At 48.5% G+C, this 576,716-nt stretch overlaps 3 protein-coding genes across 6 annotated transcripts; 2 read left to right on the top strand and 1 right to left on the bottom strand.

Annotated features, from left to right (window-relative positions):
- The first annotated feature begins 38,978 nt into the window (after nt 1–38,978).
- Nucleotides 38,979–93,196, top strand: LOC143769409 (uncharacterized). 3 transcript variants are annotated; one of them, XR_013214390.1, is made up of 7 exons: nt 38,979–39,130; nt 89,976–90,047; nt 90,225–90,308; nt 90,390–90,500; nt 90,577–90,663; nt 90,860–90,971; nt 92,499–93,196. XR_013214390.1 is itself a non-coding variant. In XM_077257896.1 (7 exons), the coding sequence occupies exons 1-6, from the start codon at nt 89,894–89,896 to the stop codon at nt 92,554–92,556; spliced, it is 606 nt and encodes a 201-aa protein (XP_077114011.1). In that variant the 5' UTR covers nt 89,475–89,893; the 3' UTR covers nt 92,557–92,588; nt 92,669–93,196. The 3 variants fall into 3 exon arrangements, 2 of the variants coding, with proteins under 2 accessions (XP_077114011.1, XP_077114010.1); XM_077257896.1 differs by lacking the exon at nt 38,979–39,130 and having other exon boundaries at nt 89,475–90,047; nt 92,499–92,588; nt 92,669–93,196; XM_077257895.1 differs by lacking the exon at nt 38,979–39,130 and having other exon boundaries at nt 89,475–90,047.
- Nucleotides 93,197–113,932: 20,736 nt separating this feature from the next.
- SLC18A2 (solute carrier family 18 member A2) lies at nt 113,933–409,828 on the top strand. 2 transcript variants are annotated; one of them, XM_077257891.1, is made up of 16 exons: nt 232,403–232,527; nt 237,934–238,119; nt 314,435–314,774; nt 350,501–350,559; nt 350,637–350,720; nt 351,357–351,449; nt 353,198–353,287; nt 353,395–353,438; nt 353,523–353,583; nt 384,496–384,591; nt 385,590–385,668; nt 403,346–403,397; nt 403,484–403,547; nt 405,400–405,519; nt 406,529–406,662; nt 409,179–409,828. In XM_077257891.1, the coding sequence occupies exons 2-16, from the start codon at nt 237,999–238,001 to the stop codon at nt 409,281–409,283; spliced, it is 1,542 nt and encodes a 513-aa protein (XP_077114006.1). In that variant the 5' UTR covers nt 232,403–232,527; nt 237,934–237,998; the 3' UTR covers nt 409,284–409,828. The 2 variants fall into 2 exon arrangements, with proteins under 2 accessions (XP_077114007.1, XP_077114006.1); XM_077257892.1 differs by lacking the exons at nt 232,403–232,527; nt 237,934–238,119 and adding an exon at nt 113,933–114,066.
- A 6,001-nt stretch (nt 409,829–415,829) lies between these two features.
- Nucleotides 415,830–499,172, bottom strand: PDZD8 (PDZ domain containing 8). Its single transcript, XM_077257889.1, has 5 exons — nt 498,368–499,172; nt 496,972–497,094; nt 494,164–494,266; nt 422,847–423,003; nt 415,830–422,334 (listed from the first exon to the last, which is right to left on the bottom strand). Exons 1-5 carry the CDS (start codon nt 499,111–499,113, stop codon nt 420,203–420,205), a joined length of 3,261 nt encoding a protein of 1,086 aa, XP_077114004.1. The 5' UTR covers nt 499,114–499,172; the 3' UTR covers nt 415,830–420,202.
- Nucleotides 499,173–576,716: the final 77,544 nt, after the last annotated feature.

The raw sequence follows: 576,716 nt of genomic DNA, 5'->3' as shown, positions 1-576,716 counted from the left end.
CCCCTCTTCGTCAGGGCTATGTCTCTAGTGGGAACACCCATCCTTAAATAGCCTCATAATCACTCACTGATTAATCTCACACAGGAACCACTAATTGGTTATCAGCGATTGCAAGTTATCTGATAACCAACCTATTCGAACAACTTAATGCTTTTAACCACTTTGATGGCATTCAAAATTGTGACGGGGTGTATGGCAGAGCAGGAAGGGACAACAGGCCAAGGGATGATTCAACAGATTTATTATCAAGAACGCTGGGACAACACATGCAGGTAGATCTACAGAGTCCACTATTAGTCCAACAGAACAGATTCAGGGGCACCTCCTAATAATCCTTGTGCCAGCTAACAAAGCAATAGTCCACACGAGTCCAAGGGATCCCAAAACAATCCCACGAATGTCACAGATGGACGTGGGGTCTTGCCTCAGCTAAGAATCCCCACTCCTTCTCCTTTAAGGATCAACTCACATCTGATCTCAAAAATAAGAATGGATTGTCTGAGCTCCTGGGATCCGCCCATGAAGGGGGGTAGGGGTCACACCTTCTATTCAATGGTTGGGTCCACCAGAAGATTCTAGACTGGTCGGCTCTGCTTAAGGTACCTTCACACGAAGCGACGCTGCAGCGATAGCGACAACGATGCCGATCGCTGCAGCGTCGCTGTTTGATCACTGGGGAGCTGTCACACAGACCGCTCTCCAGCGACCAACGATGCCGAGGTCCCCGGGTAACCAGGGTAAACATCGGGTTGCTAAGCGCAGGGCCGCGCTTAGTAACCCGATGTTTACCCTGGTTACCAGCGTAAAAGTAAAAAAAAACAAACAGTACATACTCACCTGCGCGTCCCCCAGCGTCCGCTTCCTGACACTGACTGAGCTCCGGCCCTAACAGCACAGCGGTGACGTCACCGCTGTGCTTTCACTTTCACTTTAGGGCCGGCGCTCAGTAAGTGTCAGGAAGCAGACGCTGGGGGACGCGCAGGTGAGCATGTACTGTTTGTTTTTTTTACTTTTACGCTGGTAACCAGGGTAAACATCGGGTTACTAAGCGCGGCCCTGCGCTTGGTTACCCGATGTTTACCCTGGTTACCAGTGTAAAACATCGCTGGTATCGTTGCTTTTGCTTTCAAACACAACGATACACAGCGATCGGACGACCAAATAAAGTTCTGGACTTTATTCAGCGACCAGCGACATCACAGCAGGATCCTGATCGCTGCTGCGTGTCAAACGAAACGATATCGCTAGCGAGGACGCTGCAACGTCACGGATCGCTAGCGATGTCGTTTCGTGTGAAGGTACCTTTAGTCTATCTAGTATGTATATTTGACTAGCCACCTGCTGTGAGGAAGAATGGCTATTCTTCACTAGTGGTGTTGACAAAGCTTAATTACATTATAGCTTAGGGCTGCAAGTATTGGGGGAAGGAGACATTGTTACAGGTGACTCCCAGCACAAGAAAATACATAAATTACAGCTAATAGAAACCAGAGAACAGTTACATACATCAAATGGCATATTATTCAAATACAGGACAGGGCAAAAGTACATATCATAACAATCCCTTCCCCTCCCAATTTGTGTACGTACTAGGGACCTCCACAGGTCGCTGGTTAAGTACACACAGGCAGAGCGTAACTTACATGTGGCTTCATGCAGCCACGAATTGGCATTGTAGCTCTCCCACATCATTGCCCAGGAGAACATCTGCAGGCAGACCACCCAACACCCCAACATCACATCGCCTGACCCCAAAACCAAAGTTCAGATCCACAGTGGCTGTGGGAATAGTCCTCCATTGTCCACCAGCCAGTTTAATGACAATCCCAGGTCCTCTATGAATTGCCTCAGGCCGAACCACTTGGGGATCAGCCAGTGTGAGGAAAGCCTCTGAGTCACAAAATCCAATAAGTCTCTGTCCATCCAGCACGACCTCCTGCAAGTGCTTACCTCGATGAGCAGAAGTCGTCATAGCTGCGGGTCGCACACCATAAACTCCTAGTGGTGCAACATGGGTGGGTGAGGCACTAGGCCAGTCCTCACGTAGTGGTGACACGTCTTCCTCCATGGCACTTGGCTGTACATAATTAATAATACGACTGGGTACAGGATCAATCCTCATTTAAACAGCTGGGCAGGAGGCTTGCAGATGCCCCGGCTGCCCATATCGATAGCATCTGTGCTGGGTCTCACTTCATCCAAGGCGTCCTTGGGCAAGGGGTAAGGGAACCTGGAGGCTGGCTCCCACCTGAAGGTGCTGTAGGGGTTTGAGGACGACTCCTCCATGGGCTGGCTGGGCATGAGGCCTGCAGATGCCCCCGATGCCCACAACCATAACACCTGCGCTCTGCTACTTCCTCTCGTCGTATTCCAGAAAACGCAGTAGAAGCAACTGGAGGCACATTTACATGGGTATCAGCATGAGGTGGTGGCTTAGAGGAATGGGGAACAATGGGGACAGAAGAACTGGGGGCCACCGGTGTTGTGGAGCTGGTAGGCCTCTCTCGATCCTCTAACAGAACCCTCCACTGAGGCTTGATGGTGAGAGCCTCATCAGCGAGAGATGCAGCTTCTTCCACTGTCGCTGGTCTCCTCTCACGCACCCATTCCCTGATCTCAATGGGGCACTGGGCAAAGAATTGTTCTTTTAGGATAACCTGGAGAAAGGTGTTCCAGGTTAAGGCCTCCTCTGCCTCCAGCCAGCGATGACATATTTGTTTGAGTCTATGAGCATATATCTTAAAAGACACTTCCCTGTTGTGAATTAGACTTTTTTGGCTCCCTCTTGTGGTCACTAGTGATATGACTCTGGGATTGTCTTTCTTCAGTTTGGCACTCACCTGGGTCGTTAGTCCAGGGGTGTTGCTATATAAACTTCTTGGATTCTCAGTCCAGTGCCTGGCATCGTTGTAATCAGTTCCTTTCTGTTTGCTCCTGTCTGCTGGTCCTGGATCTTGCAAAATTAAGCTAAGTCTTGCTTCCTTGTTTTTTGGTTATTTGCATTGCTATTATTTTTTGTCCAGCTTGTACTAAATGTGATTCCTGATTCTGCTGGAAGCTCTAGGGGGCTGGTGTTCTCCCCCCGGGCCGTTAGACGGTTCGGGGGTTCTTGAATATCCAGCGTGGAAATTTTGATAGGGTTTTTGCTGACCGTATAAGTCATCTTACTATATTCTGCTATTAGTCAGTGGGCCTCTCTTTGCTAAATATCTAGTTCATTCTTACGTTTGTCTTTTCTCCTTACCTCACCGTTATTATTTGTTGGGGGCTTGTATCCAACTTTTGGGGTCTTTTCTCTGGAGGCAAGAAAGGTCTATCTTTTCCCTTCTAGGGTTAGTTAGTTCTCCGGCTGGCGCGAGACGTCTAGAACCAACGTAGGCACGTTCCCCGGCTGCTGCTATTTGTGGTGCTAGGATTAGATATATGGTCAGCCCAGTTACCACTGCCCTATGAGCTGGTTTTTTGTGTTTGCAGACTTGGTATGTATTTTTGAGACCCTCTGCCATTGGGGTCATAACACTTCCCCATCACAGGCTAAAGTACGGAACTGAGTCCTGTAAGTGTCTGGCGTCACAGCATAATGTTCTAGAATAGTCTGTTTAATCTCCGCATACTCATGGTTCCCCCGAGGGTCCATAGCTCTATAGGCTTCGGCAGCTCCACCCTCTAAGAGCCCCACAAGATGTCGGACTCGCTCCCTTTCCGGGACTTCCATTAATTGACACTGATGCTCAAAGTCCTGGAAGAAGCCCTCAATGTCGCCTGCAGCCTCATTAAAGGGCTTAAAGTCTTTGCGGGACACTCTGGGGAGTTCCCTCATGGTGGGTGCTGGGGTTACAGTCTGTCTGGAGCTTCTAGCTGCTTCCAAAGCGATCTGCCTCTCCAGCAATGCCATCTCCTGAGCTCTGTGAATGGCCTCCCTCTCCTCGGCTCTGAGAATGGCCTCCCTCTCCTGAACTCTGTGAATGGCCTCCCTCTTATCGTCTATGGTGGCCTCTTCTCCCAGCAATGCCATCTCCTCCTCGTACCACACAGCCCACTGACTTTTTTGGGTATTTACCTCCGGCTGCAGTCTTTCCTCCATTTGCTGTGAGGATCCTTCCTCAGCGTCATCTTGCAGGCGAACTCCTTCCAAAGCCTCAATTAGGCCGGTTTCACACTTGCGTTTGGAGCAGCTGCGGAGGGCTGCGGACTTCCTTCGTGAAGCCCCGCACTCCGCCGCTAGCTCCACCTACTTCTGCATGCGGCCGGCATGCGACCTGTGTACCTATATTTAACATTAGGTACGCAGGTCGTGCGGCTGTATGCGGAGGCTGCCGCATGCGTCGTTTTGACGCTGCGGATAAAAAAAAAATGCTACAGGCTGCGTCCTACGCTGGTCGCCGCAGCGTCAAAACGACGCCTTCGCATACAGCCGCACGACCTGCGTACCTAATGTTAAATATAGGTACACAGGCCGCATGCCGGCCGCATGCAGAAGTAGGCGGAGCTAGCGGTGGAGGGCGGGGCTTCACGGAGGAAGTCCGCAGCCCTCCGCAGCTGCTCCAAACGCAAGTGTGAAACCGGCCTTAGCTGCTCCTTGGAGAGTCCTTTAAAATGGACTTCTACTTCACGGGCCTTTGATTGTAGGCTCCCCAAAGTCCAGTTCTTGTACTCTGCGGTGCTGGTTCCCGATGTTGGGCCATCGTCCTCCATTCCTTCTGCTCTGATCCCACCGCTGCCAACCAGTTTGTGACGGGATGTACGGCAGAGCAGGAAGGGACAACAGGCCAAGGGATGATTCAACAGATTTATTATCAAGAACACTGGAACAACACATGCAGGTAGATCTACAGAGTCCACAATTAGTCCAACGGAACAGATTCGGGGGCACCTCCTGATAATCCTTGTGCCAGCTAACAAAGCAATAGTCCACACGAGTCCAAGGGATCCCAAAACAATCCCACGTACGACGAGATATGTCCTCAGCTCAAGTCTCGCCCCGTTCACTTCCGCAGTCACAGATGGACGTGGGGTCTTGCCTCAGCTAAGAATCCCCACTCCTTCTCCTTTAAGGATCAACTCACATCTGATCTCAAAAATAAGAATGGATTGTCTGAGCTCCTGGGATCCGCCCATGAAGGGGGGTAGGGGTCACACCTTCTATTCAATGGTTGGGTCCACCAGAAGATTCTAGACTGGTCGTCTCCACTTAGTCTATCTAGTATGTACATTTGACTAGCCACCTGCTGTGAGGAAGAATGGCTATTCTTCACTAGTTGACAAAGCTTAATTACATTATAGCTTAGGGCTGCAAGTATTGGGGGAAGGACACATATTGTTACAGGTGAACTCCCAGCACAAGAAAATACATAAATTACAGCTAATAGAAACCAGAGAACAGTTACATACATCAAATGGCATATTATTCAAATACAGGACAGGGCAAAAGTACATATCATGACAAAAATTTCACCTCTAACATTATGTGTAGACTAAAAGAAAAAGAAAAGGAAATAATATCCAAAAAAATGAGGAAATTTGCCAGGGATAATATCCCTATATATAACACCCCTAAAACAACAATACTTAATGGTCACGAAACATCTGTTTCTAGCCCAATGAACAAGTTCGTCACTCTGGATGAGTATAATCTAACTCCTACACATAATTCTATGGATATCTCCATGGTTTTTTCAACATATTCTAACTCCACGCAATATACACCAGTATCAGTCCGAACCAATGGCAGGATACAATCCACAACACCATTAAGAGAGGAGGAGGTTCTGAATGATTCCCAGAATAATACGCATACTCCTATGGGGCAGGATCCATTCGTTACTGAAATTGTAGATATCCCTGTTTCCAATAGATATACTCAACTATCCTCACTTGCAGAGGAACCAACCAATAATAAAAGCTGGGAAGTCTCAACCCCCTCAGGTAACAATCGATTACCACATGAGATACAACCCAGCAGACAAAAACGAATACAATCATTTCTTACCAAACAATCAAATCCAATCAACAAAAAAGCACAAGGTAACAATTACAGGAACACCTTAAACAAACCAGTTACTACTATTAGTACTCACATTAACACTAAAAATAAAAAAGGATTAATAAGACCTAGATTGAATCCAACTACTAATAAGGATTTTTTTCGGGCACTAGGCGCAAGACCAAAAGAGGTAAGAGAGGAGGGTCACTCTCCCAAAAGAAAATAAGGAAACAAACACAAACAACCACAAGCACACGAAAAATCTTCAACCTTAGCTCATACATACTATCCCAAAATGAACAATTACTCCTTCAGAAAAGCTTAAAATTTGCGCCGACGGCTAAAGCTAAACCCTTTAACTATATATGTGTCAAAATTTTTTTGCGAAATCTATTCTATTTCCTGAAAAAAGGCGATGATAACCTTAGGACTATTAATTCCACTCTAGATCAGTCATCCCCAGGATATATTCATACCAATCTATCTTGCCCGTCCACATTCAACCCTTTAAATGAATATTCAAAATCATTCCGAGCCTTTGAAACAATGGTAACAAATTCAAAAAAATAAATAAAAATAAAAAAATTCACAAAAGGAATTAAAAATACACCTCACACAATTTAAATCTTGGTGAGAGGAATGCAATCATTCAATTACAGGAAAACAACAATATTATAATCCGCCCAGCAGACAAGGGGGGCGGTATTGTCATACTTGACTACATGAAATATCACAATGAATCCCTAAAACTCTTGGGAGATACTGTCACATACAAAAAAATAACGTTCGATCCTACATCAAGCTTTATGAAGCAGCTCAATATATTGGCTTTAAGAGGAAAGACTCTAGGTATCCTAAATAAAAAAGAATATCAATTCATAAACAATAAAACTCCTTCTACATCCATTTTCTACCATATTCCGAAAATCCATAAGAGTATCGAAAATCCACCAGGCAGGCCCATCATATCAGGGATAAATTGCCTAACGGCCAACCTATCCAGATATGTGGACACTCATTTACAGAAATGCATGCCATTACTACCTGCGTATTTGAAACACACCACCCATACTTTACAAATTTTAGAATCAATAGAATGGAATAATGGCCTCATTCTAGGAACCTTGGACATTAAGTCTCTCTATACCGTTATTGACCCGCAGAAAGGGTGTCAATCGGCAGAATTTTTCCTTAAGAACCTGGGAACCTACAATAACATACAGATCCAATTCATAGTTGATAGTATCGATTTCATTCTAAAACACAACTATTTTATGTACGAGAAGCAATACTACCTGCAAACACACAGGACCGCAATGGGTACTCGTTTTGCGCCCAGTTTTGCAAACTTATATGTAGGAAGGTGGGAGTTTGACCATATCTATAAAGATAATCATCTCCAGAAAGGCTTGAAAATATGGCATCGTTTCATAGATGATATCCTTTTTATTTGGGACGGTCCATTAGTAGACCTACAAACGTTCATTTCCAGTCTTAACTCCAATAATTATGGCTTGGAGTTTACGCCTAATCATAGCTACACCAGCTTAAACTTTTTAGATCTAACAATTTTCATGGAACAGAACAAATTAATAACAAAAGGCTTCCATAAACAAGTGGACTCAAATAGCTATATTCATATCAATAGCTGTCATCTACCAGTTTGGCTATCTAATATTCCGAAAAGTCAATTCTTGAGGATTAGGAGAAATTGTACAGATATTGAGGACTATCGCAAGTAAAGCGATTGTTTGTTGGCACAATTTAAAGAGAAAGGTTATAATTCATCCGCCCTAAACAGAACAAGACAAGAGGTGGAAACTATACCGAGAGAGCTCTTGATTCATAAAACCAAAAGTATCTGTAATCCCCCCACTATTCAGGAACAAATACGGCAAGTACCAATAGTAACCCAATTCCATTCAGGTTATACATTTTTCAAAAAAATTATCCAGAAACACTGGCCCATTTTACAAAGAGATAAGTGTATTGGAGATTTGTTACCTCCACATCCAAAGTTTGTCTACACAAAAGCCCAAAATGTAGGTCTCTTACTGGCACCAACTACCAAACCAGTAATTCCTAACAATAAGGTAAACAAGAAACAAACCTACCTATCCGACCCCAAAGTACAAACATCAGGCTTCATGCCATGTGGGAAATGTTCATGCTGTATACGAACTTCAGCCGAAAAGGAGATCCGTACCAGCTTCAAAGATGCTAGCGAATCAAATGAGTACTACATTAATGATTACATCACCTGTCAAACTACAGGGGTCATTTATACATTAACCCCTTCACCCCCAAGGGTGGTTTGCACGTTAATGACCGGGCCAATTTTTACAATTCTGACCACTGTCCCTTTATGAGGTTATAACTCTGGAACGCTTCAACGGATCTTGGCGATTCTGACATTGTTTTCTCGTGACATATTGTACTTCATGATAGTGGTAAAATTTCTTTGATATTACCTGCGTTTATTTGCAAAAAAAATGGAAATTTGGCGAAAATTTTGAAAATTTTGCAATTTTCCAACTTTGAATTTTTATGCCCTTAAATCACAGAGATATGTCACACAAAATACTTAATAAGTAACATTTCCCACATGTCTACTTTACATCAGCACAATTTTGGAACCAAAAGGGAGTTATAAGGGTTAAAAGTTGACCAGCAATTTCTCATTTTTACAACACCATTTTTTATAAGGGACCACATCTCATTTGAAGTCATTTTGAGGGGTCTATATGATAGAAAATACACAAGTGTGACACCATTCTAAAAACTGCACCCCTCAAGGTGCTCAAAACCATATTCAAGAAGTTTATTAACCCTTCTGGTGCTTCACAGGAATTTTTGGAATGTTTAAATAAAAATGAACATTTAACTTTTTTTCACAAAAAATTTATTTCAGCTCCAATTTGTTTTATTTTACCAAGGGTAACAGGAGAAAATGGACCCCAAAAGTTGTTGTACAATTTGTCCTGAGTACGCCGATACCCCATATGTGGGGGTAAACCACTGTTTGTGCGCATGACCGAGCTCGGAAGCGAAGGAGCGCCATTTGACTTTTCAATGCAAAATTGACTGGAATTGAGATGGGACGCCATGTTGCGTTTGGGGAGCCCCTGATGTGCCTAAACATTGAAACCCCCCACAAGTGACACCATTTTGGAAAGTAGACCCCCTAAGGAACTTATCTAGAGGTGTGGTGAGCACTTTGACCCACCAAGTGCTTCACAGAAGTTTATAATGCAGAACCGTAAAAATAAAAAATCACATTTTTTCACAAAAATTATTTTTCGCCCCCAATTTTTTATTTTCCCAAGGGTAAGAGAAGAAATTGGACCCCAAAAGTTGTTGTACAATTCGTCCTGAGTACGCTGATACCCCATATGTGGGGATAAACCACTGTTTGGGCGCATGGGAGACCTCGGAAGGGAAGGAGCGCCGTTTGACTTTTCAATGCAAAATTGACAGGAATTGAGATGGGACGTCATGTTGCGTTTGGAGAGCCACTGATGTGCCTAAACATTGAAACCCCCCACAAGTGACACCATTTTGGAAAGTAGACCCCCTAAGGAACTTATCTAGAGGTGTGGTGAGCACTTTGACCCACCAAGTGCTTCACAGAAGTTTATAATGCAGAACCGTAAAAAAAAAAATCATATTTTTTCACAAAAATTATATTTTCACCCCCAATTTTTTATTTTCCCAAGGGTAAGAGAAGAAATTGGACCCCAAAAGTTGTTGTACAATTTGTCCTGAGTACGCTGATACCCCATATGTGGGGGTAAACCACTGTTTGGGCGCATGGGAGAGCTCGGAAGGGAAGTAGCACCGTTTGACTTTTCAATGCAAAATTGACAGGAATTGAGATGGGACACCATGTTGCGTTTGGAGAGCCACTGATGTGCCTAAACATTGAAACCCCCCACAAGTGACACCATTTTGTAAAGTAGACCCCCTAAGGAACTTATCTAGATGTGTTTTGAGCGCTTTGACCCACCAAGGGCTTCACAGAAGTTAATAATGCAGAGCCGTAAAAATAAAACAAAAATTTTTTCCCACAAAAATTATTTTTTTAGCCCCCAGTTTTGTATTTTCCCAAGGGTAGCAGGAGAAATTGGACCCCAAAATTTGTTGTCCAAGTTGTCCTGAGTGCGATGATACACCATATGTGGGGAGAACCACTGTTTGGGCGCATGGGAGGGCTCGAAAAGGAAGGAGCGCCATTTGGAATGCAGGCTTAGATGGAATGGTCTGCAGGCGTCACATTGCGTTTGCAGAGCCCCTAATGTACCTAAACAGTAGAAACCCCCCACAAGTGACACCATGTTGGAAAGTAGACCCCCTAAGGAACTTATCTAGATGTGTGGTGAGCGCTTTGACCCACCAAGGGCTTCACAGAAGTTTATAATGCAGAGCCGTAAAAATAAAACTAAATTTTTTTCCCACAAAAATTATTTTTCAGCCCCCAGTTTTGTATTTTCCCGAGGGTAACAGGAGAAATTGGACCCCAAAAGTTGTTGTCCAATTTGTCCTGAGTGCGCTGATACCCCATATGTGGGGGGAACCACCGTTTGGATGCATGGGAGGGCTCGGAAGGGAAGGAGCGCCATTTGGAATGCAGACTTAGATGGAATGGTCTGCAGGCGTCACATTGCGTTTGCAGAGCCCCTAATGTACCTAAACAGTGGAAGCCCCACACAAGTGACCCCATTTTGGAAACTAGACCCCCCCACGGAACTTATCTAGATGTGTTGTAAGAACTTTGAACCCCCAAGTGTTTCACTACAGTTTATAACGCAGAGCCGTGAAAATAAAAAATATTTTTTTTTTCCCACAAAAATTATTTTTTAGCCCCCAGTTTTGTATTTTCCCAGGGGTAACAGGAGAAATTGGACCCCAAAGGTTGTTGTCCTATTTGTCCCGAGTACGCTGCTACCCCATATGTTGGGGTAAACCCCTGTTTGGGCACACGGGAAAGCTCGGAAGGGAAGGAGCACTGTTTTACTTTTTCAACGCAGAATTGGCTGGAATTGAGATCGGACGCCATGTCGCGTTTGGAGAGCCCCTGATGTGCCTAAACAGTGGAAACCCCCCAATTATAACTGAAACCCTAATCCAAACACACCCCTAACCCTAATCCCAACAGTAACCCTAACCACTCCTCTAACCCTGACACACCCCTAACCCTAATCCCAACCCTATTCCCAACCGTAAATGTAATCTAAACCCTAACCCTAACTTTAGCCCCAACCCTAACTGTAGCCTTAACCCTAGCCCCAACCCTTGCCCTAACCCTAGCCCTAATGGGAAAATGGAAATAAATACATTTTTTTTATTTTTCCCTAACTAAGGGGGTGATGAAGGGGGGTTTGATTTACTTTTATAGCGAGTTTTTTAGCGGATTTTTATGATTGGCAGCCGTCACACACTGAAAGACGCTTTTCATTGCAAAAAATATTTTTTGCGTTACCACATTTTGAGAGCTATAAATTTTCCATATTTTGGTCCACAGAGTCATGTGAGGTCTTGTTTTTTGCGGGACGAGTTGCCGTTTTTATTGGTAACATTTTCGGACATGTGACAGTTTTTGATCGCTTTTTATTCCGATTTTTGTGAGGCAGAATGACCAAAAACCAGCTATTCATGAATTTCTTTTGGGGGAGGCGTTTATACCGTTCCGCGTTTGGTAAAATTGATAAAGCAGTTTTATTCGTCGGGTCAGTACGATTACAGCGATATCTCATTTATATTATTTTTTTATGTTTTGGCGCTTTTATATGATAAAAACTATTTTATGGAAAAAATAATTATTTTTGCATTGCTTTATTCTCAGGACTATAACTTTTTTATTTTTTTGCTGATGATGCTGTATAGTGGCTCGTTATTTGTGGGACAAGATGACGCTTTCAGCGGTACCATGGTTATTTACAGTGGGGAAAAAAAGTATTTAGTCAGTCAGCAATAGTGCAAGTTCCACCACTTAAAAAGATGAGAGGCGTCTGTAATTTACATCATAGGTAGACCTCAACTATGGGAGACAAACTGAGAAAAAAAATCCAGAAAATCACATTGTCTGTTTTTTTAACATTTTATTTGCATATTATGGTGGAAAATAAGTATTTGGTCAGAAACAAACAATCAAGATTTCTGGCTCTCACAGACCTGTAACTTCTTCTTTAAGAGTCTCCTCTTTCCTCCACTCATTACCTGTAGTAATGGCTCCTGTTTAAACTTTTTATCAGTATAAAAAGACACCTGTGCACACCCTCAAACAGTCTGACTCCAAACTCCACTATGGTGAAGACCAAAGAGCTGGCAAAGGACACCAGAAACAAAATTGTAGCCCTGCACCAGGCTGGGAAGACTGAATCTGCAATAGCCAACCAGCTTGGAGTGAAGAAATCAACAGTGGGAGCAATAATTAGAAAATGGAAGACATACAAGACCACTGATAATCTCCCTCGATCTGGGGCTCCACGCAAAATCCCACCCCGTGGGGTCAGAATGATCACAAGAACGGTGGGCAAAAATCCCAGAACCACGCGGGGGGACCTAGTGAATGAACTGCAGAGAGCTGGGACCAATGTAACAAGGCCTACCATAAGTAACACACTACGCCACCATGGACTCAGATCCTGCAGTGCCAGACGTGTCCCACTGCTTAAGCCAGTACATGTCCGGGCCCGTCTGAAGTTTGCTAGAGAGCATTTGGATGATCCAGAGGAGTTTTGGGAGAATGTCCTATGGTCTGATGAAACCAAACTGGAACTGTTTGGTAGAAACACAACTTGTCGTGTTTGGAGGAAAAAGAATACTGAGTTGCATCCATCAAACATCATACCTACTGTAAAGCATGGTGGTGGAAACATCATGCTTTGGGGCTGTTTCTCTGCAAAGGGGCCAGGACGACTGATCTGGGTACATGAAAGAATGAATGGGGCCATGTATCGTGAGATTTTGAGTGCAAACCTCCTTCCATCAGCAAGGGCATTGAAGATGAAACGTGGCTGGGTCTTTCAACATGACAATGATCCAAAGCACACCGCCAGGGCAACGAAGGAGTGGCTTCGTAAGAAGCATTTCAAGGTCCTGGAGTGGCCTAGCCAGTCTCCAGATCTCAACCCTATAGAAAACCTTTGGAGGGAGTTGAAAGTCCGTATTGCCAAGCGAAAAGCCAAAAACATGACTGCTCTAGAGGAGATCTGCATGGAGGAATGGGCCAACATACCAACAACAGTGTGTGGCAACCTTGTGAAGACTTACAGAAAACGTTTGACCTCTGTCATTGCCAACAAAGGATATTTTACAAAGTATTGAGATGAAATTTTGTTTGTGACCAAATACTTATTTTCCACCATAATATGCAAATTAAATGTTAAAAAAACAGACAATGTGATTTTCTGGATTTTTTTGTCTCAGTTTGTCTCCCATAGTTGAGGTCTACCTATGATGTAAATTACAGACGCCTCTCATCTTTTTAAGTGGTGGAACTTGCACTATTGCTGACTGACTAAATACTTTTTTTCCCCACTGTATATCTGTCTTTTTGATCGCGTGTTATTCCACTTTTTGTTCGGCGGTATGATAATAAAGCGTTGTTTTTTGCCTCGTTTTTTTTTTTTTTCTTACGGTGTTTACTGAAGGGGTTAACTAGTGGGCCAGTTTTATAGGTCGGGTCGTTACGGACGCGGCGATACTAAATACGTGTACTTTTATTGTTTTTTTTATTTTATTTAGATAAAGAAATGTATTTATGGGAATAATATTTTATTTTTTTTTTCATTATTTTGGAATATATATATATTTTTTTTTTTACACATTTGGAAACTTTTTTTTTAACTTTTTTACTTTGCCCCAGGGGGGGACAATACAGATCGGTGATCTGCCAGTTTGCATAGCACTCTGACAGATCACCGATCTGAGAGAAGTGCAGGCTGCTTCACAGTGCCTGCTCTGAGCAGGCTTCTGTGAAGCCACCTCCCTCCCTGCAGGACCCGGATCCGCGGCCATCTTGGATCCGGGTCTGGAGCAGGCAGGGAGGGAGGTAAGACCCTCGCAGCAACGCGATCACATCGCGTTGCTGCGGGGGGCTCATGGAAGCCCGCAGGGAGCCCCCTCCCTGCGCGATGCTTCCCTGCACCGCCGGCACATCGCGATCATGTTTGATCACGGTGTGCCGGGGGTTAATGTGCCGGGAGCGGTCCGTGACCGCTCCTGGCACATAGTGCCGGATGTCAGCTGCGATAGGCAGCTGACACCCGGCCGCGCTCCCGCCGTGAGCGCCGCCGATCGCGCTGGACGTACTATCCCGTCCGTGGTCATGGGGGCCCACCCCACCTCGACGGGATAGTACGTCCGATGTCAGGAAGGGGTTAAAATGTCCATGCGACAAGATTTACGTCGGTCGCACTAGGAGACAATTAATGGACAGGATCAAGGAGCACCTTGACAATATAAGCAAGGGATTTATGGGTCACCCACTGTCCCGTCATGTTTTGGACAAACATAACTGTTCCTGCCGTGGAGTCTCTTTTTGGGGTATCCAGGTGGTTCAGTATAATACCCGAGGAGGAGATTTTTTAAAGGCAATGTCCAGGGTGGAGTCCAGCCTAGCCCCGAGTGGCCTTAATCAAGAGGTAGAATTGTATGCATTTTAGTCGCCCCTCCCTTCTTTAATCGCATTGCCTAAATTAACCTACGAGGCAAAGCGTGGATATTGGGACACTAGTGGAGAGCAGTGACTATGTACACATAAATCCCCGTATTTAAAATGGTCATTGGGTGGTAAGAGAAATAACACGCGCGAATGAGCGTAAATGGAACATATATGTTTTTAACCCAAGTTTCCCAGAAATTAATGTGATGTCTTAATTGAATATAAAAATATAGAAATTGGAGAAATGCAAATAATTTTGAATGTACTTTTCCCCATGAGGGCTCTTCATTTATCTAACTTTGTTTTTGAAATATCTTTCTTTATTTCATTTATCTATTATATTCTTTAAAGAATATTTTTATCCCCTGCTTCCCCCCCGTTTTCTAAGTTTAAGATATGGCAGCACAGGGAGTTTTTTATGTAATAGGCATTTTTATCTACATTCAAGGCATTACAGGTTTTAATTCATTTAGTAAAAGTTGGTTTTATTATTAATAAATGTTCTATTTTTATTTAAATACATTTAATAACCGGTCCACGTAAGGTTTTTAATCCAATCAGCCCTTCACAAATGCAGAGGAGCGTAAATTAGTTAATCAAGTGAGTTCATACCACAAAACCTACAACTCTCATAAGACATCGAAGATCAGCACACTGCGAGTTACAATTGAATCACTACCATCAGTCAGCTCATTTAGAGTGTATACCACCCTGAGCCAGCGGCGCTACATAGTGGTCTGCATTTCAATTTACTCCATAGGGCAAGCAGCTACAAACAGTCAAAACCGGGCAGCCGAAGCCCTACGTGCAATCGCTGATTACCAATTAGTGGTCCTGTGTGAGATTAATCAGTGAGTGATTATGAGGCTATTTAAGGATGGGTGTTCCCACTAGAGACATAGCCCTGACGAAGAGGGGAGTTACCCCTCGAAACGTGTTGGCAGCTTGTCTCTCTCGCGCACCCGTCCCTGCTATTTGTGATGTCACACTAGCTCCGCCCCCATCTCGGCGCCACGTCCTCAGCGTTGCTTCCGGCCGGGGCACTCGAGGCGCTGGTACCTTCCCGCTGCTCACTGGGACACTATCGCCCAGGAACCTCGGCCTCTGGCACCAATCGGACCACAATCCGCTGAGCTCATTGAGCGATTCAATCAGCACCGCATTCATTCAATTACTCTGCTGTCTTCACTGCAGGTGTCTACCTAAGCGGGATGTGGTGAGTGCCAGTGCACTTCTATTGATATCTTCTGGGATGATTGTGGTCAACAATAACTGTATGATCTAATTTATTGCATTCATTTATTGCTTTATTTGTTTATCAGCAGTTGGTTTATCACACTGTGGAAACAAAACACTAAATCCCACATAGGATCGCTTCTGGTGCAGCCTACACAGTTTCATAAAAGGAGTAAGTGTATTTCACCAATACTCCTGGCAGCTCATTTTCACGGCCCAAATAACATACGGATTTATTTTTTATATATATCCTACTTTTCAGTAAGTCTCTGCAACCAGGTGCGACCCTTTACTCATAAGGATCCCATAGTCACACACTACAAAGACAGCTACAATATAAGTAAGTATTGCACTCATTGTTTGACATTCTAGCCTCAGTTTAGCGCGGTGGTTTCATAGTATTATTTAACCGGTTAATCTTTTAACAGAGTCTTGCACAGAACCTGTTCTTACCACCTGCGGCTTCTGTGGCCCGCGTCTCATCCTTTCAGGTGATTAAGCGACAGTGTATAAATATTTACATTTTTTCCAATATATATTTCCTTTTTTATAATTGGACATTTCTATAGAATTACATTAAATCATTTTTGTAATTTAACCCACTGGGGAAAGTGGTGGCTAGGGGAAAAATCCAAAAGGATCCACAGCCGATTCTCTCACTGGATGGTTATTATTATTATTATTATTATTATTATTATTCATTGTTATAGCGCTATTTATTCCATGGCGCTTTACATGTGTGGAGGGGTATACATAATAAAAACAAGTACAATAATCTCAAACATTACACAACTGGTACAGGAGGAGAGAGAACCCTGCCCGCGAGGGCTCACAATCTACAAGTGATGGGTGAGGATGCAGGAGGAGAGAGGACCCTGCCCGCGAGGGCTCACAATCTACAAGGAATGGGTGAGGATACAGGAGGAGAGAGGACCCTGCCCGCGAGGGCTCACAATCTACAAGGGATGGGTGAGGATACAGGAGGAGAGAGGACCCTGCCCGCGAGGGCTCACAATCTACAAGGGATGGGTGAGGATACAGGGGAGAGAGGACCCTGCCCACGAGGGCTCACACTCTACAAGGGATGGGTGAGGATACAGGAGGAGAGAGGACCCTGCCCGCGAGGGCTCACAATCTACAAGGAATGGGTGAGGATACAGGAGGAGAGAGGACCCTGCCCGTGAGGGCTCACAATCTACAAGGGATGGGTGAGGATACAGGGGAGAGAGGACCCTGCCCGCGAGGGCTCACAATCTACAAGGGATGGGTGAGGATACAGGGGAGAGAGGACCCTGCCCGCGAGGGCTCACAATCTACAAGGGATGGGTGAGGATACAGGGGAGAGAGGGCCCTGCCCGCGAGGGCTCACATGTTGTGGATTCTGTTTGTGGGCTCCCTCTGGTGGTTACTGCTGGTACTGGGTGACTTTGGTGGGTTGCGGCCTTTGGTTTCCACCTGTCCATCAGTGGCTGGGTGTTTCCTATTTTACCTGGCCTTTCTGTCATTTCCCTTGCCGGCTATCAATGTATTCAGATGTGCTCTGTTTGGTTCCTGCCTACCTGCTCCCAGATCTCTCAGGATAAGCTAAGTGCTGATTTTCAGTTGTTTGGTTTTTTGTCCAGCTTGCTTATTATGTCTCTATGCTAGCTGGTAGCTCTAGTGGACTGAGGTTCTCCCCATGTGCCATGAGTTGGCACATGGGTTCTTGTAATCTCAGGATGGTTTTTTTGATTAGGGTTTTTTGCTGACCGCTCAGTCCCCTTTTGTATCGTTCTGCTTTCTAGTTTACAGCGGGCCTCAATTTGCTACAACTATATATATCATCTCTATGTGTGTGCCTTCCTCTCATTTCACCGTCAATACATGTGGGGGGCAACTATATCTTTTGGGGTTCATTCCGCTGGAGGCAAGTAAGGTCTTTATTTTCTCTGCAGTGCTAGTTAGCTCTTAGGCTGGTGCGTGGCGTCTAGAACCAGGGCCGGCCTTTGCCCTGTGCGACCTGTGCGGCCGCACAGGGCGCCAAGGCTCGTTAGCATACAAGGGGCGCATTTGAGCTCAGCAGATTAATGTCACATTACATCACAATGTAGACGCTTAATGGCCTGAGGGCGCCCGCACCTCTTGTGGCGCCCCCCGCCGCGCCATTTGCGCTATCTGTATCTGCTGCTCGCCTGCTCCTGCCCAGTGCCGCCCGCTCGGCGCCCGCCCTGTCGCTCGGCTCTCTGCGTGTGACGTAATGTCACACGCGCAAGCCGTTCTCCCCGCTGGGCAGGGACAGCACGCAGAGGAACTTTAGTTCCGCCTTCTGCTGTCCCCGGCGGGAGAGAACGGCTGCACAGCGTGTGACATGATTACGCCACACGTCCCCGCTCGTGCCCCGCCGCTCTCTTCCCGGCACTGAAGAGCAGAGGTGGACCTGAGGAGCCAACTGTTACTCAGCCAAGCAAAGCGTGAGTAATAACCACCTCACATGGCCTCCACTATGCTGGCGGTCGCCCCGGGGGGGGTTGGGGTGCAGCTTGCTTTTTTGCAGTGTGCGTGTGTGGGAGGGGGGGTTGGGGTGCAGCCTTATTTTTTGGTGTGTGTGTGGGGGGGGGGTTGGGGTGCAGCCTTATTTTTTGCAGTGTGTGTGGGGGGGGGGGGCGGGGGGGGTTGGGGTGCTGCTTTATTTTGCAAACGTATTATGTGTGGGGGGGGGCGGGGGGTTGGGGTGCAGCTTTATTTTGGAAACGTATTATGTGTGTGGGGGGGGGCGGGGTGGGGTTGGGGTGCAGCTTTATTTTGGAAACGTATTATGTGTTGCCGCAAGCAAGGGGCCCATCCGCAAGCATGGTCGCTGTGACTGGGTCCGGACACTGTGGCTGGGCACCATTGCTGTGACCCTTTTGCTGTGGGGCCCATTGTGTGGCTGGGCCCTGTTGCTGTGGCTGGGCACTGTGCTTGTGGTGGGGCCTAGCCACAGCAATGGGGCCCAGCAGCAAGCACGGGGCCCAACAGCAGCAATGGGGCCCAGCCACAAAAAAAGGGGACCAGCCGCAAGAAAAGGGCCCAGCGACAGCAATGGGGCCCAGCCACAAGCACGGTCACTGTGACTGGGTCCGGACACTGTGGCTGGGCACCATTGCTGTGACCCTTTTGCTGTGGGGCCCATTGTGTGGCTGGGCACTGTGCTTGTGGCAAAAATAAAAAAAAAGGACACACCATGGATGCGGGCGGGCGGCACTGGGCCCCCCCAAGCCACGGGCCTGGGTGCTTCCGCATCCGTCGCATCTATGGTGTGTACGCCACTGCATATGGCTCTAGGAACACAAAAGGGTGTTTAGCCTGATTTTCAGGCGTCCTATGGGTCTACCATGTAACATACTACTATGTCCAGGGCAGAAGGGGCTAAAATAGCCCTATGGTGCCTAACCTAACCATGGCAACCGGGGGGGCAATTGGGGGTTAGGTGCATTGCTCAGGAGCCACCCTACTCTCACTTCCTCCCGCTCCTCTCTGCTAAATGTATTCATCCATCCTTCTCCTTCTCCTTCTCCCCCTCCCACTCTTCCCAGACTTTGTGCAGTGTACAGTGGCTTACTTGTTTCTAGTTACTTATCACCTGCTCACCTCTGCCACCTTAGGTTTAAATGAGCAGATAGATGATTATAGTAGCATGTGGACTGCACTAATAAGACTTTTGGTCCACACCTAACCTTTTCAGGGAAGAATAACATTTGTCAGGCAAGATGAGCCCTAAGAAAGCATCTGGTGCACAGAACAGAAAGTGAAAGGCCTTAGCAGAACAGGCAAATCAAAAGCAAGCAGGGTCTTTAAAAAGACTGTTCGAAAAATCTTCTGAACATGGTGGCACCAATGTACCGAGCACTGCTGAGGAATCAACATCAGATATTCCACAGCAAGAATGTGAAATAAGGAGTGGTATGGATACAATCCCATTGGAGCCAGGGGAACCATCAACGTCATTGAAAATTAGGATCAGCGAAGTTGACCAAGAGTCTACCATAGCAGACGTTTATGAGGTTGCAGTAGAACAAGATCAGTCTACCACACCAGCCCTCACATCAGAAGGGGATAACACATGCCAGCATGTGGAGGGCATTGATGAGGCTGAAAGCAGTGAAATTTCTGCAATCATTGACTCAGATCCTGCACTTTGGCCTACATTAAATTCTTCATCAATTGATCTAATCGTAGAAGCAGGCCCTGTGCAACTTAAAAATATAGAATTTAAGAGAGATGAGAGGAATCGACATTTTTCAGAGGACTTTTACTCTAGAATTTTGGACAATGGCGTGAAACGAGCAAGAAAGTGGTTGGTGTACTCCAAAAGTTTGAACAAAGTATTTTGCTTTTGTTGCAAACTGTTTGATAGAAGATCCCGTACGGCACTTGCATTGGATGGATCACAGGATTGGAGCCATATGAGTCAGATGTTAAAGGCCCATGAAACTTCCATTAACCATTACTCAGCAGAAACAAAGTGGATAGAAGTTCAGCTTCGCATGAAAAACAAAAAAACAATTGACCATCAGTTACAGAGCAGAATACAGAAAGAGCAGCAGCACTGGAGAAACGTACCGGAAAGACTCATGCGTATTACTCAGTTGTTGGCTGAACGGAACTTGGCATTTCGAGGATCTTCTGATCGTCTATACACCGCAAATAATGGAAATTTTCTTGCTATAGTACAGTTATTAGGAAATTATGACTTTGTAATGGCAGAACATCTGCGACGAGTCAAGTCAAAGGAGACATCTGACCACTACTGTAGTAAAACTATTCAAAATGAAATAATTAATTTGATGGCCAAAAAGGTTATTAGTGAAATTCTTGAAAGATGCAAAAAGGCAAAGTATTATTCCTTAATTCTTGATTGTACAACTGATCTAGCCCATCAAGAGCAGATGTCTTTTACCATCCGTTTTATTGATGTTAAACTTGGGTTATGCCAGATCAGGGAACATTTTCTTGGATATGTTGCTGTAACAGACACAACTGGTAGAGGATTATCAGATATTATTCTTAATTTCCTAATTAGCAAAGAGCTAGATATTGATGACTGTCGTGGCCAGGGCTATGACAATGGTGCCAATATGGCAGGCAAAAATAATGGTGTTCAAGCCAACATACTAAAAAAAAATCCAAGGGCGTTTTTTGTACCATGTGGATGCCACAGCCTCAATTTAGTGGTTGGAGATGCAGCAGAATCTAACATAGATTCTATAACCCTGTTTGGAATTATTCAGCGTGTATATACTATTTTTGCTGGGTCAGCCAAGAGATGGAAGGTTTTGACAGACCATGTATCAGGTCTTACTGTAAAACCTCTATGTACCACAAGATGGGAATGCCGGATAAACTGCCTCAAACCACTGATCCAAAATCTAGCAGGTATACAGGAGGCATTATTTGCCCTTTCTGAAGACAGCAGTACAGAGCCAAAAACAAAACATGATGCTCTAGAGTTGTCCCAACATATCCTTAATTTTAAATTCATGGTGTCCTTAATTGTGTGGTATGACATATTATTTCAAATCAATATTGTGAGCAAAGCTTTGCAAAACCAGACCGCCAACCTCATCACAGCAGCAGACATCATTGAAAAAACCCATGATTTTCTTAAGAAATTCAGGGAGAATGGTTTTGAAGGCTCTTTCCAAAGAGCAAAGAATATAGCAGAGGAAAATGGTGTGGACCCCATATTTAAGAGTACCTCACGTGTTAGAATTAAAAAACCCACTTTTAGCTATGAAGGACGGGATGAACCAATTGTGGATGCAAAGCAGAAATTTAAGGTTGAGTTCTTCAATGTGTTGGTGGCAGGGCCGGCGTCAGCACCCGGCGTACCCGGGCAAGTGCCGGGGCCCTGACGAGACGGAGGGGGCCCATAACGGTAAGACACTGCTGCCGACACTAATGCGCATCATGCGCTCCTGGGGGGGCCCCGAAGCCGGACTTTATCCCCCCCTGCAGGGCCGCCATCAGGGCATTACAGCCCTACCCTTACTGGCGTATGGTGCCCGCCCGGTGAGCAGAGAGGGGCCCGAGCGGCCCCTCACTTCTGCACTCCACTCCTGGTACAGCCGGCGTGCTGGAACACCGGGTATTAGCGCATCTGCGCGCACTCATTCTCTGCTCCTTCCTCTCTGCATAGTGAGGACTGGAGCAGAGCGCTGGCAGTGCGCGCGGCCGTGCAGAGAGTCGCTGGCTGCAGTGTAGCAGGGGCACACAGTCACACACGCTGTGACACTACTCACCGCACCTGCAGTCAGCAGCAGAAGCATCGGATCCCTCCCCTCCAGCAGCGTCACAGCTCTCACACTGTGAAGAGCCATGGAGGGGCGGGACTAAATGTCGGGGGTGGAGCCACAGACAAGCAGGGAGAAGAAGGCAGAAAGGATTAAGGAAATATAAAAATCAGAGTGGGAGACAGAAAAGATGTAAGAAGAGAGACAGAAAACACAACAGAGAGGCAAGACACAGGTGAGAAGTTTACACATATATCTATATATATAATTGTCTAAGGGTACTTCCGTCTGTCCTTCTGTCTGTCACCGTTATTCGTTCGCTGATTGGTCTCGGCAGCTGCCTGTCATGGCTGCCGCGACCAATCAGCGACGCGCACAGTCCAGAAAAAAATGGCCGCTTACTCCCCGCACTCACTGCCGGCGCCCGCATACACCGCTCACACAGGGTTAATGCCGGCGGTAACGGACCGCGTTATGCCGCGGGTAACGCACTCCGTTACCGCTGCTATTAACCCTGTGTGTCCCCAACTTTGTACTATTGATGCTGCCTATGCGGCATCAATAGTACAAAATGTAATGTTAAAAATAATAAATAAAAAAAAAAAACTGCTATACTCACCCTCCGCCGCCTTTCTCGCTCCTCGCCACACTCCCCGGACCGCTCCATTACAAGCGTCAGCTTGCGGTCCGGTCCCGTCCCAGGGCTGGTGTGCGGCAAGGACCTGCCGTGACGTCACGGTCATGTGACCGCGACGTCTTCTTAGGTCCTGCTCCCACCAGCCCTGGCACTTGCAATGGAACTCGGCTTCAGGAAAATGGCCGCCGCGATCTCGATCTGCGCACACGCAGCATCCAGCGGCCATTTTTCTGAAGCCGACCACTACCATCTGCACAGGATCCCAGGAAGAGAAGAGGCAGGACGCAGAGGAGCAGCGACAAGAATGGTGAGTATGATACACTACAAGGGGCCCTCGGATCGTTAGGTGAGTATGTTTATTTTTTATTTTTTGGCCCTATACGTGCCTCGGTAATATACTACGTCACTGGGCAATATCCTACGTGGCTCTGCTGTATACTACAAGGCTGGGCAATATACTACGTGGCTGGGCAATATACTACGTGGCTGGGCAATATACTACAAGGCTGGGCAATATACTACAAAGCTGTGCAATATACTATGTGGCTCTGTGCAATATACTACGTAGCTGCGCAATATCCTACGTCGCTGTGCTGTGTACTATGTAGCTGGGCAATATACTACGTCGCTGGGCAATATACTACGTCGCTGGGCAATATACTACATGGACATGCATACTCTAGAATACCCGATGCGTTAGAATCGGGCCACCATCTAGTGTAATATATATATATATATACACACACACTATATAATTGTCTAAGGGTCACACTTCCGTCTTTCTGTCTGTCCTTCTGTCTTTCTTTCTGTCACGGATATTCATTGGTCGCGGCCTCTGTCGTTGCTGATTGGTCTCGGCAGCTGCCTGTCATGGCTGCCGCAACCAATCAGCGACGGGCACAGTCCGATTAGTCCCTCCCCTGCAGTCAGTGCCCGGCGCCCACTCCTTCCTCCCCACAATCAGTGCCCGCTCCATAATCCCCTCCAGTCACAACTCACACAGGGTTAATGGCAGCGGTAAACGGGCCGCGGTGTAACGCACTCCGTTACTGCTGCTATTAACCCTGTGTGTCCCCAACTATTTACTATTGATGCTGCCTATGCAGCATCAATAGTAAAAATATGTCATGTTAAAAATAATAAAAAAACAAAAAACCTGCTATACTCACCATCCGTCGCCTTTCCCGCTCCTCGCAACACTCCAGTGACCGCTCCATGCAAGCAGCAGCTTCCGGTGCCAAGGATGGTATGCGAGAAGGACCTGCCATGACGTCACGGTCATGTGACCGCAACGTCATCACAGGTCCTGCGCTCATACCAGCCCTGGGACCGTAAGCTGCCGCGTGCGGTACAGGGCCAGAACTTCATCGGAGGGTGAGTATATGTTTATTTTTTATTTTAAGTCTGTATACTACGTGACTCTGTGCTGTATACTCCGTCACTGGGCAATTTACTACGTGGGTGGGCAATATACTACGTGGCTGGGCAATATACTACGTGGCTGGCCAATATACTACGTGGCTGGCCAATATACTACGTGGCTGGCCAATATACTACGTGGCTGGCCAATATACTACGTGGCTGGCCAATATACTACGTGGCTGGTCAATATACTACGTGGGCTGTGCAATATACTACATGGCTGTGTTATATGCTATGTGGGCTGTGCAATATACTACGTGGCTGTGTTATATACTACATGGCTGTGCTATACGCTACGTGGGCTGTGTTATATACTGCGTGGGCTGTGTTATCCACTACGTGGCTGTGCTATATGCTACGTGGGCTGTGTTATATGCTATGTGGCTATGCTATATTTCTCTGCTGTATCTGTGCATCATGAATCATGCTATGTGTTAAAGAGGGGGCCCACTGAGACTCTTTTGCCCGGGGCCCTCTAAAACCTGGAGCCGGCCCTGGTTGGTGGATACTGCTTTAAATTCAATGGAGGAGCGTTTCCAGCAACTCAGTATTCATAATAAAAAATGGGGCTTTTTGTACGATATAAAGAGCCATGAATCACGGGAAGACTTGTTGGCACATAGTGTAGAACTGCAGAAGTCTCTGACTTATGGCAATAAGTCTGACATAAATGGTGCTGAACTTTCTGATGAACTCTGGCACATTCGGAATGTGCTCCCTGATGATGTTGAGACTCCGCTGCAGATACTTGGTTTCCTCACCAAAAATGAGTTTACAGAGCACTTTCCACAAACCTGGACTGCACTTCAGATTCTGTGCACCATCCCGATTTCTGTGGCCTCAGGAGAGCGCAGTTTTTCAAAACTTAAGCTCATTAAGACATATTTAAGGTCCACTATGACAGAGAGCAGGTTATCCTCACTTGCAGTCTTGTCAATTGAAAATGATGTGTTGGCATCTCTAGACTTAAATGAAACTATTGATGAGTTTGCCAAAGTAAAAGCACGGAAAGTTGCTTTTTAAATCAGTTTATGTAGCACGTTATTATGTTCTTGTTGTTGCTGGATTACAGTATAGTGCACTTTATTTTTATTTTTTTGTCTTGAAGGTTGAAAATTGTGCACATATTTAATGACAGTTTTTCTCATGTATGTTGCATATTTATTATATTATTTATATTTGATATTGTAAGATATTTTATTTAGTATTAAGGTGGATCAAAAGTCATAGAATGACTCTTGGTCCGCACGGCACCCGACCTGCTGCCACCCGTCCGGAACTCTTCTCCATGCTGGCCATCATCTCTGCACTCCGATTGGCTGTCAGCGTTGGGCTGACAGCCAATCAGAGTGCAGGGCGGTGTTTGGCCTTGCAGGCCGCCGCTCTGCACTCTGATTGGCTGTCAGCCCATATGGCTTTGGACCAAGCGTCATTTTTTCCTTTTGGTCCGCTTTAAAGCACTTTATAATTCCCGTTATTGCAATATTAGTGTTTCTTCAAGTGTTTTGCAGGGAAACACAAGTTTTCTAAGTAAACGTGTTGTTGTGAATTTTAAAGAGTTATTGTTTTCTTTCAAAGTTTGGAGGGGGGGGCGCCGTCCTGCAGTCTCGCACAGGGCGCCTTTTGGGCTAAGTCCGGCCCTGTCTAGAACCAACGTAGGCACGCTCCCTGGCTATCTCTAGTTGCGTTTGTCAGGCGTAGGGCAGCGGTCAGCCCAGGTTCCATCACCCTAGAGCTCGTCCGTAATTTATTTGTACTTTGCTTGTCTTGTGCTATCCCTAGCCATTGGGATTCATGACACTCACAATCTACAAGGGATAGGTGAGGTTACAGGAGGAGAGAGGACCCTGCCCGCGAGGGCTCACAATCTACAAGGGATGGGTGAGGATACAGGGGAGAGAGGACCCTGCCCGCGAGGGCTCACAATCTACAAGGGATGGGTGAGGATACAGGAGGAGAGAGGGCCCTGCCCGCGAGGGCTCACAATCTACAAGGGATGGGTGAGGATACAGGGGAGAGAGGACCCTGCCCGCGAGGGCTCACAATCTACAAGGGATGGGTGAGGATACAGGAGGAGAGAGGACCCTGCCCGCGAGGGCTCACAATCTACAAGGGATGGGTGAGGATACAGGGGAGAGAGGACCCTGCCCGCGAGGGCTCACAATCTACAAGGGATGGGTGAGGATACAGGGGAGAGAGGGCCCTGCCCGCGAGGGCTCACAATCTACAAGGGATGGGTGAGGATACAGGAGGAGAGAGGACCCTGCCCGCGAGGGCTCACAATCTACAAGGGATGGGTGAGGATACAGGGGAGAGAGGACCCTGCCCGCGAGGGCTCACAATCTACAAGGGATGGGTGAGGATACAGGAGGAGAGAGGACCCTGCCCGCGAGGGCTCACAATCTACAAGGGATGGGTGAGGATACAGGACCTTGCCCGCGAGGGCTCACAATCTACAAGGAATGGGTGAGAATACAGGAGGAGAGAGGACCCTGCCCACGAGGGCTCACAATCTACAAGGGATGGGTGAGGATACAGGAGGATACAGGACCCTGCCCGCGAGGGCTCACAATCTACAAGGAATGGGTGAGGATACAGGAGGAGTGAGGACCCTGCCCGCGAGGGCTCACAATCTACAAGGAATGGGTGAGGATACAGGAGGAGAGAGGACCCTGCCCGCGAGGGCTCACAATCTACAAGGGATGGGTGAGAATACAGTAGGTGAGGATAGAGCTGGTCGTGCAGCTGTTTGGTTGATCGGTGGTTACTGCAGGTTGTAGGCTTGTCGGAAGAGGTAGGTCTTCAGGCTCTTTTTGAAGGTTTCGATGGTAGGCGAGAGTCTGATATGTTGTGGTAGAGGGTTCCAGAGTAGGGGTGATACGCGAGAGAAATCTTGTATACGATTGTGGGAAGAGGAGATAAGAGGGGAGTAGAGAAGGAGATCTTGTGAGGATCGGAGGTTGCGTGCAGGAAAGTACAGGAGACGAGGTCACAGATGTATGTGTAGCGCCCCCACTGCCGCAGGGCCGAGGGGTACCCAGTACCGGGCCTCTGAGTCTCTGCTCTGGGGTTGTCACGGTGGCTAGGCCCGGTCCGTGACCCTGCTGAGGGGCGTACAGTGATAGATATGATGGATAGTGGTGGTGGTGCGGTGCAGTAAATAACGAGGACACCAGGTTGCAGTCTCTTTACCTCTTTACTGAAGATCTCTGGGTCCTCAATCCGGAATACGGTTAACCAGGCTGCGCAAGTCCGGCCGGTCCAATGGCACCTCCAGAGTTCTCTTTGCAGGTGGAAATCTGTGCCTTCCTGCTAGCGCTATGTGTTGAGATCCTTCCCTGCTGTGCTTACGGAAAGTCCCCACAACTGTTGTGTCTGTTTCTTAAGTTCCCTCACAACTCGATTAGATGATGTTCTGCTAATCTTCCGTCCCTCCCTGATGTTACGGTTAGGACGGTGTTATGACCCCAATGGCAGAGGGTCTCAAAAGTGAATACCAAGTCTGCAAACACAAAAAACCAGCTCATAGGGCAGTGGTAACTGGGCTGACCGTATATCTAATCCTAGCACCACAAATAGCAGCAGCCGGGGAACGTGCCTACGTTGGTTCTAGACGTCTCGCGCCAGCCGGAGAACTAACTAACCCTAGAAGGGAAAAGATAGACCTTTCTTGCCTCCAGAGAAAAGACCCCAAAAGTTGGATACAAGCCCCCAACAAATAATAACGGTGAGGTAAGAAGAAAAGACAAACGTAAGAATGAACTAGATATTTAGCAAAGAGAGGCCCACTGACTAATAGCAGAATATAGTAAGATGACTTATACGGTCAGCAAAAACCCTATCAAAATTTCCACGCTGGATATTCAAGAACCCCCGAACCGTCTAACGGCCCGGGGGGAGAATACCAGCCCCCTAGAGCTTCCAGCAAAAATCAGGAATCACATTTAGTACAAGCTGGACAAAAAAATAAGAGCAATGCAAATAACCAAAAAACCAAGAAGCAGGACTTAGCTTAATTTTGCAAGATCCAGGACCAGCAGACAGGAGCAAACAGAAAGGAACTGATTACAACGATGCCAGGCACCAGACTGAGAATTCAGGAAGTTTATATAGCAACACCCCTGGACTAACGACCCAGGTGGGTGCCAAACTGAGGAAAGACAATCCCAGAGTCATATCACTAGTGACCACAAGAGGGAGCCAAAAAAGTCTAATTCACAACAGGACGGCACCCGTATGACGGGTAGGCTCGGAGCTCTTCCGGGACCCTAGAGTCGCCCCTCTCCACAGTTTGCCCCCTATGTCTTCGTAGGTGATTTAGGTGAGACAGCCCGCCTATGACTGACTGTCCTGTTGTTGGTTTGAAGTATTGCTTGAAGCTAGATTTATAAATACTTCCTCGGCGTTCCGGCCGCCGGTTGTGCGCCTCAGTAGGATGTTGCCTCGGTCTTACAGCACGACCCCTACTGGTATTCTCCTTATTGCTTTGATCTCGTTCCTCACTCAGCACAATCTATCTCGCTTCCAATCCTTCCTTGGGCACCGCCGCTATGCTGAGCAGGCACGGTCCCATGACGTTCTTTCTTGTTGCCAGGCCTCTGTCAGGATCCCACCCCTGACAGGGACCCTACCGAATCTTCTCCCACAACACCCTCTGCCACAAGGTGTTGCCTGGTTCCAACCCAGTCAGCTTTCTGTCTAACTTCCTGCCTGACCCCCAGTTTTACCAGTGTGTGAGGAGTGGCCTAATGAATAGCACCCTTAGCTCCCCCTGGAGGCCCGACTGTGAAATGTATTGGTGTCTGTGATACCTGATCAGATGAACTCCTTCAGTGCCATCAGACGTACCATAGCCCCCCTTAGTGGCGGAGCCACAGTACTGCAACGACCAGGACTCTGGGGCGCTGCATATGGAGGAGACAGGTTGTGGATGGCTTTGTACGTCATGGTTAGGGTTTTGTACTGGAGTCTCTGGGCAATGGGGATTGACGGGAGTGAAGGGATTGACAGAGGGGAGAGGCTGGGGAATAGCGGGGGGGACATGGTTGACTCTTTCTATGCCTGTGATTAGTAGAGTAGAACAATGTCCTTGGTGAATATCATGCAAATGTTTAGATGGACCAGACATAGATTTTTTTTTACTCTTAGAGGATCTGATAGCGCATCATTAATGTGCTGCAATTCTACCATTCATCTTGCAAGAAGTGCAGAGAATGTATCGCATGTCGCACCAGGAGCACGTGGTGAATATATTCCATGCGTTATGCTGCAGTTTATGAAGGTTGCGATGTCATATGTGCGCTTGTGATCTGAAGATGAGAACACAGATGTCTTGTTCATGTATTTGCACAAACCACATCCATTCCATCCACATTTACACGACAGCCATGTGCTGGTTATTATTATTCCCATGACTGTGAAACATGCCAGGTGATAAGAGGTTGTAAGAGTAAGGCCATGTGCACACGTTCAGTATTTTTCGCGCTTTTTTTGTGTTTTTTCGCTATAAAAACGTGATAAAAACGCGAAAAAAACACTTACATATGCCTCCCATTATTTTCAGTGTATTCTGCATTTTTTGTGCACATGCTGCATTTTTTTCCACGAAAAAATCGCATCGCGGAAAAAAAGCAACATGTTCATTAAATTTGCAGAATTGCGGGGATTCCGCACACCTAGGAGTGCATTGATCTGCTTACTTTCTGCATGGGGCTGTGCACACCATGCGGGAAGTAAGCAGATCATGTGCGGTTGGTACCCAGGGTGGAGGAGAGGAGACTCTCCTGCACGGACTGGGCACCATATAATTGGTCAAAAAAAAAGAATTAAAATAAAAAATAGTCATATACTCACCTTCGATGGCCCCGGAGTGTTCCCGCCTCTCAGCGGTGCATGCTCTCTCTTCCGTTCCTATAGATGGTGTGGTTCAGGACCATCTTTCTGATCCCGAAAAAATTCCCATCTTTGAATATCTACCCAAATATTGAAATATTTGTTAAATTAGTCACTGAGGAATTTGAAAAAATCGCTAGAGGTATTTCCAATGACAATATGTCTAACAATCAGAGAAAAGCATTGTATGAACTCAAACACATGAAAGAGATAGTAATTAAACCCTCAGATAAAGGGGGAAATATCGTCATCTGGCCACAAAAGCAATACGAGAAAGAGGCGTTTAGACAACTCAGAGAGACTACGTGTTATAAGAAATTAACATACAACCCTACGTCTGCCTTTCAGAGTGAACTTTATGACATACTGGATAAGGCTTTTCAAGAAGGAATAATAACGAAGGAATTGAGGGATAATTTAATACCCACCTATCCCAGAACTGCGTGTATATACTTTATCCCAAAAGTACATAAAAGTCTATCAAACCCACCTGGACGACTGATCGTCTCAGGAAATGCGAGCCTATGTGAAACCACATGTAAGTATTTAGACTTTCACTTGAAACCTAGTGTTCAAAATTTACCGTCACATATCAAAGACACTGGTGATGTATTTGGTAAAATAGAGGGCATTCCAATGGAAGAAGACATGTGGCTCGTTACTCTAGATGTAGAATTGTTATACACTTCAATTCAACACAAAGACGGTATACATGCAGTACAAATGTTCCTCGCAATGTCTGACTATGACATAGGATTGATTGATTTATTGATGTCCTTATTAAAATTTGCATTGGAACATAATTACTTTATTTTCAAAAATACCATCTACCTACAGACCAGGGTACTGCTATGGGGGTGGCTTTCGCCCCCTCATATGCAAATTTATTTTTAGGGGCGTGGGAAAGAAAAATTTTCTTTACCAACCCTATAGCGGACATTGAGAAAGTTTTATTTTGGGTCAGATTTATTGACGATATTCTCATGATTTGGCAGGGTACGGAACAAGAGCTCCTTGCATTTGTGGACACTCTAAATAACAACAAGATTAATGTGAAATTAACATGTAAATACAGCCAAAATCACATTGAATTTCTGGATATCCTTATTTCAAAAGGACCCTCAAATGCCCTACAGACGGATGTATATCGGAAAGAGACTGCCGTAAATTCTCTCCTCCATGCATCTTCCTCCCATCCCCATCAAGTGGTAAATGCGATAACAACAGGTCAATTCCTACGCATTAAAAGAATTTGCTCCAATGACTCTCTATTTAATAAACAAGCGGATGATCTGGCGGTAAGGTTCAAAAATCGGGGTTACTCCAATAGAAGCATCAAAAAAGTACGTAGAAGAGCAACAGCTGAAAATCGGACAAACCTTCTTCAACCAAAAACAAAGAGAACTAAACAGGACAATATGATCAGATTTATATCAACATATAACGAAAAATAATAATAATAATAATAATAATTTTTATTTATATAGCGCCAACATATTCCGCAGCGCTTTACAACTTATAGAGGGGACTTGTACAGACAATAGACATTACAGCATAACAGAAATCACAGTTCAAAACAGATACCAGGAGGAATGAGGGCCCTGCTGCTCGCAAGCTTACAAACTATGAGGAAAAGGGGAGACACGAGAGGTGGATGGTAACAATTGCTTTAGTTATTTGGATCAGCCATAGTGTAAGGCTCGGGTGTTCATGTAAAGCTGCATGAACCAGTTATCTGCCTAAGTATGTAGCAGTACAGACACAGAGGCTATTAACTGCATAAAGTGTATGAGAACACGATGCAAGGAACCTGATTATGTGTTTTGTTTTTTCTATTTTTAATAGGCCACACAGGGATAGTTAGGTTAATGCGTTGAGGCGGTAGGCCAGTCTGAACAAATGCGTTTTTAGGGCACGCTTAAAACTGTGGGGATTGGGGATTAATCGTATTAACCTAGGTAGTGCATTCCAAAGAATCGGCGCAGCACGTGTAAAGTCTTGGAGAAGGGAGTGGGAGGTTCTGATTACACAGGTCAACAAAAAAAAATTTTTTTCTGGTGTCCAAAATATTTTAATGAATTTGGGGTATTTTTGGGGTGCTGATTCTGAATATGCTATCAGTTTTGCCAGATTGGCTCAAGTTTTTGACATTTTTGGTATCTTATTTATAGCACTTGTTGGTAAATGCGACGCATCATCTCATTAATTTCTTTGGATCAGTACTTGAACTGAGCAGTTCTCAATATAGTTTTGTGTTAATTAGTGTTCTAAAAGTTTGTTCATAGCTTGATTTTTGCACTAACTTTATGTTGTTGTCTGTTTTCCAGTGAAAAGCATGAACTCATCAAGAAGAAGTCGTCTTAACGATCCAGACTCATTCTGTTACATTTGTGGTGAATACACACTGCCAAAACATAGAAGAAACATAACAGACTTCGTAAAAAAAGTGTATTTTGCCTATTTTGGGGTTATGCTTGGGGACCAAGACAAGTTTTGGGCACCACACATAGTGTGCAAAGCATGTATCGAATTATTACGAAAATGGAGCAAAGGACAAAGAAAAAGCTTCAAATTTGGTGTTCCAATGGTGTGGAGAGAGCCAAAAAATCATCATGATGACTGTTATTTATGGTAAACACAGGTACAGGCACATCTTCACAATGAGGGACAGGCCTTCTTGCAGATTCCATGTTACTCCCATTTTCGTTTCTTATGCTTATTGAATCCTTGCACTTGCACTGCACAGAAATAACAGTCATCATGATGATTTTTTGGCTCTCTCCACACCATTGGAACACCAAATTTGAAGCTTTTTCTTTGTCCTTTGCTCCATTTTCGTAATAATTCGATACATGCTTTGCACACTATGTGTGGTGCCCAAAACTTGTCTTGGTCCCCAAGCATAACCCCAAAATAGGCAAAATACACTTTTTTACGAAGTCTGTTATGTTTCTTCTATGTTTTGGCAGTGTGTATTCACCACAAATGTAACAGAATGAGTCTGGATCGTTAAGACAACTTCTTCTTGATGAGTTCATGCTTTTCACTGGAAAACAGACAACAACATAAAGTTAGTGCAAAAATCAAGCTATGAACAAACTTTTAGAACACTAATTAACACAAAACTATATTGAGAACTGCTCAGTTCAAGTACTAATCCAAAGAAATTAATGAGATGATGCGTCGCATTTACCAACAAGTGCTATAAATAAGATACCAAAAATCTCAAAAACTTGAGCCAATCTGGCAAAACTGATAGCATATTCAGAATCAGCACCCCAAAAATACCCCAAATTCGATGAAATATCTTTGGCACCAAAAATGCTGTTGACCAGTGTTATTGAGGATGCTAACCTGAGGTCATTAGCGGAGCGGAGGGCACGGGTAGGGTGGTAGACTGAGACCAGAGAGGAGATGTTGGGTGGTGCTGAGCCATGGAGTGCTTTGTGGATGAGGGTAGTAGTTTTGTACTGGATTCTGGAGTGGATGGGTAGCCAATGTAATGACTGGCACAAGGTAGAGGCATCGGTGTAACGGTTGGTGAGGAATATGATTGTGGCAGCAGCATTCAGGACAGATTGGAGCGGGGAGAGTTTGGTAAGAGGGAGGCCGATTAGTAGAGAGTTACAATAGTCCAGACGAGAATGAATAAGTGAAACAGTAAGAGTTTTTGCAGAGTCGAAAGTAAGAAAAGGGCGAATTCTAGAAATGTTTTTGAGATGCAGATAAGAAGAGCGAGCCAGTGATCGGATGTGGGGGGTGAATGAAAGCTCGGAATCAAGGATGACCCCAAGGCAGCGGGCATGTTGCTTGGGAGTAATGGTGGAACCGCACACGGAGATGGCAATGTCAGGCAAAGGTAGGTTAGTAGAGGGAGAGAACACGAGGAGTTCAGTTTTTGACAGGTTCAGTTTCAGATAGAGGGAGGACATGATGTTAGAGACAGCGGTAAGACAATCACTGGTGTTTTCTAAAAAGGTCGGCGTGATAACAGGAGAAGAGGTGTATAATTGGGTGTCGTCATCATAGAGATGGTACTGGAAACCAAATCTACTGATTGTTTGTCCAATAGGGGCAGTATACAAAGAGAAGAGGAGGGGGCCTAGGACTGATCCTTGAGGAACCCCAACAGTAAGGGGAAGGTGAGAGGAGGAGGAACCAGCAAAACATACAGTGAAAGATCGGTCAGAGAGATAGGAGGAGAACCAAGAGAGAACGGTGTCCTTGAGGCCGATGGAGCGGAGCATAGTGAGGAGGCGCTGATGATCCACAGTATCGAATGCTGCGGAAAGATGCAATAGAATTAGCATGGAGTAGTGACCATTAGATTTAGCTGTTAGTAGGTCATTAGAGACTTTAGTGAGGGCAGTTTCAGTAGAGTGTAAAGAGCGGAAGCCAGATTGAAGAGGGTCGAGAAGAGAGTTATCTGAGAGATAGCGGGTAAGACGGGAGTGGACCAGGCGTTCCAGGAGTTTGGAGATGAAGGGAAGATTAGAGACAGGTCTATAATTAGCGGCACAGTTTTGGTCGAGGGAGGGTTTTTTAAGTAATGGATGTATGATGGCATGCTTAAATGAGGAGGGAAAAATACCGGAAGTGAGGGAAAGGTTGAATATTTTTGTTATGTGAGAGGTGACAGCCGGGGAAAGGGACTGAAGGAGATGTGAGGGAATAGGGTCACTGGTGCAAGTGGTCGGGCGAGAAGATGCAAGGAGCCTGCTTACTTCTTCTTCTGTGACTGGTTCAAAGTCAGAGAGTGAACTAGATGCAGTGGGGGAGGGAGGACAGTGCCTGGTATGAAGAGATTGGGAGATGATTTCCTGTCGAATGGGGGCCTGCTCTCTTGGGTTGAGTAGGGACTGGAAAGTGTCAAAGAGACGTTTAGGGTTATTGGACAGTGAGGTGATGAGGGTGTTGAAATAGGTTTGTTCGGAGAGGTGAAGGGCAGAGTTGTATGTTTTTAGCATGAACTTATAATGAATGAGATCTTCGGGTAGATTAGATTTTCTCCACAGACGTTCGGCGCACCTGGAGCACCGCTGCAGGAAACGTGTTTGCAGCGTGTGCCACGGTTGTCGCCGTCTGTGTCGAGTTGCTCTATGTATAGGAGGAGCAGCTTCATCCAGGGCACTTTGAAGGGTTTCATTGTAATGGTTCAGAGCAGAATCAGGACATGAGATGGAGGAGATTGGGGCCAATGAGGACTGCAAGTTCTTCATAAGTTTCTGGGTGTTAATGGCCTGTATGTTTCTATAAGTGTGGAAAGTGGGGGTGACCTGAGCGGGATGGCAGTTCTTGATAGAGAATGAAAGAAGGTTGTGGTCAGAGAGCGGGAGAGGGGTGTTTGTGATATCATCCACTGAGCAAAGTCGGGAGAAGACCAAGTCAAGGGAGTTTCCATCTTCATGCGTTGGAGAGTTAGTATGCTGCGAGAGGCCAAAAGAGGAGGTTAGAGATAAAAGGTGAGAAGCAGACGGGGAAAGGGGAGAAGCAATGGGGATGTTGAAATCACCCATGATAAGGGTGGGGGTGTCACAGGAGAGAAAGTGTGGAAGCCAGGTGGCAAAGTGATCCAGGAACTGATGAGAGGGGCCAGGAGGACGATACACCACCGCCACTCGCATGGAGAAGGGGACGTAGAGTCTGACAGCATGGACCTCAAAGGAAGGGAATACAAGTGAGGGTACTTGGGGGATAACTTGGAAGGTACATTTGGGTGAAAGGAGCAGACCAACGCCTCCACCTGCTCTGTTGTCTGATCTTGGGGTATGAGAAAAGTGTAGTCCACCAAATGAGAGAGCAGCAGCAGCGGTGGTGTCTGACTGCTGGATCCAGGTTTCAGTAAGAGCCAGGAGATTAAGAGCCTTAGAAAGGAAGAAGTCATGAATGAAGGAGAGTTTATTACACACAGAGCGAGAATTCCAAAGGGCACAATTGAAAGAGATAGAAGGCATGCATGGGATATTAATAAGGTTAGAGGGGTTTCTGGGTGTAGCAGTTGGGAGGTTTGACTGGCTATAACATGGGGGGCCGGGGTTTGGAGAGATGTCTCCAGCGACTAGGAGAAGGAGGATAGAAAGAGTGAGCAGATGGTTAAGTGATTTGTGAGAGCGTCTCTTGTGTTGGATGGTGGGACTGAATGGATCTGCGCTGTTAAGCAAAGTGAACAGAGCATGAGTGCTATACATAGGGGAGGAGAGGACAGAGGGGCCGATATGGATGGAGTGTAAAGAGTTTATGCAAGGGCGGTGAGTGAATGCAGCAGCCAGGATATAGATTATACAGATACATATGGTGAGTATTTGTTCTGTTTCAGGTGAATAGGGAATAGATTTAGATTGTCTTACCTGTCTCCTGCCCTGTCTAACTGCCATGTTATAACTGCCGAGTACTTAGAAAAAAATATACTTTGGAAAAAAAAAAAAAAAGTACATGAATAATAGTGCACGAATGCACCCCTGCATGAATGCATCCCCAAGCTATGTCTACATTTATAGAAGGCTAGCTCTTAGATCTCACTTTTTTTTTTTTCTTTTTTTTTTTGGAAAAGGGTGTTTCTCCCCCTCTTGTTACCAATCAATGTAACTCAGTTGAGACAGCAGGACACAATAAATGTAGTGATCACATAAACAAGTGTCCAGGTCTGCATGGATCATAAACCCCTTTGAAAAAGTTATGTAATCTCTCTACATAGGGACAAGCAAAAGTGAGTTAAATATCTATAAACACAAACAAATGCATAATAAGATGACTAACATATATAGCTATATGCAGGATTCAATGCCGAAGATAGAATGAATCAGATACCATCGAAGCCTCTTGCTGTCAGGGAATGGAGCAATAGACATGCAGGATATTTCAGTTCAGGGAATGAATGATATGTTTACCTGTATTGAAGAGAAGAGAGATGCTTGTTATATTCTGCCATGTTATAACTGCGTCATACTTAGAAAAAAATATACTTTGAAAAAAAAAAAAAGTACACGAATAATAGTGCACGAATGCACCCCTGCATGAATGCATCCCCAAGCTATGTCTGAAAAATGGATGGATATGAAACAAGCCCTCAATCAAAATTGGGGAATATTAAAAACAGACCAAATTTTGACCAAACATGTAAGCAATACTTCATCTATTACCTATAGAAGATCACAAAATGTAAAAGACATGTTGGTACATAGCTATTACCCTGGTGAAGAACCAAGTAAAGCTTTTGGCTCGAAAGGACCCAAATGGGGTTTCTTTCCCTGCAATGACTGTATTGCCTGTCCGAATATGCAGAAGGCTTCAACGTTTAAATCAAGTGATGGAACAAAAACCTTTACAATCACACAACATATAACCTGTAATACGGTAGGTGTGATTTACTATGCCAGTTGCCCTTGTGGCAAAATCTATGTGGGTTTAACATCTAGACCTTTGAAAAACCGAGTCAGGGAACATTATAGGGACATAATTAATGTGCGGGAGGTAACTGACCTATCAGTGCTGAAACCGATACCCAGGCATTATAAATGAGTTCATGACTGCAATGCCAAATGTTTAAGGGTCTCAGGGATTGATAAAGTCTTTATAGATCAGAGAGGCGGGAATTGGAGGAAGACTTTAGCGCAATTAGAGACTAGATGGATCAAAAGGATTGACTGTGTTCAGCTGAAAGGGTTAAATGAACAGTTAAGTTTTGCCCCTTTTCTATAAAATCAAATTGTGTGTTTTTAGTTGTGTTTTTAATTTATTATTGTATATATGCCTATTTTACTTTTGGTCTTTCTCGGTCTTTTTAGTTAATATACGTACCAATTGGTGTTGTTCTTCTTGATGGCGCGGACTCTGGACTGATGGGAGGATGGTGTCTCGTTGGGAGAATTAATGACTCTGACTTGGAGTTCCACATTAGTTGATGAAAAAGTTTCTTCAGAGAATAAAAATATAAAGAACACGATGGGGAAGAAGAAAAAAGTTCTTTATTCTTCAACGATACATATGTATAAGATTTTTGGAGCAAGTATGGGAACTGGTTATACAGCATGGAAATAGTATTATAGGTATATATATATATATATATATATATCCTGTGATTTGATGCCCAATAATGCTGGTTAATAATAACATATATCATTTTGTTCTAGGGATGTTTTATATAATAATTTTCTTCACTACAATTTTACTGAGTAAAAATCTGATATTAGCATTGATACATCAAGAATCTATACATACACTTATTATATATTATATATTATTTATGATATATTATAATACTGCTTTTAAATAATAAGTCCACGTATTATGCACAATCTATAATTAGTTGCACCGGAATCACTGTGAATCAATAGAATATTACTATCAGGTGCTGTGCACATGCTTCACTGAGTTGTGTATGGAATCCTGAAGCCCGCCCCGGCAATATCTGTATGGGTGTGGGGGCATAACCGGCACGTTCAGGTATAGCACACTAAATAGCCCTCTAATGGGCACTCTACATGTATTATTGGTTTCACATATAGTTATACACCACAGATTGTAGGTAAAACCAGTTACGTATATGTGCACACAGAGCCGCTTCTGGCGGTTTGCTTGCACAACTCACATTTCCCTTCTGTGCAGCTTTTGCACTGCGGCGGACACATATAGTAAAGTATACACTGACGCACTCTAGGTAAAACCAGTCACCTATATATATATATACTTTGCCGCTTATTGCGGTTTGCTCGCACCCTTGATTTTCCCCTCCATACAGCTCATTCACTGTGGTGAGTGCGCTCCATTCCTGTTCGGACTGTGGCGGTGCCGTGGCAACGCGTCCGTGATGTCACTAACTCCGCCCCCTGTCCTGACGCGTCGGACAGGGAAGTGGAGTGGTGACGTGGGACGCCGACCTGCGCATGCGCTGGGGTCCGATTCAGAAATGTGAGCGCCATTACAACGCCGCTGCCACCTGTGAAGGACAGAACTATAAATAGCTCCATGAACACCACACTGACACACAATCCCCCTGGACGCAGCTAACGCGAAACGTGCGTCGGGGCCTAGGACTGCACGTGCAGGTGAAGTACCACACCCAATCTTTATTTATGCATTTAACATGGGGCATGGCCCAATGGGTTTCAGGTTATGCTGCTGTGAACAACTGTTATTATCTTGCCAGCAGTAATCACAAAAGCACTATGCACTTTGTAAACATATAAGCATATGATATTCTGTTGCGCTTACTACAAGATTAGCCCTATATACATTGGTTTATATCAAAGATTGTCTATTAAAATAGCAGGGGCATTCACAAGTCAATATACCAATGAGCTTATGGAAGTTTGTTACCCAGTGTTATAGAAAATATACTATTGCTTTGTTGTACTTGGCCTGCATGTGGCAGTTTATCTGCATGTGTTCTCTCCATTGTTAATATATAAAAGAAGAGAGATGGTGTTTTTAAAAAACGACTTAATAAAGGTTGTTTGTTATTTATACTCATGACTTTGGCTTCCATTTTTGGTTTTTGGGTTCATCAAAACTGATTGTGCATGAGGCAATTCCTTAATACCGTGAAATTGTTAGAGATGTCACCCATGTGGTTACTGCTTTGCCACCAATCCAAGTTAGTGCAGAGAGGTTATTATTATTATTATTTATTTATTATATAGCACCATTAATTCCATGGTGCTGTACATGAGAAGGGGTTACATCAAAATACAAATATCACTTACAGTAAACAAAACTAACAATGACAGACTGATACAGAGGGGCGAGGACCCTGCCCTTGCGGGCTTACATTCTACAGGATGGTGGGGAAGGAGACAGTAGGTCAGGGGCTGCGGTAGCTCCGATGGTATTGAGGTGGCCGTGTCGTCTTTACAGGCTGTAAGCTTTCTTGAAGAGATGGGTTTTCAGGTTTCTTTTGTAGGATGCAAATGTGGATAACCGGACATCTTGGGGCACAGAATTCCAGAGGATGGGGGATTTTCGGGAGAAGTCTTGGAGGTAATTAGGTGAGGAGCGAATAAGTTTGGAGGAGAGAAGGAGGTCTTGGGAGGACCGGAGATTACGTGAGAGAAGATATTCAGAGATTAGTTTGAAAATATACAGAGAAGAAAGGTTATGGATGGCTTTGTAGATCAGCGTTAGTAGTTTAAACTGGAAATTGAGAGCCAGTAAAGGGATTTGCAAAGAGGGGAAGCAGGAGTGTAGCGAGGAGAGAGATTAGTTAGTCAGGCAGCAGAGTTAAGGACGGACTGGAGGGGTGCGAGAGTGTGAGAAGGTAGGCCACAGAGGAGGATGTTGCAGTAGTCGAGGCAGGAGATGATTAGGGCATGCACGAGCATTTTGGTAGAGTGTGGGTTGAGGAAAGGACGGATTCTGGAAATGTTTTTGAGCTGGAGGCGACAAGAGGTGGCGAGAGCTTGTATGTGCGGGTTGAAGGACAGGGCAGAGTCAAGGGTTACTCTGAGGCAGCGGATTTTGGGGACACGGGAAAGTGTGATTTCATTTATTTTGATAGATAGATTAGGTAGGGAAGATATGCGAGATGGAGGAAAGATAATTAGTTCAGATTTGTCCACATTGAGCTTGAGGAAGCGAGAGGAGAAGAAGGAGGATATGGCTGATAGACACCCTGGGATTCTGGAGATCAGAGAGGTGACATCTGGGCCAGAGAGGTAGATCTGAGTGTCATCGGCATATAGATGGTACTGGAAGCCATAGGACCTTATGAGTTGTCCCAGGCCGAGTGTATAGATTGAGAAGAGTAAGGGTCCTAGGACAGAGCCTTGAGGGACACCAACAGAGAGGGGGCGAGATGAAGAGGTAGTATGGGAGTAGGAAACGCTAAATGTGCGGTTGGCAAGGTATGAGGAGATCCAAGATAGGGCCAGGTCTTTGACACCAAAGGAAGAGAGGACCTGTAGTAGGAGGCAGTGGTCAACTGTGTCGAAGGCAGAGGACAGGTCTAGAAGGAGGAGTATAGAGAATTGTCTGTTAGCTTTGGCTTTAAGTAAGTCGTTAGTAATTTTGGTCAGGGCAGTCTCAGTGGAATGGTGGGGACGGAAGCCAGATTGTGGGTTGTCAAAGAGAAAGTTAGATGCAAGGTGAGAGGAAAGTTCGGCATGGACGTGCTGCTCAAAGAGTTTGGAAGCAAATGGGAGCAAAAATATGGGGCGATAGCTGGAAATAGTGGTTGGGTCAAGGGATAGCTTTTTGAGGATAGGTGTCATGTTTGAAAGCAGAAGGGAAGGTGCCAGAAGTTAGTGATAGGTTGAAGAGATGGGTTAGTGATGGGATAAGCATGGTGGTGAGGTTGGGGAGGAGGTAGGATGGGATGGGGCCAAGCGCACAAGTGATGAGGTGTAATTTGGAGAGAAGATGAGCAAGCTGTCCTTCAGTGATTTTGGAGATGGAAGTTATGGGGTTAGAACATTGGTCTGGCATACAAAGAGGTTGTGCTGGTTTGACAACAAAGACTTGCCTTGTTTGGTCTATCTTATTTTTGAAGTGTGTGGCAAAGTCCTCGGCAACGATTAGGAAACTCGGAGGGGGCAGTGGTGGGCGGAGGAGGGAGTTAAAAGTGTTGAACAACTGTTTGGGGTTATGGGATAAAGAAGATATGAGGGTTGTGAAGTAGGCCTGTTTAGCAGAGGTGAGAGCTGATTTGAATGCGAGTGTTGCTTGTTTGAGTGCAGTGAAATTGTCTTTCGAATGCGTTTTCTTCCAACGCCGTTCTGCAATTCTGGATACTTGCCAAAGCTTTTTAGTGGTGTTATTGTGCCAGGGTTGTCTATTGATTTGTCACACTCTGCTATGCATGACAGAGGCGATCATGTCAATAGCTGATGCTAGAGTGGCATTGTAGAAAGCAGTGGCAGTGTCTGTTTTGTGGAGTGAGGATATGGATGCTAGTGGTAAGATAGTCAGAGAGTGTGTGGGTGTCTAGGTGCAAGGTTCCTGCGTGGGTGCGCATGTTGCTGGACATGGGTGATAGGTGAAGAGAACAGGGATGAGAAAGTGAGTAGATGGTGGTCAGATATAGGGGGAGGGGAGGTTGTGAAGTTAGATAGGGAGCAGAGACGGGTGAAGACCAGGTCTAATGTATGTAAGGTCTGTGTGAGTGGCTGAGGAGGACATCTGAGTAAGTCCAAAAGATGAAGTAAGGGACAGGAGTTTTGAGGCTGCTGACTGGTGGGGTGTCAATGGGGATGTTGAAGTCACCCATGATGATGGTAGGAATGTCAGCAGATAGAAAGTGAAGGAGCCAGGTGGAGAATTGGTCAATAAAGGCAGTGGTCGGGCCCGGAGGTCGGTATATGACGTCCAATTGGAGATTGTAGGGGGAGTAGATGCGGACAGGGTGGACTTTAAAAGAGGAGAGGATAAGGGAGGGTAGAGGTGGGATTGGGTTAAAAGTACAGTTGGAAGAAAGGAGAAGGCCCACTCCTCCACCATGTTTGTTGCCAGGGCAAGGAGTGTGGGTGAAGTGGAGTCCACTGTAACATAGTGCAGCAGGGGAGGCTGTTTCAGAGGGTGTCAGCCATGTTTCGGTGATGCCTAGGAAGAAAAGATTATGAGAGGTAAAGAGGTTGTGAATCATGTGGAGTATTGCAGATGGAGCGAACATTCCAGAGTGTCACGGATCCCCACCGTGCTGCTACCAATTTGTCACGTACCCACTCTCAGCACGTGACTTGGGGTTGCGCCTGCAAGGCTTAATCTATCTCCCCTCTCTCAGTCCAGCATTCAATTTCTGTCCTATGCTGCAATGGGAGCATAAATCACACGCCGACCCAAGCCACACACCCGCTCATACACGCTGCCACCACTCACTGAACACACGGGCGATGAGTCCCGGAAATATTACTAATACTGTCTTCCACTCATAAAGGTCAAACACTTTAAGGCTATGGATTCTTTAGAACATACAAGGTTCAACTGTTAAAGTTTTATGCTTTAATACAAAAGATTCAGTGCTTACAGTAAAAAAGAATATAAAAATATGGTAATAAAAAGATATACAGGTATGCAAAACAGTATACAATAAACAGGAGAAAACTTATAGAAATAGCTAACTTGTAGTCTGCTTCTGCTCCCTGAGGGGGGGTGAATATGGGCTGGATCACATCAGCTTGGTTGCCCCTCAATCTGTGAAAAATTTTGAATGTATACAAGCCAAATTTTTAGAGTCACTCTGGAGGTCAGATTTCTAGACCAGCCCCTGAAGTTGATATTCTAATTGCTTGTTTTTGATTTGACCACGGCCGCGCCCCCAATGAATGTATTATTTTCTCTGAGATTCTTTGTGTAAAGCTTCCCATAGATAGATAGTGTCAGGGTGTAATTGACATCTCTCTTCAAAAGAGCTAGGAGGTGTCAAATGTTCCTTTTCTTCTTGGTTCCCAGCACGACCCCCTGGTGAGACCAGAGACTGTAGACTGCCTTCTCAAGACACATGTGTTGTGACCTCCTGTGAGACCTGCAGCCTTCAGGACAGACGTTAAATTACTGCTACACACAATAGACCTGTACATATTTCACTACACACACACACACATATATATATATGTATATATATATATATATATATAAATATATACATATTTCACCACACAGATTGATCCAGAGAGAGGGAGCAGGGGGGTGGGCATCAAGGGCATGGATTTGAGGTGGGCAAGATTTTGGGTGTTTATATTGGGTTGGGAGCGATAGGAGGGATAGTAATGGGAGGTATGAGCTGTGGGGGTCCAGGATTGGGAGATATGTCGCCAGCAGTGAGGAGAAGCAGAGAGAGACAGAGCAGGTGGGGGAAGGAGAGTGGGCGGCTTGCTTTGTGTTTTATTAGGAGAGATCTGAGGTTGAGGAGCAGGTCAGCAGAGGACAGGTGGGGGAGGCAGGAGTGAAGGAGAGTTTATTACTTGGTTAGAGGGTGCTGGGGTTTGGGGATAGCAAAGTAGAGTGAGGAGTAATGGAGCCAAAACTGTTATAGCATATGTGAGCATGATGAGAGTAAGTGTGGTGGAAGAGAAAGAAGTTAAGTACATTTAATAACAGTGGTTAGTCTTACCTTCTGTTCACTTCTGGCTAATTTCTGGCATATTTCTGCTGTTATCCTTTTAGAGCCATCTTTATAGAGACAGACCAAGGTCCAGACAGACCTGTGGCTCTGAATTTATAACAGGCTAAGTGGACATGAAATAGGCCAGGTGTGATCAGGAGGGAGGAGCAGCAGGGAGACTGGTCACAGACACAGGAGGGGGTTAATTAGCAGGGAAATGCCAAAGGAAATAGATCCAAATGGAAAGATAAAGGCAACTGTGTATTGGCATCAAGGAATTAAAATGAGAGAACATGCAGGGGGAAAAAAAACAGTAATAGCAGCCAGCGGACATACCAGGAATAGCAGACGGATACAGGTTGTCCTCTAGCCTTAAAATAATTAGGTCATATTTGAGGTCATCTATGAAGGAGGATCTGATGGAGGCGATACTATGTCTCAGAACAAATTCATAGACTGCACAAATGTTATTTAGTACGTTTTTTCCACTTACTGCAGAGTGTATAATAAATTGTAAATATGCAAAGTTTTTTGTTCTAAAGTTGTATTCCAATAAATGTTTTATGTTCTATCTAAATGGCATGATTATGGTATCATAAAAGAGATTAAAAGCCTGATGTTACCATTTTACTACAGTAAATTTATCACTTAAGCTTAAACATGAGCCGTGTATGAGGGAGTCGATGTCACAGAAATTGAGGAGTCGGAGTCGGAGGTTTGGCTTACTGACTCCACAGCCCTGGTTAGCAGTGGTTTACTATACCCCCGGGAGAGAAGTCTGTCATCCGGCACTGCACATTCGTTATCACAACTAGTGTCCGCAGAGCACGCACACTGCGCTCTTATAAATTCTCCAGCTGGTAACTTCTTTATTACATGCGGAGGATGACAGCTAGTGTCCACAGAGCGCTGAGAGTTAATGACCATTGGGAATCCATATTGATAGCCTGTCTTTAAAGACCCCTTTAAGATATTAGACAGTAATAGTTTAGCTTTGTATTTTCTGTAATTTTCATAACACCTGGAGATTGCATAACACTCTCAATATTTATTGAGAACGTGCATGTTTCTAAGCTTTTATCACTGTTTGGTTGTTTGGTGCGAACGGTGAATGTTTATACACCGCATAGCTCTGCAGTGGGAAAGTGTATGCATCCAATTACTGCATAGTTTCGTTATTAATGTTTAGTGAGAAATGACATTCAGTGCCAGAAAAGCTTTTGGGCATGGTTTATCCGATGATGTATTTGTCCGGTGTTGATTGACATCTACAGAGCTGGCCACTCAGTATGAGGGATACAGTATTGGACAAATAGAACCTGTCAGAGTTGTGTAACATTTGGTTACCCAAGCATTGCTTTTTCCAAACAAGACATAAGCTGGGGAAAATTTCGGCTAAGACAGAGGCCTGTAAACCTGTGGACTGGAGGGGATGCCCGTGTGGGGCCAGAGTGTGGATATCCCAGGAATTGCTCTGTCTTTGCCGTTCACTTCTCACGGTTGATGTTTCCGGACAGATGATGTTGCTATTCCTGGAGAAGTTTTGCTTTTCACTTATGTAATGTGCAATGTAAGTACTTTACCTTTGTGATTTATATTATGCAAAAGTGTATGCAGTATCACACTATTTCCTGCTTTCTGTAATCATTTAATTATTGTAATAAAATTAATCGCCTTCTTTAAAGCCGTATCTGAGCCCTTTAAGTTCTTAGCAAAAAAATTCTCCAACTGGTGAGTTCTTTATTACATGCGGAGGATGACCACTAGTGTCCGCAGAGCACTCACACTGCGCTCTTATAAATTCTCCAACTGGTAAGTTCTTTATTACATGCGGAGGATGACCACTAGTGTCCGCAGAGCACACACACGCTGCACTCTTATAAATTCTCCAACTGGTAAGTTCTTTATTACATGCGAAGGATGACCACTAGTGTCCGCAGAGCACGCACGCCACGCTCTTATAAATTCTCCAACTGGTAAGTTCTTTATTACATGGGGAGGATGACTACTAGTGTCCGCAGAGCACACATGCCGCACTCTTATAAATTCTCAAACTGGTAAGTTCTTTATTACATGCGAAGGATGACCACTAGTGTACGCAGAGCACGCACACTGCGCCCTTATAAATTCTCCAACTGGTAAGTTCTTTATTACATGCGGAGGATGACCACTACTAGTGTCCGCAGAGCACTCACACTGCGCTCTTATAAATTCTCCAACTGGTAAGTTCTTTATTACATGTGGAGGATGACCACTAGTGTCCGCAGAGCACGCACACCTCGCCCTTATAAATTCTCCAACTGGTAAGTTCTTTATTACATGCGGAGGATGACTACTAGTGTCCGCAGAGCACGCACACTGCGCTCTTATAAATTCTCCAACTGGTAAGTTCTTTATTACATGCGGAGGATGACCACTACTAGTGTCCGCAGAGCACTCACACTGCGCTCTTATAAATTCTCCAACTGGTAAGTTCTTTATTACATGTGGAGGATGACCACTAGTGTCCGCAGAGCACGCACACCGCACCCTTATAAATTCTCCAACTGGTAAGTTCTTTATTACATGCGGAGGATGACAACTAGTGTCCGCAGAGCACGCACACTGCGCTCTTATAAATTCTCCAACTGGTAAGTTCTTTATTACATGCGGAGGATGACAACTAGTGTCCGCAGAGCACGCACACTGCGCTCTTATAAATTCTCCAACTGGTAAGTTCTTTATTACATGCGGAGGATGACCACTACTAGTGTCCGCAGAGCGCTCACACTGCGCTCTTATAAATTCTCCAACTGGTAAGTTCTTTATTACATGTGGAGGATGACCACTAGTGTCCGCAGAGCACGCACACCGCACCCTTATAAATTCTCCAACTGGTAAGTTCTTTATTACATGCGGAGGATGACTACTAGTGTCCGTAGAGCATGCACACTGCGCTCTTATAAATTCTCCAACTGGTAAGTTCTTTATTACATGCGGAGGATGACAACTAGTGTCCGCAGAGCACGCACACTGCGCTCTTATAAATTCTCCAACTGGTAAGTTCTTTATTACATGCGGAGGATGACCACTAGTGTCCGCAGAGCACACATGCCGCACTCTTATAAATTCTCCAACTGGTAAGTTCTTTATTACATGCGGAGGATGACAACTAGTGTCCGCAGAGCACGCACACTGCGCTCTTATAAATTCTCCAACTGGTAAGTTCTTTATTACATGCGGAGGATGACAACTAGTGTCCGCAGAGCACGCACACTGCGCTCTTATAAATTCTCCAACTGGTAAGTTCTTTATTACATGCGGAGGATGACCACTACTAGTGTCCGCAGAGCACTCACACTGCGCTCTTATAAATTCTCCAACTGGTAAGTTCTTTATTACATGTGGAGGATGACCACTAGTGTCCGCAGAGCACGCACACCGCACCCTTATAAATTCTCCAACTGGTAAGTTCTTTATTACATGCGGAGGATGACTACTAGTGTCCGTAGAGCATGCACACTGCGCTCTTATAAATTCTCCAACTGGTAAGTTCTTTATTACATGCGGAGGATGACAACTAGTGTCCGCAGAGCACGCACACTGCGCTCTTATAAATTCTCCAACTGGTAAGTTCTTTATTACATGCGGAGGATGACCACTAGTGTCCGCAGAGCACACATGCCGCACTCTTATAAATTCTCAAACTGGTAAGTTCTTTATTACATGCGAAGGATGACCACTAGTGTATGCAGAGCACGCACACCGCGCCCTTATAAATTCTCCAACTGGTAAGTTCTTTATTACATGCGGAGGATGACCACTACTAGTGTCCGCAGAGCACTCACACTGCGCTCTTATAAATTCTCCAACTGGTAAGTTCTTTATTACATGCGGAGGATGACCACTACTAGTGTCCGCAGAGCACTCACACTGCGCTCTTATAAATTCTCCAACTGGTAAGTTCTTTATTACATGTGGAGGATGACCACTAGTGTCCGCAGAGCACGCACACCGCACCCTTATAAATTCTCCAACTGGTAAGTTCTTTATTACATGCGGAGGATGACTACTAGTGTCCGCAGAGCACTCACACTGCGCTCGTATAAATTCTCCAACTGGTAAGTTCTTTATTACATGCGGAGGATGACAACTAGTGTCCGCAGAGCACACACACGCTGCACTCTTATAAATTCTCCAACTGGTAAGTTCTTTATTACATGCGGAGGATGACAACTAGTGTCCACAGAGCACACACACGCTGCACTCTTATAAATTCTCCAACTGGTAAGTTCTTTATTACATGCGGAGGATGACAACTAGTGTCCTTAGAGCATGCACACTGCGCTCTTATAAATTCTCCAACTGGTAAGTTCTTTATTACATGCGAAGGATGACCACTAGTGTCCGCAGAGCACACATGCCGCACTCTTATAAATTCTCAAACTGGTAAGTTCTTTATTACATGCGAAGGATGACCACTAGTGTACGCAGAGCACGCACACCGCGCCCTTATAAATTCTCCAACTGGTAAGTTCTTTATTACATGCGGAGGAGGACAACTAGTGTCCACAGAGCACACACACGCTGCACTCTTATAAATTCTCCAACTGGTAAGTTCTTTATTACATGCGGAGGATGACCACTAGTGTCCGCAGAGCACGCACACCGCGCCCTTATAAATTCTCCAACTGGTAAGTTCTTTATTACATGCGGAGGATGACCACTACTAGTGTCCGCAGAGCACTCACACTGCGCTCTTATAAATTCTCCAACTGGTAAGTTCTTTATTACATGCGGAGGATGACCACTAGTGTCCGCAGAGCACGCACACCGCGCTCTTATAAATTCTCCAACTGGTAAGTTCTTTATTACATGCGGAGGATGACTACTAGTGTCCGCAGAGCACGCACACTGCGCTCTTATAAATTCTCCAACTGGTAAGTTCTTTATTACATGCGGAGGATGACAACTAGTGTCCGCAGAGCACGCACACTGCGCTCTTATAAATTCTCCAACTGGTAAGTTCTTTATTACATGCGGAGGATGACCACTACTAGTGTCCGCAGAGCACTCACACTGCGCTCTTATAAATTCTCCAATTGGTAAGTTCTTTATTACATGTGGAGGATGACCACTAGTGTCCGCAGAGCACGCACACCGCACCCTAATAAATTCTCCAACTGGTAAGTTCTTTATTACATGCGGAGGATGACTACTAGTGTCCGCAGAGCATGCACACTGCGCTCTTATAAATTCTCCAACTGGTAAGTTCTTTATTACATGCGGAGGATGACAACTTGTGTCCGCAGAGCACGCACACTGCGCTCTTATAAATTCTCCAACTGGTAAGTTCTTTATTACATGCGGAGGATGACCACTAGTGTCCGCAGAGCACGCACACCGCGCCCTTATAAATTCTCCAACCGGTAAGTTCTTTATTACATGCGGAGGATGACAACTAGTGTCCGCAGAGCACACACACCGCGCTCTTATAAATTCTCCAACTGGTAAGTTCTTTATTACATGCGGAGGATGACCACTACTAGTGTCCACAGAGCACGCACACCGCGCCCTTATAAATTCTCCAACTGGTAAGTTCTTTATTACATGCGGAGGATGACAACTAGTGTCCGCAGAGCACTCACACTGCGCTCTTATAAATTCTCCAACTGGTAAGTTCTTTATTACATGCGGAGGATGACTACTAGTGTCCGCAGAGCACTCACACTGCGCTCTTATAAATTCTCCAACTGGTAAGTTCTTTATTACATGCGGAGGATGACAACTAGTGTCCGCAGAGCACTCACACTGCGCTCTTATAAATTCTCCAACTGGTAAGTTCTTTATTACATGCGGAGGATGACCACTAGTGTCCGCAGAGCACGCACACTGCGCTCTTATAAATTCTCCAACTGGTTAGTTCTTTATTACATGCGGAGGATGACTACTAGTGTCCGCAGAGCACTCACACTGCGCTCCTATAAATTCTCCAACTGGTAAGTTCTTTATTACATGCGGAGGATGACTACTAGTGTCCACAGAGCACGCACACCGCACCCTTATAAATTCTCCAACTGGTAAGTTCTTTATTACATGCGGAGGATGACTACTAGTGTCCGCAGAGCACGCACACCGCGCCCTTATAAATTCTCAAACTGGTAAGTTCTTTATTACATGCGGAGGATGACTACTAGTGTCCGCAGAGCACTCACACTGCGCTCTTATAAATTCTCCAACTGGTAAGTTCTTTATTACATGCGGAGAATGACAACTTGTGTCCGCAGAGCACGCACACTGCGCTCTTATAAATTCTCCAACTGGTAAGTTCTTTATTACATGCGGAGGATGACCACTAGTGTCCGCAGAGCACGCACACCGCGCCCTTATAAATTCTCCAACCGGTAAGTTCTTTATTACATGCGGAGGATGACAACTAGTGTCCGCAGAGCACTCACACTGCGCTCTTATAAATTCTCCAACTGGTAAGTTCTTTATTACATGCGGAGGATGACTACTAGTGTCCGCAGAGCACGCACACCGCGCCCTTATAAATTCTCCAACTGGTAAGTTCTTTATTACATGCGGAGGATGACAACTAGTGTCCGCAGAGCACGCACACCGCGCTCTTATAAATTCTCCAACTGGTAAGTTCTTTATTACATGCGGAGGATGACCACTACTAGTGTCCACAGAGCACGCACACCGCGCCCTTATAAATTCTCCCAACTGGTAAGTTCTTTATTACATGCGGAGGATGACAACTAGTGTCCGCAGAGCACGCACACCGCGCTCTTATAAATTCTCCAACTGGTAAGTTCTTTATTACATGCGGAGGATGACCACTACTAGTGTCCACAGAGCACGCACACTGCGCTCTTATAAATTCTCCAACTGGTAAGTTCTTTATTACATGCGGAGGATGACCACTACTAGTGTCCGCAGAGCACTCACACTGCGCTCTTATAAATTCTCCAATTGGTAAGTTCTTTATTACATGTGGAGGATGACCACTAGTGTCCGCAGAGCACGCACACCGCACCCTAATAAATTCTCCAACTGGTAAGTTCTTTATTACATGCGGAGGATGACTACTAGTGTCCGCAGAGCATGCACACTGCGCTCTTATAAATTCTCCAACTGGTAAGTTCTTTATTACATGCGGAGGATGACAACTTGTGTCCGCAGAGCACGCACACTGCGCTCTTATAAATTCTCCAACTGGTAAGTTCTTTATTACATGCGGAGGATGACCACTAGTGTCCGCAGAGCACGCACACCGCGCCCTTATAAATTCTCCAACCGGTAAGTTCTTTATTACATGCGGAGGATGACAACTAGTGTCCGCAGAGCACACACACCGCGCTCTTATAAATTCTCCAACTGGTAAGTTCTTTATTACATGCGGAGGATGACCACTACTAGTGTCCACAGAGCACGCACACCGCGCCCTTATAAATTCTCCAACTGGTAAGTTCTTTATTACATGCGGAGGATGACAACTAGTGTCCGCAGAGCACTCACACTGCGCTCTTATAAATTCTCCAACTGGTAAGTTCTTTATTACATGCGGAGGATGACTACTAGTGTCCGCAGAGCACTCACACTGCGCTCTTATAAATTCTCCAACTGGTAAGTTCTTTATTACATGCGGAGGATGACAACTAGTGTCCGCAGAGCACTCACACTGCGCTCTTATAAATTCTCCAACTGGTAAGTTCTTTATTACATGCGGAGGATGACCACTAGTGTCCGCAGAGCACGCACACTGCGCTCTTATAAATTCTCCAACTGGTTAGTTCTTTATTACATGCGGAGGATGACTACTAGTGTCCGCAGAGCACTCACACTGCGCTCCTATAAATTCTCCAACTGGTAAGTTCTTTATTACATGCGGAGGATGACTACTAGTGTCCACAGAGCACGCACACCGCACCCTTATAAATTCTCCAACTGGTAAGTTCTTTATTACATGCGGAGGATGACTACTAGTGTCCGCAGAGCACGCACACCGCGCCCTTATAAATTCTCAAACTGGTAAGTTCTTTATTACATGCGGAGGATGACTACTAGTGTCCGCAGAGCACTCACACTGCGCTCTTATAAATTCTCCAACTGGTAAGTTCTTTATTACATGCGGAGAATGACAACTTGTGTCCGCAGAGCACGCACACTGCGCTCTTATAAATTCTCCAACTGGTAAGTTCTTTATTACATGCGGAGGATGACCACTAGTGTCCGCAGAGCACGCACACCGCGCCCTTATAAATTCTCCAACCGGTAAGTTCTTTATTACATGCGGAGGATGACAACTAGTGTCCGCAGAGCACTCACACTGCGCTCTTATAAATTCTCCAACTGGTAAGTTCTTTATTACATGCGGAGGATGACTACTAGTGTCCGCAGAGCACGCACACCGCGCCCTTATAAATTCTCAAACTGGTAAGTTCTTTATTACATGCGGAGGATGACAACTAGTGTCCGCAGAGCACGCACACCGCGCTCTTATAAATTCTCCAACTGGTAAGTTCTTTATTACATGCGGAGGATGACCACTACTAGTGTCCACAGAGCACGCACACCGCGCCCTTATAAATTCTCCAACTGGTAAGTTCTTTATTACATGCGGAGGATGACAACTAGTGTCCGCAGAGCACTCACACTGCGCTCTTATAAATTCTCCAACTGGTAAGTTCTTTATTACATGCGGAGGATGACTACTAGTGTCCGCAGAGCACTCACACTGCGCTCTTATAAATTCTCCAACTGGTAAGTTCTTTATTACATGCGGAGGATGACAACTAGTGTCCGCAGAGCACTCACACTGCGCTCTTATAAATTCTCCAACTGGTAAGTTCTTTATTACATGCGGAGGATGACCACTAGTGTCCGCAGAGCACGCACACTGCGCTCTTATAAATTCTCCAACTGGTTAGTTCTTTATTACATGCGGAGGATGACTACTAGTGTCCGCAGAGCACTCACACTGCGCTCCTATAAATTCTCCAACTGGTAAGTTCTTTATTACATGCGGAGGATGACCACTAGTGTCCACAGAGCACGCACACCGCACCCTTATAAATTCTCAAACTGGTAAGTTGTTTATTACATGCGGAGGATGACAACTAGTGTCCGCAGAGCACGCACACTGCGCTCTTATAAATTCTCCAACTGGTAAGTTCTTTATTACATGCGGAGGATGACCACTACTAGTGTCCACAGAGCACACACACGCTGCACTCTTATAAATTCTCCAACTGGTAAGTTCTTTATTACATGCGGAGGATGACTACTAGTGTCCGCAGAGCACGCACACCGCGCCCTTATAAATTCTCAAACTGGTAAGTTCTTTATTACATGCGGAGGATGACTACTAGTGTCCGCAGAGCACTCACACTGCGCTCTTATAAATTCTCCAACTGGTAAGTTCTTTATTACATGCGGAGGATGACCACTAGTGTCCGCAGAGCACGCACACTGCGCTCTTATAAATTCTCCAACTGGTAAGTTCTTTATTACATGCGGAGGATGACCACTAGTGTCCGCAGAGCACGCACACCGCGCCCTTATAAATTCTCCAACTGGTAAGTTCTTTATTACATGCGGAGGATGACCACTAGTGTCCACAGAGCACGCACACAGCGCCCTTATAAATTCTCCAACTGGTAAGTTCTTTATTACATGCAGAGGATGACAACTAGTGTCCGCAGAGCACGCACACTGCGCTCTTATAAATTCTCCAACTGGTAAGTTCTTTATTACATGCGGAGGATGACCACTACTAGTGTCCGCAGAGCACGCACACGCTGCACTCTTATAAATTCTCCAACTGGTAAGTTCTTTATTACATGCGGAGGATGACAACTAGTGTCCGCAGAGCACGCACACTGCGCTCTTATAAATTCTCCAACTGGTAAGTTCTTTATTACATGCGGAGGATGACTACTAGTGTCCACAGAGCACTCACACTGCGCTCTTATAAATTCTCCAACTGGTAAGTTCTTTATTACATGCGGAGGATGACAACTAGTGTCCGCAGAGCACGCACACCGCACCCTTATAAATTCTCCAACTGGTAAGTTCTTTATTACATGTGGAGGATGACTACTAGTGTCCGCAGAGCACGCACACTGCGCTCTTATAAATTCAACAACTGGTAAGTTCTTTATTACATGCGGAGGATGACCACTAGTGTCCGCAGAGCACGCACACCGCGCCCTTATAAATTCTCCAACTGGTAAGTTCTTTATTACATGCGGAGGATGACCACTAGTGTCCACAGAGCACGCACACCGCGCCCTTATAAATTCTCCAACTGGTAAGTTCTTTATTACATGCGGAGGATGACCACTAGTGTCCACAGAGCACGCACACCGCGCCCTTATAAATTCTCCAACTGGTAAGTTCTTTATTACATGCGGAGGATGACCACTAGTGTCCACAGAGCACGCACACCGCGCCCTTATAAATTCTCCAACTGGTAAGTTCTTTATTACATGCGGAGGATGACAACTAGTGTCCACAGAGCACACATGCCGCACTCTTATAAATTCTCCAACTGGTAAGTTCTTTATTACATGCGAAGGATGACCACTAGTGTACGCAGAGCACGCACACCGCGCCCTTATAAATTCTCCAACTGGTAAGTTCTTTATTACATGCGGAGGATGACCACTACTAGTGTCCGCAGAGCACTCACACTGCGCTCTTATAAATTCTCCAACTGGTAAGTTCTTTATTACATGCGGAGGATGACTACTAGTGTCCGCAGAGCACGCACACCGCGCCCTTATAAATTCTCAAACTGGTAAGTTCTTTATTACATGCGGAGGATGACTACTAGTGTCCGCAGAGCACGCACACCGCACCCTTATAAATTCTCAAACTGGTAAGTTCTTTATTACATGCGGAGGATGACAACTAGTGTCCGCAGAGCACGCACACTGCGCTCTTATAAATTCTCCAACTGGTAAGTTCTTTATTACATGCGGAGGATGACCACTACTAGTGTCCACAGAGCACACACACGCTGCACTCTTATAAATTCTCCAACTGGTAAGTTCTTTATTACATGCGGAGGATGACTACTAGTGTCCGCAGAGCACGCACACCGCGCCCTTATAAATTCTCAAACTGGTAAGTTCTTTATTACATGCGGAGGATGACTACTAGTGTCCGCAGAGCACTCACACTGCGCTCTTATAAATTCTCCAACTGGTAAGTTCTTTATTACATGCGGAGGATGACCACTAGTGTCCGCAGAGCACGCACACTGCGCTCTTATAAATTCTCCAACTGGTAAGTTCTTTATTACATGCGGAGGATGACCACTAGTGTCCGCAGAGCACGCACACCGCGCCCTTATAAATTCTCCAACTGGTAAGTTCTTTATTACATGCGGAGGATGACCACTAGTGTCCACAGAGCACGCACACCGCGCCCTTATAAATTCTCCAACTGGTAAGTTCTTTATTACATGCGGAGGATGACCACTACTAGTGTCCACAGAGCACACACACGCTGCACTCTTATAAATTCTCCAACTGGTAAGTTCTTTATTACATGCGGAGGATGACTACTAGTGTCCGCAGAGCACGCACACCGCGCCCTTATAAATTCTCAAACTGGTAAGTTCTTTATTACATGCGGAGGATGACTACTAGTGTCCGCAGAGCACTCACACTGCGCTCTTATAAATTCTCCAACTGGTAAGTTCTTTATTACATGCGGAGGATGACAACTAGTGTCCGCAGAGCACGCACACTGCGCTCTTATAAATTCTCCAACTGGTAAGTTCTTTATTACATGCGGAGGATGACTACTAGTGTCCGCAGAGCACTCACACTGCGCTCTTATAAATTCTCCAACTGGTAAGTTCTTTACTACATGCGGAGGATGACAACTAGTGTCCGCAGAGCACGCACACCGCACCCTTATAAATTCTCCAACTGGTAAGTTCTTTATTACATGCGGAGGATGACTACTAGTGTCCGCAGAGCACGCACACTGCGCTCTTATAAATTCTCCAACTGGTAAGTTCTTTATTACATGCGGAGGATGACCACTAGTGTCCGCAGAGCACGCACACCGCGCCCTTATAAATTCTCCAACTGGTAAGTTCTTTATTACATGCGGAGGATGACCACTAGTGTCCACAGAGCACGCACACCGCGCCCTTATAAATTCTCCAACTGGTAAGTTCTTTATTACATGCGGAGGATGACCACTAGTGTCCACAGAGCACGCACACCGCGCCCTTATAAATTCTCCAACTGGTAAGTTCTTTATTACATGCGGAGGATGACCACTAGTGTCCACAGAGCACGCACACCGCGCCCTTATAAATTCTCCAACTGGTAAGTTCTTTATTACATGCGGAGGATGACAACTAGTGTCCGCAGAGCACGCACACTGCGCTCTTATAAATTCTACAACTGGTAAGTTCTTTATTACATGCGGAGGATGACCACTAGTGTCCGCAGAGCACGCACACCGCGCCCTTATAAATTCTCCAACTGGTAAGTTCTTTATTACATGCGGAGGATGACCACTAGTGTCCACAGAGCACGCACACCGCGCCCTTATAAATTCTCCAACTGGTAAGTTCTTTATTACATGCGGAGGATGACCACTAGTGTCCGCAGAGCACGCACACCGCGCCCTTATAAATTCTCCAACTGGTAAGTTCTTTATTACATGCGGAGGATGACCACTAGTGTCCACAGAGCATGCACACCGCGCCCTTATAAATTCTCCAACTGGTAAGTTCTTTATTACATGCGGAGGATGACAACTAGTGTCCGCAGAGCACGCACACTGCGCTCTTATAAATTCTCCAACTGGTAAGTTCTTTATTACATGCGGAGGATGACCACTACTAGTGTCCACAGAGCACACACACGCTGCACTCTTATAAATTCTCCAACTGGTAAGTTCTTTATTACATGCGGAGGATGACTACTAGTGTCGGCAGAGCACGCACACCGCGCCCTTATAAATTCTCAAACTGGTAAGTTCTTTATTACATGCGGAGGATGACTACTAGTGTCCGCAGAGCACTCACACTGCGCTCTTATAAATTCTCCAACTGGTAAGTTCTTTATTACATGCGGAGGATGACCACTAGTGTCCGCAGAGCACGCACACGCTGCACTCTTATAAATTCTCCAACTGGTAAGTTCTTTATTACATGCGGAGGATGACTACTAGTGTCCGCAGAGCACGCACACCGCACCCTTATAAATTCTCAAACTGGTAAGTTCTTTATTACATGCGGAGGATGACAACTAGTGTCCGCAGAGCACGCACACTGCGCTCTTATAAATTCTCCAACTGGTAAGTTCTTTATTACATGCGGAGGATGACCACTACTAGTGTCCACAGAGCACACACACGCTGCACTCTTATAAATTCTCCAACTGGTAAGTTCTTTATTACATGCGGAGGATGACTACTAGTGTCCGCAGAGCACGCACACCGCGCCCTTATAAATTCTCAAACTGGTAAGTTCTTTATTACATGCGGAGGATGACTACTAGTGTCCGCAGAGCACTCACACTGCGCTCTTATAAATTCTCCAACTGGTAAGTTCTTTATTACATGCGGAGGATGACCACTAGTGTCCGCAGAGCACGCACACTGCGCTCTTATAAATTCTCCAACTGGTAAGTTCTTTATTACATGCGGAGGATGACCACTAGTGTCCGCAGAGCACGCACACCGCGCCCTTATAAATTCTCCAACTGGTAAGTTCTTTATTACATGCGGAGGATGACCACTAGTGTCCACAGAGCACGCACACCGCGCCCTTATAAATTCTCCAACTGGTAAGTTCTTTATTACATGCGGAGGATGACCACTACTAGTGTCCACAGAGCACACACACGCTGCACTCTTATAAATTCTCCAACTGGTAAGTTCTTTATTACATGCGGAGGATGACTACTAGTGTCCGCAGAGCACGCACACCGCGCCCTTATAAATTCTCAAACTGGTAAGTTCTTTATTACATGCGGAGGATGACTACTAGTGTCCGCAGAGCACTCACACTGCGCTCTTATAAATTCTCCAACTGGTAAGTTCTTTACTACATGCGGAGGATGACAACTAGTGTCCGCAGAGCACGCACACCGCACCCTTATAAATTCTCCAACTGGTAAGTTCTTTATTACATGCGGAGGATGACTACTAGTGTCCGCAGAGCACGCACACTGCGCTCTTATAAATTCTCCAACTGGTAAGTTCTTTATTACATGCGGAGGATGACCACTAGTGTCCGCAGAGCACGCACACCGCGCCCTTATAAATTCTCCAACTGGTAAGTTCTTTATTACATGCGGAGGATGACCACTAGTGTCCACAGAGCACGCACACCGCGCCCTTATAAATTCTCCAACTGGTAAGTTCTTTATTACATGCGGAGGATGACCACTAGTGTCCACAGAGCACGCACACCGCGCCCTTATAAATTCTCCAACTGGTAAGTTCTTTATTACATGCGGAGGATGACCACTAGTGTCCACAGAGCACGCACACCGCGCCCTTATAAATTCTCCAACTGGTAAGTTCTTTATTACATGCGGAGGATGACAACTAGTGTCCGCAGAGCACGCACACTGCGCTCTTATAAATTCTACAACTGGTAAGTTCTTTATTACATGCGGAGGATGACCACTAGTGTCCGCAGAGCACGCACACCGCGCCCTTATAAATTCTCCAACTGGTAAGTTCTTTATTACATGCGGAGGATGACCACTAGTGTCCACAGAGCACGCACACCGCGCCCTTATAAATTCTCCAACTGGTAAGTTCTTTATTACATGCGGAGGATGACCACTAGTGTCCGCAGAGCACGCACACCGCGCCCTTATAAATTCTCCAACTGGTAAGTTCTTTATTACATGCGGAGGATGACCACTAGTGTCCACAGAGCATGCACACCGCGCCCTTATAAATTCTCCAACTGGTAAGTTCTTTATTACATGCGGAGGATGACAACTAGTGTCCGCAGAGCACGCACACTGCGCTCTTATAAATTCTCCAACTGGTAAGTTCTTTATTACATGCGGAGGATGACCACTACTAGTGTCCACAGAGCACACACACGCTGCACTCTTATAAATTCTCCAACTGGTAAGTTCTTTATTACATGCGGAGGATGACTACTAGTGTCGGCAGAGCACGCACACCGCGCCCTTATAAATTCTCAAACTGGTAAGTTCTTTATTACATGCGGAGGATGACTACTAGTGTCCGCAGAGCACTCACACTGCGCTCTTATAAATTCTCCAACTGGTAAGTTCTTTATTACATGCGGAGGATGACCACTAGTGTCCGCAGAGCACGCACACGCTGCACTCTTATAAATTCTCCAACTGGTAAGTTCTTTATTACATGCGGAGGATGACAACTAGTGTCCGCAGAGCACGCACACCGCACCCTTATAAATTCTCCAACTGGTAAGTTCTTTATTACATGTGGAGGATGACCACTAGTGTCCGCAGAGCACGCACACTGCGCTCTTATAAATTCTCCAACTGGTAAGTTCTTTATTACATGCGGAGGATGACTACTAGTGTCCGCAGAGCACTCACACTGCGCTCTTATAAATTCTCCAACTGGTAAGTTCTTTATTACATGCGGAGGATGACAACTAGTGTCCGCAGAGCACGCACACCGCACCCTTATAAATTCTCCAACTGGTAAGTTCTTTATTACATGCGGAGGATGACTACTAGTGTCCGCAGAGCACGCACACTGCGCTCTTATAAATTCTCCAACTGGTAAGTTCTTTATTACATGCGGAGGATGACCACTAGTGTCCGCAGAGCACGCACACCGCGCCCTTATAAATTCTCCAACTGGTAAGTTCTTTATTACATGCGGAGGATGACAACTAGTGTCCGCAGAGCACTCACACTGCGCTGTTATAAATTCTCCAACTGGTAAGTTCTTTATTACATGCGGAGGATGACCACTAGTGTCCGCAGAGCACTCACACTGCGCTCTTATAAATTCTCCAACTGGTAAGTTCTTTATTACATGCGGAGGATGACAACTACTAGTGTCCGCAGAGCACTCACACTGTGCTCTTATAAATTCTCCAACTGGTAAGTTCTTTATTACATGCGGAGGATGACCACTAGTGTCCGCAGAGCACGCACACCGCGCCCTTATAAATTCTCCAACTGGTAAGTTCTTTATTACATGCGGAGGATGACCACTAGTGTCCGCAGAGCACTCACACTGCGCTCTTATAAATTCTCCAACTGGTAAGTTCTTTATTACATGCGGAGGATGACCACTAGTGTCCGCAGAGCACTCACACCGCGCCCTTATAAATTCTCCAACTGGTAAGTTCTTTATTACATGCGGAGGATTACCACTAGTGTCCACAGAGCACGCACACCGCGCCCTTATAAATTCTCCAACTGGTAAGTTCTTTATTACATGCGGAGGATGACCACTAGTGTCCACAGAGCACGCACACCGCGCCCTTATAAATTCTCCAACTGGTAAGTTCTTTATTACATGCGGAGGATGACCACTAGTGTCCACAGAGCACGCACACCGCACCCTTATAAATTCTCCAACTGGTAAGTTCTTTATTACATGCGGAGGATGACAACTAGTGTCCACAGAGCACGCACACCGCGCTCTTATAAATTCTCCAACTGGTAAGTTCTTTATTACATGCGGAGGATGACCACTAGTGTCCACAGAGCACGCACACGCTGCACTCTTATAAATTCTCCAACTGGTAAGTTCTTTATTACATGCGGAGGATGACCACTAGTGTCCACAGAGCACGCACACCGCGCCCTTATAAATTCTCCAACTGGTAAGTTCTTTATTACATGCGGAGGATGACCACTAGTGTCCACAGAGCACGCGCACGCTGCACTCTTATAAATTCTCCAACTGGTAAGTTCTTTATTACATGCGGAGGATGACCACTAGTGTCCACAGAGCACACACACACTGCGCTCTTATAAATTCTCCAACTGGTAAGTTCTTTATTACATGCGGAGGATGACCACTAGTGTCCACAGAGCACGCACACGCTGCACTCTTATAAATTCTCCAACTGGTAAGTTCTTTAGTGGTCATTCTCCACATGTAATAGTGTTTGCAGAGCACATGTCACGCTATTATAAATTCTTGAACTGGTAAGTTCTTTATTATATGCGGAGGATGACAACTAGTTGCTTGCAGGATGGAATTACCACTCGCTGGTTTTCTGTAAAGTTCTGTGTCAGTTCTGCCAGTATGCACAATATTTACCAGAATTACATGCAAAAAAGGTGCTATGTTGGTTTGGCAGCTGACTGTGAATTTCAGATTTATGTTCTCATTCAAATATTTGAAAATGAGAAACATAAGGAGAATGATTAGAAGAAAACATGAAGATCCGGTCATCTATATCCATTGCATAGTATGTAATATTATTGTGCAGGAGATTGGACGGTGAATATAATATTGTCTCCTCCCATGTAGAGATGCGGAAGGGAGGGGGAACATTTTGCACCCATTGGACAGTCCAGAACCTGTACATAATACCTATTGTCAAAAGACAAGAAACTGTTTAGAAGAAATGAAGTTCCAGACAGAATAGACATGATTAGATGATCTCTGAAGGAGCCGCACGTATGCAGGGGGTATGACAGTGCAGTAAGTGCATGAATGTAATGTCATCACATCACATGGGACCCAGTTATAATGTTCATGTGATTTTGTCCATGTATCTGTAATAGATGTTTAGTGTCTTTTATATGGCTGCTTGTTTGTATCACAAAGGCCTGTAGAATGTTATCGAGCCAGCTGCCATCCAGCACTATGTGCCAGGAGCGATCACGGACCATTCCCGGCACATTAACCCCCAGAACACTGCGATCAAACATGATCGCAGCGTTCCGGCGGCATAGGGAAGCATCGCGCAGGGAGGGGGCTCCCTACGTGCGTCCCTGAGACCCTCTGAACAACGCGATGTGATCACATTGTTCCGAGCGTCTCCTCCCTCCGTCCCTCCGTCCAAGCACCTGCTCAGAGCAAGCGCCTGTAAGCCTGCAGCACTGCCTGTCAGATCGCTGATCTGACACAGTGCTGTGCAACGTGTCAGATCAGCGATCTGACACTACCATGATGTCCCCCCCCGGGACAAAGTAAAATAAATATATATTTACATGTGTAAAAAAAAAAACCTAAATAAATGTAAAAATATATATATATATATTGTTCCAATAAATACATTTCTTTAAGTAAATAATTAAAAAAAGGTACACATATTTAGTATCGCCGCGTCTGTAACAACCCGACCTATAAAACTGTCCCACTAGTTAACCCCTTCAGTGAACACCTTAAAAAAAAAAAACCGAGGCAAAAAACGCTTTATTATCATACCCCCGAACAAAAAGTGGAATAACACGCTATCAAAAAGACAGATATGAATAATCATGGTACTGTCGAAAACGTCATCTTGTCCCACAAAAAACGAACCGCAATACAGCATCATCAGCAAAAAAATTAAAAAGTTATAGCCCTTAGAATGAAGCGATGCAAAAATAATTATTTTTTCTATAAAATAGTTTTTACTGTATAAAACCGCCAAAACATAAAAAAATATAAATGAGGTATTGCTGTAATCATACTGACCCGAAGAATGAAAGTGCTTTATCAATTTTACCAAACGTGGAACGGTATAAACGCCCCCCCAAAAGAAAGTCACGAATTGCTGTTTTTTGTTCATTCTGCCTAACAAAAATTGGAATAAAAAGCGATCAAAAAATGTCATGTGCCCAAAAATGCTACCAATAAAAACGTCAACTCGTCCCGCAAAAAACAAGACTTCACATGACTCTGTGGACTCAAATATGGAAAAATTATAGCTCTCAGAATGTGATAAAGCAAAAAAGATTTTTTGCAATAAAAAGCGTCTTTTAGTGTGTGACAGCTGCCGAACATAAAAACCCGCTATAAAAACCCGCTATAAAAGTAAATCAAACCCCCCTTCATCACCCCCTTAGTTACTGAAAAATAATAAAATAAAAAAAAGTATTTATTTCCATTTTCCCATTAGGGTTAGGGTTGTGGCTAAAATTAGGGTTAGGGCTAGAGTTGAGGTTAGGGTTTGGATTACGTTTACGGTTGGGTTAGGGGTGTGTGAAGGTTAGGGGTATGGTTAGGGTTGGGATTAGGGTTAGGGGTGTGTTGGGGTTAGGGGTGTGTTGGGGTTGGGATTAGCATTAAAGGTGTGTTTTGGGTTAGGGGTGTGGTTAGGGTTGGGATTAGGGAGAGGGGTGTATTGAGGTTAGGGGTATGGTTAGGGTTGGGATTAGGGTTAGGGGTGTGTTGGGGTTAGGGTTAGAGTTAGAATTGGGAGGGTTCCACTTGTTAGGCACACTAGGGGCTCTGCAAACGCAACATGACATCCGATCTCAATTCCATCCAATTCTGCATTGAAAAAGTAAAACAGTGCTCCTTCTCTTCCAAGCTCTGCCGTGCGCCCAAACAGGGGTTTACCCCCACATATGGGGAATCAGCGTACTCAGGACAAACTGGACAACAACTTTTGTGGTCCAATTTCTCCTGTTACCCTTGGGAAAATACAAAACTGGGGGCTAAAAAATCATTTTTGTGAAAAAAGGGATTTTTTATTTTCACGGCTATGCGTTATAAACTTTAGTGAAACACTTGGGGGTTCAAAGTTCTCACAATACATCTAGATAAGTTCTTTGGGAGGTCTAGTTTCCAATATGGGGTCACTTGTGGGGAGTTTCTACTGTTTAGGTACATCAGGGGCTCTGCAAACGCAACGTGAAGCCCACAGACCATTCCATCAAAGTCTGCATTTCAAAAATGCCACTTCTTCCCTTCCGAGCTCTGCCATGCGCCAAAACTGTCGTCTTCTCCCACATATGAAGTATCAGCGTACTCAGGACAAATTGGACAACAACTTTTGGGGTCCAATTTCTCCTGTTACCCTTGGTAAAATAAAACAAATTGGAGCTGAATTAAATTTTTTGTGAAAAAAAGTGAAATGTTCATTTTTTTAAACATTCCAAAAATTCCTGTGAAACACCTGGAGGGTTAATAAACTTCTTGAATGTGGTTTTGAGCACCTTGAGGGGTGCAATTTTTAGAATGGTGTCACACTTGGTTATTTTCTATCATATAGACCCCTAAAAATGACTTCAAATGTGATGTGGTCCCTACAAAAAATGGTGTTGTAAAAAAGAGAAATTGCTGGTCAACTTTTAACCCTTATAACTCCCTAACAAAAAAAAAAATTAGTTCCAAAATTGTGCTGATGTAAAGCAGACATGTGGGAAATGTTACTTATTAAGTATTTTGTGAGACATATCTCTGTGATTTAAGGGCATGAAAATTCAAAGTTGGAAAATTGTGAAATGTTCAAAATTTTCGACAAATTTCCATTTTTTTGCAAATAAACGCAAGTAATATCAAAGAAATGTTACCACTATCATGAAGTACAATATGTCACGAGAAAATATTGTCAGAATCACCGGGATCCATGCAAGTGTTCCAGAGTTATAACCTCATAAAGGGACGGTGGTCAGAATTGTAAAAATTGGCCCAGTCATTAACATGCAAACCACCCTTGGGGGTTAAGGGGTTAAAGGGAAAGTCTTTAGAGGGATTTCGAATAAAGTTTGTGTTCGTGACGCCACCTGTGGTATTCGGTCAGTGGAAACTGACGCTGCTTAAAGAGGTCCTCTGGGGTGATGCTATGGCAGCTAGATGGTATACCTTCCCACAGGTGAAGTATGTCCCCAGGGCTACCAGTGTGTAGATGAAGATGGTGAATGGTGCAGTAAAGAACGGAGGACACAGGTTTGCAGTCTCTTTACCTGATTTACTGTATTCTTCAAGCAGCCACAGTCCAGGGCACCAGATCACAGGTACAGGCAGGGTGCGGCCGGCTTGCAAGCAAGTTCAAAGTCCCCTCTACCTGGTGGAGATGAAAGCCTTCCTCTTAGCGCAGTGGTATTGTAGTCCCTTACTGCCTATGGCTTCTGGTAAGGTCCTCACAGTTCCTGTCTGTCCTCCATGAAGGTTAGGACACAAACCCATGTGACAGATTGCTCAAGCCTTTTTACAGGGTCTCTATCGCGACCCGGGCTCTATGTGCCACTGTGCCTCTTGGGTATTAGGGCGGACAGGTTACGTGTAGTTCAGCTGTCCTGACAATTTCTGCCATAAGTCTTAGAGTCCCTCACAACCTCGGTCTTCCGGCTACCGGAATCTGTGCTCTGCCAGGGAGGTAGCTTAGTCACAGCTGTCCTCCCCTGGTGTCACTTGCCTGTGCTTCATTCTCCTGCATGCTCTCTACAAACTGTTCTTTCCTTCTTTAAGCCTCTATCCAGGAGCTGCTGCACGTCTGGCTGCACGGCCCCTCACACGTCTTCCTGCCTCAGACTGCTCCAGTCTGTTGTTCGGCACTAACTGTCTAACTTTTTCTCCAGACCAGAATTTTTATATAGGGGAGCCACCCATAAGCAGGATCAGAGCTCCCCCTTCTGGCCTGGAGTGTGAACTGTTGCATGTTTGTGTGTACCTGATAGAAGAGATCTTCCCCTGCTTCCATGCGTGACATCACTCTCCCCATGAGGAAAGCAATGCCACTGTAACAACCAGGACCCTGGGGTGTTACAATTTCATTCATTATAAATTCCTGTTCTTTTTGGAAATAATTCCCAGTGTGACTCCTTACTCCAACAATAATGACAACTTTACAGATATATGGTCAGTGGGATCAGAGGAAAGTTCCTGATCGGTAGAAGAATCTTGAAGAAGATCCATGACTGACTTCTGATACAACAGATTCTCCATTGAGCCTCCTTTGTCGGCTGCTCGTATTATGATATTTGGGTTCTCTCTTAATTGCTTGAGCGTTATTCTTTGTAAGTCATATTAGATTCTGTCTTTTTTTGTGTGGAAAAATATTCCTTCAAGTCATTCTGTGATATGTTGGAAATTGTCCATGGCTGGTACCCTGGAATTAATAGGGTAAAATTTGGGATTGGGAACATGAAAAACCGGAAGATTATTGTCCACATCATCATTATGTTGGTTGCTCAGATCTGTTAGTGTTCATGGAGCATTGCTCTTCAAAGGATCAAACTTCACAGGACGGGTTATCGGATTGTCAATGCTGTATGTCATTAATAGTTGGATCTTCATTGACCGTTCAGAGCCTCATAAATTTATCGATATCATAACAGTATTGAATATGTTGGTATCACTGGACGGCACAAAACTCAGACCTTTAACCGCTGTCACACTACCGTAGAATACGGGCGAGTGCTATGTGAGGAAACATCGCAGCACACGGCCCAGTGTTAATCTATGGTGAAGCTCACGTCACTGTTTATTTCCTCGGGCGTATTCTACGTGCGTGTAAAATCGTAGCATGCTGTGATTATATGCATATATCATCCGAGACTCGCCAATGCAAGGCTATGGGTGCGAGAAAAACGCCACACGAACCATCTGTGTAGCTTGTGACAAATACTCCACATTTTCCTGCTGACAGGAAATTGCATCAGCCAAGAACAGGAAGCTTAGCATGCGTAATCTCCTGACAACCTATGAAAAGCCAGAAACAAGCCTCCATGGATTCAGCAACATGGCAGACCGACAGATGTGGAAATGCTGATTATGCTCCGTGAGGTTCTCTGGAATATCCGGCCTTTACTCTTGGCAAGTTGAATGCAACTTTACACTGTAAGCTGTCTTTCCAAACGCAAACAAGTGATCAAACTTAGAAGAATTTATTGTCACTTTGCAGTGTCTGAGGTCACAAGACGGTGGCGCAGCTGCCGGGATCAGTCCCGCTGTGACCGCCATCAGCGGCCAGGAGTGGTGCAGCTGCCTCTAAAAAGCACAAATATATCTATTATGACGGTGTGAATTTCCTCGCTCCCATTCTGGATCTCTGTGCGTAAGTGCATGCTTGACAGAAATTTACATACTTGGCCTTAAGGTGCATCAATTAATTTTTCATTTTTATTTTGACAAATAACAGAACTGACTCCAACATTACTGAATGAGAAACAGCATCTGATTCCAAGGTCAACTTGGACCCTGTAGGCGAAGTTCAAGATGTCAGTGCAGCGCCCCAGAGTCCTGGTCGTTGCAGTACTGTGGCCCCGCCACTATGGGGAGCTATGGTACATCTGATTGCACTAAGGAGTTTCTCTGACCAGGTACACTCACACCACACTTCACACTCCGGCCACCAGGGGGGGTGGTCCTATCTAGTAGGCCACTCCTCACAACTCTGGTAAAACTGGGGGTTGGACAGGAAGACAGGGAGAAGTAGCTGGGAAGAGCTAGTGAGAGGACCTGTCAGGGATGGGATCCTGGCAGACTCCTCAGAGCAGAACTAACCAGTGCACAACGGGAATACAGTAAAGAAGTATTGGTACCAGAAGGAGTCGTGCTGTTAGACCGAGGCAACATCCTTCTGAGGCGCAAACAGTCGGTGGCCGGAACGCCGAGCAAGTAAGAGACTTTAAGTACACTGCAAACCACGGCCGGACAGCTAATTACAGGTTGGCTGTCTCACTTAACACCTAAGCAGACAACGGAGGCAGCTGTGGGAGAGGGGCGACTCTAGGGTCCCGGAAGAACTCCAGGCCTACCCCGTCATACGGGTGCGTCCTACCATATCATCTGGGGGACGGAGAGAACGAACATCAGAGACAGACAGAAACAGTTGTGAGGACTGTTGTGAATTTGCTTTTTGCTCCCTCTAGTGGTTACTAGTTTTTTGACTCTGGTTTTTCTGTCATTCCTTTTATCCGCACCTGGGTCGTTAGTTAGGGGTGTTGCTATATAAGCTCCCTGGACCTTCAGTTCAATGCCTGGCAACGTAGTTATCAGAGCTAGTCTGCTGTGCTCTTGTCTACTGATCCTGGTTCCAGTTATATCAGCTAAGTCTGCCTTTTGCTTTTTGCTATTTGTTTTGGTTTTGTATTTTTGTCCAGCTTGTTCCAAATCTATATCCTGACCTTTGCTGGAAGCTCTAGGGGGGCTGGTGTTCTCCCCCCGGACCGTTAGACGGTTCGGGGGTTCTTGAATTTCCAGTGTGGATTTTGATAGGGTTTTTGTTGACCATATAAGTTACCTTTCTTTATTCTGCTATCAGTAAGCGGGCCTCACTGTGCTAAACCTGGTTCATTTCTGTGTTTGTCATTTCCTCTTACTTCACCGTCATTATTTGTGGGGGGCTTCTATCCAGCTTTGGGGTCCCCTTCTCTGGAGGCAAGAAAGGTCTTTGTTTTCCTCTGCTAGGGGTAGCTAGATTCTCCGGCTGGCGCGTGTCATCTAGAATCAACGTAGGAATGATCCCCGGCTACTTCTAGTGTTGGCGTTAGGAGTAGATATATGGTCAACCCAGTTACCACTGCCCTATGAGCTGGATTTTTGTATTCTGCAGACTTCCACGTTCCTCTGAGACCCTCGCCATTGGGGTCATAACAGTTTGCCAGGCCAGTATTAAATGTTTAATGCATTGCAGAAGAGGGATTATAAGAAAGAAGATTCTGAGTTTTTTTTTTCTCCTTCCCCTTTACCTCAGAGTGGCTATGCTTGCTGCAGACATGAATGTCCAGACCTTGATTACAAGTGTGGACCAGCTGGCTACTCGTGTGCAGGGCATACAAGACTATGTTATCAGAAATCCTAGGTCAGAACCTAAAATACCGATTCCTGAACTGTTTTCCGGAGACAGGTTTAAGTTTAGGAATTTCGTGAATAATTGTAAATTGTTTTTGTCCCTGAGACCCTGTTCATCAGGAGATTCTGCTCAGCAAGTAAAAATTGTTATTTCGTTCTTACGGGGCGACCCTCAGGATTGGGCTTTTTCGCTGGCGCCAGGAGATCCGGCATTGGCTGATCTTGATGCGTTTTTTCTGGCGCTCGGTTTACTTTATGAGGAACCCAATCTTGAGATTCAGGCAGAAAAGGCCTTGCTGGCTATGTCTCAGGGGCAGGACGAGGCTGAAGTGTATTGCCAAAAATTTCGGAAATGGTCCGTGCTGACACATTGGAACGAGTGTGCACTGGCCGCTAATTTTAGAAATGGCCTTTCTGAAGCCATTAAGAATGTTATGGTGGGTTTTCCCATTCCCACAGGTCTGAATGATACTATGGCACTGGCTATTCAAATTGACCGGCGGTTGCGGGAGCGCAAAACCGCAAATTCCCTCATGGTGTTGTCTGAACAGACACCTAATTCGGTGCAATGTGATAGAAAAACCGCAAATTCCCTCATGGTGTTGTCTGAACAGACACCTGATTTAATGCAATGTGATAGAATCCTGACTAGAAATGAGCGGAAAATTCATAGACGCCGGAATGGCTTGTGCTACTACTGTGGTGATTCTACACATGTTATCTCAGCATGCTCTAAACGTATAGCTAAGGTTGTTAGTCCTGTCACCGTTGGTAATTTGCAACCTAAATTTATTCTGTCTGTAACTTTGATTTGCTCACTGTCATCTTATCCTGTCATGGCGTTTGTAGATTCAGGTGCTGCCCTGAGTCTCATGGATCTCTCATTTGCTAAGCGCTGTGGATTTACTCTTGAACCATTAGAAAATCCTATTCCTCTTAGGGGTATTGATGCTACACCATTGGCAGCAAATAAACCGCAGTATTGGACACAGGTTACCATGTGCATGACTCCTGAACACCGCGAGGTGATACGTTTCCTGGTTTTACATAAAATGCATGATTTGGTTGTTTTAGGGCTGCCATGGTTACAGACCCATAATCCAGTCCTGGACTGGAAGGCTATGTCAGTCTCAAGTTGGGGCTGTCGTGGTATTCATGGGGATTCCCTGCCTGTGTCTATTGCTTCTTCTACGCCTTCGGAAGTTCCGGAGTATTTGTCTGATTATCAGGATGTCTTCAGTGAGTCTGAGTCCAGTGCACTGCCTCCTCATAGGGACTGTGACTGTGCTATAGATTTGATCCCAGGCAGTAAATTTCCTAAGGGAAGACTGTTTAATCTGTCGGTACCTGAACATACCGCTATGCGTTCATATATCAAGGAGTCTCTGGAAAAAGGACATATTCGTCCGTCTTCTTCCCCTCTTGGTGCGGGATTCTTTTTTGTGGCAAAAAAGGACGGATCTTTGAGACCTTGTATTGATTATCGGCTTTTAAATAAGATCACTGTCAAATTTCAGTATCCTTTACCGCTGTTGTCTGACTTGTTTGCCCGGATTAAGGGTGCCAAGTGGTTCATCAAGATAGACCTTCGTGGTGCGTACAACCTTGTGCGCATTAAGCAAGGTGATGAATGGAAAACCGCATTCAATACGCCCGAAGGTCATTTTGAGTACTTGGTGATGCCTTTTGGGCTCTCCAATGCGCCTTCAGTTTTTCAGTCCTTTATGCATGACATTTTCCGGAAGTATCTGGATAAATTTTTGATTGTTTATCTGGATGATATTTTGGTTTTTTCTGATAATTGGGATTCGCATGTGGAGCAGGTCAGGTTGGTCTTTAAAATTTTGCGTGAAAATTCTTTGTTTGTCAAGGGCTCAAAGTGTCTCTTTGGTGTACAGAAGGTTCCCTTTTTGGGGTTCATTTTTTCCCCTTCTGCTGTGGAGATGGACCCAGTCAAGGTCCGAGCTATTCTTGATTGGACTCAGCCCTCGTCAGTTAAGAGTCTTCAGAAGTTCTTGGGCTTCGCTAACTTCTACCGTCGTTTTATCGCTAATTTTTCTAGCATTGTGAAACCTTTGACGGATATGACCAAGAAGGGCTCCGATGTAGCTAACTGGGCTCCTGCTGCCGTGGAGGCTTTTCAGGAGTTGAAACGCCGGTTTACTTCGGCGCCTGTTTTGTGCCAGCCTGACGTCTCACTTCCCTTTCAGGTTGAGGTGGATGCTTCGGAGATTGGGGCAGGGGCCGTTTTGTCGCAGAGAGGCCCTGGTTGCTCTGTTATGAAACCTTGTGCCTTTTTCTCTAGGAAGTTTTCGCCTGCCGAGCGAAATTATGATGTGGGCAATCGGGAGTTGTTGGCCATGAAATGGGCATTTGAGGAGTGGCGTCATTGGCTCGAGGGTGCTAAGCATCGTGTGGTGGTCTTGACTGATCACAAAAATCTGATGTATCTCGAGTCTGCTAAACGCCTTAATCCGAGACAGGCCCGCTGGTCATTGTTTTTCTCCCGCTTTGATTTTGTTGTCTCGTATTTACCAGGTTCAAAGAATGTGAAGGCCGATGCTCTTTCTAGGAGCTTTGTGCCTGATGCTCCTGGAGTCGCTGATCCTGTTGGTATTCTTAAAGATGGAGTTATCTTGTCAGCTATTTCTCCGGATCTGCGACGTGTGTTGCAGAGATTTCAGGCTGATAGGCCTGAGTCTTGTCCACCTGACAGACTGTTTGTCCCGGATAAGTGGACCAGCAGAGTCATTTCCGAGGTTCATTCCTCGGTGTTGGCAGGTCACCCGGGAATTTTTGGCACCAGAGATCTGGTGGCCAGGTCCTTTTGGTGGCCTTCCTTGTCAAGGGATGTGCGGTCATTTGTGCAGTCCTGTGGGACTTGTGCTCGAGCTAAGCCTTGCTGTTCTCGTGCCAGCGGTTTGCTCTTGCCCTTGCCTGTCCCGAAGAGACCTTGGACACATATCTCCATGGATTTCATTTCTGATCTTCCGCTATCTCAGGGCATGTCCGTTATCTGGGTGATATGTGATCGCTTCTCCAAGATGGTCCATTTGGTTCCTTTGCCTAAGCTGCCTTCCTCTTCCGATCTGGTTCCTGTGTTTTTCCAGAACGTGGTTCGTTTGCACGGCATCCCTGAGAATATTGTGTCAGACAGAGGATCCCAGTTCGTTTCCAGGTTCTGGCGATCCTTTTGTAGTAGGATGGGCATTGATTTGTCGTTTTCGTCTGCTTTCCATCCTCAGACTAATGGACAGACGGAGCGAACCAATCAGACTTTGGAGGCTTATTTGAGGTGTTTTGTCTCTGCTGATCAGGACGATTGGGTGACATTCTTGCCGTTGGCTGAGTTTGCCCTTAATAATCGGGCCAGTTCCGCCACCTTGGTTTCGCCTTTTTTCTGCAACTCTGGTTTCCATCCTCGCTTTTCTTCGGGTCATGTGGAGCCTTCTGACTGTCCTGGGGTGGATTCTGTGGTGGATAGGTTGCAGCAGATCTGGAATCATGTGGTGGACAACTTGAAGTTGTCACAGGAGAAGGCTCAGCGCTTTGCCAACCGCCGCCGCGGTGTGGGTCCCCGACTACGCGTTGGGGATTTGGTGTGGCTTTCTTCCCGCTTTGTTCCTATGAAGGTCTCCTCTCCCAAATTTAAACCTCGTTTTATTGGGCCTTACAAGATATTGGAAATCCTTAATCCTGTATCTTTTCGTCTGGATCTTCCTGTGTCGTTTGCTATTCACAATGTATTTCATAGGTCCTTGTTGCGGCGGTACATTGTGCCTGTAGTTCCTTCTGCTGAGCCTCCTGCTCCGGTGTTGGTTGAGGGCGAGTTGGAGTATGTGGTGGAGAAGATCTTGGATTCTCGCCTCTCCAGGCGGAGGCTTCAGTACCTGGTCAAGTGGAAGGGCTATGGTCAGGAGGATAATTCCTGGGTGGTCGCCTCTGATGTTCATGCGGCCGATTTAGTTCGTGCCTTTCATGCCGCTCATCCTGATCGCCCTGGTGGTCGTGGTTGAGGGTTCGGTGACCCCTCACTAAGGGGGGGGTACTGTTGTGAATTTGCTTTTTGCTCCCTCTAGTGGTTACTAGTTTTTTGACTCTGGTTTTTCTGTCATTCCTTTTATCCGCACCTGGGTCGTTAGTTAGGGGTGTTGCTATATAAGCTCCCTGGACCTTCAGTTCAATGCCTGGCAACGTAGTTATCAGAGCTAGTCTGCTGTGCTCTTGTCTACTGATCCTGGTTCCAGTTATATCAGCTAAGTCTGCCTTTTGCTTTTTGCTATTTGTTTTGGTTTTGTATTTTTGTCCAGCTTGTTCCAAATCTATATCCTGACCTTTGCTGGAAGCTCTAGGGGGGCTGGTGTTCTCCCCCCGGACCGTTAGACGGTTCGGGGGTTCTTGAATTTCCAGTGTGGATTTTGATAGGGTTTTTGTTGACCATATAAGTTACCTTTCTTTATTCTGCTATCAGTAAGCGGGCCTCACTGTGCTAAACCTGGTTCATTTCTGTGTTTGTCATTTCCTCTTACCTCACCGTCATTATTTGTGGGGGGCTTCTATCCAGCTTTGGGGTCCCCTTCTCTGGAGGCAAGAAAGGTCTTTGTTTTCCTCTGCTAGGGGTAGCTAGATTCTCCGGCTGGCGCGTGTCATCTAGAATCAACGTAGGAATGATCCCCGGCTACTTCTAGTGTTGGCGTTAGGAGTAGATATATGGTCAACCCAGTTACCACTGCCCTATGAGCTGGATTTTTGTATTCTGCAGACTTCCACGTTCCTCTGAGACCCTCGCCATTGGGGTCATAACAGAGGACTATTCCGGGAGCTCAGCAGGGACGAACTACAACACATAGCGCTAGAAGGTAGACACTGATTCCCACCTGTAAAGAGAACTCCTGATGTGCCTTTGGACCGGCCGGTCTCTGACAACCCAGTTAACAGTGCTCTGGACTGAGGTCTCCAAAACCTTCAGTAAAGAGGTAAAGAGACTGCAACCTGGTGTCCTCATTATTTACCGCGACCTGCACCCCACAACTGCACCGTTACAACACCACTTATTGCACCGGACGACCCCCACTGACAGACAGGGCCACGGACCGGGTCTAGCCACCGTGACAACCCCAGAACTGAGACTCAGAGGCCCGGCTCCGGGTACCCCTCGGCCCTGCGGCGGTGTGGGGGCGCTCCAAATTTGGCGTCACGAACAGGATCTACTTAAGCCTGAAGAATCAGGTCATGTGTGCCTTGGAACTGTGATTTATTGCGCTTGAATTGTACTTTATTGAAAAGACTGTGTATTGCCATTTACCGCCACAATTCGCCATTGCCGCGCACGGAGGGAGGAGCCTTAGCTACGTGGGCGGAATCAGCCAAAAGAAGCGCGGAACGGAAAGCGCGGTAAGGCGCCAATCCCGGAAGAGGAACTCCGACCTCCAGCAGGTTAGTGGGAGGAAGGGACAGCCATGTCTGAGTCGGGAGGAGAGGAGGTGGCGGTCGCAGCCGCGGACGTAGGGGCAGCTCCGGTCCACGCAGCGGGCGAAGCCGCGGCCCTAATACCACCACCGGTTGCCGCAGAACCCGCTGTTCCCCTCAGCCAGCCGGACACTGCCGCTAACACAAAAGCCATAATGCCCTTTTCTATGCCGTACCTGCCCGGAGCGGCCTGGCTCCCACGATACTCTGGGGAGTCGCATACGTTCACTGACTTTAAAGAGGGGCTCTGCAGCCTGCTCGAGTTCTATCCCCTAACCGAGCCTCAGAAGGTCCATATGATAACCGGCCAACTCTTTGGGGCGGCTCTGAGAGAATTGAAATCCTGGCCCGCTGAGGATAAAGAAACTGCACAACAGATTTTTGCCAAGCTTAAAGCCACCTTTGATACTCGCACTGCTACAGAAATTAAACTGACTTTTTATGGATGCAAACAAAGGCCACAGGATAGCTTACGGGACTATGCCCTTAATCTCCAGGAAGCGATGCGGGCCATTAAGCAGAGTGACCCCGGCAGCATGCAGGATGAGGATAAACTTCTGAAGGAGCGGTTCATTGAGGGGCTCCTGTGCAGTCACCAGCGGGGCCAATTGCACTTCCTGGCCATGCAAAATCCAGACTTGACTTTTGCGCAGTTTAAAGATAAAGCTATCCAGGCATTGCAGGAGCGACAGCCCAGCCGCGCAGTACCACCCAGGCGCCCCGCTCTCACATACCACCAGGAGGTGGCATCGGATACCCCAGTTGCCGCGGAGGCCGACGCCCAGAGCTTCGAGGACGACTCCCCTGCAGGACTCCGTCTCCAGATGCAAGAGCTAACCAAGAGCGTTGCTGCCCTGGCCCGGACGGTGCAGTCCCTACAGGAGGCCCCCAAAGAGAAGATCCAGTTGGCTTCCAGCCCGGAGGATGTCCCTTGGATGCGACAGAGGAGGACTCCGCCGACCAGGAGCCGGCCCGACGATCGCTTCCACCAGGATGGACGACCCATCTGCCGCCGCTGTCACCAGGTGGGCCATCTTGCAAGGTACTGTCCTTTAAACGAGCAACCCCTGGGGCAAAGGGCCAACCCCCAGGAGTAGGACGGTCAGGCCCGCTTAAACTGACTTTTTATGGATGCAAACAAAGGCCACAGGATAGCTTACGGGACTATGCCCTTAATCTCCAGGAAGCGATGCGGGCCATTAAGCAGAGTGACCCCGGCAGCATGCAGGATGAGGATAAACTTCTGAAGGAGCGGTTCATTGAGGGGCTCCTGTGCAGTCACCAGCGGGGCCAATTGCACTTCCTGGCCATGCAAAATCCAGACTTGACTTTTGCGCAGTTTAAAGATAAAGCTATCCAGGCATTGCAGGAGCGACAGCCCAGCCGCGCAGTACCACCCAGGCGCCCCGCTCTCACATACCACCAGGAGGTGGCATCGGATACCCCAGTTGCCGCGGAGGCCGACGCCCAGAGCTTCGAGGACGACTCCCCTGCAGGACTCCGTCTCCAGATGCAAGAGCTAACCAAGAGCGTTGCTGCCCTGGCCCGGACGGTGCAGTCCCTACAGGAGGCCCCCAAAGAGAAGATCCAGTTGGCTTCCAGCCCGGAGGATGTCCCTTGGATGCGACAGAGGAGGACTCCGCCGACCAGGAGCCGGCCCGACGATCGCTTCCACCAGGATGGACGACCCATCTGCCGCCGCTGTCACCAGGTGGGCCATCTTGCAAGGTACTGTCCTTTAAACGAGCAACCCCTGGGGCAAAGGGCCAACCCCCAGGAGTAGGACGGTCAGGCCCGCAGCATTGGAGAACCAAGTATATTGGAGGACGACCAGTTCTCCCTGTAGTGATTGATGGAATCCCCTTGAATGCTTTGCTGGACACCGGTTCTCAGGTGACGACTATACCTTACGTGCTCTACAAACGGTATTGGGAGGACGCTGATATTACTCGTGGCCCTGACGATGATTTCACCATAATCGCCAGTAATGGTCAGCCGTTGCCACAAGTGGGGTATAAGGAGGTCACCATCAAAGTGGGGCGGGTGGAATTGAAAGCCCAAGGGATTGTGATTGTAGATATTGATCGTCGAGAATGTAATCCCATGATGACTCTTGGTACTAATGTTATAGAAAATTGTCTTGCAGAAGTGATTGTTTTGTTGCAACAGGTGGCAGAAACCGCTGGCCACAGTGAGCAACGTGCCCTGCAGAAGGAAATCAGAGCTCTGATGCAGAGACAGCAGGTAGAGCTGACTGGTGGTGAGATTGGTCGTGTCACTGTAAGTGATTCAAACCCCATCGCGATACCTCCCAAGAGTGAAATGTTAATATGGTGTCGAGCAGCCATAGGCCTCAGGGGTAAGGACTACCAGGCCTTGGTAGAACCCGTATATTCAGACAATAGCCCTACTGTTCTGACAGCCCGGGGGGTGGTCGACGTCCGACAGGGGAGAGTGCCCGTACGTGTCCTCAATTGTGGGGAGGAAGAGGTCCACCTAACCAAGTATACCACGCTCGCCAAACTGTTCACTGTCAATAATAGTGTAATACAGACACCTGAACCCTTGGTCCCGTCAAACGTGGCGGAGAACAAAGGTTCTGCAGAGCACTCGAAAGACTGGTGTCGGGAATTGCATGTGGGCACTGACTCTACCCCATCTCATCAAATACAGGGGGCTTACAGGGTGGTACACGAGTACGAGCAGGTATTCAGCAAACACCCCTCAGATTTTGGGCAGGTGAAAGGGATCCAACATCACATCCCCACGGGAGATCACCGACCCATAAAAGAGAGATATCGCCCTGCACCCCCAGCTCATTACCAGTGTGCCAAGGACATGTTGCGGGAAATGAAGGAGGCTGGGGTGGTGAGAGACAGCTGTAGCCCCTGGGCAGCTCCGTTAGTCCTTGTTAAAAAGAAAGATGGTACAATGAGGATGTGTGTTGATTACAGGCAGTTGAATCGCATTACACATAAGGACGCATACCCACTGCCTAGGATAGAGGAGTCTCTGGCTGCCTTAAAATCTGCTAATTACTTCTCTACCTTAGATCTCACCAGTGGGTACTGGCAGGTTCCTGTAGCAGAGGCGGACAAAGAGAAGACGGCCTTCACGACGCCAATGGGTCTCTGTGAGTTCAACTACATGCCCTTCGGATTGTGCAATGCTCCCGGAACGTTCCAGAGGATGATGGAGTGCTGCCTGGGACACCTGAACTTTGAAACCGTGCTACTATATTTGGATGATGTCATTGTCTTCTCTAAGATCTACGAAGACCACCTGAAGCACCTGGCCGAGGTGTTTGAAGCCCTATCCAACTTCGGCTTAAAGGTGAAACCGTCCAAGTGTCATCTGCTGAAACCTAAAGTGCAGTACCTGGGCCATGTGGTGAGCGCTGAAGGAGTGGCCCCAGACCCCGACAAGGTCACAGTGATTAAGGACTGGCCAAAGCCCAGTGACCTCCACGAAATCCGGCAGTTCCTCGGGCTGGTAGGCTATTACCGGAGGTTCATTAAGGACTTCACCAAGAAGGCCGCACCCTTGCAAAACCTGTTGGTGGGCCAACCAAAGAAGACCAAGGGGAGGAACACCCCCTTTGATTGGAACGAAGAGCTGGAGGAATCCTTCACCTGCTTGAAGTCGGCGCTGACGGGAGAAGAGGTACTGGCTTACCCCGAATACGACCAACCGTTTGTGCTGTACACAGATGCCAGTAATGTGGGACTAGGAGCCGTGCTGTCTCAAGTCCAGAAAGGCAAGGAAAGAGTGATCGCTTACGCCAGCAGGAAACTCCGTCCCACGGAAAGGAACCCTGACAACTACAGTTCCTTCAAACTGGAATTCCTTGCCCTTGTCTGGGCAGTGACAGAGAGGTTTAAGCACTACCTGGCCTCCGCGAAATTCACCGTCTTCACGGACAACAATCCGCTAACGCATCTGGGTACTGCCAAACTCGGGGCTTTGGAACAGCGGTGGATGGCCCGGCTGTCCAACTATGATTTCACCATCAAATACCGGGCAGGACACCAGAATGCCAATGCCGATGCTCTGTCCCGAATGCCCAATTTACCAGAAGTGGGAGAAGACCCGGAGGCACTTGAAGAGGTGGAGCTGCCTGCCTTCCATCGCCCCAAAGCCACTCAGAGCTCTCACCATGTGAAGAACAGGCACAAGAACCAACCGGATGCCACGCTGAATCCCCTGCCCCACCACGGATGGGCAGAAACCCAGGATAGTGACCCCGCGGTCCGTCAGGTGAAGGAGCTCTTGACGCAGGCTGGGTTGCACCCTGGCCCAGATGATCCACAAGAAACCCAACAGCTGTGGAAGGGGAGAAGCAAGCTGTTTATCCATGATGGCAAGCTGTGCAGGAGGAGCATCGACCCACGTACTCATGAATTGGTGTGGCAGATAGTGGTGCCAAGGCGAGATGCGCCCATGGTTCTGGGAGCCTACCATGATGGAGCCGGACACTTCGGATGGAGGAAGCTGGAGAAGCTACTCCGAGGGAGGTTCTATTGGATTGGCATGAAGAGAACCATTGAGAAGTGGTGTCGGGAGTGTGGTCCATGTAGTCTGCGCAGAAAGGACCGTGACAGTCAACGGGCTCCCCTGCGGCCTATCATCACCAAACGGCCGCTTGAACTGGTCGCGCTGGATCATGTGAAGCTGACACCTAGCCGGTCGGGCTATATCTACGCCCTTACCATCGTGGACCACTACTCCAGGTTTTTGGTGGTTGTGCCTGTTAAAGATCTAACGGCCAGGACTGCCGCCAGGGCCTTTCAGCAGCACTTTTGTAGGCCCCATGGCTACCCAGAGAAGGTACTGACCGACCAGGGACCTGCCTTTGAAGCAGAAGTGTTCCAAGAATTCTGCCAGCTGTACGGGTGTAAGAAGATCAGAACCACCCCGTACCACCCTCAAACCAACGGGATGTGCGAGAAGATGAACCAGGTAGTAATCGATTTATTGAAGACCTTGCCTGTGGAGGAACGGAACCTGTGGCCGACAAAGTTGCCTGACCTGGTGGATATGTACAACCACATCCCAGTAAGTTCCACCAACTGTACTCCAGCGTACCTGATGCGAGGAAGGTCTAGTCGGTTACCCGTTGATCTGGACATGGGGGTCCTAGTACCCGAAGATACCTCGCCGGAGGCAGATTGGGATACAGAAAGGCAGCGAAGATACCGCGAAGTACAGGAGTGTGTAGAGAGAAGTCTCGCCCAGGCTAGGCAGAAACAAGAAAGGGACTACAATCAACACGCTCCTGCGATTCCCCTGTCACCTGGCGAGCAAGTGCTTAAACGAAAGAGGAGGTTACACAAGCTCGATGACCAATGGGAAGCGGAACCGTATACCATCTTGCCATCCGACTTCGACAACACTAAGGTCTGTCTCATCAGCAAGGACAGAGGGGAGACCTCGACAGCGGTATCCAGGGATCACCTTAAGGTCTGCCCCGATAAGTTGAAAGAGAGGGGCACGGCCCCAGAAATCTCCCCGCCGGTGGAAAAGGAGAAAATGTTCCATACTGTCCTTGGTGACTTTCCCCAGTCCTGGACTCAGATAAACCAAGCCGTTGTGGTACCTGTCGTAATGTTTCAACAGCCGGACCCGCCAGAAACAATGGTGGTACCAGATCATCTGGCTCCACTACCTCAACAAGCCTTACCTGATGAAGCCCTGCCAATCGTTGAACCGGCAAGTCCTCCCTCTGCTATCAGTGAATCTGCTGTACCCACTGTTGATAACCGCAGCTCTGAGAGCCCCAACCTGCCAGTGCTACCCAGACTCACTAGAAGTGTAGTTAGAAGACAGCGCACTACACCAGCGGTAGCAAGCATAGCGGGCCCTGTTAGGCCAATAGCAACCCCTGCGCTGTGAAGGTCCACACGCAGCACTCAAAATCAAACTCCCCTCCGCTACAAAACTTGGAGGTATTGATAAGGGCTGCTATTTAATTGAAAATGTTTGTATGCATATCTTTTTGTTACAGGTTTTTAAATGGACACTAGAGTAATGGACGGTGAATTGCTCAAAAACTTTCATAAGGGGGACCCCTTTGTTTACCCGGGGTCCCCGCTGTTTCAACCACTGAACTGAGAGTCATAAACTGTGCATGACCTAACTTTCGCAACGTTCAAGAGTCCTCACCTCCCGTAAAGGGAAGCATTGTTATGTTTAATTGTTTATGCTATTTCAAAATGTTGTGTGTTTCCTGTTAACATGTATTTTTGTTCTTGTTTTCCCAGTCCCGGAGTACTGGATTTAACCGGGGGGGAGTGCAGCGCCCCAGAGTCCTGGTCGTTGCAGTACTGTGGCCCCGCCACTATGGAGAGCTATGGTACGTCTGATTGCACTAAGGAGTTTCTCTGACCAGGTACCCTCACACCACACTTCACACTCCGGCCACCAGGGGGGGTGGTCCTATCTAGTAGGCCACTCCTCACAACTCTGGTAAAACTGGGGGTTGGACAGGAAGACAGGGAGAAGTAACTGGGAAGAGCTAGTGAGAGGACCTGTCAGGGATGGGATCCTGGCAGACTCCTCAGAGCAGAACTAACCAGTGCACAACGGGAATACAGTAAAGAAGTATTGGTACCAGAAGGAGTCGTGCTGTTAGACCGAGGCAACATCCTTCTGAGGCGCAAACAGTCGGTGGCCGGAACGCCGAGCAAGTAAGAGACTTTAAGTACACTGCAAACCACGGCCGGACAGCTAATTACAGGTTGGCTGTCTCACTTAACACCTAAGCAGACAACGGAGGCAGCTGTGGGAGAGGGGCGACTCTAGGGTCCCGGAAGAACTCCAGGCCTACCCCGTCATACGGGTGCGTCCTACCATATCATCTGGGGGACGGAGAAAGCGAACATCAGAGACAGACAGAAACAGTTGTGAGGACTATCCCGGGAGCTCAGCAGGGACGAACTACAACACATAGCGCTAGAAGGTAGACACTGATTCCCACCTGTAAAGAGAACTCCTGATGTGCCTTTGGACCGGCCGGTCTCTGACAACCCAGTTAACAGCGCTCTGGACTGAGGTCTCCAAAACCTTCAGTAAAGAGGTAAAGAGACTGCAACCTGGTGTCCTCATTATTTACCGCGACCTGCACCCCACAACTGCACCGTTACAACACCACTTATTGCACCGGACGTCCCCCACTGACAGACAGGGCCACGGACTGGGTCTAGCCACCATGACAACCCCAGAACTGAGACTCAGAGGCCCGGCTCCGGGTACCCCTCGGCCCTGCGGCGGTGTGGGGGCGCTCCATCTGCACCATCATCAACAAACCAACCACGACCTTCTGCAGGACAGGACTCCAATTGAGATGAGGATGAACATTGACATAGCAGTGGTTTTACACTACCCCTGGATACCTCACCTCAAGCTGCGGCCATCCCACGCCGGGGCCAGCGTAGGAGGGAATTTCCCACCACCGGTAACAGGCGCCAAATAGACACTGGCTATTTAGATGATCTCTTGTGCACTGTTAACGATGATGGTGAGGAGGCATATGCTCAGAGTCTTGCATGCTATTTGCGCACAATTCCCTGCAAGGTGAGGCTGCGTGCCAAAGGTGCATTCCAAACTGTGATCAATTCATGCACAGAACCGAAAAACCCAAATGTTGTTTTCAACTTCCTTGAAAGATGGCAATTGTCCACCGACAACCACCTACACATGTCTGGAAGCCTGGATGAGCAGCCTACAGACCTCCCAGAACCACCTCCACCACGGTACACATCACCCCAGCCACATCAAACCACGTCACAACATCACCAAACAACATGCACACTACTCAAATCCAGCTGTCCCTGCCCAATATGGCCACTTGAACATGCCCACTGTAGGAGAGTGGCCACAACATGGGTATGCTCAACATGGCCATTCTGGGGTGTAGTATGGCTACCATTACCCAATCCAGCCTCATCCACCTCTCAGGGGCCCAATCAGGTAGGACCCCAAAATCCACAAAGCACTCATGCTCGGCTCCCGCCATCACCTCCACCTTCATACCAGAATTTCTAACAAAGTGTACTTTAATGGGTAATGTTGTTGTTTGCAAGTTTCATGATGCCCTGGAATATTATCCCAAGTTGCCATATGATTGGAATATGGTATTTCTTTTTGCCAAATACACTTGAACTAAATAAACCTGTAAGCTTTCTGTTTTGAACAATTTACTGTATATGGAAAGCAGAATTACAGAAATTACACTGAAAGGAGGATAAACAGAAAGTGAAAAGCCCATTTCCTAACCCACGTGCAGATCACTGGAATGGTGCATTTAAAGTAACTGATAAAGAGTCATCGTCAGGCTGGTTTATTGACTCAGGAGCAACAAGTCACATGACTAGTGATAAAAGCTTCTTTACTGAACTTGATGAAAATAAGAAGGAAGCAATTTATCTTGCAGATGGAGTAAAATAACCACAGAAGGTATTGGACAAGGAATGCTAATCTGTCCTGATAGATTTGGGCATAATTCAAAATTACTAGTAAAGGAAGTGTTATATGTTCCAGGACTAGAAGGAGGATTGTTATCCGTAAGGGTACTGTCACACTCTGCAACTTTCCAACGATCACGACCAGCGATACGACCTGGCCGTGATCGTTGGAAAGTTGTTGTGTGGTCGCTGGGGAGCTGTCACACAGACCGCTCTCCAGCGACCAACGATGCCAAAGGCCCCTGATAACCAGGGTAAACATCGGGTTACTAAGCGCAGGGCCGCGCTTAGTAACCCGATGTTTACCCTGGTTACCATCGTAAAAGTAAAAAAAAAAAAAACGTACATACTCACATTCCGGTGTCTGTGAGGTCCCTCGCAGTCTGCTTCCCGCTCTGACTGAGTGCCGCCGTAAAGTGAAAGCAGAGCACAGCGGTGACGTCACCGCTGTGCTGTGCCACTGCCTTACGGCCGGCAGTCAGTCAGTGCGGGAAGCAGACTGCGAGGGACCTCACGGACACCGGAATGTGAGTATGTACGGTTTGTTTTTTTTACTTTTACGATGGTAACCAGGGTAAACATCGGGTTACTAAGCGCGGCCCTGCGCTTAGTAACCCGATGTTTACCCTGGTTACAAGCGAACGCATCGCTGGATCGCTGTCACACACAACGATCCAGCGATGACAGCGGGAGATCCAGCGACGAAAGAAAGTTCCAAACGATCTGCTACGACGTACGATTCTCAGCAGGGTCCCTGATTGCTGCTGCGTGTCAGACACTGCGATATCGTATGGATATCGCTGGAACGTCACGGATCGTACCGTCGTAGCGACAAAAGTGCCACTGTGAGACGGTACCCTTAAGCGTCTAGCAGCCAAAGGACTTACTGTAAAATTCAAAGATGATAATTGTACAATCCAAGAGGGAGATAAGGTAATAATGTCAAAGCAGGTGAACAATTATATCATCTAGACACATTAAAGCAGGGGTGGGGAACCTCAGGCCCCAGGGCCATTTACGGCCCAGCGATAACCTTTTATCAGACCCCCGAGCAGATTCTCAGGGACCGCATTCTTGGGCAGGGAGCTGTATTTTGATTGCCACCAGCTCATTAATTTCATCTTGCCCTGTCAGCACACACACAGTGCTCACTACTGAACACTGAAGGGCAGGCAATGGAAGATTATATCCTGACACCGGTGCAAGAGTCAGAATGTACTTTGTGCGCAGAGTTCATACAGCCCCCGAAGGATGGTAGAAATATCCAAATTGCACTTGGTAGAAAAAAGATTCCCCCCCCCCCCGCATTAAAGGAACAGATAAAGTTATGTACACATGACCACAAGAATTGTATTCACATGCGGCGTAGACGTCTAAGACACAGACACCCTGAGAGTATAATGGCGTTACAAAAGAAGAATGTGACAAAAGACCTACTGATATCTGATTGCTCAGTTACCGTAATATGTGAATGTTGTATAAAATCTAAAGCTACAAGAGTATCTATAAGGGAGTGCGACAAAAAGCACAAGACCACTTGCCTTGGTGCACCTGGATGTATGTGGACCCATGAAAGTGACCACATCAGGAGGTAGTAGATATGATGACCTTCATGGATGACTACTCAAGATACACAGTCACGTACTTGATAAAGAACAAAAGTGAAGTTTTTGAAAAATTAGAAGACTATGTGACAAAGTCAGATAACAAGTTTCAGAGGAAGCCAAAGAGAAAATTACCTAAGGGTACCGTCACACAGTGAAATTTTCATCGCTACGACGGCACGATTCGTGACGTTCTAGCGATATCGTTACGATATCGCCGTGTCTGACACGCTACTGCGATCCGGATCCCCGCTGAGAATCGTACGTCGTAGCAGATCGTTTGAAACTTTCTTTCGTCGTCTAGTGTCCCGCTGTGGCGGCATGATCGCATGGTGTGACAAAGGTGTGCACGATATTGTATACGATGTAAAGGGCGGAGGAGCTGGCTACGTAGGAGCGCTAAATTCTCCACCTCCTGTGTGCTGATTGGGCAGTGCAATACTGTGCGCTCATTCGACAGACAAAGGACTATTGTTCCCTGCGGATAAAACCGGAGCTGTCGAGCGCTCTATTCATTTCTCTCTGGAGCACGTGCTGGAAACAGAACTCCTAAATTTGCTGGATTCCCTGGACTTTGATAACTACTATAACTACAGACTTTTACCGCAAAAGGTATGTATAACACTACAGCGTAGCAGATGATGCGCTTCAATGGGATAAACGCTGGAGCGTGCTCGATTGTTCCTTTATGGAGAGTAGGGTAGAAGGCCAGAGAGCCTCAGGTACACAGCTGTAGCGTGGCCCAATAAATTAATCCTTTTTCAGATCGAGCTGTAGCATGGTTGACTGCCCCGTTTATGCCAGTAGTAACATATATAGTTATTAGATCAACGGTCAAAACATTGTTTTGTAAGCACGTGTATTTATTGTACGTTTGTTTTCTTTTTTAGGAAGTATGCTCACTTCCGATGAGAGTTCAGTCGTTGCTGCTGCCCTGTTATTTGAGGCAGCACGTCTCCTAGAGGAGAGACGTCCTAAACGAAAACGTCGCATGTGGACCCGGAGCTGGCTGCAGAAAAGATCCACATTGTCACACATGGGTCTCATAAGAGAGTTACGTGATAATAACCCTCATGATTTCCGAAACTACCTTAGGATGTCAGAGGAATCATTCAAGATAATACTGTCTGCTGTTACGCCCCTCATACAAAGGCGTGATACGCCGATGCGTGCAGCCGTGCCCGTGGATGAAAGGTTGGCGGTGACACTGCGGTTCCTGGCTACAGGAAGGTCTCTTCAGGATTTGCAGTTTTCCGCAGCTGTTTCCAGACCTTTCCTCAGCGTTGTGATTCCGGAGACATGCGAGGCCATTGTGCTGAGCTTAAGGCATTATATGGAGGTACTACTATTTAATTTGGGATGCTGTGTTATGTTGATATATTATACTAGCTATGTAACCCATTCTACGCCCTGGCGGCGCACATTTCTATTGGTATCTGTTCGCCATCCTATCATGAGCTGCTCCAATCCTGCGGCCCCATTCTGACATGTGCTGCTGCGATCCTGCGCCTCCATTCTGACATGTGCTGCTGCGATCCTGCGCCTCCATTCTGACATGTGCTGCTGCGATCCTGCGCCTCCATTCTGACATGTGCTGCTGCGATCCTGCGCCTCCATTCTGACATGTGCTGCTCCCATTTTGCAGCTCCATTCTGACATGTGCTGCTACAATCCTGCGCCACCCTTCTTTTATTTGCTGCTCCCAACGTAATTTTATAGGTTATATTATTTCGATATATTGTTTAGCACGCCCTCTCAGTCAGTGAAGCCGTCTGATAAAAAGGCTGCCTGCATATTCAGGATTGTTGACTTTTTTATACTAATCCATACTGCGCGTCAATCACTCTAGGATGTCCACATGAGAGTGTATGTGCACAACAAGATATTTGACCTAATTTGTACATGTTTCCTTCTCATCTTGCAGTTTCCCAAGACGGCGGAGGACTGGAAGAGGATTGCTTCCGATTTTGATCAGCTGTGGCAGTTTCCAAACTGCGGTGGCGCATTAGACGGAAAGCATGTGCGCATCACGCAACCAGCCAACTCTGGATCCTTTTTTTTCAACTACAAAGGATATTTCAGTGTGATCCTCATGGCCCTTGTCAATGCAAACTATGAGTTCGTAGATGTGGATGTTGGCATGAATGGTCGAGTCTCCGACGGTGGTGTTTTTGAACACACTTCATTTGGGGAAAGCTTGAGGAACAATCAACTGCAGTTGCCAATAAATGAAGACACAAAAGCAAACCTCAATTTTGTTTTCATCGCTGATGAAGCTTTCCCTCTTCATCCACATTTGCTGAAGCCATTTGCGCAGAGAACACTCACACGGGAGCGCCGAATCTATAATTACTGGTTGTCGAGGGCCCGTCGTGTGGTTGAAAATGCCTTTGGGATTATGGCTAATCGGTTTAGAGTGTTCCACACAGCTATCAACTTGAAGCTGCCGTCTATAGACTTTGTGGTTTTGGCATGCTGTGTGCTCCATAATTTCCTGAGACGTCATGATACCAGCTCCTACTCTCCTCCTTCATTCATTGATGCAGTGGACCCAAGAACCGGAGATATTGTGCCTGGGGAATGGCGGACACAACCTGATAATTTCACAGCTCTTCAAGCACTTGGATCTGGCAGACAGGCAGACGATGCAAGGGACTGTCGAGAAAAATACTGTCAGTACTTTAATGGTTCTGGAGCTGTAACCTGGCAGGATTGCGCTGTCTAAAAAAAAAAATTTCTTTTTGCTTTGCTGTTTACTCAACAATATGTAGGATATGCTTTCGTGTCCACAATTTAATATGGCGAGTAGGTCACTAACTTTTGTGTAATAAAATTAAATTGTATTTATTACTCCCGTAATTCTTGGTTTTTCAGTTAAGATAAAGTGGTCCTCATATGACGTCCTATGTCGTCAAGGTGTCCTGTGACTCTATAATCCCCATTGACGGGATACTACGTTATAGCGATCGGTCTAGATTGCATTCCAAAGTCAAATGGCGACTTCCTTCCATTTCAAGCTCTGCCATGCATGCACCCAAACAATGGTTTACCCACACACAATCGTCTTTTAAATCATATAAACCTCTCTAAATTACTTTAAATGAGATGAGATGCCTATAAAATGGTGCTGTTAACCCTTATATCTTGGTAAACATTAAAGAAAGAATGCGAAGATTTTTTGTTTTTTTGTAACAATTTCTTGGTATTTAACAACAAAATATTACATAACCAAAAAAAACAAAAAAAAATTATCTCCTTCCACGGCCCAACAGGTGTCGCAGCGTCACGCCCTGCTGCTCTACTTGAGCCTGGAGGATCACTGCTGTCCGCTCCAGGCGCAATTGTCTCGCCATGAGCTCTCTCAACGTTGGGCGGTTCTGTGGATAGAAGAGGTTGGAGAACTGACGGTGATTCCCCTGAAAATACATCTCGACCTCTGGGGCACGACCATAGTGTGTTGTAAATTTAAATTTGGTCTGGCCCCACAGGGCCATGTTTATTTTATTAAATTTTACATTTTTAGTTGTCTATTGTGACATCTCGCAGATAACCACTCGTATTATCTTGATACTTATGGAGAAGGGACGCCGGTTCTACATTGCCAGAACCAGAGCTGCTAATTTCCCATCCCAGCGATCTGGCCACTGCTGCAGCACCTAAAAGGAAATAATAACAGATCTGGTTAACTATGGAACACGCCGTTGGGAAGCGCTCGCTGTTTTGGTCACTTACGTATGGTAGCTTCTGGGGAGAATGCCGCCGACCCGGGGGAGGAAGAGGAGTGGCGGAAGTGAGGTGTTGAGGGTGGTGTAGGGGTGCGAGGCCGTCTGCTCTCTAAAGATGGTGGAGGCGTGGTAGGCCGCTGGGTCATTACTGCGTCTGTAATGTATTCAAATATTTCCGCTACCCTCTTATGTCACGTATGCAGGTAAAAAAATAGCAATCAATTATTGTTAACTTACGTGACGTCCCGGGCTGTGGGCTCCCACTGCTGGCGGAAGGTGTTGTACTGCTGGCTATGGCTGGTATACGTTGCCGCCGCTGTCTCTCTACACATAAAGTAAACATACGCAACCTTTAAAAACACATGTAGAGTGCTGCAGATCAAAGGTAACAATATACTGAAACTGATAATTAATATCACACTTCACAGGGGTGCGAGGGTGCATTGTCGCAACAGATGGTGGAGGTGTGGAAGGCCGCCTGGTCATTACTGCGCCGGTAATGTCTTCAAATATTTCAGCTACCCTCTTATGTCCCGTATGCTGTTAAACAAAAAACCAATCAATGATTGTTAAACTTACGTGATGTCACGGACTGTGGGCTCCCACTGGTGTCAGAAGATGGGGTACTGGTGGCAATGGCTTGTATCACTTGCCGCCGCTGTCTCTCTACACCTAAAGTAAAGAATCGCAATGTTTACACACAACAGTGGAGTGCTGCAGATCAAAGCTAACAATATACTGAAACATAAAATAGAGATCACACTTTACAGGGGTGCGATACTCTGACATGTCTATAGCGTCTCCGTTTCAGCAGATTGTGCAGAGGACACCACACGACGCTGTTTTTTGGTGCCCCTAAAAACATTTAAAAAGTTAATGAATGTGTCACAAAACGCTGCAGAGGTAATGCGTTTACATTTGCATTCTGCGTTGCGTGTCCAAAGCTGCATCGCTCACCAAAAAAGTAAACATTATAATTTAAGGTTCTATACATGTACATGTCAAATAAACAGTGTTGACACAACAGCCGTACCCCATGGATGCCCAAGCCACATAAACACTGAAACAAAGACGATGAGCGCTGCGGATTGATAACGAGAACGCCAAAAAGGTATTTCTGGAGTCGGCGTCACAATCGCGACGCAGTGCTGAAACGGAGACGCTATAGCGATGTTGATCGCGCGGCATGAGTCAAGGACCTCCTCTGGGCGTGGTTAGGTGGTTGAGCGTTTTTGAGGGCAAAATGGCGGCGCGTCAGCGTTCAGCTCCTCTGGGGCGGCCAGAGATGGCATTTTTTGTGCACCAAATGTATGCCCTTGACTATGAGGGCCGGGATAGTCGACCTGCGCACCCGAACCTGCACAAGCAGGAGGTGCTGCGCCGCATTGGGCGCATGATGGAGAGGAGGTTTGGCGTCCGACGCAGTGCGCAGCAGCTGCGTAAAAAGTGGGCAGACCTCCGCTATAAGACCCCGCAGCTTCTGGCAGAGTTGCGTGCGGAGCCACAGCGTGGTAAGTACCAGTATGGGGGAATCGGGAGACGCACGCTGCCGGGAGGTTAAGAATGTGAAACATGCTCCGGTCAGGGGTTCCAGAATCTCCACCGAGACATACAATTTAGTGATTGCCGGGAGGGGGAGAATCAGGAGACGCGCGTTGCCGTGAGGCGCTTCCTTGTTATGCAAAAATACGTGTCTCAGGCCAGGTTGACCATTAAACACCAGAGCCCCCACCCAATGCATAGTCTAGCATCACAGGGAAGAGTGATCTCTATTTTCTATATATGTACGTAGATTTGGCGACTAAAAATTTCATTTGGCTCCTAACTTTTCCCGCCAATGATGCCTAGGTATTTGTTGGTAATTCTGGAGCCCTGTACTTTTGTTGTCAACATATTAAGGTTCTTTAATGTTTGTGTAGGGAGACGGCGCCGGCAACAGCCACCAGCACCAGCATCCTCCACCAGCGGCAGCCCACAGCCCGGGACATCACGTATGTTAACCATCATTGATTGCAATTTGCTATTTTATTACTGCATACGGGACATTAGAGGGGAACATTTCTTTTGGCTCCTATTTTTTCCCGCCACTGTTGCATAGGTATTTTTATTAATTCTGGAGCCCTGTACTTTTGATGTCTGAATATTACCGTTCTTTAATGTTTGTGTAGGGAGAAGGCGCCGGCAACAGCCATCAGCAAGAGCCGGCACGCCTTCATCCGCCACCAGCGGCAGCTCACAGCCCGGGATATCACGTATGTTAAACATCATTCATTGCAATTTTATTACTGCATACGGGAAATTAGAGGGGAGCTGAAATACTGTATAGATTACAGACGCTGTAAGGACCAGGCGCGCTACCACCCCACCGCAGGCCACAACACCAGCCTTCCGCCACTCATCTTCCTCCCCCGGGTCGGCGGCATTCTCACCAGAGGCCACCCTTCGTAAGTGACCAAAACTGCGAGCGCTTCCCCACAGCGTGTCCAACTGTTAACCATATATGTATTTGCTTCCTTTTAGCTGCGGCAGCTGGTGCACAAGCGAGGGGATGGGAGGTGAGCAGCTCTTCCACCTCTTCCGGGGATGACCAACCGGCGTCCCTTCTCCGTAAGTATACAGACAGTGGGAGGGGTTATCGGTGGGATGTCACATTTGACAACGACGAGAATGAAAAAAAAAAAAAAAAAGGGCTCAACCTCTGGGACAGGACCAAATTGACTGTATAGTAAATCTCAGGGTATGTTCACACATGCCGTACTTGCAGAGTAATCACCGTCCGTTCTCCGACCTCTTCTATCCACAGAAGCGACCACCATGAGAGACCTGCTGGCCAAGCAGAGGCGGCTGGAGGGGACCGCAGCGCACCTTCAGGGGACAGCAGCGCGCCTGCAGGAGACAGCAGCGCGCCTGCAGGAGTAGGTTAAAGATCATGGACGCATGCTGCGCCAACTGCTAGCCCACCGCCGTGGGACTATGTAATTTATTTTTTGGTTAAAAAAAAAAATAAGTAAATAAAACGTTTGACGTTTAAAACACAGTTATTTTTACCTTTATTTTGTCTTATGTTTTAATGTACTAGGGGAGCAGGCCTGGGCCAGCCGAGCCAAGGCACAGACAAAAGGGAAAGAAAATGTAGACAGCGCTAAAGAGTTTGCAAAACGCATCCTAAAGTGCCTCCATCTTGTACGTCCGCTTGCCAGATGCACAAGATGGCTGCCAGAGATGTTTTATATACGGGGGGGGGGGGGGGGTTTGGGGCATACCTGCAACCAAATCCCAATCACAACATGGTTAATGCACGTATCATAGAAATCAGTGAGATATATTGGCGGTCAGGCCTGTGTTCTTTTGTGGGATGTCCTTTGTTTCAGTGATAAGGCAGAGGTGCATCTACATACTAAATGAATATTGGCCATAGAGTTAATGGAGGATATAGGTGTACACTGTCAAAATCTTGAGTGAATAGCCTCTGTCCTGTTTGTGACCCATCATTATCTACATATGTACACAAGTCCTGTGGGGTTCCATCGGAGATAGACATCATGTCTCAGACCTATGCATATGTATATAGATAAACAATGCCTTGTGTAGGACTTTAGGGCTGGCTCCAACATGTTCATTGAAAGAACAATGGTTTATTACCCAAACACCACAGGCCACCACCACCATTAGACTTTTAAATGCACAATTGATCGTTTGCCATGACGTACTATCCCGTTAGAGGATATTAGTCACAGGTCACTTTGACGTGATAGTACGTCATATGGGATTAAAGAGTTAACCACTTTATATAAATAAAAGAGCCGTGAATAACGGGAGTAATGCAAAAAAATTTTATAAAAAAAAGAGACTTGCCTATGAAAACAATGTCGTTGTTGAAACCAAAAGCATAAAATATCGATTGTTCAGTTTACGCTAAACATACAAGTTTTGTTTTTACAAAATACAATACAAAGGTATTATACAGTCACCATGTGACAAGTGGGCCTGTGTGACTTCAAACGCCAGGGCTGAATGTTAGTCCCAGTCCGGCCCTGGTATACTGTATGGCAATCTCTGTCGTAGGAAAAAAGATGTATAAAACACCTCAGGCAGCCATCTTGTGCATCTGGCATGCCGATGCACAAAATGGAGGCACATCAGGATGTTGTTGTGCGCACACAATATGGAAAGTGAAACGTACTCTTTTGTGTCTGCCTCGGCTGCCCCTGGACTGCCCCAACAGTAAATTAATACACCACGCAACATTACGGTTAAATATACCGCTTTTTTGGGCCATGAGGCATCCCACACTGCCTCTGAAGCAGAAGTGCCCTCCGTGTCAAAGCCTCAACCTCCAAGTAGGTTCCCACAATAATGTGATTTCGATTAGGTTGCAGGTAGGCCCCCCCGCAGTCACTGTTGCCATATATGCTGACAGAATTTTTTTTTTTCAATCAAAGAGGCAAAGACACAGCGCCGGTGCCACCACAAGGCATCCCACACAGCCTCAGAACCTGAAGTGCCCTCCGTGTCAGTGCCTCGAACTCCTAGTAGGTTCCCACAATAATGTAATTTGGATGCCGGTCCCTCCCCCTACTGTATTAATTACTGTCTGTTTTTTGACCTACAGCAGGCGGCACCGTGACCATGGAGGATCTAAAAGCCGGAATTGAAAAGGTGTTACACAACCTGGCGCAGATTCAGGAACAGCAGAATGTGGCAATGGTGGGGTTGCAGAAAGTTAGAGCCTTGTGCCAACTGCTGGAGGCAGGACAAAAAAAAAAATCTCGCTTTGTAAAGTTTATGTTGTTAATGTTAAAAAAAATATAAATATTTTTCTTCCATTTTCAAAGTTGTGTTTATTGAAATGTACATTTCGTTAGTTAAGTTTATATCTGCCCTCATACTGTGCTGTGGACCCATTTTGTCGATGTGATCGAGACCCACCAATCAAGCTGTCGAGATTGAACTTCAAGAAAAAGGTTTTATTAAACAAACTATATTAAAAAGTAACAAAAAATACATAACATTATAAAAGCAAACTATCACAATTCGTGATACGCCGAATCTTCAATCCTAAAATTTTGATGCCTCATGGGCGAAGCAATGTGTGAAGGAATTGGCGTGTAGGAGTTGGGGGGTGGCGGGCCAAAGTGGGAAACGGGGACATTGTTTCGTATAGGTGTCTGTGCCCAACTATTAAAATTTGAACACTGTGGCCGCTCCATTGGCGGGGAACAAACAACACGTGCGTGCTCAGATAAACTGCCATCAGAACCCTTGCTGACAGCATCAAAAATTACACGCTCCGCTAGAGTTCTTTGTCTGTCAGTCATTTTGGCCAGTTTGTCCACAACGTAGTGTCCAAAGCCCTGCAACGCAGGGCTCCTATTGTTCGTTAATGCCTGTTTGGCCAGGGTTACAAGTTCATGGGAGACATCCGAGGTGGCTTTACGCTTCCTTGATCTTTGCCTCAGTTCAGTCTGCGCAGGTGCAGCCTCCACAATTGTACTCGTAGAGCTGTCCAATGCACTGTCCTCCTGGGGAGAATAAAAAAGGAACTTATTAACCAGAAAAGAAAAAGGTAAACCACCCTAACCGCATTCCAACTATATATTCGTATACATGTGAAAATGTTGTAATATATTATTATATTAGTAATATCATTCTTAACATTCCCATTTATGTATTATTTTGCACTCCACTGTTCTGACTACTAGGGGAACCTGATTCACATTTTAGGGTCAAAATAGTGTCACCAAGAATACTTATCTGCAGCTGGAAGCAAAACTATTTTCAATTTGTTTTGATGTAATGGGTTATGAAGGTCGCCATTTAATACTTATTACGTTCGCCATATTAAACTTGACTGTGACAGGGTTACTTATTTGTACAGGAAAATGTTATAACTTCAAATTGATGGTATAATCTGAAGGATAAAAGAGAAAATGCTGATAAATTATATCTAATTATAGGACACGTTGGTGAAGCTATGGTGCAAAGAGGTACTTACTTGTTGCCCTGGAGAGTCCTGGCAGACGAGGTTCTCAGATGTATTCTGTTCCACCGGTGCCACATCGAGTTCCGTGGCTCCTCTTGGTCCCTCAGAAAATGAAGATGCTCATAGTACCATAGTTTTGGTACGTACACATCTTCGGTTGAGGCACCGGACTTGGAACTGTGCAGGACCTTGTTTAACTCCTTCCTCCACACCGTGCGCAGCGCCTGAATTTTCTTTTTGATGACTGCTTCATTGGCTTGCTCCTCTGGTGCATGGAGGTTATAAAATTCGATGAGCTTTGAATAGCCCTGCTTCCTCTTTTCCCTGTTGCAATACTCTGGAGATTTAATCTTCCAGAGGCAGGGAAAAGACTGGTACAGCTCAATGAAATTCCTGATGAACTCCACGTGATTAGACATCTGAAAAATAACAATAAAATAACAAATTAAGCATTTCACAAAGCGTACTGTAAAACAGCAATAGCGATAGGGGGACAAAAACTAAAAATGTAAAAAAAAATATATAAAACAAAAATGTTCGCAGACATACAAACGCTATTCCAAAAACAGCATGCAGTCCACCCGCCATGCCCCATACATCGTTCCATCTGCCACGCAGTAGCCCACCATAACTGCTCATGCTGACCATACATTGTTCCATCCGCCACGCTGTTGCCCACCCCCCACAACAGCGTACCATCCGCATCGCTTCAGCGGCGAGCACGAGGCGCTCATGCCGACCTTACATCGCTCCATCCACTACGCCCAAGTGGTCTTTTCATACCTCGAAGCTGTGGTACCAAGTGTGGAACGCTCTGGAAAACTGCGGTGCCAAGTGTGGAACGCTCTGGAAAACTGCGGTGCCAAGTGTGGAATGGCCTGGGAAACACAAAATGCGACGTCCATGTGCAAGTACAACGTGAAGAATAAATTTTTAAAACTGTGAGGAGGTGTCGGGAACAATAGTGCTCAGGTGACAAATTTTCCAACCAATTGTGTGCACATAACCTATGGCCTATCAGCACACACTCTGTAGCAGCACAACACGCCCCTAGTGAACGTCACGCACAGATAATTCAATTAAGTGCTCTGAATCGTCTCTGAATTGTCTTGTGTGACATGACCAGTACGACTGTCCCATACGACTTCTACATCGCAAATACGTCACGAAATTATCGCTCCAGCGCCGTGCATTGCAAAGTGTGACCGCAGTCTACGACGCTGGAGCGATTCTCGTGCGACGCTGCAACGTCACAGATCGTGCCGTCGTAGCGATCAAAATTGCACTGTGTGACAGAATGGAATAGAGCCTCAAAAGACTGTTCCATACACACCGGAACAGATCGGGGCAGCAGAAAGGAAAAACAGGACTCTGACTGAAGTGATAAGATAGAAAAAGTTACAAAAGAACAACCCAAAGAAAATTGTGAAAAGCTATATATAATGAATCATATTTATCAAATGACATTTAGCTCACCCGGGTGTCTTTTGAAAAAAGAAAAAAAGTGGAAACCACTTAGACCAAGAACCAAACCAAACACCAAAGCAACGGATGCACCGAGAAGACCAGATTGGATCAATAATATTCCTTTCTTAATATAATATTTAGCAGCGATACAAAATATTTAATATTATAATAAGAAATTCCATTATCTCATACAACAAAAAGTGTGCAGTACGGCCGGCAGATAACGGTAAATATACGGATACCCACGTGCACGCTGGAATCACATATGTCTCTGTGCGAGGTAAATATCCCCCCATATAGGGGAATATTAATCACTGGGAGATAAGTAAAACAAAGGGAAATAGAATAAAAACGCCAAGATTTTGTGCAATATCTGCAAAAAGTGCTTTAAAGTGCAATGAAAAGAGAAGTTATTATTGGATCTCAGGGTTTTATCAGACCCTGCACAGTGCTGAAAAATATCCAAAGTGCTAAGTGCCGAACATAAAAAAATATACAAATCCCAGGAAGCAATATATGTAGTAGATATTACCTTGGGGCACCGTTCCGCCCTGAACACACGCACACACCCGACGCGCGTTTCGGAACTGACTTCCTTCGTCAGGGGGTGGTGTTAGGACATACTGAATGTGTTTATATAGTACGCACAAAGACCACACCGGGAGCCGGAGCGTTTCCGGGTCAAAGTTGGCGTATGCGCAATGAAACTCACATACCAACACTTCGCTGATGATGTCGCCTGGGCACTGTCGGCGCGTGCGCGGCCGGGTGATCCGGAACCTCCAAACCCCCACATCGTGAGACCGGACGTACGGGATAGTAACCCGACGTTACCAAGGTGATCGCAACGCAGAAGGCAGGAGATCCCTGACGCAGGCCACGCATGCGCACTGACCAGGACAGCCACCATGAGCCGTGCCGGGATGAAAGTGGATTATTAGAAACTCCAAAATATGAAGGGAATACATGTTTAACAGGCATTGGCTCAACAGTTTGTACATACTTGGCAAGAAAAAGAAGAGAAAAAAGGAGAAATACAAAATAAGAAAAAAAGACCAAAATGGTCTGTGCTGTACCACATAGTGCCCCATAAATAAGACACCGCAATATCAATATCCATATAGAGAAAATATAACCCAAGAAAATACAGCAGAAATAATAATAAAGAAAAAAATAAAAATAAAATATTCACATGCATCAGGTGGCCCTGGATGTGTGAGAAAAAAAAACATTTTTTAACAATATAATATGTATACAACATCACCATATATCACAGAACTTACTCAAAGAAAAACGATGCTTGGTACACATAATTGAGAATTAAAAAATAAAAAATAAATTCACATGCATCAGGAAGTTCTGGATGTGTAGAGAAAAATATCAATAGAAAATAATAATAATATATATACACAAAACCACCATGTGTCACAGAATTCTATGCATCAGATTACTATAGCTGTGTGATCAGATCACATATCCCGTAATGAGGGCAAATCAAAATCTAAAAATGAAATCTAATAAATCCTTCTGTCTCCCATCCTGGTTCTAAGGATATTGCCGTTCTCCACCTCATGGTCATTTCTCTGTGCAGTTATAGAGGTCATCGTGTTATGAACACTCGGCCACCGATGTTCCCAGATGAGGATCCATGGAGAGGATTGGAGGTAAGTAGTAAATGAAGCTAAAATATTAGAAAAACTGTAAGAGAAACACAAAAATAGATACAATGAAAGGTTACAAATATAAAAAGAAGGGCTACAAGAAGGGGCAACAGTGATATTTTCATTCAGGCCGTAGGGGGAGATGGTTCCTCACAGCCAGATCCAGTTCGTTTCCATCTGAGCTAGGGGTGTACTTACTTTCCCTTCCCTGGTCTCAGTCAGGTCTATGCCGATCGCTCTCAATGAGGTGGCGTCACAGTCATGATGATGGGAATCGTTTTTAGCAGGGAGACCTCTCTCACTTCCTTTGTATTCCCCAGACAGGCTCACGTACCCGTATTTTCAATCTGCGTGTCCTAAGTCCCACATATATAAGTGAGCATGGGCACGTGGCGTCATAAAGAATTACAACTTATTGCATGTTTTATCTTGTATGTGACCGTTTTTTAGAATTTAAAAAAGTTTGTGCTCTTAAAATATTAGGACACGCCGCACATTTTCCGCAGGGTTTACATCCCATTTGGGGCTTAAATTTAGACAAACAAGAAGCTGCCGTCTCCGTACAGTGGCTTTTTACCAGATGGATGTTTGGATCTTCTATAAGTAATACTTGGCTTCTCCCCTATGTATTTGGATAGTATAGGATCGGCCTGTAAAATAGACCAAGATTTGGCCATATAGAATCGCATAAGATCAGTCTGGCCACGATACGTTGTAATAAACCCAACATTTTGCTCTAAGTTCAGAGATTTAGCGGAATATAAAGCCTGGTGCCTTGTCACATGTTGGGCTCGATGGTACGCTTTACCGTTATCTGCCGGCCGTACTGCACACTTTTTGTTGTATGAGATATTGTAATTTTGAATTTTAATATTAAATATTTTGTTTTGCTGCTAAATATTATATTAATAAAGGAATATTATTGATCCAATCTGGTGTTCTCGGTGCATCCGTTGCTTTGGTGTTTGGTTTTGGTTCTTGGTGAAGTGGTAAGATGTATGCTAACAGACTCCAAACTACCAGAGAAATACTGGGGCGAAGCAGCAACGACAGCTACTTATCTGCAATACAGAGTTTGTTCAAGAAAACTGAAAAAAAAAAACATATGAACTGTGGCAAGGTAAGAAACCAAGCGTGAATCATTTAAGAGCTTTTGGTTGCAAAGTTTTGGGGTTTATTCCAAAAGAAAAACGTTCCAAACTTCAAAACAAAGCCATTGATGGAATATTTGTTGGATATAGTGACAATTGCAAAGGATACAGAATCCTAGACCCCAAGGCAGACAGAATCACAGTGAGTTACAGTGTAACAATCATTGAAGCTGTAAATGACATAATGACATCACTGGAGACGAAAAATGAGAGAAACGACAGCGAAATAACTGCAGGAACATCTGATGAGAAAGAAGTGGAAATCGATGAAAAGCCAAAAACTGAAAGTCAAGAGATACAGCTTCATACAGACACAGAACCAGGACGCTCAGTAAGAGAAAACGAGGGAAGACCACCTCACCGACTTTCATACAAGTATACCGCCTCATTTTGTGTACATCCCACCAAATAATCTGAATATTCATTTCTCTTAAGTATCGGCACATATGACCGCCAGCCCCAGCAGGAAGTCTCTGCCTGACATTGCGCACTACTGAAGAGGAATGGATACTCACCGCTCTCTTCGATGAATGGTGCCAGTGAGCATTCCGGCAGCTGAACTTACAAGCATTAAGCAGCTACTGCACCGGAGCAGGACGCTGCGAGGGAGCGCCGTGTAGGTGAGTGGAATGGTTTGTTGTTTTTAATCTTTCCTGATGGTGCCACTCATACCAGGACCAGGATGGGGCCATGCACACCAGGATAGGGATGAGGGAGCCATGTGTATCAGAATGGGGATGAGGGGACCATATATACCAGGATAGGGGATATTACAGTACAGAATTGGCCATTTTGTGCTTCAATTTTTTTTCCTAATTTGCTCGTCTAAAACCTAGGTGCATCTTATGGTTCAGTGCATCTTATAGTCCAAAAAATACGGTACATACCTGATTGGTACATTTATGCCACAATAATTTATACAGCTCTGGTATTATATAAAATCCATAGTGGATAGAGAGGGCATTTATGATGTTTATGCCATCTGCAGCAGAGCTCGCTTTTTCTTTTTTGATTGGCATTTCTAGAAAACAGGCATCATTTGTCCTATATTGGCTTTAAATTAAGCAATAGCACCATCTAGTGGTCAATTTATATATTACGGTGATATTAATTCCTGATGCTTTTTTGCACTTATTTTTTCTGACTTTTTGCGCTAAGCACTTTATTTTGTCGATGTTTACAATATCATGATATATATCCTTATGGAAACCTAGTTGAGATATATTGTTATCAAGTGTGGACAGTATTTAATGTCTTTTTGCCATAGAAATATTATGATGAGGACATTTGCAGAATAACCTCCATTATTCCAGTTACCTTTGCTCCTGAGTTTAAAAAAAAAAAAAAAAAAGGTTTTTAAATGAATTAATAAAAATTTCAACGTTTTATACGAATCTTTTTGGTCACTTCAATTCATTTTTTGTACCGAAGAGAAATATTTGATGGGATGTACAAAACTAAGGTGGTATAGGTGTTTAAGAAGGGCGGCCCTCGTGTGATGGGCCATTGCAATGTTTAAGGACCTTTTGTCTTGGTCTTTCAAACAATTCAAGTACAAATAACATTTATGAACCTACATCTTGGGAGGACATATCTCACCTTTCAGAAGAAGAGGCCAACAAATGGATAAAGGCTGCAGAAACAGAAATAAAATCCATGCATGATTCAAAGACAGAACAACTAAATGAAAAAAGGCTATAGGATGTAAATGGGTTTTTACAGCAAAATACCAAGCAGACGGCACAGCTGATCGACACCAAGCAAGACTCGTAGCTAAAGGCTATTCTCAGAAATATGGAGCAGACTATGATGAGACGTTTGCTCCAGTTATCAAACACACAACAATCTGAACTTTGTTTGCAGTTGCAGCAATTAAACAAACACAGTTGAAACATCTGGATGTAAAGGCAGCATTTCTGAACGGAGACTTAACAGAAGACATTTACATGGAACATCCCCAGGATTCAAGGATAAAAGGAAACCAAACATGGTTTGTAAGCTACTGAAAAGTATATATAGCTTAACAAGCCGCTAAAGCGTGGAATGATAAAATCACAGAAGTGCTCGTAAATGAACATTTTCAAAGAAGCAAAGCGGATCCTTGTATATATACAAGAGACTGACAGACAGATGGATCTATGTGCTGATATATGCGGACGATATTTTAGTTTGTTTTGAAAAAGAAAGGGATGAAGCGGAGATCGTGAAAACTTTGGATCGACACTTCGAGATCAAAGATCTGGGAAATGTGAAACAGTATCTAGGAATACAGATAGAAAGAGAAGAAGACGGGAGTTTCCTTCTTAATCAAAATCACATAATTTAAGACATAATCAAAATATTTGGAGTGAGAGATGCAAAACCAATAAAGTCTCCAATGGAAACCAACGATCTGAAGGAAATCACTAGTGAACAGAATCTGTTACTGAATAATGAACAATACAGAAAGGCAATGGGAACATTATTATATCCAGCGACTGTTACAAGGCCGGACATTGCAGCAGCAGTGGGAATTTAGAGCAGGAAGGTGTCAAAGCCAAACAAAATGGACTGGAATGCAGAGAAGAGGGTAATCCGTTATCTGACTAGCAGTGTTACACTGAAACCACCTGAAGTGAGAAATGCATTTTACCCAGATACGTTGATGCAGACTGGGCTGCGGATCCAACTGACAGGAGATCTACCAGTGGCGATCTTTTCTTGCTCTCAGGCGGACTTATTAGTTGGACTCGTAAGAAACAATCTATAGTAACACTGTTGTCAACAGAAGCAGAATATGTCGCTGCAGCACATACCAGTCAAGAAGTTCTATAGTTAAGACAACTGCTAACAGACTTAGGCTGGTTTCACATTTGCGTTCGGCAGGCCTGTGTAGGGCTGCGTACTTTTTCCCTTCATATCTGCACAGCTGTACATGCGTCCTGCATACCTATCTTTAACATTGGGTACACAAGGACATGTGTTTGTCTGCGGATTATTCCGCGGGCGTCGTTCCCGTGGCAGGCACAACAAAGCGACGCATGTGGACGCATCTGCAAACACATGTCCCTGCATGCCCAATGTTAAAGTAGGTACGCAGGACGCATGCGCAGGAGTGCAGATATGAAGGGGAAAAGTACGCAGCCCTATGCAGGGCTGCCGAACGCAAATGTGTACTTAGCCTTAGGACAACAACAACTGAGACCAACAAAGATGTATGAGGACAATCAAGGATGTCTAGTTCTTTCTCAGATGGAAAGAGTTAATCCAATAACTTATCACATTGAAGTTTCACTTTTTGAGAGATCACCAGGAACAAGGAATCCTACATTTAGAGCACTGCCCAAGTGAAGATATGACAGCAGATATTTTCACAAAGGCATTGAATGCTGAAACACATCAGAGACTGATGAAGAAATTAGGCTTAACTGAATAAGTCCTTACTGTTGAGAAGGGATGTTGCAGATATGTAACAGATAGACTTATTTGTGTGCAGGAGGAGTTTACACTTTTCTGACAGTAGGTGGCAATGTTGTTACTGTTATATGCTTAGTTGAATGTAATGCATATACTTGTTGTACTTTGGTTTCACTTTCTCTCTGGTAAAAGGTCCTTCAGACTTCCTGTTATGCTGTATTAAGAAGCTGATGCATGTACCTCATGTTCTATATAGATAAAAGTTAATTACCCCATATAATCTACTCTCACAAGTTTCTTCTGTGACCAAACTATGCAACACATAGCCTCTCCATGTCCCGCATGAGACCATGCATTGCATGCCCATTTCCAGCATGAGAACCACATAGCCTCCCCATGATCAGCATGAGACCCACATAACCTCCCCATCATCAGCATGAGACCCACATAACCTCCCCATGATCAGCATGAGACCCACATAGCCTCCCCATGATCAGCATGAGACCCACATAGCCTCCCCATGATCAGCATGAGAAACACATAGCCTCCCATGATCAGCACGAGACCCACACAGCCTCCCCATGATCAGCACGAGACCCACATAGCCTCCCCATGATCAGCATGAGAAACACATAGCCTCCCCATGATCAGCACGAGACCCACATAGCCTCCCCATGATCAGCGTGAGACCCCACATAGCCTCCCCATGATCAGCATGAGAACCACACAGCCTCCCCATGATCAGCACGAGAACCACATAACCTCCCCATGATCAGCATGAGACCCACATAGCCTCCCCATGATCAGCACGAGAACCACATAGCCTCCCCATGATCAGCACGAGACCCACATAGCCTCCCCATGATCAGCGTGAGACCCCACATAGCCTCCCCATGATCAGCATGAGACCCACATAGCCTCCCCATGATCAGCATGAGAACCACATAGCCTCCCCATGATCAGCACGAGACCCACATAGCCTCCCCATGATCAGCATGAGAACCACATAGCCTCCCCATGATCAGCACGAGACCCACATAGCCTCCCCATGATCAGCACGAGACCCACATAGCCTCCCCATGATCAGCATGAGAACCACATAGCCTCCCCACATAGCCTTGGACAGAAATGTCCAAGAAGGATGGGAGATTTTACTAAATGAAATTCTCACCGAACAATTGGTAACAACTTAGTCACTTGTTAAAATGGAAGAAAAGAAAATGTATATTAAATGGAAAGAGGGGGCATATCTAAGTAATATAATGCTGTCTGCAGGGAAAGAGTTAGAAGAGCTAAAGCCAGTAATGAAGTGAGGCTTGTAAGGGAGACAAAAAGCAGCAAAAAAGGATTTTGGAGGTATGTCAAAAGCAAAAGAAAAGTCACAGATGCTATAGGATTTTTAGAGAATAAAAAGGGTGAAGTAGTCAGAAATGTTGCTGAGAAGCCGAACTTTTACATTCCTATTTTGCATCTGTGTTCTCTAAGAAAACAATTGTAACACCAACTAATCTTCACGGCGCCATCGAAAGAATAAAAGAATCCACGCTACCCATAAACAGAGAGATGGTGAGGGGACACTTAGCTAATTTACATGAATTTACATCTCCTGGTCCAGATGAATTGCATCCTAGGGTACTGAAAGAGTTAGCAGAGGAAACTGAAGAATTATTAGCCAGAATATTTGAAAAATCCAGAAAAACAGAAGAAGTTCCAGAAGATTGGAGAAGGGCAAATGCTGTCCCTGTATTGAAAAAAAGAAAGAAGACGGAGCCAGGAAATTACAGACCAGTGAGCCTTACTTCTATACCATGAAAGGTCTGGGAGCAAATTATTAAACAGCATGTATGTAAGTACTTGGATAAGAATACAGTAATTAATGAGAGCCGGCATGGGTTTGTAGCAAACGAGTCATGCCAGACTAATCTAATTTCCTTCTATGTTACAAGCGGGGTACCACAATGCTCTGTCATTGCCCCAGTGTTACAAGCGGGGCACCACAAGGCTCTGTCGTGGCCCCAGAGTTACAAGTGGGGTCCACAAGGCTTTATCCTGGCCCCAGTGTTAAAAGTGGGGTACCACAAGACTCTGTCCTGGTCCCAGTGTTACAAGTGGGCACCACAAGACTCTGTCCTGGCCCCAGTGTTACAAGTGGGGTCTACAAGGCTCTGTCCTGGCCCCAGTGTTACAAGTGGGGACCACAAGACTCTGTCCTGGCCCCAGTGTTACAAGTGGGGACCACAAGGCTCTGTCCTTGCCCCAGTGTTACAAGTGGGGCACCACACAGCTCTTTCCTGGCCCCAGTGTTACAAGTGGGGACCACAAGACTCGGTCCTGGCCCCAGTGTTACAAGTGGGGTCCACAAGGCTCTGTCCTGGCCCCAGTGTTACAAGTGGGGACCACAAGGCTCTGTCCTGGCCCCAGTGTTACAAGTGGGGTCCACAAGGCTTTATCCTGGCCCCAGTGTTAAAACTGGGGTACCACAAGACTCTGTCCTAGTCCCAGTGTTACAAGTGGGCACCACAAGGCTCTGCCCTGGCCCCAGTGTTACAAGTGGGCACCACAAGGCTCTGCCCTGGCCCCAGTGTTACAAGTGGGGACCACAAGACTCTGTCCTGCCCCAGTGTTACAAGTGGGGACCACAAGTCTCTGTCCTGGCCACAGTGTTACAAGTGGGGACCACAAGACTCTGTCCTGGCCCCAGTGTTACAAGTGGGGACCACAAGACTCTGTCCTGGCCCCAGTGTTACAAGTGGGGTCCACAAGGCTCTGTCCTGGCCACAGTGTTACAAGTGGGGACCACAAGACTCTGTCCTGGCCCCAGTGTTACAAGTGGGGTCCACAAGGCTCTGTCCTGGCCCCAGTGTTACAAGTGGGGACCACAAGTCTCTGTCCTGGCCACAGTTTTACAAGTGGGGTCCACAAGGCTCTCTCCTGGCCACAGTGTTACAAGTGGGGACCACAAGGCTCTGTCCTGGCCACAGTGTTACAAGTGGGGACCACAAGGCTCTGTCCTGGCCCCAGTGTTGTTGAACATCTTTATAAATGATCTAGATAAGGGAACTGAAGGTAAACTAATCAAATTAGCAGATGATGCATAGCTAGGAGGGATAGCCAACACTAGAAAAGACAGAGAAAGGATTCAGAAGGATGTAGATAAGCCTGAACAATGAGCAGCGACTAATAGAATATTTATTTATTAACAAGGAGAAATGCAAGATTCTACATCTGGGCAGGGAAAACAAAAATTACATCTACAAAATGGGAGAAATAGAATGCAGCTTCATTATCACTAGGGACGGGGTTAGCAGCCTAATTATCACTAGGGGCAGGGTCAGCAGCTTCGTTATCACTAGGGGCAGGGTCAGCAGCTTCATTATCACTATGGAAGGGGTCATCAGCCTCATTATCACTAGGGGCAGGGTCAACCGCCTCATTATCACTAGGGGCGAGGTCATCAGCCTCATTATCACTAGGGGCAGGGCCAGCAGCCTCTCTCACTAGGTGCGGGGCCAGCAGCCTCATCACTAGGGGCGGGGTCATCAGCCTCATTATCACTAGGGGTGGGGCCAGCAGCCTCAATATCACTAGGGGTGGGGTCAAAAACCTCATTATCACTAGTGGTAGGGTCAGCAGCCTTATTATCACTAGGGGCAGGGTCAGTGGCCTCATTATCACTAGAGGTGGGGTTAGGAGCCTCACTATCACTAGGGTTGTGGTCAGCAACCTCATTATCACTAGGGGTGAGGTCAGCAGCTTCATTATCACTGGGGGTGGGGTCAGCAGCCTCATTATTACTTGGGGCAGGGTCATTATCATCGCCTGCACTGGTTGCAATGTCCTCCGCTCCCTATCTTCATTCTGTATCCTTCCTCTCTATGTTGGGGGACAATTGTGGGACTCCTCTGTTCTCCACTGTAGGACTTCTCGCTGGTCTTTATGTCTTCAGATTTGATACTTTTACCATTTTAAGCATTAATTTATACACAGTAATTCGTTTCCCAATATTAACAATTATCCCCAATGTAACAGATCTGTGGAGGTTCAACTGCCGGTTTCTACACTGATCCTGGATGGAACTTGCACACCCCACGTCATTCCCTCATGCATCGCTCAGCAGTCTCCAGCAATCTCATCCAGAAAGGGCTGGTCCCAGCATCAGACCCCCACAGAAACGAGTCAGCAATGGCTGACATAGTAATCGCTCACATACAATCACTTAATATGGGGAAAGACTGTTACACCTGCGGGCACATTTTAGCTCTGGCAGTTGTGTCTGTATATCTTCTTATCTCCCAATAAAAAATCATACATTTTATATAGATTCAACCGATGGTGATCACGAGAAATTTAGTGCAAACATCATATGCAAATTAGGCTGGAAATGCACTGGGGTGTGTCCAAGAGCTTAGGTCTTCAAAGGCCATAAAATCCGGGAAGTGCAGTGAAGACCTGTAGCCACCAGGTGGCACTGCACTTGCAGTGATGAAAGCAGGCTGCACAGTGAGGAGGGCGGCTGAGTGGAGAGACTATCACCCTCATCATTGAGAGACTATCACCCTCATCATTGAGAGACTATCACCCTCATCATTGTCACTGGTGAGTGCGGAGCACACAGGACGTCATAAAACATTAGAGATTTCATAGAACCTCATTGTATTCTCTATGACTAGGGTTGAGCGAAACGGATCGGTCATTTTCATAAGTCGCCGACTTTTGGCAAAGTCGGGTTTCATGAAACCCGACCCGATTCCAGTGTGGGATCGGCCATGAGGTCGGCGATCTGCGCGCCAAAGTCGCGTTTCATATGACGCGTTCAGCGCCATTTCTCAGCCAATGAAGGAGGACGCAGAGTGTGGGCAGCGTGATGACATAGGTCTTAGTCCCCACCATCTTAGAGAAGGGCATTACAGTGATTGGCTTGCTTTCTGCGGCGTCACAGGGGCTATAAAGGGGCGTGCACGCCGACCGCCATCTTACTTCTGCCGATCTGAGCATAGGGAGAGGTTGCTGCCGCTTCATCAGAAGAAGGGACATAGTTAGGGAGGGAAGATTAACCCCCAAACCGCTTGTGCTGTAGCGATTTCCACTGTCCAACACCACCTTTTCTTTGCAGGGATAGTGGAGGCTAGATTTCTGTGCATCAGCTCTGTAGCTTATAAGGCTCCCTGATAGCTGCATTGCTGTTTGTACGCTGCTGTGCAAACCAACAGCAAAAATCCTGTTGCTCCTTTCTGCAGTTATCTTGTTTATTTGTCCACACTTCTGTGTGCAGCAGTCCTTTTTATTGCTGGCTGCCATACTTGTCCTGAGATCATTGTAGGGAGATTGTTATTGTCGTACAGTCCTTGGATTTTTTCATATATCTTCCCGTCACGTTCTGCCACTTACTTTGTGTAGTGTTATACACTGGGCCTGAGTTTTGGTTCTTTCTCACCCCCCAAAAAAGTGAGATTTAAATTCTCACCAAGTTTATATACCCCTTCTACCTTGTTTTACAGTACCATATAACGGTTGTTATTTTGGTTACATTTTCCAAAAAATGAGGAAGTCTGCTGGAAGAGGCCGTGGGCGGTGGTTGACAGCTGGTACTGATGGTGGTGGAGCATCTGGTGGTAGTGGGAAAAGCACAATAGCACCTAAGGCTGGAGGTGTTGAGCCAGCGTCATCGTCTGGGTACACAAAATGTTGATGATCTAACCTTCATTAAAATGAAAAAAATCATGGATTTCTAATTATTTGGCCCCACCTTCCCCTGCTGACACCCAGCTTTCCTATAAAAAGGTCTTGCTTTTGGCTTCCTCGTACTGACTTCTCCAATTCCTCCATTTGCAGCTGCTGAATGTCCACCATAGGCCATTTTTACACCTCCCTAAATGGGCTGACTCCCCCCAAGGGGCCGTGGTCACCACCTGGTGCAAGCACCCGTGCGAGTGCCGTTTGCCTGGACAGGTGGGTGTGCCCACTCTTGGGCGACGGCACAGGGTCCCTCATAGTACAATGAAGTGTCTGACGGTGGTGGTGCGCACCCAACGTCAGACACACCGTCGTAATATAAGGGGCCCTGTGCCAGTACCTCCGCCCACGAGAGAGTGTCCCCCCCCCAGCTCAAACAGTGCTCTACCACTTGCAAAATTACCTCTCCCTGCTCCACCACAGTGTAGTCTGTGCTGATAAATCCTTCAATGGCACTGCCAATACAAATTTGTTGCAATGATAGATGATAGTAAAAATATACAGGGGTCCTGGCCTCCATTTAGACCTGTGAATGCTGTGTGCGAACTACCACTGTCTGCTACTCAGCAGAGGAGCCCACCCCTGTACCTCGCTATGCCACCTGTTTATTTATGAACAATTTTTGGCAGACATTTAGCCCACTTTATTACTTGGGCCTACTAACTGTGTCTGCCTCTCATTACAGTTGTCCTCCGCTGAACAAAGCAATGCCGCCTGTTTAGTCCTGTTACCAATTTTGAACTGCATTTAGCCTACTTTATTCTTTGGCCCTATATCTGTTTCCCCCTCATCCTGCCCATTGCCCAGCCACTGCTAGATGAGTCTGCAGGTACATTGACCTAGACCACTACATTCCCCTTGCACTCTACACAGCCAGAATCTGACCCTGCTGAAAGTAAGGTTCCCCTTCCCGCATGTTATACCACCTTACACAGGGACAAAGAGGAAGGTGCAGATGAAAGTGCAGGTTCCTTCATCAGGTGGGGGGGGCATACTCGTTGGCGACGTCACTGGCACAGGGCCCCTCATAGTACTGTAAGATTGCTCTTACTGAGTGTATTGGGGGACACTTGCTTGGCACGGGATTCAAGTACTTAGGCACAGGTTTTCACTTTAACAGTCCATGTGGTTTATTATGGAGTCATAAGCCACAGAAACATGTACAAGCAAACAGTCTTTACATCAACTCTTCACATCATAGTATACGGCTATGAAAGCGCGGTCACTAAACACGCTGAACCTGTGTCCAGTTATCGTGGGTTGTAAAGAAGTCTCGCACTCAACTTAAGTCTTATTAATCTGTAGATTTATTGGTACTAATGGTAGCACTGGAAACGTTTCAGCCCTTATCAGGCTTTCATCAGTCACTACAACATTCAAAAAACAAGAGGAATATAATACAGTGTACAAACAAAAAAATAATACATAAAACAAAAGTATATACAGTTTCTCACAAAATATAGTAGTAGCCAAGTTTGTAGAGTCATTTTAAACATTATATTGCAGTGAAAACTCGCATAATATTCTCGCTCGCTGTGTTCTATAGTTAACCATTATGAAAGATATAAAGGAAACACATACCGTGCTGTGCCTTGTACAGGGTGTCGATACTACCTTTAATTAGAATGCAGATCATGCGTAATGCCTAATATGGCATAGGAAGAGGACAGAAATATATAACTATGTATAGAAGACTTAGATAATGGGACTCAGATCAAAACGGAGTGATACTCACAGTGGGCAGCCGCTTCAAAAAGAAGTGGAGCAATCTGATAAGCAGAATGCATACAAGCTGTGGAATAAGATTGTGATAAGGGAGAAAGCGGGGGGTAAATGTGAGCGTATACTGTACAATGTCACGGGCCTATAGTGTGACGTTGTCCCTTGTATATACTTACCTTAATTATAAGGCTAGAGGTAGTCACCTCACAACGGCCAGCACTGGAGCAGGGGCTGGAGGGAATAGAACACCAGAGCTTGTCAGCGTAGAAAGGTCCAACTACAGATCCGGTGGCAGGGCGTATCTTACATCACCTGGAGGGAAGCCGCTCGGATGCGTGTGGTGTCCACCGCTCGTCTGAGATGTGTTTGTACAGCACTGCGCCTGCGCTGTGGTGAAGCGCCGAGACCGGATGTGATGTGACATGGCGGAAGTGTATGGCCGTGCGTGTCACCATGTAAATATGCGTTCCACTCGAATAGCGCTGATTCAGTTATAGTTAACAGTTCAATGCGATGTATGTGGGCAGTTGTATATTGCGGTAGCAGATGAAGGGCCATGCAATATGTGCATATTTAATGCAGCGCAGCGACCATGTGACAGAGGAGAGGGAGGGAAACATAAGGAGGAGGCGTTGAAGGGGGGTGTACACAATTACACATGGGGATGAAACGGAGAAGGAGTCTTGTGGGACTTCATGGACCATACAGAGGGAAAAGAAGATAACCTACTACGTAGATACTGTGTGTGTTAAGGAACACATATAATACATATAATCCGCTGGACGAAGTGTGCGAATACTGTGCGGTACATGGTGAGACATACAAGTGGGCACAGAGAGATATCCGTAATGAAAGTGCCGTCTAGATTCTAAGATGTGTCCGTGGTGAGTAGTGGCACAGAGAGTGGTGCTCGATCAGGTGATGGTAGTAACTCGTGATGAGCCAATCATCTAATACAGACGACTCTAAAAGACAAAAATATCTGTCAGTTCACATTCTCATTGAACATATATCATACAGGATGTTAACATCAATCGTGCAACAGTAGTTACAAAGATCAGCAGTACCACTAAATAAATGCAGAGAGCTCGTATTCTCTGTTAAGTCCTTTGGGTGATATTGTATCTAGAACGTGGATCCAGTAGGCCTCACGTTTCTTCAGCATAAGTATTCTGTTACCCCCCTGCGTTGTATGGGAACTTGCTCTAGGACCTGAAATTTCAATTGTGAGACATTGTGTCCCGATGTGTGAAAGTGATGGGGTAATGGTAGCAGGAGATTATTGCAGCGAATAGTGGATTTATGTTTAGACACTCGGTCCCTAATTGGTTGTGATGTTTCCCCCACATACAATAGGCCGCATGGGCGCTTGATAACGTAAATAACATATGTGGAACTACACGTGAAGTATCCTCTGATTTTAAATTCTTTGCCAGAGTATGGGTGTCTGACTACGTTGCCTACGTCAGAAAACGGAACAAGTTTGTAAGGGACGCAGAGGACTATAAGAACAATAGAGTCTATAGATGGCAGGACAACTCTCGGCGCATGAACACACGTCCGAACCAGCCTACATCCTCAGATCTCTCAACTTCGGGGTCGGATCACGAATCTGGACCATCTACCACTGTATCAACCCTTCCTTTTTTAGGACAACGTCGATACCCTACAAGAAGACAAGACAGGGACAGAAACATAAGGAGAAACCAGGACACTTACAGGACCACCCGATCGAAGGTACGGACAATTTAGTTATTAATATCTCATCCCGTACTCTGAGTGTGGCTGAGCACTCGCTTCTACAAAAAGGATTCTCATTTTGTCCATCATATCGGTGCCGTACTTTCGATTTAGACATGGATCTTCAGAGATTCTTTCGTCTAATCAGATTAAAAGCACATTTCTCTATTAATCCTCCAGTTGCAGACATTGTTCCCACTAATAACAACCCTAAACTATTGTCTTCATCTAGCTTGGGCCTACGGAACAAAAGTCACTTTAGACCTCCACACTGCTCTCACGCGGTAGAAACTTTTGTCAGTTTCATACAAGAGTCATTTACATCCCTTAGAGATGATATTGAAAGGGGTAATCTATTCTACCCTTCAAATCTAACTGTTGAGGAGAGACACTCTCTCAAGAACCTCCAGGGTGATAAGTCTATCATAATGAAACCGGCCGACAAGGGTGGGGCACTAGTAATCATGGACAAAACAAAATACCTAGCTGAGATAACACGACAACTGAGCGACAGCTCTATCTACCAGACATTAGATAGGGATCCTTCGCTTGACATTCGCCACAGTATTGAGACCATACTTCACAAATACACTGACCTGGGCGTCTTGGACCAAAAGACATGTAGTTTTCTTTTGAACTCTAATCCCATCACACCTGTTTTTTATACACTGCCGAAGATCCACAAAAATCTAGAGAATCCACCAGGGAGACCCATAGTGGCCTCCACGGACTCCATACTATCTCCCATAGCGAGATATGTTGAGCAAATACTTACCCCTCTCATACAGAAGTCAAAATCTTTTTTATTAGACACGGGCTCCTTTTTACATCTCATTGGTGATATTAACATCATCCCCGTAGATGCCCTCCTAGTGACCCTCGACGTGAGGGATCTGTATACCTCTATTCCCCATGAGGAAGGTATCCTCTCGGTACGCCATCTACTCGAGGGTACAGATAGAGATACAGATCAAATATCACTGTGTGTCGACCTCCTTAGGATTATACTCACATCCAATTTTTTCCTGTTCCAAGACACATTTTACCTACAAAAACGGGGGACCGCGATGGGGTCACACGCAGCACCTCCTTACGCAAATGCGTATATGGTTCAGTTCGAGGAGAGTACCATATATTTAAGCCCTCTGTTCAGGGACAACGTCATCGTATGGAAAAGGTACATAGATGATGTTTTCTGTGTATGGCGGGGTTCGGAAGAGACCCTCCATGCCTTCTTGTCACTCTTAAACACCTCTTGGCCTGGTATTACTTTCACCATGAACTACGACCTGTGGAAAATGAATTTTCTGGACACACTGGTAGTGAAAGACTCGAGCGGTCTACTAAGTACAGATCTTTACTCCAAAAGTACAGACCGCAACAGTCTCCTACATTTCCAGAGTCTCCACCCCCCATCAACCAAAAAATCCATACCTAAGGCACAATATCAGAGGGTACAACGCATTGTCTCCAATACTGACACCAGGGAACAACGTACACATGAGATGACACAAAAGTTCAGAGCTAGAGGCTACCCTTCATCCCTCCTTGAGGAATCCAGGACCACCACCAACAGATCCAGGACAGATACCACCTCACGTATCCCGTTTGTACACTCATTCCATCCTTTTATGTACAAACTACATAGAGCTATCCGTAGCAATTGGTCAATCCTCTCCAATGTATATCCTGGTGTCAAGGAATTTCAACACCCGTTCCTTCCATGCTTCAAAAGAGCCCCCAGTCTGCGAGACAATTTAGTTAAAGCAGATATTGGCACAAACACCATCATGAGACAAAGGTTCTTAGGCACACCAAGAGAAGGTACTTTCCCTTGCTTGCACTGTGTCCAGTGCAATAATGTTTTGAAAGGCAACGTAGTCAGACACCCATACTCTGGCAAAGAATTTAAAATCAGAGGATACTTCACGTGTAGTTCCACATATGTTATTTACGTTATCAAGCGCCCATGCGGCCTATTGTATGTGGGAGAAACATCACAACCAATTAGGGACCGAGTGTCTAAACATAAATCCACAATTCGCTGCAATAATCTCCTGCTACCATTACCCCATCACTTTCACACATCGGGACACAATGTCTCACAATTGAAATTTCAGGTCCTAGAGCAAGTTCCCATACAACGCAGGGGGGGTAACAGAATACTTATGCTCAAGAAACGTGAGGCCTACTGGATCCACGTTCTAGATACAATATCACCCAAAGGACTTAACAGAGAATACGAGCTCTCTGCATTTATTTAGTGGTACTGCTGATCTTTGTAACTACTGTTGCACGATTGATGTTAACATCCTGTATGATATATGTTCAATGAGAATGTGAACTGACAGATATTTTTGTCTTTTAGAGTCGTCTGTATTAGATGATTGGCTCATCACGAGTTACTACCATCACCTGATCGAGCACCACTTTCTGTGCCACTACTCACCACGGACACATCTTAGAATCTAGACGGCACTTTCATTACGGATATCTCTCTGTGCCCACTTGTATGTCTCACCATGTACCGCACAGTATTCGCACACTTCGTCCAGCGGATTATATGTATTATATGTGTTCCTTAACACACACAGTATCTACGTAGTAGGTTATCTTCTTTTCCCTCTGTATGGTCCATGAAGTCCCACAAGACTCCTTCTCCGTTTCATCCCCATGTGTAATTGTGTACACCCCCCTTCAACGCCTCCTCCTTATGTTTCCCTCCCTCTCCTCTGTCACATGGTCGCTGCGCTGCATTAAATATGCACATATTGCATGGCCCTTCATCTGCTACCGCAATATACAACTGCCCACATACATCGCATTGAACTGTTAACTATAACTGAATCAGCGCTATTCGAGTGGAACGCATATTTACATGGTGACACGCACGGCCATACACTTCCGCCATGTCACATCACATCCGGTCTCGGCGCTTCACCACAGCGCAGGCGCAGTGCTGTACAAACACATCTCAGACGAGCGGTGGACACCACACGCATCCGAGCGGCTTCCCTCCAGGTGATGTAAGATACGCCCTGCCACCGGATCTGTAGTTGGACCTTTCTACGCTGACAAGCTCTGGTGTTCTATTCCCTCCAGCCCCTGCTCCAGTGCTGGCCGTTGTGAGGTGACTACCTCTAGCCTTATAATTAAGGTAAGTATATACAAGGGACAACGTCACACTATAGGCCCGTGACATTGTACAGTATACGCTCACATTTACCCCCCGCTTTCTCCCTTATCACAATCTTATTCCACAGCTTGTATGCATTCTGCTTATCAGATTGCTCCACTTCTTTTTGAAGCGGTTGCCCACTGTGAGTATCACTCCGTTTTGATCTGAGTCCCATTATCTAAGTCTTCTATACATAGTTATATATTTCTGTCCTCTTCCTATGCCATATTAGGCATTACGCATGATCTGCATTCTAATTAAAGGTAGTATCGACACCCTGTACAAGGCACAGCACGGTATGTGTTTCCTTTATATCTTTCATAATGGTTAACTATAGAACACAGCGAGCGAGAATATTATGCGAGTTTTCACTGCAATATAATGTTTAAAATGACTCTACAAACTTGGCTACTACTATATTTTGTGAGAAACTGTATATACTGTTGTTTTATGTATTATTTTTTTGTTTGTACACTGTATTATATTCCTCTTCTTTTTTGAATGTTGTAGTGACTGATGAATGCCTGATAAGGGCCGTTTCCAGTGCTACCATTAGTACCAATAAATCTACAGATTAATAAGACTTAAGTTGAGTGCGAGACTTCTTTACAATTTACTATATGGTTTGGGTACCTAGTCTCTGCACCAAATTATAGCAGTGCACACGGTGTTTATTTCCACAGTAATCGTGGGTGACCGCACGCCATACAGTTCATTAATTCTCCATCTCCATGGGGCACAACAGGCACCAACATACGATATTACGGTTGCAGTCTCTAATCATGCTGGACCTTACTCTGTCCAGTTGCCATGGGTGACTGCACGGTTCCCCATACGCTGGGTTACCTTCTAGGAGCTCCTGCTCCATACGCTGACTCCCGTCAGTACTCTCTCTCAGGGAAGCTGCCGACCTGGGATCACCGTCCCGGGCAATGCCTTGCTCATCAGGCCACCTGACAGTCCAGATCCTCAGACAGGCTGTAGCTTCCCCAAACGCAGTGCCATCACAAACTCGTCCTCTCTGCGCGCTATTCAGGACGTCCATCCCCATCTGGGACCGTCCAACACACAGGCCCCCAGGTCCAAGGCCTCCTCCATGTGCTCTTCAGGGATCTAGTCCTACTCCCAGGACCTCCCAACACAGAGGCCCTCCAGGACCTGGCACACAGGCTACTCAGGACCATCCATCTTACTCCATCATGTGACCCACATGGTCACATTATATACTTGCAGCCACTCCCTTAGATGGGAGGTGTGTGTGGCTATTTCAACCTTTACAACTACAGATATGCCTCCATGCATATCCTAAGGAGCACATGCAGCGCCCCCTAGCTGTAACAGGGGTCACTGCATCACATACCCCCCCCTCTATTCAAACTTGTGGGGTTGAACACCTGTCACACACCAGGGGTCTCAACACCTGGTACTCAAGTGACCTTTGGGACTCCACCCTTGTTCGGGTTACTATCCCTATTCGGGTCACCACCCACTTTTAGGGACACCACCCCTTACGGCTTTGACTCACGGACACTAAACATGCTGGACCTCTCACTTCGCCCAGTTACCATGGGTGTCCGTACGCCGAACCAATGTCCCAAGTCACATACAGCACAAATGACTCTGGGTCGCGGTCTCTAATCACGCCGAACCTCACTCCGTTCAGTTGCCGTGGGTGACCACACAGTTCATAGAACTTCACAAGCACTAACAGTCTGTATAGTACCTGACGGGAGCTCCTGCTCCACCTGCTGACTCCTTGTCAGTCCACTCCTCCGGGTAAGCTGCCTCATAGGGATCACCAACTTGCCTGGCCGGCACACATTAGTCAGTCCAGACCCACCGAAGGACTGTAGCTTACCCACACAGTAGCTGTCACTGGCTCTGCAGATCCCGGTCTGTTATGTTCCTAGTGGCTTAGGATCACAAATCTAACCAGCTAAGTAGAAAATAATAGGACGAGCTCTGGGGATGTGGTAACTGGACTAACCGCAAACCTGATCCTAATCGCACACACTATAGGCAGCCGTGGAACGTTTCCTGAAATCCTAGACGTCTCTTCACGGCCTGAGAAACTGACTACCCCTAAAGAGAAAGTAAAGACCTCACTTGCCTCAGAGAAATCCCCCAGAGATATAGATGCCCCCCACAAATAATAACGGTGAGTTAAGAGGAAAAGACAAACGCAGAGATGAAACAGGTTAAGCAAATGAGGCCCGCTAACGCTAGATAGCAGAAAATAGCAAGGGATCTGTGCGGTCAGTAAAAAACCCTATGCAAAAATATCCACGCAGAGAATGCGAGAACCCCCACACCAACTAACGATGTGGGGGGAGCAACTCAGCACCCCAGAGCACCAGCAAGCAGGGAAATCACATATTAGCAAGCTGGACAAAAACTCATCATATACTAGGAAACATCTTGAACACAGATGAGCAAAAATAAGCAAACAGAACTTAGCTTCTCTTGGAGAGACTGATAACGGATGTAGACAGGAGCAATCAGAATAGCTCTGAATACAACGGCAACAGGCAAGGAATGAAGGACCAGGTGGATTAAATAGGAAACCTAACTAGCAGATGACGAGACAGCTGATCCTGCCAGAAACCTGCAAAATAACAAAAAGAGCCACCAGGAGAAGCCCAAAGAGAGAACTCACACAGTACCACTCATGACCACAGGAGGGAGCCCGGAAACAGAGTTCACAACACCGGTCCTCACCTCGTGCTGTTCAGGGATCCGGTCCTACTCCCAGGACCTCCCAACACCCAGGTTACACAGGATCACACAGGTGGCCAGGCTGGGTACTATTCAGGAAGTCCGTCCCCAGCTGAGACCGTCCAATACCCAGGTCACCAGTAGCAAAGCCCCGCACTTGCTATTCAGGATTCCTACTCCCAGGAAATCCAACACATACTTCCAGGACCTTCACCACTCAGGTCCAAACACTGGAACCATAGAGGACCTGTCCAGGTGCTATTCAGGACCTCGTCCAACACCCCAGGCATATGACCTGTCCAGGTACTATTCAGGACCTCGTCCAACACCCCAGGCATATAACCTGTCCAGGTACTATTCAGGACCTCATCCAATACCCCAGGCATATAACCTGTCCAGATGCTATTCAGGACCTCATCCAATACCCCAGGCCGCCAGGTCTGAAGCCCCACCATGTGCTACCTGGGGCACACCTCGGGGACTCCCACGGTACTCTTAAGCACCAGTTCGCACAGTACACACAAAACGTCTCTTTAGGTCGCACTGGCCCTTTAAGAGTCTGCACGATCTGGTCCACCAGTAATGTCTCCTTTTTTTTTTTTTTTCTTTGCTGCAACTGCAGCTACACTCCACAAAGCTCTGCACGGCTCTGCACCAGAGACTTTGTGGACCCGCCGATCCACAGCAAAACTTCGTAACCCCGCCGAGTTACAGCCAGACGCTTGTTAGCTTCGTGGACCCACCGATGCACAGCAAGCTGACTTGAGAAAAAAAAAAAAAAAACTTTGTGACCCCGCTGGGCCACAGCAATTAACTCCACATGTGCATCCTGGATCGTTGCCCGCTTCGAGCACCATATGTAAGATTGCTCTTACTGAGTGTGTTGGGGGACACTCGCTTGGCACGGGATTCAAGTACTTAGGCACAGGTTTTCACTTTAACAGTCCATGTGGTTTATTATGGAGTCATAAGCCACAGAAATATGTACAAGCAAACAGTCTTTACATCAACTCTTCACATCATAGTATACGGCTATGAAAACGCGGTCACTAAACACGCTGAACCTGTGTCCAGTAATCGTGGGTGACCGCACGCCATACAGTTCATTAATTCTCCATGGGGCACAACAGGCACCAACATATGATATTACGGTTGCAGTCTCTAATCATGCTGGACCTTACTCTATCCAGTTGCCGTGGGTGACTGCACGGTTCCCCATACGCTGGGTTACCTTCTAGGAGCTCCTGCTCCATACGCTGACTTCTGTCAGTACTCTCTCACAGGGAAGCTGCCGAACTGGGATCATCGTCCCGGGCAATGCCTTGCTCATCAGGCCACCTGAAAGTCCAGATCCTCAGACGGGCTGTAGCTTCCCCAAACGCAGTGCCATCACAAACTCTGCACACGCGTCCTCTCTGTGCGCTGTTCAGGACGTCCATCCCCATCTGGGACCGTCCAACACACAGGCCCCCAGGTCCAAGGCCTCCCCCATGTGCTCTTCAGGGATCTAGTCCTACTCCCAGGACCTCCCAACACAGAGGCCCTCCAGGACCTGGCACACAGGCTACTCAGGACCATCCATCTTACTCCATCATGTGACCCACATGGTCACATTATATACTTGCAGCCACTCCCATAGGTGGGAGGTGTGTGTGGCTATTTCAACCTTTACAACTACAGATATGCCTCCATGCATATCCTAAGGAGCACATGCAGCGCCCCCTAGCTGTAACAGGGGTCACTGTATCACAGTACGCAAAAGTGTCTCTGCCGGTGGGAGGCGCCACCCGCCGTCAAACACCGCCGTACTTTGAGTGGCCCTGTGCCAGTGCCAATGCCAACGAGTGGGCCCCCCTGCTTGCTCAGGATCACAGCACTTGCAAAGTTGAAATACTTACCTCTCACTGCTCCACCGCCGTGACGTATACCGCATTTCCTGGGCCCACAAAAAACTTGAGCCAGCCCTACCCCCCCCCACAACTTTAGCCAAATGACCCCCAGTTTTCAATGCCTAACTATTATTATAAAGTAAATTAAGATTGACAAGCTTCAGTAATAAGAATTGATGTTTTTGGCATTAAAATGGGCACTGTAGGTGTTTTCCTGGCCTCCACTCACTGCCGACTTTGATTCCCCATTGACTTGCATTGGGTTTCGTGTTTCAGTCGGCCCCCGACTTTTCACAATAATCGGCCGATTTCACCCGACCCGACTTTTCACAAAGTCGGGTTTCGCGAAACCCGACTTGATCCCAAAAAAGTAAAAGTCGCTCAACTCTATCTACGAGCTCTACAACATATGAAATGACTTTCAATTTGGAACGCCCGCCAGGGCCGTGGGATACTCAGTAACGGGTCCAGTCTTAAGGGGGATGTCACGGTGGCTGCGACCCGGTCCGTGGCCCTGTGCGCCCAATTAAAGGGGAAAGGTCTTTAACCCCTTTCTGACATCGGACGTACTATCCCGTCGAGGTGGGGTGGGCCCGTATGACCACCGACGGGATAGTACGTCCAGCGCGATCGGCGGCGCTCACGGGGGGAGCGCGGCCGATCGCGGCCGGGTGTCAGCTGCCTATCGCAGCTGACATTCGGCACTATGTGCCAGGAGCGGTCACGGACCGCTCCCGGCACATTAACCCCCGGCACACCGCGATCAAACATGATCGCGATGTGCCGGCGGTGCAGGGAAGCATCGCGCAGGGAGGGGGCTCCCTGCGGGCTTCCCTGAGCCCCCCGCAGCAACGCAGCATGATCAGCAAAAAAATAAAAAAGTTATAGTCCTGAGAATAAAGCGATGCAAAAATAATTATTTTTTCTATAAAATAGTTATTATCGTATAAAAGCGCCAAAACATAAAAAAATAATATAAATGAGATATCGCTGTAATCGTACTGACCCGAAGAATAAAACTGCTTTATCAATTTTACCAAACGCGGAACGGTATAAACGCCTCTCCCAAAAGAAATTCATGAATAGCTGGTTTTTGGTCATTCTGCCTCACAAAAATCGGAATAAAAAGCGATCAAAAAATGTGACGTGCCCAAAAAGTTACCAATAAAAACGTCAACTCGTCCCGCAAAAAACAAGACCTCACATGACTCTGTGGACCAAAATATGGAAAATTTATAGCTCTCAAAATGTGGTAACGCAAAAAATATTTTTTGCAATAAAAAGCGTCTTTCAGTGTGTGACGGCTGCCAATCATAAAAATCCGCTAAAAAATCTCGCTATAAAAGTAAATCAAACCCCCCTTCATCACCCCCTTAGTTAGGGAAAAATAAAAAAAAATGTATTTATTTCCATTTTCCCATTAGGGTTAGGATTAGGGCTAGGGTTGGGGCTAGGGTTAAGGCTACAGTTAGGGTTGGGGCTAAAGTTAGGGTTAGGGTTGGGGCTAAAGTTACGGTTAGGGTTTATATTACATTTACGGTTGGGAATAGGGTTGGGATTAGGGTTAGGGGTGTGTCAGGGTTAGAGGTGTGGTTAGGGTTACTGTTGGGATTAGGGTTAGGGGTGTGTTTGGATTAGGGTTTCAGTTATAATTGGGGGGTTTCCACTGTTTCGGCACATCAGGGGCTCTCCAAACGCGACATGGCGTCCGATCTCAATTCCAGCCAATTCTGCGTTGAAAAAGTAAAACAGTGCTCCTTCCCTTCCGAGCTCTCCCGTGTGCCCAAACAGGGGTTTACCCCAACATATGGGGTATCAGCGTACTCAGGACAAATAGGACAACAACCTTTGGGGTCCAATTTCTCCTGTTACCCCTGGGAAAATACAAAACTGGGGGCTAAAAAATAATTTTTGTGGGAAAAAAAAGATTTTTTATTTTCACGGCTCTGCGTTATAAACTGTAGTGAAACACTTGGGGGTTCAAAGTTCTTACAACACATCTAGATAAGTTCCTTGGGGGGTCTAGTTTCCAAAATGGGGTCACTTGTGCGGGGCTTCTACTGTTTAGGTACATTAGGGGCTCTGCAAACGCAATGTGACGCCTGCAGACCATTCCATCTAAGTCTGCATTCCAAATGGCGCTCCTTCCCTTCCGAGCCCTCCCATGCATCCAAACGGTGGTTCCCCCCACATATGGGGTATCAGCGCACTCAGGACAAATTGGACAACAACTTTTGGGGTCCAATTTCTCCTGTTACCCTCGGGAAAATACAAAACTGGGGGCTGAAAAATAATTTTTGTGGGAAAAAATTTTTGTTTTATTTTTACGGCTCTGCATTATAAACTTCTGTGAAGCCCTTGGTGGGTCAAAGCACTCACCTCACATCTAGATAAGTTCCTTAGGGGGTCTACTTTCCAACATGGTGTCACTTGTGGGGGGTTTCTACTGTTTAGGTACATTAGGGGCTCTGCAAACGCAATGTGACGCCTGCAGACCATTCCATCTAAGTCTGCATTCCAAATGGCGCTCCTTCACTTCCGAGCCCTTCCATGCGTCCAAACGGAGGTTCCCCCCCACATATGGGGTATCAGCGCACTCAAGACAAATTGGACAACAAATTTTGGGGTCCAATTTCTCCTGCTACCCTCGGGAAAATACAAAACTGGGGGCTAAAAAAATAATTTTTGTGGGAAAAAATTTTTGTTTTATTTTTACGGCTCTGCATTATTAACTTCTGTGAAGCCCTTGGTGGGTCAAAGCGCTCAAAACACATCTAGATAAGTTCCTTAGGGGTCTACTTTCCAAAATGGTGTCACTTGTGGGGGGTTTCAATGTTTAGGCACATCAGTGGCTCTCCAAACGCAACATGGCGTCCCATCTCAATTCCTGTCAATTTTGCATTGAAAAGTCAAACGGTGCTACTTCCCTTCCGAGCTCTCCCATGCGCCCAAACAGTGGTTTACCCCCACATATGGGGTATCAGCGTACTCAGGACAAATTGTACAACAACTTTTGGGGTACAATTTCTTCTCTTACCCTTGGGAAAATATAAAATTGGGGGTGAAAAGATAATTTTTGTGAAAAAATATGATTTTTTATTTTTACGGTTCTGCATTATAAACTTCTGTGAAGCACTTGGTGGGTCAAAGTGCTCACCACACCTCTAGATAAGTTCCTTAGGGGGTCTACTTTCCAAAATGGTGTCACTTGTGGGGGGTTTCAATGTTTACGCACATCAGGGGCTCTCCAAACGCAACATGACGTCCCATCTCAATTCCTGTCAATTTTGCATTGAAAAGTCAAACGGCGCTCCTTCCCTTCCGAGGTCTCCCATGCGCCCAAACAGTGGTTTATCCCCACATATGGGGTATCAGCGTACTCAGGACAAATTGTACAACAACTTTTGGGGTCCAATTTCTTCTCTTACTCTTGGGAAAATAAAAAATTGGGGGCGAAACATAATTTTTGTGAAAAAATATGATTTTTTATTTTTACGGTTCTGCATTATAAACTTCTGTGAAGCACTTGGTGGGTCAAAGTGCTCACCACACCTCTAGATAAGTTCCTTAGGGGGTCTACTTTCCAAAATGGTGTCACTTGTGGGGGGTTTCAATGTTTAGGCACATCAGGGGCTCTCCAAACGCAACATGGCGTCCCATCTCAATTCCCAGTCAATTTTGCATTGAAAAGTCAAATGGCGCTCCTTCGCTTCCGAGCTCTGTCATGCGCCCAAACAGTGGTTTACCCCCACATATGGGGTATCGGCGTACTCAGGACAAATTGTACAACAACTTTTGGGGTCCATTTTCTCCTGTTACCCTTGGTAAAATAAAACAAATTGGAGCTGAAGTAATTTTTTTGTGAAAAAAAAGTTAAATGTTCATTTTTATTTAAACATTCCAAAAATTCCTGTGAAGCACCAGAAGGGTTAATAAACTTCTTGAATATGGTTTTGAGTACCTTGAGGGGTGCAGTTTTTAGAATGGTGTCACACTTGGGTATTTTCTATCATATAGACCCCTCAAAATGACTTCAAATGAGATGTGGTCCCTAAAAAAAAATGGTGTTGTAAAAATGAGAAATTGCTGGTCAACTTTTAACCCTTATAACTCCCTAACAAAAATAAATTTTGGTTCCAAAATTGTGCTGATGTAAAGTAGACATGTGGCAAATGTTACTTATTAAGTATTTTGTGTGACATATCTCTGTGATTTAAGGGCATAAAAATTCAAAGTTGGAAAATTGCAAAATTTTCAAAATTTTCGCCAAATTTCCATTTTTTTTGCAAATAAACGCAGGTAATATCAAAGAAATTTTACCACTATCATGAAGTACAATATGTCATGAGAAAACATTGTCAGAATCGCCAAGATCTGTTGAAGCGTTCCAGAGTTATAACCTCATAAAGGGACAGTGGTCAGAATTGTAAAAATTGGCCCGGTCATTAACGTGCAAACCACCCTTGGGGGTGAAGGGGTTAAAGGGATATTTAGTGATAAAGTCTATTTGTGACTAGTGTTGAGCGATACCTTCCGATATGCAAAGGTATCGGTATCGGATTGGATCGGCCGATATCCAAAAAATATCGGATATCGCCGATACCGATACCCGATACCAATGCATAGCAATGGGACACAAAATATCGGAATGGTTCCCAGGGTCTGAAGGAGAGGAAACTCTCCTTCAGGCCCTGGGATCCATATTCATGTATAAAATAAAGAATAAAAATAAAAAATATTGATATACTCACCCCTCCGATGGCCCCAGTTCTCACCGGTCCAAGCGTCTGCCTCCGTTCCTAAGAATGCAGAGTGAAGGACCTTTGATGACGTCGCGGCTTGTGATTGGTCGCGTGACCGCTCATGTGACCGCTCACGCAACCAATCACAAGCCGCGACGTCATCGAAGGTCCTTCACTCCCTGCATTCTTAGGAATGGAGGCGCCGCTAACAGCCAGAGCTCGTCCGAGGGTGAGTATATCAATATTTTTTATTTTTATTCTTTATTTTTTACATGAATATGGATCCCAGGGCCTGAAGGAGAGTCTCCTCTCCTCCAGACCCTGGGAACCATACGCACCGCACACTTCCGATTCCGATTTCCGATATCGCAAAAATATCGGAACTCGGTATCGGAATTCCGATACAGCAAATATCGGCCGATACCCGATATTTGCAGTATTGGAATGCTCAACACTATTCGTGACGCCACCTGTGGATTTTGGTCAGTAGGGACAGACGCCGCTTAAACGGGTCCTCTGGGGTGATGGTATGGCGGTCAGATGGTGACGCTTCCCACAGGTGAAGAGGGGTCCCCAGGGCTCCCGAGGTGTAGGCAGCAATGATAGTGTATGCCAAAAAATAACAAAGGACACCGTAAGATAGTCTTTACCTGGTTTACTGATGGTAGCAGTCCATCTCAGTCCAGGGTACCAGGTACAGGTGTCGCAGTGGCCCGCCTGGCCTGGAGGCAATAGATGAATCCCCTTTTCCAGTTGAGGTCCGTGAGCCTTTCCTGCTAATGCTGGTGTGCAAGGTCCCTGCTGCCTGAAGCTTGCTGGCAAGGTACCCCTCCTTTCCCCTGTCCTGGGACAGGTACCTGTGTGGCGGGCAGCTTGAGCCATTTTACAGGGTCTCTATCATGACCCGGGCTCTTCAGGTGCTGCTTCACCTCCAGGCGTGGTGTGGATAAATAACATACAGTCCTATGCCGTCCAGTTCTGCTATGTGTCCTAGAGTATAACAAAAGCCTCAGGCTCCCGGTGCCCGGTTTCTGCGTTTTGGCTCTGAGGGTGACAAGTCACAGTTCCCCTCTGAGCCCTTTTTCCACTGTTTTGCTCCTTCCCTCAATGGCTCCACTAAGTACAACAACCCCTCGGGTTCTCGTCCTTCCCTGGAGCTGCAGCTCAGTCCTGGCTGTATGGCTCCGTAGTCTGTACTCTACTCCAGACTTCCTTTCTACTCAATGTCTCTCTCCAACTGCACTCCTTGGTCTCCCTGGACCAACTGCCTAACTCCTCCTCCAGACCAGAACACTTAAAGCTGAGGGAAGCTCCCCTGAATCCGGGTCCTGAGCTCTCCCTTCTGGCCTGGATTTGGAATGTGTTGAGTGTGGGTGCCTTACCTGGTGAAGAGAACTCCCCTTGCCTCCAAGCATGATATCGCCTGACCCAAAAGGAAGGCAACATCACTGGAACAACTGGTAACCTGGGGTGTTACAAATTCTTCGCCATTTTCAAAATCTGTGCTTGTTGTCAGGGAATGAGAACAGTCACAGGCTATAAACCTACACACAGCTAATCCTGCCCTCAGTTGAAGGTTTGTTACAATTCTATCCGCTCTAGACGATCGTCTGAGAACTAAACTGCCTGATCTCCAGACTGACACATTGTAGCGACTGTTGATCAGCTCACAGAGTATTGTCCAGAGTGGATACAAGTGTAACAAACCCCCAGCTGGAATAACGGCTTCACTGCTTCATAATGCATCCTTCACTGACAGCAAGAAGAGGACCTGATCATGGTGAGGAGCCATAATTATATCTGTGGCCCCAACAGACACTGCAGAGCGGTACAATTCAGAAACAAAGTCTGATAGACAGGGCCGTATTTGCCACTAGGCACTTGAGGGCATGTGCCTAGGGCGGGACGATGCGGGGGGCGGCACCTGAGCAAGTTTTTTTAATTTTTTAATTAAAGTCTGGGGTCACCTCTTGACCGCCCGCCCCGTCCCCATTATGTGGGGCCATTATACAGTATTGAGCATCATGTAGGGCCTTTATACAGTATTGATCATCATGTGTGGCTATTATACAGTATGGAGCACTGTGTGACCATCATACAGTATTGATCATCATGTGTGGCCATTATACAGTATGGAGCATCATGTGGGGCCATTATACAGTATTGAGCATCATGTGGGGCCATTATACAGTATTGAGCATCATGTGGGGCCATTGTACAGTACTGAGCATCATGTGTGGCCATTGTACAGCATGGAGCACTGTGTGGCCATTATACAGTATGGAGCATCATGTGTGGCCATTATACAGTATTGAGCATCATGTGGGGCCATTATACAGTATGGAGCATAATGTGGGGCCATTATACAGTATAAAGCATCTTGTGTGGCCATTATACAGTATGGAGCATAATGTGGGGCCATTATACAGTATGAAGCATCATGTGGGGCCATTATACAGTATGAAGCATCATGTGTGGCATTATACAGTATGGAGCATCATGTGTGGCTGTTATACAGTATGGAGCACTGTGTGGCCATTATACAGTATGGAGCATAATGTGGCGCCATTATACAGTATGGAGCATAATATGGGGCCATTATACAGTATGAAGCATCATGTGTGGCCATTATACAGTATGGAGCATCATGTGTGGCCATTATACAGTATGAAGCATCATGTGTGGCCATTATACAGTATTGAGCATCATGTGGGGCCATTATACAGTATGGAGCATAATGTGGGGCCATTATACAGTATGGAGCATCATGTGCGGCCATTATACAGTATGGAGCATCATGTGTGGCCATTATACAGTATGGAGCGTCATGTGTGGCCATTATACAGTATGAAGCGTCATGTGTGGCCATTATACAGTATGTAGCATCATGTGTGGCAGTTATACAGTATGGAGCACTGTGTGGCCATATTTTTTTTGTTTATAATTATTGTTTATGAAACAGTGTGATCAGCAGTGCTAAATGAGTGTGGTTGTGACGTGGATATGGGTGTGACTATTTGTGAAATGGTCAGAGGCGTGGCTCCTCAAACTTTAACCCTCTTTCACCTCCTTCAAAAGTTGGGAGATATGATACCGCATTTTACGGATCACAGCAAGTGCCACCAATGTCCGCAAATCCCATAGGGAATGAATGAGGTCAAACACAGTGTTGACGTAAGTGATCCGTTACGTGGCAGATGTGGAAAAACTGCCGGATCTGCTGCAAAAGGCCAAAGTCACTGCCGATAGTGTCATACTCACCAAAGAGGGGGCAGCATTAAAAGTGCCTAGGGCAGCATAAACTCTAAATACGGCCCTGGTGATAGAGCAATCACCTGTGTGCCAGGGCCGAGGGAAAGGAGTGCAAGCTCCAGGGACAAGAGCTCCCCACACCTGGGCTATACAGCAATCACCTGTGTGCCAGGGCCGGGGGAAAGGAGTGCAAACTCCGGGGACAAGAGCGCTCCACACCTGGGCTATACAGCAATCACCTGTGTGCCAGGGCCGGGGGAAAGGAGTGCAAGCTCCGGGGACAAGAGCGCTCCACACCTGGGCAATACAGCAATCGCCTGTGTGCCAGGTTGGGGGAAAGGACTGCAAGCTTCGGGGACAAGAGCGCTCCACACCTGGGCTATACACCGATCACCTGTGTGCCAGGGTCGGGGGAAAGGAGTGCAAGCTCCGGGGACAAGAGCGCTTCACACCTGGGCAATACAGCAATCACCTGTGTGCAAGGTTGGGGGAAAGGAGTGCAAGCTCCGGGGACAAGAGCGCTCCACACCTGGGCTATACAGCAATCACCTGTGTGCCAGGGCCGAGGGAAAGGAGTGCAAGCTCCAGGGACAAGAGCTCCCCACACCTGGGCTACACCGATCACCTGTGTGCCAGGGCCGGGGGAAAAGAGTGCAAGCTCCGGGGACAAGAGCGCTCCATACCTGGGCTATACACCGATCACCTGTGTGCCAGGGCCGGGGGAAAGGAATGCATGCTCCGGGGACAAGAGCACTCCACACCTGGGCTATATACCGATCACCTGTGTGCCAGGGCAGGAGAAAAGGAGTGCAAGCTCTGGGGACAAAAGCGCTCCACACCTGGGCTATACACCGATTACCTGTGTGCCAGGGCCGGGGGAAAGGAGTGCAAGCTCCGGGGAAAAGAGCACTCCACACCTGGGCTATACAGCGATCACCTGTGTGCCAGGGCCGGGGGAAAGGAGTGCAAGCTCCGGGGACAAGAGCGCTCCACACCTGGGCTATTCAGCGATCACCTGTGTGCCAGGGCCGGGGGAAAGGAGTGCAAGCTCCAGGGACAAGAGCGCTCCACACCTGGGCTATACAGCAATCACCTGTGTACCAGGGCCGGGGGAAAGGAGTGCAAGCTCCGGGGACTAGAGCGCTCCACACCTGGGCTATACACCGATCACCTGTGTACCAGGGCCGGGGGAAAGGAGTGCAAGCTCCGGGGACAAGAGCGCTCCACACCTGGGCTATACATCAATCACCTGTGTGCCAGGGCCGGGGAAAGGAGTGCAAGCTCCGGGGACAAGAGCGCTCCACACCTGGGCTATACAGCAATCACCTGTGTGCCAGGGCCGGAGAAAAGGAGTGCAAGCTCCGGGGACAAGAGCGCTCCACACCTGGGCTATACAGCGATCACCTGTGTGCCAGGGCCGGGGAAAGGAGTGCAAGCTCCGGGGACAAAAGCGCTCCACACCTGGGCTATACAGCAATCACCTGTGCGCCAGGGCCGGAGAAAAGGAGTGCAAGCTCCGGGGACAAGAGAAGTCCACACCTGGGCTATACAGCAATCACCTGTGTGCCAGGGCCGGGGGAAAGGAGTGCAAGCTCCGGAGACAAAAGCGCTCCACACCTGGGCTATACAGCGATCACCTGTGTGCCAGGGCCGGGGGAAAGGAGTGCAAGCTCCGGGGACAAGAGAAGTCCACACCTGGGCTATACACCGATCACCTGTGTGCCAGGGCCGGGGGAAAGGAATGCAAGCTCCGGGGACAAGAGCGCTCCACACCTGGGCTATACAGCGATCACCTGTGTGCCAGGGCCGGGGGAAAGGAGTGCAAGCTCCGGGGACAAGAGAAGTCCACACCTGGGCTATACACCGATCACCTGTGTGCCAGGGCCGGGGGAAAGGAGTGCAAGCTCCAGGGACAAGAGCACTCCACACCTGGGCTATACAGCAATCACCTGTGTGCCAGGGCCGGGGGAAAGGAGTGCAAGCTCCGGGGACAAGGGCGCTCCATGTTGTGAATTTACCTTTTGGCTCCCTCTAGTGGCTACTAGTGTTTTTACTCTGGGTATGTCTATCATCCCTTGTATGCTCACCTGGGTCGTTAGGTCAGGGGTGTTGCTATATTAGCTCCCTGGACCTTCAGTTCAATGCCTGGCAACGTTGATATCAGAGCTAATCTGTAGTGCTCTTGTCTACTGATCCTGGTTCCTGCTTGATTAAGCTAAGTCTGCTTTCTTGCTTTTTGCTATTGTTTTTGTTTGCATTTTTGTCCAGCTTGTACATAATCTGTATCCTATCCTTGCTGGAAGCTCTAGGGAGGCTGGAGTTCTCCCCCCGGGCCGTTAGACGGTTCGGGGGTTCTTGAATCTCCAGTGTGGATTTTTGTAGGGTTTTTGTTGACCATATAAGTTATCTTACTACATTCTGCTATTAGTGAGTGGGCCTCTCTTTGCTAAACCTAGTTCATCTCTGTGTTTGTCATTTCCTCTTACCTCACCGTTATTATTTGTGGGGGGCTTGTATCCAACTTTTGGGGTCTATTCTCTGGAGGCAAGAGAGGTCTTTGTTTTCCTCTTCTAGGGGTAGTTAGTCCTCCGGCTGGCGCGAGACATCTAGCGACCAACGTAGGCATGTTCCCCGGCTACTTCTAGTGTTGGCGTTAGGAGTAGATATATGGTCAACCCAGTTACCACTGCCCTATGAGCTGGATTTTTGTACTTCGCAGACTTGCTGATATCTCTGAGACCCTCGCCATTGGGGTCATAACAGTTTGCCAGGCCAGTATTAAATGTTAAATGCATTGCAGAAGCGGGATTATAAGAAAGGAAGTTCTGAGTTTTTTTTTCTCTCTCTCATTTTTTATTCTTTTCCCCTTTACCTCTGAGTGGCTTGTGATTGCTGCAGACATGAATGTCCAGACCTTGATTACAAGTGTGGACCAGCTTGCTGCTCGTGTGCAGGGCATACAAGATTATGTTACCAGAAATCCTATGTCAGAACCTAAGATACCGATTCCTGAACTGTTTTCCGGAGACCGATTTAAGTTTAGAAATTTCAGGAATAATTGTAAATTGTTTTTGTCCCTGAGACCCTGTTCCTCTGGAGACTCCGCTCAGCAAGTGAAAATTGTTATTTCTTTTTTACGGGGCGACCCTCAGGATTGGGCTTTCTCGCTGGCGCCAGGAGATCCGGCATTGGCTGATATTGATGCGTTTTTTCTGGCGCTCGGTTTGCTTTATGAGGAACCCAATCTTGAGATTCAGGCAGAAAAAGCCTTGCTGGCTATGTCTCAGGGCCAGGACGAGGCTGAAGTGTATTGCCAAAAATTTCGGAAATGGTCCGTGCTGACCCAGTGGAACGAGTGTGCATTGGCTGCAAATTTTAGAAATGGTCTTTCTGAAGCCATTAAGAATGTGATGGTGGGTTTTCCCATTCCAACAGGTCTGAATGATTCTATGGCCCTGGCTATTCAAATCGACCGGCGGTTGCGGGAGCGCAAAACCGCAAATTCTCTCATGGTGTTGTCTGAACAGGCACCTGAATTAATGCAATGTGATAGAATCCTGACTAGAAATGAGCGGAAAATTCATAGACGCCAGAATGGCTTGTGTTACTACTGTGGTGATTCTACACATGTTATCTCAGCATGCTCTAAACGTCTTACTAAGGTTGTTAGTCCGGTCGTCATTGGTAATTTGCAACCTAAATTTATTCTATCTGTAACTTTGATTTGCTCACTGTCATCGTATCCTGTCATGGCGTTTGTGGACTCAGGTGCGGCCCTGAGCCTTATGGATCTGTCATTTGCCAAGCGCTGCGGATTTGTTCTTGAGCCATTGGAAAATCCTATCCCTCTTAGGGGTATTGATTCTACGCCATTGGCAAAAAATAAACCGCAGTTTTGGACACAGGTTACCATGTGCATGACTCCCGAACATCGGGAGGTAATACGTTTTCTTGTTCTGCATAAAATGCATGATTTGGTTGTTTTGGGTTTGCCATGGTTACAGACCCATAATCCAGTCTTGGACTGGAAGGCTATGTCAGTGTCAAGTTGGGGCTGCCATGGAATTCATGGAGATTCCCTGCCCTTGTCTATTGCTTCTTCTACGCCTTCGGAAGTTCCGGCGTATTTGTCTGATTATCAGGATGTCTTCAGCGAGTCTAAGTCCAGTGCACTGCCTCCTCATAGGGAATGTGACTGTGCAATAGATTTGATCCCTGGCAGTAAGTTTCCTAAGGGGAGACTGTTTAATCTGTCGGTACCTGAACATACCGCGATGCGTTCATATATCAAGGAGTCTCTTGAGAAGGGGCATATCCGTCCTTCTTCTTCCCCTCTTGGTGCGGGATTCTTTTTTGTGGCCAAAAAGGACGGATCTTTGAGGCCTTGTATTGACTATCGGCTTTTAAATAAGATCACTGTCAAATTTCAGTATCCTTTGCCGTTGTTGTCAGATTTGTTTGCCCGGATTAAAGGTGCCAAGTGGTTCACCAAGATAGACCTTCGTGGTGCGTACAACCTTGTGCGCATTAGGCAGGGCGATGAATGGAAAACCGCATTCAATACGCCCGAAGGTCATTTTGAGTACTTGGTGATGCCATTTGGGCTCTCTAATGCACCTTCAGTTTTTCAGTCCTTCATGCATGACATTTTCCGGAAGTATCTGGATAAATTTTTGATTGTTTATCTGGATGATATTCTGTTTTTTCTGATGATTGGGACTCGCATGTGGAGCAGGTCAGGATGGTTTTTGAGATTTTGCGTGAAAATTCTTTGTTTGTAAAAGGCTCAAAGTGTCTCTTTGGTGTACAGAAGGTTCCCTTTTTGGGGTTCATTTTTTCCCCTTCTGCTGTGGAGATGGATCCAGTCAAGGTCCGAGCTATTCATGATTGGACTCAACCCTCGTCAGTTAAGAGTCTTCAGAAGTTCTTGGGTTTTGCTAACTTCTACCGTTGTTTTATCGCAAATTTCTCTAGCGTTGTTAAACCGCTGACGGATATGACCAAGAAAGGCTCTGATGTAGCTAACTGGGCTCCTGCTGCCGTGGAGGCTTTCCAGGAGTTGAAACGCCGGTTTACTTCGGCGCCTGTTTTGTGCCAGCCTGATGTCTCACTTCCCTTTCAGGTTGAGGTGGATGCTTCGGAGATTGGGGCAGGGGCCGTTTTGTCGCAGAGAGGCCCTGGTTGCTCTACTATGAGACCTTGTGCCTTTTTCTCTAGGAAGTTTTCGCCAGCAGAGCGAAATTATGATGTGGGCAATCGGGAGTTATTGGCCATGAAGTGGGCATTTGAGGAGTGGCGTCATTGGCTCGAGGGTGCTAAGCATCGGGTGGTGGTCTTGACTGATCACAAAAATTTGATGTATCTCGAGTCTGCTAAACGCCTGAATCCTAGACAGGCCCGCTGGTCATTGTTTTTCTCCCGTTTTGACTTTGTGGTCTCGTATTTACCAGGTTCTAAGAATGTGAAGGCCGATGCTCTGTCTAGGAGCTTTGTGCCTGATGCTCCTGGAGTCGCTGAACCTGAGGGTATTCTTAAGGAAGGAGTTATCTTGTCAGCGATTTCTCCAGATCTGCGACGTGTGTTGCAGAGATTTCAGGCTGGTAGGCCTGACTCTTGTCCACCTGACAGATTGTTTGTGCCTGCTAAATGGACCAGCAGAGTCATTTCCGAGGTTCATTCCTCAGTGTTGGCAGGGCACCCGGGAATTTTTGGCACCAGAGATCTGGTGGCCAGGTCCTTTTGGTGGCCTTCCTTGTCAAGGGATGTGCGGTCATTTGTGCAGTCCTGCGGTACTTGTGCTCGAGCTAAGCCTTGCTGTTCTCGTGCCAGCGGGTTGCTCTTGCCCTTGCTTGTCCCGAAGAGACCTTGGACACACATCTCTATGGATTTCATTTCGGATCTTCCGGTGTCTAAAGGCATGTCTGTCATCTGGGTGATATGTGATCGTTTCTCCAAGATGGTCCATCTGGTTCCTTTGCCTAAGCTGCCTTCCTCTGCTGATCTGGTTCCTGTGTTCTTCCAGAACGTGGTTCGTTTGCACGGCATTCCTGAGAATATTGTGTCGGACAGAGGATCCCAGTTTGTTTCCAGGTTCTGGCGATCCTTTTGTGGTAGGATGGGCATTGATTTGTCGTTTTCGTCCGCTTTTCATCCACAGACTAACGGACGAACGGAACGAACTAATCAGACTCTGGAGGCGTATTTGAGGTGTTTTGTCTCTTCTGATCAGGATGATTGGGTGACCTTCTTGCCGTTGGCTGAATTTGCCCTTAATAATCGGGCTAGTTCTGCCACCTTGGTTTCGCCATTTTTCTGCAACTCCGGTTTCCATCCTCGTTTTTCCTCGGGACATGTGGAGCCTTCTGACTGTCCTGGAGTGGATTCTGTGGTGGATAGGTTGCAGCGGATCTGGAATCATGTGGTGGACAACTTGAAGTTGTCACAGGAGAAGGCTCAGCGTTTTGCCAATCGCCGCCGCGGTGTGGGTCCCCGACTTCGTGTTGGGGATTTGGTATGGCTGTCTTCTCGATTTGTTCCTATGAAGGTCTCCTCTCCCAAATTTAAGCCTCGATTCATTGGTCCTTACAAGATATTGGAGATCCTTAATCCTGTATCCTGTCGCCTGGATCTTCCGGTGTCGTTTGCCATTCACAACGTATTTCATAGGTCCTTGTTGCGGCGGTACGTTGTGCCTGTGGTTCCTTCTGCTGAGCCTCCTGCTCCGGTGTTGGTTGAGGGCGAGTTGGAGTACGTGGTGGAGAAGATCTTAGATTCTCGTCTCTCCAGGCGGAGGCTTCAGTACCTGGTCAAGTGGAAGGGCTATGGTCAGGAGGATAATTCCTGGGTGGTCGCCTCTGATGTGCATGCGGCCGATTTAGTTCGCGCCTTTCACGCCGCTCATCCTGATCGCCCTGGTGGTCTTGGTGAGGGTTCGGTGACCCCTCACTAAGGGGGGGGGTACTGTTGTGAATTTACCTTTTGGCTCCCTCTAGTGGCTACTAGTGTTTTTACTCTGGGTATGTCTATCATCCCTTGTATGCTCACCTGGGTCGTTAGGTCAGGGGTGTTGCTATATTAGCTCCCTGGACCTTCAGTTCAATGCCTGGCAACGTTGATATCAGAGCTAATCTGTAGTGCTCTTGTCTACTGATCCTGGTTCCTGCTTGATTAAGCTAAGTCTGCTTTCTTGCTTTTTGCTATTGTTTTTGTTTGCATTTTTGTCCAGCTTGTACATAATCTGTATCCTATCCTTGCTGGAAGCTCTAGGGAGGCTGGAGTTCTCCCCCCGGGCCGTTAGACGGTTCGGGGGTTCTTGAATCTCCAGTGTGGATTTTTGTAGGGTTTTTGTTGACCATATAAGTTATCTTACTACATTCTGCTATTAGTGAGTGGGCCTCTCTTTGCTAAACCTAGTTCATCTCTGTGTTTGTCATTTCCTCTTACCTCACCGTTATTATTTGTGGGGGGCTTGTATCCAACTTTTGGGGTCTATTCTCTGGAGGCAAGAGAGGTCTTTGTTTTCCTCTTCTAGGGGTAGTTAGTCCTCCGGCTGGCGCGAGACATCTAGCGACCAACGTAGGCATGTTCCCCGGCTACTTCTAGTGTTGGCGTTAGGAGTAGATATATGGTCAACCCAGTTACCACTGCCCTATGAGCTGGATTTTTGTACTTCGCAGACTTGCTGATATCTCTGAGACCCTCGCCATTGGGGTCATAACAGCTCCACACCTGGGCTATACAGTGATCACCTGTGTGCCAGGGCCAGGGGAAAGGAGTGCAAGCTCCAGGGACAAGAGCTCCCCACACCTGGGCTATACACCGATCACCTGTGTGTCAGGGCCGGGGGAAAGGAGTGCAAGCTCCGGGGACAAGGGCGCTCCACACCTGGGCTATACAGTGATCACCTGTGTGCCAGGGCCAGGGGAAAGGAGTGCAAGCTCCGGGGACAAGAGCTCCCCACACGTGGGCTATACAGCAATCACCTGTGTGCCAGGGCCGGGGGAAAGGAGTGCAAGCTCCGGGAACAAGAGCTCTCCACACCTGGGCTATACAGCGATCACCTGTGTGCCAGGGCCGGGGGAAAGGAGTGCCAGCTACGGGGATAAGAGCGCTCCTCACCTTGGCTATACAGCGATCACCTGTGTGCCAGGGCCGGGGGAAAGGAGTGCAAGCTCCGGGGACAAGAGCTCTCCACACCTGGGCTATACAGTGATCACCTGTGTGCCAGGGCCGGGGGAAAGGAGTGCAAGCTCCGGGGACAAGAGCGCTCCACACCTGGGCTATACAGCGATCACCTGTGTGCCAGGGCCGGGGGAAAGGAGTGCAAGCTCCGGGGACAAGAGCGCTCCACACCTGGGCTATACAGCGATCACCTGTGTGCCAGGGCCGGGGGAAAGGAGTGCAAGCTCTGGGGACAAGAGCTCTCCACACCTGGGCTATACAGCGATCACCTGTGTGCCAGGGCCGGGGGAAAAGAGTGCAAGCTCCGGGGACAAGAGCTTCCCACACCTGGGCTATACAGCAATCACCTGTGTGCCAGGGCCGGGGGAAAGGAGTGCAAGCTCCGGGGACAAGAGCGCTCCACACCTGGGCTATACATCAATCACCTGTGTGCCAGGGCCGGGGGAAAGGAGTGCAAGCTCCGGGGACAAGAGCTCTCCACACCTGGGCTATACAGCAATCACCTGTGTGCCAGGGCCGGGGGAAAGGAGTGCAAGCTCCGGGACAAGAGCGCTCCACACCTGGGCTATACAGCAATCACCTGTGTGCCAGGGCCAATAGAGAGGAGTGCAAGCTCCGGGGACAAGAGCGCTCCACACCTGGGCTATACACCGATCACCTGTGTGCCAGGGCCGGGGGAAAGGAGTGCAAGCTCCAGGGACAAGAGCTCTCCACACCTGGGCTATACAGCAATCACCTGTGTGCCAGGGCCGGGGGAAAGGAGTGTAAGCTCCGGGGACAAGAGCGCTCCACACCTGGGCTATACAGCGATCACCTGTGTGCCAGGGCCGAGGGAAAGGAGTGCAAGCTCCGGGGACAAGAGCGCTCCACACCTGTGCTATACACCGATCATCTGTGTGCCAGGAACGGGGGAAAGGAGTGCCAGCTCTGGGGACAAGAGCTCTCCACACCTGGGCTATACAGCAATCACCTGTGTGCCAGGGCCGGGGGAAAGGAGTGTAAGCTCCGGGGACAAGAGCGCTCCACACCTGGGCTATACAGCGATCACCTGTGTGCCAGGGCCGAGGGAAAGGAGTGCAAGCTCCGGGGACAAGAGCGCTCCACACCTGTGCTATACACCGATCATCTGTGTGCCAGGGCCGGGGGAAAGGAGTGCCAGCTCTGGGGACAAGAGCTCTCCACACCTGGGCTATACAGCAATCACCTGTGTGCCAGGGCTTATAGAAAGGAGTGCAAGCTCCGGGGACAAGAGCTCTCCACACCTGGGCTATACAGCAATCACCTGTGTGCCAGGGCCGGGGGAAAGGAGTGTAAGCTCCGGGGACAAGAGCGCTCCACACCTGGGCTATACAGCGATCACCTGTGTGCCAGGGCCAATAGAGAGGAGTGCAAGCTCCGGGGACAAGAGCGCTCCACACCTGGGCTATACACCGATCACCTGTGTGCCAGGGCCGGGGGAAAGGAGTGCAAGCTCCAGGGACAAGAGCTCTCCACACCTGGGCTATACAGCAATCACCTGTGTGCCAGGGCCAATAGAAAGGAGTGCAAGCTCCGGGGACAAGAGCTCTCCACACCTGGGCTATACAGCAATCACCTGTGTGCCAGGGCCGGGGGAAAGGAGTGTAAGCTCCGGGGACAAGAGCGCTCCACACCTGGGCTATACAGCGATCACCTGTGTGCCAGGGCCGAGGGAAAGGAGTGCAAGCTCCGGGGACAAGAGCGCTCCACACCTGTGCTATACACCGATCATCTGTGTGCCAGGGCCGGGGGAAAGGAGTGCCAGCTCTGGGGACAAGAGCTCTCCACACCTGGGCTATACAGCAATCACCTGTGTGCCAGGGCCGGGGGAAAGGAGTGTAAGCTCCGGGGACAAGAGCTCTCCACACCTGGGCTATACACCGATCATCTGTGTGCCAGGGCCGGGGGAAAGGAGTGCCAGCTCTGGGGACAAGAGCTCTCCACACCTGGGCTATACACCGATCACCTGTGTGCCAGGGCCAGGGGAAAGGAGTGCAAGCTCCGGGGACAAGAGCTCTCCACACCTGGGCTATACAGCGATCACCTGTGTGCCAGGGCCGGGGGAAAGGAGTGCAAGCTCCGGGGACAAGAGCGCTCCACACCTGGGCTATACAGCGATCACCTGTGTGTCAGGGCCGAGGGAAAGGAGTGCAAGCTCCGGGGACAAGAGCGCTCCACACCTGTGCTATACACCGATCATCTGTGTGCCAGGGCCGGGGGAAAGGAGTGCCAGCTCTGGGGACAAGAGCTCTCCACACCTGGGCTATACACCGATCACCTGTGTGCCAGGGCCAGGGGAAAGGAGTGCAAGCTCCGGGGACAAGAGCTCTCCACACCTGGGCTATACAGCGATCACCTGTGTGTCAGGGCCGGGGGAAAGGAGTGCAAGCTCCGGGGACAAGAGCGCTCCACACCTGGGCTATACAGCAATCACCTGTGTGCCAGGGCCGGGGGAAAGGAGTGTAAGCTCCGGGGACAAGAGCGCTCCACACCTGGGCTATACAGCGATCACCTGTGTGCCAGGGCCGAGGGAAAGGAGTGCAAGCTCCGGGGACAAGAGCGCTCCACACCTGTGCTATACACCGATCATCTGTGTGCCAGGGCCGGGGGAAAGGAGTGCCAGCTCTGGGGACAAGAGCTCTCCACACCTGGGCTATACAGCAATCACCTGTGTGCCAGGGCCGGGGGAAAGGAGTGTAAGCTCCGGGGACAAGAGCTCTCCACACCTGGGCTATACACCGATCATCTGTGTGCCAGGGCCGGGGGAAAGGAGTGCCAGCTCTGGGGACAAGAGCTCTCCACACCTGGGCTATACACCGATCACCTGTGTGCCAGGGCCAGGGGAAAGGAGTGCAAGCTCCGGGGACAAGAGCTCTCCACACCTGGGCTATACAGCGATCACCTGTGTGCCAGGGCCGGGGGAAAGGAGTGCAAGCTCCGGGGACAAGAGCGCTCCACACCTGGGCTATACAGCGATCACCTGTGTGCCAGGGCCGAGGGAAAGGAGTGCAAGCTCCGGGGACAAGAGCGCTCCACACCTGTGCTATACACCGATCATCTGTGTGCCAGGGCCGGGGGAAAGGAGTGCCAGCTCTGGGGACAAGAGCTCTCCACACCTGGGCTATACACCGATCACCTGTGTGCCAGGGCCAGGGGAAAGGAGTGCAAGCTCCGGGGACAAGAGCTCTCCACACCTGGGCTATACAGCGATCACCTGTGTGTCAGGGCCGGGGGAAAGGAGTGCAAGCTCCGGGGACAAGAGCACTCCACACCTGGGCTGCCTGCTGTTATAGAAATCCACCCGTGAGAGAGAACAGAATGCACCCCCGCCTCAGCCACGGCAGCACCACTGATCACATGGTCCGCCCATGTGTACTTATGTATAAACATGAGGATGAGAGTGATGATCACAGCCCGTCTCCCCTTCATCCTCCACAATCACCGACTTTCTGATCTTTTCATTCTCCACAACAAACAACATCTCATCTACAAGATTAAAGATCCAGAAACAATCCGGAGATCAAAGCCCCTGAGGGTGAGGATGGAGGGGACGCAGGGTGGTACAGGGGGCATGTAGGGAAAAGGTGCAGCAACATACAGTGGGGAAAGAAGTATTGGATCCCTTGCTGATGTTGTAAGTTTCCCCACTGACAAAGACATGGACAGTCTATAATTTTAACCCCTTAACAACCAGAGGTATTTTTGAATTAGAATTTTCGTTTTTCGCTCCCCTCCTTCCCAGAGCCATAACTTTTTTATTTTTCCATCAATATCGCCATTTGAGGGCTTATTTTTTGCAAAACAATTTGTACTTTTGAACGACACCATTGGTTTTACCATATCATGTACTCAAAAACAAGAAAAAAATTCCAAGTGCGGTGAAATTGCAAAAAAAAGTTCAATCCCACAGTTGATTTTTGATTTTTTCCCCAGGTTCACTAAATGCTAAAACTGAGCTGCCATTATGATCCTCCAGGTCGTTACGAGTTCACAGACACCAAACATGTCCAGGGTCTCTTTTATCTAAGTGGTGAAAAAAAATTCCAAACTGTGTTAAAATTTTTAAAAAAGTGCCATTTTCCGATACCCGCAGCGCCTCCATTTTCCGTGATCTCGGGTCGGGTGAGGGCTTATCTTTTGCGCACCGAGCTGACGTTTTTATTGATTCCAAAGACATACTGATAGGGAATTTAGATTGTGAGCCCCAATGGGGACAGCGATGATAATGTCTGTAAAGCGCTGCGGAATATGCTAGCGCTATATAAAAGTAAACATTATTATTATTATTATTGATACCTTTTGGTGCAGATACGTTCTTTTGATTGCCCATTATTGCAGTTTAATGCAATTTCACTGTGACCAAAAAAACATAATTTTGGCGTTTTGACTTTTTTTCAGCGATCAGGTTAATCCTTTTTTTTATAGATCGGGCGATTCTGAAAGCAACGATGCCAAATATGTGTAGGTTTGATTTTTTTTCATTGTTTTATTTTGAATGGGGCGAATGGGGGGTGATTTGAACTTTTATATATATTTTTTTTATTTTTAAAAACTTTTTTTTTTTTCTTTTTGCATGCTTCAATAGTCTCCATGGGAGACTAGAAGCTGCCATAACCCGATCGGCTCTGCTACATACAGGCGATGATCAGATCACCACTATGTAGCAGATTTGTTTACTTGCTATGAGTGCCGACCACCGGGTGGCGCTCACAGCAATCCGGCAGTGACAACCATAGAGGTCTCCAGGAGATCTCTGGTTGTCATGCCAACCTATCGATGACGCGCGATCACGTGACAGGGGTCACCGATGGGCGGATTTCTGGCCCGATGGTCGGAAGCGCGCATTAAATGCTTCTGTCAGAGTTTGACAGGGGCATTTAATGGGCTAATAGCCACGGGTGGATCGTGATTCCACCCTTGGCTGTTCCGGGCACATGTCAGCTGTTCAAAACAGCTGACATGTACCAGTAAAGATGTGAGCTCACAGCCGGAGACCACATTAAAGCAGGGGATACCGACATCGGCGTAAATGTAACGCCCAATGTCAGACAGGGGTTAAGGGTGGCTTAATTTTAACATTGAGAGAATATCAGAAATAAAATCCAGAAAATCACATAGTTTAAATTATATACATTTATTTGCATTTTGCAGTGAGAAATAAGTATTTGATCCCCTACCAACCATTAGGAGTTCTGGCTCCTACAGACCAGTTAGACTCCTAATCAACTCGTTACCTGCATTAAAGACAGTTGTCTTACATAGTCACCTTTATAAAAGACTCCTGTCCACAGACTCCATTAATCAGTCAGACTTTGACCTCTACAACATGGGCAAGACCAAAGAGCTTTATAAGGATGCCAGGGACAAGATCATAGACCTGCACAAAGCTGGAATGGGCTACAAAACAATAAGTAAGACGCTGGGTGAGAAGGAGACAACTATTGGTGCAATAGTAAGAAAATGGAAGAAATACAAAGTGACTGTCAATCCACATCGATCTGGGGCACCATGTAAAATCTCACCTCGTGGGGTATCCTTGATCATGAGGAAGGTGAGAGATCAGCCTAAAACTACACGGGGGGAACTTGTTAATGATCACAAGGCAGCTGGGACCACAGTCACCAAGAAAACCATTGGTAACACATTACACTGTAAAAGTGTAAAATCCTGCAGTGTCCACAAGGTCCCCTGCTCCAGAAGGCTCATGTGCAGCCAGTCTGAAGTTTACCAATGAACACCTGGAGGATTCTTGAGTGATTGGGAGAAGGTGCTGTGGTCAGATGAGATAAAAATTGAGGTTTTTGGCATTAACTCAACTCGCTGTGTTTGGAGGAAGAGAAATGCTGCCTATGACCCAAAGAACACCATCCCCACTGTCAAGCATGGAGGTGGAAACATTATGTTTTTTGGGGGGTTCTGTGAAAATCAGCTGTTTGCCCACTTTGATGCCAATTCTGATGCCCAGAACCCATTTGGGCCAGGCTGGAGGGACCTGGGTTTCATGCGGGCATCACTATCTGTGTATTCTTAGTGTGAGATCAGTGGCCCAAAGTCATTTAACCCTTTCATTAATGCCCTTCAGTGCCCACTTTGATGCCTATTTTTGTGCCAGTTTTATAATTTTTTAGGTGTTTTTAAGTGTATTCACATCAGGGCTCCTTGCTGCATTGTAGGTTATTATTGTGAGGATTATGTTTTGTTGTTAAACCTATAAAAAACAGAAAAGAAAAAATTGCCGAATAAGAAACTGACGAATAAGAAACCAACTTCAGCATGATGCATGTGTTTATGTATGGTCTTTGTGTGTATGTATGTATGGTATATGTACGATGTGTGTGTGATTGATTGGATAGTGGATAACGTGCTGATCACTGGGGATTCGAGCACTGGGCCCCCAGGAGATTCTGAGAGCAAGGGTCTGCAGTCTCGTCCTGGATGGAGCAGAGTTGTGTGTGCTCGGCCTCTGCTCTCTTCATTATCTATAGAGCTGCTGTGCTCGGCTAATACCATCAGTTCCATAGACAATGAATAGCGCAGACACCAGACATATAATGTAATATATACAGTGGGGAAGAAAGTATGTAGTCCGCCACCAATTGTGCAAGTTCTCCCACTTATAAAGATGAGCAAGCCCTTTAATTGACATCATAGGTCGACCATAACTATGAGAGTCACAATCCAGGAAATCACCTTGTCTGATCTGGAAGATTTATTTTTCAAATTATGGTGGAAGATAAGTATTTGGTCATTAACACAAGATCATCTCAATATTTTGTTATATCCTTTGTTGGCAGTGACAGAGGTGAAACGTTTTCTGTAAGTCTCCACATGTGGCACATGTTACATATATTTCATATATTTATTTATTCAGGGCTCTTTACCAGATACGACACTCTAAAGAAAATGTCATGATATTTCTTATAAAAAAATGTAGTGGTTTATTGGATTGTCCGCCAAAAAGCATCATTGCAGCAAAACATAAAACAGATGAAATAGTTACAAAGAGATTGTCCATTTGTCCATATTAAAGTTTGGTCCCCATCTTTCCTGTGATCCTGAATGGTAAATGGCATCTGTCTCTGGCAAAAGCATGGTAGAAGCCATCAAGAAGCACGTGGCTAACCCCCATACCAGCTGTCCATCTGATGTGTGGAGAGAGCGAAGAGCCATGTGTTATATACGTCCCATAGACCACGTGTTCTCGGTATATGGTGTTAGCTTCTACTCTACAGGAGTAATACATGGAATGTCAGCAAAAAGCAATGAATAAGAATACATCAGTAACCAATCATTAATATTTACCCTCAAAGTAGATAAGTTCATCATAGGAAGATCTTCTTCTTCTTTGGCAAAATAATTTAATGTCCGTAATAATAAAAATAATAATAATATCAGATTATTGTTATACGTACTCAATAACATAATTGCGATATGTGAATTCATTTTATTGTTATTAACCATATTCTCCATGTGATAGAACATTTCATGTTATACAGTCATGGCCAAAAGTATTGACACCCCTGCAATTCTGTCAGTTAATACTCAGTTTCTTCCTGAAAATGATTGCAAACACAAATTCTTTGTTATTATTATCTTCATTTAATTTGTCTTAAATGAAAAAACACAAAAGAGAATGAAGCAAAAAGCAAAACATTGATCATTTCACACAAAACTCCAAAAATGGGCCAGACAAAAGTATTGGCACCCTCAGCCTAATACTTGGTTGCACAACCTTTAGCCAAAATAACTGCGACCAACCGCTTCCGGTAACCATCAATGAGTTTCTTACAATGCTCTGCTGGAATTTTAGACCATTCTTCTTTGGCAAACTGCTCCAGGTCCCTGATATTTGAAGGGTGCCTTCTCCAAACTGCCATTTTTAGATCTCTCCACAGGTGTTCTATGGGATTCAGCTCTGGACTCATTGCTGGCCACCTTAGAAGTCTCCAGTGCTTTCTCTCAAACCATTTTCTAGTGCTTTTTGAAGTGTGTTTTGGGTCATTGTCCTGCTGGTAGACCCATGACCTCTGAGGGAGACCCAGCTTTCTCACACGGGGCCCTACATTATGCTGCAAAATTTGTTGGTAGTCTTCAGACTTCATAATGCCATGCACACGGTCAAGCAGTCCAGTGCCAGAGGCAGCAAAGCAACCCCAAAACATCAGGGAACCTCCGCCATGTTTGACTGTAGGGACCGTATTCTTTTCTTTGAATGCCTCTTTTTTTTCTCCTGTAAACTCTATGTTGATGCCTTTGCCCAAAAATCTCTACTTTTGTCTCATCTGACCAGAGAACATTCTTCCAAAACGTTTTAGGCTTTTTCAGGTAAGTTTTGGCAAACTCCAGCCTGGCTTTTTTATGTCTCGGGGTAAGAAGTGGGGTCTTCCTGGGTCTCCTACCATACAGTCCCTTTTCATTCAGACGCCGACGGATAGTACGGGTTGACACTGTTGTACCCTCGGACTGCAGGGCAGCCTGAACTTGTTTGGATGTTAGTCGAGTTTCTTTATCCAACATCCGCACAATCTTGCGTTGAAATCTCTTGTCAAATTTTCTTTTCCGTCCACATCTAGGGAGGTTAGCCACAGTGCCATGGGCTTTACACTTCTTGATGACACTGCGCACGGTAGACACAGGAACATTCAGGTCTTTGGAGATGGACTTGTAGCCTTGAGATTGCTCATGCTTCCTCACAATTTGGTTTCTCAGGTCCTCAGACAGTTCTTTGGTCTTCTTTCTTTTCTCCATGCTCAATGTGGTGCACACAAGGACACAGGACAGAGGTTGAGTCAACTTTAATCCATGTCAACTGGCTGCAAGTGTGATTTAGTTATTGCCAACACCTGTTAGGTGCCACAGGTAAGTTACAGGGGCTGTTAATTACACTAATTAGAGAAGCATCACATGGTTTTTCGAACAGTGCCAATACTTTTGTCCACCCCCTTTTTTATGTTTGGTGTGGAATTATATCCAATTTGGCTTTAGGACAATTCTTTGTGTTTTTTCATTTAAGGCAAATTAAATGAAGATAATAATAACAAAGAATTTGTGTTTGCAATCATTTTCAGGAAGAAACTGAGTATTATCTGACAGAATTGCAGGGGTGTCAATACTTTTGGCCATGGCTGTAGGTGTAATTACCTTTTCAACCTATAGATGTCAGTGTGTTTTTTTATTTTTTATGTTTCTATCTTTATTACTGAAACTTTATTAATAGAATATATTTATTAGACCAATAATACGTAAGATTGTATAATAATGAGCCAAAATAAGCATATATGAGTGACTGAATGAATGAAACAACTGTTGTATTTAACTCAGAATGAAAACATTTTCCCCTTATAATGGAAGTATATAGCATCACTATATTTAATGAAGCAATATTCTTGTACTAGACATTACTTTATTAAATATTGATGTTTGTTCTTGATTGAGATAAAAAAAATTAAGAATTAAAAATAAAAAGAAAGATAAGAATGAAAATATAAAAAGGAAAAATAAAAATAAGAATAAAAATAAGGCCTCTCAGTAACACAGACCCTTAATATTTCCATTATCTGGATGTTTTCACATTTGTCATTACCTTGTGTTACCAAAATATTCAAATTATGCAACTTTGCATGTAATCCCTTCTTAGTGTAAAGAAATGACTTTGTCATTATTCCCTATAGTTATACCATTGTACCTTATGTATAGTTCTTCTTTATTAAAATGTGTGAAGAAAAGGTATTGATCAAATGTGATGATGTGACCAGGATCAAAAACACATTTCCCCCTTAACCATATTTTGTTAAATAATTCATATATCTCAAAACCAAAATTAAAAATAATTAATTATTTTACAAATAAGTTAGGTAAATTCTACATCAGCTTTATACCATATATTTGTCTGAAGATGTGTACCCATCTATGGAACCATAAAAATAACATTCAATACCATAAATGTATCATTTGGAAACAATGATTCTAAATGTAGATTTTCTTGATAAACCATTTTGATATGTGATTACACTTATCCACTATTAACTACATCTAGAAATAATAATTACTGAAGAAATCTAGCAATATATGTTGAGGAGATAATATTTTGCTATGTGTCTTCATATGCTAATAATTAGACTGATTTGCATTATTTCCCATAAACACAAGGTTTTGTTTCCTCCTCTCATTCATCACACATCCACATTATTCTTACATTATATTCCCTCTCCGCAGCCGCTCATCTGTCGCCTAGTACTCAGTGACAAATGTATAAGTCCCACATACCAAGGTGTGAATACATGTGTACTAACCAAATTATTGTATCCTAATGATCCAAGCGCATATCTTAATATTTCTATAACATTAACACTCTGTAGACCATTTTACAGATAGAAGGACTATAAGATAATGGGGCATGAGATGGAACCATGTATTGGGTGCAGGGTCTGCAGCTGAATCCAAAGTGACTGTCGTGTCCTGCACAACATTATCACGCTGCGAAATAACTCTGCATAATGGTAGAAAATATTAACAGCACACAAAAAACTAAATGCAGATGCAGTTAGGAATGTATTATTAAATATATGAAATCATGCCGTTATTACAACTTCCTGTGTAAATAAAGACATAAATCCATGTAAGAGGTTTTGGATGAAATCCTAAGGAGAAATAAAAGATAAAGTTACATATCAAATTCATACAAAAGCAAAACAAAGGAAATATCATATATATATATATATATAAATATTATTACTAAAGCAAATTGTAATTATCACTATCTATATATATGAGGCATCGTGAATACTCGCTAATCCCGCCCCCTGCACAGTAGCTCCGCCCCCACCCCATTACCACACATAAACCCGCCCCCACCACATCACCACACATAATCCCGCCCCCACCCCATTACCACACATAAACCCGCCCCCACCACATCACCACACATAATCCTGCCCCCACCACATTACCACACACAATCCCGCCCCCCACCTCATTACCACACACAATCCCGCCCCCCCCACATTACCACACATAATCCCGCCCCCACCCCATCACCACACACAATCCCGCCCCCCACCTCATTACCACACATAATCCTGCCCCCCACCTCATTACCACACATAATCCTGCCCCCACCACATTACCACACATAAACCCGCCCCCACCCCATCACCACACATAATCCTGCCCCCACCACATTACCACACATAATCCCGCCCCCACCACATTACCACACATAAACCCGCCCCCACCCCATCACCACACATAATCCCGCCCCCACCACATCACCACACATAATCCTGCCCCCATCACATCACCACACATAATCCCGCCCCCACCACATCACCACACATAATCCTGCCCCCACCACATTACCACACACAATCCCGTCCCCACCACATCACCACACATAATCCCGCCCCCCACCCCATTACCACACATAAACCCGCCCCCACCACATCACCACACACAATCCCGCCCCCCACCTCATTACCACACATAATCCCGCCCCCACCACATTACCACACACAATCCCGCCCCCCACCTCATTACCACACATAATCCTGCCCCCACCACATTACCACACATAATCCCGCCCCCACCACATTACCACACATAAACCCGCCCCCACCCCATCACCACACATAATCCTGCCCCCACCACATTACCACACATAAACCCGCCCCCACCCCATCACCACACATAATCCTGCCCCCACCACATTACCACACATAAACCCGCCCCCACCCCATCACCACACATAATCCCGCCCCCACCACATTACCACACACAATCCCGCCCCCCACCTCATTACCACACATAATCCCGCCCCCACCACATTACCACACATAATCCCGCCCCCACCACATTACCACACATAATCCTGCCCCCACCACATCACCACACATAAACCCGCCCCCACCCCATCACCACACATAATCCCGCCCCTCACCACATCACCACACATAATCCCGCCCCCACCACATTACCACACATAATCCTGCCCCCACCACATCACCACACATAAACCCGCCCCCACCCCATCACCACACATAATCCCGCCCCCCACCACATCACCACACATAATCCTGCCCTCACCCCATCACCACACATAATCCTGCCCCCACCACATTACCACACATAATCCTGCCCCCACCACATTACCACACATAATCCCGCCCCCACCACATCACCACACATAATCCTGCCCCCACCACATTACCACACATAATCCTGCCCCCACCACATTACCACACATAATCCTGCCCCCCACCTCATTACCACACATAATCCCGCCCCCACCACATTACCACACACATTCCCGCCCCCCACTACATTACCACACATAATCCCGCCCCCACCCCATCACCACACATAATCCTGCCCCCACCACATCACCACACATAAACCCACCCCCACCACATCACCACACATAAACCCGCCCCCACCACATCACCACACATAATCCTGCCCCCACCACATCACCACACATAATCCTGCCCCCACCCCATCACCACACATAATCCCACCCCCACCACATCACCACACATAATCCTGCCCCCACCACATTACCACACATAATCCTGCCCCCACCACATTACCACACATAAACCCGCCCCCACCACATTACCACACATAATCCCGCCCCCACCACATCACCACACATAATCCTGCCCCCACCACATTACCACACATAATCCTGCCCCCACCACATTACCACACACAATCCCGCCCCCCACCTCATTACCACACATAATCCTGCCCCCACCACATTACTACACATAATCCCGCCCCCACCACATTACCACACACAATCCCGCCCCCCACTACATTACCACACATAATCCCGCCCCCACCCCATTACCACACATAATCCCGCCCCCCACCTCATTACCACACATAATCCTGCCCCCACCACATCACCACACATAAACCCGCCCCCACCACATTACCACACACAATCCCGCCCCCCACCTCATTACCACACATAATCCCGCCCCCACCACATTACCACACATAAACCCGCCCCCACCCCATCACCACACATAATCCCGCCCCCCACCACATTACCACACATAATCCCGCCCCCACCACATTACCACACATAAACCCGCCCCCACCCCATCACCACACATAATCCTGCCCCCACCACATTACCACACATAATCCCGCCCCCCAACACATCACCACACATAATCCTGCCCCCACTACATTACCACACATAATCCTGCCCCCACCACATTACCACACATAATCCTGCCCCCCCACTACATTACCACACATAATCCCGCCCCCACCCCATCACCACACATAATCCCGCCCCCCACCTCATTACCACACATAATCCTGCCCCCACCACATTACCACACATAATCCCGCCCCCCACCTCATTACCACACATAATCCCGCCCCCCCACCACATTATCACACATAATCCCACCCCCCACCCCATTACCACACATAATCCAGCCCCCCACCCCATTACCACACACAATCCCGCCCCCCACCCCATTACCACACATAATCCCGCCCCCCCACCCCATTACCACACACAATCCCGCCCCCCACCCCATTACCACACACAATCCCACCCCCCACCCCATTACCACACATAATCCAGCCCCCACCCCATTACCACACATAATCCCGCCCCCCCACCACATCACCACACATAAACCCGCCCCCCACCACATTACCACACATAATCCCGCCCCCCCACCCCATTACCACACATAATCCTGCCCCCACCCCATTACCACACATAATCCTGCCCCCCCACCACATTATCACACATAATCCCGCCCCCCACCTCATTACCACACATAATCCCGCCCCCACCTCATTACCACACATAATCCCGCCCATCACCACACTATTGTTATTAACTTCATTTTATGTTAATTTACCACCTGTGTAAGATCTATTGAATGTTGTCATTATTTACTTTAGTGTAATCACCAGCAGCGTTAATTAGATAGCAGTGAGCGTACCGAGCGTTAGCTGGCTGGAAACAGCTAGTATGTATAAATACAGTCATACAATCTCTATTTATGCAGAATAGATAGATCTACAAAAACTATGGAACTACAGAATTATACTGTATAAAATATAACTCAATAATACATTGTGTACCACCTTTACACAACATATTACATTTTTACCCAATCCATAAACCAAATCTTATTTCTGTCCATAATGTCCTGAAAAGCTCTAGGTAACATTCCCATCTTTAAACTTCCAGATTTTTTGAAGAGCTCGGATCGAGTCCTCAGTTTACCTTCCATGATGTCACCTGCTTCTGTTGGTCAATTTCCGCCATTTGTCTCTTTACACAGAGGTCAGAACCTCCAACTTTTAACTCTTTCTGTGACGTTCTTTCTGTGGACTTTTGGATCATTTGATAGGGCTTATAACTAGTGATGAGCGAATATACTCGTTACTCCAGATTTCCCAGCACGCTCGGGTGACCTCCGAGTATTTTTAGTGCTCGGAGATTTAGTTTTCATTGCCGCAGCTGAATGATTTCCATCTACTAGCCAGCATAAGTACATGTGGGGGTTGCCTGGTTGCTTGGGAATCCCCACATGTACTCAGCCTGGCTAGTAGCTGTAAATCATTCAGCTGCCATGATGAAAACTAAATCTCCGAGCACTAAAAATACTCGGAGGTCACCCGAGCGTGCTGGGGAAAGCCCGAGCAACGAGTATATTCGCTCATCACTAGTTATAACAAATCTGCAAGTTCCTTCGGACCTCATAGATTTGATTACAGGGATAACTCAGTTTAGGAGATTTTGATTCTGGCTTCTGATAAATCAAGGGATTGCGCACATTCAAATAAAGAATCTTTTTGTGACGCAATAACATGAGATGCAGAATTTAGGAATCCAAATTTGTTTACAAAACATGTTATCATTGATTGTGTTCTGACATAACTAACGAGAGTTCTGTACAACCGTTCAAACATGGGCATGAATGTGAAGGTACATTCTTTCCGACCAATCCCCAATTTTTGATGAATATCAGTATCTGGGCAATTTTCATTTAATGCACAGAAAATCAGATTTTTTAATCTGCCTATATCTATTAACCCTTCATGTGACTCGTTATCACAAGACATTTTCAATGTTAAGCGTCTAGAAAAAGTTACAGGAAGCCACATTTTAAACAAATCAAACTTACAAGCAAAACTCTCAGTTATCTCTGAATTTCTGCAGACATGGATTTTGTTATCATATGCAGGAATGATTTTGCATAATTTTAACAAGTTTTCTCTAACTTTAATTTGGAGTTGTCTTCTATTTTAGTGGTCTTTGTACATCTGTCCCTCGTACGTCGTCTACGTCAGTTCTCATGTCTCCTCCCACACTTCCTCCATCTTTTTTCATGTCTTCAGACACAATGTGATCTTGAGGGTCTGTTAGGCTACTTTCACACTTGCGTCGTACGAGACACGACGAATTGCGTCGTTGCGACGTACCGACGCAAGCAGTGAAAGCGCCGCACAACGGGGGCAGCGGATGCTGTTTTTCAACGCATCCGCTGCCCCATTGTGAGGTGCGGGGAGGAGGGGGCAGAGTTCCGGCCGCACATGCGCGGTCAGAAATGGCAGACACGACGCACCAAAAAACGTTACATGCAACGTTTTTTGGTAGCGACGGTCCGACGCAACACAACGCAACCATCGCGTGACGTGTGGCAATGCGTCGCACTGCGTCGCTAATGCAAGTCTATGGAGAAAAAACGCATCCTGCGAGCACTTTTGCAGGATGCGTTTTTTCTACAAAACGACGCATAGTGACGCAGTGCACGACGCTAGTGTGAAAGTAGCCTTACAGACACGTGTCTCACATCTTGTTCACTCTCCACGTTACAGCCACTCGGTAACATCGCCACTTTCCTTCGACACTATTTCTACAGTCATTTTTGGATTTCTCTTACACAAACTTATGAAATACGTCGACCAACTGTAAAATATTTTTTAATTTCTCTCCTTTTCTCTATTGAAGGACACCAGCTTAGAATCTAACTTTAGATTTTCACATTCTGCATATAAGCTGAGCCATAAAGCTTCGAAGTTACACTCCTCTAACGACCTAAATCTCAGTCTAATTTGCTTAGAAAAAGAAGTAATTACATCCATTTTTTTCTTACCTTGAAATATCTCAGCTTGTGGTTCCTTTGTTGGACAACACTGGGCTCTGGCCATCAGCACATCTATCTTCAGCACGTCTGGCACTTGTAGTACTTCTGGTACTTGTCAATCCATCTGGCACCTCTTAGTCCTCACTTGTAGGTTCTATCTGATCCTTGTGACTTGAAGTATCATAGTGGAATTCCTGAAAACTTGCACAACTGACATTTAACAAAGCTCTTCTCTCTTCCCCGTGTGCAAGTAAAAGGAAATCCACGCAAAACAGCACAAAAAATCAGGTATGGCTGGCTCTCCAAAATGTTAAATATACTGATTTTGTATATTTTTTTATTCAGGACTCTTTACCAGATGCGATACTCTAAAGAAAATGTCATGATATTTCTTATAAAAAATGTAGTGGTTTATTGGATTGTCCACCAAAAAGCATCATTGCAGCAAAACAAGAAATAGTTACAAAGAGATTGTCCATATCAAAGTTTGTTCCCCATCTTTCCTGGGATCCTAAATGGTAAATGGTGTCTGTCTCTGTCAAAAGCATGGTAGAAGCCATCAAGAAGCACATGGCTAACCCACATACCAGCTGTCCATCTGATGTCTGTGTGGAGTGTCCGAAGAGAGCGAAAAGAGCCACCCTTCCTATGGGTCATGTGTTATATACGTCCCACAGAGCACGAGTTCTCTCGATATGGTGTTAACTTCTACTCTGAGCTAAATATACAGGAATAATACATGTAATGTCAGCAAAAGGCAATGTGCTCAGTATAGAATTGAGAATAATAAGAATAAATCAGTAACCAATAATTAATATTTAACAGCACACACTGTTGTTGGTATGTTGGCCCATTCCTCCATGCAGATCTCCTCTACAGCAGTGATGATTTGGGCCTGTCACTTGGCAACACGGACTTTCAACTCTCTCCAAAGGTTTTCTATGGGGTTGAGATCTGGAGACTGGCTAGGCCACTCCAGGACCTTCATATGCTTCTTACGGAGCCACTCCTTCGTTGCCCTGGTGGTGTGCTTGGGATCATTCACATGCTGAAAGACCCATCCACGTTTTATGTTCAATGCCCTTGCTGATGGAAGGAGGTTTGCACATCATAATCTCACGATACATGGCCCCATTCATTCTTTCATGTACACGGATCAGTCGTCCTGGTCCCTTTGCAGAGAAACAGCGCCAAAGCATGATATTGCCACCCCCATGCTTCACAGTAGGTATGGTGTTCTATGGATGCAACTCAGCATTCTGTCTCCTCCAAACACGACGGGTTTTGTTTCTACCAAACAGTTCTACTTTGGTTTCATCAGATCATATGACATTCTCCCAATACTCTTCTGGATTATCCAAATGCTCTCTAGCAAACTTCAGACGGGCCCGGACATGTACTGGCTTAAGCTGACATCCCCACCATCATAATGGGTGACTTTAATATGCCTACTGACACCCACCAGCCAGTAGCCTCCAAGCTCCTGGCCCTTACTTCATCCTTTGCTTTGGACTTACACAGTGGTCCTCTATAGCCACCCACGCAGACGGACATACACTAGACCTCATCTTCACCCGCCTCTGTTCCTTATCTAATCTCACAACCTCTCCCTTCCCCCTATCTGACCACCATCTACTCACCTTCTTATCCTTGTCCTCCTCACCTGCCCCCTATGTCCAGCCACTACCACATCCTCGCAGAAACCTTGCACACCTAGACATTCACAGACTATCAGACTCTCTTCTACCCCTGTCTTCATATCTTCACTCCACAACACGGACAGCGCCGCCGCTTTTTATAACTCCACCCTCACATCAGCCATAGACTCAGTCACCCCTCTTATGCATGGCAAAGTGCAACAAATCAATAGGCAAACCTGGCATAACAACCTCACCAAAAAACTCATACAAGCATCCAGGGTCGCGGAGCAGTGTTGGAAAAAAAACGCCTGCCAAGCGACTTCACTGCTTTCAAACAAGCTTCACTTGCCTTCAAACTAATCCTCACTTCTGCTAAACAGACCTATTTCACTAACCTTGTATCTTTATTATCATACAACACAAAACAACTGTTCATCACATTTAAATCTCTCCTCCGCCCACCACTGCCACCTCCCCTCATCTCTTCTGAGGAGTTTGCCACCTACTTCAAAAACAAGATTGATCAAACAAGGCAAACCTTTACTGTTCCACCACCCCAACCACTCCATATACCAGACCTCTGCCCTTCCCTAATAACTTCCTCTCCAACATCATTGAAGGAGAACTTACCTCCTTTCCAAGTCACACCTCACCACCTGTGCACTTGACCCCATCCCTTCCTACCTGCTTCCCAACCTCACTAACATGCTCATTCCAGCCCTAACCCATCTCTTTAACCTATCGCTATCTTCTGGTATCTTACCCTCTGCCTTCAAACATACCAATATCACACCCATCCTCAAAAAAGCTAACCTTGACCCAACTGCTATGCCCAGCTATCGCCCCATATCACTGCTCTCGTTTGCTTCCAAACTCCTTGAGCAGCATGGCCATGCTCAACTTTCCTCCCACCTCTCATCTAACTCTCTTCTTGACAACCTCCAATCATGCTTCCTCCCCCACCACTCCACCTAAACTGCTCTGACCAAAATTACTAATGATTTACTCACAGCCAAAGCTAACAGACAGTTCTCCATCTTCCTCCTTCTTGACCTGTCCTCTGCCTTCGACACAGTCGACCACCTCCTACTGCTACAGATTCTTTCTTCCCTTGGCATCAAATGCCTTGCCCTGTCCTGGATGGCCTCATACCTTTCCGACCGCACATTTAGTGTTTCCCACTCTACCTCCTCATCCCGCCCTCTCTCTGTTGGAGTCCCTCAAGGCTCTGTCCTAGGGCCCCTACTTTTTTCCATTTATACCCTTGGCCTAGGACAATTCATAATGTCCCATTGCTTCCAGTACCACCTGTATGCGGACGGCAATCAGATCTACCTCTCTGGCCCAGATGTCACCTCTCTGCTGTCCAGAATCCCGGAGTGTCTATCAGCCATATCCTCCTTCTTCAACTCTCGCTTTCGAAAACGCAATAACGACAAAACCGAACTCATTATCTTTTCCCCGTCTCGCATATCCCCCCTACCTGATCTATCTATTATGGTAAACAGCATCACGCTCTCTCCTGCACCTGAAATCCGCTGCCTCGGGGTAACTCTCGACTCTGCCCTGTCCTTCAAGCCGCACGTCCAAACTTTTGCCACCTCCTGTCGCCTCCAACTCAAAAAATATTGCCAGAATCCATCCCTTCCTCAGCACACAATCTCCAACGAATCCAGTTCAAACTACTAACACTGATCTACAAAGCCATCCACAACCTGTCCCCTCCCTATATCTCTGAACTAATCTCCCAATATCTTGCCTCATGTCCTCCTAAGACTCCCTACTCCCATCCTCCCAAGACCTCCTACTCTCCTCCACACTTATTCGTTTCTCACACAATTGCCTCCAAGATTTTTCCTGAATATCCCCCATCCTCTGGAACTCCACGCCTCAACACGTCCGATTATCCACCACCCTCAGATCCTTCAGACTGAACCTGAAAACCCATCTCTTCAGGAAAGCCTACAGTCTGCAATAACCATTCTGCCACGTCACCAATCGCCAGAGCTGATGCCTCACCAACCACCCGAGCTGCCGCTCCCCCAACCTTCTGTCTCCTCCCCATTATCCCGTAGAATGTAAGTCCGTAAGGACAGGGTCCTCTCCCCTCTGCACCAGTCTGTCATTGTAAATTTGTTTACTGTAAACGTTATCTATAACTCTGTACGTAACCCCTTTTCTCATGTACAGCACCATGGAATTAATGGTGCTATATAAATAAATAATAATTAAGCAGGGGGACATGTCTGGCACTGCAGGATCTGAGCCCCTGGTGGCGTAGTGTGTCACTGATGGTAGCCTTTGTTACGGTGGTCCCAGCTCTATGCAGGTCATACACTAGGTCCCCCCGTGTGGTTCTGGGATTTTTGCTCACCGTTCTTGTGATCATTTTGAACACACGGGGTGAGATCTTGCGTGGAGCCCCAGATCGAGGGAGATTATCAGTGGTCTTTTATGTCTTCCATTTTCTTATTATTTCTCCCACAGTTGATTTCATCACACCAAGCTGGTTGGCTATTGCAGATTCAGTCTTCCCAGCCTGGTGCAGGGCTACAATTTTGTTTCTGGTGTCCTTTGAGAGCTCTTTGGTCTTCACCATAGTGGAGTTTGGAGTGTGACTGTTTGAGGTTGTGGATAGGTGTCTTTTATACTGATAACAAGTTAAAACAGGCGCCATTACTACAGGTAATGAGTGGAGGACAGAGGAGCCTCTTAAAGAAGAAGTTACAGGTCTGTGAGAGCAAGGAATCTTCCATGTTTTTAGGTGACCAAATACTTATTTTCCACCATAATTTGCAAAATAAATCTTGCCAAATCAGACAAGGTGATTTTCTGGATTTGTTTTCTCATTGTGCCTCTCATAGTTGTGGTCGACCTATAACGTCAATTACAGGCCTCACTCATCTTTTTAAGTCTGAGAACTTGCACAATTGGTGGCTGACTAAATACTTTATATACCCACTGTATATACCGTATTTTCCGGCGTATAAGACGACTTTTTAACCCCCGAAAATCTTCTTAAAAGTCGGGGGTCGTCTTATACGCCGGGAATCGACTTGTACGCCGGTGTATATGGTGGGTGGGGAGGGGGAGTGATCCTGATGACGAGGGGGCGTCTCACAGGAAAGTGAGTAATCCCCATTACCTTATCCTAGCGGTGCAGCGTGGGGGTGTCAGTGCTGGGAGCGGCGGCGGCTGCTGTGTTCTGGTGCGGCGGCTCCTCTTCTGTGTGGGGCCTCTGTGCTGTGAGGTGGCGGCGGCAGCGGCGTATCTTTATCCAGTTGGGGCTCCTCCGGCATCTCCTTAGCCCTGGAGGCCCCGCCGCAACTCCATCGGTGCAATGTGGTGGCCTCCGGGAAAATGGCCGCTGCTCAGATTCAGATCTCGTGTCCCGAGATTTCGGGACGAGATCTGAATCTGAGCAGCGGCCATTTTCCCGGAGGCCACCGCATCGCACCTATTGAGCTGCCTCCGGGAAAATGGCCGCTGCATTGCACTCATGGAGTTGCGGCGGGGCCTCCAGGGCTAAGGAGATGCCGGAGGAGCCCCAACTGGATAAAGATATGCCGCCGCCACCGCCACCGCCACCGCACAGCACAGAGGCCCCACACAGAAGAGGAGCCGCCGCACCAGAGCACAGCAGCCGCCGCACCAGAGCACAGCAGCCGCCGCCGCCACTCCCAGCACTGAGACCCCCAAGCTGCACCGCTACGATAAGGTAATGGGGGATACTCACTTTCCTGTGAGACGCCCCCTCGTCATCAGGATCACTCCCCCCCCCCCCCAAAAGGCACATATTCACCGGCCCTATAAGACGACATAGGGTGTATAAGAAGACCCCCGACTTTTAAGAAGATTTTATATTTTAACTGGTAAAGTTGGGGGGTCGTCTTATACGCCCAGTCGTCTTATACGCCGGAAAATACGGTACATCAAGGCGCTCTGCACACTTGCTGCCATGTGTCGACTACAGTGTCGGCCGCGTCTGCAGTGTTCTGTTCACTGACATAGAGACACTAGTTGTCACATGACTGCAAGTCTGACTGCGCTGGAGCCAGCAAATCCAAAAGATAACGGATGAATATACAGTATATATATTTATTACACTCACACATACAGTATATATATCTCCATCTCAGTGAGAAAATATAAATATCTATATTTTAGAGGTGTAGGGGCCCAAATAGAGCTTTTGCTATGGGGCCCTGTGATTGCTATGTATGCTCCTTCTTGCAGGGCACTATTAATGAGGGCAATCTGGCTTGTTTCTTGGAGCCTGAGGCTCCAGGGGTCCCATTGCCAGATTGCCCTCATCATGAGCAGCATACTCGGCAAGGGGGCCCACACACATTTCTTGCACAGGGACCCCAAGCTGTCAGTGTCCACCCCTGCCTCCAGCTCAGGGACGTTGGCCTGAGTGGATTCTGCCTCACCCTTATCACTAACAAGCGCACAAAATAGAAACCTGTCATCTGCAGCCTGCAACGAGGTTTCTTCGGGAGCAACCTGGCTGTTGTCCGGCCAGTCAGACGTTCTCCCTTTTCCCCACAAGTCCCAGAATAATACAAAGTACCGCCCTAGTATACTCTGGTGCAATAGGTCCTTGACCATGCCGACCTCATGGGAATCGTTGTCACAGTTTGTGTTGATGACCATTTGGGCCACAGGATAGTCCTTAGCGTCGCCATGGATACAGCAACGCCCACCCTCTTTCCAGGAATCAGCCGTTGGGGAATGGTCGCCCTCACTAGGGTTACCAAACTCCCTGAGTCCAGCAGACCAGTCACTTGCACCCCGTTTACTGTTATAGGACATGCTTGTGGCCCCTCTTTTGTTTGAGGAACAGCATACTGCAAAGTAAGAGCAGCGCCGTCCTGTACTGCAGTCCATTGGCTTGGTGGTCATGGGACAACAGGCGGCTATGTGGCCTGGGGTATGACACCTCCAACAAAGTACACTATGGGAAGGGACCTTGGACACTAACTCCAGTGCTCTTGGCCGCCCCCCAGGTTTGGGTCTAACTCCCCTCTTTTGGGTGTCAGCCCCGCTTTGGGAACCCCAGTATAGGGAATGCTACAACCCCTTGCTTCCCCAAAGACCTCTTGACTGCCTGGTAACTCTCCAGCAGGCTCACTAGGTGATCAGCATTACAGGGATCTCCCTGGGCAATCCAGGATTGCAACGGCCTTGGTAGGGAGTGTATGAACCTGTCAATGACAGCCTTCTCCACCATCTGTGCTGGGGAGGAGGATTCAGGTTGCAACAATTTTTGGACCAGGTGTAGGAGGTCAAACATTTGGGACCGGGGAGGTTTGTAGGAGGTCAAACATTTGGGCCCAGACAGTCAGAGATACTCCTAAGAGTGCCAACATTTCAGCTTTCAACTTCGTATACTCTTTAGTGTCCTGCAAGGTCAAGTCATAATAGTCCTTCTGCGGTTCACCTGTCAAATATGGTGCCAGGACCTCCGCCCACTGCTCCAGAGGCAATTTCTCCAGTTCCGTCACCAGATCAAACAGTCAGGAAGGTTAAAACATCATCCCGGGGTCATCTTTTGCAACGTTCTTCTTACCGTCTTTCTGGTGTACGAGTAGCCACCTGGGTTTGGGGAGGAAACCGCCGGCCTCCCACGAGCCACATCTGTGAGTTCCATCTGCCTCGTTAGCGCCTCCTGCTGCTGGTGTTGTAGCTGCTGTGCCAACAGCTTATTCATTTCTCACTGCGCCATTTGCTGCTGCTGACTGGCGAGCTGTTGCTGTTGGTGCACCTGGACCAAATGTTTTACAAGCTTCTCCATGCTGTCAGACAGAGCCGCCATCAGGGCATTACTGTCCTTACTGGCATATGGGGCCCGCTGAGCAGAGAGGGGCGACGAGCGGTCCGCTCACTTCTGCCCATCTGGTACTAAGATGGCGTGGTGGAACGCCGGGTTTCAGCGCGGCCGTGCGCACTCGTTCTCTGCTCCTTCCCTCTCTGCCCAGCGTGGACTGGAGCAGAGCGCAGGTGGTGCATGTGGCTGTGCAGAGAGTTGCCGGCTGCAGTGGAGTAGGGGCCCACGGTCACACATCCTTTGACACTACTCACCCCCCTGCACCTATAGTCAGCAGCAGAGCCAGGAGCAGAGCATCGGATCCCTCCTCTCCAGCAGCGGCACAGCTCTCAGACTGTGAACAGTCATGGGGCGGGGCTAAATGTCAGGGGTGGAGCCACCAGACAACCAGGGAGAAGGAGGCAGAAGAAAATATAAAAATAAGAGTGGGAGAGAGAAAAGATGAAAGAAGTAAGAAGACAGAAAACACAAGAGAGAGGCAAGACATGGGTGAGAAGAATATATATATATATATACATATAGATATAGATATAGCACAGACCAAAAGTTTCCCACCATTATCATGGGTGACTTCAACATCCCCATTGACATCCACCGGTCAGCAGCCTCCAAACTCCTGTCCCTTACTTCATCTTTTGGACTTACTCAGTGGTCCTCCTCAGCCACGCACACAGAAGGACATACAGTACAGACCAAAAGTTTGGACACACCTTCTCATTTAAAGATTTTTCTGTATTTTCATGACTATGAAAATTGTACATTCACACTGGAGGCATCAAATCTATGAATTAACACATGTGGAATTATATACTTAACAAAAAAGTGTGAAACAGCTGAAGTTATGTCTTATATTCTAGGTTCTTCAAAGTAGCCACCTTTTGCTTTGAAAACTGCTTTGCACACTCTTGGCATTCTCTTGATGAGCTTCAAGAGGTAGTCACCGGGAATGGTCTTCCAACAATCTTGAAGGAGTTCCCAGAGATGCTTAGCACTTGTTGGCCCTTTTGCCTTCACTCTACGGTCCAGCTCACCCCAAACCATCTCGATTGGTGAATGTACAGTGTGAATGTACAATTTTCATAGTCATGAAAATACAGAAAAATCTTTAAATGAGAAGGTGTGTCCAAACTCTTGGTCTGTACTGTATATATACACTGCTCAAAAAAATAAAGGGAACACTTAAACAACAGAATATAACTCCAAGTAAATCAAACTTCTGTGAAACCAAACTGTCCACTTAGGAAGCAACACTGATTGACAATCAATTTCTCCTGCTGTTGTGCAAATGGAATAGACAACAGATGGAAATTATTAGCAATTATCAAGACTAGGGTTGAGCGAAACGGATCGTTCATTTTCATAAGTCGCCGACTTTTAGCAAAGTCGGCGTCTCATGAAACCCGATCCAATCCCTGTGTGGGGTCTGCCATGCGGTACGCGACTTTCGCGCCAAAGTCGCGTTTCAATGACGCTAAAAGCGCCATTTCTCAGCCAATGAAGGTGGACGCAGAGTGTGGGCAGCGTGATGACATAGATCTCAGTCCCCACCATCTTAGAGAAGGGCATTGCAGTGATTGGCTTGCTTTCTGCGGCGTCACAGGGGCTATAAAGGGGCGTTCCCGCCGACCGCCATCTTACTGCTGCTGATCTGAGCGTAGGGAGAGGTTGCTGCCGCTTCGTCAGAAGCAGGGATAGTGTTAGGCAGGGTACATTCACCCCCACACTACTTGTGCTGTAGCGATTTCCACTATCCAACACCACCTTTTGTTTGCAGGGACAGTGGAAGCTACATTTTTTTTCCCTCAGCGCTGTAGCTCATTGGGCTGCCCTAGAAGGCTCCCTGACCCTGATAGCTGCGTTGCTGTGTGTGTACGCCGCTGTGCAAACCAACTGCTTTTTTCAAAGCACAAATCCTGTTGTTCCTTCCTTTCTGCACAGCTATCTTGTTTGTTTGTCCACACTTTCAGTCCTTTTTATAGCTGCCTGCCATACTTTTCTGAGATTACTGCAGGGAGATAAAGATTGGCAAGTCTGCCTCTGTGCCAGTGCTGTGTGTGGCATCTGTCTCTCCTTGTGTGCCACCGAAAACCAGTGTGCAATATTGGGCCCTTTTTTTTTTCTTGGTAAATTCTCCCTGTAAAAAAAATAATTAATAGTGGGAGATAAAGATTGGCAAGTCTGCCTCTGTGCCAGTGCTGTGTGTGGCATCTGTCTCTCATTGTGTGCCACCGAAAACCAGTGTGTAATATTGGGCCATTTTTTTGGGGGGGGTAAATTCTCCCTGTAAAAAAAATAATTAATAGTGGGAGATAAAGATTGGCAAGTCTGCCTCTGTGCCAGTGCTGTGTGTGGCATCTGTCTCTCCTTGTGTGCAACCGAAAACCAGTGTGTAATATTGGGCCATTTTTTTTGGGGGGGGTAAATTCTCCCTGTAAAAAAAATAATTAATAGTGGGAGATAAAGATTGGCAAGTCTGCCTCTGTGCCAGTCCTGTGTGTGGCATCTGTCTCTCCTTGTGTGCCACCAAAAACCAGTGTGTAATACTGGGCCATTTTTTTGGGGGGGTAAATTCTCCCTGTAAAAAAAAAAATTAGTAGTGGGAGATAAAGATTGGCAAGTCTGCCTCTGTGCCAGTCCTGTGTGTGGCATCTGTCTCTCCTTGTGTGCCACCGAAAACCAGTGTGTAATATGGGGCCATTTTTTTTTTTTTGTAACTTCTCCCTGTAAAAAAAATAATTAATAGTGGGAGATAAAGATTGGCAAGTCTGCCTCTGTGCCAGTCCTGTGTGTGGCATCTATCTCTCATTGTGTGCCACCGAAAACCAGTGTGTAATATTGGGCCTTTTTTTTTTTTTTTGTAAATTCTCCCTGTAAAAAAAAAAATTAATAGTGGGAGATAAAGATTGGCAAGTCTGCCCCTGTGCCAGTCCTGTGTGTGGCATCTGTCTCTCCTTGTGTGCCACCGAAAACCAGTGTGTAATATTGGGCCATTTTTTTTTTTTTTTAAATTCTCCCTGTAAAAAAAATAATTAATAGTGGGAGATAAAGATTGGCAAGTCTGCCTCTGTGCCAGTGCTGTGTGTGGCATCTGTCTCTCCTTGTGTGCCACCGAAAACCAGTGTGTAATATGGGGCCATTTTTTTTTTTTTGTAAATTCTCCCTGTAAAAAAAATAATTAATAGTGGGAGATAAAGATTGGCAAGTCTGCCTCTGTGCCAGTCCTGTGTGTGGCATCTATCTCTCATTGTGTGCCACCGAAAACCAGTGTGTAATATTGGGCCTTTTTTTTTTTTTTTTGTAAATTCTCCCTGTAAAAAAAAAAATTAATAGTGGGAGGCAAGTCTGCCTCTGTGCCAGTCCTGTGTGTGGCATCTGTCTCTCCTTGTGTGCCACCGAAAACCAGTGTGTAATATTGGGCCATTTTTTGTTGTTGTAAATTCTCCCTGTAAAAAAAATAATTAATAGTGGGAGATAAAGATTGGCAAGTCTGCCTCTGTGCCAGTCCTGTGTGTGGCATCTATCTCTCATTGTGTGCCACCGAAAACCAGTGTGTAATATTGGGCCTTTTTTTTTTTTTTGTAAATTCTCCCTGTAAAAAAAAAAATTAATAGTGGGAGATAAAGATTGGCAAGTCTGCCTCTGTGCCAGTGCTGTGTGTGGCATCTGTCTCTCCTTGTGTGCCACCGAAAACCAGTGTGTAATATTGGGCCATTTTTTTTGGGGGGGGGGTAAATTCTCCCTGTAAAAAAAAATAATTAATAGTGGGAGATAAAGATTGGCAAGTCTGCCTCTGTGCCAGTCCTGTGTGTGGCATCTGTCTCTCATTGTGTGCCACCGAAAACCAGTGTGTAATATTGGGCCATTTTTTTGGGGGGGGTAAATTCTCCCTGTAAAAAAAATAATTAATAGTGGGAGATAAAGATTGGCAAGTCTGCCTCTGTGCCAGTGCTGTGTGTGGCATCTGTCTCTCCTTGTGTGCCACCGAAAACCAGTGTGTAATATTGGGCCATTTTTTGGGGGGGGGGTAAATTCTGCCTGTAAAAAAAATAATTAATAGTGGGAGATAAAGATTGGCAAGTCTGCCTCTGTGCCAGTCCTGTGTGTGGCATCTGTCTCTCCTTGTGTGCCACCGAAAACCAGTGTGTAATACTGGGCCATTTTTTTGGGGGGGTAAATTCTCCCTGTAAAAAAAAAAATTAGTAGTGGGAGATAAAGATTGGCAAGTCTGCCTCTGTGCCAGTCCTGTGTGTGGCATCTGTCTCTCCTTGTGTGCCACCGAAAACCAGTGTGTAATATGGGGCCATTTTTTTTTTTTTGTAAATTCTCCCTGTAAAAAAAATAATTAATAGTGGGAGATAAAGATTGGCAAGTCTGCCTCTGTGCCAGTCCTGTGTGTGGCATCTATCTCTCATTGTGTGCCACCGAAAACCAGTGTGTAATATTGGGCCTTTTTTTTGTAAATTCTCCCTGTAAAAAAAAAAATTAATAGTGGGAGATAAAGATTGGCAAGTCTGCCCCTGTGCCAGTCCTGTGTGTGGCATCTGTCTCTCCTTGTGTGCCACCGAAAACCAGTGTGTAATATTGGGCCTTTTTTTTTTTTTTTTAAATTCTCCCTGTAAAAAAAATAATTAATAGTGGGAGATAAAGATTGGCAAGTCTGCCTCTGTGCCAGTGCTGTGTGTGGCATCTGTCTCTCCTTGTGTGCCACCGAAAACCAGTGTGTAATATTGGGCCATTTTTTGGGGGGGTAAATTCTCCCTGTAAAAAAAAAATAGTGGGAGATTAAGATTGGCATTTCTGCTTGAGTGCCGGCCGTGTGTGTGCCATCTGTCTCAAATTATTGGGGCACATAAAACCTAGTGTGTAACATTGGGCCTGGTTTTCCTTTCAGTGTCAGCCACCTATAAAGGTGTATATAAATCCTACAGAAGTTTGAGTTCACCTTATAAGTTGTTTTACAGTAACAAATACCGTTACTTTGGTTACGTTTTGCAAACAATGAGGAAGTCTAGTGGAAGAGGTCGTGGCCGTGGGCGGTCATTGTCAGCTGGTAATGATGGTAGTGGTGGTGGAGCATCAGGTGGTCGTGGTAAAAGCAGTACAGCTCCTAAGTCTCAAGTTGTTGAGCCAGGTTCGTCGTCTGGCTACACAAGGCCTCGAACGCTCTCTTTTCTGAGAGTAGGAAAACCACTTTTGAAGCCGGAGCAGGAGGAACAAGTATTGGCTTTCATTGCTGACTCTGCCTCTAGCTCTTTCGCCTCCTCCTCGGAAAGTGCCAAATGTCAGAGCAGTGCATCGTCAGTGGATGCTCCCGGTCAGGAACAAGTCGCTTCCTTGTGTCCTTCACCCAGAACAACAGTGAAGGATGCGTCAGTCGACACAACAGGTTACTCCATGGAGCTCTTTACACATACCGTTCCTGGGTTAGACAGTGAAACAGTTAACAGGCCATGCCCATTAGAAGTTGAATCGGACATGGAGTGCACAGATGCATAGCCACAGCCAGATTACTATGCTGTTCCTTTGACTCAGACCAGAACATTGCCCTCGCAGTGTACTGAGGCAGAATCAAAACCAGCGGAGACTATGGTGCCCCGTCACGAACACTATACCACCGGCTTACACGGTGACACAGACAAAGTTGCACACGACATAGAAGAGGAGGTCATAGATGACCCAGTTGTTGACCCCGATTAGCAGCCATTGGGGGAACAGGGGGCAGGCGGCAGTAGTTCTGAAGTGGAGGAGGAGGAGGAGCCGCAGCAGGCATAACATCACAACAGGTTCCATCTGCCGGGCCCGTATCTGGCCAAAAACGCGTGGCAAAACCAAAACCAGTTGGAGGACAGCGTGGCCATCCGGTTAAAGAAGCTCAGTCTGCAATGCCTGAAAAGGTATCCGATAGTAGAAAGAGTGCAGTCTGGCATTTTTTTAAACAACATCCAAATGATCAGCGCAAAGTCATCAGTCAAAAATGTTCAACTACCTTAAGCAGAGGTCAGAATCTTAAAAGTCTAAAAACAAGTTGCATGCATAGACATTTATCCACCATGCATTTGCAAGCCTGGACTAACTACCAAACGTCCCTAAAGGTTGCAGCACCCTCGGCCAATGAAGCTAGTCAGCAACGCTACATCCCTTCCCTCCCTGTAAGTCCACCATTTCCCGCACCACCTGCAGTATCTGTGCAGCTTTCGTCGCCAGGCCAAAGCAGTCAGGGAATCACCAGGTTAGTAGTAGGAAACACTGCATGTAGGGCACCGGCAAGAATACCATCTCCAACCCTCTCTCAGTCACCAATGTCCACCGGCACCCCCGCTAGTTCCACCGTATGCAGCTCTCCAGTCCAGCTCACCCTTCATGAGACTCTCGTTAGGAAAAGGAAGTACTCATCCTCGCATCCGCGTACACAGGGTTTGAACGCCCACATTGCTAGACTAATCTCATTAGAGATGATGCCCTACCGGTTAGTTGAAAGCGAAGCTTTCAAAGCGCTGATGGACTACGCTGTACCACGCTACGAGCTACCCAGTCGACAATTCTTTTCTAGAAAAGCCATCCCAGCCCTCCAACAGCATGTTAAAGACCGCAACGTCCATGCACTCATGCAGTCTGTGACTACAAAGGTGCACCTGACAACAGATGCATGGACCAGTAGGCATGGCCAGGGACGTTACGTGTCCATCACGGCACACTGGGTGAATGTGGTGGATGCAGGGTCCACAGGGGACAGCAATATTGGGACAGTTCTGCCTAGCCCACGGTCAAGGAAAGAGTTCGCCCCCCTCCTCCTCTTCCTCGTCCTCCTGCAGAAGCGAGAGCTCGTCCACAGACCGCAGTCGCACATCCACTCCATCCGCAGCTGCCACTGTTGCACACCAGGTGTGCCATTATGGGACAGCTAGTGGCAAGCGTCAGCAGGCTGTATTGGCAATGAAGTGTTTGGGCGACAACAGACACACCGCGGAAGTTCTGTCCGAGTTCTTGCAGAAAGAAACTCAGTCATGGCTGGGCAGTGTACATCTTGAGGCAGGCAAGGTAGTGAGTGATAACGGAAGGAATTTCATGGCTGCCATAGCCCTTTCCCAACTGAAACACATTCCTTGCCTGGCTCACACCTTAAACCTGGTGGTGAAGTGCTTCCTGAAAAGTTATCCGGGGTTACCCGACCTGCTCCTCAAAGTGCGCAGACTTTGCTCGCATATCCGCCGTTCGCCCGTACACTCCAGCCGTATGCAGAACTACCAGCGGTCTTTGAACCTTCCCCAGTATCGCCTAATCATCGACGTTGCCACAAGGTGGAACTCCACACTGCACATGCTTCAGAGACTGTGCGAACAGAGGCGTGCTGTTATGTTTTTGTGGGAGGATACACATACACGGGCAGGCAGTTGGATGGCAGACATGGAGTTGTCAGGTGTGCAGTGGTCGAAGCTACAAGACCTGTGTCAAGTCCTTCAGTGTTTTGAGGAATGCACACGGCTGGTTAGTGCAGACAACGCCATAATAAGCATGAGCATCCCCCTAATGCGTCTGCTGATGCAAGGTTTGACGCACATAAAGGAGCAGGCGTCTGCAGCCGAGGAAGAGGAAAGCCTTGATGACAGTCAGCCATTGTCTGGTCAGGGCCGTGTAGAGGACGCGGTAGCGGGCGAAGAGGAGGAGGAGGAGGACGAGGAGGATGATGGGGATGAGTACTTTTTTAATGAGGAAGCTTCTCCTGGGCCAACCGAAATTAGTGGCGTTGTAAGGCCGGGTTCTGTTTTTGTAAGGGAGACAAGTGACGTAGATTTGCCTGTAACTGCCCCTCAAACCAGCACAACCGCAGATTTGACAACTGGAACTTTGGCCCACATGGCGGATTATGCCTTACGTATCCTCAAAAGGGACCCACGCATTATTAAAATGATGAGCGATGACGATTACTGGTTGGCCTGCATCCTTGACCCTCGCTATAAAGGCAAATTGCAAAATATTATGCCACATGAGAACCTCGAACAAATATTAGCAACCAAACAAGCTACTCTTGTAGACCGTTTGATTCAGGCATTCCCAGCACACAGCGGCGGTGATGGTTCTCACACGAGCTGCAGGGGGCTACATGGCAGAGGTGTTAGAGGTGCACAGATCAGAAGTGGCGTTGGACAGAGGGGTTTTCTGACCAGGTTGTGGAGGGATTTCGCAATGACCGCAGACAGGACAGGTACTGCAGCATCTATTCAAAGTGACAGGAGACAACATTTTTCCAGTATGGTTACAAACTATTTTTCATCCCTTATCGATGTTCTCCCTCAACCGTCATTCCCATTTGATTACTGGGCATCCAAATTAGACACCTGGCCTGAATTGGCAGAATATGCATTACAGGAGCTTGCTTGCCCAGCAGCTAGTGTGCTATCAGAAAGAGTATTCAGTGCTGCTGGTTCAATATTAACTGAAAAAAGGACTCGTCTGGCTACCGAAAATGTGGATGATCTAACCTTCATTAAAATGAACCACTCCTGGATTTCAAATTATTTTGCCCCACCTTTCCCGGCTGACACCTAGCTTTCCTATAAAAAGGTCTTGCTTGTGGAGTGGTCTTACTGAGTGTTCCAATCTCTTAATTTGCAATAGCTGTTTGTCCAGCATACATGTTTACACCTCCCTCAATGGGAAAACTCCCCCCACGGGGCCGTGGTCTCGCCACTTGGCGCAAGCACCCGTTAGAGTGCCGTTTGTCTGAAGAGGTGGGTGTGCCCGCTTTTGATCGACGGCACTGCCACTGGGTCCCTCATAGTACAATAAAGTGTCTCTGGCGGTGGTGGCGCGCACCCAACGCCAGACACACCGTTGTAACATGAGGGGCCCTGGGACGGTACCGCCGGCCACAAGAGAGTTCACCCCCCCCCAGCTCAAACTGTGCTCTACCACGTGCAAAATTATCTCGCACAGCTCCACCAATGTTTAGTCTATGCGCTGACATCATTCAATGCCTGGCACTGACAATACCAATTTGTTGACATCTATGATGCTAGTTAAAGTAGTCTGGGTCAGTGTCCTATATTGACACCAGTAAATACTTACTGCCAAATTACTATGTCAGAAACTCAGCAGATGAGCCCACCCCTGTACCTAAGTATGCCACACTTTTTTTTTTTTTGCGAGACATTAACATCTATTTATTTTTTGTGAGTACTAACTGTGTCAGACACTCCTTGCAATCGTCCTCTGCTGACCACACCAATGCTGCCTGTGAACCCCTGCGAGATAACTATAAGTGCCTTGAGCCTATTTTTATTTATTTTAGGCCTTGTAAGCCTGTCTGCGGTCCCTCCTTGCAATCCTCCTCCGCTGACCACAATGCTGCCTGTGTATCCATGTAACCGATTTAAAACTGCCTTGAGCCTACTTTTTGTTATTTTAGGCCTAGTAAGCCTGTCTGCAGTCCCTCCTTGCAATCCTCCTCCTCCGCTGACCACAATGCTGCCTGTGTATCCATGTAACCGATTTAAAACTGCCTTGAGCCTACTTTTTGTTATTTTAGTCCTAGTAAGCCTGTCTGCGGTCCCTCCTTGCAATCCTCCTCCTCCGCTGACCACAATGCTGCCTGTGTATCCATGTAACCGATTTAAAACTGCCTTGAGCCTACTTTTTGTTATTTTAGACCTAGTAAGCCTGTCTGCGGTCCCTCCTTGCAATCCTCCTCCGCTAACCACAATGCTGCCTGTGTATCCATGTAACCGATTTAAAACTGCCTTGAGCCTACTTTTTGTTATTTTAGGCCTAGTAAGCCTGTCTGCGGTCCCTCCTTGCAATCCTCCTCCTCCGCTGACCACAATGCTGCCTGTGTATCCATGTAACCGATTTAAAACTGCCTTGAGCCTACTTTTTGTTATTTTAGGCCTAGTAAGCCTGTCTGCGGTCCCTCCTTGCAATCCTCCTCCTCCGCTGACCACAATGCTGCCTGTGTATCCATGTAGCCGATTTAAAACTGCCTTGAGCCTACATTTTGTTATTTTAGGCCTAGTAAGCCTGTCTGCGGTCCCTCCTTGCAATCCTCCTCCTCCGCTGACCACAATGCTGCCTGTGTATCCATGTAACCGATTTAAAACTGCCTTGAGCCTACTTTTTGTTATTTTAGGCCTAGTAAGCCTGTCTGCGGTCCCTCCTTGCAATCCTCCTCCTCCGCTGACCACACCAATGCTGCCCTTGTACCCCTGGAACCTATTTTAAAGTGCATAGAGCCTATTTCTTTATTTTATGTAATATTAAAAAGCCATGATGGACTACGCTGTCCCACGCTACGAGCTACCCAGTCGACACTTCTTTTGCAAGAAAAGCCATCCCAGCCCCCCAACAGCACCACCTCCATTGTCCATGCACTCTGGCAATCTGTGAGTACAAAGGTGCACCTGACAACAGACGCATGGACCTGTAGGCATGGCCACGGAAGGTTACGTGTCCATTACGGTGCAATGGGTTAATGTGGTGGATGCATGGTCCACAGGGGACAGCCTACTAAGTCTGTCTGCAGTCCCTAATTCAAATTGTCCTCCACTGTCTAAATCTGAGCTTCAACCTTCTGGCTCTCATTAAGTGCTTTTTTTAAAAAAATTGGTGGTTAGGGCCTACTAACGGTGTCTGCCGCTCCCTGGTGTTGTCCTCAACTGAATAAATCTGAGCTTCAACCTTCTGGCTCTCATTAAGTGTTTTTTTTTTTTAAAATTGGTGGTTGGGGCCTAATAACTCTGTTTGCCGCTCCCTGGTGTTGTCCTCCTCCTGAGTGTTCTCCTCCTCCTTGGTGTTCTCCTCCAGGTTGCCTTGTCTGAGCTTCAACCTTCTGGCTCTCATTAAGTGCTTTTTTTAAAAAAAATTGGTGGTTGGGGCCTAATAACTCTGTTTGCCGCTCCCTGGTGTTGTCCTCAACTGAATAAATCTGAGCTTCAACCTTCTGGCTCTCATTAAGTGCTTTTTTTAAAAAAATTGGTGGTTGGGGCCTAATAACTCTGTTTGCCGCTCCCTGGTGTTGTCCTCCTCCTGAGTGTTCTCCTCCTCCTTGGTGTTCTCCTTCAGGTTGCCTTGTCTGAGCTTCAACCTTCTGGCTCTCATTAAGTGCTTTTTTAACAAAAAATTGGTGGTTACGGCCTACTAACGGTGTCTGCCGCTCCATGGTGTTGTCCTCCACTGTATAAAGCTGAGCTTCAGTCTTTAGGCCTATAGTAGCAGATATTAAACTGCATTTGGCCTACTAGTGTGGTTGGGCCCTTAAAACAGTGTCTGCTGCTCCTGGGTTTGCTACTCCACTGAACAAAGCAATGCCGCCTGTTTAGTCCTGTTACCAATTTTGAACTGCATTTAGCCTACTTTATTCTTTGGCCCTATATCTGTGTTTCCTCCTCATCCTGCCCATTGCCCAGCCACTGCTAGATGAGTCTGCTGGTACATTGACCTAGACCACTACATTCCCCTTGCACTCTACACAGCCAGAATCTGACCCTGCTGAAAGTAAGGTCCCCCTTCCCGCATACTATACCACCTTACACGGGGACAAAGAGGAAGGTGCAGATGAAAGTGCAGGTTCCTTCATCAGGTGGGGGGGCATACTTGTTGGTGACGTCACTGGCACAGGGCCCCTCAGAGTACGCAAAAGTGTCGCTGCTGGTGGGAGGCGCCCCCGCCGTGCAAACACACCACTGTACTTTGAGGGGCCCTGTGCCAGTGCCAATGCCGAGTGGGCCCCCCCTGCTTGCTCAGGATCACAGCACTTGCAAACTTGACATACTTACCTCTCCCTGCTCCACCGCCGTGACGTAGTCCACGTTTCCTGGGCCCACTAAAACCTTGAACAATCCCTACCCCCCACAACTTTTGCCAAATGACCCTCAATTTCCAATGCCCAACTATTATTATAAAGTTAATTAAGATTGACAAGCTTCAGAAACAAGAATGGATGTTTTTGGCATTAAAATGGGCACTGTAGGTGTTTTCCTGGCCTCCACTCACTGCCGACTATGCTTCCCCATTGACTTGCATTGGGTTTCGTGTTTCGGTCGATCCCCAACTTTTATCGATAATCGGCCGACTGCACTCGACTCGACTTTGGACAAAGTCGGGTTTCGCAAAACCCGACTCGATCTTAAAAAAATGAAACCACTCAGCACCCAGAATATGTTGTGCAGTTATATGTATGAATAATATTTAGGAAAGAAAGGAGGGGGGAGAGGGAAGGGTTGGAGCTTGACACGCCGAGACATGCATCTGTGGGCCATTGCAATTAAATATAGCTGGTGGGTGCCGTACCTGCTGGTGATTTCAGCTGAAGTGGAAGAGAAGAAAGGGAATTTCCAGCACATCCATCCAGTGTGAGTAAAATATCCAAAATTTATTAGAACATTTTTAAAAAGGATTAAAAGAAGTAGTCCATGAGCCGGGCCAGATATCGGTACCACCCGGAGTGACTAATTTTCTTTGGTATTTTTAGGTAGATGCATGTCTGTAGTTTATTTTTTGATATGATAGCCCTTACATATACGTAGCTTATTAACCCCTTCAGCCCTAGGCCTATTTGTACCCAAGTGCCTAAGCCAATCTGACCTGTGCCACTTCATGGGCTAATAACTTTGGAACGCTTTCACCTATCCAAGCCATTCTGAGATTGTTTTCTCGTGACATATTGTACTTCACGTCAGTGCTAAATGGGAGTCAATATATTTTACCTTTCTATATAAAAAAATGCTAAATATTCGGAAATTTTGGAAAAATCGGCAATTTTTTAACTTTGAAATTCTCTGCTTTTTACAAAAATACTGATACCCCCCATAATAGTTATTAATTTACACTCCCCACATGTTTACTTCATATTGGCATCATTTTGAAAATGAAACCTTATTGTTTTACGACGTAATAGGGCTTATAGTTTTATGCGCAATTTTTCACATTTACAGCAAAACCCACTTTTCAAAGGACCAAGTCACTTCTGAAGTCACTTTAAGGGGCTTACATAACAGAAACCACCCATAAATTACCCCATTTTGCAAACTACACCCCTCAAGCTGTTCAAAACTCATTTTTAAAAACTGTTAACCCTTTAGGTGTTCCACAGGAATTTTAGCAGAATGAAGGCGAAATTTCAAAATTTCATTTTTTTTCCAGATATTACATTGTAATCCAATTTTACCTGCAACCTAGCAAGGGTTAACGGCAAACCCAAACTTGGTTACCCTAATTCTGCAGTTTATAGAAACACCCCACATGTACTCGTAAACTAAAGTATGGGCACACAGCACAGCTCAACACGGAAGGAGCGCTATGTGGTTTTTGGGTGGCGGATTCACTGGAAGAAATCTAGGGGGCCATGTCACATTTGAAGGCTGCCTGAGGTACCCCCACAGTGGAAACCCCAAAAAGTGACCCTATTTTGGAAACTACACCCCCAAGGAATCTTTTAGGGGGTATAGTGACCACTTTGACCCAACCAGTGTTTCACAGTAGTTGGAAACACTTGGTTGAGAAAATGGAAAAAGTGCATTTTTTACATGAAGGTGTCATTTTAGGCTCATTTTTTTATTTTTAAGAGGTGTACCAGCAAAAAATGCACCCCACTATTTGTTCACCAATCTCTCCCGAACACAACAACACCCGATATGTTGTCGTACACTGCAGTATTGGGGAACGGCAGGCCTCGGAAGGGAAGGAGCGCCAAATGACTTTTGGAGTGCAAATTTTACTGGAAGAAATCTAGGGGGCTATGTCACATTTGAAGACACCCTGAGGTGCCCCAACACACGCACACACACTGAGCAATCCGACAGATGATACCATGGTGTTTTGCCTATGACAAGGTCAACTATGCCCGATACCTAACCTATTACTATGCCACAATGTCTCGGCTGCCCATAGAACACCCAGAGGTCCATGAATACTTCATGCAAGGTGGCTTTTCGGTCCAGATCGGTAGCAAGAATCCTTTTGGACGAATTCCTGTGGACCAGACCATTGAAGAGACAATCAACAAAGACACCCAGACACCAGGGGGCACAAAAGGCTTCAGCCTCAAAGTTGGAGCTGTTTCCAGGTTCTACCTGACATCAGAGTACCGCAGTATGTACTTGAGGCAGCTGAGGGCCCTGGTAGGCCAACAATATACTGACTTCAGCCATTCAGACCTACAGGTGTCTAGGATTAGAAGAGATGAAGCCGATGTCCAATCTTTCGTTCAACTGCTGGAGACAGGTTGGGTGAACCCCTTCAACAAAGAGCATAATGGTGAACTTATCAGTTTGTCAACAGCGACTGTAGCACCACCAGATGTAGCCAAAGACCTTCAAGGGGCATACAGTATAGGAGAGGATGCATATCAAACATTCAAGGATGAGCGTTTGGGTACCGATAAGCCAACTACATTGTTTCATGACAAGATGACGAAGAACAAACTTAAAACGTTCTCTAACATCCAAATGAAGACACGCAGACAAGGTCTTGGCAAGGAGGTAATTTTGAAGGCTGACAGAAACCTATTTGGCCAGATGATACTTGTAGCTGAGAACAGAAAGCTACAAATGAGTGATGTCTTGACTCATCCCCTGGGTCCATTGCCATGGGCACTTGCCAATGGTGATGGGTCTATCCGCAAGACCAACAAGGCTGCCCTCGCAAGGGAGTTGGAGAGGAATGCTCGTCCTGCAGAAGTGATCCCCGAGCCCTCTGCAACCATCATTGATGGGATGAGCCTGGTTCAGAAACTGAAGGGAAACAATGCAACATTTGGCCAGCTAGCAGGCACAGCAATGAGTCGCGCTATCCATGAGGGTGCTAAGAGCAAGCGCATTGATATTGTCTTTGACGTCTACAAGGAGACATCCATCAAAGATACAGAAAGAGTCAACAGATATGAAGGCACAGGGATCCATTTCAAGAACATTCAACATGGGCACAACATCCAGCAGTGGAAAAAGCTTCTAAGTAGTTCCTCCAACAAGGCAAGTCTCATAAAGTTTCTGGTAGAAGAATGGAAGGCGAAACACCACAGGGAGAAGCTTGAGGAGAAGGAGCTGTATGTCACATGTGAGCAGCTCTGCTTTAAGATCACCAAAGAACAGTGGGAAGAGGCTGCTGACCTTAAGTCAAATCAAGAAGAAGCAGACACACGCCTCCTTCTCCATGCTCTTCATGCAGCAGAATCTGGTTACAAGTCGGTCATCATCACTTCGGAGGATACTGATGTCATGGTCCTGTGTCTGGGCATGTGCCACAAAATCCCATCCCACCTGTTCCAGAAATGCGGTACACAGAACCGGACAAGATTCCTGGATATCACCACTCTGAGCCGAACATTGGGAGGCAGCGTATGTGATTCATTGATTGGTATGCATGCATTTACAGGCTGTGACACCGTCAGTGCATTCGCTGGCCGTGGGAAGATGACGACACTCAAGCAGTTGAAGATGAACAAGACATACCAGGATGCCTTTCAGGAAGTTGGTCGTTCATGGGAAGTGTCTACCGAACTTTTTGAGAAGTTACAGGAAATCACCTGCCACATGTACCTGCCAACTACCCAAACAACTGAGGTAAACAGGCTCCGTTATCAGCTGTTCTGTGCCAGACGTGGAGTGGTAGAGTCAAGTCAACTCCCTCCTTGCCAGGACTGCCTTTTCATGCATGCACTGCGTGCAAACTACCAGGCTGCGATCTGGAGGAGAAGTCTGCAGAGCCAGCCATGGGTTGCAAACCCAACAGACTGCGGTTGGATGATAGATAACGACGGAAAGCTTGTTGTCAAGTGGATGCAAGGGGCACCAGCACCAGAAGCTATTATACAGCTACTGTCCTGCAAGTGTGTGCGGTCATGTGAACTTCCTCAGTGTACTTGCCTCAGCAATGGCCTGAAGTGCACAGACATGTGCAGATTACAGACATGCCAGAACAAGGGTACTGAAGACGAGCCAGTACAACAACAGTCAGATTCAGAGTCCGATGTTGAAGATATTATGGAGTAACATATATATATATATATATATATATATATATATATATATATATATATATATATATATATGCACATGACATGTTCAGTGTGTATTTACATAACTTGGATTAAATTTTGTTACAAATACTACATCTAGTCACTCCGGGTGGTACCGATATCGTCATATTTGGTTCTTGGCTCATGCTAAAATTCCTGTGGAACACCTAAAGGGTTAACAGTTTTTAAAAATGAGTTTTGAACAGCTTGAGGGGTGTAGTTTGCAAAATGGGGTAATTTATGGGTGGTTTCTGTTATGTAAGCCCCTTAAAGTGACTTCAGAAGTGACTTGGTCCTTTGAAAAGTGGGTTTTGCTGTAAATGTGAAAAATTGCGCATAAAACTATAAGCCCTATTACGTCGTAAAACAATAAGGTTTCATTTTCAAAATGATGCCAATATGAAGTAAACATGTGGGGAGTGTAAATTAATAACTATTATGGGGGGTATCAGTATTTTTGTAAAAAGCAGAGAATTTCAAAGTTAAAAAATTGCCGATTTTTCCAAAATTTCCGAATATTTAGCATTTTTTTATATAGAAAGGTAAAATATATTGACTCCCATTTAGCACTGACGTGAAGTACAATATGTCACGAGAAAACAATCTCAGAATGGCTTGGATAGGTGAAAGCGTTCCAAAGTTATTAGCCCATGAAGTGGCACAGGTCAGATTGGCTTAGGCACTTGGGTACAAATAGGCCTAGGGCTGAAGGGGTTAATAAGCTACGTATATGTAAGGGCTATCATATCAAAAAATAAACTACAGACATGCATCTACCTAAAAATACCAAAGAGAATTAGTCACTCCGCTTGGTACCGATATCGTCAAATTTGGTTCTTGGCTCATGGACTAAAGAGAGAGAGAGGCCCTCTCTGCCTGACGCATTTCTGGCGCACCACGGCGCCCTTAGTCATAGGAGCCAAAAAAATGTTCTAATAAATTTTAGATATTTTACTCACACTGGATGGATGTGCTGGAAATTCCCTTTCTTCTCTTCCATGTATGAATAATAGGTTCCATGTGAGATGCATCAGCCCACAGGCTGCGTCCCTGGGCAGAGGGGACAAGATATCCCCCTTCTGTCCTCCCCCACCTTTGTAATTCCCACAGTAAATATCGGCAGGCTCCAGCCCCTGCGGCTATTGTAATGTATGTCTGGCCTGCTGCTTTTCTATTGGCCTGCCCTCTGTATCTGTGTGATATATTTTGTATCCTGTGAATAAAGTGTGGTGAGACTGGAAATACGTGGAGAAGCAGTCAGCTTTTATATGCTCTCATGTAATCAAGGCATTCCAGCCAGCGTCCTTCATTCAGACTCCAGCCAAAGCAAAGTGGACCTCCTGAAACACGGGGTGGTACTGAAAGAGGTAGCCCAGCTTGGTAGACCCCGTTACAGTTGTGCTTTCACACTCGTGATAGCATGAGACGGACTCTACAAGCCACACAAGTGGCTCAGGTAGTGCAGCTCATCCAGGATGGCACATCAATGTGAGCTGTGGCAAGAAGGTTTGCTATGTCTGTCAGCGTAGTGTCCATAGGCTGGAGGCGCTACCAGGAGACAGGAAGTACACCAGGAGACATGGAGGGGGCCGTAGGAGGGAAAACACCCAGCAGCAGGACCGCTACCTCCGCCTTTGAGCAAGGAGGAATTTGAGGAGCACTGCCAGAGCCCTGCAAAATTACCTCCAGCAGGCCACAAATGTGCATGTGTCTGCACAAGCGGTTAGAAACCGACTCCATGAGGATGGTCTGAGTGCCCGACGTCCACAGATGGGGGTTGTGCTCACAGCCCAACACCTTGCAGGACGCTTGGCATTTGCCACAGAACACCAGGATTGGCAAATTCGCCACTGGCGCCCTGTGCTCTTCACAGATGAAAGCAGGTTCACACTGAGCACATGTGACAGACGTGACAGAGTCTGGAGACGCAGTGGAGAGCGATCTGCTGCCTGCAACATCCTTTGGCATGACCGGTTTGGCAGTGGGTCAGTAATGGTCTGGGGTGGTATTTCTTTGGAGGGCCGCACAGCCCCCCATGTGCTTGCCAGAGGTAGCCTGACTGCCATTAGGTACCGAGATGAGATCCTCAGACCCCTTGTGAGACCATAAGCTGGTGCGGTTGGCCCTGGGTACCTCCTAATGCAGGACAATGCCAGACCTCATGTGGCTGGAATGTATCTGCAGTTTCTGCAAGATGAAGGCATTGGAGCTTTGGACTGGCCCACCCGTTCCCGAGACCTGAATCCGATTGAGAACATCTGGGACATCATGTCTCGCACCATCCACCAATGTCACGTTGCACCACAGACTGTCCAGGAGTTGGCGGATGCTTTAGTCCAGGTCTGGGAGGAGATCCCTCAGGAGACCATCCACCGCCTCATCAGGAGCATGCCCAGGCATTGTAGGGAGGTCATACGGGCACGTGGAGGCCACACACACTACTGAGCATCATTTCCTTGTCTTGAGACATTTCCACTGAAGTTGGATCAGCCTGTAACTTCATTTTCCACTTTGATTTTGAGCATCATTCCAACTCCAGACCTCTGTAGGATATTAGTTGTGATTTACGTTAATCATTTTTAGGGTTTATTGTTCTCAACACTGTAATGAATAAAGATTTCCACCTGGAATATTTAACTCAGAGATATCTAGGATGTGGGATTTTAGTGTTCCCTTTATTTTTTTGAGCAGTGTATATATATATATATATATATATATATATATATATATATATATATATATATATGTTCCCACGGTCAGTAACCAGCAGCGCTTTGGATGCAGCACAGCACATGTCCGCTCTGTCCAAAGTGCTGCCGGCTTTTGAACACTTTTGAGTCCGCATGTGTTCATTGAACTGTGTGGAATCACCGCCCCCAATACATTGCACTGGTGATATTTATTTTGCAGAGACCGAGAGTCTCCGCAAGGTAAATAGACATCCTGTGAAGTGATGGCCAGGGGACCACCACGGTGCAGGAAGACTACTGTACACAAGATGAGGTGCAAACAACAAAGGGTAGATTTATTGGAAGGCAAGGGATGAAGTGGGTGAGGAAGATGCAAACAGGGGTATACAATGGCAACAGACAATTTACAAGAGTTATGAACTTTAACTTTTCCATAAATCAGCACGGTGCTACAACTATTGCAGACTCAAAATATGTCTAACAAGCAAATGTAAACAATAAACAAGTGATGATGCTACTCTATATATAACCTCCCTGGCCTTTACTAAGTAGGCCACACGGCTCCCGTGTACAGACTATTAAAGCCTACACTAGGCCCTAACAGGAGCACCAAAGAGGAACAGACTCACGGTGATGTTGGAGAATCAGATCCAGTCCCAGGGGGGCCCCCAGCAGTCTAATATGGTGGTGCGCACGCAGGGGTGAACCTAGCCTCTCTGCTGCCTGAGGCGAAAGGAAAAATGGCACCCCCCCCCCCCACACACACACACACACAGTCCCTGCCTCACTGCCTGTGCACACACATCCCTCCACCGAAACCGGTAATCGCCGCTCGCAGTAGCATACCAGCAGAGGTGTATCTAGGGTTTCTGGCACCAGGGGCAAGAACTCAGTTAGGTGCCCCCCCAGGACATATGCGATTTTCACACTCAGTCATGTACCCACGAGCTCCTCTCCCTAATGCTCTCAATGTTCAGTGAAAAACTGAGAGAAGCAGAAGAGAAGCTCGGTGTCACAGGACCACAAGTATGAAAATCGCATTTGAGTGAAGTGTCCATGTGACGACTGGAACCTGCAGAGCTGAATCCTGACATCGCAGCTTCTGAATTCTCACAACTCATGCACGGCACACTTTTAGGATTCTCCCTGGCCGGTGGATGGTCATGTCAGCACAAGCATGTGATTTGTATACGTCTGACCACATCCCGACTAGACGTGCCCGGCCTCGCTCAGTTCATTTTCATTGAGTGAGACCACACATGTCTAGTCAGCATGTGACCGCATGTATTTAAATCACCAGCACGAGAGAATCCTGACAGCGTGCAGTGCGCACTGTGAGAACTCAGAAGTCTGCAGTCACATAGAATGACTTCAGCCTCATCACAAACCTGGACAAATGTGCAAAAGGGCACCAGAGGGCGCCTCACCGCAACTCAATGTAAGTACAGATCACTCAGATTTCCTTCATTACCTGGGGATTACAGGCACGAGCGAGTGCTTTAGCGCAGCTCATGGCTGTAAAATAATTAACCCCTTCAGATGGATTACCTCGTGGGACGTGACGGGTCATCTGAGGGTATGTATCTTGTGGGTTTATTATTTTGCCAAGCGAAGGTCTTCTGATGGATTGAGAGAACAATAAATTATTAAAACAACCTGTGTGTTTATTTCATTAAAATACTTTTTAATCATGTGTGTGTGTTTTTTAACCCTTTCTTACTATTGGATTAATAATGGATAGGTGACATAATTGACGCCTCTCCATTATTAATCTGGCGTAATGTCACCTTCTAATAGCAAGGTGGCATTAACCCTTCATTACCCCATATCCCACCGCTACAGGGAGTGGGAAGAGAGTGGCCAAGTGCCAGAATAGGCGCATCTTCCAGATGTGCCTTTTCTGGGGTGGCTGGGGGCAGATGTTTGTAGCCATGGGGGGGCCAATAACCATGGACCCTCTCCTGGCTATTAATATCTGCCCTCAGTCACTGGCTTTACCATTCTGGCGGAGAAAATTGCGCGGGAGCCCACGCCAATTTTTCCCGCAATTTAACCCTTTATTTGAGCAGCTACAGCGCCCAAATTTTGCACATACACACTCCTAACATTAGTAGTGTGGAATATGCAAAAAAAAGGGGGATATGAGATGGTTTACTGTATGTAATCATGTCTCATATCCTGTCGGGTTTGTGAAGAAGAAATGAGAAGCCGGCAATTGAATTACTGGCTTTTCTCTAACACCGCTGCGTATTTCTCGCAATGCACACGCATGGTCCGTGTGGAATCCGATTTATTCTCGCCCCCATAGACTTGCATTGGCGAGTCTCGGCCGAGATACGCTGACAATCGCAGCCAGCTGCGAGTTCCATCGGATCCGAAATACGGTGGAGAAAATATCGGATGATGGGAGCTGCACCATAGATTAACATTGGGCCGAGTGCTATGCGATTTTTTATCACATAACACTCGTCCGTATTACGGTCTAGTGTGACCCCGGCCTTATACAGTGTCTGTCTGCCCCCTTATGTTAATACTTATCCTTGTTATAGTAATATTAACCTTCTTTGCTATGCTTGTTTAACTAATACTTATAAAAGACCCAGCTCACAATAATATATATACCCCCGACCTCCCCATCTCCAGCCCCCAAGACAGCAACTATTAGGGTAGGTTTCCAAGGGGCGTATTGCTTGGGTTTTTGCTGGGGATTGGACGCTGTGTACATCCGCAGCATCAAAACCGCAGCTTCCAGATGTTACAGCATAGTGGAGGGGATTTTATGAAATCCCATCTCCACTATGCGTACATAGACGCAGGTGGCAGACCTGCGTAACCGGACATGTGGTGCGTCTTTCTAGACAGCAGCGTGTCTATTTATATTGTGGAGATGCTCCGTCTCTACAAGATAAATAAAACAGTCTATGAATAGGATGCGGTGATTCCACCTGTGTTCAATGAATATATGCGGAATCACCGCGCGTACAACAAGGGGGCAGCGCTTTGGGCGGAGCGGGGTATCTGCTGCGTCCAAAGCGCTGCCAGTACACCTCGAGGACACATCCCCTCACATATGATGGAGGGAATATCTCATAACATTAACCAGTATAATAATAATCAGCCCCCAGTGCCCCCTCACCCACGTCAGCCCTCACAATACCCTCAAACTCTCCCATTCACCCCCAGTACCCTGTCCCCCTCCCACAATACCACCATCCTCTCTTTCACCCCCACAGTGCCCTGTCCCCCTCCCACAATACCACCATCCTCTCTTTCACCCCCACAGTGCCCTGTCCCCCTGCACACCCACAATAACCCCCATCGTTTCACATTTACCCCACAGTGCCCTGTCCTCCTCTCCCACTTCAGCCCCTACAATACCACAATCCTCTCACATTCACCCCCACAGTGACCATGAGATGCCTGAATTACTCTAATGAATTCCATCCCCACTTACTGATGACGTTTTCAGGCAGACAGTGAGGAGAACCAGGAAGTGTCCAGATAGATGCAGGGAGGGCACTAGGACCCAGCGTGCACCCGCTGCACAGCCAGAAGGTAACTGCAGCTGCTGCCGCCAGCCACGGGAGAAACCACACTGCACTCTGTATGGAGGGAAGCTCTGCAGCCGGCATTGTGCAGCCGGCATTGTGCTGCTCTCTCCCTGACACCTCAGACTCGGCAGTGGATCTCCCGGGGGGCCCCTTCAGGTGACTGGGCCCGAGGCAATGGCCCCCTCTGCCCCCCCACTACTGGTCTGCAGGGATTACAGGGAGAGTCGGCAACAGCACCACGTGTTCTGACCGCCGCTCTGCCGCCCCCTGGCTTGAGCGATGAGCTGCCGCATGAAGCAAAGTCCTCAACTTGCTTCATGATAGCAGCGCCCCTGTGCGCATGGCTTTCTGTCAGCTCTGTGAAGCGTGGTCTTCTCCTTGCTTCTGGATCCTAGGGCTGCTCCTGGTAACTAAATCCCTTTCTCTGTATCTTCGTGGCTCTCTTTGCAGCTATATCAGGGCACAGTTCTTCTCTCTTTCAGCTATCAGCACAAAAAGTCCTCTCTGCACCAGCCTCAGCTCACACAGGCTGCTACAGCTCCACACCTGCACTCTGCCCAGACTGGGTCATTAAGATGATTATTGCAGGGGAGAAGCAGAACATTCCATCACGCCAGACAAGGGGGTGCAGCCTCTTAAAGTGACAGCGTGTTCCTTACTGTCCAAAACAGCACCACCCTCTTACATGCCTCCCTTCTTAATGATGGTCGTCCTCGGCCATCACAGCATCAGGGTCAAAGTGTAATGGAGGAACGTGCAATGCGGAAACAGCACCTATAGAGGGGGCAATAAAGGTGTAAAAACAGACAGAGCACACTGTTCTACATATCGGACTGGTGGAACCCCTGCATTAGACCTCTGGGATCTCCGAAGCTCTTGGCTGTCAGGCAAGGCTTGACTATCTTCCAGAGGACCACTTGTTGCAGGAGACAATGCGATCTCTTGTCTGGTCTTGTCCTCGCATGGCGGTACTGGTATGTCCATGGGATTACCGTCTCTGTGAGGCTGAGGACCCCTTACTGTGTCAGGGACGGTCCACCACTCATTATTGATTTCACCATCAGGCATGACAGATTCAGGAAGTGGAGTAGCGCCTTCAGGCGACAATGGCGTGGAACAGACCTCAGACCGGCAAGGCCGCAGCATATTTCTGTGAAGTACTCTAGGGGCAGATGCCCCAGTCCCAATCTGTGCCTTGTAGACAGGGCCGTTAGCATACACTCGCTCGATAACTTTGTACGGCTGTACTTCCCATCTCTCACTTAGTTTTCCCTTGGGGCGTTTCTCTCTGACTAATACTCGGTCTCCAGGTTGGAGCGGTAACTCTTGAGTCGGTTTGCGGCCCGTATGTTCTTTCTCTTGCAACTGCTGACCCGCCAACCGTCGTATCATTTGCAATCGTTGCCGATGCTCTTTTACCCATGAAGTTACAGTTCGCTCCATCAGCTCCTCTGGCTGTTCCAAATTCAGCTCAATGATCTCTCATCCAGCTCTTCCAAACAACAGTAGATAGGGGTATAACCCGTGGTGGAGTGGACCCGATTGTTGTAGGTCCAGACCAATTCCGGCAGATAGTCTGGCCAACACGCCTTCTTATCCTCCTCCAACGTTCTCAGCATTTGAAGTAAGGTTCGGTTGAAGCGTTCACAAGCTCCGTTGCCTTGAGGGTGGTAAGGGGTGGTCCGGGACCGCTCGATGCCATACATACGATACAATTCTTCCATCACCTTGCCTTGGAAACATGCGCCTTGGTCGGAGTGGATGCGCTTTGGGCACCCATACACCCGGATGAAGTCTTGACAAATGGCTCGCGCCGCCGATTCTGCAGTCTGATCTCTAGTCGGAGTGACTACTGCGAACTTAGAGAAATGATCGGTCATCACCAAACAGTATTGCAGCCCCCGAGCCGAGTGTCCCATGAGGAGATAGTTGATCATCAAGACTTCTAGCGGTTCCTTAGTTTGTATGGTTTGGATGGGTGCTCTCTGTTCGGTACTCTTAATGAGGTCACATACTCGACATTGCTGGCAAACCTCTTCCACCACAAACTCCAGCCGGGGGCAATACACATACCGCTGTAACCATTGGTAGGTCTTTGTGGGGCCGAAGTGCACTCGTGGGCTTCTTTAGCTACTTCTTGAGCCATTTTTCCTGGGATGACCACTTGCCACCTACTTCCATATCTTTTGGCTGTTGCCTCTTACGATATAGCACTGACTCTCACACTTCCAGTCTATCCCACTGGTGTAACACACTCCTCATTTCAGAGTCCAGATCATCTCTCTCTTGTTTGCCAGGCTTCCGCTTTTGAGTTACCCACCATTTCATCTGTCTCAGCCCTTCGTCTTCATCCTGAACGTGTCCCTATTCCTCATTGGTTTTCCCCAGGGACCGGGGTAATGCGCAGGCCTCCCTTCTTGACTGGGCCGCAACCATTGGGGGCTTAAACTTACAAAAGTCTGGGGTTTCCTCCTCTTCGAGTTGCTCATCAAGATCCCCCACTGGAGTCTCCACAGTCACTCTTGACAGCCCATCAGCATTTGCGTTTTCGGAAGCAGAGCGATAATGGATGGTAAAGTCGAACTTGGCTAGGCGAGCCACCCATCGTTGTTCCAAGGCCCCCAATTTAGCACTCTCAATGTGGGCCAGGGGATTATTGTCTGTGCGAACTTGAATCTTGGTACCTGTCAGGAAGCCTGCAAACTTTTCTGTCATGGCCCACACCAGGGCCAGGAGCTCTAACCGGAAGGAGCTGTAATTGTGAGGGTTTCTTTTGCTGTCTCGCAGGGACCTGCTGGCACACCCGATGACTCTTGCATGTCCATCCTGTATCTGAGAAAGTACTGCACCGAGTCCATGAAGGCTACCATCTGCGTACAACAGGAACGGTTGATCGAAGTCTGTGTAGGTCAAAATCGGGGCTGAGGTAAGGGCATTCTTTATAGCCTGGAAGGCTCCATCTTGTCTCTGTGCCCAGGGGATGCGCTGGGTCTTCGGCACTCCAGCAGTCCCCCTCAGCAACTCATTGAGAGGACCCGCCACCTTTGCGAAGTCTTTAACAAACTGGCGGTAGTACGCAGCGAGTCCCAGGAAGCCCTGGAGTTCTCTCACGGTTCGAGGGACTGGCCACTTCTGGATAGCAGCCACTTTTTCTGGCGAGGGTAGAACTCCATCTTGTGACACTATGTGGCCCAGGTACTCGATCTCTCTCTTGAAGAGGTGGCACTTCTTTGGCTTCACCTTCAGGTTATGAGCCCACAGTCTTCCGAGTACCTATCCAAGCCGGACAAGGTGTTCTTCAAATGAGGCCGAAAACACAATGATGTCATCCAGATAGATCAGGGTAGCCTCAAAATTTAAGTCTCCCAAACACTTTTCCATCAGCCGTTGAAATGTGCCTGGAGCATTGGAGAGCCCGAAGGGCATCCGGTTAAACTCGAACAGCCCCATAGGGAGGATGAAGGCGGTTTTCTCTTTGTCTTTCTCTGCCACGGCTACTTGCCAGTATCCGCTTGCTAGGTCCAGGGTGGAGAAGTACTTGGCTTTCCCCAACGCTGTCAAGGATTCCTCGATGCAGGGCAACGGGTACGAGTCTCGAACAGTGCAGGCATTGAGTTTCCTGTAATCTACACAGAACCGGATGGTCCCATCCTTTTTCTTGACTAGCACCACCGGGGCTGACCAAGGGCTCTGACTACTCTGCACCACTCCTGAATCCAGCATGTGCTTCAGTAATGTTTTCACCTCTTGATACATCTTGGGCGGGATCTGCCGGTATCGTTCTCGAATTGGACGAGCTTCCCCAGTCGGTATCTCATGCGTGATGGCTTCAGTACAGACGAAATCTTCGGCGTGACGGGCGAATGTGGCCTGATTTTCCCACAGCATAGTTTCTATTGCTTGCACACAGTCAGGGCCCAGAACCTTCACATCCACTTCCATTTGATCAAGGATGACCCGTCCACTCCACTCTGGGGATGGTGTCTCTTCGTCCCCCGCAGTAACTGCTAGGGTCCACCCCGCGCCTTCTTTCGGTGATAAAGACATCTCCTTCTGACTCACCACTTCACCCTTATGTAGGTACACCAGGGCCAGATCTGTTCCTCGTGGCAAGGTGACCTCCCCGGGGCCCACATTCAAAGCTCTTATGGGGACATGTCCTCGCTGGACCACAGCTATCGTATGAGCTATCTTGACTTCTTGGTCCACTCCTCCGCCTACCACAGGCTGAACAACCACTTCCAACCTGTCAAGGTTGCGGTGAGTCCCAACTGGAAGGTATACTATAGTTTCTCGCTCGGGAGGTAGGATTACAGGTTCTTTACCAGGAGCCCTGATGACCCCTACCGTCTGATAAGATGGCACACTCTTCTGCGTCCCACAGACGCGGATCAGTCGTTGAAGGGCTTCTTGGGTAGGCTTATGTGTAGTAGCCTTCTTCCAATATCCAGGTCCCCGTTTGGTAAACATAATCTGATCGAGTTCACGTAGGATATTCATTCCCAGTACTACAGGCACATCCTCCTTGACAGGCTCAGGGACTAGCAGGATCCCTTTTCTCCCAACTTCTTGCCCACAGATTCGAATATTCATCCACATGACCCCTGTGACCGGGATCGGTTGTTGGTTGGCAGCAAACAACCGGATCAAAGTCTCTTTTTCTGGCTTTGCCAGGTCCTGGAAATGCTGCTTGAAATATGCTTCTGGCATCGTTGTCACTTGTGAACTGGTATCTATCAGACAATCCATTAGAACTCCTTCAAATTCAGCACGTAGGATGGGGCTCCCAGCAATCAAGTGTTCGTTATGATATGGAGAGGCCTCTCTTCTCGCCTCCCCCGCAGAGTGCCGCACTACTGCGGGGGTTAGTAGTTTAACAGCAGCTTCCGCTGACCTTGAGTATAGTTCCGACAGTCTCTGGCAAGGTGCCCCTGTCCTCCACATTCCCAGCATTGGATGCCTCCTCCTCGCCGGGGGGCACCTCGAGCCTGTCCTCGTGCCTCCGATGCCTGACGGGAGGGGGCTTGCTCCCACTGATCCCTTATCGGTCGGGCTGAAGAATGGTTGCATGAGTACGTTGGGTCAGACTGTTGTAGTTCCCCCACTCTTCGCTCCATCTGGGTCAGTTTCTCTTGCACATTGACAAGGGACCACTGCAAGTCTTGCACCACCTGGGCCAGCACCTCCTGATGGTTTGGGTCCCCTCTGGTATTGGCGCTCTGGACACGCATCACCCCAGACGCATAGCTCTCTTCTTTACTTTGGACAACTGTTTCCCCCAGGATTTGACGAAACGTAAGAGCCGGATCTGCCCGGACCGCTCTGACAGTGCTTGCCTCAAGGATGTGCTGTGCAGTCCCAGAATGAATTGCTCTCGGAGTATCCGGTCTTTAGAGCCCATGCCGCCAAATCCATCCGCCTCCTTTCTCTGCACCTCTGCTAACACTTCTTGCAGTGCTGTTGCATACTGAGAGATTCCTTCTTCTTCCCGCTGCAGCCTAGAGAAAAATTTGGCGCGAAGGTGTCCGGCGCTAGCAGTCTCGCCGTAGATCTCTTGCAGGAACTTCACTAGCTCCTTCAGGGTACTGCGGGTGAGTTCTGGTTGTAGGCAGACATTTCTACGGGATTCTCCCTCTAGGGCAGTTAACGCAATGTCCACTTCAAGGTCTGGGCTGATGTTATAAATCTTCAGGTTGCTTTGCAGCCAGGGCACCCAGGCGGACAGTGGCATATTCTTGCCGTCAAACTTTGGTAGCACACTAAATATGGTGCCAATAGGGAGTGTCCTTGCAGAGGTTCCACCAATGCCCACAGCATCTCCATTAACATTAGCATTACCGCCATTGCTGTCTGCTGCCTCCATCTTGGTGACAGTACCCTGCTCGCAGCGCCACTTGAAGCGATGGCCGGGGGACCGCCACGGTGCAGGAAGACTACCGTACACAAGATGAGGTGCAAACAACAAAGGGTAGATTTATTGGGAGGCAAGGAATGAAGTGGATGAGGAAGATGCAAACAGGTGTATACAATGGCAACAGACAATCTACAAGAGTTATGAACTTTAACTTTTCCGTAAAACAGCAAGGTGCTACAACTATTGCAGACTCAAAATATGTCTAACAAGCAAATATAAACAATAAACGAGTGATGATGCTACTCTACGTATAACCTCCCTGGCCTTTACTAAGCAGGCCACACGGCTCCCGTGTACAGACTATTGAAGCCTACACTAGGCCCTAACAGGTGCACCAAAGAGGAACAGACTCACGGTGATGTTGGAGAATCAGATCCAGTCCCAGGGGGGCCCCCAGCAGTCTAATATGGTGGTGCGCATGGCTTTCTGTCAGCTCTGTGAAGCGTGGTCTTCTCCTTGCTTCTGGATCCTAGGGATTCTCCTGGAAACTGGAAATCCCTTTCTCTGTATCTTCGTGGCTCTCTTGCAGCTATATCAGGACACAGTTCTTCTCTCTTTCAGCTATCAGCACAAAAAGTCCTCTCTGCACCAGCCTCAGATCACACACGCTGCTACAGCTCCACACCTGCACTCTGCCCAGACTGGTTAAGATGATTATTGCAGGGGAGAAGCAGAACATTCCATCACGCCAGACAAGGGGGTGCAGCCTCTTAAAGTGACAGCGTGTTCCTTACTGTCCATAACAGCACCAGCCTCTTACACCTGCAGTCTGGAGATACGTGCCGCATGTCCGTCTCCACAGGTAAACCGTGGGTGTCTGTGCACGCATAGTGGAGATGGGATTTCTTGAAATCCCATCCACTATGCTGTAACGTCTGGACTCCATGGGTTGGACGTGGGAACGTACCCTAAGACACTGGCTGCAGTGGTGGGATTCAGGGGGCTCTCACTGGTTCACTGACACTGCTTGTAAAAATAGCAGGCAGTCCCGAATCGTCAAGAAGCGGTGCCGCAATCCAATTTCCTGGTCCACAATTTTCAACTAAATGTGCATCTGAGGATGCACATTCAGTTGCAATATATTGCGGTACAGAAAGCCACCGGCTTTGTGCACAGCAATAGTTACCAGCTGCCAGCCAATCACAGGCCAGCTGCTGACATCGGCGCACACGTTGCCGGCGTATGACCTCACTGTCATGTGCCGGCGCATCCGCACCTCAAATAAATGAGGGAGAGGGCACTGCTGGGCTTTTTTTTACTTTTCTTTTTGTACTGAAAGCCACAGGATGGGAACTCATATGGGGCAAGATGGAAGCTCATATGGGGCAAGATGGCAGCTCACATGGGGGCAGGATGGGAGCTCATATGGGGCAGGATGGGAGCTCATATGGGGCAGAATGGGAGCGCAAATGGGGGCAGGATGGGAGTTCATATGGTGCAAGATGGCAGCTCACATGGGGGCAGGATGGGAGCTCATATGGGGGCACAATGGGAATTGATATGGGGCAAGATGGCAGCTCATATGGGGGCAGGATGGGAGCTCATACGGAGCAGGATGGGAGCTCATAACGGGGCAGCCTGTGGGCTGATGCATTAGGGACATGTGTTGTGATCCCTAGTGGCTGAGGATCACAAATAGATCAGCAAGTGATTAAACTAAGGACGAGCTCTAGGGAGATGGTAACTGGACTGATCGCAAATCTGAACCTATCCAAAACAACTAGAGGTAGCCGGTGAACGTGCCTAAAAAATTCCTAGACGTCTCGAGCTAGCCTAAGGAACTAGCTACCCCTAAAGAGAAAGAAAGACCTCGCTTGCCTCCAGAGAAATAATCCCCAAAGATACAGAAGCCCCCAACAAATATTAACGGTGAAGTAAGAAGAAGGCACATACACAGGGATGAAATCAGATTCAGCAAAAGAGGCCCACTAGTACTAGAAAGCAGAAAATAGAGCAGGGGTCTATGCGATCAATAAAAAACCCTTACAAAATATCCATCCTGAGATTTCAAGAACCCACACACCAACTAACGGTGTGTGGGGAGAAACTCAGTCCACTAGAGCATCCAGCAAGCGAGGGAATCACATTTTAGCAAGCTGGACAAGAAAACATGATAAACACTGCTGATCAAAAAATGAGCAAACAAAACTTAGCTTATCTTGGATGGACTGGGAGCAAGGTAGTCAGAAGGAATCTGAGTAGCACTGATTACATCGACAGCCGGCCACAAGTGGAAGTAAAACAGTGCTATATAGGAACCTCCCAGAGGATAACGAACCACCTGATAGCCATAGACCAGCAGGATAACAGGCAAAGCCACCAGGGGGAGCCCAAAGCAAAAGTCACACCATACCACCAGTGACCACAAGAGGGAGCCTGAACACAGAGTTCACAACAGTACCCCCCCTTGAGGAGGGGTCACCGAACCCTCATGAAAACCACCAGGGCGATCAGGATGAGCCACATGGAAGGCACGAACCAAATCGGCTGCATGAACATCAGAGGCGAAACCCAAGAATTATCCTCCTGACCATAGCCCTTCCATTTAACCAAATACTGGAGCCTCCGTCTAGAAATACGAGAATCCAAGATCTTCTCCACCACGTACTCCAACTCTCCCTCAACCAGCACCGGGGCAGGAGGCTCAACCAGAGGAACCACAGGCACCACATACCTCCGCAACAACGAGCGATGGAACACATTATGAATAGCAAATGATGCTGGGAGGTCCAGACGAAATGACACAGGGCCAAGGACTTCCAGAATCTTATAAGGACAGATAAACCGAGGCTTGAACTTAGGAGAGGAGACCTTCATAGGAACGAAACGAGAAGACAACCACACCAAGTCCCCAACGCGAAGTCGGGGACCCACACAGCGACGGCGGTTGACAAAGAGCTGAGCCTTCTCTTGAGACAGCTTCAAATTGTCCACCACATGATTCCAAATCTGATACAACCTATCAACCACAACATCCACTCCAGGACAGTCAGAAGGCTCCACCTGACCCGAGGAAAAACGAGGATGAAACCCCGAATTACAAAAGAAAGGAGAAACCAAAGTAGCAGAACTAGCCCGATTATTAAGGGCAAACTCAGCCAACGGCAAAAAAGTAACCCAGTCGTCCTGATCAGCAGAAACAAAACATCTTAAATAGGTCTCCAAGGTCTGATTAGTTCGCTCGGTTTGGCCATTCGTCTGAGGATGGAAGGCCGACGAAAAAGACAAATCAATGCCCAATTTAGCACAAAAGGTCCGCCAAAATCTAGACACAAACTGGGATCCTCTGTCAGAAACAATGTTCTCAGGAATCCCGTGCAAACGAACCACATTTTGAAAAAACAGTGGAACCAACTCGGAGGAGGAAGGCAACTTAGGCAAGGGCACCAAATGGACCATCTTAGAAAAACGATCACACACCACCCAGATGACAGACATTCTCTGAGAGACAGGGAGATCTGAAATAAAATCCATGGAAATGTGCGTCTAAGGCCTCTTCGGGACAGGCAAAGGTAACAGCAAACCACTGGCTCAAGAACAGCAAGGCTTAGCCCGAGCACAAATTCCACAAGACTGCACAAAGGAACGCACATCCCGCGACAAGGAAGGCCACCAAAAAGACCTGGCCACCAAGTCTCTGGTACCAAATATTCCAGGATGGCCCGCCAACACCGAAGAATGAACCTCGGAGATGACTCTGTTGGTCCATCTATCCGGGACAAACAGTCTCTCCGGTGGACAGCGATCAGGTCTATCCGCCTGAAACTCTTGCAGCACACGTCGCAAATCTGGGGAGATGGCAGACAAAATCACCCCTTCTCTAAGAATACCAGCTGGCTCTGAATCTCCAGGAGAGTCAGGCACAAAACTCCTAGAAAGAGCATCAGCCTTCACATTCTTCGAACCAGGCAGGTACGAAACCACGAAATCAAAACGAGAGAAAAACAACGACCAACGAGCCTGTCTGGGATTCAGCCGCTTGGCCGACTCAAGATAAATCAAATTCTTGTGATCAGTCAAGACCACCACACGATGCTTAGCTCCCTCGAGCCAATGTCGCCACTCCTCAAATGCCCACTTCATAGCCAACAACTCCCGATTACCGACATCATAATTCCGCTCGGCAGGCGAAAACTTTCTTGAAAAGAAAGCACATGGCTTCATCACAGAGTCATCGGAGCTTCTCTGCAACAAAACAGCCCCCGCTCCAATCTCGGAATCATCAACCTCCACCTGGAAGGGAAGAGAGACATCTGGCTGACATAAGACCGGAGCCGAAGAAAACCGGCGCTTCAGCTCCTGAAAGGCCTCCACAGCCGCAGAGGACCAATTAGTCACATCAGAACCTTTCTTGGTCAAATCCGTCAAAGGCTTAACAACACCAGAAAAATTAGCTATGAAGCGACGGTAAAAATTAGCAAAACCCCAGAACTTCTGAAGACTCTTAACCGATGTAGGCTGCGTCCAGTCATGAATAGCCTGAACCTTGACTGGGTCCATCTCAATAGTAGAAGGAGAAAAAATGAAACCCAAAAAAGAAATCTTCTGGACTCCAAAAAGACATTTTGAGCCCTTCATAAATAAAGCATTGTCACGCAGGACCTGAAAGACCATCCTGACCTGCTTAACATGAGACTCACAATCATCCGAAAAAAACAATATCATCCAGATACACAATCATAAACTTATCCAGATATTCACGGAAGATGTCGTGCATAAAGGACTGAAAGACTGAAGGAGCATTAGAAAGTCCAAAAGGCATCACCAAGTACTAGTGTTGAGCATTCCGATACTGCAAGTATCGGGTATCGGCCGATACTTGCTGTATCGGAATTTCCGATACCGAGATCCGATACTTTTGTGGTATCGGGTATCGGGTATCGCAACAACATTAATGTAATAATGTGTAAAAAAGAGAATTAAAATAAAAAATATCGCTATACTCACCTGTCCGACGCAGCCGGGACCTCAGCGAGGGAACCGGCAGCGTTGTTTGTTTAAATTTCGCGCTTTTACTTGGTTACGTGAAGTCCCGGCTTGTGATTGGTCAGGGCGGCCATGTTGCCGTGACGCGGACCAATCACAGCAAGCCGTGACGAAATTACGTCACGGCTTGCTGTGATTGGTCCGCGTCCCGGCAACATGGCCGCCATTAACCAATCACAAGCCGTGACGTCACGGGAGGCTGGACATGCGCGTATTTTGAAAAGCGCGCGTGTCCAGCCTCCAGTGACGTCCCGGCAACATGGCCGCCATTAACCAATCACAAGCCGGGACGTCACGGGAGGCTGGACACGCGCGCTTTTCAAAATACGCGCATGTCCAGCCTCCCGTGACGTCACGGCTTGTGATTGGTTAATGGCGGCCATGTTGCCGGGACGCGGACCAATCACAGCAAGCCGTGACGTAATTTCGTCACGGCTTGCTGTGATTGGTCCGCGTCCCGGCAACATGGCCGCCCTGACCAATCACAAGCCGGGACTTCACGTAACCAAGTAAAAGCGCGAATTTTAAACAAACAACGCTGCCGGTTCCCTCGCTGAGGTCCAGGCTGCGTCGGAGAGGTGAGTATAGCGATATTTTTTATTTTAATTCTTTATTTTACACATTAATATGGTTCCCAGGGCCTGAAGGAGAGTTTCCTCTCCTTCAGACCCTGGGAACCATCAGGAATACCGTCCGATACTTGAGTCCCATTGACTTGTATTGGTATCGGGTATCGGTATCGGATTAGATCCGATACTTTGCCGGTATCGGCCGATACTTTCCGATACCGATACTTTCAAGTATCGGACGGTATCGCTCAACACTACCAAGTACTCAAAATGGCCTTCAGGCGTATTAAATGCAGTTTTCCATTCATCACCCTGTTTTATACGCACAAGGTTATACGCACCACGAAGATCTATCTTGGTGAACCAACTAGACCCCCTAATGCGAGCAAACAAATCAGTTAACAATGGCAAAGGATACTGAAATTTGACCGTGATTTTATTCAAAAGGCGATAATCAATACAAGGTCTCAGGGAACCATCCTTCTTAGCCACAAAAAAGAATCCCGCACCAAGAGGGGAAGAGGACGGGCGAATATGTCCCTTCTGCAAAGACTCCTTTATATAACTCCGCATGGCAGCATGCTCCGGCACAGATAAATTGAAAAGTCGTCCCTTAGGAAACTTACTACCAGGAATCAAATTTATAGCACAATCACAGTCCCTATGAGGAGGTAGAGAGTTGAGTTTGGGCTCCTCAAATACATCCTGGTAGTCTGACAAAAACGTAGGGACTTCAGAAGGAGTGGATGAAGCAATTGACACCACAGGAGCGTCACCTGTCATGATCTCAATGGCAAGAGAACATAGCATCAGCATATATAGGAACTAGCTCTTGGAAGATGGGAACTGAGCTGACCATGAACTAAACCTAACACACAACTAGCAGTGGCCGGGTAGCATGCCTACGTTGATTCTAGATGCCCAGCACCAGCCGGAGGACTAAATAATGCTAGCAGAGGAAAATATTAGTCCTAGCTCACCTCTAGAGAAATACCCCGAAAGGAGACAGAGGCCCCCCACATGTATTGGCGGTGAATTAAGATGAAATAACAAAACGTAGTATGAAAATAGGTTTAGCAAATTTGAGGTCCACTTACTACATAGCAGAAGACAGAAAGAACACTTTCATGGTCAGCTAAAAACCCTATCAAAACACCATCCAGAAATTACTTTAAAACTCTGTCATTAACTCATAACACCAGAGTGGCAATTCCTGTTCACAAGAGCTTTCCAGACACAGTAACGAAACTACAGCTGTGAACTGGAACAAAAATGCAAAAACAAACATGGACAAGAGTCCAACTTATCTAGTAGTTGTCTAAGAGCAGGAACAAGCACAGAGAGGCTTCTGATAACATTGATGACCGGCAAGCAACTAACAAAGCAGCAAGGTTATATAGCGACTCCCACATCTTGATGGGAACAGGTGAACAGAGAAGATGAAGACACCAGTTCAATTCCACCAGTAGCCACCGGGGGAGCCCAGAATCCAAATTCACAACAGTACCCCCCCCTCAAGGAGGGGGCACCGAACCCTCACCAGAACCACCAGGGCGATCAGGATGGGCCCTATGAAAGGCACGAACCAGATCAGAGGCATGAACATCAGATGCATTCACCCAAGAATTATCCTCCTGGCCGTATCCCTTCCACTTGACCAGATACTGGAGTTTCCGTCTGGAAACACGAGAGTCTAAGATTTTCTCCACAACGTACTCCAACTCACCCTCAACCAACACCGGAGCAGGAGGCTCAACGGAAGGCACAACCGGTACCTCATACCTGCGCAATAATGACCGATGAAAAACGTTATGAATAGAAAAGGATGCAGGGAGGTCCAAACGGAAGGAAACAGGGTTAAGAATCTCCAATATCTTATACGGGCCGATGAACCGAGGCTTAAACTTAGGAGAAGAGACCCTCATAGGGACAAAACGAGAAGACAACCACACCAAATCCCCAACACAAAGCCGAGGACCAACACGACGGTGGCGGTTGGCAAAAAGCTGAGTCTTCTCCTGGGACAACCTCAAATTGTCCACCACCTGCCCCCAGATCTGATGCAATCTCTCCACCACAGCATCCACTCCAGGACAATCCGAAGATTCCACCTGACCAGAGGAAAATCGAGGATGAAACCCCGAATTACAGAAAAACGGGGACACCAAAGTGGCAGAGCTGGCCCGATTATTGAGAGCGAACTCCGCCAATGGCAAAAAAGCAACCCAATCATCCTGGTCAGCAGACACAAAACACCTCAGATATGTCTCCAGGGTCTGATTAATCCGCTCGGTCTGGCCATTCGTCTGAGGATGGAAAGCGGACGAAAAAGATAAATCTATGCCCATCCTAGCACAGAATGCCCGCCAAAATCTGGACACGAATTGAGTCCCTCTGTCAGAAACGATATTCTCAGGAATACCATGCAAACGAACAACATTTTGAAAAAACAGAGGAACCAACTCGGAAGAAGAAGGCAACTTGGGCAGAGGAACCAAATGGACCATCTTAGAGAAACGGTCGCACACCACCCAGATGACAGACATCTTCTGAGAAACAGGCAGATCTGAAATAAAATCCATCGAGATGTGAGTCCAAGGCCTCTTAGGAATAGGCAAGGGCAACAATAATCCACTAGCCCGAGAACAACAAGGCTTGGCCCGAGCACAAACGTCACAAGACTGCACAAAGCCTCGCACATCTCGTGACAGGGAAGGCCACCAGAAGGACCTTGCCACCAAATCCCTGGTACCAAAAATGCCAGGATGACCTGCCAACGCAGAAGAATGAACCTCAGCGATTACTCTACTGGTCCAATCATCAGGAACAAACAGTTTATCAGGTGGGCAACGATCAGGTCTATCCGCCTGAAACTCCTGCAAGGCCCGCCGCAGGTCTGGAGAAACGGCTGACAATACCACTCCATCCTTAAGGATACCTGTGGGCTCAGAGTTACCAGGCGAGTCAGGCTCAAAACTCCTAGAAAGGGCATCCGCCTTAACATTCTTAGAACCCGGTAGGTATGACACCACAAAATTAAACCGAGAGAAAAATAATGACCAGCGCGCCTGTCTAGGATTCAGGCGCCTGGCGGTCTCAAGATAAATCAAATTTTTGTGGTCAGTCAATACCACCACCTGATGTCTGGCCCCCTCAAGCCAATGGCGCCACTCCTCAAAAGCCCACTTCATGGCCAAAAGCTCCCGATTCCCAACATCATAATTCCGCTCAGCGGGCGAAAATTTACGGGAAAAGAAGGCACAAGGCCTCATCACGGAGCAGTCAGAACTCTTCTGCGACAACACTGCCCCAGCTCCGATCTCAGAAGCGTCGACCTCAACCTGAAAAGGTAGAGCAACATCAGGCTGACGCAACACAGGGGCAGAGGAAAAACGGCGCTTAAGCTCCCGAAAGGCCTCCACAGCATCAGGGGACCAATCAGCAACATCAGCACCCTTCTTAGTCAAATCGGTCAATGGCTTAGCAATATCCGAAAAACCAGCAATAAAGCGACGATAAAAGTTAGCAAAGCCCAAAAATTTCTGAAGACTCTTAAGAGAAGAGGGCTGCGTCCAATCACAAATAGCTTGAACCTTGACAGGATCCATTTCAATGGAAGAGGGGGAAAAAATATATCCCAAAAAGGAAATCCTCTGTACCCCAAAAACACACTTAGAACCCTTCACACACAAAGAATTAGACCGCAAAACCTGGAAAACCCTCCTGACTTGCTGGACATGAGAGTCCCAGTCCTCCGAAAAAATCAGAATATCATCCAGATACACAATCATAAATTTATCCAAATAATCGCGAAAAATATCATGCATAAAGGACTGGAAAACTGACGGAGCATTTGAAAGACCAAAAGGCATCACTAAATACTCAAAGTGGCCCTCGGGCGTATTAAATGCGGTTTTCCACTCATCCCCCTGCCTGATTCGCACCAAATTATACGCCCCCCGAAGGTCAATCTTAGAGAACCACTTGGCCCCCTTTATGCGAGCAAACAAATCAGTCAGCAACGGCAATGGGTATTGATATTTAACAGTGATTTTATTCAAAAGCCGATAATCAATACATGGTCTCAAAGAGCCGTCTTTTTTTGACACAAAGAAAAAACCGGCTCCTAAGGGAGATGACGATGGACGAATATGTCCCTTTTCCAAGGACTCCTTTATATATTCACGCATAGCAGCATGTTCAGGCACAGACAGATTAAATAAACGACCCTTTGGGTATTTACTACCCGGGATTAAATCTATGGCACAATCGCACTCTCGGTGCGGAGGTAACGAACCAAGCTTGGATTCTTCAAAGACGTCACGATAGTCAGACAGGAACTCAGGAATTTCAGAGGGAATGGATGATGAAATGGAAACCACAGGTACATCCCCATGAGCCCCCTTACATCCCCAGCTCAACACAGACATAGCTCTCCAGTCGAGGACTGGGTTGTGAGATTGCAGCCAAGGCAATCCTAGCACCAAATCATCATGTAGATTATACAGCACCAGAAAGCGAATAATCTCCTGGTGATCCGGATTAATACGCATAGTTACTTGTGTCCAGTATTGTGGTTTATTATTAGCCAATGGGGTGGAGTCAATCCCCTTCAGAGGAATAGGAGTCTCCAAAGGCTCTAAATCATACCCACAGCGTTTGGCAAAGGACCAATCCATAAGACTCAAAGCGGCGCCAGAGTCGACATAGGCGTCCGTGGAAATAGATGACAAAGAGCAAATCAGGGTCACAGATAGAATAAACTTAGACGGTGAGGTGCAAATGGAAACAGATTTACCAAGCTTTTTAGTGCGTTTAGAGCATGCTGATATAACATGAGTAGAATCACCACAATAGAAACACAACCCATTTTTCCGTCTAAAATTCTGCCGCTCGCTTCGGGACAGAATTCTATCACACTGCATACTCTCTGGCGACTTCTCAGTGGACACCGCCAGATGGTGCACTGGTTTGCGCTCCCGCAAACGCCTATCGATCTGAATAGCCATTGTCATGGACTCATTCAGACCCGCAGGCACAGGGAACCCCACCATAACATCCTTAATGGCATCAGAGAGACCCTCTCTGAAAGTCGCCGCCAGGGCGCACTCATTCCAGTGAGTAAGCACAGACCATTTACGGAATCTTTGGCAGTAAATTTCCGCTTCATCTTGCCCCTGAGATAGGGACATCAAAGTTTTTTCTGCCTGAAGCTCCAAATGAGGTTCGTCATAAAGCAACCCCAAGGCCAGAAAAAACGCATCCACATTGAGCAACGCAGGATCCCCTGGTGTCAATGAAAAAGCCCAGTCTTGAGGGTCGCCCCGGAGCAAGGAAATCACAATCCTGACCTGCTGTGCAGGGTCTCCGGCAGAGCGAGATTTCAGGGACAAAAATAATTTGCAATTATTTCGAAAATTCTGAAACCCAGATCTATTCCCCGAGAAAAATTCCGGCAAAGGAATTCTCGGCTCAGATACAGGTGCATGACAAACAAAATCTTGCAAATTTTGTACCTTCGTGGCGAGATTATTCAAACCTGCAGTTACACTCTGAAGATCCATTACAAACAGGTGGACACAGAGCCATTCAAGGGTTAAGAGGAGGTAAGAAGCAGCTAGACAGCAATTAAGGGCTAGGCAGCAAAACTCTGAAGGGAAAAAAAAAAAAAAAAAAAAATTTCCCTTAAACACTTCTCTATCTCCTGCTTCAGCCCAAACAATTAACACTTTGTGGGCCGGTCAAACTGTCATGATCTCAATGGCAAGAGAACATAGCATCAGCATATATAGGAACTAGCTCTTGGAAGATGGGAACTGAGCTGACCATGAACTAAACCTAACACACAACTAGCAGTGGCCGGGTAGCATGCCTACGTTGATTCTAGATGCCCAGCACCAGCCGGAGGACTAAATAATGCTAGCAGAGGAAAATATTAGTCCTAGCTCACCTCTAGAGAAATACCCCGAAAGGAGACAGAGGCCCCCCACATGTATTGGCGGTGAATTAAGATGAAATAACAAAACGTAGTATGAAAATAGGTTTAGCAAATTTGAGGTCCACTTACTACATAGCAGAAGACAGAAAGAACACTTTCATGGTCAGCTAAAAACCCTATCAAAACACCATCCAGAAATTACTTTAAAACTCTGTCATTAACTCATAACACCAGAGTGGCAATTCCTGTTCACAAGAGCTTTCCAGACACAGTAACGAAACTACAGCTGTGAACTGGAACAAAAATGCAAAAACAAACATGGACAAGAGTCCAACTTATCTAGTAGTTGTCTAAAGGCCCCGTCTCACTAAGCGATTTACCAACGATCACGACCAGCGATATGACCTGGCCGTGATCGTTGGTAAGTCGCTGTGTGGTCGCTGGGGAGCTGTCACACAGACAGCTCTCTCCAGCGACCAACGATCAGGGGAACGACTTCGGCATCGTTGAAACTGTCTTCAACGATGCCGAAGTCCCCCTGCAGCACCCGGGTAACCAGGGTAAACATCGGGTTACTAAGCGCAGGGCCGCGCTTAGAAACCCGATGTTTACCCTGGTTACCCAAAAAAACAAACACTACATACTCGCCTTTCGGTGTCCAGGTCCCTTGCCGTCTGCTTCCTGCTCTGACTGAGATCCGGCCGTACACTGAGAGCAGAGCGCAGCGGTGACGTCACTGCTGTGCTCTCACTTCTCACTGTACGGCCGGCAGTCAGTGAGAGCAGGAAGCAGACGCCAAGGGACCTGACGGACATCAGAAGGCGAGTATGTACTGTTTGGTTTTTTTTACATTTACGCTGGTAACCAGGGTAAACATCGGGTTACTAAGCGCGGCCCTGCGCTTAGTAACCCGATGTTTACCCTGGTTACCAGTGAAGACATCGCTGGATCGGTGTCACACACACCGATTCAGCAATGTCAGCGGGGCCTCAACGACCAAAAAAAGGTCCAGGCCATTCCGACACGACCAGCGATCTCGCAGCAGGGGCCTGATCGCTGGTACGTGTCACACATAGCGAGATCGCTATGGAGGTCGCTGTTGCGTCACAAAACTTGTGACTCAGCAGCGATCTCGCTAGCGATCTCGCTATGTGAGACGGGGCCTTAAGAGCAGGAACAAGCACAGAGAGGCTTCTGATAACATTGATGACCGGCAAGCAACTAACAAAGCAGCAAGGTTATATAGCGACTCCCACATCTTGATGGGAACAGGTGAACAGAGAAGATGAAGACACCAGTTCAATTCCACCAGTAGCCACCGGGGGAGCCCAGAATCCAAATTCACAACAGTCACCATGAATTCCCTGATAACCCCCAACTTGACACAGACATAGCTTTCCAATCCAGGACTGGATTATGAGTCTGCAACCATGGTAGACCCAACACGAAAACATCATGCAAATTATGCAATACAAGAAAGCGAATCACCTCCTGATGAACAGGAGTCATGCACATGGTCACTTGTGTCCAGTACTGAGGTCTATTCGTAGCCAATGGCGTAGAGTCAATTCCCCTTAGTGGAATAGGGAATTTTAAAGGCTCCAAATCAAAACCACAGCGCCTGGCAAATGACCAATCCATCAGACTCAGGGCAGCACCTGAATCTACAAAGGCATTAACCGGGTAAGATGACAGGGAACAAATCAGGGTAACAGACAAAATGAACTTAGGCTGTAAAGTACCAATGGTGACAGATTTATCAACCTTTTTTTGCGCTTAGAGCATGCTGAGATAACATGAGCTGAGTCACCACAGTAAAAGCACAACCCATTTTGCCGTCTATAATTTTGCCGTTCACTTCTGGTCAGAATTCTGTCACATTGCATAGATTCAGGTGTCTGTTCAGAAGACACCGCCAAATGGTGCACAGGTTTGCGCTCCCGCAACCGCCGATCAATCTGAATGGCCAGAGTCATTGACTCATTCAGACCTGCAGGCGTAGGGAACCCCACCATGACATTCTTAATGGCTTCAGAAAGACCTTCTCTGAAATTCGCAGCCAGGGCACACTCATTCCACTGAGTAAGCACCGACCATTTCCGAAATTTCTGGCAGTACACCTCTGCTTCATCTTGCCCCTGCGAGAGGGCCAATAACGCTTTTTCAGCCTGGTTCTCAAGATTAGGTTCCTCATAGAGCAATCCAAGGGCCAGAAAAAATGCATCCACACTGAGCAATGCAGGATCCCCTGGCGCCAATGCGAAGGCCCAATCTTGAGGGTCACCACGCAAAAAGGAAATAATAATCCTAACTTGCTGAACGGCATCACCAGAGGAACGAGGTTTCAAAGAAAGAAACAACTTACAATTGTTCTTAAAATTCAGGAACCTAGATCTATCTCCAGAAAACAACTCCGGAATAGGTATCCTAGGCTCAGACATAGGACTGTGAACAACAAAATCCTGAATACTTTGAACTCTAGCAGCAAGATGATCCAGACTGGAAGCCAAGCTCTGGACATCCATGTCAGCAGCTGAACTCAGAGCCACACCAAGATTAAGAGGAGGAGAGAAGCTAGCACAGCAGCTAGACACACGGCAACAACAAGAAAAAAAAAAAAAATCTCAAGGCTTCTTTTCTCCTGCTTCTGCCATGCAATTAACACTTTGCTGGCCGGCTGTACTGTTGTGATCCCTAGTGGCTGAGGATCACAAATAGATCAGCAAGTGATTAAACTCAGGACGAGCTCTAGGGAGATGGTAACTGGACTGATCGCAAATCTGAACCTATCCAAAACAACTAGAGGTAGCCGGTGAACGTGCCTAAAAAATTGCTAGACGTCTCGAGCCAGCCTAAGGAACTAGCTACCCCTAAAGAGAAAGAAAGACCTCGCTTGCCTCCAGAGAAATAATCCCCAAAGATACAGAAGCCCCCAACAAATATTAACGGTGAAGTAAGAAGAAGGCACATACACAGGGATGAAATCAGATTCAGCAAAAGAGGCCCACTAGTACTAGAAAGCAGAAAATAGAGCAGGGGTCTATGCGATCAATAAAAAACCCTTACAAAATATCCATCCTGAGATTTCAAGAACCCACACACCAACTAACGGTGTGTGGGGAGAAACTCAGCCCACTAGAGCAACCAGCAAGCGAGGGAATTACATTTTAGCAAGCTGGAACAGAAAACATGATAAACACTGCTGATCAAAAAATGAGCAAACAAAACTTAGCTTATCCTGGATGGACTGGGAGCAAGGTAGTCAGAAGGAATCTGAGTAGCACTGATTACATCGACAGCCGGCCACAAGTGGAAGTAAAACAGAGCTATATAGGAACCTCCCAGAGGATAACGAACCAGCTGATAGCCAGAGACCAGCAGGATAACAGGCAAAGCCACCAGGGGGAGCCCAAAGCAAAAGTCACACCATACCACCAGTGACCACAAGAGGGAGCCTGAACACAGAGTTCACAACAGACATGCATCTCAAATGGAACCTATTATACATACATATAACTGCACAACATATTCTGGGTGCTGGGGGGATCCGTAACAGGGCAGGATGGGAGATCATATGGGGGCAGGATGGGAGATCATATGGGGGCAGGATGGGAGCTCATATGGGGCAGGATGGGAGCTCATATGGGGGCAGGATGGGAGCTCATATGGGGTACGATGGGATCTCATATGGGGCAAGATGGGAGCTCATATGTGGCAAGATGGCGGCTCATATGGGGCAGGATGGGAGCTCATATGGGGCAGGATGGGAGCTCATATGGGGGCAGGATGGGAGATCACATGGGGGCAGGATGGGAGATCAAATGGGGGCAGGATGGGAGCTCATATGGGGGCAGGATGGGAGCTCATATGGGGGCAGGATGGGAGCTCATATGGGGCAGGATGGGAGCTCATATGGGGCAGAATGGGAGCTCATATGGGGCAGGATGGGAGCTCATATGCGGCAGGATGGGAGATCATATGGGGGCAGGATGGGAGCTCATATGGGGGCAGGATGGGAGCTCATATGGGGGCAGGATGAGATCTCATATGGGGGCAGGATGGGAGCTCATATGGGGGCAGGATGGGAGCTCATATGGGGGCAGGATGAGAGCTCATATGGGGCAGGATGGGAGCTCATATGGGGCAGGATGGGAGATCATATGGGGGTAGAATGGGAGCTCATCTGGGGCAGAATGGGAGTGCAAATGGGGGCAGGATGACAGCTCATATGGGGGCAGGATGGGAGCTCATATGGGGAAGGATGGGAGATCATCTGGGGCAGGATGGGAGTTGATATGGGGCAAGATGGCAGCTCATATGCGGCAGGATGGGAGATCATATGGGGGCAGGATGGGAGCTCATATGGGGGCAGGATGGGAGCTCATATAGGGGCAGGATGGGAGCTCATATGGAGCAGGATGGGAGCTCATATGCGGTAGGATGGGAGATCATATAGAGCAGGATGGGAGCTCATATGGGGCAGGATGGCAGCTCATATGGGGCAGGATGGGAGCTCATATGGGGCAGGATGGGAGCTCATATGGGGGCAGGATGGGAGCTCATATGGGGGCAGGATGGGAGATCACATGGGGGCAGGATGGGAGATCATATAGAGCAGGATGGGAGCTCATATGGGGCAGGATGGCAGCTCATATGGGGGCAGGATGGGAGCTCATATGGGGGCAGGATGAGAGCTCATATGGGGCAGGATGGGAGCTCATATGGGGGCAGGATGGGAGGTCATATGGGGGCAGGATGGGAGCTCATATGGGGGCAGGATGGGAGCTCATATGGGGCAGGATGGGAGATCATATGGGGGTAGAATGGGAGCTTATCTGGGGCAGAATGGGAGTGCAAATGGGGGCAGGATGGGAGTTCATATGGGGCAAGATGGCAGCTCATATGGGGGCAGCATGGGAGCTCATATGGGGGCAGGATGGGAGCTCATATGGGGCAGGATGGGAGCTCATATGGGGCAGGATGGGAGATCATATGGGGGTAGAATGGGAGCTCATCTGGGGCAGAATGGGAGTGCAAATGGGGGCAGGATGGGAGTTGATATGGGGCAAGATGGCAACTCATATGGGGCAGGATGGGAGCTCATATGGGGGCAGGATGGGAGCTCATATGGGGCAGGATGGGAGCTCATATGAGGCAAGATGGCAGCTCATATGCGGCAGGATGGGAGCTCATATGGGGGCAGGATGGGAGCTCATATGGGGTCAGGATGAGCTCATATGGGGGCAGGATGGGAGCTCATATGGGGGCAGGATGGGAGCTCATATGGGGCAGGATGGGAGATCATATGGGGGTAGAATGGGAGCTCATCTGGGGCAGAATGGGAGTGCAAATGGGGGCAGGATGACAGCTCATATGGGGGCAGGATGGGAGCTCATATGGGGAAGGATGGGAGATCATCTGGGGCAGGATGGGAGTTGATATGGGGCAAGATGGCAGCTCATATGCGGCAGGATGGGAGATCATATGGGGGCAGGATGGGAGCTCATATGGGGGCAGGATGGGAGCTCATATAGGGGCAGGATGGGAGCTCATATGGAGCAGGATGGGAGCTCATATGCGGTAGGATGGGAGATCATATAGAGCAGGATGGGAGCTCATATGGGGCAGGATGGCAGCTCATATGGGGCAGGATGGGAGCTCATATGGGGCAGGATGGGAGCTCATATGGGGGCAGGATGGGAGCTCATATGGGGGCAGGATGGGAGATCACATGGGGGCAGGATGGGAGATCATATAGAGCAGGATGGGAGCTCATATGGGGCAGGATGGCAGCTCATATGGGGGCAGGATGGGAGCTCATATGGGGGCAGGATGAGAGCTCATATGGGGCAGGATGGGAGCTCATATGGGGGCAGGATGGGAGGTCATATGGGGGCAGGATGGGAGCTCATATGGGGGCAGGATGGGAGCTCATATGGGGCAGGATGGGAGATCATATGGGGGTAGAATGGGAGCTTATCTGGGGCAGAATGGGAGTGCAAATGGGGGCAGGATGGGAGTTCATATGGGGCAAGATGGCAGCTCATATGGGGGCAGCATGGGAGCTCATATGGGGGCAGGATGGGAGCTCATATGGGGCAGGATGGGAGCTCATATGGGGCAGGATGGGAGATCATATGGGGGTAGAATGGGAGCTCATCTGGGGCAGAATGGGAGTGCAAATGGGGGCAGGATGGGAGTTGATATGGGGCAAGATGGCAACTCATATGGGGCAGGATGGGAGCTCATATGGGGGCAGGATGGGAGCTCATATGGGGCAGGATGGGAGCTCATATGGGGGCAGGATGGGAGCTCATATGGGGGCAGAATGGGAGCTCATATGGGGGCAGGATGGGAGCTCATATGGGGGCAGGATGGGAGCTCATATGGGGCAGGATGGGAGATCATATGGGGGTAGAATGGGAGCTCATCTGGGGCAGAATGGGAGTGCAAATGGGGGCAGGATGACAGCTCATATGGGGGCAGGATGGGAGCTCATATGGGGAAGGATGGGAGATCATCTGGGGCAGGATGGGAGCTCATATGGGGGCAGGATGGGAGGTCATATGGGGGCAGGATGGGAGCTCATATGGGGGCAGGATGGGAGCTCATATGGGGCAGGATGGGAGATCATATGGGGGTAGAATGGGAGCTTATCTGGGGATGAATGGGAGCGCAAATGGGGGCAGGATGGGAGTTCATATGGGGCAAGATGGCAGCTCATATGGGTGCAGGATGGGAGCTCATATGGGGGCAGGATGGGAGCTCATATGGGGCAGGATGGGAGCTCATATGGGGCAGGATGGGAGATCATATGGGGGTAGAATGGGAGCTTATCTGGGGCAGAATGGGAGCGCAAATGGGGGCAGGATGGGAGTTCATATGGGGCAAGATGGCAGCTCATATGGGGGCAGGATGGGAGCTCATATGGGGGCAGGATGGGAGCTCATATGGGGCAGGATGGGAGCTCATATGGGGGCAGGATGGGAGCTCATATGGGGCAGGATGGGAGCTCATATGAGGCAAGATGGCAGCTCATATGCGGCAGGATGAGAGATCATATGGGGGCAGGATGGGAGCTCATATGGGGGCAGGATGGGAGCTCATATGGGGCAGGATGAGAGCTCATATGGCGGCCGGATGGGAGCTCATATGGGGGCACAATGGGAGCTCATATGGGGGCAGGATGGGAGCTCATATGGGGGCAGGATGGGAGCTCATATGGGGCAGGATGGGAGATCATATGGGGGTAGAATGGGAGCTCATCTGGGGCAGAATGGGAGCGCAAATGGGGGCAGGATGGGAGTTCATATTGGGCAAGATAGCAGCTCATATGGGGGCAGGATAGGAGCTCATATGGGGGTAGGATGGGAGCTCATATGGGGCAGGATGGGAGCTCATATGGGGAAGGATGGGAGATCATATGGGGGTAGAATGGGAGCTCATCTGGGGCAGAATGGGAGCGCAAATGGGGGCAGGATGGGAGTTGATATGGGGCAAGATGGTAGCTCATATGGGGGCAGGATGGGAGCTCATATGGGGGCAGGATGGGAGCTCATATGGGGCAGGATGGGAGCTCATATGGGGACAGGATGGGAGCTCATATGGGGGCAGGATGGGAGCTCATATGGCGCAGGATGGGAGCTTATAACGGCAGGATGGGAGCTCATATGGGGTAAGATGGCAGCTCATATGGGGGCAGGATGGGAGCTCATATGGGGCAGGATGGCAGCTCACATGGGGCAGGATGGGAGCTCATATGGGGGCAGGATGGGAGCTCATATGGGGGGCAGGATGAGAGCTCATATGGGGGCAGGATGGGAGCTCATATTGGGGCAGGATGTGAGCTCATATGGGGCAGGATGAGAGCTCACATGGGGCAGGATGGGAGCTCATATGGGGCAAGATGGCAGCTCATATGGGGGTAGTATGGGAGCTCACCTGGGGCAGAATGGGAGCGCAAATGGGGGCAGGATGGGAGTTCATATGGGGCAAGATGGCAGCTCATATGGGGGCAGGATGGGAGTTGATATGGGGCAAGATGGCAGCTCATATTGGGGCAGGATGGGAGCTCATATGGGGGCAGGATGGGAGCTCATATGGGGCAGGATGGGAGCTCATATGGGGCAGGATGGGAGCTCATATGGGGGCAGGATGGGAGCTCATATGGGGGCAGGATGGGAGTTCATATGTGGCAATATGGCAGCTCATATGGGGGCAGGATGGGAGCTGATATGGGGACAGGATGGGAGCTCATATGGGGCAGGATGGGAGCTCATATGGGGCAGGATGGGAGATCATATGGGGGCAGAATGGGAGCTCATATGGGGGCAGGATGGGAGCTTATATGGGGGCAGGATGGGAGCTCATATGGGGCAGGATGGGAGCTCATATGGGGCAGGATGGGAGCTCATATGGGGTAAGATGGCAGCTCATATGGGGGCAGGAGGGGAGCTCATATGGGGCAATATGGCAGCTCATATGGGGGCAGGATGGGAGCTCATATGGGGCAGGATGGGAGCGCATATGGGGGCAGGATGGGAGCTTATATGGGGCAGGATGGGAGCTCATATGGGGCAGGATTTGAGATCATATGGGGTAAGATGGCAGCTCATATGGGGGCAGGATTGGAGCTCATATGGGGCAGGATGGGAGCTCATATGGGGCAGGATGGGTGCTCATATGGGGGCAGGATGGGAGCTCATATGGGGGCAGAATGGGAGCTCATATGGGGCAGGATGAGAGCTCATATGGGGGCAGGATGGGAGCTCATATGGGGCAGGATGAGAGTTCATATGGGGCAAGATGGCAGCTCATATGGAGGCAGGATGGGAGCTCATATGGGGCAGGATGGGAGCTCATATGGGGCAGGATGGGAGCTCATATGGGGCAGGATGGGAGCTCATATGGGGGCAGGATGAGAGCTCATATGGGGCAGGATGGGAGCTCATATGGGGCAGGATGAGAGTTCATATGGGGCAAGATGGCAGCTCATATGGGGCAGGATGGGAGCGCATATGGGGGCAGGATGGGAGCTCATATGGGGCAGGATGGGAGCTCATATGGGGCAGGATGCGAGCTCATATGGGGCAGGATGGGAGCTCATATAGGGGTAGGATGGGAGCTCATATGGGGGCAGGATGGGAGCTCATATGGGGCAGGATGGGAGCTCATATGGGGGCAGGATGAGAGCTCATATGGGGCAGGATGGTTGCTCATATGGGACAGGATGGGAGCTCATATGGGGCAAGATGGCAGCTCATATGGGGGCAGGATGGGTGCTCATATGGGGCAGGATGAGAGCGCATATGGGGGCAGGATGGGAGCTCATATAGGGCAGGATGAGAGTTCATATGGGGCAAGATGGCAGCTCATATGGGGCAGGATGGGAGCGCATATGGGGGCAGGATGGGAGCTCATATGGGGCAGGATGGGAGCTCATATGGGGCAGGATGCGAGCTCATATGGGGCAGGATGGGAGCTCATATAGGGGTAGGATGGGAGCTCATATGGGGGCAGGATGGGAGCTCATATGGGGCAGGATGGGAGCTCATATGGGGGCAGGATGAGAGCTCATATGGGGCAGGATGGGAGCTCATATGGGGCAGGATGGGAGCTCATATGGGGCAAGATGGCAGCTCATATGGGGGCAGGATGGGAGCTTATATGGGGCAGGATGGGAGCTCATATGGGGGCAGGATGGGAGCTCATATGTGGCAGGATGGGAGCTCATATGGGGAAGGATGGGCGCTCATATGGGGGCAGGATGAGAGTTCATATGGGAGAGGATGGGAGTTCATATGGGGGCAGGATGGGAGCTCATATGGGGCAGGATGGGAGCTCATATGGGGCAGAATGGGACCGCATATGGGGGCAGGATGGTAGCTCATATGGGGCAGGATGGGAGCTCATATGGGGCAGGATGGGAGCTCATATGGGGCAGGATGGGAGCTCATATGGGGGCAGGATGAGAGCTCATATGGGGCAGGATGGGAGCTCATATGGGGCAGGATGGGAGCTCATATGGGGCAAGATGGCAGCTCATATGGGGGCAGGATGGGAGCTTATATGGGGCAGGATGGGAGCTCATATGTGGCAGGATGGGAGCTCATATGGGGAAGGATGGGCGCTCATATGGGGGCAGGATGAGAGTTCATATGGGGGCAGGATGGGAGCTCATATGGGGCAGGATGGGAGCTCATATGGGGCAGAATGGGAGCGCATATGGGGGCAGGATGGTAGCTCATATGGGGCAGGATGGGAGCTCATATGGGGCAGGATGGGAGCTCATATGGGGCAGGATGGGAGCTCATATGGGGTAAGATGGCAGCTCATATGGGGCAGGATGGGAGCTCATATGGGGCAGGATGGGAGCTCATATGGGGGCAGGATGGGAGCTCATATGGGGCAGGATGGGAGCTCATATGGGGGCAGTATGAGAGTTCATATGGGAGAGGATGGGAGTTCATATGGGGGCAGGATGGGAGCTCATATGGGGCAGGATGGGAGCTCATATGGGGCAGGATGAGAGTTCATATGGGAGAGGATGGGAGTTCATATGGGGGCAGGATGGGAGCTCATATGGGGCAGGATGGGAGCTCATATGGGGCAGGATGGGAGCTCATATGGGGCAGAATGGGAGCTCATATGGGGTAAGATGGCAGCTCATATGGGGCAGGAAGGGAGCTCATATGGGGCAGAATGGGAGCTCATATGGGGTAAGATGGCAGCTCATATGGGGTAGGATGGGAGCTCATAAGGGGCAGGATGGGAGCTCATATGGGGCAGGATGGGAGCTCATATGGGGCAGGATGGGAGCTCATATGGGGCAGAATGGGAGCTCATATGGGGTAAGATGGCAGCTCATATGGGGCAGGAAGGGAGCTCATATGGGGCAGAATGGGAGCTCATATGGGGTAAGATGGCAGCTCATATGGGGCAGGATGGGAGCTCATATGGGGTAAGATGGCAGCTCATATGGGGCAGGATGAGAGCTCATATGGCAGCAGGATGGGAGCTCATATGGGGGCAGAATGAGAGTTCATATGGGGGCAGGATGAGAGCTCATATGGGGGCAGGATGGGAGCTCATATGGGGGCAGTATGGGAGCTCATATGGGGGCAGGATGGGAGCTCATATGGGGGCAGGATGGGAGCTCATATGGGGGCAGGATGAGAGTTCATATGGGGGCAGGATAGAAGAACATGGCTGGAGCCAATAATGAGACACATGGGGCCAGGATGGGGAATATCATTACTGTAGAGGCTAATTAAGGGATATTATTACTGCAGTGATGTATTTTATTTTTGGAGGATACTGTTTTCAATGAAGGGCATCCTGTTACTGTACTGAGTGACACTATGCCACCTTTTTTTCTTCATCTGGTGTAGTGTAGAAGTTGGGAACATTTTAGAAATGTGTTCTGCAAGCAGTGCTCTAGATATCTGTGTTATTTTCTTCGGAGACGAGTCCTGGCTGGAAGTGATGGCAGTCTGTGCTGGATGAAGATGAAAAGATGGAGGACTTCATCTCGAGACGTCACTGGTGAGTAGGTGTACTACATGTACACACAGTATGCACTTTATATTATATACAGAGCTCCTGTGTATAATGTCACCAGTGATCACTGTATTACCTGTACACTGACACTATATACAGAGCTCCTTTGTCCGAGAATCGCAGCAATGCTGCGTTTTTTTTTCTCATTCTGTTTTCAGCTGAGAAAAAAAATCGCAGATGAGATATCACCCATTGAATAACATTGGTCTGAGTGCAATCTGATTTTTTTATCAGATTGCACTGGTCCGTTTTTCTCGCAAATGGGTATGAGCCCTAAGTGTTCTCCTGAAATGCTCTGTGCTGCTCTAACTCAGAGTCTGTGCTTTACGCATAACATTGACCCATTTAGTAAGGAGTTGTAATAATTAACCCCACGCTGCTCTAGTGATGTTCCAGGCCCTCAGCTGACACAATCAGAGTTAATGGCAGCAGCTGTGTTTCTGGAATATTTCCTAATGACGTGGAAGAGTTCATTACTTGTGAGGATGGATGAGTACAATGATAATAGAGTCCTGTCCTGAGTGCTCAGCCAACGCCCCCCCCCCCAGGACGAGAATCCCCCAGAAGTAATGGATGTGCCCCCCAGGAGGAGAAAGCCCCCAGAATTAATGGATATGCCCCCCCAGTATGAGATCCCCCAGAATAAATGGATGCGCCCACCAGGACAAAGGAGCCCCGAGAAGTAATGGATGGGCCCCCAGAGAGGACGGGTGCCAAGAGAAGTAATGGATGTGCCCCCCCAGCATGAGAAAGCCCACAGAAATAATGGATGTGTCCCCCCAGGAAGAGAGTGCCTCCAGAAGTAATGGATGTGCCCCCCAGTATGAGAAAGCCCCCAGAAGTAATGGATGTGCCCCCCAGGACAAGGGTGCCAACAGAAGTAATGGATGTGCCCCCAGAATGTGAAAGCCCCCAGAAGTAATGGATGTGCCCAACAGTATGAGAAAGCCCCCAGAAGTAATGGATGTGCCCCCAGCATGCGAAAGCCCTCAGAAGTAATGGATGTGTTCCCCCAGGATGAGTGCCCCCAGAAGTAATGGATGTGCCCCCCAGGGCAAGGGAGCCCCCAGAAGTAATGGATATGCCCTCCTACATGAGAAAGCTCCTAAAAGTAAAGATGTGACCCCCAGTATGCGAAAGCCCCAGAAGTATTGAATGCGCCCCACAGAACGAGAGCCCCCAGAAGTAATGAATGATCCCCCAGAACGAGAGTGCCCCCAGAAGTAATGTGTGCCCACACAGAATGAGAGTGCCCCAGAAGTAATGAATGTGCCCCCCAGAACGAGTTCCCCAGATGCAATGAATGTGCCCTCCAGAACGAGAGTGCCCCCAGAAGTAAAGTGTGTGCCCACACAGAATGAGAGTGCCCCAAAAAGTAATGAATAAGCCCCCCAGGACGAGAGTGCCCCCAGAAGTAATGAATATACCCACAGAACGAGAGGGCCCCCAGAAGGAATGAATGTGCCCACAGAACGAGAGTGCCTCCAGAAGTAATAAATGATTTCCCCAGAAAGAGAGTGCCCCCAGAAGTATTGAATGTGCCAACAGAACAAGAGTGCCTCCAGAAGTAATGAATGATCCCCCTAGAACGAGAGTGCCCCCAGAAGTAATGAATGAGCCCTCAGAACAAGAGTGCCCCCAAAAGTAATGAATGAGCCCCCCAGAATGAGAGTTCCCCCAGAAGTAATGAATGAGCCCCCCAGAAGTAATGAATGTGCCCACAGAACGAGAGTGCCCCCAGAAGTAATGAATGAGTTCCCAGAACGAGAGTGCCTCCAGAAGTAATGAATGAGCACCCCCAGAAAGAGAGTGCCCCCAGAAGTAATGAATGTGCCAATAGAACGAGAGTGCCTCCAGAAGTAATGAATGATCCCCCCAGAACGAGAGTACCCCCAGAAGTAATGAATGAGCCCCCAGAACAAGAGTGCCCCAAAAGTAATGAATGAGCCCCCCAGAATGAGAGTTCCCCCAGAAGTAATGAATGAGCCCCCCAGAAGTGATGAATGTGCCCACAGAACGAGAGCCCCCAGAAGTAATGAATGATCCCCCAGAACGAGAGTGCCCCCAGAAGTAATGTGTGTGCCCACACAGAATGAGAGTGCCCCAGAAGTAATGAATGTGCCCCCCAGAACGAGTTCCCCAGATGCAATGAATGTGCCCCCCAGAACGAGAGTGCCCCCAGAAGTAAAGTGTGTGCCCACACAGAATGAGAGTGCCCCAAAAAGTAATGAATAAGCCCCCCAGGACGAGAGTGCCCCCAGAAGTAATGAATATACCCACAGAACGAGAGGGCCCCCAGAAGGAATGAATGTGCCCACAGAACGAGAGTGCCTCCAGAAGTAATAAATGATTTCCCCAGAAAGAGAGTGCCCCCAGAAGTATTGAATGTGCCAACAGAACAAGAGTGCCTCCAGAAGTAATGAATGATCCCCCTAGAACGAGAGTGCCCCCAGAAGTAATGAATGAGCCCTCAGAACAAGAGTGCCCCCAAAAGTAATGAATGAGCCCCCCAGAATGAGAGTTCCCCCAGAAGTAATGAATGAGCCCCCCAGAAGTAATGAATGTGCCCACAGAACGAGAGTGCCCCCAGAAGTAATGAATGAGTTCCCAGAACGAGAGTGCCTCCAGAAGTAATGAATGAGCACCCCCAGAAAGAGAGTGCCCCCAGAAGTAATGAATGTGCCAATAGAACGAGAGTGCCTCCAGAAGTAATGAATGATCCCCCCAGAACGAGAGTACCCCCAGAAGTAATGAATGAGCCCCCAGAACAAGAGTGCCCCAAAAGTAATGAATGAGCCCCCCAGAATGAGAGTTCCCCCAGAAGTAATGAATGAGCCCCCCAGAAGTGATGAATGTGCCCACAGAACGAGAGCCCCCAGAAGTAATGAATGATCCCCCAGAACGAGAGTGCCCCCAGAAGTAATGTGTGTGCCCACACAGAATGAGAGTGCCCCAGAAGTAATGAATGTGCCCCCCAGAACGAGTTCCCCAGATGCAATGAATGTGCCCCCCAGAACGAGAGTGCCCCCAGAAGTAAAGTGTGTGCCCACACAGAATGAGAGTGCCCCAAAAAGTAATGAATAAGCCCCCCAGGACGAGAGTGCCCCCAGAAGTAATGAATATACCCACAGAACGAGAGGGCCCCCAGAAGGAATGAATGTGCCCACAGAACGAGAGTGCCTCCAGAAGTAATAAATGATTTCCCCAGAAAGAGAGTGCCCCCAGAAGTAATGAATGTGCCAACAGAACAAGAGTGCCTCCAGAAGTAATGAATGATCCCCCTAGAACGAGAGTGCCCCCAGAAGTAATGAATGAGCCCTCAGAACAAGAGTGCCCCCAAAAGTAATGAATGAGCCCCCCAGAATGAGAGTTCCCCCAGAAGTAATGAATGAGCCCCCCAGAAGTAATGAATGTGCCCACAGAACGAGAGTGCCCCCAGAAGTAATGAATGAGTTCCCAGAACGAGAGTGCCTCCAGAAGTAATGAATGAGCACCCCCAGAAAGAGAGTGCCCCCAGAAGTAATGAATGTGCCAATAGAACGAGAGTGCCTCCAGAAGTAATGAATGATCCCCCCAGAACGAGAGTACCCCCAGAAGTAATGAATGAGCCCCCAGAACAAGAGTGCCCCAAAAGTAATGAATGAGCCCCCCAGAATGAGAGTTCCCCCAGAAGTAATGAATGAGCCCCCCAGAAGTGATGAATGTGCCCACAGAACGAGAGTTCCCCAGAAGTAATGAATGAGACCCTCAGAACGAGAGTACCCCCAGAAGAAATGAATGTGTGTCTCGGAAGTAATGAATGTGCCCCCACAGAACGAGAGTGCCTCAAAAGTAATGGATGCGCCCCCAAGACGAGAGAGCCCCCAGATGTAATGAATGATCCCCCAGAACGAGAGTGCCCCCAGAAGTAATGTGTGTGCCCACACAGAATGAGAGTGTCCCCAGAAGTAATGAATGTTCCCCCCAGAACGATAGTGCTCCTAGAAGTAAGGAATGTGCCTCCCAGAAAGAGAGTGCCCCCAGAAGTAATGTGTGTGCCCACACAGAAAGAGAGTGCCCCCAGAAGTAATGAATGTGTCCCCCAGGATGAGAGTGCCCCCAGAAGTAATGAATGTGCCCCCCAGAACGAGAGCCTCCAGAAGTAATGAATGTGCCCACAGAAGGAGAGTGTCCCAAGAAGTAATGAATGATACCCTCAGAACGAGAGTGCCCCAGAAGTAATGAGTGAGCCCCCCAGAAAGAGAGTGCCCCCAGAAGAAATGAATGTGCCAACAGAACGAGAGTGCCTCCAGAAGTAATGAATAGGGTTGAGCGAAACGGATCGTTCATTTTCATAAGTCGCCGACTTTTGGCAAAGTTGGCGTCTCATGAAACCGAGCCGACCCCTGTGCTTGTCGGCCATGCGGTACGCGACTTTCGCGCCAAAGTCGTGTTTCAATGACGCTAAAAGCGCCATTTCTCAGCCAATGAAGGTGGACGCAGAGTGTGGGCAGCGTGATGACATAGATCTCAGTCCCCACCATCTTAGAGAAGGGCATTGCAGTGATTGGCTTGCTTTCTGCGGCGTCACAGGGGCTATAAAGGGGCGTTCCCGCCGACCGCCATCTTACTGCTGCTGATCTGAGCTTAGGGAGAGGTTGCTGCAGCTTCTTCAGAAGCAGGGAGAGCGTTAGGCAGGGTCCACTAACCACCAAACCGCTTGTGCTGCAGCGATTTCCACTGTCCAACACCACCTTTTGTTTGCAGGGACAGTGGAAGCTACATTTTTTTTTCCTCAGCGCTGTAGCTCATTGGGCTGCCCTAGAAGGCTCCCTGATAGCTGCGTTGCTGTGTGTGTACGCCGCTGTGCAAACCAACTGCTTTTTTCAAAGCACAAATCCTGTTGTTCCTTCCTTTCTGCACAGCTATCTTGTGTGTTTGTCCACACTTTTGTGTGCAGCAGTCCTTTTTATAGCTGCCTGCCATACTTTCCTGAGATAACTGCAGGGAGATAAATATTGGCAAGTCTGCCTCCGTGCCATTGCTGTGTGTGGCATCTGTCTCTCATTGTGTGGCACCGAAAACACTGTGTAATACTTGGCCTTTTTTTGGGGGGGGTAAATTCTCCCTTTTAAAAAAAAAATAATTAGTGGGAGATAAATATTGGCAAGTCTGCTTGAGTGCTGGTCCTGTGTGTGCCATCTGTCTCAAATTATTGGGGCACAGAAAACCTAGTGTGTAACATTGGGCCTGATTTTCCTTTCAGTGTCAGGCACCTATAAAGGTATATATACAGGTCCTTCTCAAAAAATTAGCATATAGTGTTAAATTTCATTATTTACCATAATGTAATGATTACAATTAAACTTTCATATATTATAGATTCATTATCCACCAACTGAAATTTGTCAGGTCTTTTATTGTTTTAATACTGATGATTTTGGCATACAACTCCTGATAACCCAAAAAACCTGTCTCAATAAATTAGCATATTTCACCCGTCCAATCAAATAAAAGTGTTTTTTAATACCAAACAAAAAAACCATCAAATAATAATGTTCAGTTATGCACTCAATACTTGGTCGGGAATCCTTTGGCAGAAATGACTGCTTCAATGCGGCGTGGCATGGAGGCAATCAGCCTGTGACTGCTGAGATGTTATGGAGGCCCAGGATGCTTCAATAGCGGCCTTAAGCTCATCCAGAGTGTTGGGTCTTGCGTCTCTCAACTTTCTCTTCACAATATCCCACAGATTCTCTATGGGGTTCAGGTCAGGAGAGTTGGCAGGCCAATTGAGCACAGTAATACCATGGTCAGTAAACCATTTACCAGTGGTTTTGGCACTGTGAGCAGGTGCCAGGTCGTGCTGAAAAATGAAATCTTCATCTCCATAAAGCATTTCAGCCGATGGAAGCATGAAGTGCTCCAAAATCTCCTGATAGCTAGCTGCATTGACCCTGCCCTTGATGAAACACAGTGGACCAACACCAGCAGCTGACATGGCACCCCACACCATCACTGACTGTGGGTACTTGACACTGGACTTCAGGCATTTTGGCATTTCCTTCTCCCCAGTCTTCCTCCAGACTCTGGCACCTTGATTTCCGAATGACATGCAAAATTTGCTTTCATCAGAAAAAAGTACTTGGGACCACTTAGCAACAGTCCAGTGCTGCTTCTCTGTAGCCCAGGTCAGGCGCTTCTGCCGCTGTTTACCTGGGGAATGCGGCACCTGTAGCCCATTTCCTGCACACGCCTGTGCACGGTGGCTCTGGATGTTTCCACACCAGACTCAGTCCACTGCTTCCTCAGGTTCCCCAAGGTCTGGAATCGGTCCTTCTCCACAATCTTCCTCAGGGTCCGGTCACCTCTTCTCGTTGTACAGCGTTTTCTGCCACATTGTTTCCTTCCAACAGACTTACCATTGAGGTGCCTTGATACAGCACTCTGGGAACAGCCTATTTGTTGAGAAATTTCTTTCTGGGTCTTACCCTCTTGCTTGAGGGTGTCAATGATGGCCTTCTTGACATCTGTCAGGTCGCTAGTCTTACCCATGATGGGGGTTTTGAGTAATGAACCAGGCAGGGAGTTTTTAAAAGCCTCAGGTATCTTTTGCATGTGTTTAGAGTTAATTAGTTGATTCAGAAGATTAGGGTAATAGGTCGTTTAGAGAACCTTTTCTTGATATGCTAATTTATTGAGACAGGTTTTTTGGGTTTTCAGGAGTTGTATGCCAAAATCATCAGTATTAAAACAATAAAAGACCTGACAAATTTCAGTTGGTGGATAATGAATCTATAATATATGAAAGTTTAATTGTAATCATTACATTATGGTAAATAATGAAATTTAACACTATATGCTAATTTTTTGAGAAGGACCTGTATATCCTACAGAAGTTTGAGTTCACCTTTTAAGTTGTTTTACAGTAACAAATAGCGTTACTTTGGTTACGTTTTGCAAACAATGAGGAAGTCTAGAGGAAGAGGTCGTGGCCGTGGGCGGTCATTGTCAGCTGGTAATGATGGTAGTGGTGGTGGAGCATCAGGTGGTCGTGGTAAAAGCAGTACAGCACCTAAGTCTCGAGTTGTTGAGCCAGGTTCGTTATCTGGCTACACAAGGCCTCGAACGCTCTCTTTTCTGGGAGTAGGAAAACCACTTTTGAAGCCGGAGCAGCAGGAACAAGTATTGGCTTTCATTGCTGACTCTGCCTCTAGCTCTTTCGCCTCCTCCTCGGAAAGTGCCAAATGTCAGAGCAGTGCATCGTCAGTGGATGCTCCCGGTCAGGAACAAGTCGCTTCCTTGTCTTCTTCACCCAGAACAAGAGAGAAGGATGCGTCAGGCGACACAACGGGTTACTCCATGGAGCTCTTTACACATACCGTTCCTGGGTTACACAGTGAAACAGTTAACAGGCCATGCCCATTAGAAGTTGAATCGGACATGGAGTGCACAGATGCACAGCCACAGCCAGATTACTATGCTGTTCCTTTGACTCAGACCAGAACATTGCCCTCGCAGTGTACTGAGGCAGAATCAAAACCAGCGGAGACTATGGTGCTCCGTCACGAACGCAAAACCACCGGCTTACACGGTGACACAGACGAAGTTGCACACAACATAGAAGAGGAGGTCATAGATGACCCAGATGTGGACCCCGATTGGCAGCCATTGGGGGAACAGGGTGCAGGCGGCAGTAGTTCTGAAGCGGAGGAGGAGGAGCCGCAGCAGGCATCAACATCACAACAGGTTCCATCTACCGGGCCCGTATCTGGCCAAAAATGCGTGGCAAAACCAAAACCAGTTGGAGGACAGCGTGGCCATCCGGTTAAAGAAGCTCAGTCTGCAATGCCTGAAAAGGTATCCGATAGTAGAAAGAGTGCAGTCTGGCATTTTTTTAAACAACATCCAAATGATCAGCGCAAAGTCATCTGTCAAAAATGTTCAACTACCTTAAGCAGAGGTCAGAATCTTAAAAGTCTAAATACAAGTTGCATGCATAGACATTTATCCACCATGCATTTGCAAGCCTGGACTAACTACCAAACGTCCCTAAAGGTTGCAGCACCCTCGGCCAATGAAGCTAGTCAGCAACGCTACATCCCTTCCCTCCCTGTAAGCCGACCATTTCCCACACGACCTGCAGTATCTGGCCAGCTTTCGTCGCCAGGCCAAAGCAGTCAGGGAATCACCAGGTTAGTAGTAGGAAACACTGCATGTAGGGCACCGGCAAGAATACCATCTCCAACCCTCTCTCACTCACCCATGTCCACCGGCACCACCGCTAGTTCCACGATCTCCAGCTCTCCAGTCCAGCTCACCCTACATGAGACTCTTGTTAGGAAAAGGAAGTACTCATCCTCGCATCCGCGTACACAGGGTTTGAACGCCCACATTGCTAGACTAATCTCATTAGAGATGATGCCCTACCGGTTAGTTGAAAGCGAAGCTTTCAAAGCGCTGATGGACTACGCTGCACCACGCTACGAGCTACCCAGTCGGCACTTCTTTTCTAGAAAAGCCATCCCAGCCCTCCAACAGCATGTTAAAGACCGCATCGTCCATGCACTCAGGCAGTCTGTGACTACAAAGGTGCACCTGACAACAGATGCATGGACCAGTAGGCATGGCCAGGGACGTTACGTGTCCATCATGGCACACTGGGTGAATGTGGTGGATGCAGGGTCCACAGGGGACAGCAATATTGGGACAGTTCTGCCTAGCCCACGGTCAAGGAAAGAGTTGGCTGTAGGCGTTCGCCCCCCCTCCTCCTCTTCCTCCTCCTCATGCAGAAGCGAGAGCTCGTCCACAGACCGCAGTCGCACATCCACTCCATCCGCAGCTGCCACTGTTGCACACCAGGTGTGCCATTATGGGACAGCTAGTGGCAAGCGTCAGCAGGCTGTATTGGCAATGAAATGTTTGGGCGATAACAGACACACCGCGGAATTTCTGTCCGAGTTCTTGCAGAAAGAAACTCAGTCATGGCTGGGCACTGTACATCTTGAGGCAGGCAAGGTAGTGAGTAATAACGGAAGGAATTTCATGGCTGCCATAGCCCTTTCCCAACTGAAACACATTCCTTGCCTGGCTCACACCTTAAACCTGGTGGTGCAGTGCTTCCTGAAAAGTTACCCAGAGTTACCCGACCTGCTCCTCAAAGTGCGCAGACTTTGCTCGCATATCCGCCGTTCGCCCGTACACTCCAGCCGTATGCAGAACTATCAGCGGTCTTTGAACCTTCCCCAGCATCGCCTAATCATCGACGTTGCCACAAGGTGGAACTCCACACTGCACATGCTTCAGAGACTGTGCGAACAGAGGCGTGCGGTTATGTTTTTGTGGGAGGATACACATACACGGGCAGGCAGTTGGATGGCAGACATGGAGTTGTCAGGTGTGCAGTGGTCGAAGCTACAAGACCTGTGTCAAGTCCTTCAGTGTTTTGAGGAACGCACACGGCTGGTTAGTGCAGACAACGCAATAATAAGCATGAGCATCCCCCTAATGCGTCTGCTGATGCAAAGTTTGACGCACATAAAGGAGCAGGCGTCTGCAGCCGAGGAAGAGGAAAGCCTTGATGACAGTCAGCCATTGTCTGGTCAGGGCCGTGTAGAGGACGCGGTAGCGGGCGAAGAGGAGGAGGAGGACGAGGAGGATGATGGGGATGAGTACTTTTTGAATGAGGAAGCTTCTCCTGAGCCAACAGAAATTAGTGGCGTTGCAAGGCCGGGTTCTGTTTTTTTAAGGGAGACAAGTGACGTAGATTTGCCTGTAACTGCCCCTCAAACCAGCACAACCGCAGATTTGACAACTGGAACTTTGGCCCACATGGCGGATTATGCCTTACGTATGCTCAAAAGGGACCCACGCATTATTAAAATGATGAGCGATGATGATTACTGGTTGGCCTGCATCCTTGACCCTCGCTATAAAGGCAAATTGCAAAATATTATGCCACATGAGAACATCGAACAAATATTAGCAACCAAACAAGCAACTCTTGTAGACCGTTTGATTCAGGCATTCCCAGCACACAGCGCACGTGATCGTTCTCACACGAGCTCCAGGGGGCAGCAGACTAGGAGTGTTAGGGGTGCACACATCAGAAGTGGCGTTGGACAGAGGGGTTTTCTGACCAGGTTGTGGAGGGATTTCGCAATGACCGCAGACAGGACAGGTACTGCAGCATCTATTCAAAGTGACAGGAGACAACATTTGTCCAGTATGGTTACTAACTATTTTTCATCCCTTATCGATGTTCTCCCTCAACCGTCATTCCCATTTGATTACTGGGCATCCAAATTAGACACCTGGCCTGAATTGGCAGAATATGCATTACAGGAGCTTGCTTACCCAGCAGCTAGTGTGCTATCAGAAAGAGTATTCAGAGCTGCTGTTTCAATATTAACCGAAAAAGGACTCGTCTGGCTACCGAAAATGTGGATGATCTCACCTTCATTAAAATGAACCACAACTGGATTTCAAATTATTTTGCCCCACCTTTCCCGGCTGACACCTAGCTTTCCTATAGAAAGGTCTTGCTTGTGGACTGGTCTTACTGAGTGTTCCAATCTCTTAATTTGCTGCAGCTGATTGTACAGCATACGACATGTTTACACATCCCCCAATGGGAAAACTCCCCCCACGGGGCCGTGGTATCGCGACTTGGCGCAAGCACCCGTTACAGTGCTGTTTGTCTGAAGAGGTGGGTGTGCCCGCTTTTGGTCGACGGCACTGCCACTGGGTCCCTCATAGTACAATGTAGTGTCTCTGGCGGTGGTGGTGCGCACCCAACGTCAGACACACCGTTGTAACATGAGGGGCCCTGGGGCGGTACCGCCGGCCACAAGAGAGTTCCCCCCCCCAGCTCAAACTGTGCTCTACCACGTGCAAAATTATCTCGCACAGCTCCACCAATGTTTAGTCTATGCGCTGACATCATTCAATGCCTGGCACTGACAAACAATACCAATTTGTTTGCATCTATGATGCTAGTTAAAGTAGTCTGGGTCAGTGTCCTATATTGACACCAGTAAATACTAATTTACTGCCAAATTACTTTGTCATAAACTCTGCAGATGAGCCTGTAGCGCCCCCACTGCCGCAGGGCCGAGGGGTACCCGGTACCGGGCCTCTGAGTCTCTGCTCTGGGGTTGTCACGGTGGCTAGGCCCAGTCCGTGACCCTGCCGAGGGGCGTACAGTGATAGATACGATGGATGATGGTGGTGGTGAGGCTGTAGTGGTGCGGTGCAGTAAATAACGAGGACACCAGGTTGCAGTCTCTTTACTGAAGATCTCTGGGTCCTCAGTCCAGAATCTGGATAACCAGGCTGCGCAAGTCCGGCCGGTCCAATGGCACCTCCAGAGTTCTCTTAGCAGGTGGAAATCGGTGCCTTCCTTCTAGCGCTGTGTTGTGGTCCTTCCCTGCTGTGCTTACGGAAAGTCCCCACAACTGTTGTGTCTGTTTCTTAAGTTCCCTCACAACTCGATTAGATGATGTTCTGCTAATCCTCCGTCCCTCCCTGATGTCCCGGTTGGGACGGCACCCGTTTGACGGGTAGGCTCGGAGCTCTTCCGGGACCCTAGAGTCGCCCCTCTCCACAAGTTGCCCCCCAAGACTGCATAGGTGATTTAAGTGAGACAGCCCGCCTTAGACTGACTGTCCTGCCGCTGTTTAGAGTATCGCTTGAAGCTGGATGTTGTAATACTCCCTCGGCGTTCCGGCCACCGGTAGTGCGCCTCAGTAGGATGTTGCCTCGGTCTTACAGCACGACTCCTACTGGTGTTATCTCCTTATTGCTTGATCTCGTTTCTCACTCAGCACAATCTATCTCGCTTCTGGTCCTTCCTTGGGCACCGCCGCTATTCTGAGCAGGCGCGGTCCCGTTACGTTCGCTCAAGTTGCCAAGCCTCTGTCAGGATCCCACCCCTGACAGAGACCCTACTGCATTTTCCCCTACAACACCCTCTGCCACAAGGTGTTGCCTGGCTCCAACCCAGTCAGCTTTCTGACTAACTTCCTGCCTGACCCCCAGTTTACCCACTATGGTGGGGAGTGGCCTAGTGAATAGAACCCTTAGCTCCCCCCGGAGGCCCAGCTGTGAAATGTATTGGTGTCTGTGATACCTGATCAGATGAACTCCTTCAGTGCCATCAGACGCACCATAGCTCCCCATAGTGGCGGAGCCACAGTACTGCAACGACCAGGACTCTGGGGCGCTGCAAGCCCACCCCTGTACCTAAGCATGCCACCCTTTTTTATTTATAGTTGTTTTGCGAGACATTAACATCTATTTATTTTTTGGGAGTACTAACTGGGTCAGACACTCCTTGCAATACTCCTCCACTGACCACAATGCTGCCTGCCCGTGTATCCATGTAACCGATTTAAAACTGCCATGAGCCTATTGTTTGTTATTTTAGGCCTTCGTTAGCCTGTCTGCGGTCCCTACTTGCAATACTCCTCCACTGACCACACCAATGCTGCCCGTGTACCCCTGGAACCTATTTAAAAGTTCATAGAGCCTAGTTATATATTTTATTTACTATTAATAAGGCCATGATGGAGTACGCTGTACCACGCTACAAGCTAACCAGTCGACACTTCTTTTGCGAGAAAAGCCATCCCAACCCTCCACCAGCATGTAAAAGACCGCATTGTCCATGCACTCTGGCAATCTGTGAGTACAAAGGTGCACCTGACAACAGACGCATGGACCTGTAGGCATGGCCACGGAAGATTACGTGTCCATTACGGCGCAATGGGTTAATGTGGTGGATGCATGGTCCACAGGGGACAGCCTACTAAGTCTGTCTGCAGTCCCTAATTCCAATTGTCCTCCACTGTCTAAATCGGAGCTTCCACCTTCTGGCTCTCATTAAGTGCTGTTTTTTAAAAACTTGGTGGTTAGGGCCTACTAACGGTGTCTGCCCCTCCCTGGTGTTGTCCTCCACTGTATAAAGCTGAGCTTCAGTCTTAGGCTTTTGGCCTAAAATATCAGATATTAAACTGCATTTGGCCTATTAGTGTGTTTGGGCCCTTAAAACAGTGTCTGCTGCTCCTGGGTTTGCTACTCCACTGAACAAAGCAATGCCGCCTGTTTAGTCCTGTTACCAATTTTGAACTGCATTTAGCCTACTTTATTCTTTGGCCCTATATCTGTTTCCTCTTCATCCTGCCCATTGCCCAGCCACTGCTAGATGAGTCTGCAGGTACATTGACCTAGACCACTACATTCCCCTTGTACTCTACACAGCCAGAATCTGACCCTGCTGAAAGTAAGGTTCCCCTTCCCGCATGTTATACCACCTTACACAGGGACAAAGAGGAAGGTGCAGATGAAAGTGCAGGTTCCTTCATCAGGTGGGGGGGCATACTCGTTGGCGACGTCACTGGCACAGGGCCCCTCAGAGTACGCAAAAGTGTCGCTGCTGGTGGGAGGCGCCCCCGCTGTGCAAACACACCGCTGTACTTTGAGGGGCCCTGTGCCAGTGCCAATGCGAACAAGTGTGCCCCCCTGCTTGCTCAGGATCACAGCACTTGCAACATTGAAATACTTACCTCTCCCTGCTCCACCGCCGTGACGTAGTCCACGATTCCTGGGCCCACTAAAACCTTGAACCAGCCCTACCCCCCACAACTTTTGCCAAATGACCCTCAATTTCCAATGCCCAACTATTATTATAAAGTTAATTAAGATTGACAAGCTTCAGAAACAAGAATGGATGTTTTTGGCATTAAAATGGGCACTGTAGGTGTTTTCCTGGCCTCCACTCACTGCCGACTATGCTTCCCCATTGACTTGCATTGGGTTTCGTGTTTCGGTCGATCCCCGTCTTTTAGCGATAATCGGCCGACTGCACTCGACTCGACTCTGGACAAAGTCGGGTTTCACAAAACCCGACTCGATCTTTAAAAAATGAAAGTCGCTCAACCCTAGTAATGAATGATCCCCCCAGAACGAGAGTGCCCCCAGAAGTAATGAATGAGCCCCCAGAACAAGAGTGCCCCAAAAGTAATGAATGAGCCCCCCAGAATGAGAGTTCCCCCAGAAGTAATGAATGAGCCCCCCAGAAGTAATGAATGTGCCCACAGAACGAGAGTTCCTCCAGAAGTAATAAATGAGCTCCCAGAACGAGAGTTCCCCAGAAGTAATGAATGAGACCTTCAGAACGAGAGTAGCCCCAGAAGAAATGAATGTGTGTCTCGGAAGTAATGAATGTTGTTATGATCCGGTGACCTTGGAGCCGCATGAGAGACTTTCTCAGGAGTAGGTGGAACCTGTACTGACCGCAAACCCTAAACTAACACCGCAACTAGAAGTAGCCGTGGGATGTACCTAACACGTCCTAGACACCTCGACACAGCCAGAGGACTAAATACCCCTATAGATGGAAATGGGAATTCTATCTTGCCTCAGAGCAGAACACCAAAGGATAGGCAGCCCCCCACAAATATTGACTGTAAGTATAAGAGGAAAGACACACGCAGGCAGTAAAACAGGATTTAGCAAAAGAGGCACTTCTAGCTAAATAGAAAAGGATAGGACAGAATTCTAAGCGGTCAGTATTAAAATCCTAAAAATATCCACAGCAGATAATACAAATATTCTACATCTAACTAAAGACATAGAAAGTATATCTGCATCTCCTGAGAATCCAGCATGACTGAAAAATCCAAACAAAGTCTAAGCTGGACAAATAACACAATGAATTGCACTGAATTGCAAAGCACACTGCATGTGTGCACAGAGACAAAAAAACAGACACTTATCTTAGCTGAATTGGCAGCAGGGCATGAGGAACCAGAGAGAGATGCAATCCCTTCAAGAACAATGGGCAACTGGCCAGGAGTCATGGATTCTGCACACCTAAATACCTAATAGAGCTGCAATCAGCAGAAACACCTGCCCTGGATTACAACCCCAAGATAACTGCACTACCACCAACAACCACCGGAGGGAGCCCAAGAGCAGAATTCACAACAGAATGTGCCCCCACAGAACGAGAGTGCCTCAAAAGTAATGGATGTGCCCCCAAGACGAGAGAGCCCCAAGATGTAATGAATGATCCCCCAGAACGAGAGTGCCCCCAGAAGTAATGCGTGTGCCCACACAGAATGAGAGTGTCCCCAGAAGTAATGAATGTTCTCCCCAGAACGAAAGTGCTCCTAGAAGGAATGTGCCCCACAGAAAGAGAGTGCCCCCAGAAGTAATGAATGTGCCCCCCAGAACGAGAGCCCACAGAAGTAATGAATGTACCCCAAGGACGAGAGTGCCCCTAGAAGTAATTAATGATCCCCCAGAATGAGAGAGTGCCCCAAAAAGTAATGAAGGAATCACCCAGTACGACAGTGCTCACAGAAGTAATGAATGACCCCCCAGGACGAGAGTGCCCCTAGAAGTAATGAATATCCCACAGAACGAGAGGGCCCCCAGAAGGAATGAATGAGCCCCCCAGAACGAGAGTGCCCCCAGAAGTAATGAATGTGCCCAGAGAACAAGAGTGCCTCCAGAAGTAATGAATGATTCCCCCAGAACGAGAGTGCCCCCTGAAGTAATGAATGTGAAAACAGAAGGAGAGTGCCCCCAGAAGCAATTAATGATACCCCCAGAATGAGAGTGCCCCAGAAGCAATGAATGAGCCCCCCAGAACGAGAGTGCCCACAGAAGTAATGAATGAGCACCCCCAGAATGAGAGAGCCCTCAGAAGTAATGAATGAGCCCCTCAGAACGAGAGTGCCCCCAGAAGTAATGAATGTGCCCACAGAACGAGAGTGCCTCTAGAAGTAATGAATGATCCCCCAGAACGAGAGTGCCCCCAGAAGTAATGAATGTGCCCACAGAACAAGAGTTCCTACAGAAGTAATGAATGAGCCCCACAGGACGAGAGTGCCTCCAGAAGAAATGAATGTGCCCCCCCAGTATGAGAAAGCCCCCAAAAGTAAAGATGTGCCCCCTAGTATGAGAAAGCCCCCAGAAATAATGGCTGTGCCCCTCAAGAAGAGTGGCCCCAGAAGTAATGGATGTGCTCCCCAGTATGAGAAAGCCCCCAGAAGTAATGGATGTGCCCCCCAGTATGAGAAAGCCCCCACAAGTAATGAATGTGCCCCAGGATGAGAGTGCCCCCCCAGAAGTAACGACTGTGCCCCCCAGGACGAGAGTGCCCCCAGAAGTAATGAATGTGTCCACCAGAACGAGAGTGCCCCCGGAAGAAATGAATGTGTCCTCCAGAGCGAGATTCCCCAGAAGTAATGAATGTGCCCACAGAACGAGAGTGCCCCCAGAAGTAATGAATGAGACCCTCAGAACTAGAGTGCCCCCAGAAGTAATGAATGTGCCCACAGAAAGAGAGTGCCCCCAGAAGTAATGAATGAGACCCACAGAACGAGAGAGCCCCCAGAAGTAATGAATGTGTCAAACAGAAGGAAAGAATGTGTCCCCACAGAATGAGAGTGGCCCCAAATGTAATGAATGTGCCCCCAGAATGAGAGAGCCCCCAGAAGAAATGAATGTGTCTCTCGGAAGTAATAAATGTGCCCCCACAGAACGAGAGTGCCTCAAAAGTAATGGATGTGCCCCCCAAGTCGAGAGTGCCCCCAGAAGAAATGAAAGTGCCCCACAGTATGAGAAAGCCCCCAGAAGTAATGGATGTGCCCCCCAGGACGAGAGTGCCCCCAGAAGAAATGAAAGTGCCCCACAGTATGAGAAAGCCCTCAGTAGTAATGAATGTGCCCCCCAGCATGAGAAAGCCCTCAAAAGTAAAGATGTGCCCCCTAGTATGAGAAAGACCCCAGAAGTAATGGCTGTGCCCCTCAAGAAGAGTGCCCCCAGAAGTAATGGATGTGCCCCCCAGTATGAGAAAGCCCCGAGTAATGAATGTGCCCCCAGGACGAGAGTGCCCCCCAGAAGTAACGAATGTGCCCCCCAGGACGAGAGTACCCCCAGAAGTAATGAATGTGCCCACCAGAACGAGAGTCCCCCCAGAAGTAATGAATGTGCACCCCAGGAGGAGAATGCCCCCAGAAGTAATGAATGTGTCTCCCAGAACGAGAGTGCCCCCAAAAGTAATGAATGCACCCCCCAGTATGAGAAAACCATCCCAAGAAATGGATGTGCCCCCAGGACGAGGGAGCCCTCAGAAGTAATGGATGTCCCCCCTCCAAGAAGAGAGTGCCCCCAGAAGGAATGAATGTGTGCCCCAGTACAATAGAGCCCTCAGAAAAAATGAATGTGCCCCCCAGAATGAGAGTGCCCCCATAACAAGAATGCCCCCCCAGAAGTAATGAATGTGCCCCCAGAATGAGCCCTGAGAGAGTGCCCCCAGAAGTAATGAATGGGGATATGATTAGATACAGAGCTCAGCAGACAGTATCACACAGGATAGGATTAGATACACGGGTCAGCAGACAGAATCACACAGGAGAGGATTAGATACACGGCTCAGCAGTCAGTATCACACAGGAGAGGATTAGATACACGGCTCAGCAGTCAGTATCACACAGGAGAGGATTAGATACACGGCTCAGCAGTCAGTATCACACAGGAGAGGATTAGATACACGGCTCAGCAGACAGTATCACAGGATAGGATTAGATACACGGCTTAGCAGACAGAATCACACAGGATAGGATTAGATACACGGCTCAGCAGTCAGTATCACATAGGAGAGGATTAGATACACAGCTCTGCAGACAGTATCACACAGGAGAGGATTAGATACACGGCTCAGCAGTCAGTATCACACAGGAGAGGATTAGATACACGGCTCAGCAGACAGTATCACACAGGATAGGATTAGATACACGGCTCAGCAGTCAGTATCATACAGGATAGGATTAGATACACGGCTCAGCAGTCAGTATCACACAGGATAGGATTAGATACACAGCTCAGCAGTCAGTATCACACATGATAGGATTAGATACACAGCTCAGCAGTCAGTATCACACAGGATAGGATTAGATACACAGCTCAGCAGACAGTATCACACAGGATAGGATTAGATACACGGCTCAGCAGTCAGTATCACACAGGATAGGATTAGATACATGGCTCTGCAGACAGTATCACACAGGAGAGGATTAGATACACGGCTCAGCAGACAGTATCACACAGGATAGGATTAGATACACGGCTCAGCAGTCAGTATCACATAGGAGAGGATTAGATACACGGCTCAGCAGACAGTATCACATAGGAGAGGATTAGATACACGGCTCAGCAGACAGTATCACATAGGAGAGGATTAGATACACGGCTCAGCAGTCAGTATCACATAGGAGAGGATTAGATACACGGCTCAGCAGTCAGTATCACAGAGGAGAGGATTAGATACACAGCTCAGCAGTCAGTATCACACATGATAGGATTAGATACACAGCTCAGCAGACAGTATCACACAGGAGAGGATTAGATACACGGCTCAGCAGACAGTATCACACATGATAGGATTAGATACACAGCTCAGCAGACAGTATCACACAGGATAGGATTAGATACACAGCTCAGCAGTCAGTATCACACATGATAGGATTAGATACACAGCTCAGCAGACAGTATCACACAGGAGAGGATTAGATACACGGCTCAGCAGTCAGTATCACACATGATAGGATTAGATACACAGCTCAGCAGTCAGTATCACACAGGAGAGGATTAGATACACGGCTCAGCAGTCAGTATCACATAGGAGAGGATTAGATACACGGCTCAGCAGACAGTATCACATAGGAGAGGATTAGATACACGGCTCAGCAGACAGTATCACATAGGAGAGGATTAGATACACGGCTCAGCAGTCAGTATCACATAGGAGAGGATTAGATACACAGCTCAGCAGACAGTATCACACAGGATAGGATTAGATACACAGCTCAGCAGTCAGTATCACACATGATAGGATTAGATACACAGCTGAGCAGTCAGTATCACACAGGATAGGATTAGATACAGGGCTCAGCAGTCAGTATCACACAGGAGAGGATTAGATACACAGCTCAGCAGTCAGTATCACACAGGATAGGATTAGATACACAGCTCAGCAGACAGTATCACACAGGATAGGATTAGATACACGGCTCAGCAGTCAGTATCACATAGGAGAGGATTAGATACACGGCTCAGCAGACAGTATCACATAGGAGAGGATTAGGTACACGGCTCAGCAGTCAGTATCACACAGGAGAGGATTAGATACAAGGCTCAGCAGGCAGTATCACACAGGAGAGGATTAGATACACAGCTCAGCAGTCAGTATCACACAGGAGAGGATTAGATACACGGCTCAGCAGACAGTATCACACAGGATAGGATTAGATACACAGCTCAGCAGTCAGTATCACACAGGATAGGATTAGATACACGGCTCAGCAGTCAGTATCACACAGGATAGGATTAGATACACAGCTCAGCAGTCAGTATCACACAGGATAGGATTAGATACACAGCTCAGCAGTCAGTATCACACAGGATATGATTAGATACACGGCTCAGCAGTATCACACAGGATAGGATTAGATACACAGCTCAGCAGTCAGTATCACATAGGAGAGGATTAGATACACAGCTCAGCAGTCAGTATCACACAGGACAGGATTAGATACACAGCTCAGCAGGGAGTATCACACAGGATAGGATTAGATACACGGCTCAGCAGTCAGTATCACACAGGACAGGATTAGATACACAGCTCAGCAGTCAGTATCACACAGGAGAGAATTAGATACACGGCTCAGCAGTCAGTATCACATAGGAGAGGATTAGATACACGGCTCAGCAGACAGTATCACACAGGATAGGATTAGATACACGGCTCAGCAGTCAGTATCACACAGGAGAGGATTAGATACACAGCTCAGCAGACAGTATCACACAGGATAGGATTAGATACACGGCTCAGCAGACAGTATCACACAGGATAGGATTAGATACACAGCTCAGCAGACAGTATCACATAGGAGAGGATTAGATACACAGCTCAGCAGACAGTATCACAAAGGAGAGGATTAGATACACAGCTCAGCAGACAGTATCACACAGGAGAGGATTAGATACACAGCTCAGCAGACAGTATCACAGAGGAGAGGATTAGATACACGGCTCAGCAGACAGTATCACACAGGATAGGATTAGATACACGGCTCAGCAGTCAGTATCACACAGGAGAGGATTAGATACACGGCTCAGCAGTCAGTATCACAGAGGAGAGGATTAGATACACGGCTCAGCAGTCAGTATGACACATGATAGGATTATATACACGGCTCAGCAGTCAGTATCACACAGGAGAGGATTAGATACACGGCTCAGCAGTCAGTATCACACAGGATAGGATTAGATACACGGCTCAGCAGTCAGTATCACATAGGAGAGGATTAGATACACAGCTCAGCAGTCAGTATCACACAGGATAGGATTAGATACACGGCTCAGCAGTCAGTATCACACAGGGTAGGATTAGATACACGGCTCAGCAGACAGTATCACACAGGATAGGATTAGATACACAGCTCAGCAGACAGTATCACATAGGAGAGGATTAGATACACAGCTCAGCAGACAGTATCACACAGGAGAGGATTAGATACACAGCTCAGCAGACAGTATCACACAGGATAGGATTAGATACACAGCTCAGCAGTCAGTATCACACAGGATGAGATTAGATACACAGCTCAGCAGTCAGTATCACACAGGAGAGGATTAGATACACAGCTCAGCAGACAGTATCACACAGGATAGGATTAGATACACGGCTCAGCAGACAGTATCACAGAGGAGAGGATTAGATACACAGCTCAGCAGTCAGTATCACACAGGACAGGATTAGATACACGGCTCAGCAGTCAGTATCACACAGGAGAGGATTAGATACATGGCTCAGCAGTCAGTATCACACAGGATAGGATTAGATACACGGCTCAGCAGGGAGTATCACACAGGATAGGATTAGATACACGGCTCAGCAGTCAGTATCACACAGGATAGGATTAGATACACGGCTCAGCAGTCAGTATCACACAGGAGAGGATTAGATACACGGCTCAGCAGACAGTATCACAGAGGATAGGATTAGATACACGGCTCAGCAGTCAGTATCACACAGGATAGGATTAGATACACGGCTCAGCAGACAGTATCACAGAGGATAGGATTAGATACACGGCTCAGCAGTCAGTATCACACAGGATAGGATTAGATACACAGCTCAGCAGACAGTATCACAGAGGATAGGATTAGATACACAGCTCAGCAGTCAGTATCACACAGGATAGGATTAGATACACGGCTCAGCAGTCAGTATCACACATGATAGGATTAGATACACGGCTCAGCAGACAGTATCACAGAGGATAGGATTAGATACACGGCTCAGCAGTCAGTATCACACAGGATAGGATTAGATACACAGCTCAGCAGACAGTATCACAGAGGATAGGATTAGATACACGGCTCAGCAGTCAGTATCACACAGGAGAGGATTAGATACACGGCTCAGCAGTCAGTATCACACATGATAGGATTAGATACACGGCTCAGCAGTCAGTATCACAGAGGATAGGATTAGATACACGGCTCAGCAGTCAGTATCACACAGGAGAGGATTAGATACACGGCTCAGCAGTCAGTATCACACAGGAGAGGATTAGATACACGGCTCAGCAGTCAGTATCACAGAGGATAGGATTAGATACACGGCTCAGCAGTCAGTATCACACAGGAGAGGATTAGATACACGGCTCAGCAGTCAGTATCACACAGGAGAGGATTAGATACACGGCTCAGCAGTCAGTATCACAGAGGATAGGATTAGATACACGGCTCAGCAGTCAGTATCACACAGGAGAGGATTAGATACACGGCTCAGCAGTCAGTATCACACAGGAGAGGATTAGATACACAGCTCAGCAGTCAGTATCACACAGGAGAGGATTAGATACACGGCTCAGCAGTCAGTATCACAGAGGATAGGATTAGATACACAGCTCAGCAGTCAGTGTCACACAGGAGAGGATTAGATACATGGCTCAGCAGTCAGTATCACACAGGATAGGATTAGATACACGGCTCAGCAGACAGTATCACATAGGAGAGGATTAGATACACAGCTCAGCAGTCAGTATCACACAGGATAGGATTAGATACACGGCTCAGCAGTCAGTATCACACAGGATAGGATTAGATACACAGCTCAGCAGTCAGTATCACACAGGATAGGATTAGATACACAGCTCAGCAGTCAGTATCACAGAGGATAGGATTAGATACACGGCTCAGCAGTCAGTATCACAGGATAGGATTAGATACACGGCTCAGCAGTCAGTATCACACAGGATAGGATTAGATACACGGCTCAGCAGTCAGTATCACACAGGATAGGATTAGATACACGGCTCAGCAGTCAGTATCACACAGGATAGGATTAGATACACGGCTCAGCAGTCAGTATCACACAGGAGAGGATTAGATACACAGCTCAGCAGACAGTATCACATAGGAGAGGATTAGATACACAGCTCAGCAGTCAGTATCACAGGATAGGATTAGATACACGGCTCAGCAGACAGTATCACACAGGATAGGATTAGATACACGGCTCAGCAGACAGTATCACACAGGATAGGATTAGATACACGGCTCAGCAGACAGTATCACACAGGAGAGGATTAGATACACGCTGTGCTCCGGGTGTTCTGGGGTTAAGTGCCTGAAGTGCCGGCTGACGTCAGGAGTTGCTGTCGGGGTCTCGGTGCTGCCCCCCTCCTGGGTCTCGCAGCTTCAGCCTCAGAGCGGCACTCACCTCTCCTCAGCAGCCACAGCTGGACGCAGCCGGCAGCACCAGGAGTCCAGGTGAGACCCCCAGAGCGGAGCCCCTGCCCCCAGGAGAGACCCCCAGAGCGGAGCCCCTGCCCCCAGGAGAGACCCCCAGAGCGGAGCCCCTGCCCCCAGGAGAGACCCCCAGAGCGGAGCCCCTGCCCACAGGAGAGACCCCCAGAGCGGAGCACCTGTCCCACATCCGAGTCTCAGCCTCCAGCGTCTCCAGGAAATCGGCGCTGCCCTAAATACAGTAACCTGGATAATCTCATCCCACAGGGAGGCTGTATATACCGGGGACACAGGGAGGCTGTATATACCGGGGACACAGGGAGGCTGTATATACCGGGGACACAGGGAGGCTGTATATACCGGGGACACAGGGAGGCTGTATATACCGGGGACACAGGGAGGCTGTATATACCGGGGACACAGGGAGGCTGTATATACCGGGGACACAGGGAGGCTGTATATACCGGGGACACAGGGAGGCTGTATATACCGGGGACACAGGGAGGCTGTATATGCCGGGGACACACGGAGGCTGTATATACCGGGGACACAGGGAGGCTGTATATACCGGGGACACACGGAGGCTGTATATACCGGGGACACAGGGAGGCTGTATATACCGGGGACACAGGGAGGCTGTATATACCGGGGACACAGGGAGGCTGTATATACCGGGGACACAGGGAGGCTGTATATACCGGGGACACACGGAGGCTGTATATACCGGGGACACAGGGAGGCTGTATATACCGGGGACACAGGGAGGCTGTATATACCGGGGAGACAGGGAGGCTGTATATACCGGGGACACAGGGAGGCTGTATATACCGGGGACACAGGGAGGCTGTATATACCGGGGAGACAGGGAGGCTGTATATACCGGGGACACAGGGAGGCTGTATATACCGGGGAGACAGGGAGGCTGTATATACCGGGGACACAGGGAGGCTGTATATACCGGGGACACAGGGAGGCTGTATATACCGGGGACACAGGGAGGCTGTATATACCGGGGACACAGGGAGGCTGTATATACCGGGGACACAGGGAGGCTGTATATACCGGGGACACAGGGAGGCTGTATATACCGGGGACACACGGAGGCTGTATATACCGGGGACACAGGGAGGCTGTATATACCGGGGACACAGGGAGGCTGTATATACCGGGGACACAGGGAGGCTGTATATACCGGGGACACAGGGAGGCTGTATATACCGGGGACACAGGGAGGCTGTATATACCGGGGACACAGGGAGGCTGTATATACCGGGGACACAGGGAGGCTGTATATACCGGGGACACAGGGAGGCTGTATATACCGGGGACACAGGGAGGCTGTATATACCGGGGACACAGGGAGGCTGTATATACCGGGGACACAGGGAGGCTGTATATACCGGGGACACAGGGAGGCTGTATATACCGGGGACACAGGGAGGCTGTATATACCGGGGACACAGGGAGGCTGTATATACCGGGGACACACGGAGGCTGTATATACCGGGGACACAGGGATGCTGTATATACCGGGGACAGAGGGAGGCTGTATATACCGGGGACACAGGGAGGCTGTATATACCGGGGACACAGGGAGGCTGTATTTACCGGGACACAGGGAGGCTGTATATACCGGGGACACAGGGAGGCTGTATACACCGGGACACAGGGAGGCTGTATATACCGGGGAGACAGGGAGGCTGTATATACCGGGGACACAGGGATGCTGTATATACCGGGGACACAGGGAGGCTGTATATACCGGGGACACAGGGAGGCTGTATATACCGGGGACACAGGGAGGCTGTATATACCGGGGACACAGGGAGGCTGTATATACCGGGGACACACGGAGGCTGTATATACCGGGGAGACAGGGAGGCTGTATATACCGGGGACACAGGGAGGCTGTATATACCGGGGACACAGGGAGGCTGTGTATACCGGGGACACAGGGAGGCTGTGTATACCGGGGACACAGGGATGCTGTATATACCGGGGACACAGGGAGGCTGTATACACCGGGGACACAGGGAGGCTGTATATACCGGGGAGACACGGAGGCTGTATATGCCGGGGACACACGGAGGCTGTATATACCGGGGACACAGGGAGGCTGTATATACCGGGGACACAGGGAGGCTGTATATACCGGGGACACAGGGAGGCTGTATATACCGGGACACAGGGAGGCTGTATATACCGGGGAGACAGGGAGGCTGTATATACCGGGGACACAGGGAGGCTGTATATACCGGGGACACACGGAGGCTGTATATACCGGGGACACAGGGATGCTGTATATACCGGGGACACAGAGAGGCTGTATATACCGGGGACACACGGAGGCTGTATATACCGGGGACACAGGGAGGCTGTATATACCGGGGACACACGGAGGCTGTATATACCGGGGACACACGGAGGCTGTATATACCGGGGACACAGGGAGGCTGTATATACCGGGACACAGGGAGGCTGTATATACCGGGGACACAGGGAGGCTGTATACACCGGGACACAGGGAGGCTGTATATACCGGGGACACAGGGAGGCTGTATATACCGGGGACACAGGGAGGATGTATATACCGGGGACACAGGGAGGCTGTATACACCGGGGACACAGGGAGGCTGTGTATACCGGGGACACAGGGAGGCTGTGTATACCGGGGAGACAGGGAGGCTGTGTATACCGGGGACACAGGGAGGCTGTATATACCGGGGACACACGGAGGCTGTATATACCGGGGACACAGGGATGCTGTATATACTGGGGACACAGGGAGGCTGTATATACCGGGGACACAGGGAGGCTGTATATACCGGGGACACACGGAGGCTGTATATACCGGGGACACAGGGAGGCTGTATATACCGGGGACACAGGGAGGCTGTATATACCGGGGACACAGGGAGGCTGTATACACCGGGGACACAGGGAGGCTGTGTATACCGGGGACACAGGGAGGCTGTGTATACCGGGGAGACAGGGAGGCTGTATATACCGGGGACACAGGGAGGCTGTATATACCGGGGACACACGGAGGCTGTATATACCGGGGACACAGGGATGCTGTATATACCGGGGACACAGGGAGGCTGTATATACCGGGGACACAGGGAGGCTGTATATACCGGGGACACACGGAGGCTGTATATACCGGGGACACAGGGAGGCTGTATATACCGGGACACAGGGAGGCTGTATATACCGGGGAGACAGGGGGGCTGTATATACCGGGGAGACAGGGAGGCTGTATATACCGGGGAGACAGGGAGGCTGTATATACCGGGGAGACAGGGAGGCTGTATACACCGGGGACACAGGGAGGCTGTATACACCGGGGACACAGGGAGGCTGTATATACCGGGGACACAGGGAGGCTGTATATACCGGGGACACAGGGAGGCTGTATATACCGGGGACACAGGGAGGCTGTATATACCGGGGACACAGGGAGGCTGTATATACCGGGGACACAGGGAGGCTGTATATACCGGGGACACAGGGAGGCTGTATATACCGGGGACACAGGGAGGCTGTATACACCGGGGACACAGAGAGGCTGTATATACCGGGGACACAGGGAGGCTGTATATACCGGGGACACAGGGAGGCTGTATATACCGGGGACACAGGGAGGCTGTATATACCGGGGACACAGGGAGGCTGTATATACCGGGGACACAGGGAGGCTGTATACACCGGGGACACAGGGAGGCTGTATATACCGGGGACACAGGGAGGCTGTATATACCGGGGACACAGGGAGGCTGTATATACCGGGGACACAGGGAGGCTGTATATACCGGGGACACAGGGAGGCTGTATATACCGGGGAGACAGGGGGGCTGTATACACCGGGGACACAGGGAGGCTGTATATACCGGGGACACAGGGAGGCTGTATATACCGGGGACACACGGAGGCTGTATATACCGGGGACACAGGGAGGCTGTATATACCGGGGACACAGGGAGGCTGTATATACCGGGGACACAGGGAGGCTGTATATACCGGGGAGACAGGGAGGCTGTATATACCGGGGACACAGGGAGGCTGTATATACCGGGGACACAGGGAGGCTGTATATACCGGGGACACAGGGAGGCTGTATATACCGGGGAGACAGGGAGGCTGTATATACCGGGGACACAGGGAGGCTGTATATACCGGGTACACAGGGAGGCTGTATATACCGGGTACACAGGGAGGCTGTATATACCGGGGACACAGGGAGGCTGTATATACCGGGGACACAGGGAGGCTGTATATACCGGGGACACAGGGAGGCTGTATATACCGGGGACACAGGGAGGCTGTATATACCGGGGACACAGGGAGGCTGTATATACCGGGGACACAGGGAGGCTGTATATACCGGGGACACAGGGAGGCTGTATATACCGGGGACACAGGGAGGCTGTATATACCGGAGACACGGAGGCTGTATATACCGGGGGACACAGGGAGGCTGTATATACCGGGGAGACAGGGAGGCTGTATATACCGGGGACACAGGGAGGCTGTATATACCGGGGAGACAGGGAGGCTGTATATACCGGGGACATAGGGAGGCTGTATATACCGGGGACACAGGGAGGCTGTATATACCGGGGACAGAGGGAGGCTGTATATACCGGGGACACAGGGAGGCTGTATATACCGGGGACACAGGGAGGCTGTATATACCGGGGACACAGGGAGGCTGTATATACCGGGGACACAGGGAGGCTGTATATACCGGGGACACAGGGAGGCTGTATATACCGGGGACACAGGGAGGCTGTATATACCGGGGACACAGGGAGGCTGTATATACCGGGGACACAGGGAGGCTGTATATACCGGGGACACAGGGAGGCTGTATATACCGGGGACACAGGGAGGCTGTATATACCGGGGACACAGGGAGGCTGTATATACCGGGGACACAGGGAGGCTGTATATACCGGGGACACAGGGAGGCTGTATATACCGGGGAGACAGGGAGGCTGTATATACCGGGGAGACAGGGAGGCTGTATATACCGGGGAGACAGGGAGGCTGTATATACCGGGGAGACAGGGAGGCTGTATATACCGGGGACACAGGGAGTCTGTATATACCGGGGAGACAGGGAGGCTGTATATACCGGGGAGACAGGGAGGCTGTATATACCGGGGACACAGGGAGGCTGTATATACCGGGGACACACGGAGGCTGTATATACCGGGGAGACACGGAGGCTGTATATTCCGGGGACACAGGGAGTCTGTATATACCGGGGACACAGGGGGGCTGTATATACCGGGGACACAGGGAGGCTGTATACACTGGCGGAGCCCGTCAGTATGGTGGAGGTTGCCAGCGTGGCGGAGCCCGTCAGTATGGTGGCGCGGGTCTCGCTGCAGCCTCTGAGATTTGCTGCTTGTCCATTTCCTGCAGGAGCTGCACCTTTAACCCTGTGTGCGCCATCCGCTCTCCTTACACACCAGAGCCGGGTCCGCGCCATGTCCCTCACAGAGTTTGGCCTCCTGCGGTGGCTCCGCGAGGGAAGACAGTCCCGGAGGTTAATTCTGCTCATCGTCTTCATCGCCCTCCTCTTGGACAACATGCTGCTGACGGTGGTCGGTGAGTGCGGGGCGGCTCTGCGGGGGGCGCTGTCCTGGTCCTTAGTGCAGCCTCTGATGTTAGAACTGTTACGTTGTGTCGTGTTTACGTTAATATTTGTCAATACTGTTATCTGTAACATTATTATTATTATTATTATTATTTATTTTATATAGCACCATTAATTCCATGGTGCTGTACATGAGAAGGGGTCACATCAAAATACAAATATCACTTACAGTAAACTAACAATGACAGACTGGTACAGAGGGAAGAGGACCCTGCCCTTGCGGGCTTACATTCTACAGGATTATGGGGAAGGAGACAGTAGGTTGAGGGTTGCAGTAGCTCCGATGGTGTTGAGGAGGCCGTGTGGTCTTTACAGGCTGTAAGCTTCTTTGAAGAGATGGGTTTTCAGGTTTCTTTTGAAGGATCCAAAAGTAGTGGATAACCGGATGTGTTGGGGCACAGAATTCCAGAGGATGGGGGATATTCGTGAGAAGTCTTGGATGCGATTGGATGAGGAGCGAATAAGTGTGGAGGAGAGAAGGAGGTCTTGGGAGGACCGGAGATTACATGAGGGAAGATATTGAGAGATTAGTATGGAAATACACGGAGGAGAAAGGTTATGGATGGCTCTGTAGGTCAGTGTTAGTAGTTTAAACTGGATACGCTGGGAAAATGGGGGCCAGTGAAGGGATTTGCTAAGAGGGGAAGCAGGAGTGTAGCGAGGAGAGAGATTACTTAGTCGGGCAGCAGAGTTAAGTTTGGACTGGAGGGGTGCGAGAGTGTGAGAAGGTAGGCCACAGAGGAGGATGTTGCAGTAGTCGAGGCGGGAGATGATTAGGGCATGCACGAGCATTTTGGTAGAGTGTGGGTTGAGGAAAGGACGGATTCTGGAAATATTTTTGAGCTGGAGGCAACAGGAGGTGGCGAGAGCTTGGATGTTCAGTTTGAAGGACAGGGCAGAATCCAGGGTTACTCCGAGGCAGCGGATTACTGGGATAGGGGAAAGTGTGAATTCATTTATTTTGATAGATAGATCAGGTAGGGAAGATAATTAATTCAGATTTGTCTACATTGAGTTTTAGGAAGTGAGAGGAGAAGAAGGAGTAGGCTATGGCTGATAGACACTCTGGGATTCTGGAGATCAGAGAGGTGACATCTGGGCCAGAGAGGTAGATCTGAATGTCATCAGCATATAGATGGTACTGGAAGCCATAGGACCTTATGAGTTGTCCCAAGCCGAGTGTATAGATTGAGACGAGTAAGGGTCCTAGGACAGAGCCTTGGGGGACTCCCAACAGAGAGGGGGCGAGATGAGGAGGTAGTGTGGGAGTGGGAGACGCTGAATGTGCAGTTGCTGAGGTATGAGGAGATCCAGGATAGGGCGAGGTCTTTGACCCCAAAGGAGGAGAGGATTTGTAGTAGGAGGCAGTGGTCAGCTGTGTCGAACGCAGAGGACAGGTCTAGAAGGAGGAGTACAGAGTATTGTCCGTTAGCTTTGGCTGTAAGTAGGTCGTTAGTAATTTTGGTCAGGGCAGTCTCAGTGGAATGGTGGGGACGGAAGCCAGATTGTAGGTTGTCGAAGAGAGAGTAAGATGCAAAGTGAGAGGAAAGTTCAGCGTGGACGTGCTGCTCCAGGAGTTTGAAAGCAAATGGGAGCAGCGATATTGGGCGATAGCTGGACATAGCTGTTGGATCGAGGGTTGGCTTTTTGAGGATAGGTGTGATTGTGGCATGTTGAAAGCAGACGGGAAGGTACCAGAAGTTAGTGATAGGTTGAAGAGATGGGATAGAGATGGGATAAGCATGGTGGTGAGGTTTTGGAGGAGGTGGGATGGGATGGGGTCAAGTGCACAAGTGGTGAGGTGTGATTTGGAGAGAAGATGAGCAAGCTGTCCTTCAGTGATTTTGGAGAGGGAGGTTATGGGGTTTGGGCATTGGTCTGGTATACAAAGGGGTTGTGGTGGTTTGACGACGAAGATTTGCCTTGTTTGGTCTATCTTATTTTTGAAGTGGAAGGAAGTCGGAGGGGGCAGTGGGGGGCGGAGTAAGGAGTTAAAAGTGTTGAACAACTGTTTGGGGTTGTGGGATAAAGAAGATATGAGGGGTGTGAAGTAGGCCTGTTTAGTAGAGGTGAGGGAATATTTAAAACCCCTTCCCGACCTTTGACGCCATGTAGGCGTCATGAAAGTCGGTGCCAATCCGACCTGTGACGCCTATGTGGCGTCATGGAATGATCGCGTCCCTGCAGATCGGGTGAAAGGGTTAACTCCAATTTCACCCGATCTGCAAGGACAGGGGGAGTGGTACTTCAGCCCAGGGGGGCTTCACCCCCCCGTAGCTACTATCGCTCTGATTGGCTCTTGAAAGTGAAACAGCCAATCAGAGCGATTTGTAATATTTCACCTATGAAAATGGTGAAATATTACAATCCAGCCATGGCCGATGCTGCAATATCATCGGCCATGGCTGGAAAACCTAATCTGCCCCCCCCCCCCCACCGCCACCGATCGCCTCCCCAGTCCTCCTTTCTGCCCCGTACTATGGTCCGCTTCCCTCCGTCCTCCTGTCCGCTATCCCCGTGCTTCGATCCACCCCCCCGTGCTCCGATCCCCCCCCAGTGATCCAATCTCCCCCCCCTCATACTTACCGAGCCTCGCCGTGTCCGTCCGTCTTCTTCATGGGCGCCACCATCTTCCAAAATGGCGGGCGCATGCGCAGTGCGCCCGCCGAATCTGCCGGCTGGCAGATTCGTTCCAGGTACATTTTGATCACTGTGATAAAACCTATCACAGTGATCAAAATAAAAAAAATTGTAAATGAACCCCCTCTTTATCACCCCCATAGGTAGGGACAATAATAAAAATAAAGAAAACATAAATATATTTTTTCTTCCCCCACTAGGGTTAGGGTTAGGGCTAGGGCTAGGGTTAGGGCTAGAGTTAGAATTAGGGTTAGAACTAGAGTTAGGGTTAGATTAGACTATGTGCACACATGGTGCGGATTTGGCTGTGGATCCGCTGTGGATTGGCCGCTGCGGATTCATAGCAGTTTTCCATCAGGTTTACAGTACCATGTAAACCTACTGAAAACCAAATCCGCTGTGCCCATGGTGCGGAAAATACTGCGCGGAAGCCCTGTGTTGTATTTTCCGCATCATGTCAATTCTTTGTGCGGATTCCGTTTTACACCTGCTCCTCAATAGGAATCCGCAGGTGAAATCCGCACAAAAAACACTGGAAATCCGCGGTAAATACGCAGGTAAAACGCACTGCGTTTTACCTGCGGATTTTTCAAAAATGGTACGGAAAAATCTCACACGAATCCGCAATGTGGGCACATAGCCTTAGGGTTAGGGTTGGAATTAGAGTTAGGGTTGGAATTAGGGCTAGGGTTGGAAATAGGGTTAAGATTAGGCTTGTGGTTAGGGGTGTGTTGGGGTTAGGGTTGTGGTTAGGGTTGGGATTAGGGTTGGGGTTAGGGCTGTGTTGGGTTAGGGTTGTGGTTAGGGGTGTGTTGGGGTTAGGGTTATATCTAGAGTTGGGATTAGGGTTTGGGGTGTGTTTGGGTTAGTGTTGGAGTTAGAATTGAGGGGTTTCCACTGTTTAGGCACATCAGGGGTCTCCAAACGCAACATATGGCGCCACCATTGATTCCAGCCAATCTTGCGTTCAAAAAGTCAAATGGTGCTCCCTCCCTTCCGAGCCCGACGTGCGCCCAAACAATGGTTTACCCCCACATATGGGGTACCAGCATACTCAGGACAAACTGGGCAACAATTATTGTTTCCAAAATGGTGTCACTTGTGGGGAGTTTCTACTGTTTAGGCACATCAGGGGCTCTGCAAACGCAACGTGACGGCCGCAGAGCGTTCCATCAAAGTCTGCATTTCAAAACGTCACTACTTCCCTTCCGAACGTGCCCAAACAGTGGTTTACCCCCACATATGGGGGCTAAAAAAATCATTTTTTTTTATTTTCATGGCTCTGCGTTATAAACTTGTGCTCACCACACATCTAGATTAGTTCCTTGGGAGGTCTAGTTTCCAAAATGGGGTCACTTGTGGGGGAGCTCCAATGTTTAGGCACACAGGGGCTCTCCAAACGTGACATGGTGTCCGCTAATGATTGGAGCTAATTTTCCATTCAAAAAGCCAAATGGCGTGCCTTCCCTTCCGAGCCCTGCCGTGCGCACAAACAGTGGTTTACCCCCACATATGGGGGCTAAAAAAATCATTTTTTTTTATTTTCATGGCTCTGCGTTATAAACTTCTGTGAAGCACTTGGGGGTTCAAAGTGCTCACCACACATCTAGATTAGTTCCTTGGGAGGTCTAGTTTCCAAAATGGGGTCACTTGTGGGGGAGCTCCAATGTTTAGGCACACAGGGGCTCTCCAAACGTGACATGGTGTCCGCTAATGATTGGAGCTAATTTTCCATTCAAAAAGCCAAATGGCGCTCCTTCCCTTCCGAGCCCTGCCGTGCGCACAAACAGTGGTTTACCCCCACATATTGGGTATCATCGTACTCAGGACAAACTGGACAACAACATTTGGGGTCCAATTTCTCCTGTTACCCTTGGGAAAATAAAAAATTACGGGCTAAAAATCATTTTTGAGGAAAGAAAAATTATTTTTTATTTTCACGGCTCTGCGTTATAAACTTCTGTGAAGCACCTGGGGGTTTAAAGTGCTCAGTATGCATCTAGATAAGTTCCTTGGGGGGTCTAGTTTCCAAAATGGGGTCACTTGTAGGGGAGCTCCAATGTTTAGGCACACAGGGGCTCTCCAAACGCGACATGGTGTCCGCTAACGATTGGAGCTAATTTTCCATTCAAAAAGTCAAATGGCGCTCCTTCCCTTCCGAGCCTTGCTGTGCACCCAAACAGTGGTTTACCCCCACATATGAGGTATCGGCGTACTCAGGAGAAATTGCCCAACAAAGTTTAGGATCCATTTTATCCTGTTGCCCATGTGAAAATGAAAAAATTGAGGCTAAAATAATTGTTTTGTAAAAAAAAAGTACTTTTTAATTTTTACGGATCAATTTGTGAAGCACCTGGGGGTTTAAAGTGTTCACTATGCTTCCAGATAAGTTCCTTGGGGGGTCTAGTTTCCAAAATGGGGTCACTTGTGGGGGAGCTCCAATGTTTAAGCACACGGGGGCTCTCCAAACGCGACATGGTGTCCGCTAAAGATTGGAGCCAATTTTTCATTCAAAAAGTCAAATGGCGCTCTTTCCCTTCCGAGCCCTGCCGTGCGCCCAAACAGTGGTTCCCCCCCCACATATGAGGCATCAGCGTACTCAGGACAAATTGGACAACAACGTTCGTGGTCCAGTTTCTCCTTTTACCCTTGGGAAAATAAAAAAATTGTTACTAAAAGATCATTTTTGTGACTAAAAAGTTAAATGTTCATTTTTTCCTTCCATGTTGCTTCTGCTGCTGTGAAACACCTGAAGGGTTAATAAACTTCTTGAATGTGGTTTTGAGCACCTTTAGGGGTGCAGTTTTTAGAATGGTGTCACTTTTGGGTATTTTCAGCCATATAGACCCCTCAAACTGACTTCAAATGTGAGGTGGTCCCTAAAAAAAAATGGTTTTGTAAATTTCGTTGTAAAAATGAGAAATCACTGGTCAAATTTTAACCCTTATAACTTCCTAGCAAAAAAAAATGTTTCCAAAATTGTGCTGATGTAAAGTAGACATGTGGGAAATGTTATTTATTAACTATTTTGTGTCACATACCTCTCTGGTTTAACAGAATAAAAATTCAAAATGTGAAAATTGCAAAATTTTCAAAATTTTCGCCAAATTTCCGTTTTTTTCACAAATAAACTCAGAAATTATCGACCTAAATTTACCACTAACATGAAGCCCAATATGTCACGAAAAAACATTCTCAGAACCGCTAGGATCCGTTGAAGCGTTCCTGAGTTATTACCTCATAAAGGGACACTGGTCAGAATTGCAAAAAACGGCCAGGTCATTAAGGTCAAAATAGGCTGGGTCATGAAGGGGTTAAAAGTGAGTGTTGCCTGTTTCAATACAGTGAAGTCGTTGTTTTCTTTCAATGCCGTTCTGTGATTCTGGACACTTGCCGGAGCTTTCTAGTGACGTTATTGTGCCAAGGTTGTCTATTGATCCGTCGCACTCTGCCATGAACGAGAGGGGCAACGTGTCATTAGCTGATGCCAGAGTGGCATTGTAGAAAGCAGTGGCAGTGTCTGTGTCGTGGAGTGAGAGAGTCAGAGAGTGTGTGGGTGTCTAGGTGTGCGAGGTTCCTGCGTGGGTGCGCATGTCGCTGGACATGGGTGACAGGTGAGGAGGACAGGGATGAGAGTGAGTAGATGGTGGTCAGATAGAGGGAGAGGGGAGGTTGTGAAGTTAGATAGGGAGCAGAAACGGGTGAAGACCAGGTCTAATGTGTGTCCGTCTGTGTGAGTGGCTGAGGAGGACCACTGGTTAAGTCCAAAGGATGAAGTAAGGGACATGAGTTTGGAGGCTGCTGACTGGTGGGTGTCAATGGGGATATTGAAGTCACCCATGATGCTTTTGGGAATGTCAGCAGAGAGAAAGTGAAGGAGCCAGGTGGAGAATTGGTCAATAAAGGCAGTGGTCGGGCCCGGAGGTCGGTATATGATGGTCATTTGGAGGTTGTAGGGGGAGTAGATGCGGACAAGGTGGACTTCAAAAGAGAGGAGGATAAGGGAGGGTAGAGGTGGGATTGGGTTAAAGGTACAGTTGGAAGAAAGGAGAAGGCCCACTCCTCCACCATGTCTGTTTCCAGGGCGAGGAGTGTGGGTGAAGTGGAGGCCACAGTAACATAGTGCAGCAGGGGAGGCTGTGTCAGAGGGTGTCAGCCATGTTTCAGTGATGCCCAGAAATAAAAGATTACGAGAGGTAAAGAGGTTGTGAATCACGTAGAGTTTATTGCAGATGGAGCAGGCATTCCAGAGTGATCCAGAGAGAGGGTGCAAAGGGGTGGGCGTCAGGGGCACGGATTTGAGGTGGGCAAGATTTCAGGTGTTTATATAGGGTTGGGAGCGATAGGAGGGGGTAGTAATGGGAGGTATGAGCTGTGGGGGTCCAGGATTGGGAGATATGTCTCCAGCAGTGAGGAGAAGCAGAGAGAGACAGAACAGGTGGGAGAAGGAGAGTGGGCGGCTTGTTTTGTGTTTTATTAGGAGAGATCTGAGGTTGAGGAGCAGGTCAGCGGAGGAGGTCAGGTGGGGAGGCAGGAGGGAAGGAGAGATTATTACTTGGTTAGAGGGTGCTGGGGTTTGGGGATAGCAAAGTAGAGTGAGGAGTAATGGAGCCAAAACTGTTATAGCATATATCAGCATGAAGAGAGTAAGTGTGGTGGAAGAGAAAGAAGTTAAGTACATTTATGTTGTGAATTCCGTTCTTGAACTCCCTCCTGTGGTCATGAATGGTACTTCGGCGAGTTCTGTCCATGGACTCCCTCTGGTGGCTGTGAGTGGAACTGCTGGTTCTGAGGTTGCTTCCTCAGCTGCCCTCGTTTGCGGCTGGGTTGGCTTCTCTATTTAACTCCACTCAGATCGTTACTCCATGCCAGCTGTCAATGTATTAGCACTGGTTCAGATCTCTCTCTCGGATCTTTCTGATGACCTGTCTACTCCAGCAGAAGCTAAGTCCCTGCTAGTTCATTTGTTGTTCATTGTGTACTGAATATATTTCTTAGTACTTGCTAAGTTCTAGTCCAGCTTGCTAACATGATATTGCCTTGCTAGCTGGAAGCTCTGGGTTGCAGAGTGGCACCTCCGCACCGTGAGTCGGTGCGGGGGTCTTTTTGCACACTCTGCGTGGCTTTTTGTAGTTTTTTTGTGCTGACCGCATAGATCCCTTTCCTATCCTCAGTCTATCTAGTAAGTCTGGCCTCCTTTGCTGAAACCTGTTTCATCCCTGTGTTTGTGACTTTCCTCTTAAGTCACAGTTAATATATGTGGGGGGCTGCCTTTACCTTTGGGGAATTTTCTCTGAGGCAAGGTAAGGCTTATTTTCCTATCTTTAGGGGTAGTTAGCTCTTAGGCTGTGAAGAGGCGTCTAGGGAGAGTTAGGTACGCTCCACAGCTATTTCTAGTGTGTGTTATAGGATTAGGATTTGCGGTCAGCAGAGTTCCCACTTCCCAGAGCTCGTCCTGTCTTCTAGTTTAACCATCAGGTCATTCCAGGTGCACCTAACCACCAGGTCCATAACAGTACAGCTGGCCCACAAAGTGTTAATGCATCTCAATAGAGGGATAAGAGAAGTTCTGAGACCATTTTTTTTTCTCTGCAGTGTGTTTTGTCTTTCTTTTCCCCTTAACCTCTGGGTGGTTCAGGACTCAGGTGTAGATATGGACATTCAAGGTCTGTCCTCTTGTGTGGATCACCTCACTGCGAGGGTACAAAGCATTCAAGATTATGTAGTTCAGAATCCGATGTTAGAACCTAGAATTCCAATTCCTGATTTGTTTTTTGGAGATAGATCTACATTTCTGAATTTCAAAAATAATTGTAAACTGTTTCTTGCTTTGAAACCCCGCTCCTCTGGTGACCCCATTCAGCAAGTAAAAATCATTATTTCTTTGTTACGTGGCGACCCACAAGACTGGGCATTCTCCCTTGCGCCAGGAGATCCTGCATTGCTTAATGTAGATGCGTTTTTTCTGGCACTTGGATTGCTTTATGACGAACCTAACTCTGTGGATCAGGCAGAGAAAATCTTGCTAGCTTTGTGTCAGGGTCAGGATGAAGCAGAAGTATATTGCCAGAAGTTAAGAAAGTGGTCTGTGCTTACTCAGTGGAATGAGTGTGCCCTTGCAGCAATTTTCAGAAAAGGTCTTTCTGAAGCCCTTAAGGATGTTATGGTGGGATTCCCCACGCCTGCTGGTCTGAATGAGTCAATGTCCTTGGCCATTCAGATCGATCGGCGCTTGCGTGAACGCAAGGTTGTGCGCCATTTGGCGGTGTCCTCTGAGCAGAGGCCTGAGCCTATGCAATGTGATAGGACTTTGACCAGAGCTGAACGGCAAGAACACAGACGTCAGAATGGGCTGTGTTTTTACTGTGGTGACCCCACTCATGCTATCTCTGATTGTCCTAAGCGCACTAAGCGGTTCGCTAGGTCCGTCACCATTGGTACTGTACAGCCTAAATTTCTTTTGTCCGTTACTCTGATTTGCTCTTTGTCGTCCTACTCTGTTATGGCATTTGTGGACTCAGGCGCTGCCCTGAATTTGATGGACTTAGAGTTTGCCAGGCGCTGTGGTTTTTTCTTGGAGCCCTTGCAGTATCTTATTCCATTAAGGGGAATTGATGCTACGCCTTTGGCCAAGAATAAGCCTCAGTACTGGACTCAGTTGACCATGTGCATGGCTCCTGCACATCAGGAAGATGTTCGCTTTTTGGTGTTGCATAATTTGCATGATGTGGTCGTGTTGGGTTTGCCATGGCTACAGGTCCATAATCCAGTATTGGATTGGAAATCAATGTCTGTGTCCAGTTGGGGTTGTCAAGGGGTACATGGTGACGTTCCGTTGTTGTCAATTTCTCCTTCTACTCCTTCTGAAGTCCCTGAGTTTTTGTCGGATTACCGAGATGTATTCGATGAGCCCAAATCCAGTGCCCTACCTCCTCATAGGGATTGTGATTGTACTATTAATTTGATTCCTGGTAGTAAATTTCCTAAGGGACGACTTTTCAATTTATCTGTGCCGGAACACGCCGCTATGCGGAGTTATATAAAGGAGTCCTTGGAGAAAGGGCATATTCGCCCGTCGTCGTCACCGTTGGGAGCAGGGGTTTTTTTTGTGGCCAAGAAGGATGGTTCTCTGAGACCTTGTATAGATTACCGCCTTCTCAATAAAATCACGGTCAAATTTCAGTACCCTTTGCCTCTACTGTCTGATTTGTTTGCTCGGATTAAGGGGGCTAGTTGGTTCACCAAGATAGATCTTCGAGGGGCGTATAATCTGGTGCGTATTAAACAGGGCGATGAATGGAAAACAGCATTTAATACGCCCGAGGGCCATTTTGAGTTCCTGGTGATGCCATTCGGGCTTTCTAATGCTCCATCTGTGTTTCAGTCCTTTATGCATGACATCTTCCGAAAGTATTTGGATAGATTCATTATTGTATATTTGGATGATATTTTGGTCTTTTCGATGATTGGGAGTCTCATGTGAAGCAGGTCAGAATGGTGTTCCAGGTTCTTCGTGCTAATTCTTTGTTTGTGAAGGGGTCTAAATGTCTCTTCGGAGTTCAGAAGGTTTCCTTTTTGGGTTTCATTTTTTCCCCTTCTACTATCGAGATGGATCCTGTTAAAGTTCAGGCCATTTATGATTGGACTCAGCCTACATCTGTGAAGAGCCTTCAGAAATTTTTGGGCTTTGCTAATTTTTACCGTTGCTTCATCGCTAATTTTTCTAGTGTTGTTAAACCGTTGACTGATTTTACCAAGAAAGGTGCTGATGTGGTGAATTGGTCCTCTGCGGACGTTGAGGCTTTTCGGGAGTTGAAACGCCGTTTCTCTTCGGCCCCCGTGTTGTGTCAGCCAGATGTTTCGCTCCCTTTTCAGGTCGAGGTTGATGCTTCTGAGATTGGAGCAGGGGCTGTTTTGTCTCAAAGATCTTCTGATGGCTCTGTGATGAAGCCATGTGCTTTCTTTTCTAGAAAGTTTTCGCCTGCTGAGCGTAATTATGATGTTGGCAATCGGGAGTTGTTGGCTATGAAGTGGGCGTTCGAGGAGTGGCGACATTGGCTTGAGGGAGCCAAGCATCGCGTAGTGGTCTTAACGGATCACAAAAATCTGACTTATCTCGAGTCTGCTAAGCGGTTGAATCCTAGACAGGCTCGATGGTCGCTGTTTTTCTCCCGTTTCAATCTTGTGGTTTCATACCTTCCGGGTTCTAAGAATGTGAAGGCCGATGCCCTTTCAAGGAGTTTTGTGCCTGATTCCCCGGGAGTTCCTGAGCCGGCTGATATTCTCCAAGAGGGGGTAATTCTGTCTGCCATCTCACCTGATTTGCGGCGGGCGCTGCAGGAGTTTCAGGCTGATAGACCTGACCGTTGTCCAGCGGAAAAACTGTTTGTCCCTGATAGATGGACTAGTAGAGTTATCTCTGAGGTTCATTGTTCGGTGTTGGCTGGTCATCCTGGGATTTTTGGTACCAGAGATTTGGTGGCTAGGTCCTTTTGGTGGCCTTCCTTGTCACGGGATGTGCGTTCTTTTGTGCAGTCTTGTGGGACTTGTGCTCGGGCCAAGCCCTGCTGTTCTTGTGCCAGTGGGTACTTTTGCCCTTGCCTGTCCCGAAAAGGCCTTGGACGCATGTTTCCATGGATTTTATTTCAGATCTCCCTGTCTCTCAAAGGATGTCGGTCATCTGGGTGGTTTGTGATCGCTTCTCTAAGATGGTCCATTTGGTACCCTTGCCTAAATTACCTTCCTCCTCTGATTTGGTTCCACTATTTTTCCAGCATGTGGTTCGTTTGCATGGCATTCCGGAGAACATCGTGTCGGACAGAGGTTCCCAGTTTGTTTCAAGGTTTTGGCGGTCCTTTTGTGCTAAGATGGGCATTGATTTGTCTTTCTCTTCGGCTTTCCATCCTTAGACAAATGGCCAAACCGAACGAACTAATCAGACTTTGGAGACCTATCTGAGATGCTTTGTTTCTGCTGATCAGGATGATTGGGTGACCTTCTTGCCATTGGCTGAGTTCGCCCTTAATAATCGGGCCAGTTCGGCTACCTTGGTTTCACCTTTTTTTTGTAACTCTGGTTTTCATCCTCGTTTTTCTTCAGGGCAGGTTGAGCCTTCGGACTGTCCTGGTGTGGATTCTGTGGTGGACAGGTTGCAGCAAATTTGGACTCATGTAGTGGACAATTTGACATTGTCCCAGGAGAAGGCTCAACGTTTCGCCAACCGCCGTCGCTGTGTTGGTCCCCGACTTCGTGTTGGGGATTTGGTTTGGTTGTCGTCTCGTCATGTCCCTATGAAGGTTTCTTCTCCTAAGTTTAAGCCTTGTTTCATTGGTCCTTATAAGATTTCTGAAATTCTCAATCCTGTGTCGTTTCGTTTGGCCCTTCCAGCTTCTTTTGCCATCCATAATGTGTTCCATAGGTCGTTGTTGCGGAGATATGTGGCGCCTATGGTTCCCTCCGTTGACCCTCCTGCTCCGGTGTTGGTCGAGGGGGAGTTGGAGTATGTGGTGGAGAAGATTTTGGATTCTCGTATTTCGAGACGGAAACTTCAGTACCTGGTCAAATGGAAGGGCTATGGTCAGGAGGATAATTCCTGGGTTTTTGCCTCCGATGTCCATGCGGCCGAGTTGGTTCGTGCCTTTCATTTGGCTCGTCCTGATCGGCCTGGGGGCTCTGGTGAGGGTTCGGTGACCCCTCCTCAAGGGGGGGGGGGTACTGTTGTGAATTCCGTTCTTGAACTCCCTCCTGTGGTCATGAATGATACTTCGGCGAGTTCTGTCCATGGACTCCCTCTGGTGGCTGTGAGTGGAACTGCTGGTTCTGAGGTTGCTTCCTCAGCTGCCCTCGTTTGCGGCTGGGTTGGCTTCTCTATTTAACTCCACTCAGATCGTTACTCCATGCCAGCTGTCAATGTATTAGCACTGGTTCAGATCTCTCTCTCGGATCTTTCTGATGACCTGTCTACTCCAGCAGAAGCTAAGTCCCTGCTAGTTCATTTGTTGTTCATTGTGTACTGAATATATTTCTTAGTACTTGCTAAGTTCTAGTCCAGCTTGCTAACATGATATTGCCTTGCTAGCTGGAAGCTCTGGGTTGCAGAGTGGCACCTCCGCACCGTGAGTCGGTGTGGGGGTCTTTTTGCACACTCTGCGTGGCTTTTTGTAGTTTTTTTGTGCTGACCGCATAGATCCCTTTCCTATCCTCAGTCTATCTAGTAAGTCTGGCCTCCTTTGCTGAAACCTGTTTCATCCCTGTGTTTGTGACTTTCCTCTTAACTCACAGTTAATATATGTGGGGGGCTGCCTTTACCTTTGGGGAATTTTCTCTGAGGCAAGGTAAGGCTTATTTTCCTATCTTTAGGGGTAGTTAGCTCTTAGGCTGTGAGAGGCATCTAGGGAGAGTTAGGTACGCTCCACAGCTATTTCTAGTGTGTGTGTTATAGGATTAGGATTTGCGGTCAGCAGAGTTCCCACTTCCCAGAGCTCGTCCTGTCTTCTAGTTTAACCATCAGGTCATTCCAGGTGCACCTAACCACCAGGTCCATAACACATTTAATAACAGTGGTTAGTCTTACCTTCTGTTCACTTCTGGCTCATTTCTGGCATATTTCTGCTGTTATCCTTTTAGAGCCATCTTTATAGAGACAGACCACGGTCCAGACAGACCTGTGACTCTGAATTTATAACAAGCTAAGTGCACATGAAATAGGCCAGGTGTGATCAGGAGGGAGGGGCAGCAGGAAGACTGATAACAGACACGGGGGGGGGGGGGGGGTTAATTAGCAGGGAAATGCCAAAGGAAATAGATCCAAATGGAGGGATAAAGCCAACAGTAATAGCAGACAGTTACAGGGTGAATGGGGTCAGAAAAGATGGGTGATCGTACTGCGGCCAGAGGACATACCAGGAATAACAGACGGATACAGGGTGAGAGGGATCAGGAAAGATGGGTGATGGGATTGCCGCCAGTGGACATACCTGAGGATGAAAAGCAGGTTGTCAGATTGATAGCAATAATGAAGCATAGTAATAATAATGAAGCATCTATCGCAGGGGGTTGTTTTTCGGGCATATTTCTGCTGTTATCCTTTTAGAGCCGTCCTTAGAGAGACTGACCACCAGCATCAATTCATTTACTAAGAAAACACAGAATGTGATAATCATATTAACAGCGATAATTATTATTACATCATTTACTATTTCATGTTTATTCCTTCCATTACTATCAGTTCCTGTTCTCTGGTTTCTATTTCCTCCTGAGTGGATTTCTTGCCCGTGGTCCGTGTAATTCGCGCTCTCGTATCACTATGGTTGATCCGCTGTAAGGAGGCGACGTCTGTATATTACAGCGACCCAGACACCACAGTACTGAGGCTGTAAGGAAAATCCAGAATGTGCGAACAGAGGCCGCCTGTAGAACCACACACTATGTACACAATCTATTGCTCCCTGTTATCAGCCATTACTGGGGAGGAGACTGTAGGACCGGAGATTACTATCTATTACTCCCTGTTATCAGCCATTACTGGGGCAGGTGACTACAATCTATGAATCTTTGAATTCTTGCTAACCAGAATGTTGTAGTCTAAACTTTGCTTCAAAGACTTTTATTGGGGTGTACTAATTTTTACAACACGGACTTGAATGAAATTACAGTATATACTCGAGCATAAGCTGACCCCCCCCTAATTTTGCCACAAAAAACCTGGGAAAACTTAATGACTCGAGTATAAGCCTAGGGTGGGAAATGCAGCAGCTACCGGTAAATGTCAAAAATAAAAATAGATGCCAATAAAAGTAAAATTAATTGAGACATCAGTAGGTTAAGTGTTTTTGAATATCCATATTGAATCGGGAGCCCCATATAATGCTCCATACAAAATACGCCCCATAAAGGGTAATGATGGCCCCATATAATGCTCCATATAAGATATGTCCCATAAAGGTTAATGATGGCCCCATAAGATGCTCCATATACAAATATGCCCCATATAATGCTGCTGCTGCGATTTAAAACAATAAAATAAAATGACATACTCGCCTCTCGTCGCTGCGGGCTTCTCCTCGGTGTCTCCGGCTCTCTGCAGTGACTGCTCAGGTCAGAGGGCGGCACACACACTAACCACGTCATGGCGCCCTCTGACCTGAACATCACAGCCAGAGGACCCGGAAGACACAGCGCGGCGGTGGAACGAGGACAGGTGAATATCACATGGCTCACCCTCCCCCATCACACTCACCCTCCTGGCGCTGCATCTCGGGCGCCGGCATCTCTCTTCCTGTCTTCCTTCCTGTGTTTAGCGGTCACATGGTACCGCTCATTAAAGTAATGAATATGCGCTCCGCCTATGGGTGTGGAGATGCCTGCATATTACATAGTACTGCAGTGCGCAGGTGCTAGGAAAGGTCAGAGAGGCCCGGTGCCTGTGCACTGCAGTACTTTGCTGTGCCCTCCACAGGACACATCAGTACGCCTGCGCCGGAGCCGCAGTGTGACTGCAAGAAGAGGACGTCCATCGGAAGAAGATAGGAGGCCCTGGACCGGACCGCGACGCTCATCGGACCGGATCGCACCGGGACCGCCCCTGGGTGAGTATAATTAACCTCTTTTTCTCATCTTTCAGGTTACATCGAGGGCTTATCTACAGCATTACAGAATGTATTACAGAATGCTGTAGATAAGCCCCTGATGCTGCTGGGCTTAGCTCACCTTCGATTTTGGGGGTAACAGGTTCCCTTTAAGATGCTACTAAATTTATAGGACTGAGTAAAGGATCAGGTGAGAGGGATTGTGGGTCCTTATTTGGGATAAATTAGCAATTGGCCAACACCTCAGGGGACTTTAAATGATCAAAGGCACTGAGCCTGGCTACAACCATATGCTCTAACACCTTGCACAAGACAATATCTCCTCTGACCCCAGCATGAATGTACAGCAGTAAGTAATACAATGCAGCAAATGAATTTATCACCCCCTTGGGACTGTACAAGTCCACAGTCATCCCTTTTGGAATGAAGAATGCCCCTGCCACATTCCAGCGGATGGTCAACAACCTTCTCCAGGGACTGGAGAGGTATGCGGTAGCGTACCTAGATGACATTGCCGTCTTAAGTCCCACCTGGGAGGATCACCTCTAGTATCTGCAGCAGGTGCTCAGGGACACCAGATAGGCGGGGGTACTCTGAAGCCAGAGCCTGGGAAAGTGGGTGCTTTCGCGGCCTGGCCACCCCCAGGACCAAGAATCAGGTGATGTCCTTCTTCAGCACCGAAACGTACTATAGGCGCTTTGTACAAAACTATAGTAGCCTTGTGAAGCCCTTGATGGACCTCACCAAGAGGAACCAACCCCATACAGTCAATTGGACAAATGTCCGTGAGGTGGCTTTTCAGGCTTTGAAGACTGCCCTGAGTAGCTCCCCTGTGTTAAAGGCAATTGACTGACTGCAGTCGGCTGTCCTTAGTACAGACTGATGGCAACGAGTTTGGCCTCGGTGCTGTGCTTAGCCAGGTCAACTCGGGGAACCAAGAGCACCCTGTGTTGTACCTAAGCCGGAAGCTCTTGCCGAGGTAAGTGGCCCATTCCACTATAGAGGAGTGCCTGGCCATTGTATATGTCCTGTAATGCTTGCAGCCCTACTTGTGCGGGCGCACCATCACCGTTGTGGCCGACCACAACCCCTTGAGTTGGCTGCACACTGTATCCGGTACCAACGGAATGTTTCTACGCTGGAGCCTTGCCCTGGAGGGCAAGAGAGTCCTTAGAGATGCACATAGAGGAGTACCGAGAGGTCCTGCCTCCGTAGCACAGTCAAAGAGGGGGAGTTGTCAGGAAAATGTGAATTATTTTCCATTGTTCGGGATACCACCAGAGCTGAACTACTACTCCTCCCATCATTAGGTTTCTGTAGGACCAAAACCCTTCACGCAGCCTTTCTCCCCCCTCTGTGAATTTCCACCCACTCTCATAACGGCAGCACAGTGGCTCAGTGGTTAGCACTGCAGCCTTTCTGCGCTGGAGTCCTGGGTTCAAATCCCACCAAGGACAACATCTGTCGCAGGGGAAAAAATAATGCTACTACCGTTGGCCTGTGAGCTTCCAGAATTCTGGGAGTTCTGTGGGGTCTGGAAGTAGTACTGTACTGTGTGGGAACAATAATGGCTTCACTAGGAGAAATATTCCTGTGTGTCTCCACTGATGCACACAGACAACACACTGTACACTGCACACAGACAACACACTGCACACAGACAACACATTGTACACTGCAGACAGACAACACAATGTACACTGCACACAGACAACACACTGCACACAGACTGTACACTGCACACAGACAACACACTGTACACTGCACACAGACAACACACTGTACACTGCACACAGACAACACACTGTACACTACACACAGACAAAACACTGCACACAGACAACACTGTACACTGCACACAGAAAACACACTGTACATGGATACAACATTGATTATTCATTGATTTGCACACTAATTATATGGAGACTAGATGGTGGCCCGATTCTAACGCATCGGGTATTCTAGAATATGTATGTAGTTTATTTATGAAGATTTTAGAATAATGCAATGAATACACAGGATTCGGCCGGCCGCGACCAATTAGTGAAGCGTGGTTCAAATCCCGCACCAATTCGTGGCCGGACTGCACCTGTCGCTGATTGTTCACGGCCAGCCATGTAGTATATAACAGCTCACGTAGTAAATAGCACAGCCACGTAGTATATAACAGGCCACGTAGTATATTGCACAGCCACGTAGTATATAGCACAGCCCACGGAGTATATAGCACAGCCCACGGAGTATATAGCACAGCCCACGGAGTATATAAAAAACACCATAAGAGGAAAAAAACCTCCACTAACTTCTAGGAAAAAAAAAAAACAGTACACAGGTAAAGGTGCTTACCTGTCGTGGCCGCTGTTCACACAGGATGAATTAGTCAGCACTGATTAGCCAGCACTGATTAGCCCGCCATATGGCGTCACTAATAGGCTTTGAGTCAGATGCTCTGCATTTCTGTGTGAACATGCCACATACAGTTTATTTGTCTGCACTGGTGTGCCAAGCGGCCAATCCCTGATTGTAGGCTGGCTGCCTCATCGGTATTATTGCACCTGTGTAGTCGCCATCTTAACTTGGGTCCGCTGCACCTTGATAGTGCATTTGTTTGGAGGCCGCGACAGGTAAGCACCTTTACCTGTGTACTGTTTTTTTTTTTTTCCACGGAGTATATAGCACAGCCATGTAGTATATAGCACAGCCATGTAGTATATAGCACAGCCTACGGAGTGTATAACAGCCCACATAGCATATAACACAACCACTTAGTTTATAACAGCTCACGTAGTATATAACAGCCCACGCACGCAGTATATAACACAGCCACTTAGTATATAACACAGGCCACGTAGTGTATAACACAGCCCACGTAGTGTATAACACAGCCCATGTAGTATATAGCACAGCCACGTAGTATATTGCACAGCCCATGTACTACATTGCACAGCCCACGTAGTACATTGCACAGCCCACGCAGTATATTGCACAGCCCACGTAGTATATTGCACAGCCCACGTAGTATATTGCCCAGCCACGTAGTATATTGCACAGCCACGTAGTATATTGCCCAGCCCACGTAGTACATTGCACAGCCCACGTAATACATTGCACAGCCCACATAGTATATTACACAGCCCACGTAGTACATTGCACAGCCCACGTAGTATATTGCACAGCCCACATAGTACATTGCACAGCCCACGTAGTATATAGCACAGCCACGTAGTATATTGCACAGCCCACGTAGTACATTGCACAGCCCACGTAGTACATTGCACAGCCCACGTAGTATATTGCCCAGCCAAGTAGTATATTGCACAGCCACGTAGTATATTGCACAGCCACGTAGTATATTGCCCAGCCCACGTAGTACATTGCACAGCCCACGTAATACATTGCACAGCCCACGTAGTATATTACACAGCCCACGTAGTTTATTGCACAGCCCACGTAGTTTATTGCACAGCCCACGTAGTACATTGCACAGCCCACGTAGTATATAGCACAGCCACGTAGTATATTGCACAGCCCACGTAGTACATTGCACAGCCCACGTAGTACATTGCACAGCCCACGTAGTATATTGCACAGCCCACGTAGTATATTGCCCAGCCACGTAGTATATTGCACAGCCACATAGTATAATGCTCCGCCACGTAGTATATTGCCCAGCCCACGTAGTACATTGCACAGCCCACGTAATACGCACAGCCCACGTAGTATATTACACAGCCCACGTAGTATATTGCACAGCCTACGTAGTACATTGCACAGCCCACGTAGTATATAGCACAGCACACGTAGTACATTGCACAGCCCACGTAATACATTGCACAGCCCACGTAGTATATTACACAGCCCACGTAGTATATTGCACAGCCCACGTAGTATATTGCACAGCCCATGTAGTATATCGCACAGCCCACGTAGTATATAGCACAGCCCACGTAGTACATTGCACAGCCCATGTAGTATATAGCAATGTGGGCATCATATCCCTGTTAAAAAAACCATTAACCCTGTGTGAGCACTGACTGCGGGGAGTATGGAGTGGGCACTGACTGCGGGGAGGAAGGAGCGGCCATTTTTCCGCCAGACTGTGCCCGTCGCTGATTGGTCGTGGCTGTTTTGCCGCGACCAACAGCCACAACCAATCAGCGACTTGGGATTTCCGTTACAGACAGAGAGACAGAAAGATGGAAGTGACCTTTAGACAATTATATAGTAGATTGCACACTGATTGTACTTGGTTTGTATGCTGATTGAACACTGATTGTACACAGATTTCATCTGGACGCTGTCTGTGACTGCCACGGCCCCATAGACGATAGTGGGCAGGAGTGGTATCCACGAAAACCATGGACAGATCCGGCACGTGACCCACGGACGGACACTGAATGTAGCATAAATCTTTTTGCTGCTTCTCTCCTTTTTCCTTTCTTTCTTTTGTTTCCTTCCGGTGACAATACTGTAATGAGATGAGGCTGCAGCGTCGCCTCGCAGCAAGCTCGTCCTGTCTGTCAGCCGCAGCACTGGCGGGGTGAATGCTCCAGGCTTTATTTACTGCACATCCCTTGAAGTTTCCTTTAATCTCTCATCATCTCTATAATGTCCCCAGTGACAACCAGTGTGCAGACAGGGGCCGCAGTGTGCAGACAGGGGCCGCAGTGTGCAGACAGGGCCTGCAGTGACGCCCGAGAGATATAGATATGCTGCGGTCTGGAGAGACGCTCCGCATGTCCGTCTCAGCGGGTGATCTGCGGGCGTCTGAGGACCCATACTGGCCATGGGATTTCTTGAAATCCAATCCACTATGATGTAACATCTGGACGCTGCACAAATACGCATCAAACCCGCAGCGATTACTGACCATGTGCGCTCACCCTGAACGATTCCTGCACCATAGGGCAACACAGTGGCACAGTGGTTAGCACAGCAGCCTTGCAGCACTGGAGTCCTGGGTTCAAATCCCACCAAGGACAACATCTGCAAGGAGTTTGTATGTTCTCCCCGTGTTTCGTGGGTTTCCTCCAGGTTTTCCGGTTTCCTCCCACATTCCAAAGACATACTGATAGGGAATTTGGATTGTGAGCCCCATCGGGGACAGCGATGATAATGCGTGCAAATTGTAAAGCGCTGCGGAATATGTTAGTGCTATATAACTAAAGATTATTATTATTATTAATACTGTGTCTGCACTGTGCCCGGCGCCACCAGGGAAGTTGGAGACAGAAACCACGGGCAGGGACCCGGCAGCACGTAAAGAGAAATGATATTAATTATGACATTACTGAATGGACGGACCCTCGAGGGTTAATATTAATTTAATTAACGTCGCCGAGATTGGAAACTTTCAGGGTATGTTTCCACGGTCAGTAAATGCTACCGGTTTGACGCTGAATACATCTGCAGCATCAAACCCGCAGCGTCCAGATGTTACTGCATAGTGGAGTGGATTTCATGAAGTCCCATCTCCAGTATGCGTTCAGAGACACAGGCGGCAGACCTGCGGAGACGGACATGCGGCGCGTCTTTATTGACTGCAGCATGTCTATCTACGATACGGAGACGCTCAGTCCCCGCAGCGTAAATTTCCCATAGACTATCATTAGGTAAAACCGCATCTAATGATTAGTCACATGCGTAATAACGGTGGAAACGCAGCTTACTATGCATGTGTACTAATATACATACTGTCTTACCGTGTGACTGCCAGAAGTCCACATCCACTGCAGTTCTCGCGATGAGATCAGCTGATTGTGAGAACTGCAGTGCAGGGATGTCAGGCATCCAGATGTAGTAGAGCTGGACTCGTCGTGGGACACTTGTTATTAAGGACTACGTCGGAACAGGGAGTGTTTGTGTTGGATTCTTATTTTATTTTTTTGCAGGAGATCGAGGGCATTGGGGAATTAGGTGTGTAATAACTAGAGGATTAGTAATGGATAGGTGTCTCATTGATGCTTCTCCATTACTAAGCTGGGCTTGATGTTACCTTACAATACAAAGGTGACATTAACCCCCAAACTATTACCCACTTGCCACCACTACAGGGCAAGTGGGAATAGAGAAGCTAAGTGCCTGAACTGGCGCATCTTAGAGATGCGCTATTTCTGGGGCAGCTTAGAGCTGGTGTTTGTAGCCAGGGGGGGGGGGGAAATATCCATGGCCCCTTCCTAGGCTATTAATATCAGCCCGCAGCTCTCTGCCTAGCCTTTACTGGTTATTAATTATGGGCAAACCCCATGTAATTTCTTGGGTGGTCCACCTATTTTAATAGCCAGTAAAGGCTAAGTGTTCAGCTGTGAGATGATATTAATAGCCTGGGAAGCTCCATGGGTATTACCCCCTTCCCAGGCTATAAACATCGGCCCCCAGACGCTGGTTTTCCCTCTGTGGTTTAGAAAATTGCGCAGGAGCCCATGCAATTAAAAAAAAAAATAAAATTAGTTAAAAAAAAAAAAAAAAGGAAAGGACATTACATATTCCTGTGTGGCCGGGGTTACACTTGTGAGAGTGATGTGAGAAACCCGCGCGAGTCTCTCACATCAACACTCGGGACCGGAGCGTGCGGCTGCATGTATTTCTATACAGCCTCACACATAGGTCCGAGTGCTGGCGGCAGATGCGAGAGACTCACGCAAGTTTCTCACATCACTCTCACAAGTGTGACCCCGGCCCGTCACGGACTTCCGGATGGGACACAAGACTCAACATATGTAAATTAGTACACATGCGTAGTAAGCTGCGATTCCACAGTTATTACGCATGTGACTAATAATTAGATGCGGTTTTAACTAATGATAGTCCATGGGAAATTTACGCTGTGGGGACTGAGCGTCTCCGTATCATAAATAGACATGCTGCGGTCTGGAAGATCACATTCTATATACTGCCCCTATATGTCACATTGTATATACTGCCCCCTATGTCACATTCTATATACTGCCACCTATGTCATTCTATATACTGCCACCTATGTCACATTCTATATACTGCCACCCATGTCACATTCTATATACTGCCACCTATGTCACATTCTATATACTGCCCCTATATGTCACATTCTATATACTGCCCCTATATGTCACATTGTATATACTGCCACCTATGTCACATTCTATATACTGCCCCTATGTCACATTCTAAATACTGCCACCTATGTCACATTCTATATACTGCCCCTATATGTCACATTGTATATACTGCCCCTATATGTCACATTCTATATACTGCCACCTATGTCACATTCTATATACTGCCCCTATATGTCACATTTTATATACTGCCCCCTATGTCACATTCTATATACTGCCACCTATGTCATTCTATATACTGCCACCTATGTCACATTCTATATACTGCCACCTATGTCATTCTATATACTGCCACCTATGTCACATTCTATATACTGCCACCTATGTCACATTCTATATACTGCCACTTATGTCACATTCTATATACTGCCACCTATGTCACATTCTATATACTGCCCCTATATGTCACATTCTAAATACTGCCACCTATGTCACATTCTATATACTGCCCCTATATGTCACATTCTATATACTGCCACCTATGTCACATTCTATATACTGCCACCTATGTCACATTCTATATACTGCCACCTATGTCACATTCTATATACTGCCACCTATGTCACATTCTATATACTGCCACCTATGTCACATTCTATATACTGCCACCTATGTCACATTCTATATACTGCCCCTATATGTCACATTGTATATACTGCCACCTATGTCACATTCTATATACTGCCCCTATATGTCACATTCTAAATACTGCCACCTATGTCACATTCTATATACTGCCCCTATATGTCACATTGTATATACTGCCCCTATATGTCACATTCTATATACTGCCACCTATGTCACATTCTATATACTGCCCCTATATGTCACATTCTATATACTGCCCCCTATGTCACATTCTATATACTGCCACCTATGTCATTCTGTATACTGCCACCTATGTCACATTCTATATACTGCCACCTATGTCATTCTATATACTGCCACCTATGTCATTCTATATACTGCCACCTATGTCACATTCTATATACTGCCCCTATATGTCACATTCTATATACTGCCCCTATATGTCACATTCTATATACTGCCACCTATGTCACATTCTATATACTGCCACCTATGTCACATTCTATATACTGCCACCTATGTCACATTCTATATACTGCCACCTATGTCACATTCTATATACTGCCCCTATATGTCACATTGTATATACTGCCACCTATGTCACATTCTATATACTGCCCCTATGTCACATTCTAAATACTGCCACCTATGTCACATTCCATATACTGCCACCTATGTCACATTCTATATACTGCCACCTATGTCACATTGTATATACTGCCACCTATGTCACATTCTATATACTGCCCCTATATGTCACATTCTAAATACTGCCACCTATGTCACATTCTATATACTGCCACCTATGTCACATTCTATATACTGCCACCTATGTCACATTCTATATACTGCCCCTATATGTCACATTCTAAATACTGCCACCTATGTCACATTCTATATACTGCCACCTATGTCACATTCTATATACTGCCCCTATATGTCACATTCTAAATACTGCCACCTATGTCACATTCTATATACTGCCCCTATATGTCACATTGTATATACTGCCCCTATATGTCACATTCTATATACTGCCCCTATATGTCACATTTTATATACTGCCACCTGTCATTCTATATACTGCCACCTATGTCACATTCTATATACTGCCACCTATGTCATTCTATATACTGCCACCTATGTCACATTCTATATACTGCCACCTGTCATTCTATATACTGCCACCTATGTCACATTCTATATACTGCCACCTATGTCATTCTATATACTGCCACCTATGTCACATTCTATATACTGCCACCTATGTCACATTCTATATACTGCCACCTATGTCACATTCTATATACTGCCACCTATGTCACATTCTATATACTGCCACCTATGTCACATTCTATATACTGCCACCTATGTCACATTCTATATACTGCCACCTGTCACATTCTATGTACTGCCACCTATGTCACATTCTATATACTGCCACCTATGTCACATTCTATATACTGCCCCTATATGTCACATTCTAAATACTGCCACCTATGTCACATTCTATATACTGCCACCTATGTCACATTCTATATACTGCCACCTATGTCACATTCTATATACTGCCACCTGTCACATTCTATGTACTGCCACCTATGTCACATTCTATATACTGCCACCTATGTCACATTCTATATACTGCCACCTATGTCACATTGTATATACTGCCACCTATGTCACATTCTATATACTGCCCCTATATGTCACATTCTAAATACTGCCACCTATGTCACATTCTATATACTGCCCCTATGTCACATTCTATATACTGCCACCTATGTCACATTCTATATACTGCCCCTATGTCACATTCTATATACTGCCACCTATGTCATTCTATATACTGCCCCTATGTCACATTCTATATACTGCCACCTATGTCACATTCTATATACTGCCACCTATGTCACATTCTATATACTGCCACCTGTCACATTCTATGTACTGCCACCTATGTCACATTCTATATACTGCCACCTATGTCATTCTATATACTGCCACCTATGTCATTCTATATACTGCCACCTATGTCACATTCTATATACTGCCCCTATATGTCACATTCTATATACTGCCACCTATGTCATTCTATATACTGCCACCTATGTCACATTCTATATACTGCCCCTATATGTCACATTCTATATACTGCCCCTATATGTCACATTCTATATACTGCCACCTATAATAAACACCTATAAGTAGCAAAATTAATTAAGCCAAGCAGTAGTAATTATACACACCAAAAGAAAATGCTAAACGGCACTAATCTAATATATAATTGCCTAGAATACTACTTCCTGCAATTTGTGCCAACTTCCGTTGCTTTGTCCGGAGCTAATGTCCGGAGCTAATGTCCGGAGCTAATGTCCGGAGCTAATGTCCGGAGATAAGTGACGTCACCAGTGTCCTACACCCAGGCAGAGCACAGGGGCCCCAGGCAGCATATGGGGCCCCAGGCAGAGCACAGTGGCCCCAGGCAGAGCACAGGGGCCCCAGGCAGCATATGGGGCCCCAGGCAGAGCACAGGGGCCCCAGGCAGCCTATGGGGCCCCAGGCAGAGCACAGGGGCCCCAGGCAGCATATGGGGCCCCAGGCAGAGCACAGTGGCCCCAGGCAGAGCACAGGGGCCCCAGGCAGAACATGGGGCCCCAGGCAGAGCACAGGGGCCCCAGGCAGCATATGGGGCCCCAGGCAGAGCACAGGGGCCCCAGGCAGCATATGGGGCCCCAGGCAGAGCACAGTGGCCCCAGGCAGCATATGGGGCCCCAGGCAGAGCACAGTGGCCCCAGGCAGAGCACAGGGGCCCCAGGCAGCATATGGGGCCCCAGGCAGAGCACAGTGGTCCCAGGCAGAGCACAGTGGCCCCAGGCAGCTTATGGGGCCCCAGGCAGAGCACAGTGGCCCCAGGCAGAACATGGGGCCCCAGGCAGAGCACAGTGGCCCCAGGCAGAGCACAGGGGCCCAGGCAGAACATGGGGCCCCAGGCAGAGCACAGGGGCCCCAGGCAGAACATGGGGCCCCAGGCAGAGCACAGGGGCCCCAGGCAGAGCACAGGGGCCCCAGGCAGCATATGGGGCCCCAGGCAGAGCACAGGGGCCCCAGGCAGCATATGGGGCCCCAGGCAGAGCACAGTGGCCCCAGGCAGAGCACAGGGGCCCCAGGCAGCATATGGGGCCCCAGGCAGAGCACAGTGGCACCAGGCAGAGCACAGGGGCCCCAGGCAGAACATGGGGCCCCAGGCAGAGCACAGGGGCCCCAGGCAGCATATGGGGCCCCAGGCAGAGCACAGTGGCCCCAGGCAGAGCACAGGGGCCCCAGGCAGCATATGGGGCCCCAGGCAGAGCACAGGGGGCCCAGGCAGCCTATGGGGCCCCAGGCAGAGCACAGTGGCCCCAGGCAGAGCACAGGGGCCCCAGGCAGCATATGGGGCCCCAGGCAGAGCACAGTGGCCCCAGGCAGAGCACAGGGGCCCCAGGCAGAACATGGGGCCCCAGGCAGAGCACAGGGGCCCCAGGCAGCATATGGGGCCCCAGGCAGAGCACAGGGGCCCCAGGCAGCATATGGGGCCCCAGGCAGAGCACAGTGGCCCCAGGCAGCATATGGGGCCCCAGGCAGAGCACAGTGGCCCCAGGCAGAGCACAGGGGCCCCAGGCAGCATATGGGGCCCCAGGCAGAGCACAGTGGTCCCAGGCAGAGCACAGTGGCCCCAGGCAGCTTATGGGGCCCCAGGCAGAGCACAGTGGCCCCAGGCAGAACATGGGGCCCCAGGCAGAGCACAGTGGCCCCAGGCAGAGCACAGGGGCCCCAGGCAGAACTTGGGGCCCCAGGCAGAGCACAGGGGCCCCAGGCAGAGCACAGGGGCCCCAGGCAGCATATGGGGCCCCAGGCAGAGCACAGGAGCCCCAGGCAGCATATGGGGCCCCAGGCAGAGCACAGTGGCCCCAGGCAGAGCACACACCAAATCGGAGGCCGAGGGGCCCCGCCAACCAAATCGGAGGCCGAGGGGCCCCGCCAACCAAATCGGAGGCCGAGGAGCCCCGCCCACCAAATCGAAGGCCAAGCGGCCCCGCCCACCAAAGCGGAGGCCGAGGGGCCCGGCCCCGCCCACCAAATCGGAGGCCGAGGGGCCCCGCCTACCAAATCGGAGGCCGAGGGTTCCCGCCCACCAAATCGGAGGCCGAGGGGCCCCGCCCACCAAATCGGAGGCCGGGGGTCCCCGCCCTCCAAATCGGAGGCCGAGGGGCCCCGCCCACCACATCGGAGGCCAAGGGGCCCCGCCCACCAAATCAGAGGCCGAGGGTCCCCGCCCACCAAATCGGAGGCTGAGGGTCCCCGCCCACCAAATCGGAGGCCGAGGGTCCACACCTTCCAAATCGAAGGCCGAGGGTCCCCGCCCACCAAATCGGAGGCCGAGGTTCCCCACCCACCAAATTGGAGGCCGAGGGGCCCCACCAACCAAATCGGAGGCCGAGGAGCCCCGCCCACCAAATCGAAGGTCGAGGGGCCCCGCCAACGAAAGCGGAGGCCGAGGGTCCCCGCACACCAAATCGGAGGCAGAGGGACCCCGCCCACCAAATCGGAGGCCGAGGGGCCGCGCCCACCAAAGCGGAGGCCGAGGGTCCCCGACCACCAAATCGGAGGCCGTGGGTCCCTGCCCACCAAATCGGAGGCCGAGGGTCCCCGCCCACCAAATCGGAGGCCGAGGGTCCCCGCCCACCAAATCGGAGGCCGAGAGTCCCCGCCCACCAAATCGGAGGCTGAGGGTCCCCGCCCACCAAATCGGAGGCCGAGGGGCCCCACCAAACAAATCGGAGGCCGAGGGGCCCCGCCCACCAAATCGGAGGCCGAGGGTCCCCGCCCACCAAATCGGAGGCCGAGGGGCCCCGCCAACCAAATCGCAGGCCGAGGGGCCCCGCCCACCAAATCGGAGGATAAGGGGCCCCGCCAACCAAATCGGAGGCCGAGGGGCCCCGCAAACCAAATCGGAGGCCGAGGAGCCCGGCCCCGCCCACGACATCGGAGGCCGAGGGGCCCAGACCACCACATCGGAGGCCGAGGGGCCCCACCCACCAAATCGGAGGCCGAGAGTCCCCGCCCACCAAATCGGAGGATAAGGGGCCCCGCCAACCAAATCGGAGGCCGAGGGGCCCCGCCAACCAAATCGGAGGCCAAGGAGCCCGGCCCCGCCCACGACATCGGAGGCCGAGGGGCCCCGACCACCACATCGGAGGCCGAGGGGCCCCGCCCACCAAATCGGAGGCCGAGGGGCCCCGCCCACCAAATCGGAGGCCGAGAGTCCCCGCCCACCAAATCGGAGGATAAGGGGCCCCGCCAACCAAATCGAAGGCCGAGCGGCCCCGCCCACCAAAGCGGAGGCCGAGGGGCCCGGCCCCGCCCACCACATCGGAGGCCGAGGGGCCCCGACCACCACATCGGAGGCCGAGGGGCCCCGCCCACCAAATCGGAGGCCGAGGGGCCCCGCCCACCAAATCGGAGGCCGAGGGTCCCCGCCCACCAAATCGGAGGCCGAGGGGCCCCGCCCACCAAATCGGAGGCCGAGGGTCCCCGCCCACCAAATTGGAGGCCGAGGGGCCCCGCCTACCAAATCGGAGGCCGAGGGTCCCCGCCCACCAAATCGGAGGCCGAGGGTCCCCGCCCACCAAATCGAAGGCCGAGGGGCCCCACCCACCAAATCGGAGGCCGGGGGGCCCCGCCCACCAAATCGGAGGCCGAGGGGCCCCGCCCACCACATCGGAGGCTGATGGGCCCCGCCCACCAAATCGGAGGTAGAGGGTCCCCGCCCACCAAATCGGAGACCGAGGGTCCCCACCCACCAAATCGGAGGCCGAGGGTCCACACCAACCAAATCGGAGGCCGAGGGGCCCCGCCCACCAAAGCGGAGGCCGAGGGTCCCCGCCCACCAAATCGGAGGCCGAGGGGCCCCGCCAACCAAATCGGAGGCCGAGGGGCCCCGCCCACCAAATCGGAGGCCGAGGGTCCCCGCCCACCAAATCGGAGGCCGAGAGTCCCCGCCCACCAAATCGGAGGATAAGGGGCCCCGCCAACCAAATCGGAGGCCGAGGGGCCCCGCCAACCAAATCGGAGGCCGAGGAGCCCCGCCCAACAAATCGAAGGCCGAGCGGCCCCGCCCACCAAAGCGGAGGCCGAGGGTCCCCGCCCACCAAATCGGAGGCCGAGGGTCCCCGCCCACCAAATCGGAGGCCGAGGGTCCCCGCCCACCAAATTGGAGGCCGAGGGGCCCCGCCTACCAAATCGGAGGCCGAGGGTCCCCGCCCACCAAATCGGAGGCCGAGGGTCCCCGCCCACCAAATCGAAGGCCGAGGGGCCCCGCCCACCAAATCGGAGGCTGGGGGCCCTGCCCACCAAATCGGAGGCCGAGGGGACCCGCCCACCACATCGGAGGCCGATGGGCCTCGCCCACCAAATCGGAGGCCGAGGATCCCCGCCCACCAAATCGGAGGCCGAGGGTCCCCGCCCACCAAATCGGAGACCGAGGGTCCCCACCCACCAAATGGGAGGCCGAGGGTCCACACCAACCAAATCGGAGGCCGAGGGGCCCCGCCCACCAAATCGAAGGCCGAGGGGCCCCACCCACCAAAGCGGAGGCCGAGGGTCCCTGCACACCAAATCGGAGGCAGAGGGACCCCGCCCACCAAATCGGAGGCCAAGGGGCCCCGCCCACCAAAGCGGAGCCGAGGGTCCCCGACCACCAAATCGGAGGCCGAGGGTCCCCGCCCACCAAATCGGAGGCCGAGAGTCCCCACCCACCAAATCAGAGGCCGAGGGTCCCCGCCCACCAAATCAGAGGCCGAGAGTCCCCGCCCACCAAATCGGAGGCCGAGGGGCCCCGCCAACCAAATCGGAGGCCGAGGGGCCCCACCCACCAAATCGGAGGCCGAAGGTCCACACCATCCAAATCGGAGGCCGAGGGGCCCCACCCACCAAATCGGAGGCCGACGGGCCCCACCCACCAAAGCGGAGGCCGAGGGTCCCCGCCCACCAAATCGGAGGCCGAGGGTCCCCGCCCACCAAATCGGAGGCCGAAGGTCCCAGCCCACCAAATTGGAGGCCGAGGGGCCCCACCAACCAAATCGGAGGCCGAGGAGCCCCGCCCACCAAATCGAAGGTCGAGGGGCCCCGCCCACGAAAGCGGAGGCCGAGGGTCCCCGCACACCAAATCGGAGGCAGAGGGACCCCGCCCACCAAATCGGAGGCCGAGGGTCCCCGCCCACCAAAGCGGAGGCCGAGGGTCCCCGACCACCAAATCGGAGGCCGAGGGTCCCCGCCCACCAAAATCGGAGGCCGAGGGTCCCCGCCCACCAAATCGGAGGCCGAGGGTCCCCGCCCACCAAATTGGAGGCCGAGGGGCCCCACCAACCAAATCGGAGGCCGAGGAGCCCCGCCCACCAAATCGAAGGTCGAGGGGCCCCGCCCACGAAAGCGGAGGCCGAGGGTCCCCGCACACCAAATCGGAGGCAGAGGGACCCCGCCCACCAAAGCGGAGGCCGAGGGTCCCCGACCACCAAATCGGAGGCCGAGGGTCGCTGCCCACCAAATCGGAGGCCGAGCGTCCCCGCCCACCAAATCGGAGGCCGAGGGTCCCCGCCCACCAAATCGGAGGCCGAGAGTCCCCGCCCACCAAATCGGAGGCCGAGGGGCCCCGCCAACCAAATCGGAGGCCGAGGGGCTTCGCCAACCAAATCGGAGGCCGAGGGTCCCCGACCACCAAATCGGAGGCCGAGGGTCCCCGCCCACCAAATCAGAGGCCGAGAGTCCCCGCCCACCAAATCGGAGGCCGAGGGGCCCCGCCAACCAAATCGGAGGCCGAGGGGCCCCGCCCACCAAATCGGAGGCCGAGGGTCCCCGCCCACCAAATCGGAGGCCAAGAGTCCCCGCCCACCAAATCGGAGGCCGAGGGGCCCCGCCAACCAAATCGGAAGCCGAGGGGCCCCCGCCCACCAAATCGGAGGCCGAGGGTCCACACCATCCAAATCGGAGGCCGAGGGGCCCCGCCCAACAAATCGGAGGCCGACGGGCCCCGCCCACCAAAGCGGAGGCCGAGGGTCCCCGCCCACCAAATCGGAGGCCGAGGGTCCCCGCCCACCAAATCGGAGGCCGAGGGTCCCCGCCCACCAAATTGGAGGCCGAGGGGCCCCACCAACCAAATCGGAGGCCGAGGGTCCCCGCCCACCAAAACGGAGGCCGAGGGTCCCCGCCCACCAAATCGGAGGCCGAGGGTCCCCGCCCACCAAATCGGAGGCCGAGGGGCCCCGCCCACCAAATCGGAGGCCGAGGGGCCCCGCCAACCAAATCGGAAGCCGAAGGGTCCCCGCCCACCAAATCGGAGGCCGAGGGTCCACACCATCCAAATCGGAGGCCGAGGGGCCCCGCCCAACAAATCGGAGGCCGACGGGCCCCGCCCACCAAAGCGGAGGCCGAGGGTCCCCGCCCACCAAATCGGAGGCCGAGGGTCCCCGCCCACCAAATTGGAGGCCGAGGGGCCCCACCAACCAAATCGGAGGCCGAGGGTCCCCACCCACCAAATCGGAGGCCGAGGGTCCCCGCCCACCAAATCGGAGGCCGAGGGTCCCCGCCCACCAAATCGGAGGCCGAGGGGCCCCGCCCACCAAATCGGAGGCCGGGGGCCCCGCCCACCACATCGGAGGCCGATGGGCCCCGCCCACCAAATCGGAGGCCGAGGGTCCCCGCCCACCAAATCGGAGGCCGAGGGTCCCCGCCCACCAAATCGGAGGCCGAGGGTCCCCGCCCACCAAATCGGAGGCCGAGGGTCCACACCAACCAAATCGGAGGCCGAGGGGCCCCGCCCACCAAATCGAAGGCCGAGGGGCCCCGCCCACCAAAGCGGAGGCCGAGGGTCCCTGCACACCAAATCGGAGGCCGAGGGTCCCCGCCCACCAAATCGGAGGCCGAGGGGCCCCGCCCACCAAAGCGGAGGCCGAGGGTCCCCGACCACCAAATCGGAGGCCGAGGGTCCCTGCCCACCAAATCGGAGGCCGAGGGTCCCCGCCCACCAAATCGGAGGCCGAGGGTCCCCGCCCACCAAATCGGAGGCCGAGAGTCCCCGCCCACCAAATCGGAGGCCGAGGAGCCCCGCCAACCAAATCGGAGGCCGAGGAGCCCCGCCCACCAAATTGAAGGCCGAGCGGCCCCGCCCACCAAATCGGAGGCCGAGGGGCCCCGCCCACCAAATCGGAGGCCGAGGGGCCCCGCCCACCAAATCGGAGGATAAGGGGCCCCGCCCACCAAATCGGAGGCCGAGGGGTCCCACCAACCAAATCGGAGGCCGAGGGTCCCCGCCCACCAAATCGGAGGCCGAGGGTCCACACCAACCAAATCGGAGGCCGAGGGGCCCCGCCCATCAAAGCGGAGGCCGAGGGTCCCCGCCCACCAAATCGGAGGTTGAGGTTCCCCGCCCACCAAATCGGAGGCCGAAGGTCCCCGCCCACCAAATCGGAGGCCGGTCCCCGCCCACCAAATCGGAGGCCGAGGGTCCCCACCCACCAAATCGGAGGACGAGGGGCCCCACCAACCAAATCGGAGGCCGAGGAGCCCCGCCCACCAAAAGTAAGTGCGGCCCCAAAAGTAAGTGCGCCCCGGGTGCAAAAGTAAGTGCGCCCCCGGGTGCAAAAGTAAGTGCGCCTCCGGGTGCAAAAGTAAGTGCGCCCCCGGGTGCAAAAGTAAGCGCGCCCCCGGCCCCGGGTGCAAAAGTAAGCGCGCCCCCAGTCCCGTGTGTGAAAAGTGCTGCTGTAAAGCTGGTAGCGCTGTTCAAGCACCATGTATTTCCTTCAGGAAATGCCCATCTAATATATAATTGCCTAGAATACTACTTCCTGCAATTTGTGCCAAGAAAGAACATACCAATATACATAGTTATTGATACATATTATTTATTATTTACATTATTGTTCTTAAGCAAAGAACCGTTGTTGTGGCATTTGCCACAACACGCAAAGTTGTTGTCTGATGTCTTTCATCACTCCCCTCATAAGCATGTTCATGGATCCTGTGTAACTGTACCTTAAATAACAAGAATTGTCAAGAGCTGGTGAGTGCAGCCATTTTTTGTTCTTTCTTACTATTATTTATTAATTGTATTATTCTTACATTTGAATAAATAAAGTATATATGGATTCTAGACTCCCGATTCTTTAGAATCGGGCTGCCATCTAGTAATTATAATATCAACTTTATTAAGGAACAAGTAAAACCAAATACATAAAAAATGATACACCACAGAGAACAGACACAGCTGGCAGGGATGGCTGGAAACTAAGTGGCTAACATAGAACAACCACCTCCGAATATGATATTAAGGCAGATAGTAATAGCATTCAACCAGTACCAGAGTATAGCTACCGATATGGTGACTGACAAAAAAGTGCAAAAGTGCGAATCATACAATAGTAACAATTAATAAATATTCACAAATGTGATGTAGTACCAAGTGGTATACTATATACTATAAAAGTATGTAAAAGGCATCAGCCAACATATCGGAAAGCATAACATACATCCATTAGTAAATACCAGGAGGTATGTCTCCCCGGTGAATGACATTTTAATGTTTCTCCAACAGGCTGTGGGACATTCCGGCCCACCACCTTGATGGACTTTGGGTACAATTTTCCCAATCCTCCTGACAGACAGTGAGACACACATTTCCCTCACCCTGCCCTGCTGTAGGACATCCCCTTCCACACCCTGGCGAGCTGGGGTTAACACCTTCCCTGGCCTCCTTTTTCATAATAACATAGTTAGCAAGGCCGAAAAAAGCCATTTGTCCATTCACTTCAGCCTATATTCCGTCAGAATAAATCCCCAGATCTACGTCCTTCTAAAGAACCTAATAACTGTAAGATACAATATTGTTCTGCTCCAGGAAGACATCCAGGCCTCTCTTGAACCCCTCGACTGAGTTCGCCATCACCACCTCCTCAGACAAGCAATTCCAGATTCTCACTGCCCTAACAGTAAAGAATCCTCTTCTATGTTGGTGGAAAAACCTTCTTTCCTCCAGACGCAGAGAATGCCCCCTTGTGACAGTCACCTTCCTTGGTGTAAACAGATCCTCGGAGAGATATTTGTATTGTCCCCTTATATACCTATACATGGTTATTATATCGTCCTCTCAGTCATCTTTATTCTAGACTAAATAATCCTAATTTTGTTAGTCTTTCTGGGTATTGTAGTTCCCTCATCCCCTTTATTAGTTTTGTTGCCCTCCTTTGTACTCGCTCTAGTTCCATTATATCCTTCCTGAGCACCGGTGCCCAAAACTGTACACAGTACTCCATGTGCGGTCTAACTAGGGATTTGTACAGAGGCAGTATAATGCTCTCATCATGTGTATCCAGACCTCTTGTAATGCACCCCAAGTCCTTCTCCATGTCAGATTTACCCAGTGGTTTCCCATTCAGTGTGTAATGGTGATCTTCTCTTGTATTGACTGCTTTACATAGTTTTGTATCATCTGCAAATATCGATATTTTACTGTGTAAACCTTCGTTAAAGGGACTCTGTCACCCCAAAAATCGTATCTGAGCTAAGCCCACCGGCATCAGGGGCTTTTCTGCGGCATTCTGTAATGCTGTAGATAAGCCCCTGATGTAACCTGAAAGATAAGAAAAGCAGGTTATATTATACTCACCCAGGGGCGGTCCAGGTCCGATGGGTGTCGCGGTGCGGGTCCAGCGCCTGCCAACTTTATGCGATGATGTCCTCTTCTTTTCTTCCTGTCGCGGCTCCTGCGCAGGCGTACTTTGCCCTGTTGAGAGCAGAGCAAAGTGCTGCAGTGTGTGCGCCGGCGCTGGGTCTCTTGGACCTTTGCCGGCGCCTACGCACTGCAGTACTTTGCTCTGCCCTCAGTACGCCTGCGCAGGAGCCGCGGCAGGAAGACAAGGAGAGGACCTCATCGTATGAAGATAGGAGGCGCGACACCCATCGGACCGGATCGCACCGGGTCTGCCCCTGGGTGAGTATAATATAACCTGTTTTTCTTACCTTTCAGGTTACATCGGGGGCTTATCTACAGCATTACAGAATGCATTACAGAATTCTGTAGATAAGCCCTTGATGCCGGTGGCCGCAGCTTATAGGCGAATTTTGGGGTGACAGATTCCCTTTAATAAATATGTTGAAGAGAAAAGGTCCCAACACCGACCCCTGCGGTCCCCACTGGTCACAGCGACCCAGTTAGAGAATATACCATTTATAACCACCCTCTGCTTTCTATCACTAAACCTGTTACTTACCCATTTATACACATTTTCCCCCAGAACCCGCATTCTCATTTTGTGTACCAACCTCTTCATAAAAACTGATTAGATTGGTTTGACAGGAGCGATTTCTCATAAACCCATGCTGATATGGAGTTACACAGTTATTCTCACTGAGATAATCCAGAATAACATCCCGCAGAAACCCTTCACATATTTTACCAACAGTAGAGGTTAGACTTACTGGCCGATCATTTCCAGGTTCACTTTTAGAGCCCTTCTTGAATATTGGTGCCACATTTGCTATGCGCCAGTCCTGCGGAACAGACCCCGTCACTATAGAGTCTCTAAATCTAAGAAATAATGGCTTGTCTATTACATTACTTAGTTCTCTTAGTGCTCGTGGGTGTATGCCATCCGGACCCGGAGATTTATCTATTTTAAATATATTTATATATTTGTATATATTTTAGTTTTACTCTTCTTAGCAATCTGCTCCTCTGTTTCCTTATTGGCAGCTTTAATTAGTTTTTTAGATAAAGTATTTTTCTCCCAATTTTTACCTTAGAGGCTTTGCTACCTCTGGGGCAGTTACCATTGGCAGCGTCACATTCTGTCATGACTCTGGTCAGGTGAACGGAACCACCTGCTTCATGGTCTCCAGGCCTCCCTTAGCACTTATGCCGTCTCCTTTTAGGAGACCCTCAGCACCATCACCCTGTAGAGTGATGTGGCTGAGTCCTCTTGTACCACAACGCACATTTTTATTATGCACCACATTGACATTATGGACACTTGCATCACATGACATATCAGATCTGTCATACCAACGTCCCAGATCAGTTCCCAATAAAACGTTTGTGGGGAGATTCTCCGACACCCTGACTTCCCTTATTCCCCACAGAAAATCCCGGGCCATCAGTAAGAGACGGCGAACACCCCCAAAACCGGCGACAGTCAGGGTCTTCCCAGGAATGAGTTCCTCCGGCAACACAAACTCAGGGTGGACGAGAGTTTGTTCTGCGCCAGTGTCTCTAAGCCCAACAGTAATGGTGTTGCCTACAGTCACTGCTTGCAAATTTTCACGGGTTCTCCCAACCTCCCCACCCACAAAAAAGAATGGCTGCATTAGGCCCTGGGGCCCCTTCGGGCAGACAAGGCTGACGTGACCGGTCCGGTCACAGGTATAGCAGCGCCGGGAGTCATATGCAGGAAGATGGGGACAGTCCCCCTGAGGGCTGCCTGGCAGGGCCACTGGGGGTGGTCGATGGCTTACCCACGCTCCCGCTGGCAATGACAGTCTTCCGTACCTCTGGTTTACGATTGGCCTCGTAGGTGTCAGCAATCTGCGCCTCTTTCGGCTCCCGATCCATCACAAACTGTCGCAACTCAGCCGGACAAAGATATGTAGGAACTTGTCTTTCACCTTCAGGTCCTTTAGCTGCTGAAAGCTGGTCACTGACAGTCCTTGGGTCCACTGCTCAAAGTGGGTTCTGAGCCGATGCACCATATCGCTGTAGTCCACGTTGACGGCTCTGGAACTTCTTATGGTAGACCTCAGGACTCAGCTGGTACTTTTTTATCAGAGCCTGCTTGATGGCCTCATAGTCTCCATCTTGGTCTCGAGGGAGAGAAGCAAATGCATCCAGAGCTTTTCTTCTGAGTCCTGGAGTGAAATATCGGGCCCATTGGTCCTCAGGCAGCTGGTACTGTCTGCATACTTTTTCAAACAATTTGACTTTGTTCGAGTTACACAGCCAGAGCTGCCTGCTACTCCTCCCACCAATGGTTCTTTAAAGCCAAAATCCTTCTTGCAGCTCCTTCCCCACTCTCTGTGAATTTCCACTCCCCCCTCCCTTCAACCAAATTGTCATTGGAATGTGAGTTTTATGGCTCTGTCAGCTAGCAGAACTAAGCATTTTTTCCTGCCATGAATCTCTTTGTTCCTGGGCGGAATACTCAAAGTCCAATTTAATAACACACTAATCCTAGAAACATGAAAATTAGATTTCCATGATCTGGGCACTTGGGGTTATGCATGGCAGCGTTTTGCGGCATTTAGGGCCATTGGAAACCTGGGAAAGGAATTTCTGCCCACCAGTAAATCACAGACATACCGTGTTTGGACTTTAAAGAATGGTAAAATCAGCGGGGAAAAAAATAATGCCAATTTCGTTGGCCTGTGTGCTTCAAGGCCAAAGATATGGAAAAAAATGAGTTTTTGATAACTTTCCAAAATAGGTGTACCTCCCAGAAAACAGCTCACATTTGAGGTCAGCAAGGTGGGAGTCCCTAAGTTTATGGCCAAACCATAAAACAGTAACGTCCTTTTTGAGAGACATTCAGAGTCGGAGAGACAGCAGCTATCACCATGCTGGGGTGCTGAATCATCTCTTTGGGAACTCTCCTCCCGTGTATTGACACGTCATACCTGTGACTGAGATTTAGTAAGTTTCTTACTTTTATCCCTTTTAACTGTTTGTACATATTTGTATTGTAATATCTTTTGTAATTTTTGTAAACACTGCCGATTTTTTTCTGGAGTAAACCTATAAATTTGCTAGCTTCGTTCTTTTGGCTCTATGATCGAACTGACGCGTACTCCTCACAAATTCACCCTACCCGGAGTTGGTTTCTGACCCGATATAGGCTTGGTAACGGACCGAGCTTATATCTACAGAGGAACTGGTGGCAGCATGGCATTCTGGTGTTATTGGGGGATCCTGGCAGTGGCGGACGGAGGTTTAAATGTGTATCCCTGGCCTGGGACTGATGATATATATATATACCGCCCTCACTGCAGATTGCCCTGATAACCAGTACGTGACAGGGCAGCCTCTCCGGCGACTACATAGCCTAGGTGCTGACCTTACTGACCAGAGGGTAAGTGGGGCACCAGAGAGCTGCCAGTGCATGACTAAAAGTGAAGTGTTTTTCGTGACAGGCGCAGTCTCTGTCCTTGCTCTGTATGGCACAGTCTCTGTACTCTCTGTCAGGCATGGTCTCTTTACTCTGTGTCAGGCACGGTCTCTGTACTTTAATAATCTTTATAATAATCTTTATTTTTATATAGCGCTAACATATTCCGCAGCGCTTTACAGTTTGCACACATTACCATCACTGTCCCCGATGGGGCTCACAATCTAAATTCCCTATCAGTATGTCTTTGGAATGTGGGAGGAAACCGGAGTACCCGGAGGAAACCCACGCAAACACGGAGAGAACATACAAACTCTTTGCAGATGTTGTCCTGGGTGGGATTAGAACCCAGGACTCCAGCGCTGCAAGGCTGCTGTGCTAACCACTGAGCCACCGTGCTGCCCTGTCAGTCTTTGTCCTTTATCTTTAGGCTATGTGCCCACGTTGCAGAATATAAGCAGAATTTTCATCATCAAAACCGCACACCCTTGCCAGGAAAACTGCTTGCGTTTTTCTCACGTTTTTGTAGCGTTTTTGTCTCGTATTTGTTGCATTTTTAAAGCGTTTTTTTATGCGTTCCAATACAATTCTGTTGCGGCAGAATCGGTGCGATTCCGCAAAATTAATGAACATGCTGCGTATTTTTCCGTGATGCGATTCCACTGCGGAAAAATACACAGCATGGGCACAATAATTGCGGAATGCAATTAAAAATAATGGGATGCGTTTTGTTAGCGTTTTTTAAGCGTTTCTGCAGAGGAAAAATGCAGCGAAAACGCTTACAAAACGCAACGTGGGCACATAGCCTTAGGGCACGTTCTCTGCCCTTTCTCTGTCGGGGGCAGTCTCTGTCCTTTCTCTGTCGGACGTGGTCTCTATCCTCTCTCTCTCTGTCGGGCATCATCTCTGTACTTTCTCTGTTGGGCACGGTCCCTGCCCTTTCTCTGATGTGACATAGTCTCTGTTCTTACTCTGTAGGGTGCCGACTCTTTACTTTCTCTGTCAGGCACAGTCTCTGTCCTTTCTATGTCTGGAGTGGTCTCTGCCATTTCTCTGTCAGGTACGGTCTCTGCCCTTTTTCTGACGGGCAGGGTCTCTGTACTTTTTCTGTCAGGCACAGTCTCTGCCCTTTTTCTGTGGAGAACGTTCTCTACTTTCTATGTCTGGCGCAGTCTCAGTCTCTGTATTTTGTATGTTGGGCATGGTCTCCATACTTTCTCGGTGGGCCAGTCTCTGTCAGGTGCTGTCTCTGTCCTTCCTCAGTCGGTCTCAGTCTCTGTCCATTCTCTGTCAGACTCAGGCTCTGTCCTTCCTCTGTAGTGCGCAGTCTCTGTCGGTCGCAGTCTGTGTCTTTATTCTGTTGGGCACAGTCTCTGTACTTTCTCTGTAGTGCGCAGTCTCTGTCCTTCCTCTGTCGGGTACAGTCTCTGCCCTTTCTCTGATGTGACACGGTCTCTACCCTTTCTCTGTCAGGCATTGTCTCTGTCCTTCCTCAGATGTGACATGGCCTCTGTCCTTTCTCTGTCTGTCTTGGTCTCTGTCCTTTCTTTGTCAGATGCTGTCTCTGTCCTTTCTGTGTAGTGCGTGGTCTCTGTCCTTCCTCTGTCAGGCATGGTCTCTATCCTTCCTCTGTCTGGCATGGTCTCTATCCTTCCTCTGTCAGGCATAATCTCTGTCCTTCCTCTGTCTGGCATGGTCTCTGCCCTTTCTCTGTCAGTTACGGTGTCTGTCCTTCCTCTGACTGGCATGGTCCCTGCCCTTTCTCTGTCAGTCATTGTCTCTGCACTTTCTCTGTCGGGCGTCGTCTCTGTCCTTCCTCTGTCTGGCATGGTCTCTGTCCTTCCGCTGTCAGGGATGGTCTCTGTCCTTCCTCTGTCAAGCATGGTCTCTGTCCTTCCTCTGTCAGGCATGGTCTCTGCTCTTTCTCTGCCAGGCGTCGTCTCTGTACTTTCTCTGTGGGCCCAGTCTCTGTTGGGCACGGTCTCTGCCCTTTCTCTGATGTGACATGGTTTCTGTCCTTTCTCTGTCGGGCACAGTCTCTGTCCTTTCTACAGTTGTACTCAAAAGTTTACATACCCCGGCAGAATTTTTGCTTTCTTGGCCTTTTTTCAGAGAATATGAATGATAACACCAAAACTTTTCCTCCACTCATGGTCAGTGGTCGGGTGAAGCCATTTATTGTCAGACTTCTGTGTTTTCTCTTTTTAAATTATAATGACAACCCAAAATACCCAAATGACCCTGATCAAAAGTTCACATCCCCTGGTGATTTTGGCCTGATAACATGCACAGAAGTTGACACAATGGGTGTGAATGGCTATTAAAGGTAACATCCTCACCTGTGACCTGTTTGCTTGTAATCAGTGTGTGCATAAAAGCTGAGTGAGGTTCTGGGATCCAGACAGACTCTTGCATCTTTCATCCAGCCACTGACATGTCTGGATTGTGAGTCATGGGGAAAGCAAAAGAATTGTCAACGGATCTACAGGAAAAGGTAGTTGAACTGAATAAAACAGGAAAGGGATACAAAAAGATATCCAAGGAATTGATAATGCCAGTGTCACGATCCAGGTTTGGATCTGTGGCAGATCTGGTTTCGCTCAGATTAAAACCTTATTCCTTTCAGGTAATTGGGGGTTAATGCAGTTTCCCCCCAGTGGCCGCTGTTGTTATTGCTTTGCTGGGTCAGCTGATGTTGGTCACCACTCCCACCATCATTCAAAAGGTCAACTGGTGCATCAGCTGACTGTTGGTTATACAGGTCCTTCTGGAGATCAGCCAAGTTGGAGAAAGAGCTTGCTGGGAGCAGTAGTTCTTCAGCTGAGTCTGGTGTTTCTTTCCCGCTGTGCTTTGCAGCAATTAGCTAAGTGTTGTTTGCTTATACCTTGTTTGTCTACCCTTCCCCTGTGTTGTATTAGTGCAGCGGATGGACCAGTGCTCTCACCTGCCAGTTCCCTACCCAGGGATAGGTGCAGGGCGAGTGAGGACTGAGGTATCCTGCTCGGCGACGGGGTGAAAGAACCTGTATAGGGACGTCAGGGAGATCAGGGCACATCCCTAGGTGAGTGCAGGAGGTGTCCATTTCCCTGTTCCCTATCGCAGGGCCCACCGCTGTTAAAGCGTCCCCGGTGTTCTCCTGTGTGTTTTGCCGTTTTGTGAGCGACATCCCGTTGGGTTGTGTCACACCAGGACAGTCACTTCGTGACAGCCAGTCAGCAGCTCTGTAAAAACAAAACCACGGTCAGGTAGACCAACAAAAATGTTGTCCACATGATATGGTAATATTTATGGACAAGGTTGGAGAAACTTTCCCACAGGTCATATCCACTATAGACAGGGCCGGTTTTAGGCAAAGTGGGGCCCTAGGCAAAAGTTTAAAATGGGGCCCCAAATGCTACCAAATTGCACCATCACACAGAAGCATTTCGGTTGTAGTTACATGCGCTGATTTCAGGCCACTAAACCAGTGTGATCGACAATACTGAAGTCATTCGCCACTTGTTTCCCGGCCTCTTTACACCGGATGATGGGGACAGAATGGTCACTAGTAGATCAATCTGTCCCCATACAGTATCATCCTAGCAGCATATCAATATTCATTCCCTTTAGTAGCGGGCACATGTGATCGCCCATCAGAAGGAAGCCTGCAGCTGCGGCTACTGTGCCCGCTACTAAAGTGAAATGAATATTCACTGCTCTCCACTCCTATAGTCCCTCTCATCTCTCGGCACCGGCTTCAGTGCATGGTGGTGGGAGCGACTATGGGCGTGGGGAGCAGTGACTATGAATTTCTCTTTAGCAGCGGGCACAGGCTTTAGCCGCAGCAGCTGGCTCCTGACTCCTGTCACCCACTGCTCCTTCTTCACTGGCACCGGGTGAGTCCCCTGATTTACGGGCCCTATAGCAGCTGCATGGTGTGCTGCTATTAGCGACATGCCACTGGCAGGGGCGGACACTAATAGCTTGGGGCCCCTGTTCAAGAAATGTGTCCCCCTCCCTGCCCGGTACACTGCTTATTGTGATGTCAATCTGGCAATGGCACCCTGGAGCCTCGGGCCCCGAGAAACAAGTCAGATTGCCCTCATTATTAGTGTCCTGCAAGCAGGGGCGTACATAGCAATCACAGGGCCCCATAGCAAAAGTTCTATTTGGGCCCCCACTCCTCTAAAAAATATTTAGATTTTTTCACTGAGATGGAGATATATATATATATATATATATATATATATATATATATATATATATATATACACAGTACAGACCAAAAGTTTGGACACACCTTCTCATTTAAAGATTTTTCTGTATTTTCATGACTATGAACATTGTACATTCACACTGGAGGCATCAAGACTATGAATTATCACATGTGGAATTATATACTTAACAAAAAAGTGTGAAACAACTGAAATTATGTCTTATATTCTAATTTCTTCAAAGTAGCCACCTTTTGCTTTGAGGACTGCTTTGCACACTCTTGGCATTCTCTTGATATACTGTACATACATGCACATAAACATACATATATACATACAATTATATCGCATATACACAGATACACACATATACTGTACACACATAGATGCACATACATACATCTACAAGCATATGCATACACATATATACACACACACTAATCTTGTATATCGGGTGATCAGATGAGCCCTGGAGGAGGTCAGTTCAGCTGGAGAGGGCTGCAGACCTCACTGTGGGGGATGGGGCACAGAGCAGACAGGACTGATATCAGCCCCCTGGCCCACAGACCCGGTCCTTTCCATGCCGGTCTCTGTCCTTCCTCTTATGTGGCCCGGTCTCTGTCCTTCCTCTGTCGGTCTCAGTCTCTGTCCTTCCTCTGTCGGTCTCCGTCTCGGTCCTTTCCATGCCGGTCTCTGTCCTTCCTCTGATGTGGCCCGGTCTCTGTCCTTCCTCTGTCAGTCTCAGTCTCGGTCCTTTCCATGCCGGTCTCTGTCCTTCCTCTGATGTGGCCCGGTCTCTGTCCTTCCTCTGTCGGTCTCAGTCTCTGTCCTTCCTCTGTCGGTCTCAGTCTCGGTCCTTTCCATGCCGGTCTCTGTCCTTCCTCTGATGTGACACGGTTTGCATTCTTTCCTCTGTCGGGCACGTGTGGTGAGGTTGTCTTCCCGGTTATCTCTGCAGTCAGCTGTTGCCAGATGAGAGCGTTCCTCATTGTGTTGCTGTATAGTACAGGCTGACGTCTGACTCTTTCTCCTACGTGCGGCGCCGGCTGCAGCTGCTGCGTTCTCAGAGCGGCACGGGGATTTCTTGTGAGCAGAACCTGAACAAATACAGAAATCTCCTTGTGATGGGAAAAACCATCACTGATCGCACATTATATACACAGCACTGTGCAAACGTCACAGGCAGGCGAGGAATAAATGGTGACCGCCCGTCTCCTCCATCATCACTATCTGGTGACCGCCCATCTCCTCCATCATCAGAGACAGGAGCTGCTGATTAGTGTTCATCTGCCGCCCCTGCACTGTAAGTAAATAATACAAAATCAAAATCAAGCCAGGGAAAACTCACAGCTGTGGGGGCTGCAACCCTCAGCTTCAGCAAGGCTGGTTATCAAGAATAGAGGCGTCCCCAAGCCGTAAGTTTAATAAAAAAACAGCATGGGGACCCCCCCAGCCTAAAAACAGGAGCCCGCAGCTGCCCAGAAAATTCTGCTCCAATTCTGGTGCTTTTCTCAGCTCTTCCCACTTGCCCAGTAACGGTGGCAAGTGGGGTTCATATTTGTGGGGTTGATGTCACCTTTGTATTGTCAGGTGACGTCAAGCCCACAGCTTAGTAATGGAGAAATAATTAAAAAATATGGTGTGGGGACCCCTCTATGTTTGATATCCAGCCTTGCTGAAGCTGAGGGTTGCGGCCCCCTGCTGTCAGTTTTGCCTGGCTGGTTATCAAAAACACAGGGGACCCCACACTTTTTTTTCAATTATTATTTATTTATAGCGTGGGCGCCTTCTGATGAATACTCCCATCAGCTGCTCCTGCTCTCACTGTTATATGTGGCAGCAGGCATCGGCTTATGGGAGCTGTAGTCCCATCAGCTGACACCAGTGACCGGAGGTAAACTTTCTACCTCCGATCACAGATATGTGCCTGTCTTTTGACAGTGTGTGAACCGTGGCTATGAGACCGATGGTGATGATTTGACCGCCGATCAGAAGCGGTGTTTGCCGTGATGTTATGCACATGACAGTGTGACAAACAACCAGTGTTCTGTGGGCCGAACCTGAACAGTAACACAGACTTGCCGGTGAAGTCCATGCTCAAAGAGTAGGTGTTTGGGGCGAACGCCAAACTTTTCTGTAAGGGTTCGTTCATCTCTAGAGACCGCCCGTCGCTTCCATCATCATCAGTAGCTGGTGGCCACCTGTCAACTCCATCATCAGTATCTGTGTCATACTCCCGGATTCGATCCCTTGAACTTGTGTTCTGTGGTCGGCTTCTCCTTCTGCCGAGCCACAGGAGGCACATTTCCTCTGGGTGTTTGGGTTCTGGCTGCTTAAAACCGGTGTTTTCCTTTTTCTATCGCTCACCGTTTGGGAGAAGCTTTATATTCTGTCCCCAGCTGGCGTTTCCTGCTGGTGATGGATTCAGTTAGATGTTCTGACATTGTGTTGATGTCCGGTCTGTGAGGTTTCAGGTAAGGGTTTTCGCTTTGCTGTACTTTGCACCTCTCTTCTGTTCATCTTTAGTAAGTCGGCTGTATATTTGATATCAGAACTTGCTTTACTCTTTGTTTGGTATCTAGTTAGTAACTTTACTCACTCTGCGATCTTTCCTTTGTTCACCACACATCTCTTCTTCTAGGTAATTCACATTCTGCCCTCGGTTCTTTAGGCGGAACGTGAAGCAACTCGTCGGCCTTTAAGCAGTTTAGGCCAGAGTAGCCATCTAGTCTTTGGTTAGGTCTGTCTCTGCACTCGCAGGCACCGCTAGGGACTACGGAGTCAGGATTTCTAGTCTGTACAGGAAGCGCAGAGTCAATTGCAGTTTTTAGTGTATAATTTTCACGAATGAGTTGCTACAAAGACATTGCTATAATAGGAGCTGTGAGGAGAATTCAGGGTGAAACGCCGTTGAATGGCTGCGCCATTGTGTTATCTTAGGGAGCCAACCTGCACGGTCAGGCAGGGATAGACCAGGGTCAGAGTAAGGCTTTTACTAGTCTGAACAGGGACCTATCCGCTTCAGGTATTTGTCTCCGCAGTTTGTACATTTCCTGTGAGCTTGTGCACATTATCAACAGTGCACTTCTTTGTTTGTGCTGATCAGCCATCATGAACGCTGTGGACACCTTGACATTGGAGGTGGCAGATATCAAGCAGCATTACCAGTAGATGTTATCTGCCGCTACGCAGGTTCTACAACACCGAAAACAACCTCCTGAGCCGAGAGTAAATTTACCGGACTGCTTCGCTGGAGACCGAAGTACGTTTTCCATTTTTCTTTCTTCATGTAAGTTGTTTTTTTGTGTCCGTCCTCTTTCATCTGGAAATGAGAGTCAACACGTGGTTATTGTTCTGTCGTGGCTCCGTGCAGATCTTCAGGCGTGGATATTGTTGTGTCGTGGCTCCGAGCAGATCCTCAGGCGTGGGTATTGTTGTGTCGTGGCTCCGTGCAGATCCTCAGGCGTGGATATTGTTCTGTCGTGGCTTCGTGTAGATCCTCAGGCGTGGGTATTGTTCTTTCCTGGCTCAATGCAGATCCTCAGGCATGGGTATTGTTCTGTCATGAGTCTGTGCAGATCCTCAGGCATGGGTATTGTTCTGTCATGAGTCTGTGCAGATCCTCAGGCGTGGGTATTATTGTGTCTTGGTTCCGTGCAGATCCTCAGGCGTGGGTATTGTTGTGTCTTGGTTCCGTGCAGATCCTCAGGCGTGGGTATTGTTGTGTTGTGGCTCTGTGCAGATCCTCAGGCGTGGGTATTGTTCTGTCCTGGCTCAATGCAGATCCTTAGGCGTGGGTATTGTTTTGTTATGGCTCTGTGCAGATCCTCTGGCGTGGGTATTGTTGTGTCGTGAGTCCGTGCAGATCCTCAAGTGTGGGTATTGTTGTGTCTTGGTTCCGTGCAGATCCTCAGGTGTGGGTATTCTGCCTAGGAGATCCTCAGGTGTGGGTATTGTTGTGTTGTGGCTCCGTGCAGATCTTCAGGCGTGGGTATTGTTGTGTCGTGGCTCCCTGCAGATCCTCATGCGTGGGTATTGTTCTGCCGTGGAGATCCTCAGGCGTGGGTATTGTTGTGTCGTGGCTCCGTGCAGATCCTCAGGCGTGGGTATTGTTCTGCCGTGGAGATCCTCAGGCGTGGGTATTGTTCTGTCATGAGTCCGTGCAGATCCTCAGGCGTGGGTATTGTTCTGCTGTGGAGATCCTCAGGCGTGGGTATTGTTCTGTCATGAGTCCGTGCAGATCCTCAGGCGTGGGTATTGTTTTGTTGTGGCTCCGTGCAGATCCTCAGGTGTGGGTATTGTTCTGCCGTGGAGATCCTCAGGTGTGGGTATTGTTCTGTCATGAGTCCGTGCATATTGTAGTTCTGTCCCCATATTGTAGTTACAGTGCCTTGCGAAAGTATTCAGCCCCCTGGAACTTTTCCACCTTTTCCCACATATCATGCTTCAAACATAAAGATACCAAATGTCAATTTTTGGTGAAGAATCAACAACAAGTGGAACACAATAGTGAAGTTGAAAGAAATGTATTTTTTATTTTAAATTTTTGTGGAAATTCAAAAGCTGAAAAGTGGGGCGTGCAATATTATTGGGCCCCTGTAACTTAATACTTTGTTGCGCCACCTTTTGCTGCGATTACAAGTCTCTTGGGGTATGTCTCTATCAGTTTTGTACATGGAGAGACTGAAATTCTCGCCCGTTCTTCCTTGGCAAACAGCTCGAGCTCAGTGAGGTTTGATGGAGATCGTTTGTGAACAGCAGTTTTCAGTTCTTTCCACAGATTCTCGATTGAATTGAGGTCTGGACTGTGACTTGGCCATTCTAACACCTGGATACGTTTATTTGTGAACCATTCCACTGTAGATTTTGCTTTATGTTTGGGATCATTGTCTTGTTGGAAGACAAATCTCCGTCCCAGTCTCAGCAGATTCCAACATGTTTTCTTCAAGAATGGTCCTGTATTTGGCTCCATCCATCTTCCCATCAATTTTAACCATCTTCCCTGTCCCTGCTGAAGAAAAGCAGGCCCAAACCATGATGCTGCCACCACCATGTTTGACAGTGGGGATGGTGTGTTCAGGGTGATGAGCGGTGTTGCCTTTACATCAAACATATCGTTTGGCATTGTTGCTAAAAAGTTCGATTTTGGTTTCATCTGACCAGAGCACCTTCTTCCACATGTTTGGTGCGTCTCCCAGGTGGCTTGTTGCAAACTTTAAACAACACTTTTTATGGATATCTTTGAGAAATGGCTTTCTTCTTGCCACTCTTCCATAAAGGCCAGATTTGTGCAGTGTGCGACTGACTGTTGTCCTATGGACAGACTGCCCCACCTCAGCTGTAGATCTCTGCAGTTCATCCACAGTGATCATGGGCCTCTTGGCTGCATCTCTGATCAGTCTTCTCCTTGTTTGAGATGGAAGTTTAGAGGGACGGCCGGGTCTTGGTAGATTCTCTGGTATGATACTCCCTCCATTTCAATATGATCGCTTGCACAGTGCTCCTTGGGGTGTTTAAAGGGAACCTGTCACTCCCCCCCCCCCCCCCAGGCGTTTTTAACTAAAAGAGCCACGTTGTGCAGTAGTAATGCTGCATTCTGACAAGGTGGCTCTCTTAGTTCTAGGTGCTGTAACTTGAGAAATAATCAGTTTTATAATTTGTCAGAAATACCTGCTCCTCAGTCCTGGAGGCCGGCCTTTCCCCCGCTTCAGACAGCACACAGCTGTCACTCACATCTTCTTGGCGCCGGGCGCCGCCTCCTCCTCATCGCTGTTTTCAAAAGTAGCCGGCGCCTGCGCTCTTTTCTCCTGCCTGGTGCAGGCGCAGTGAGCGCTGGCCGTCTGTCCTCATATGCAGTCCAGCTGACTGCGCCTGCGCGGCCGCCCTGCCTGTGAATCCCAGCCCCACAGTGTCTTCTGATTTATTCACATTGCGGGGCTGGGATTCACAGGCAGGGCGGCCACACAGGCGCAGTCAGCTGGACTGCATATGAGGACAGACGGCCAGCGCTCACTGCGCCTGCACCAGGCAGGAGAAAAGAGCGCAGGCGCCGGCTACTTTTGAAAACAGCGGTGAGGAGGAGGCGGCGCCCGGCGCCAAGAAGATGTGAGTGACGGCTGTGTGGCGTCTGCAGCAGGGGGGAAAGGCCGGCCTCCAGGACTGAAGACAAGGTATTTCTGACAAATTATAAAACTGATTATTTCTCAAGTTACAGCACCCAGAACTAAAAGAGCCACCTTGTCAGAATGCAGCATTACTGCTGCACAACGTGGCTCTTTTAGATAAAAACGACTGAGGGGGGGGGACAGGTTCCCTTTAAGGTTTTGGAAATCATTTTGTATCCAAATCCGACTTCTCCACAACAGTATCACGGACCTGCCTGTTGTGTTCCTTGGTCTTCATGATTACACACAGATGGATTATATCTATCATCATTAGGCATTTACATAGTTACATAGTTATTAAGGTTGAAGGAAGACTTTAACCCCTTTCTGCCAGCTGACGGAATAGTACGTCAGCTGGCAGATCCCCCGCTTTGAGGTGGGCTCCGGCGGTAAGCCCACCTTAAAGCCGCGACATGTCAGCTGTTTTTTACAGCTGACATGTGCGCGCAATGAGCGCGAGCAGAATCGCGATCCGCCCGCACACATTAACTAGTTAAATGCCGCCGTCAAGTGCTGACAGCGGCATTTAACTAGCGCTCCCGGCCGCGCGGCCGGAAGTACTCGCACCACTGACCCCCGTCACATGATCGGGGGTCATCGGTGCATTGCCATAACAACCAGAGGTCTCCTTGAGACCTCTATGGTTGTTGATGGCCGATTGCTTTGAGCGCCACCCTGTGGTCGGCGCTCAAAGTACACCTGCATTTCTGCTACATAGAGGTGATCTGTACTTCACCTCTATGTAGCAGAGGCAATCGTGTAGTGCATGCTTCTAGCCTCCTATGGAGGATAATGAAGCATGCCAAAATTAAAAAAAAAAGTATTTAAAAATATAAACAAAATAAAAAATATATAAAAATTCAAATCACCCCCCTTTCGCCCCAATCAAAATAAAACAGTAAAAAAAAAATCAAACCTACACATATTTGGTATTGTCGCGTTCAGAATCACCCGATCTATCAATAAAAACAAAGGATTAACCTGATTGCTAAATGGTGTAACGAGAAAAAGAATCAAAACGCCAAAATTACGTTTTTTGGTCGCCGTGACATTGCATTAAAATGCAATAACGGGTGATCAAAAGAATGTATCTGAACCGAAATGCTATCATTAAAAACATCAGCTCGGCATCCAAAAAATAAGCCCTCACCCGACCCCAGATCATGAAAAATGGAGACGCTACGAGTATCGGAAAATCGCACAATTTTTTTTTTTTTTTTTTAGCAAACTTTGGAATTTTTTTTCACCACTTAAATAAAAAATAACCTAGTCATGTTAGGTGTCTATGAACTCGTACTGACCTGGAGAATCATAATGGCAGCTCAGTTTTAGTGAACCTACCAAAAAAAAACAAACAAAAAACAAGTGTGAGATTGCACTTTTTTTGCAATTTCATCACACTTGTAATTTTTCTCCCATTTTCTGTTACAGGGCATGGTAAAACCAATGGTATCGTTCAAAAGTATAACTCATCCCGCAAAAAATAAGCCCTCACATGGCCATATTGACGGAAAAATAAAAAATTTATGGCTCTGGGAAGGAGGGGAGCAAAAACCGAAAACTAAAAAACGGAAAAAGCTCCGGGGGTGAAGGGTTTAGTCCATCTAGTCCAACCCATAGCCTAACCTAACATGCCCTAACATGTTGATCCAGGGGAAGGCAAAAAAAAACCACGTGGCAAAGAGTAACTCCACCTTGGGGAAAAAAATTCCTTCCCGACCCCACATACGGCAATCAGACTAGTTCCCTGGATCAACGCCTTATCAAGGAATCTAGTGTATATACCCTGTAACATTATACTTTTCCAGAAAGGTATCCAGTCCCCTCTTAAATTTAATTAATGAATCACTCATTACAACATCATACGGCAGAGAGTTCCATAGTCTCACTGCTCTTACAGTAAAGAATCCGCGTCTGTTATTATGCTTAAACCTTCTTTCCTCCAGACGTAGAGGATGCCCCCTTGTCCCTGTCACCGGTCTATGATTAAAAAGATCATCAGAAAGGTCTTTGTACTGTCCCCTCATATATTTATACATTAACATAAGATCACCCCTTAGTCTTCGTTTTTCCAAACTAAATAGCCCCAAGTGTAATAACCTATCTTGGTATTGCAGACCCCCCAGTCCTCTAATAACCTTGGTCGCTCTTCTCTGCACCCGCTCCAGTTCAGCTATGTCTTTCTTATACACCGGAGACCAGAACTGTGCACAGTATTCTAAGTGTGGTCGCACTAGTGACTTGTATAGAGGTAAAATTATGTTCTCCTCATGAGCATCTATGCCTCTTTTAATACATCCCATTATTTTATTTGCCTTTGTAGCAGCTGCCTGACACTGGCCACTGAATATGAGTTTGTCATCCACCCATACACCCAGGTCCTTTTCATTGACAGTTTTACCCAGAGTTTTAGAATTCAGCACATAGTTATACATCTTATTACTTCTACCCAAGTGCATGACCTTACATTGTATCCCCATCAAAGCTCATTTGCCATTTATCAGCCCAAGCTTCTAATTTACATAAATCATCCTGTAATATAAAATTGTCCTCCCCTGTATTGATTACCCTGCAGAGTTTAGTGTCATCTGCAAATATTGAAATTCTACTCTGAATGCCCCCTACAAGGTCATTAATAAATATGTTAAAAAGAAGAGGGCCCAATACTGACCCCTGTGGTACCCCACTACTAACTGCGACCCAGTCCGAGTGTGCTCCATTAATAACCACCCTTTGTTTCCTATCCCTGAGCCAGCTCTCAACCCACTTACACATATTTTCCACTATCCCCATTACTCTCATTTTATGTAACAACCTTTTATGTGGCACCGTATCAAAAGCTTTGGAAAAGTCCATATATACTACGTCCACTGGGTTCCCTTGGTCCAGTCCGGAACTTACCTCTTCATAGAAGCTGATCCGATTAGTCTGACATGAACGGTCCCTAGTAAACCCGTGCTGATACTGGGTCATGAGGTTATTCCTCCTCAGATACTCCAGTATAGCATCCCTTAGAATGCCCTCCAGGATTTTACCCACAGTAGAGGTTAAACTTACTGGCCTATAATTACCGAGTTCAGTTTTTGCCCCTTTTTTGAATATTGGCACCACATTTGCTATACGCCAGTCCTGTGGTACAGACCCTGTTATTATGGACTCTTTAAAGATTACAAATAATGGTCTATCAATGACTGTACTTAGTTCCTGCAGTACTCGGGGGTGTATCCCATCCGGGCCCGGAGATTTGTCAATTTTAGTGATTTTTAGACACCGCTGTACTTCCTGCTGGGTTAGGCTACGTTCACATTTGCGTTGTGCGCCGCAGCGTCGGCGCCGCAGCGCACAACGCAAACAAAAACGCAGCAAAACGCATGCACAACGCTGCGTTTTGCGCCGCATGCGTCGTTTTTTTCATTGAATTTGGACGCAGCAAAAATGCAACTTGCTGCGTCCTCTGCGACCCGACGCGGGCGCCGCAGCGACGCATGCGGCGCAAAACGCAAGTGCGCCGCATGTCCATGCGCCCCCATGTTAAATATAGGGGCGCATGACGCATGCGGCGCCGCTGCGGCGCCCGACGCTGCGGCGCTGGCCGCAAATGTGAACGTAGCCTTAAGCAGGTGACACTTAATGTGGAATTTTTGTTATCACTGATCATTTTGTCGCCATGGGATTTTCTTGTGTAAATACTGATGAAAAAAAGTCATTTAGCAGATTGGCTTTTTCCTCATCCTCATCCACCATTTCCCCCAGACTATTTTTAAGGGGGCCAACACTATCATTTTTTAGTTTCTTACTATTTATGTAGAATATTTTGGGATTATTTTTCCTCTCTCTGGCAATGAGTCTCTCTGTCTCAATCTTTGCTGCCTTGATTTGCTTTTTACAGAATTGATTTAATTTTTTGTATTTATTTAATGCCTCCTCACTACCTACTTCCTTTAATTCTCTAAATGCTTTCTTTTTGTCCCTTATTGCGCCCCTTACAGCTCTATTTAGCCATATTGGTTTCCTCCTATTTCTAGTATGTTTATTCCCATACGGTATATACTGTGCACAGGTCCTATCCAGGATGCTAATAAATGTCTCCCATTTTCTTTGTATACTTTTATGTCTCAGGATATCGTCCCAGTTAATTGCACCAAGATCCTCTCTCATCCGTTGGAAATTTGCCCTCCTGAAGTTTAGTGTCCTTGTCACCCCTCTACTACACATCTTATAAAAGGAGACATGAAAACTTATTATTTTGTGATCACTATTCCCCAAGTGACCCCCAACCCTTATATTTGATATGCGGTCTGGCCTGTTGGTTAATATTAGGTCTAGCAGTGCCCCCCTTCTTGTTGGGTCCTGAACCAGTTGTCAGAGGTAATTGTCTCTCATAGTTGTCAGACCCCGATCACCTTTGCTGGAACTGCAGGTTTCTGTTCCCCAATCTATTTCAGGGTAGTTGAAGTCCCCCATAATAATGACTTCTCCTTGAGTCGCAGCTTCATCTATTTGCTTTACGAGGATATTCTCCGTTGCTTCCATTGTTTTTGGAGATTTATAACAAACCCCTATCAATAATTTCCCACTCCCCTTATCTCCACCCACAGGGACTCTACATTTTCATTAGATTCACCTATATTATCACGCAGGATGGGTTTTAAGGACGATTTTACATATAGACACACCCCTCCCCCTCGCTTATCTGTACGGTCATTTCTGAACAGGCTATAGCCCTGCAAGTTAACAGCCCAGTCATGGCTCTCATCCAGCCACTTCTCAGAGATCCCCACCATGTCATAATTATGCTCCAACAACATTAGTTCTAATTCGTCCATGTTGTTGGCGAGGCTTCTGGCATTAGTATACATGCACTTGATGTTCCTCTCTGTACCTCTATTCTTTCTTAAATTATTAGCTGTTCTAACCCCACCCCCCATGCCACCACCACCCCCAACTTCCTTATTTGTGCCCAGGTCTCTATCCGCCCTATCTTCCCCTCCTATAAATTGAATACCCTCCCCCCCCAATCCCTAGTTTAAACACTCCTCCAACCTTCTAGCCATTCTCTCCCCCAGCACAGCTGCACCTTCCCCATTGAGGTGCAGCCCATCCCTAGCGTAGAGCCTGTAGCCCACTGAGAAGTCGGCCCAGTTCTGCAGGAACCCAAACCCCTCCTTCCTACACCAATTCTTGAGCCACTTATTAACCTCCCTAATCTGCCGCTGCCTCTCTGGCGTGGCACGTGGTACGGGCAGTATTTCGGAAAATACCACGTTGGAGGTAGTTCAGGACATAGTAGTAGGACATAGTTCAGCTATGTCTTTCTTATACACCGGAGACCAGAACTGTGCACAGTATTCTAAGTGTGGTCGCACTAGTGACTTGTATAGAGGTAAAATTATGTTCTCCTCATGAGCATCTATGCCTCTTTTAATGCATCCCATTATTTTATTTGCCTTAGTAGCAGCTGCCTGACACTGACCACTGAATATGAGTTTGTCATCCACCCATACACCCAGGTCTTTTTCATTGACGGTTTTGCCCAGAGTTTTAGAATTAAGCACATAGTTATACATCTTATTACTTCTACCCAAGTGCATGACCTTACATTTATCCCCATTAAAGCTCATTTGCCATTTATCAGCCCAAGCTTCTAGTTTACATAAATCATTCTATAATAATTATAAAATATAAAATTATATAAAATATAAAATTGTCCTCCCCTGTATTGATTACCCTGCAGAGTTTAGTGTCATCTGCAAATATTGAAATTCTGCTCTGAATGCCCCCTACAAGGTCATTAATAAATATGTTAAACAGAAGAGGGCCCAATACTGACCCCTGTGGTACCCCACTGCTAACCGCGACCCAGTCCGAGTGTGCTCCATTAATAACCACCCTTTGTTTCCTATCCCTGAGCCAGCTCTTAACCCACTCACATATATTTTCCCCTATCCCCATTATTCTCATTTTATGTAACAACCTTTTGTGTGGCACCGTATCAAAAGCTTTTGAAAAGTCCATATACACTACGTCCACTGGGTTCCCTTGGTCCAGTCCGGAACTTCTTCATGGAAATTGATCAGATTAGTCTGACAGGAACGGTACCTAGTAAACCCATTTAGGACAACATTGGATCATTCACAGATCCACAATGAACTTCTGGAGGGAGTTTGCTGCACTGAAAGCAAAGGGTCCGAATAATATCGCACGCCCCATATTTCAGTTTTTGAATTTCCACAAAAATTGAAAATAACCAATACATTTCGTTCAACTTCACAATTGTGTTCCACTTGTTGTTGATTCTTCACCAAAAATTTACATCTGGTATCTTTATGTTTGAAGCATGATATGTGGGAAAAGGTTGAAAAGTTCCAGGGAGCCGAATGCTTTCCCAAGGCAGTGTAAGTCCCCATCCAGGCCGCCATATTGTAGTGGTGTCTGTCATGGTTCCCAATGGCACGGGAACGTAAGAAACATATAAATAACGAACGAGCTCTCGGGTGATGGAAACTCGAGTTGACCGTGAGCTAAATCTACCACACAACTAATAGTAGCCAGTGTTGTGAAATTGGATTCTGGGCTCCCCCGGTGGCCACTTGTGGAATTTAACTTGTGTGCATCATCCCCTCTGTTCACCTGCTCCTATCAGTATGTGGGAGTCGCTATATAACCTTGCTCCTCTGTCAGTTTCATGCCGGTCAACAATGTAATCAGTAGCCTTTCTGTGCATGTTCCTGCTACTAGACAACTCCCAGCTAAGTTGGACTTTTGTCCTTGTGTGTTTTTGCATTTTGTTCCTGTTCACAGCTGCTGTTTCGTTACTGTGTCTGGAAAGCTCTTGTGAGCGGAAATTGCCACTCTGGTGTTATGAGTTAATGCTAGAGTCTTAAAGTAATTTCTGGATGGTGTTTTGATAGGGTTTTCTGCTGACCATGAAAGTGCCCTTTCTGTCTTCATGCTATCTAGTAAGCGGACCTCGATTTTGCTAAACCTATTTTCATACTACGTTTGTCATTTCATCTTAAATCACCGCCAATATATGTGGGGGCCTCTGTCTGCCTTTTGGGAAAATTTCTCTAGAGGTGAGCCAGGACTGTCTTTTCCTCTGCTAGGATTAGGTAGTTCTCCGGCTGGCGCTGGGCATCTAGGGATAAAAAAACGTAGGCATGCTACCCGGCCACTTCTAGTTGTGCGGCAGGTTTAGTTCATGGTCAGTATAGTTTCCATCTTCCAAGAGCTAGTTCTCATATATGCTGGGCTATGTTCTCTCGCCATTGAGAATCATGACAAGCCAGGGAGCATACCTACGGCTTCCTAAATGCCACGCGCCAGCCGGAGGACTAACTAAGCCTGGTAGAGGAAGAAACAGACCTGGCTTACCTCTAGGGAAATACCCCAAAAGATGATAGCAGCCCCCCACATGTAATAACGGTGAAATAAGAGGAAAAGACATACACAGTATGAAAGTAGATTTAGCAAAGAGAGGTCCACTTACTAGATAGCAGAAGGATACAAAAGAGGACTTCACAGTCAACTGAAAACCCTTTCAAAAAACCATCCTGAAATTACTTTAAGACTCCTGTGTCAACTCATGACACAGGAGTGGCAATTTCAGCCCGCAAGAGCTTCCAGCTACAGAGAATTACAAAAACTGCAAACTGGACTAAAGATAAAAAACAAAAGGACAAAGTCCACTTAGCTGATCAGCAGACTAGTAGCAGGAACATGCAACCGAAGGCTCTGGTTACAATGATGACCGGCAAGGAAATGACTGGAGAGCAAGGATAAATAGGAAACTCCCAAACGCTGATGGAAGCAGGTGAACAGAAGCAGCAAAGTGCAAACAAGTCACCAGTACCACCAGCAACCACCAGGGGAGCCCAAAAAGCGGATACACAACAGTACCCTCCCCTTAAGGAGGGGGCACCGAACCCTCACAAGAACCGCCAGGGCGATCTGGATGAGCCCTATGAAAGGCACGAACCAAATCCGAGGCATGAACATCAGAGGCAGTTACCCAAGAATTATCTTCCTGACCATAGCCCTTCCATTTAACCAGATATTGAAGTCTCCGTCTGGAAATACGGGAGTCCAAGATCTTTTCTACCACGTACTCCAATTCACCCTCCACCAGCACAGGAGCAGGAGGTTCAGTAGAAGGAACCACCGGTACCTCATATCTCCGCAACAGCGACCGATGGAACACATTATGGATAGCGAAAGATGCCGGGAGGTCCAAACGAAAGGAGACAGGGTTAAGAATCTCCAAAATCCTATAAGGACCGATGAACCGAGGCTTAAATTTAGGAGAAGAAACCCTCATAGGGACAAAACGGGAAGACAACCACACCAAGTCCCCAACACGAAGGTGGGGGCCAACACGACGACGGCGGTTAGCAAACTGCTGAGTCCTCTCCTGGGACAATTCCAAATTATCCACCACTTGTCCCCAAATCTGATGCAACCGATCCACTACCGCATCCACTCCAGGACAATCCGAAGATTCAACCTGACCAGATGAAAAACGCGGATGAAACCCTGAATTGCAAAAGAAAGGAGAAACCAAAGTGCAGAACTAGCCCGATTATTAAGAGCAAACTCCGCCAACGGCAGAAAGGCAACCCAATCATCCTGATCCGCAGACACAAAACACCTCAAATAAGTCTCCAAAGTTTCATTAGTTCGTTCCGTCTGGCCATTGGTCTGAGGATGGAATGCAGACGAAAAAGACAAATCAATGCCCAACCTGGCACAGACTGCCCGCCAAAATCTAGACACGAACTGGGTACCCCTGTCAGAAACGATGTTTTCCGGAATACCATGCAGGCGAACCACATTTTGAAAAAACAGAGGGACCAACTCAGATGAGGAAGGCAACTTAGGCAATGGCACCAAATGAACCATTTTAGAAAAACGGTCACACACCACCCAGATGACAGACATCTTCTGAGAAACAGGGAGGTCCGAGATAAAGTCCATAGAGATGTGCGTCCAAGGCCTCTTCGGAATAGGCAAGGGCAACAACAACCCACTAGCCCTAGAACAACAAGGCTTGGCCCGAGCACACACATCGCAACACTGCACAAAAACACGCACATCTCGAGACAGGGAAGACCACCAGAAGGATCTAGCCACCAAATCTCTGGTGCCAAAAATTCCCGGATGACCTGCCAGAGTAGAAGAATGAACTTCCGAGATGACTCTAGTGGTCCACTCGTCAGGAACAAACAGTCTACCAGACGGACAACGATCAGGTCTATCCGCCTGAAATTCTTGCAAAGCACGTCGCAAATCAGGAGAGACAGCAGACAAAACCACTCCATCCTTAAGGACACCAGCAGGTTCAGAATTCCCAGGAGAGTCAGGCTCAAAACTCCTAGAAAGAGCATCTGCCTTCACATTCCTAGAACCCGGTAAGTACGAGACCACAAAATTAAACCGGGAAAAGAACAACGACCAACGTGCCTGTCTAGGATTCAGGCGCCTGGCAGACTCCAAATAAATTAAATTCTTGTGATCAGTCAAAACTACCACCTGATGTTTGGCACCCTCAAGCCAATGACGCCACTCCTCAAATGCCCACTTCATGGCCAAAAGCTCCCGATTACAAACATCATAGTTTCGCTCGGCGGCCGAAAAGAACGCACAAGGTCTCATCACTGAGCAGTCGGGACTTTTCTGCGACAAAACCGCCCCCGCTCCAATCTCGGAAGCATCGACCTCAACCTGAAAGGGAAGGGAAACATCAGGCTGGCGCAACACAGGGGCAGACAAAAAGCGGCGCTTAAGCTCCCGAAAGGCCTCCACGGCAGCAGGGGACCAATTGGCAACATCAGCACCCTTTTTAGTCAAATCCGTCAGAGGTTTAGCAACGCCAGAAAAACCAGCTATAAATCGACGATAAAAATTAGCAAAGCCCAAGAATTTCTGGAGACTCTTCAGAGAAGTAGGCTGCGTCCAGTCGTAAATAGCCCGAACCTTGACAGGGTCCATCTCAATAGAAGAAGGGGAAAAAATGTACCCCAAAAAGGAAATTTTTTGAACCCCAAAAACACACTTTGAACCCTTTACACACAAAGAATTCTCCCGCAAAACCTGAAAAACCCTCCTGACCTGCTGAACATGAGACTCCCAGTCATCAGAAAAAAATCAAAATATCATCCAAGTACACTATCATAAATTTATCCAAATATTCACGGAAAATATCATGCACTAAGGACTGAAAGACAGAAGGTGCATTAGAAAGGCCGAAAGGCATTACCAAATACTCAAAATGGCCCTCAGGCGTATTAAATGCGGTCTTCCACTCATCCCCCTTCTTAATTCGCACCAAATTATACGCCCCACGAAGATCAATCTTAGAGAACCACTTAGCCCCCCTTATGCGAGCAAACAAATCAGTCAGCAAAGGCAACGGATACTGATATTTGACTGTAATTTTATTCAGGAGTCGATAATCAATACAAGGCCTCAGAGAGCCATCCTCTTTAGAGACAGAAAAAACTGGCTCCTAAAGGTGATGAAGAAGGACGAATATGTCCCTTTTCCAGGGACTCCTTAATATACTCGCGCATAGCAGCATGTTCAGGTACAGATAGGTTAAACAAACGACCCTTTGGAAATTTACTGCCAGGAATCAGATCTATGGCGCAATCACAATCCCTGTGAGGAGGGAGTGAACCAATCTTAGGCTCTTCAAAAATATCACGATAATTAGACAAAAATGCCGGAATCTCAGATGGAATAGATGACGAAATGGGCACCATAGGAGTGTCCCCATGAGCCCCCCGACATCCCCAGCTTAACACAGACATAGCTTTCCAGTCAAGGACTGGGTTATGAGACTGTAACCATGGTAATCCAAGCACCAAAACATCATGTAAATTGTACAACACAAGGAAGCGAATCACCTCCTGATGGTCTGGAGTCATACGCATCGTCACTTGCGTCCAGAACTGTGGTTTATTACAAGCCAAAGGTGTAGAATCAATACCCTTCAGAGGTATAGGGACTTCCAGAGGCTCTAAATCAAACCCACAGCGCCTGGCAAAGGACCAGTTCATAAGACTCAGAGCGGCGCCAGAGTCCACATAGGCATCCACGGTAATAACTGATAATGAACAAATCAAGGTTACAGACAAAATAAATTTGGACTGTAAAGTGCCAATTGAAATAGACTTGTCAACCTTCCTAGTACATTTAGAGCATGCCGATATAACATGAGCAGAATCACCACAATAGAAGCATAACCCATTTTTACGCCTATAATTCTGCCGCTCGCTTCTGGACATAATTCTGTCACATTGCATTTTCTCTGGCGTCTCTTCAGAAGATACCGCCAAATGGTGCACGGGTTTGCGCTCCCGCAAACGCCGATCAATCTGAATTGCCATTGTCATGGACTCATTCAGACCTGTAGGCGCAGGGAACCCGACCATAACATCTTTAACGGCATCAGAAAGGCCCTCTCTGAAATTTGCCGCTAAGGCGCACTCATTCCACTGAGTAAGCACAGACCATTTACGAAATTTTTGGCAGTATATCTCCGCTTCATCTTGCCCTTGAGATAGGGCTATCAAAGCTTTTTCAGCTTGAATCTCCAAATTAGGTTCCTCATAAAGCAACCCTAAAGCCAGGAAAAACGCATCCACATTGAGCAACGCAGGATCCCCTGGTGCCAATGAAAATGCCCAATTTTGAGGGACACCTCGCAGCAAAGAAATTACAATCTTAACCTGCTGGACAGGATCTCCTGAGGAATGAGGTCTGAGAGAAAGAAATAATTTACAATCATATTTGAAATTCAGAAACCGAGATCTATCTCCGGAAAACACCTCTGGTGTAGGGATTTTAGGTTCAGAAATAGGAGTATGCATAACAAAATCTTGTAAATTTTGAACCTTCGTAGCAAGATTATTTAAACCTGCAGCCAAACTCTGAGGATCCATCTTTAAACAGGTGAGCTCAGAGCCATTCAAGGATTATAAGTAGAGAAAGGCAAAGGCTGTAATTAAAGCTGAAATACAACAGATCCAACTATGGAACAAGCATAGGGAAAAAGAAAAAAAAAAAAATTTACAGACTTCCTTTTTCTCTCCTTTCTTCTGCCAATAAGTTTAACACTGGGCCGGTCATACTGTCATGGTTCCCAATGGCAAGGGAACGTAAGAAACATATAAATAACGAACGAGCTCTCGGGTGATGAAAACTCGAGTTGACCGTGAGCTAAATCTACCACACAACTAATAGTAGCCAGGGAGCATACCTACGGCTTCCTAAATGCCACGCGCCAGCCGGAGGACTAACTAAGCCTGGTAGAGGAAGAAACAGACCTGGCTTACCTCTAGGGAAATACCCCAAAAGATGATAGCAGCCCCCCACATGTAATAACGGTGAAATAAGAGGAAAAGACATACACAGTATGAAAGTAGATTTAGCAAAGAGAGGTCCACTTACTAGATAGCAGAAGGATACAAAAGAGGACTTCACGGTCAACTGAAAACCCTTTCAAAAAACCATCCTGAAATTACTTTAAGACTCCTGTGTCAACTCATGACACAGGAGTGGCAATTTCAGCCCGCAAGAGCTTCCAGCTACAGAGAATTACAAAAACTGCAAACTGGACTAAAGATAAAAAACAAAAGGACAAAGTCCACTTAGCTGATCAGCAGACTAGTAGCAGGAACATGCAACCGAAGGCTCTGGTTACAATGATGACCGGCAAGGAAATGACTGGAGAGCAAGGATAAATAGGAAACTCCCAAACGCTGATGGAAGCAGGTGAACAGAAGCAGCAAAGTGCAAACAAGTCACCAGTACCACCAGCAACCACCAGGGGAGCCCAAAAAGCGGATACACAACAGATGTCGCCATCCAGGTTCTCATATTAATAATAGCTAAAATCCCAGCTGCACACTGGATGGCATGGTGGTGACACTAGTAGTGGCCCACCCTATAGAAAACACCACCAACTCCAGAGGCATTATATGTGTGCTTAACCCCTTCACCCCCAAGGGTGGTTTGCACGTTAATGACCAGGCCAATTTTTACAATTCTGACCACTGTCCCTTTATGAGGTTATAACTCTGGAACGCTTCAACGGATCTTGGCGATTCTGACATTGTTTTCTCGTGACATATTGTACTTCATGATAGTCGAAAAAATTTCTTCGATATAACTTGCGTTTATTTGTGAAAAAAACGGATATTTGGCGAAAATTTAGAAAATTTCGCAATTTTCCAACTTTGAATTTTTATGCCCTTAAATCACAGACATTTGTCACGCAAAATACTTAATAAGTAACATTTCCCACATGTCTACTTTACATCAGCACAATTTTGGAACCAAATTTTTTTTTTTGTTAGGGAGTTATAAGAGTTAAAAGTTGACCAGAAATTTCTCATTTTTACAACACAATTTTTTTTTAGGGACCACATCTCATTTGAAGTCATTTTGAGGGGTCTATATGACAGAAAATACCCAAGTGTGACACCATTCTAAAAACTGCACCCCTCAAGGTGCTCAAAACCACATTCAAGAAATTTATTAACCCTTCAGGTGTTTCACAGGAATTTTTGGAATGTTTAAATAAAAATGAACATTTAACTTTTTTTCACACAAAATTTATTTCAGCTCCAATTTGTTTTATTTTACCAAGGGTAACAGGAGAAAATGGACCCCAAAAGTTGTTATACAATTTGTCCTGAGTACGCTGATACCCCATATGTGGGGGTAAACCACTGTTTGGGCGCATGGCAGAGCTCGGAAGGAAAGGAGCGCCATTTGACTTTTCAATGCAAAATTTACTGGAATTGACATGGGACGCCATGTTGCGTTTGGAGAGCCCCTGATGTGCCTAAACATTGAAACCCCCAACAAGTGACACCATTTTGGAAAGTAGACCCCCTAAGGAACTTATCTAGATGTGTGGTGAGCACTTTGACCCAACAAGTGCTTCACAGAAGTTTATAATGCAGAGCCGTAAAAATAAAAAATCATATTTTTTCACAAAAATGATCTTTTCGCCCCCATTTTTTTATTTTCCCAAGGGTAAGAGAAGAAATTAGACAACAAAAGTTGTTGTGCAATTTGTCCTGAGTACGACGATACCCCCATATGTGGGTGTAAACCATTGTTTGGACGCAGGGCAGAGCTCGGAAGGGAAGGAGCACCATTTGACTTTTCAATGCAAAATTGACTGGAATTGAGATGGGACGCCATGTTGCGTTTGGAGAGCCCCTGATGTGCCTAAACATTGAAACCCCCCACAAGTGACACCATTTTGGAAAGTAGACCCCTTAAGGAACTTATCTAGATGTGTGTTGAGCACTTTGACCCAACAAGTGCTTCACAGAAGTTTATAATGCAGAGCCGTAAAAATAAAAAATCATATTTTTTCACAAAAATGATCTTTTCGCCCCCATTTTTTTATTTTCCCAAGGGTAAGAAAAGAAATTAGACCACAAAAGTTGTTGTGCAATTTGTCGTGAGTACGACGATACCCCATATGTGGGGGTAAACCACTGTTTGGGCGCATAGCAGAGCTTGGAAGGGAAGGAGCGCTATTTTACTTTTCAATGCAAAATTGACTGGAATTAAGATGGGACGCCATGTTGCGTTTGGAGAGCCCCTGATGTGCCTAAACATTAAAACCCCCCACAAGTGACACCATTTTGGAAAGTAGACCCCCTAAGGAACTTATCTAGATGTGTTTTGAGAGCTTTGAACCTCCAAGTGTTTCACTACAGTTTATAACGCAGAGCCGTGAAAATAAATATTCCTCTTTTTTTTCACAGAAATGATTTTTTAGCCGCCAGCTTTGTATTTTTACAAGGGTAACATAATAAATTGGACCCCAAAAGTTGTTGTCCAATTTGTCCTGAGTACGCTGATACCCCATATGTGGGGGGGAACCACTGTTTGGGCGCATGACAGAGCTCGGAAGGGAAGGAGCGCCATTTGGAATGCAGACTTAAATGGATTGGTCTGCAGGCGTCACGTTGCATTTGCAGAGCCCCTGATGTACCCAAACAGTAGAAACCCCCCACAAGTGACCCCAAATTGGATACTAGACCTCCCAAGGAACTTATCTAGATGTGTTGTGAGAACTTTGAACCCCCAAGTGTTTCACTACAGTTTATAATGCAGAGCCGTGAAAATAAAAATTATTTTTTTTTCACAAAAATGATTTTTTAGCACCCAGTTTTGTATTTTCACAAGGGTAACAGGATAAATTGGACCCCAAAAGATGTTGTCCAATTTGTCCTGAGTACGCCGATACCCCATATGTTGGGGTAAACCCCTGTTTGGGTACACGGGAGAGCTCTGAAGGGAAGGAGCACTGTTTTACTTTTTCAACGCAGAATTGTCTGGAATTGAGATCGGATGCCATGTCCCGTTTGGAGAGCCCCTGATGTGCCTAAACAGTGGAAACCCCCCAATTATAACTGAAACCCTAATCCAAACACACCCCTTACCCTAATCCCAACGGTAACCCTAACACCCCTAACCCTGACACACCCCTAACCCTAATCCCAACCCTATTCCCAACCGTAAATGTAATCCAAACCCTAACCCTAACTTTAGCCCCAACCCTAACTGTAGCCTTAACCCTAGCCCTAACCCTAGCAATAACCTTAGCCCTAACCCTAGCCCTAACCCTAGCAATAACCCTAGCAATAACCCTAGCCCTAACCCTAGCAATAACCCTAACCCTAACCCTAATGGGAAAATGGAAATAAATAAATTTTTTTAATTTTTTAATTTTTCCCTAATTATGGGGGTGATGAAGGGGGGTTTGATTTACTTTTATAGCGGGTTATTTAGCGGATTTTTATGGTTGGCAGCCATCACACACTGAAAGACGCTTTTTATTGCAAAAAATATTTTTGCGTTACCACATTTTGAGAGCTATAATTTTTCCATATTTTGGTCCACAGAGTCATGTGAGGTCTTGTTTTTTGCGGGACGAGTTGACGTTTTTATTGGTAACATTTTCGGGCACATGACATTTTTTGATCGCTTTTTATTCCGATTTTTGTGAGGCAGAATGATCAAAAACCAGCTATTCATGAAGTTCTTTTGGGGGAGGCGTTTATACCGTTCCGCGTTTGGTAAAATTGATAAAGCAGTTTTATTCGTCGGGTCAGTACGATTACAGCGATACCTCATTTATATCATTTTTTTTATGTTTTGGCGCTTTTATACGATAAAGCTATTTTATAGAAAAAATAATTATTTTGGTATCGCTTTATTCTCAGGACTATAACTTTTTTATTTTTTTGCTGATGATGCTGTATGGCGGCTCGTTTTTTGCGGGACAAGATGATGTTTTCAGCGGTCCCATGGTTATTTATATCTGTCTTTTTGATCGCGTGTTATTCCACTTTTTGTTCGGCGGTATGATAATAAAGCGTTGTTTTTTGCCTCGTTTTTTTTTTTTTTCTCACGGTGTTTACTGAAGGGGTTAACTAGTGATATAGTTTTATAGGTGGGGTCGTTACGGACGCGGCGATACTAAATATGTGTACTTTTATTGTTTTTTTTTCTTTTATTTAGATAAAGAAATGTATTTATGGGAATAATATATATATTTTTTTTCTTTATTTAGGAATTTATTTTTTATTTATTTTTTTACACATGTGGAAAATTTTTTTTTAACTTTTTTACTTTGTCCCAGGGGGGGACATTACAGATCGGTGATCTGACAGTGTGCACAGCACTCTGTCAGATCGGCGATCTGCTGTGCAGGGCTGCAGGCTTACCAGCGCCTGCTCTGAGCAGGCACTCGGTAAGCCACCTCCCTCCTTGCAGGACCCGGATGCCGCGGCCATCTTGGATCCGGGATCTGCGGCGAGGAGGGAGGTAGGAGACCCTCGGAGCAACGCGATCACATCGCGTTGCTCCGGGGGTCTCAGGGAAGCCCGCAGGGAGCCCCCTCCCTGCGCGATGCTTCCCTATACCGCCGGTACACCGCGATCATGTTTGATCGCGGTGTGCCGGGGGTTAATGTGCCGGGGGCGGTCCGTGACCGCTCCTGGCACATAGTGCCGGATGTCAGCTGCGATATGCAGCTGACACTCGGCCGCGCTCCCCCCGTGAGCGCGGCCGATCGCGTATGACGTACTATCCCGTCGGTGGTCATACGGGCCCACCCCACCTCGACGGGATAGTACATCAGATGTCAGGAAGGGGTTAATAGGAGCGCATAGGGAGTAACTATGAGGTTTTGTTTCTGCGGTCAGGAATTGCTCAGGATTTGACACAGGTGAAATCTGCATCTGAGGTCACTGGCAGGTCACATTCGTTTTTTCATTACATGCATTTTTTTTGTCACTTGAAATAAAGCTTATTGAAAGTTGGCTTCTGGGAAGAAAAAAATAGTGATTTCCTGTTTGCAGATAGGGTACGTGCACACGGTCAGTAAACGCTGCATACATCTTCAGCGTCAAACCTGCAGCGTCCAGATGTTACTGCATAGTGGAGGGGATTTCATGAAGTCTCATCTCCACTATGCGTTCAGAGACTCCTGCGGCAGACCTGCGGAGACGGACATGCGGCACGTCTTTATAGACCGCAGCGTGTCTATTTATGATACGGAGACGCTCAGTCCCCACAAGGTAAAACCGCATCTAATTATTAGTCACATGCGTAATAACTGTGAAATCACAGCTTACTACGCATGTGTACTAATTTACATATGTTGAATCTTGTGTCACATCCGGAAGTCCGTGACGGGCCGGGGTCACACTTGTGAGAGTGATGTGAGAAACTTGCGCGAGTCTCTCGCGTCTGCCGCCAGCACTTGGACCTATGTATGTGGCTGTATAGAAATACATGCAGCCGCATACGCCGGTGCCGGGTGTTGATGTGAGAGATTTGCGTGAGTTTCTCACATCACTCTCACAAGTGTAACCCCGGCCACACAGGAATATGTAATGTCCTTTCCTTTTTTTTTTTTTTTACTAAATAAATAATTTTTTAAAAAATGGCGTGGGCTTCCTCTCAATTTTCCAAACTAGCAGAGGGAAAGCCAGTGACTGGGAGCCGATGTTTATAGCCTGAGAAGGCGGTAATACCCATGGAGCTTCCCAGGCTATTAATATCAGCTCACAGCTGTATACTTAGCCTTTACTGGCTATTAAAATAGGGGGACCCCCAAAAAAATGACATGGGGTCCCTCATAATTAATAACCAGCAAAGGCTAGGCAGACAGCTGTGGGCTGATATTAATAGCCTAGGAAGGGGCCATGGATATTGCCCCCCCCAGCTAAAAACATCAGCACTCAGCCACCCCAGAAAAGGCACATTTCTAAGATGCGCCAATTCCGGCACTTAGCCTCTCTCTTCCCACTTGCCCTGTAGTGGTGGCAAGTGGGTGATAGTTTGGGGGTTAATGTCACCTTTGTATTGTAAGGTGACATCAAACCCGGCTCAGTAATGGGGAGACGTCAATAAGACACCTATCCATTACTAGTCCTATAGTTGTTACATGTTAAATAAAGACACAGCCAGAATAAAGTCTTGTAATGAAATAAAACATCACACAGTTTCCCATATTTATTATACGCCTAATTCCTGCGATGCCCTCGATCTCCTGCAAAAAAAATAAAATTCTAAACCAACACAAATACTCCCTGTTCCGACGTAGTCCTTAATAACGAGTGCCCCACGATGAGTCCAGCTCTACTACATCTGGATGCCTGACATCCAGACATAGCAGAGCTTGTAGATGACCACCAGAGATAACTCTCCAGCAATCGCCTACACCGCAGTGTTCTCACAATCAGCTGATCGGGAGAACCAGCCTAGTGACCGGAGGTAACACCGGCGGTCACATGCACGGCAGTTCTCGCTGACAGCTCGGTCATCGCGAGAACTGCAGTGGATGTGGACTTCTGGCAGTCACAAGGTAAGACATTTATATTAGTACACATGCGTAGTAAGCTGCGTTTCCACCGTTATTACGCATGTGACTAATCATTACATGTGGTTTATGATAATGATAGTCTATGGGAAATTTACGCTGCGGGGACTGAGCGTCTCCGCATTGTAGATAGACATGCTGCTGTCTATAAAGACGCGCCGCATGTCCGTCTCCGCAGGTCTGCCGCCTGTGTCTCTGAACGCATACTGGAGATGGGACTTCATGAAATCCACTCCACAATGCAGTAACATCTGGACGCTGCGGGTTCGACGCTGCAGATGTACGCAGCGTTCACTGACCGTGGAAACATACCCTGAGCCAGATGACACACTCAGATGAGATCAATCCCAAGGTTTGAGAGAGTATACAGCAACAAGTAACGCAATAATAAGTAATGCCAAGGGGCAGAGCTTGCCGGAGGTGGAAGAGTGACCCTGTACCGGATGGCTGGACCCTGACGCGCGTTTTGCATGTTTAAAACAAAACTTTATAAAGGGGATGCGTTATTTGTTGCTGTATGCTTGATACTTGATTTCACTCTATTCACCTGCTACTCCTTATTCTCCTCTTGTTTTCAAGTCCTCATATTGTAGTTATGTCCTCATCCAGGTCCCCATATTGTAGTTATGTCCTCATCCAGGTCCCCATATTGTAGTTATGTCCTCATCCAGGTCCTCATATTGTAGTCATGTCCCCATCCAGGTCCCCATATTGTAGTCATGTCCCCATCCAGGTCCTCATATTGTAGTTCTATCCCCATCCAGGCTTTCATATTGTAGTAATGCCCCCATCCAGGTTCCCATATTGTAGTAATGCCCCCATCCAGGTCCTCATTTAATCACAAGATTTATTACCAGATGTATATTAATACAAATGGCAAAACTAGGTTCTTCATACATTGTTTTGTTTTATTGATCTAAATAATAAAACAAATAAAATGTACAGAGAGAAAGGTGCTAGATCATAAAAGGAGGGACGTAATCCCAAGGAGTGTCACCTAAGCACAAATTGTATTAACTGGTGTCGCCCAATATAATGAGAACAATAATAAACTACAATATAACAGATGGCATTTACAGAAGTCCAAAGTGCATAGTGCTAATATGTAAGCAATCCTATAAGTAATTATGTGGATGGGACCTGTAGATATGGTAAAGAGCCGTGAACCGTAAGAAGAATCCACAAGGCAGAGTATACGTTTCAGCAATAAGTGGCTGAACCTGTATTAACAGCGGCTGTGATTAGAGACATGCCACGCTGAAAAAAGACCGGGTTAACAGCCAATGTCTTATGGAACTGAATAGAACTGTCATTGATATAAGTGTGAGCTACACAGCAAACTAGCAGATACAAACAATGAAGTAAAATTAAGGCTTATATATATACCAGTGGTGTGCACGTGGAGATCCCAGGAGTCCCTCTACCCCGATGCGCGTTTCGCACTGCTTCTTCGGGAGCCTTAATATTAATATACTTCTGGTAATAAATCTTGTTAACTGTTGTCTATGAAGGTACGGTAACCCGCATTATATGGGTCAAATACTTTTGGGCATTTTTTGTGTGATAATCAGGTCCTCATTGTGTAGTTCTGTCCTCATATTGTAGTTTTGTCCCCATATCCAGATCTCCATATTGTAGTAATGTCCCCATATCCAGGTTCCCATATTGTAGTCATGTCCCCATATCCATGTCCCAATATTGTAATTATGTCTTCATCCAGGTCTTCATATTGTAGTAATGTCCCCATCCAGGTCCTCTTATTGTAGTGATGTCCCCATCCAGGATCCCATATTGTAGTAATGTCCCCATATCCAGGTTCCCATATTGTAGTGATGTCCCCATATCCAGGTCCCAATATTGTAATTATGTCTTCATCCAGGTCTTCATATTGTAGTAATGTCCCCATCCAGGTCCTCTTATTGTAGTGATGTCCCCATCCAGGTTCCCATATTGTAGTAATGTCCCCATATCCAGGTTCCCATATTGTAGTGATGTCCCCATATCCAGGTCCCAATATTGTAATTATGTCTTCATCCAGGTCTTCATATTGTAGTAATGTCCCCATCCAGGTCCTCTTATTGTAGTGATGTCCCCATCCAGGTTCCCATATTGTAGTCATGTCCCCATATCCACTACATCGTAGAACAGTTCCAGAAAAAAAAACCACATTAGAGAGTCTCACCCTTCCGCTGACTCGCCGGGATAATGGCTGCTGTTACTTTAGAGCTCCCAGGTTCAGCTTCCCCACCTGTAGCACGCACACAGAGAGGAGGTAGCGACAAGCGTAGGGAGCTGAAAGTCCATTCAGGCACAAGGCCAATTGACCCGAGAGTCACAACCTGGCTTCTCCGAACATTTCCATGGAGCCAAGCGGCCGGCAGGGTCCCAATCCTGCCTTTCTCCAAACGTATCCATGGTCCAGTGATGGTCAATGGAGTAGATCTGTATTCTACCAACTGAAGCCAAAAACCCCTAGGTTGTTTCCTGTAGCATGATAGATCTGTGTCCTTCATGATGGAGCCATAATGTAAAATCGCTGCTGTCCTGTCTGTGTTCCTGTAGTGAAATATATATAGGTATGGGTGTATGACCAGTAGAATTAACATCTGTTCTGGGCTGCAGGTCTCACAGGCAGGCTCGGACTGGCCCACAGAGTAACGGGAATCCCTCGGTGGGCCCCTGTGCATATCTGGGCCCCCAACCCCACTGTATGGGCAGTACTTGACATAATTCACTTGATTCACTCTGTACAGAAAAAAGAAGAATCTCATCATTCATTAACCAAACTACTAAGCTTATTATTATATAGAGATAGAGGTACATTTGTGAATGACGGAACTGTAATGTTTGTATGCAGGTGAGATGTGGGCCCCCCAAAGTCAATGTTACTGGTAGGCCCTTGGCACCCCAGTCCAACACTGCTCACAGGGGTCACAGCATATGTTATCCAGAGAAGGCAGTACCCTGTCTCCAGTCTCGCCAGGGGGCTTTGCTGAGAAACTTCACACCTTCTGGCCCTTTTGAAGAGAGATGCCAATTACAGCTTGACACTATCTATCTATGAGAAAGCTTACACAAAGAGTTTGAGAGAAAATAATATATTCAGTGGTGTAGTGTCCATGGTCCAGTCACAAACCAGCAATTATAATATCAAACTGAGAGGCTGGTCTAGAAATTTGACCTCCAGGTTGACTCTATAAATTAGGCCTACACACAAAGAAAGATGTTCACATGTGGGGGCAGCCTGGAAATCTAATGTGAGCCATTCCATACTTCTCCCTCCCTCAGGGACAGAGAACCAGAATGCAAAGTTCGATATTTCTGTAAGTTTTATCCCTTTATTTTATCACTGTTTTTGCATATTTGTATGTCACTTTTTATTCCCATATTTTATACCCTTTTTATTGTAAGCACTGTACCTTTTCTATTAAAGCTTAAAACTTTAATAAGTCTGAACCTTGTATGCTCTAAAAGAATCCATAGCCTTTAACTGTGTGATCCTTATTATTGGCAGACAGTAGTAGTAATATTTCCGGGACTCATTGCCCGTGTGTTCGGTGAGTGGTGGCAGCGTGTATGAGCGGGGTGTGTGGACTGTGTCAGGGTGTGATTTATGCTCCCATTACAGCATAGAACAGAGGTTGAATGCTGGACTGAGTGAGAGGAGATAGATTAACTCTAGCAGGCGCAACCCCAAGTAATGTGCTGAGAAGTGGGTACGTGACACGTCCTTTGGAATGTATGAGTCTTGGCAGAATCTGTGGCTGTCGCTCTCTCTCTGTCTCTTCATACAGAGGCGTGTAGCCTATTTTTAGATTTAACAAGTGTTCTTCAGTCCAGCATCACAGATAAGGGGAAGAATGGTGATGAGATCTAGTAGCATTACTTGATTATTTAAACTATTTGCATGGATTTTCCTCCTCTGTTTAGAATGCAAACAAACTGGCAGGCAAGGACAATGCATCTAATTAAGATATCAGCAAACATCATTGTTCAGTGGCCATCCATTAGGGTACCGTCACACAGTGCCATTTTCATCGCTACGACGGTACGATTCGTGACGTTCTAGCGATATCGTTACGATATCGCAGTGTCTGACACGCAGCAGCGATCAGGGATCCTGCTGAGAATCGTACGTCGTAGCAGATCGTTTGGAACTTTCTTTCGTCGCTTGATCACCCGCTGACATCGCTGGATCGTTGTGTGTGACACCGATCCAGCGATGTGTTCGCTTGTAACCAGGGTAAACATCGGGTAACTAAGCGCAGGGCCGCGCTTAGTAACCCGATGTTCATCCTGGTTACCAGCGTAAACGTAAAAAAAACAAACCGTACATACTTACATTCCGGTGTCTGTCCTCCGGCGTCTCAGCTTCTCTGCACTGTGAGCGCCTGCCGGCCGGAAAGCGAGCACAGCGGTGACGTCTGACGTCACCGCTCTGCTTTCCGGCTATGGTGCTTACACAGTGGAGAGAAGCTGAGACGCCGGGGGACAGACACCGGAATGTAAGTATGTACTGTTTGGTTTTTTTACGTTTACGCTGGTAACCAGGGTAAACATCGGGTTACTAAGCGCGGCCCTGCGCTTAGTAACCCGATGTTTACCCTGGTTACCCGGGGACTTCGGCATCGCTCCAGTGCCGTGATTGCAACGTGTGACCGCAGTCTACGACGCTGGAGCGATAATCATACGACGCTGCGACGTCACGGATCGTGCCGTCGTAGCGTTGAAAATGGCACTGTGTGACGGTACCCTTACTGTTTTGCAAAGATAACAGAAAATAAACTGTAGGAGATAATATTAGAGGTAGATATTCATCCTACAAGAAGAGTCAATACTTCTGACAACCGTTTATGATTCTGGGCCTACACAATTTACATCTGGCTAATTAAGATACAATGCTGAGTCTTCACAGTTTCTTTCCATCTTTTTTTCTTTCTTCTGCCGTACGGAAGCTTTCCTCTCTGTCCACTATTGTTTCTGCTGACGACCTGCTCCCGTGCTCCCCACTGTCACCCACTCTCCCACCTGAGTGCGGGCTGTGTAGGGTGTACAACGCATGACCAGATTAATGCCGCTGGAGAAGTTTTCGTTTAGGTTTTTTCTATGGTCTGTTTAATTATATAAAGTTGAACGCTCCTTTTTTTTACCGTGAGACGCTAGAACCGGGCATTTACATTGGCCACATTTTCTCATGTGAAGCAGAGCGTTTGACCAGAAGATGTTGTAATTTGGGGTAATCGAATGTTGTGGTGTATAAATGGCTTTACCGGTTTTGGAAATTCTCTCTCCCCTGGACACAGTTTGCTTACCTCCCCTCCTGGGTTCAGGGCTGTGTCTTCGCTGCTGCTCCCGTGGTCTGTTATGGTAGTTATTGCAGTTCTGACGTCACGTTGACAGTGCTGCCGCCATCAATTTGGGCTTAGTTATTGGCTGCAGTGGTGATGTGAGCTGTTGATGTGACTGTAAGAAGGTGGACAAGAGAGTGCAGCCTGAGTAATTGCAAGCGAACACCGCCATCTGCTGATCGAAAGGTGAAAGTAAGGAATGAATTATAGAAGAAGGAACCCCAAGAGTGGAAATGCATGTTCCCAGGGAAGAGAATAAAGATGACGCCAGGTCAGGTGATACCTGTGTCACAATTACTTATCATAAATGGCTTCGCCAGGCCGAGAAGGGTGGAGTTGGCGCCAGACCCTGTACCAGACAGGTTGTGAGGCTGCAAGTTGGGCTTACAGCCACCATCGCCACAGACGTGTCCGAGAACAGTCAGAAGCCTGAGCTGTGAGGAAGACTGTAAGCAGTGCCATTAGAAGACCATAAGCAGTGCCAGTAGAAGACCATAAGCAGCACCAGTAGAAGACCATAAGCAGCGCCAGTAGAAGACCATAAGCAGCTCCAGTAGAAGACCATAAGCAGCGCCAGTAGAAGACCGTAAGCAGCGCCAGTAGAAGACCGTAAGCAGCGCCATTAGAAGACCGTAACCAGCGCCATGAGAAGACCGTAAGCAGCGCCATGAGAAGACCGTAAGCAGAGCCAGTAGAAGACCGTAAGCAGTGCCAGTAGAAGACCGTAAGCAGCGCCAGTAGAAGACCGTAAGCAGTGCCAGTAGAAGGCCGTAAGCAGCGCTAGTAGAAAACCTTAAGCAGCGCCAGTGGAAAACCTTAAGCGGCACCAGTAGAAGACCATAAGCAGCGCCAGTTGAAGACTGACCAGTGCCAGTAGAAGACTGTAAGCAGCCCCAGTAGAGGACCATAAGCAGCACTAATAGAAGACCAAGAGCAGTTCCAGTAGAAGACCATAAGCAGCCCTATTAGACCGTAAGCAGCGCCATTAAAAGACCATTAGCAGCGCCAGTAGACTACTGTGACCAGTGATAGTAGAAGACCATAAACAGTACCAGTAGAAGACCATAAGCAGCGCCAGTTGAAGACTGACCAGTGCCAGAAGACCGTAGACAGCGCCAGTAGAGGACCATAAGCAGCACTAGTAGAAGACCAAAAGCAGTGCCAGTAGAAGACCATAAGCAGCCCTAGTAGACCGTAAGCAGCGCCAGTAGACCATTAGCAGCGCCAGTAGAAGACCATTAGCAGCGCCAGTAGACGACTGTGACCAGTGACAGTAGAAGACCATAAACAGTACCAGTAGAAGACCATAAGCAGTACCTGTAGAAGACCATGACCAGATCTGACCAAGCTCAGGAGACAATCCGGCTGTAGCAGAGGACCCTTCCTGTGGGCTGTTATCTCCAGTGTAGATGTACGGTACAGTGTGTGGTCTGGGGCCGTGCTTCAGGGATGGAACAGCAAGTGTAGAAGAAATGACGTGCACTCTGAATTAAATGAGGAAGGTGCTGGTTGAACTTGGAGAAATCCAGACCATTCAAAAATTGAAGAAAACAACCGCACTCAATTTGTATATTTGCATTATGAATGTGAAGAGTCTTTTAATAGGAACACCACAGTGATACAGATAGTAGCTGAGGTAACGTTTCGACCATATAGGCCTTTGTCAAACCTCACTTCAAGAAGAAAAGAAGAGTGAGCGAACGTCCAGAGGGACACATAAGCTCCACTTGTAGGAGAATAGCATGGATCCGGAATGGCACGGATGGGGAATGGAGTCCCTGGTGGCGGTGGCCGCTGTTGCTCCTCCTGACACAGGACCCACCAGGGACTCCATTCCCCATCCGTGCCATTCCGGATCCATGCTATTCTCCTACAAGTGGAGCTTATGTGTCCCTCTGGACGTTCGCTCACTCTTCTTTTCTTCTTGAAGTGAGGTTTGACAAAGGCCTATATGGTCGAAACGTTACCTCAGCTACTATCTGTATCACTGTGGTGTTCCTATTAAAAGACTCTTCACATTCATAATGCAAATATACAAATTGAGTGCGGTTGTTTTCTTCAATTTTTGAATGGTCTGGAACAGCAAGTGTGACGCACACACTGTATACCCAGTGACTCGCATATCTAGGACTTGTGGCCTAGCGGAAAACACCGGTGACCCCACGAATGGGGCCTGTGTAACGATTAGAGGAGCATACAGAGACTACGACGGGACGGGCTTAGTGCTGAGAGTGACGCTGGGACATAAAGGTGTTAATAGTTGTGTAACTGCTACATAACAATGAGAACAGTGTAAATAATAGAACGTTGCTCAGATCTTGTATGTAGTCGCTTCGCTGTGTTCCGATGGTCATCACCTGCTCCTCGCTCCTGTTACCCACCATATACTGCGTACTATATATGCTTAGAGATTGGTCTTCTTTCTGTGTTGGTTCAGTACCGCTGTCTTCTCATTGTCTGCGCTGCTGCATCCCGTCGTCCCCGCTGCATGCAGAACACGGAGACTGCAGCAGTGGCGGGGAGGCGGCACTGGATCTGGGGGGGGGGGTACTTTAGGTATTTAACAGCATTTAGGTTTCACTTTCCTGAAAGTGGACAACCTCTTTAACCCCTAATTTCCTGGAATATTGATTTTGATTTACTATTATTTTTTATTTTGATCAATATGAAAATGAGCCTTAATTTCAAAAACCTTAGTAACGACTATGTATGACCCCAACGAGTGCCCAGGGGTCTTATGTGGGGTCCTTTGCGGGGTTCTATGTGGGGTTGTATGTGGAGTCTTGAGCAAGGTCATATGCGGGGTCCTGTGCGGGGTCCTATGTGTTTTCTTGGGTGGGGGGTTCTTTGTAGGATTCTATGTGGGGTTCTGCATAGGGTCCTATGTGATGTAGTCCCGTGTGGGGTACTGTGCAGGTTCCTAGGTGGGTTAATGTGCAGGGTCCTATGTGGGGTCATGTGTGGGGTCCTGTTCGGGGTCCTATGCAAAGTCCTACGTGGGTTCATGTGCGGGATCCTATGTAGGGTCCTATCTGGGATCCGTTTGGGGGGTCATGTGTGGGGTCCTTTGCAAAGTCCTGTGTGGGTTCATTTGTGGGTTCATGTGCGGGGTCCTGTGTAGCGTCTTGTGCGAGGTCCTGTGTAGGGTCCTATGTGGGGTTCTATGTGGGGACCTTTGCAAAGTCCTGTGTGGTTTCATGTGCCGGGTCCTGTGTGGCGTCTTGTGCGGGGTCCTATGTGGGGTCTTGTGCAGGGTCTTATGTGGGATCCTGTGCGGGGTCATGTGTAGGGTCATGTACGGGTGGAGATGAAGATAGTCTGTTACGATATGTAGTGCTAGAATTAGGAACAGGGGTGCTTGCATGGACCCCCAGGATCCTTTGCCAGGATGGAAGGGGCCAGGTACACCACTGCACATGACCCAGCACCAGAGGCGACTGCAGCGGGCGCCATTCTTGGGTAGGAGGAGTAGCATTGTCTGACAGTGGCATCAGCACCGCTATGTAAGATGTCACCGCTAACATTCTCCTTTCTTCCCGTCTTAGTTCCCATCATTCCCAGTTTTCTTTACACCATGACCCACGACTCCAATACCAGTGACCTTCTGGAGGGTTCGAGTCGGCCGCCAATATCCGGAAGTTTCCAGACCATTTTCTCCTACTACGGCAACACGACCTTAGTGACAGAAAACATCACAGAGAGGTCAGCAGTGGAGAGGGCGATGGCGACACCGACCCAGACACGGGCCCCGTCCAGAACATCCGACGACTGCCCGAGGGCCGATTCCACACTGCTGAACGAAAACGTCAAAGTCGGGTTACTATTCGCATCAAAAGCAACGGTTCAGCTGCTGACCAATCCCTTCATAGGGCCCCTGACCAACAGGTACGAAGCGAGCGCTGCCTGATGTACAGAGATGAAGTGGGGGGCCGCTAATAGGGGCCGACCTGAGGCACTAAACGACCTCCCGCCAGCTGCTTGTGTGCTTATCCGTGGTCATTTATTAGCTTGTTTACACAGGCCGAGCTGGCTTCAGATGGGCAGGTGTGTACAGGCCGCCATTGTACTCAGCAGCAAATGCTGGTTACATAGGACCATATGCTGCCGAGAACCGTGATCTTTTGAGCAGCCCAAAGATCATTTCATTGAACAAACAAGACTTTTTTTTTTCTTTTGATGATTGATTCACAGCCAGATTATCGGGAAGCGAGCATTGCAGGAATAATAATCATATCATGTGAATGGACCTTAAGAAGCTTCCAGGCAGGAATAGGAGGGTTAATAGATTATTTGCAATGAGCAAGATACAATGTGAATGAAGGGAAATGTAACTGCCATTAGCATTTGGTGACCGCCTGTCGTCTCCATCATCAGTATCTAGTGACCAACCTTCAGTCCATCATCAGTATCTGGTGACCGCCCGTCACCTCCATCATCAGTATCTCGTGAAAGCCCATTTCCTCCATCATTAGTCTCTGGGGACTGCCCGTCTCCTCCATCATCAATATATGGTGAACGCCCATCTCTTCCATATTCAGTGTCTGCTGACCACCCGTCACCTCCATCATCAGTATCTTGTGACCACCCGTTGCCTCCATCATCAGTCTCTGATGACCGCCTATCACCTCCATCATCAGTATCTCATGACCACCCATGTCCTTTATCATTTACTATCTGAAGACTGCACATACAGGGGGTCAGTGGGTGCTCTCGTCTGCTGGCACGAGACCACATGGACTAGGGTTCATTCCACCGAATGCACACTCTCCTTTTCCGTGGGCATAATACTACTCAGACAACACAGGGTGAGGGTAAAACAGTGTGGCAATAATTTAGTGAACCACAAAACAGACAATAACATATAGAACAGTCCCAATCAAATACAAAAGATGGTGTACATTATAGAGTCTCAGACTTCCGCTGACTCACTGGGCTTAGATTAGCTGCAACGTCAGGGCTTCCAGGGCCAACTACCCCCACCTGTGATGGACACCCACAGAGAGGAGGCAATGACAAGCTTAGGAAGCTGACTGTCCATTGAGTTACATGGCCAGGTGACTGAATGATCCTAACCTGGCTTCCCCTAATGTCTCCATGGGCCAGGTGACCGGAATGTCACAATCCTGGCTTCCCCAAACATATCCATGGGTTCAGTGATAGTCAAGGGTAGATCTGTATTTCGGCTGGGGCCGTGATTCCCTAAGCTGATATCTTGTTGAGTCAAATCTGTGTCCCTCTTGATGGAGCCATGTTCTCCTGGCAGCTATTCTGTCAAATCACTGTTGATACAGAGGCATATACCCCTTATTTAGTTCACAACTGCCCTTCAAGCCACCATCCACAAGTCAAGGGGAAGGTGTTATGAAATTAACTTGCATTGTTTGAGTAGTTAATCAATCTGCCTAGTTTGTCCTCCTATATTTTGCAGGTCAGAAAACTATCTGGCCTGTTACAATGTGTAATCAACATATTAGCAAACATCTATTGTTCAATTACCCCAAGTCCCTGTTCTCCAGAGATGACAGACAATAAGTTACCACTAACATCAAATCAAGTGTCAATTAAGTGAAGATTAAATGATGTGTCGTTACAAGTAACTTTCCGTTGCCTCCATCAACAGTCTCTTGTGACTGCCTGTCGTCTTCATCATTAATATTTGATGACCACCTGTTGCCTCCATCATCAGTGTCTGGTGAGCCCCCATCCCCGCCCCCAGTCACCTCCATCATCAGTCTCTGGTGACTGCCCATCGCCTCCATCATCAGTCTCTGGTGATTACCTGTCACTTCAATCAACAGTTTGTAGTGACTGCCCATCTCCTCCATAATCAGTCTCTGGAGACCGCCTAGCGCCTCCATTAACAGTCTGTGGTAACTGCCCATTTCCTCCATCAGTATCTGGTGACCGCCCATAGCCTCCATCATTGGTCTCATGTGATTGCCCGTCTCCTCCATCAGTATCTGTTGATTGCCTGTCACTTCCATCAGCATTATCTGGTAACCACCCATCACCTACTGCAGACCCTCTGTCATCAATATCTGGTGACCGCCCATCGCCTCCAGCATCAGTCTCTGGTCACCACCTGTAACCTCCATCATTGGTATCAGGTGATTGCCCATCTCCTCTCAGTGTCTGTTGCTTGCCCGTCACTTCCATCATCTTTATCTGGAGACCACCCATCACCTCCTGCGAACCTGCTGTCATCAGTATTTGGTGACCACCTGTTGCCTCCATCACTAATATGTGGTGACTACTTGTCACCCCCATCCTCAGTATCTGGTGACTGCCCGTCGCCTCGATCATCAGTATCTGGTGACTGCCTGTCACTTCTGTCACGAAAACCCATCTGACACGAGAGAGCCGGGGGATATGGATATCACCTCGCCTTCACCAATCTGTGACGGAGCTTACACAGTTGCAGCTCACTGGCGCCCCTCTTACCCTCAGGTCAGTCAGGGAACTGCACCTAGGATAATTAGTCGGAGAGGCTGCCCTTTCCCATACTGATTATTGGGGCACTTTGCAGTGAGGGCGGTATATATATCACCAGTCCCTGGCCGGGGATACACATATAAACCTCCGGTCCTCACTGCGAGGATCCCCCAATAGCACCAGAATGCCATGATGCCACCAATTCCTCGTTGGCTATAAGCCGGTCCGTTACCAAGCCTATAGCAGGTCAGAAACCAACCCCAAGTAGCATGAATTTGCGCGGAGTACTTGTCCGCTCGATCATAGAGCCAAAAGAACGAAACTGACAATTTTTTTCTGGAGTAAACTCATAAATTTGCTAGTGTTTACAAAAATTACAAAAGAGACAAAATACAAATATGTACAAAGAGTTATAAAATAAAAGTGATAAAGGTACGAAACTTACTAAATCTCAGTCACAGGTATGGCGTGTCGATAAAAAGGAGGAGAGATCCCAACGGAATGATTCAGCACCCCAGCATGGTGTTAGCTGCTGTATCTCCGCCTCTGAATGCCTCCTAAAATGGACGTTCCTGTTTTATGGTTTGGCCATAAAGTTAGGGATTCCCACCTTGCTGACCTCACATGTGGGCTGTTTCCTGGAGGTACACCTATTTTGGAAAGTTATCAAAAACTTCCTTTATCCATATATTTGACCTGGAGTTTCACAGGCCAAAGATATTGGCATTATTTCCCCCCCTGTGATTTTAACGTTCTTTAAAGTCCAAACACAGTATGTCTGTGATTTACTGGTGGGCAGAAATTAATTACCCAGGTTTCTGATGGCCCTAAATGCCACAAAACGCTGCCATGCGTAACCCCAAGTGCTCAGATCCTGGAAATCTAATTTTTATGTTTCTACAGTAGGGTTAATGTGTGTTACTGAAAAATAATTAATATCTTCCTGACAGCTTCCATTATCAGTATCTGGTAACATCCCGTCACCTCCTGCAGATTCTCAGTCATCGGTATCTGCTTGTCGCCTCCATCCTTAATATCTGGTGACCACCCATCGCTTCCATCTTCAGTATCTGGTGACCGCCTGTCGCCTCCTGTAGACATTCTGTCATTAGTATCTGGTGACTGCCATTCACCTTCATTATCAGAATGTGTGGCCGCCATTCACCTCCATCATCAGAATCTGGTGACCGCCCATCATCTCCATCATCCGTATCTGGTGACCTCCCATTGCCTCCATCATAAGTATCTGGTTACCGCCCACTGCCTCCACTGTAAGTATCTGGTGACTGAACCATCATCTGTATCTGGTGACCGCCCAACGCATCCATCATCACTATCTTGCGACCTCCTGTCACCTCCATCATCAGTATCTGGTGACCGCCTGTCACCTCCATCATCAGTATCTGGTGATCGTCCATCGCCTCCATCATTAGTATCTGGTGACCACCCCTTGTCTCCATCATCATCAGTATCTGGTGACCGCCCGTCGCCTCCATCAGTATCTGGTGACCGCCCGTTGCCTCCATTATCAGTATCTGGTGACCGCCCGTCACCTCCATCATCATCAGTATCTGGTAACTGCCTGTCACCTCCATCATCAGCATCTGGTGACCGCCCATCTCCTCCATTATTAGTATCTGGTGACCGCCCGTGGCCTCCATCATCAGTATCTGATGACGTCCTGTCGCCTCCATCATCAGTATCTGGTGACCGACCATCGCCTCCATCATCAGCATCTGGTGACCGCCCGTCACCTCCATCATCATCAGTATCTGGTAACTGCCCGTCGCCTCCATCATCTGTATCTGCTGACCGCCCGTCATCATCTTGGAGCACTTCCCCCCAGATCTCCTGTGTATGAGGCTTGTTCGGATCATTCATGATACGAGATTAGGAATCTGTGGAGCCGGGTCACCCCCAGGACTCCTTGTTCTTAATAACATGGGCTTATTCAGGGCCGGCTGCAGGTTTTCATGGTCCCCGGGCTAAAGAGTCTAGTGGGCCCCTGTAACACATACCACAATTCATAATGCACACATACGGCAGAGAAATATAGGTGTTATGACCTGGTGGGTACGGAGCGGTACTGAGATGACCTGGTGGGCAAAACCAATCATGGACTCACTACGGAGAAGCACTGAAATGACCTGGTGGGTAAAACAAAAATAGGACTAGCTCTGAGGAGGTGGTAACTTTACTGACCGCAATCCCTACTCCTAACACCAACACTAGAAATAGCCGTGGAGCGTACCTAACTCTGCCTAGACGCCTCTGCACAGCCTAAGAACTAGCTACCCCTAAAGATGGAAACGGAAAGCTATCTCGCCTCAGAGAAACCCCCAAAGGAAGATAGCCCCCCACAAATATTGACGGTGAGTGGAGAGGGAAATGACAAACTCAGAAATGAAACTAGATTTTTTAGCAAAGGAGGCCGATACTATCTAAATAGACAGAGATAGGATAGGTTGCTGTGCGGTCAGTGTAAAAACTAAAAGTCCACGCAGAGTTTACAAAAATAACCACCACACCGACTCACGGTGTGGAGGGGCAAATCTGCGACCCCAGAGCTTCCAACTAGCCGGAATATTTCATAATGACAAGCTGGACAAAAGAGACATAAATTGAACTGAACAGAAGGTCATAAGCAGGGAAACACCCAAAAAGTAGCAGACTTATCTTAAGCTGAAAATGGACTGGCCAACAGAGAACTTCCAGGAAAGGACTGAATCCACAGGAAATACATTGACAGCTGGCATCCACTAAAGCCAAAAGCCCAGTTAAATAACAAGGCCAGGAAACCGATTAGTGAACGCAGCTACTAAGTTCCACTTGAAACCACCAGAGGGAGCCCAAGAGCAGAACTCCCAAAAATACCATTCGCAACCACAGGATGGAGCCCAAGAACGGAATTCACAACAGTACCCCCCCCCCTTGAGGAGGGGTCACCGAACCCTCACCAGGGCCCCCAGGCCGATCGGGACGAGCCAAATGAAAAGCACATACCAAATCGGCAGCATGGACATCGGAGGCAAAAACCCAAGAGTTATCCTCCTGGCCATAACCCTTCCACTTGACCAAATACTGAAGTTTCCGCCTTGAAAGACGAGAATCCAAAATCTTCTCCACCACATATTCCAGCTCCCCCTCAACCAACACCGGAGCAGGAGGGTCAACGGAGGGAACCATGGGCACCACATATCTCCGCAACAAAGATCTATGGAACACATTATGAATGGAAAACGAAGCTGGAAGGGCCAAACGAAAAGACACCGGATTGATAATTTACGAAATCCTATAAGGACCAATAAAACGAGGTTTGAACTTAGGGGAAGAGACCTTCATAGGAACATGACGAGAAGACAACCAGACCAAATCCCCAACCCGAAGCCGGGGACCAACGCACCGACGGCGGTTAGCAAAACGTTGAGCCTTTTCCTGAGACAATGTTAAATTGTCCACCACATGAGTCCAAATCCGCTACAACCTGTCCACCACAGAATCCACCCCAGGACAGTCCGAAGACTCAACCTGCCCTGACGAAAAACGAGGATGAAAACTGAAATTGCAAAAAAAAGGCGAAACCAAAGTAGCCGATCTAGCCCGATTATTAAGGGCAAACTCGGCCAACGGCAAGAAGGTAACCCAATCATCCTGATCAGCAGACACAAAGCATCTCAAGTAGGTTTCCAAGGTCTGATTGGTTCGCTCCGTCTGTCCATTTTTCTGAGGGTGAAATGCCGAAGAAAAAGATAAATTAATGCCCATTCTACCACAAAAGGACCGCCGAAACCTAGAAACAAACTGGGTACCTCTGTCAGACACAATATTCTCCGGAATACCATGCAAACGAACCACATGCTGGAAAAACAAAGGAACCAAATCAGAGGAGGAAGGCAACGTAGGCAAAGGTACCAAATGGACCATTTTAGAAAACCGGTCACAAACCACCCAGATGACAGACATCTTCTGAGACACAGGAAGATCGGAAATAAAATCCATGGAAATATGCGTCCAGGGCCTCTCAGGGATAGGCAAGGGCAAAAGCAACCCACTAGCACGAGAACAGCAGGGTTTAGCCCGAGCACAAACTCCACAGGATTGCACGAAGGAACGCACATCCTGTAACAAAGAAGGCCACCAAAAGGACCTGGCAACCAAATCTCTGGTTCCAAAGATCCCAGGATGACCAGCCAACACCGAACAATGGATCTCAGAAATCACCTTATTAGTCCATCTATCAGGAACAAACAATTTCCCCACAGGACAGCGGTCGGGTCTATCAGCCTGAAACTCCTGAAGCACCCGCCGCAAATCAGGGGAGATAGCAGAAAGAATCACCCCCTCTTTGAGAATACCAGCCGGCTCACGGACTCCAGGAGAATCAGGCAAAAAACTCCTAGACAAGGCATCAGCTTTCACATTCTTAGATCCCAGAAGATACGAGACCACAAAATCAAAACGAGAGAAAAACAAAGACCACCGAGCCTGTCTAGGATTCAAGCGCTTGGCCGACTCAAGGTAAATCAGATTCTTATGGTCGGTCAAGACCACAACACGATGCTTGGCTCCCTCAGCCAATGTCGCCACTCCTCGAATGCCCACTTCATAGCCAACAACTCCCGATTGCCGACATCATAATTACGCTCAGCAGGCGAAAACTTTCTGGAGAAGAAAGCACACGGCTTCAACACAGAGCCATCAGAGCTTCTCTGAGACAGAACAGCTCCGGCCCCAATCTCAGAAGCGTCAACCTCAACCTGAAAAGGGAGAGAAACATCTGGCTGACGCAACACAGGGGCAGAAGTAAAACGACGCTTAAGCTCCTGAAAGGCCTCCACAGCCGCAGAGGACCAATTCACCACATCTGCACCTTTCTTGGTCAAATCGGTCAGAGATTTAACCACAGTAGAAAAATTAGCAATGAAGCGGCGATAAAAATTAGCAAAGCCCAAAAATTTCTGAAGGCTCTTCACAGATGTGGGCTGAGTCCAATCATAAATAGCCTGAACCTTAAAGGGAACCTGTCACCTGAATTTGGCGGGACCAGTTTTGGGTCATATGGGCGGGGTTTTCGGGTGTTTGATTCACCCTTTCCTTACCCGCTGGCTGCATGCTGGCCGCAATATTGGATTGAAGTTCATTCTCTGTCCTCCGTAGTACATGCCTGCACAAGGCAATCTTGCCTTACACAGGCGTGTACTATGGAGGACAGAAAATGAACTTCAATCCAATATTGCAGCCAGCATGCAGCCAGCAGGTAAGGAAAGGGTGAATCAAACACCCAAAAACCCCGCCCATATGACCCAAAACTGGTCCCGCCAAATTCAGGTGACAGGTTCCCTTTAACAGGGTCCATTTCAATAGCCAAGGGAGAAAAAATGAACCCCAGAAAAGAAACCTTCTGAACTCCAAAAAGGCACTTAGACCCCTTCACAAACAGTGTATTAGCACGAAGAATCTGAAATACCATCCTGACCTGCTTCACATGAGTCTCCCAATCATCGGAAAAAAACAAAATATCATCCAAATATACAATCATAAATTTATCCAAATACTCCCGGAAAATATCATGCGTAAAGGACTGAAACACAGATGGAGCATTAGAGAGCCCGAAAGGCATCACAAGATATTCAAAATGGCCTTCGGGCGTATTAAATGCTGTTTTCCATTCATCACCCTGTTTAATGCGAACCAGATTATACGCCCCTCGAAGGTCAATCTTGGTAAACCAGCTAGCCCCTTTAATCCGAGCAAACAAATCAGAAAGCAAAGGCAAAGGGTACTGGAATTTGACCGTGATCTTATTGAGAAGGCGATAATCTATACAGGGCCTCAAGGAGCCATCCTTCTTGGCAACAAAAAAGAACCCCGCTCCCAACGGTGACGAAGATGGGCGAATATGCCCCTTCTCCAAGGACTCTTTTACATAAGTCCGCATAGCGGTATGCTCTGGCACAGACAGATTGAAAAGTCGACCCTTAGGGAACTTACAGCCAGGAATCAAATTAATAGCGCAATCACAGTCCCTATGAGGAGGCAGAGGACTGGATTTAGGCTCCTCAAATATATCCTGGAAATCTGACAAAAACTCAGGAACCTCAGAAGAAGGGGACGAGGAAATTGACATCAGAGGAATGTCACTATGTATCCCCTGACAACCCCAACTAGTCACAGACATAGATTTCAAATCCAGTACTGGATTATGTACCTGTAACCATGGAAACCCCAGCACAACCACATCATGCAAATTATGCAACACCAAAAAGTGAATATTTTCCTGATGTGCTGGAGCCATGTTCATGGCTAACTGTGTCCAGTACTGAGGTTTATTCTTGACCAATGGCGTAGCATCAATCCCCCTCAAGGGAATAGGACTCTGCAACGGCTCCAAGGAAAAACCACAGCGCTTGGCAAATTCCAGGTCCATTAAGTTCAGGGCAGCGCCAGAATCCACAAATGCCATTACAGAAAAGGACGACAATGAGCAAATCAGGGTAACAGACAAGAGAAATTTAGGCTGTAAAGTACTGATGGTAACCGACCTAGCAACCCTCTTAGTTCGCTTCGGGCAGTCAGAGATAGCATGAGTAGCGTCACCACAGTAAAAACACAGCCCATTCTGACTTCTGAACTCCTGCCGTTCTGCTCTCGTCAAAACTCTATCGCATTGCATAGGCTCAGAACTCTGCCCAGAGGACACCGCCATATGGTGCACCTCCTTACGTTCACGTAAGCGCCGATCAATCTGAATGGCCAGAGACATTGATTCGTTCAAACCAGCAGGCGTGGGGAACCCCACCATAACATCTTTAAGAGCTTCAGAAAGACCCTTTCTGAAAATAGCCGCCAGGGCATCCTCATTCCATTTTGTAAGCACAGACCACTTTCTAAATTTCTGACAATATATCTCTGCCGCTTCCTGACCCTGACACAGAGCCAGCAAAATTTTTTCTGCCTGATCCACAGAATTGGGTTCGTCATAAAGCAGTCCAAGTGCTTGAAAAAACAAATCTATATTGAGCAATGCAGGATTCCCTGGCTCAATGGAGAATGCCCAGTCCTGCGGGTCGCCACGCAACAGAGAAATAACAATCTTCACCTGCTGAATGGGGTCACCAGAGGAACGGGGTCTCAGAGCAAAAAACAATCTGCAATTATTTTTAAAATTCAAAAACCTAGATCTATCCCCAGAAAACAAATCAGGAATAGGAATTCTAGGCTCAGAAACAGGAGTTTGAACAACATAGTCTTGGATACTCCTACCCTTGCAGCGAGATGATCAACACGCGCAGACAGACCCTGAACCTCCATATCAGCACCAAGCTCCTGCACCATCCAAAAATCAAGGGGAAAAAAAAGGACAAAACAAGCAACACACAAAAAAAAAATGACTCAGAACTTGCTCTTCCCTCTTTTGAGATGCATTTAACACATTGTGGGCCAGCTGTACTGTTATGACCTGGTGGGTACGGAGCGGTACTGAGATGACCTGGTGGGCAAAACCAATCATGGACTCACTACGGAGCAGCACTGAAATGACCTGGTGGGTAAAACAAAAATAGGACTAGCTCTGAGGAGGTGGTAACTTTACTGACCGCAATCCCTACTCCTAACACCAACACTAGAAATAGCCGTGGAGCGTACCTAACTCTGCCTAGACGCCTCTGCACAGCCTAAGAACTAACTACCCCTAAAGATGGAAACGGAAAGCTATCTCGCCTCAGAGAAACCCCCAAAGGAAGATAGCCCCCCACAAATATTGACGGTGAGTGGAGAGGGAAATGACAAACTCAGAAATGAAACTAGATTTTTTTAGCAAAGGAGGCCGATACTATCTAAATAGACAGAGATAGGATAGGTTGCTGTGCGGTCAGTATAAAAACTAAAAGTCCACGCAGAGTTTACAAAAATAACCACCACACCGACTCACGGTGTGGAGGGGCAAATCTGCGACCCCAGAGCTTCCAACTAGCCGGAATATTTCATGACAAGCTGGACAAAAGAGACATAAATTGAACTGAACAGAAGGTCATAAGCAGGGAAACACCCAAAAAGTAGCAGACTTATCTTAAGCTGAAAATGGACTGGCCAACAGAGAACTTCCAGGAAAGGACTGAATCCACAGGAAATACATTGACAGCTGGCATCCACTAAAGCCAAAAGCCCAGTTAAATAACAAGGCCAGGAAACCGATTAGTGAACGCAGCTACTAAGTTCCACTTGAAACCACCAGAGGGAGCCCAAGAGCAGAACTCCCAAAAATACCATTTGCAACCACAGGATGGAGCCCAAGAACGGAATTCACAACATATAGGTATAGTACAATGCCAAATATTTCACTGACTTCTTACATTAGAGGAGTGAAATAAATAGCTCAGAAACTGGACAGTGTAGTCCTCCATACAGCATTATGGGCACCACATAGAACTCCATACAGCATTATGGGCACCGCATAGGCCTCCATACAGCATCATGAGCACTACATAGTCCTCCATACAGCATTATGGGCACCACATAGTCCTCCATACAGCATTATGGGCACCGCATAGGCCTCCATACAGCATCATGAGCACTACATAGTCCTCCATACAGCATTATGGGCACCACATAGTCCTCCATACAGCATTATGGGCACCACATAGTCCTCGATACAGTATTATGGGCACCACATAGTCCTCCATACAGTATTATGGGCGCCACGTAGTACTCCATACAGCATTATGGGCACCACGTAGTCCTCCATACTGCATTATGGGTACCACATAGTCCTCCAAACAGCATTATGGGCACCACATAGTCCTCCATACAGCATTATGGGCACCACATAGTCTTTCATACAGTATTATGGGCACCACATAAAGCTCCATACAGCATTATGGGCACCACAGTCCTCCATACAGCATTATAGGCACCACATAGTCCTCCATACAGCATTATGGGCACCACATAGTCCTCCATATAGTATTATGGGCACCACATAGTCCTCCATACAGTATTATGGGCACCACATAGTCATCCATACAGTATAATGGGCACTACATAGTTCTCCATATTATGGGCACCACATAATCCTCAATATAGTATTTTAGGCACCACATAGTGCTCCATGCAGTATTATGGGCACCACATGGACCTCCATACAGTAATATGGGCACCACATAGTTCTCCATACAGCATTATGGGCACCACATAGTCCTCCATGCAGTATTATGGGCACCACATAGTACTCCACACGGAATCATGAGCCCCATATAGTGTTCCACACAGTGCTCCACTGTGTACTAGTCTGTCGTAAATTTGTTTACTGTAAACGATATCTATAACTCTGTACGTAACTCCTTTTCTCATGTACAGCACCATGGAATTAATGGTGCTATATAAATAATATAATAAGCATCATATAATGCTCCACACAGTATAATGAGCCCCATATAATGCTCCACACAGTATAATGGACCACATATAATACTCCATACAGAATCATGGACCCCATGTATTTCTCCATACAGGATAATGGTCCCCATGTAATGCTCCATGTATTATAATAGGCCCCATATAATGCTCCACACAGTATAATGAGCCCCATATAATGCTCCACACAGTATAATGGACCCCATATATTGCTCCAAACGGAATAATGGACCCCATATAATGCTCCAAAAAGTATAATGAGCCCCATATAATGCTCCATATAGAATGGACCCCCATTTAATGCTGCATACAGAATAATAGACCCCATATGTCATGGTTCACACCGTGCTGCCAACAATAGACAACCAGTCTGTCACGGTTCACGGGGAAGATACCTTTATCATCCCCACCACTTACACCAATTTGTCACGAACTGGGGTTTGGGTGCCCCTGGTTCCTTCTGAAGGGGATTTATCTATATCCCACTTCCCAGTTCCAGTTTGGAACTTGCAGCTCTCTGGCGCCCCCCCTTACCCTCAGGTCAGTCGGGGTACTGCACTGTCACGATATGGTATGAAATATCACATAAGTAGTTTCTCCTGTTAGCCCAGGCTGTGGGCTAAAACCCCCCTTCCCTTTCACTCAGGCAAGAGCTTGCCTTGTCAATGTATGTGGGGGAGTTTTATTGAAGAAAGGTATTTACGACTGGCATTGCTGCAGTGGAAAGTTGTGCTAGCAGAAACTGGTCTGATCTCCCTTTTAAAACATGAGGCTCTTTGTTCTGTTTTAGTAAGATATTGGGCCAACGGTTTTGTCTAGGAAAATGATGGGTCCAGTTTGTGAATCTCCATCGACGGTTCTATCAGCCACGATAAACGCGGGCTTCTAGTTCAAACAGGGACAAAATACGGATTTCTCTGGAACTGAGTGTTTCTACTAGCCTGAATTTAGTATCTATAGAGAGCAAATGTTAATACAAGATGAATGCTGGGTGTGTTATGATTATGACATGTTTTGTAGCGGAGTTATAGGCATTAGACAAATTTAGGTTGAATTTAGTTAAACTGAAGAGATAGGAGAGTCTGGGAAAACCAGCCCTTTTTATGATGTCATCAGGCTGAGCTATAAGTCTGCCAGGCACCCCAGCCTCCTCTCTGTCTGCTGGAGCCTATGTGTGACTTGAAGAGCTGTTCCTAACCAGAGTCCTGATGAATTGGGACATATGGGAACTCCACTAGCCTGGTTGCCTCAAATGATCTGAACACATGTAAGTGTTATTTCTCATTTAACCCCTGTTATTTTTATAATTACCCCTGTACATATTTGCAATTATCTCTTTTTGTAACAACCTTGTAATATTTTTTCTATAAACACTGCCTAAACTTTAATGGGGTATAATAATTAATACTAGATTCGTTCTTCATGCTCTAAAACGTACCTTAAGCCTTCTGAAGGGAATTACGCTACTGTTTTGGGCTAGCTTCGGACCCGTTTAATCAAAGCTGGTGGCAGCATCCCGTGTGCGGGCCTTTGGGTGTCGTTGTAGCGACTGCGGAGTTGATAATTATTGTTCCTGCCTGAGTGGGAGTATTTATATCGCCTCGCTGCAGCATGCCCAATAGCCAGTACATAGCAGGCAGCCTTTCTGGCGACTAATTATCCTAGGTGCAGTACCTAATCTGACCTGATGGTAAGGGGGGCTGTTGTGAATTTGGATTCTGGGCTCCCCCGGTGGCTACTGGTGGAATTGAACTGGTGTCTTCATCTTCTCTGTTCACCTGTTCCCATCAAGATGTGGGAGTCGCTATATAACCTTGCTGCTCTGTTAGTTGCTTGCCGGTCAACAATGTTATCAGAAGCCTCTCTGTGCTTGTTCCTGCTCCTAGACAACTACTAGATAAGTTGGACTCTTGTCCATGTTTGTTTTTGCATTTTTGTTCCAGTTCACAGCTGTAGTTTCGTTACTGTGTCTGGAAAGCTCTTGTGAACAGGAATTGCCACTCTGGTGTTATGAGTTAATGCCAGAGTTTTAAAGTAATTTCTGGATGGCGTTTATGATAGGGTTTTCAGCTGACCATGAAAGTGTCCTTTCTGTCTTCTGCTATGTAGTAAGTGGACCTCAAATTTGCTAAACCTATTTTCATACTACGTTTGTTATTTCATCTCAACTCACCGCCAATACATGTGGGGGGCCTCTGTCTCCTTTCGGGGTATTTCTCTAGAGGTGAGCTAGGACTAATATTTTCCTCTGCTAGCTTTATTTAGTCCTCCGGCTGGTGCTGGGCATCTAGAATCAACGTAGGCATGCTACCCGGCCACTGCTAGTTGTGCGTTAGGTTTAGTTCATGGTCAGCTCAGTTCCCATCTTCCAAGAGCTAGTTCCTATATATGCTTATGCTATGTTCTCTTGCCATTGAGATCATGACAGTTTGACCGGCCAACAAAGTGTTAATTGTTTGGGCTGAAGCAGGAGAAAAAGAAGTGTTGAAGGGAAATTTTTTTTTTTTTTTTCCCCTCAGAGTTTTGCTGCCTAGCCCTTAATTGCTGTCTAGCTGCTTCTTACCTCCTCTTAACCCTTGAATGGCTCTGTGTCCACCTGTTTGTAATGGATCTTCAGAGTGTAACTGCAGGTTTGAATGATCTCGCCACGAAGGTACAAAATTTGCAAGATTTTGTTTGTCATGCACCTGTATCTGAGCCGAGAATTCCTTTGCCGGAATTTTTCTCGGGGAATAGATCCGGGTTTCAGAATTTTCGAAATAATTGCAAATTATTTTTGTCCCTGAAATCTCGCTCTGCCGGAGACCCTGCACAGCAGGTCAGGATTGTGATTTCCTTGCTCCGGGGCAACCCTCAAGACTGGGCTTTTTCATTGACACCAGGGGATCCTGCGTTGCTCAATGTGGATGCGTTTTTTCTGGCCTTGGGGTTGCTTTATGACGAACCTCATTTGGAGCTTCAGGCAGAAAAAACTTTGATGTCCCTATCTCAGGGGCAAGATGAAGCGGAAATTTACTGCCAAAGATTCCGTAAATGGTCTGTGCTTACTCAGTGGAATGAGTGCGCCCTGGCGGCGACTTTCAGAGAGGGTCTCTCTGATGCCATTAAGGATGTTATGGTGGGGTTCCCTGTGCCTGCGGGTCTGAATGAGTCCATGACAATGGCTATTCAGATCGATAGGCGTTTGCGGGAGCGCAAACCAGTGCACCATCTGGCGGTGTCCACTGAGAAGTCGCCAGAGAGTATGCAGTGTGATAGAATTCTGTCCCGAAGCGAGCGGCAGAATTTTAGACGGAAAAATGGGTTGTGTTTCTATTGTGGTGATTCTACTCATGTTATATCAGCGTGCTCTAAGCGCACTAAAAAGCTTGGTAAATCTGTTTCCATTTGCACCTTACCGTCTAAATTTATTCTATCTGTGACCCTGATTTGCTCTTTGTCATCTATTACCACGGACGCCTATGTCGACTCTGGCGCCGCTTTGAGTCTTATGGATTGGTCCTTTGCCAAACGCTGTGGGTATGATTTAGAGCCTTTGGAGACTCCTATTCCTCTGAAGGGGATTGACTCCACCCCATTGGCTAATAATAAACCACAATACTGGACACAAGTAACTATGCGTATTAATCCGGATCACCAGGAGATTATTCGCTTTCTGGTGCTGTATAATCTACATGATGATTTGGTGCTAGGATTGCCTTGGCTGCAATCTCACAACCCAGTCCTCGACTGGAGAGCTATGTCTGTGTTGAGCTGGGGATGTAAGGGGGCTCATGGGGATGTACCTGTGGTTTCCATTTCATCATCCATTCCCTCTGAAATTCCTGAGTTCCTGTCTGACTATCGTGACGTCTTTGAAGAATCCAAGCTTGGTTCGTTACCTCCGCACCGAGAGTGCGATTGTGCCATAGATTTAATCCCGGGTAGTAAATACCCAAAGGGTCGTTTATTTAATCTGTCTGTGCCTGAACATGCTGCTATGCGAGAATATATAAAGGAGTCCTTGGAAAAGGGACATATTCGTCCATCGTCATCTCCCTTAGGAGCCGGTTTTTTCTTTGTGTCAAAAAAAGACGGCTCTTTGAGACCATGTATTGATTATCGGCTTTTGAATAAAATCACTGTTAAATATCAATACCCATTGCCGTTGCTGACTGATTTGTTTGCTCGCATAAAGGGGGCCAAGTGGTTCTCTAAGATTGACCTTCGTGGGGCGTATAATTTGGTGCGAATCAGGCAGGGGGATGAGTGGAAAACCGCATTTAATACGCCTGAGGGCCACTTTGAGTATTTGGTGATGCCTTTTGGTCTTTCTAATGCTCCGTCAGTTTTCCAGTCCTTTATGCATGATATTTTTCGCGATTATTTGGATAAATTTATGATTGTGTATCTGGATGATATTCTGATTTTTTCGGATGACTGGGACTCTCATGTCCAGCAAGTCAGGAGGGTTTTTCAGGTTTTGCGGTCTAATTCTTTGTGTGTGAAGGGTTCTAAGTGTGTTTTTGGGGTACAGAGGATTTCCTTTTTGGGATATATTTTTTCCCCCTCTTCCATTGAAATGGATCCTGTCAAGGTTCAAGCTATTTGTGATTGGACGCAGCCCTCTTCTCTTAAGAGTCTTCAGAAATTTTTGGGCTTTGCTAACTTTTATCGTCGATTTATTGCTGGTTTTTCGGATATTGCTAAGCCATTGACCGATTTGACTAAGAAGGGTGCTGATGTTGCTGATTGGTCCCCTGATGCTGTGGAGGCCTTTCGGGAGCTTAAGCGCCGTTTTTCCTCTGCCCCTGTGTTGCGTCAGCCTGATGTTGCTCTACCTTTTCAGGTTGAGGTCGACGCTTCTGAGATCGGAGCTGGGGCAGTGTTGTCGCAGAAAAGTTCTGACTGCTCCGTGATGAGGCCTTGTGCCTTCTTTTCCCGTAAATTTTCGCCCGCTGAGCGGAATTATGATGTTGGGAATCGGGAGCTTTTGGCCATGAAGTGGGCTTTTGAGGAGTGGCGCCATTGGCTTGAGGGGGCCAGACATCAGGTGGTGGTATTGACTGACCACAAAAATTTGATTTATCTTGAGACCGCCAGGCGCCTGAATCCTAGACAGGCGCGCTGGTCATTATTTTTCTCTCGGTTTAATTTTGTGGTGTCATACCTACCTGGTTCTAAGAATGTTAAGGCGGATGCCCTTTCTAGGAGTTTTGAGCCTGACTCGCCTGGTAACTCTGAGCCCACAGGTATCCTTAAGGATGGAGTGGTATTGTCAGCCGTTTCTCCAGACCTGCGGCGGGCCTTGCAGGAGTTTCAGGCGGATAGACCTGATCGTTGCCCACCTGATAAACTGTTTGTTCCTGATGATTGGACCAGTAGAGTCATCTCTGAGGTTCATTCTTCTGCGTTGGCAGGTCATCCTGGCATTTTTGGTACCAGGGATTTGGTGGCAAGGTCCTTCTGGTGGCCTTCCCTGTCACGAGATGTGCGAGGCTTTGTGCAGTCTTGTGACGTTTGTGCTCGGGCCAAGCCTTGTTGTTCTCGGGCTAGTGGATTATTGTTGCCCTTGCCTATTCCTAAGAGGCCTTGGACGCACATCTCGATGGATTTTATTTCAGATCTGCCTGTTTCTCAGAAGATGTCTGTCATCTGGGTGGTGTGTGACCGTTTTTCTAAGATGGTCCATTTGGTTCCTCTGCCCAAGTTACCTTCTTCTTCCGAGTTGGTTCCTCTGTTTTTTCAAAATGTTGTTCGTTTGCATGGTATTCCTGAGAATATCGTTTCTGACAGAGGGACCCAATTCGTGTCTAGATTTTGGCGGGCATTCTGTGCTAGGATGGGCATAGATTTATCTTTTTCGTCCGCTTTCCATCCTCAGACGAATGGCCAGACCGAGCGGATTAATCAGACCCTGGAGACATATCTGAGGTGTTTTGTGTCTGCTGACCAGGATGATTGGGTTGCTTTTTTGCCATTGGCGGAGTTCGCTCTCAATAATCGGGCCAGCTCTGCCACTTTGGTGTCTCCGTTTTTCTGTAATTCGGGGTTTCATCCTCGATTTTCCTCTGGTCAGGTGGAATCTTCGGATTGTCCTGGAGTGGATGCTGTGGTGGAGAGATTGCATCAGATCTGGGGGCAGGTGGTGGACAATTTGAGGTTGTCCCAGGAGAAGACTCAGCTTTTTGCCAACCGCCACCGTCGTGTTGGTCCTCGGCTTTCTGTTGGGGATTTGGTGTGGTTGTCTTCTCGTTTTGTCCCTATGAGGGTCTCTTCTCCTAAGTTTAAGCCTCGGTTTATCGGCCCGTATAAGATATTGGAGATTCTTAACCCTGTTTCCTTCCGTTTGGACCTCCCTGCATCCTTTTCTATTCATAACGTTTTTCATCGGTCATTATTGCGCAGGTATGAGGTACCGGTTGTGCCTTCCGTTGAGCCTCCTGCTCCGGTGTTGGTTGAGGGTGAGTTGGAATACGTTGTGGAGAAAATCTTAGACTCTCGTGTTTCCAGACGGAGACTCCAGTATCTGGTCAAGTGGAAGGGATACGGCCAGGAGGATAATTCTTGGGTGAATGCATCTGATGTTCATGCCTCCGATCTGGTTCGTGCCTTTCATAGGGCCCATCCTGATCGCCCTGGTGGTTCTGGTGAGGGTTCGGTGCCCCCTCCTTGAGGGGGGGGTACTGTTGTGAATTTGGATTCTGGGCTCCCCCGGTGGCTACTGGTGGAATTGAACTGGTGTCTTCATCTTCTCTGTTCACCTGTTCCCATCAAGATGTGGGAGTCGCTATATAACCTTGCTGCTCTGTTAGTTGCTTGCCGGTCAACAATGTTATCAGAAGCCTCTCTGTGCTTGTTCCTGCTCCTAGACAACTACTAGATAAGTTGGACTCTTGTCCATGTTTGTTTTTGCATTTTTGTTCCAGTTCACAGCTGTAGTTTCGTTACTGTGTCTGGAAAGCTCTTGTGAACAGGAATTGCCACTCTGGTGTTATGAGTTAATGCCAGAGTTTTAAAGTAATTTCTGGATGGCGTTTTTGATAGGGTTTTCAGCTGACCATGAAAGTGTCCTTTCTGTCTTCTGCTATGTAGTAAGTGGACCTCAAATTTGCTAAACCTATTTTCATACTACGTTTGTTATTTCATCTCAACTCACCGCCAATACATGTGGGGGGCCTCTGTCTCCTTTCGGGGTATTTCTCTAGAGGTGAGCTAGGACTAATATTTTCCTCTGCTAGCTTTATTTAGTCCTCCGGCTGGTGCTGGGCATCTAGAATCAACGTAGGCATGCTACCCGGCCACTGCTAGTTGTGCGTTAGGTTTAGTTCATGGTCAGCTCAGTTCCCATCTTCCAAGAGCTAGTTCCTATATATGCTTATGCTATGATCTCTTGCCATTGAGATCATGACAGGGGGCCCAGAGAGCTGCAGGTTTCAAGTGGAACTGTAAGCGGGATATACATAAATCCCTGCAGTTCGTGGTATATTGAAGAGCAGTGGGATACCTAAAATAAGCCCCTGCTGTAAACTAAGAGGTCAATAGCCTTGTGTTTTTTTTTCATCACATTGTAGCAGTGGAGGGATAACTAAGATAAGCCCCCCTGCACATGTGATAGCCGTCTGTTGGCCTAAAGTCACCCCGATCTGTGACGTAGGGGGTGACGGTCACGTTGTGAATCGTGACACATTGGGTGCAGCGGTGTGGATTCGTGACATGCACCTAGGGTAATTAGTCACCAGGAGGGCTGCCTGCTGTGTACTGGCTATTGGGCACGCTGCAGCGAGGGCGATATAACTACTCCCACACAGGCGGGAACAATAATTATGACCGCTGCCGGTTGCTGCAAAGACGCCCGACTGCACAGGACAAAGTCGCTGCCACCAGCTCCGATTTTCAAAAGTATTAATGGATCCGGAGCCAACCCATAATCAGTAACGTAATTCACCTCAGAGGACGCACAGTTTGTTATAGGGCAGGGAGAGACAAGCTAGTAATTTTTATATTTTACTCAAAAAAAGGTAGGCAGTGTTTACAAAGTATAAAAAGATATTATAAAGAAGACAGATCATGTGTACAATACAATCTAATATATAAAGCTGTGTGTGTGTGTATGTCCGGGATTGGCATCTGCACCGTCGCAGCTACAGCCATAAAATTTTGCACAGTCACACGTCTGGACCCCGAGAGCGTCATAGGCTATGTTGTGAGGTGAAATTTTAACCCCACGCGTTCCAATTCACCAAACAATTTTGCCCCTATCTACATAATGGGGAAAAAGTGAAAGGAAAAGTGTTGGAGGCAAATTAACAGCTGCCAGATGTGAACAAGGGGGACTTAAAGAATGAGAGCAATGGCGCCAAAGAGTATATACCGTACAGCTGCTAAGGTGGGGCCCCGGCATGGGATACTCACCACACACGGGAATATGAACACACACACAAAATGCGCCACACACTACCACGTGCTCGAACACATATACCACCCTCAGCACACATTTCACCACACATACACCAACCTCGCCACATAAAAGTCGAAACACAAAAGTCGCCGCTCAAAACTCGCCACGCACAAAACTTACCACATGCAAAACTCGCCACACGTGCAAAACTCACCTCATGGAAAACTCACCACACACGCAAAACTTGCACACGCGGAAAAATTGCCACATGCACAAAAGTTGCAACACATGCAAAAGTTGCCTCACACAAAACTTGCACATACTCAAAACGCACCACACATAAAACTCGCCATGCGCAAAACTCGCCATGCGCAAAACTTGCTGCACACAACTTGCTACACTAACCTGTCACATGCAACTCGACTCACAAAAAGTTGCTACATGCATGTCGCCACACGCAACTCAACACACACAACTGGATACATGAAACTCGCCCTAAAACACACACAAGTCTGGTATTGTCCTTCAAAAATAAAAATCTGATTAATAAGCAGACAAACTACAAGAGCAACAAATGTACCATATAGGAAATCCGGCAGCTGTCAGTCACATGACCTGTCTATTATGTGTATGTGTGAGCTAATATATACTGCCAGGGGGTGGGCTTCCTGTTGGCTGGGGATTTATCAGGCTGCCAATTTAGCTTACAAATACTGAGGTAAAAATACTGAGCAAATAACGTGTGAATGCGGTCTAATACAGGAGGAGATGACATACAGATATATACTATATACAGGAGATGACACACAGGTATATACTATTTACAGGGGAGATGACACACAGGTATATACTATATACAGGAGGAGATGACACACAGATATATACTATATACAGGAGAGATGACACACAGGTATATACTATATAGAGGAGGAGATGACATACAGGTACATACTACATACAGGAGGAGATGACATACAGGTATATACTATATACAGGAGGAGATGACACACAGGTATATACTATATACAGGAGCAGATTACCTACAGGTATATAGTATATACAGGAGGAGATGACATACAGGTATATGCTATGTATAGGAGGAGATGACATACAGGTATATACTATATACAGGAGGAGATGACACACAGATATATACTATATATAGGTGAGATGACACAGGTATATACTATATACAGGAGGAGATTACATACAGGTAGATACTATATATAGGAGGAGATGACACACAGATATATACTATATACAGGCGGAGATGACACACAGGTATATACTATATACAGGGGAGATGACACACAGGTATATACTATATACAGGAGGAGATGACACACAGATATATACTATATACAGGAGAGATGACACAGCAGGTATATACTATATACAGGGGAGATGACACACAGGTATATACTATATACAGGGGAGATGACACACAGGTATATACTATATACAGGAGGAGATGACACACAGATATATACTATATACAGGAGAGATGACACAGCAGGTATATACTATATACAGGGGAGATGACACACATATATACTATATACAGGAGGAGATGACACACAGGTATATACTATATACAGGAGGAGATGACACACAGATATATACTATATACAGGAGGAGATGACACACTGGTATATACTATATACAGGGGAGATGACATACAGGTACATACTATATCCAGGGGAGATGAAACAGGTATATTCTATATACAGGGGAGATGACACACAGGTATATACTATATACAGGGAGATGACACACAGGTATATACTATATACAGGAGGAGATGACACACAGGTATATACTATATACAGGAGGAGATGACACACAGGTATATACTATATACAGGGGAGATGACACACACATATATACTATATACAGGGGAGATGACACACAGGTATATACTATATACAGGAGGAGATGACACACTGGTATATACTATATACAGGGGAGATGACATACAGGTACATACTATATCCAGGGGAGATGAAACAGGTATATACTATATACAGGGGAGATGACACACAGGTATATACTATATACAGGGAGATGACACACAGGTATATACTATATACAGGAGGAGATTACACAGATATATACTATATACAGAAGCAGATGACACACAGGTATATACTATATACAGGAGGAGATGACACACAGGTATATACTATATACAGGAGGAGATGACATACAGGTACATACTATATACAGGAGGAGATGACACACAGGTATATACTATATACAAGAGCAGATGACACACAGGTATATACTATATACAGGAGGAAATGACTTACAGGTATATACTATATACAGGAGGAGATGACACACATATATACTATATACAGGAGGAGATGACATACATATATATATACTATATAAAAGAGGAGATGACACATAGGTATATAGAGGAGGAGATGACATACAGCAGGTATATACTATATACAGGGGAGATGACATACAGGTATATACTATATACAGGAGATGACATACAGGTATATACTATATATAGGAGGAGATGACATACAGGTATATAGTATATACAGAAAAGATGACATACAGGTATATACTATATACAGGAGGAGATGACACACAGATATATACTATATACAGGAGGAGATGACATACAGCAGGTATATACTATTTACAGGGGAGATGACATACAGGTATATACTATATACAGGGGATGACATACAGGTGTATACTATATATAAGGGAGGTGACACACATGTATATACTGAGGGGAAAATGAGAGGTGTGAGGTGAAAATGAAAAGGTGTGAGTGCAAAATGAGAGGAGGGAGGGAAAATAGTGGAGTGATCGGAAAATGACAGACGTGAGGTCGAAATGACAAGTGTTAGGGGGGAATGAGAGGAGTGAGGGGGGAATGAGAGGAGTGAGGGGGAAATAAGAGGAGTGAGGGGGAAAATGAGAGGTGTAAGGGAGAAAATGAGAGATGTGAGGGGGAAAATGAGAGGCGTGATGGGAAAATAAGAGAAGTGAGGTGCTATAACTAACCACAGATATTTACTATGCCCAGGCAATGCCGGGCTCTTCAGCTAGTTAGAAATAAAATGTGATTAAAGTTGAAAAACACATAGCTTTCAGATCATTTTATTTCATGGCTGGCCGTGGGCTGTGGAGGAGAAGGACGGCCATATATCCAGATGCATCATACATCTGACCAGTAGCTACACCCCGGACAAAGACCCTGAAACCTCCTGCTTCACACAAATATTCCTAACCTAAAACCCAGGCACTCCCCCTGTGGTGACATCACTTAGAGGCTGGATACTCCCCTGTCTTAGCAGTATGAAAAACCATCATCTCACATATCTCGACATCAGAACCTCGTAGAAAGATGACACCCGTGTCGTTATGCTCAGCGTTCCATAGGGATTTGTTCAAGTATAGACATGGGGTGGTTTGGTGACCCAGTTCCGTAGTAATCCGTTTCTTAACTGTGCTGGTTCTGGAACCTTGAAAGCTCAGTGGCTGATAGTTCTACAGAGGCATATGTCAAAAATGTATTTGTCCTACTTCTATTATTAATCGGTGCTATGATATTTACATTAGCAAAGACTAAGAAACTTGTTTTTTTTCCCCCCCTCTACTTGTACTTTCACTTTGAAGCCATAAAAATTCTTGAGGGAGGGGGGGAAATGAGTGGCTTCAATTTCACTTGGCTGCAGTAGAGGAAAGAAGGGAGGTCGAATCTGCAGCATGTGTGTCTGTGCCAGGGTACCTTCTAGAACTAAACTCACATTATGGCATTTTTACATTATCATGACACCATATAATACTCCATACAGAATGGCCCCATATATTTCTCCATATACAGTGGGGAAAAAAGTATTTAGTCCGCAACCAATTGTGCAAGTTCTCCCACTAATAAAGATGAGAGAGGCCTGTAATTGACATCATAGGTAGAACACAACTATGAGAGTCACAATGAGAAAACAAATCCAGAAAATCACCTTGTCTGATTTGGAAGATTTATTTTGCAAATTATATTGGAAAATAAGTATTTGGTCATTAACACTTTTGGTGGTATCTTGGCCCATTCCTCCATGCAGATCTTTTTCCCCACTGTATAATGAGCCCCATATAATGCTCCATACAGTATAATGGACCCCATATAATGCTCTATATAGAATAATGGACCCCATATAATGCTCCATATAGAATAATGGACCCCATATAATAATAATATTTTTTATTTATATAGCGCCAACATATTCTGCAGCGCTTTACAACTTATTGAGGGGACTTGTACAGACAATAGACATTACAGCATAACAGAAATCACAGTTCAAAATAGATACCAGGAGGAATGAGGGCCCTGCTGCTCGCAAGCTACAAACTATGAGGAAAAGGGGAGACACGAGAGGTGGATGGTAACAATTGCTTTAATTATTTGGACCAGCCATAGTGTAAGGCTCGGCTGTTCATGTAAAGCTGCATGAACCCATATAATGCTCCATACAGTATAATAGAACCCATATATTGCTTCAAACAGAATGGAACCCATATAATGCTTCAAATAGTATAATAAGCCCCATATAATACTCCATGCAGAATAATGGACCCCCATATAATGCTACATACAGAATGATACCCATATAATGCTCCATACATAATGGGCTCCATATAGTGCTGCATACAGAATAATGGGCCCAATATAATGCTTCATACAGTATAATGGGCCCCATATAATGCTTCATACAGTATAATGGGCCCCATATAATGCTTCATACAGTATAATGGGCCCCATATAATGCTTCATACAGTATAATGGGCCCCATATAATGTTCCACACAGAATGGCCGCCATATAATGCTCCACTATATGATGGGCTCCATATGATGCTCCAGTAAATGATTGGTCCCATATGATGCTCCATACAGAATGGGCTCCATATAGTGCTGCATACAGAATAATGGGCCCCATATAATGCTTCATACAGTATAATGGGCCCCATATAATGCTTCATACAGTATAATGGGCCCCATATAATGCTCCACACAGAATGGGCCCCATATAATGCTCCACTATATGATGGGCTCCATATGATGCTCCAGTAAATGATTGGTCCCATATGATGCTCCATACAGAATGGGCTCCATATAGTGCTGCATACAGAATAATGGGCCCCATATAATGCTTCATACAGTATAATGGGCCCCATATAATGCTTCATACAGTATAATGGGCCCCATATAATGTTCCACACAGAATGAGCCCCATATAATGCTCCACTATATGATGGGCTCCATATGATGCTCCAGTAAATGATTGGTCCCATATAATGCTCCATACAGAATGGGCTCCATATAGTGCTGCATACAGAATAATGGGCCCCATATAATGCTTCATACAGTATAATGGGCCCCATATAATGCTTCATACAGTATAATGGGCCCCATATAATGTTCCACACAGAATGAGCCCCATATAATGCTCCACTATATGATGGGCTCCATATGATGCTCCAGTAAATGATTGGTCCCATATAATGCTCCATACAGAATGGGCTCCATATAGTGCTGCATACAGAATAATGGGCCCCATATAATGCTTCATACAGTATAATGGGCCCCATATAATGCTTCATACAGTATAATGGGCCCCATATAATGCTTCATACAGTATAATGGGCCAAATAATGCTTCATACAGTATAATGGGCCCCATATAATGCTTCATACAGTATAATGGGCCCCATATAATGCTTCATACAGTATAATGGGCCCCATTTAATGCTCCACACAGAATGGGCCCCATATGATGCTCCACTATATGATGGGCTCCATATGATGCTTCAGTAAATGATTGGTCCCATATAATGCTCCATACAGAGTGGGCTCCATATAGTGCTGCATACAGAATAATGGGCCCCATATAATGCTTCATACAGTATAATGGGCCCCATATAATGCTTCATACAGTATAATGGGCCCCATATAATGCTCCATACAGTATAATGGGCCCCATATAATGCTTCATACAGTATAATGGGCCCCATATAATGCTTCATACAGTATAATGGGCCAAATAATGCTTCATACAGTATAATGGGCCCCATATAATGCTTCATACAGTATAATGGGCCCCATATAATGCTTCATACAGTATAATGGGCCCCATTTAATGCTCCACACAGAATGGGCCCCATATGATGCTCCACTATATGATGGGCTCCATATGATGCTCCAGTAAATGATTGGTCCCATATAATGCTCCATACAGAATGGGCTCCTGTGGTGCTAATATATTAATGACCATCGGGAACCCATATTGGTAGCCTGTCTTTAAAGACCGCTTTAAGATATTATACACTAACAGTTGAGCTCATATTAGCCTTGTAGTTTTCTGTAATTTTCCTAACCCCTGGTGTACCAATTACTACGTAGCTTTGTTATCAGTGTTCAGAGAGATCATGCTTAGGCTGCCCTCACACTAGCAGTACTTGGTCAGTATTTTACATCAGTATTTGTAGCCAAAACCAGGAGTGGGTGATAAATGCAGAATTGGTGCATATGTTTCTATTATACTTTCCTCTAATTGTTCCACTCCTGGTTTTGGCTACAAATACTGATGTAAAATACTGACCAGATACTGCTAGTGTGACGGCAGCCTTACAGTATCATCCAGTACCAGCTAATTAATGCATACAGTACCTTTGTGATCCTCCAATCACTACATATTTTAGTTATCCGTATTCAGTAAGAAAGTGTTTATATTATGGTAGAATATTCGGTGCCAGGAAACTTCTGGGCATCTTCTGTGTGATGATGTATTTGTCCGAAGGTGATTGATATCTGAAGAGTTGGCCACTCAGAAAGAAGGATATTACTTTGGACAAATAGCATCTGTTAGAGCTTGGGTAACACTTGATTACCTAGGCATTTTTTCAAAAATAAAGACATAAGCTGGTGAAGACTTCAGCTAAGACAGAAGCCTGTAACCTGTAGACCGGAGGGGACGCCCATGTGGGTCCACAGTGTGGATATCCCAGGAATTTCTTGGCTTCTCACGGTTGATGTTTCCGGATAGATGATGCTCTTTTCCTGGTGAAGCTTTTCTTGTGTAGTGTGTAATGTAAGTACTTTACCTTTGTGATGTATATTATGCAAATGTGTACACAATATCACACTATTTCCTATTTTCTGTAATCATTGAATTATTGTAATATAATTAATCGCATTCTTTAAAGCCGTATCTGAGCCCTTTAAATACTTGGCAAAACACGTGGCATATTGCAGTGTGTGGAGGAGGCTCAGAAGGTACAGGAGGAAGAGGACAAACTGAGCGACTGGCACATGAGGCTGAATGGGGAAATGACACTTCATACAGATGGGCACCATAAGATCTAGGGGGAGCAAACTAGGAGGATCACTGGTAGAGGAGGATCTGGGTGTAATAATCTGCAGGCACCATGTGTTCTGGGGGGAGCAAAGTAGGAGAGTCACTGGTAGAGGAGGATCTGGATGTAATAATCTGCAGGCACCATGTGTTCTGGGGGGAGCAAAGTAGGAGAGTCACTGGTAGAGGAGGATCTGGGTGTAATAATCTGCAGGCACCATGTGTTCCGGGGGGAGCAAAGTAGGAGAGTCACTGGTAGAGGAGGATCTGGGTGTAATAATCTGCAGGCACCATGTGTTCTGGGGGGAGCAAACTAGGAGAGTCACTGGTAGAGGAGGATCTGGATGTAATAATCTGCAGGCACCATGTGTTCTGGGGGGAGCAAAGTAGGAGAGTCACTGGTAGAGGAGGATCTGGGTGTAATAATCTGCAGGCACCATGTGTTCTGGGGGGAGCAAACTAGGAGAGTCACTGGTAGAGGAGGATCTGGATGTAATAATCTGCAGGCACCATGTGTTCTGGGGGGAGCAAAGTAGGAGAGTCACTGGTAGAGGAGGATCTGGGTGTAATAATCTGCAGGCACCATGTGTTCTGGGGGGAGCAAACTAGGAGAGTCACTGGTAGAGGAGGATCTGGGGTAATAATCTGCAGGCACCATGGGTTCTGGGGGGAGCAAACTAGGAGAGTCACTGGTAGAGGAGAATCTGGGCTAATAATCTGCAGGCACCATGTGTTCTGGAGGGGAGTGAACTAGCAGTCACTAGTAAAGGAGGATCATCTGGAGGCACCATGTATTCTGGGGAGTAAACTAGGAGAGTCACTGGTAGAGGAGGATCTGGGTGTAAAATTCTTCAGGCACCATGTGTTCTGGGGGGAGCAAACTAGGAGAGTCACTGGTAGAGGAGGATCTGGGGTAATCTGCAGGCACCATGTGTTCTGGGGGAGTAAACTAGGAGAGTCACTGGTAGAGGAGGATCTGGGGTAATCTGCAGGCACCATGTGTTCTGGGGAGTAAACTAGGAGAGTCACTGGTAGAGGAGGATCTGGGGTAATATTCTGCAGGCACCATGTGTTCTGGGGGGAGCAAACTAGGAGAGTCACTGGTAGAGGAGGATCTGGGGTAATCTGCAGGCACCATGTGTTCTGGGGAGTAAACTAGGAGAGTCACTGGTAGAGGAGGATCTGGGTGTAATCATCTGCAGGCACCATGTGTTCTGGGGAGTAAACTAGGAGAGTCACTGGTAAAGGATCTGGGGTAATCTGCAGGCACCATGTGTTCTGGGGGAGTAAACTAGGAGAGTCACTGGTAGAGGAGGATCTGGGGTAATATTCTGCAGGCACCATGTGTTCTGGGGGAGTAAACTAGGAGGGTCACTGGTAGAGGAGGATTTGGGGGTAATATTCTGCAGGCACCATGTGTTCTGGGGGAGTAAACTAGGAGAGTCACTGGTAAAGGAGGATCTGGGTGTAATAATCTGCAGGCACCATGTGTTCTGGGGGAGTAAACTAGGAGAGTCACTGGTAAAGGAGGATCTGGGTGTAATATTCTGCAGGCACCATGTGTTCTGGGGGAGTAAACTAGGAGAGTCACTGGTAGAGGAGGATCTGGGGTAATATTCTGCAGGCACCATGTGTTCTGAGGGAGTAAACTAGGAGAGTCACTGGTAGAGGAGGATTTGGGTGTAATATTCTGCAGGCACCATGTGTTCTGGGGGAGTAAACTAGGAGAGTCACTGGTAGAGGAGGATTTGGGTGTAATAATCTGCAGACACCATGTGTTCTGGGGGAGTAAACTAGGAGGGTCACTGGTAGAGGAGGATTTGGGTGTAATAATCTGCAGACACCATGTGTTCTGGGGGAGTAAACTAGGAGAGTCACTGGTAGAGGAGGATTTCGGTGTAATAATCTGCAGACACCATGTGTTCTGTGGGAGTAAACTAGGAGAGTCACTGGTAGAGGAGGATCTGGGGTAATATTCTGCAGGCACCATAAGATCTAGAGTGGAGCAAACTAGGAGAGTCACTGGTAGAGGAGGATCTGGGTGTAATATTCTGCAGGCACCATGTGTTCTGGGGGAGTAAACTAGGAGAGTCACTGGTAGAGGAGGATCTGGGGTAATATTCTGCAGGCACCATGTGTTCTGGGGGAGTAAACTAGGAGGGTCACTGGTAGAGGAGGATTTGGGTGTAATAATCTGCAGACACCATGTGTACTGGGGGAGTAAACTAGGAGAGTCACTGCTAGAGGAGGATTTGGGTGTAATAATCTGCAGACACCATGTGTTCTGGGGGAGTAAACTAGGAGAGTCACTGGTAGAGGAGGATTTGGGTGTAATAATCTGCAGACACCATGTGTTCTGGGGGAGTAAACTAGGAGGGTCACTGGTAGAGGAGGATCTGGGTGTAATATTCTGTAGGCACCATGTGTTCTGGGGGAGTAAACTAGGAGGGTCACTGGTAGAGGAGGATTTGGGTGTAATAATCTGCAGACACCATGTGTTCTGGGGGAGTAAACTAGGAGGGTCACTGGTAGAGGAGGATTTGGGTGTAATAATCTGCAGACACCATGTGTTCTGGGGGAGTAAACTAGGAGAGTCACTGGTAGAGGAGGATCTGGGGTAATATTCTGCAGGCACCATAAGATCTAGAGGGGAGCAAACTAGGAGAGTCACTGGTAGAGGAGGATCTGGGTGTAATATTCTGCAGGCACCATGTGTTCTGGGGGAGTAAACTAGGAGAGTCACTGGTAGAGGAGGATCTGGGGTAATATTCTGCAGGCACCATAAGATCTAGAGGGGAGCAAACTAGGAGAGTCACTGGTAGAGGAGGATTTGGGTGTAATAATCTGCAGACACCATGTGTTCTGGGGGAGTAAACTAGGAGAGTCACTGGTAGAGGAGGATTTGGGTGTAGTAATCTGCAGACACCATGTGTTCTGGGGGAGTAAACTAGGAGGGTCACTGGTAGAGGAGGATCTGGGTGTAATATTCTGCAGGCACCATGTGTTCTGGGGGAGTAAACTAGGAGAGTCACTGGTAGAGGAGGATCTGGGTGTAATATTCTGCAGGCACCATGTGTTCTGGGGGAGTAAACTAGGAGAGTCACTGGTAGAGGAGGATCTGGGTGTAATCATCTGCAGGCACCATGTGTTCTGGGGAGTAAACTAGGAGAGTCACTGGTAGAGGAGGATCTGGGTGTAATCATCTGCAGGCACCATGTGTTCTGGGGAGTAAACTAGGAGAGTCACTGGTAGAGGAGGATCTGGGGGTAGTTGTAGATCAGCGTCCACGATCTTGTCATATAGAAGGAGCACGGACTCGTAGACACGGACGATCTGCGGCTTCATCCTGACTTTAACGTTTAGTTCTCATGAAGTTTCATAGAGAAGATTCAAAGAGCCACAAAGTGATAGAAGCCGCGAGGATCTTCCTTATGAGGAAAGAGTTACTGAGTATCGAGAAGAGAAGTCCTCGGGGGCGAATGATGAACTTGTCCAAGTACATAAAGTAGGGTCTAAAGCTGCTTCATGTGGGACCTCGTGGTGCTGCCTCCGCCTGGAGAAAGACAGGTTTAATCTCCAGACACCAGGTGTCGTTACCATGGGAACCATTGTTCTACAGAGGTGGCGACAGCGGAGTCGGTGATGGCTACATGAAAGGCTGAGATGATTCTCGTCTAGAAGAAAATACGATAAATCAAGATGGAAATGTTTAAAGTTCTTCTCCAAATGTTTGGGTCAGGAGGGAAGGATGAGCTCTCCTGGGGCAGACGGACCATGCATGGTGGGTGGGCACGCGCCCCCAGTCCCATCATTTGCCCTCTCCCTGTTCAGCTTGATGGACATGTGTGAACTCTTTAACTCTGTAACCTTTGGCAGGGAGAGACCTCGCAGATGCAGAGAACTTCCTTGTGTCTTGCGTTGTCCTCTGGCTTTTTTATGGCAAAGTTAATTTGTGCAATTACTTGTGCGCCAAAATAGTGGCCTTCAGAGCTAAAATCACAAAGATTCGTGACTGGCCAAAGATTTCTGGACCTAACTGTATACAATACATACATAATTCTGCACACAGTGTAGGAACACTGCTACCTGATACATATCATAACCTGCAGCTCTGTCACCTGACCCATATCTCCTCCTCAGATCTGTCACCTGATACATATCACCTCCTCACATCGGTCACCTGACCCATATCACCTCCTCAGATCTGTCACCTGATACATATCACCTCCTCACATCTGTCACCTGATACATATCATAACCTGCAGCTCTGTCACCTGACCCATATCTCCTCCTCAGATCTGTCACCTGATACATATCACCTCCTCACATCGGTCACCTGACCCATATCACCTCCTCAGATCTGTCACCTGATACATATCACCTCCTCACATCTGTCACCTGATACATATCATAACCTGCAGCTCTGTCACCTGACCCATATCACCTCAGTTCTGTCACCTGATACATATCATAACCTGCAGCTCTGTCATCTGACCCATATCTCCTCCTCAGATCTGTCACCTGATACATATCACCTCCTCACATCGGTCACCTGACCCATATCACCTCCTCAGATCTGTCACCTGATACATATCACCTCCTCACATCTGTCACCTGATACATATCATAACCTGCAGCTCTGTCACCTGACCCATATCACCTCAGTTCTGTCACCTGATACATATCATAACCTGCAGCTCTGTCATCTGACCCATATCACCTCCTCAGATCTGTCACCTGATACATATCACCTCCTCACATCTGTCACCTGACCCATATCACCTCCTCACATCTGTCACCTGATACATATCATAACCTGCAGCTCTGTCACCTGACCCATATCACCTCCTCAGATATGTCACCTGATACATATCACCTCCTCACATCTGTCACCTGATACATATCATAACCTGCAGCTCTGTCACCTGACCCATATCACCTCCTCAGTTCTGTCACCTGATACATATCATAACCTGCAGCTCTGTCATCTGACCCATATCTCCTCCTTGGATCTGTCACCTGATACATATCGCCTCCTCACATCTGTCACCTGACCCATATCACCTCCTCACATCTGTCACCTGATACATATCATAACCTGCAGCTCTGTCACCTGACCCATATCACTTCCTCAGATCTGTCACCTGATACATATCACCTCCTCACATCTGTCACCTCACCTGACCCATATCACCTCCTCACATATGTCACCTGATACATATCACCTGCAGCTCTGTCACCTGACCCATATCACCTCCTCAGATCTGTCACCTGATACATATCATAACCTGCAGCTCTGTCACCTGACCCATATCACCTCCTCACATCTGTCACCTAATACATATCACCTCCTCACATCTGTCACCTGACCCATATCACCTCCTCAGATCTGTCACCTGATACATATCACCTCCTCAGATCTGTCACCTGATACATATCATAACCTGCAGCTCTGTCACCTGACCCATATCACCTCCTCACATCTGTCACCTGATACATATCATAACCTGCAGCTCTGTCACCTGACCCATATCACTTCCTCAGATCTGTCACCTGATACATATCACCTCCTCACATCTGTCACCTCACCTGACCCATATCACCTCCTCACATATGTCACCTGCTACATATCACCTGCAGCTCTGTCACCTGACCCATATCACCTCAGATCTGTCACCTGATACATATCATAACCTGCAGCTCTGTCACCTGACCCATATCACCTCCTCACATCTGTCACCTAATACATATCACCTCCTCACATCTGTCACCTGACCCATATCACCTCCTCAGATCTGTCACCTGATACATATCACCTCCTCAGATCTGTCACCTGATACATATCATAACCTGCAGCTCTGTCACCTGACCCATATCACCTCCTCACATCTGTCACCTAATACATATCACCTCCTCACATCTGTCACCTGACCCATATCACCTCCTCAGATCTGTCACCTGATACATATCATAACCTGCAGCTCTGTCACCTGACCCATATCACCTCCTCACATCTGTCACCTAATACATATCACCTCCTCACATCTGTCACCTGACCCATATCACCTCCTCAGATCTGTCACCTGATACATATCACCTCCTCAGATCTGTCATCTGATACATATCATAACCTGCAGCTCTGTCACCTGACCCATATCACCTCCTCACATCTGTCACCTGATACATATCATAACCTGCAGCTCTGTCACCTGACCCATATCACTTCCTCAGATCTGTCACCTGATACATATCACCTCCTCACATCTGTCACCTCACCTGACCCATATCACCTCCTCACATATGTCACCTGCTACATATCACCTGCAGCTCTGTCACCTGACCCATATCACCTCAGATCTGTCACCTGATACATATCATAACCTGCAGCTCTGTCACCTGACCCATATCACCTCCTCACATCTGTCACCTAATACATATCACCTCCTCACATCTGTCACCTGACCCATATCACCTCCTCAGATCTGTCACCTGATACATATCACCTCCTCAGATCTGTCACCTGATACATATCATAACCTGCAGCTCTGTCACCTGACCCATATCACCTCCTCACATCTGTCACCTAATACATATCACCTCCTCACATCTGTCACCTGACCCATATCACCTCCTCAGATCTGTCACCTGATACATATCATAACCTGCAGCTCTGTCACCTGACCCATATCTCCTCCTCAGATCTGTCACCTGATACATATCACCTCCTCAGATCTGTCACCTGATACATATCATAACCTGTAGCTCTGTCACCTGACCCATATCTCCTCCTGAGATCTGTCACCTGACCCATATCTCCTCCGATCTGTCACCTGATGCATGTTATAGCTCAGATCTGTCACCTGATACATATCACCTCCTCAGATCTGACACCTGATACATATCATAACCTGCAGCTCTGTCACCTGACACATATCTCCTCCTGAGATCTGTCACCTGACCCATATCTCCTCTGATCTGTCACCTGATGCATGTTATAGCATGTTATAGCTCGGATCTGTCACCTGATACATATTACATCTTCAGATTTGTCACCTGATGCATATTACAGCTCAGATCTTTCACCTGATGCATATTACAGCTCAGATCTGTCACCTGATACATATCTGTTATGATTATGTAACAACTCACATGGGAAAATAGGTAAAACACTGTAAACTGCAACTGACCCAGCTGGTTCCTGTACAGACTAGAGATATTGACCCCGCAATGCCTAAGGGTTCCTACATGGGCTGGAAAAGCTCTAACAACAGACTAAAGGATGGCAGATTGGACCTATACTGCCTGAAATTAATCGAGTGCTTCACATTCCTCCTAAAGAACCAGAGTTCGATTTACCTACAGAAGGGAAGGATGCTGGTATACGAAGAGATCCCAGAGTGAGTAAAGCAAACCATGAAATACAAAATGAGATATAAGGTGTATACTGCTAGAAAGTATGCAGCCTGCTTCCCAAACAAGAAACAAAACATTGGTGAAGGGTAAAGAACATAATCAGCTGAGATAAACCCTAGCTGGTCTTTCACTGACTGGCATAAACAATGGCAGTATGGCTGGTCATCCAAATGAGACTATCACCAGCAGGAAATACCAGCAGGTGGAAAGTATATAAAGCTGCACCAGAAAGGTGATAAGGCAAATGAGTAAATGAAAACAGCTGTTAACCTAAAGAAACTAAAGCAAGGATAACGTGTAACTTCTGTGGTTCAGTAGATAGACAAGCCGAACACAAAGCACAGGCCCAAGGGTTCAAACCCAGACACATGACAATATCACATCCTCAGACCTGTCAACTGATCCATATGACATCACATATCAGTTGCCTGATGTGTATCGTATCTCAGATCTGTCACCCAATAGAGATCATAACCTGCATCTGTCACCTGATCCGTATCACAGTCTCACATCTGTCACCTGATCGATATCACATCCAGGAGTTCTGTATCCTGATATATACACTATTCTTTTCTTCTCTCATAATCTATTTTGTACAGGGTTGGATATCAGATCCCTATGTTCGCCGGATTCTGTATCATGTTCCTCTCCACAATCAGTAAGTATCCAGGGGTGGATGGTGTCAGTCTATTATTATTCTAGTATTGCATACATCTGCCCATCCTCTCTCCATAGTGTTTGCTTTCTCCGGGACGTACACATTACTGTTCATTGCGAGGTCGCTGCAGGGAATCGGCTCATCCTGCTCATCTGTGGCAGGTAGGTGTCATATCTGAGTCATGTTATACCGATCAGGTTTTCGGGGCATAGGGTACTTGGCTGTTTGTCTTAATTCCTGGAAGTTGCTGGTACTTTTGACAGTTCTTTATCCGTGAGGTGCATGGTCATACCCAGAAACTGAAGAAAAGGACATACATAACCCCAGCCCCCGTAGTGCTGCTCCATGTGGAAGGATGGATGTGTATCTGTGAGAGCCATCCTAGACCTCTCTGGAGACTGGAGGTGATCGCTCCCAAGGGCCTTTATACCTGCTTGACTATCAGACTGGGGTTGCTCCTACATCTCTTGCAGACAGCAGGCAATCCAGACCAAGGAAAACAAGAAGGCGACAAGCAAAAGAATAATTTGGAGAGTGCACATCCTGCTCCATCTGTTATTGGAGTGTCTGTAAAGCGGATCTTGTTGGAAGTGCCGCGTGTTGCACATACTGCTTATAGACAAGTTCATGCACGAGTCTGTAGCCCTCAAAGTTCCTTGTTTCTTCTCATATGAGTTTTTAATTTCCTCCCTTTCCAGATAAAGGTCAGAGCTCCAGAGTCGGGAAGGGGGATTATTGCTCAGAGCAGCAACGGCACGGAGCGAACGAGGCCTCTAATCCATGTGTTTACCCCGCAGGTATGGGGATGCTCGCCAGTGTGTACACGGATGACGAGGAGCGAGGCAACGCCATGGGGATTGCGCTGGGAGGACTCGCTATGGGAGTACTGGGTCAGTCCATCATGACTTCTCGCTATTTAATAAGATGTCCTTTTCCCTAAAACCTTTCATTTCTAGAACTTTCTGTAATTATTATCTTAGTACTTTGATTCGTCTTCTCCTTTGACCTTTTCGGTTTGGTGAACCGGGTTTATCACTCAGACTTTACCTTTGGTTTGGTTGATAGAGCGGAGCGGGAACATGAGGACACAGGTGGGCTTGTTAGTATGGTTGGGGATGTCGTTGATGCACTGGAGCAAGGAGCACAGGGTCACTAGATTGTCTGAGGGACCGCGAGGTTGGTCTCCATTCTTCTGTGTCATCTCATTGCTACACGCACAGAAAGAATCGATTTGGCTTTTTCAACTTTCAGAGCAGACGTTTCCATTCTTGCATTGCCTATAGGTTTTCTGGCAAAGATCTCTCAGTGATAGGGTGCTCTCTACATGGGTGGTAGGTCCTAGTGACATAGTGAAAGGTTCCATCAAAGGAGGATGGAAGGGTCAAAAGATTCATTATTTCAGGATTTCATCTGAGTCGGTTCTTGGTTCCTCCTTATTTTGATGACAGGTTCCCTCTCAAGAAGATTGAGGAATAGCTCATATTCTAGATTACTCCATTGCTCTGTCGCTGGGGAAACATTATCATGAGAGTTCTAGGTTCCACCATTGCTGGGAAGTATTTATCATGAGATAGTTATAGATTCTTCTATTGCTAGGGATACTGTATCATGATACCTTTCCAAATTCCTCCATTGCTGGAGAGACTTTATCATGAGACAATTCTAGGCTCTTCAGTTGCTGGAGAGACATTATCCTGAGAAAATTTCAGGTTCCTCCAATACTGGGAAAACTTTATTATGAGACAGTTCTAGGTTCATCCATTGCTGTATAGACTTTATCGGGCATGAGACAATTCTAGGTTCTTACATTGCTTTAGAGACATTCTAATGAGACAGTTCTACGTTTCTCCATTGTTTGTAAAACTTTTTCATGACACCATTCTAGGTTCTTTCATTGCTCTGAAGACTTCATCCTGAGATGTTCTAGGTTCCTCCATTGCTTGGGAGACTTTATCATGAGAAAGTTCCAGGTTCCTTCATCACTGGGAGCACTTTACCATCAGACAGTTCTAGGTTATTTCATTACTGGGGAGACTTTATAATAAGACAGTGCTAGGACCATCCATTGCTCAACAGACTTTATTGTGAGACAGTTCTTTGTTCCTCCATTTATGGGGAGGCTTTATAATGAGACCGTTCTAGGTTCTTTCATTTCTGGTCAAACTTCTTATTGACACAGTTCCAAGTTCCTCCATTGCTTGGGAGACTTTACCATGAGACAGTTCTAGGTTCCTTCATTGCTGAATAGACTTTAGCATGAGACAGTTCTAGGTTCCCCCATTGCTGGTGAGACTTTATCATGAGACACTCTTGATTCCTCTGTTGCTGGGGAGACTCAGTCATGAGACAGTTCTAGGTTCCTTCATTGCTGGAGAGACTTTATCATGATACAGTTCCAGGTTTCTCCATTGCTGAGGAGACTTAATCATGAGACAGTTCTAGGCTCTTCAATTGCTGAGGAGACTTTATCATGAGACACTCTTCATTCCTCTGTTGCTGGAGAGACTTAATCATGAGACAGTTCTACGCTCCTCAGTGTGGTGGTGATTAGGTTTCCTTTTTGTCTCGATGTCCGACTTCACTGGAGATTTTATTGCCATTATTATCTGTTGTTGTTTTTTCTCTTCTCTCCTTGCAGTGGGACCTCCATTTGGAAGTATTTTGTATGAGTTTGTGGGGAAGACGGCTCCATTCCTGGTGCTCGCGGTGCTAGTTCTCTTCGATGGAGGTTGCTATTATTAGATTCGATTCTTCTTATCAGGCAAATAATGATGTGTAATAGATAAGATTGTGTCTAATGTCCCCTGTGTATTCTAATGTCTCCTCTGTCCTCAGCTCTTCAGCTCTTCATTCTTCAACCTTCTAGAGTTCAGCCAGAGGTGAGTCCACAGAGGACGCGGAGGAGCGCAGCGATGGCCACGATACAACCACGTCCACAGACTAATGTCCTCCTATTCTTTTAGAGTCAAACGGGGACATCACTATTCACCCTCCTGAGAGACCCGTACATCATCATTGCGGCAGGTACTCGCAGTATATAGATATATCCCAGGGGGGAGCGGTCCCTATACTCTCGCTAGATGGAAGAAAGTATGTGCCCCCCACATCCACCTCCGGGGGCTTCTCTGTCATCTACATCCATAGACATTAATATGGAGAAAGTATGTGCCCCCCACATCCACCTCCGGGGGCTTCTGTCCTCATCTACATCCATAGACATTAATATGGAGGAAGTATGTGCCCCCCACATCCACCTCCGGGGGCTTCTCTGTCCTCATCTATAGCCATAGACATTAATATGGAGAAAGTATGTGCCCCCCACATCCTCCTCCGGGGGCTTCTCTGTCATCTACATCCATAGACATTAATATGGAGAAAGTATGTGCCCCCCACATCCACCTCCGGGGGCTTCTCTGTCCTCATCTATAGCCATAGACATTAATATGGAGAAAGTATGTGCCCCCCACATCCACCTCCGGGGGCTTCTCTGTCCTCATCTACATCCATAGACATTAATATGGAGAAAGTATGTGCCCCCCACATCCTCCTCCGGGGGCTTCTCTGTCCTCATCTACATCCATAGACATTAATATGGAGAAAGTATGTGCCCCCCACATCCACCTCCGGGGGCTTCTCTGTCATCTACATCCATAGACATTAATATGGAGAAAGTATGTGCCCCCCACATCCTCCTCTGGGGGCTTCTCTGTCCTCATCTACATCCATAGACATTAATATGGAGAAAGTATGTGCCCCCCACATCCACCTCCGGGGGCTTCTCTGTCATCTACATCCATAGACATTAATATGGAGAAAGTATGTGCCCCCCACATCCTCCTCCGGGGGCTTCTCTGTCCTCATCTACATCCATAGACATTAATATGGAGAAAGTATGTGCCCCCCACATCCACCTCCGGGGGCTTCTCTGTCCTCATCTACATTCATAGACATTAATATGGAGGAAAGTATTTGTGCAAGTTCTCCCACTTAGAAAGATGAGTGACCTGTAAGTGACATCATACTGTAGGTCGACCACAACTATAAGAATCAAAATGAGAAAACAAATCCAGAAAATCACCTTGTCTGATTTGGAAGATTTATTTTGCAAATTATGGTGGAAAATAAGTATTTGGTCATTAACAAAAGTTCATCTCAATATTTTGTTATATATCCTTTGTTGGCAATAACAGAGGTGAAACGTTTTCTGTAAGTCTCCACAAGGTTGGCATACACTGTTGGTGGTATCTGTTGGTGGTATCTGGCCCATTCCTCCATGCAGATCTCCTCTAGAGCAGTGATGTTTTTGGCTTTTCGCTTGGCAACACGGATTTTCAACTCCCTCCAAAGGTTTTCTATGGGGTTGAGATCTGGAGACTGGCTTGGCCACTCCAGGACCCTCATATGCTTGTTACGAAGCCTCTCCTGTTTGCCCTGTCGGTGTGCTTGGGATCATTATGCAGAAAGACCCATCCACGTTTCATCTTCAATGCCCTTTCTGATGGAAGGAGGTTTGCACTCAAAATCTCACGATACATGGCCCCATTCATTCATTCATTCATTCATTCATTCATTCATGTACACAGATCAGTCCTCCTGTTCCCTTTGCAGAGAAACAGTCCCAAAGCGTGATGTTGCCACCCCCGTGCTTCACAGTAGGTATGGTGTTCTTTGGATGCAGCTCAGCATTCGGTCTCCTCCAAACACGACGAGTTTTGTTTCTACCAAACAGTTCTACTTTGGTTTCATCAGACCATATGACATTCTCCCAATACTCTTCTGGATAATCCAAATGCTCTCTAGCAAACTTCAGACGGGCCCGGACATGTACTGACTTAAGCAGGGGGACACGTCTGGCACTGTAGGATCTGAGTCCCTGGTGGCGTAGTGTGTTACTGATAGTAACCTTTGTTACAGTGGTCCCAGATCTATGCAGGTCATTCACTAGGTCCCCACGTGTGGTTCTGGGATTTTTGCTCACCGTTCTTGTGATAATTTTGACCCCACGGGGTGAGATCTTGCGTGGAGCCCCAGATCGAGGGAGATTATCAGTGGTCTTGTATGTCTTCCATTTTTTTATTATTGCTCCCACAGTTGATTTAATCGCACCAAGCTGCTTGCCTATTGAAGATTCAGTCTTCCCAGCCTGGTGCAGGGCTACAATTCTGGTGTCCTTCACAGCTCTTTGGTCTTCACCATAGTGGAATTTGGAGTGTGACTGTGTGAGGTTGTGGACAGGAGTCTTTTATACTTATAACAAGTTCAAACAGCTGCCATTACTACAGATAATGAGTGGAGGACAGAGGAGCCTCTTAAAGAAGAAGTTACATGTCTGTGAGAGCCAGAAATCGACACTCGTTTCAGAAATGAATTCCTTTGTCAGGGGGAAATCCCCTGATGAAGGCATTCATTTCCGAATCGTGCGTTGGGGTGTGCGTGTCATTAGGACCTGATGTGCTGTGAACTCTATTTTTGGGCTCCCTCTAGTGGTCACAAGCGGTACTGTGTAGTGTTGTCTTTTTGCAGGTTGGCAGCATCAGCTGGTTCGTTATCCTTGGTTGGTTTCCTATTTAGCTCACCTGGATACTCAGTTCCTTGCCTGCTCTCAATGTATTCAGTGCTCTTCAGATTCCTTGTGACTACCTTGCTCCCAGTCTCTCCAAGACAAGCTAAGTTTTTGTTTGTTTATTTTTTGATTATCAGCATTCATCATGTTTCTTGTCCAGCTTGCTAAAATGTGATTTCCTCGCTTGCTGGTTGCTCTAGGGGACTGAGTTTCTCCCCCCACACCGTTAGTTGGTGCGGGGGTTCTTGAAATCTCAGTGTGGATATTTTGTAAGGGTTTTTTACTGACTGCACAGACCCCTTTTCTATTTTCTGCTTTCTAGTATTAGTGGGCCTCATTTGCTGAATCTGCTTTCACCCCTGTGTATGTGCCTTCCTCTTACCTCACCATTATTATTTGTTGGAGGCTTCTATATCTTTGGGGATTATTTCTCTGGAGGCAAGTGAGGTCTTTCTTTCTCTCTAGGGGTAGTTAGTTGCTCAGGCTGGCTCGAGACGTCTAGGATTTTAGACACATTCACCGGCTACCTTTAGTGTGTTGGATAGGTTCAGATTTGCGGTCAGTCCAGTTTGCCACCTCTCTAGAGCTTGTCCTATGTTTTGTTACTTAGCTGGAGTATTTTGTGATCCTCAACCACTAAGGATCATAACAGTAGAGCAGGCCAAAAAGTGTTTAATGCATCGCAGAAGTGGGATAAAAAGAAGACCTGAGTACATTTTTTTTTTTTTCCTCCCGCTTTTCCTTTGCTGCAGTCTGTTTAGCTTCTTTCATCCCCTTGAACTCTGGGTGGTTTTGAGCTCAGCTGCAGACATGGATGTTCAGACTCTGGCTTCTAGTGTGGATCATCTTGCTGCACGGGTGCAAAGTATTCAGGATTTTGTTATTCATAGCCCTATGTCTGAACCAAAAATACCCATTCCTGAGTTGTTTTCTGGAGATAGATCTAGGTTTCTAAATTTTAAGAATAATTGTAAGTTATTTCTATCTCTGAGACCTCGTTCCTCTGGTGATTCCGCTCAGCAAGTTAAAATTGTTATCTCCTTGTTACGTGGCGACCCTCAAGATTGGGCTTTCTCTCTGGCGCCAGGAGATCCTGCATTCCTTAATGTAGATGCATTTTTTCTGGCTCTTGGACTGCTTTATGAGGAGCCTAATCTTGAGAATCAGGCAGAAAAAGCGTTGCTGGCTATCTCTCAAGGTCAGGATGAAGCAGAGGTGTATTGTAAAAAATTTCGGAAATGGTCGGTGCTTACTCAATGGAATGAGTGTGCCCTGGCTGCAAATTTCAGAGAAGGTCTTTCTGAGGCCGTTAAGAATGTTATGGTGGGGTTTCCCACCCCTACAAGTCTGAGTGATTCTATGGCTTTAGCCATTCAGGTTGATCGGCGTTTGCGGGAGCGCAAATCTGCTCATCCTTTGGCGGTATTTTCTGAACAGAGACCTGAGTCTATGCAATGTGACCGAACTCTGACCAGAATTAAGCGACAAAGTCATAGACGTCAAAATGGGTTGTGCTTTTACTGTGGTGATTCTACTCATGTTATCTCAGCATGCTCTAAACGCTTAAAAAAAATCGCTAAACCTGTCACCATTGGTACTATACAGCCTAAATTTATTTTGTCTGTTACTTTGATTTGTTCTTTGTAGTCCTAGGGCTTTTGTGGATTCGGGTGCTGCCCTGAATCTGATGGATTTGTCGTTTGCCAGGCGCTGTGGTTTTGTCCTGGAGCCTTTGGAATTTCCCATTCCTCTGAGGGGAATTGATGCTACGCCATTGGCTGAGAATAAGCCTCAGTATTGGACGCAAATGACCATGTGCATGACTCCCGTATATCAGGAGGTGATTCGCTTTCTTGTTCTGCATAATTTGCATGATGTTGTCGTTTTGGGTCTGCCATGGCTGCAGGCTCATAATCCAGTTTTAGATTGGAAAGCTATGTCTGTGTGAAGTTGGGGTTGTCAGGGAATTCATGGCGATGCTCCGTTGGTGTCTATTGCTTCTTCCACTCCTTCTGAGGTCCCTGAGTTTTTGTCTGACTACCAGGATGTATTTGATGAGCCCAGGTCCAGTGCCCTGCCCCCTCATAGGGATTGTGACTGTGCTATAAATTTAATTCCTGGTAGTAAATTCCCTAAGGGACGACTTTTTAATGTGTCTATACCAGAGCATGCTGCGATGCGGAGTTATATAAAGGAGTCTTTGGAGAAGGGACATATTCGTCCATCCTCTTCCCCTCTTGGTGCAGGATTTTTTTTTTGTGGCCAAGAAGGACGGTTCTTTGAGACCTTGTATAGATTATCGTCTTCTGAATAAAATCACAGTCAAATTTCAGTATCCTTTACCACTATTGTCTGATTTGTTTGCTCGGATTAAGGGTGCCAGTTGGTTCACCAAGATAGATCTCCGTGGTGCGTATAACCTTGTGCGCATTAAGCAGGGAGATGAATGGAAAACAGCATTTAATACGCCTGAAGGCCATTTTGAGTACTTGGTGATGCCTTTTGGACTCTCTAATGCTCCTTCTGTGTTTCAGTCCTTCATGCATGACATCTTCCGAGAATATCTGGATAAATTTATGATTGTTTATCTGGATGACATTTTGGTCTTTTCTGATGATTGGGAGTCCCATGTGAAGCAGGTCAGGATGGTGTTTCAGGTCCTGCGTGCTAATGCTTTATTTGTGAAGGGCTCAAAATGCCTCTTCGGAGTAGAGAAGGTCTCCTTTTTGGGTTTTATTTTTTCTCCTTCTACTGTGGAGATGGACCCAGTCAAGGTCCAGGCTATTCATTACTGGACTCAGCCCACGTCTGTTAAGAGTCTTCAGAAGTTCTTGGGTTTTGCTAATTTTTACCGTCGTTTCATCGCTAATTTTTCTAGCGTGGTTAAACCTTTGACGGATTTGACCAAGAAGGGTTCTGATGTTACTAATTGGTCTCCTGCGGCCGTGGAGGCCTTTCGGGAGCTGAAGCACCGGTTTTCTTCAGCTCCAGTCTTATGTCAGCCAGATGTCTCTCTCCCCTTCCAGGTCGAGGTTGATGCTTCTGAGATTGGAGCAGGGGCTGTTTTGTCGCAGAGAAGCTCTGATGGCTCTGTGATGAAGCCATGTGCTTTCTTTTCAAGAAAGTTTTCGCCTGCCGAGCGGAATTATGATGTTGGTAATCGGGAGTTGTTGGCTATGAAGTGGGCATTTGAGGAGTGGCGACATTGGCTCGAAGGAGCTAAACATCGCGTGGTGGTCTTGACTGATCACAAAAATCTGATTTACCTTGAATCTGCCAAGCGCCTGAATCCTAGACAGGCTCGTTGGTCGTTGTTTTTCTCCCGTTTCAACTTCGTGGTCTCATACCTGCCTGGTTCGAAGAACGTGAAAGCTGATGCACTTTCTAGGAGTTTTGTGCCTGACTCTCCGGGAGTTTCTGAGCCAGCTGGTATTCTCAGAGAGGGAGTGATTTTGTCTGCCATTTCCCCAGATTTGCGACGAGTGCTGCAGAAATTTCAGGCGGATAGACCTGACCGTTGTCCACCAGAGAGACTGTTTGTCCCGGATAGATGGACCAGCAGAGTTATTTCCGAGGTTCATTCTTCGGTGTTGGCGGGTCATCCTGGGATTTTTGGTACCAGGGATTTGGTGGCTAGGTTCTTCTGGTGGCCTTCCTTGTCGCGGGATGTGCGTTCCTTTGTGCAGTCTTGTGGGATTTGTGCTTGGGCTAAGCCTTGCTGTTCTCGTGCCAGCGGTTTGCTTTTGCCTTTGCCTATTCCGAAAAGGCCTTGGACGCACATTTCCATGGATTTTATTTCGGATCTTCCAGTATCTCAGAAAATGTCTGTCATCTGGGTGGTGTGTGATCGTTTTTCCAAGATGGTCCATTTGGTGCCCTTGCCTAAGTTGCCTTCTTCCTCTGATTTGGTTCCTCTATTTTTTCAGAATGTGGTTCGCTTACACGGCATTCCTGAAAATATTGTGTCTGATAGAGGATCCCAGTGTGTGTCCAGGTTTTGGCGGACTTTTTGTGCTAAGATGGGCATTGATTTGTCTTTTTCGTCAGCCTTCCATCCTCAGACTAATGGCCAAACCGAGCGAACTAATCAGACGTTGGAAACTTATTTGAGATGTTTTGTTTCTGCTGATCAGGATGATTGGGTGACTTTTTTGCCATTGGCCGAGTTTACCCTTAATAATCGGGCTAGTTCTGCTACTTTGGTTTCGCCTTTTTTCTGCAATTCTGGTTTCCATCCTCGTTTTTCCTCGGGTCAGGTTGAGCCTTCTGACTGTCCTGGGGTAGATTCTGTGGTGGATAGGTTGCAGCAGATTTGGAACCATGTGGTGGACAATTTGAGGTTGTCACAGGAGAAGGCTCAGCGCTTTGCCATCCGCCGCCGCGGTGTGGGTCCCCGACTTCGTGTTGGGGATTTGGTGTGGCTGTCTTCTCGGTATGTTCCTATGAAGGTCTCCTCTCCTAAATTCAAGCCTCGCTTCATCGGTCCTTATAAGATCTTGGAAATCCTTAACCCGGTGTCTTTTCGTTTGGATCTCCCAGCATCGTTTGCCATTCATGGTGTGTTTCATAGGTCTTTGTTGCGGAGGTATGTGGTACCTGTGGTTCCTTCTGTTGAGCCTCCTGCTCCGGTGCTGGTCGAGGGCGAATTGGAGTACGTGGTGGAGAAGATTTTGGATTCTCGTATCTCTAGACGGAGGCTTCAGTATTTGGTTAAGTGGAAGGGCTATGGTCAGGAGGATAATTCCTGGGTTGTCGCCTCTGATGTTCATGCGGCCGATTTGGTTCATGCCTTCCACGCGGCTCATCCTGATCGCCCTGGGGGTCTTGATGAGGGTTCGGTGACCCCTCCTCAAGGGGGGGGTACTGTTGTGAACTCTATTTTTGGGCTCCCTCTAGTGGTCACAAGCGGTACTGTGTAGTGTTGTCTTTTTGCAGGTTGGCAGCATCAGCTGGTTCGTTATCCTTGGTTGGTTTCCTATTTAGCTCACCTGGATACTCAGTTCCTTGCCTGCTCTCAATGTATTCAGTGCTCTTCAGATTCCTTGTGACTACCTTGCTCCCAGTCTCTCCAAGACAAGCTAAGTTTTTGTTTGTTTATTTTTTGATTATCAGCATTCATCATGTTTCTTGTCCAGCTTGCTAAAATGTGATTTCCTCGCTTGCTGGTTGCTCTAGGGGACTGAGTTTCTCCCCCCACACCGTTAGTTGGTGCGGGGGTTCTTGAAATCTCAGTGTGGATATTTTGTAAGGGTTTTTTACTGACCGCACAGACCCCTTTTCTATTTTCTGCTTTCTAGTATTAGTGGGCCTCATTTGCTGAATCTGCTTTCACCCCTGTGTATGTGCCTTCCTCTTACCTCACCGTTATTATTTGTTGGGGGCTTCTATATCTTTGGGGATTATTTCTCTGGAGGCAAGTGAGGTCTTTCTTTCTCTCTAGGGGTAGTTAGTTTCTCAGGCTGGTGTTGTGAATTTGCCTTTTGCTCCCTCTAGTGGTTGCTAGTTTTTTGACTCTGGTTTTTCTGTCATTCCTTTTATCCGCACCTGGGTCGTTAGTTAGGGGTGTTGCTATATAAGCTCCCTGGACCTTCAGTTCAATGCCTGGCAACGTAGTTATCAGAGCTAGTCTGCTGTGCTCTTGTCTACTGATCCTGGTTCCAGTTATATCAGCTAAGTCTGCCTTTTGCTTTTTGCTATTTGTTTTGGTTTTGTATTTTTGTCCAGCTTGTTCCAAATCTATATCCTGACCTTTGCTGGAAGCTCTAGGGGGGCTGGTGTTCTCCCCCCGGACCGTTAGACGGTTCGGGGGTTCTTGAATTTCCAGTGTGGATTTTGATAGGGTTTTTGTTGACCATATAAGTTACCTTTCTTTATTCTGCTATCAGTAAGCGGGCCTCTCTGTGCTAAACCTGGTTCATTTCTGTGTTTGTCATTTCCTCTTACCTAACCGTCATTATTTGTGGGGGGCTTCTATCCAGCTTTGGGGTCCCCTTCTCTGGAGGCAAGAAAGGTCTTTGTTTTCCTCTACTAGGGGTAGCTAGATTCTCCGGCTGGCGCGTGTCATCTAGAATCAACGTAGGAATGATCCCCGGCTACTTCTAGTGTTGGCGTTAGGAGTAGATATATGGTCAACCCAGTTACCACTGCCCTATGAGCTGGATTTTTGTACTCTGCAGACTACCACGTTCCTCTGAGACCCTCGCCATTGGGGTCATAACAGTTTGCCAGGCCAGTATTAAATGTTTAATGCATTGCAGAAGAGGGATTATAAGAAAGAAGATTCTGAGTTTTTTTTTTTTTTTCTTCTTCCCCTTTACCTCAGAGTGGCTATGCTTGCTGCAGACATGAATGTCCAGACCTTGATTACAAGTGTGGACCAGCTGGCTACTCGTGTGCAGGGCATACAAGACTATGTTATCAGAAATCCTAGGTCAGAACCTAAAATACCGATTCCTGAACTGTTTTCCGGAGACAGGTTTAAGTTTAGGAATTTCGTGAATAATTGTAAATTGTTTTTGTCCCTGAGACCCTGTTCATCTGGAGATTCTGCTCAGCAAGTAAAAATTGTTATTTCGTTCTTACGGGGCGACCCTCAGGATTGGGCTTTTTCGCTGGCGCCAGGAGATCCGGCATTGGCTGATCTTGATGCGTTTTTTCTGGCGCTCGGTTTACTTTATGAGGAACCCAATCTTGAGATTCAGGCAGAAAAAGCCTTGCTGGCTATGTCTCAGGGGCAGGACGAGGCTGAAGTGTATTGCCAAAAATTTCGGAAATGGTCCGTTCTGACACATTGGAACGAGTGTGCACTGGCCGCTAATTTTAGAAATGGCCTTTCTGAAGCCATTAAGAATGTTATGGTGGGTTTTCCCATTCCCACAGGTCTGAATGATACTATGGCACTGGCTATTCAAATTGACCGGCGGTTGCGGGAGCGCAAAACCGCAAATTCCCTCATGGTGTTGTCTGAACGGACACCTGATTTAATGCAATGTGATAGAATCCTGACTAGAAATGAGCGGAAAATTCATAGACGCCGGAATGGCTTGTGCTACTACTGTGGTGATTCTACACATGTTATCTCAGCATGCTCTAAACGTATAGCTAAGGTTGTTAGTCCTGTCACCGTTGGTAATTTGCAACCTAAATTTATTCTGTCTGTAACTTTGATTTGCTCACTGTCATCTTATCCTGTCATGGCGTTTGTAGATTCAGGTGCTGCCCTGAGTCTCATGGATCTCTCATTTGCTAAGCGCTGTGGTTTTACTCTTGAACCATTAGAAAATCCTATTCCTCTTAGGGGTATTGATGCTACACCATTGGCAGCAAATAAACCGCAGTATTGGACACAGGTTACCATGTGCATGACTCCTGAACACCGCGAGGTGATACGTTTCCTGGTTTTACATAAAATGCATGATTTGGTTGTTTTAGGGCTGCCATGGTTACAGACCCATAATCCAGTCCTGGACTGGAAGGCTATGTCAGTCTCAAGTTGGGGCTGTCGTGGTATTCATGGGGATTCCCTGCCTGTGTCTATTGCTTCTTCTACGCCTTCGGAAGTTCCGGAGTATTTGTCTGATTATCAGGATGTCTTCAGTGAGTCTGAGTCCAGTGCACTGCCTCCTCATAGGGACTGTGACTGTGCTATAGATTTGATCCCAGGCAGTAAATTTCCTAAGGGAAGACTGTTTAATCTGTCGGTACCTGAACATACCGCTATGCGTTCATATATCAAGGAGTCTCTGGAGAAAGGACATATTCGTCCGTCTTCTTCCCCTCTTGGTGCGGGATTCTTTTTTGTGGCAAAAAAGGACGGATCTTTGAGACCTTGTATTGATTATCGGCTTTTAAATAAGATCACTGTCAAATTTCAGTATCCTTTACCGCTGTTGTCTGACTTGTTTGCCCGGATTAAGGGTGCCAAGTGGTTCACCAAGATAGACCTTCGTGGTGCGTACAACCTTGTGCGCATTAAGCAAGGTGATGAATGGAAAACCGCATTCAATACGCCCGAAGGTCATTTTGAGTACTTGGTGATGCCTTTTGGGCTCTCCAATGCGCCTTCAGTTTTTCAGTCCTTTATGCATGACATTTTCCGGAAGTATCTGGATAAATTTTTGATTGTTTATCTGGATGATATTTTGGTTTTTTCTGATAATTGGGATTCGCATGTGGAGCAGGTCAGGTTGGTCTTTAAAATTTTGCGTGAAAATTCTTTGTTTGTCAAGGGCTCAAAGTGTCTCTTTGGTGTACAGAAGGTTCCCTTTTTGGGGTTCATTTTTTCCCCTTCTGCTGTGGAGATGGACCCAGTCAAGGTCCGAGCTATTCTTGATTGGACTCAGCCCTCGTCAGTTAAGAGTCTTCAGAAGTTCTTGGGCTTCGCTAACTTCTACCGTCGTTTTATCGCTAATTTTTCTAGCATTGTGAAACCTTTGACGGATATGACCAAGAAGGGCTCCGATGTAGCTAACTGGGCTCCTGCTGCCGTGGAGGCTTTCCAGGAGTTGAAACGCCGGTTTACTTCGGCGCCTGTTTTGTGCCAGCCTGACGTCTCACTTCCCTTTCAGGTTGAGGTGGATGCTTCGGAGATTGGGGCAGGGGCCGTTTTGTCGCAGAGAGGCCCTGGTTGCTCTGTTATGAAACCTTGTGCCTTTTTCTCTAGGAAGTTTTCGCCTGCCGAGCGAAATTATGATGTGGGCAATCGGGAGTTGTTGGCCATGAAATGGGCATTTGAGGAGTGGCGTCATTGGCTCGAGGGTGCTAAGCATCGTGTGGTGGTCTTGACTGATCACAAAAATCTGATGTATCTCGAGTCTGCTAAACGCCTTAATCCGAGACAGGCCCGCTGGTCATTGTTTTTCTCCCGCTTTGATTTTGTTGTCTCGTATTTACCAGGTTCAAAGAATGTGAAGGCCGATGCTCTTTCTAGGAGCTTTGTGCCTGATGCTCCTGGAGTCGCTGATCCTGTTGGTATTCTTAAAGATGGAGTTATCTTGTCAGCTATTTCTCCGGATCTGCGACGTGTGTTGCAGAGATTTCAGGCTGATAGGCCTGAGTCTTGTCCACCTGACAGACTGTTTGTCCCGGATAAGTGGACCAGCAGAGTCATTTCCGAGGTTCATTCCTCGGTGTTGGCAGGTCACCCGGGAATTTTTGGCACCAGAGATCTGGTGGCCAGGTCCTTTTGGTGGCCTTCCTTGTCAAGGGATGTGCGGTCATTTGTGCAGTCCTGTGGGACTTGTGCTCGAGCTAAGCCTTGCTGTTCTCGTGCCAGCGGTTTGCTCTTGCCCTTGCCTGTCCCGAAGAGACCTTGGACACATATCTCCATGGATTTCATTTCTGATCTTCCGCTATCTCAGGGCATGTCCGTTATCTGGGTGATATGTGATCGCTTCTCCAAGATGGTCCATTTGGTTCCTTTGCCTAAGCTGCCTTCCTCTTCCGATCTGGTTCCTGTGTTTTTCCAGAACGTGGTTCGTTTGCACGGCATCCCTGAGAATATTGTGTCAGACAGAGGATCCCAGTTCGTTTCCAGGTTCTGGCGATCCTTTTGTAGTAGGATGGGCATTGATTTGTCGTTTTCGTCTGCTTTCCATCCTCAGACTAATGGACAGACGGAGCGAACCAATCAGACTTTGGAGGCTTATTTGAGGTGTTTTGTCTCTGCTGATCAGGACGATTGGGTGACATTCTTGCCGTTGGCTGAGTTTGCCCTTAATAATCGGGCTAGTTCCGCCACCTTGGTTTCACCTTTTTTCTGCAACTCTGGTTTCCATCCTCGCTTTTCTTCGGGTCATGTGGAGCCTTCTGACTGTCCTGGGGTGGATTCTGTGGTGGATAGGTTGCAGCAGATCTGGAATCATGTGGTGGACAACTTGAAGTTGTCACAGGAGAAGGCTCAGCGCTTTGCCAACCGCCGCCGCGGTGTGGGTCCCTGACTACGCGTTGGGGATTTGGTATGGCTTTCTTCCCGCTTTGTTCCTATGAAGGTCTCCTCTCCCAAATTTAAACCTCGTTTTATTGGGCCTTACAAGATATTGGAAATCCTTAATCCTGTATCTTTTCGTCTGGATCTTCCTGTGTCGTTTGCTATTCACAATGTATTTCATAGGTCCTTGTTGCGGCGGTACATTGTGCCTGTAGTTCCTTCTGTTGAGCCTCCTGCTCCGGTGTTGGTTGAGGGCGAGTTGGAGTACGTGGTGGAGAAGATCTTGGATTCTCGCCTCTCCAGGCGGAGGCTTCAGTACCTGGTCAAGTGGAAGGGCTATGGTCAGGAGGATAATTCCTGGGTGGTCGCCTCTGATGTTCATGCGGCCGATTTAGTTCGTGCCTTTCATGCCGCTCATCCTGATCGCCCTGGTGGTCGTGGTGAGGGTTCGGTGACCCCTCACTAAGGGGGGGGTACTGTTGTGAATTTGCCTTTTGCTCCCTCTAGTGGTTGCTAGTTTTTTGACTCTGGTTTTTCTGTCATTCCTTTTATCCGCACCTGGGTCGTTAGTTAGGGGTGTTGCTATATAAGCTCCCTGGACCTTCAGTTCAATGCCTGGCAACGTAGTTATCAGAGCTAGTCTGCTGTGCTCTTGTCTACTGATCCTGGTTCCAGTTATATCAGCTAAGTCTGCCTTTTGCTTTTTGCTATTTGTTTTGGTTTTGTATTTTTGTCCAGCTTGTTCCAAATCTATATCCTGACCTTTGCTGGAAGCTCTAGGGGGGCTGGTGTTCTCCCCCCGGACCGTTAGACGGTTCGGGGGTTCTTGAATTTCCAGTGTGGATTTTGATAGGGTTTTTGTTGACCATATAAGTTACCTTTCTTTATTCTGCTATCAGTAAGCGGGCCTCTCTGTGCTAAACCTGGTTCATTTCTGTGTTTGTCATTTCCTCTTACCTAACCGTCATTATTTGTGGGGGGCTTCTATCCAGCTTTGGGGTCCCCTTCTCTGGAGGCAAGAAAGGTCTTTGTTTTCCTCTACTAGGGGTAGCTAGATTCTCCGGCTGGCGCGTGTCATCTAGAATCAACGTAGGAATGATCCCCGGCTACTTCTAGTGTTGGCGTTAGGAGTAGATATATGGTCAACCCAGTTACCACTGCCCTATGAGCTGGATTTTTGTACTCTGCAGACTACCACGTTCCTCTGAGACCCTCGCCATTGGGGTCATAACAGGCTGGCTCGAGACGTCTAGGATTTTAGACACGCTCACCGGCTACCTTTAGTGTGTTGGATAGGTTCAGATTTGCGGTCAGTCCAGTTTACCACCTCTCTAGAGCTTGTCCTATGTTTTGTTACTTAGCTGGAGTATTTTGTGATCCTCAACCACTAAGGATCATAACACTGATGGACCTTAAAGTTATATACGGTACCCTCCTTTACTCGCGTTTACTCGCTTTTTTTTCACACTTATGCACTTTGTCTCCACTAGGAGGAGATTTCCCCTCACTATTTTGGATATATATAACTACGGTATATGTTTTTTGGATGATGTTATTTATCTTTTTTGGTTGCTATATACACATTCCACTTACCAATTGATTTTTTATGATTTTTTCTGAGTTTTAATTAATACACTCTGTATCATTGTATATACAGTCATAATACGTGCACATGTTTTTAAACAGTACTACTGTTTGCCACTATTGTTGAATAAAGGTAATTCTATTTGAACATTCCTTGTCTGGGCTCTCGTGGCTATCCATTGTTCTAGGGTGTTTCTATTGAGTGGCCATGGGGCCAGAGATTATACATGGGGGATTGGATGTTATACATCGGGGGGCTATGGGGTCATAGGTTATACACCTTGGGGCTATGGGGTTGGATGTCACACACCGGGGGGCTATGGGGTAGGACGTCATACACCTTGGGGCTTTGGGGTTGGATGTCATACACCTTGGGGCTTTGGGGTAGGATGTCATAAACCTTGGGGCTTTGGGGTAGGATGTCACACACCGGGGGCCATGGGGTTGGATGCCATACACCTTGGGGTTATCGGGTTGGATGTTGTCACGATTCACACCGTGCTGCCAACACTATGTCACAGGTCCCAGCAGTATGTCAGGGATCCCGGGGAGGAAACCTTTATCGTCCCCACTACTCACACCAATTTGTCACAAACCGGGGTTGTTTGGTTGCCCCCTGGTTCCTTCTGAAGGGGATTTATCTATATCCCACTTCCTAGTTCCAGTTTGGAACTTGCAGCTCTCTGGCGCCCCCCTTACCCTCAGGTCAGACTAGGTACTGCACCTAGGGTAATTAGTCGCCAGGAAGGCTGCCTGCTATGTACTGGCAATGGGGCACGATGCAGCGAGGGTGATATAACTACTCCCACTCACGCAGGAACAATAATTATCAACGCCGTCACTACAACGATTCCCAATTGCACAGAACAAAGTATGCTGCCACCAGCTCTGATTAAACGGGTCCAAAGCCAACCCAGATCAGTAGCGCAATTCACTTCAGAGGACACAGTTCGTTTATAGAGCAGAAGAGACAAGCTTAGTAAAATTATATATTTTACTCCATTAAAAAGATAGGCAGTGTTTATAAAAAGATTAAAAAGATATTATAAAGGAGACGATCATATGTGCAGTACAGATTACAAAATAAAATAGGGATTAAAATAGAAGATTACACTCACATTTTGCTTAAGTCATTGCGGGCTAACCATGCTGGTTGGGGATCCAGACATCACAGTGCATGACCAAGGGTCTTCATGGATTACGGTCCCAGGCAAGAAAAAAAGCCGGGCTAAGTGCAGGAACCTACACCTCTGAGCTTGTGACATCACTAAAGGGGCTGGTTAATGATATGCACTGGTGGGACAGTTCTTTATGTTCTCCAAGGTCTGAGACAAAAGAAATTCCTGAGTGAGAAGGGACCACAGGTGGCTTTACAGGATTGGTCACCTGCAGTTTAAAGCCACACCCTGCTCACACACTAGCTTCAAGTTACCCAATGTCTCAGCCATACGGCTTGTTTGTTGTATTCAGGGGAAGAGATAGAGGGGGGTCAAAGCTGCCGTGTGCTTTCAGGTCCATGGTCACATGTGCAAAACTCCCTCAGATATGGTATTTTACATTATCATGACAGAAGTCATATACCGGGGGCCATGGGGTTGGATGCCATACACCGGGGGCCTATGGGGTTGGTTGTCATACACCTTCGGGCTATGGGGTAGGATGTCATGCACCTTGGTGTTATGGGGTTGAATGTCATTCAACTTGGGGCTAAGGGGTTGGATGTCATACACTGGGGGGGCTATGTGGTAGGATGTCACACACCGGGGGCCATGGGGTTGGATGCCATACACCTTGAGGCTTTGGGGTAGGATGTCACACATCGGGGGCTATGGGGTAGGACGTCATACACCTTGGGGTTATGGGGTTGGGTGTCAAACACCTTGGGGCTATGGGGTTGGATGCCATACACCTTGGGACTATGGGGTAGGATGCCATACACCTTGGGGCTTTGTGGTTGGATGCCATACACCTTTGGGCTATGGGGTAGGATGTCATATACCTTGGGATTATGAGGTTGGATGCCATACACCTTGGGACTTTGGGGTACGATGTCACACACCGGAGGCCATGGGGTTGGATGCCATACACCTTGGGGTTATGGGATTGGATGTTATACACCGGGGGGGCTTTGGGGTTGGATGTCATTCTCCGGGGGGCTATGGGGTAGGATGTCATACACCTTGGGGCTATGGGGTAGGATAACATGCACCTTGGAGCTATGGGGTTGGATGTCATACACCTTGGGACTATGAGGTAGGATGACATACACCTTGGGGCTTTGGGGTTGGATGCCATACACCTTGGGGCTTTGTGGTTGGATGCCATACACCTTTGGGCTATGTGGTAGGATGTCATATACCTTGGGATTATGGGGTTGGATGCCATACACCTTGGGATTATGGGGTTGGATGCCATACAACTTGGGATTATGGGGTTGGATGCCATACACCTTGGGGCTTTGGGGTAGGATGTCGTACACCGGGAGCCATGGGGTTGGATGCCATACACCTTGGGGTTATGGGGTTGGACATTATACACCGGGGGGCTTTGGGGTTGGATGCCATTCTCCGGGGGGCTATGGGGTAGGATGTCATACACCTTGGGGCTATGGGGTAGGATGACATACACCTTGGGGCTATGGGGTAGGATGTCATACACCTTGGAGCTATGGGGTTGGATGTCATACACCTTGGGGCTTTGGGGTAGGATGTCATACACCGGGGACCATGGGGTTGGATGCCATACATCTTAGAGCTATGGAGTTGGATGTCATACACCTTGGGGTTATGGGTTTGGATGTCATACACCTTGTGGGTTATGGGGTTGGATGTTGTCATACACACAGGGGCTATGGGGTTGGATGCCATACACCTTGAGGCTTTGGGGTAGGATGTCACACATCGGGGGCTATGGGGTAGGACGTCATACACCTTGGGGTTATGGGGTTGGGTGTCAAACACCTTGGGGCTATGGGGTTGGATGCCATACACCTTGGGACTATGGGGTAGGATGCCATACACCTTGGGGCTTTGTGGTTGGATGCCATACACCTTTGGGCTATGGGGTAGGATGTCATATACCTTGGGATTATGAGGTTGGATGCCATACACCTTGGGACTTTGGGGTACGATGTCACACACCGGAGGCCATGGGGTTGGATGCCATACACCTTGGGGTTATGGGATTGGATGTCATACACCGGGGGGGGGGCTTTGGGGTTGGATGCCATTCTCCGGGGGGCTATGGGGTAGGATGTCATACACCTTGGGGCTATGGGGTAGGATAACATGCACCTTGGAGCTATGGGGTTGGATGTCATACACCTTGGGACTATGAGGTAGGATGACATACACCTTGGGGCTTTGGGGTTGGATGCCATACACCTTGGGGCTTTGTGGTTGGATGCCATACACCTTTGGGCTATGTGGTAGGATGTCATATACCTTGGGATTATGGGGTTGGATGCCATACACCTTGGGATTATGGGGTTGGATGCCATACAACTTGGGATTATGGGGTTGGATGCCATACACCTTGGGGCTTTGGGGTAGGATGTCGTACACCGGGAGCCATGGGGTTGGATGCCATACACCTTGGGGTTATGGGGTTGGACATTATACACCGGGGGGCTTTGGGGTTGGATGCCATTCTCCGGGGGGCTATGGGGTAGGATGTCATACACCTTGGGGCTATGGGGTAGGATGACATACACCTTGGGGCTATGGGGTAGAATGTCATACACCTTGGAGCTATGGGGTTGGATGTCATACACCTTGGGGCTTTGGGGTAGGATGTCATACACCGGGGACCATGGGGTTGGATGCCATACATCTTAGAGCTATGGAGTTGGATGTCATACACCTTGGGGTTATGGGTTTGGATGTCATACACCTTGTGGGTTATGGGGTTGGATGTTGTCATACACACAGGGGCTATGGGGTTGGATGTCATACACTCGGGGGCTATGGTGTTGGATGTCATACACTGGGGGGCTATGGGGTTGGATGTCATACACCTTGGGGCTTTGGGGTAGGATGTCACACACCGGGGGCTATGGGGTATGACGTCCTACACCGTGGGGTTATGGGGTTGGATGTCATACACCTTGGGGCTATGGGGTTGGATGTCATACACCTTGGGGTTATGGGGTTGGATGCCATACACCTTGGGGCTTTGGGGTAGGATGTCACACACCTTGGGGCTATGGGGTTGGATGTCATACACCGGGGGGCTATGGGGTTGGAGGCCATACATCGGGGGGGCAATGGGGTTGGAGGTCATACACCGGGGGGCTATGTGGTTGGATGTCATACACTCGGGGGCTATGGTGTTGGATGTCATACACTGGGGGGCTATGGGGTTGGAGGTCATACACCGGGGGGCTATGTGGTTGGATGTCATACACTCGGGGGCTATGGTGTTGGATGTCATACACTGGGGGGCTATGGGGTTGGATGTCATACACTGGGGAGCTATGGGGTTGGAGGTCATACACTGGGGGGCTATGGGGTTGGATGTCATACACTGGGGAGCTATGGGGTTGGAGGTCATACACTGGGGGGCTATGGGGTTGGATGTCATACACCGGGTGGCTATGGGGTTGGATATCATACACTGGGGGCTATGGGGTTGGATGCCACACACTGGGGGCTATGGGGTTGGATGTCATACACTGGGGGACTATGGGGTTGGATGTCATACACTGGGGGACTATGGGGTTGGATGTCATACACTGGGGGACTATGGGGTTGGATGTCATACACCGGGGACTATGGGGTTGGATGTCATACACTGGGGGACTATGGGGTTGGATGTCATACACTCGGGGCTATGGGGTTGGATGTCATACACTGGGGGACTATGGGGTTGGATCTCATACACTGGGGGCTATGGGGTTGGATGTCATACACTCTGGGGCTATGGGGTTGGATGTCATACACCGGGGGGCTATGGGGTTGGATGTCACACTGGGGGCTATGGGGTTGGATGTCATACACCGGGGGGCTATGGGGTTGGAGGTCATACATCGGGGGGCTATGGGGTTGGATGTCATACACTCGTGGGGCTATGGGGTTGGATGTCATACACCGGGGACTATGGGGTTGGATGTCACACACTGGGGGCTATGGGGTTGGATGTCATACACCGGGGACTATGGGGTTGGATGTCATACACTGGGGGACTATGGGGTTGGATGTCATACATCGGGGGGCTATGGGGTCGGATGTCACACACTGGGGGCTATGGGTTTGGATGTCATACACTCGGGGGCTATGGGGTTGGATGTCACACACTGGGGGCTATGGGGTTGGATGTCACACACTGGGGGACTATGGGGTTGGATGTCATACACCGGGGACTATGGGGTTGGATGTCATACACTCGGGGGCTATGGGGTTGGATGTCATACACTGGGGGCTATGGGGTCGGATGTCACACACTGGGGGCTATGGGTTTGGATGTCATACACTCGGGGGCTATGGGGTTGGATGTCACACACTGGGGGCTATGGGGTTGGATGTCACACACTGGGGGGCTATGGGGTTGGATGTCACACACTGGGGGACTATGGGGTTGGATGTCATACACTCGGGGGCTATGGGGTTGGATGTCACACACTGGGGGCTATGGGGTTGGATGTCACACACTGGGGGCTATGGGTTTGGATGTCATACACTCGGGGGCTATGGGGTTGGATGTCACACACTGGGGGCTATGGGGTTGGATGTCACACACGGGGCTATGGGGTTGGATGTCACACACTGGGGGGCTATGGGGTTGGATGTCACACACTGGGGGACTATGGGGTTGGATGTCATACACTCGGGGGCTATGGGGTTGGATGTCACACACTGGGGGCTATGGGGTTGGATGTCACACACTGGGGGCTATGGGGTTGGATGTCATACACTCGGGGGCTATGGGGTTGGATGTCACACACTGGGGGCTATGGGGTTGGATGTCACACACGGGGCTATGGGGTTGGATGTCATACACTCGAGGACTATGGGGTTGGATGTCATAGACTCGGGGGCTATGGGGTTGGATGTCATACATCGGGGCGCTATGGGGTTGGATGTCATACACCGGGGGGCTATGGGGTTGGATGTCATAGACTCGGGGGCTATGGGGTTGGATATCACACACTGGGGGCTATGGGGTTGGATGTCACACACTGGGGGCTATGGGGTTGGATGTCATACACTGGGGGGGTTATGGAGTTGTATGTCATACAGCGGGGACTATGGGGTTGGATGTCATACACTTGGGGGCTATGGGTTTGGAAGTCACACACTGGGGGCTATGGGGTTGGATGTCACACTGGGGGCTATGGGGTTGGATGTCACACACTGGGGGCTATGGGGTTGGATGTCACACTGGGGGCTTTGGGGTTGGATGTCACACACTGGGGGCTATGGGGTTGGATGTCACACACTGGGGGCTATGGGGTTGGATGTCACACACTGGGGGCTATGGGGTTGGATGTCATTCACTGGGGGGCTATGGGGTTGGATGTCACACACTGGGGGACTATGGGGTTGGATGTCATACACTCGGGGGCTATGGGGTTGGATGTCACACACTGGGGGCTATGGGGTTGGATGTCACACACTGGGGGCTATGGGGTTGGATGTCATACACTCGGGGGCTATGGGGTTGGATGTCACACACTGGGGGCTATGGGGTTGGATGTCACACACTGGGGGCTATGGGGTTGGATGTCACACTGGGGGCTATGGGGTTGGATGTCACACACTGGGGGGCTATGGGGTTGGATGTGACACACTGGGGGCTATGGGGTTGGATGTCACACACTGGGGGCTATGGGGTTGGATGTCACACACTGGGGGCTATGGGGTTGGATGTCATACACCTTGGGGCTATGGGGTTGGATGTCATAGACTCGGGGGCTATGGGGTTGGATGTCATACATCGGGGGGCTATGGGGTTGGATGTCATACACCGGGGGGCTATGGGGTTGGATGTCATAGACTCGGGGGCTATGGGGTTGGATATCATACACCGGGGGGCTATGGGGTTGGATGTCATACACTGGGGGGCTATGGGGTTGGATGTCATACACTGGGGGGCTATGGGGTTGGATGTCATACAGCGGGGGGCTATGGGGTTGGATGTCATACACTGGGGGGCTATGGGGTTGGATGTCATACACTGGGGGGCTATGGGGTTGGATGTCATACAGCGGGGGGCTATGGGGTTGGATGTCATACACCGGGGGGCTATGGGGTTGGATGTCATACACTGGGGGGCTATGGGGTTGGATGTCATACACTCGGGGGCTATGGGGTTGGATATCATACAGCGGGGGGCTATGGCGTTGGATGTCATACACCGGGGGGCTCTGGGGTTGGATGTCATACACTGGGGAGCTATGGGGTTGGATGTCATACATCGGGGGGCTATGGGGTTGGATGTCATACACCGGGGGGGCTATGGGGTTGGATGTCATAGACTCGGGGGCTATGGGGTTGGATATCATACACCGGGGGGCTATGGGGTTGGATGTCATACACCGGGGGGCTATGGGGTTGGATGTCATACACCGGGGGGCTATGGGGTTGGATGTCATAGACTCGGGGGCTATGGGGTTGGATGTCATACACTGGGGGGCTATGGGGTTGGATATCATACACTGGGGGGCTATGGGGTTGGATGTCATACACCGGGGGGCTATGGGGTTGGATGTCATACACCGGGGGGGCTATGGGGTTGGATATCATACACCGGGGGGGCTATGGGGTTGGATGTCATAGACTCGGGGGCTATGGGGTTGGATGTCATACACCGGGGGGCTATGGGGTTGGATGTCATACACCGGGGGGCTATGGGGTTGGAGGTCATACACCGGGGGGCTATGGGGTTGGAGGTCATACACCGGGGGGCTATGGGGTTGGATGTCATACACCGGGGGGCTATGGGGTTGGATGTCATAGACTCAGGGGCTATGGGGTTGGATATCATACACCGGGGGGCTATGGGGTTGGATGTCATACACCGGGGGGCTATGGGGTTGGATGTCATACACCGGGGGGCTATGGGGTTGGATGTCATACACTGGGGGGCTATGGTGTTGGATGTCACACACTGGGGGGCTATGGGGTTGGGTGTCACACACTGGGGGGCTATGGGGTTGGGTGTCATACACTGGGGGGCTATGGGGTTGGATGTCACACACTGGGGGGCTATGGGGTTGGGTGTCATACACTGGGGGGCTATGGGGTTGGATGTCATACACTGGGGGGCTATGGTGTTGGATGTCACACACTGGGGGGCTATGGGGTTGGATGTCATACACTGGGGGGCTATGGTGTTGGATGTCACACACTGGGGGGCTATGGGGTTGGGTGTCATACACTGGGGGGCTATGGGGTTGGGTGTCATACACTGGGGGGCTATGGTGTTGGATGTCACACACTGGGGGGCTATGGGGTTGGATGTCATACACTGGGGGGCTATGGTGTTGGATGTCACACACTGGGGGGCTATGGGGTTGGGTGTCATACACTGGGGGGCTATGGGGTTGGGTGTCATACACTGGGGGGCTATGGTGTTGGATGTCACACACTGGTGGGCTATGGGGTTGGGTGTCATACACTGGGGGGCTATGGTGTTGGATGTCACACACTGGGGGGCTATGGGGTTGGGTGTCATACACGGGGGGGCTATGGTGTTGGATGTCACACACTGGTGGGCTATGGGGTTGGATGTCACACACTGGGGGGCTATGGGGTTGGGTGTCATACACTGGGGGGCTATGGGGTTGGGTGTCATACACTGGGGGGCTATGGTGTTGGATGTCACACACTGGGGGGCTATGGGGTTGGGTGTCATACACGGGGGGGCTATGGTGTTGGATGTCACACACTGGTGGGCTATGGGGTTGGATGTCACACACTGGGGGGCTATGGGGTTGGATGTCATACACTGGGGGGCTATGGGGTTGGATGTCATACACTGGGGGGCTATGGGGTTGGATGTCATACACTCGGGGGCTATGGGGTTGGATGTCACACACTGGGGGCTATGGGGTTGGATGTCATACAGCGGAGGCCATGGGACTAACGGGGAGATTGAGTGAATAATACTCGCGCCTAGTTCTGCTCTCCGTGCTGTATGTCACCAGATATAGCAGTGATGGGGTCTCACATTTTCTGGGGTCCAGTATCTTCAGAATCTCTCATATCCTGCCGTTTGTGATGTGTTTTGTTATTTTCTGATTTTTCATTGATTTTTACCCGATTTGCTTTATCGGTGACGGAGCAGACGCTGGATGATTGGGATTTAATTTCCTGTGCTCTCGGCCCCTGCACCGTCCGTCTCCTGACACGACGAGGGTAATGGACGTCTTGTGAGATGTGTCACGTTCGCTCTCGTCTCTTGTGTGCGCAGTAATTACTGTCCGTGCTGGATGGTGACTCCACGCTGTCAGCCGCGGTGCAGGCGGAACCGGAGCAGCCACTTCTGGGTACGAGTCACAGATCAGCAGCTGTGGCTGATGTGATCAGAGCGGGGGGCAGCCCCCCACAATACCCAGGATCACAGGGGTGTTCAGACCGAGCGACCCGGCGAATGGCGGTGACATGAAGTCTGGTGACTTTGTGCTCTCTGGTGTTTCCTGTGCGATCATGGTTAATAGTGGTCACGTGTGATATCCGGGGGGGATCAGCAGACGTCGTATGTGAAAGCGCCTGAGGCTTTGGCTCCGTGCACATGGGGCAGAACCGCTGGGAGTCTCCAGATGATGAAGGCTGCAGGATGCGTCCGCTGACGGATCGGCGCAGATTTCTGGAGCAAGGAACCACGGCAGCCGCCGCAGGACAGAAAATCCGATAAAAAAAATCTACTAACTCACACAAGGTGCGGCTGATGTGCTGCAGCAATGGAGACGCGGTGTGTAACGAGGGGGCGAGGCGTTCCAAGCGTGTAACGAGGGGGCGAGGCGTTCTTAGCATGTAACGAGGGGGCGATACATTCCAAGCATGTAACGAGGGGGCGATACATTCCAAGCGTGTAACGAGGGGGCGAGGCGTTCTTAGCATGTAACGAGGGGGCGAGGCGTTCTTAGCATGTAACGAGGGGGCGATACATTCCAAGCATGTAATGAGGGGGCGATACATTCCAAGCGTGTAACGAGGGGGCGAGGCGTTCTTAGCATGTAACGAGGGGGCGAGGCGTTCTTAGCATGTAACGAGGGGGCGAGGCGTTCTTAGCATGTAACGAGGGGGCGAGGCGTTCTTAGCCTGTAACGAGGGGGCGAGGCGTTCTTAGCATGTAACGAGGGGGCGAGGCGTTCTTAGCATGTAACGAGGGGGCGAGGCGTTCTTAGCATGTAATGAGGGGGCGAGGCGTTCTTAGCATGTAACGAGGGGGCGAGGCGTTCTTAGCATGTAATGAGGGGGCGAGGCGTTCTTAGCATGTAACGAGGGGGCGAGGCGTTCTTAGCATGTAACGAGGGGGCGAGGCGTTCTTAGCATGCAACAACGGGGCGAGGCGTTCTTAGCATGTAATGAGGGGGCGAGGCGTTCTTAGCATGCAACAACGGGGCGAGGCGTTCTTAGCATGCAACAACGGGGCGAGGCGTTCTTAGCATGTAATGAGGGGGCGATACATTCCAAGCGTGTAACGAGGGGGCGAAGCGTTCTTAGCATGCAACAAGGGGGCGAGGCGTTCTCAGTCTGTAACGAGGGGGCAATGCGCTCGTAGCATGTAACGAGGGGGCGAGGCGTTCTTAGCATGTAACGAGGGGGCGAGGTGTTCTCAGCCTGTAACGAGGGGGCAATGCGCTCGTAGCATGTAATGAGGGGGCGATACATTCCAAGCGTGTAACGAGGGGGCGAGGCGTTCTTAGCATGTAATGAGGGGGCTATACATTCCAAGCGTGTAATGAGGGGGTGAGGCGTTCTTAGCATGTAACGAGGGGGCGAGGCGTTCTTAGCATGTAACGAGGGGGCGAGGCGTTCTTAGCATGTAACAACGGGGCGAGGCGTTCTTAGCATGTAATGAGGGGGCGATACATTCCAAGCGTGTAATGAGGGGGCGAGGCGTTCTTAGCATGCAACAATGGGGCGAGGCGTTCTTAGCATGTAATGAAGGGGTGATACATTCCAAGCGTGTAACGAGGGGGCAATGTGCTCGTAGCATGTAATGAGGGGGCGCTACATTCCAAGCGTGTAACGAGGGGGCGAAGCGTTCTTAGCCTGTAACGAGGGGGCGAGGCGTTCTTAGCCTGTAACGAGGGGGCGAGGTGTTCTCAGTCTGTAACGAGGGGGCAATGCGCTCGTAGCATGTAACGAGGGGGCGAGGTGTTCTCAGCCTGTAACGAGGGGGCGAGGCGTTCTTAGCATGTAACGAGGGGGCGAGGTGTTCTCAGTCTGTAACGAGGGGGCAATGCGCTCGTAGCATGTAACGAGGGGGCGAGGTGTTCTCAGCCTGTAACGAGGGGGCGAGGCGTTCTTAGCATGTAACGAGGGGGCGAGGTGTTCTCAGTCTGTAACGAGGGGGCAATGCGCTCGTAGCATGTAACGAGGGGGCGAGGTGTTCTCAGCCTGTAACGAGGGGGCGAGGCGTTCTTAGCATGTAACGAAGGGGCGAGGTGTTCTCCGCCTGTAACGAGGGGGCAATGCGCTCGTAGCATGTAATGAGGGGGCGATACATTCCAAGCGTGTAACGAGGGGGTAATGCGTTCCCAGCGTGTAACAAGGGGCGACATGTTCCTAGCATGTAACGGGACGACACATTCTTCACATCTAAGGGGTGACGCATTTTTAGCCTGTAACGAGGGGGCAACGCATTCCCAGCATGTAACTAGGGGGCGAGGCGTTCTCAGCCTGTAACGAGGGGGCGAGGCGTTCTTAGCATGTAACGAGGGGGCGAGGTGTTCTCAGCCTGTAACGAGGGGGCGACACCTTCCTAGTGTCTAATGAGGGGCGAGGCGTTCTCAGCATCTAACGAGGGGGCGAGGTGTTCTCAGCATCTAACGAGGGGGCGACGCCTTCCTAGTGTCTAATGAGGGGCGAGGTGTTCTCAGCATCTAATGAGGGGCGAGGTGTTCTCAGCATCTAATGAGGGGCGAGGCGTTCTTAGCATGTAACGAGGGGGCGAGGCCTTCCTAGTGTCTAACGAGGGGGCGAGGCGTTCTTAGCATCTAGTAAGGGGCGAGGTGTTCTCAGCATCTAATGAGGGGTGAGGTGTTCTTAGCATGTAATGACGGGTGACACGTTTGTGTGTAATGATGGGTGACACGTTCGTTGTGTGTAATGACGGGTGACTCGTTCTTTGTGTGTAATGATGGGTGACTCGTTCTTTGTCTGTAATGACGGGTGACACGTTCGTTGTGTGTAATGACGGGTGACTCGTTCTTTGTGTGTAATGATGGGTGACTCGTTCTTTGTCTGTAATGACGGGTGACACGTTCGTTGTGTGTAATGACGGGTGACTCGTTCTTTGTCTGTAATGACGGGTGACACGTTCGTTGTGTGTAATGATGGGTGACACGTTCTTTGTGTGTAATGACGGGTGACACGTTCGTTGTGTGTAATGACGGGTGACACGTTCTTTGTGTATAATGATGGGTGACACGTTCTTTGTGTGTAATGATGGGTGACACGTTCTTTGTGTGTAATGACGGGTGACACGTTCGTTGTGTGTAATGACGGGTGACTCGTTCTTTGTCTGTAATGACGGGTGACACGTTCGTTGTGTGTAATGATGGGTGACACGTTCTTTGTGTGTAATGACGGGTGACACGTTCGTTGTGTGTAATGACGGGTGACACGTTCTTTGTGTATAATGATGGGTGACACGTTCTTTGTGTGTAATGACGGGTGACACGTTCGTTGTGTGTAATGACGGGTGACACGTTCGTTGTGTGTAATGATGGGTGACACATTCTTTGTGTGTAATGACGGGTGACACGTTCTTTGTGTGTAATGATGGGTGACACGTTCGTTGTGTGTAATGATGGGTGACTCGTTCTTTGTCTGTAATGACGGGTGACACGTTCGTTGTGTGTAATGACGGGTGACTCGTTCTTTGTGTGTAATGACGGGTGACTCGTTCTTTGTGTGTAATGATGGGTGACTCGTTCTTTGTCTGTAATGACGGGTGACACGTTCGTTGTGTGTAATGACGGGTGACTCGTTCTTTGTCTGTAATGACGGGTGACACGTTCGTTGTGTGTAATGACGGGTGACTCGTTCTTTGTGTATAATGATGGGTGACACGTTCTTTGTGTGTAATGATGGGTGACACGTTCTTTGTGTGTAATGACGGGTGACACGTTCGTTGTGTGTAATGACGGGTGACACGTTCGTTGTGTGTAATGACGGGTGACACGTTCTTTGTGTGTAATGATGGGTGACACGTTCGTTGTGTGTAATGACGGGTGACACGTTCTTTGTCTGTAATGACGGGTGACACGTTCGTTGTGTGTAATGACGGGTGACACGTTCGTTGTGTGTAATGACGGGTGACACGTTCTTTGTGTGTAATGATGGGTGACACGTTCGTTGTGTGTAATGACGGGTGACACGTTCTTTGTCTGTAATGACGGGTGACACGTTCGTTGTGTGTAATGATGGGTGACACGTTCTTTGTCTGTAATGACGGGTGACACGTTCGTTGTGTGTAATGACGGGTGACACGTTCGTTGTGTGTAATGACGGGTGACACGTTCGTTGTGTGTAATGACGGGTGACACGTTCGTTGTGTATAATGATGGGTGACACGTTCGTTGTGTGTAATGACGGGTGACGAGTTCGTTGTGTGTAATGACGGGTGATGCGTTCGTTGTGTGTAATGACGGGTGACACGTTCGTTGTGTATAATGACGGGTGACACGTTCTTTGTGTGTAATGACGGGTGTCGCGTTCGTTGTGTGTAATGACGGTTGACACGTTCGTTGTGTGCAATGACGGGTGACGCGTTCGTTGTGTGTAATGACGGGTGTCGCGTTTGTTGTGTGTAATGACGGGTGACGCGTTCGTTATGTGCAATGACGGGTGATGAGTTCGTTGTGTGTAATGATGGGTGACACGTTCGTTGTGTGCAATCACGGGTGATGAGTTCGTTGTGTGTAATGACGGGTGACCCGTTTGTTGTGTGTAATGATGGGTGACTTGTTCTTTGTGTGTAATGATGGGTGACTCGTTCGTTGTGTGCAATCACGGGTGACTCGTTCGTTGTGTGTAATGACGGCTGACTCGTTCTTTGTGTGTAATGATGGGTGACACGTTCTTTGTGTGTAATGACGGGTGATGAGTTCGTTGTGTGTAATGACGGGTGACCCGTTCGTTGTGTGTAATGACGGGTGACACGTTCTTTGTGTGTAATGATGGGTGACTCGTTCTTTGTGTGTAATGACGGGTGACTTGTTCTTTGTCTGTAATGATGGGTGACGCGTTCTTTGTGTGTAATGACGGGTGACACGTTCTTTGTGTGTAATGACGGGTGACACGTTCTTTGTGTGTAATGATGGGTGACACGTTCTTTGTGTGTAATGACGGGTGACTCGTTCTTTGTGTGTAATGACGGGTGACACGTTCTTTGTGTGTAATGATGGGTGACACATTCTTTGTGTGTAATGATGGGTGACACGTTCTTTGTGTGTAATGATGGGTGACACGTTCTTTGTGTGTAATGATGGGTGACTCGTTCGTTGTGTGTAATGACGGGTGACACGTTCTTTGTGTGTAATGATGGGTGACACATTCTTTGTGTGTAATGATGGGTGACACGTTCTTTGTGTGTAATGATGGGTGACACGTTCTTTGTGTGTAATGATGGGTGACTCGTTCGTTGTGTGTAATGACGGGTGACACGTTCTTTGTGTGTAATGATGGGTGACTCGTTCTTTGTGTGTAATGATGGGTGACACGTTCTTTATGTGTAATGATGGGTGACTCGTTCGTTGTGTGTAATGACGGGTGACACGTTCTTTGTGTGTAATGATGGGTGACACGTTCTTTGTGTGTAATGATGGGTGACACATTCTTTGTGTGTAATGATGGGTGACACGTTCTTTGTGTGTAATGATGGGTGACACGTTCTTTATGTGTAATGATGGGTGACACATTCTTTGTGTGTACTGATGGGTGACACGTTCTTTGTGTGTAATGACGGGTGACTCGTTCGTTGTGTGTAATGACGGGTGACACGTTCTTTGTGTGTAATGATGGGTGACACATTCTTTGTGTGTAATGATGGGTGACACGTTCTTTGTGTGTAATGACGGGTGACACATTCTTTGTGTGTAATGATGGGTGACACGTTCTTTGTGTGTAATGACGGGTGACACGTTCTTTGTGTGTAATGACGGGTGACACGTTCTTTGTGTGTAATGACGGGTGACACGTTCTTTGTTTGTAATGATGGGTGACACGTTCTTTGTGTGTAATGATGGGTGACACATTCTTTGTGTGTAATGATGGGTGACACATTCTTTGTGTGTAATGATGGGTGACACGTTCTTTGTGTGTAATGACGAGTGACACGTTCTTTGGGTGTAATGACGGGTGACATTTTCGTTGTGTGTACTGACGGGTGACACGTTCTTTGTGTGTAATGACGGGTGACACATTCGTTGTGTGTACTGACGGGTGACTCGTTCTTTGTGTGTAATGACGGGTGACACGTTCTTTGTGTGCAATGATGGGTGACACGTTCGTTGTGTGTAATGACGGGTGACACGTTCTTAGTGTGTAATGACGGGTGACACGTTCTTTGTGTGTAATGATGGGTGACACGTTCTTTGTGTGTAATGACGGGTGACACGTTCGTTGTGTGTAATGACGGGTGACACGGTCTTTGTGTGTAATGACGGGTGACACGTTCTTTGTGTGTAATGACGGGTGACACATTCGTTGTGTGTAATGACGGGTGACACGTTCTTAGTGTGTAATGACGGGTGACACGTTCTTTGTGTGTAATGATGGGTGACACGTTCTTTGTGTGTAATGACGGGTGACACGTTCGTTGTGTGTAATGACGGGTGACACGGTCTTTGTGTGTAATGATGGGTGACACGTTCTTAGTGTGTAATGACGGGTGACACGTTCTTTGTGTGTAATGATGGGTGACACGTTCTTTGTGTGTAATGACGGGTGAAACGTTCTTTGTGTGTAATGACGGGTGACACGTTCTTAGTGTGTAATGATGGGTGACACATTCGTTGTGTGTAATGATGGGTGACACGTTCTTAGTGTGTAATGACGGGTGACACATTCGTTGTGTGTAATGATGGGTGACACGTTCTTTGTGTGTACTGACGGGTGACTCGTTCTTTGTGTGTAATGACGGGTGACACGTTCTTTGTGTGTAATGACGGGTGACACGTTCTTTGTGTGTAATGATGGGTGACACGTTCTTTGTGTGTACTGACGGGTGACTCGTTCTTTGTGTGTAATGACGGGTGAAACGTTCTTTGTGTGTAATGATGGGTGACACGTTCTTTGTGTGTAATGACGGGTGACTCGTTCTTTGTGTGTAATGACGGGTGAAACGTTCTTTGTGTGTACTGACGGGTGAAACGTTCTTTGTGTGTAATGACGGGTGACACGTTCTTAGTGTGTAATGACGGGTGACACGTTCTTAGTGTGTAATGATGGGTGACACGTTCTTTGTGTGTAATGATGGGGTACTGACGTGTTCTTTGCGGTGTCCTTGCATGTAATGGAGAGTGGCGTGTTTGCGTGTCCTGAGACGCTTCATACTCTGTAGCATGGAGCAGTGCTGTGTTCTGTGTGTCTGTATGGCAGGGTGTGCACGCGGACCGCAGTGTTCTATACTTTTCTTTTTGGAGTGCCTTGATCACCAGACATTTTGCTTTTTCTCCCTGTTACAGGATCCATCTGTTTTGCCAATATGGCAATCGCCATGATGGAACCGGCGCTGCCAATCTGGATGATGGAAACTATGTGCTCCAGGAAGTGGCAGCTTGGTAAGACGTCCATTAACCCCTTCCCTTCATTCATCTACACTGCGTTCTAAATTTTCCCAGAGTCTTCATGTATGTCGGGGCCACTGCCGCCGTCTCTGCTTGTAAGCGCTGTTTAGGAGTGGCCAACTGGTAGGGTTATACACCTGCGGCCCTTGAGGGATCCTACACCTTGAGGTTTGTGGACTCCAGAGGCTCGAGCAGTTTCACATACCTATCTGCTGCTTTGTAATATGATTTGACCAGTTAATTTCTTAATTTGATGGATTACTCTTGCCTAAACCTTCCTCATTGTGCCTTTATTTGCAGGAACCTTTGTCATTAAGCCTCTATTTGCATGATTACATCTGTTGTCTATATCAGCCACAAATCTCTTCACAGTAGATCACGCTTGTGTTTCCATGAAATATCGAACGTTTTTCACCAGCAGAGATTCATTTTCTTTGCCATATTGCAAAATATTGGACATGTGCGCAGCCCCATAGAATAAAATTGGTCTGAGTGCAATCCGATGTTTTGTCAGATTGCACTCGAACCAAACATACGGTGTCTCCACGAGCCCATAAGGAAATAAATCAATGCTGGCTGTTCTGCCATCAATCACCCCCTTGGTATCGGGTCCGGTGACAGACGCCTCTATAGCACTTACACTCCTGAGATGATACCGCAGGAGGCAAAGAACATGCTGTAGACGAGTGTCCCTGTGGTCCTGCACTCCCCTGCCAACATGTGGAGATGCTGTATAGCCCCGCAGCCCTGTCTCATCCTGGGACCCCATACTTCCCACATCTCTTACAGCTTTGCAGAATCCAGTGATTACAGCAGATCCAAGGCTGAAAGTGATTGACTCATCGGAATAGAGAAGAGCTGTGGGGCAGGCGAGATGGATGGGCGCAGTCCTGGAATACGGCAGTAACGATCCCCTGCGATAACGGCTCCCGGATATTAAACCTTCCTATGAATGTTTCATCGCAGCTGATAGCGGCATTGTCTCTCCGCAGGTGTGGCCTTCCTCCCCGCCAGCATCTCTTATCTCATAGGAACCAATATCTTCGGGCCCCTGGCTCACAGGATGGGGAGGTAAAACTGTTCCAGATCTAATCAGTAATGGCAGACAGCGACAGATCGTAAGGTTGTCACATTCCAGAGAACGGCCCTGAGACCGCATATAAAATATCTCATTCAAAATAAACCTGACATCTACAGATAATAGGTCCGCAAACCCTATGTATCTGCCAGAATAGCCACAAGAATATAACTACTATAATACTGCTCGCTATGTACAAGAATATAACTACTATAATACTGCTCGCTATGTACAAGAATATAACTACTATAATACTGCCCCTATGTACAAGAATATAACTACTATAATACTGCCCCTATGTACAAGAATATAACTACTATAATACTGCCCCTATGTACAAGAATATAACTACTATAATACTGCCCCCTATGTACAAGAATATAACCACTATAATACTGCCCCTATGTACAAGAATATAACTACTATAATACTGCCCCTATGTACAAGAATATAATGACTATAATACTGCTCCTATGTACAAGAATATAACTACTATAATACTGCTCCTATGTACAAGAATATAACTACTATAATACTGCTCCTATGTACAAGAATATAACTACTATAATACTGCTCCTCTGTACAAGAATATAACTACTATAATACTGCCCCTATGTACAAGAATATAACTACTATAATACTGCCCCTATGTACAAGAATATAACTACTATAATACTGCTCCTATGTACAAGAATATAATGACTATAATACTGCCCCTATGTACAAGAATATAACTACTATAATACTGCCCCTATGTACAAGAATATAACTACTATAATACTGCCCCTATGTACAAGAATATAACTACTATAATACTGCCCCTATGTACAAGAATATAACTACTATAATACTGCCCCTATGTACAAGAATATAACTACTATAACACTGCTCCTATGTACAAGAATATAACTACTATAATACTGCCCCTATGTACAATAATATAACTACTATAATACTGCCCCTATGTACAAGAATATAACTACTATAATACTGCCCCTATGTACAAGAATAGAACTACTATAATACTGCTCCTCTGTACAAGAATATAACTACTATAATACTGCCCCTATGTACAAGAATATAACTACTATAATACTGTCCCTATGTACAAGAATATAACTACTATAATACTGCTCCCTATGTACAAGAATATAACTACTATAATACTGCTCCTCTGTACAAGAATATAACTACTATAATACTGCCCCTATGTACAAGAATATAACTACTATAATACTGTCCCTATGTACAAGAATATAACTACTATAATACTGCCCCTATGTACAAGAATATAACTACTATAATACTGCCCCTATGTACAAGAATATAACTACTATAATACTGTCCCTATGTACAAGAATATAACTACTATAATACTGCCCCTATGTACAAGAATATAACTACTATAATACTGCCCCTATGTACAATAATATAACTACTATAATACTGCCCCTATGTACAAGAATATAACTACTATAATACTGCCCCTATGTACAAGAATAGAACTACTATAATACTGCTCCTATGTACAAGACTATAACTACTATAATACTGTCCCTATGTACAAGAATATAACTACTATAATACTGTCCCTATGTACAAGAATATAACTACTATAATACTGCTCCCTATGTACAAGAATATAACTACTATAATACTGCTCCTCTGTACAAGAATATAACTACTATAATACTGCCCCTATGTACAAGAATATAACTACTATAATACTGTCCCTATGTACAAGAATAGAACTACTATAATACTGCTCCTATGTACAAGACTATAACTACTATAATACTGTCCCTATGTACAAGAATATAACTACTATAATACTGTCCCTATGTACAAGAATATAACTACTATAATACTGCTCCTATGTACAAGAATATAACTACTATAATACTGCCCCTATGTACAAGAATATAACTACTATAATACTGCTCCTATGTACAAGAATATAACTACTATAATACTGCCCCTATGTACAAGAATAGAACTACTATAATACTGCTCCTATGTACAAGAATATAATGACTATAATACTGCCCCTATGTACAAGAATATAACTACTATAATACTGCCCCTATGTACAAGAATATAACTACTATAATACTGCCCCCATGTACAAGAATATAACTACTATAATACTGCTCCTATGTACAAGAATATAACTACTATAATACTGCCCCTATGTACAAGAATATAACTACTATAATACTGCCCCCTATGTACAAGAATATAACTACTATAATACTGCCCCTATGTACAAGAATATAACTACTATAATACTGCCCCTATGTACAAGAATATAACTACTATAATACTGCCCCTATGTACAAGAATATAACTACTATAATACTGCCCCTATGTACAAGAATATAACTACTATAATACTGCCCCTATGTACAGGAATATAACTACTATAATACTGCTCCTATGTACAAGAATATAATGACTATAATACTGCCCCTATGTACAAGAATATAACTACTATAATACTGCCCCTATGTACAAGAATATAACTACTATAATACTGCCCCCTATGTACAAGAATATAACTACTATAATACTGCCCCTATGTACAAGAATATAACTACTATAATACTGCTCCTATGTACAAGAATATAACTACTATAATACTGCCCCTATGTACAAGAATATAACTACTATAATACTGCCCCTATGTACAAGAATATAACTACTATAATACTGCCCCTATGTACAAGAATATAACTACTATAATACTGCCCCCTATGTACAAGAATATAACTACTATAATACTGCCCCTATGTACAAGAATATAACTACTATAATACTTCTCCTATGTACAAGAATATAACTACTATAATACTGCCCTTATGTACAATAATATAACTACTATAATACTGCTCCTATGTACAAGAATATAACTACTTTAATACTGCCCTTATGTACAATAATATAACTTCTATAATACTGCTCCTATGTACAAGAATATAACTACTATAATACTGCCCCTATGTACAATAATATAACTACTATAATACTGCTCCTATGTACAAGAATATATCTACTATAATACTGCCCTTATGTACAATAATATAACTTCTTTAATACTGCCCTTATGTACAAGAATATAACTACTATAATACTGCCCCTATGTACAAGAATTTAACTACTATAATACTGCTCCTATGTACAATAATATAACTTCTATAATACTGCTCATATGTACAAGAATATAACTACTATAATACTGCCCCTATGTACAAGAATATAACTTCTATAATACTGCTCCTATGTACAAGAATATAACTACTATAATACTGCCCCCATGTACAAGAATATAACTATTATAAATACTGCCTCCTATGTACAAGAATATAACTACTATAATACTGCCCCTATGTACAAGAATATAACCACTGTAATACTGCTCCTATGTACAAGAATATAACTACTATAATACTGCCCCTATATACAATAATATAACTACTATAATACTGCCCCTATGTACAAGAATATAACCACTATAATACTGCTCCTATGTACAAGAATATAACTACTAGAATACTGCCCCTATGTACAATAATATAACTTCTGTAATACTGCTCCTATGTACAAGAATATAACTACTATAATACTGCCCCTATGTACAAGAATATAACTACTATAATACTGCCCCTATGTACAAGAATGTAACTACTATAATACTGACCTTGTGTACAAGAATATAACTACTATAATACTGCTCCTATGTACAAGAATATAACTACTATAATACTGCCTCTATATACAATAATATAACTTCTATAATACTGCCCCTATGTACAAGAATTTAACTACTATAATACTGCTCCTATGTACAAGAATATAACTACTATAATACTGCTCCTATGTACAAGAATATAACTACTATAATACTGCTCCTATGTACAAGAATATAACTACTATAATACTGCTCCTATGTACAAGAATATAACTACTATAATACTGCTCCTATGTACAAGAGTATAACTACTATAATACTGCTCTTATGTACAAGAATATAACTACTATAATACTGCCCCCTATGTACAAGGATGTAACTACTATAATACTGACCTTGTGTACAAGAATATAACTACTATAATACTGCTCCTATTTACAAGGATATAACTACTATAATACTGCTCCTATGTACAAGAATATAACTACTATAATACTGCCCCTATGTACAAGAATATAACTACTATAATGCTGCCCCTATGTACAAGAATATAACTGCTATAATACTGTCCCTACGTACAAAAATATAACTACTATAATACTGTCCCTACGTACAAGAGTATAACTACTATAATACTGCTCTTATGTACAAGAGTATAACTACTATAATACTGCTCTTATGTACAAGAATATAACTACTATAATACTGCCCCCTATGTACAAGGATGTAACTACTATAATACTGACCTTGTGTACAAGAATATAACTACTATAATACTGCTCCTATGTACAAGAATATAACTACTATAATACTGCTCCTATGTACAAGAATATAACTACTATAATACTGCCCCTATGTACAAGAATATAACTACTATAATACTGCCCCCATGTACAAGAATATAACTACTATAATACTGCTCCTATGTACAAGAATATAACTACTATAATACTGCTCCTATATACAAGAATATAACTACTATAATACTGCTCCTATATACAAGAATATAACTACTATAATACTGCCCCTATGTACAAGAATATAACTACTATAATACTGCCCCCATGTACAAGAATATAACTACTATAATACTGCTCCTATTTACAAGGATATAACTACTATAATACTGCTCCTATGTACAAGAATATAACTACTATAATACTGCCCCTATGTACAAGAATATAACTACTAGAATACTGCCCCTATGTACAATAATATAACTTCTGTAATACTGCTCCTATGTACAAGAATATAACTACTATAATACTGCCCCTATGTACAAGAATATAACAACTATAATACTGCCCCTATGTACAAGAATATAACTACTATAATACTGCTCCTATGTACAAGAATATAACTACTATAATACTGCTCCTATGTACAAGAATATAACTACTATAATACTGCCCCCATGTACAAGAATATAACTACTATAATACTGCTCCTATGTACAAGAATATAACTACTATAATACTGCTCCCATATACAAGAATATAACTACTATAATACTGCTCCTATATACAAGAATATAACTACTATAATACTGCCCCTATGTACAAGAATATAACTACTATAATACTGCCCCCTATGTACAAGAATATAACTACTATAATACTTGTTGTGAATTCTGCTCTTGGGCTCCCTCCGGTGGTTGTTGGTGGTAGTGCAGTTGTCTTGGGGTTGTAATCCGGGCAGGTGTTTCTGCTTATTGCAGCTCTATTAGGTATTTAGGTGTGCAGGCTCCATGAGTCAGTGCCAGTTGTCCATTGTTCTTGGAGAGATTGCATCTCTCTCTGGCTCCTCATGCCCTGCTTCTAATTCAGCTAAGATAAGTGTCTGGTTTTTTGTCTCTGTGCACACATGCAGTGTGCTTTGCAATTCATTGCAATTTATTGTGTTTTTGTCCAGCTTAGACTTTGTTTGGATTTTTCAGTCATGCTGGATTCTCAGGAGATGCAGATATACTTTCTATGTCTTTAGTTAGATGTGGAATATTTGTATTATCTGCTGTGGATATTTTTAGGATTTTAATACTGACCGCTTAGACTTCTGTCCTATCCTTTTCTATTTAGCTAGAAGTGCCTCTTTTGCTAAATCCTGTTTTTCTGCCTGCGTGTGTCTTTCCTCTTATACTCACAGTCAATATTTGTGGGGGGCTGCCTATCCTTTGGGGTTCTGCTCTGAGGCAAGGTAGTATTCCTATTTCCATCTATAGGGGTATTTAGTCCTCCGGCTGTGTCGAGGTGTCTAGGGTATGTTAGGCACACCCCACGGCTACTTCTAGTTGCGGTGTTAGGTCAGGATCTGCAGTCAGTACAGTTTCTACCTACTCCAGAGAAAGTTTCATGCGTCTCCAAGGTCACCGGATCATAACAGTACAACTGGCCAATAATGAGCTAAATGCATCTCAGAAGAAGGGAAGAAAGGCGTTGAGCCATTTTTTTTTCTGTAGCCTGCTTTGTCTTTTCTTCCCTCTTTTCCTCTGAGTGACTGAGGAGTCTTGTGCTAGCATGGATGTTCAGGGATTAGTTTCTCGTGTAGACCAGCTTGCTGCTAGGGTACAGGGTATTTCTGATTATATTGCTCAGACTCCGCTTTTAGAGCCTAGGATTCCTACTCCTGATTTGTTTTTTGGGGACAGGTCCAAATTTTTGAGTTTTAAAAACAACTGTAAACTGTTTTTTGCTCTGAATCCTCGTTCCTCTGGTGATCCCATTCAGCAGATTAAAATTGTCATCTCCCTGCTGCGTGGCGACCCTCAGGATTGGGTGTTATGGACCTGGTGGTTAGGAGCACCCGGAATGACCTGATGAGTAAACTAGTATTTCGGAACAAGCTCTGGGAAAGTGGGAACTCTGCTGACCGCAAACCCTACTCCTATCGCACAAACTAGAAATAGCCGTGGAGCGTACCTAACTCTCCCTAGACGCCTCTTCACAGCCTAAGAGCTAACTACCCCTAAAGATAGAAAATAGAAGCCTAACCTTGCCTCAGAGAAATTCCCCAAAGGTAAAGGCAGCCCCCCACATATATTGACTGTGAGTTAAGAGGAAAGTCACAAACACAGGAATGAAACAGGTTTTAGCAAAGGAGGCCAGACTTCACTAAAAAGTCAGAGGATAGAAAAGGGAACTATGCGGTCAGCACAAAAGTCTACAAAAAACCACACAGAGTAAGCAAAAAGACTCCCCACACCGACTCACAGTGTGGAGGTGCCACTCTGCACCCAGGAGCTTCCAGCTAGCAAGGGAATATCATGATAGCAAGCTGGACTATAAATTAGCAGTACTAAGAAATATATTCAGGAAGCAGTAACAAAAAATTAACTAGCAAAGACTTAGCTTCTGCTGGAGTAGACAGGTCCTCAGAGAAGTCCAAGAGAGATCTGAACCAATACTGATACATTGACAGCTGGCATGAAGTAACGATCTGAGTGGAGTTAAATAGGGAAGCCAGAAGCAATAAACGAGAGCAGCTGACAAAGCCAACCTCAGTGACCAGCAGTTCCGCTCGAAGCCACCAGAGGGAGTCTAAGAGCAGAACTAACCAAAGTACCATTCATGACCACAGGAGGGAGTCCGAGAACGGAATTCACAACAGTACCCCCCCCCCCTTGAGGAGGGGTCACCGAACCCTCACCAGGGCCCCCAGGCCAATCAGGACGAGCCAGATGAAAGGCACGAACTAAATCTGCAGCGTGGACATCGGAGGCAACAACCCAGGAATTATCCTCCTGACCATAGCCCTTCCACTTAACCAGGTACTGAAGCTTCCGTCTCGAAATACGAGAATCCAAAATTTTTTCCACCACATACTCCAACTCCCCCTCAACCAACACTGGGGCAGGAGGGTCAACAGAGGGAACCATAGGCGCCACGTACCTCCGCAACAACGACCTATGGAACACATTATGGATGGCAAAAGAAGCTTGAAGGACCAAACGAAATGACACAGGGTTGAGAATTTCAGAAATCTTATAAGGACCAATGAAACGAGGCTTAAACTTAGGAGAAGAAACCTTCATAGGAACATAACGAGAAGACAACCAAACCAAATCCCCAACACGAAGTCGGGGACCAACACAACGACGGCGGTTAGCGAAACGTTGAGCCTTCTCCTGGGACAACGTCAGATTATCCACTACGTGAGTCCAAATTTGCTGCAACCTGTCCACCACAGAATCCACACCAGGACAGTCAGATGGCTCAACCTGCCCCGAAGAAAAACGAGGATGAAAACCAGAATTGCAAAAAAAAGGCGAAACCAAAGTAGCCGAACTAGCCCGATTATTAAGGGCGAACTCAGCCAATGGCAAGAAGGTCACCCAATCATCCTGATCAGCAGAAACAAAGCATCTCAGATAGGTTTCCAAAGTCTGGTTGGTTCGTTCGGTTTGGCCATTTGTTTGAGGATGGAAAGCCGAAGAAAAAGACAAATCAATGCCCATCTTAGCACAAAAGGACCGCCAAAACCTAGAGACAAACTGGGAACCTCTGTCCGACACAATGTTCTCCGGAATGCCATGCAAACGAACCACATGTTGAAAAAATAATGGCACCAAATCAGAGGAGGAAGGTAATTTAGGCAAGGGTACCAAATGGACCATCTTAGAAAAGCGATCACAAACCACCCAGATGACAGACATCCTTTGAGAGACAGGAAGATCTGAAATAAAATCCATGGAAACATGCGTCCAAGGCCTTTTCGGGACTGGCAAGGGCAAAAGCAACCCACTGGCACGAGAACAGCAGGGCTTAGCCCGAGCACAAGTCCCACAGGACTGCACAAAAGAATGCACATCCCGTGACAAGGAAGGCCACCAAAAGGACCTAGCCACCAAATCTCTGGTCCCAAAAATCCCAGGATGACTAGCCAACACTGAGCAATGAACCTCAGAAATAACTCTGCTAGTCCATCTATCAGGGACATATAGTTTCTCCGCTGGACAACGGTCAGGTCTATCAGCCTGAAATTCCTGCAGCACCCGCCGCAAATCAGGGGAGATGGCAGACAGAATTACCCCCTCTTTGAGAATACCAGCCGGCTCAGGGACTCCCGGAGAATCAGGCACAAAACTCCTAGAAAGGGCATCCGCCTTCACATTCTTAGAACCTGGAAGGTATGAGACCACAAAATCGAAACGGGAGAAAAACAGCGACCATCGAGCCTGTCTAGGATTCAACCGCTTGGCAGACTCGAGATAAGTCAGATTTTTGTGATCCGTCAAGACCACCACGCGGTGCTTGGCTCCCTCAAGCCAATGTCGCCACTCCTCGAATGCCCACTTCATAGCTAGCAGCTCCCGATTGCCAACATCATAATTACGCTCAGCAGGTGAAAATTTTCTAGAAAAGAAGGCACATGGCTTCATCACAGAGCCATCAGAACTTCTTTGAGACAAAACAGCCTCTGCTCCAATCTCAGAAGCATCAACCTCGACCTGAAAAGGGAGCGAAACATCTGGCTGACGCAACACAGGGGCCGAAGAAAAATGATGTTTCAGCTCCTGAAAAGCCTCAACGGCCGCAGAGGACCAATTCACCACATCAGCACCTTTCTTGGTCAAATCAGTCAAAGGTTTAACCACACTAGAAAAATTAGCGATGAAGCGACGGTAAAAATTAGCAAAGCCCAGGAATTTCTGGAGGCTCTTCACAGATGTAGGTTGAGTCCAATCATAAATGGCCTGAACTTTAACAGGGTCCATCTCGATATTAGAAGGGGAAAAAAATGAAGCCCAAAAAGGAAACCTTCTGAACTCCGAAGAGACATTTAGACCCCTTCACAAACAAGGAATTAGCATGAAGGACCTGGAATACCATTCTGACCTGTTTCACATGAGACTCCCAATCATCCGAAAAGACCAAAATATCATCCAAATATACAATCATGAATCTATCCAGATACTTTCGGAAGATGTTATGCATAAAGGACTGAAACACAGATGGAGCATTTGAAAGCCCGAATGGCATTACCAGGTACTCAAAATGGCCCTCGGGCGTATTAAATGCTGTTTTCCATTCATCGCCCTGTTTAATACGCACAAGGTTATACGCCCCTCGAAGATCTAGCTTGGTGAACCAACTAGCCCCCTTAATCCGAGCAAACAAATCAGACAGCAGAGGCAAAGGGTACTGAAATTTGACCGTGATCTTATTGAGAAGGCGGTAATCTATACAGGGTCTCAGAGAACCATCCTTCTTGGCCACAAAAAAGAACCCTGCTCCCAACGGTGATGAAGACGGGCAAATATGCCCTTTCTCCAAGGACTCCTTTATATAACTCCGCATAGCGGCGTGCTCTGGCACAGATAAATTGAAAAGTCGGCCCTTAGGAAACTTACTACCAGGAATCAGATTTATAGCACAATCACAATCCCTATGAGGGGGTAGGGCACTGGATTTGGGCTCATCAAATACATCCTGGTAATCCGACAGAAACTCAGGGACTTCAGAAGGAGTGGAAGCAGAAATTGACAACAACGGAACGTCACCATGCACCCCTTGACAACCCCAACTAGACACAGACATTGATTTCCAATCCAATACTGGATTATGAACCTGTAGCCAAGGCAAACCCAACACGACCACATCATGCAGATTATGCAACACCAAAAAGCGAATATCTTCCTGATGTGCAGGAGCCATGCACATAGTCAACTGAGTCCAGTACTGAGGTTTATTCTTGGCCAACGGCGTGGCATCAATTCCCCTTAATGGAATAGGATACTGCAAAGGCTCCAAGAAAAAACCACAGCGCCTGGCAAACTCCAAGTCCATCAAATTCAGGGCAGCGCCTGAATCCACAAATGCCATAACCGAGTAGGATGACAAAGAGCAAATCAGAGTAACAGACAAAAGAAATTTAGGCTGCACAATACCAATGGTGACAGACCTAGCGAACCGCTTAGTGCGCTTAGGACAATCAGAGATAGCATGAGTGGGGTCACCACAGTAAAAACACAGCCCATTCTAACGTCTGTGTTCTTGCCGTACAGTTCTGGTCAAAGTTCTATCACATTGCATAAGCTCAGGCCTCTGCTCAGAGGACACCGCCAAATGGTGCACAATTTTGCGCTCACGCAAACGCCGATCAATTTGGATGGCCAAGGACATTGATTCATTCAGACCAGCAGGCGTGGGGAATCCCACCATAACATCCTTAAGGGCTTCAGAAAGACCCTTTCTAAAAATTGCTGCCAGGGCACACTCATTCCATTGAGTAAGCACAGACCATTTTCTAAACTTCTGACAATATATCTCCGCTTCATCCTGACCCTGACACAAAGCCAGCAAGATTTTCTCTGCCTGATCCACTGAATTCGGTTCGTCATAAAGCAATCCAAGCGCCAGAAAAAACGCATCTACATTAAGCAATGCAGGATCTCCTGGCGCAAGGGAGAATGCCCAGTCTTGAGGGTCGCCACGCAACAAAGAAATAATAATTTTTACTTGCTGAATGGGATCACTAGAGGAGCGGGGTTTCAAAGCAAGAAACAGTTTACAATTATTTTTGAAATTCAGAAACTTAGATCTATCCCCAGAAATCAAATCAGGAATTGGAATTCTAGGCTCTAACATCGGATTCTGAACTACATAATCTTGAATGCTTTGTACTCTTGCAGTGAGATGATCCACACAAGAGGACAGACCTTGAATATCCATATCTACACCTGAGTCCTGAACCACCCAGAGATTAAGGGGAAAAGAGAGACAAAACACACTGCAAAGAAAAAAAAATGGGTTCAGAACTTCTCTTATCCCTCTTTTGAGATGCATTAACACTTTGTTGGCCAGCTGTACTGTTATGGACCTGGTGGTTAGGAGCACCCGGAATGACCTGATGAGTAAACTAGTATTTCGGAACAAGCTGTGAGAAAGTGGGAACTCTGCTGACCGCAAACCCTACTCCTATCGCACAAACTAGGAATAGCCGTGGAGCGTACCTAACTCTCCCTAGACGCCTCTTCACAGCCTAAGAGCTAACTACCCCTAAAGATAGAAAATAGAAGCCTAACCTTGCCTCAGAGAAATTCCCCAAAGGTAAAGGCAGCCCCCCACATATATTGACTGTGAGTTAAGAGGAAAGTCACAAACACAGGAATGAAACAGGTTTTAGCAAAGGAGGCCAGACTTCACTAAAAAGTCAGAGGATAGAAAAGGGAACTATGCGGTCAGCACAAAAGTCTACAAAAAACCACACAGAGTAAGCAAAAAGACTCCCCACACCGACTTACGGTGTGGAGGTGCCACTCTGCACCCCAGAGCTTCCAGCTAGCAAGGGAATATCATGATAGCAAGCTGGACTAGAAATTAGCAGTACTAAGAAATATATTCAGGAAGCAGTAACAAAAAATTAACTAGCAAAGACTTTGCTTCTGCTGGAGTAGACAGGTCCTCAGAGAAGTCCAAGAGAGATCTGAACCAATACTGATTCATTGACAGCTGGCATGAAGTAACGATCTGAGTGGAGTTAAATAGGGAAGCCAGAAGCAATAAACGAGAGCAGCTGACAAAGCCAACCTCAGTGACCAGCAGTTCCGCTCAAAGCCACCAGAGGGAGTCTAAGAGCAGAACTAACCAAAGTACCATTCATGACCACAGGAGGGAGTCCGAGAACGGAATTCACAACAATTGGGCATTTTCCCTGGAATCTGGGAATCCGGCCTTGCTTAATGTAGATGCCTTTTTTCAGGCTCTAGGATTATTATATGATGAACCAAATTCTGTGGATCAAGCGGAGAAGACCTTGTTGGCCCTGTCTCAGGGTCAAGAAGCGGCAGAATTGTATTGACAGAAATTTAGAAAATGGTCTGTGCTGACTAAATGGAATGAGGATGCTTTGGCGGCAATTTTCAGAAAGGGTCCTTCTGAATCTGTTAAAGATGTTATGGTGGGGTTTCCCACGCCTGTTGGTCTGAGTGATTCTAGGTCTCTGGCCATTCAGATTGATCGGCGCTTGCGGGAGCGCAGAACTGTGCGCACTGTGGCGTTGTCCTCAGAGCAGATGCCTGAGCCTATGCAGTGTGATAGGATTCTGTCTAGAACGGAACAACAAGGATTCAGACGTCAAAATAGGTTGTGTTTTTATTGTGGCGATGCTTCTCATGTCATTTCGGTCTGCCCAAAGCGTACAAAGAGAATCGCTAGTTCAGTTACCATCAGAACTGTACAACCTAAATTTCTGTTATCTGTGACCTTGATCTGCTCATTGTCATCATTTTCTGTCATGGCGTTTGTGGATTCAGGCGCCGCTTTGAACTTAATGGACTTTGAATTTGCCAGGCGTTGTGGTTTCCCCTTGCAGTCTTTGCAGAACCCTATTCCTTTAAGGGGCATTGATGCTACACCTTTGGCTAAAAATAAACCCCAGTTTTGGACACAGGTGACCATGTGCATGGCGCCAGCCCATCAGGAAGATTGTCGTTTTCTGGTGTTGCATAATTTGCATGATGCTATTGTGCTGGGTTTTCCATGGTTGCAGATACATAATCCTGTGTTGGATTGGAAGTCTATGTCTGTGACTAGTTGGGGTTGTCAGGGGGTTCATAATGACGTTCCTGTGATGTCAATCTCCTCTTCCTCCTCTTCTGAAGTTCCAGAGTTTTTGTCTGATTTTCAGGATGTATTCGATGAGCCCAAGTCCAGTTCCCTTCCACCGCATAGGGACTGTGATTGTGCTATTGACTTGATTCCAGGCTGTAAGTTTCCTAAGGGCCGACTTTTCAACCTGTCTGTGCCGGAACATACCGCCATGCGGAGTTATGTTAAGGAGTCTTTGGAGAAAGGGCATATTCGGCCATCTTCTTCACCGTTGGGAGCGGGATTTTTTTTTGTTGCTAAGAAGGATGGCTCCTTGAGACCCTGTATTGATTATCGCCTCTTGAATAAGATCACGGTCAAGTTTCAATACCCTTTACCTTTGCTTTCCGATTTGTTTGCCAGGATTAAGGGGGCTAGTTGGTTTACTAAAATTGACCTTCGGGGGGCATATAATCTTGTTCGTATTAAGCAGGGTGACGAATGGAAAACTGCGTTTAATACGCCCGAAGGCCATTTTGAATACCTTGTGATGCCATTCGGGCTCTCTAATGCTCCATCTGTTTTTCAATCCTTCATGCATGATATCTTCCGGAATTATCTTGATAAATTCATGATTGTATATTTGGATGACATCTTAATTTTTTCCGATGATTGGGAGTCTCATGTGAAACAGGTTAGGATGGTATTTCAGATCCTTCGTGATAATGCTTTGTTTTTGTAGGGGTCTCAGTGTCTCTTTGGAGTGCAGAAGGTTTCTTTTTTGGGCTTCATTTTTTCTCCCTCATCTATAGAGATGGATCCGGTTAAGGTTCAGGCCATTCATGATTGGATTCAGCCCACATCCGTGAAGAGCCTTCAGAAATTTTTGGGTTTTGCTCATTTTTATCGCCGTTTCATTGCTAACTTCTCCAGTGTGTTTAAACCCCTGACCGATTTGACGAAGAAAGGCGCTGATGTAACTATTTGGTCCTCTGTGGCTGTCTCTGCCTTTCAGGAGCTTAAACGCCGATTTACTTCTGCCCCGGTGTTGCGTCAGCCAGATGTTTCTCTTCCGTTTCAGGTTGAGGTTGACGCTTCTGAGATTGGGGCAGGGGCCGTTTTGTCTCAGAGGAATTCTGATGGTTCCTTGATGAAACCGTGTGCCTTCTTTTCCCGTAAGTTTTCGCCTGCTCAATGCAATTATGATGTCGGCAATCGGGAGTTGTTGGCTATGAAGTGGGCGTTTGAGGAATGGCGACATTGGCTTGAGGGAGCCAAGCACCGTATTGTGGTCTTGACCGATCATAAAAATCTGATTTACCTCGAATCTGCCAAACGGCTGAATCCTAGACAGGCTCGATGGTCCCTGTTTTTCTCCCGTTTTGATTTCGTGGTTTCGTATCTTCCGGCTTCCAAGAATATTAAGGCTGATGCCCTCTCTAGGAGTTTTTTGCCTGATTCTCCTGAGGTACTTGAGCCGGTCGGCATTCTGAAGGAAGGGGTGGTCCTTTCTGCCATTTCCCCTGATTGGCGACGGGTTCTACAGGAATTTCAGGCTGACAAACCTGACCGCTGTCCAGTGGGGAAACTGTTTGTTCCTGATAGATGGACTAGTAGAGTGATTTCTGAGGTTCATTGTTCTGTGTTGGCTGGCCATCCTGGTATTTTTGGTACCAGAGATTTGGTTGGTAGGTCCTTTTGATTGCCTTCTTTGTCGCGTGATGTGCGTTCTTTTGTGCAGTCCTGTGGGGCTTGTGCGCGGGCCAAGCCTTGTTGTTCCCGTGCTAGTGGGTTGCTTTTGCCTTTGCCGGTCCCTGAGAGGCCCTGGACGCATATTTCTATGGATTTTATTTCAGATCTTCCGGTTTCCCAGAGGATGTCGGTTATCTGGGTGGTTTGTGACCGGTTTTCTAAGATGGTTCATTTGGTGCCTTTGCCTAAATTGCCTTCCTCTTCTGATTTGGTTCCGTTGTTTTTTCAGCATGTGGTTCATTTGCATGGTATTCCGGAGAATATTGTGTCTGACAGAGGTTCCCAGTTTGTTTCTAGGTTTTGGCGGGCCTTTTGTGCTAGGCTGGGCATTGATTTGTCTTTTTCTTCCGCATTTCATCCTCAGACAAATGGCCAGACTGAGCGAACTAATCAGACATTGGAAACTTATTTGAGATGCTTTGTGTCTGCTGATCAGGATGATTGGGTGGCTTTCTTGCCATTGGCCGAGTTTGCCCTTAATAATCGGGCTAGTTCGGCTACCTTGGTTTTGCCCTTCTTTTGTAATTTTGGTTTTCATCCTCGTTTTTCTTCGGGGCAAGTTGAACCTTCTGATTGTCCTGGTGTGGATTCTGTGGTTGACAGGTTGCAGCAGATTTGGGCTCATGTGGTGGACAATTTGGTGTTGTCTCAGGAGGAGGCTCAGCGTTTTGCTAACCGTCGTCGGTGTGTTGGTTCCCGGCTTCGGGTTGGGGATTTGGTCTGGTTGTCTTCCCGTCATGTTCCTATGAAGGTTTCTTCCCCTAAGTTTAAGCCTCGGTTTATTGGTCCTTATAGGATTTCTGAGATTATCAATCCGGTGTCTTTTCGTTTGGCCCTTCCGGCCTCTTTTGCCATCCATAATGTTTTCCATAGATCTTTATTGCGGAAATATGTGGTGCCCGTTGTTCCCTCTGTTGATCCTCCTGCTCCTGTGTTGGTTGATGGGGAGTTGGAGTATGTGGTTGAGAAGATTTTGGATTCTCGCTTTTCGAGGCGGAGGCTTCAGTACCTTGTCAAATGGAAGGGTTATGGCCAGGAGGATAATTCTTGGGTTTTTGCCTCTGATGTCCATGCTGCTGATTTGGTCCGTGCCTTTCATCTGGCTCATCCTGATCGGCCTGGGGGCTCTGGTGAGGGTTCGGTGACCCCTCTTCAAGGGGGGGTACTGTTGTGAATTCTGCTCTTGGGCTCCCTCCGGTGGTTGTTGGTGGTAGTGCAGTTGTCTTGGGGTTGTAATCCGGGCAGGTGTTTCTGCTTATTGCAGCTCTATTAGGTATTTAGGTGTGCAGGATCCATGAGTCTGTGCCAGTTGTCCATTGTACTTGGAGGGATTGCATCTCTCTCTGGCTCCTCATGCCCTGCTTCTAATTCAGCTAAGATAAGTGTCTTTTTTTTGTCTCTGTGCACACATGCAGTGTGCTTTGCAATTCATTGCAATTTATAGTGTTTTTGTCCCGCTTAGACTTTGTTTGGATTTTTCAGTCATGCTGGATTCTCAGGAGATGCAGATATACTTTCTATGTCTTTAGTTAGATGTGGAATATTTGTATTATCTGCTGTGGATATTTTTAGGATTTTAATACTGACCGCTTAGAATTCTGTCCTATCCTTTTCTATTTAGCTAGAAGTGCCTCTTTTGCTAAATCCTGTTTTTCTGCCTGCGTGTGTCTTTCCTCTTATACTCACAGTCAATATTTGTGGGGGGCTGCCTATCCTTTGGGGTTCTGCTCTGAGGCAAGATAGAATTCCCATTTCCATCTATAGGGGTATTTAGTCCTCCGGCTGTGTCGAGATGTCTAGGACGTGTTAGGTACATCCCACGGCTACTTCTAGTTGCGGTGTTAGTTTAGGGTTTGCGGTCAGTACAGGTACCACCTACTCCTGAGAAAGTCTCTCATGCGGCTCCAAGGTCACCAGATCATAACAAATACTGCCCCTATGTACAAGAATATAACTACTATAATACTGCCCCTATATACAGGAATATAACTACTATAATACTGCTCCTATATACAAAAATATAACTACTATAATACTGCTCCTATGTACAAGAATATAACTACTATAATACTGCCCCTATATACAGGAATATAACTACTATAATACTGCTCCTATATACAAAAATATAACTACTATAATACTGCCCCTATGTACAAGAATATAACTACTATAATACTGCTCCTATGTACAAGAATATAACTACTATAATACTGCTCCTATGTACAAGAATATAACTACTATAATACTGCCCTTATGTACAAGAATATAACTACTATAATACTGCCCCTATGTACAAGAATATAACTACTATAATACTGCCCCTATGTACAAGAATATAACTACTATAATACTGCTCCTATGTACAAGAATATAAGTACTATAATACTGCTCCTATGTACAAGAATATAACTACTATAATACTGCCCCCTATGTACAAGAATATAACTACTATAATACTGCCCCCTATGTATAAGAATATAACTACTATAATACTGCTCCTATGTACAAGAATATAACTACTATAATACTGCCCCTATGTACAAGAATATAACTACTATATTACTGCTCCTATATACAAAACTACTATAATATATCCGCTGCTATGGATAAGAGTAGAGCATTGATCTTCTGAGTTCTCTCGGCCTCCGCTGTCTCAGGGTGCTGTCCGTTCTTGGAGGAGGCTTCTCACCTATTGTCTGGTTGCAGGTGGCTGTGCGCATTCATCGGGATGATATTGGTGGGGATCAGCGTTATATGTGTGAGTTCAGCAGGGCGCCATATGGCAGGTTTGTCTTAGATGATATTTTGTCACGTTCATCTCTTCACTTTGCCTTTTGTACTCAGGTGCCTTTCGCGAAGGATATTTATGGACTAATAGCACCAAATTTTGGCGTGGGATTTGCCATCGGTAAGTTGTGTGCTCTTCTGCACATTGTGACATGTATCTCATCCAGGATTCTGTATCCGTCGGCCCGGTGCTCATACTGGACACAGAATGTCAGCAGTTCGGATTCTTTTGCAGCAGTTGTCACCGATGGTGGTGTCAGATCATTGATCTAATCCAGAGATGTCAAACTCAAATAACAGCGGGACGTTAAAAGTTTGGAAAAGTCGCCTGCTGACCTAGATATCTATTCGAAAAATGTCTGCATTTGAGGAAGTTCCACCTTATCAAATGTAAAGATTAAATTTTTCATATAAAAGCAAATTTAAAGGGGTTGTCTTACCAACAAAGTATAATTTAATGAATAAATCTTACTGTAAAATATTGGAATATCTTATATGAAAGCATATGGCCGAATGGCCTAATTTAAATTTCTAATAACAAAGGATAAAAAAAACTTGAATAATACAAATAATGTATGATGCAAACAAATGGGCCCCCAAACACAGATACCTCCAAAGTGACTTCCTCCACATACACGGTATGATGACTGTACTGTACCCTCATTGAATGGTGACGCCATCACAGCCAGATTCCCCAAGTGTAATACCCGCACAGCCCTCCATACAGTATAATGGGCCCCATATAACCCTCCATACAGTATAATGGCACCACATAGTGCTCCATATAGTGTAATGGGTCTCACATAGACCTCCATAGAGAATAATGGCCCCACATAGTCCTCCATACACTATAATGGCCCCCACACAGTGCTCCATACACTATAATGGCCCGCATAGTGCTCCATACAGTATGATGGTCTCATGTACTGCTCCATACAGTATAATGGGTCCCACATAGACCTCCATACAGTATAATGACCCCACATAGTGCTCCATACAGTATAATGGGCCTCATATAATGCTCCATACAGTATAATTGCCCCACATAGTCCTCCATACAGTGTAATGGGTCCCACATAGTGCTCCATACAGTATTATGGCGCCCCACATAGTTCTTCATTCAGTGTAATGGCCCCATATACTCTTCCATACAGTATAATGGCCCCAAATGGTGCTCAATACAGTATAATGGCCCCACATAGTGCTCCGTACAGTATAATGGCCCCACATAGTGCTCCATACAGTATTATGGCCCCACATAGTCCTCCATACAGTATAATGGCCCCACATAGTCCTCCATACAGTATAATGACCCCACATAGTGGTCCATACAGTATTATGGCCCCACATAGTGTTCTGTACAGTATAATGGCCCCACATAGTCCTCCATACAGTATAATGGCCCCACCTAATCCTCCATAGAGTATAATGGCCCCAGATAGTGCTCCATACAGTATAATGGCCCCACATAGTCCTCCATACAGTATAATGGCCCCACATAGTCCTCCATACAGTATAATGGCCCCACATAGTCCTCCATACAGTATAATGGCCCCACATAGTGCTCCATACAGTATAATGGCCCAACATAGTCCTCCATACAGTATAATGGCCCCACATAGTGCTCTGTACACTATAAAGGCCCCACATAGTGCTCCGTATAGAGTTTGAAATATGTGATCTAATCGAACAATTAGCTGACCCCCGGGCAGTGGTGCAGGAGTGCGGAGTGCTGAATGACTGGCAAACTGACTCACACTAGTTGACCGTGGGTAGTAAATGCTGGGTGACCAGACTTCAAGAAAAAACTTTTTTACTTTTTTTTTTTGGTTGTAATTTTTGTTTTTAGTTTAAAGTTTTTCTTATGTTTTGGATGCATTTCATTTGAGACATTAAGTTTGGAGCAGATGTTGACACACTGACTGCTGGAGTGTGTACTCCTATTTCAGTATTTTTTATCGTGTTTCTGGCAGGGATGGTGGATTCATCGATGATGCCCATCATGGGTTACTTGGTGGATCTACGTCACGTCTCGGTCTACGGCAGTGTTTACGCCATTGCAGACGTGGCCTTCTGTATGGGGTTTGCATTAGGTGAGTGGTACATGTTGCTGCAGAGATGCCTGGAGACATCACGCCGCATTGTCTCATAGAGTTCGCTCATGAGATCGGACAAGTGCAATCTGATAAAACATGCCATAGCAGTCCGCTCAATGTCTCTCTATGGGGCAGCTCGCATCTGTGATTGTTTTCCCATGCCGATTCAGCAAGTCTATGGGTGCGGGTGAAACATCGCTCTTCATTCGGATGTCACCCGAGTGTAGTGCGATTCCAGTGGACGCCGGCATGAGAGGAGAGGAGCACGGCCCCTCGGATCACATTTGCAGTAGAACATGGACCCTCGGATCACTCTTGCAGCAGAGCACGGCCCCTCGGATCACGCTTGCAGCAGAGCACGGCCCCTCAGATCACGCTTGCAGCAGAGCACGACCCCTCGGATCACGCTTGCAGCAGAGCACGGCCCCTCGGATCACGCAGCCGAGCACCACCCCTCGGATCATGCTCGCAGAAGAGCACAGACCCCCAGATCACGCTCGTAGCAGAGCACGGCCCCTCGGATCACGCTCGTAGCAGAGCACGGCCCCTCGGATCACGCTCGCAGCAGAGCACGGACCCTCGGATCATGCTCGCAGCAGAGCACGGACCCTCGGATCACGCTTGCAGCAGAGCACGGCCCCTCGGATCACGCTTGCAGCAGAGCACAGCCCCTCGGATCACGCTTGCAGCAGAGCACCACCCCTCGGATCATGCTCGCAGCAGAGCACAGACCCCCAGATCACGCTCGTAGCAGAGCACGGCCCCTCGGATTACGCTCGTAGCAGAGCACGGATCCTCAGATCATGTTCACAGCAGAGCCGGAGCTGAGTGCCATTAGCATCTTACATCCGATGCTGTACACTGTGAGCCCGGTCTTAGCGTGCGGCTCGTTTACGCAGTGATGAGCTTTCTACAGAGTTCAGAGCTTGTGCCGCAGTCCTTGCCGCTGACAGCTGCATATTCCCCCAGACCGGCCATCATCCTCATCATCGCTCATTTCTTCCAGGTCCGTCCGCTGGAGGTGCCATCGCTAAATCTATCGGGTTCCCCTGGCTGATGACGATCATTGGAGTGGTTGATATTGTCTTTGCTCCACTTTGTCTGTTCCTCAGAAGTCCTCCGGCCAAAGAAGAGAAGATGGTAAGAGAAAGGAACATGGTCACAAATAGCATTAGGACTAAAATCTACACAGAACACATGCAGATGGTGGTGGGAACGTATGGAGAATCCGCAGTATGGATGGATATGATGAGCGCTCAGGTCTACAGCGTTGGGTTATTTCCATAATATGACAATGAAATATTGTAGGATCCAAAATGCCATCCTGTAATATGGAGCGGACCTCCCGGGCACAAAATCTGCAGCTAATCTGTCCTGTTTGCACCTAAGTTTACTCAGAAGTTAAATGGGGGATCCGGTTGACAATGCCCCGATCTGCCCATCGCTCCGACCAGCCATTACTGACCAGTGGCGGCAATGACTAGAGCAATTTCCCACATACTGATTCTGCGAGTTGCTGCGAGAACTGTTTGCGGCCTTTGCAGCTCCCGCATTTTCAGCAATATATGAGAGGATGATCTAAATCCGAAATCTCTTCTCATGCTTACACCCAATAATCAGGCGTATGTGAGATATGGCCGCTGCCTCATAACTTTACAACAGGTCTTAGAAGCAGATCGGTCCCGGGGGGGGCAGCCGATACCCTTCTCAGTGGGCGGCCGATACCCTGCTCAGTGGGCGGCCGATGCCCTTCTCAGTGGGTGGCAGATACCCTTCTCAGTGGGCGGCCGATATCCTTCTCAGTGGGCGGCCGATACCCTTCTCAGTGGGCGGCCGATATCCTTCTCAGTGGGTGGCAGATACCGTTCTCAGTGGGCGGCCGATATCCTCAGTGGGCGGTCGATATCCTTCTCAATGGGCGGCCGATACCCTTCTCAGTGGGTGGCAGATACCCTGCTCAGTGGGCAGCCGATGCCCTTCCTTTTGGTGAACTTGACAAGCACATGCTAAAATGTCAGTAGATCAATCATTCAGCTGACAGCCATCTTCCCGAATCACCCATCCACAGAAGCGGGCAGCTCAGCCACACTCTCCCGCCGAGTCCTCTACAGACACCTTTATCTCTTTCCGCTGTTCTCCTCCTTCCACCATCCAGAATCCTATATCCCTTTCTTTTCTCCCTCAAGACTCCTCTATGTCCTTTTCTTATATCTGGACTTGTCTCTCTCCTCCTCCTCCCTCCAGACGCCTCTCTTTTCTTTCTTCCTCTCTCTGTCCTCCTCATCTCTGCAGACACCTCTGTCCTCCTCATTCTCTTTCCAGACTACTCTTTTTTCATCTTTGTCCTCCTTTCCCCTTCAGAATCCTTGGTCCTTTCCTCCTCCCTCCATACTTTTCTGTCCTCAACCTTTTCCTCTCTCCAGACTCCTCTGTCTGCCTCCTTCTCCTGACTCCTCTCCCTCCCTTACCCCCACCTACTGTTCTCTTCTTCCCCATCCAGAATCCTGTCTCTACCTCTCCCTTAACCCTCCAGACTTCTATGTTCCCCTTTTCCCTCCAGACTCCTCTTCCTCCCGCCAGACCCCTCTCTGTCCTCCTCCCTCCAGACATCTATCCTCCTCGCTCTCCCCTCAGATTCCTTTTTTTTTCCTCTATATCCTCCTCGTTCTCCCTCTAGACTCCTTTTTTTCCTTTGACCTCCTCTTTCTCCTTCCAGACTCCTCTTTTTTACTTCCTCTGTCCTCCTTGTTCTCCACCCAGATTTCGCTCCGTCCTCCTAATTCTCCCTCCAGACTACTCTTTTTCCTCCTTTCCCCTTCAGCATCTTTGGTCCTTCCCTCCAGACTTTTCTGTCCTCCACCTTTTCCTCTCTCCAGACTCCTCTGTCTTCATCTCTGTGCTACTCCTTTTCCTCTCTCCAGACCCCTCTATATCCTCCTACTCCTCCAAACTCCTCTCTGTCATCTTCCCCCCCTTCCTGAATCCTCTGTCTTTTTTACTTCTTCCAGACTCTTCTCTTACCGACTTAGAAGACAAAAGGACCGACTGTTGGAAGTCCGACCGGCCCGATCCTTCTCTCCCCTGCTGCTATTTATTGGGGGAGACAGGAGACCAATATATACATTCATATTGGCAGAATCGCCCCACAGTCTACAGCGTTTCACGGGCTTATATCTAACATGTATTGGGTCCTTAATGGTTTACTGATATTTGAAGAAAATATCTACTGTCCTTAGATAAAGCCAACAAGGTGCAGAGACTTCATGTAATGTTGTTAGGGAGAGAAGGAAATTGTTCACGTCTTGAGAATTTTAGTTTTTCAATTATGATCATCACTTGGTTGTAAAATGTCTGTAATGATCGGTCTACAGACCTCTTCTCAGAGAAGTGGTAGCGGGTGTCTGTCTCCGGGATCATTTCCCAGGTGATTTGGATGAACATCCCGATCAGATTGAGGTCATGGTCCACAAGTTCTGATGCTGTTGGTGACCTAATCGTTGCTGTGCTAGACGATGTAGGTGTCTGGCACCATTAGCATCACCACCAGGACTGGGCCACGCACACGTTTGGGTCGTAGTCTGATATTTGTACGTTTAGCAGAGGCCTTTCTCTGTGGCAAACCATTCGCACTAATGTAATGTGCTTGTATCCTGCAGGCCATTCTCATGGAGCACAACTGTCCAGTGAAGAAACGTCTGTACACGCAGAACAGCGCGCAGCCGTATGATGCTGCCGATGAGGAGTCAGAGAGTGATGAATGAGCCGGACTCTGCTTCACGTAGCTAGTCGTTCTTACATTTCATTGTTGTATCATTGGTCTAACAGTGACATAGTAACAACCAAAGGTCTCTTGTTCTGTCCGAGCGGAATGTGGTTTGTGACACGGAGAACTGGAGTAGGCCGTGTATGTCTAACACACTGCGGAGTTTACGTGGGTGCTCCTAAGGGTCCAATGCCACAATCACATGAACAGCCCGTTATCCGCCAGTGTGCATGTGACAATGGCGGGGCTGATTCTGCCTGGTTGTCAGGTGTGTGGCCCGGACTCTGCAGCTCTCACTCTTCACGCCGATTCTGCTCTTACATGAATACTACTCATTCTCTTTTCACGGTCCCCAGATGTGATGTGTGAAGTCTCCACCATCACCGAGCGCCTTACTGGTAACACACAAGCTTTTATAGACCCATTTCTATAAATATATTGTTGAGAAACTTTATTTTATGTATTTCATTTTATTACATATTATGCAATATATTTTTAACTACTGTAACTGTAATGTAAATGTGTATAAAAGGTATAAAACACATGACGGTCCACGTCTCGTTGTATTCAAGGCTCCTGCCGACACCTGGTGCACCGATGTCACGCACATATTTGTGATGTGCGTGACCAGGAGCAGCGCGCACAAGTTGCTTCTAGAAAATCCAGTGATGTCCAGCATGTATGGGGTCTTCCAACTCTTCTTCAATAGATGATGTCAAGCAGGATGAGGATTGGAGATTTCATAACAGCTTCTCTCTCGGAGAACAGGCGGGTGACTGGCAGCTGCTTTCATCTCTCTTCCCATTGAAGCCAGAAACACTTGGCCAATCTGAGCATCGGTGCATGTTCATGTCAGATGTCTATAGAGTCCCCCAAGATCAGAAAAAATTGTGTGTAAGCGGCCACCAGAGAACCCTTAGGCTAGCGGACCAGAGCCCCCGCTGACCCCCCGTGTCTCCACACTTATGTAGCCACATGATAGCAGACTGTCCTGACTCCCATACACATGGGAGCTTTGGACTCTGAAGATGCTCCAGTTTCTTGGAGAGTCACTGCCTACTTCTATGATGGCAGCTTTCAGCCCAGAGAGCAAAAGAATCAGCAATCCTAAGCCTGACAAGTTGGATCCTCATCTTCCCCAACAGAATACTTGGGAAGTCCTTCCGCACATTCGTCTGTCGGTCGCTTCCGCCAATGTTATAATAATATAGATTCTTTCCTGTCTTGCGATCTAATTACAGAAAGTTTTATCACAGAGAAGGGCATTATGGGCTTGAAGCTGACCCTTCTGGTAGGAATTGCCCCTTTGACGTATGTGGTGTAAAAAACTGCTGAATTTCAGGATGGTGGAGGAAAGGATTTCTTGCTCAATGTAGTTAAGCCAAGTTTGTTTTTGAGTGACTTTTAAATTAAGATTTTTTTTGTATCAAATGTTGAGACCCTTTACTATGATGTTAGAAGAGTTTCCTTTTTTATCTACACGCACAGATCCAGCCACCGAACTCATGTGGGTCAGTGCTCCTAACATTATAACTATCAGGCTTATAACGTGGTAATGATCCCGCTCACACAAGCTGCAATTATCACGGCCCATTAAGTCAGCTCAGCGCTAATTGTATGCAAATCACCAAGCTGGACCCTTCCAGCCAGAGGCTCATTATGACCAGGACTGGGATCAGGATTTCGGGACAGAAGCATCGTACCTGCTGGTCGAGCAGTAAAGATAGGGAGCTGGAGTGGTATATGTCCCTTGCAATGTCACTGCTCCATTCTAGGGCTGCAGTGCAGTAACTGTTGAAAGGATTGTCGAAGCGTCAGGTGAAGATGAGACTTTTAGGATGAGTTTTCATTATCAGGAAAGGAGCATTCTTATGAGCGTGGTTCCGGAATATCACCCTCAGTCTTGGAGTAGTCAAGCAACCTCTTTCGTGTCTGGGATCCGGGTGGATAGTCTCAGCCGACGTTAAACCAATCTTCATATCTAGTAAATGTATAAGCAGTCGCTACGCAGAGATGGCTTCTAACCATTAATTGCCCACGCTTGTCTCGTCAGCTAAGAATGTGAATGGCCATGAGACCAGAGGGATCACAGAGGAAAGTGTAGATCAGTAGTCTCATAGTTTGGGAGTGAAACCATCTAAATACAAGATCAGGTTTAATTTCTCCTCTATTGCTTAACATTAGCCAAAACATCGAGAAGTGGAAATTGGTATCGTTCTGTGCCATAGTTGCAGACCAAGTTAATCCTTTCCATTGCCCCTTGGGCTATACATGAGAACTGCACATTCTGAGAGCTGCTTCTAAGGCAACATGCCCCCCGTGTTGTGGAGGACTCGTCGCTGCTCTTCAGCTCTAGACCATGAAGATCTCCGGTGCACTGCCTGCTCCAGAATCGTTCCCCTCTTCCACTCACTGCACCGTTACTTTCTTTTTAGCTTCCAATCCACTGGACATCTGATGTTATGAATCTTGAGTTTTCCATCCTTTACCCCCAGTGTAGTTATCAAATCTCCACAGGCTCATCAGCTCACGCCTTGCTTTGAGTTTGATTTTTTTTTTACTAGTTTCTCCTTGGATGGACGATCGGTAATTGCTCCAGGAGCTTCCGCTACTCCAGCCCTGATGTACAGAAGCATGACAGCTGTTTCTGGAGGATTCCGCTTTCCATGGATTCAGGATCATTGGATATAACTGATGAACAGGAGCCCTGTCAGCCCCAAGATGAGCTGTAATCTAGGACTTCTAGCAGCAAGCAATTTAAAGGGCGCCTGACACTCATTCCATTTACTTATTAGGGGTAGGTGTAGAGGATATACCTGAGGCTTCACTATCAACACCTGCAATGACCCTAGCAACTTGACTTCTGAGAATCTCCATCTCCTGCAGTCGCAGAGGAGGTTTAATAAGCGCATTCTGCATTTCCCAGAATCTCCATCTCCTGCAGTAGCAGTCAAGGGGTTAATACAATGGGTACGGAAAGTATTCAGACCCCTTTACATTTTTCACTCTGTTTCATTGCAGCCATTTGGTAAATTCTAAAAAGTTCATTTTTTTCTCATTAATGTTCACTCTGCACCCCATCTTGAATGAAAAAAACTGAAATGTTTGCAAATTTATTGAAAAAGAAAAACTGAAATATCCTATGGTCATAAGTATCCAGACCCTTTGATCAGACACTCATATTTAATTCACATGCTGTCCATTTCCTTGTGATCCTGTCATGATCCAGGTTTGGATCTGTGGCAGATCTGGTTTCCCTCAGATTAAAACCTTTTTTCCTTTCGGGTCATTGGGTGTTAATGCAGTCCCCCCCCCCTTGCCACTGGTTTTATTGCTTTGCTGCTGGGTCAGCTGATGTTGGTGACCACTCCCACCAGCCTTCATAAGGTCACCTGATGCATCAGCTGACTGTTGGTTATACAGGTCCTTATGGAGATCAACCAAGTTGGAGAAAGAGCTTGCAGAGTGCTGCGGTTCTTCAGCTGAATTCTTATCTGGTGCCTCACTGTTGTTCGGTGCATTGCAGCAAAGAAAGCCAAGTTTGGTGTTATTGTTCCTTTGTTTTCTGTTTCTTCCCCTGTTTTGTATGAGTGCAGAGGTGCAGCAATTCCCTACCTAGGGATAGGTGCAGGGCAAGTGAGGGACTAGGTATCCTGCTCGGCAACAGGTTGAAAAAAACTGTATAGGGACGTTGGGGAGATCATGGCACATCCTTAGGAGAGTGCAGGAGGTGTCCATTTTCCCGTTCCCAATCGCTGGGCCCACCGTTGTTAAAGTGTCCCCGTGTGTTTCGTCGTTTTGTGAGCGACCTCCCATTGGGTCGTGTCATGCCAGGACAGTCACTTCGTGACATCCTTGAGATGGTTCTGCTCCTTCATTGGAGTCCAGATAGGACTCGATTTGGAAAGGTGCACACCTGTCTATATAAGACCTCACAGTGCATGTCAGACCAAAGGAGAATCATGAGGCCAAAGGAACTGGCCAAGGAGCTCAGAGACAGAATTGTGGCAAGGCACAGATCTGGCCAAGGGTACAACAGAATTTCTGCAGTACTCAAGGTCCCTAAGAGCACAGTGGCATCCATAATCATTAAATGGAAGAAGTTTGGGACCACCAGAAGTCTTCCTAGACCTGGCCGTCCAGCCAAACTGAGCAATCGTGGGAGAAGAGCCTTGGTGAGAGAGGTAAAGAAGAACCCCAAGATCACTGTGGCTGAGCTCCAGAGATGCAGTAGAGAGATGGGAGAAAGTTCCACAAAGTCAACTATCACTGCAGCCCTCCACCAGTCAGACCTTTATGGCAGAGTGGCCAGATGGAAGCCTCTCCTCAGTGCAAGACATATGAAAGCCGCATAGTTTGCTAAAAAAAAAACACATGAAGGACTCCCAGACTATGAGAAATAAGATTCTATGGTCTGAAGAGACAAAGATAGACCTTTATGGTGATAATTCCAAGCAGTATGTGTGGAGAAAACCAGGCACTGCTCATCACCTGCCCAGTACAATCCCAACAGTGAAACATGGTGGTGGCAGCATCATGCTATGGGGGTGTTTTTCTGCTGCAGGGACAGGGCAACAGGTTGTCATTGAAGGAAACATGAATGCGGCCAAGTACAGAGATATCCTGGATAAAAACATCTTCCAGAGTGCTCTGGACCTCAGACTTGGCCGAAGGTTCACCTTCCAACAAGACAATGACCCTAAGGCTACTTTCACACTAGCGTCGGGCCGAGGTTCCCGATGCTAGCGTTGTCTCCGCCGCACAACGGGGGCAGCGGATGCATTTTTCCAGCGCATCCGCTGCCCCATTGTGAGGAACGGGGAAGTGCGGGGAGGCGGGGGCGGAGTTCCGGCCGCGCATGCGCGGTCGGAAAAGGCGGACCGTCGTGAGCAAAAAACGTTACATGTAGCGTTTTTTGGTCCCGACGGTCCGCCACAACACGGCGCAACCGTCGCACGACGGTTGCGACGTGTGTCAATCCGTCGCAATCCATCGCTTAATGTAAGTCTATGGGGAAAAAATGCATCCTGCAAGCACTTTTGCAGGATGCGTTTTTGTGGCAAAACGACGCATTGTGGCGGATTGCAGTTAACGCTAGTGTGAAAGTAGCCTAAGAAAACTGCTAAAATAACAAAGGAGCGGCTTCAGAACAACTCTGTGATCATTCCTGACCGGCCCAGCCAGAGCCCTGACCTAAACCCAATGTAGCATCTCTGGAGAGACCTGAAAATGGCGTCCACCAACATTCACCATCCAACCTGACGGAACTGGAGAGGATCTGCAAGGAAGAATGGCCGAGGATCCCCAAATCCAGGGGTGAAAAACTTGTTGCATCATTCCCAAGAAGACTCCTGGCTGTACTAGCTCAAAAGGTGCTTCTACCCAATACTGACCAAAGGGGCTGAATACTTATGACCATGTGATATTTCAGTTTTTCTTTTAATAAATTTGCAAAAAATTCTGCATTTGTTTTTTTCAGTCAAGATGGGGTGCAGAGTGAACATTAATGAGAAAAAATAAACTTTCTTGAATTTACCAAATGGCTGCAATGAAACAGAGTGAAAAAATTTAAAGGGGTCTGAATACTTTCCGTACCCATAGTAAGTATAAGCAGCATTTCTAAGAAACTCCATCTCCTGCAGTCGCCGTGGAGGGGTTAATAAGTGCATGTGGCGTTTCTAACAAATTCCATCTCCTGCAGTCACAATGGATGGGTAATATGCGCACCCGGCACTTCTGAGAATCTCCTGCAGAGGCGTTAATAAGCGCATGCGTCATTTCTTGGAATCTCCATCTACTGCAGTCGCCGCACAGAGGGTTAATAAGTGCATGAGTAATTTCTAAGAAATTCTATCTTCTGCAACAGCCGTGGAGGGGATAATAAGCGCACACAGCATTTCTAAGAATCTCCATCTCCTGTAGTCGTTGTAAAAGGGGTAAAGGGAAACCGGTCACCCCCAAAATCAAAGGTGAGCTAAGCCCACCGACATCAGGGGCTTATCTACAGCATTCTGGAATGCAAGCCCCCGATGTATCCTGAAAGATGAGAAAAAGAGGTTAGATTATACTCACCCAGGGGCAGGGCTGTCCGGTCCGATGGGCCTCTCATCTTCTTACGATGATATCCTCTTCTTGTCTTCACACTGCGGCTCCGGAGTACTTTATCTCCCTGTTGAGGGCAGAGCAAAGTACTGCAGTGCGCAGGGAAAGGTCAGAGAGGCCCGGCGCCTGCGCACTGCAGTACTTTACCGTCAACAGGACAGATCAGTACGCCTGTGCCGGAGCGTGAAGACGAGAAGGGGACGTCGTCCTAGGAAGATGGGAGGCCCCGGACCTGACCTCATCTTTCAGAATACATCGGGGGCTTATCTACAGCATTACAAAATGTATTACAGAATGCTGCAGATAAGCCCCTGATGCCAGTGGGCTTAGCTTGCCTTCGATTTTGGGGCGACAGGTTCCCTTTAATAAGCGCACCTGGTACATCTGAGAATCTCCATCTCCTGCAGTCGCCATTGAGGGGGTAATAAGCGCACGCAGCACATCCTGCAATGTTTTTATTATGGAAGCTAACAGTATGTACATTACAGCATCATTGGAAAGTTTATACAGCCTCTTCCAGTTCAGCCCAGGAACCTCCACTGCAGCAGACTCACATTTGTGACTCTTCCCTTACATATCCCATTATCTTCCCTCCATTTATAGAAAAATATTGCACTACATATATTCTGCATTTTACAAAAGAGATATGGAATTAGCAGCATCGAATCATCCGCAGGTTCCACTGGCGCTCCTCGTTTACCGAATTAATGCCGCAGCAGCAGGGCACATGGCGCTGCACTGCGATTGTGGAATGTGAGTACACGAGAATGGTCCATAGATGGAGAAAAACACAGACACAAAGTCTAAAGCTGCACCCGTCTGTACAGGAAGCACATACAGCAGGACAAAAGGTCACACGCATCATACAGAATCGGCTCCATTATACCTGCAGAGTCACGCGATCTCTATACTGGGCATGGATCACAGTATCAGACTAGCAATGCTCCAAGAGTCAGACCAAGCAGACTCCTCAAATGTGCGCAGCAGAACCGGGTCTAAACCACACATCAACCTGGAGCAGCACAGAATCTGGGGATGAGGAGACGGGGTAATGTAGTAACGCCAACGAGTGGACATGGTGAGGATTACAACGCGGCAGGGACCGCACACAGCAGAGCCAGTGAATCACACATATGGTGCCGTGGGTTGGAGTGTCCAGTACTGCTGAGGAGAACGGACAAGATGCACAGATACCGTGGGGTGGAGTGTCCAGTACTGCTGAGGAGAACGGACAAGATGCACAGATACCGTGGGGTGGAGTGTCGAGAACGGACAAGATGCACCGATACCTTGGGGTGGAGTGTCCAGTACTGCTAAAGAGGGGAACGGACAAGATGCACAGATATGGTGGGGTGGAGTGTCGAGAACACACACGATGCACTGATACCACGAGGTGGAGTGTCGAGAACGGACAAGATGCACCGATACCGTGGGGTGGAGTGTCGAGTACTATTTAGGGGAATGGACAAGATGCACCAATACCGTGGAATGGAGGGTTCCGTACTGCTGAGGAGGGGAACGGACAAGATGCACCGATACAGTCGGGTGGAGTGCCGAATACTGCTGAGGGGAACGGACAAGTTGCACTGATTGAAGCCAAGCAGCCAATTGAGAAGAGTTGTGATAATTGGCTGACATGATACTGGTGCAGTGGTGGAGATGGAAAGTAGTTGAATTGATGAAGAAGAGGTAGAATCAGTGGTAGAAGGGGGATGTGGTGCGGCACCAGCAGAGCTGAGGATCAGATTAGTGGTAGAAGGGGGGGGATGTGGTGTGGCACCAGCAGAGCTGAGGATCAGATCAGAGGGAGAAGTGGTGTAGGGTAGTCACAGACCGAGTTTAGGTGAGAAGTGCAACCTAGTGGAACAAAGAAAGCATCTGTGGCCAAGTATTTCTTGGCATTAGCCGTCTACAAGCCAATTATGGCTCCGATCAGGAAGATCAGAGTATAATGCCAACTCCGGAGATAGGAAATATCACATAACCAGTAATCGATGTCAGCATGAAGCTGCCTGTACTGTTCAGCCCAAGGCAAAGTCACGGGGGTTAACAGGGAAAGGACGATGATGCATAGTAAGAAAGCACATCATGATGCTCTCAGCCCAGATATTAGCGGTTGATGCCCCATAATCTGCAGTGTGTGGAGGAAGCACAGAGGCCACGACGCTCTAAAAAACCATAAACCAAAGCAGCGCAGTATAGAAATAAAGGCCTCCAGCCAGCAGACCAAGACCTGAAGTGCATGGCCCGAACGCCTCCTCCACCAAGCATGTCTGAGCCGTTCTTAAAGTGACAAGTTGTATTTATTGTGCATAGAATTCTTTTATATAAAAGAAAAAAATTATAATCGCAAACACCCTCAATTCTGTGGGGTCGGAGGAAGCATTGTAGTCCCCGCAGACCGGCTGCTCTGCTTGTCCTTGTAGTAACAGCTGGAGGTGGATGGTAAAGAGCACAGATACTGCACTTACATGCTACCGTGGCAAAAATTATCAATGTAGATGAACATGTAGAAAACCTCCTTCCCAAAACTGGTCTGTTGCGGCCAGGAGCAGGGAGAAAGTCTCATCCTCAAAGTGGACAACCATTAGAAAGTGTCGGATCCCGCCAACAAAAATCCCAGTAGCTTAGGAGAGTGAAATGGAAGGAAAAGTCCCAAAATGCCGCCATTGAGGTGCGGACACTGCGATGTCGGAGAATAAAGACATTTACAGTCCGGATTCCTGTGAACTACGGCAGGAATGTGAGAGGACAAGACCGATGTGACATCCACCATTCACTGCACAGTGAAGACACGCAGCTGGTGGCCATCTCTGCCGATGCCCAGAGATGGCCCAGGCGCTGCTGGCACCTACATTTTTGGATTGTTTTCATGGCTGACACCAAGAATTCTTACAGTCCATCCACTCGCATGGAGTCTACAGTAATATATCAATGATTGCACGTAATGTGATGCCCCCTCGCCTCAGCAGTGCCCCCAACACACCTAGAGACCTCTATATAAAAAAAAGAAAAAAAAAAAGTAAACGGAAACACCCATGTCAGTCTGAGAGCAGCAGAAACCGCCCTACCAGAATGACCTGCCCCCCAGGACCACCACCACCTCGGAGCAGTATCATGTTGGTAAACAAGTCGAGTGAATGCACACTAACTGCTACGAGAGACGGCTGTGACTGAAGCCGTCACCATCCACAATCCTGATTATGGCCAATGTAGAAAAAATAAAAACCTTCTCTCACAAAAATGGCAGACAGTCGTTCAGACACTAAACATACAAATAAAAGTGTAGCTCGCGCATTGCTCCCTCGGTACATATTCGCTAAAATTGTGCAAAAGTTCAGGAAAGTGAGGGCTGACGTTGTGAAGGAGGGGGGGCAGTAGAGGTACATGGTGGGGCGCAGAATATGGGAGAAGGTAATAGATCATATTCCCCATCATCTACTGAGATTCTCCAGTGTATGGGGGGAGGAACCGTGGAGACCAAAAGGCTATGTGCACATGTTGCAGATTTGACTGTGGAATTCTCTGTGCAGATTCTGCATTTCTTGGCAGAAAACGCAGGTCAGAATCTGCGCTTTTTTTGGTATGTGCACAAGTTACAGATTTTTGTGCGGATTTCTTCCTTTTTTTACCCCTGCAGATTTCTATTATGGAATAGGTGCAGAAACGCATCATATCTGCACAAAGAATTCACATGCTCCTCCTTTTAATTTGCTGCGTTTTCCATGCGGATTTTCTGCACCATTAGCACAGCATTTTTTTTTTTCCATCGATTTAGATTGTACTGTAAATCACTTGCAGAACTGCAGCGTTTCTGCAGGAAATCTGCAACGTGTGCACATAGCCTTAATTTTCAAGTGAAATGTGGTCGGTGGAAAAAAACGTGACAATAGCACAAGCCCTCGTCACGGGCCCTGGGACACAATAGCGAGATGCGCCAGTCTCTACACAATGGATCCATCTTTGGTCTTGTCGTACAGCGGGAAGCACAGTCTACAGTAATGTACCTACACTACATCATCACAGCCTCAGATTACATCCTCCTCTGCCAGCAAAGGATTAGCACAAGTGTTCACACCCCGACCCCCCCCCAACACCTCAAAAAATGGAATATTTCCAACTTTCACATTGAACAAACATTCAAACAAAATGGTGGCTACAAAAGAGGGGGAGAAAGGACATCCGCGGAGGTGGAGCATACATTCAGTCTAGAACGTTTCCTTGTCATGTGATCACAGAGAAGAACATCCCTCCTGCCGACAAGCATTCCCCCACACGGGAATGACTCCACTATACAACGCAATGCAGTGGAGTGAAGGGCAACTGGTGGATGAGGTACACATGGCGGTGCATGGGGAAAGGCGATGAGGTACACGTGACGGGACGTGGGGAGTGGCGATGAGATGCACGTGACGGGACGTGGGGAGTGGCGATGAGATGCACGTGACGGGACGTGGGGAGTGGCGATGAGATGCACGTGACGGGACGTGGGGAGTGGCGATGAGATGCACGTGACGGGACGTGGGGAGTGGCGATGAGATGCACGTGACGGGACGTGGGGAGTGGCGATGAGATGCACGTGACGGGACGTGGGGAGTGGCGATGAGATGCACGTGACGGGACGTGGGGAGTGGCGATGAGATGCACGTGACGGGACGTGGGGAGTGGCGATGAGATGCACGTGACAGGAGGTGGAGAGTGGCGATGAGATGCATGTGACAGGAGGTGGAGAGTGGCGATCAGATGCATGTGAAGGGACGTGGGGAGTGGCGATGAGATGCATGTGATGGGACGTGGGGAGTGGCGATGATTCCTTCACTCCATCTCCGGCGAGTCAAGCGGGTTCTCCTCTGAGGGATCGTTCAATGGTTCTCTCTGGTCGAGAGCAGCATCTTCATCCTCGTTATCAGCAGCTTCAGACACCGCCATGGACTCATCCTCATACTGTGGCATTTTTCTGGGATGAGCCAGAGAGGAGCTTTCCAACAACTCAATGTCTTCGATTCCTGCCCGGTAGTGGATCATGAGCAATGTCAGCGCCTGCAGCCGTTCTCCGGATTTTGCCAGTGCTGCTGTTATCAGGACTTTCCTCCGGCTGTCTGTTGTTTCTCGCTCTTCCTTCACAAGAGAATTATTATGTTCCAGCTCCTGATCGATCTCATTCTGGAGCTTATCCAGCATGAACTCCAGCTTCTGGATCCGCTCATCTGTTGGCAAACCTCGGTACAGATCTCGACCAATCTCTTTGACCGCGATGAACACACTGTCGTCCAGACCACCCTCCTTGCGTACCAGTTTCCCAGAAACAGTACCGGGCCTTTTGGAAGGGCTGCCAGCCCCACCAGTTTCCGTGTCGCTGCTTTCATTGTCGGAAGTGTTGGGTGTTTGCTTTGGCGAGGGCTCAACCAGATCACAGCCGCCTTGCTCGGGTTGCCTCATCTTAGGGGCTTGTCGTAAGTTCAATAGACGAGAACTGGTGTTGATGATATGCCGCGTGATGCCAGTCGTTCTGTTTCCAAGAGATTTGGATTCAAAATCGACCCTCTTCTCCAGAGATTGACAGTATGGGTTTTCGGCTAGACATTTCTCTTGGCATTTTTTATGGCAGACATACCCACAGATCATGCACTGTGAGGCCGCCTTCGTCCAGACCTTTCTCTTACAGTGGTCACACAGAGTGGAGTTCTGGAACTGAGTATCTTGAAAGTTGTGTTTGGATTCAGAGGAAGAGACCGGGGCCAGCGAAACTTCATCTTTCTGAAGCAAGGCCAGATCCTCGCTGAAGCTGCTGTCTTTCTCCTTCTCCTGTTGGATACTGGAGCTCTCAGACTCTCCTTCCAGCAGATATTTGAAGCTTAAGGTGATGTCTCCATAGCAGAACTTTTCGTTGAAGCCCTTATGCATACTCAAGCTCCTCAGGGCCGTTCTACTGACAGACACCTTGGGTTCAGGGGGATTCAACTTATAGCTAGTGAGATACTCCAGAGAGGACATGGAAAGACACTCTAAGGAAATATCTTCAAGTTTGATACTGACGTGTCCAACGCAGCAGAGACTTCCAGTCTTATAAGAGTCCCTGCACCAGAGGGCTACATTCAGGTATCTGTGGTGGTTTTCTACATCAAATATACAAGAAGCCCTTGGCCAACGCCCCTGACGACTCCTGTACTGTGTGTCTGGTGACTCCCACACTTGCTGGTCCTCGGAGCTGTCTTTTGTACTGGTGGAGCCTTCAGATATCTTGTCTTTTGCAGGATCCGGCTTCATAGAGTTGGATTTCTGATATATTGGATCTTCCACCAGATCTGTAGGTTTTGGAGGCTTCTCCGAGAGCTTCTCACCATTAACAGAGGGTAGAGCAGCTTTGTCCAGTTTATCTACTAAGGTGTCACTCAAGTCTACAGTGTTGGGTGCTTCACAGGTAGTTAGGGTAAGTTTGACTTGAGGTCTTGGGGGCACTGGTGGCTTGTTTCCAGATCCGGATGACGTTCTGCTTAGCTGAGGTGGCTCCTGGTTCTCTTGAGCGCTCAATTTTGCCACTTTGGTCTGAACCTTCGAAGTACTTTGAGAACCTGCTGGATTTGGCTTCCGACTCAGGATGGGAGAGATTGACCCCAAGGACTTAGTAGATAGGTTTCCTACGAGACGTTTGGGGCTCTGATTTACAGGTACGAATATGTCGTCTTTACTTCCCCCTGCCGGCTTCACTTCACAAGCCAAGTCCTCAAATTCAGAGTCCAGCTCACGGCCTTCTGGATCCACAAGCAGACTGGCGGAGTCCTCATCAAACGTCTGAGGGAAAGTAGAATCGTCCAGTGGCCCCATGTTCTCCTGCTGTCCCGCATTGCTCTGGTTCTGACCCGCTGGTCTCTCGTAGAACAGCAGCACTCTGTCTCCAGCCTGTTTGATGAGTTTAGATGCCTGAACCGATGACGTGACCTTGATATCTGTGGAGACAGAAATAAATATTAAATACCAAGAATGGGACAGCGAGACACATGGACCATAATAACAAGGAGAGCAACACGTCGACTCTAATAACGGGGGAGGGGGGAGCGACACGTGGACCGTAATAACGGGGATGGGGTGTGTGTGCGTGACACGTGGACAATAACAGGGGTGGTGGTGCGACATATGGACCATAATAAAGGGGTGAGGGGTGGGTTTGTGACATGTCGACAGTGATAAGGGGTGGTGGAGGGGTAGTGCAACACATGGATAGGGAAAACAGGGTTGACAGCGTGGCACCTGGACTGTAACAACAGAGGGAAAGCGATGGACTAATGATGGGTGAACAGCAGAATAGTGACTGCAGATCTGGAGGATAAGACAATGTAACAGCCGAATAGTGACCACAGCTCTGGAGGATTAGAAGTGATGTAAAAGCAGAATAGTGAGTGCAGCTCTGGAGGTGACAGGAGGCTAGGGCGTGCATTTGCAGGGTCTGGGATCCTCTCACCTCCTATGGCTATTAGCCGGTCGCCTTTCTTCAGATCTGCTCCGGCAGCGGGAGAGTTCGGTGTCACAGTCTCCACACATACATGTCCAGACTCCCCGTCCCTCGCCTGCACCATCACCAGGCCAATGTTTTGTGATGTCCCTTTAACGAGCTCCACCTATGACAGAAGAGGAGACATCAGTCATCAATAAGGAACTCCAGGAAAGCCGACACTGCGGGGGAGCAGACACTGCGGGGGAGCCGACACTGCGGGGGAGCCGACACTGCGGGGGAGCCGACACTGCGGGGGAGCCGACACTGCGGGGGAGCCGACACTGCGGGGGAGCCATGTTATTGGCCATTCCCTGTGTCAGTCGTCACAGCTCACCTAGGCTTGTATTCACAGCTCGGGCGGCTCGTCACACTGGATGCAGCCGCTCGCACGTTCCCCGCAGACAATGAGAATAAAATGTTCACCAATTATGGAGACATTAGGAATAAAAGCCAATTACAGAGGAGGCGGCAATCGGCATTCACCACGGTCGATAATCTGCGTGCCCCGCGCCCAGACACAGCAATTAGTCAGCAGCGCAGCTCCAGGACACTCATCACAGAGAGGAGCGGTGCTGCCTCCTTCCAGCTGCACGAGCGGTATTGATCTGTGTTCACACCACTAATCAGGGGACGAGGTTCTGCAGCAGCTGCGACTAATGAGTGAGAGATGTTGCAAGTCATCGGAGAGTAAAGGACAAGAAAAAAGCGAAGCAAAAGGATCAGAGGTGCAGATTCACCCCGAATACCGGCCCCAGCATGGACATGACTCAAGGTGGTGGGTGGGCGAGACATAGACCGCCATGCTATCCGCCCTCACGGCACACCAGACACCATGATATCCCCCTCCCTGCATACCGGACGACATGATTTCCCCACTCCCTGAACACCGTACACCATGATATCCCCCCTCCCTGCACACCAGACACCATTATATCCCCCTGACTGCACACCAGACGCCATGATGTCCCCCTCCCTCCACACTGTACATCATGATATCACCCTCCCCGCACACTATGATATCCCCCCTCCTTGAACACCGGACACCATGATGTCCCCCTCACTGCACACCATGATATCCCCCCTCCTTGCACACCAGACACCATGATATCCCCCTCACTGCACACCGGACACCATGATAACCCCATCCCTGCACACCGCACATCATGACATCCCCCTGACTGCACACCAGACACCATGATATCAACCCTCCCCGCACACCATGATATCCCCCTCCCTGCACACTGGACACCATGATATCCCTCCCTCACTGCACACCAGATACCATGATATCCCCGTCACGATAAAGCCAAAAATGCCATATTATATTGTGAGTTTAGTTTCAGAAGGACATGGCTTTCTACACACACACAATGCAGCTCCGACCCCCCTTTCTACCCCCCCCTGCATTCCTCCACCCAAAGGCAAAGCCTAGAGCAGGGACACTGGGTAACTTGAAACTAGTGTGTGAGCAGGGTGTGGCTTTAAACTGCAGGTGACCAATCCTGTAAAGCCACTCGCTGTCCCTCCCCTCTCAGGAATGCCTTTGTCTGAGACTTTGGAAAAGCGTAAATAACTATCAGATCAGTGCATGTCATTAACCAGCCCTTTAGTGATGTCACAAGCTCAGAAGTATAAGTCACTATACTCTTAGCCCAGCCTTCAGTCTTGGCTCGGGAAGCGATCTAATGCCAGCTTGGCAAAGCTGTTCCATGCATCTGGATGTATTTATCCTTCTAAGCCACAGGCCAGCCAAGAAGATACCATGACATAACCTGTAAGTTCTCTTTTCAACGTTAATCCTATTTTATTTCGTAATATGTAATGTATATATGATTTGTCTCATTTCTAATATCTTTTTATACTTTGTAAACACTGCCTAATTTTTCATGGAGTAAAATATTTAATTGCTAGCTTGTCTCTTCTGCTCTATAAGACTGTGCGCCCTCTGAAGCGAATTGCGCTACTGATTTGGGTTGGCTTCGGACCCGTTAATCCAAGCTGGTGGCAGCATACTTTGTTCTGTGAGATTGGGAATCTTTACAGCTACGGCGGCATTGATAATTATTGTTCCCGCCTGTGTGGGAATAGTTATATTGCCCTCGATGCAGTGTGCCCAATAGCCAGTACACAGCAGGCAGCCTTTCTGGTGACGAATTACCCTAGGTGCAGTACCTAGTCTGACCTGAGGGTAAGGGGGGCGCCAGAGAGCTGCAAGTTCCAAACCGGAACTGGGAAGCGGAATATAGATAAATCCCCTTCAGAAGGAACCAGGGGCAACCAAACAACCCCAGTTCGTGATAAATTGGAGTGAGCAGTGGGGACGATAAAGATATCCTCCCTGGGATCCCTGACATACTGCTGGGCGCCGTGACATAGTGTTGGCAGCTCGGTGTGAACCGTGACATATTGGTGGTAGAGTGGTGGGATAATAGAGCATTAGTGATCTGGTTTGAGCAATCATTCCTCTCACTAAAAACTTGCACAATTCTTGCAAGGACTCTGCGCAAATAAGTTTGGAGAGCAAGCTCCTTGTTTACTAGTCCTGAGACGATACCGTGTGTACTTGCGATAACCCCCTCCCTTTGTCTTCGTTTTCCTGTCCTATCTTTTATTTGGCAATGTTGGCCACAAAAGGAGAAGCCTGGTACACCCAGCAGAAGAAGGACGCCTGCTGGAGTATGCATGTACCATGGCCTGGACGCCCAGGGCAAATCCAAGGCTCAAATGGTCACTTAACTGGTGCAATTTGAAGCAGACCAAGCCTGGCCTCAGAGCCCAGAGGCCCGCAGATGCCAGCACAAGTATAGATGGTGCGGTAGCAGAGGTCCAACCATTGAATGCCGGCCCTACTAGCAACCATGGCAGATTGGACCCCCACCTGCAGGAGGCCTTGGAACAACTCCCCGCCAACGACCGTGATGGACGTCTGCAGCTGATCCAGCAATACCATGAAAACGCGGAAAAGATGGAGGCAGAGAGAGCCCAGCAGGCTGAGTGGGAGGCCCAAGCCCGGAGGGACCATGAATTGCGGCTGGCCCAACTCAGGGCCATACCACCTACCATGCGGAGCAGTGAGTCAAGCAACGCTCAGTTACCCAAACCCCGTTCAGAGGACTTTCCTGTGATGGAAAAGGACGGGGACTTGGATACTTTCCTGTGGGCCTTTGAGAAAGCCTGCAGACAGTACCGGCTGCCTGGGAATGACTGTGCCCGATACCTGACACCAAGGCTACGAGGCAAAGCTCTGGAGGCGTTTGCTGCTCTCCCTCAAGACCAAGATGATGACTATGAGGCCACCAAGCAGGCCCTGATAACCAAGTACCAGCTTACACCTGAGGTTTACCGTAGAAAGTTGCGGAACCTCCAACGTGGCCCACACGACAGTTACAGCGATGTGGCGCATGGACTCGGGACCTGGACCCAAGGACTGTCAATGACCACCTTTGCGCAGCTACGAGACCTGATGATCAAAGACCAGTTCTTATATCTTTGCCCAGCTGAGGTGCGAAAGTTCGTGATGGACAGAGAGCCCAAAGACATGACGAAAGCAGCACAGATTGACGATGCCTATGAGGCCAACCGTAAATCGGAAGTGCAGAAGCCAATCACAGCCAGCTGGAGAGGGGGTAAGCCTGCAACCAACGCAAGTGCCCCTGCCAGCCAACTCACCAGAGGCCCTGTCCTCGTTGCCAACAGCACCGGACCTACAACAGACCTTCGCCATTGTTTTTCCTGCAAACGGACTGGTCATTTCAGCGCCAACTATCCGGAGAAGCAGAACCCCCCAGCCAAGGTCCCAGGGCCTAATGCAGCAGTTCTTTGGGTGGGTGACAAAGTGCAGCACGTCACCGTAGCGGGTCATGTTGCTACAGGCCTCAAGGACACCCGGAGCTGAACGGACCCTCATCCGACCCGAACTGGTGGCCCCTGATCAGATCATTCCAGGGAAAATCATGACTGTCACCGGGACTGGCGTCATCCGCTGTCCCCTGCCAATGGCCCGGGTGTATATAGATTGGGGTGCCGGGAGCGGGGCGAAGGAAGTGGGGCTGTCCGATAACTTGCCCACTGATGTTATATTGGGGACTGATTTAGGGAGGATGGTTGCATACTATGTCCCTGACTCCTCTCCCCGATCGAATGCTGATAATGATGGGAAATTGCATGTGTTACCTGACACTGCTTCCCCGGGTAATGATGTATTGGATATTGATTTTTCAGAAAATGCCGAGAGTAATATTGATGATACTAATGATGAACATAGGCATGTTTTACCTGATAACCATTTGTTCCCTAGGAATGTTGCTGAAAATGATGTAAAATGTGCCAACTGAGCCTGATAACCATTTTTAAGCAAAGGTTGATGTGTCCACAGGTGCAGGAGTGCTCAGCCACGTCACTCCACGGGGTGGGATGGCTAAGGAACCCCTAACAGGAGCAAGCGTCGGTGCTCCAAAAAAAAAATGGGTAGGTGCATGGGAACTGTGAGGAAGGTGATGCCATGCAATTGACCAGTGCCACCGAGGAAGGTAACTGGCCCATAAGTAACACCGCTCCTGGAAGGTTGGGGGTGGATGGGGAGGTAGTACCAACAGCAGCGCTGGCTGATGGGTCTGTGGAAATCCCCGGGGAGACAGCCTACGTAGCCGCTGTCACCCGTAGTCTGAGTGCCCAGAACGCAGATAACGTTCTGCCTTCTGGACCCTCCTCAGTCACCATTGTAACTAAACCAGAGATGGGCCCAGAGCAGGTCCCAGAGGGTTCCCGTGGGGAAGGAACCCCAACGTTGATTCTAGCTTCACCTATCCAGGAGTTCCAGGCCGCTCTGCGCTCAGATGCAAGCCTAGAGAATTTGAGACAATTTGCAGAGACTCCCACCTCCGTGACTGATAAGGAGAGGGTGTTCTGGGAACGAGGGAGGTTGTGCCGACAGTACCCGGAAAATCGCAAAAGGAGTTGTTGAGGGAAAGACAGCTGGTTGTCCCACCGCAATTCTGGAGTGAGTTGTTACGGATTGCCCATGAGATCCCGCTCGCTGGACACTTGGGGATCAGCAAAACTAAGGTCCGGCTGTCTCAACACTTCTATTGGCCCAAGATGGGGACAGATATGTCAGACTACTGCGGCTCCTGTGTCACCTGTCAAAGAGTGGGGAAGGTGGGGCCTGCTCTTAAGGCTCCCCTTATCCCTTTGCCAGTGATAGAGGAGCCTTTCCAGAGGTTCGCGGTGGACATTGTGGGCCTGCTGGCCGTCCCCAAGCAGCTCTGGAAAGCAATACATCCTCACTGTGGTAGACTACGCTACCCAGTACCCAGAGACAGTGGCTCTGTCCTTAACTAGGGCAGATAAGGTGGCGGATGCACTGTTGGCTATCCTTTCACCTGTAGGATCTCCCAGGGAGATGCTTACCGATCAAGGGACCCAATTCATGTCTCGTCTAATGGAGGCTCTCTGTAAGAAAATGCAGGTGAAGCGTCTGGTATCGAGTGCGTATCACCCACAGACCAATGGCTTGTGTGAGCGCTTCAATGGTACCCTCAAACAGATGCTACGCATGCTGGTTGAGACCCAAGGACGCGACTGGGAGCGGTACCTCCCACACCTGCTGTTTGCGTACCGAGAGGTTGGGCAGGCCTAGATGGTGTTCTCCCCCTTCGAGCTCCTGTAGGGCAGGCGAGTTCGGGGACCCCTTGGGTTGGTATGGGAATCCTGGGAAAACGAGCCGAACCCTTCTGAAGTGTCCATAGTGGAGTATGTCATGCGCTTCCGTGACAAGATGCAGACCTTGACGCAGTAGGTGCATGACAACATGACGCAGGCTCAGGCTGATCAGAAGCACTGGTACGACCAGAACACCAGGGAGCGGAACTACCACGTGGGTCAGAACGTGTGGGTGCTGGTCCCGTACCAAAGGATAAGCTTCAGGCAGCCTGGGAAGGCCCGTACGTCGTCCACCAACAGCTCAACCTGGTCACCTATGTGGTCACGCTTGACCACGCTCGATGTAGGCAAAAGGCCTTTCACGTCAACATGATGAAGGCTCATCACAAACCTTTCATCCTACCAGCCTGCAGCTTGCCCGAAGATGGGGAGGAAGACCCCCTCCTGGACCCCCTGCTGGCCCAAGCCAAGGCCGGTGGGTCCATTGAGGATGTGGAGGTAAGCGCCTTGCTAACCGAACACCAGCGGTTGCAGTTGCGGACCAAGTTGGAACCCTTCCGGGCCGTGTTCTCCAACCGACCTGGAAGGACTGAGTTAGCGGTCCACGAGGTGGACACCGGGAATCATGTCCCACTACGGAGAACACCCCATCGAATCTCCAACGAGGTGCAGCAGGTTATGCGCCAGGAGATCGATGAGATGTTACAGCTGGGGGTGATTCAACAGTCCAAGAGCATGTGGGCCTCACCTGTAGTTCTTGTGCCAAAGAAGGATCGGACCACCCGGTTCTGCGTGGACTACAGGGGGCTCAACGCCATCACAATCTCTGACGCGCACCCAATGCCACGCAACAAAGAGCTGCTTGAGAAGTTAGCTGGCTCAAAATACTTGACCATAATGGATCTGAGTCGAGGATACTGGCAGATTCCCCTGAGGCCTGAGGTGCAGGAGAAGTCTGCCTTTATCACATCCTTCGGACTGTACGAGTCCACGGTCATGCCCTTCGGCATGAAGAATGCACCTGCCACTTTCCAGCGGATAGTCAATCACCTGCTTCAGGGACTGGAGAAGTACGCAGTGGCGTACCTGGATGATATTGCCATCTTCAGCCCCTCTTGGGATGAACACCTGCAGCATCTTGAGGAGGTGCTCAGGCAACTTCACAGAGCCGGTCTGACCATCAAGCCGGGAAAGTGCCAGATGGGCATGAGAGAGGTCCACTACCTGGAGCACCGGGTAAATGGGAAGACCATAAAGCCAGAGCCGGGGAAAGTGGACGCGATCGGGTCCTAGCCCATCCCCAGGACCAAGAAGCAGGTGATGTCCTTTCTGGGCACTGCAGGGTACTATAGGCGCTTCGCACAGAATTATAGTAGCCTGGCAAAACCCTTGATGGACCTCATCAGGAAGAAGCTACCCCACATCATCAACTGGACCGACGGCTGTGAGGGGGCCTTCCAGGCGTTTAAAACAGCACTGTGCAACGCCCATGTTGACCGCAGTCGACCGTTCTTGGTGCAGACCGACACCAGTGAGATTGGCATCGGTGCTGTGCTCAGCCAGGTCGACTTGGGGAACCAAGAGCACCCCGTATTATACCTGACCTGGAAGCTTCTGCCGAGGAAAGTTAGCTATTCCACCATCGAGAAGGAGTGCCTGGCCATAGTCTGGGCCCTGCAACGCTTGCAGCCCTACTTGTACGATCGCACCTTCATTGTGGTGACAGACCACAACCCTCTGCGCTGGCTACACGCCATGTGTGGATCTAACGGAAGGTTGCTATGCTGGAGCCTTGCCCTCCAGCAGTATGACTTTACCATTGAACACAAAACGAGCAGGGAACATGGTAATGCAGATGGGTTGTCACACCAGGGTGAACCTGCTGAGGTGCGCATGGAGGAGTACCGAGAGGTTCCGCCTCCGTAGCGCAGTACAAAAGGAGGAGGTGTCACGATAATGCCAAAAATGCCATATTATATTGTGAGTTTAGAAGGACATGGCTTTCTACACACACAATGCAGCTGCGACCCCCCTTTCTCGCCCCTCTGGATTCCTCCACCCAAAGGCTAAGCCTAGAGCAGCGAAACTGAGTAACTTAAAACTAGTATGTGAGCAGGGTGTGGCGTTAAACTGCAGATGACCAATCGTGCAAAGCCACACGTTGTCCCTCCCCTCTCACTCAGGAATGCCTTTGTCTGAGACTTTGGAAAAGCGTAAATAACTATCAGATCAGTGCATATCATTAACCAACCCTTTAGTGACGTCACAAACTCAGAAGTATAAGTCACTATACTCTTAGCCCAGCCTTCAGTCTTGGCCTGGGAAGCGATCTAACACCAGCTTGGCAGAGCTGTTCCATGCATCTGGATGTATTTATCCTCCTAAGCTACAGGCCAGCCAAGATGATACCATGACATAACCTGTAAGTTCTCTTTTCAACGTTAATCCTATTTTATTTTGTAATATGTAATGTATATACGAATTGTCTCCTTTCTATTATACTTTTTATACTTTGTAAACACTGCCTGTTTCATAGAGTAAAATATTTAATTGCTAGCTTGTCTCTTCTGCTCTATACGACTGTGCGCCCTCTGAAGCGAATTGCGCTACTGATTTGGGTTGGCTTCGGACCCGTTAATCCGAGCTGGTGGCAGTATACTTTGTTCTGTACGATTGGGACTCTTTGCAGCGACGACGGCGTTGATAATTATTGTTTCCGCCTGTGTGGGAATACTTATATTGCCCTCGATGCAGTGTGCCCAATAGCCAGTACACAGCAGGCAGCCTTTCTGGCGACAAATTACCCTAGGTGCAGTACCTAGTCTGTCCTGAGGGTAAGGGGGTGCCAGATAGCTGCAAGTTCCAAACCGGAACTGGGATATAGATAAATCACATTCAGAAGGAACCAGGGGCAACTAAAAAACGCCGATTCGTGACAAATTGGAGTGAGTAGTGGGGACGATAAAGATATCCTCCCCGGGATCCCTGACATAGTGTTGGCAGCACGGTGTGAACCGTGACACCCCCTTCCCTGCACACCGGACACCATGATATCCCCCTCCCTGCACACCGTACACCATGATATCCCCCCTCACTGCACACCGGACACCATGATATCCCCCTCACTGCACAACAGACACCATGATATCCCCCCTCCCTGCACACCGGACACTGATAACCCTCCCTGCTTGACACCATGATATCCCCCTCCTTGCACACCGTATAAAATGACATCCTCCTCCCCGCACACCAGACACCATGATATCCCCCTCCCTGAACACCAGACACCATGATATCCCCCTCCCTGAACACCAGACACCATGATATCCCCCTCACTGCACACGGGACACCATGATATCCCCCCTCCCTGCACACCAGACACCATATCCCCCCTCCCTACACACTGGACACCATGCTATCCCCCCTCCCCGCAGACCAGACACCATGCTATCCCCCCCTCTACACACAAGACACCATGATTTCCCCCCTCCCTGCACACCAGACACGATATCCCCCTCCCTGCACACCGGACACCATGATATCACCCCTCCCTGCACACCGGACACTGATATCCTCCCTCCCTGATATCCCCTCTCCCTGCACACCGTACACCAGGATATCCCCCCCCTCCCTGCACACCATGATATCCCCCATCCCTGCGCACCATTATATCCGCCATGTGACATAAGGATGGGGAGTGGGCATGACCTCACGACCCACAGAGCTTACACTTTACATGACGGTGCCCCACGTATGGAGGGAGGGGGTTTCAGCCAGGTGGAGAACACTGCACATCACCATGGCTGCCCATCGTTAAAAGGCGCCTGTCGCTGGCAGCAGGGAGAGCGGCAGGGCCGTGTCACATCCAATTAGCCCAGACTGCCAGCAGAACGGCCCCGGGGCCACGGATCACCGTAATCCCATCCGTCACCTGACTGAAATGTGGACCCTCTAATCTAATTAGTTCAATTTCAGAAAACTCACATTGAGAGCAGGAGACAGCGGACAGTCGCCCCCGAAGCTGCGCTCAGCAGCCGCAACACTACACACGGGACCGAAGGGTTAATACAGGACATTGCCCGACGGTACGAGAGTCAGAAAATACTACAGAGCGTCCGGACGTAATCGCACACCGGGGAGACTCCCATCCAGATCCCCCTCCCCAGCTGGCCCCTCCGGACCTCCCCACCCCGTGTCTGCAGCGGTCTGTCCCCGTACCTCATACCATGTCCCCCCCACCCCCGTGTCTGCTGCGGTCAGTCCGCAAACATCATAACAAGTCCCCCCCACCCCCCGTGTCTGCAGCGGTCCCCGTGCCTCATACCATGTCCACCCCCGTGTCTGCAGCGGTCAGTCCCCGTACCTCATACTATGTCCCCCACACCCAAGTGTCTGCTGCGGTCTGTCCCCGTACCTCATACCATGTCCCCCCCCACCCGTGTCTGCTGCAGTCTGTCCCCATACCTCATACCATGTCCACCCCCACCCCCGTGTCTGCTACAGTCTGTCCCCGCACCTTATACCATGTCCCCCCACCCCCGTGTCTGCTGCGGTCTGTCCCCGCACCTCATACCATGTCCCCCAACCCCCGTGTCTGCTGCGGTCTGTCCCCGCACCTCATACCATGTCCCCCAACCCCCGTGTCTGCTGCGGTCTGTCCCCGCACCTCATACCATGTCCCCCCACCCCTGTGTCTGCTGCGGTCTGTCCCCGCACCTCATACCATGTCCCCCCCACCCCCGTGTCTGTTGCGGTCTGTCCCCGCACCTCATACCATTTCGTCCCCGCACCTCATACCATTTTCCCCCCACCTCCGTGTCTGCTGCGGTCTGTCCCCGCACCTCATACCATGTCCCCCCACCCCCGTGTCTGCTGCGGTCTGTCCCCGCACCTCATACCATGTCCCCCCACCCCTGTGTCTGCTGCAGTCTGTCCCCGCACCTCATACCATGTCCCCCCCACCCCCGTGTCTGCTGCAGTCTGTCCCCGCACCTCATACCATGTCCCCCCACTCCCGTGTCTGCTGCGGTCTGTCCCCGAACCTCATACCATTTCGTCCCCGCACCTCATACCATGTCCCCCCCACCCCCGTGTCTGCTGCGGTCTGTCCCCACACCTCATACCATGTCCCCCCACCCCCGTGTCTGCTGCGGTCTGTCCCCGCACCTCATACCATGTCCCCCACCCCTGTGTCTGCTGCAGTCTGTTCCCGCACCTCATACCATGTCCCCCCCACCCCTGTGTCTGCTGCGGTCTGTCCCCGCACCTCATACCATGTCCCCCCACCCCCGTGTCTGCTGCAGTCTGTCCCCGCAATTCATACCATGTCCCCCCCACCCCCGTGTCTGCTGCGGTCTGTCCCCGCACCTCATACCATGTCCCCCCAACCCCGCGTCTGCTGCGGTCTGTCCCCGCACCTCATACCATGTCCCCCCACCCCCGTGTCTGCTGCGGTCTGTCCCCGCACCTCATACCATGTCCCCCCACCCCCGTGTCTGCTGCGGTCTGTCCCCGCACCTCATACCATGTCCCCCCACCCCCGTGTCTGCTGTGGTCTGTCCCCGCACCTCATACCATGTCCCCCCACCCCCGTGTCTGCTGCGGTCTGTCCCCGCACCTCATACCATGTCCCCCCACCCCCGTGTCTGCTGCGGTCTGTCCCCGCACCTCATACCATGTCCCCCCACCCCCGTGTCTGCTGCGGTCTGTCCCCGCACCTCATACCATGTCCCCCCACCCCCGTGTCTGCTGCGGTCTGTCTCTGCAATTTACCTGGCGGTGGAATCTGAAGCTGCAGGATAATTGTATTACAGGTTCGATTTCCAATAATGCCTCAGTCCAAGCTGAACAAGCGGCCATTACTGCAGGGGGGGCAGCGGCCATTACTGCAGGGGGGCAACAGAGAGCGGCCATTACTGCAGGGGGGGGCAGCGGCCATTACTGCAGGGGGGCAACAGAGAGCGGCCATTACTGCAGGGGGGGCAGCGGCCATTACTGCAGGGGGGCAACAGAGAGCGGCCATTAATGCAGGGGGGGCAGCGGCCATTACTGCAGGGGGGGGCAGCGGCCAATACTGCAGGGGGGAGGCAGCGGCCATTACTGCAGGGGGGGGGCAGCGGCCATTACTGCAGGGGGGGCCAGCGGCTATTACTGCAGGGGGGGCCAGCGGCCATTACTGCAGGGGGGGCCAGCGGCCATTACAGCAGGGGGGGCCAGCGGCCATTACAGCAGGGGGGGCCAGCGGCCATTACTGCAGGGGGGCCAGCGGCCATTACTGCAGGGGGGCAGTACATTTTGTAAAAACCGTTAACTCTTCCTCTGCTGGTTCAGGCATCACACAGAATTAAAGGGCCGGTAATCTTCGCAGTTTCGGGTCTAGCAGAACCCTGCACTTGGCTGATAACAGGGAGTAGTAGGAGGCAATATCGATGTGTACTGGATGTGAAGAGGATCTGGGGCAGGAATCGCTCATAAATCTCCCGTCAGCGGCTGCATACAGCAACGCTACCTGTGTGCACAGCCCCAGATCAGCTCCGTGTCACACACCGGCCATGGCTCAGCAACAGAGGAGGGACCCCAGGAGACGAGAGAGGGGGGTGCACAGAGGAGGGACCCCAGGAGACGAAAGAGAGGGGGGTGCACAGAGGAGGGACCCCAGGAGAGAAGAGAGGGGGGTGCACAGAGGAGGGACCCCAGGAGACGAAAGAGAGGGGGGTGCACAGAGGAGGGACCCCAGGAGAGAAGAGAGGGGGGTGCACAGAGAAGGGACCCCAGGAGACGAGAGAGAGGGGGGTGCACAGAGGAGGGACCCCAGGAGATAAGAGAGGGGGGTGCACAGAGGAGGGACCCCAGGAGATAAGAGAGGGGGGTGCACAGAGGAGGGACCCCAGGAGACGAGAGGGGGGTGCAGAGGAAGGACCCCAGGAGAGAAGAGAGAGGGGTGGACAGAGGAGGGACCCCAGGAGACGAGAGAGAGGGGGGTTCACAGAGGAGGGACCCCAGGAGACTAGAGAGAGGGGGGTGCACAGAGGAGGGACCCCAGGAGACTAGAGAGAGGGGGGGTGCACAGAAGAGGGACCCCAGGAGAGAAGAGAGGGGGGTGCACAGAGGAGGGACCCCAGGAGACGAGAGAGAGGGGGGTGCACAGAGGAGGGACCCCAGGAGAGAAGAGAGGGGGGTGCACAGAGGAGGGACCCCAGGAGACGAGAGAGAGGGGGTGCACAGAGGAGGGACCCCAGGAGACGAGAGAGAGGGGGTGCACAGAGGAGGGACCCAAGGAGACGAGAGAGAGTGGGGTGCACAGAGGAGGGACCCCAGGAGACGAGAGAGAGGGGGGTGCACAGAGGAGGGACCCAAGGAGACGAGAGAGGGGGGTGCACAGAGGAGGGACCCCAGGAGACGAGAGAGAGGGGGGTGCACAGAGGAGGGACCCCAGGAGACGAGAGAGGGGGGTGCACAGAGGAGGGACCCCAGGAGACGAGAGAGAGGGGGGTGCAGAGGAAGAACCCCAGGAGAGAAGAGAGGGGGGTGCACAGAGGAGGGACCCCAGGAGACGAGAGAGTGGGGTGCACAGAGGAGGGGCCCCAGGAGACGAGAGAGGGGGGTGCACAGAGAAGGGACCCCAGGAGACGATGGGGGAGGGGAGGACCCCAGGAGAGAAGAGAGGGGGGTGCACAGAGGAGGGACCCCAGGAGACGAGAGAGAGGGGTGCAGAGGAGGGACCCCAGGAGACGAGAGAGAGGGGGGTGCACAGAGGAGGGACCCCAGGAGACGAGAGAGGGGGGTGCACAGAGGAGGGACCCCAGGAGACGAGAGAGTGGGGTGCACAGAGGAGGGACCCCAGGAGACGAGAGAGGGGGGTGCACAGAGGAGGGACCCCAGGGGACGAGAGAGTGGGGTGCACAGAGGAGGGACCCCAGGAGACGAGAGAGGGGGGTGCACAGAGGAGGGACACCAGGCGACGAGAGAGGGGGGTGCACAGAGGAGGGACCCCAGGAGACGAGAGAGGGGGGTGCACAGAGGGACCCCAGGAGACGAGAGAGGGGGGTGCACAGAGGAGGGACCCCAGGAGACGAGAGAGGGGGGTGCACAGAGAAGGGACCCCAGGAGACGATGGGGGAGGGGAGGACCCCAGGAGATGACTGAGGGGGGCTGCAGGCTTGATGTCCGCACAGCAGACCACACCACGTTCCTCATACAAACAGCACAACGGCTCTCTACACTCCGGGGGGACGGACAGTGAGGAGGACGAGGGTCGTTATCCTGGAAGTGAAGGCCGCGCTCGTCATTACCATAAAGCGACATTTCCAGATAAACCCGAAGCTTAAACTCACAGGAAGAGAAAATCTGAGCAAATGTCAGAAAAAGGACCAATTACAACCCAGGAGGAGCGGACCCCCACCCTCCAGACCGAGAGGAGCAGACCCCCACCCTCCAGACCGAGAGGAGAGGACCCCCCACACTCCAAACCGAGACGAGGAGTGGATCCCAGAGCTGGGCAGTGGTAATGCTCTGCATCCCCCACTCCAGCTCTGGGGGTCTTCCCTCTGTTGCCTTTTCCATGGTTCTTGGATGTTCACTAAAAGCTTCAATCAAACAGTTTACATGAAAGGTTAAGAGCAGCAAGCAGAAAAGTGGTAACAGGGCTCCACCTAGTGTTCAACAAGAAGAGCTACATATGGTAAAAAGATAAAACTGATGGTGGGCATTCATCCCCCAAATCACTTCCTGTATTATACCCCAGAGCTGCACTCACGATTCTGCTGGTGCAGTCACTGTGTACATATATTACATTATTGATCCTGACTTACCTCCTGTATTATACTCCAGAGCTGCACTCACTATTCTGCTGGTGCAGTCACTGTGTACATACATTACTGATCCTGAGTTACATCCAGTATTATACTCCAGAGCTGCACTCACTATTCTGCTGGTGCAGTCACTGTGTACATACATTACATTACTGATCCTGAGTTACCTCCTGTATTATACCCCAGAGCTGCACTCACTATTCTGCTGGTGCAGTCACTGCGTACATACATTACATTACTGATCCTGAGTTACCTCCTGTATTATACCCCAGAGCTGCACTCACTATTCTGCTGGTGCAGTCACTGTGTACATACATTACATTACTGATCCTGAGTTACATCCTGTATTATACCCCAGAGCTGCACTCACTATTCTGCTGGTGCAGTCACTGCGTACATACATTACATTACTGATCCTGAGTTACCTCCTGTATTATACTCCAGAGCTGCACTCACTAGTCTGCTGGTGCAGTCACTGTGTACATACATTACTGATCCTGAGTTACGTCCTGTATTATACCCCAGAGCTGCACTCACTATTCTGCTGATGCAGTCACTGTGTACATACATTACATTACTGATCCTGAGTTACATCCTATATTATACTCCATAGCTGCACTCACTATTCTGCTGGTGCAGTCACTGTGTACACACATTACATTACTGATCCTGAGTTACATCCTGTATTACCCTCCAGAGCTGCACTCACTATTCTGCTGGTGCAGTCACTGTGTACATACATTACTGATCCTGAGTTACGTCCTGTATTATACCCCAGAGCTGCACTCACTATTCTGCTGGTGCAGTCACTGCGTACATACATTACATTACTGATCCCGAGTTACCTCCTGTATTATACTCCAGAGCTGCACTCACTATTCTGCTGGTGCAGTCACTGTGTACATACATTACTGATCCTGAGTTACGTCCTGTATTATACCCCAGAGCTGCACTCACTATTCTGCTGATGCAGTCACTGTGTACATACATTACATTACTGATCCTGAGTTACATCCTGTATTACCCTCCAGAGCTGCACTCACTATTCTGCTGGTGCAGTCACTGCGTACATACATTACATTACTGATCCTGAGTTACATCCTGTATTACCCCCCAGAGCTGCACTCACTATTCTGCTGGTGCAGTCACTGCGTACATACATTACATTACTGATCCCGAGTTACCTCCTGTATTATACTCCAGAGCTGCACTCACTATTCTGCTGGTGCAGTCACTGTGTACATACATTACTGATCCGGAGTTACATCCTGTATTATTCCCCAGAGCTGCACTCACTATTCTGCTGGTACAGTCACTGTGTACATACATTACATTACTGATCCTGAGTTACATCCTGTATTATACTCCAGAGCTGCACTCACTATTCTGCTGGTGCAGTCACTGTGTACACACATTACATTACTGATCCTGAGTTACATCCTGTATTACCCTCCAGAGCTGCACTCACTATTCTGCTGGTGCAGTCACTGTGTACATACATTACATTACTGATTCTGAGTTACCTCCTGTATTATACCCCAGAGCTGCACTCACTATTCTGCTGGTGCAGTCACTGTGTACATACATTGCATTACTCATCCTGAGTTACTGTACATCCTGTATTATACTCCAGAGCTGCACTCACTATTCTGCTGGTGCAGTCACTGTGTACATACATTACATTACTGATCCTGAGTTACATCCAGTATTATACTCCAGAGCTGCACTCACTATTCTGCTGGTGCAGTCACTGTGTACATACATTACATTACTGATCCTGAGTTACCTCCTGTATTATACCCCAGAGCTGCACTCACTATTCTGCTGGTGCAGTCACTGTGTACATACATTACATTACTGATCCTGAGTTACATCCTGTATTATACCCCAGAGCTGCACTCACTATTCTGCTGGTGCAGTCACTGCGTACATACATTACATTACTGATCCTGAGTTACCTCCTGTATTATACTCCAGAGCTGCACTCACTATTCTGCTGGTGCAGTCACTGTGTACATACATTGCATTACTCATCCTGAGTTACTGTACATCCTGTATTATACTCCAGAGCTGCACTCACTATTCTGCTGGTGCAGTCACTGTGTACATATATTACATTATTGATCCTGACTTACCTCCTGTATTATACTCCAGAGCTGCACTCACTATTCTGCTGGTGCAGTCACTGTGTACATACATTACTGATCCTGAGTTACCTCCTGTATTACACCCCAGAGCTGCACTCACTATTCTGCTGGTGCAGTCACTGCGTACATACATTACATTACTGATCCTGAGTTACCTCCTGTATTATACCCCAGAGCTGCACTCACTATTCTGCTGGTGCAGTCACTGTGTACATACATTACATTACTGATCCTGAGTTACATCCTGTATTATACCCCAGAGCTGCACTCACTATTCTGCTGGTGCAGTCACTGCGTACATACATTACATTACTGATCCTGAGTTACCTCCTGTATTATACTCCAGAGCTGCACTCACTATTCTGCTGGTGCAGTCACTGTGTACATACATTACTGATCCTGAGTTACGTCCTGTATTATACCCCAGAGCTGCACTCACTATTCTGCTGATGCAGTCACTGTGTACATACATTACATTACTGATCCTGAGTTACATCCTATATTATACTCCACAGCTGCACTCACTATTCTGCTGGTGCAGTCACTGTGTACACACATTACATTACTGATCCTGAGTTACATCCTGTATTACCCTCCAGAGCTGCACTCACTATTCTGCTGGTGCAGTCACTGTGTACATACATTGCATTACTCATCCTGAGTTACTGTACATCCTGTATTATACTCCAGAGCTGCACTCACTATTCTGCTGGTGCAGTCACTGTGTACATACATTACATTACTGATCCTGAGTTACATCCTGTATTATACCCCAGAGCTGCACTCACTATTCTGCTGGTGCAGTCACTGCGTACATACATTACATTACTGATCCCGAGTTACCTCCTGTATTATACTCCAGAGCTGCACTCACTATTCTGCTGGTGCAGTCACTGTGTACATACATTACTGATCCTGAGTTACGTCCTGTATTATACCCCAGAGCTGCACTCACTATTCTGCTGATGCAGTCACTGTGTACATACATTACATTACTGATCCTGAGTTACATCCTATATTATACTCCACAGCTGCACTCACTATTCTGCTGGTGCAGTCACTGTGTACAAACATTACATTACTGATCCTGAGTTACATCCTGTATTATACCCCAGAGCTGCACTCACTATTCTGCTGGTGCAGTCACTGTGTACATACATTACTGATCCTGAGTTACGTCCTGTATTATACCCCAGAGCTGCACTCACTATTCTGCTGATGCAGTCACTGTGTACATACATTACATTACTGATCCTGAGTTACATCCTGTATTATACCCCAGAGCTGCACTCACTATTCTGCTGGTGCAGTCACTGCGTACATACATTACATTACTGATCCTGAGTTACATCCTGTATTACCCCCCAGAGCTGCACTCACTATTCTGCTGGTGCAGTCACTGCGTACATACATTACATTACTGATCCCGAGTTACCTCCTGTATTATACTCCAGAGCTGCACTCACTATTCTGCTGGTGCAGTCACTGTGTACATACATTACTGATCCTGAGTTACATCCTGTATTATTCCCCAGAGCTGCACTCACTATTCTGCTGGTACAGTCACTGTGTACACACACATTACATTACTGATCCCGAGTTACATCCTGTATTATACTCCAGAGCTGCACTCACTATTCTGCTGGTGCAGTCACGGTGTACATACATTACATTACTGATCCTGAGTTACCTCCTGTATTATACCCCAGAGCTGCACTCACTATTCTGCTGGTGCAGTCACGGTGTACATACATGACATCACTGATCCTGAGTTACCTCCTGTATTATACCCCAGAGCTGCGCTCACTATTCTGCTGGTGCAGTCACTGTGTACATACATTACATTACTGATCCTGAGTTACATCCTGTATTATACCCCAGAGCTGCACTCGCTATTCTACTGGTGCAGTCACTGTGTACATACATTACATTACTGATCCTGAGTTACCTCCTGTATTATACTCCAGAGCTGCACTCACTATTCTGCTGGTGCAGTCACTGTGTACATACATTACATTACTGATCCTGAGTTACATCCTGTATTATACTCCAGAGCTGCACTCACTATTCTGCTGGTGCAGTCACTGTGTACATACATTACATTACTGATCCTGAGTTACATCCTGTATTATACCCCAGAGCTGCACTCACTATTCTGCTGGTGCAGTCACTGTGTACATACATTACATTACTAATCCTGAGTTACATCCTGTATTATACCCCAGAGCTGCACTAACTATTCTGCTGGTGCAGTCACTGTGTACATACATTACATTATTGATCCCGAGTTACCTCCTGTATTATAGCCCAGAGCTGCACTCACTATTCTGCTGGTGCAGTCACTGTGTACATACATTACATTACTGATCCTGAGTTACATCCTGTATTACACCCCAGAGCTGCACTCACTATTCTGCTGGTGCAGTCACTGTGTACATACATTACATTACTGATCCTGAGTTACATCCTGTATTATACTCCAGAGCTGCACTCACTATTCTACTGGTGCAGTCACTGTGTACATACATTACATTACTGATCCCGAGTTACATCCTGTATTATACTCCAGAGCTGCACTCACTATTCTGCTGGTGCAGTCACGGTGTACATACATTACATTACTGATCCTGAGTTACCTCCTGTATTATACCCCAGAGCTGCACTCACTATTCTGCTGGTGCAGTCACGGTGTACATACATGACATTACTGATCCTGAGTTACCTCCTGTATTATACCCCAGAGCTGCGCTCACTATTCTGCTGGTGCAGTCACTGTGTACATACATTACATTACTGATCCTGAGTTACATCCTGTATTATACCCCAGAGCTGCACTCGCTATTCTGCTGGTGCAGTCACTGTGAACATACATTACTGATCCTGAGTTACCTCCTGTATTATACCCCAGAGCTGCGCTCACTATTCTGCTGTGTACGTACAGCGCTGGCGGGGAGGACAGGATGTGGCAGGGCTTGCTGGAGCCGCTCTCATGGTCGGGGTCTGTGAGCACACGGCTGTGACGCTCGGGTCGTGAACAGGCCGCGCCCCCCCCACTGTCAGGAGCTGCTGAGTCCGATGTGACGGTTCTGACGCCTTCATCAGGCATCGAGGAGTTAAACACTGCTGATCACTTACACTGCTACATTAGATTTTCTTGCGATTTTCCTAGAAGAAAACTTCATTTCCATCAATAGACCTTGGAATAATTACACTTTGCACAGGTGGATCAGTATCGCATCTTGGAGGAATTTTTTTTTCCTCTTGCAAGATGGCAGCAGCGGCACCGCACAGACGCATCGGATCCTCAGTAGCCACTACTGCGCAGTATTCTAAAGATCGTGGAAAAACATCCCCTCCAGCAGGTGGCGCCAGTTTGAAACAGTTTTTTTTTCTTCTATGAATTTATAGCATCAAATAAAATAATTAAATGCACATAAATGTGATCAGGCCGCAGCGCCGCCGCCCGCTGAAGGGCATTTGTGTGTCCAAGATATGTATAATATTCATTATGTAAAATAGGTCACTAACCCGTCACTGACCTGCCCCCTATCAGAAGACATCAGTATGAATACGCAAGCAGAGCACCACAAAGCACCGCCCACAGCCCCGCCCCAGAATCTCTAACTGATCACAACAAATCCAGATTCCACAACAACCACAAGCCAGATTTCATCACCAAGTATCAGTGTAATCTGTACAACGGCACCGACCTGACACTGTCTGTAGTCACTGAGCACAATCCTGATCACAGGTATCAGTGTAATCAGTATAACGGCACCGACCTGACACTGTCTGTAGTCACTGAGCACAATCCTGATCACAGGTATCAGTGTAATCAGTATAACGGCACCGACCTGACACTGTCTGTAGTCACTGAGCACAATCCTGATCACAGGTATCAGTGTAATCAGTATAACGGCACCGACCTGACACTGTCTGTAGTCACTGAACACACTCCTGCTCACAGGTATCAGTGTAATCAGTATAACGGCACTGACCTGACACTGCCTGTAGTCACTGAGCACAATCCTGATCACAGGTAGCAATGTAATCAGTATAACGGCACCGACCTGACACTGCTTGTAGTCACTGAGCACAATCCTGATCACAGGTATCAGTGTAATCAGTATAACGGCACCGACCTGACACTGTCTGTAGTCACTGAGCACAATCCTGATCACAGGTATCGGTGTAATCAGTATAACAGCACCGACCTGACACTGTGTGTATTCACTGAGCACAATGCTGATCACAGGTATCAGTGTAATCAGTATAACGGCACCGACCTGACACTGCCTGTAGTCACTGAGCACAATCCTGATCACAGGTATCAGTGTAATCAGTATAACGGCGCCAACCTGACACTGTCTGTAGTCACTGAGCACAATCCTGATCACAGGTATCAGTGTAATCAGTATAACGTCACCGACCTGACACGGTCTGTAGTCACTGAGCACAATCCTGATCACAGGTATCAGTGTAATCAGTATAACGGCACCGACCTGACACGGTCTGTAGTCACTGAGCACAATCCTGATCACAGGTATCAGTGTAATAAGTATAACGGCACCGACCTGACTGTGAGGAAAATGTATAATATAAGTAGTAGTTTCTCTACCTGTTAGCACCAGCTGAGGGATTTTTGCACTTCTGACCATGGTCCCCAAGAACACATGGCAGACACTGGGCTCAAAACCCCCCCTTCCCATTACTTCAGGATTTAGCTTTCCTTCTCAGAGAGTGTGGGGGTTTTATGAGAGCCAAGGTATTTACGACCGGCATTTCCTGCCGTGTAAGCTCTTGTCCAGCTATAACTGGAGTAGAAACTTCTAGAATCCATGAAAGTTCTTTGTTTGGTTTTTGTAAGATATTAGGCAAACCATTTAAGTTAAGAACACGAAAATATATATTCGCAAAGTCCATTGGAGGATCTATCCATCACTCTAAGCACGGGCTTCTAACTCCATCTGGTGAAGAAGTAGGGATTGCTCTGTAAATAGGACATATTTGATCTCATTAGAAAGCCCACGTTAATCCGAGATGAATGCTGGTTTTGTTAGGACTATGACATGTTCGGTAGCGGAATTACAAGTCTTAGAAAAATTTAGCTTACACTTAGTCAGATGGAAAAGGTAGGAGGGTCTGGGATAGCCAGCCCTTTTTGGTGATGTCACCAAGCTGAGCTATAACTGTTTTGGCCAGACTCCAGCGGTGAGTGCTGCTGGAAGAACATGTGAGTGTGATCTGAAGAGTTGTACCTCATGCATTGGGATTTTTGGGAGCTCCGCCCACCAGCATGGTGTTTGCCTGAACTGATATGAACTAAGAACATGTGAGTGTTATCTTTTCTCCTTTAATCCTCTTTATGTTATAATTACCTTGTACATATTTGCAATTGTCTCATTTGTAACATCTTTATAAAATATTTTTGATAAAGCACTGCCTAATTTTTACGGGGTATAATATTAATACCAGTTCATTCTCCATGCTCTAAACGTAGCCTGTCTTCTGAAGGGAATTTACGCTACTGTTTTGGGTTAGCTTCGGACCCGTTTAATCGAAGCTGGTGGCGGCACTACCATGTGCAGGCCTTTGGGTGACATTGCAGCGACTGCGGCATTGATAATTATTGTTCCTGCCTGAGTGGGAGTAGTTATCGCGTCGCTGCAGCGTGCCCAATAGCCAGTACATAGCAGACAGCCTTTCTGGCGACTAATTACCCTAAGTGCAGTACCTAATCTGACCTGACAAAAGGGGGGCGCCAGAGAGCTGCAAGGTTTAAATGGAACTGTAAGCGGGATATACAAAAATCCCTGCAGTTCGTGGTATATTGAAGAGCAGTGGGATACCTAAAATAAGCCCCTGCTGTAAACTAAGAGGTCCCTAGCCTTGTGTGTGTTTCTTTTTTCATCACATTGTGGCAGTGGAGGGATAACTAAGATAAGCCCCCTGCACATGTGATAGCCGTCTGTTGGTCTAAAGTCACCCCAATCCGTGACATATTGGTGACAGTGGTCAGGAATCCCTGTGGATTTCGTGACCAATTGGTGGCAGCGGCTAAGGGATCGTGACAATTGGTGGCAAGGCGGTGGGATATTAGAGCATTAGTGATTTGGTTTGAGCAATCATTCCTCTCACTAAAAACTTGCAGAAAGTTCTTGCGAGGACTCTGCGCAAATAAGTTTGGAGAACGAACTCAGTGTTTATTAGTTGTGAGACAATTGTGTACTGGTAATTATCCCCTCCCTTTCTCTTCGTTTTTCTATCCTATCTTTTATATGGCAACCATGGTTGGGCTGGGAGAAGCCTTTTATGAACAGCAGACCAGAGACACCCTTGTTGCCTTATGCAAGTCACAGCACATTGACTATGCAAGCAAAAACAAAAGCCAACTGGTCGCAGTCCTGATGCAATGGGAAGCCGCTCTAGACCACTCACAGAGCCCAGAAGCCGCAGAAGCCAGCACCAGCGAACATGGTGCTGCCGCAGAGGTCCAACCACTGAATGCTGGCCCCGTTAGCAATCCGGGCGAATTGGACCCCCACCTGCAGGCGGCCTTGAAAGAATTCCCCGCTGACGACCATGAGGGACGTCGGCAGCTGATTCAGCAATACCGGCAGGAGGCTGAGGCCCGAGCCGAGCGAGAGGCCCAGCGAGAAGCAGAGAGAGCCGAGCGAGAGGCCCAGCGAGCCGAGCGAGAGGCCCAGGCCCAGCGAGCCGAGCGCCAAGCCCAGCGGGAACATGAACTGGAAATGCTCCGGCAGGGGGGGACGCCTTCCACCGCCCAGAGCCGTGAGCCCAGCAGCGCTCAGACACCAAAGCCCCGGCCCGACCACTTTCCTGTTATGGAAAAGGATGGGGACTTGGACACTTTTCTGCGGGCCTTTGAGAAAGCCTGCAGACAGTACCGACTGCCTACAGATGAATGGGCACGATACCTGACACCAGGGCTGAGAGGCAAAGCTCTGGAGGCGTTTGCTGCACTCCCTCAAGAACAAGATGGTGACTATGAGGCTATCAAGCAGGCCCTCATAGCCAAGTAGCAGCTTACACCCGAGGTGTACCGTAAAAAGTTTCGGACCCTCCAACGTGGCCCACACGACAGTTACAGTGATGTGGTGCATGGACTGGGGACCCACTTTGACCAGTGGACCCAAGGACTGTCAGTGACCACCTTTGCACAGCTGCGAGACCTGATGATCAAAGACCAGTTCTTCCATCTTTGCCCAGCTGAGGTGCGACAGTTCGTGATGGACAGAGAGCCCAAAGACGTGACGAAAGCAGCGCAGATTGCCGATGCCTATGAGGCCAACCGTAGATCGGAAGTGCGGAAGCCAGTCACCACCAGCTGGAGAGGGGGTAAGCCTGCATCCAACGCCAGTACCCCTGCCAGCCAACACTCCAGAGGTCCTGTCCCCGTGGCCAACAGCACCAGACCTACCACCGAACTTCGCCAGTGTTACCACTGCAGGCAGCCTGGTCATATCAGTACCCACTGTCCAGTCAAGCAGAAGGACCCCTCATCCAAGGCCCCAGGGCCTAATGCAGCAGATCTTTTGGTGGGTGGTGTGGCTGGGAGGGTGTGTGACAACGTACAGCACGTCACTGTGGGAGGTCATGTTGCTACAGGCCTCAAAGACACCGGGGCTGAACGAACCCTCATCCGACCCGAACTGGCGGCCCCTGAAGAAATCATTCCCTAACTGTCACTGGGATTGGGGGTATCAGCTGTCCCTTGCCAATGGCCCGGGTTTATATTGATTGGGGTGCCGGGAGCGGGGTGAAGGAAGTGGGGCTGTCTGATAATTTGCCCACTGATGTTTTGTTGGGGACTGATTTGGGGAGGTTGGTTGCATACTACGTCCCTGACACCCTTCCCCAGTCTGCTAATAAGGGTAACGTTAACCCTGATGATGATGATGAGAAATCGCATGTGTTACCTGACCATGCTTTACCTTGTAATGATGCATCTGATAACCATTTTTTCCCTAGGATCGATGGTGAAAATGTTGTACCTGTGCCAACTGAATCTGATAATGATGTTTCTGTGAAAGTTGATGTGTCCATAGGTACAGGAGTGCTCAGCCACGTCGCTCTGCGGAGTGAGACGGTTGAGGAACCCCTAGCAGGGGCAAGTGTCGGTGCTACAGGAAATGAGGAGATACATGGGAACCGTGAGGAAGGTGATGCCATGCAATTGACCAGTGCCACCGAGGAAGGTAACTGGCCCATAAGTAGCAATGCTCCGGAGGTAATGGGGGTGGATGGGAAGGTAGAACCCGTAGCAGCGTCGGCTGATGGGTCTGTAGAAACCCCCGGGGAGACAGCCTACGTAGCTGCTGTCACCCGCAGTCAGAGTGCCCAGAACGCAAATACCTGTTTGCCTTCCGGACCCTCCTCAGTCATCATTGTGACTGAACCAGAGGTGGACCCAGAGCAGGTCCCAGAGGGTTCCCGTGGGGAAGGGACCCTGACATCGCTTCTGGCTTCCCCTAGCCAGGAGTTTCAGGCTGCTCTGCACACAGATGCGAGCCTAGAGAGTTTGAGACAACTCGCCGGGAGGCGCTTCTCCGACACTGATAAGGAGAAGGTGTTCTGGGAACAAGGAAGGTTGTACCGGGAGACAGTACCCGGAGAATCACAAAAGGAGTGGTTGAGGGAAAGACAGCTGGTCATCCCGCAGCAATTCCGGGGTGAGTTGTTAAGGATTGCCCATGAGATCCCGCTAGCTGGACACTTGGGGATCAGCAAAACTAATGCCCGGCTGTCTCAACACTTCTATTGGCCTAAGATGGGGACAGATGTGTCAAACTACTGCCGCTCCTGTGTCACCTGTCAAAGAGTGGGGAAGGCGGGGCCTGCTCTTAAGGCTCCCCTGATCCCTTTGCCAGTGATAGAGGAGCCTTTCCAGAGGATCGCGGTGTACATTGTGGGCCCGCTGGCCGTCCCCAGCAGCTCTGGAAAGCAATACATCCTTACTGTGGTAGACTATGCTACCCGGTACCCAGAGGCAGTAGCTCTGTCGTCAACTAGGGAAGATAAGGTGGCGGATGACCTGTTGGCCATCTTTTCACGTGTAGGATTTCCCAGGGAAATGCTTACTGATCAAGGGACCCAATTCATGTCTCGCCTAATGGAGGCTCTCTGTAAGAAAATGCAGGTGAAGCACCTGGTATCGAGTGCGTATCACCCACAGACCAATGGCTTGTGTGAACGCTTCAATGGTACCGTCAAACAGATTCTACGCATGCTGGTTGAGACTCAAGGGCGCGACTGGGAACGGTATCTCCCACACCTGCTGTTCGCTTACCGAGAGGTTCCGCAGGCCTCGACGGGGTTCTCCCCCTTCGAGCTCCTGTACGGCAGGCGAGTCCGGGGACCCCTTGGGTTGGTAAGAGAATCCTGGGAAGAGGAGCCGAACCCTTCTGAAGTGTCCATAGTGGAGTATGTCATGCGCTTCCGTGACAAGATGCAGACCTTGATGCAGTTGGTGCATGACATGACGCAGGTTCAGGCTGATCAGAAGCACTGGTACGACCAGAACGCCCGGGAGCGGACCTACCACGTGGGTCAAAAGGTGTGGGTGCTGGTCCCCGTACCAACGGATAAGCTTCAGGCAGCCTGGGAGGGCCCGTACGTCGTCCACCAACAGCTCAACCCGGTCACCTACGTGGTCACGCTTGACCACGCTCGCGGTAGGCAAAAGGCCTTTCACGTCAACATGATGAAGGCTCATCACGAACGTGAACCTTTCGTCCTACCGGTCTGCAGCGCACCCGAAGACGGGGAGGAAGATGCCCTCCTGGAAATGCTGGCCCAAGCCAAGGCCGGTGGGTCCATCGAGGACGTGGAGGTAAGCGCCTCGCTAGATGAACCACAGCGGTTGCAGTTGCAAACCACACTGGAACCCTTCCGGGTCGTGTTCTCCAACCGGCCTGGAAGGACTGAGTTAGCCGTCCATGAGGTGGACACCGGGAATCACGCCCCACTACGGCGAACACCCTATCGAATCTCTGACCAGGTGCAGCAGATTATGCGCCAGGAGATCGATGAGATGTTACAGCTGGGGGTGATTCGACGGTCAAAGAGCGCGTGAGCCTCACCTGTAGTGCTCGTGCCAAAGAAGGACCGGACCACCCGGTTCTGCGTGGACTACAGGGGGCTCAACGCCATTACAGCCTCTGACGCGCACCCAATGCCGCGCATAGAGGAGCTGCTTGAGAAGTTAGCTGGCGCAAAGTACCTGACAATAATGGATCTGAGTCGAGGATACTGGCAGATTCCCCTGAGCCCCGAGGCACAGGAGAAGTCCGCATTTATCACACCCTTTGGACTGTACGAGTCCACGGTCATGCCCTTCGGCATGAAGAATGCCCCTGCCACTTTCCAGCGGATGGTCAATCTCCTGCTTCAGGGACTGGAGAAGTACGCAGTGGCGTACTTGGATGACATTGCCATCTTCAGTCCCTCCTGGGAAGAACACCTGCAGCATCTCGAGGAGGTGCTCAGGCGTATTCACCGAGCAGGACTGACTATCAAGCCGGGGAAGTGCCAGATGGGCATGAGGGAGGTCCACTACCTGGGGTACCGGGTAGGCGGGGGCACCCTAAAGCCAGAGCCTGAGAAAGTGGGCGCGATCGTGAACTGGCCCACTCCTGGGACCAAGAAACAGGTGATGTCCTTCCTGGGCACTGCAGGGTACTATAGGCGCTTCGTGCAGCACTATAGTAGCCTGGCAAAACCTTTGACGGACCTCACCAGGAAGAAGCTACCCCACATCGTCAACTGGACAGATGGCTGTGAGGGGGCCTTTCAGGCGTTGAAAACTGCACTGTGCAATGCTCCTGTGTTGACAGCAGTCGACCGTTCTTGGTACAGACTGACGCCAGCGAGTTTGGCCTCGGTGCTGTGCTCAGCCAGGTTGACTCGGAGGACCAAGAGCACCCCGTGTTGTACCTGAGCCGGAAACTTTTACCGAGGGAAGTGGCCTACTCCACCATCGAGAAGGAATGCCTGGACATAGTCTGGGCCCTGCAGCGCTTGCAGCCCTACTTGTACGGTCGCCCCTTCACTGTGGTGACCGACCACAACCCTCTGCTCTGGCTAAACGCCATGTGTGGAACCAACGGCAGGTTGCTACGCTGGAGCCTTGCTCTTCAGCAATTTGACTTCACCATTGAACACAAAACGGGCAGGAAGCATGGGAATGCAGATGGACTGTCCCGCCAGGGTGAACCTGCTGAGGTGCGCATGGAGGAGAACCATCAGGTCCTGCCTCCGTAGCGCACATCTGAAGGGGGAGGTGTGAGGAAAATGTATAATATAAGTAGTAGTTTCTCTGCCTGTTAGCACCAGCTGAGGGATTTTTGCACTTCTGACCATGGTCCCCAAGAACACATGGCAGACACTGGGCTCAAAACCCCCCCTTCCCATTACTTCAGGATTTAGCTTTCCTTCTCAGAGAGTGTGGGGGTTTTATGAGAGCCAAGGTATTTACGACCGGCATTTCCTGCCGTGTAAGCTCTTGTCCAGCTATAACTGGACTAGAAACTTCTAGAATCCATGAAAGTTCTTTGTTTGGTTTTTGTAAGATATTAGGCAAACCATTTAAGTTAAGATATTAGGCAAACCATTTAAGTTAAGAACACGAAAATATATATTCGCAAAGTCCATCGGAGGATCTATCCATCACTCTAAGCACGGGCTTCTAACTCCATCTGGTGAAGAAGTAGGGATTGCTCTGTAAATAATAGGACATATTTGATCTCATTAGAAAGCCCACGTTAATCCGAGATGAATACTGGTTTTGTTAGGACTATGACATGTTCGGTAGCGGAATTAAAAGTCTTAGAAAAATTTAGCTTACACTTAGTCAGATGGAAAAGGTAGGAGGGTCTGGGATAGCCAGCCCTTTTTGGTGATGTCACCAAGCTGAGCTATAACTGTTTTAGCCAGACTCCAGCGGTGAGTCTGCTGCTGGAAGAACATGCGAGTCTGATCTGAAGAGCTGTACCTCATGCATTGGGATTTTTGGGAGCTCCGCCCACCAGCATGGTGTTTGCCTGAACTGATATGAACTAAGAACATGTGAGTGTTATCTATTCTCCTTTAATCTTCTTTATGTTATAATTACCTTGTACATATTTGCAATTGTCTCATTTGTAACATCTTTATAAAATATTTTTGATAAAGCACTGCCTAATTTTTATGGGGTATAATATTAATACCAGTTCATTCTCCATGCTCTAAACGTACCCTGTCTTCTGAAGGGAATTTATGCTACTGTTTTGGGTTAGCTTCGGACCCATTTAATCGAAGCTGGTGGCGGCACTACCGTGTGCAGGCCTTTGGGTGGCATTGCAGCGACTGCGGCATTGATAATTATTGTTCCTGCCTGAGTGGGAGTAGTTATCGCGTCGCTGCAGCGTGCCCAATAGCCAGTACATTGCAGGCAGCCTTTCTGGCGACTAAGTACCCTAAGTGCAGTACCTAATCTGACCTGACAAAAGGGGGGCTCCAGAGAGCTGCAAGGTTTAAATGGAACTGTAAGCGGGATATACAAAAATCCCTGCAGTTCGTGGTATATTGAAGAGCAGTGGGATACCTAAAATAAGCCCCTGCTGTAAACTAAGAGGTCCCTAGCCTTGTGTGTGTTTCTTTTTTCATCACATTGTGGCAGTGGAGGGATAACTAAGATAAGCCCCCTGCACATATGATAGCCGTCTGTTGGTCTAAAGTCACCCCAATCCGTGACATATTGGTGACAGTGGTCAGGAATCCCTGTGGATTTCGTGACCAATTGGTGGCAGCGGCTAAGGGATCGTGACAATTACTGTCTGTAGTCACTGAGCACAATCCTGATCACAGGTATCCGTGTAATCAGTATAACGGCACCGACCTGACGCTGTCTGTAGTCACTGAGCACAATCCTGATCACAGGTATCCGTGTAATCAGTATAACGGCACCGACCTGACACTGTCTGTAGTCACTGAGCACAATCCTGATCACAGATATCAGTGTAATCAGTATAACGGCACTGACCTGACACTGTGTAGTCACAGAGCACAATCCTGATCACAGGTATCAGTGTAATCAGTATAACGGCACCGACCTGACACTGTAGTCACTGAGTACAATCCTGATCACAGGTATCAGTGTAATCAGTATAACGGCACCGACCTGACACTGTAGTCACTGAGCACAATCCTGATCACAGGTATCCGTGTAATCAGTATAACGGCACCGACCTTACGCTGTCTGTAGTCAATGAGCACAATCCTGATCACAGGTATCCGTGTAATCAGTATAACGGCACCGACCTGACACGGTCTGTAGTCACTGAGCACAATCCTGATCACAGATATCAGTGTGATCAGTATAACGGCGCCGACCTGACACTGTCCGTAGTCACTGAGCACAATCCTGATCACAGGTATCAGTGTAATCAGTATAACGGCACCGACCTGACACGGTCTGTAGTCACTGAGCACAATCCTGATCACAGGTATCAGTGTAATAAGTATAACGGCACCGACCTGACTGTGAGGAAAATGTATAATATAAGTAGTAGTTTCTCTGCCTGTTAGCACCAGCTGAGGGATTTTTGCACTTCTGACCATGGTCCCCAAGAACACATGGCAGACACTGGGCTCAAAACCCCCCCTTCCCATTACTTCAGGATTTAGCTTTCCTTCTCAGAGAGTGTGGGGGTTTTATGGGAGCCAAGGTATTTACGACCGGCATTTCCTGCCGTGTAAGCTCTTGTCCAGCTATAACTGGAGTAGAAACTTCTAGAATCCATGAAAGTTCTTTGTTTGGTTTTTGTAAGATATTAGGCAAACCATTTAAGTTAAGAACACGAAAATATATATTCGCAAAGTCCATTGGAGGATCTATCCATCACTCTAAGCACGGGCTTCTAACTCCATCTGGTGAAGAAGTAGGGATTGCTCTGTAAATAGGACATATTTGATCTCATTAGAAAGCCCACGTTAATCCGAGATGAATGCTGGTTTTGTTAGGACTATGACATGTTCGGTAGCGGAATTACAAGTCTTAGAAAAATTTAGCTTACACTTAGTCAGATGGAAAAGGTAGGAGGGTCTGGGATAGCCAGCCCTTTTTGGTGATGTCACCAAGCTGAGCTATAACTGTTTTGGCCAGACTCCAGCGGTGAGTGCTGCTGGAAGAACATGTGAGTGTGATCTGAAGAGTTGTACCTCATGCATTGGGATTTTTGGGAGCTCCGCCCACCAGCATGGTGTTTGCCTGAACTGATATGAACTAAGAACACGTGTTATCTTTTCTCCTTTAATCCTCTTTATGTTATAATTACCTTGTACATATTTGCAATTGTCTCATTTGTAACATCTTTATAAAATATTTTTGATAAAGCACTGCCTAATTTTTACGGGGTACAATATTAATACCAGTTCATTCTCCATGCTCTAAACGTAGCCTGTCTTCTGAAGGGAATTTACGCTACTGTTTTGGGTTAGCTTCGGACCCGTTTAATCGAAGCTGGTGGCGGCACTACCGTGTGCAGGCCTTTGGGTGACATTGCAGCGACTGCGGCATTGATAATTATTGTTCCTGCCTGAGTGGGAGTAGTTATCGCGTCGCTGCAGCGTGCCCAATAGCCAGTACATTGCAGGCAGCCTTTCTGGCGACTAATTACCCTAAGTGCAGTACCTAATCTGACCTGACAAAAGGGGGGCGCCAGAGAGCTGCAAGGTTTAAGTGGAACTGTAAGCGGGATATACAAAAATCCCTGCAGTTCGTGGTATATTGAAGAGCAGTGGGATACCTAAAATAAGCCCCTGCTGTAAACTAAGAGGTCCCTAGCCTTGTGTGTGTTTCTTTTTTCATCACATTGTGGCAGTGGAGGGATAACTAAGATAAGCCCCCTGCACATGTGATAGCCGTCTGCTGGTCTAAAGTCACCCCAATCCGTGACATATTGGTGACAGTGGTCAGGAATCCCTGTGGATTTCGTGACCAATTGGTGGCAGCGGCTAAGGGATCGTGACAATTACTGTCTGTAGTCACTGAGCACAATCCTGATCACAGGTATCAGTGTAATCAGTATAACGGCACCGACCTGACACTGTCTGTAGTCATTGAGCACAATCCTGATTACAGGTATCAGTGTAATCAGTATAACGGCACTGACCTGACACGGTCTGTAGTCACTGAGCACAATCCTGATCACAGGTATCAGTGTAATCAGTATAACGGCACCGACCTGACACTGTAGTCACTGAGTACAATCCTGATCACAGGTATCAGTGTAATCAGTATAACAACACCAACCTGACACTGTGTAGTCACTGAGCACAATCCTGATCACCGGTATCAGTGTAATCAGTGTAACGGCATCGACCTGATACTGTCTGTAGTCACTGAGCACAATCCTGATCATAGGTATCAGTGTAATCAGTATAACGGCGCCAACATAACACTGTCTGTAGTCACTGAGCACAATCCTGATCATAGGTATCAGTGTAATCAGTATAACGGCACCGACCTGACACTGTCTGTAGTCACTGAGCACAATCCTGATCATAGGTATCAGTGTAATCAGTATAACGGCGCCAACATAACACTGTCTGTAGTCACTGAGCACAATCCTGATCACAGGGCACTTTAACTCTTTTGCCCTTAAATCACAGAAATGTGTCATACAAAAATAGCACAACAATTGTATACTTTACATCACCACAATTTTTAAAACAATTTTTTTCTTAGGACGTTAAAGGGGTTAAAAGTTGACCAGCGATTTCTCATTTTTCCAACAAAACTTACGAAACCATTTTTTTTTAGGGACCACCTCACATTTGAAGTCACTTTGAGTGGCCTATATGAAATTAGATACCCGAAAGTGACACCATTCTAAAAATTGCACCCCACCTGCTCAAAAATCACATTCAAGACGTTTATTAACCCTTCAGGTGCTTCACAGGAATTAATGGAACGTGAAAGGAGAAAAAATTAACATTTAACTTTTTTTCTCAAAATGTATTATTTTCACTATTATAGCAGGAAAAAATGGACCCCAAAATTTGTTGTGCAATTGTTCCTGAGTTCATGGAAACCCCATATGTGGGGGAAAACTACTATTTGGGTGCATGGCAGGGCTCGGAAGAGAAGGAGCACCATTTAACTTTTTGAACGCAAAATGGCTGGACTCCAGAGTAGATGCCATGTCGCATTTGGAGAGCTGATGTGCCTACACAGTGGAAACCCCCCACAAGTGACTCCATTTTGCAAACTAGACCCATCAAGGAATGTATCTAGACGTGCATGAGCACCTTGAACCCCCGGGGGCTTCAAGTTTATAAATTACAGCTGTGAAGATACAAAATCACATTTTACCCACAAGAAATGTACTTTTAGCCCTATTTTTTTTTCACAAGGGTAACAAGAAAATGGACACCCAAATTTGTTGTGCAATTTCTCCTGAGTACACAGATACCCCATACACACACATGGTCAAAATTGTTGGTCCCCCTGACAGAAAAACCCACAATGGTCACAGAAATAACTTCAATCTGACAAACGTAATAATAAAAGATCTATGATAATGAACAAATGAAAGTCAGACATTGCTTTTCAACCATGCTTCCACAGAAGTTTTTTAAAAATAAAATTCATGAAATCGGCCTGGACAGAAATGATGGGACCTTAACTTAATATTTTGTTACACAACCTTTAGAGGCAATCAGACGATTTCGGTAACTGTCAATGAGACTTCTGCTCCTCTCGACAGGTGTTTTGGCTGCTCCTCAAGAGCAAACTGCTCCAGTTGTCTCCTGTTTGAAGGTTGCCTTTTCCAGATGCCATGTTTCAGCTCTTTCCAAAGAGGCTCGATAGCATTTAGGTCAGGGCTCATAGAAGGCCACTTCAGAACAGTCCAATGTTTCCTCTTAGCCATTCCTGGGTGTTTTTAGCTGTGTGTTTTGGGTCATTATCCTGTTGCAAGACCCATGACCTGCGACTGAGACCAAGCTTTCTGACACTGGGCAGCACATTTCTCTCTAGAATCACTTGATAGTCTTGAGATTTCATTGTACCCTGCACAGATTCTAGACACCCTGTGCAAGATGCAGCAAAGCAGTCCCAGAACATAATAGAGCCTCCTCCATGTTTCACAGTAGGGACAGTGTTCTTTTCCTGATATGCTTCATTTTTCCGTGAACATAGAGCTGATGTGCCTTGCCAAAAAGTTCCATTTTTGTCTCATCTGTCAATAGGACATTCTCCCAGAAGCTTTGTGGCTTGTCAACATGTAGTTTGGCATATTTCAGTCTGGCTTTTTTATTAATTTTTTTTCAACAATGGTGTCCTCCTTGGTCGTCTCCCATGAAGTCCACTTTGGCTCATGCGACGGATGGTGCGATCTGACACTGATGTTCCTTGAGCTTGAAGTTCACCTTTAATCTGCTTAGAAGTTTTTCTGGCTCTTACGTTACCATTCCTATTATCCGTCTCTTTGATTTGTCATCAATTTTCCTCCTGCGGCCACATCCAGAGAGGTTGGCTACAGTCCATGGATCTTACATTTCTGAATAATATGTGCAGCTGTAGTCACAGGAAAATCAAGCTGCTTGGAGATGGTCTTATAACTTTTACCTTTAATATGTTTGTCTATAATCTCATGAGACAGCTCTTTCCTTCGCTTCCTCTGGTCCATGTTGAGTGTGATACACACCATGTCACCACACAGCACAGTGATATCTGTAGTCCTATATACCGGCCACTCACGGATTCCAGGACTGTAGACCCCTGTGATGATAGTTAGTGGACACACCACAATCTAACATTGTCACATTATTTTCAGGGGTCCCACCATTTCTGTCCAGGCCTATTTCATGAGGTTTACTGTTTAAATTCTGTGGAAGCATGGTGGAAAAGCAATGTCTGACCTTCATTTGTTCATTTTCAGAGATTTGAAAATCTACTATATAATTGTCTAAGGGTCACTTCCGTCTGTATGTCCTTCTGTGTCTGTCCTTCCGTCTGTCCTTCTGTCTGTGTCTATCCTTCCGTCTGTCCTTCTGTCTGTGTCTGTCCTTCCGTCTGTCTGTCCTTCTCTGTCTATCCTTCCGTCTGTCTGTTTTTCCGTCTGTCCTTCTGTCTGTGTCTGTCCGTCTGTGTCTGTCATTCTGTCTGTCTGTCTGTGTCCGTCTTTCTGTCTGTGTCTGTCCTTCCATCTGTGTCTGTCCTTCCGTCTGTGTCTGTCCTTCCGTCTGTGTCTGTCCTTCCGTCTGTGTCTGTCCTTCCGTCTGTGTCTGTCCTTCCGTCTGTGTCTGTCCTTCCGTCTGTGTCTGTCCTTCTGTCTGGCTCTGTCCTTCTGTCTGGCTCTGGCTCTGTCCTTCCGTCTGTGTCTGTCTGTGTGTCCTTCCTGTTATGGACTGGTAATTTAGGAGCGACATGCGACTAGCTCTGAGCAGGTGGTAACTATACTGACCGCAGTTCCTGATCTTAACACAACACTAGCAGTAGCCGTGGGATGTTCCTGTCACTCCCTGGACACCTCGTCACAGCCGGAGAACTAGCTACCCCTAAAGGTAGAAACAGGAAAGCTATCTTGCCTCAGAGAAAATCCCCAAAGGATAGGATAGCCCCCCACAAATATTGACTGTGAGAGAAGGAAATGACATATGTCACGATTCACACCGTGACTGTCAAGATCCCTTAGCCGCAGCCCACAATATGTCATGGATTGGGGTGACTTTAGACCAACAGACGGCTATCACATGTGCAGGGGGCTTATCCTAGTTATCCCTCCACTGCCACAATGTGATGAAAAAACACACACGAGGCTATTGACCTCTTAGTTTACAGCAGGGGCTTATTTTAGGTATCCCACTGCTCTTCAATATACCATGAACTGCAGGGATTTGTGTATATCCCGCTTACAGTTCCACTTAAACCTTGCAGCTCTCTGGCGCCCCCCTTTCTGTCAGGTCAGATTAGGTACTGCACCTAGGGTGATTAGTCGCCAGAAACGCTGCCTGCTATGTACTGGCTATTGGGCGCGCTGCAGCGACGCGATAACTACTCCCACTCAGGCAGGAACAATAATTATCAAGCCGCAGTCGCTGAAACAACACCCAAAAGCCTGCACACGGTCGCTGCCACCAGCTCCGATTAAACGGGTCCGAAGATAACCCCAAAACAGTAGCGTAATTTCCCTTCAAGAGACTTAGGGTACGTTCTTAGAGCAGGGAGAAAGAACTGGCATGAAATAATATACCCCACAAAATGTAGACAGTGCTTTATCAAAATATTCTACAAAGAAGTTACAAATGAGACAATTGCAAATATGTACAAGGTAATTATAAAAAAACAGGAAATAACATGAGAAATAACACTTATAGTTGTTCAAAGCATTACAGGCAACAGGCTAGTGAAGTTTCCATCTATCCCAGTGCATTTGCACTCGCAGTCAGGTCGCTTCAGGTAAAAACTCACAACTGCCCCCTGGAAGCCTGCCAGCAACTTTATAACCTACAGCCTGTGACCTCACAGAAAGGGCTGTGTTGAGATCGCCCGCCTCTTTCTTCAGTGTCACTAAATGTTCCCTAAAGATATCTAATGCTGGTATCTTCGCTACAGAACATCTTAGTATCTTACATCGTCTGCCTAATATCTTACAAAAATGGAACAAAGGACTTGCAAGATTCTAGAGGTTTCTAATCCAGTTAAAGCTGAGCACTTTCTACTACAGGAAATGCCGGTCGTAAACACCTTTCGTCAATAAAACTCTCTGCCCCCATGTGCATTGACAAGGCAGCTCTTGGCTGAGTGAAAGGGAAGAGGGGTTTTTTTAGCCCACAGCTTGCTAGCAACAGAACTAAACTTATATGATATTTCATACCATATCGTGACACCTCCCCCTTTTAGCGTGCGCTACGGCGGCAGAACCTCTCGGTATGCCTCCATGCGCACCTCCGTGGGTTCACCCTGGCGGGAGAGTCCATCTGCATTCCCATGCTCTTTGCCCGCTTTGTGTTTAATGGTGAAGTCAAATTGCTGAAGGGCAAGGCTCCAGCGTAGCAACCTGCCGTTGGTTCCACACATGGTGCTTAGCCAGCGCAGAGGGTCGTGGTTGGTCACCACGGTGAAGGTGCGACCGTACAAGTAGGACTGCAAGCGCTGCAGGGCCCAGACTATGGCCAGGCACTCCTTCTCAATGGTGGAGTAGGCCACTTCCCTCGGCAAACGTTTCCGGCTCAGGTACAGCACGGGGTGCTCTTGGTCCTCCGAGTCGACCTGGCTGAGCACAGCACCAAGGCCAAACTCGCTGGCGTCGGTCTGTACCAAGAACGGTCGACTGCTGTCAACACAGGGGCGTTGCACAGAGCAGTTTTCAACGCCTGGAAGGCCCCCTCACAGCCATCTGTCCAGTTGACGATGTGGGGTAGCTTCTTCCTGCTGAGGTCCGTCAAAGGTTTTGCCAGGCTACTATAGTGCTGCACGAAACGCCTATAGTACCCTGCAGTGCCCAGGAAGGACATCACCTGTTTCTTGGTCCCAGGAGTGGGCCAGTTCACGATCGCGCCCACTTTCTCAGGCTCCGGTTTCAGGGTGTCCCCGCCTACCCGGTGCCCCAGGTAGTGGACCTCCCTCATGCCCATCTGGCACTTTCCCGGCTTGATAGTCAGTCCTGCTCGGTGAATTCGCCTGAGCACCTCCTCGACATGCTGCAGGTGTTCCCCCCAGGAGGGACTGAAGATGGCAATGTCATCCAAGTACGCCACTGCGTACTTCTCCAGTCCCTGAAGCAGGAGATTGACCATCCGCTGGAAAGTGGCAGGGGCAGTCTTCATGCCGAAGGGCATGACCGTGGACTCGTACAGTCCAAAGGGTGTGATAAATGCGGACTTCTCCTGTGCCTCGGGGCTCAGGGGAATCTGCCAGTATCCTCAACTCAGATCCATTATTGTCAGGTACTTTGCGCCAGCTAACTTCTCAAGCAGCTCCTCTATGCGCGGCATTGGGTGCGCGTCAGAGGCTGTAATGGCGTTGAGCCCCCTGTAGTCCACGCAGAACCGGGTGGTCCGGTCCTTCTTTGGCACGAGAACTACAGGTGAGGCCCACGCGCTCTTTGACCATCGAATCACCCCCAGCTGTAACATCTCACCGATCTCCTGGCGCATAATCTGCCGCACCTGGTCAGAGATTCGATAGGGTGTTCGCCGTAGTGGGGCGTGATTCCCGGTGTCCACCTCGTGGACGGCTAACTCAGTCCTTCCCGACCGGTTGGAGAACAAGACCCGGAAGGGTTCCAGGGTGGTTTGCAACTGCAACCGCTGTGGTTCATCTAGCGAGGCGCTCACCTCCACGTCCTCAATGGACCCACGGGCCTTGGCTTGGGCCAGCATGTCCAGGAGGGTGTCTTCCTCCCCTTCTTCGGGTGCGCTGCAGACCGGTAGGACGAAAGGTTCACGTTCGTGATGAGCCTTCATCATGTTGACGTGAAAGGCCTTTCGCCTACCCCGAGTGTGGTCAAGCGTGACCACATAGGTTACCGGGTTGAGCTGTTGGTGGACGACGTACGGGCCCTCCCAGGCCTGCCTTATCCGTTGGTACAGGAACCAGCACCCACACCTTTTGACCCACGTGGTAGGTCCGCTCCCGGGCGTTCTGGTCGTACCAGTGCTTCTGATCAGCCTGAGCCTGCGTCATGTTGTCATGCACCAACTGCGTCAAGGTCTTCTTGTCACGGAAGCGCATGACATACTCCACTATGGACACTTCAGAAGGGTTCGGCTCCTCTTCCCAGGATTCTCTTACCAACCCAAGGGGTCCCCGGACTCGCCTGCCGTACAGGAGCTCGAAGGGGGAGAACCCCGTTGAGGCCTGCGGAACCTCTAGGTAAGCGAATAGCAGGTGTGGGAGGTACCGCTCCCAGTCGCGCCCTTGTGTCTCAACCAGCATGCATAGCATCTGTTTGAGGGTACCATTGAAGCGTTCACACAAGCCATTGGTCTGTGTGTGATACGCACTCGATACCAGGTGCTTCACCTGCATTTTTTTTACAGAGAGCCTCCATTAGGTGAGACATAAATTGGGTCCCTTGATCAGTAAGCATTTCCCTGGGAAATCCTACACGTGAAAAGATGGCCAACAGGGTATCCGCCACCTTATCTGCCCTAGTTGACGACAGAGCTACTGCCTCTGGGTACCGGGTAGCGTAGTCTACCACAGTAAGAATATATCGCTTTCCAGAGCTGCTGGAGACGGCCAGCGGGCCCACAATGTCCACCGCAATCCTCTGGAAAGGCTCCACTATCACTGGCAAAGGGATCAGGGGAGCCTTAAGAGCAGGCCCCGCCTTCCCCACTCTTTGACAGGTGACACAGGAGCGGCAGTAGTTTGACACATCTGTCCCCATCTTAGGCCAATAGAAGTGTTGAGACAGCCGGGCCTTAGTTTTGCTGATCCCCAAGTGTCCAGCTAGCGGGATCTCATGGGCAATCCGTAACAACTCACCCCGGAATTGCTGCGGGACGACCAGCTGTCTTTCCCTCAACCACTCCTTTTGTGATTCTCCGGGTACTGTCTCCCGGTACAAACTTCCCTGTTCCCAGAACACCTTCTCCTTATCAGTCTCGGAGAATGGCGTCCCGGCGAGTTGTCTCAAACTCTCTAGGCTCGCATCTGTGTGCAGAGCGGCCAGAAACTCCTGGCTGGGGGAAGCTAGAAGCGACGTCAGGGTCCCTTCCCCACGGGAGCCCTCTGGGACCTGCTCTGGTTCAGTCACAATGATGACTGAGGAGGGTCCGGAAGGCAGACGGTTATCTGCGTTCCGGGCACTCTGACTGCGGGTGACAGCAGCTACGTAGGCTGTCTCCCCGGGGGTTTCTACTGACCCATCAGCCGACGCTGCTACGGGTTCTGCCTTCCCATCCACCCCCATTACCTCAGGAGCATTGCTACTTATGGGCCAGTTACCTTCCTCGGCACTGGTCAATTGCATGGCATCACCTTCCTCACGGTTCCCATGTATCTCACCATTTCCGGTAGCACCGACACTTGCCCCTGCTAGGGGTTCCTCAGCCGTCTCACTCCGCAGAGCGACGTGGCTGAGCACTCCTGTACCTATGGACACATCAACTTTCACAGAAACATCATTATCAGATTCAGTTGGCACAGGTACAACATTTTCACCATTGATCCTAGGGAAAAAATGGTTAACAGATGCATCATTACAAGATAAAGCATGGTCAGGTAACACATGCGATTTCCCATCATCATCATCATCAGGGTTAACTTTACCCTCATTAGTAGATTGGGGAGGGGTGTCAACGTCGTAGTATGCAACCAACCTCCCCAAATCAGTCCCCAACAAAACATCAGTGGGCAAATTATCAGACAGCCCCACTTCCTTCACCCCGCTCCCGGCACCCCAATCAATATAAACCCGGGCCATCGGGAAGGGACAGCTGATGCCCCCAATCCCAGTGACAGTTAGGGTTTTCCCCAGAATGATTTCTTCAGGGGCCGCCAGTTCGGGTCGGATGAGAGTTCGTTCAGCCCCGGTGTCTTTGAGGCCTGTAGCAACACGACCTCCCACAGTGACGGGCTGTATGTTGTCACACACCCTCCCAACCACACCAGCCACCAAAAGAACTGCTGCATTCGGCCCTGGGGCCTTGGCTGGGGGGTTCTTCCGCTTGGTTGGACAGAAGGTACTGATATGACCAGGCTGCCTGCAGTGGTAACACTGGCGAAGTTCGGTGGTAGGTCTGGTGCTGTTGGCCACGGGGACAGGACCTCTGGTGTGTTGGCTGGCAGGGGTACTGGCGTTGGATGCAGGCTTACCCCCTCTCCAGCGGGAGGTTACTGGCTTCCGCACTTCCGATCTGCGGTTGGCCTCATAGGCATCGGCAATCTGCGCTGCTTTCGTCACGTCTTTGGGCTCTCTGTCCATCACGAACTGTCGCACCTCAGCTGGGCAAAGATGGAAGAACTGGTCTTTGATCATCAGGTCGCACAGCTGTGCAAAGGAGGTCACTGACAGTCCTTGGGTCCACTGGTCAAAGTGGGTCCCCAGTCCATGCACCACATCACTGTAACTGTCGTGTGGGCCACGTTGGAGGGTCCGGAACTTTTTACGGTACACCTCGGGTGTAAGCTGGTACTTGGCTATGAGGGCCTGCTTGATAGCCTCATAGTCACCATCTTGTTCTTGAGGGAGGGCAGCAAACGCCTCCAGAGCTTTGCCTCTCAGCCCTGGTGTCAGGTATCGTGCCCATTCATCTGTAGGCAGTCGGTACTGTCTGCAGGCTTTCTCAAAGGCCCGCAGAAAAGTGTCAAAGTCCCCATCCTTTTCCATAACAGGAAAGTGGTCGGGCCGGGGCTTCGGTATCTGAGCGCTGCTGGGCTCACGGCTCTGGGCGGTGGAGGGTATCCTCCCCTGCTGGAGCATCTCCCGTTCATGTTCCCGCTGGGCTTGGCGCTCGGCTCTCTCAGCCTCCCGCTCGGCTCGCTGGTATTGCTGGATCAGCTGCAGACGTCTCTCTAGGTCATCTGCGGAGCCTTGTTGCAGAGCCAGCTGCAGGAGGAGGTCTGCGCCCCCTTGGTTGCCAGTAGGGCCCGTATTCAGTGGTTGGACCTCTGCTGCAGCACCATGTTCGCTTGTGCCGGCTTCTGCGGCCTGGCTTGGTCTGCTTCAAATTGCATCAGTTCAGCGACCATTTGAGCCTTGTTCTTACCCTGGGGGTTCAGGCCATGGTACGTGCATATCCCAGCAAGAGTGTCTTTCTTCTGCTGGGTGTACCAGGCTTCTCCTTTCGTAGCCATGGTTGCCAAATAAAAGATAGGATAGAAAAACGAAGAGAAAGGGAGGGGATAATTACCAGTACACAATTGTCTCACAACTAATAAGCACTGAGTTCGTTCTCCCAAACTTATTTGCGCAGAGTTCTCGCAAGAACTTTCTGCAAGTTTTTAGTGAGAGGAATGATTGCTCAAACCAAATCACTAATGCTCTAATATCCCACCGCCTTGCCACCAATTGTCACGATTCACACCGTGACTGTCAAGATCCCTTAGCCGCTGCCCACAATATGTCACGGATTGGGGTGACTTTAGACCAACAGACGGCTATCACATGTGCAGGGGGCTTATCCTAGTTATCCCTCCACTGCCACAATGTGATGAAAAAACACACACGAGGCTATTGACCTCTTAGTTTACAGCAGGGGCTTATTTTAGGTATCCCACTGCTCTTCAATATACCATGAACTGCAGGGATTTGTGTATATCCCGCTTACAGTTCCACTTAAACCTTGCAGCTCTCTGGCGCCCCCCTTTCTGTCAGGTCAGATTAGGTACTGCACCTAGGGTGATTAGTCGCCAGAAACGCTGCCTGCTATGTACTGGCTATTGGGCGCGCTGCAGCGACGCGATAACTACTCCCACTCAGGCAGGAACAATAATTATCAAGCCGCAGTCGCTGAAACAACACCCAAAAGCCTGCACACGGTCGCTGCCACCAGCTCCGATTAAACGGGTCCGAAGCTAACCCCAAAACAGTAGCGTAATTTCCCTTCAAGAGACTTAGGGTACGTTCTTAGAGCAGGGAGAAAGAACTGGCATGAAATAATATACCCCACAAAATGTAGACAGTGCCTTATCAAAATATTCTACAAAGATGTTACAAATGAGACAATTGCAAATATGTACAAGGTAATTATAAAAAAAACAGGAAATAACATGAGAAATAACATTTATAGTTGTTCAAAGCATTACAGGCAACAGGCTAGTGAAGTTTCCATCTATCCCAGTGAATTTGCACTCGCAGTCAGGTCGCTTCAGGTAAAAACTCACAACTGCCCCCTGGAAGCCTGCCAGCAACATTATAACCTACAGCCTGTGACCTCACAGAAAGGGCTGTGTTGAGATCGCCCGCCTCTTTCTTCAGTGTAACTAAATGTCCCCTAAAGATATCTAATGCTGGTATCTTCGCTACAGAACATGTCAGAATCATACAATACCCAGCATTCATCTCAGATTACCGTGGGCTTTCTAATGAGATCAAATATGTCCTATTATTTACAGAGCAATCCCTACTTCTTCAGCCGATGGAGTTAGACGCCCGTGTCTAGAGTGATGCGTAGATCCACCGATGGAGAATAAGAAGATATATCTACCATTTTCCTATCTTACATCGTCTGCCTAATATCTTACAAAAATTGAACAAAGGACTTGCAAGATTCTAGAAGTTTCTAATCCAGATAAAGCTGAGCACTTTCTACTACAGGAAATGCCGGTCGTAAATACCTTTCGTCAATAAAACTCTCTTCCCCCATGTACATTGACAAGGCAGCTCTTGGCTGAGTGAAAGGGAAGGGTTTTTTTTTTAGCCCACAGCTTGCTAGCAACAGAACTAAACTTATATGATATTTCATACCATATCGTGACAACATACGTAGTATGAAACAAGATTTAGCAAAGGAGGCCACTTCTAGCTATATACACAGTAAGGAAAGAACACTGTGCGGTCAGTAATAAAAACTAGAAAAAGTCCACCGCAGAGATATGCAAAAATCCCCACACCTGACTAAAGGTGTGGAGGGCAAAATCTGCAGCCCAGAGCTTCCAGCTTAGCTAAATAGATCCATACTGATAAGCTGGACAAATGAGCAAAACATAGAATGTGCTGAACAATAAAGTCCACAACAAATGGACTGCAAAAGGACAAGCAAGGACTTATCTTTGCTGAACTGGACAGAGTGTCAGGGAAATCCAAAAGAGCAGTGGCTCCAAGCAGGAACAATTGGCAACTGGCATTGATTGAGGGCTAAGGCCAGACTAAAATAGCCAAGCCAGAAAGACGATCAGTGGAAGCAGCTGCTAATGCTAAATCCAAGAAGCAGCTATACCACTCAAAACCACAGGAGGGAGCCCAAGAGCAGAATTCACAAAAGTGCTACTTACAACCACCAGAGGGAGCCCAAGAGCGGAATTCACAACAGTACCCCCCCCCTTGACGAGGGGTCACCGAACCCTCACCAGAGCCCCCAAGGCCGATCAGGACGAGCCAAGTGAAAAGCACGAACCAAATCGGCAGCATGGACATCGGAGGCAACCACCCAAGAATTATCCTCCTGGCCATAACCCTTCCACTTAACAAGATACTGAAGCCTCCGCCTTGAAAAACGAGAATCCAAAATTTTCTCAACCACATATTCCAACTCCCCGTCAACCAACACCGGGGCAGGAGGATCAACAGAGGGAATAACGGGCACCACATATCTCCGCAACAAAGATCTATGGAAAACATTGTGGATGGCAAAATTGGCTGGAAGGGCCAAACGAAAAGACACTGGATTGATAATCTCAGAGATCTTATAAGGACAAATAAACCGAGGCTTGAACTTAGGGGAAGAAACCTTCATAGGAACATGACGAGAAGATAACCAGACTAAATCCCCCACACGAAGCCGAGGACCAACACACCGACGGCGGTTAGCAAAACGCTGAGCCTTTTCCTGAGACAACGTCAAATTGTCTACCACATGAGTCCAAATCTGCTGTAACCTGTCCATCACAGAATCTACACCAGGACAATCAGAAGGCTCAACATGCCCTGAAGAAAAACGAGGATGGAAACCAAAATTACAAAAAAAAGGCAAAACCAAAGTAGCCGAACTGGCCCGATTATTAAGGGCAAACTCGGCCAACGGCAAGAAAGCCACCCAATCATCCTGATCAGCAGACACAAAGCATCTCAAATAGGTTTCCAAGGTTTGATTAGTTCGCTCAGTTTGGCCATTTGTCTGAGGATGAAACGCCGAAGAAAAAGACAAATTAATGCCCATCTTAGCACAAAAGGCCCGCCAAAACCTGGAAACAAACTGGGAACCTCTGTCAGACACAATATTCTCTGGAATGCCATGCAAACGAACCACATGCTGAAAAAACAGCGGAACCAAATCAGAGGAGGAGGGCAATTTAGGCAAAGGTACCAAATGGACCATTTTAGAAACTGGTCACAAACCACCCAGATAACAGACATCCTCTGGGACACAGGAAGATCCGAAATAAAATCCATGGAAATATGCGTCCAGGGCCTCTCAGGGACAGGCAAAGGCAAAAGCAACCCACTAGCGCGGGAACAGCAAGGCTTAGCCCGGGCACAAGTCCCACAGGACTGCACAAAAGAACGCACATCCCGCGACAAGGAAGGCCACCAAAAGGACCTAGCCACCAAATCTCTGGTACCAAAAATCCCAGGATGACCGGCCAACACCGAACAATGGACCTCAGAAATTACCTTACTTGTCCATCTATCAGGAACAAACAGCTTCCCCACAGGACAGCGGTCAGGTTCATCAGCCTGAAATTCCTGAAGCACCCGCCGTAAATCAGGGGAGATGGCAGAAAGAATCACCCCTTCCCTAAGAATGCCAACTGGCTCAAGAACTCCAGGAGAATCAGGCAAAAAACTCCTAGAGAGGGCATCCGCCCTAACATTCTTAGATCCCGGAAGATATGAAACCACAAAATCGAAACGGGAGAAAAACAGGGACCATCGAGCCTGTCTAGGGTTCAGCCGCTTGGCCGACTCGAGGTAAATCAGATTCTTATGATCGGTCAAGACCACGGTGCTTGGCCCCCTCAAGCCAATGTCTCCACTCCTCAAATGCCCACTTCATAGCCAACAACTCCCGATTGCCGACATCATTATTGCGTTCCACAGGCGAAAACTTTCGGGAAAAGAAGGCACATGGTTTCATCAAGGAACCATCAGAATTCCTCTGTGACAAAACGGCCCCTGCCCCAATCTCAGAAGCGTCAACCTCAACCTGAAAAGGAAGAGACACATCCGGCTGACGCAAGACAGGGGCAGAAGTAAATCGGCGCTTAAGCTCCTGAAAGGCCTCAACAGCCTCAGAGGACCAATTTGTCACATCAGCGCCTTTCTTCGTCAAATCGGTCAGGGGCTTAACCACACTAGAGAAGTTGGCAATGAAACGGCGATAAAAATTAGCAAAGCCCAAAAATTTCTGAAGGCTCTTCACAGATGTGGGTTGAATCCAGTCATGAATGGCTTGGACCTTAACAGGATCCATTTCTATAGACGAAGGAGAAAAAATAAACCCCAAAAAAGAGACCTTCTGAACTCCAAATAGGCACTTAGACCCCTTCACAAATAGAGCATTATCACGAAGGATCTGGAATACCATCCTGACCTGCTTCACATGAGACTCCCAATCATTGGAAAAAATCAAAATATCATCCAAATACACAATCAAGAATTTATCAAGATAATTGCGGAAAATGTCATGCATGAAGGACTGAAATACAGAAGGAGCATTAGAAAGCCCGAAAGGCATCACCAGGTATTCAAAATGGCCTTCGGGCGTATTAAATGCAGTTTTCCATTCGTCACCCTGTTTAATACGAACAAGATTATATGCCCCTCGAAGGTCAATCTTGGTAAACCAACTAGCCCCCTTAATCCGAGCAAACAAATCAGAGAGCAAAGGTAAAGGGTATTGGAATTTGACCGTGATCTTATTAAGAAGGCGATAATCAATACAGGATCTCAAGGAGCCATCCTTCTTGGCAACAAAAAAGAATCCCACTCCCAATGGTGACGAAGACGGACGAATATGCCCCTTCTCAAAGGACTCCTTAACATAGCTCCGCATAGCGGTATGTTCTGGCACAGACAGGTTGAAAAGTCGGCCCTTAGGGAACTTAGAGCCTGGAATCAAGTCAATAGCACAATCACAGTCCCTATGTGGAGGAAGGGAACTGGACTTGGGGTCATCGAATACATCCTGGAAATCTGACAAAAATTCAGGAACATCAGAAGAGGGGGAAGAGGAAATTGACATTAAAGGAACATCACTATGTACCCCTTGACAACCCCAACTAGTCACAGACATCGATTTCCAATCCAACACTGGATTGTGTACTTGTAACCATGGAAAACCCAGTAAAACAACATCATGTAAATTATGCAACACCAGAAAACGACAATCTTCCTGATGTGCTGGAGCCATGCACATAGTCAGCTGAGTCCAATACTGAGGTTTATTCTTGGCCAACGGTGTAGCATCAATACCCCTCAAAGGAATAGGGCTCTGCAAAGGCTGCAAAGAAAAACCACAGCGTCTGGCAAATTCTAAGTCCATTAAGTTCAGGGCAGCGCCTGAATCCACAAATGCCATGACAGAGAAAGATGAGAATGAGCAAATTAGGGTCACAGACAGGAGAAACTTAGGCTGTACAGTACTAATGGTAACAGATCTAGCGACCCTCTTAATACGCTTAGGGCAATCAGAGATAGTATGAGCTGAATCACCACAGTAAAAACACAGCCCATTCTGACGTCTGTATCCCCTCTGTTCCGCTCTAGTCAGAATCCTATCACATTGCATAGGCTCAGGACTCCGCTCAGAGGATGCTGCCATATGGTGCACCACTTTGCGCTCACGCAGGCGCCGATCGATCTGAATGGCTAAAGACATAGATTCGCTCAGACCAACAGGCGTGGGGAACCCCACCATAACATCTTTAAGGGCTTCAGAAAGACCCTTTCTGAAAATTGCTGCCAGAGCGTCCTCATTCCATTTAGTGAGCACAGACCATTTTCTAAATTTCTGGCAGTATAATTCTGCCGCTTCCTGACCCTGACACAGAGCCAACAAGGTTTTTTCCGCATGATCCACAGAGTTAGGTTCGTCATGCAATAATCCGAGCGATTGAAAAAATGCATCTACATTAAGCAATGTCGGATCCCCTGACTCAAGGGAGAATGCCCAGTCCTGAGGGTCACCACGCAGCAGAGAAATAACTATTTTTACTTGCTGAGTGGGGTCACCAGAGGAACGGGGTTTCAGAGCAAAAAACAATTTGCAGTTATTTTTAAAGTTCAAAAACTTAGATCTATCCCCGTAAAACAAATCTGGAGTAGGAATTCTAGGCTCTAAGGCTGGAGTCTGAACAACATAATCTTGGATACTCTGAACTCTTGCAGCAAGCTGATCCACACGAGAAAACAGACCCTGAACATCCATGTCCGCGCCCAAATCCACCCAGAGATTAAGAGGAAGGGAAAAGACAAAACAGACTAAAGAAAAAAAAATGGCTCAGAACTCTTTTTCTTTTCCTTCTTTTGAGATGCATTCAACTCATTTTTGGCCAGTTGCACTGTTATGGACTGGTAATTTAGGAGCGACATGCGACTAGCTCTGAGCAGGTGGTAACTATACTGACCACAGTTCCTGATCTTAACACAACACTAGCAGTAGCCGTGGGATGTTCCTGTCACTCCCTGGACACCTCGTCACAGCCGGAGAACTAGCTACCCCTAAAGGTAGAAACAGGAAAGCTATCTTGCCTCAGAGAAAATCCCCAAAGGATAGGACAGCCCCCCACAAATAATGACTGTGAGAGGAGAAGGAAATGACATACGTAGTACGAAACAAGATTTAGCAAAGGAGGCCACTTCTAGCTATATACACAGTAAGGAAAGAACACTGTGCGGTCAGTAATAAAAACTAGAAAAAGTCCACCGCAGAGATATGCAAAAATCCCCACACCTGACTAAAGGTGTGGAGGGCAAAATCTGCAGCCCAGAGCTTCCAGCTTAGCTAAATAGATCCATACTGATAAGCTGGACAAATGAGCAAAACATAGAATGTGCTGAACAATAAAGTCCACAACAAATGGACTGCAAAAGGACAAGCAAGGACTTATCTTTGCTGAACTGGACAGAGTGTCAGGGAAATCCAAAAGAGCAGTGGCTCCAAGCAGGAACAATTGGCAACTGGCATTGATTGAGGGCTAAGGCCAGACTAAAATAGCCGAGCCAGAAAGACGATCAGTGGAAGCAGCTGCTAAAGCTAAATCCAAGAAGCAGCTATACCACTCAAAACCACAGGAGGGAGCCCAAGAGCGGAATTCACAACACCTTCCGTCTGTGTCTGTCCTTCCGTCTGTGTCTGTCCTTCCGTCTGTCTGTCTGTCTGTCTCTGTCCTTCCATCTGTCTGTCTGTCTCTGTCCTTCCGTCTGTGTCTGTCCTTCCGTCTGTCTGTCTGTCTCTGTCCTTCCGTCTGTCTGTGTCTGTCCTTCCGTCTGTCTGTCTGTCTCTGTCCTTCCGTCTGTCTGTCTGTCTCTGTCCTTCCGTCTGTCTGTGTCTGTCCTTCCGTCTGTCTGTCTGTGTCTGTCCTTCCGTCTGTCTGTGTCTGTCCTTCCGTCTGTCTGTCTGTCTGTGTCTGTCCTTCCGTCTGTCTGTGTCTGTCCTTCCGTCTGTCTGTCTGTGTCTGTCCTTCCGTCTGTCTGTCTGTGTCTGTCCTTCCGTCTGTCTGTCTGTGTCTGTCCTTCCGTCTGTCTGTGTCTGTCCTTCCGTCTGTCTGTCTGTGTCTGTCCTTCCGTCTGTCTGTCTGTGTCTGTCCTTCCGTCTGTCTGTCTGTGTCTGTCCTTCCGTCTGTCTGTGTCTGTCCTTCCGTCTGTCTGTGTCTGTCCTTCCGTCTGTCTGTCTGTCCTTCCGTCTGTCTGTGTCTGTCCTTCCGTCTGTCTGTCTGTGTCTGTCCTTCTGTCTGTCTCTGTCCTTCCGTCTGTCTGTGTCTGTCCTTCCGTCTGTCTGTCTGTCTGTGTCTGTCCTTCCGTCTGTCTGTGTCTGTCCTTCCGTCTGTCTGTGTCTGTCCTTCCGTCTGTCTGTGTCTGTCCTTCCGTCTGTCTGTCTGTGTCTGTCCTTCCGTCTGTCTGTCTGTGTCTGTCCTTCCGTCTGTCTGTCTGTGTCTGTCCTTCTGTCTGTCTCTGTCCTTCCGTCTGTCTGTCTGTGTCTGTCCTTCCGTCTGTCTGTGTCTGTCCTTCCGTCTGTCTGTGTCTGTCCTTCCGTCTGTCTGTCTGTGTCTGTCCTTCCGTCTGTCTGTCTGTGTCTGTCCTTCCGTCTGTCTGTCTGTGTCTGTCCTTCTGTCTGTCTCTGTCCTTCCGTCTGTCTGTCTGTGTCTGTCCTTCCGTCTGTCTGTCTGTCCTTCTGTCTGTCTCTGTCCTTCCGTCTGTCTGTGTCTGTCCTTCCGTCTGTCTGTCTGTCCTTCTGTCTGTCTCTGTCCTTCCGTCTGTCTGTGTCTGTCCTTCCGTCTGTCTGTCTGTCCTTCTGTCTGTCTCTGTCCTTCCGTCTGTCTGTGTCTGTCCTTCCGTCTGTCTGTCTGTCTGTGTCTGTCCTTCCGTCTGTCTGTGTCTGTCCTTCCGTCTGTCTGTGTCTGTCCTTCCGTCTGTCTGTGTCTGTCCTTCCGTCTGTCTGTCTGTGTCTGTCCTTCCGTCTGTCTGTCTGTGTCTGTCCTTCCGTCTGTCTGTCTGTGTCTGTCCTTCCGTCTGTCTGTCTGTGTCTGTCCTTCTGTCTGTCTCTGTCCTTCCGTCTGTCTGTCTGTGTCTGTCCTTCCGTCTGTCTGTCTGTGTCTGTCCTTCCGTCCGTCTGTCTGTGTCTGTCCTTCCGTCTGTCTGTCTGTGTCTGTCCTTCCGTCTGTCTGTCTGTGTCTGTCCTTCCGTCTGTCTGTGTCTGTCCTTCCGTCTGTCCGTCCGTCCTTCCGTCCGTCCGTCCTTCCGTCCGTCCTTCCGTCCGTCCTTCCGTCCGTCCGTCCGTCCGTCCTTCCGTCCGTCCTTCCGTCCGTCCTTCCGTCCGTCCGTCCGTCCGTCCGTCCGTCCGTCCTTCCGTCCGTCCTTCCGTCCGTCCGTCCTTCCGTCCGTCCGTCCTTTTGTCTGTTAAACCAAATAGGTTTTTCTGGTGCTTATTCTCTATTTATAAAAATAACAATCTTTATTAACATTCAAAAGTACAGAGACAATAACGAGAGGTATCAGGGAGATGACAAGGATCTCACCAAAAAGAGTGGCAAAGCAGTACCCACCAGGCAAATAAATAGTATAACTTAGTAATCATGAAGAGCATGCCAGTGCTTTATGCAAAGGTTACAAGAGAACATGTAAACACAACCCATTTGTAAGGGATATCCAAGAAATCACCTGGTCATGGAAACCAATTGCAGCAACAAAGCCCATATATGAAAAAGGAGCATAACCCAAGTGGGAAAAAAAGGAGAGTAGTAAATTACTATATTTACCTGGGGGACCACGACGCCACTCACCCCAACGCGCGTTTCGGCGCTGTGCCTTCTTCCGGGTGTCTGTCCTTCTGTCTGTGTCTGTCCTTCTGTCTGTGTGTCCGTCCGTCCTTCTGTCCGTCCGTCCGTCCTTCTGTCCGTCCGTCCGTCCTTCTGTCCGTCCGTCCGTCCTTCTGTCCGTCCGTCCGTCTGTCCGTCCGTCCATCCTTCTGTCCGTCCGTCCTTCTGTCCGTCCGTCCATCCTTCTGTCCGTCCTGTCTGTCCGTCCTTCTGTCTGTCCGTCACGGATATTCATTGGTCGCGGCCTCTGTGTCATGGAATCCAAGTCGCTGATTGGTCTCCAGCTGCCTGTCATGGCTGCCGCGACCAATCAGCGACGGGCACAGTCCCGATTAGTCCCTCTCTACTCCCCTGCAGTAGGTGCCCGGCGCCCACTCCATACTCCCCGCAGTCACCGCTGACACAGGGTTAATGCCAGCGGTAACGGACCACGTTATGCCGCGGGTAACTCACTCCGTTACCGCTGCTATTAACCCTGTGTGACCAAGTTTTAACTATTGACGCAGCCTATGCAGCGTCAATAGTAAAAACATCTAATGTTAAAAATAATAAATAAAATAAAAAATCATTATATACTCACCTTCCGCTGCCTTTCCCGCTCCTCGCGACGCTCCGGTGACCGCTCCATGCAAGTGGCAGGTTCCGGTGGCAAGGATGGTATGCCAGAAGGACCTGCTGTGACGTCACGGCTGTGCAATATACTACGTGGCTGTGCAATATGCTACGTGGACATACATATTCTAGAATACCCGATGCGCCACCAACTAGTGTAATATATATATATATATATATATATATATATATATATATATATATATATATATATATATATATATATATATATATATATACATATACATATACATACATACTAGCTGTACTACCCGGCTTCGCCCGGGTAAATGACTGCTGTTAGCAAAATAGAATGTGTTAAAAATTTATTCTGCACGCAAAAACCACAAAACAAATAGATAGAAATGTAATTATTAAAAGGCAAAAACTAAGCTAATAGAAGCATTTCACAATATATTAGCTTTGTTATACTGAGAATGTCTTTGTTGCCTATATTAACCAATCAGAGCTCAGATTAATTAACTGTAGCAAAATAGAAGCTGAGCTGTGATTGGTTGCTATTGGCAGCCTGATAAATCCCCAGCCAACAGTAAGCCCACCCCCTGGCAGTATATATTAGCTCACACATATACATAATAGACTGGTCATGTGACTGACAGCTGCCGGATTCCTATATGGTACATTTGTTGCTCTTGTAGTTTGTCTGCTTATTAATCAGATTTTTATATTTTTTGAAGGACAATACCAGACTTGTGTGTGTTTTAGGGCGAGTTTCATGTGTCAAGTTGTGTGTGTTGAGTTTTGTGTGGCGACATGCGTGTAGCAACTTTTTGTGTGTCGAGTTGCATGTGACAGGTTAGTGTAGCAAGTCGTGTGCAGCAAGATTTGTGCATGGCGAGTTTTGCGCATGGCGAGTTTTATGTGTGGTGCGTTTTGAGTATGTGCAAGTTTTGTGTGAGGCAACTTTTGCATGTGGTGCAACTTTTGTACATGTGGCAAGTTTTGCATGAGGTGAGTTTTCCATGAGGTGAGTTTTGCACGTGTGGCGAGTTTTGCGTGAGCCTAGTTTTGCATATGGCGAGTTTTGCATGTAGCGAGTTTTGCGCGTGGCGAGTTTTGAGTGGTGACTTTTGTGTTTCGACTTTTATGTGGCGAGGTTGGTGTGTGTGGTGAAATGTGTGCTGAGGGTGGTATATGTGTTCAAGCACGTAGTAGTGTGTGGCGCATTTTGTGTGTGTGTTCATATCCCCGTGTGTGGTGAGTATCCCATGTCGGGGCCCCACCTTAGCAACTGTACGGTATATACTCTTTGGCGCCATCGCTCTCACTCTTTAAGTCCTCATTGTTCACATCTGGCAGCTGTCAATTTTCCTCCAACACTTTTCCCTTCACTTTTTCCCCATTATGTAGATAGGGGCAAAATTGTTTGGTGAATTGGAACACGCGGGGTTAAAATTTCACCTCACAACATAGCCTATGACGCTCTCGGGGTCCAGACGTGTGACTGTGCAAAATTTTGTGGCTGTAGCTGCGACGGTGCAGATGCCAATCCCGGACATACACACATACATACATACACACATTTAGCTTTATATATTAGATATACCTGTATGTAATCTCCTGTATATAGTATATACCTGTGTGTCATCTCACCTATATATAGTATATATCTGTGTGTCATCTCCTCCTATACATAGCATATACCTGTAGGTCATCTCCTCCTGTATATACTATATACCTGTAGGTCATCTGCTCCTGTATATAGTATATACCTGTGTGTCATCTCCTCCTGTATATAGTATATACCTGTATGTCATCTCCTCCTGTATGTAGTATGTACCTGTATGTCATCTCCTCCTCTATATAGTATATACCTGTGTGTCATCTCACCTATATATAGTATATATCTGTGTGTCATCTCCTCCTATACATAGCATATACCTGTAGGTCATCTCCTCCTGTATATACTATATACCTGTAGGTAATCTGCTCCTGTATATAGTATATATCTGTGTGTCATCTCCTCCCGTATATAGTATATACCTGTATGTCATCTCCTCCTGTATATAGTATATATCTGTATGTCATCTCCTCCTGTATTAGACCTCGTTCACACGTTATTTGGTCAGTATTTTTACCTCAGTATTTGTAAGCTAAATTGGCAGCCTGATAAATCCCCAGCCTACAGGAAGCCCACCCCCTGGCAGTATATATTAGCTCACATACACATAATAGACTGGTCATGTGACTGACAGCTGCCGGATTCCTATATGGTACATTTGTTGCTCTTGTAGTTTGTCTGCTTATTAATCAGATTTTTATTTTTGAAGGATAATACCAGACTTGTGTGTGTTTTAGGGTGAGTTTCGTGTGTCAAGTTGTGTGTGTTGAGTTGCATGTGGCGACATGCATGTAGGGACTTTTGTGAGATGAGTTTTGTGTGGCGACATGCGTGTAGCAACTTTTTGTGTGTCGAGTTGCATGTGACAGGTTAGTGTAGCAAGTTGTGTGCAGCAAGTTTTGCGCATGGCGGGTTTTGCGCGTGGCGAGTTTTATGTGTGGTGCCTTTTGAGTATGTGCAAGTTTTGTGTGAGGCAACTTTTGCATGTGTTGCAACTTTTGTGCATGTGGCAATTTTTCCGCGTGTGCAAGTTTTGAGTGTGGCGAGTTTTCCATGTGGCGAGTTTTGCACGTGTGGCGAGTTTTGCATGTGGAGAGTTTTGCACGTGGCGAGTTTTGAGCGGCGACTTTTGTGTTTCGACTTTTATGTGGCGAGGTTGGTGTATGTGTGGTGAAATGTGCGCTGAGGGTGGTATATGTGTTCGAGCACGTGGTAGTGTGTGGCGCATTTTGTGTGTGTGTTCATATTCCCGTGTGTGGTGATTATCCCATGTCGGGGCCCCACCTTAGCAACTGTACAGTATATACTCTGGCGCCATCGCTCTCATTCTTTAAGTCCTCCTTGTTCACATCTGGCAGCTGTTAATTTGCCTCCAACACTTTTCCTTTCATTTTTTCCCCATTATGTAGATAGGGGCAAAATTGTTTGGTGAATTGGAAAACGCGGGGTTAAAATTTCACCTCAACATAGCCTATGACGCTCTCGGGGTCCAGACGTGTGACTGTGCAAAATTTTGTGGCTGTAGCTGCGACGGTTCAGATGCCAATCCTGGACATACATACACACATTCGGATATAGATATAGATATGCAACGCTTACGGCTGAAATGGAGGGCAATATAGCACACCGGACTGGAACCAGGATATAGCAAGGGGGTCTTTGTAGCAAGGGGGTCTTTGCTACATCCTGGTTCCAGTCCGGTGTGCTATATTGCCTTCCATTTCAGCCGTAAGCGTTGCATAATATGTGTTTATGATAAGAGACTCTGTGTCATCCTACTGGATTAATAATTACGGCGGCGACTTGCGGCTTTCTTTTTACCAGTCAGCTGATTTTATCAGACTGGTTTACATCTTTGGCACTGCACACCGGTGGATACCTGTTTCCTCAAACCACCCTTATGCACCTCTATTTATTTGTTTTGTATTCTCTTTTGATATTGTTCATGATTATTTTGTACATTTAATAAAATTCATATATTGCTATACCCGTGAGACTCCTTTTTCTCCTCATTTCTATTATAAGTATGGAGTGGGTTGCCTTTCCTTTAGGCTTTGGGTCTCTTACCACTATTTAGTGCTAATAGCCCCTTTTCTCTTCAAAACATGCGTTCTGGTTTTGTATATATATATATATATATATATATATATATATATGTATGTATGTATGTATGTATGTATGTATGTATGTATGTATGTATGTATGTATGTATGTATGTATGTATGTATGTATGTATGTATGTATGTATGTATGTATGTATGTATATATATATATATATATATATATATATATATATATATATATATATATATATATATTTTGGTGCAGTGACCAATGTTACAGCCAGGGGGCGCTGTGTGTGTGCTTCAAGATGCGCTTGGAGGCATAATGGTGATGAGAGAAAGTCCGGCAGGATTATAAATGGCCGGTATGTGTGTCGCAGAGGAGGTCACTCTGTGCTGTCAGTCTAAAGTTATGTTGTGTTCTGGGACCTGTAGTCCCACGTGTGATTGTGTAGTTCTAATGGGAGACTGGCAGGGCGGCAGGGCTAGTTATGAGATATGGGAGGGTCAAACTAGCCACACACACCCACACTCCCACCCAGGGGAGTGGTTACAGGTATGTAATGTGACCAGGGTGTTGGTCACATGGTTCCTGTGTATGGATCCGTTGGTTCCAGTGTAAGGTCCTGGACGGTCGGTGTTGGAAGCTCCTGTGAGTGGAGTCTTCCTGGAAGCACCTGAGACCGTGGACTTAATGGACGAGGTGTTGGATTGTCCTGGTATGGACTGGAGTCCTGCAAGCACCTGGTAAGATCATGGACTGATGGCCTGTGTGTTGAAAGTGCCTGTGATTGGACTTCCTTAAAGAGCATGGAGAGGCTGCAACTACTGAACCTGTGACGGCTTCTGTATTGGGGAAGGTACAGTTCCTACTGTGGGTCTGGACTATCTGAGGTGCCCTGGTCACAAGGACGGTGATCCCAGTGAGGCAGCTTTCCCCTGTGAACCAGCACTGGCAGGAGACAGTATAGAGCCGGAGCTCCTGCAAGGTAACTCCAGGTAACAAGGGGTTACGGGCACACACGGATCTGCCATTGGAACAGACTATCGATGGTTAATATGTTCCGTTGATGTAAATAATGAACTGTTTGTGTTATGGTTTATGACGTTTAAAGGGCCACTATCACCCCCTCCAGCCGTTATAAACTAAAAGAGCCACCTTGTGCAGCAGTAATGCTGCATTCTAACAAGGTGACTTTTAGTTTTTGCTTCTGTTATTCCCTCAATAAAGCGTTTTATAATTTTCCCCAAATACCTATCTTTGTACCTGGAGGCAGGTCTGAAGCCTCCTCTGTGAAGCGCCTAACGGCCGTCACTCATCTCTTCTGGGGCGATGGTCGCCGCCCCCTGCACGCTGTTCTTCTTAAATCTGGCGCCTGCGCAGTGCGTGCCTGGGGCAGGCGCAGTGTTCATTGGCCGTCATAGCTCAGATGCCGGGTGCCTGACTGCGCCTGTGCGGGCAGTGCGGCCACCCTGTTGCTGAATCCCCGCCCCGCACTGTGTTATGCATTATGCACAGTGCGGGGCGGGGATTCCTGGGCAGATTCCTGCACAGACCGACGCTGGAAGGCGGGGAACCTGGGGGAGCGTCTGACAAGCGCAGTGCGCATGCCCAGGAATCCCAGCCCCGCACTATGCATAATGCATAACACAGTGCGGGGCGGGGATTCAGCAACAGGGTGGCCGCACTGCCCGCACAGGCGCAGAACGGAACCCGGCATCAGCGCTAGGACGGCCAATGAACACTGCGCCTGCCCCAGGCAGGCACGCACAGCGCAGGCGCCGGATTTAAGAAAAACAGCGCGCAGGGGGCGGCGACCATCGCCCCAGAAGAGATGAGTGACGGCAGTTGGGCGCTTCACAGAGGAGGCTTCAGACCTGCCTCCAGGTACAAAGATAGGTATTTGGGGAAAATTATAAAAAGCTTTATTGAGGGAATAACAGAAGCAAAAACTAAAAGAGCCACCTTGTTAGAATGCAGCATTACTGCTGCACAAGGTGGCTCTTTTAGTTTATAACGGCTGGAGGGGGTGAGTGGCCCTTTAATAAACCGGAATAGACTGTTTAAGTGAAGAAATCGTGCCAGAGTGCTTAAAACCCATGCCAAGCGAGTGTCCCCCAAGACACGTAGTGGGTGAAACGCTACAATTGGTGGAGGATGCGGGCAACGCCCCAGAAGCACATGTACAGTGAGAAAATGTGTTTAGGCTGTAAAGCCGACTGTGTAACAGACAGGAGTCTGTGCTATGCTGACCGGGGTCAGTGAGAGACTGTGAAGTTTTTTTTTCCTCAAGTCAGCTTGCTGTGGCTCGGTGGGGTCACGAAGGTGACAAGCGTCTTGCTGTGGATCTGTAAGAGGGTGGTGCTGTTATGGACAGTAAGGAACATGCTGTCACTTTAAGAGGCTGCACCCCCTTGTCTGGAGTGATGGAATGTTCTGCTTCTCCCCTGCAATAGTCGGTGTAATGAACTAGTCTGGCAGAGTGCAGGTGTGGAGCTGGAGCAGCGTGTGTGAGCTGAGGCTGCTGCAGAGAGGACTTTTTGTGCTGATAGCTGAAAGAGAGAAGAACTGTGTCCTGATATAGCTGCAAGAGAGCCACGAAGATACAGAGAAAGGGATTTACAGTTTCCAGGAGCATCCCTAGGATCCAGAAGCAAGGAGAAGACCACGCTTCACAGAGCTGACAGAAAGCCGTGCGCACCACCATATTAGACTGCTGGGGGCCCCCTGGGTCTGGAGCTGATTCTCCAACATCACTGCGAGTCTGTTCCTGTTCGGTGCACCTGTTAGGGCCTAGTGTAGGCTTCAATAGTCAGTACACGGGAGCCGTGTGGCCTGCTTAGTAAAGGCCAGGGAGGTTATACGTTGAGTAGCATCATCACCTGTTTATTGTTTACATTTGCTTGTTAGACATATTTGGAGTCTGTAATAGCTGGAGCACCGTGCTATTTTACGGGAAAGATAAAGTTTATAACTCTTGTAAATTGTCTTTTGCCATTGCATACCCATTTGCATCTTCCTCATTCCCTTCATTCCTTGCCTTCCAATAAATTTACCCTTTGTTGTTTGCACCTCATCTTGTGTACAGTAGTCTCCCTGCACCGTGGTGGTCCCCCGGCCATCGCTTCAGATCGGCGGGTCCACGAAGGTGACAAGTGTCTTGTTGTGGATCGGAGGGTACACGAAGTCTGCGGTGCAGAGCCTTGTGAAGTGTAGGGAAAAAAAAGGACATTGCTGGTCCAGAGCGTGCAGACTCTTAAAGGGCAAGTGCAAGGCCAGAGTCACAGTGGTGTACTGTGCGAACTGGGGCCTGAAAGTACTGTGGGGAGTCCACGGGATGTACCCCAGGGAAGGGATGGTGTCCCTAATAGGGTGGTATCCCCCAAAAAAGGGCGGTAACCCAAACAGGGATGGTTGCTAAAAAAAGGGGCGGAGTCCCAAAAGGGGGCGGTTTCCCAAAAGAGCATAGTTGCCCAAAAGGGGGTGGAGTCCCAAAAGGGGGTGGTGACCCTAAAGGGGGGCAGAGGCCCAAAAGGGGCGGATCCTCCTGAAACTAAAGGGGTGGCACAAACGGACTGTTGCCGGAGACAATGGTACTATGTGTGTCCAATTTGCCATGTGAACTACCCTCCTGGTAAGAAGCTGCGTGGGTGTTTTTGGTCTGGTTGATTCGGGGAGCGCGGTGACCCTGGTAAGGGCTGTAGAAGATAAATTTGTAATGTCTGAAAGGAAGATTGAGGTCACATGCATCCATGGGGATGCAACTCCATTGGTGCAACTCGAGACGGTCAGGAGCCATACAAGTCTGGAGGCCGCCATAGTTCCTAACCTACCCTGTCCGGTGATAGTAGGCCGGGACTGTAAGTTATTCTCAGACTTGTGGGAGGAGGGCGTTCCTCTGCAGCACGAGGATGGAAGTCTCTCTGTTGTTTCAGGGGCATACATTAGGACAGGAATACATCCCAAAATTGACGGGTCAGACATCAGGGTGACCAGTGTGAAGGGTTCATCTGCCCGACTTACTGACATGATGTCACCTGACGTATACCCCAAATGACTGACAGTGATGTGGTAAATAAAACCTGTGTAGCTGACACCCTGTTAGAAAGGAACTTGAGGGTTCACCATAATGTGGGGTGTGACACAGACTCCGAGAGTGACTGTGACGTGTCATTAGCAACCACTAGGACTGAGTACAATGGTGTGCTGACAGAAACACTGACACAGGGGAACGACAGGGCTCCACAAGGTGACGTCAGGATGGCGGGGGCAGCCATACCAGAAAATATGACCTGTGTAAGGGGCGACTGCGGGTTCCAGGATAACCAACCGGGTGGTGGTGACTCCCATTTAGACAGCGGGAAAGAGTGCAGTATAGCTGACTCAAGTACAAATGGCAAGTCTTCCTCCCGTCGCCGGAGACGTAAAAAAGGAAAAGGGGCTGAACAAATTGTACCCTCTGAGAAGGTTGACAAAGAGGAGGTCCAGGATCTCACCGAGTTGTCTCATGAGAAGCAAAAGGTAACAGATTTACAGGCAGAGTTAAGGCATCTGAGACAAGCAGCTGAGCACAGGGTGGATGAGCTGGAGAAGGAAGTCTCTGAGCTCCGAGGTCACCTGTCAACGTGGCAAAGTGTGAATAAAGCCTTAAGGGAAGATGTAGAAGGGCTCAGAGAAGCATTAAGTGGTCTTCTGCAAGAGAAGGAGATGCTGGTCGAAGACTCACAGCGGCGATACCAGAGTGGTAACGAGGTAAAGATGCCAATGCCTAGCCTGGCCAGGGATCTGGAAGAGTGTAAAACGGAGGAAGAATTGGCGCTAAAAGCAGAATAAGACTGTCACCCGGTCATGGCAGATGTCTTAATAGAAAGGTCCATGGAAGAACAGGAGCCGTCCGTCCATGAAGAGAGTGAGACCCGGCTCTTCAAGTATGTGATTGATGTACCCGAAGAGGTGCAAGAAGCCTGTACCAGTGAGGGTGTGCATGAGGCCTTTAGAAAAGCAGTGGAAGCGTGTAGTGTGCACTGGGCACCAGAGACTAAACAGTTGGTGATACTGTCGACTAAGGAAGTCACAGTGAAGCGGGTGGCTATCCGGAAGGATATGCACTTACAATGTCTCCATACAAAACAGATGATCGTGTTGATAAATAAGGAAGCCGCTCGACGTTTGGAGCATACCAGGAAAGTTCAAAGTCGGCTGGGCTTTGTGGAAGACATTGTTCAAGTACTCAGAAGTCTGGTGGGGAAAGTCATTGGTAGATTTGGAAAACTGATGCAGGACCTGGTGAATAGATCCGGTGTGGTAAGACTGAGGATTCCGGATGATGGTAAAGTCCAGGTAACTGGTGAAGATGAGGTGGTTCCATTTGTTGTAATTGGCTCAGTAGATATCCTTAGGAACATTCGAGTGCTTCTTGAATACCGGTTGACGTGTCTAAAGGAGATAGAGCAGCTAAGACTGGAACGTCTGAAGATTAATAAAACAGCTGCAGAATATAAGATGGCGACCACTTCCAACCCAGGGTATGGAGATACGAAAAGGTACCCTAAAGAATAGAAGAGTTCAAAGTAGTGACTCCTCTGATAGCTCGAGGCTGAGTGACCGAGGTGGGAGACCTTGTAGCAGACGTAGTAGCGAAGGGTCAGACTCAGACCAGACAGTCAGCTCGACTAAGTGGGTTGACCAAAAAGGGTCTGCTGACACAGACGGAGGGTGACTCAAGGGTTGAAGCCCAGGGCCGACAAACTGACCGCTGGGGGCGGGGGAGGTCTATCAAAGGTGATGTGGGTTCCCGGTATCGGAACCCCGGGTTTATGTCATGTGTCCACCCCAATAGGGTTGAACAAAGGGGGTAGGTATGTGGTGCAGTGACCAATGTTACAGCGCTGTGTGTGTGCTTCAAGATGCGCTTGGAGGCATAATGGTGATGAGAGAAAGTCCAGCAGGATTATAAATGGCCGGTATGTGTGTCGCAGAGGAGGTCACTCTGTGCTGTCAGTCTGAAGTTAGGTTGATGTGCTGGGACCTGTAGTCCCACAAGTAATTGTGTAATTCTAAAGGGAGACTGGCAGGGCTAGTTATGAGAGTTGGGCGGGTCAAACTAGCCACACACACACTCTCACCTAGGGGAGTGGTTACAGGTATGTAATGTGACCAGGGTGTGGGTCACATGGTTCCTGTGTATGGATCCGTTGGTTCCTGTGCAAGGTCATGGACGGTCGGTGTTGGAAGCTCCTGTGAGTTGAGTCTTCCTGGAAGCACCTGAGACCGTGGACTTAATGGACGAGGTGTTGGATTGTCCTGGTATGGACTGGAGTTCTACAAGCACCTGGGTAAGATCATGGACTGATGGCCTGTGTGTTGAAAGTGCCTGTGATTGGACTTCCTGAAAGCGCATGGAGAGGCTGCAACTACAGAGTCTGAGACTGTTTCTGTGTTGGGGAAGGTACAGTTCCTACTGTGGGTCTGGACTATCTGAGGTGCCCTGGTCACAAGGACGGTGATCCCAGTGAGGCAGCTTTCCCCTGTGAACCAGCACTGGCAGGAGTCAGTGTGTGGAGCCAGAGCTCCTGCAAGGTAACTCCAGACAACAAGGGGTTACGGGCAGACACGGATCTGCCATTGGAACAGACTATCGATGGTTAATGTGTTCCGTTGATGTAAATAATGAACTGTTTGTGTTATGGTTTATGACGTTTAATAAACCAGAAAAGACTGTTTAAGTGAAGAAATCGTGCCTGAGTGCTTAAATCCCATGCCAAGCGAGTGTTCCCCAAGACACATAGTGGGTGAAACGATATATATATATATATATATATATATATATATATATATACATACACACACACACACTCACCGGCCACTTTATTAGGTACACCATGCTAGTAACGGGTTGGACCCCCTTTTGCCTTCAGAACTGCCTCAATTCTTCGTGGCATAGATTCAACAAGGTGCTGGAAGCATTCCTCAGAGATTTTGGTCCATATTGACATGATGGCATCACACAGTTGCCGCAGATTTGTCGGCTGCACATCCCAAAGATGCTCCATACAAGGCAGGATGGATCCATGCTTTCATGTTGTTTACGCCAAATTCTGACCCTACCATCCGAATGTCGCAGCAGAAATCGAGACTCATCAGACCAAGCAACGTTTTTCCAATCTTCTACTGTCCAATTTCGATGAGCTTGTACAAATTGTAGCCTCAGTTTCCTGTTCTTAGCTGAAAGGAGTGGTACCCGGTGTGGTCTTCTGCTGCTGTAGCCTATCTGCCTCAAAGTTCGACGCACTGTGCGTTCAGAGATGCTCTTAGGCCTACCTTGGTTGTAACGGGTGGCGATTTGAGTCACTGTTGCCTTTCTATCAGCTCGAACCAGTCTGCCCATTCTCCTCTGACCTCTGGCATCAACAAGGCATTTCCGCCCACAGAACTGCCGCTCACTGGATTTTGTTTCTTTTTCGGACCATTCTCTGTAAACCCTAGAGATGGTTGTGCGTGAAAATCCCAGTAGATCAGCAGTTTCTGAAATACTCAGACCAGCCCTTCTGGCACCAACAACCATGCCACGTTCAAAGGCACTCAAATCACCTTTCTTCCCCATACTGATGCTCGGTTTGAACTGCAGGAGATTGTCTTGACCATGTCTACATGCCTAAATGCACTGAGTTGCCGCCATGTGATTGGCTGATTAGAAATTAAGTGTTAACAAGAAGTTGGACAGGTGTACCTAATAAAGTGGCCGGTGAGTGTGTGTATATGTGTGTATATATGTGTGTGTGTGTGTGTGTGTGTGTGTGTGTGTGTGTGTGTGTGTGTGTGTGTGTGTGTGTGTGTGTGTGTGTGTGTGTGTGTACGTACACACACACACATATATATTCAAATAAGCTTTATTGGCAGGACCAAATACGCATCAGTTTTGCCAAAGCAAGTGTATAAAGGCAATAGGAATAGGGACTGTGGGGATGTTGGGTAGGAGCTGTAGGGAAGGTGGATGGGGGCAGATCCATTGTGGGGGCTATAGTCCATGGCATAGGGAAGGTGGATGGGGGCAGATCCAGGGTGGGGGCTATAGTCCATGGCATAGGGGAGGTGGATGGGGGCAGATCCAGGGTGGGGGCTATAGTCCATGGCATAGGGGAGGTGGATGGGGGCAGATCCAGGGTGGGGGCTATAGTCCATGGCATAGGGGAGGTGGATGGGAGCAGATCCATTGTGGGGGCTATAGTCCATGGCATAGGGGAGGTGGATGGGGCAGATCCATTGTGAGGGCTATAGTCCATGGCATAGGGGAGGTGGATGGGGGCAGATCCATTGTGGGGGCTATAGTCCATGGCATAGGGGAGGTGGATGGGGGTAGATCCATTGTGGGGGCTATAGTCCATGGCATCATAGTTCTCTTTCTCGCAGTCTATGACATTCGCTCACATACCGCGCTGCTATCTCCACTGCTCTCTTCTTCTCCCAGCAAGATATATGTCTTCTCTTCCTCCTTCATGGTGATGAAGTCCGGGAAGAGATGTGAGAGTCTCCTGAAGTGAGTGTCCCTCACTGCTGAGTATTTGGAGCAGTGTAGCAGGAAGTGGGTTTCGTCCTCTATGGCCTCCTGATTACAGTGTTGGCACAGTCTTTCCTCCCTGGGCTTGTAGTTCTGCCTGTGTCGGCCACATTCGATGGCCAGACTGTGGGCACTGAGTCTATATCGGCTCAGGATCTTGCGATCTCTGGGGTCCGGGAGTTTCTCCAGATATGGGGCCAGTCTGTAGTCTCTCTGTAGACTCCGGTACGTGTTCAGTTTCTGTGAGTTGTTGATATCATTCTTCCAGTCACTGACATACCTCTCCTGGCCTTCGTCTGCCATCTTCCTGATTCCAGCTTTTGTCAGGTTGTTGTGATTGGTGTTCTGGTCCGGTTGAGTTTGGGTAGGCTGTTCCGAGGGTTCTGGCTTTTCTGTTTCACCTACATGTATCAGGGCTTTATGGTGATGGGAGCTTGGATTGCTCCTATGCAGGTGAGCCCGGAATGACAGCGCCCTCTTTAGAACTGTTAGGTGTAGAGGGAATCTGCCCAGCTCGGCCCGACAAGCACTGTTGGAGGTGCTCCGATGGACCTGGAGAAGGTGCTTGCAGAATTCCAGGTGGAATATTTCTGTTGGACTGGAATCCCACCTTGACCAGTCTGGGTAGGTGTGAGGACCCCAGACTTCGCTGCCATACAGGAGGATTGGGGCGATGATGGAGTCGAAGATTTTTAGCCAGACCCTCACTGGTGGCTTCAGATGGTAGAGTTTCCTTTGGATGGCATAGAAGGTTTTGCAGGCCTTGTCTTTCAGGGTCTCTATGGCTTGTTTGAAGTTCCCTGACCGGTGAATCTCTAGGCCCAGGTAGGTATATTTGTCCGTTCCTGTGAGGTCGCAGTTGTTGAGGACAAATGATGGGTGCTGGTCTGATTTTCTCTTTCTCCTCTGGAACACCATGGTGTTGGTTTTCTTTAGGTTGACCGGTAGAGCCCAGGTGGAGCTGAATTTCTCTAGGATTTTCAGGTTGTCCTGGAGGCCTTTCTCGGTTGGTGACAGCAGCAGCAGGTCATCTGCATACAGCAGGAATTTCACCTGCGTGTCGTGGAGGGTGAGACCTGGTGCTGAGGAGGATTCCAGGGCGGTAGCCAGCTCGTTGATGTAAATGTTGAAGAGTGTTGGACTTAGGCTGCAGCCTTGTCTGACCCCGCGGCTCTGCTAGAAATAAGCCGTTCTTCTGCCGTTCACACTCACGCTGCAGCGGTTCTCGGTGTAGGAGCTTTTGATGACATCATAGGTCTTTCCTCCTATTCCGCTCTCCAGCAGTTTCAGGAATAAGCCCGGGTGCCACACTGAATCAAAGGCCTTTTTAAAGTCCACAAAGCAGGCGTATATCTTCCCATTCTTTGTATTGTAGACGTGTCTCTGAATGAGGCTGTGCAGAGTGTAGATGTGGTCAGTGGTTCGGTGGTTCGGCATGAACCCTGCTTGGCTCTTGCTGAGGACGTTGTGCTCGGTATACACACACATATATATATACACATATATATATATATACACACATATATATACTAGATTGTGGCCCGATTCTAACGCATCGGGTATTCTAGAATATGCATGTCCCCGTAGTATATGGAAAATGATGATTCCAGAATCAGACTGTGCCCGTCGCTGATTGGTCGAGGCAACCTTTCTGACATCATCGCCATGGCAACCATTATGACATCTACGTCGATACTGTGCCCATCGCTGATTGGTCGAGGCGAATTCGTGGCAGACTGTGCCCGTCGCTGATTGGTCGAGGCCGCCAGGCCTGAGACGCGGGATTTCCAGGACAGACAGACAGAAAAACCCTTAGACAAATAAATATATATATATATATATATATATATATATACACACACATATATACATATACATACACACATATAACTGTATATATGCTTTCACGAATATTTGAGCCCATGGATCCATTTTGCAAGCCGGTGAGAAAATCTCGCCACACGGATGTCAGACGTATGCTTACACGTGAGAATATCGCCTCCTCGCGCTGCACACGGATGTCACACGTATGCTTACACGTGAGAATATCGCCTCCTCGTGCTGCACACGGATGTCACACGTATGCTTACACGTGAGAATATCGCCTCCTCGCGCTGCACACGGATCTCACTGCTCAGGAACATTTCTGCGATTCTCATCCGATTTTTTTATACGTTGTGTTTAATCCAACCTAAAGGAGATCCCCCAACATTAAACATAGTGGTATTTTACTTACTGATCAGAAGGGGTCTGATTGTCAGGACCTTGCTGAAGAACAGGGGCAGCAGCATTTTTTTCCCCTCCACAGCAGCACTGCCATCTATCTGCAGTGGAGGGAAGTGCAGCACAGCCCTATGTATGTGAACGCAGCAGCTCCCTGTACAGCAGTGCCACTACGACAGTAAAAATGAGGAAGGAGAATTGACCCCATAACAGTATTTACACCATTGTATAATAACTGGGAATATCCCTTTAAAAAAAAGTAATATCTGCAGATTATTTTACCTCTTTTTTCCCTACGGTTGGATTTTTTTTTTATTTTTGCAAGGTTGTTTCCACGAATCTCTCCCATAGGGAAACAATGTACAGTCTGAGTTATGTCAACGTCTATTACTTGGAACCAGAGGTGACTCCAGGACACCAATAAGCTGCAACCTTAGAAGGAAGATAGAGTTTTCAATGACTGTCCAATAATACGGAAAATCCGATGGTTCAGAGCCTGTCCGGTCCCTGTTAGGCTGCAATCATTTATATCTTCAGTTTTAAAGCTGAAGTCTTAAACAGGTAAAGTTTTACTTTTACTCTACTTCCACATATGTAGCAAATATTTCATATGTACCTGCCTGACTGCCTGAAATCGGCCGGGCAAGGAGTTCGGCAAGCTGGAAAGCCCCCAAGGCAAATGTCAGGATTTGTTTCAGCTTTGTGGTATTGCGCTGTGGGGTAGTGTGGTGCCACCTGCAGGTCATTTTTCCTTACTGCAGTATTATGAAAATTAATGTTTAAAATGTATTTTGTGATAACATCGTGGATGTATGGTTTGTTTGGCCATTATATTGCTGAAGGGGGCAAGTTTACCTTTCAAATGGTGTATCATTTGTGTGTGTGGGTGCAGTATGAAGGGAGATACAAAGTAATCACAGAAAGAGTGTTTAGAAATAATATAGAAGGATAATGACCCTGATCAGTAGTTCACATCCCCTGGTGATTGTGGCCTGATAACATGCACAGAAGTTGACACAAATGGGTGTGAATGGCTATTAAAGGTAACATCCTCACCTGTGACCTGTTTGCTTGTTATCAGTTTGGGCATAAAAGCTGAGTTTCTGGGATCCAGACAGACTCTTGCATCTTTCATCCAGCCACTGACGTTTCTGGATTATGAGTCATGGAGAAAGCAAAAGAATTGTCAACGGATCTACGGGAAAAGGTAGTGGAACTGTATAAAACAGGAAAGGGATACAAAAAGATATCCAAGGAATTGATAATGCCAGTCAGCAGCGTTCACACTGTGATTAACAAATGGAAAATCAGGGGCTCTGTATAAACAAAACCACAGTCAGGTTGACCAACAAAAATGTCATCCACAACTGCCAGGAAAATTGTTCATGATGCTAAGAAAAACCCACAAATAACATCAGCTGAAATACAGAACTCTGAAAACTAGTGTTGTGGCTGTTTCAAGGTGCACAATAAGGAGGCACGTGAAGAAAAATGGGCTGCATGGTCGAATCCCCAGAAGAAAACCATTACTGCGCAAAAGCCACAAAGTATCTCTCCTACAATACACAAAACAGCACAGACACAAGCCTCAAAACTAACAAGGTAATTTGGAGTGATGAAACCAAAACTGAACTTTTTGGCCACAACCATAAACATTACATTTGGAGAGAGGTCAACAAGGCCTATGATGAAAGGAACACCATTCCTACTGCAAAGCATGGAGGTGGATCGCTGATGTGGAGATGTGTGAGCTACAAAAGCACAGGAAACTTGGTCAAAGTTGAAGGAAAGATGAATGCAGCACGTTGTCAGCAAATACTGGAGGCAAATTTGCAGTCATCAGCCCGGAAGCTGCGCATGGGACGTACTTGGACATTCCAACATAACAATGATCCACAACACAAGGCCAAATCGACCTGCCATGGGCTACAGCAGAACAAAGTGAAGATTCTGGAGTGGCCATCTCAGTCTCCTGACCTCAGTATCATTGAGCCACTCTGGGGAAATCTCAAGCGCGCAGTTCATGCTAGACAGCCCAGGAATTTACAGGAACTGGAGGCTTTTACCCAAGAAGAGTGGGCAGCTTTACCATGTGAGAAAATAAAGAACCTCATCCACAACTACCACAAAAGACTTCAAGCTGTCATTGATGTTACAGGGGGCAATACTAAGAAATATTAAGAAATGGGGGATGCGAACTTCTGATCAGGGTCATTTGGATGTTTTGGGTTGTCATTTTGATGTAAAAAGAGAAAACACAGTAGATTGACAATAAATGGCTTCACCCAACCACTGACCATGAATGGAGGAAGGGTTTTGGAGCTATCATTCATATTTGAACAAAAAAAAAAGAAAAAAAAGCCAGCTCACCTAATGAAACACCGGTGCACGGAGGTCCATCCTGGTCAGACGTGAATGCATAATGAAGAAAAAAAGTTCACCTCCAGCTCCTGGGATAAAATTACCAAATTTGTTTGTTCAAAAATATCTTTCAAATTCCATTAAGGATTCCGGGACACAAAACATCAGACAGATGAAAGAGCGACGCAGCTTTGATAAAGATCACTGTGTTGATCGAAACGCATCGCTCTTTCATCTGTCTGATGTTTTGTGTTAATTGTGTAAAATTGGTAATTTTATCCCAGGAGCTGGAGGTGAACTTTTTTCTTCACTGTCATTCATATTCTCTGAAATAAGGGCAAGAAAGCAAAAATCCTGCCGGGGTGTGTAAACTTTTCAGCACAACTGTAGGCCACACGTCATGGCTGAGAAGGAAGGAGCGCTATTTGACTTTTGGAGCACAGATTTTGATAGAATAGTTTGCGAGCGACATTTGCAGAGCCCCGAAGGCGCCATAACAGCGGAAAAAAATGAAAGTGACCCCATTGTAGACACTGCACCTCTCCGTGAATTCATCTATGGCTGCAATCACTATTTTGTAACATCCACGCCAGGCTTTATTCAGGGGAATTGGAAATCTTCCAGTCCAGTACCCATACATTGTGCCCCCATACAGTGTAGACCCCCATAGATTGTAGCACCCCCATACATTGTGCCCCCATAGATTGTGCTCCCATGCAGTGTAGCGTCCCCCACATAGTGAATAGCCCCCACATATTGTAGCGCCCCATACAGTGTGCACCCATAGATTGTAGCATCCCCCATATATTGTAGCGCCCCCATACAGTGTGCACCCATAGATTGTAGCGTCCCCCATATATTGTAGCGCCCCCATACAGTGTGCACCCATAGATTGTAGCATCCCCCATATATTGTAGCGCCCCATACAGTGTGCACCCATAGATTGTAGCGTCCCCCATATATTGTAGCGCCCCCATACAGTGTGCACCCATAGATTGTAGCGCCCCCATATATTGTGCCCCCATGCAGTGTAGCATCCCCCACATAGTGCATAGCCCCCATATATTGTAGCGTCCTCCATATATTGTAGCACCCCCATACAGTGTGCACCCATAGATTGTAGTGTCCCCCATATATTGTGCCCCCATGCAGTGTAGCATCCCCCACATAGTGCATAGCCCCCATATATTGTAGCGTCCTCCATATATTGTAGCACCCCCATACAGTGTGCACCCATAGATTGTAGCGCCCCCATATATTGAGCCCACCTTGTGCTTCTGGCGTTATGCATCTGTACATTAAGTGCCTTCTCTCCATTACAATGATGCCAGACATGTGGCCCCTCACTGTGGTTTAGGTACAGGGGGCTCAGGAGGGGGGGAGCACAGAATTCACTGGATAATATTTGGGGGGTGGGAGCCTTCGCTTTTCCTGAGTCTTTGTTCTACCAGTAATGTTGGACCCTTACAGTCCCAGTGACAGATGACGGACCTGAGTGGGGGCTGGTTTTGTGCGGCATAAATTAGGGGTTTTATTGGTAACATTTTGGGGTACATTATATTTTTTGATTGCTTTCAGAATAAGGCTGGATCACATTCCTGTGTTCTACCCTGAGCACTTATCCCACAAAAATGTGACTAAACCCCTGAGGGAACCACCCACCATGAGGCTGATGGAGACCTTTTGTCCTCCCGTTTGGTGTCTGCTCCGGTGGTCTCCATCTTTACCCGTTATCGCCAACACTTGTGAGCTAAAGAGACGCCTAAACTGGTGGGACACCACCGCAACACAGACCAGTCCAAAGTGACTGCATCTGCCTCATAAGTGAGCGGTTCCTTCTGGGGTTTTGTCTGAATCGCAGTTTTGGGGAATTTACATGGAAACCCCGATGTAAGTGCTCAGCGGAGAGCGCAGGATAACTGTGAGCAGAGCCTTATTCCGATGTTTGGGCGGCAGAATGAACAAATAGCAGTACAAGAGCAGTTCTGTTTATTTTTGCACAGTTCACAGTGCAGAATAAGTGATGAGGCGGATTTTATTCCTCAGGTCGGTGCGATTACGATACCAGATTTATATAGGGGTTTTTTTTAGGTTTTGATGCTATCACACAATAGAAATGCTTTTTATAAAAGTAGTTTTTTTGTTGCCATATTCTGAGAGCAGTCACGTTTTTGCCGACTGCCATATGAACACTTGTTTTTTGCAGGACGGTTTGGTGTTTCCATTTATATCTTTTTTTTTTTACATATGATTTTCTGATCACTTTTTATTCACATTTGTTGTGAGTCACTATGATAAAAAAAAATCCCCATGTTCACTGGCAGTCACCGCGTCTCCTTCGCTGACCCCTGACGCGTGTTTCGCGTTAGATGCTTCTTTTGAAGAAGAGTGAACATGGGTGAGCAGGATTGATTGATACACGTGTCACAGTCGTGAGGGATCAAAATATGTATATTTGATACGGGGGTTATTACCCCGTGAGATTCTAAGGATGTAATTGTTCTGTCCTGCTGGACTCCTGGTTATGTTATCAGTCACTGTATCTGCTTTTGCTGTACCAGTGTCGCTGCACTTATCCTCCTCCTCGCTGCACTTATCCTCCTCCTCGCTGCCAATTATTGATGGCTTGTATTGATTGTATTGACTCAATAAAGTTTGTTTACATTTTAGTTATTTTGTGGTGGTTTATGTACTCTACTTTTTGGTGCGCTTTAGCTTCAGGCGTCAGATCCTGGTGAGCGGCTCCAACTAGTCTCTAGTCTGTTTCCCACCCAACAATTTTGCATATTGAGCGTTCCTTCTTTCTTTAAATTTTTGGTCAGAAGAGGCGCTGCAGCAGCAATAAAATGAAGGACTGCATGAGGTTCAGGGTCTGGGACCTGAGCACCTGAACAAGAAACTGGAGAAGACAAGACTGGGGAAAGAGTGGAGAAGAGGTTCCACTGTGGGCCCCGAATAGGTCAACCTCGTTTCTGAGCTCTATGCAGATCGCAGCTGCCAGTAGTCAGGAACTTGGGTGAGGGTCCTACTGGACTTCACAGAATCCCACCTGTGTAAACCTCTATGTCGGGCTATGAAGGGCCCCCCCGGGAACAAGAAAGTGGTTCTTACCGTCTTGATGGAGGTCCTTGTCTTCTCCTTCCAAGGGGCACCACTGATCTCCAGGGTGCAGTGAATATGTGTTTCCTGGTCATAGGAGCCAAAGATCAGGAGCCTGGAAAGGTTTGGAGGAAAGTCAGAGAAGGAGAGTCGGGATGGGGGGCAGACGAAGAGACGCAGCCGAGAGTCGGGATGGGGGGGGACGAGGAGACGCAGCCAAGAGTCGGGATGGGGGGGACGAGGAGACGCAGCCAAGAGTCGGGATGGGGGGGGACGAGGAGACGCAGCCAAGAGTCGGGATGGGGGGGGACGAGGAGACGCAGCCAAGAGTCGGGATGGGGGGGACGAGGAGACGCAGCCAAGAGTCGGGATGGGGGGGGACGAGGAGACGCAGCCAAGAGTCGGGATGGGGGGGACGAGGAGACGCAGCCAAGAGTCGGGATGGGGGGGACGAGGAGACGCAGCCAAGAGTCGGGATGGGGGGGACGAGGAGACGCAGCCAAGAGTCGGGATGGGGGGGACGAGGAGACGCAGCCAAGAGTCGGGATGGGGGGCGGACGAGGAGACGCGGCCGAGAGTCGAGATGGGAGGGGCGAGGAGACGCAGCCAAGAGTCGGGATGGGGGGCGGACGAGGAGACGCGGCCGAGAGTCAGGATGGGAGACACGAGGAGACGCGGCCGAGAGTCGGGATGAGGGGGGGACGAGGAGACGCGGCCGAGAGTCAGGATGGGGGGGGGGGGGGGATGAGGAGACGCGGCCGAGAGTTGGGATGAGGGGGGACGAGGAGACGCAGCCAAGAGTCGGGATGGGGGGGACGAGGAGACGCAGCCAAGAGTCGGGATGGGGGGGACGAGGAGACGCAGCCAAGAGTCAGGATGGGGGGGGGGGATGAGGAGACGCGGCCGAGAGTTGGGATGAGGGGGGACGAGGAGACGCAGCCAAGAGTCGGGATGGGGGGGACGAGGAGACGCAGCCAAGAGTCGGGATGGGGGGGACGAGGAGACGCAGCCAAGAGTCAGGATGGGGGGGGGGGATGAGGAGACGCGGCCGAGAGTTGGGATGAGGGGGGACGAGGAGACGCAGCCAAGAGTCGGGATGGGGGGGACGAGGAGACGCAGCCAAGAGTCGGGATGGGGGGGGACGAGGAGACGCAGCCAAGAGTCGGGATGGGGGGGGGGGGCGAGGAGATGCAGCCAAGAGTCGGGATGGGGGGGGGCGAGGAGACGCAGCCAAGAGTCGGGATGGGGGGGGGCGAGGAGACGCAGCCAAGAGTCGGGATGGGGGGGGGCGAGGAGACGCAGACAAGAGTCGGGATGGGGGGGGACGAGGAGACGCAGCCAAGAGTCGGGATGGGGGGGACGAGGAGACGCAGCCAAGAGTCGGGATGGGGGGGGGACGAGGAGACGCAGCCAAGAGTCGGGATGGGGGGCGGAGAGACGCAGCCAAGAGTCGGGATGGGGGGGGGACGAGGAGACGCAGCCAAGAGTCGGGATGGGGGGGGACGAGGAGACGCAGCCAAGAGTCGGGATGGGGGGGGACGAGGAGACGCAGCCAAGAGTCGGGATGGGGGGGGACGAGGAGACGCAGCCAAGAGTCGGGATGGGGGGGGGACGAGGAGACGCAGCCAAGAGTCGGGATGGGGGGGACGAGGAGACGCAGCCAAGAGTCGGGATGGGGGGGACGAGGAGACGCAGCCAAGAGTCGGGATGGGGGGCGGACGAAGAGACGCGGCCGAGAGTCAGGATGGGAGAGACGAGGAGACGCGGCCGAGAGTCGGGATGAGGGGGGGGACGAGGAGACGCAGCCAAGAGTCGGGATGGGGGGGACGAGGAGACGCAGCCAAGAGTCGGGATGGGGGGGACGAGGAGACGCAGCCAAGAGTCGGGATGGGGGGCGGAGAGACGCAGCCAAGAGTCGGGATGGGGGGGGACGAGGAGACGCAGCCAAGAGTCGGGATGGGGGGGACGAGGAGACGCAACCAAGAGTCGGGATGGGGGGGACGAAGAGACGCAGCCAAGAGTCAGGATGGGGGGGCGGAGAGACGCAGCCAAGAGTCGGGATGGGGGGCGGACGAAGAGACGCGGCCGAGAGTCAGGATGGGAGAGACGAGGAGACGCGGCCGAGAGTCGGGATGAGGGGGGGGACGAGGAGACGCAGCCAAGAGTCGGGATGGGGGGGACGAGGAGACGCAGCCAAGAGTCGGGATGGGGGGGACGAGGAGACGCAGCCAAGAGTCGGGATGGGGGGCGGAGAGACGCAGCCAAGAGTCGGGATGGGGGGGGACGAGGAGACGCAGCCAAGAGTCGGGATGGGGGGGACGAAGAGACGCAGCCAAGAGTCAGGATGGGGGGCGGAGAGACGCAGCCAAGAGTCGGGATGGGGGGCGGACGAGGAGACGCGGCCGAGAGTCAGGATGGGAGAGACGAGGAGACGCGGCCGAGAGTTGGGATGACGAGGAGACGCGGACGAGAGTCGGGATGAGGGGGGACGAGGAGACGCGGCCGAGAGTCGGGATGGGGGGGACGAGGAGACGCGGCCGAGAGTCGGGATGGGGGGGACGAGGAGACGCGGCCGAGAGTCGGGATGGGGGGGAGATGCGGCCGAGAGTCAGGATGAGGGGGGACGAGGAGACACGGCTGAGAGTCGGGATGGGGGGCGGACAAGGAGATGCGGCCGAGAGTCGGGATGGGGGGAGGACGAGGAGATGCGGCCGAGAGTCAGGATGGGGGGATGGTGAGTCCTCAGGGCTGCAGGCAGGAGCAGCAAGATCAGACCACACCGATGACCCAGTTGTCACCCGCACCAGGAGCCGCACTCACCTGCTGCAGTCAATCACAGACACCTTCAGCCGCCCCTCGGTCAGGCCCAGGTCCTGCAGCGTCAGTGTCCGATCCTCCCCGTCCTCAGCTGGCACCACCTGCATCGGGAAGAATGGCTTGTACCTGTGGGAGAGGACAGCGCCCGTCAGAGCGGAGGGGACAGCGCCCGTCAGAGCGGAGCGCGGTGATGCCACCATGTGACACTGCAGAGCGCGGTCCCGGTGACAGGACAATCTGCCGGAGGCTTCGGTGCACTAGGAGGAGAATAACACAAGAAGCCGCTGTTCTCCGGTCGGGGATAAAGTGTTGGCAGCGGAGTCACTATAGAGCCCCAGAGACAGGAGCACAAGGCCGGGGGCAGCGGACCCCTGATCTCACAGTGCGGCATGCTGGGCGCAGTAGTACCCGGAGACATGCTGGGCACTGTAGTACCTGATCTCGCAGCGGGGATGCTGGGCGCAGTAGTACCTGGCAGACATGCTGGGCGCAGTAGTACCTGATCTTGCAGCGGGCATGCTGGGCGCAGTAGTACCTGGCAGACATGCTGGGCGCAGTAGTACCTGGCAGACATGCTGGGCGCAGTAGCACCTGATCTTGTAGTGCGGCAGTGTGTGCTTGCACCGGATCACCCTCTTCAGCTGGGTGACGATGATGGAGGTGAGCTGCGGCAGTGGGCGCTGTAGTACCTGACATGCTGGGCGCTGTAGTACCTGACATGCTGGGCGCTGTAGTACCTGACATGCTGGGCGCTGTAGTACCTGACATGCTGGGCGCTGTAGTACCTGACATGCTGGGCGCTGTAGTACCTGACATGCTGGGCGCTGTAGTACCTGACATGCTGGGCGCTGTAGTACCTGACATGCTGGGCGCTGTAGTACCTGACATGCTGGGCGCTGTAGTACCTGACATGCTGGGCGCTGTAGTACCTGATCTTGTAGTTCGGCAGGGTGTGCTTCCTCCGGATCACCCTCTTCAGCTGGGTGACGATGATGGAGGTGAGCTGCGGCAGCGGGCGCTGTAGTACCTGACATGCTGGGCGCTGTAGTACCTGACATGCTGGGCGCTGTAGTACCTGACATGCTGGGCGCTGTAGTACCTGACATGCTGGGCGCTGTAGTACCTGACATGCTGGGCGCTGTAGTACCTGACATGCTGGGCGCTGTAGTACCTGACATGCTGGGCGCTGTAGTACCTGACATGCTGGGCGCTGTAGTACCTGACATGCTGGGCGCTGTAGTACCTGACATGCTGGGCGCTGTAGTACCTGACATGCTGGGCGCTGTAGTACCTGACATGCTGGGCGCTGTAGTACCTGACATGCTGGGCGCTGTAGTACCTGACATGCTGGGCGCTGTAGTACCTGATCTCGCAGGGGGCATGCTGGGCGCAGTAGTACCTGATCTTGTAGTTCGGCAGGGTGTGCTTCCTCCGGATCACCCTCTTCAGCTGGGTGACGATGATGGAGGTGAGCTGCGGCAGCGGGCGGCCCTCGAACTCGCTGTGCACCTGGAAGTCGATGAGCGGCTCGTCCGTGAAGCAGAAGGCCCAGTGGGTGAAGGGCCGGCGGCGGAACATGAGGCGGACGCGGCCCTGCACCCGGCCCAGCCGCACCGACAGCGACGCCGTCTTCCCGAACAGCAGCTCCACGTCCACGGCCATCCGCAGGCCGCCGCCGTACTCGGCCTCCAGCTCGAAGCTGAGCTCCGGGGGCAGCGGCTCGTCGTCGTCTTGGCCCTGGGCCTCGGGCGGCAGCAGGCGGACCCCGCGCAGCACCGGCACGGCGTCCCCCAGGCTCAGCTCCCGCAGGCTCAGCCCCTCCAGCAGGCGGCCGGCCGTGCGCGACAGCAGCAGCTCCTCCAGCTCCACCCGCACCTTCCGCAGCAGCCAGCGCCGCAGCACGGCCGTGTCCCGCAGCTCCCGGAACAGGAACACGAAGATGGCGTTCAGGAAGTGGCAGCTCTCCGGGCCCGCCGAGCCCCCCAGGTAGTCCCGCAGCGAGGCGTCCGGCTGCACGGAGCGGCCCCCCGGGGACAGCGGCGGAGCGGGGGGAGGAGGCGGCGGCGGCCGGCGGAACACGAGGAGGAGGAGCAGCAGGGTGAGGACACAGCCGGCCAGCGCGGCCAGCAGCAGCACGGACACCATGACCAGCGCCTCACAGCCGCGGCCTCAGCGCCCTCTCCGGGACCACACGCCACATGATTGGCTGCCGCATGTGGAGGGCGGAGCTTATAGTCAGCTGTCACCGAATAGTCACACCAATTGGCGAGCATCTAAAAGAAGGCGGAGACTTGTACGCTGCGTCCCTCAGTCAGAGCTTTCTCGTGCTGTTTACTGGAGGAGGAGAGATGGGGCGGGGCTACACGTGGGGTGCGTGACGTCATTACGGTCTCGTCGTCATGGTGATAAGTTGTTTACCTGAAACAGATGGAGGATTGTGTCAGCGCTGCGAAAAGACGCCATCATCACCAGGACCGACATCACCAGGACCAACATCACCAGAACCATCATCACCAGGACCGACATCACCAGGACCGACATCACCAGGACCGACATCATCATCAGGATCGATATCACCAGGACCATCATCACTAGGACCGACATCACCAGGACCATCATCACCAGGACCGACATCACCAGGACCATCATCACCAGGACCGACATCACCAGGACCGACATCACCAGGACCGACATCACCAGGACCAACATCACCAGAACCATCATCACCAGGACCGACATCACCAGGACCGACATCACCAGGACCGACATCATCAGGACCGACATCACCACAACCATCATCACCAGGACCGACATCACCAGGACCGACATCATCAGGACCGACATCATCAGGACCGACATCACCAGGACCATCATCACCAGGACCGACATCACCAGGACCATCATCACCAGGACCGACATCACCAGGACCGACATCATCAGGACCGACATCACCAGGACCGACATCATCAGGACCAACATCACCAGGACCATCATCACCAGGACCGACATCACCAGGACCGACATCATCAAGACCGACATCACCAGGACTGACATCACCAGGACCGACATCACAAGGACCATCATCACCAGGACCATCATCATCAGGACCGACATCACCAGGACCGACATCACCAGGACCAACATCATCAGGACCGACATCACCAGGACCGACATCACCAGGACCGGCATCACCAGGAATGGCATCACCAGGACCAACATCATCAGGACCGACATCACCAGGACCGACATCACGAAGGAACGGCATCACCAGCACCGACATCACCAGGACCGACATCACCAGGACCAACATCACCAGGAATGGCATCACCAGGAACGGCATCACCAAGACCAACATCATCAGGACCGACATCATCAAGACCAACATCATCAGGACCGACATCACCAGGATCAGCATCACCAGGACCGACATCATTAGGACCGACATCATCAGGACCGACATCACCAGGACCAACATCACCAGGACCGACATCACCAGGACCATCATCACCAGGACCGACATCACCAGGACCGACATCACCAGGACCAACATCACCAGGACCAACATCACCAGGACCGACATCATCATCAGGATTGACATCACCAGGACCATCATCACCAGGACCGACATCACCAGGACCATCATCACCAGGACCGACATCACCAGGACCGACATCATCAGGACCGACATCACCAGGACCGACATCATCAGGACCGACATCACCAGGACCATAATCACCAGGACCGACATCACCAGGATCGGCATCACCAGGACCGTCATCACCAGGACCGACATCACCAGGACCTACAACACCAGGACCGACATCATCAGGACCGACATCACCAAGACCGACATCACCAGGAAGGTCATCACCGGGACCGACATCATCAGGACCGACATCACCAGGACCATCATCACCAGGACCATCATCACCAGGACCGACATCACCAGGACCATCATCACCAGGACCGACATCACCAGGACCGACATCATCAGGACCGACATCACCAGAACTGACATCACCAGGACCGACATCACAAGGACCGACATCATCAGGACCGACATCACCAGGACCGACATCATCAGGACCGACATCACCAGGACCATCATCACCAGGACCGACATCACCAGGATCGGCATCACCAGGACCATCATCACCAGGACCGACATCACCAGGACCTACAACACCAGGACCGACATCATCAGGACCGACATCACCAAGACCGACATCACCAGGAAGATCATCACCGGGACCGACATCATCAGGACCGACATCACCAGGACCATCATCACCAGGACCATCATCACCAGGACCGACATCACCAGGACCATCATCACCAGGACCGACATCACCAGGACCGACATCATCAGGACCGACATCACCAGAACTGACATCACCAGGACCGACATCACAAGGACCATCATCACCAGGACCGACATCACCAGGACCGACATCACCAGGACCGTCATCACCAGGACCAACATCATCAGGACCAACATCACCAGGACCGACATCACCAGGACCGGCATCACCAGGAATGGCATCACCAGGACCAACATCATCAGGACCGATATCACCAGGACCGACATCACCAGGACCATCATCACCAGGAATGGCATCACCAGGAACGGCATCACCAAGACCAACATCACCAGGACCGACATCATCAGGACCGACATCACCAGGACCGACATCACCAGGACCATCATCACCAGGACCGACATCACCAGGACCGTCATCACCAGGACCATCATCACCAGGACCGACATCACCAGGACCGACATCACCAGGACCGGCATCACCAGGACCGGCATCACCAGGAATGGCATCACCAGGACCAACATCATCAGGACCGACATCACCAGGACCGACATCACCAGGACCGGCATCACCAGGAATGGCATCACCAGGACCAACATCATCAGGACCGACATCACCAGGAACGGCATCACCAGCACCGACATCACCAGGACCAACATCACCAGGAACGGCATCACCAGGAACGGCATCACCAAGACCAACATCACCAGGACCGACATCATCAAGACCAACATCACCAGGACCGACATCACCAGGATCAGCATCACCAGGACCGACATCACCAGGACCGACATCATCAGGACCGACATCATCAGGATCAACATCACCAGGACCGACATCACCAGGACCATCATCACCAGGACCGACATCACCAGGACCAACATCACCAGGACCAACATCACTAGGACCATCACCATCAGGACCGCCATCACCAGGACTGACATCATCAGGACCGACATCACCAGGAATGGCATCACCGGGACCGACATCACCAGGACAGACATCACCAGGAGCGGCATCACCAGGACCGGCATCACCAGGACCGACATCATTAGGACCGACATCACCAGGACCGACATCACCAGGACCATCATCACCAGGACCGACATCACCAGGACCGACATCACCAGGACCATCATCACCAGGACCGACATCACCAGGACCAACATCACCAGGACCAACATCACTAGGACCATCACCATCAGGACCGCCATCACCAGGACTGACATCATCAGGACCGACATCACCAGGAATGGCATCACCGGGACCGACATCACCAGGACAGACATCACCAGGACCGGCATCACCAGGACCGGCATCACCAGGACCGACATCATTAGGACCGACATCACCAGGACCGACATCACCAGGACCATCATCACCAGGACCGACATCACCAGGACCGACATCACCAGGACCATCATCACCAGGACCGACATCACCAGGACCGACATCACCAGGACCATCATCACCAGGACCGACATCACCAGGACCGACATCACCAGGACCATCATCACCAGAACCGACATCACCAGAACCAACATCACCAGGACCATCATCACCAGGACCATCATCAACAGGACCATGATCACCAGGACCGACATCACCAGGACCGACATCATCAGGACCGACATCACCAGGACCGACATCATCAGGACCGACATCACCAGGACCATCATCACCAGGACCGACATCACCAGGATCGGCATCACCAGGACCGTCATCACCAGGACCGACATCACCAGGACCTACAACACCAGGACCGACATCATCAGGACCGACATCACCAAGACCGACATCACCAGGAAGATCATCACCGGGACCGACATCATCAGGACCGACATCACCAGGACCATCATCACCAGGACCATCATCACCAGGACCAACATCACCAGGACCATCATCACAAGGACCGACATCACCAGGACCATCATCACCAGGACCAACATCAACAGGACCATCACCATCAGGACCGCCATCACCAGGACTGACATCATCAGGACCGACATCACCAGGAATGGCATCACCGGGACCGACATCACCAGGACAGACATCACCAGGACCGGCATCACCAGGACCGACATCACCAGGACCGACATCATTAGGACCGACATCACCAGGACCTACATCACCAGGACCGACATCACCAGGACGGACATCATCAGGACCGGCATCATCAGGACCGGCATCATCAGGACCGACATCACCAGGACCGACATCACAAGGACCATCATCACCAGGACCATCATCACCAGGACCGGCATCACCAGGAGCGGCATCACCAGGACCAACATCACCAGGGCCACATCACCAGGACCATCATCACCAGGACCGACATCACCAGGGCCATCATCACCAGGACCGACATCACCAGGACCATCATCACCAGTATCGACATCACCAGGACCGGCATCACCAGGACCATCATCACCAGGACTGACATCACCAGGACCGACATCACCAGGACTGACATCATCAGGACCGACATCACCAGGAATGGCATCACCGGGACCGACATCACCAGGACAGACATCACCAGGACCGGCATCACCAGGACCGACATCACCAGGACCGACATCATTAGGACCGACATCACCAGGACCGACATCACCAGGACCGACATCACCAGGAACATCATCACCAGGACCATCATCACCAGGACCGACATCACCAGGACCGACATCACCAGGACCATCATCACCAGGACCATCATCACCAGGACCGACATCACCAGGACCGACATCACCAGGACCATCATCACCAGGACCGATATCACCAGGACCGACATCACCAGGACTGACATCACCAGGACCGACATCACGAAGACCGACATCACCAGGACCATCATCACCAGAACCGACATCACCAGAACCAACATCACCAGGACCATCATCACCAGGACCATCATCAACAGGACCATGATCACCAGGACCGACATCACCAGGACCGACATCACCAGGACCATCATCACCAGGACCATCATCAACAGGACCATGATCACCAGCACCGACATCACCAGGACCGACATCACCAGGACCATCATCACCAGGACCGACATCACCAGGACCATCATCACCAGGACCAACATCACCAGGACCAACATCACCAGGACCATCATCACCAGGACCATCATCAACAGGACCATGATCACCAGGACCGACATCACCAGGACCATCATCACCAGGACCGACATCACCAGGACCGACATCACCAGGACCATCATCACCGGGACCGACATCACCAGGACCGGCATCACCAGGACCGACATCATCACCAGGACCGACATCATCAGGACGGACATCATCAGGACCGGCATCATCAGGACCGGCATCATCAGGAGCGACATCACCAGGACCGACATCACAAGGACCATCATCACCAGGACCATCATCACCAGGACCGGCATCACCAGGACCGTCATCACCAGGACCGACATCACCAGGACCGACATCACCTGGACCATCATCACCAGGACCGACATCACCAGGACCGACATCATCAGGACCAACATCTCCAGGACAGACATCACCAGGAATGACATCATCAGGACCATCATCACCAGCACCATCATCACCAGGACCGACATCATCAGGATCGACATCACCAGGAAGGCATCACCAGGACCGACATCACCAGGACCGACATCACCAGGACCAACATCACCAGGAACGGCATCACCAGGAATGGCATCACCAGGACCAACATCATCAGGACCGACATCATCAGGACCGATATCACCAGGAACGGCATCACCAGGACCGACATCACCAGGACCGACATCACCAGGACCAACATCACCAAAAAATGGCATCACCAGGAACGGCATCACCAAGACCAACATCACCAGGACCGACATCATCAAGACCAACATCACCAGGACCGACATCACCAGGACCGGCATCACCAGGACCGACATCACCAGGACCGACATCATCAGGACCAACTTCAACAGGACCGACATCACCAGGACCATCATCACCAGGACCGACATCACCAGGACCGACATCACCAGGACCAACATCACCAGGACCAACATCACCAGGACCGACATCATCATCAGAATCGACATCACCAGGACCATCATCACCAGGACCGACATCACCAGGACCGACATCATCAGGACCGACATCACCAGTACCGACATCATCAGGACCGACATCACCAGGACCATCATCACCAGGACCGACATCACCAGGACCGGCATCACCAGGACCGTCATCACCAGGACCGTCATCACCAGGACCTACAACACCAGGACCGACATCATCAGGACCGACATCACCAGGATCGACATCACCAGGACGATCATCACCAGGACCGACATCATCAGGACCGACATCACCAGGACCATCATCACCAGGACCGACATCACCAGGACCATCATCACCAGGGCCAACATCACCAGGACCGACATCATCATCAGGACCGACATAATCAGGACCGACATCACCAGGAATGGCATCACCAGGATCACTATCACCAGGAATGGCATCACCAGGACCATCATCACCAGGACCGACATCATCAGGACCGACATCACCAGGCCCGCCATCACCAGGACCATCACCAGGACCGACATCACCAGGAATGGCATCACCATGAACGGCATCACCAGGACCGCATCACCAGGACCGCCATCACCAGGACCATCATCACCAGGAATGGCATCACCATGACACCAGGACCATCATTGTCAGGACCGTCATCTTCAGGACACCAGGACCGCCATCACCAGGACCATCACCAGGACCGACATCACCAGGAATGGCATCACCAGGAACGGCATCACCAAGACCAACATCACCAGGACCGACATCATCAGGACCGACATCACCAGGACCGACATCACCAGGACCATCATCACCAGGACCGACATCACCATGACCGTCATCACCAGGACCATCATTACCAGGACCGACATCACCAGGACCATCATCACCAGGACCGACATCACCAGGACCGGCATCACCAGGAATGGCATCACCAGGACCAACATCATCAGGACCGACATCACCAGGACCGACATCACCAGGACCGGCATCACCAGGAATGGCATCACCAGGACCAACATCATCAGGACCGACATCACCAGGGACGGCATCAACAGCACCGACATCACCAGGACCGACATCACCAGGAACGGCATCACCAGGAACGGCATCACCAAGACCAACATCACCAGGACCGACATCATCAAGACCAACATCACCAGGACCGACATCACCAGGATCGGCATCACCAGGACCGACATCATCAGGACCGACATCATCAGGATCAACATCACCAGGACCGACATCACCAGGACCATCATCACCAGGACCGACATCACCAGGACCAACATCACCAGGACCAACATCACCAGGACCGACATCATCATCAGGCTCGACATCACCAGGACCATCATCACCAGGACCGACATCACCAGGACCATCATCACCAGGACCGACATCACCAGGACCGACATCATCAGGACCAACATCACCAGGACCGACATCATCAGGACCGACATCACCAGGACCATCATCACCAGGACCGACATCACCAGGATCGGCATCACCAGGACCGTCATCACCAGGACCAACATCACCAGGACCTACAACACCAGGACTGACATCATCAGGACCGACATCACCAAGACCGACATCACCAGGAAGATCATCACCGAGACCGACATCATCAGGACCAACATCACCAGGACCATCATCACCAGGACCATCATCACCAGGACCAACATCACCAGGACCATCATCACAAGGACCGACATCACCAGGACCATCATCACCAGGACCAACATCACCAGGACCATCATCACCAGGACCGATATCACCAGGACCGACATCACCAGGACCGACATCACCAGGACCGACATCACCAGGACCATCATCACCAGAACCGACATCACGAGAACCAACATCACTAGGACCATCATCACCAGGACCATCATCAACAGGACCATGATCACCAGGACCGACATCACCAGGACCGACATCACCAGGACCATCATCAACAGGACCATGATCACCAGGATCGGCATCACCAGGACCGTCATCACCAGGACCGCCATCACCAGGACTGACATCATCAGGACCGACATCACCAGGAATGGCATCACCGGGACCGACATCACCAGGACAGACATCACCAGGACCGGCATCACCAGGACCGACATCACCAGGACCGACATTATTAGGACCGACATCACCAGGACCGACATCACCAGGACCGACATCACCAGGACCATCATCACCAGGACCATCATCACCAGGACCGACATCACCAGGACCGACATCACCAGGACCATCATCACCAGGACCGACATCACCAGGACCATCATCACCAGGACCGATATCACCAGGACCGACATCACCAGGACCGACATCACCAGGACCGACATCACCAGGACCATCATCACCAGGACCATCATCACCAGAACCGACATCACCAGAACCAACATCACCAGGACCATCATCACCAGGACCATCATCAACAGGACCATGATCACCAGGACCGACATCACCAGGACCGACATCATCAGGACCGACATCACCAGGACCGACATCATCAGGACCGACATCACCAGGACCATCATCACCAGGACCGACATCACCAGGATCGGCATCACCAGGACCGTCATCACCAGGACCGACATCACCAGGACCTACAACACCAGGACCGACATCATCAGGACCAACATCACCAAGACCGACATCACCAGGAAGATCATCACCGGGACCGACATCATCAGGACCGACATCACCAGGACCATCATCACCAGGACCATCATCACCAGGACCAACATCACCAGGACCATCATCACCAGGACCAACATCAACAGGACCATCACCATCAGGACCGCCATCACCAGGACTGACATCATCAGGACCGACATCACCAGGAATGGCATCACCGGGACCGACATCACCAGGACAGACATCACCAGGACCGGCATCACCAGGACCGACATCACCAGGACCGACATCATTAGGACCGACATCACCAGGACCGACATCACCAGGACCATCATCACCAGGACCATCATCACCAGGACCGGCATCACCAGGAGCGGCATCACCAGGACCAACATCACCAGGGCCACATCACCAGGACCATCATCACCAGGACCGACATTACCAGGATCGGCATCACCAGGACCATCATCACCAGGACCGACATCACCAGGACCTACAACACCAGGACTGACATCATCAGGACCGACATCACCAAGACCGACATCACCAGGAAGATCATCACCGGGACTAACATCATCAGGACCGACATCACCAGGACCATCATCACCAGGACCATCATCACCAGGACCAACATCACCAGGACCATCATCACAAGGACCGACATCACCAGGACCATCATCACCAGGACCAACATCACCAGGACCATCACCATCAGGACCGCCATCACCAGGACTGACATCATCAGGACCGACATCACCAGGAATGGCATCACCGGGACCGACATCACCAGGACAGACATCACCAGGACCGGCATCACCACGACCGACATCACCAGGACCGACATCATTAGGACCGACATCACCAGGACCGACATCACCAGGACCGAAATCACCAGGACCATCATCACCAGGACCATCATCACCTGGACCGACATCACCAGGACCGACATCACCAGGACCATCATCACCAGGACCATCATCACCAGGACCGATATCACCAGGACCGACATCACCAGGACCGACATCACCAGGACCGACATCACCAGGACCATCATCACCAGAACCGACATCACCATAACCAACATCACCAGGACCATCATCACCAGGACCATCATCAACAGGACCATGATCACCAGGACCGACATCACCAGGACCGACATCATCAGGACCGACATCACCAGGACCGACATCATCAGGACCGACATCACCAGGACCATCATCACCAGGACCGACATCACCAGGATCGGCATCACCGGGACCGTCATCACCAGGACCGACATCACCAGGACCTACAACACCAGGACCGACATCATCAGGACCGACATCACCAAGACCGACATCACCAGGAAGATCATCACCGGGACCGACATCATCAGGACCGACATCACCAGGACCATCATCACCAGGACCATCATCACCAGGACCAACATCACCAGGACCATCATCACAAGGACCGACATCACCAGGACCATCATCACCAGGACCAACATCAACAGGACCATCACCATCAGGACCGCCATCACCAGGACTGACATCATCAGGACCGACATCACCCGGAATGGCATCACCGGGACCGACATCACCAGGACAGACATCACCAGGACCGGCATCACCAGGACCGACATCACCAGGACCGACATCATTAGGACCGACATCACCAGGACCGACATCACCAGGACCATCATCACCAGGACCATCATCACCAGGACCGGCATCACCAGGAGCGGCATCACCAGGACCAACATCACCAGGGCCACATCACCAGGACCATCATCACCAGGACCGACATCACCAGGGCCATCATCACCAGGACCGACATCACCAGGACCATCATCACCAGTATCGACATCACCAGGACCGGCATCACCAGGACCATCATCACCAGGACTGACATCACCAGGACCGACATCACCAGGACTGACATCATCAGGACCGACATCACCAGGAATGGCATCACCGGGACCGACATCACCAGGACAGACATCACCAGGACCGGCATCACCAGGACCGACATCACCAGGACCGACATCATTAGGACCGACATCACCAGGACCGACATCACCAGGACCGACATCACCAGGACCATCATCACCAGGACCATCATCACCAGGACCGACATCACCAGGACCGACATCACCAGGACCGACATCACCAGGACCATCATCACCAGGACCATCATCACCAGGACCGACATCACCAGGACAGACATCACCAGGACCGGCATCACCAGGACCGACATCACCAGGACCGACATCATTAGGACCGACATCACCAGGACCGACATCACCAGGACCGACATCACCAGGACCATCATCACCAGGACCATCATCACCAGGACCGACATCACCAGGACCGACATCACCAGGACCATCATCACCAGGACCATCATCACCAGGACCGACATCACCAGGACCGACATCACCAGGACCATCATCACCAGGACCGATATCACCAGGACCGACATCACCAGGACCGACATCACCAGGACCGACATCACGAAGAGCGACATCACCAGGACCATCATCACCAGAACCGACATCACCAGAACCAACATCACCAGGACCATCATCACGAGGACCATCATCAACAGGACCATGATCACCAGGACCGACATCACCAGGACCGACATCACCAGGACCATCATCACCAGGACCATCATCAACAGGACCATGATCACCAGGACCGACATCACCAGGACCGACATCACCAGGACCATCATCACCAGGACCGACATCACCAGGACCATCATCACCAGGACCAACATCACCAGGACCAACATCACCAGGACCATCATCACCAGGACCATCATCAACAGGACCATGATCACCAGGACCGACATCACCAGGACCATCATCACCAGGACCGACATCACCAGGACCGACATCACCAGGACCATCATCACCGGGACCGACATCACCAGGACCGGCATCACCAGGACCGACATCATCACCAGGACCGACATCATCAGGACGGACATCATCAGGACCGGCATCATCAGGACCGGCATCATCAGGACCGACATCACAAGTACCATCATCACCAGGACCATCATCACTAGGACCGGCATCACCAGGAGCGGCATCACCAGGACCAACATCACCAGGGCCACATCACCAGGACCATCATCACCAGGACCGACATCACCAGGGCCATCATCACCAGGACCGACATCACCAGGACCATCATCACCAGGATCGACATCACCAGGACCGGCATCACCAGGACCATCATCACCAGGACCGACATCACCAGGACCGACATCACCAGGACCGTCATCACCAGGACCGACATCACCAGGACCGACATCACCTGGACCATCATCACCAGGACCGACATCACCAGGACCGACATCATCAGGACCAACATCTCCAGGACAGACATCACCAGGAATGACATCATCAGGACCATCATCACCAGGACCATCATCACCAGGACCGACATCATCAGGATCGACATCACCAGGAAGGCATCACCAGGACCGACATCACCAGGACCGACATCACCAGGAACGGCATCACCAGGAATGGCATCACCAGGACCAACATCATCAGGACCGACATCATCAGGACCGACATCACCAGGAACGGCATCACCAGGACCGACATCACCAGGACCGACATCACCAGGACCAACATCACCAAAAAATGGCATCACCAGGAACGGCATCACCAAGACCAACATCACCAGGACCGACATCATCAAGACCAACATCGCCAGGACCGACATCACCAGGACCGGCATCACCAGGACCGACATCACCAGGACCGACATCATCAGGACCAACTTCAACAGGACCGACATCACCAGGACCATCATCACCTGGACCGACATCACCAGGACCGACATCACCAGGACCAACATCACCAGGACCGACATCATCATCAGAATCGACATCACCAGGACCATCATCACCAGGACCGACATCACCAGGACTGACATCATCAGGACCGACATCACCAGTACCGACATCATCAGGACCGACATCACCAGGACCATCATCACCAGGACCGACATCACCAGGACCGGCATCACCAGGACCGTCATCACCAGGACCGACATCACCAGGACCTACAACACCAGGACCGACATCATCAGGACCGACATCACCAGGACCGACATCACCAGGACGATCATCACCAGGACCGACATCATCAGGACCGACATCACCAGGACCATCATCACCAGGACCGACATCACCAGGACCATCATCACCAGGGCCAACATCACCAGGACCGGCATCACCAGGACCGACATCATCATCAGGACCGACATAATCAGGACCGACATCACCAGGAATGGCATCACCAGGATCACTATCACCAGGAATGGCATCGCCAGGACCATCATCACCAGGACCGACATCATCAGGACCGACATCACCAGGACCGCCATCACCAGGACCATCACCAGGGCCGACATCACCAGGAATGGCATCACCAGGAACGGCATCACCAGGACCGCATCACCAGGACCGCCATCACCAGGACCATCATCAAGACCGGCGTTACTAGGACCACCATCACCAGGACCGCCATCACCAGGAATGGCATCACCAGGAATTGCATCACCAGGAACGGCATCACCAGGGCCGGCATCACCAGGACCGCCATCACCAAGACCACTATCACCAGGAACGGCATCATCAGGACCGACATCATCAGTACCCCCATCACTGGGACCGCCATCACTAGGACAATCATTACCAGGACCTGCATCACCAGGACCCCAATCACCAGGACCATCATCACCAGGACACCACGACCGTCATGATCAGGACCAGCATCACCAGGACACTAGGACCATCATCACCTGGACACTAAGACCGCCATAATCAGGACCGGCATCTCCAGGACTGGCATCATCAGGACCGTAATCACCAGGAGCGGCATCACCATGACACCAGGACCATCATTGTCAGGACCGTCATCTTCAGGACACCAGGACCGCCATCACCAGGACACCTGGACCGGCATCACCAGGAATGGCATCACCAGGACCGTCATTATCAAGATCGTGATGTCTCTAGTTGGATGTTATAGGAGTTCTGCTCTTGATCTTCAGTGTCCAGTGATGTCACTAGTTGGAGGTTATAGGAGTTCTGCTCTAGTTTCTCTGTGTCCGGTGATGTCTCTAGTTGGAGACTATAGGAGTTATGCTCTTGTTCCTCGTTGTCTGGTTATGTCTCTAGTTGGAGGTTATAGGAGTTCTGCTCTTGTTCCACAGTGTCCAGTGATGTCACTAGTTGGAGGTTATAGGAGTTCTGCTCTTGTTCCTCAGTGTCCGGTGATGTCTCTAGTTGGAGGTTATAGGAGTTCTGCTCTTGTTCCTCGGTGTCTGGTGATGTCTCTAGTTGGAGGTTATAGGAGTTCTGCTCTAGTTCCTCTGTGTCCAGTGATGTCTCTAGTTGGAGGTTATGGGAATTCTGCTCTTGTTCCTCGATGTCCGGTGATGTTTCTAGTTGGAGGTTATAGGAGTTCTGCTCTTGTTCCACAGTGTCCGGTAATGTCTCTAGTTGGAGGTTATAGGAATTCTGCTCTTGTTCCTCGGTGTCCGGTGATGTTTCTAGTTGGAGGTTATAGGAGTTCTGCTCTTGTTCCTCAGTGTCCAGTGATGTTTCTAGTTGGAGGTTATAGGAGTTCTGCTCTTGTTCCTCGGTGTCCAGTGATGTCACTATTTGGAGGTTATAGCAGTTCTGCTCTTGTTCCTGTGTCCTGTGAATGCTGCGGGGGTGCTGCAATGTTTTGGGATAGTAGTAGTTAATGTGATCCTTCACCGTGCAGGGTGACGGTGCTGTAATGGAGTGCAGGCTCCCATCGGCATGTCTTTCACAAATGACAGCAGCAATTATGTTAATCTGAGCGCTGCAGCGCCGCTCCTTCCAGGTGGTGTCATTCACAATTGCACCCAGCTGCTGCAAAATGTCAGGACTCTGGAGACCTCGCCGCAGGTGTCAGGACTCGAGAACCCTTGCCGGACTCAGGTGTCAGGGCACAGGAGACCTCGCCCCAGGTGTCAGTACTCGGGAGCCCTCGCTGAGCATGGGTGTCAGTGCAGCGCCCCAGAGTCCTGGTCGTTGCAGTGCTGTGGCTCCGCCACTATGGGGAGCCATGGTGCGTCCGATGGCACTGAAGGGGTTCATCTGATCAGGTATCACAGACACCAATACATTTCACAGCTGGGCCTCCGGGGGGAGCTAAGGGTTCTATTCATTAGGCCACTCCCCACCATAGTGGGTAAACTGGGGGTCAGGCAGGAAGTTAGATCAGAAAGCTGACTGGGTTGGAACCAAGCAACACCTTGTGGCAGAGGGTGTTGTAGGGGAAGATACAGTAGGGTCTCTGTCAGGGGTGGGATCCTGACAGAGGCTTGGCAACTTGAACGAACGTAACGGGACCGCGCCTGCTCCGGGTAGCGGCGGTGCCCAAGGAAGGATTGGAAGCGAGATAGATTGTGCTGAGTGAGAAACGAGATCAAGCAAAAGGAGAAATACCAGTAGGGGTCGTGCTGTAAGACCGGAGCAACACCCTACTGAGGCGCATTACCGGTGGCCGGAACGCCGAGGGAGTATCAACAATCAGCTTCAAGCAATACTCTAAACAGCGGCAGGACAGTCAGTTTAAGGCGGGCTGTCTAACACATATCACCTATGCAGTCTTGGGGGGCAACCTGTGGAGAGGGGCGACTCTAGGGTCCCGGAAGAGCTCCGAGCCTACCCGTCAAACGGGTGCCGTTCCAACCAGAACATCAGGGAGGGACGGAGGATTAGAAGAACATCATTTAATCGAGTTGTGAGGGAACTTAAGAAACAGACACAACGGTTGTGGGGACTTTCCGTAAGCACAGCAGGGAAGGACCACAACACATAGCGCTAGTAGGAAGGCACCGATTTCCACCTGTGAGGAGAACCCTGGAAGTGCCATTGGACCGTCCGGACTTGCGCAGCCTGGTGAACCGTATTCTGGACTGAGGACCCAGAGATCTTCAGTAAAGAGGTAAAGAGACTGCAACCTGGTGTCCTCGTTATTTACTGCACCGCACCACCACAGCTTCACCCCACCATCATCATCATCCGCATACCCCGCATCTGCTATTCACTGTGCGCCCCACGGCAGGGTCACGGACCGGGGCCTAGCCGCCGTGACAACCCCAGAGCAGAGACTAACACAGGCCCGGTACCGGGTACCCCTCGGCCCTGCGGCGGTGGGGGCGCTACATCAGGACTCAGGAGACCTCGCCGCAGGTTGTCAGGACTCGAGAACCCTTGCCGGGCTCAGGTGTCAGGGCGCAGGAGACCTCGCCCCAGGTGTCAGGACTCGGAAGCCCTCACTGAGCATGGGTGTCAGGACTCAGGAGACCTCGCCGCGGGTTGTCAGGACTCCGTGTCAGGACACAGCTGTCGGGTGCCCCAGGAACAGGGGCTCCTTCCCTGACCCTACCGCTAGGGTCACTAAATAGTCACTCACATATAACAGAGGAATGCATCGTGGAGTGGAGGATGGGGAATAAACCAAAGAAGGGAAGGGAATTACCACACATACAAACAAGCAACAGTCACTGATAACTCCTTTAACTCTCCTTCTCATATGAACATGTCTTCCTCCTGAAGCCATGCAGCAAATGCTAGCTCTGACAAGGATTTGTAACAGAGCCCAGATTATAAAGGAGAAAGGAGTGGCTAACCGAGCTCATCTGTGAGCACAGAGATTTCCAACATTGGCGATTAACCCCTGTTCTGCGAAAAGGAATAAACACATTTAAAATGAATGAGAATAATAATCTTTATTTTTATATAGCGCTAACATATTCCGCAGCCCTTTACAGTTTGCACACATTATCATCGCTGTCCCCGATGGGGCTCACAATCTAAATTCCCTATCAGTATGTCTTTGGAATGTGGGAGGAAACCCACGCAAACACGGAGAGAACATACAAACTGCAGATGTTGTCCAAGGTGGGATTGGAACCCAGGACTCCAGCACTGCAAGGCTGCTGTGCTAACCACTGCGCCACCGTGCTGCCCATGAGAAGTGCTTCTTTGTAGCTCCGAACTTGTTCGTGAGATGAGTGGCGTTTGGATGGATCTTGTAGCAGATGGGACAAGTTCTTACAAAAATTACTGGACAATAAAAGAAACATCAGCAATTCTGCAGCTTTGTGAGGCTGATCCTGTGCACTGGACTCGGGTCCCAGGTCAGACTGGCTACCTAGCTTTGTCCAGCAGATGTCAGCAGCGCTCTGTGCCAGCTCTGTCCTATTATTAGACATTCCACTGTAAGCACCTTCAGGGGATCGGCGCCGCCCGCTGTAATCCTCTCCGTCTGTGGCTGCCAGATAATTCATCAGTACTTTATTTCCTGTGACTTTGCAGTGTGGGGTGCGTGATCATTGTCACACAAGATCTGGTGGTCGCAACGTCTCGGGGTCACGGCCCACTCACTCAGGTCTGACGATCATGGCATCTTGGGGTCACGGCCCACTCACATGAGGTCTGGTGATCACGGCGTCTCGAGGTCACGGCCCACTCACTCTGTTCTGGCGAGCGTCACGGCCCACTCAGGTCTGGCGGTCGAAGCGTCTCAAGGTCACGGCCCACTCACATGATGTGTGGCGGTCGCAGCTTCTCGGGGTCATGGCCCACTCACACGATGTCTGGCGGTCACAGCGAATCGGGCTCACGAACCACTCACTCAGGTGTGACGGTTGCAGCGTCTCGGTTTCACAGCCCACTCACTCAGATCTGGTGGGCCCAGCGTCTCGGGGTCACAGCCCACTCAGGTCTGGCGGTTGTACCGTCTCGGGGTCACGGCCTACTCATTTAGGTATGGCAGTCGCAGCGTCTCGGCCCTGTCACGGATCCCGGGGAGGATATCTTTATCATCCCCGCCACTCACACCAATAAGCCATGAACCGGGGTTGTTTGGTTGCCCCAGTTCTTTTCTGAAGGGGATTTATCTATATCCCACTTCCCAGTTCTGGTTTGGAACTTGCAGCTCTGGCGCCCCCCTTACCCTCAGGTCAGACAGGGTACTGCACCTAGGATAATTAGTTGCCAGAAAGGCTGCCTTACTTTGTACTGGCTAATGGACACACTGCAGCGAAGGCGATATAACTACTCCCACTCAGGCGGGAACAATAATTATCAATGCCGTCCGTCGCTGACAGTCTTCCCCAAAAGCACAGGACAAATCAGCTGCCACCAGCTCCGATTTCTTAATTACTAACGTGTCCGGAGCCAACCCAAATTAGTAGCGTAATTCACTTCAGAGGATGTGACAGTTCGTTATAGAGCAAGGAGAAAAGAAGCAAGTAATTTTATATATTTTACTCCAAAAAGGTAGGCAGTGTTTACAAAAGTAGAAAAAGATGTTATAAAAGACGACAAGTATCGTCTGTACAAACAATTGCAAGTAAAAGGGATTAATGGTGAAAATCGACTTACGGTTTTTTTCATATCATTCAATGGTACGCCATGTGGTGGCAGGGGAGGGGACCTTCCCCACTTATCTTCAGGTCAGATTGCACAGCCTGTCGTAGCTGAATCCCCCGGCAAAAGACCCCCCTTGTCTGGGCCTCTGAGTTTTATACCTTTGCCCAAAACTAAGGGTCTCTCTCCCTGGATGACCTCATGAGGTGGGCAGAGCTATGGACTGCACTCCTCTCTCTTGAGTATATGAAAAACCATCATCCCGCCTATCTTGGCGCATGAACCTCGTAGAAAGATAACACCCGTGTCGTTATGCTCAGCGTGAGATAGGGATTCGTTTAAGTATAGACATGGGGTAGCTGGGTGACTCCGTTACATAGTAATGCGTTTCTCAATTGTGCTGGTTCTGGAACCTAGAAAACTCACTGGCTGATAGTTCTACCGAAGCCCATGTCAAAAATGTATTTGTCTCACTTCTAACATTAATCAGTGCTATGATATTTACATGAGCAAGGACAAAGGAACCTTAGTTTATTTTTTCCATGTGCTTCTACTTGTACTTTTACATGAAAGCCATAAAACTCCCAGTAAAGATTGCTGGCATGTTGGTCTCACATTACAGCAGTATAGCAGGGGGGAGGGAGGGGGGAAAGGTGACATCGCACACAGGCACATGCAGGCAGAGGAAACTGCAGCTGAGAGCTCTGTATGTGTAATTGAAGTAATAAGAAATTCTTCCTTTTTTCTGACAGGCCCACTCAGGTCTGGCGGTCGCAGCGTCTCGGAGTCATGGCCCACTCATTCAGGTCTGGCAGTCGCATTGTCTCGGGGTCACGGCCCACTGACTAAGGTCTGGCAGTCGCAGTGTCTCGGGGTCACGGCCCACTCACTCAGGTCTGGCAGTCGCAGTGTCTTGGGGTCACGGCCCATTCACTGAGGTCTGGCAGTCGCAGTGTCTCAGGGTCATGGCCCATTCACTCACGTCTGGCAGTCGCAGTGTCTGGGGTCACGGCCCACTCACTCAGGTCTGGCAGTCGCAGTGTCTCAGGGTCACGACCCACTCACTCAGGTCTGGTAGTCGCAGTGTCTCGGGGTCACGGCCCACTCACTCAGGTCTGGTGGACGCAGTGTCTCAGCTTCACGGCCCACTCAGGTCTGGCAGTCGCAGTGTCTCAGGGTCATGGCCCACTCACTCAGGTCTGGCAGTTGCAGTGTCTCAGGGTCACGGCCCACTCACTCAGGTCTGGTGGACGCAGTGTCTCAGGGTCACGGCCCACTCAGTCAGGTCTGGCAGTCGCAGTGTCTCGGGGTCACGGCCCATTCACTGAGGTCTGGCAGTCGCAGTGTCTCAGGGTCATGGCCCATTCACTCAGGTCTGGCAGTCGCAGTGTCTGTGGTCACGGCCCACTCACTCAGGTCTGGCAGTCGCAGTGTCTGGGGTCACGGCCCACTCACTCAGGTCTGGCAGTCGCAGTGTCTCAGGGTCACGGCCCACTCACTCAGGTCTGGTAGTCGCAGTGTCTCGGGGTCACGGCCCACTCACTCAGGTCTGTTGGACGCAGTGTCTCAGCTTCATGGCCCACTCAGGTCTGGCAGTCGCAGTGTTTCAGGGTCATGGCCCACTCACTCAGGTCTGGTAGTCGCAGTGTCTCGGGGTCACGGCCCACTCACTCAGGTCTGGCAGTTGCAGTGTCTCAGGGTCACGGCCCACTCACTCAGGTCTGGTGGACGCAGTGTCTCAGGGTCACGGCCCACTCAGTCAGGTCTGGCAGTCGCAGTGTCTCGGGGTCATGGCCCACTCACTCAGGTTTGGCAGTCGCAGTGTCTGGGGTCACAGCCCACTCACTCAGGTCTGGCAGTCGCAGTGTCTCGGGGTCACGGCCCACTCAGGTCTGGCAGTCGCAGTGTCTCAGGGTCACGGCCCACTCACTCAGGTCTGGCAGTCGCAGTATCTCGAGGTCATGGCCCACTCACTCAGGTCTGGCGGTCGCACCGTCTCGGAGTCATGGCCCACTCATTCAGGTCTGGCGGTTGCACCGTCTCGGGGTCACGGCCCACTCACTAAGGTCTGGCAGTCGCAGTGTCTCGGGGTCACGGCCCACTCACTCAGGTCTGGAAGTCGCAGCGCCTCAGGGTCACGGCCCATTCACTGAGGTCTGGCAGTCACAGTGTCTCGGGGTCACGACCCACTCAGGTCTGGTGGTCACACCGTCTCGTGGTCACGGCCCACTCACTCAGGTCTGGTGGACGCAGTGTCTCAGGGTCACGGCCCACTCACTCAGGTCTGGCAGTCGCACTGTCTCGGGGTCACGGCCCACTCACTCAGGTCTGGTAGTCGCAGCACCTCAGGGTCACGGCCCATTCACTGAGGTCTGGCAGTCGCAGAGTCTCGGGTGTTGTGAATTCTGTTCTTGGGCTCCCTCCGGTGGTTGTTTGTGATAGTGCAGTTGTCTCTGGGTTGTAATCCGGGCAGGTGTTTCTGCTGATTGCAGCTCTATTTGGTATTTAGGTGTGCTGGATTCATTAGTCAGTGCCAGTTGTCCATTGTTCTTGGAGGGTTTACATCCCTGTCTGGTTCCTTCTGCTCTGCTGCCAATTCAGCCAAGATAAGTGTCTTGTTTATTTTCCTGCAGCACACATGTAGTGTGCTTTTCAGTTCAGAACAATTTATTGTTTTGTCTTGTCCAGCTTAGACTTGTTTGGATTTTTTCAGTCATGCTGGATTCTCTGGAGATGCAGATATACATTCTATGTCTTTAGTTAGATGTGGAATTTTTGTATTTTCTGCTGTGGATATTTTCAGAGTTTTATTACTGACCGCTTAGTACTCTGTCCTATCCTTTACTATTTAGCTAGAAGTGCCTCTTTTGCTAAATCCTGTTTTCTGCCTGCGTGTGTCTTTCCTCTAAGGCTGGGGTCACACATGGCGTAAGACAATACGCCACGTATTATACGTCCGTACTACGCGTTCAATACGCCAAAATGTCTCCGTAAGCGACTTCCGTAGTTCCTGCGTTGCTTAGGTGTGGTCGCGTATTTTGCGCATGTGCTTGTGCGTGTGTAATCCGTATGTGATCCGTATGGCGTATTTAGCACGCACCATCACAAAATGGACATTTAACGGTTTTCAGGCCTGCAAATCATTTAAACCATCATTAACAACACTATTTAAGACCTCTACAACAGGTGGAGCCCTCCCATCTGCCCTATATGTTGTCTAGCATATTTTGGCTGTGTTGCTTTGAGATTACAAACATGTCTGGCCCTGTGTATTTAAGCACAACTCAGCGGGTGTTGCTTCACTGGGTGTTGTCTCGGCGCTTTGGCCAGCCATATCCGGTCAATGTGGATCCGCGAAGGAGGAGACGAAGATTGTGGGTACATCCTCTATTGACCCAACGCCAGAGTAAAGGCCATTTCCAGAGACTATATTCAGCTTTGAGGGCACATCCAGAGAAGTTTTACCAGTATACTCGAATGTCCATCCGGACTTTTGACATGTTGTTGGAGATCTTACGTCCTGGGCTCACCTTTCAGGACACCTGGATGAGAAAAGCCATCTCTGCTGAGGAGCGTCTGCTCCTAACCTTACGGTATGTATTCCACATTTTCCAATACTGGTTTTTTTGGGGGGTTCTTTCCAAATGTGTGTTGTCCTACTAGGTTTAATTAACTTCACTTTGACATGAAGCCACAAGCACATATCAAAGATTTTTGCCAATTTTCTAGTCTAGTTATTTTGTCAATTGTAAATTTGTATACTGTAAATAATTTAATAGTAAATGAAATATACACTTTGGCTTATTCCTTTGTTCATCGTCCTCATGTTTGTTTTTTTTTCCCTTTTTGTTGTATTGCAGCTTCCTGGCGACAGGATTGTCCTATGCGGGTCTACACATGGAGTTTCTGATTGGGCGGTCGACCATTTCAGGCATTGTTAGGACAACCTGTTCCCAAATCTGGCAGAAACTACATGAAGCTGTGTTGCCGGAGCCAAAACAGGACGATTGGCTTAAAATCGCCACAGGTTTCAGAAATAATTGTGACTTCCCTAATTGCATTGGAGCTGTGGATGGGAAACATATCAGGGTGCGTAAGCCGCCGAACTCTGGTTCCCAATTCTACAATTACAAGCAGTTTTTCTCTGTAGTTCTGTTAGCAGTTGCTGACAGTAACTACAGGTTTGTAATTGTAGACATTGGGGCCTATGGGCGAACTGGAGACTCTAGGGTCTTCAATTCGTCCATAATGGGTCGGCGGCTACGTGACAACCAGTTGAACCTCCCACCACCACAACAACTCCCAGGCTCCAATGCGGAAGCAGTGCCTTTTGTTTTTGTGGGAGATGAGGCCTTCCAACTGTCGAGCCACGTCATGAGGCCTTACCCCAGGCGCAACCTTGACCACCGGCGGAGGGTGTTTAATTTGAGACTTGCCAGGGCACGGAGACTGGTTGAGTGCGCCTTTGGGATTCTTGTGGCCAAATGGCGTGTTCTTCAGTCTGCCATCCAGCTGAGTGAGGCTACAATCAATGAGGTGATCAAAGCCTGTGTCATTCTCCATAATTTCACAAGAATACATGATTGTTCCTCTCCAAATTTGGAAGATAACCTCATGAACAGTGTTCCTAGGCCTACCCCATATGTCCCTCCTCCGCGTCGGCCACTTTCTGGACTGAGAGTTCGTGATATCTTTACAAATTATTTTCTGACTCCTCAAGGTGCTGTTCCCTGGCAAGACTATGCATTTTTGCATGTGTAATTAATTAGCTCTATAAAGTATGTGTTAATCAAGTTTCCAGCTGTGTGTGTTTTATTTTCTTATTTCACATATGGTTATCAGCATATCATGTGTGTGTGATGGAAGAATGAATCCAGCGCATACAGACGGTGACTGGTAGTAAGAAAACGTTTTACTGAATAACTTTTTTTACTTTCTTTGTTTGTTTTTTTTCCAAACCTTTTTTTGGCCTTCTAAAGGCCTATTTTTCTTTTTTAACAAAAATAGCGTAAACAACCACAGTAAAACATGCTCTGTAGTGACAATACAAGCCTAAATATTGTATCCAAATCATATTTAAAAAACAAAAAAAAAAGGTTAAAATAACATTAAAACACAAAAAAACCAAATTATAAGTCCTGGTAGGTTGGGGCAGGAGAAGTAGCTTGCTCATTATCTGCATCAGGTGGCATTTGTACGGCCAACTGTCCAGCACCCTGTGCAGATGTTGTAGTGGCCTGAGGGACATTTGCCAAGCTATGATGCTGGGAACTTGGAAGAGTGGGGCGAGGATTTGGTAGATACCCCTGCTGGTGATAACCATATTGCCGGGAATCATAACCCAACCCAAAATGACCATATTGTCCAAACCCAGGTTGGGACCAGCCTCCAGCACTGGGTGTGGACAAGTGGCCATATTGGGATGGTTGAAGATATCCCGCCATATGTTGCTGAGGTGGCCATTGTGTGTTTGATGGGGGTTGGGGCTGAGGTGTTGGCTGTCGTGGAGGGGGTGCTTCAGATCCTTGTTGAGCTGGCAGGCCTTGTAATCTCTGAGGCCGCAGAAGATTTTCTGGTGACATCTGCCACTGTTCAATCATATGCATGAGATTGTATGGGTTATTTGGGGGGGTGCATGCGTCAACAAGGATCTGAAAACACCCTCTCACACGAAGCCTTAACTCACGCTCTAGGGACCTTAAGTAATGGGCCATGCTCCTGGTAAATCCCTCCTCCCCATCATCGTCTCGAACACGGCCAAGTAGCTCAGGACCCCAGCATCCACGTTTTGGCGCCTTTGGAGCAATTCTCTTCTGCGGCGTGCACGCTGTGGTCTGCCTGCAGCCTGTGGGGATGGAGCCAGGGCAACAGTTGGGCTGCTGCTATTTCCAGGGTCATCCTGGCTAGGTGGTGGTGCTGCAGAAGAGGCAAAATGTGGGTCCTCAGGGTGTGGGACGGAGGCAGATGGAGCAGCCTGACCAGATGAGGATCCAGGAGGGATGGAGCCAGAGGGAGCATCAGATGGACCAGCCACCTCTTCAACTTCACCAACTGGGTCAATGACAAGTTCCGAGTCAGACCCTGTCTCCCTGTCAGTGAGGTTAGACTGAGTTCTGAAAAAGAAAAAATGTTTTAGGGCCACAAATAAGACAAAAACCCAAAAATACACAGAAAACAATGTTACTTACGGCCTGAGGTCCATGCTGGGATTCAGAAAGTTGAGTCGGTCAAAATATATGTATTTTTTTTTTTTTGGAGGTGCCCCGGCTCCACTTCTCTCCCGCTGCTGCCTCTCCCTCCTGTACTGGTCGCGGATACTCCGCCACCTTGTTGTAACATCACCCACTGAAACAACAAAAAATACACACATTCTTTAGGCCATTAATCAGTGAGCTCACAAAAGGTGGAACTGACTACAGAGATTTAAGTGTAGCATCCAAATAGGCCTTTGTGGAGAAGATTTAATCTTAAATTTACCCCAAAAACAAAATTAGCAAGCAAAGCCACAAGGACAGAGTCCACTAACCTCTATCACAGAAAGGCCAAATAATGGGAAACACTGTTAGTAAGTAAAAGGGACACCTATTCTAAACATTAATGAAATCCGTTTCTCTTGTACAACACCATGTATCTACTGGTGGGCTTTCTAGTTCCTTCATGACTATTTACTAAATTCGGGAAGAGAAATTCAAAGTAGTAAGGGCCTGATAATTCTCAAGAACATTACATTTAAAACATGGGTGTACTTACTTATCTGTCGCTGTGCCTGACGTGGCTGCTGGTCATAATGTGGGAAGAGGGCCACACACACACTCCTCCATGCTGCCTCTTTTTGTGCCCTGTTTGCATAATTAGGGTCTCTTTGGTCCCAGAGGACAGGCCTCTCTTGGACCAAAATGATCAGCATGTCCGCGTTGACAATGTTTGCCATGCTGAATATCACTCCGTGGAGGCGTGCAGCAGACTTCCGGGTTCACTGTCTGGCTTTTTCAGCTAATTAGCATGTCTCACCTGCCTGATTGAGGCCTTTGGACCTTTCAGGACATCTGCCAGTAAATCCGTATTTCGCGCAAGGCACACGCATGGTCCGTAAGCATTCCGTATTATACGCTCTCCCATAGACTTGCATTGGCGTATTTTTTGCGCGATACGCTGACAAACGCAGCATGCTGCGATTTTCTGCGCCCGTACAACTCCGTAAATTACGGATCCGTAATATACGCCGTATAGGACTAGACCCATTGAGAAGCATTGTGCCGTATGTAATGCGAGTTTTACGTACGTAGTTTTTGCGCTCTTACGTACGTAAAACACGCATGTGTGACCCCAGCCTAATACTCACAGTCAATATTTGTGGGGGGCTGCCTATCCTTTGGGGTTTCTGCTCTGAGGCAAGATAGAATTCCCATTTCCATCTATAGGGTTATTTAGTCCTCCGGCTGTGTCGAGGTGTCTAGGATGTGTTAGGTACACCCCACGGCTACTTCTAGTTGCGGTGTCAGTTTAGGGTTGCGGTCTGTACAGGTACCACCTTCTCCAGAGAAGGTCTCATGCGGCTCATAACACTCGGGGTCACGGCCCACTCACTCAGGTCTTGCGGTCACACTGTCTCGGGGTCACGGCCCACTCACTCAGGTCTGGCGGTCGCAGCGCCTCAGGGTCACGGCCCATTCACTGAGGTCTGGCAGTCGCAGAGTCTCGGGGTCACGGCCCACTCACTCAGGTCTGGTGGTCCACCGTCTCGGGGTCATGGCCCACTCACTCAGGTCTGGCAGTCACAGTGTCTCGGGGTAATGGCCCACTCACTCAGGTCTGGCGGTCACACTGTCTCGGGGTCACGGCCCACTCACTCAGGTCTGGCGGTCGCAGCGCCTCAGGGTCACGGCCCATTCACTGAGGTCTGGCAGTCGCAGAGTCTCGGGGTCACGGCCCACTCACTCAGGTCTGGCGGTCCACCGTCTCGGGGTCATGGCCCACTCACTCAGGTCTGGCAGTCACAGTGTCTCGGGGTAATGGCCCACTCACTCAGGTCTGGCGGTCCACCGTCTTGGGGTCACGGACCACTCACTCAGGTCTGGCGGTCCACCGTCTCGGGGTCATGGCCCACTCACTCAGGTCTGGCAGTCACAGTGTCTCGGGGTAATGGCCCACTCACTCAGGTCTGGCGGTCCACCGTCTCGGGGTCATGGCCCACTCACTCAGGTCTGGCAGTCACAGTGTCTTGGGGTCACGGCCCACTCAGGTCTGGCGGTCCACCGTCTTGGGGTCACGGACCACTCACTCAAGTCTGGCAGTTGCAGTGTCTGGGGTCACGGCCGACTCACTCAGGTCTGGCGGTCGCAGCGCCTCAGGGTCACGGCCCATTCACTGAGGTCTGGCAGTCGCAGAGTCTTGGGGTAACGGCCCACTCACTCAGGTCTGGCGGTCCACCGTCTCGGGGTCACGGACCACTCACTCAGGTCTGGTAGTTGCACTGTCTGGGGTCACGGCCAACTCACTCAGGTCTGGTGGTCGCAGAGTCTCGGGGTCATGGCCCACTCACTCAGGTCTGGCGGTCCACCGTCTCGGGGTCATGGCCCACTCACTCAGGTCTGGCAGTCACAGTTTCTCGGGGTCACGGACCACTCACTCAGATCTGGTAGTTGCAGTGTCTGGGGTTACGGCCGACTCACTCAGGTCTGGCGGTCGCACTGTCTCGGGGTCACGGCCCACTCACTCAGGTCTGGTGGACGCAGTGTCTCAGGGTCACGGCCCACTCACTCAGGTCTGGCAGTCGCAGTTTCTCGGGGTCACAGCCCACTCAATCAGGTCTGGCAGTCGCAGCGCCTCAGGGTCACGGCCCATTCACTGAGGTCTGGCAGTCGCAGAGTCTCGGTGTCACGGCCCACTCACTCAGGTCTGGTGGTCACACCGTCTCAGGGTCACGGCCCACTCAATCAGGTCTGGCGGTCGCAGCGCCTCAGGTTCACGGCCCATTCACTGAGGTCTGGCAGTCGCAGAGTCTCGGGGTCACGGCCCACTCACTCAGGTCTGTGGGTCCACCGTCTCGGGGTCACGGCCCACTCACTCAGGTCTGGCAGTCACAGTGTCTCGGGGTAATGGCCCACTCACTTAGGTCTGGCGGTCCACTGTCTTGGGGTCACGGACCACTCACTCAGGTCTGGTAGTTGCAGTGTCTGGGGTCACGGCCGACTCACTCAGGTCTGGCAGTCGCAGCGCCTCAGGGTCACGGCTCATTCACTGAGGTCTGGCAGTAGCAGAGTCTCGGGGTCACGGCCCACTCACTCAGGTCTGACGGTCCACCGTCTCGGGGTCACGGACCACTCACTCAGGTCTGGTAGTTGCAGTGTCTGGGGTCACGGCCGACTCACTCAGGTCTGGTGGTCGCAGCGTCTCGGGGTCAAGGCCCATTCACTGAGGTCTGGCAGTCGCAGAGTCTCGGGGTCACGGCCCACTCACTCAGGTCTAGCGGTCCACCATCTCGGGGTCACGGCCCACTTACTCAGGTCTGGTGGACGCAGCATCTCAGGGTCACGGCCCACTCAGGTCTGGCGGTCGCAGCATCTCGGGGTCACGGGCCACCCAGGTCTGGTGGACGCAGCGTCTCAGGGTCACGGCCCACTCACTGAGATCTGGTGGACGCAACGTCTCGGGGTCACGGCCCAGTCACTCAGGTCTGGTGGACGCAGCGTCTCGGGGTCACGGCCCACTCACTGAGATCTGGTGGATGCAGTGTCTCGGGGTCACGGCCCACTCTGGTCTGGTGGACGCAGCATCTCGGGGTCACGGCCCACTCACTCAGGTCTGGTGGACGCAGCGTCTCGGGGTCACGGCCCACTCAGGTCTGGTGGACGCAGCATCTCGGGGTCATGGCCCACTCACTCAGGTGTGGTGGACGCAGCGTTTCGGGGTCACGGCCCACTCAGGTCTGGTGGATGCAGCATCTCGGGGTCACGGCCCACTCAGGTCTGGTGGACGCAACGTCTCGGGGTCACAGCCCACTCTGGTCTGGTGGATGCAGCGTCTCCGGGTCACGGCCCACTCACTCTGGTCTGGTGGACGCAGCGTCTCCGGGTCACGGCCCACTCACTCAGGTCTGGTGGACGCAGCGTCTCGGGGTCACGTCCCACTCACTCAGGTCTGGTGGATGCACCGTCTCAGGGTCACGGCCCACTCACTCAGGTCTGGTGGACGCAGCATCTCGGGGTCACGGCCCACTCAGGTCTGGTGGATGCACCGTCTCAGGGTCACGGCCCACTCACTCAGGTCTGGTGGACGCAGCATCTCGGGGTCACGGCCCACTCACTCAGGTCTGGTGGACGCAGCGTCTCGGGGTCATGGCCCACTCACTCAGGTCTGGTGGACGCAGCGTCTCGGGGTCACGGCCCACTGAGATCTGGTGGACGCAGCGTCTCGGGGTCACGGCCCACTCACTCAGGTCTGGTGGAGGCAGCGTCTCGGGGTCATGGCCCACTCCGGTCTGGTGGACGCAGCATCTCGGGGTCACAGCCCACTCACTCAGATCTGGTGGACGCAGTGTCTCGGGGTCACGGCCCACTCAGGTCTGGTGGATGCAGCGTCTCGGGGTCACGGCCCACTCTGGTCTGGTGGACACAGCGTCTCGTGGTCACGGCCCACTCAGGTCTGGCGGTCGCAGCGTCTCGGGGTCACGGGCCACTCAGGTCTGGTGGACGCAGCATCTCGGGGTCACGTCCCACTCACTGAGATCTGGTGGACGCAGCGTGTCGGGGTCACGGCCCACTCACTCAGGTCTGGTGGACGCAGCGTCTCGGGGTCACGGCCCACTCACTCAGATCTGGTGGACGCAGCGTCTCAGGGTCATGACCCACTCAGGTCTGGCAGTCGCAGCGTCTCGGGGTCACGGCCCACTCAGGTCTGGCGGTCGCAGCGTCTCGGGGTCACGGGCCACTCAGGTCTGGTGGACGCAGCATCTCGGGGTCACGGCCCACTCACTGAGATCTGGTGGACGCAGCGTGTCGGGGTCACGGCCCACTCACTCAGGTCTGGTGGACGCAGTGTCTCGGGGTCACGGCCCACTCAGGTCTGGTGGTTGCAGCGTCTCGGGGTCACGGCCCACTCTGGTCTGGTGGACGCAGCGTCTCAGGGTCACAGCCCACTCACTCAGGTCTGGTGGATGCAGCGTCTTGGGGTCACGGCCCACTCTGGTCTGGTGGACGCAGCATCTCGGGGTCACGGCCCACTCACTCAGGTCTGGTGGATGCAGCATCTCGGGGTCACGGCCCACTCAGGTCTGGTGGTCGCAGCGTCTCGGGGTCACGGCCCACTCACTCAGGTCTGGTGGATGCAGCGTCTCGGGGTCACGGCCCACTCTGGTCTGGCGGTCGCAGCGTCTCGGGGTCACGGCCCACTCAGGTCTGGTGGACGCAGCGTCTCGGGGTCACGGCCCACTCACTCAGGTGTGGTGGATGCACCGTCTCAGGGTCACGGCCCACTCACTCAGGTCTGGTGGACGCAGCATCTCGGGGTCACGGCCCACTCACTCAGGTCTGGTGGACGCAGCGTCTCGGGGCCATGGCCCGCTCACTCAGGTCTGGTGGACGCAGCATCTCGGGGTCACGGCCCACTCAGGTCTGGTGGATGCACCGTCTCAGGGTCACGGCCCACTCACTCAGGTCTGGTGGACGCAGCATCTCAGGGTCACGGCCCACTCACTCAGGTCTGGTGGATGCAGCGTCTCGGGGTCATGGCCCACTCACTCAGGTCTGGTGGACGCAGCGTCTCGGGGTCACGGCCCACTGAGATCTGGTGGACGCAGCGTCTCGGGGTCACGGCCCACTCACTCAGGTCTAGTGGAGGCAGCGTCTCGGGGTCATGGCCCACTCAGGTCTGGCAGTCGCAGCGTCTCGGGGTCACTGCCCACTCCGGTCTGGTGGATGCAGCATCTCGGGGTCACAGCCCACTCACTCAGATCTGGTGGACGCAGTGTCTCGGGGTCACGGCCCACTCAGGTCTGGTGGATGCAGCGTCTCGGGGTCACGGCCCACTCTGGTCTGGTGGACGCAGCGTCTCGGGGTCACGGCCCACTCAGGTCTGGCGGTCGCAGCGTCTCGGGGTCACGGGCCACTCAGGTCTGGTGGACGCAGCATCTCGGGGTCACGGCCCACTCACTGAAATCTGGTGGACGCAGCGTGTCGGGGTCACGGCCCACTCACTCAGGTCTGGTGGACGCAGTGTCTCGGGGTCACGGCCCACTCACTGAGATCTGGTGGACGCAGCGTCTCGGGGTCACGGCCCACTCACTCAGCTCTGGTGGACGCAGCGTCTCGGGGTCATGACCCACTCAGGTCTGGCAGTCGCAGCGTCTCAGGGTCACGGCCCACTCAGGTCTGGTGGACGCAGCATCTCGGGGTCACGGCCCACTCACTCAGATCTGGTGGACGCAGTGTCTCGGGGTCACGGCCCACTCAGGTCTGGTGGATGCAGCGTCTCGGGGTCACGGCCCACTCTGGTCTGGTGGACGCAGCGTCTCGGGGTCACGGCCCACTCACTCAGGTCTGGTGGATGCAGCGTCTTGGGGTCACGGCCCACTCTGGTCTGGTGGACGCAGCATCTCGGGGTCACGGCCAACTCACTCAGGTCTGGTGGACGCAGCATCTCAGGGTCACGGCCCACTCAGGTCTGGTGGTCGCAGTGTCTCGGGGTAACGGGCCACTCACTCAGGTCTGGTGGATGCAGCGTCTCGGGGTCACGGCCCACTCTGGTCTGGCGGTCGCAGCGTCTCGGGGTCACGGCCCACAAAGGTCTGGCGGTCGCAGCGTCTCGGGGTCATGGCCCACTGACTTCACACCTGTAATCCACACTTGTGTGCAGAGACCCGGCTGTCAGAGGTCACCCTGATTAGTGTGGACACCGTGCCCTCAATGGTGTGAATGCCCTGGCTGGGGAATCTGCCCACACAGGAAACACTATGGCCTCTTGCTTCTCACTGTCATGTTGGGGGTCCTGCAGGTTCTCTGACCACGGATGCAAAATACGAGAAGGACTGGGACAGGCAACGCTCAAGGTCATCTACCACTGATCGATAAACTGCTGCTGCCTGTCAGGGAACAGTCATTGTTTCTTACATGAAGCCTTGTCTTAGCTGAGGTTCTGCTACAATGTATCCAGTCTGGAGAATCCTCTGAGCAGAAGACCTGGCCTGAGACATTGTAACACACCATCAGTACATGCTGGGAGCGTGCAGGGTGGCGAGGCTGCCTCCACCCTCCCTACATTCCACACATTTGGTGGCTCCAGGGTACAAGCCCATAAACCTTTATGGGGGGTGACAAGGTGACTCTTGGCCTCCCGTCACCTAATGACTGTAATCAGGGGCTCTGGGAGCCGCTTCCTCTCTGCCAGGTGAGCCGCGTTCTCGCACCTATGGGTGTTGCCTGTGGCTCACACCTGGCAGAATTGGGCGCCGTCGGAGGTGGAGCCCGTGCCGCCCTGTCTGCACCGTCTGAGCCAACGGTGCTGAACTCCTGACCTCAGAGATGGCAGAGGACACTGGCTCAGTTATCGTCAGCCCCAGCAGCAGAGCACAGCGCACAATTACAGCTCTGCTTCATATCCATGATTGGAACACATGTAGGCTATGTTCACACATTGCTTTTTTGCTGCTTTTTTTCTACGACCAAAAACTGATCTCTTGGCTGCAAAAAAGCTGCAGACAAAAAGCAGGATTTTGTGTCTCTTTTGCTGCATTTTTCAGGATCCTAAAGTTCAGCATTGCTTCCACTACACAAGCATGAAGAATGCAATGTGTTAGGCCACCAATGCAAGACATTCAGTGGCTTGGGAAAGTATTCACCCCTTGGCATTTTTCGTGTTTTGCTTCCTCACAATCTGGAATTTCACTGTTTTTTTGAGGGTTTCCATCAGTTCATGTAAAGAACGTGCCGACAACTGGGAACAATTTTTTTCTTTTTATTGTGAAGCAAATAACAAATAGGACAAAATTAATGAAAACTTCAGTGTGCATAACTATTCACCCCTCTAAAGTCAGTACTTTGTAGAGCCTCCTTTGGATAAGTCTCCCTGAGCTTTCCACATTTTGCCACTGTGATTTTTGCCCATTCCTCAAGGCAAAACTGCTCTGGCTCCTTCACATTAGATGTTTCCTCTGGTGAACAGCGATCTTCACATCTGACTACAGATTCTCCAGTGGATGAAGGTCTGGGCTGTGACTCGGCTGCTCCAGAACATTTACACATTTCCCCTCAGGGTTAGTGCCCACGATCAGTAATTGCAGCGGGTTTGATGCTGCGTGTAGTGAAATATGTATATGCATGGAGTATGACTAGCAGTAAATTAACATCTGTCCTGAGACTGCAGCTCTCACATAGGTCATGGCCTATGTTATCCTGAGCAGGCAGTCTCCTGGTCTCCAGTCACCTCAGGGGGGATGTCCTGAGCACTCATACAATTGGAAACACTTCACACCTCCTAGTGCCTTTTATTGGAAGATGCCAAATTGCAGCCTGACACTTTATATTTACTCAGAGAAAGAAAGATTACACGACTAGTGTTGAAAGAAAAATAATGAATTCATTGGTAAAATAGCCAGGATCCAGTCACAAATCAATAATTAGAATATTAACCTGAGAGGCTGGTCTAGAAATCTGACCCCCGGGTTGACTCTATAAATTAGGCCTTTACACATAGAAACACGTTCACAGTGAGGGGCAGCCAAGCTGATGTAATCCATTCCATATTTCCCCCTCCCTCAGGGGCAGAATACCAGACTGCAAGGTTTGATATTTCTGTTAGTTTTCTTCCTTTCATTTTATAACATTTTTGCATATTTGTATGTCACTTTTTATTTCCATATTTTTATATCTTTTATTGTAAGCACTGTACCTTTTCTATTAATAAGTTTGAACCTTGTATGCTCTAAAGAATCCATAGCCTTAGATATGTGACCCTGCTGATGGGCAGACAGTAGTAGTAGTAGTACTCATCGCCCGTGTGTTCGGTGAGTGGTGGCAGCATGTATGAAGTGGGGTGCATTATCTTTGTCCGGGGTGCGATTTATGCTCCCATTGCAGCATAGGACAGAGGTTGAATGCTAGACCGAGGGGAGATAGATTAACCCTTGTAGGCACAACCCCAAGTCACATGCTGAGAAGCGGGTACATGACACTGCGTATTTGTGCAGCATCCAGATGTTACATCATAGTGGATTGGAAAAAGACATGCTATAACGGAGATCACCAGAACAGTAGTTCAATACAAAATATAATTTTATTAGAGTATGCAGAACATTCCAAACATTAAAAACATTTAAAACAAAAAGGTTGCCCACAGAAACACCCCACAGAACCAAGAGATGGTATTTTGGCACCTGATAGGAAAGCAACAACAATATTGTCTTTCTCAATAAAGGGGTGGTAAAGCACACAAGTATTATAAGTCGTGCAATGAAAAACAGTTATTATAAATAAATGGACAGTTGAATGTTAGATAAACCCTGGCCAATTGATGAATAATTGTCTGTAACACAAATGAATAACCTCCAACCTCGAGACGATGTATATTTCAAGAGATGTCCATTAGGCAGGTGCCACTGTGATGCCCAATGCTGGCATAGAGTGCAGTTGCCATCAATAAGGCTAGGTTCACATTGCGTTAGTGGGTGGTCGCTAACGGACAGCGTTGCACGGCGAAAATGTCGCAATTAACGCCGTGCAATGGTTCCATTAGTGCACCCATTGACAGCAATGTAAATTTCGCCTGCAGCGCATCGCTAGCGCGTGCCTTTTTCGGCTCGCGCTAGCGATGTGCCGGTCTTTTGTAGCGCGCCTCGGACGCTGCTTGCAGCGTCTGCGGCGCGCCCGAGGTCCGTTCCCCGCTCTCGCAGATCGGGGATCTGCGAGAGCGGGGACGTTAGCGCGACCCCTAAACGCGCCCCCTACAAAAACATTGCGTTAGCGCAATCCGCTAGCGCTAGCGCTAAACGGATTGCCCTAACGCAATGTGAACCTAGCCTAATAGTCAGCTCCTTGCATAATAGCCAAAAAGGGACCCAAAACCCCATAAACAATACCCATATCTTAGAGAGAGATTACATCAAACAAGAAAGAACATTTGGGTAAAACGGGGTGCATAAAAAGAAAATACAGAAAAAAGAGTCTAAATAGACAACCATAGGGGTCAGGGTCTCTGCACTCGGCATGTAGTCACAATAGGGCACCATGCTTATTTGGCATCACCAGGTGAGGAAAACTGTCCAGGCGTCAAGGGGTCCGTCCAGTCAGTAAGTCCTATCAGTCGAAGTGCTGAAGGTCCATATCGGAGCTGCAATTTCTCCTGAGACAAAGGGATTGGCCATTTGGGATCCCATTTTTCAGGTGCCGTGGGTGAAAACTTGTATAATGAAGAAGGCTATTCGTAGCCATTGTTTTACGAAAAAGCCTGCAGACAAATCCAAGAGTTTTCAACAGATAGTTTGATGTCTATGCAGCGCCCCAGAGTCCTGGTCGTTGCAGTAATGTTATTCTTCCACCAGGGGGAGTGATATTACATCTGATGGCAATAAAGGAGATCTTCTTACCAGGTATCACAAACCATACACCACACTTCACACTCCAGACCACCAGGGAGAGCCTTGATCCTATCTAGTAGGGCACTCCTCACAGAAGAGTAAAACTGGTGGGCTGAATAGAAAGTTAGTCAGAAACTGACTGGGCTTGACCCAGGCAACAGCCTGGAGAGACAGAGGCTGGCTGGGCTTCTCCCAGGTAAGATCGAGTCAGTTCCTGTCAGGCAGAGGGGAAGGAGGAACATCACAGAGCTGCAGACAGAGAGGTCCCTGACGGGTGGGATCCTGTCAGAGGCCTAGACAGAAGGCGTGCGGCAGCATCCTAAGAAAGGACACGAAGAGAATTGTGTTGTAGAGGGTGAGAAACGAAGTCTTAGCACAAGAAGATATAACCAGAAGGAGTTCTGCCCTGCACAGGCTGCCTCCTTCTGAGGCACAGAAGCCGGTAGCCAGAACACCAAGAAAGCAATCATCTCCAAGCCTTGCTTCTGAGACTGGCAGGACAGTTAATTCCACGTTGGCTGCCCGACCATATACCCAGGAGGCACGGTGGCAACTTGTGGGGGCTGGGGCGTCTCTAGGGTCCCTGTAAAAAGCCTCAGGCCATCAGTCATATGGGTTTGTCCTATCCATACCATCTGGGGGACAGAGAGAAAGACATAACATCTAGAACATCTACAACAGTTGTGAGGACCTTGCCGAGAAGCTCAGCAGGGAGGTACTACAACACCCAGGTGCTAGAGGAAGGCTACTGATTTCCACCTGGATAAGGGGACTCTGGATTTGCCTTCAGACTGGCTGGACTCTGCCTACCCTGTGGTCTGTACCCTGGACTGTGGATGCTGAAGCCTTCAGTAAAGGTAAAGAGACTGCAACCTTGTGTCCTCGTTATTCACTGCGCCTTACATCATCCGCCATCCATCACCTACACTCTGGGAAGCCCTGGGGACACACTTCACCTGTGGGAAGGTATACCATATAGCTGCCATCACATCACCCCAGCGGACCCCTAAGCAGCGTCGGTCACCCTGACCGAATACCACAGGTGGTGTCACGAACATTTCCCCTTTAAAGACCTTTCCCAAAACCATAAAAACTCTTTTCCTTATTGGACGTCCCTCAAAGGGCCACGGACCGGGTCGGGCCACTGTGACATCCCCCGAACCGAGGGACCCGGTGCCGAGTACCCCATTGCCCTTGCGTGGGGGCGCTCCATCTAAAAAGTCAACTGAGGTAGCTGAAATGACAGAGGTAAGTTTGATGTTAAGTGTGTTGCAGTTAAGGTCACTTATAAAATCCCTACAACCCTCAGGAGAGCCCGTCCATAAAAAGAGACTTGTCAGGACTCTGAACATTTTTACCTTTTGTGCATTACTGCCCTCTTCCAAGATGGCGTCTTTCGTCTCATGTGCTATAAAACTCCACCCCAGCCTTCAGTCTGTGCTAGAGTATTCTGCCTTGCATCCAGCTCCTGACCTCTGATTACTCCCTGGCTATACACCTGCTCCTGTGAACCTGTGTGGTGATCCTGCTACTCTGCTCTGAGTTCCTGCTGCATACACAAGTTCCATTAATCCTCCTTCATCTGCTGCTCGTGTTTACTTCATCTGCATTTGCTGGACATGTAAGCTGCTGCTGCTTTGCTATAACCTGAGACTATTAACCAGGCCTCCCTGGTTGAGCTAAGATATGATTTGAACTGCCTATAAGCATATCTATCTGTGTCTGGACTAAGACAAGGATTTATTCATGTCAAGTATCCTCAAGAATAACTGTGCTTCATAGACTTTCTGCTTGTGTGCATTTTTCTCTGAAGACTGCTAAGCTGCGTTTATTATTTGCACCAAGTGTTGCGGACTTGAGTTTCTCTCTGCACCTGTTTGAATCACCGTGTGATAATATAGACTTTACCACTTATAAAACTGTGTCCTGTAGTTGTCTTGTTCCACGCAAAGAGTCTCCTGAGTTATCCCCTATAATTATTACAGGATACTCTAGCCTAAAAAAAAAAAAAGGAGACTGCTGGAACAATGACTGCAGAAAGCAGATTAGAGCAGGTGATTTCCATAATTAGATCACTGCAGAAAGATGTGGAAGGTCTGCAAAAGAAGTTTGGAAGCTTTGAACTCAATCAACAAGTGTTTGGACAGACTTTGCAGGTCTTGAGCAACCACATGGCAGCCCAGGAAAACAAACTTGCTGGCATAGAGTCCCAGTATGGAAGGGCTTTTCAGGACATAAGCACGCAAATAGCTGCACAAGTGACTTTACCCTCTGGGCAACCGCCACCAGCTAGCCCACTTAAGTTGCCCCCATTCAGATTTAATGGTGATCGCGACAAATTTTGTGGCTTTGTGAATCAATGTATGCTATATTTTGATGTGCATGCTGACCGTTTTCCTACTGATAGATCCAAAGTATTGTGTGTAATAATGCTACTGACCTCACGAGCGCTCGCCTGGGCGAATCCGATGATTGAGTCTCGTGACCCACAGTTAAATGACTTGGATGATTTCTTGGCCGCTATGGCATTAATGTTTGATGACCCTAATCGCCGTGCAACCGCTGAATCTGCTTTGTTGTCTTTACGCAGGCTAAACGTTCTGTTATTGAGTATGCCACTGAATTCAGGAGATTGGCGGTAGATACCAATTGGGACACTTATGCACAATTGCCTATTTTTAAAACGGGTCTGTCTAGTATTGTAAAAGATGAAATAGCCTACTCTGAGTCACCACAAGAGCTAGAGACATTTATACAGCAATGTGTGCGCATAGACATTCGCCTTACTGAGCGTAGGCAGGAGAAATTTGCTCCATATAACCGTGTTTCTAACTTTTCCCTTCCTTCCAAAGAGCCTGCAGGTAAAACCTCTCGGGAGCTGGAGGAGGTGCCCATGCAAATTGATTCCGTTCAGAGGCACGAGATCAATGAGCGCCGGGAGCATCACCTTCGTGAAAGTCTATGTTTCTACTGCGGCCAGTCTGACCACTTCTTGATCAATTGTCCTAAGTGTCCTAGACGGCCTAACAAGGTGCTAGCAGCAATAGGGGAGTATGACAACTGTGATGATGAATCTGACATCTCTGAATGTAGCCTGCCTTTAAACACTGTATTCCATTCACTTTCTATGACTTCACCCCCCAAGGAGCTGAAGGAAAAGAACTCTCACTGTTCTCTCCCTATTAAGATCCTGTGTTCAGGACAGTGGATTTCCAGTTCAGCTATGATTGACTCTGGTGCAGGTGGCAATTTCATGGATATCGTATTTGCCAAGGAACATGGTATTAAAATTCAGCAAAGAGCCTCTCCAATTACCATGGAAACAGTGGATGGGTCACCTTTAATCTCTGGGCCTGTGGATCAGGAGACCGTACCCCTTGAAATTTTGTTGGAGCCTAATCATCAGGAGCAACTTTCTTTCTTTCTAATTTCTTTTCCTCATTTTCCTGTGATTTTAGGCATTCCTTGGTTGCGTTCTCAGAACCCAATTATCAACTGGGAGACCAAGGAGATTATCTTCCCAACAAGGAGCAACTCAGTGTTAACAGAAGCTGTCCCTGAGTCCACGACTACTGAACCACATGTACAGGTATTTTCTTTACCTCCGGCTTATAAAGAGTTCTCTGACATCTGTGACAAGAAGAATGCAGATCAGCTTCCTCCACACAGGAATTATGACTGTCCCATTGAGCTGCTTCCCGGGGCAGCCATTCCTTTTGGTAACGTATACCCTTTGGCGGCACCTGAGCCTCAAGCCTTAAAAGAGTATATTGATGAAAATCTGGCCAAAGGCTTCATACGTCCTTCTTCCTCACCAGCAGTGGCACTTATCTTTTTTGTAAAGAAGAAGGATGGGACCCTAAGACCCTGTGTTGACTATCGAGAACTCAATAAGGTAACCGTACGAAACCGTTACCCTTTGCCTCTGATTCCCGAATTACTGGAAAGAGTCCGCCATGCTAAGGTGTTCTCTAAACTGGATCTTCGTGGGGCTTATAATTTGGTGCGTATTCGTCCAGGGGATGAGTGGAAGACAGCATTCAGATGCCGGTATGGACACTTTGAATCTCTTGTGATGCCCTTCGGGCTTTGTAACGCCCCTGCAACATTTCAACACCTTGCTAATGACAATTTCAGAGATTTGTTGGACCAGTTTGTAGCGATCTATTTGGAGGATATACTAATCTTTTCTGACTCTCTACAGGAACATGAAGAACATGTCAAAACTGTTTTAAGACGTCTGAAAGAGAACCATCTGTATATTAAGCCGGAGAAATGCGAGTTCCATCATTCTGAGATACAGTTCTTAGGTTATATCATTTCTCCCCAGGGGCTGAACATGGAATATGGTAAGATTCAGGCTATCCTTGACTGGCCGGTACCCAAGAACGTTAAGGAGGTCTAACGTTTCATTGGTTTTGCAAATTTCTAGAGACGCTTCATTCGAAATTTTTCTGATATTGTCCGTCCCATTACTGCCTTGACAAAGAAGGAAAAGCCCTTTAAGTGGTCATCACAGGCTCAAGAAGCTTTTGATCGGCTTAAGATCTGTTTGACATCAGCACCACTGTTGATACACCCAGATCCAACACAACATTTCATTGTGGAGGTGGACGCTTCTGATAATGCTTTGGGAGCTATTCTCTCCCAAAGAACTGGAGAGAAGGGTCTGCTACATCCTTTTGCTTTCTTTTCCCGTAGACTAACCTCAGCAGAGAAGAATTACGACGTGGGAGACAAGGAATTGCTGGCTATTATTGCGGCTTTCAAAGAATGGAGGCATCATCTGCAAGGAGCTTCACAACTAGTGTTGAGCATTCCGATACCGCAAGTATCGGGTATCGGCCGATCCTTGCGGTATCGGAATTCCGATACCGAGATCCGATATTTTTGTGGTATCGGGTATCGGAATCGGAAGTCCCCACAGTGCTAAAATCACTATAATGTAAAGTGGGCGGTGCGTGGGCGGAGACTGCGTGTCTCTGTGCGGGCGGGGTCTGTGCGGGCCTGCCAGGGATCTCATTCTATGCGGCCGGCGCTGTATGCCCAGGCTTGATGCGGCGTGCCGGGGCTTGATGCGGCGTGGGAGGGCTCTGCGGCGTGCTGGGGGGGTCTATGCGGCGTGAGGGGGGGTCTATGCGGCGTGAGGGGCTCTCTGCGGCGTTCTGGGGCGTCTATGCGGCGTGCTGGGGGATCTATGCGGCGTGAGGGGCTCTCTGCGGCGTTCTGGGGCGTCTATGCGGCGTGCTGGGGGGTCTATGCGGCGTGCTGGGGGGTCTATGCGGCGTGCTGGGGGGTCTATGCGGCGTGCGGGGGTCTCAGCGGCGTGCGGGGGTCTCTGCGGCGTGCTGGGGGGTCTCTGCGGCGTGTGGGGGGGTTCTCTGTGGCGTGGGGTCTCTGCGGCGTGGGGGGGGTCTCTGCGGCGTGCGGGGGTCTCAGTGCGGGCATCGTCCGATGGGACTACAAGTCCCATCGGGCTATGCCTGCTACACTGACAGTGATTGACACATTAGCCAATGATGGGACAGTAGTAGTCCCATCATCCGGCTAATGTGTTGAATGAAAAAAAAAAAAAATACTCCATACATACATTCTACATACATACATACATATAGACATACAGTACATTCATACATGACATACACGACATACATTACATTAAACATAGATTACATACTCACCATTACTTGTCATTTTGATCCCCGAAGCCAGTGTCATCTATAAAAAATGTGAAAAAAACAAACAACCAATATACTCCCTGTCCGCAGAAATCCACGAGTGTCCCACGACGATCTCCCGTGGAGAGCAGCAGCATCAAATAATGCGACCGCTCTCTAGGGGCTCAGAAACACAATGACGGGAGGAAGGTATCCTTCCGCCACTGTATTCCTCCGCCGCTGTAAAAAAAAAAGTCCCTAGTCTCACTTTATGGCATTGCTGTATGAGACATTTTCCCATGCAGCAATTATATAAAGTGACACTTTGAACTCAGGTAACCTCAGTGATGCACTGCAGGAGCCATTGTCTCCTGTCAGTGTGTCACTGAGGGTCCTATAGAGCAGTGACGTCACCCGATGTCACTGTTCTATAGGGGAGATCGTCGTGGGACACTCGTTATTAATTGGACTACGGCGGACAGGTAGTATGCGGTTTATTATTTTACGTTTTTTGCAGGCGCTGAAGTATGGTAAGTATGGTGAAATGAAGAATATTAAAATACTTTTTCCTAATGTGTGCGTGTTTTATTAACCCTTTTCTTACTATTGGATTAATAACGGATAGGCGTCTTATTGACGCCTCTCCGTTATTAACCCGGCTTAATGTCACCTTACGATAGCAAGGTGACATTAACCCCTTATTACCCCATATCCCACCGCTACACGGGAGTGGGAAGAGAGGGGCTAAGTGCCGGAATTGGCGCATCTTACGGATGCGCCATTTTCGGGGCGGCTGCGGACTGGTATTTGTAGCCGGGGGGGGGGGGGGCCAATATCCATGGCCCCTCTCTAGGCTATGAATATCAGCCCGCAGCTGTCTGCGTAGCCTTTCTGGCTATAAAATATAGGGGGACCCCACGTCATTTTTTTTGGGGGGTCCCCCTATTTTAATAGCCAGTAAAGGCTACGCAGACAGCTGCGAGCTGATATTCATAGCAGGCTACAAATATTGGCCCCCGGCCGTCGGCTTTCCCCCTCTGGCGCAGAAAATTGCGCGGAAGCCCACGCCGGTTTTTTCCATTTTTTTTTTTTTTAAATTCAACGCTCATAAAGGCCTCTTTCACCCTTGCGTCAGTACGGGTCCGTCGCTATGCGTCGAGCCGATGTACCGACGCACGTTGTGAAATTTGTACACGACGTGGGCAGCGGATGCAGTTTTTCAACGCATCCACTGCCCATTCTGAAGTGCGGGGAGGAGGGGGCAGAGTTTCTGCTGCGCATGCGCAGTAGAAAATGGCAGACGCGACGGACAAAAAAACGTTCACTTGAACGTTTTTTCGTGCCGACGGTCCGCCAAAACTCGACGGATCCGTTGCAGAACGGACGCGACGTGTGGCCATTCGTCGCGATCCGTCGCTAATACAAGTCTATGGGGAAAAAAAATGCATCCTGCGAGCACATTTGCAGGATCCGTTTTTTTCCACCAGATCCGTTTTTTCAGTCGGATCCGTTGTTTTCCGCCAGATCGTTTTTTTTCCACCAGATCCGTTTTTTCCGCTAGATCCGTTTTTTTTCCGCCGGATCCGTTTTTTCCTGCCGGATCCATTTTTTTCCGCCAGATCCGTTTTTTCTCATAGAGTTGTAATAGCGCCGGATTGCGCCTGATGACCACACATTTCATCCGTTTTTTGCAGGATTCGTAAAAAAAAACTTTCCGCCGGACGGAAAACTCATAGGAACGTTTTTTGTCCGTTATTTTTCATGCATGTTTCCATTCAAATCATGCACATTTTCCGTTTATTTATTTTCCAAAAACCTCATCAAAACCTGCATCAAAACTAAACTGCATGAAAAACCGCACCAAAAACCTGCATCAAAAACAGCATCAAAAACCGCACCAAAAACCTGCAGCAAAAAAAGCACCAAAAACTGCATCAAAAACTGAACCAAAAACTACATCAAAAACCGCACCAAAAACATGCAGCAAAAAAGCACCAAAAACTGCATCAAAAACCGCATCAAAAACTGCACCAAAAACCTGCAGCAAAAAGCACCAAAAACTGCATCAAAAACCGCATCAAAAACTGCACCAAAAACTGCATAAAAAACCGCACCAAAAACCTGCATCAAAAAAAGCACCAAAAACTGCATCAAAAACTGAACCAAAAACTACATCAAAAACCGCACCAAAAACATGCGGTTTTTGATGCAGTTTTTGGTGCTTATTTGCTGCATGTTTTTGGTGCGGTTTTTGATGTAGTTTTTGGTTCAGTTTTTGATGCAGTTTTTGGTGCTTTTTTTGCTGCAGGTTTTTGGTGCGGTTTTTGATGCAGTTTTGGTGCAGTTTTTGATGCGTTTTTTGATGCAGTTTTTGGTGCTTTTTGCTGCAGGTTTTTGGTGCGGTTTTTGATGCAGTTTTTGGTGCAGTTTTTGATGCGGTTTTTGATGCAGTTTTTGGTGCTTTTTTGCTGCAGGTTTTTGGTGCGGTTTATGATGCAGTTTTTGGTGCAGTTTTTTATGCGTTTTTTGATGCAGTTTTTGGTGCTTTTTGCTGCAGGTTTTTGGTGTGTTTTTTGATGCAGTTTTTGGTGCAGTTTTTGATGCGGTTTTTGATGCAGTTTTTGGTGCTTTTTTGCTGCACCAAAAACCGCACCAAAAACCTGCAGCAAAAACACCAAAAACTGCATCAAATACTGCACCAAAAACTGCATCAAAAACCTGCAGCAAAAAAGCACCAAAAACTGCATCAAAAACGGCATCAAAAACCTGCAGCAAAAAAAGCACCAAAAACAGCACCAAAAACCTGCAGCAAAAAAAGCACCAAAAACTGCATCAAAAACCGCATCAAAAAGCTACATCAAAAACAGCACCAAAAACTGCATCAAAAACCGCATCAAAAACTGCACCAAAAACCTGCAGCAAAAAAGCACCAAAAACTGCATCAAAAACGGCATCAAAAACCTGCAGCAAAAAAAGCACCAAAAACTGCATCAAAAACCTCAACAAAAAGCTACATAAAAAACAGCACCAAAAACTGCATCAAAAACCGCACCAAAAACCTGCAGCAAAAAAAGCACCAAAAACTGCATCAAAAACTGAACCAAAAACTACATCAAAAACCGCACCAAAAACATGCAGCAAAAAAGCACCAAAAACTGCATCAAAAAACGCATCAAAAACTGAACCAAAAACTGCATCAAAAACCGCACCAAAAACCTGCAGCAAAAAAGCACCAAAAACTGCATCAAAAACTGCATCAAAAACAGCACCAAAAACCTGCAGCAAAAAAAGCACCAAAAACTGCATCAAAAACCGCATCAAAAAGCTACATCAAAAACAGCACCAAAACCTGCATCAAAAACCGCATCAAAAACTACACCAAAAACTGCATCAAAACCTGCATAAAAAACTGGTGCAGTTTTGATGCGGTTTTTGATGCAGTTTTTGCTGCAGGTTTTTGGTGCGGTTTTTGATGCAGTTTTTGGTGCAGTATTTGATGCAGTTTTGGGTGCTTTTTTGGGTCCAGCTTTTTGATGCGGTTTTTGATGCAGTTTTTGGTGCAGTTTTTTGGTGCTGTTTTTGATGCAGTTTTTGGTGCAGTTTTTGGTGCTGTTTTTGATGTAGTTTTTTGGTGCGGTTTTTGATGCAGTTTTTGATGCAGTTTTTGGTGCTTTTTTGCTGCAGGTTTTTGGTGCGGTTTTTGATGCAGTTTTTGGTGCGGTTTTTGATGCAGTTTTTGGTGCGGTTTTTGATGCAGGTTTTTGGTGCGGTTTTTGATGCTGTTTTTGATGCAGGTTTTTGGTGCGGTTTTTCATGCAGTTTTGATGCAGGTTTTGATGAGGTTTTTGGAAAATAAATAAACGGAAAATGTGCATGATTTGAATGGAAACATGCATGAAAAATAACGGACAAAAAACGTTCCTATGAGTTTTCCGTCCGGCGGAAACAGATTTTTTTAACGAATCCTGCAAAAAACGGATGAAATGTGTGGCCATCAGGCGCAATCCGGCGCTATTACAACTCTATGAGAAAAAAATGGATCTGGCGGAAAAAAATGGATCCGGCAGGAAAAAACGGATCTGGCGGAAAAAAAACGGATCTGGTGGAAAAAAACGGATCCGGTGGAAAAAAACAGATCTGGCAGAAAAAATCGGATCCAATGTAAAAAAAACGGATCTGGCGGAAAAAAACGGATCCGGTGGAAAAAAACCGATCTGGCGGAAAACAACGGATCCGACTGAAAAAACGGATCTGGCGGAAAAAAACGGATCCTGCAAATGTGCTCGCAGAATGCATTTTTTTTCCCCATAGACTTGTATTAGCGACGGATCGCGACGAATGGCCACACGTCGCGTCCGTTCTGCAACGGATCCGTCGAGTTTTGGCGGACCGTTGGCACGAAAAAACGTTCAAGTGAACGTTTTTTTGTCCGTCGCGTCTGCCATTTTCTACTGCGCATGCGCAGCAGAAACTCTGCCCCTTCCTCCCCGAACTTCAGAACGGGCAGCGGATGCGTTGAAAAACTGCATCCGCTGCCCACGTCGTGTACAAATTTCACAACGTGCGTCGGTACGTCGGCTCGACGCATAGCGACGGACCCGTACTGACGCAAGGGTGAAAGAGGCCTTTATGAGCGTTGAATTGAAAAAAAAAAAAAAATGGAAAAAAACGGCGTGGGCTCCCGCGCAATTTTCTGCGCCAGAGGGGGAAAGCCGACGGCCGGGGGCCAATATTTGTAGCCTGCTATGAATATCAGCTCGCAGCTGTCTGCGTAGCCTTTACTGGCTATTAAAATAGGGGGACCCCCCCAAAAAATGACGTGGGGTCCCCCTATATTTTATAGCCAGAAAGGCTATGCAGACAGCTGTGGGCTGATATTCATAGCCTAGAGAGGGGCCATGGATATTGCCCCCCCCCCCCCGGCTACAAATACCAGTCCGCAGCCACCCCGAAAATGGCGCATCCGTAAGATGCGCCAATTCCGGCACTTAGCCCCTCTCTTCCCACTCCCGTGTAGCGGTGGGATATGGGGTAATAAGGGGTTAATGTCACCTTGCTATCGTAAGGTGACATTAAGCCGGGTTAATAACGGAGAGGCGTCAATAAGACGCCTATCCGTTATTAATCCAATAGTAAGAAAAGGGTTAATAAAACACGCACACATTAGGAAAAAGTATTTTAATATTCTTCATTTCACCATACTTACCATACTTCAGCGCCTGCAAAAAACGTAAAATAATAAACCGCATACTACCTGTCCGCCGTAGTCCAATTAATAACGAGGGTCCCACGACGATCTCCCCTATAGAACAGTGACATCGGGTGACGTCACTGCTCTATAGGACCCTCAGTGACACACTGACAGGAGACAATGGCTCCTGCAGTGCATCACTGAGGTTATCTGAGTTCAAAGTGTCACTTTATATAATTGCTGCATGGGAAAATGTCTCATACAGCAATGCCATAAAGTGAGACTAGGGACTTTTTTTTTTACAGCGGCGGAGGAATACAGTGGCGGAAGGATACCTTCCTCCCGTCATTGTGTTTCTGAGCCCCTAGAGAGCGGTCGCATTATTTGATGCTGCTGCTCTCCACGGGAGATCGTCGTGGGACACTCGTGGATTTCTGCGGACAGGGAGTATATTGGTTGTTTTTTTTTTTCACATTTTTTATAGATGACACTGGCTTCGGGGATCAAAATGACAAGTAATGGTGAGTATGTAATCTATGTTTAATGTCATGTATGTCATGTATGTAATGTATGAATGTACTGTATGTCTATATGTATGTATGTATGTAGAATGTATGTATGGAGTATTTTTTTTTTTTTCATTCAACACATTAGCCGGATGATGGGACTACTACTGTCCCATCATTGGCTAATGTGTCAATCACTGTCAGTGTAGCAGGCATAGCCCGATGGGACTTGTAGTCCCATCGGACGATGCCCGCACTGAGACCCCCGCACGCCGCAGAGACCCCCCCCACGCCGCAGAGACCCCCCAGCACGCCGCAGAGACCCCCGCACGCCGCTGAGACCCCCGCACGCCGCATAGACCCCCCAGCACGACGCATAGACCCCCCAGCACGCCGCATAGACCCCCCAGCACGCCGCATAGACGCCCCAGAACGCCGCATAGACGCCCCAGAACGCCGCATAGACCCCCCAGCACGCCGCATAGACCCCCCAGCACGCCGCATAGATCCCCCAGCACGCCGCATAGACGCCCCAGAACGCCGCAGAGAGCCCCTCACGCCGCATAGACCCCCCAGCACGCCGCTTAGACCCCCTCACGCCGCATAGACCCCCCCAGCACGCCGCAGAGCCCTCCCACGCCGCATCAAGCCCCGGCACGCCGCATCAAGCCTGGGCATACAGCGCCGGCCGCATAGAATGAGATCCCTGGCAGGCCCGCACAGACCCCGCCCGCACAGAGACACGCAGTCTCCGCCCACGCACCGCCCACACTCTCCCCCCCCTCCAGAACCCCATATAGAAGGACAGAAAGGGCTGATTTACCGTCCGATACTTGAGTCCCATTCACTTGTATTGGTATCGGGTATCGGTATCGGGTTAGATCCGATACTTTGCCGGTATCGGCCGATACTTTCCGATACCGATACTTTCAAGTATCGGACGGTATCGCTCAACCCTATTCACAACAGATCATAGTGCTAACTGACCATCGCAATCTAAAGTTCCTTAGATCCGCTAGATGTCTTTCTCCTCTTCAGGCTCGTTGGAACTTATTTTTAAATGAATTTAACTTTGTTATCTCGTACCGTCCAGGTTCTCGTAATGGGAAGGCTGATGCTTTATCCCGAATCCATGCTGCGGATTCTGTACCTGGAGCCCCGTCCAAGACCATTCTATCTGATGCCAATTTCATCGGAGTTATCCACGATCAGGACTTGTGGATGGAATGCAGGGAGGCCTATGACGGTGATGTATTTCTGGCCAACCCACCTGTGGTTATTAATCTTGTCTTTAAGGGTGGCATGTGGTTCAGAGATCGACGTATCAACGTCCCGGAGGTCGTCCGTCTGCAGATCCTCAAGTTGGTACATGACTCCAAGTTGGCTGGTCACAGGGGGGTACAGAAGACACAAGAGTTCCTGAGCCGATTCTTCTGGTGGCCTACTTGCCTGAAGGATACCAAGGACTATGTTCTCTCTTGCAAGGTATGTGCCCGTTACAAGACTCCTCATGTGGCACCTATGGGTCTTCTACAACCATTACCTGTTCCGTCCCGCCCTTGGGGGTCTATATCAATGGACTTTATTGTGGAGCTGCCTACATCGGGGGGCATGAATACAATCATGGTGGTAATTGATCGCCTGACTAAAGCTGCTCATTTTGTTCCGTGCACCGGCCTCCCCTCAGCTAAAGACACAGTGAACTTTGTTATACAGAATGTCTTTCGGTTGCATGGGGTGCCGGATGAGATCATCTCTGACCGTGGAGTACAGTTCACTTCAAGATTCTGGAAGGGGTTTTGCTCTGCACTCAATATTAATGTCTGTCTATCTTCTGCTTAACATCCCCAGACAAATAGTCAGACTGAGCGTACCAACCAGATGCTGGAACAATATCTAAGATGCTATGTCAGCCATCTCCAGGATGATTGGTTGGAGTTGTTGCCGTTAGCAGAATTTTCATACAATAATTCTCAGAGCGCCTCCACTAAATTTACACCTTTCTTTGCCAATCTGGGTTATCATCCGTGTATTTTACCTAGGTCTCCAATTAATTCTCCGGTTCCGGCAGTGGAGGAAAGGCTGACTGCGGTGAGACAAAATCTGGAGGTTCTGAAGGAATCCCTGACCACAGCTCAAGAACGTTATAATAGATTCCGTAAACCTGCACCCATGTTCAAGGTAGGAGATTCCGTGTGGTTAGCAACTAAGAATCTGAAGTTAAACGTTCCTTCACAAAAACTTGGACAAAAGTTCATTGGCCCTTTCAAGATCAACGGTATTGTGAGCTCTGTGGCCTGCCGGCTGAAGCTGCATAGCTGTTGTGAATTCTGTTCTTGGGCTCCCTCAGGTGGTTGTTTGTGATAGTGCAGTTGTCTCTGGGTTGTAATCCGGGCAGGTGTTTCTGCTGATTGCAGCTCTATTCGGTATTTAGGTGTGCTGGATTCATTAGTCAGTGCCAGTTATCCATTGTTCTTGGAGGGTTTACATCCCTGTCTGGTTCCTTCTGCTCCGCTGTCAATTCGGCCAAGATAAGTGTCTGGTTAATTTTCCTGCAGCACACATGCAGTGTGCTTTTCAGTTCAGAACAATTTATTGTTTTGTCTTGTCCAGCTTAGACTTGTTTGGATTTTTTCAGTCATGCTGGATTCTCTGGAGATGCAGATATACATTCTATGTCTTTAGTTATATGTGGAATTTTTGTATTTTCTGCTGTGGATATTTTCAGAGTTTTAATACTGACCGCTTAGTACTCTGTCCTATCCTTTACTATTTATCTAGAAGTGCCTCTTTTGCTAAATCCTGTTTTCAGCCTGTGTGTGTCTTTACTCTTATATTCACCGTCAATATTTGTGGGGGGCTGCCTATCCTTTGGGGTTTCTGCTCTGAGGCAAGATAGGATTTCCCATTTCCATCTATAGGGTTATTTAGTCCTCCGGCTGTGTCGAGGTGACTAGGATGTGTTAGGTACACCCCACGGCTACTTCTAGTTGCGGTGTCAGTTTAGGGTTGCGGTCTGTACAGGTACCACCTTCTCCAGAGAAGGTCTCATGCGGCTCCAAGGCCACCGGATCATAACACTAGGACAATGAAGGTACACCCGGTTTTTCATGTATCTTTACTAAAGCCTGTATCTCCTAATACCTTCCAGGGACGTGTTGTGCCACCTCCGCAGCCTGTGGTGATTGATGGGCAAGAACAATTTGTGGTGGAGGAAATTATTGATTTCAGGATTCGCAGGAATCGGCTCCAATATCTGATAAGATGGCAGGGATATCCCCCTGAGGAAGACTCTGGGGAACCTGTGGAAAACATCAATGCCCAACAGAAGATTTCTCGTTTTCATCAGAGATTCCCTGAGAAACCAGGTCCAGGATCGTCCTGAGGCGGCTTCTAAGGAGGGAGTAATGTCAGGACTCTGAACATTTTTTATTACCTTTTGTGCATTACTGCCCTTTTCCAAGATGGCATCTTTGGTCTCATGTGCACTGTGTTTTCCTGCTACAAAACTCCACCCCAGCCTTCAGTCTGTGCTAGAGTATTCTGCCTTGCATCCAGCTCCTGACCTCTGATTACTCCCTGGCTATACACCTGCTCCTGTGAACCTGTGGGGTTATCCTGCTACTCTGCTCTGAGTTCCTGCTGCATACACAAGTTTCCAGTAATCCTCCTTCATCTGCTGCTCGTGTTTACTTCATCTGCATTTGCTGGACATGTAAGCTGTTTCTGCTTTGCAATAACCTGAGACTATTAACCAGGCCTCCCTGGTTGAGATAAGATATGATTTGAACTGCCTATAAGCATATCTATCTGTGTCTGGACTAAGACAAGGATTTATTCGTGTCAAGTATCCTCAAGAATAACTGTGCTTCATAGACTTTCTGCTTGATTGCATTTTTCTCTGAAGACTGCTAAGCTGCGTTTATTATTTGCACCAAGTGTTGTGGACTTGAGTTTCTCTCTGCACCTGTTTGAATCACCGTGTGATAATATAGACTTTACCACTTATAAAACTGTGTCCTGTAGTTGTCTTGTTCCACGCAAAGAGTCTCCTGAGTTATCCCCTATAATTATTACAAGACTATTGTCAATATAGCGTTGCGAAATCCAGACCCCAGTTAGAAAAGCTTCATGTTTGTATACGATTGTCTCCTCCCACCATCCTAGAAAGAGACTGGCATAAGAAGGTGCGCAGCGGGCACCCATAGCTGTGCCAGATGTTTGTCTGTGATATTTTCTATCAAAGACAAAGTAATTCTTGTCCAAGATGAAATGTAGTAACTCCAGAAGGAAATGGTCATGTTTCACATCCCTTTTAGTCTTTTTATCAAGAACATATTTCACAGCTTGCATACCTAGATTGTGTAAGATGCTTGTGTACGGCCGGCATCGATTATACCTGTGATATTGTCTCTATGCGCCTGCGCATCAGGGCTCTTGAATCTCGCGGACATCATATTCGGCTCTGTGGCCTGAACCCCCTACAGCTGATTCTGATCCTCAAATCTAGTATGTGTATTTAAGTTTGGCGTATTGGAGAGCAGACACTTTCGCCCCTGACGAAGCCACCTTGTGTGGCGACACGCGTTGGGATTCCCAGCCCCACGGACCTATAGCACTTTGACTGATAGGACTTACTGACTGGACGGACCCCTTGACGCCTGGACTGTTTTCCTCACCTAGTGATGCCAAATAAGTATGGTGCCCTATTGTGACTACATGCCGAGTGCGGAGACCCTGACCCCTATGGTTGTCTGTTCAGACTCTTTTTTCTGTATTTTCTTTTTATGCACCCCCCCCATTTTACCCAAATGTTCTTTCTTGTTTGATGTAATCTCTCTCTAAGATATGGGTATTGTTTATGGGGTTTTGGGTCCCTTTTTGGCTATTATGCAAGGAGCTGACTATTATTGATGGCAACTGCACTCTATGCCAGCATTGGGCATCTCAGTGGCACCTGCCTAATGGACATCTCTTGAAATATACATCGTCTCGAGGTTGGAGGTTATTTATTTGGGTTACAGACAATTATTCATCAATTGGCCAGGGTTTATCTAACATTCAACTGTCCATTTATTTATAATAACTGTTTTTCATTGCACGACTTATAATACGTGTGTGCTTTACCACCCTTTTATTGAGAAAGACAATATTGTTGTTGCTTTCCTATCAGGTGCCAAAATACCATCTCTTGGTTCTGTGGTGTGTTCCTGTGGGCAACCTTTTTGTTTTAAATGTTTTTAATGTTTGGAATGTTCTGCATACTCTAATAAAATTATATTTTGTATTGAACTACTGTTCTGGTGATCTCCGTTATAGCATGTCTTTTTCTATGTGTATATGTTGTGGTTTTACATGCTTTGGTAGATCCTGGATTTTTTGATAGATATATTTTGTGGTAATACATCATAGTGGATTGGATTTCAAGAAATCCCATGCCCAGTATGTGTCCTCAGAGGCCCGCGGATCACCCGCAGAGGCGGACATGCGGAGCGTCTCTCCAGACTGCAGCATGTCTATTTCGCTAGTGGAGACACGAGTCTCGGCAAGAGAAATTTCACCCGTACAATGTATTGGATGCGGTGAATCCATGCAGTTTAGTGATCACAGAGGAGTCACCTGCGCTCAACAGATGGCAGCGAACATGCGCTGCGTCCAAAGCGTCACCAGTTCCGGATCATAGGCACATACCCGTACACCTCTCGAGTGTTGCTTTAGCAGTATGCTTTGGGTCATTGTCTTGTTGGATGGTGAACCTCAGTCCCAGTCTTTAATCACTGACAGACTGAAACAGGTTTTGCTCACGAATATCCCTGTATTTTGCACCATACATCTTCCCCATAACTCGGACCATTTTCCTGTACCTGCTGCTAAAATACCTCCCCGCAGCATGATGCCAGAACCACCATGTTTCACTGTGGGGATGGTGTTCTTGGGGTGGTGCTGTGTTGGTTTGGCACCAGACATAGCATTTACCTTGGTGGCCATTAAGTTAAATTTTGGTCCCATCTGACCACAGTACCTTCCTCCACACATTTGTGAAGTCTCCTACATGTCTTTTTGCAAACTCAAAACGAGCCTTACAATTTTTGTGTAAGGAAAATCTTTTTTTCTGGCAACTCTTCCATAAAGGCCACCTCTATGGAGCACCTTGGGCCCACCATAGAAAACCATTCTTGGGGCCCACCATGTGGCTACATAGAAATAAATGCAAGACCACCAATTGTGCGGTAAAACGCGTTAATATCAGGGCATAATATAAGGTAGTACACTTCCCCCGATGAAGGCAACGCTGCAACGCGCAGTGGAGTGGACGCAGGTGCTGCAGTGTCCATCCATGTATTCTTTTATTAGGTAAGGTATGTTTCACGCCAACATTTGGCCTCATTAGTGTGCTTTTTCAGCCCAAAGCTATTGATATTATTTGGTACTGTCTCTCATACCCTTGATCATCATACTTACATCACACCAGAATGTAATCATGTAAAATGTTTCCATGGTCAGACATACCCTGATGATAAGCCCACACGGCCCAACACGTGTTTCGCTTCAGCTTTGACGAGCTTTGACAATACTGTATTGTTCACATTGTTACCTATGACTGTTGTGTTTGAAACTGTTAAACTGTACAGCGCTGCGGAATATGTTGGCACTATATAAATAAAGATTATTATTATTATGTGTATGGACAATCGGTCTTTATTGTATATAGATGATTTAATGGCTATTTGCTAAATGTACTGTGTGTGCTATATGAACCCAAGCATGCACCCTGCGTCCTAGCTTTGTTTACAGCACTTATGCACTTTTTGCTCCTGCACCCTACCTGTTCCCTGATTTTTATTATTTAAATAAAGTATTTGTATTTTTTCTTTTTGGACCTGGTTGATCGTATTTTTTCTCCTTTTGCATATTTTTTTGTTAGCAATCGATCCGTCTATGAGTCCTTTAAATGAGCACTATAAAGAATTAGATGGTGGCCCGATTCTAACGCATCGGGTATTCTAGAATATGTATGTAGTTTTGAATGGTATAAGTTGCATGGAGTGGGTCAGATCTAACTTTAGTCAGATGTGACATAATTCCAAGTGACATATTTTAAGTGTATCATCTGAAATATACCACAATGATAACCCATGGTATATTCTCCTGCATGCTGTCATGCGCTGATCCATCTGCTTTCATTCATAGGTACGTCTGAACCATCCCCACTCTGGAATAGCCACTGCACCCCTGAATCCCATGTACTTCTCTCCCTCTGTTCTAAGTGGTACGTTGCTTCTTTTTCCCTGACTTTAATTCCTGTATCATTCTGAAAATTTTCTGGCTGCATATTGACCTGTCTGTGCTCCTCACACCTAGCCCCATCTTTTGATCTTATCCTGCCTCTGTCTTCCTTTTTGGTAGACAAATGTTGTATTAACTGCAGTCTGCTAATTGTCTCCTGCTGTGGACTTTCCTCCACCTCCTTCCTCCCCTCCCTGTCTCACCTGGCTTCATTTCTTGGTCATTTGAATGGTATAAGTTGCATGGAGCGGGTCAGATCTGACTTTAGTCAGATGTGACATAATTCCAAGTGACATATTTTAAGTGTATCATCTGAAATATACCAGAAATAGTCCAGAAATTGGACAGACGGTAAGACTAAACACTGTCTTCTAAGTTTTACTTGCCTTTCTTTCTCTCCCCTGCTCTTTAACCATGCGCACATTTCCCCCACCGTTTTTTCTCCACTAATCCCATACCCTTGCACCCTCAAACTACATAACTATCTCCCCCTCTCTCTTACCCCCCACCTCGCATCATCTGCAGACCTGCTCTCTAACCTCAGACCTCTACCACCAAAATATAATATAAGCCAATCACTCTCCTTCACCCACCTGCTTCTTTCTCTGCATATTCGCACTGCTGGCGACACATCCCCCCAATCCTGCCCCCCCCGCCTCATTCATCACTAATCCTCACCCCTATCCTTCTCACACTATGAGAAACTATCACAACCCCTCACACTTAAAATCTGTGCCACTGACCCCCACCCACCTGCTTCCTCTCTCTGGGGCAGTTTGGAATGCCCGCTCTATATGCAACAAGCTCCACGTGATCCATGATCTCTTTACTTCCCGCAGCCTTTCCTTCCTGGCCCTCACTGAGACCTGGCTGACGCCCCCTGACACGGCCTTGCCTGCAGCACTGAGCTACGGTGGCCTCCAATTTACCCACACTCCTCGCTATGGCAACAGACATGGTGGAGGAGTGGGTATTCTTCTTTCTAAAAACTGTTCCTTCAACCCTATCCAACCCCCACCCTCCCTTATTCTCCCTTCTTTCGAGGTTCACTCTGTCCGTATCTACTCTCCCTTCAATCTCCAAATGGCTGTCATATACTGACCACCGGGCTCAGCCACTGCCTTCATCAACCAATTCTCCACCTGGCTCCTTCACTTTCTCTGCGCTGACATCCCCACCATCATCATGGATGACTTTAATATCCCTACCAACACCTGCCAGCCAGCAGCCTCCAAGCTCCTGGCCCTTACTTCATCCTTTGGACTCACTCAGTGGTCCTCCACAGCCACCCACACAGACGGACATACACTAGACCTCATCTTCACCCGCCTCTGTTCCTTATCTAATCTCACAACCTCTCCCTTCCCCCTATCTGACCACCATCTACTCACCTTCTCATCCTTGTCCTCCTCACCCGCCCCCCATGTCCAGCCATTACCACATCCTCGCCGAAACCTCGCACATCTAGACATTCACAGACTCTCAGACTCTCTCCTACCCCTGTCCTCCATATCTTCACTCCACGACACGGACAGCGCCACCGCTTTCTATAACTCCACCCTCACATCAGCCATAGACTCAGTTGCCCCTCTCATGCATGGCACAGTGCGACGAACCAATAGGCAACCTTGGCATAACAATCTCACAAAAAAACTTCGACAAGCATCCAGGGTTGCGGAGCGGCGTTGGAAGAAAACACGCCTGCCAGACGACTTCACTGCTTTCAAACAAGCTACATTTGACTTAAAATTAGCCCTCACCTCCGCTAAACAGACTTATTTCACTAACCTTGTATCTTCACTATCCTACAACCCAAAACAACTGTTCAGCACATTTACCTCCCTCCTCCACACACCACTGCCACCTCCAACCCCTCTCATCTCTTCCGAGGACTTTGCCACCTACTTCAAAAACAAGATCGACCAAACAAGGCAAACCTTAACTGTTCCACGACCCCAACCACTCCATATACCAGACCTCTGCCCTTCCCTAATAACCTCCCTCTCCAACATCACTGAAGGAGAGCTTACTCGCCTCTTTTCCAAATCGCACCTCACCACCTGTGCACTTGACCCCATCCCCTCCCACCTGCTCCCCAACCTCACTAACATGCTCATTCCAGCCCTAACCCATCTCTTCAACCTATCGCTATCTTCTGGTACCTTCCCCTCTGCCTTCAAACATGCCACCATCACACCCATCCTCAAAAAAACTAACCTTGACCCAACTGCTATGCCCAGCTACCGCCCCATATCACTGCTCCCGTTTGCTTCAAAACTCCTTGAGTAGCATGTCCATGCTAAAATTTCCTCCCACCTCTCATCTAACTTTCTCCTTGACAACCTCCAATCTGGCTTCTGCCCCCACCACTCCACCGAAACTGCCCTGACAAAAATTACTAATGACTTAGTCACAGCCAAAGCTAACAGACAGTTCTCCATCCTCCTCCTTCTTGACCTGTCCTCTGCTTTCGACACAGTCGATCACTGCCTACTGCTACAGATTCTTTCTTCCCTTGGCATCAAAGACCTTGCCCTGTCCTGGATTGCCTCATACCTTTCCGACCGCACATTTAGCGTTTCCCACTCCCACACCACCTCCTCATCTCACCCTCTCTCTGTTGGAGTCCCTCAAGGCTCTGTCCTGGGGCCCCTAATTTTTTCCAGCTATACCCTTGGCCTAGGACAACTCATAAAGTCCCATGGCTTCCAGTACCACCTGTATGCGGATGACACTCAGATCTACCTCTCTGGCCCAGATGTCACCTCCCTGCTGTCCAGAATACCGAAGTGTCTGTCAGCCATATTCTCCTTCTTCACCTCTCGCTTCCTAAAACTCAATGTAGACAAAACCGAACTCATCATCTTTCCTTCATCTCACGTATCCCCCTACCTGACCTATCTATTATGGTAAACGGCATCACGCTCTCTCCCGCACCTGAAATCCGCTGCCTCAGGGTAACTCTCGACTCTGCCCTGTCCTTCAAACCGCACGTCCAAACTCTTGCCACCTCCTGTCGCATCCAACTCAAAAATATTGCCAGAATCCGTCTCCTTCCTCAGCCCAAAATCTACCAAAACTCTTGTACATGCCCTCAACATCTCCCGCCTCGACTACTGCAACACCCTCCTCTGTGGCCTCCCCGCTAACTCTCTTGCACCACTCCAGTCTGTCCTCAACTCTGCTGCCCAGCTAATCCACCTCTCTCCTCGCTACTCCCCTGCTTCTCCCCTCTGCAAATCCCTCCACTTGCTCCCAATTCCCCAACGAATCCAGTTCAAACTACTAACACTGATCAACAAAGCCATCCACAACCTGTCCCCTCCCTATATCTCTGAACTAATCTCCCACTATCTTCCCTCACGTAATCTCCGATCCTCCCAAGACCTCCTACTCTCCTCCACACTTATTCGTTCCTCACACAACCGTCTCCAAGATTTCTCCCGAATATCCCCCATCCTCTGGAATTCCATGCCTCAACACGTCTGACTATCCACCACCCTCGGATTCTTCAGACGGAACCTGAAAACCCATCTCTTCAAGAAAGCCTACAGCCTGCAATAACCATTCTGCTGCCTCGCCATCGCCAGAGCCGCCGCCTCTCCATCGCCAGAGCCACCACCTCGCCCCTACCTTCTGTCTCTTCCCCACTATCCCATAGAATGTAAGTCCGCAAGGACAGGGTCCTCTCCCCTCTGTACCAGTGTGTCACTGTAAACGTGTTTACTGTAAACTATATCTATAACTCTGTATGTAACCCCTTCTCATGTACAGCACCATGGAATTAATGGTGCTATATAAATAAATAATAATAATAATAATGTAGTTTATTTATGAAGATTTAAGAATAATGCAATGAATACACAGGATTTTCCAGGTAAAATATATACATTATCAGTAGTGTTGAGCGATACTTTCCGATATCGGAAAGTATCGGTATCGGAAAGTATCGGCCGATACCGTCAAAATATCGGATCTAATCCGATACCGATACCCGATCCCAATGCAAGTCAATGGGACGAAAATATCGGAATTAAAATAAACCCTTTATAAACTTGTAGGTTCATTCTACATGAAGGAAAACAACTAAGAATAATGTAGGATGTATTGGGGGACGTGGCGGAGACATTAAAGGCACAGAGGTTTAGCCCAATGTAATAGAATAGCAGGAATTTGTTTTTTTTTATGACGTTCGGCGGTAGAAAGATTTTGACTATGTTAATTTTTTTTTTATTTTGTCAGATATTGATGTTTCACTACTTCCACACCCTTCACCTTCTTTTTTACTTCTCCCACACTTTCTTCTTCATTATCCTCATCATCAGCTTCTTTGACATCAACTTCTTCACCTTATTCATCTTCTTCTTCATCTTCTACCTATTATTTTTTTGGTTACATTGTTCATATTCTTTTTATTTTACTATTATCTTCATCATATTCAACTTCTTCATCATATTCTTATTTGTGACAGGCATTCCCGTAGTTGTTATCTATAAAAGTTTGAAGATTACACCTTCCGTTCTGCCTGTCACAAAACAGTTACATTTGTCCACGTTCAGTTTGGCCTGCAGCATCAGGCTTTATCCAGGGGCACCACGAGGAGGAACGGACTCACCCCCATACACTGCTTAGTCTTCTTCTGCTTATAATTTAGATAATATTTTTTGCTCTGATATTTAGTGTTATGCTTAATGTTCTTCTGCTCTTTGTTCTGCAGCCTCTTGTTCTTCTGCTTCTCGGTCTTCCAGGTCGTCGTCGTCTCCAGGGTCGTCGTCTCCGGGGTCGTCGTCATCGGGGTGGTCTTCAGGGTCATCGTCTCCGGGGTCGTCGTCATCGGGGTGGTCTTCAGGGTCATCGTCTCCAGGGTCGTCGTCATCACGGTGGTTGTCGTCTCTGGTGTCGTCGTCATCTTAGGGGTGGTCTTCCAGGTCATCGTGTTTAGTCTCTTGAACTTGGAAATGTAGCAGAAGGTACAAGAAGGCTGAGAAAATGCCGAGAACCAGCTGATGGAACTGGAACTCGGATGGCTACCCGAAGGTCCAAGAGCCAATGGAACTACCGAGGACCAGCTGACGTTACTGGAACCCGGTTACTAAGCAGGAGGTACCCGTGCCTGAAAGCACTACCAAGGACCACCTGACGTTGGTGGAACTCGGATACCCAGAGGGAGGCACCTAAGCCAAAGGCTCTGCCCGGAACCAGCTGACGGTACTGGAACCAGGATGGGGAGCAGAAGGTACAAGAGCAAAAGACACTGCCGAGAACCAGCTGACGGTGCTGGAACCCGGATGGGTAGCCGAAGGTCCAAGAGCCAATGGAACTACCGAAGACCAGCTGACGTTACTGGAACCCGGTTACTAAGCAGGAGGTACCCGTGCCTGAAAGCACTACCAAGGACCACCTGACGTTGGTGGAACTCGGATACCCAGAGGGAGGCAACTAAGCCAAAGGCTCTGCCCGGAACCAGCTGACGGTACTGGAACCAGGATGGGGAGCAGAAGGTACAAGAGCAAGTGTCTGCGTGGCTTTTGCAGGACACGATGCCGGCTGCACAGCAGGGGAACAGCTGGCGGTGCTGAACCCCACTGACACATTGGCTGGTGTTTATCTCTGTGCAGCTAGCAGTACCGGGCCCCAACTGGCGGTGTTAGAGCCCGGGGTCAGCAGGAGGAGGAGATGGAGCAGAGTGTAGGCCGAAGCCTGCACTGGCGGCAGCTTTGGGTCTGTTGTGCCTGCGTGGCAGTTGCAGGACACGTTGCCGGCTGCACAGCAGGGGAACAGCTGGCGGTGCTGAACCCCACTGACACATTGGCTGGTGTTTGGCTCTGTGCAGCTAGCAGTACCGGGCCCCAACTGGCGGTGTTGGAGCCCGGGCTCTGCAGGGGGAGCAGAGTGTAGGCCGAAGCCTACTTGAACCAATTTCAAAGGTAACCTTTAACCCCCCCTCAGGGGTTACAAAGTAGAAGAGCCACAGCTTATGCAGCAGTAGTGCTGCACAAGTCAAAGGTTGCTCTTTTAATTTTGCTCCTTGCACACGCTGAATGAAACACGTATAACATTTAGCCCTTTATACAGTCAAACTGTGTTGGAGGCGCGAGTTCCCTTTGTAATGAGACGCAGCACAGATGTTAAGAATCCCACCTTGGTGCTGGGTGCAGCCTCCTGAGCGTTGTTATTTGCTGTACAGGAGTCTGCGCTGTCGTGTTATCCCCTGGCCTAGCGCTGTTAGCGCTGCCCATCTTCTGACATCATTTAATGTCGGCCGGTGCGGTTCGCGATGACCATGAATCCCAGCCCCACAGTGTCTTAACATTGTTAAAACACTGCGGGGCTGGGATTCATGGCCTGGCGCAGCACATATGTTTGCCTCTCACACTCGGGTCCTTACACCCGCTTCAGACTGTGCGGCGTCAGCTGATCCCTTATCGCATGCCACGGCCATGAAGCCGCACAGTCTGGAGAAGGCGGAAGGAGATGAGGGACAGGCGAACTGATGCACCGCTCATGCCCATCAATCACACCCTCGCAGTCCCAAGAAATAAGACACCGAGGGGCGTTGTGTGGGTCAGGGCGGCCGCAGAGGTGCAGGCAGCCAAACAATGATGCCAGAAGATGGGCAGCGCTACCAAGGGGGTTGCAGCGTGTCATTACAAAGGAAAGTCACACCACCGGGACGGTTAAATGGTCACACAGAGGACACATTTCAGACGTGTTTTCAGTTCCACATGTGCAAGGAGAATACGTTTATGAGCCACCTTGCACACATGCAGCATTACCGCTGTACAAGGTGGCCTTAAAAACGTACAAACGCCTGGGGGAGGGGGGACAGGTTCCCTTCAATTTCAGTTCTTGTGTCTGCGTGGCTTTTGCAGGACACGATGCCGGCTGCACAGCAGGGGAACAGCTGGCGGTGCTGAACCCCACTGACACATTGGCTGGTGTTTTTCTCTGTGCAGCTAGCAGTACCGGGCCCCAACTGGCGGTGTTAGAGCCCGGGGTCAGCAGGAGGAGGAGATGGAGCAGAGTGTAGGCCGAAGCCTGCACTGGCGGCAGCTTTGGGTCTGTTGTGTCTGCGTGGCAGTTGCAGGACACGTTGCCGGCTGCACAGCAGGGGAACAGCTGGCGGTGCTGAACCCCACTGACACATTGGCTGGTGTTTGGCTCTGTGCAGCTAGCACATCTGGGCCCCAACTGGCGGTGTTAGAGCCCAGGGTCAGCAGGAGGAGGAGAGGGAGCAGAGTGTAGGCCGAAGCCTGCACTGGAGCAAGTTGAAAGGGAAACTTTAACCCCCCCCCCAGGCGTTTGTAGCTGAAAGAGCCATCGTGTACAGCACTAATGCTGGAAAAGGTAAACTTAGCTCTTTTAATTATGGTCCTTGCACATGCTGAACCTAACACTTATAAAAAGTGTCCCCTCCTACCGTGATACCGTCCGGTAGGTGGAACTTTCCTTTGTGATGTGACGCAGCACAGCCGTCATTCTTACCCCCTTGGCGCCGTGCGCCGCCTCCTCAGCGTTGTTTGAATCAGTCCCGGAGCCTGCGCTCTTAGGTTAGCCCTTGGCCATGCACACATTTTGCGCTGCCCGTCTTCTGACATCATTTGGTGTCAGGCTGGCTGCGCCTGTGCGGCCGCGCTGGCCGAGAGCCCGCCTCGTACTGTCTTCTGATTTAATCCCACTGGGGGCCTGAGATCCATGGACATGCGCAGTGCATATCTGAACCTCCACCTCTCACTCATCTCCCTACGGCTTCTTCTGACTGTGCGGTGTCACGGCCGTGGCATGCTGTCAGGGACCAGCTGACACCGCACAGTTTGAAGAAGCCGTAGGGAGATGAGTGAGAGGTGGAGGTTCAGATATGCACTGCGCATGTCCATGGATCTCAGGCCCCCAGTGGGATTAAATCAGAAGACAGTATGAGGCGGGCTCTCGGCCAGCGCGGCCGCACAGGCACAGCCAGCCTGACACCAAATGATGTCAGAAGACGGGCAGCGCAAAATGTGTGCATGGCCAAGGGCTAACCTAAGAGCGCAGGCTCCGGGACTGATTCAAACAACGCTGAGGAGGCGGCGCACGGCGCCAAGGGGGTAAGAATGACGGCTGTGCTGCGTCACATCACAAAGGAAAGTTCCACCAACCGGACGGTATCACGGTAGGAGGGGGCACTTTTCATAAGTGTTAGGATCAGCATGTGCAAGGAGCACCACGAAAAGAGGCACTTTTTCCCTTTGCATCATTACTGCTGCACAAGGTGGCTCCTTCAGTAACAAACGCCTGGGGGGGGGGGGGGACAGGTTCCCTTAAATTTAACTTGATGTGCCTGCGTGGCGGTCACAGTACACGTTGCCGGCTGCACAGCAGGGGAACAGCTGGCGGTGCTGAACCCCACTAACACATTGGCGAGGTGTTTGGCTCTGTGCGGACAGCACTTCTGGACGGCAACTAGCGGTGTTGGAGCCCAGGGACAGGTGGAGGAGGAGGAGGTAGGAGGAGGTAGGAGGGATTGCCACACACACAGCTGGGGAACAGCTGACGTTACTGAACCCCAATAACAGAGGAGCGACTGTTGGGACTGTGCGTACAGCACTACCAGGCAACAACTAGCGGTGTTGGAGCCCAGGGACAGGTGGAGGAGGAGGAGGTAGGAGGAGGTAGGAGGGATTGCCACACACACAGCTGGGGAACAGCTGACATTACTGAACCCCAATAACAGAGGAGCGACTGTTGGGACTGTGCGGACAGCACTTCTGGACGGCAACTAGCGGTGTTGGAGCCCAGGGACAGGTGGAAAAGCAGAGGAACACAATGTAGGCCGAAGCCTGAGAAAGTCGAAAGGGAACCTTTAACCCCCCCCAAGGCGTTTGTAGCTGAAAGAGCCAGCTTGTGCAGCACAAAAGATGCAAAAGGAAAAGGTGGCTCTTTTCATCATGCTCCTTGCAAACACAGAACTAAACACTTATAAAATGTGTCCCCTGAAACCGTGAAACCGTCCCGGAGGTGGGACTTTCCTTCGTAATATGACGCAGCACAGCCGTCATTCCTACCCCCCCCGCCGCCGTGCCCCGGCTCCTCAGCGTAGTTTGATTCCGTCCCGGAGCCTGCGCTGTTATGTTATCCCTTGGCCAGGCACACTTAGCGCTGCCCATCTTCTGACATCATTTGGTGTCAGGCTGGCTGCGCCTGTGCGGCCGCGCTGGCCGAGAGCCCGCCTCGCAGTGTCTTCTGATTTTATCCCACTGGGGGCCTGGGATCCATGGCCATGCGCAGTGCATATCCTCGCCTCTCACTCCCCTCCCTACGGCTTCTTAAGACTGTGCGGTGTCACGGCCGTGGCATGCTATTAGGGACCAGCTGACACCGAACAGTCTGAAGAAGCCATAGGGAGATGAGTGAGAGGTGGAGGTTCAGATATGCACTGCGCATGTCCATGGATCCCAGGCCCCCAGTGGGATTAAATCAGAAGACACTGCGAGGCGGGCTCTCGGCCAGCGCGGCCGCACAGGCGCAGCCATCCTGACACCAAATGATGCCAGAAGACGGGCAGCGCTAAGTGTGCCTGGCCACGGGATAACATAACAGCGCAGGCTCCGGGACGGAATCAAACAACGCTGAGGAGCCGGGCGCGGCGCCGGGGGGGGGGGGAGGAATGACGGCTGTGCTGCGTCATATTACGAAGGAAAGTCCCACCTCCGGTACGGTTTTACGGTATCAGTGGACACATTTTATAAGTGTTAAGTTCTGCGTGTGCAAGGAGCTAAACCAAAATAGCTACCTTTTCCTTGTGCAGCATTACTGCTGCACAAGGTGGCTCTTTCAGTAACAAACGCCTTGGGGGGGGGGGACAGATTCCCTTACATTTCAGTTGTTGTGTCAGCGTGGCGGTCACATGACACATTGCCGGCTACACAGCTGGGGATCAGCTGACGTTACTGAAACCCAATAACACTGGGTCGTATGTTTTGACTGTGCAGACGGCACTTCTGAGCCTCAACTGGCGGTGTTGGAGCCCAGGAATTTAAGTTCAGGTGGTAGAAAGATGAACACAACAGGAGACCTGGATAACGTATACAGTGACCTAATTATTTAATCAGGAGGAGGAGTGGCAAATTCCTGCGAGATCCAGGCCTTGTTCATTTTCAGGAAAGTAAGCCGGTCAACGTTATCGGAGGATAGTCGCATGCGACGGTCATTTAGTACACCACCTGCAGCACTAAAGACACGTTCCGATAATACACTGGCCGCAGGGCAAGACAGCACCTCCAATGCATACTGGCTTAGCTCTGGCCATGTATCCAGCTTTGAGACCCAAAACTTGAAAGGGGAAGAGCCGTCTGGGAGTACAGCAAGAGGGCAAGACATGTAGTCTGTCACCATCTGACGGAACCGTTGCCTCCTGCTGACTGGAGCCGTCTGTGATGGTGTAGACTTTTGTGGGGGGCACAGAAAACTGTGCCACAGTTGGGCCATACTGGTCTTGCCTTGGGCAGAGGCACTGCTTCTGCTCCCTCTTTGTGCAGAGCCTCCACCACTGCCTGGACGCACTGAGCTGCTTTGGAATGCACTAGCAGCACTTCTCTCAGTTGGAATGGAGAAGATGATGGAATTCACCAGTGTGTCTTGGTACTCCGGCACTTTTCGCTCCCGGTTCAACGGTTTGATGAGGCTTTCTACGTTGTCCCGGTAGCGAGGATCGAGGAGGGTGAACACCCAATAATCAGACATGTTGAGAATGTGGGCGATGCGGCGGTCGTTTCTCAGGCACTGCAGCATGTAATCCACCATGTGCTGCAGACTGCCAACTGCCCAAGAAATGCTGTCCCCTGCTGGAGGCGTGATCTCTGCCCGCTCGTCATCACCCCACCCTCGCTGTACACACTGAGTACTGGACAATTCGGTAACTCCCTCCTCTGGACGGATGTCTTCCTCCTCCATTGACTCCTCCTCATCCTCCTCACAAACTGTCCCCTGCCTACGCGTTTGTGAGGAATCACGTGGCGCTGACTGTCCAGAAGATGATGGAAATGGTGAATCCTCATCCTCCACCTCTTCCACAACATCATCCCTTAGCGCTTGCAGTGATTTTTCAAGCAGGCAGATAAGGGGGACAGTCATGCTGACTAGTGCATCATCTGCACTCGCCATCCGCGTGGAATAATCAAAGGGACGCAAAACCTGGCAGACGTCATTCATAGTGGCCCACTCTGTGGTTGTGAAGTCTGTACGGCGCTGACTGCGACTTCTTTGCGCCTGATGCAGCTGGTACTCCATTACAGCTTGCTGCTGCTCACACAACCGCTCCAACATATGTAACGTGGAATTCCACCTGGTAGGTAGGTCACATATGATGCGATGTTCCGGCAGGCGGTGTCGGCGCTGCAGAGCCGCAATGCGCGCTTTTGCCGTGCTGGAACGCCGCAAGTGAGCACACTCTAGGCGGACCTTGTGCAGCAGTGCATCAAGATCTGGATAGTCCCTCAAAAAGCTCTGCACGACCAAATTGAGCACATGTGCCAGACATGGGATGTGAGTGAGGTTGCCGAGGCCCAGAGCTGCCACCAGATTTCGGCCATTATCACACACTACCATGCCTGGCTGGAGATTCGCTGGCACAAACCACACATCGCTCTCCTGCTTGATGGCATTCCAGAGCTCCTGCGCTGTGTGGCTACGATTCCCCAAAAAAATTAATTTCAAGACGGCCTGTTGACGCTTGGCCACGGCTGTGCTCATGTCGGTCGTAACAGGTACACGTTCATCACGGGTCCATGTGGAGGTGGACTGTGACGGCTCCTGCAGCGATGATTCTGAGGAACTGGGGTAAGAGGAGGAGTCAATGCGTACAGAATGGATTCCTGCAATCCTTGGAGTGGGCAGGACACGTCCTGCGCCACTCGCACGGTCTGTACCTGGCTCAACGACATTAACCCAATGGGCAGTGAGGGAAAGGTATCGCCCCTGTCCATGTTGACTGGTCCACGCATCGGTGGTGAGGTGGACCTTGCTACTGACGGCGTTCAGTAGCGCGTGTTTTATGTGTCCCTCCACATGCTTGTGCAGGGCAGGGACGGCTTGCCTGCTGAAGTAAAAGCGGCTGGGCACATTGTACTGTGGGACTGCCAATGACATCAAGTCACGGAAGCTGTCAGTCTCCACCAGCCTGAATGACAGCATTTCCAGTGACAGAAGTTTGGCAATGCCTGCAGTCAGAGCCGTGCTCGTGGGTGGTTTGACGAGAAAGGCCGACTTTTCTCCCATGCCTGTACTACCGATGGCTGTAGACTGGGCTGGGAGTGTGTGGATGACTGGGAAAGTGGTGCTGCGGGTGGAATTACAGCGGGTCTCTGGACAACAGGGCCAGAGGTTCTTCCACGGCGATCCTGGGAGGAAGCCGAACCAGCTGCGTGTGAGCTGGAGGAAGAGGCAACACGAGCTGAAGAGGTGGTAGCTGCCGCTGTTGGTTGGCCTAGCTCTTCAGTGTGTTTTTCTAACTCCGCCGGGTGCCTGTTGCGCACATGTTTCCACATGTTGGAGGTATTGAGGTTGCTGACATTTTTCCCTCTTTTGACTTTTTGATGACACACCTTGCATCTGACATAGCAAATGTCATCTGCAACTGTGTCAAAAAAGGACCAGGCACTGCAAGTCTTGGGAGCGCCCTTTTTGGCTTTTGGAAGAGACATGCTCCTAACGGGTGCCAAAGCGGAGGCTGCAGGATCCGCAGTCTTCCCCCTCCCTCTCCCTCTTTGGGCCGTACGGGGAATCTCTTCCTCAGAGCTGCTCCCACCACCTTCCTGTCCCTCACGCCAAGATGGGTCAAGGACCTCATCATCTACACTACCCTCTGCCCCCAACTGCTCCTCCTGGGTAGTCTCAGCAGCAGAGCACGCACCAGTAAGTGGCACCTGAGTGTCATCATCAGCTGATGCGGCCTGCGATCTGGTGACCGGAGCCACTGGCCCACCCGCCTCTTCAGAGGAAGAGAGAAAAAGCTGTTGGGCATCACTGCACCCTGCCTCTTCTTCCATTTCTCCAATGCTGCTTGGCTGGCCCCCTGTTTCCAAGCCAAGAGATTCAGAGAACAGAAGTAGAGACGGCTCCTGCCCTGGGCTCTCTGTCTGCCTGGGCAATTTGGCAGGTGGTGAAGAGACAGATGGCTGCTCTCCAGTGCTCTGTGTCTGAGAGGATGTGGCACTAATTGAAGTTGATGCATTAGCTGCCATCCATCCGACAACGGCTTCAATTTGTTCTTCACGCAGCAGCGGTGTACGGCGCTCTGACACAAAGCTGCGCATGAACGACTGTTGCCTGGTGAAAGTGGGTGCTGATGAGTCACCGGTGCCCGCAGCAGGCACAGAATCCCCACGTCCCCTCCCTGCTCCGCGCCCACGCCCACGTGCCTTACTCACTGCACGGCTTTGTGTGCTTATTCCTGAGCAACTCCTCCTAACAGGTATAAGAAACACTAATTTTCTAAAGTGTGGACTAGACTTTAATATGAGCTAATGTGGCCTACACAAATGTAAAGTGGTGTAACTGGTGTGTTTGGTGAACTTTATTATTTATTTATTTTTTTGGGGCTGAACTGACAACGGATAGAGCTGCAGTCACACGGAGACCGTGCAGACAGACGTAAACGGCGCTGCAAGGCCCAAAAACACTCCTCTACGTTATCCTATGTAGTGTTTTTCCACAAGTTAGCTGGAGACGGGTGGAAAGACACTAATAGGATTTTTTTGAAAAAATGTGCAGCAGCCTGCACTACTTAAAACAAAATGAAAATTGATTTGGCGGTATGACGCAGTGAAGAACCCTGAGCTGGAGACAACCAGGCTATGGCTGCTCACAGACTACAGGGCGAGCTGCAGTCACACGGAGACCGTGCAGACAGCCGTAAACGGCGCTGCAAGGCCCAAAAACCCTCCTCTACGTTATCCTATGTAGTGTTTTTCCACAAATTAGCTGGAGACAGGTGGAAAGACACTAATAGGAATTTTTTGAAAAAATGTGCAGCAGCCTGCACTACTTGAAAAAAAAAAAAAAAAAGAACAGTATGAGGCAATGAACCACCCTCCCTGAACTGAATACAACCAGCTATGGATGGCCTATGTGGCTGCACTCAGACTAGAGAGTGGGCTGCACTCACACACACACACACACAGACCTTGCAGATCGCTGTGAAAACAGCGCTACAAGGCAAAAGCAAGGTGAATAGTAGGTGAACACAGCGGTTGCTAAATTAGCCTTTGGAAAGCACAAAGAAGCAAATCGCTATCTCTAAACTGTCCCTCAGTCAGCAAACAGCGTCCTGTCACTAACTGAATTCACAGCAGAGTGATCGCAAAATGGCGCCAGCGACTTTTAAACTGCATCATGACATCATGCAGCCAATCACAGCCTTGCCAGTAGTTTCATGCCCTCCATGCTAAACAGGATGTGCCCACACTTGGAATCATTCTCATTGGCTGAATTTCTGCATTTTGAATCTTTGAACTTCCGATTCCGGTATCCGATACGCGGCAAGTATCGGAATCCCGGTATCGGAATTCCGATACCGCAAGTATCGGCCGATACCCGATACTTGCGGTATCGGAATGCTCAACACTAATTATCAGTGAAGCGGTGTTTAAATCCCACGCCAATATAACTGATTGGTCACGGCCTGCCGGGTGCAACCAATCAGCTCAGCGGGGTTTAAATCTCGAGCCAATATCACTGATTGGTCGTGGCTGGCGGCGCAACCAATCAGCGAAGCGTGGTTCAAATCTCATGCCAATTCGCGACTGGACTGTGCCTGTCGCTGATTAGTCGCGGGCAGCTGGCGAGACCAATCAGCGACGCAGGATTTCCATTACAGACAAACAGACAGAATTAGACGATTATATAGTAGATACCCGATGCGTTAGAATCAGGCCACCATCTAGTATTCATATAAACATTGGTGCTTACATTTATGTTTTAACCCATTGGACACACTGCCATTGTTTTTCTCCTGTCTTTATTTTAAGAGTCAAAACTTTATTACTCATCTATCGCTGTATGACAGCTTGTTTTCTACAGGATGACTTAAAGTTTTTAAAGACACCATTTATTTTACCATATGATAAACTTAAAAATGGGGAAAATTTTTATTCTCTCCCTTACACACTGTCCTCCATGTTGTTCTCTCCCTCACACACTGTCCTCCATGTTATTCTCTCCCTCACAGACTGTCCTCCATGTTATTCTCTCCCTCACAGACTGTCCTCTGTTATGATCCGGTGACCTTGGAGCCGCATGAAAACTTTCTCTGGAGTCGGTGGAACCTGTACTGACCGCAAATCCTGAACTAACACCGCAACTAGAAGTAGCCGTGGGGTGTGCCTAACAAACCCTAGACACCTCAACACAGCCGGAGGACTAAATACCCCTATAGATGGAAATAGGAATGCTATCTTGCCTCAGAGCAGACCCACAAAGGATAGGCTGCCCCCCACGAATAATGACTGTGAGTAGGAGAAGAATAGACACACGCAGGTAGAAAACAGGATTTAGCAAAAGAGGCCACTCTAGCTAAATAGGAAAGGATAGGACAGATTACTAGGCAGTCAGTATTAAAACCCTTCCAAAAATATCCACAACAGATAATACAAAAAGTTCCACAATCTAGCTAAAGACATGGAATGTATATAGTTACATAGTTACATAGTTATTAAGGTTGAAGGAAGACTTTAAGTCCATCTAGTTCAACCCATAGCCTAACCTAACATGCCCTAACATGTTGATCCAGGGGAAGGCAAAAAAACCCCATGTGGTAAGAGTAAGCTCCACCATGGGGAAAAAAATTCCTTCCCGACCCCACATACGGCAATCAGACTAGTTCCCTGGATCAACGCCTTATCAAGGAATCTAGTGTATATACCCTGTAATATTATACTTTTCCAGAAAGGCATCCAGTCCCCTCTTACATTTAAGTAATGACTCACTCATTACAACATCATACGGCAGAGAGTTCCATAGTCTCACTGCTCTTACAGTAAAGAATCCGCGTCTGTTATTATGCTTAAACCTTTTTCCCTCCAGACGTAGAGGATGCCCCCTTGTCCCTGTCACCGGTCTATGATTAAAAAGATCATCAGAAAGGTCTTTGTACTGTCCCCTCATATATTTATACATTAACATAAGATCACCCCTAAGGCTAGGGTCACATTGCGTTATGTGACCGCGTTTAATGGACTACGTTACACCGCGGCATAACGCGGTGTTAACGTAGTCCGTTAACGCCGCCATAGCCTGTAATGGAGAACGCGTCGCTAGCGCCCGCCCACATTGGGCGGGCGCTAGCGATGTGGCGTCATTTGAGTGACGGACCTCGGACGCTGCTTGCAGCGTCCGCGGCGCGCCAGAGGTCCGTTCCTCGCTAGTGCAGATCGGGGATCTGCGCTAGCAGGGACGCCGAACGCGGATGCAGCGCCCCAGAGTCCTGGTCATTGCAGTACTGTGGCTCCGCTGCTAAGGGGGGCAATGGTACGTCTGATGGCACTGAAGGAGTTCATCTGACCAGGTATCACAGACACCAATACATTTCACAGTCTGGCCTCCAGGGGGAGCTAAGAGTACTATTCATTAGGCCACTCCTCACAGTCTGGTAAAACTGGGGGTTAGGCAGGAAGTTAGAGAGAACGCTGACTGGGTTGGAACCAGGCAACACCTTGTGGCAGAGGGTGTTGTAGGGGGAAGATTCAGAAGGGTCCCTGTCAGGGGTGGGATCCTGACAGAGGCCTAGCACACAGAGAGAAAGCTATGGGACCGCGCCTGCACTTCATAGCGGCGGTGCCCTAAGAAAGGACAAGAAGCGAGATTTATTGTGCTGAGTGAGAAACGAGATCAAAGCAAGAAGGAGAATACCAGTAGGAGTTGTGCTGTAAGATCGAGGCAACATCCTACTGAGGTGCAAACAACCGGCGGCCGGAACGCCGAGGAGGTACAGAGCTCTAAGCCATACTTCAAACCAACGGCAGGACAGTCAGTCACAGGCGGGCTGTCTCACCTAAATCACCTACGCAAACATAGGGGGCAACCTTTGGAGAGGGGCGACTCTAGGGTCCCGGAAGAGCTCCGAGCCTACCCGTCATACGGGTGCGTCCCAACCATAACACCAGGGAGGGACGGAGGATTAGCAGAAGATCATCTAATCGAGTTGTGAGGGAACACGAGAAACAGACACAACAGTTGTGGGGACTATCCCGTAAGCACAGCAGGGGAGGACCACAACACATAGCGCAAGCAGGAAGGCACAGATTTCCACCTGCAAAGGGAACTCTGGAGGTGCCATCGGACCAGCCGGACTTGCGCAGCCTGGTTAACCGTATTCCGGATTGAGGACTTTGAGACCTTCAGTAAAGAGGTAAAGAGACTGCAACCTGGTGTCCTCGTTATTAACTGCGACCGGCACTACACCGCACTACCAACACCATCCACACCTATTATTTATTTGGAGCGCCCCTCAGCAGGGTCACGGACCGGGCCTAGCCACCGTGACAACCCCAGAGCAGAGACTCAGAGGCCCGGTACCGGGTACCCCTCGGCCCTGCGGCAGTGGGGGCGCTGCAAAACTTGGCGTCACGAACAGGATCTACTTAAGCCTGAAGAATCAGGTCATGTGTGCCTTGGAACTGTGATTTATTGTGCTTGGACTGTACTTTATTGCAAAGACTGTGCTGTGCCACTTGCCGCCAAAATCTGCCGCCATTACAGCGCTGAGGAGAGCGCAGGAGAAGAAGAGAGGCGTGGAGTGGGCGTAGACAAGCTGGAGAGCGCGAAAGACAATGGCCGCCCAGTCTAAATATTGTTGCATCTTAAGGGCGGGCCCGTCAAAAGGGGAGATCTGCCTCCTGATCTTCTATGGCGGGCGGAGACCAAAGAAACGAAACTATGACTCAGAGGAGGTGGGACTGGAGACTAGAGAAGGCCTGCAGAAAAGGATGGCCCCGCATCGACCCCCGTCACCAGAGGATTACTCTGATATGCCCCCGCTGGAGGATCTGGATCCGTGGGAGCTGTCGATGGGGCATCCTTTGCCTGCGCGGTCCCCAGCCCGTGTGCCTCCCCCAAGGGAAAGGAGTGACGCTGGAGGAGTCACCCCAGGTAGGGGTACTGAGTGCCGCAGCCCCCAGGGAGACCGCATCATCTCTGCACCAGACCCGGCCGCCGCTGCGGCCACTGGCGCCCCAGCATTCCTGCCATCTGCTCCCAAAGAACCGGGGGGGCCAGACATGGGGCCCTTCCCTTGGGGAGAGTACAGGAACCACCTGATTGCGGAGTTCCAGCGGGAAGTGGAGCGGGAGGCGCGTGGCGAGCTGCTGGAGGGCTCCCTGCCGAAGTGGGACGTTGTGATTGTTTACCTGCCCCAGACAGGAAAAGGCTTCGTGCAGGAGATTGGGACAGCCCTGAGAGTCCGCATCACCCGGGATGAAGTGGAGCCCTGCCTGTGCGGAGACGGCGCCAAGTCCTTCCTGAAGCCGGGGGATGTGGTCACATATCGCCGGCACCTAAAGGGGAGCAGCTGGTGGGCCCGGGATATGGAGCGCTGCACCGCCGTTCTGGCGGTATCCCGAACCGAGGGGAAGGAGCTTGCCGCTGCTGCCGCCGCCAGCATCATCCATCGGCCCACGCAGACCCTCATCGCAGCGCACGACCTGGTCGTGCAGAAGACCCGAACCCACGGGGTACACCTGGCCGCGGGAGTAAACTTGGAGTCCAGCTTATCCGGGCCGCAGAAAGCCACCTGCCAGGTATAGCCTCGGTGGGGGCTGCCAGAAACTGAGTAGTGAGTAAGCTTTAATGACTGTAAATAGTTCCTTGTTTTCCTCTGCTATTTTGCTGCTAAAACCCGTCTAGGGTTATTCTTAAAGGGATCCCTTTGTTGACCCGGGATCCCTATTGTTTCTTATTTTTGTTTGTTTTCTACTTTTTGCACAAGTTATCCAGAACTGCTGAATCATGAACAATACATGATACAAACTCCTTGTATATAGTTTGCACCTTCTTAAAGGTGCTCTCTACTGGTTTTATATAAAAGACGGACTCTTTGCGAAGATACGGTTCTTGGAACTTGTACTGGAGTCCTTGCTGCATACGGACTTGCAGCTTGAGAAGTTGCACTACCTCATAGAGACTTGGTCCCCTCTTAAAGGGGATGTTCACATCCTGCACTTATGAACAGTGTTGCCTTAAGATGGTTGAATGGCAATAATGTCCTAAAAAGAAAGTATTGATGATGTTGATATGTGAAAGTTAAATGTAACCAACTAGTTGATTGTAAGAAATGTTCAATAATGTTAATAGAAGAATGAGGACAGGAAGTGAACCCGTAGGGGTTAGTAGTGAGTCCTCCTAGGAGCCATATAGAGATGGCTCAGTGCTCTTAAACTGAAAGAAAAATGATATGTTCTATACTGTGTATAGTAGTGGAAGGACAGTAGGCTCGGACGGAAAGGAGCGGTCCTGTAACAGAAAGGAGAGGCAGTAGGTCTGGAGCGGTTAGGACAGGCGGTCCTGCAGATTTAAAGAAGGAGAATGCATAAAAGTTAATTAGCCTTATATGTGATATAAGAAGGTCTTTAGTGGATTTAGCGAGTACGTCCTTAAAGGCAATGTTAAGTTATTGTTCAAAATTTTGCAGTTAGTAGAATACCCGGTTGGGTAAGAAAAGTTATTTATAGTAAAGTTATTTAAAAAGTATTTAACCATGTTTGTAACGTTCAAGTGTCCTCACCTCCCATAAAGGGAAGCTCTGTTAAAAAGTTGACTTGTACTTGCATTTTCAAAATTGTATGTCTTTTTGCTGACATGTATTGTTGTTTAATTCCCAGTCCAGGAGCACTGGATTTAACCGGGGGGAATGCAGCGCCACAGAGTCCTGGTCGTTGCAGTACTGTGGCTCCACCGCTAAGGGGGGCTATGGTACGTCTGATGGCACTGAAGGAGTTCATCTGACCAGGTATCACAGACACCAATACATTTCACAGTCTGGCCTCCAGGGGGAGATAAGGGTACTATTCATTAGGCCACTCCTCACAGTCTGGTAAAACTGGGGGTTAGGCAGGAAGTTAGAGAGAACGCTGACTGGGTTGGAACCAGGCAACACCTTGTGGCAGAGGGTGTTGTAGGGGGAAGATTCAGAAGGGTTCCTGTCAGGGGTGGGATCCTGACAGAGGCCTAGCACACAGAGAGAAAGCTACGGGACCGCGCCTGCACTTCATAGCGGCGGTGCCCTAAGAAAGGACAAGAAGCGAGATTTATTGTGCTGAGTGAGAAACGAGATCAAAGCAAGAAGGAGAATACCAGTAGGAGTCGTGCTGTAAGATCGAGGCAACATCCTACTGAGGTGCAAACAACCGGCAGCCGGAACGCCGAGGAGGTACAGAGCTCTAAGCCATACTTCAAACCAACGGCAGGACAGTCAGTCACAGGCGGGCTGTCTCACCTAAATCACCTACGCAGACATAGGGGGCAACCTTTGGAGAGGGGCGACTCTAGGGTCTCGGAAGAGCTCTGAGCCTACCCGTCATACGGGTGCGTCCCAACCATAACACCAGGGAGGGACGGAGGATTAGCAGAAGATCATCTAATCGAGTTGTGAGGGAACACGAGAAACAGACACAACAGTTGTGGGGACTATCCCGTAAGCTCAGCAGGGGAGGACCACAACACATAGCACTAGTAGGAAGGCACAGATTTCCACCTGCAAAGGGAGCTCTGGAGGTGCCATCGGACCGGCCGGACTTGCGCAGCCTGGTTAACCGTATTCCGGATTGAGGACTTTGAGACCTTCAGTAAAGAGGTAAAGAGACTGCAACCTGGTGTCCTCGTTATTAACTGCGACCGGCACTACACCGCACTACCAACACCATCCACACCTATTATTTATTTGGAGCGCCCCTCAGCAGGGTCACGGACCGGGCCTAGCCACCGTGACAACCCCAGAGCAGAGACTCAGAGGCCCGGTACCGGGTACCCCTCGGCCCTGCGGCAGTGGGGGCGCTGCACGGACCATAGAGAAGCATTGCGTTAACGCAATCCGCCAGCGCTATGCGCTTAACGGATTGCCCTAACGCAATGTGACTCTAGCCTTAGCCTTCGTTTTTCCAAACTAAATAGCCCCAAGTGTAATAACCTATCTTGGTATTGCAGACCCCCCAGTCCTCTAATAACCTTGGTCGCTCTTCTTTGCACCCGCTCTAGTTCAGCTATGTCTTTCTTATACACCGGAGACCAGAACTGTGCACAGTATTGTAAGTGTGGTCGCACTAGTGACTTGTATAGAGGTAAAATTATGTTCTCCTCATGAGCATCTATACCTCTTTTAATGCATCCCATTATTTTATTTGTAGCAGCTGCCTGACACTGGCCACTGAATATGAGTTTGTCATCCACCCATACACCCAGGTCTTTTTCATTGACGGTTTTGCCCAGAGTTTTAGAATTAAGCACATAGTTATACATCTTATTACTTCTACCCAAGTGCATGACCTTACATTTATCCCCATTAAAGCTCATTTGCCATTTATCAGCCCAAGCTTCTAGTTTACACAAATCATCCTGTAATATAAAATTGTCCTCCTCTGTATTGATTTACCCTGCAGAGTTTAGTGTCATCTGCAAATATTGAAATTCTACTCTGAATGCCCCCTACAAGGTCATTAATAAATATGTTAAAAAGAAGAGGGCCCAATACTGACCCCTGTGGTACCCCACTACTAACCGCGACCCAGTCGGAGTGTACGCCATTAATAACCACCCTTTGTTTCCTATCCCTGAGCCAGCTCTCAACCCACTTGCACATATTTTCCCCTATCCCCATTATTCTCATTTTATGTATCAACCTTTTGTGTGGCACCGTATCAAAAGCTTTTGAAAAGTCCATATACAATACATCCACTGGGTTCCCTTGGTCCAGTCCGGAACTTACCTCTTCATAGAAGTGCAGCGCCCCAGAGTCCTGGTCGTTGCAGTACTGTGGCTCCGCCACTAAGGGGAGCTATGGTACGTCTGATGGCACTGAAGGAGTTCATCTGATCAGGTATCACAGACACCAATACATTTCACAGCCGGGCCTTCAGGGGGAGCTAAGGGTTCTATTCACTAGGCCACTCCCCACCATAGTGGGTAAACTGGGGGTCAGGCAGGAAGTTAGATCAGAAAGCTGACTGGGTTGGAACCAGGCAACACCTTGTGGCAGAGGGTGTTGTGGGGGAAGATACAGTAGGGTCTCTGTCAGGGGTGGGATCCTGACAGAGGCTTGGCAACTTGAGAGAACATAACGGGACCGTGCCTGCTCAGGATAGCGGCGGTGCCCAAGGAAGGATCAGAAGCGAGATAGATTGTGCTGAGTGAGAAACGAGATCAAAGCAATAGGAGAATACCAGTAGGAGTCGTGCTGTAAGACCGAGGCAACATCCTACTGAGGCGCACAACCGGTGGCCGGAACGCCGAGAGAGTATTATAACATTCAGCTTCAAGCAATACTCTAAACAGCGGCAGGACAGTCAGTCTAAGGCGGGCTGTCTCACACAAATCACCTATGCAGTCTTGGGGGGCAACTTGTGGAGAGGGGCAACTCTAGGGTCCCGGTAGAGCTCCGAGCCTACCCGTCAAATGGGTGCCGTTCCAACCAGAACATCAGGGAGGGACGGAGGATTAGCAGAACATCATCTAATCGAGTTGTGAGGGAACTTAAGAAACAGACACAACAGTTGCGGGGACTTTCTGTAAGCACAGCAGGGAAGGACCACAACACATAGCGCAAGCAGGAAGGCACAGATTTCCACCTGTGAAGAGAGCTCTGGAGGTGCCATTGGACCGGCCGGACTTGCGCAGCCTGGTGAACCGTATTCTGGACTGAGGACACAGAGATCTTCAGTAAAGAGGTAAAGAGACTGCAACCTGGTGTCCTCGTTATTTACGGCGACCTGCACCCCAAAACTGCACCATTATCATCACACTCCATACCTATCCTACTGTGCGCCCCACGGCAGGGTCACGGACCGGGGCCTAGCCGCCGTGACAACCCCAGAGCAGAGACTCAGAAGGCCCGGTACCGGGTACCCCTCGGCCCTGCGGCGGTGGGGGCGCTACAATTTTGGCGTCACGAACAGGATCTACTTAAGCCTGAGGAATCAGGTCATGTGTGCCTTGGAACTGTGATTTGTTGTGCTTGGACTGTACTTTATTGCAAGGACTGTGCTGCGCCATTTGCCGCCAAAATCCGCCGCCATTACAGCGCTGAGGAGAGCGCAGGAAGAGAAGAGGGGCGTGGAGTAGGCGTAGACCAGCCGAAGAGCGCGGAAAGATCATCGCCGCCCAGTCTAAATATTTCTGTGTCCTGAGGACGTGTCCGTCAACAGCCGAGGTCCGCCTCCTGATCCTGTTTGGAGGGTGGAGACCATGGAGACGGGGCCGCCCACGAAAGAGACCGCGGGAAGAGGACACTGGAGAAGGAGAAAAGATGGCGACACCGGGAACACCGCGTGGGACTGACCCGATCCAGCATGAGGCTGCGCCACCTGACACAGCCCCAGATGCGCCAACGTTGCGGGGACTGACCCTCACGGAGCTACCGATGGGCCGACCCCCTTTGCCGCCGTCTGAGGAGTGTGTAGCGGCAGCCGAGGACCACCAGATAGCACGCCGCTTGGAGGCTGATGCCCGCGTGCTCGCTCGGCTGGGCCAGCCCACGGAGGTCCGTTTGACTCCGGTGTCCCCTGCTCCTCCCAACCCGGCCGCGGCTGAAGGTGCGCTGCAGACGCAGGGCCTGAAGATCGTGCCAGAGGCCGAACACCTGCGGCGCTTGGTGGCTGCATGGCGAGACCGACCACAACCGGCAACCCAGGTTGAGCTGGCCAAAGTCGCAGAGGTCCCATCATCCCATTGGGGTGTAGTGGTCTCCTTCAACCCCCGACATGGAAGAGGGATTATACAGGAGATCGGGGAGCCGCTACAAGTCCGCGTAGACCGGGAGGAGGTGGAGCCCTGCGGAGGAAGGTTCGCTCGCGACCTGGAGCCGGGTGACGCTGTAACCTACACCAGGTGGAGGAGGGAAACCGGTGAGGCCGGCTGGATAGCCAGGGGC

The sequence above is a fragment of the Ranitomeya variabilis genome, chromosome 4, assembly GCF_051348905.1.
Source record: "Ranitomeya variabilis isolate aRanVar5 chromosome 4, aRanVar5.hap1, whole genome shotgun sequence".
Classification (NCBI taxonomy): domain Eukaryota; kingdom Metazoa; phylum Chordata; class Amphibia; order Anura; family Dendrobatidae; genus Ranitomeya; species Ranitomeya variabilis.
This window is presented reverse-complemented; position numbering and strand designations above follow the sequence as displayed.

Excerpts from the sequence above, each read along its gene's own strand:
- LOC143769409 (XM_077257896.1), top strand. The coding sequence starts at position 89,894 with ATGATGCCTAGGTATTTGTTGGTAATTCTGGAGCCCTGTACTTTTGTT. Across the intron at positions 90,048-90,224 it reads CCCACAGCCCGGGACATCAC|GGAGAAGGCGCCGGCAACAG; the intron begins GTATGTTAACCA and ends ATGTTTGTGTAG. Across the intron at positions 90,309-90,389 it reads CTCACAGCCCGGGATATCAC|ACGCTGTAAGGACCAGGCGC; the intron begins GTATGTTAAACA and ends TATAGATTACAG.
- SLC18A2 (XM_077257891.1), top strand. The coding sequence starts at position 237,999 with ATGTCCCTCACAGAGTTTGGCCTCCTGCGGTGGCTCCGCGAGGGAAGA. Across the intron at positions 351,450-353,197 it reads ACTCGCTATGGGAGTACTGG|TGGGACCTCCATTTGGAAGT; the intron begins GTCAGTCCATCA and ends CTCTCCTTGCAG. Across the intron at positions 384,592-385,589 it reads CTCCAGGAAGTGGCAGCTTG|GTGTGGCCTTCCTCCCCGCC; the intron begins GTAAGACGTCCA and ends GTCTCTCCGCAG.
- PDZD8 (XM_077257889.1), bottom strand. The coding sequence starts at position 499,113 with ATGGTGTCCGTGCTGCTGCTGGCCGCGCTGGCCGGCTGTGTCCTCACC. Across the intron at positions 423,004-494,163 it reads CAAGGACCTCCATCAAGACG|GTGGAGCTCGTTAAAGGGAC; the intron begins GTAAGAACCACT and ends CTTCTGTCATAG. Across the intron at positions 422,335-422,846 it reads CCGGCTAATAGCCATAGGAG|ATATCAAGGTCACGTCATCG; the intron begins GTGAGAGGATCC and ends CTGTCTCCACAG.